The 548598-nt window shown below is 41.3% G+C and overlaps 1 protein-coding gene across 1 annotated transcript; it reads left to right on the top strand.

Annotated features, from left to right (window-relative positions):
* Positions 1-105412: 105412 nt before the first annotated feature.
* On the top strand, positions 105413-417397 carry csmd3b (CUB and Sushi multiple domains 3b; the record flags this gene model as incomplete). Its single annotated transcript, XM_079176023.1, has 72 exons — positions 105413-105662; positions 176007-176229; positions 211914-212026; positions 233518-233715; positions 267361-267568; positions 286394-286506; positions 301716-301793; positions 305870-305957; positions 306154-306278; positions 316007-316128; positions 324121-324224; positions 325485-325597; positions 336476-336658; positions 337017-337343; positions 339121-339315; positions 340762-340900; positions 342038-342225; positions 342612-342800; positions 347011-347127; positions 347565-347780; positions 350931-351119; positions 354226-354326; positions 355055-355123; positions 355255-355411; positions 356634-356825; positions 359313-359439; positions 359777-359979; positions 360401-360592; positions 361502-361640; positions 362203-362390; positions 364015-364133; positions 364589-364664; positions 364941-365057; positions 369123-369236; positions 369342-369437; positions 369568-369771; positions 370057-370181; positions 370649-370745; positions 372262-372366; positions 372458-372576; positions 373117-373186; positions 373750-373866; positions 374142-374351; positions 375289-375477; positions 376270-376447; positions 379781-379926; positions 383693-383773; positions 384701-384814; positions 384950-385138; positions 385434-385592; positions 388606-388794; positions 389873-390058; positions 390826-391020; positions 391806-391979; positions 394049-394222; positions 397908-398093; positions 398799-398984; positions 399342-399515; positions 403707-403889; positions 404079-404255; positions 405820-405999; positions 406340-406513; positions 406749-406922; positions 409821-409894; positions 411071-411182; positions 411287-411466; positions 413088-413147; positions 414415-414573; positions 415567-415703; positions 415803-415890; positions 416502-416637; positions 417238-417397. 72 exons carry the CDS (start codon positions 105413-105415, stop codon positions 417395-417397), a joined length of 10929 nt encoding a protein of 3642 aa, XP_079032149.1.
* Between the last annotated feature and the right edge of the window lie 131201 nt (positions 417398-548598).

A 548598-nucleotide genomic window follows, 5' to 3' on the forward strand; every position in this document is an offset into this window, starting at 1 on the left:
ACGGGCTACTTGGCCTGGGAACGGGAGAGCTGCTGGTTCAAGTACAGAGTGTGGACTCGTAGCTGGAGAGGTGCCAAGTTGCCTTCTTTGCTGCCGAGGTGCCCTTAGGCAAGACACCGGACTCCCCAGCCACTGTATAGTACCGGTAGCTGCCCCCTACTCTTATACTAGGATGGGTTATATGCAAAGGCAAACTCCATTGTGCTGTGCCGTGTACAATTATTATATCCCGAAAATCTTTTAAAAGTTTTCTCCAGACATGGCAAAGTCAGTAGGCCTACATCTTAAGCTGAAAGTTGAATTACGTTCACATATCATGATGATTTTATGTTTAACTACAGCTGTCACATACATTTTGTGGCGTAAATACATACCTGTGAATTATAGTGGTCTAACGGTATAAAGTAACACTAAATGGAAATACTCAGTACATTTACATCTTAATTGTACCTCATTACAGAACCTGAGCAAACTAAACGTTTGTTACGCCCGGCCTATAGGGGAAACCTAAGCGCAGCATAAAACCGGGTCTCCCTCTTTCCCCCTGTCCCAATAATGACCAGTGCTGCCGTACAGTCCACCATATTGGCCAAAATATGGCGCAGAGAGAGAGAGAGAGAGAGAGAGAGAGAGAGAGAGAGAGAGAGAGAGAGAGAGAGAGAGAGAGAGAGAGAGAGAGAGGTGTCCCGTCTAATCAGTCCCCAGGCCAATCACCTGCAACGCAACAGATCAAAACACAGAAACAAGTTAAACAGCACCACCCTCAGGCCGGGAGGTAAACAGCGTTCATGTTTCAACATATCTTATGACGCTCTTAATCAGTGAGGTGATCCATGCTACCGTTTACAGTTGGAATTGGACTAGAAACTTTTCATCCAGCAACATTCCAAATAGTAGAAATAGTGCTCTGAGGTGATGAGACAAAAGACCACATAGAAACCTTACAATTAGCTGGCTTTGCCAATGAAGTTGCAACCACTGACAGGATGACAGAATCGGACAATGGAGCAATTTTAGAGACACGTTGACGTATGAGGAAAAAGCTGAGATGGGGCTCAGTCTTAAATCAGGCAGTCAGGAAAAAAAGGCTTTTTAGTAGCAGTAGTGAAGAACAAGTACCTTCTCTCAAAGCGCGCTGTCTCTAGCAGGTCTTTGTCTGGGCGAGAAGGGTCATGGGAATCTCTGCTACACTTTTCTGACACCTTGCCGCTCTTTGATAGAGCGAAGCAAACAGCTACTGACCGTCTCAGCAGGACAAATGACACTGCAGATATTTCTGAGGAGCGGCAGAAGAAGCAAACCAGACGGTGACGGAGGTTGTGCTGATGCGTGTAAAAACAGATCTGTGGACTTGGATAAGTTATGACACGTGTAGCGGTTTTTGAGCTGCAACATGAAAATAAACGCTCAATTGTGCGTTTTTTTTTTTTTTGTTGGTGGATGGTGGGCAGAATATTTGGAGAGTGTTGGAGATAATGATCCTTGGGAACTTTCACCAGCCCTCCCATGCTCATTGTTGGGCCTATTACTTAATAATCGAGCGATGCTTTATTGATCATTATATGGTCCCTCTGCCCCTCACCTCGAGTCAGTTCAGAGCACGGGGCTGAACAACGTGTCCTCCTGCATGAGTGATGGCTCTCTAATAACTGAGCCACCCAGCTGCCTGTAATATCAAAGCGGGGACCGTGAGAGTGCGAGACTTGAATCTCTATCGTTTGCTGCACATTAAGCTCCAATTTGTTTGTCTGCACTCAACGATGACAGCTGGCCGACCCATCTCGCATCGACGGCAGCGTGGTATCATCGGTGAGTTTGAGCGCTTTGACGGAGGGGGCACTGGTGGGGCCATCATTTGCGTGAGGAGCATAAAGAGGTGTGTGTGTGTGTGGCTGTGTGTGGCTGTGGGTGTGTGTGTGTGCACGCACATATTCCTACGATGTACCTGTGCTTATAACCAGGACACAAACGCACACATACACAAACATGCAATGAATTTTCCCCTGGAAGTGGTAATACCAGACAACTCATCATTTGAAGAGTATTTAGTTACCATGGCAACGCACACTGTTGCTCGGGCCAAGGGGCCCGGTGGGGAATGGATGATCACTGAGTGTGTGTGTGTGTGTGTGCTTTGTTTTGTTTGTTCGAAGGAGATATTGATGAGGGACGTGCATGTGTCACATCAAGGCTGCATGTGATACGGTTGAGCTTTTGCCAGATGTGTCTGTGCGATGAGGAGAGAGGAAAAAAGAACAAAGAGTAACTGAAATATTAAGGTGAAGAGGACGGGACAGATGGATACAACCGTACGTGTCAGCTGGGGTCCACTTCAAACTGGGTGTTTATTAACGTGACTATGTACAGTATTTGTGCTGTTTTGTGAGCTGGTGTGTTGTTTGACACTACCTGCATTACCACAATATGCTAATGGCCAGTTGACACATTGCTGTCAATTGAGGTTCAATTGGGCCCGAGCTGTCCAGGTAAAGGCGGTGTCCTTAATGCGAAGCACACATCTCATTTCTCAGCAGAAATACAGGTAGAAGAACTTTGATTTAAAAATGATAAAGTTTAGAGTTGCAAAGGAGCTTTCCAATATTCTAAAAGACAGAGATAAAAAAGTTACATTAGAATCTGAAGGTTAGCTTCCTGAGCGCAGTGCTCGTTTTTCTAGCGTCGATCCGTCTCATAAAGTTAGATTACTTAAAAATTTCAGACACAATGTCCCGTTGAGTCCGGATGATTAATCGATGCTACTTTTACTGAAGTTTTACTTTAGGTTTTACAGAAAAGATAGTCCCCAAAAACACTGTTAGCTGCATACCACCAGAGGTAAGTGGGAAAGGGTTTGCTTTGACATTTAGGGCGGACCAATCCTTTGTGCTAATGTGTCGAATCATCCTCCACCATTAATAAGTCATTGATAATGCAAAGTCAATGCAGGCCTACCTGTAAAAGAAGACAGGTAGCTAGGTAGATATGAGTCAATACCACTATCAGCCCTCTGCAGGAAATGAACAATGTTTCCTTCATGCACCTTTTGATTTATAAGATGACATTTTGCTGCACAGCAGTTCCTCATCTATTTCACCCCATGCCCATTCACAAGCAAACTTACCTCTCTGAAGGAAATTCTATGCTACCAGTCATCTTCATTTGTTATTGCATTGAATTGTATGACTTTGAGTTGGGCCACTGTCCTGACATAGAAAAGGTGCTTTACTGCTGGCTTCAGGGGTCAAAATGATAATGAAGTGTCAGAGTGTTAATTATATTCTATATGTATAGAATAAAAGTTTACTGCTCTCAAATGTTTAGTGGGCAGTTTGTCCATATCGATACGTACACACACACACACACCGACAGCAGCCTAATATGCATGCAAGAACACTAACTTAGACACACAGTCAATATCTGACACCTATTCATAACCTTTAAATATGAGCAAATAAGGCCTCTCACACAGGGAGACAGACGCACACACACTGCTGCTTCCTGTAATCAATGGCTATAAATCAGAGCACAGACACACACATACAGGGACTCAAACACACACACACAGGGACAGCAAAATGACACTCGGTTCCAGCGGGACCAACCCGTGCGTACGGTTGATCTAAGAAAATGTATTCATAACCTTTTTATATGAGCGGACATGCAAAACACACATGAGACAAACACATACACACCCCCAAAAGCCTGCCATCGTCTGTGATTGATGAGCCTATTGATGTTCCATATGGTTCATCTCTGGGGTTACGACCTAATGTATTGATTCGAGACTGTGTGTGTGTGTGAGCCTTTTGTGCACGTTTTGCATCTGTTATGCATTAAAATGAATTTGTAGGTCTGATTTTTTTTTTTTTTGCGAGGCAGTCGGTCGTGATGCATGTGTTTTCGGGTGCATGTGTTGTGCATCTGTCTGTCATGAATGTGCGTGTTTGAGGTGTGTGTGTCTGACCTTCTGTCATTGATTACAGGCAGGGCGTGATTGGAATAATTGCTTTTGTGAGGGCTTGTCCCTGAGGCGTTCAGTACCTCGCCGGAATCCAACACAAACCTCGTATGAGATGTTTGACGTTTTGACAAGTGCTTTGAACAGTAGTGAAGTTTGAATGACGTACTAAAAATACCCTAGTTGAAACCGTTATTAAAGCTCCACTGGACAAAGTTTGCATGTTTTTTTAAGATTGCATCGGTGTGATATTTAATCTAACTGAGATTACAGTTGTCAAATGAATTTGTGTCGTTGTGTAGAGTTACTGAGAGAACCTTTCTCCTGCACACATGAAGCGAGGAATAGCAGGTCATAATATGAAGTAAGGCGGCCAGTGTGCAGTCTAATCATGTCATGTAAGACGATTTCTGAACCCTGATGGTTCAAATAGCCTTTAAGTCTCCTGCAAAAAACGCAGCTTGCGCCACATCAGTGGTCTTCGGTTATTTTGCAAGGGACTATCGTTAAATACTAGCGGTGGAACGGTTCACAACATCACGGTTTGGTATGTACCTTGGTTTTGGGGGTCACAGTTCGGTGCAGCAGGGAAAGCAACATATTAATAATTAATATATTTTACACAGCGCTACCAGGGGAGGGGTCAGATCAAGACGACTCACTGACCCTAAATGACGCGGCCAGAAAAGAGTTCCTTCGGTACCTCGCCCAGAAAAGGGGAAACCTTATTGTTGCGCTTGTTTGTACGCGCTAGGCTCAAAGAAATGACTCATTTCTACACACGTGAAGACAAATGGTAGCGGTGCTCAAGCACTTAAACCATAATGCTTTATTTCAGTTTTATTCAGGTTTTATTTCGTTCCAATAATTGACACATTCAGGTGATGCCGTCATGAATTTAATGTTAAATTAAGTGTATCAACAGATGTCCCCGACTTCAGGGGAACAGTGTCGGTTTGACTCAAATCGATGTCAGTTGAGCTCGACTTACCAAGCTAACCGGGCTCAGAATGCCGGGGTGAACAAATGTCACCAGAGCGTTGACATCAGCAGGTGCAATCTATGGATACTTTCTTGAAACAATGTGCTGTTTTAACTCCTAAATCATAAAATGTCTTCTAATAAACTTTTGTTGTTTATACAAATCTAAAATAACTCTTTTTACAGTTGTATTGCAAAGCAGATAACATTACTACAGAAAACACAACAGGACACACGGCAATTAGGCTGTTTCCCACTGATGTGTATTTATAAAACAGTATGATGGGAAAACAATTACAAACAAAGTGTGTATTTTTTTTACCCCTTTTCTCTGTTTTGTTGTTCTTGCGGGGACATTTGGACCCTGCATGGTGCTGAAAACACTTCACGTACACATAAGCTTTCACAGAAACACAATGCTGCAGCTGGAGATCAGTGGCCACATACACTATAGCATTGCCTCAAGCCAATATCTACCTTTGTTGTTCCCCTCTTTAGATTCTTTCTGCTGAGTTTGCAAATTAACAGCCACACACACATTTATTAAAAATACACACACACACACACACACACACACACACACACACATACACATACACATACACACAAAAGAAAAACAGCAACTAGGGTTTAAACTTTCCAGCAATTGCAGATTTTTGACTCTAAGAGAATTAGAAAGTTTAGGAACATTTTCACAGAAGACAGCAAAACCAAGCCGAAAAAAAACAAACAAAATAGACATAAAATCTATGGACACACCACTTAAGTGGACCCACATTTAGCATGTCAACACGGACCTTTCGAGACCATTAAAGTCTGTACCAAATGTAATCAATTCACAGTTTAAACAACCAACCAATCAATTTATCACATAACCTGTTACTGTTCACAGTGTGCATATACAGTATATATACATGGTTTAAACAATCTTATCAATTTTCTCTCTTTCATGCTTTGTCAGAGATTGCTGTGGGGGGAAAAAAAAGACCCAAACTATTTTCATTTCAAACAAGTCAATGGTTAGAAATTCTGCTGTCGTTTTTTCACTCTCCTCCGTTCGATGCTTGAGGACAAAACTAATAACTTACCTTTCTGCTCCAAGCTCGCCTGTTGATTTAGCAGCTCATAGATTCTATAATGTACACTTTCTAGAGGAGGGTTGAATTGGATTTTGAGGGAATGTTAAATACAATGCACGCCAAGGTAAAAGAAAGACAGCCAGTCGATCCCTTTTGAGGAGATGGCGGCAAGATGCCTGGCTAGTAGTACGCAAGCATTGCTGATTACCATCCGGACCACATCTAAACATCTTTTTATGTTTCTGTCAGCATGTCATGATGTCAGCCCTTACACATGTTGCTGCCTCAGCTGTCAGCAGCCTGGAAAAAAGGAGCTGATAAAAAGAAAAGCGAAGGCTTTGGAATGTAAATAGGCATGGAGTCTGGTGGACTGGTAGCATCACTCACAAACCCAGAGAGTAAATGAATAGCTTGTGTATTAGACGAAGACATAGAAAGTTATTTATATTGTAGGTGTGACAGTTGAGGAGTAACGTATTTGTCTCGTCTTCTTGTACAATTTAGGAAAATAAAAGTATGAAATTAAATAATGGACACTAGTGTTAAGTATGTTATGTTAAGTATTTATTTGACAGAAACTATTTTCATTTCAAACAAGTCAATGGTTAGAAATTCTGCTGAAATTCTGATTCTGACGGATTAATGTAGCCAGGCGCTAGCTTTACCAAGCATTAGCTTTAAAATAGCGTTATCAAGGGCTTGGCTGCAGTGATCCATCACAAAATGGAGAGAAGATAGACAGACAGATCTATCTGTTACGTCTCTTTGTAATTCAACTTAACGGGAAGGGTATTTCTGTACGTTGTGTTTGTTGTTAAATTAGAACCTGTAACTGTGCAGTTGCTTATCTCCGCATCCGTCTCATTCTCTGTGTCGTTATACTCTACCTTCGCCATTTTTACCCAAAATTCCAAATCCCTAAATTGAAAACTGAATTCCCACCCAATAATATCCAAACAGTTGAATATTTAGGTCCTGCCCTAATTGGTATGGTCATTAACTCAACTCAGGTGGGTAGTAACGAGGATATGAGAAAGTGAAACACTTTTAATAAGTTAATGGATTTTAGTAGAAGAGCTTGTGTCTGTCCTCATACTCATGTGTACTGTTGCTTGTAATAGTGACGGTCATTGATTATTAAGGGATATTGATATTTTTTTTATAATATTAAACACAAGTTATTATAGCGCACAGACTCAGACTTACTTGAGAGAAGCTCTGATTTAAAATCTATTTAATTTAATTATTTTTTCACTCCTAATGTGTCACAAATTACAAATCCATTTCCATTGCTCTGGCCAATGTCATAAATATCTTTTATCTTCAAGGCTAGAGCCAGCAACTACTTAATGGTGTGTGTGTGTGTGTGTGTGTGTGTGTGTGTGTGTGTGCAGACGTGTGCATGCATATACATTTGTATTCTTCTCTTTCAGCATATAATTTATTGCACGGCATCAGAGGTCCTGATTATGCATCTACCTCCGGTTGTTACATAATTGATGTTTCACACACACACACACACACACACACACTCACACTCACTCACTCACACACACACACGCACACACACACACACACACACACACGCACATGCAGAGGAAGTAATCTGTTTGCTACATTAAAGCTATTTGGGTCCTGCTAGAGTGTGGCGCTCTAAGAATGGCAGTGTTGATCCATCAGATGCCCAGTTGTTTGGTTCCCACAGCTTTTGTCACACAGGGCTAATATTTGTTTCCCACTAAGACGTGACATTGGTGCTAATGCATGGGTTGACCGGCACACTGTCGGCAGATAATTCATAATGATCACATCAGCAATGCCTCGCCCACAGGGATGATGCAGCGTTTGATAGTCCTGGGATTAACTGGACATTTCCTTTTGTCCTGTTGTGAAATTCAGAAAACACTGGCGATACTTCTCAGCCAGGTGCGCCAGTTTACAGTCTACAAACTAGAGGGCTTGAGTCTATTTGTATTCTCAACTCGTATCGACACACCTCATATCATCCGAGCAAATTCCGGCTCCTTCTCTCCGGCCATCGTGTTTGTGGTGCTTAGGTGGTGGACAGAACCACACAGACGTGTTTTTGTACCTGTAGCTATTTCACGACAAAACAATAAGCGAAGAGATGATGAACTTCACCCGTGCACGACACTTTAAGCCCTGGAGTGAGTGTGTGTCTGTGGTAGCACTATATCATAATTATCTTAGGAGTAGGACTATGCTTGTTTTGATGGATTTTGAATGTGTGTCGCTTAATGTCTATATTAACTCAGGAATGCCGAATCTCCCGCCGCCACACCATTTGTAATAGACTTTTGAATGTCTTTTAGTTTGGACCTGAGAGTAGAGGGCTGTGAAGGGAAGTTTTGAGACATATATTGAATTGTAACAGCACTCGGTCTAACATTAAACACAATCTAAATGTGGAGGCGTGAGGGCGAGACCTTGCAACAATAACTTGTTGACTTCTTGTCCTCTCTCTGTTGAGTTTATGTGAACTTCTGTGTTTTTGTGGAAACACTCTCACATTCCAAAAGCATGCAAATCAAGTGAACTGGACACTCCAAATTGCCCTTTGGCGTGAAAGTGAGTCGATCTGTGTCAATCTCTGTTGGTTCTGTGATTGGCTGGTGACCCGTCCAAGATGTCATGGTGCACTCCATTCAGCGCATACTGAGAGAGGCTGTCTGCTTAATCCTTTGAGACAATCCTTTTCCACTGCAATGAATTGTTGCAACAGGAGAATCGAAGAATGTTGCTGGAATCCTGAAGCTTTAGAAATAGCAGTTGGCAATGTTAAAACTTGAAGTAAAATCTATGAATAGCAATGGATTAAAACTCGACTAATCCAGCTTTACCTCACAAACGTCACCAGATGAAAAGTGAAAATAGGAAATAAATCAAAGGAGGGCGGGGCGAAATCTCTGATGAATAATATCTCTATTTTCTCGCTATATGCCTTTTGATGTGTGTGATCATAACACCGTGAAGTGAACTATTGTAAATCTTGAAGTGACACAGCTGGTATATGATGTTTTGAAATTCCACATAAGAACGTCCTGATAGTGACACTCTGAGATGGTTTTATTTTTTGAAAGTACAGTTTGCAGTCTTTAAGTTTTCTGAAATATAAATAATTGTATTTATTGTTCGATATTTATTTTAGTTTTATTCATTTTTTTGAGAATTTTTTTTGTGTGTCATTTCTGCTGTATTTGATAGTGAGAGAGACAGACAGGCAGGTGAGAGAGAGGGGATGACATGCAGCCAGGAGCCTTGGACCGGACTCGGACCCGGTCCCACTGCAGTCAGGACCTTAATGGTCCCTGCTACCCAGTGATTTTGATCTATTTATTTAGTCATTATTGAAAGACTGATTGACTTGTTGAATGAATGTGAAATTGCCGGAAGGTTGCTTTTATTTTGACATCAGTTCTCACCCGCTCTTACCGTAATGCCAAGTAAATACAAAACATTGTGGTTGCCAGTTTGTCTTTTTCAAGTGGAGGATCTTTCATTACCATTTCCTCACGTATAAACTTGCATTGGCACTTTACTTCTTTCACTCTCTCCAGGCTCATACAACTTTGCTTGCTGTGGAAACAATTGACACATCTAAAACCCTTTCACTGAGATAAATATGTTTTGAGAGCTTACTTTTTTCCACTGTTAAATTGTAAGTGGCAAATACTCTCCAAACTATCCAGTATCTTGTATTTTGGAACGAAAGCGCTTTGATGGTTAGATCCCAAATTTTACTTCCCAGTTTGTTTAACATTGTGCTAAGCTAACTAAACAGCTGCGTATTAACCCTAACTGAATGGTTCATTTCGTGATGACCAGCTTTTTATCCCCAGCTGGCATACCTTCAGATACAGTTCAAGCATGTGATCAGTCAGATGTTGGAGCATTTCATAGAACTTTGCACAAATAAATTGATGTTAGATTTAAAAAGCTGTGCTTTAAGTTTGTTTGCGTGGTACAATTGTATTATGAATCATTTTGTCCCAACTTTTTTGCATGTATTCATTTTCTGTCTCCCTTCTGTCCATGTCTTGTCCGTGTTTAACACTCAGTTTTAATGAGAGCGTTGTGTGCACTGGCTATTAGAGCTAAAGACTGAATGAGTAGTGTTGCCAGAGTTGATGTTGTTGAGTTGATTGCGTTTCCAGATCACACTCAGAACAGAGTTAATCAGAGCTCAGGGTCAAATACAAGGTCTGCTCCGGTAGTACTGGACTGCCTGGTGCGTGAATAATTTGTGTATAATGTAGCATATATTATTCCTGGGATTGTCATTGAAGAATGCATGCTTTTTTTTTCTTTCATCCGCGCCCTCGTTGACCGTCATTGTACACACATTGACCTCTGGGCGCTGGCCTGAAGACTCGATCTTTTGATTGTCGGCTGTCTGAAGCAGTTTGGCATTAATTGTCCGGGTCATGGTTAAGTTACATCAACAACACTCGTAACTTAATTTAACAAGGGCAAGCCTGTGGTTACGCGCCCTTCCATTGAACCTTAAATGGTAAAGATCTTTCATATGTATGTCAAAATAAAGGAAATATTGTTATGAAGGATGTTGACTAAAACTTTGCCAAACACTGTTTATAGATGTATTTCAGTGTGATGAGTCACACTCTTTGTCAGATACAAACATAGAGTGAGAGTAAGTATCTTCTTCAGTTTTTCTCACATCCAATTGGTATGAAAATCAACATATGGTGAAGTTCAAAAAGAGACATTCAGGTCATCTATTATGCCTTCCTCTATGCTTCGTCCTTAATTTGTTTAAAAATATATATTTTAAAGGAGAGATGGCTTCCTGTTCCCATGCTGATGCTGCCCTTGAACTGCACATTGATGTTGGGTCAACTCCTGCTCTATTTGTCCTGCTTTCTGAGTTGGCAGTAGTGACCGCTGCTATGGCATGTTGCCCTTCAACAAATGTTTTAGTTGGTGACATCCAAACTGAGGGCCGAGTCACACCAGAGAGTGTTGCAGGTCAACTAATGAATATGCGTGTCCTCCTTAGACAGCTGTTGGAGCGAGTAGCTGAGATGTATAACTTGGCTTATAGGTGAAGTTACCTGGTAAATGCAAAGTGTAGGACTATTGATTAAGGAATAATTAAAATCAACAGTGGTTTATATGTTATGATTTAATAAAGTATGAAACATAAAATGAATGTGCATTCCTAAAAGCTACCAGACTCAATTTTACAAGATAATATCCAAACACATCATGATAACGTTAAAATACTACTTTTTGCTTAATAGAGATTGAATGGATCATAATGTTGGTCAATGCAAGCTCTGTCAACGGTAGCTGTTAGCTCATTATGTAGCTAAGCAGACAGCACAGTTTAACACAGATCTTTGTCAGTTACAATGTGTTATCAGGAATCTTCAACAAGAAAGCATCAAATCACATATTTCTACAGATTATCAGCTGATTCCCGAATAAGGATCACATGTATTTTTCATTTGCCTGATCCGACATCTACATGAGGCATTCCACTTACTCAGAATTTACTTTCTAAAAGCAGGTGTTGCTTACAAGGAAGAGAGGAACGGTTCCATGACAGAGCATATTATACCCCAGTATCACCCTGACCTGTTGCATCACAGGGCATAGAGTTTCATTTGACCCAGTTAGATCGAGCTCAGCCTCAGAGGACAGTCTTACCACTGGGAATGAAATTCAACAATCGAGGACCTTCAAGCAGAATTCAACTCAATGGGTGATATTATAAAGGAAAGTTTGCCCCGGGTGAGGGAACACTGCTTCTATAACCAACAGAGAACATTTTCACAAGGGAGAAACAGTGCTTGCATTTTTCTCCCCAGTTTCAGGTTTAATTGAATGAATTGCCGGATAGCCCAAGCTATCGTCATCTAACGCTAGGTTACAAAGCAGAGGTAACAATTCCAGAGCCTCGCTGAGATATTTGTGCACCAACTAGTGTTCGCTGATGTCCTATACATCACACCTGGGTTGGGGGTGCTGACCTAACAATATTGTTTACTCGAAAACACGGTCTTAAAGGTCTTTCAGGCAGAATTGAAAGGCCTACAATGGGAGCAACAAGTGGCTGCAGCCTCTCCATTGTGCTTGTTCAATCGGTGATGGAGAGACATGCTTTGATTGGGGACTATTTTTTGATGATTGTCTTCTACAAACCACTGCATTATCAGGTTGTGCTTGCTTTTATTCTGTACACAATTTAAAAAAACGTATTTATCACATTGGTTTGTTGAAGGAAGGTGGTCCAGTTGGTCGGTAAGATGCTTCTGTGGTTATTGTATAATTTAGTAGACTGGAAGCCTTGAAAGGAGGAATATTTTCTGTTTCTCTGTAGCTTTAATGTTAGACTTGTCTCTGACAAAGATAACATCAGCAATGTGTCAAGAGGAACCACCACAAACACGGCTTCAATGTTTTCAAAGTTGATGCTGTTGAACACAATACTCCTATTATTACCCTAACAACCTTATACTTTCTTGTTTTGGAATTGTAAATGGCCTTGTGTTTAATAATCATGATTTACTCCAATTTTATGATTTTCTCTTTTGAAATGGTTTTGTAAATGATGAAGTTGAAATTGTAATCCATATCTGATTGCTTGTGTGAGCCAAATAAAATGCGTTTTGACACTAGACTTGATGACTGGTATGGAGACAAGTCCCTAAAGTTCGATGAATTTGTTTCTATAACTTGGCTGGTTCTAAGAACCAAATCTTTTAATTCAGTCTCTTTTTATCCTTTAATCATTCTGTCATTCTTTGATCTTGGAGACACATTTCATGTCTACCTTTTTAAGGACTTGGTAACACGGACAGTTCTTTAGAAGGACTTATGGTTTATTGTTATGGATACGTGTGCAGTAGCAATGCATTCTTTCATAAAACATTTATTGTGATGCCCAGGTTTTGTCTTCTCCCCATTTACGTGTAATACATTACTTATTTGTAATTTACATTTTGGAAAACAAATGTACTGTACCTGCACAAAGGTAGCCATCGCTACACATTGTAGTGCTTTTGTATGTTTGTGTTTTTGTTTAGAGGCCAGTTTTCAGCTGATCGGTCATGACTGGGGTCCCCAGGCCGGTCAGTGTCACAGATCTTTTTGCCTTTCACATTGACACACGTGAGCTGCCGCCCACAGCATGGCACACAGCAGCACAGTGAGTAACTTCACAGCCACACACACGCCACACATGTTGTCAGTGTGGACGTTCTTCAGTGCGAGTGAAGATGACGTGAAGCTCGCAATTTGTCACAACTGCTGTGGGGCACCACCGTAGAACGTCTGGAACAACTAACTTATTATGTTGTAATTCATTATGCATCCTGCTCAGAGGAATCACAGTGACCAGCACATTCGAGAGGGAATTATGACCCGTTTACCTTCCCAACACTAGCTCTGAGCGGCTCATAACACATCGTTGAAACTACTATTTCCAAGACTTTATTTTATATAAAAGCAAGTATTTAAATAAGAATGTAGTCGTTTATTTCCAATACATTTGATTTTTTTTATTTGTTTTTATGCAAATACCCTTTATAGATGGTAATAACAAAGTAAAATGATAACATTTAGAATTTGGTAGACACTTTGTATTGTACCTTGTCAAAGTTTGCCATTTTACCGTCTGTTGTATCCATTATGTGCTCTTCCTTTTTGTACCTTTTTGTTTTTTTGAGGATCCAAAACACTTCTGTAAGTTGTCACGCATGAAACCCTCGTTTTCATTTCATGACTGTCATTTCAAAACTTTGGTAGACCAGGTTGTCATGAACACATTCTGTTTAGCAGTGTGTTTGAGGCCATTTGCATCTTGGGGAAAAGGGAAGAGTGTCTGCTCCACTGGGTGCACTGTCTATCAGATTTGACACTGTGTTTACCAGCTGACAATCGACACAGTGGGCCAGATCATTGCATTATTTGGCTTACTCCAAAGGTGAACCTGTGAAAGACAGCTCAACAGACCAAGGCGCTGAACCAGTCAGTAGGTTTGTGAGCTCTCCACTATGGATGTCATCTTCGGGTGCTAAGTACTTTTCAACATTTTTGTCCTTTTGGGCATGTCACAGACAAGCTGTTTAGCTCTCAATATAGATAGTCTACTTGGAAGGACTTTTTTGTTTTGTTTCCTTTTCATAAGGTTGTGCACTGCAGTAGCAAAGCATTTTCTCAAAACATATTTATTGTGATGCCAAGGTTTTGTCTTCTCCCCATCTACGTGTGATATACTACTTATTCTCTCCCCACGTAGCCCCTCTAAAATATTCTGTTGAAAATATGACTTTTGCACATACTCTGGGGAGTCACTACCTTGTCTTAACGGTGGTAAGCAGGTGGAAGATGGTGGTTGGCCAACAGCTGGTGTATCACAGAGATGTTTAAAAGGCAGACAGAGGCTGTAGCAGAGGCAATTCCCTCGCCGCCATATAGTGGGACCTGGGTCGTTCCTTGCAAGGGCCGTGTGGTAACTGTCTAAGGACCAGCCAAGGATGTTATACACGGGAACAAACCATCTTTACGTTTGGCTCTTACTTGTAAGTGCCTCTTTGTCAGTGACTGAATAGTTGATGTTAGAAAATAAACTTAAATGTCTATTTCAGTGTTGAAAATTCAAAGAGGTCTAGTTACTAAAATGTCCTCCCAGGAAGGTCTGGTAATCATAATATCTATATTGTGCCCTATAGCCTACCCTACCCCTATGTCTGTGATACAATTAACAACAAGCATGTCCATATTATTTCAGTTTATCACCTTTATTGTTCACGTTAAACATACAGCTACAATTGACTTGTAAGAAAAACAAAAAGCTATCTTCACCATACATGGAATTAGTCCTAGCACAGGGAAATTAAGGAACACATTTCAAGTCGGAGTAAGAGGAAATCTGAATCATTTGAATAAAATAAATAAAAAGCTTTTAGCAGCTCCCTCTCTCTTAATATAAAACATATTTTCTACTTCCTTTGCCTTGTTAAAGAAATGGGCCTGTGATGGCTCTGCCAGTAGTCAGAGTCCTGGCTCACGAGCGAGTGTTGAGTAGTTGTGAGCACGTAGGGGGGGGGGGGAGGGTCGAGCTCGCACTCATCACAGCCCCCGTGCTCACGGGGCCGCATTTGTGTACGTGGCACAGCAACCCTCCCTCTCGAGGGTGTTTTCCACTTGCGAATACTGTTCTGTGCACGCGCCTGGTTTTAAGGTGTGCTGGTTTTGAACACGCAAGTTAGAAAATGGTCTCAAGACACGGCGAAGATTAAAGATGCAGGTCAGTCACGTGTTGAGAAAACCTGAAGTACATCTGTGTCTTGCATATTTCTTTCTGACCTTGCCTCAAACATGACATTGGAGCCGATATTAAAACGTGTCACAGTAACAATCCAAAATCACTTATCCCACACAGGGCTTGAATATTTAGCAACCTAAGCCCCCATGGCTATAGGACGTAATTACAGGTACACTTAAGCACACCCTCAAACACGAGTGCATACACACGAGGGAGAGAGAGAACATCCAATTACACATTTCAAACACAAGACTCAGGAATGCGCAGAGAAAACAACCACTCCGAGCCCAGATGGCCTTTTTCTTCCCACTTTCCCCTGCCCTCATTAAATATCAAGCATGTCAGGGAGAATTAACACACGAGGACTCACACACAGGCCCTCTCTCTCTCTCTCTCTCTCTCTGTCTCTTTCTGTCTCTGTCTTTCTCGCTCTTCTTCTCTTTCTTATATATGTCATGAAGAGATATCTCTGTTACACACTTTCACACACAAGCATAGATTTGCAATGTTGGTGCAGAAATCTCAGTCCCTTAATAACACATGTACAAGCACACCCACACACATGCATAGCCTGGTTTCAAGGTAATTGCGCATGCAATCATGTGAAAAAGTGTAAAAAGCCAGAATAAAATGACTCCAGGAGGCCCCAGAAACCACACCCTGATGTTTTGGCTGTGGCTTTGAAATCTGAACAGTGGAAATTCAGCTGTTAGCAATTAAAAAGACTTAACTCGGAATATTAATTATTTCAGGGATTCGTGATATCTCAACAGCTCAGTGGGCACGAGAAGGCTGGTGAAATGGCCTCTTTGAAACAGCAGAGATAATGAGGTCTGAAATTTCCTGTTTCTGATGTATTAGCCGACTATCACAAGCTGGTCTCATAAACTCTGTTTGAACATTTAAATATGAAACTGATAACACCAAAGTGCTTTAGAGGACAGTTAGAGAGGTGTGGTGGCTGCACATTAAAAACCTGCACACTTACACATAACTGCAAGGATATTGGGACTCATTGAAGACATTTCTGTTCACACAGATATTTAATCTTCCTTGGGAGTACAATAGTCTCAAATTAAAAACATTCGTGGGTTTCATGAATGTTCTCCAATTTCCATAAATGCTCCAATATTTCACACAAAATCATATTATTGTTTATGGGTTGAGCGCATGAGCTTTCAAACTAAAACACAACTGTCAGGGAATTGCGAACCAATTTAAATATTTGTACTATTACTTTATGAAGTATTTTCAGTCATTTCCATGACAGTATTTCTAAGTGTAATTCAACAAGATGAAGAGTCTACAGCAGGGGTGGGCAAACTTTTTGGCTCAGGGGCCACGTTGAGTTTTAAAATTTGACAGACGGGCCAGGCCAGTAGCAGATGGATGGAGAGTGTTTGTGTGAACTTATATAAATTACAAGTAAAAGCCATCACCTAAAAAGTAAAGAAAACTTACTTTTAATAATTTCAGTGGGAACAGTGTTGTTGGTCACCCTTTTTTTTTGCCAGTGCATCAAAGTTTGGAGTCAGTTTGGTTGTGGCAATTCTCAGGACAGATCTGAGGTGTTCATCAGGTCTGTGACGTGATTTGTTGATGTTCATCACGTAGGTAGAGCCAAACAACACCAGCATCCTCTGTGTCATCCTCTTAATATTTGGAAACTTAACTTCGCTTAGTGAAGCATAAAATTCATCCAGTTTAAGGGAGTTGGACTTCATTAGAAATGATCTCCGTCCAGACTAAAACGCCTGAAAACGAATATCGCGTGACTATTCACGTACACTGGGTACGTGGGTGCCGTGTAAACAGGAAGTAGAGTGGTTGCTTAGCTAAACAAATTACGACAGAGTAATAAAGTAGTCTTTAATAATGAAAGGTCGTGTTTGATACTTAAGATATTCTCTAACATCTTCCTCTATGAACTGAAACAGACACATTTAGTGGAAAGTTTTAGAAGTTTTATTTTTTAGACTTAATGTTCGTTACAGCGCTGCAGGTCTTGCTCTCTCTCTCTCTCGCTCACATATCAAATTCACTTTAAAATGAACACTTACACGTACAAATTTACTAGATTATGATCCATAAATGGTGTCAACACGTCTCTCGCTCGTTACCTCAGTTTCGTTGCTGTCTGTTCAACAATACAATAAGCATTAATAAGGACAGGAAAGTGCTCCTTTTTGTGTCCATCACCCTCCCTAAAGCCGCTAACCGTGACTTCAGACGGCCTCTCCATAGGTCTGATAACGCCGCTGGACACGCCGCTCGCTAATCGCTCCAATAACAGCTGCTTCCTCCTTAATAATGCAGACTTTTACTGGACAACAGCTGCTAGTAAAGACAACACGGTCAACAACGCCTGTAATCAGTTGTCCATGTTGAATTAACCTGGTAGTCGATCGGTAATCGAGGATGTTGTTGTTTGTGAGCTTCCGGGTACGGGTCACGTAATAGGGGTGTGAAGAACCAGGGAAGGACAGTCGTGACTGCTAAGAACCAATTAAGTAGTGAACGCGGGTGTGGGCGTCATCAAGAGAGAATAGACCCCAGCAAAGGTCAATTGTGTCTGGAGTGCATCTAGTGGGATGAACTGAAACGCCGGGTATTGCAGGAAAAAGTCAAAATGAATGCAGTCTTTACTATAATTTGGACAATTTTGTACCAATATTTGACGGGCCGGATTAAAAAGCCCAACGGGCCGTAGTTTGCCCAAGCCTGGTCTACAGCCACGCTAGCGGCCGTACTGTTCTAATTATCACCAAACACAAAGTATTGTGTAATTTAGACCTGATGTTAGCGCTGGATTGAAAGTTAAGGGATCACCAATGTGGTTGGAAGCCTGTAGGTCTTTATTTAGTGTTCATTAAATAGCAATCATTAAAAAGCAAAAGCAGCATGTTTACATTCAGTTTACCTTTAGTAGCATAGAAATGCTAACGCTAGGTAATGATATTCAAACATCCTTTGCTAATGTTATTTCCACAGGTACATTTTTTTTACAGTATATCTATTCCAACCACTACACAACGTCGGACCCTGGTCAAATCTGGCCGGTGCTATGCTATGATGGGCCAGTCTGCGCTCGAGGGTGGGACTTAGCGAACGGTCAGTGACGAGTGGAAATAAGGCTTCTTATTGATTGTTCCCAACAAACCTAGAACCTGCCTGACATAAAACCAGCCCAGTTAATCTTTCAAAACTCTGATTAAAGGTTGAGGCCTTACACTCCAATGATCTACAGTGGTCCCTGAACATTCACATATCCGTTCTACTGTTGACTGTACAGCATCAAGATTTTATAGTTTTGGGCATCACTGACAGATAATCATCATAAAGCCGAAAAATCCCCACTACATTGAACATGTGCCAGTACAAATTACAGTGTGTCCTCATTGTAGGTTTACTGCACCAAATTGTGCACAGTACACAATTAAAAACACCACCCACTGTTTTAGGATGGATAAAAGACAATTACTGGACTATCTTGTACCTCCTACCTTCATGGCCGTTACTATGCCAACTCTTCATTTTAGGCCAGAATAACAATATGGGGGCATTGGAGAGCTCACTACCAGTTTAGACATAATCATCCTGCCAGCTTTTCCCCAATCTTGGCACCCAGTAGAGCAGCTGCTCTAATAGCCACTCAACAAATGCAGTGCTGATTGGTCACGCAGTGTCTTGATATTCAGCTGTGTTGCTCAAAAAGTGGCAGGGATTTGAAAAACGTGATGTGGCGATCAGAGTAAATCTGATCTAAGTCTTGACAGCTGAAGGGAGTATCTCGTTCTCAGTGTTTCTGTGTTTGACTGATGTGTGTCTGTGGAAAAAAAGCCACTTGACACGGAGACTCTTCATCTTCGCCTGTTACATTGAGTCGTTGTCATCAAATGTGACAATTTTCATGGATGTTTGAGATGGGGGGGGGAATAAGATTTTACACACACACACACACACACAGTAGAAGTCCGTGGCTGTGAGAGGCCAGCATGAAATGGGCACCAGACAGCTCAGTACAGCAACATGATAAAGATTGATACAGATGTCAGTGAGAGGACAGCTTGGGAGCAATATGTTATTATTATTATATGTGCTCAGACGAATCAAGGTGGCATACCTAAAGCCGTTGCGCTATGGACAGAACTGCTGCTTTCTTTGATGTTTCTGCCGTGGGATTGTTCGTCATATAGAACTGATCATATGGGAACTTTCACTGCAACGGTGCCAGGTATTGAATCAGAAACAGAACAGTGCTCTCGGTGGCTCTGTGAAATGCAACACCTCCTTCGGATCTATTCATCTATAAGTCTGCCTTCAGCTTTCTGTCTTTCCCTTTTTAAAAAAAATGATGAAACTTCACTCTACTGTACGGTAAGTTAAACTAAGCTGACATTTGTGTCTTGTATTGGCCATATCAGTCACTGACCTGTCATGTTGTCCGCCACCATTGTTGTGGAGGTTTTTCCGTTTCCAACGTTTATGTATTATCTTCTTTGAAGGAGTATTTGTATTACTTGAATGGCGAGTTTTACTGTCCTATAAGGGAGAAAATATAAAGGAAAACACTTTCTCTGCTGGTGCATAGATGTGTCTACTGTCGGCTAAAACATAAGAACACAACTTAGTGGGAATGCTTGGGGTTAGAATGGAGTCTTTTACGACTTTGACCAAGTTATAGTGTGTACACACCAAATACAAAGCGCATATCTGCCGTGCGTATCCTGTGGGAGTTTGACCGGGGGATAATTGGTGTTTATTAACGTGACTCACGCTAGATGCGGCTAACCTCCGTGTAGATGCCGACAATGTTTCATCAACCGTGAAAAAAATGAACCCCTATTTTTGAATTGCACATGTTGTGGAAGTCCCAAGATGTCGAACGTCTTCCTGTCTGAGTTCACAACATCATTCAAAGGTGCTCTGTGAATTTCACAAGATGTACTCACTGTATCTAGCAAGCCACTCGTCGGCTGGTTTACTACAGAGGGATGTACCCAAAATAAACTGAATTTGCTGTCATTCAATCTCAATAAACGGATATAAAGGATGCTGAAATAACTGCATAATGATGAAGATGTGAAAAACGTTGAAATAGAATGCTAACGTTGCAGCTGCTCTATCAACCTTTTAAAATGGTTTAATCTATCCATGAATATGACATGCTGTGTTCCTTTCTGCTGCACTGCTCACCTCAAAGTTCAGCTGTAGCCGCTGTGATCCGTTGCTGCTTTAGCATTTCTTCAGGCTCACCTGTCCAACACCACCTGTGGGCTCTGAGTCAAAGTTCCTCGGTGCTGCACTTGCGTCTTTCAGGGGCTAGACACTCTGTAGATATTTTTGCATTCATGTAACGATTTACAAACTTGCCTGACCCGGCTAGAGCTTCTTTTCATCCACAGCAACAGCATGGCAGGTTTGAAACGTCGTCCCCTCTCGCTCTCTCTTCCTCTTTCTCTCTCTGACTTGTCTCATTAACGTGTGAAGCAGCCCCCAGGTGTTGTCCCCCTATCACACTTTGCCTTGTTATCTCTTTTCTTAATTGACCGGTGCTCGTTATCTCCTCTAAATTGAGGTCCTCTAAACCAGTGTTTAACGAGGAGAGGAAGAAAGAACAGAGGAGAGGTGTTAAGGGTAGCACCTATGACATTGCAGCTCCCCGGGGGGGTTCAGAAGTTCTCTCTCACACACACACACACACAGGGACAACCACCCACACACACACACACACACACACTAGAATGAGCAGTACAAAGAGAGACACATCCATGTTTGACGTTCACAAACACACACGCAGATTGACACATACAGTAGTGACACGGACACACTCTGCACCACACACAGATGTGCAATTATGCACGGGTCACGTCAGATCTCCGCATGTCAAAGGCACCAAACAAGAGGTCACGCTCAGAGAGACCGAATGGGAGCAGAGATTAGAAGCAAAGGAAAGGAAGAAACGTGGTGGAATAAATGGGGTAGAAGATTGAGGAGAAAAACAGAAATTATAAGACGGGGAAGAGGCTGTGTTGGAGAAAGAGAGCGAATGCTAAATGGGAGACAGAGAGCAGGATCATGAATTAATTAGAACATTTGTATAAACAAGAAGACTAAAGTGTGCCACAATTAGCCACATGGCAGCTGTTTTAGATTAGCCACATAACGGCAACTCCAGCCGCAAGCGGTAACGTAAATCAAAGTGGCTGGCAACAAGGCAGAGCTGTGAGCGTAGCATGTTTGTTTGTTTTTTAAAATTCTCCACTGGTAATCAATCGCTGTTGATGTGATTCGGTGCAATTCAGCTGCAGGTGTGAGAGAAAAAGGCACGACGACAGAGTCGCCTTTGGACCCAGAATTCTAAGTGTATGCCACCAAAACTTATCACCACATGAAGTGTAAACATCATGATGATGATGATGATGAGTCATGATCTACTTCTCCGACTGCAATCATATTGCTGGTATTTTGTTCACAGATGAAAGTGCATCTCATCGTCATGTGAAAACCCCCCCAAAAAGTAGCAAATCATAATTGCTTCCCAAATTGCAATCTTAGATCCAAAAACTCCTGTATTGTCGCATCCTGCTGTGTGCTGTGTATGTGCGTGGACGCGCGAGTGTGATAAGTACTGTATTTCTTTGATTGTTCCCCTCTTACACTGTGCTCCACGGCAATCACTTTCACAGCTCAGCTGGCATCTGATTATCTCTCTCTCGCACACAGAAATACAAATACTGAAATACTCGCAGATACACACGCTGCATTATTTGCATACCGCTTCCATCTTGAAATTGTTATTTTGGTAATCAGACAGACAGAGAGGAAACCTAATTATGGAACTGGTTCCACTTTGCAGCAGTGAAGCTTTGTGGGTGTTTGTGTGCACGCATGTGTGTAAGTGATAAGTGCACTGTTTCTTCTTCAAAATTGTGTAGCGGAAAATGTCAGAATGCACTGGGTGAGCAAAAATCAGGGTTCCTTTTGTATGTTAACCTCTAAAAATACAAAGTTAGGCCAGTCTACTTTCACGGGCTGAACTGTGGACTTAGTTTTGAAGAAACGGCATTCTTCAACAGAACAGAAGGGTGTTGGAGATAATGCAGGTTTCAGGCCGACTAGTTCCATAGTCGGATTAGAGGGATCCTGGTTTAACTTGTATGTTTAAAACGGTTACTCTGTAACTCTGGTCTGTCTTTAAAGTATATTTAATATTTAGGGTTTATGAAGCTTTTTATGACAGTTTCCAATGCAATTCAAAGTGGGTTAGCATGGATCTCTGTGAACAACAGGAGTTATGCTTGGTACTATGGATTTTCACTCGACATGTGTTGCTTATCATTTTGCCGCATTATATTTTGCTCACATTGCATTTCCTAGAAATCTGGTCTTGACATGGCACGGTTGCAGCCAAATGTGATCTAATTTTCCCATATAGTGTTCAAGCATCATATCTTCTATTGGCCATGACTCAGTAACTTTAAATCTGATTAATTGGGAACTTTGCATAATGCACTCTTGTTGAAATGCCAATGGGCCCCGTGGAGGATTTGAGCCAGGCTCAGAATGGAGGAGTTTTAAAGTCCTTACTGACACATAAGGAGAATCCTCACAGTTGTTATCTTATCTTTAATCTCAAACATTAATACAATATCTGAAAATAATGGTGCATCACACACTGAAATACTATTATAAGATATTAATATTGTCCCAGAGGGAGCAATGCACCAGCTCACATGATTCCTCGCGTGATCTTATTGGGAAGCAGACGTAAGCAAGACTGACACTGACTGCTTTGCATTGAGGAGAACCGAGTCTGGATGAGAAACGGTTGGGGAGACGTGGTCAACACGGGTTGTCTATTCTTCAGCGAGACCTTGAGGGGAGAGTCAGTTTTAAGATCTGTCAACAGTGGTACTCTAGCTAACATTAGCTTCGAGGGCTAGAACGTTTACTGTTTCTTGGAAACGTCGTCGTCTGCTCGGGCTTGTCTCTGTCTTTGACTATCCGGGTCCCGCTCGGAAGGAATGACTTAATCACTACAGGTTTTATGTTAATGCGGTGATTTCACAATTGTAACATTGTTCATTCTTCACATCTACTTGAAATCATTGTCATCCTTTTACAGTATATTGACTTAAAGGTCTTTATTGAGTGAGATTTAAACACCCTCCCCAACTCTCATGTGCTTGATTTGTGTGTGTACACTTGTAACTCCATACATACATGTCTGTGTGCTTTAGTGGCCTAACTTTGGTGTTAAAACAGTATAATTAGTATTTTACAAAAAATCAAGGTACTTAAAACATAAAAAAACTATGCACATATACATGCTGAGTGATTTATATTTGCAAATTTATATCTGTGCCTCTAATTTACAACTTGTATTTTATACTTTATACCCCAACTTAGAACTGTCCAAAGGAAATCTATTTGTGAATCTCCACCTACTTGTGTGGAGTCCTTTGAGACTATTTTCCTGTGCTGTTTCACACAAAATCCATGCAGAGTGATTTGTGTCTGTAAATATGTATCTCTACCTCTAATTTACAACTCTTTTATCATCATTTGTAGATAAACACAAACAGTTGTACAAATACATTGTCATATTTTTACTAAAACATCCCCATTAGCAAGACTCGATAACTCCTACAATCCTTGCATTCATTTGTGAATTGTCAACTTTGCATTTTACAATCAAAACGTTTGTTAATCTCAACGGATTTGGGGGGATCTTTTTGTTTTACTGCGTTGTCGTCTCGCACAATATTCACAAGCAAAGGGAAGATCCAGCGCTTTCCAGTAGGTGGCGGTAATGTAACATTTATGGATGTCCCAGCGAAACACAAATGTGTAACTTAACTAAATACATAACTGGATACGTACATGCAACAGCTTGCGTGCACGCGCTTTAATGTTTCAAATAAACGGCCGACGAATCGGAAACTTGTGTGGAATTTATATCGCAGCAAATTATTCAACCTACAGACAAGTAGGCTATGGGCCGATTACTACTTACTTTGTTGTATTTTATTCTTGCTATTAATGATGCATCATGTTTCAGATGTCTGCCACTACTTTCTCTGCACAGAGCATTTGTTTATATTTCTTTACCTTCACAAGTCGAGGGCTATAGTTGCTGCTCTCTGCGCGCACAATGCCACCGGGTGGGATCAGAAAGAATGGCCCTGAGAGAGTTATAAGCAGAGCGGGAAGTTTTAAATCATTCACAAAAATGGATGAGTGAATTGTTTTCGATTGCGTCCATCATTTTGCCGAACTGGCATTAATGCCATACCAACGGCTGGTTGAAAAATCTGCATTATCATGTATAATAAAGCTATTGTTGCTTTCACAACAATTAAGTCAATTATACATATCACCAAACTAATTAGTGTATGCAATTTTTTAGTTTTTGTTCATGCAGCTTTAGCAGCATGTGTCATCTCAGGAATCGATAGAAATTGTGAAACAGAAATGATGGAAAAGCATCATAGACCACCAAATAATTTAAGAAAGGTTTTACTCTTTTTAAGTGAACTCTGGGTGATTTATTCTGCTTCATTTAGGCGATGATGACTGGAGGTTGGCAAGTATGCTCATCAATTAATCATTGACAATAATTATTGACTTAGCTTTCCATCTAGAAATGCTTTAGAATTGAGAGTTCGGCCATTAAAAACCTGCTCTGTAAATTACAAGAGCAACTTTTTATTTTGAAGAAGCTTTTTCTTCACACCTTGTTTATCATGAAAATTCACTAAGAGCCATCACTTTGCCAATATGCCGTGTTAAGAGCGCCTGAGCTCTGCTTTCGGGATCGACGGTGTGTAGGCTCGTCCAGATGATCTCCAAATAGTTTTTACGTTTACGGCTTGCAAAAAGCCCATATGATGGCGATGGAAACCTTGCAGGCCTAACAGGGTCAAGAGTTTCCCGTGAATGTATTACTGAGAGTGGCACCATTGGACTAATCTTTTCTTCTTCTGCTTAGTTTAACAGCTGTTGGCATGAATACATGTTACATTACCTCCATTTACTGGAGAGCAGTGGATCTTCTCTTTACTTAAGATTGTTGTGTGAGACACAACGTCGCCCTAAAATCGTCTAAAAAGGATCCACCCAAATCCGTCGAGTTTAACCGGCACGTTTCCCTTTTAAAATGCCCTGTTTCAAATGTAATCAATGTAAGGATTGGGGATGTTTCTGTTCATTTACAAATGATGATAGAAGAGTTGTAAATTACAGGCACAGATACATATTTACAGATACAAATCACACTGCCTTTGTTTCTGCATTGTGTTTTACGAGTTTCATAACTTTGTGAATACTTATGAGACGGTTTCAACTTCATACCTGACTTTCCTGAGCAGTTTCATGGCTGGTTCTCTCTCAAGGTAAATGTTCGCCTCACTTCACGGACACTATAAGTAATAAATAAGAAATAATGAGAGGCGATGCTCAGCTATGCAAACAGAAATGCAAAACACACACGCATGATGCAGCAGAGACTGTAATTGATGAACAGGTATAGCGAATAAAAGGCTTAATTCTACACACACAGGAACATCGCCACACGCACACACACACACACACACACACACACACACACACACACACACACTTCATCTCTAAGTGTGTGCTGTGATTATGGCTATGGTTATTTGCTTTCAGTGACAGACAAGATGGCCCAATTACCATCTTGTCTCCCCATCTCACACCTCCTCCCCTCTCTCCTCCTCTTGTCTCCTCTCCTCTCCTCTCTCCTCACCTCACCTCGGTTTTGACAAGGCAGCAACAAAATCTGTCGGGTATCCCATTGACCATTTGATAAATTGCTATGTCTTGTCCTACCTCCCTCTCTCTCCCTCTCTGTGAGTTTATCCCATCACCCTGCTCCTCTGCTGTGCATCTCCAGGCCATTTGTTGAATAATTCAGTATATCTATCATACAACCATTTGGTAAATATTGCTCTATCTTTCTGTCACTCACTGAATGATTCCCGCAATATCCATTTGCCAATACAACCTCATAATGATCTCCTTTCATTTCGTTCTCTCTCTCTCTCTCTCTCTCTCTCGCTCTCTCTCTCTCCGGCCCTCTCTCTGCTGCTCACCAAATCATTTCCACTACCTCTCTGCCTCCTGTTTGTTGTTTAATAATCATGTATCAAGGATGTGCGTGTATATCCATAGACAATTTTCTGCAGTGGTGATGTGGAAATCTATTACGCCATTGAGTGAGTGAGTGAGTGTGTGTGTGATGGTGTGTGTGTGTGTTTGTTTGTGTGTGTGTCAGAGAGCGAGAGGAGATAGGGCTCGCTATTTATTTAGTGGAGCGCTGACTGAAGGCTGACTGGGAGTGATTGTGTCCAGAGGGCTGTGTTTGTGTGAATGTGTGAATGTGTGTGTTTGCATCTGCCAGTATTTGATCATAATGTTTGGCAAAAACGGTGCAGTAATATGGCCTGTGTTTGAATTGCAGATTGGATTTGTTCTGAATTCAAGCGAAATAAATGCAACGCCGACCTTTTCCGGATTTACCCGTGTCTTTTAGCTGAATAAAATATGGGATTCTGGTGTACTATGGACAGTCATTTGAAACAAAATAGGCCATTCTCTTTTGGTGATGTGTTAAACAATGTTGTTACAGGTCCAATTCAGCACTGCGGGAGTGCAGCATTTGTTGTGAAATACTGTCGCCGTGGAGCTGCCGTTGTTTATTTTCTGATGTCTTTTCACTCTGGCTCTTGTCGCGTTGCACACAAACGATATCTAAATGTTTTTTTCTCACTTTCCACTCTCTTCGGCCCTGTGTAAATCCACACCAACTGAAAATAGGATGATAAAATACAATATAACCAACATTATGTCATCGGTATTTATTTTAAGTATATGTTTTATCACCATTCGTTTATCACAATGTTGAAACGGCATCGATATTAATCATAAAATACAGCAGCATCTGTATTCTCTCGCCTCCAGCATGCAGAATAAATGAACAACTCAAAACTGCACATTGTAACAACACATTGTAAGTCAGAACACGAAGCAAGCATGAGTGAATCATGTCAACAAACACTGCAATACATGCAAGACAAAACCGAGCGCACTAAGTACAGTAATGTACCGTGGGATGTTTTAAAGGTTTTGTTGATGCCTAATCAAGTATTTACATTCTGAGTGGTTCCACGCTGATCCCACGGCCCTGAATAATGCAGCTGGAACCTTTCCAATAAAACATAATCATAAAGTTGTGTTTTTATTTATAGATCGAAGCCCGGGGTCACTCACAAACTTTAAAAAAATTTAAAAAAAAGATTGTTCTTCAGGGATCATTTCATCCAGAGACATCATCATGTGGACTAGATTGCTTTGAGGCAGCGTTCACACAGACTATACACATGGAAAACCACTTTAAAAACACACAGATGTACAGCCATATCAATAATATATATGATTTATTCTGCAGCATACCATATTCCTTCAGCTCGGTCTATTCTCTCCATAGTTTTTATTCTGTTGTCCTGTTGATTGTTTGAAATATAAAGTATCAAATTATTAAAAAATGCCAAACCTAAGATAAGGTGACATCTTCAAAATTGCTTGTTTTGTCTGACGGGCAGTCCAAAACACAAAGATATTTGATTTACAATGATATCAAGCGGAGGACAAACAATTCTCACATTGAAGGAACTGGAACCAGCTAATGTTTGGCATTTCTGCCTTATTAATGAAGTACACGATAAATTAATTATATAGAAATAAACTAAAGTAGTGGAGTAGTTATCGTATCTATCCATCCATGCATGTATCTGTTAATCTATTTACAGTATCTTTCTATCCATCGATATGTTTTCTCAACCGCTTGGCAAACACTCATCTTCTTTAGTCCACATTACATTTGACATATTCTTGGGGTCCAACAGCAAACGTGCATACGTGCTTTTGACATGATGCACCTACAGAAAATCTGCTTAGACCTATTTTGACTGGTTCATGTGTTCAAACTGTCAGTTATTCCTCGCGGGGACTGCAGCATGACTAAAATATGAAAACGCACAAATTGTCGACATTGCAGAGAGACGAGTGTTTCAACATTCGCCCCACATATGTGAAATTATGAGATGGGATGCGAAGTAACCTTTACAAGTCTGTCATGTGGAACAGGCTTGCCTATGTGTGGTCATGTTGTGTGTACGCGTGAGTAATTTACATGCAATAGGGAACCATCATGCACCGCTGACAGGCGTTTCTCATGGGATATGCTCGGTGCATCAATCCCAATGTGCTAGTGTTATTCTCTCCTGCATTTATTTCTGTGTGAGTGAGCGAGTTTGTGAATATATTGGTCATGTCGAGAAGCCTCGGTGGAATGCCAACAAGCCAAAAAATCTGTGCAGGAGTCATATCAGATTGTCTGCATGTTTTAAACGTGTGCAGAGACATGAGAGCTAATGTGTCTCCCATAGACTGTGAATAAGAAGTGGACGTAGACAACGTAACATCAACCCAATGGTTCGTAGTCTGCCTTTTTGTATCCTCAAGTTCGGCATTTTGCCTGCCACCATCTTGTTTTTTTTTTGCAACCAGAAGTGACACAGGACTGGAAGCTGAATCAAACATATTTAGGCGACCAAAACGGGTGTAATAAACTGTCGTGAAGTAAAAAAAACACATTGTGAAAGTGTTAAAGTTGTAAGATGAAAACACGAACCACTCCCAGGCCGGGCATGCCGTGGTAGCAACCTGTCAATCACAAGGAAGACGCCCTCTACAGTATACCCTAATATGCTTTATTGAAAAACACTTGAAACTAGCCATTGAGACCATTAATTCATATGTACAATGTTTACTGAGGTATTACATTAAATAACAAGTAGAGTCATTTACTCATAGGCTTCTATACAATCAGACTTCTTTTAGCCACCGGAGCAGTCGCCCCCTGTTGCCTTTCAGAAAGAATACAAGTTTAAGTCACTTCCGCAATGGGCTTCACTTTTCAGAACCGGTGGTTGCAGCCTGGTGTCTTCGCAGATTCAAGACCCACCTCGGGTAAGAGTCTTCAAACTGGTGTTTCTCTAAGTCATTAAAAGCACAACAGTGAGGTGTCGAGCGGTGTATGATTATACGGACTGCTGAGAATGGACTTCAGTGTTGATCGACAAATGAGTTCAGATTCTGTATAGTCCCGCTCTGCACAAACGAAACCGATAACGAAGAACTACAACCAGGGAAACAAGGAGACGCTCATTTCATGGCAATGTCAAAGTTCCCGTTTTTCTCTCGACCGCTTTTCTTGGTAATGATGACGTTCATCAAGTTCTCAATCGTTTTCTGATGTATTTTGTTCAGTATGTTAAATATTCATTCACACCAGCTGCAACTGCTTTGCAAAATTCCAGACATGAATTTTGTATTGCCGACAGTGTTCAAATGTATACACCATGGTGCTTTTTTACTCACTGCATTATTATCTTTTTTTGTGAATATCAGGATTAAAAAAAAATCACAGTCCACTCTGTGAAGGTTTTGTTTCATCGTGTCTCAGACGGACATTTTTTTTTTTTGAATGCAGATATTTCTCATGTGAGGTTAACGGGGTCATTTGAGTCCACCGTCTGCCTCTATCACAGCTTCAACTCTGACTTGGCAGGAATTCTACAAGCTTTTGAAAAATACGAGTCCACACGGTTCAAGCAGCCATCTCAGCCCATCTCAGTGAAAGCCTTGTGACGTTACCGTAGCTTTCACCTTTTCCCGTTTCTTTATTTAAAGATTCCCAAAGAAGTTTGGTGAGGCTGACGCCTGGTGACTGTAAAGGGAAAAGTCATGCGAGTCAGCAGTCTTTGCTCTACCCTGGACTTCAAACAGACCAGGCACAGTGTCGCTGCATGTTTAGGGCCATTCTCCTGCTGGAAAATGAAACCCTCTCCACATCATTTCAAGTCAGAAGGGATGGCATGCCTCTGAAGAATAGTGTTTTTTTCCCCCCCTTTGGTCAGTGTGTAGTTCATCCTGTGCGAGTCATCAGTTCCTGCAAAGGCAAAACATCCGCACACCACACACAATATTTCCACCCTTACATTTGACTGCAGGCTTTATGCCCTGTTGCATTAATCCCTCATGTGGTGCGAGGCCAGCGTGGCCTTGCTTTGGATAAAAAGGACGACTTGATCTGTGAAAATCTCTCCACTGTGGGTTGTACTGCCTCCGCACAACGTTTCGATAGATGGTTGGTAATAATAATTCAGCCCCTGCTCTGAACTGCTCGTGGGACATCATTACAATCAACTGAAAGCTGTTTTTTTCTTTTCAGATGAAATCTGTTTTAAACCATTAACGGTTGCAGCAATACAATGTGTCAACAGCCATATTGAATTAGTGAATACTTGAAAATAACATGCCATATGTGATCAAGATATACACAGTTGATGAATGCAGATGAAGATTTAGATTTGTTTCAGTTCAAAATAATGTATCAAAAATAATATATTGTATTTTCAGTAAACAATGAATGATGGACGCATTGGACATAGATTCAGCACCATTACATTACATTACAGTCATTTAGCGGACGCTTTTATCCAAAGCGACTGACAATTCAGATTCTATCACACTGTAGGCACAGCTACGGGAGCACCGCTGTTTGTGTGCAGTATATTGTCCCTCAGTTGTTATTTCTGAAGGCACAATTATTTCCTCTGTTTTGATGAAATTATCTCACTTAATCAGAATATGCTCTCCACAGAAGAGACGCTATGTGTGCTTGCAGTGATTAGGTTTGATGGATTCCAGGAACAGAGAAATTACATTTCGACTGTCTGACCTGAATGTGCCTGTTGATGCCCACAGCATTGTAGCACTGTACTATTAGCTAATAACAGAGAAAACATAGTAATTAAATATAGTTTTTTTAATTAGAAGGACTTGTCGTGTGTGTGGTTACTGTAACATGAAATGCAATGCTGGTCATTAGTGCTTGTGAGTTTCTAGTATGATGCCAAGAAAATAGACCTGATGACACAAGAAATGATCTGCATTCAGGAAAATATGATTTTCTTTCCCCCCCAAAGCTTTCTGTTTGTACAATTCAGAGTATTTTACATCAATAGTTGCTTAAGATTCCAAATAATTCTTATATTCATTCATGTTTATTATAATATATTCTTGTATATGAATTGTTACCTCTGAGCAAGCTACTAATCCATGTAACAGCGATTTCTTTTGACTTATTCTGCCCGTTTAGACCTTGTTTTTAAACTGTGCTGTATATAATAGCCTACGGTATGCTCGATTGACATCTCCTTCACCCTCTTGTGAGTTTTATTGCACTTGTGCATGACAGTTTTACTCCTTGATCGTTCGTCTTCAGCACATGTTGTAGTTTGGCGAGTGTGAATGCAGGACCTTCATAAGACTTGAATTGGCATAATCGGTAAGTTGATAAAATCAATAACCCTCTACACTTAAACCTGCCCCATCTTTAGATCTACTTGTTTGTTAAACATGGTAATTACCAACCGGCTCTCATCAGCAGCGCACTTAAAACTCTGGATCATCAGATCTAGGACACGATGTTTTGGAGTTGTTGTCATGTCGGGGAAGAGGAGGAGATTGAAGTCTACGAAACAAAGGGAGACGGAGAGAGTTAAAGTAGGTGTTGGCTTCGCAGGGGTTTGGTAATGGAAAAAAGCTGAGTGTTACTTGTTGTGTGTCTGAGGAGGGAGAGAAAAAGAAGCAAATGGAAAAAGCAAGTTGTCTCGTGTCCACAATGTCGACAGTTTAATATTGCATCCGTATCTCATCTTTCTTTCTTCTCCTCTGGTAAGGTGTATGCGTGTGTGTGTGTGAGAGAGAGAGAGAGTGTGTGTGTGTGTGGGTGATAGTGTGCATGAAGTACAGTATTCCTGCTCTTTTATATTACATGCTCACTAAGGGGTATTTGAGTGTGTGTGTGTGTGTGTGTGTGTGTGTGTGGGGGGGGGACATTTGAAAACCCATCTCAACCTTTTCTCGCCAATAAATCTTGTTACAAAGTGTGTGTGTGAGCCTCTCTACCCGTGTGTGTATGTGAGTACATTGGTGTTTGTGCAGACCCTTTCTACAAGGTGTACATACAAACATACAGAGATCAAAGTAACTTATCGCATAAAACGGCAGCACAGCAGGGTAGAATCGGAGGTTTTCAAGCAGGCTGGGCCCTCCAGGGTGTCACCACTTACTTGTTGTGGGTTGTAAGGATATTTCAGGACATGGGTGAACATCGTTTTCTTTACTCTGGTCTTTTCTTCTCTGTTGCGTCTTCTCTTTGTTTTACTTCTCTTCAATATTTGTCAGATTCATGATACAGTAAAGGAAACGCATAACCCTTGCAATATATAGTATTAATGGAAACTTAAAAGTACTGGACTGACTGATGATGTTTTGTATATATTTTTTCTGTTTCGGTTTTTTAATTTTGTCTTGAAGTATTCACTTCCTATAAATATTCATACGTACACATATATATGTTTATGTAAATATATATATATATATATATTTTTTTTTATCTAAATGCTTCATCCGAGGCAGTGATCTGAGGAAAGTCTCCACAGCATCTGGTATTTGCATTGTTTGTGTGTAATTGTAGTGTGTGTGTGTGTGCGCATGTCCCTTGTTGCTCTCAAAGATTATCAGTTTCTAAAATATTTCCCTCCAGCAGTCAAACTGAATCATGGGAATGGAAATGTGGCTGAAATGCTCACATCACAAGAATATGCATGGAAAACAAGAAACATAAAAGGAAACTTTATAATTATTGTAAATTATTCCGCATACATGCATAGATGAATACACAAACCGTTAATTTTAATACATGGGCTAATAAGTCCAAACAAACATTCACAATAAAATAATTATTGGCTGAAGTAGTCCATTGGCTATATTTAATGGTATAATATCATCCTCATTGTCTTATACTTTATCTAGTCACACTCATCATGGGTCAATGAAAATATGTCCCTCATTTATAGTTATGAATGCCCCTTTACCCTAGTTTTGTTAGTTACAAATTATTATAAAGTCCAGATCAGTGAGATTTAGTCAAATTCATCCATGTATTTTTGAGCAGTTCGTAGTAAATGAAAATCGGGGACATTTTGAACTACCTTTAGTAGAAAAACGCTTTTTATTTTAGCGTTTCACCCAACACCAAGGATGATAATTTGGTCTAATTTCAGCAAACTGCCCTCAATTCAAAATCCACAGAACAGATATGTATTGAGTTTTGGGCTAAAACAACTGTGCCACAAAATAACAGGTTAGGTGGATGTAAATACTGCTTTTTCAAATCCCACTACGAGGGTGTCTGTCTGTCTGTTCTGTGGTTAGAGAATTTCGGTGTGGAGCACCAATTGATTAGGAACACCACGCTCATCCTGAGGCATGGTGCCCACCCTCAGGTCCCTCCCCAACAGGATAACGCTGTTGTCAGCATCGTTGCCGTTGTTTGCATTGTTAGCACCGTTAGCTGCTAGCCGCTGACTCGGACATTGCCATGTTGAGACCCATGTTCAGTCAATCGCTCAATCACATATAGAGCTCCTTTTAACTAAATTAAAAACTCCCTGCTTCCTCACAGTTGAAATGACCTCATCAATTCTGTCAGAAATAGAAGAGAATAACCCCAACAACCTCAAACTCTCAACTTGCCTTAAGAGCTTGTGTTTCTCTGTAACACTTCACTCCGACAGCTTTAATGTCCCTGGAATATACAAAGGCCATGAATTTTGTATTTTCATCATAATTTGGCTGCTTGTAATTGAGGAATTTGTTCTTAGTCTACATTTGTATTCACTGTTTACAAATCACTCTCAATTAAAGCAATGAAACACTCAAAAAGTAAATACATAGCCAGACTTATTTAAGCGTACCACGTGGGGACCCAAACCGAGCAGTCTGTCACCTTGGGACCTATTGGCTCATTAGATGATGCCACAACTTTTTTCTCATGGAGATTCTAACGAGCGAATGTTGTCTCCCCGGCTCATTAAAACATATTAGCACTCGTGTCATTTGGGAACCCAAACTGAGCAAATGCAGTCTCTTACCCTGTGAGCCAGGCTCATTACAACATACTAGTACTCCTGTCATGTGGGAGCCCAAAATGAGTACATATATTCTGTCACCCTGGGACCAAGGCTCATTAAAGCATATTAGTACCTCTGTCAGGTAAAGGGATAACAGAGTCCAACCCATTTTGGGTCTTGACCTGCAGTTTAAAAATGAGACCCTGATTTGGCCATAAGGGAGCAGCGACACTATCTCGCTGTCCAAACTCTTTCGGCCCTCATTGGACTCTATTTTTCCCATTAGTCATCCTGTTGCTAATAGCGTCGAGAGAGGGTTGGCCCGGAGGTCATTCAACCAATCAGCATACAACGCTGTAAGTGGAAAGTGGGATGATTATCTCTTTTTCTTCTTACCTGCTGTCATCATGATTGCATCTTTGTCTCGCTCCCCGACTCCTCTCTGATTATCTTTGTCTCGCTCTCCCCCTCTATCTGTCTCTTACACGCTTTCTGTTTTCTCTCTTCTGTCTATGGTTTTCTCTTTATGTCCCCCTCCCTCCATTTCTTTCAAAGTCTCCCTCTCTCCATCTTTCATTAATCACTCTGTCACTCCCCTATATGGAAAATGTAGTTAACAGACGGATGACTGCAATCAGCTTCAGTTCAACCCCGGGTCACTCACACGAATGCATGCACATAAACCTGCACGTGTGTAGATTTACTGTACCGCTGAACACGTGACTTCTCTGTGTGTGTGTGTGTGTGTGTGTGTGTACGTGGGGGTTTGTCCAGAGTATGACGGTGATTGAGGCACAGCGCTCTCCTCTTCATGAGCGATATGTCAATTCACAGTTCCATTACATTCCACAGTGGATTGGAGGGCATATGATCTTCATATTGCAGCAATATTATTTTTGCCTTTCTATATCGTAATTGAGAGATGACTCGGACGTGTATTAAATGTACAGAACCCCTTTTGATCATGCCACACTGTAATGATATACTGTAGAATGAAGGAAGGCTTGGAGATGCACACTCTCGACAAAAGAGTGATGATGTGTTGAAATTTCTACGAGGAAATAATTAGAAGAGAGGAGTCGAAGAATGGACAAGAGGCACAAAGGAGAGAAGGGGGGGGGGAAGGAGAGATTAAAGACAAAGGGGCAAAGTGGAAGCAAGAGAGACTTTCAGAGAGGGGAAATGAGGTAAAATGGAGAAGATAAAAGAGAGGAAGGGAAGAAAGGAGAGAGATCACCTAAATCCAACCTGGTGAATCATGGTCTTAAATTAAATGTCTCTACTTACTGACCCTCAAACAATCTAAACTCTGTGATTTTGTCAGTGCGGTCCTCTGTGACTATCTGCAGCCATTAAGCACTCTAATTGGACACACCAATATGTGGCCTGATGATTACATGCACCCACAAGAGTAAAGCAACACGTTTCCCTCAGTGATTGGTTGGAAACAGTCTGTAATGAGGACTTCAATATGAATGCTTGAGGAAAAGATGAATTCCCCCCCCCCCCCAAAGAAAGCTATGCCAGAACCATGAATCCGAAAATTCAAAATATCACATGGTTGACAAGAAGCCAATATGAGCAACGACGGAGACAAATGATTCATGGGGCTTGATCCAGGCTACAGAGAACAAGAGAAGAGATTTGCAATGTTAATTGATGTGGGAACAATAGCTCTTAATATTTTCAGACAGGGAGGGATGTAGCAGCAGGGGTGCAAATGACAAGAAGGAAAGCCGAGAGGGAGAGAAGATGTGAGTGGGAAAGTGGAAAACAGAAGGGATGAGAAGAAGTCAGGGAGGAGGGATGAAAAGTGCTGAGGAACCGAGAGAAAGGAAAAGAAGAGAAGACGGGTACAAATTAAGCAAGAAGGTGGATGACCAGAAGGAACAAGAGCTGGAAAAATCACCTCAATGAAGACAAAAAACAAACAGATAAGAAGGGAGAGGGTGATGAGAGGGGTACAAAGGACAGAAAAGAAACAGATAGAGTAAGAGGAGGAGCAGAGGAGAAGAGTACAGACAAGGAGGAGGGGAAGAACAGACAAACAGAGAAAGGGTGGAGATATTCAGAGAGCGGGTGTCCTACTTTAGCGTAGATGATGTCATCTATGTTCCAGAAAAGAATCCAGGCATTTTACGGTAACGGCCCCAAATAAGGAGAGACGACCGAAAGGGAAGGATGACACAAGAGTGCAGGGGACAGATGTATGTATGTCAGAACTGATGGTGGGATTAAGACTGAGACGTTACTGGGATTGTGACTTAATACAAACACATTATTAGGATATTCATTTCATTAAAAATAGGGCAGTATTTAATAACTTTTCTATCTAATGATTTTAAAGGTTGCTTATATATGCATTTTGGGAAAAAAACTAATTATCACTTATAACTATCTCTCCAAACGAAAAACAATCATCAATTGGCAATTCATTTTCTGTCAATCGATTGTATCGGATGTATTTGTACTCATGTATCTCATACTGTTGGCCAGTTTTTATTACAAAAAAAGGTATTTATTTTTTTAAGCTCATTACATGTTTTGGATGCAAAAAAATCTTGATTTGTGAAGTAACTAGTAACTTTATCTGTCAAATAAATGTAGCGAAGTAAAAGATATGTCGTAGAGCAGAATCACAAAGTAGCACGAAAAGAACTGACTTGAAGAAATTACAAGTACCTCAAATTTGTATTTCCAGTACTTTTGCAGTAAATGGTCTTAGTCATATTCAATCCTTGGTTAACTTTAGAAGATACCAACATGATCTATATAACTCAGACTGCTGAAGCCTCATTAGTTTTGCCTAAACTTTATAATACAATTAGCAAAGTATACTGTAGATTTTGTCTCCCATATCTTACAGTCAGTTTGTGAAATACACTGTGAAAACCACAGTGGGTCACTCCTACCTAGTGTGCCGGTACACATGCAGACTCAATATGCAAGAACTATGCATTGCAACAGAATTTACACACTTGCCTCCCCCTCTAACCAGACACGCATGCGCTCAAACCCAAGACACAGACCTTGGCATGTCTTCCTCTTGATGCTGTCCTGGTAGTGACAATTACAATTTTTTTGTAGACTTTTCCTTCTACTTTCACAGGGTCTTGAGTGTCAACAAGGGGTCTCTGAACCCCCGAGACCCCCCCGTATATCACTCACTACTTACATTCTAGTCACGCAGTTTGGGGATCGCTTCACTTCCAGTGGACCGTAGAATGATTACATCGGCCAATACCTCTTTGTGGCATTTGAGCATTGCATTATGATAGACGTACGTGGAGAACAGATCTCTGTGTTGCGAGTGGATTACAATTTGAATCGCCATTACGAGACAAAACACGCGGAGAAATACAAAAAACTTCGACTGATGCAGAGCGGGCACGGACATCTGAGGCTTTGCTAACTAAGCTGCAACTGAACTGAAAAACAGAAAATGTGGTAATTGGACTACAAACAATAGTGATTAAAGTACTAATTTGCAGAAACATGATCACTGTCATTGTTTTACTATTATATATGGATATTACATATGAATATTCTTTGGGTCATAATTTCTGCTGCAGATGTTTTAGGTGCAGCTCATTTTAACTCCTTTATATACTGGTTAGTTAGGAAGGGTTTGAAAAATTGTAATGTGCAAAGTAATTGGTAACTAAAGTTGCCAGACAAATGTAGTGGAGTAAAAAGTACAATATTTCCCTCTGAGATGTAGTGGAGTGAAAGTACAAAGTACTTTTTTAGAACTACTCGTGCTTATCGACTTGATTTATCCATTTTTTTAAGTTTTCCAGTGCCAAACCACTTCATCTGCCCTTGATATTGGGTGGCGGCACTACAGACTGGGTATATAAGTAGAGAGAAAATAGAGAGCAAGAGAAGACAGACGATGAGTTGATGGGAGAGGAGTGGAGAGTGCACATGAGTAGAGAGCGCACATGAAAAGACCTGATGAGAAGAGAGATGACACCACATACATGTCAGTGATGGGTGGTGGAGTTGAAAGCTGCAGAGCAAAATTGGGGAAAAGAACGGAGTCGTGAAGGGAGAAGGCATGTAAGAAAAGGCAGGGAGGGGTACAAGGTTTCATAAGTCGGAGCTTTCACGTGTCATATGTCAAAGTCAAGGTTCCATATGTCAGAGCAGAAGATAGGGAAGGAGAGGAAATGTCACATGTCACAATCAACAATGTAATTTACTGATAATGAAGAAAACCAGGCAGGGGGAGAAAAAGATGGAAGAAAGGAGATGAGTGAGGAAAGTGGAGAGGCAGCAGAGGAAATAGAAAAGCAGAGGCAAGAAATGAGAGCGCAAGTGAGAGCGGATCAGTTTAAAGACCGGAAGAAATGTGAGCGAAAGAGAAGGAAACAAACTGTAAGGAAGCTTTTAAAGGAGACAGGGCTGACGGATGTGTCCATAGCGGTATGACGTGTCAACTGTGCCTTCCCTTTTAAACTGTATCAATCATTCACATTCCGTCTCAAACTTATTTGGAGCAATTTCCTAATTGCATTTGAGTTATTTAGATAAGACGGGAGAACTGAAGAAATGGCAGAATAAGAAGGGCAGAAAAGTGGAGAAAGGGCCAGAGGAAAGAAGTGTGGAGAGAGAGAGAGAGAGGAGTGTCATTTGTCACCAGAATTGTGTAATTATTTGCTGCAGAGTAGGATGAAGCGTCTCTGCGGTGACAGTTTTCTCATGTCAGCCGTTTTCCAGTATGAGGGGGAATATTAATGACACATTTAGTGCTAAAGAACTTGGATTTGTCCAGGTAAAAAGGATCGGCACAGAGATGTGTGTGGCATTAAAAAACCTGGCTCTGAGCCATACCAACCATTTAGCATCTAATTCAGTCTGGTGAACGCAACGGCGCAAGCAAGATGCAAACCATCCGTCTAAAAGATGATGTACTCGGCACAGGTTGATGTTAAGTATGCAATAAAGCCTCTGATTTTCGGTGAGCATTGAGTGTACTGTACTTAATGCTTACACTGGTTTACTTGTTATCATTGGTCCACTCCAAACAGATGTGGAGAAGCTCAAATCCACATGGTGACTCAGTGGTAAGCTCTGTTACTGCATAGCAAGAAGGTACTGGCTTTGGATCCACGAACAAAATGGGTCCTCATTCAACTCTAATTGTGCCGTCTTATCAGCACAATGTTGCACACATTGTCACGGTATTACAGCAGAGATAATGCTTTTCATTTAAGCCAAAATATTCACCTCCAATCTGTACTAGACTCAGACAAAAGGGTGCCTTTGCATGATTGTGTAGGTGGCTGATATTCACTCACAGTAAGGCAAAATGCCCCTGGCATACAGAAGAAAATTAATGTGTGTGTGTCCCTGTGTCTGAATGTATTTCCTAATCTGCTCTGTGACTGTAATCAGTGCCAAAGTTCACCAGGGGGACATACCTTTGGGTAATGGGTAATGAGAAAAGAAAGGAAGGAACAGTTTCTGGAGGGGGGGGAAAGAGGGAACCAGAGAGAAGAGAAAGATGGCGACACAAGTGAAAGAGACTGATTCATAACTTCAAGGAATCCGCGCTGATAACACAGAGAGGGAGAACGACAGGGGAAACATTTGAACACTACATGAATTGTTACTGAAGGCGCCTGTGTCTTGATTGCGGTGCTAGTCATCTTAGATGAACTCTATCAAAAGTTAAAATTCAAAGTGCTTTTTTTTTCCACATTCCCCAAGCCTTTTGTTCTGTCTGTCTAACGCTCCGTCAACAGAATTTGCTCCCCTGTTCTTCTTCTGCCCTTCAGGGAGCAGCTTGACCCGGTGAACATTTTCTCTCTCTTTCCCTATCAAATGTTAAACCACGTACATTAGTAAGGATGGACAGAAAAATACAAGTATTTGCTTTTCCACCACCCTAAAATGTGAGCTCGTACCTCCTGCCTGGGTTGTGCAGGATTGGCAGTACTCTTGGCAGTGGGGAACTGGTGAGGGATCATGTCCTTGTGGCTGCAATAGACTCTTATTGGTTGGTTGGCTCACCTGCAGTGATTAGTGGTGAATTGCCTGAACCTGCCGGAGGCCAACGCCATCTGGCTACCAACCATAGACGGCATATAATATGGAGGTTTCAGATGAGCCGTTGTGCTCATAAGTGGTTGGCTCCAGCTATCACCATCTTGGCAGTGACAACACAGCCTAACTTCCGGCTAAACCAAAAAAAAGGTGCAAAAGAGTTGAATTGTTGTTGGAGCTAAGGCTGGCCCGGTTGACTCAGCAGAGCAGAGCAGACAGCTAGAAGACAGCAGGCAGCAAGGAAACAGCTGGCAGCTAGCGTTAGTACCCATCTGTCACTCAAAACAGCCATAATTATGACTAACCTTCAACCTAATATACTGTATATAAAGTATATACACTGTATATATCTCAAATTCACCCCTATACAGCTGTCATGAAGAGACCAAAACCACTACCAGGCTGTAGACATGTATATTTCTGCTGTACTGTTGGGCCTCAAGTGGCCATTCAAAGAAGCGCAGTTTTTGGCACTTCCGGATTGCTTAATTTCTTAGCCGCTTGCTACCAACACTGTTTCAATGAGGTAGCACATGGCTCTTTACATCCTCTCCAGGGCTACAGTGGAGTAAGTAGTGACCAGTATCGCGGTACACCCATCCGCCACGTGGCAAGGTTGATATCACTCTGTATGTAACATGTAGTGGCTCTGAAGGTGCCTCATGCTCCTCCTGTTTTCTCTGATTCTACCGGACTCCCACACCCACACTTGACTCCCACGCAATTTCTGACGCGCTCACATTTTTCTTTGCAATTCGTAAATTGTTAATATGTGGTCAGTGCTTTCTGGGCAGTCGATGTGTTATGTGGTCAGTGCTTTCTGGGCAGTCAACCATTCCAGAGACAGTAAGTGGGTGAAGGATATGGTCAAAAGTAGACTATACTTGTCAAACCATCATGAGGGCGACATATGATACTGCCAGCAAAAAGACTCTGAGTGTAAAATGGCCTCCTAGCCATCTTTTAAAAGAGGCCTATTATGTAAAGTACACACCCACCACACACTGCTCTGTTGACTTGGTGGCAGTGATTATAGAAATAGATGTTCAGAAGCTGTGTGTTTTCTTAGATTAATCATTTCATGCACAGCAACTCATTGGTGGAAAACTATATTTTGCAGGAATATCCAGCAGTCGGTGTAAGACGCATAGAAAACGCATGAAGAGAATTTAATTTGGAGACTCAAGGAAGTTCAACCATAAACTTTCTGGAGCGAGCCGTTACAGGGGCTTTTTGGGATGAGCTCTGCTGCTAGATATTGACATAAATCTTTTTTTCATTAATCTCAGTGGGGCAAGTTCATAGACTTTGTCAGTCCTGGATCCAGTAATAAAGCCTGGACTTTTAAAATTTCATCATCAAATTATTTTTCCTTCAACATCTGAAAACAAAATGACAGGATTTGCCTTTTTATTCAAATGAAACGAGGTGAGGCAAACAGAAAAGCTTTAGTTTCATTAACAAAGCTTGTAAAGTGTTTTTGAATTTTGATATTTTATGTTCTCTGTGGATTCAGTCCTTAGTAAATATGTTGAATGAATGCAGCCATCCTTGAAAAATAGCAATGATCGCATCTTATCACTTGTTTAAAATACAATAGTACGGAGAACCCCGTGTTCCCTCTTCTAGACTGTTAAATGGTACATGAGGAGCAGGAATATGAGATTAGACTGAGATGAGTATAAAGCAGACCCCTTTTCAATTCAACTGTCTAACATCTTGTCAGAACTGTGTTTTCTCTTTTAAATAAGCAAATTCAATTTCAAAGGAATTTCATGAACACATTACATCGATATTTTTTCCAATTATGGCCATTTCAGGAGGTATTGAAACATTGGAAATATGTCTATTTTTTCTTTGTTTTGTTTTGTGGATTATACGCTGTAAACATGTTAAAAACATCATTGTAAAAGTGCCAGGGATAGCAAAAGATCTGCATTTGGCTCATAATGCCTAAGAAACTAACAACTGAATTAATATGTATTATATCAATACATTTAAATAACTATAATGAAATTATTTTCTGGGATTACGCTGCTGATAGCACACACACACACACACACACACACACATATTCATAGCCAGACTTGCAATCATGACATCGCTCCCTGTTTCTCTATATCTTCATCTCTCTGTCTCCCCTTGTGTGTTTTGCAGCATCTCATTTTCTCACACTGGAGAGAGAGAGAGAGAGAGAGAGAGAGAGAGAGAGAGAGAAAGATGAGGGAGATATGATATGATGTGATCAAAGAGATGAATTGATTTGCGATGTGACTGGATTTAAACAGTCTTCCTCTTAGCAGACATTACTTGATGCCCTGACTTTGGAAGGTCAGAACAAAATAATCGTTCATTTATTGTTTTGTTTGGAAAGTCTGTAAAGCAGCTGTTTTTCATGGATTTATTTTCTCTGGGCTGCTCCATTTGAAATACAGGTATACGTCCAGAAAACCCAAGTGGCCCTTTGCAGCAAGCTGCACACAAACAACATGAGCAAACAGTTCAGAATACTAAAAGCATTACAGAAAGTTAAGATTGCTCACCGTGAATCTGATGCAAGATTCCACAACCAACTTATACGTCAAGGACTTTTGCTATTTTCATGTTTTTTTTTTCTTCTTTTTTCTCAAATTTCACATCCTTCCTTTAGGCCTTTTAGGCTGTTTTTCATCTCTGGCATGCATAGTATCACTGCTGCTACAGAGCTTAACAAGTGACACAGTTTAAGTGCTATTCATCTGCATGCCAAATGACCTCTCTCACAGCCATTAACAGTTGCGCGACCTGTTATTCACAGTATTTATAAAAATTTTTTTTGCCATTCACGTTCCTTGAAAAAGACTCTCCCTACTCTGCCTCTAATTGGCTTGTACTCGTTAGCTCTGTTTAGGTTATGGCTCATGGTCAAGAGTGACAGAAAGAAGGTTTAATGATTTCAACTTGACTTATAAGCACCTAGATTTGATGCTAGTTGCTTAGTTTCCGGGATGATAATTACTTGATTTTATCTTAAACACGTTCTCTTCATGGATAATATATCAAGAGGCCTATAGCTCCAATTGAATAAGTAAATCCCCCTGGGAGATGTTAAGAAAAGAAGGGAAATGAGCTTTTAATGAGTTTTGAATTAACACGCAGTAGAACACCACATCTCCAGTGAAGAGTGATGAGATGTGGGGCGTCTCCAAAGTGTGTTTTTCAAAGAAGTATTTGCTCTCACTTTTCTGTTTAAAACGTTGCAGCTTCCCGCCTGTGCTGCTTCCGGCTCCAGACCTCTCTTTCTCACCGCTCTGCTTTGCTTCTCTCCGTCCCTCTCCGGTTGTTTAACCTGTTGCCATGGCAACTTGGACTAGTCTGCTTTGAAAGCTCTCGCTACAGTTGACTTGATAGTTAATAACCTTCAAAGACACACACACACACACACACAGACACACACGATACATTTGCACACACAGATCTTTCGCCCGTTGACCCAACAAGAAAGAGAACCCGGTTTCTTTCCCCTTTTTTTCATTTTATCCATAAACCGTCTGAGAAATACTGATACTGTTTGAATTTATTCAGCCATATTTATTCACTCCAATTCCACTGTGTGTTTGTACAAGCATTGTTTTAAACGCTATAACGATGGTCCATAGACTGACCCTCCCGTAGGAAGATGCACTACTCTGCATTGTTACTAATTAATTTTAGCTCTCCAGTATTTGAAATATGGTCCCAATTGTTCTAATCCAGGCTAATGGAAATCACAAGTCACAAGAACCACATGCAAAACAAAGCACTTCAGCCTTTGGAAAAAGATTGTATTATTACAGTGAATGTTAATTTGATGTTTTGTGAAAGTGATTCATTTACAGATCTAATTAGAGTTTGTATTTGTTTGTATTATTTCTCCTGATTGCCCTTAGTGATATGACATTAATGGGCATGTGCAAAACCTATTGTGGTGCTCCTGTCGGCCCATCTGTTACTCCACTTCTCAATGTAATATGTCATTTATGACATTGTTGTCGTCTCTGTCAAGGGCCTGGCTTGAATTCACATCCATCCACTTTACTCGCTTAGCGCCCACCTACAGGAGCAGAATGGATGCTGCGGTGACAAACACAGCTTGAGAGAAATGTGAAAGCAGCGAAAATAACACACACACACACACACACACACAGACAATTAAAAGGCAAATTATGTGCACTGGAATTCCTCATTTTTAGCCGATTCAGTGCAATTCAATTCTCAAAGATGAGAAGAAATGTTACGGCTCTTTTCACATATTGTCGTGCTAGCCGACTGCAGTCCTCTGATATCAAACAAAGTCCTCTTTTGTTAATTAGATCAAGGCTTTCTGATTGGTTAATTAGCTCATTTCAAACCAGTGTGTCAGAGCAGAAATATATTAATGCTGTTGTTTGGATGTTGTTTTTGTCATTGGTTTTGCTTCGTGGGCTCCGACATTCGGATGTTACGTGCATGCAAAAGTGCACGCACAGCCACACATGCACGCCATGTAAAAATACAGTATTCTCAAACACACAGACATCCAACTGTAGACTTTTTATACTGGATTCATTTCAAACACAAACATCTTTGTTCAGCTTAAGAAACTATTTCTTATTCAAGAGTATAAACTAATTTCACTCACAAGAAACAAAAAGACAGGAATGAATGAAGCTGCTGAAATGAGATGAAGAGGGCAGGACAAGAAAGGCGGTGGAAAGAAACTAAATTAGTAATTTGACAAGTCCAATAATAAGCCCTGACATTTTCTTCTTCTTGAGCTTTTTAGAACCAGAGAACAGATCATGCATGCTTGCTTTTAGGTAATGTCACACAGTCAGTTGGGCATCATACCTGTAGCTCAACTAGTGGCCTGAGTGCAAAATAAACAAAAGCAACAGAACAGCACATACACGCCACATTTAGGATGGCAATAACCAGCACCCAAATGCAGACTCTGAATGCAGCACTAGTCTGAACAAAAGACGATTTTTATAAAGGGTGAAGACCGGCTTTTGTCAGCAATGGGAAAGCAAAACAAAGCAAAAAACACTAAGAATACTGGGCAGGCAACAAAGCATTAATAACAGCCAGGCACGCAGAGTGGTAGAGTTGGAGTAAGGTGAAACACAGAGGCAGTGGATGAAAAACACAGGCAGTTTGTTGACACTATGTGGACACGTTTTTAGCGTACCTGCTATAGTGTTGCCAAGTCCGATTCTCTGTTCTGGAGAAGACACAGTGTAGTCTTCTATATAGAAGTCCCTGTATAACAAGTGGTTTAAAAAGGAAACAGACATAGTACAGTATTATTACTCACACATGAAGTAACGAGATCATAAGAGTCATCTGTGGAGGCAGGTGTTTTAGAAAGCATGTTTAACTCTGAGCCTAACCCTAAACTGTGAGTTGACTCACCCCGGGAGGGGAGACGCTTTATTTTCTCTCACAGAACAGCTGATCAGAGTCAGTTCAGTCAACTCTGAGTTTGCTCACCCAGATTTAAGCTTACTGTTGTTTCTGGAAGCAGATTGATTAAATAATAATACTGAATTAATATCAAGATATGTAACGATTATTAATAATTCAATTATGATTTATTAACCCATACATTAGTACAATAACATGATGGCACTTAGCTTACGCCATAAAACACCATTAGTTTAACGGAATTTAACATTAAATTGAGGGAAACTTCAAAATGTGATGTTAATCAATTAAATCTTAATCTCAGGGTTGCTACGGAGTTCTTCTCAAGGTGTACAGCAGCCTATTATTTCATATGCACTGATTATAAATGATATATTTATTAGACTAACTGAACTACTGAACAGAAAATAAATGAATAAACGATAAGATCAACAAAACGAGTGGAATGAATAAAGAACATGAAGAGTACAATGAATAAAATAAAAAGGATTGCATGTGACCACGTATAGAGTCAGTGACTCATATCATTGATTGATGTCTACCAATTAAATCCGTCAATTGACGCTTTAACATTACATTTATTTCAAAAGATGTATGCATCCTTCAGCTGTTGAGAGTTTGAGAAGCACCAGGGAAGATTGTGAAGCTATTTTATATTAGTTCTAATTTAAATTCAGTGCAGATGGACAGAACTGCGCTCCCCCCCTCCCAGGGTGATGGAGACCACCCTTCACCGTCAACGTCCAGAGCCGAAGTGCAGTGTAGAAGAGAGGTGTCCTCTGATGTCTTTTTCTTCTTGAGAAAGGGCGAGCAGTGTATGGTGGGAACTGCAAACCACTCCCACCCTATCAACTGTCTTGAATATTGAATTTAACCTTATTTTACAGAATTCATTCTAGTTACTTACACAGTCTATTGAATTCTTCCATATTTTAAATCTGGGCAATCTCAGCTGCCAAACCTTATAAAACAGATATGAATAACTGCATAAAACCTCATCAATTAAAGATAGAATACATCATAAATGAATGAACTCAACATTTCAACACAAATCAGTGTCCTGGAAGAGATGCAAACATATGTATATAATAAATATATAGCTCTAAGAGATAGAGACATGATGGTAAGCTCACAATCTGATCCAGTAATAATGTGTTTGACTTAAGGGTTTACATATAGTAGATTTTAAATTTAAGACGACGTATTGGATCTTGGCTGAACAGCAATCAGTGCCTGTATTTCAGAAACCTTCCTGCAAACTGTATACTGCAGCTGCACCATGATCCTCCTCACTGAGAAATAATGACATATATTATTATATATAAGCTTCTTGCAGATTTGTACAATTCAAACTGACAAGTCATTACGTGCCACAAACATTTTAGTGGAACTGCTCTAACAAACAGCTGTCTTGTGTGCACGGAGTCACACAAGATCACAGTGTTATATATATATATATATATATACACACAAAAAGGACATGTAGAGGGGTTTTTTATCTCACCTTAGATACTTGACACGGTGTTATATTTGAATGTAAATGCTTTTCAAAGAAATGACTGAAAGCAAATAAAACCGGTAACTTTAGATAGTCCCCTTGAGAAACATACCTGTATTTAGATTTTGACAAACAGTAAACCACTAATTATTGTGCCCCGATGAGCGCTTATAAGGACATAAAACGCCGTGTTCGGTTCACGGAGTTGGTTAAAGCGGTAGTAAGAAGTAAGTCACCTCTCTTTCTTGAACTGAAGAGCCTGAGTTTCCTTCATCTCAGAATTAACAAACTCAAGAGTGTTCGCTTAACCTGCTTTCTGGGCTCAGAGCACAAGGGCTGAAGAGTAGATGAGCAGCAGGTGTGGAGAGTAGAGGACACACACAGAGAGGACCCCTGGTGCACAGGTGAGAGATCTGAAAGATGCACACAAAGACACACAGAGAAGAGGAGCCGACAGATGCAGAAGGAGATGCAGCCGACGTCATAGCACACAGTGCTGGAGACTGTAGCCCTCAGGCTTACAATTGGGAAATAATTGCATAGTTCAGTGCCACTGACAATACTCATTTTGGAAGCCATTTGAATAAGCTATCAGAAGCAGGCACCTGGGACAGTGGATATTATCAGTAAAATGTCAAGGAAAACTGGCGTGCAAGCAGGGTGAGGTACAAAACAGACACCATTCTGTCTTCGCTCTGTGTCCGAATGAGTCATAAACCCCCAGATCATTTTAGTATCCCCCCCCCCCCTGCTCGGCACCTTTGCATTTGCTAATTATTCAGCTGTTTATACTAACCTTAATCAATCCAATGGGTACTGGCTTTGGAGTTGTTCCGATACCAGTAAGGGAAATGCCTCTGATACAGCCTGAAATGCTGAATCAGGCATCGCCGAGTACAGGACTCTATGTACCAATCAGATACCACGTTATCAGATCACCCATGGAAATCACCTCATAAAAACATGTATTTCTTGGTAAAAGCTTGTTTTTTCATCAAGTGAATGAAAGTATGGAGAAAATACCACCAAGAACCCTGGGTACTTAAAGCCGGGCTCAGACTGCAGGATTTTGGGATGATTCGCCCCTCCTGACAATTTGAGAGGAAACATGGACCGGGACCTTGGTCAGTACCGATGTTATTGCCAGATTTACAGATCTAATCTTCAACCTCCCGAACCAATCCCAGCCTCATCGTGGCCTTCCCAATTAATTTGATTAATGTTTGATATTCAGGAGGTAAAATCTGAACGATTACGTCAACACTTTTCTGAGCTGGACAACAATAGTCAATGCCGAGGACAAACCACAGCAGCCGACATTGTTTCCAAGCAACACTAAACGTTCTGGTCCTTGAGGCTAACGTTAGCTAGCACGTGCTAGTGCGATACTAATACCGTGAGCAAGTTGTAGCTCCACGTCAGTCTCCGATTTGTTTACAGGTGGTGCATCTCTCCTTCTGGCACAATAATCTAAGTAACAACCTGTAGTGTGTGATGCACCATTATTTACCTATCCTGCAGATTAGAGACAAGAACATCTCTGAAGTTTCTCCTCATGTGCTGGCAATCAGATTAAACTCGTGTAGTCTGAGTCTGGCTTTACTACGTCATTTCACACCGGCAAAAAAGGGGGAGCGTTGGCACAGTTATGATTTGATTTTAAATGTAAATAAAGATGATAGACAAAGTGATGGTGTCAAAGTGCCTCCTTTAATGATTCCTAAATGTAAATAATTAAAATGAACTGCACTGAGTTTAGTGCTGAGGTGAGAGTTAACAAACGGTAATAGTGTCTGATTGTGTCTGAGAGACATTAGAGGTGTGTGTGTGTGTGTGTGTGTGTGTGTATTTGTAATGGGCTTAGATCAAGGCCAGATGAATATGTATGCGTTCGTCTGCCAGCTGTAGAACTTGAAGAGGACACGAGTTGTTTTGTGCTGTTACCAGGGTTACACCAATACTGGCCACTGGGGTTTTAAGGACAGGTTGCAAAAAGTAACCGCACAATGCCCGTCGGATGATAAATTGCTTTCCTTCTCGGATTCTTCCCCCGTGTTTCTGTCTGAACACCTGCCAGTCGGCCGTGTCCATCCGTCTTCACAGTGTCTTCACATTAGTCCGCTGTCTGCCATTTGTGGAAGTTTAACGTGGTAACTTCTTACACTGGCAGATTTCAGCCCTGAATGTGAGAGCATGCAATTTCGGAAGGGACTGTACCATCTTTTTCAGAAGTCAAATCATTTGCCAGATGAGTCACTAAAAACATAATTTGGATGAAGCTGTGTTGAGAGGTTTCAGATTTTTATAAACCCCTGAAATAATTAAGAATCAAAAAAAGGATTTTTAATCGCTCTTGCATGGCTCCGTTTCGACTGCTCCGATCGCCGAAGCAGATGCCTTGATGCTGAATGTCAGCCAGCGCGCGAGGGAGCAGCTTTTCGGCGTACATTTTTGTCGTGGTTTTTATCGTGTCTTTTTATAGTGTGTATCCGACAGAAGTTGCTGATTCTGTTTTTGTGTCACCGGAATTAAATGAGGAGAACGCATCAGTGGGGATTACAGAGATTGAGTTGAGTTTAAGGGAGTTAGAGAGATCGTCTGAGCGCCCATCTGTTCTTCTGCGTTCCTCTGCTTTGTATTTGTGTGCCTGTGTGTTTCTATGGCGCTTCTTGGATGGCTGTGTATTTGAGACGTTCGCTCTGTTCCTGTGAATAAATGTGTGTTTTTGTATGGAGTGCAGCCCTGTGCAACATGTATGACTATCTCAGAGGGACAGCAAGCTTTCTGTCTTTCACAGTTGGTCAGCAAAGCACGACTCTCTCTCTCTCTCTCTCTCTCTCTCTTTGTGTATTTGTGTGTGTGTGTGTGTGTGTGTGTGGAGTTCATGTGTGCATGGGGCCTAGACATAAGACTAGCTAAGCCCCAAGGTGACCGAAGAGAAGTGTTTTAATGGTTACAACATATCCTCTTTATCCCTACAGGTAGAATATAGACTCAACAAGACTAAGCGGTAGCAACATGTTGTAGTCCTCTCGGACCCTGGTGAGAGCTGGAAAACAAGGCGGTTACAGGTCTGCTGGTTAGCAGAGTAAGTTAGCACATGGTTAGGAGATGCTTAGCACGTCATTAGGACATAATTAGCATGTTGTTAGCACTTCTAACTATGCAAGCTATTGAAGGTAAGCTAGATGTATACCAGTGCTCCAGACTAACATTTCCACTGGCAGCACATGATTTGGTTGCACCCCTTTTTTTTTTGGTTCAGCATGGTATTAGTGGAAAGTAACGAAGTCATTTGAGATGAGAAGGCTGAACTAAAATCGGTCTTGCAGGGAGTTTATTTCCACTGCTACACCGGGGCCGTGGGTTTGCAGTGTTGTTGGTGGCACTCATCGCATGCTTAAAAAGTGATAATTCAAATTCCTCAATGGTGCGCAGATTGATTTTGCGAGAGCAACTGAAGGTGGATACGAGGGCTGTCACAAGCAATTTCAAAACAATTATAGTCATTGGTTTTGTTAGATGTAATTCTTTATTGCCTCTAGAGAGCATGCATGCGAGAGAGAGAGAGCTACTGGTACAATAACGAATGCACTTATTCTTGCAGCCCATGGAACGCACTCATTTTTGGCAAAGAACGTCATGAATGATAAGATAACAGACATCCATTATGTTTCGTGCCCATGTGGATTGATCAGTTCGGATGACGCTCAGCCCCAGTCAAGCAGCGCGGCAGAGAGCAGACACAGCTTAGCCCATACAGATGTGAAGGGAGAGTGCAAAAAGGGGAAATTTAATTCATTCATTTGTAAAAGACTATAGTACAATACCTTTATCGGAGTAGCCCATAGGACAACCCCCCCCCCCCCCACAACCTTACAGCCAACATCATTACGTGCTGTTAAAAAGAGAAAGCATGTCAAGGAATTCAAACAAATAGTAGTTCCTGCTGACGCACTTTTGCCATGTGCCCACACAGATTTGTAAGAAAACGTTCTACTTGTATGGGAGCACATCTTCTCTACACCTCTGCCCCCCCCCCCCCCCCCTCCTCTTTCTGCCTGTTCTTCTCTCCCCTCTGGCCTACTGCCTTCTCCAGCTCAAAGTATGCGTGTGCGGATTATTGCTGGATGAGCAGTCATACTATGAGAAGTCTAATCCGTCATTAAGAGACAGAGGAGTTACACAGGATTTAAAAGACACAGAAACAACCTGACGTGTGCCTGGACGCACAAATGCTGAATGAAGAAGGATACATATGCAAATGAGCAGGGAAAAAAATGTGCGCGCTGCTATTATGTGTTGCCATATTTTACATCTTCAGACGAAACAAACAAACAAAGTTTTATAAATCCTGCGTCTCCTGAAATCCCGGCTGTTGTTTTACACCTACATGCTACACAAGAAGTCATGTTTTGGTTTGGAACATTGTACAAAACGTGATCTCTGTAAATATGATTTTTATCTCATCAAGAGTAATTTGTCACATCCATGCTCGTGTCTGAACAGATATGGATCAGTGTATAACATGTATTCAATGTCAATTGCTACTCTGAGGTGAAACAAGGCAGAACACAGTTTCTCAGAAAGGTTGAACATTTACACAATGATTAGTAATTGACAATGAAAACTAATTTTAAAGTTTTAAAAGAGGAATTCTTCATTTTTTTGTGTGTCCTGTGGCTTCACTTTTTCCTGACAACTGATATTTTCATAGTAAATACATTTTTGATGATTGGTGGGCCAGTCGCCACACTGCGATCTCAGCTGTGGGCCAAGTTCTTACAACCCTAATTACAAACACTTCAGAGTGAGATGTGGACACCTCCTGCTTAATTAACAACAGCTAAGGAGGATGTTCCTGCTGCAGCGGCTGACAAACTCAACATATCAACCTTCAAATGCATCCCGACACTCTGCACACTGCCTCCCCCCTCTGCCTACTCCATTTCCAAGGACAGGGTCCAGCTTGTTCATCCTGCTGGGCAGCTGATTGGCTGGCAGCTGCCCTTCATGAGGGGTGAGTAAAAGGGCAGGAAAGACTGCAAAACCCCGCACGGCCAGGCTACCGACTGTTCCAAACGTTATCTTTTTGGAGACTTCAGCCATGTTTTAAAGTCCGGTACCACCCGCCACCTTCACAGCTCCCTTCACAAAAACTGTCCACGTCAGTCAAATTTAACACTCCTTGTAGAGCTGACGTTTTGTTCGTTATTATCACCTCAAGCTGCTGCTGCAATCCTACAAATTACCTTGAATTGTCAGGGTACTTTGCACTTAAGTTGCAGGTAATATATACTTGCCTATTTATTTATTTTTTCTACTGTTCTCAAATACACCGCTGCCTTGCACGGTAATTGCCTTATTTTCCACATTCGTCGCAACTTGCATTAGCTAATTCCTCCACATTTATTTATTTAGCAATTTACATAAATCACTTCAGATGTAGAGTGGTCTGAGCCAAGTAGGGTTGCTTTTTCAGTAGAAAAATGTCATGTATATATATATATATATATATTTGATATAGAGCCAGACAGATGCACTTTGTACAGACTCATGTGTACACGTCTACTTCTTGCAGGTAAAACTTTCTTTCATGACGTGTGTAGGTTGCCTTTGGCAAGCAGGTGGATGAATCGAAGTAATCAAAAATAGTTGACGCCAATTTATTCTCGAGGTTGAAATTTCGGTTCGCTACGAAAGAGCCGGGGAGAATCGTATCGTTCAGTTTCTTGTTTAAACAGTCGTTGCGAGTTGTCCTGTCTTTACGTAGAAGATGATGATAACAGCAGTGTTATTCCTATTTTGTAATACTGCGGCCATGTGTATAGGCCAGACAACAGGAACATGTAGAAAATGCTAAATTCACATTGGGGGGAAAAAGGTTAAAAGACTTTGGGAGCAGCATGGAATAACAGCCCCAAGGTTATGCCAGTGTTTGAGCCCGTCTGTGACTCCATGTTTCCAAGCGTTTGTGATAGTATTGTGCATGTGAGTGGTGTCACGGTCTGACCTTTAGAGAAAGGTCAGACCATTTGGCAGAGGAATAGAAAGACCACACTCGGAAACACATGATGCCTGGTGATATAGATCCACTGCAAACGACAAAACCAGACTTTGTTGACCGTTATCTAGCTATATATATCTATATAAGTAAGGAGTAATCTAGAAACTGATATAATTCCTACTATAGGTACTATGTGTAGTGTATTCTAACCATAACCAGTGTCATAACTACTACGCTAAAGGATTTAGTCCCTTATACATAAAGATATGGTCGGATGGTCTCTTTCTGTGTATTTTAGACTTTTTTTTATTGCTAAATATAAAAGGGTTTTTCTTACAGTACATGACCATAGGGAAGAATACAAATGAAAGAGAGTATAAGACAATGTTGTCACCTAAATATGGCTTCGAAGTATTCTTTGTTCATAATGGGGTGGATTGCCTATACACACACACAAACACACACACTGAGGGAGAGAAAGCCAACAATAAATATGGTTTGCACAATGGCGCTGTGCCCTGTAAGGGACACATAACTGATTCTCATTTACTGACAGAGATGAATCCTTCATTTCGGCATACACACACTGTAGATCATTATGGTCATTTAAATCATGGACATTCATGGTATGCTAATGAGAAGTCACAATGGTGTGTTTTTTTTTAATAGGCAGAGAGATGGTAATAAGGGATTTATCAATGTCATTGTGGCAGTGAGTTAGCTCATGCACGGGATCCTGTCTTGACATTATGGTAATTGAATGTAGATTATGTTTCTATAGAGGGAGGTGTGGCCATATCATCTTTTTATTTTGATAATTAAAGATTCATTTTGAAATATCTCTAAATTGATGGCAAAGTGCTGCTGCCTGTGGCAAATGTCTCGCTTGCAGTTCTTGGGTATTTAAACTATGAAGATTAGCATTCGCAGTTTTTTTTTCTTTTTTTCTGTTCTAACACACGTGTTTTACCCAAGCATAGCATGGTGACAAAGAGAAGATAGTCTGTCAGAGCACATAGAGATGGCGTGTTAATGAAATCACTTAACTGGCTAATTAACAAATGATGAAGTGTCATGATGCCCCTGGGAGACACACATGCACATACACCCCCCCCCCCCCCCCACACACACACACACACAGGAACAGCTGTTGAGGTTCCCCATTGCAATTTGATGAGGCCAGATCTCATGTCCTAGCAAACACACACCCATATCCACATGCAGTCTAATCTCTGACGCATACACTTCCTGACAATTTGACTTCTGCGTGTATCTTTGTGTGTGTGTGTGTGTGTGTGTGTGTGATTGTGTGTGTGTGAGACACCTGCAGCTTTGACAGCTATCTTTTTTTCTCCCCTCTTTTTGCAATCTATCTTGGCATCTTGGTGTGCGTTCTATAATGGTCCTGTGATGTGGTCGACTCTTTTTTTTTTCACTTTGCCTGGTAAAAAAAAATATACTCTGTTCTGATTCACTTCCATCATTAAAGCCACAGTAAGAAAACATTCAAAGAAAATCAGCAAGACTAACCTCTTTCTTCACCCCGTCTCACAACGAAGACAACATCTGCACGCAGCTTTGCTCAATAGATCCGATGGCAGAGAGTACTTTGAAAGACAACAGCAGAGTAGTGACACTAACGACATCGCCCTGACTCTAACGAATGCTACCTCTTGTTCATGTTGACCCAGCGTACGTGTCCGTTTTGCTGGATTCAAACAAAATGTCAAATTAACGACGATGAAACCCCTGATGCCAAGCGGGCCTTGCTGTTGTGTCTTTGCACTGTCCCTCAGAGAGATTATGTGTAGAGAGAACAATGGTTACAAATATGATCAGGATCCACAAGTGGGGGCTCTATAAGCTTAGCCATTCAACCTCGCAAATCTGCACACTTTCATTTAGCACGTACACGAGGATTAGCCCATTCAACTATGCGGTGGCTGGCTGTCCTCGTAAAAAAAAAAAAAAGAAGCAGCAACAAGATTACTTCTCATCCGCCTTGTCCTCTGTGACTAGTAGAACAGCAGGGGGACTCGCTAGACGGCTCTGCGAGGAGTCTGATAGCTATTCTTCCTGCCATGACACCGACTGACTCAACGACATATAACTTTAAGCCTTGCAGCATGTCGGCCTGCAGAAAAGCTGCCCCTCTCCAGATAGTTCACCTGGGTACTGTCTTTATTTGTTGGTATACTTCATGACTAACATCAAGGTTTAAATGAGACTGATGGAGAGGACCAGAGATAGGAAGAGTGTGTGTGTGTGTGTGTGTGTGTGTGTGTCGATAGCTTATTTTTTAGTGGGAGGTATGGACTTTGTTGTGCTTACACACTTTGTCGGTTTTATCTGACTTCTTTTTTCGGCCTGATAAGCATCATTACCTTGTTTGCTGGTCATGGCAATGGCCTCATCTGTGCAAACACCCCGCACACTGAGACAAGTCAGCCCTTTTCAACTCCACGTTCCCATCCAACAGCCAATATATTTTTCCAGTGTCCCTACTCACTACCTCGTCCTCGGGGGGGAAAACCATTTGTAAATAAGCAGCTGTGCCACATTGTCCATGTCTGTGCTTTCATTCACTTGCAAAACAAATTACAGGCTGGCACTCTCCTGCGCCACAAGCTAAGGTTAGAGCTCTTTATCGGTCTTCATCAGATGTTTCTCTTTTCAGAACCCAATTCACCTTTTGATATAATCAAATGCAGTGAATTGGCGACTGGGTAGTTGTGTGTCGGTTCAGGATAGGTCCCCTGGGTTGAATGGGAACCAGAAGATAGCTGAAATTAAACAGAAACTTTTTTTTTATCTTCCAGGACATCTGATTCTTCTTCAGAAGGGATACGATTCCTTTACAAAGTAAGCCTCTGTTAGACAGCCGCATTGCAGCTTTGTTTTCCATCCGTCCCATTACGAGATTGGTGCCACCACACTGCTGCCGGGGAAGACGCAGCCAGCTGTGGGATCAGAACGCTCTTCTGACCTCAGCTCTTGTTGTTGAGCCCATAGAGGAATGCAATGTAAAGAACATTTCCTGTACCAGTGATCCTGCTCCTGCTGTCAAAGGACACTCTGCTCAAAACACATCTGCTCACAGAGGGCAGCCAGCTTTAGAGCAAAAGGAAGTGACAATCCTGCCTTTTACAAGCCCGATCTCTGCTTGCCAAGCAGCAGTTTTAGCTGGATGGTAAGATGATGAGGAGAGCGGTGACTCAACCATGCTCTTCACTCCAGCTGAGTCCGGGGACGATGGCCACGGAAATCAGCCCCGGTGTCTTTGAGCCAGAGCCGTAGGCCTCGCTCCCCTCCAGGCTGATGTACTGGGCACTGAATAGGTTGTTTTTTTTCAACACCAGGGCTGCAGTTGGCTTCTACTCGCCAAAGCATTCTCCGAACTGAGACATCATTATCGGCCGTGTCCATCAGCCCGAACACTGTTACCCAGACCCAGTGGAGCATGAGGCTGATTTTAAGCCGGGCTTGTCGCGAGCCCCTCACCTGCCAATGAGGCAGCATGCGGGGGGAAAAACAGCAACAACACTGGGTCCATGGCGAGGGCTGCGAGAGGAGAATAACCTGCATGCTCCTCTGCTGCAGTCGAAAGAGACATGGAAGGAAATTTAAGTCATGATTAAATAGTTTAACGCTCTTATCAGCAGGTTTAGAGGAAAGGTTCGTCAGAGGTGGTGCCGCCCTGCTTGGCAATGCACAGAATTGCCAAGCAGGGCCATTTCTCTCTCTGCTTAGTGATCTGAGCTGCAGTGCCTTCTGAATACCCAGATCACCTTTTGTTTATGAAGCACTTTTTCCCCTTCCAGTGGGTGTTTATTACAGCAATGTAAAACCCTTTTAATGAATCCATTTAATCTCTCGGGAGAAGCAAAACAAACATTTATGTAAAAATGCTGCAGATTATCGAGCTGTTCTTCATCCATCGGTCAAGTATATGCTTTTAGTCAGCCACCCGGGATAAAAGAGCATTGTCAGTTGGTCAGGTTAAATAAGAGTACTTTAAAATGTGTTGCTATAGCAACCTTCAGATGAGCCTGCGGTTAATGAAGCCAGATATACACGAGTTGTGGGATCATAATTAGCTCCGTCCCTCACGGAAAAAAGGGAGGTGGCAGCTTTACACTGCCTATTTGCTGTGTGATCTGCAGACCAGATTTCAGCCTCAGCACTGTCGTGATATGAGACTGCTAGCTGATGACCAAGAGGTTTGGAGTCGTCTTAAAATCGAATGCACTCAGGTGTTTCAGTGTCTAAGACTCGGCAGCTTTATTTTGTCTGATTAAAATGGTCAGAAAAATAGGGTGTTTAGCTCAAGTCCCTCTGTTTGGTGTCCTCAATAAGCCCCACTGTGTGTCTTTTGGTCCGTCTCTGTAGAGCAACTATCTCAAATGACACGGGGCGGTGTTATCGTTTGGATAAATGTCAAATATTCTACACTTATGGCCGAAGCCCACCCTTCCATCTCTCTAGCTTTCTCCCCCTTCATCCCTCTCCCTTCTCATTAGCAGCCCCCCCCCCCCCCCCCCACACATCACTCATCCCTCCTCATTTCTTAGTCAGATGGAGCTTTGCAAGGCAGAAGGTCACAGAAATGTCTCACTTACACACACAATCTCTCTCTCTCTCTGTCATACACACACATACACACTTTGGTCTCCCCTCCTTTTTTTCTCACACACTTGCACTCTTTCTGCTCTCCCTCACACGAGAGTGCATTCATTATTAAATGTCTCTTCCTCTGTCTCTCTTCCTTTGAATACAGTACATATATTATTCTTTTTGGTCAGAATCCCTGGGCTTGATTTGATACAAGAGGTGACAGATTTGGGGTTGTGACCTCAAGCTGCAAAGGTATCTGCACTTTCACTTGGTGCCTTTGAGCAAGGCACTTCACTTCACACTCCGTTGTAGCGGCAACGTAGGGTACAGAAATCTGGTTTCACAATTCATTCACCCAGTCCTCAACTATAACTGAACTGTATGATATATAACAAGCCCGTCGCATTTATTTAATTGATAACAGTGCGTGGTAGAATAGTAGCACGGCTGTATGCCTTTTTCTTATTCGCTTGGCGCTTTGGGCTCAACTGTAGTGCAAGATGTATTTATTTCAAGTAAGTAATTCAATTTTCCATGGTATGCTAGCATCATAAGAATAAAGTTGTTTTTTTTTCATCACCAAATAACCCAGAAATGATTGAAACTGGAAAAGTGGAGGCAGGAATCGAGACAAACTGCGGGCCAGAGTATCCTCCAGTGCTACTCTTTTGACAGGGCTGATAGCAATGTTAGCTGGCCGGGAGCCAGAGGCGAGACCCCACTATCCAGCATTTATAATGTCCCCCTTTCAACAACAAAAAATGCCATAACTATCAAAGGAGCTTTAACAGGTCCAGAGAGGAGCAGGAGGCCCTTAAGAGCACTTGAGAACTTTTTGTAGCCGTTTTTCTTCAGCTTCTTGTTTGTGGAGATGCGAGCTGTAGTTTCTCATTCAGTCTTCCCAGATTTCCAGAGTTGACTGAAAAGCTGCAATTGCCTGCCTTCTGCACCTGCATTAATGCAGTACATCCTGCTTGTACTAATATAATATACTGTTTAATTTACATCGTGTCAGAGGACACCGGGCACAAATTGACAGTTTTGGAGGCAAGGCAATTTTCACGGCCGTATGACCTTAAGGTTCCGCTACCAACCAATCTCAAATTCAAGCCTTCCAATCCATAATCAGTATTGACTGTCACAATGGACACATTGACATTGGCTGTAGTCCAATGAAGAATCATGTCAGCTCAAAACATCTGTCTTTGACACATGTTCCTGACTGTACAACACAGTGGTTATCAGGAGACCTCCAGTCTTTATTATAGACACTAAGACACTCAAACACCATTATAGTCTCTTTCCACTCAAGCTCACCAACAGCGTAAAAAGGCCCACTTGACAATCATATTCAATCTAATGTGGTTAAATGTCCTCTCCTACTTTTCAATTATACTTTAAAGAACCAATCCGAGCATTAGGAGCTACTTTCGAAATCCTGACGTATACTTGACATTGTTTCTGAGTCGACTTGAAGTGCGGTGTAACAAGTGGCTTCACGCCCGTCTGGCAGGCGGAGAGAAAGGTAATTGTACCGCGATCAGAGGAACATTTACAGTGAGTGACAGAAAAGAGAGGGGCGAGGTAAGCAGAGGTGCATTGCTGTGTAACACCCACAAAGGATGACAACAGAGAGGCAGAATCAATAGTCTTACTCTGTGTTTGCACTCACTAAGACATCTACGAAGTGACCCCACCATAACCATAGAGATTAGTTGTCACACACTTGTCAACTCCACACTCCCTCTGCGCAATGGCGACTGATTGTGATTCTGTGTGTGTGTGTGTGTGTGTGTGTGTGTGTGTGTGTGTGTGTGTGTGTGTGTGTGTGTCCGTACGGCATTTCATGCCTTTTGAAATGGTTTGAGTCGTCAACAAAGATGTTTTTTTTCTTGCCGTCTACTCTCTCATATGAAATCTATATCACACTTGTGGAGGACTGCAAACAAAATCTCTTGGACTTCCAGCACTTCTGGGATCAGGAGATCGCTGAACTCAAATGATGCACATACGTGTGTTTCACATGATGCAAGAAAGATTTTTGTAGTTTTTCCAATCTGTGCCACACTTACTGTAGTGTAATGTCTCTAATGGTACAATGATGATTAGAGCAAAGCTTTGGAGTTGGTTCCCAGCGCACCCTTAGCAATAATGTTGTTTATTTAAGCTGACAATGCTTTGCACATTTTTTTTTCCAGTTTTTTTCCATAGCATTTTAGCATCACAGCAGCCACCTGAAGGCTCATTCTTAGCTCCTCAGGCGCGGTTTATTAATATCACCTCCCAATCTTCGGTGAATGACAGAGTCGGAGACTAGTAGACAAATCCTTTAAAATAATAACAAATACATTTGTTCCACATGGCATTTCTCAGCTCTGATTTTTCATGAATGTAAGGTAGACGGTTGATTTCCACATCGCACGTACTGCAGATCAGCCACTGATATGGTGTGTTAACGTTACTAGCAAACTAATGATTTTGAATATCATTTTCATGGCAACGCAGAAAGACTGATGTAGCAGTTTTGCCTTAAATCCATTTATATGAACTAACATCTTGTTGTGTTTCACCTCTTACATTGTATTTAAATGGTAACACCTACAGCACCTGACAAGAAAGATGAGAGACAAAAAGTAAACTTTTCTTATCACCTCACCACGTTCTGGATTCACCTCCTGACCCCTTGAAGGGGTCCTCTTGGCCCTCAGGTCTGGAACCACTCGACTCGGGGTTTAAGCCACCAACCATGAACTGCGACATCCCTTATATTCTAAACCGGCTGGGGATCCCTAATGTATGTGTGTTTCTCTCTCCAGTCATTTCCTGTCATCTCCTTACTGTCGGTGTTCGCAGTCGAGCTCAGACGGGGTTGTTCTGGATCACCGGGCCACATGTGGAGCATAGCGTGAGCCAAGGCAGGGAAAAGATGTCATGCTTGCAGAAGCTGATCATTTGCTCTTTGCCATCACTGGCATATTCTGCTTCTGCTCAAACCAAAGATGTTCATGCTGGTGACACTCATTATCACTCTCTTGCTACATCCGTGCTAACGCTATTTGTTGATGCTTGTTTTGCTATCATTGACTCTATAAGATAAAAATTAAATGTTCATGCATGTTTATTAAGAAGGAATTACAATTACATTTTTTTTGTACATGTATGTATGAACAACAGATATTCTATCATTGGATTGAATGGCTTACAGCCCCCTTTTGTATGTTATTTGAGACATGATCTGTTGATTTGTTACACAGACGATTGTTGGATAGATAGGCAGATAATATCTGATCTTTCCATGTTACAGTTTTTCTTCTAATAATGTCGTGAAACTAAATTGTGCAAGTATGGTGACTCACAACTTCCTCGGCCCGCTATGACCTGCAAACAGAATGCCCTGCCATCTCTTTGCCGTGTCTACAAACTCTATCTAAACCCCGCTGTAAATGCCTGTCTCCTCAACCTTACCAACCGCAATCAGCCTCCTCTCTCTAAAAGTGCATCTATGGGTGAATGTGCACTCATATCTTTGCTTTTGTGTGTGTGTGTATGTGTGTGTGTGTGTGAGAACATGCGCGTGTGTGTGGTATCACCAGCAGAGCAGTGAACTTAATTGGCTTCAGCTGAGAGGAGAAGCAAGACAATAGCTTTAAACACACACACACACCCTGTCAGAAAAACTCCCATAGAGACATACCCCACACACTTTTCTCAAACGTAGACACACACACACACGCTCCCGCTGCGTAGCTCGGCTGAATCCAAACACTGAAGCGTATTGTTGTGTCTTTATTTAGACACATGGCTTGCATGGGCCACAACAGCACCTGCTAACGATGCCTGTATGTGTGTGTCTGTGGGTGTATAGGAGTGTTTAGATCACTATAGGGTAACATGTGGGGCCATGAAACAGGTTTTCAAATGTTGTAGAACAGTAGAAGTAGGCTGCCTGCTGAAGGTGATAAAAACACAGAGCCGACAACAACCACAACAACACCCACATTTTCCAACATTTGTTTGTCTTCCCCTAGTCTCTCTCATAAATTCTTCCTGTTCTCCCCCTGTGTTTTCTGACTGCCCCTTTCTTCTTTCTTTTGACTACTTTCAGGCTTTTTGAATCTTGCCTTCTCTGTATTTCTCTCCCCCGCACACACACACATACACTATTTGCTTTTTTTTTTGAGAGTAGAGAGTTTGTAAGAGACTCTAAATGAGTGTGGACGATTAAATTCTCATTTTTGTATGTCTCTGTGAGTGTGTCCATGAGAGAGAGACAGAGAGAGAGAGAGATGCTAAGAGAGGTTTCATCTCCGTGAGGCCCAGACGTGCTCAAGCACCTGTTACTGACACACACACACACACTCATTAACACACACGGGGTGAGATGCACACATCCGTTCTAATCCAGCACCGCTGCCTCTTAGGCACTCCTTGGTGAAAAGAGAGAGAGAGAGAGAGAGGAGAGTCAGCAGGAGAGGGAGAAAGAAGTGAATTCAGAGTTGAAGTGTTTTGTCTGGGTTTTCTCCAGAGGACTTTACTCTCAATCACACACACACACACACACACACACACACATATTCACATGCATTTGTACACACACTCTCCCTTTCCCTCATACACATAGCCCCACCCCAACCCCAAAGTCTTCCGGTGGAAATGACTTTCAGATTGTTTCCTCACGAAACCACTTTCACCGGCAAAAAAAATAAACAGTGCATTCATCAGGGTATCAGATAGCCAAGGCAGAGATAGATTTCACTTACAATGGCCATGTACATTTTGTACATTTTAACACTGTGTATTTGCAAAAACAATGCTTTTTTTTCTTTTTCAGCTTGGCCTTTATTCTGGTAATGCATTGAAAAGTCAACACTGTATCTCACTTTAGATCAAAGCAAAGGTGCACGCGGATGATGCTCAGTGCAATGTTTTGGGGTCTTTCGTAGCTCTGTTGACTCACTCGTCCACCGTGATGTTGTGAAACACTGCACACACGGAGAGGCAAAGATCAGCACAACTATGTAACTTGTTCATTGAAGACATGCACTTCTTTCTGCTTCTAGTTGTAGATCTTTTGCAAACAAAAACTGAATCCAAAGCAAACCATGGCAATACAGATTTAAACTTTGTTTGGTTGTCCGCGGATTCTCTTCATGTGACCGTGACTGTGGCAAATGGATTTGCCTGACAGACAGTTGACAGTGTAGTAACTTTGGCCCTGGAAAGTCTCTTGGCTGCCTCCTTGTCGCTGTCCAGAGTGCTGATCGGGGGTCCGTCAGCGGTGCAGGAACTGTCCGAGGTGCTCGCCCCCCGTTGGTGCCAGCAGGACCGGTGGGAGTTCTTGGCCAACACAAATATTCAGTCAATCTGGTTGTCGTTGTTTTCTCCTGCTTTTCGTTGGCATAGAGCAGCGTGTCTTTTAGTCACAGATTGCTCCGTCTTGGAATCGACTACGCCATGCAACGCCAGTCAAGCACATTCCATCTAGTTTGTCTCTCCTTGTGTAGCGGAAGTGATAAATTAGCGTCTGTTTAGCTCTTCAGTATGGTCCTCTCTGTTGTTTTTTTTCCCCGTGCAGCTGTGTGTCCACAGTCGGTGTTCAGTTTTGCTCCTGCCCTGTTGGCAGTGGTTCGTATTAGTTATCCTGCTGAATCATGTAGAAAAAGACTTTAACCTGTGCCAAGCCTCTTTGTCATCTCTGCAATTGGATACTGCCCACACAATGTTGCAGCATGCTCTTTTTTTTTCACAGCGATGCCCTGCTTCACACTCGCACTACAATTCAAAGCAGACATTTTGTAATGCTAACAGGCACAAAGTCAGAGCCACGATCGACTGAGTGAACTCCACCAGCAAATACCTGCGCGGCATCTATAATCGAGCAGAAACCTTTCTGAAAAGTTTCATTACTGGTTGTCCAATGCTTTACTCTTCCCAGACGGAACCTTTAATCTCTCCTTTTTTCAACTGTAATTGACAGCTGAGGTTGTGTCCAACATGTTACTGAGGAGCGCTAATCATATGTGAAGAGAACTGAAAAATAAATGACTCCCAACTATCCATTTTGGTTTCCTCAGCCGAGATACAGAGCTCGTTCTCCACCTCCATCGCCCTCTCGCCTACCTTTTGTGTCTTGGGGGAAGATTTTTGCATGCCTGTAAAAAAAACAACAGTTAGATATTCTGATGCATATTCAACATATTCAGTGTGCAGAGTCCACAAACTGGGCAGTACCAATCTATGCACGTACATGAAAGCATGTACACTACACTCTACAATTGAGCACACAACGGCACAAAAAAGTAATAATTTTTGGTGCATCTTTTTTTTCTGGTAAGTGACTTGACTTGACATTCAGTGCACCGAGTCAGATCAACTGTCCTCATCGATCACGAAAACAGCCTGAGGGTGGGACCTCTTCGTGAACCTGGAGGTTTAAGCGCTAATCCTACAATACAAATCACTGAGAAATCAGTGTTTGACCAGGACGTCCCGGGTCGTTACGGGGTAATGTAGATGAGTTCAGTCATGGCTGATCGGTGCCGTGGATGTGAGAATTTACGGCTGAGGCACATGTGTGATGGGCTTCATTTAACGACGTATCCGTGGCACCACTGGCCAACAAAAACATTAAAGCAGGTCTGCTACACATGTGCACCGACCCAAAATGACCGTGCTAATGTTCCTACCATCTTCCATCTGCTGCTAAACTTTTAATTTGCACCCATCTGCATGACCTGCACATACAATATATCCTGCAGTGCAGATTTGCACAGCACACACAGTAATACACTAATTACCTCTGAAACCAAACACCCCAAAAAGTTTTTATTTTAAATGGTTTTCCCTTGCAGACTTTGAGTCTTCATTAGCCCAAAACTCCTATAGATAGTGTGTTTTGGGGAACCAGCTTTGTAGTATTTGCTTTCGTTATAAACAAATGAGCTTCTTCCATTTGACAAATATTACTGAAGTTGAGTCCTATCTTTCAGTCGCGATGAAAAGTTAATTAGTTTCTACCCCGGCAGAACTGTACCTGATCTAAAATTCAGTACGTGTGGGCAGAGATCTTGCCACTCTTCTTCTAGTGTCCGTGCTCTGGCTCTCTGTCGAGCTCTGCTTTGCGTTGTCCTCGAGGCCAAACACTCTGGGTGTCTTTGATAATGCATGAGGGTCTTTTCATTCCACAGACCTAGTTTGACCTAAAGACATTTTATTGCGACCGTTTTTTGTTTTTTTAGCGTGATCCTCATTCAAGCCCTTTAACATTGGGTATCTGCCAATTCCGATTCCAGAACACGGACCTATCAGCGTCCTGGAAAGAGATGCTGGCAGCTGTGGGTGTGGTTTAGTTGTGTGTGTGTGAGATGACACAAGGAAGCGACTGTTCGTCCTAAAAAAATAACGGGAGCTCCTGAAGAGGTTAGCGTAGATGCTGCAATAGCATCAGTTTTATAAGAACTGTAAAGTATTTCTTCATTAAAGAAGAGCAGAGAACCGTACTGAAGGCTTTTCTCGATGGAAAAAGACGTTTTCACTCTTTACCCAAATTTGTTCGGCAAGAGTTTGATTGACAGACGGTTCATCCCATCACCTGCCGAGTATTTTTTTTTAAAGTATCCTTCCTTTGTCAAACAGTTTCCAATGACTGCTTCTCAGATGGTTGTGTGTGTAACACGCCTGGGGGATCAGGTTAGTATAGGCTGTCATTCTGGGAAAAAACGTGACTGTTGTTGTCCTTCTCTGTCAATCTGCGAGCATTGGCGTGTTTGAGTTTCATAGGTTATGTGAATGCTTGAATTGAGATCTATGTTTTCTATTCCATAAGTCCTCAAGCCCAATTTTAAGCCCTAAATCCCTGAGTGTAACGGAAACCTGCAGCGTGTTACTTTCACTTTCTTTGGGTCTTAGGCTGAAGAAGTTGAAGAGGCTCTCGTCTCACATTCGGCTCTGCTTACAGAATCATAACTACACACGCACGCCAAAAGGCTGAGTTAGAACAATATACTGACTGCAAGATTGTGTCCTCAGTGTGTCTCTCTGTGTGTGTGTGTGTGTGTGTGTGTGTGTGTGTGTGTGTGTGTGTGTGTGTGTGTGTGTGTGTGTGTGTGTGTGTGTGTGTGTGTGTGTGTGTAGCACAGCATGTGTGTGTCTGAGGTATTACTGCAGACATGCTTGGGAGGTTTTCATCTGCTCGAGTCTGTTGCCTCAACCCTGCAGAGAGAAAGAGGAGGAGAGAAAACGAGAAGGTGTAGCGGAGAAAGCCGCCATCGGGGAACGCGAAGAAGAGAGTGGTGGAGAGAGGTGTTTTTAGCGGAATTAGATTGTTCCTGAGTGTGAGTCAGGCTCTCTGCTTCGGCCTAATGGTGATGGATGGTCCACCGCTCTGAAACAATGGATGCATAGTTGTAGAGCACAGTGAGGCACACACACACACACACACACTCGCACAATGCCCACGTTTACGAGCTTTAACGATGAGTTCGTGTTACCTGATGACATTTTGGTTCATTTGGAGGGTAAGCCATTGAAATTGGTCAAAATTGACGAAATGAAGACAAACGACAACATTTGTTGATGAGGGAAATCCTGGAGCAGCTATTGCCTCAGCACATCAGAGAGACACTTGGATTTCCAGAGCCCTTCTCTGAAAGCAAAGGAAGAGAAAGTATTGTCGGAAAAATGTCAAACACAATAAAAGACTGAGGTTTGCCAACAATGTGTCTCCCAGAGTTAATTTACAATGAATCAACATGAGGATTATTTATTCCAAACAGCAATTCATTTGATGTTTTCTAATAACCAGACTATTTCATGTCTTTTACAAAAGAACCGAGCAGTCAAACATGTAAAGACATGAGTAAAATGATTCTAAAGATAAACATTACACAACCTCTGAAAGAAAGTCAATGCGTGACATGAAAATAACATGGTGCCACAACCTACATCCTCTCTCTAAACTTCACTGAAGTTTTGGAAACATACTGCAAGTCAGGCGTTTATGTTGCATCACCTACATCTAACCTGAATGCTGATGGACATGGGAGTTTCCCCCCCCCCCCCCCCCCACAACATCGAGCACAGACTCAGAAATGAGTTTTTCCAAGGCAGACATTTCAGGACTCTGTGTAACAATGGTTAAGCCACAAGTATTGATCAATACTGCATGGCTAAAAACAAAAGCAAAGAATCTACAAAGAGTGAAACGTGCACAGGAAGAAAGAGCATTTCTAGTTAGGTCGCAGTGTTGTGGAATGAATAAGATGGGCTGTTGGATGCCAAGATGAAAGGCAACATACACCATTTTAACTTTTCTACGTGTGATACATCAGTAAAAATGTTTCAAGGCCAGTTAAGTTGATAATGACAGAACAGAGAAAAGGCTTTATTTCTTTTGACATCCACTTGAAAAATAAATGTGTCGGTGGATCTCACCTTTGTCTTTGTCTACCTGGCCTTCACTGCATACATGATGTTCTGCTCATTATAGTGGGAAAGCACTTCCCTGCCTAATCAGTCAATAATGTCACTTAATGAAAGCACACAGGTTTATTTCATTTCTTTCACATGGCCAGTTTTTTGATCAAATATGAACATGAGCTTTGAAGGTTGAGATTTTTTTACGGATACGTTTCTTGAGAGCAAATAGTCCCGGAGGGCGGTGGACTTTTGAATAAGCGCTATGTGGAGGTTTCTATCCGTTTGTGTGTATGAGTAAGTGCCCAGGGTCAAGTCTCGTTACTTGTATGACAAGGCTGCTTGGAGTCGTGCTTCACACAGCAGACTGCGACCCTGAGACATGTTTTGCCCGTTGACAGCAACAGTAATAAAGCGTGTGCCACAGTAAGTGTACCTCTCTAGCTAAACTACATTGTTCCCAGCTAAATCAGTGTTCAGTAAAAGGTTGGAAGGTCTGTTAAGCAGAGAGCTCCAGTTGGACAATTCAAACAGTTGGACCTCTAAAATCATAATAGTTAGAATTGAGGGGAATGTATCAGTGGTAACATTGACACTGGATAACAGAATGCTGTTGTGCTTTGGTATGTATGCAAGATACAAGGACGAGAAGACGAGGGTGGAAACCAGGCAGGACGAGGCAGGGCAGGCAGACTGGGGAACCGGGAGGATGAACCAAACTGCAGGCTGAAACGACAATGATCTGGCAGCGGGTGGATGAGGAACCGGGGTTGATATACTGCTGGGTGATGAGCAGATTAAAGGCAGCTGGGTGGACTGGGCAGGTGAGTTGAATGAGTGCAATCAGGAGGGAGCCGGGAGGAGAGCAGAGCAGAGCGGAGCGGAGCCACACACTAAGCCACGCAAAGCCTAATCAGGACAGTCATTCAGTGTTTTCAATATATATATATTTCCTTGAAACAAAGGAACAGTTTTGTGAGAGGTGACAAGCACATGCAACACTAAGTAACGCACTCTCAGTTTATGCTTCCCCAATCATTTTCACACAGTCAGCATTTAACATTAACGCACTGGAAAGTTATAAAAGATATATGAAAAGTAACTGGCCTTGCTCAGTTTTTATTGAACTCATGAATAGAAGTGACGTAATGTATTACTTTGGTCTGGAGAGGTTGTGTTTTCCATTAAAATGCAAAGATGACTCCATGCAGCTCCTTTTAAACGAAATAAATATTGTAAATTAACTATTTATTTTTAAAAATGGCTTTTTTTAGTTTGATGATTTTCTCATCCTCCTGTGTATGTTACAGTGTGGGAATGTTGGTCTTCAGTTCTGCTGTCGTCTGACCTCTTTTCTGTTCTGCCTGCTGAATGAACCACAGTCTCTGTCAGCTTAACACAGACATGGCCTTCAGCAGAGGTAGACGTGGCGAGGTGGGATCATCGGCCTTTGGTCTGAAATTGAAAATCATTAAATATATGTCCAGAATATGACGTATTATTTTTTACTGTTTCTCAATGTGAGACTTGTACTTAAAGGTGAGACAGAAGGTATAGAGTGAGCTCACAATATTCGTCCTTTTGAATGTGTCCTGATGGATGGAAAAGCTGGATTCAAGAGCGAAAAGCGTGAGCAAGTTTGGAAAAATATGAATCCCTCAGTGAGTAAGTAAGTACGTTTTAGCACTTCAATGAGTAGGAGAGCAGAACTGCGCAGCTAGGAGCAAGACACAAAAATACTGTCCATTAAAGATATTAAACGCATTTCCAATAGCGTCAGCGTCACTCCTGTTGTTGCAAAAATAAATGTGATTGTTTAGAAGTCTATGATAAAATTACCCTACATTTCATATCTCAGTAAACGTGGGTTTTTTATTTAGTAAATGATGATCTAGCCGTTGTCCTCGCTGGGTGATATCTGTGTTTTTGTCTGACAACTTTAACCCTTTCACAGTGTGTAATCATTTCTACATTACATTACAGTCATTTAGCAGCCGCTTTCATCCAAAGCGATTTATAATTCACATGCAATTACACGGGAGCAATTTTGGGGTTCAGTATCTTGCTCAAGGACACATCGACATACGACCAGCGGAGCCGGACCCGGGGATTGAACCGCCGATCCTCTGATTGAAGGACAGCCCTGCTCTCCACTTAGCCACCGTCGCCCATTGTAGGAAACTAATTGCAACATTTTTGTCACCTAAAAATGTTACAATTCAGCGTTCGGTTGTACTTAGCTCCACCCTCTTGTGTCACTTCTGGTTGCAAAAACCAAGATGGCGACGGACAAAACACCAAACTCAAGGCTTCAAAAAGGCCGTCCTCAAACCAATAGGTGATGTCAGGGTGACTACGTGCATTTCTCATATACAGGCTGTGATACTATACCGAGAACATGTTCACCATCTGAGTCATGTGGCGAGTCCTGTGGGAGTGAGACGAACCATGGATTCACTGGGCCACTTATAATAATATTGATTCATCACATTTTCCCCAGAGGGGATATTTTCTAAATAAAGTCGTTGACAAACAACTGTTCCAGCAGCTGTCACCCACCAAACCTCTAGAGAGAGTGTGTGAAAGTCTTTATTTCTATATACGCGATGAAAATGCATGAATGTGAGCAAAGCTGAAGAAGCTGGGTGTAAATCCATCAGATCACTGTTCTGTTTTTATGTTTTTAAAATGCAGCAGAGCGTTTTCCTACTCGGCTGTGCGTGCATTGTGTGCGTGTCTATTTTTCTTTTTCTCACATTCGTGCAAAGCAATGAGTGTCAGTGGAGGCTATCAGTGTGGTAGCTTCCACAGATGTGAGCGCTGGCTGACGGTCCTATCTGACACTGTGTTTCTACCTGGCAGTGGATGCAGGTGCTGTCCTGGCTCCTGTTGGATATTGGCTGGAAGTCCCACTCCTGTATGATATTCGTCCATCTGTTGTCTTATCTCATTGTCATTCTCTAAATTTTCTGTTTTGCTGTTTTGAACCCCCAGGATATTTTCTTGTGAGGCTTTCCTGAGATGTTTCCTTGTCTTCTCCGAAGGGTCTATGGTGCTTTACGTTTGCTTCACTGTATTTTAGTTTTATGCACAAAGCGGCCGCCCCTGCTGTCGGTCCTAGAAATATGACTTGCTCCTCATGAATTGATGATTTTACCTTGAATCCACTCTTCCATCCCTCTGAAAAACGGGCTGCTAAGTAGATGTCCACACTGTCAAGTCACAGGATGCAACCTGTGACCCACACACACACATGCAGAGACATGCACGGTGGTCCTTCTGTGAGTCATTTCAGCACGGGCTATGTAAGGTGCCACCTGCATGTGTGTGTCTGTGTGTGTTCTGCCCTTTGCTATAGTGTACGCCTTATGATTAATTCTTGTCATTCATCCGCAGATCCCCAAAACCCATTCTCTGTGGCTGGCTCTTTATGTCCCGTCTATTTCTCTCTCTTTTTCGCACTCATTTGCTCACGTCAGTACCAGATTCTCCCTGACATTTTCCCCATAATCCACCAGTACAAGGAAGTTAAGCCCTGCAGGGGCCAGGCTGACATTTAGGAACTGCTCTCTAAGCAGGATAGCTGAACTGCGGTGGCACACACACACACACACACACACACACACACACACACATACACATTAATGCAGACACACAGACGGATACATATGCCCTCATATTCACACACAAACTCTCCCGCGGCACATATTCACATACATGAGGAACTACTTAATTATGGGACCACATTAGAAAAGACATGTTTGAGGAACAACGTACGTCATGTTTCTATTTCTTTACGTCTTCATACTGTCCATGACACAAACAAAGACAAGCTGTTGGAAACATTTAAACGCACCATCTATTGACCAAACTATCAACTACAAAGGGCACCTTTTAGATGCGGAGCAGCCCTGGCATATGTAGCAAATTACAGTTGTAAGAAGTCATCAATAGGACAGCACTTCAATAGTGATTTCTCAAATCTTATATTATCTTAATTGATCCATCCTCATGAGTCAAGTGTCACTTCCCTGTGCACTTGACAGTAAAAAGAGGCAGTGTGTTTAATTTGATCCTGTAAAATGATTTCTCTGAAGACTTTGTGAGCCATCTTTGAAACCTTTTAATAGTTTAAGTTCCCCATTCCATACCTACTCCTAGATACCTGCAATAACCCACCATTTTGCAAAGAAATAGAGCAACATTTGTAAACTATTTCATCTTACGTGCTCGTCTTGTCGCGTAACGAAGACCAACTCTGTTTGTATATAATCACTTCATGTATTAGTTTCACATTTCTGTTTTATATCAAAACAACCTTTCTCAATAAGCCACTCGTGGGCAAATCAATCCAAATGCAATTCACACTTGCTTCCATGTTTTTTGCAGTTCAGGTACACACATTATAGACTTTTCCTCCCAAGAAAGAATGAGATGTAACGACCTGTTAAAAGAAGTGGCCTTTTAAGATCGTTTTTTTTAAAGTAAATCCCAGTGATTCTAAAATGTGTTGACTCTGCCTGTGCTGTCAATTCATACTGAATGTGCTTATAACTACTCTGAAGTGCTGACACGGAAGGTAAACAAACCAGGGGAAAGGAGGAGAAAAGAGAAGAAATTAGATGAGACGCGGAGGAAATGTGCAGCAAAAATGTGGAGGGGCAGAAGTGAAAGACCGTCGTCCGGATGAAGGATTAGTTTGAGAAGCATGGATAGAATGAAGAACAGCAGCAGACTGATGGTATCAGCCGTCTGAAATGTTACGAGCTTGAAATGATATTTTCTGCTTAAAACTATATGTAAAATGTGATTTGGCTCCGCTGTGTCCTTTCCACAGCTCTGGTTTAGGAGTATGAAAAAAATCTGCAGCTTCTGGAACGAGCTTTATTGGATCGGATTTTCTTGGGCGTCTTGCCTGTGTTCTCAGAAATCATTAGAAATGTCTGTGCTCCCTCCCTCTCCTCCTTAATCGACCCATTCATCCATCCTTCCCAAATCTCCTCACGCTTTTTAGTTTAACCCTTAAAGGCTTATTTGCGCTCCTCCTGTGCGTGTACATGTCGAGCTGTCTGCCTCTCGTGCACTCAATCCTGTCTCCTCCCTCCTCTTATCCCTCACTATCTCCCTCCCCGTCTTGCTCTCTCCCCCTTCTCCCCACCCTCACCCCAATAACAGCCTCTGGCCATGAAAAGTTTTACAGATGTGAGTTGGCAGACCTTGTGTGGTTTGGTTTCTGTGCGTGTGTGTGAGTGTGTGTGTGTGTGTGTGTATGTGTGTGTGTGCTGGCAGACCTTGAGACCTGTCAGTGTCTCACTGTGTCAAACGAGGACGCTGGCATCCTGCCAACCTCTCATCTCACCCTCTTTCTCTCTCTATCGCTTTCTCTTTCTCTTTCTCTCTCTCTCTAGCTCACTCACACACACACATTCATGCAAACTCACAGACCGTTCAGAAATCGCAGCATGGTGAACTAAACTGGGCACAGATCTGACTGTTGCAAACTAGTTGCTAACTACCCTGCAGATACAGTTCTACCACACATACTGAGTTGGCCCAAAAAAATGCAATTTTGCTGCCTGGCACTTGATTGGATGTGCCCCACACGTCTGCCATATATGCCTGGAAGACATGCCGGTCTACCTTCAACAAGTTAACTTGTTGCCGATGCTCTGTGTTTTATTTCCTGTACGTGCTGCTCTCATATTTAGCCTGTGGAGTGAGTTTTAACTGTGTACTACAGTCCAATGTACAATCAATCAACCCTGTGGAGCCCAAAACTAAAGTATGCACCATTAACATATTATTCATCCCAACTCATCCTGCTCTATGATGGAAGATTATTTTTGCCCTGCTTTTGAGTGTAGCTACTCGAAAACAGCGAGAACAAACTTGTTAATGTATTTTCATTTATTTATTCTCTTACTCATTCACTTTTCTATTTGCCCCTAGATTATTATTATTATTATTATTATTATTATTATGATGATGATGTGGTGATATGCATCTAGAAAGGCCTCCTCTTAATAAGACTGCTTTTCCATCACAAACCAAATTCAAATCATCCTATTTCACATAATGATGTACTGTAACGTTTGATCACAATCTTCTGGTTTCGGTAGTGTTTATCATTTTAATGCTCACTTACCTATTGTGCAGAGGTAAAACGGTGAGCCGACCTCAGGTGAAATACTCGTAGCCTACAGTGTTGGGCTCACACAGAGCACATTTTTGGATGTATTGAAGACAGCAAGTAACAGCACATCAAATCCATGATTTTCATCAAATTGATTTCGGACACATTTTGATTCACCAGGTGTTTCTCCCGGACGTGCCAAGCTTTGCTCTGCATGTCAGATGAGAGCAATTTCAGATGGCACTCAAAATAAGCTTGCACAGCTGTTCTAGTTTAATCTTTATTAACTCTAATAAGAGGCCCAGACCTCACGATCGTAAAACAAATTAAATATTAACCTTTCCTCGTTTTATACCTTTTCAAATTTATTACATTTTAAGTTTGGGACTTAGATGTGTGTGGTTGTGTACCTGCCTAATTGCTACATATTGGTTTTTTTTATAGCCTAAATGTATACACTCTTTATATTAGACGGAGGTATTGAAGGTTATTGCAGTCACTTGCTTTCATATGAGCACTGTGAGCAGATAAAATGTATTAACCTCTTCACAGGTAATATTCCCTCATGAATTCCCCTGAATTGCTGTGTGTTGTGTTGAGAGCGGACGTCCTGCATTCAGTTGTTCCTCACACTGTAAAGCCACAAGTTATGATTCATAGTAATGGGAAATGCACCAAATAGTTACTAGTCGTAGCCACAGATGCTGCTTGAATAGAATAATGACATATATGCATTTTGCTGTTCACTCAAATATTACAAGGAAAACTGGTCTATACTGAAGAAACCTGATGAAATTAAGAGTATCTCAATAAGAGGATTGGCTCATTACCACCATACGATCATCTACTTTTCCTGATTTTAGCGGATTAAATATATTCAATTAGATGACCTTTCCCTGGTCTTCTTCTAAATACAGATGAAATACCTTATATACTACAGAATGTAATTTATTCTCGACAAACCCCCACCCACACACTTTAACATCATATGGCATCTGGACAGCAATGTGACCTTCCAATATGAAACCGACAGCTGCCACAGGGAAAATAAATTTATAGTCATCATGCTCTTTCATTTCTATTTCTCTCTCTACAGTTCCTTGCCCTCTTTCTTTCTTTCTTTCTATCTTCTCCCTTCTACCTCCCCTGTTTTTCTCTTATACTCCTCCTTGTCTTTCCCCGACCTTTTCTTTGTGTCTGTCACTTTATCTCGGCCTGTCTCTGTTCCTCGCGATCTGGCTGCAAGGGGAGCAGATGGCACTGATCCATAACTTTAGTTAAGTGACTGACTTTAATGAGGAAGGACATGCATAGAGAAAGAGAGAGAGAGAGAGAGAGAGAGAGACAGCAAGAAAGATGGAGATTGAGAGAGAGAGAGAGAACCAGATGAAAGCCAAAAGATTCCCAACAACCCAGTCAGAAAGCACTTGATTTGCAAAGTTCAAAACCTTTTTTGACAACAAATGGTAATAAAGAACTAGCCGGCATTCAACACTCTCTTCAATGTGCCCTACACAAACCAAGCAGCATGTTGTCGACTTGGCAAGAAGCTGCAGTGTATATACAAGTCTGACACTCTCAAGAACGTCTTCACAGGGCATAATAAGCTAATAGGCTTAGACAAAATTCCACTCAGGAACAGAAATGATGAAATGCAACATGGTAAGTTATTGAGCTACATCAGCTAATGTCAAGAGGTAACTTCAGCACTGCAAGCCAGGGTACAATACACAGTGTATAAGAGCCTGCATCTGCTCAAAGTCATCCCCCGAAACCAGAATTTCCAAATCTTTTTATGGGGTCGTGACCTCTGAAATGAAGCCATGTCTTCAAGCACATTAGTGTGCCAGTTAAAATTGAGTTTCTTGAGTATTCTGTTTCTGCATTTGAACACATAAACATGATATGCTGCTTGCAGAAACTTAATCTAATCCCATTTTTGAGGCACTTTATGTGGAAATTGTAGTCCGAAGAAGAACGGCAGCATTAAGTCCTTTACACATCAGGGGCGTGACAAATTAAAGGCACAAAAGTGCAAAATACCTTCATGCAAATGTTTTGCATCAAAGCTGTGCATACCGGCAGCCGCAATGCGAATTTGTGAAAGTTGCAACATTTCTACAATCAAATATTTGAATAGATTTGCGCAAGCAAAGAACCACTAAACCAGGATCTTATTGATCCAGAGCAACGTCTGGCAGTCTGTTGAGGAAATTGTTGTATAGCCTGAGCTACTGCAAGCTATGTTATTGAGTTTCATTTTTATGAAAAGCTCTGGTAAACAGTAACGCAGTGTATATGTCCAGGGCATTTATTGTGAAAGGTGAGAACAGAAGGAGTAGATCTGGTATGGGCTGCCTTTGTCAATGTTGATGGGAATAATACACTGTATGCATTGAATACACTGTTTGTTTCTGACTACGGAGTCGCTGTGTTGTTGTCAATATAGTGTGCGCTTTGAATATGGAATGTCCGTTCCATACAACACGATGCCGCCATCGCGGTGTGAAAGCTCAGAAAAAAATATCCTTTTCCTGATATATAATAAAATTCATCACTAAAAACAACAGTTTGGAAAAAAATATATATATTTAGGTGGAAAACCTGTGTGTAAAGGCCTTTAGTCGTATCAACCAGTGCCCCAAAACGGCATGCGCTTCAGCGACAAAGCCCTCTGGCAGCTGGAGTAATAATGACAAGACAGAAAATCAGGTGAGGTTTTATGAAGCGATAAGTCCGCATAGTGAGGAGGTCGGGCTGGATGGATGGGGCAACAAAACTATGGACACAATCACCTAACCGTAACAAAGCCAATCCTTTTAAGCCGAACCATGATGTTTCCTAAACCTAACCAAACCGTAACCATAGCGTTGTCACATCGTAAAATGGAGCTCTGAAAACACTTGAGTCATTCGAGAGGAACTTGGATACTATGATGTTTTAACAGCTAATCCAGGTCTTTGATGAATTTCTGCTTTCTCCTGCCGGTTCACCTTTGACTTGAGATCAAGTGAAAAAAATACCATAATACACACACGTAATGAGGATCTTCCTGCCGTGTTAAATGACAAAGGATAGTCGTGATATCATCCAATGCTTTCCCATCAGATGACTGATACAGCTGACAAACCAAATCTAGCAGAGCATGAAAATCGCAGCGTCCAGGACGCCAGAAACCAAAGTGAGTTTACTCACTCGGCGCAGAGAGGACAAAGGATAGCAGGGATGTGAAAGCAATGCTTGACAGATGCAGGTAATCATAGATCTGCATAAAAAGAGTCTGATGTACTGCACTATCAGGATATTCTATGTTCCATGGAGACATCATAACATTAATATGATCAAAACCAATATCAGAATCATAACTAGAATACTAGTGTGCATGTAAATGTACTGAGTACTCCCCAAAACAAAATACAGGTTGATTAGAGTCAAATATTACAATTTTGTTACAATATGATGCAGATATAGCACTTTTTCCTTGCATTTAGGGAAAAAAACACTTTTAACCAGTTTAGTCGAAGCAGTATTGGATATATATATTTCTATTAGTACATTGCTAAGGTGCTACATGACTCACCTGCCGTTTTAATTAAACTGCCGTATATTCCTTCTAGAAATCTCAGTTGCTTTATAATGAAAATGAGAGTTTCCTGCTTTTGTGAACTATTTAACATGAGGGGACATTTGATGTGTATTTCTCATAGCCGTTCTAGCCAGTGCAGAACTGCTCAAAGCCTCTGAAAATTCCCAGTTGTGTAGCAACTCTGCAGGTTCCACAGTCTGGCTCCCCTTGCTCGATACCACGAGTTAGCTTTGTCTTTCCTATTCTGCTGCAGGGATTTCCAGTGCAGTGTCCCACGGGGAACCAACAGGCAGGGTCTAAAACAATTACATGGGGGGTATTTTGGACAATAGACGCGCTGTGTGTGTTCTTTGGATCTGGTGTACTCCATGTACAATAACTGTTATGGATCTGAGATGTTTCATTGGGATTTGGTCAAACTCCAGTCCTGATTATGTGATCATAGACAGGTCAATACTTTCATTAAGAGATTAGACGATGCTCGGCCTCAGGGGTACAACCCTGCCTTCAGGGGAGCCTCGAGTGCTTTCAAATGGACTGCGGCGAATGCTCAGATTTATTTAGTTTTATCTCACACTCTTTTGAAGTGACATTGCACAGTTTCTTCTGCCAGATAATAATGAAGGCATCAGGTTGCCGCGTACATGCAGTATATAGCCTTATTTTCTGTCCACACCATTTTTCATTAAAGTCGGCATCTAATGAAGAGCAGGGCCTACACTTTTATCACTGCAGAATACACGATTGAACAACAGCATGTAGTTGTAGATCTTTATTGTTTCATATCCGGGCTGACAAGTATCAGCATTAAATTATGTCCACTAACGCAAACACATAATGGTCGTAATGTGAGAGTTTCTGTTCTCTAAAGTCTTCAGGTTTGACATAATATGGTGCAACAAAAACGATTTCCAATTGATGAATTCATTAAAAAAAAAGGCCCGAAAGAACTTCTGAGGTTTGCAGGATTCCCACTTGCTCCATGCGGCCCAATCATTGCTGAGGTGCTGGAGGCATCACTGAGCACACTTTACAGTGTTTCACTTTCTTTGACCTTCTTCAGAGCATACGACCTGAAGATGTTTGGAGTGCTAGTGGAGGCTGGCTAATGGAGTGTTAAAGATAAAGAAAAGAAAAGTGAGTGAACCTCAAATATCAGTGACTAAAATATTCAAATGTGACTAAAATATTAAAATGTGTTCGTCCAGAACACACAAACAAAGGAATGCTATACAGAGACACATCCAATGCACACAACTCCACCAATCCTCAGTGTGTTGATTGGAGTAAATCATAAACAAACAATAGAGGACCATGTTTCTGAGGAAAAAATAAATCCCTTACCGGACTGAAAATATAATCTCCTTTTCGCTCCTCTTCATTTCCTCTGCCTTATTTCTTTACCCATCCATCTCTTCTTTTCAATTTGTTTTCCTTTCACTTCTTACCTTGTTTTCTCTCTCTTATTCTCTGTTCACTCGCTCGCACCTCTTTTCCCGCTGCCCAGCAGCCCTTTTCTCCTCTCTACTAACAATTCGCAGCTTAGCTTGAAAAAAATACTGTGTGTATGTCTAAATCTCTAATAGTTGTTATAAGCCTCTCTGTCTCCCTCAGAAACGCAAACTTTACTGTCAAAGGGTGGAAGGCACGTCTTGGTGCTCCCTCACCACCAGCTTTCTTTAATACAGTAATAAATAGAGGATTGACTGGCTTCAGAAAGGAGTAACCTCAAGATTGAGCACGAGACAAGGATGACAATGTAATGCCGCGTTAGATCAACAGGAGACAGAGGACGTGTCAAACAAAGATAAACAAGATGTTGGTCTAAAGGTCTGTGGCTAACAGTTTTGAGGATTGCTTAGGTTCCTCTGAACACTCCGACTTACTCTTCAGGGGAAAAAATATTTTTAGACAATTCAATTTAGCAAAACGCTGAAAGGTTCCCGCTTTGTACAAGTTCATCATCCCATCACATCATGTTAGGCCTTTTCATGCCGCACAAAAACAATTCCCCCCTCAATCGACGGAATTATAAATTAAGCTGTTATGTTCATTTTATGTTTCCATTTTGAAATACACTCTGTCTTAAACTCAAGAAGCAGAAAGAAAAACGATTACGGTGCGCAGCTCGCGTCTGTGTCACTGACAGCATTTCTGCGTTTACATTGTCAACGGCGTCATAAAAGCACCGATCATGAGCATTTTAAAGTTCACAACGGTGCTGCAGATGATGCAGTCAGTCAGGCCTTGAAGTGGATGGAGCGGGGTGGGTTATGCATACAAAATTCTGAACACCCTCCCAGCTGGCAACAGCTAATGCTGCTGCTGATTCTTCTGTGGGGGGAGGTATTGTACAGTTAGCTGGTAGTTGGCAAACTCAGCGCCTGATGGGCTCTCTGGCAGCTTTGTGAAATGAGTCAATGGCTCAAACGTCCACCACTGGACTGACAGCATGTCATGCGGAGGGGTAGGGGGTCATCGCCTATTGTACCAGATAGTTTTGCTTACATCCTCTCCTCCAACACTGCCAGTAAGCCCTGACACAGTCCAACGTCAGTGCTATGGTATAGCCTTTCTCAGATGCCATGTGTCCCGAGTTGACGTTGCCAGCCCTGCAGCTGCAGCGGACAGTGGCGCAAAAAAAGACACTGGCTGCTGTATGAAAGAACTTTACAACACCGTGTTATACAAGTTGAGACACAAGAGCCTGGTGAGGAGGCAGACATTCTTAAGTAGCCTCTTTTTTCCGGTCTAATCCATTTAACTTTCCAACTGCACAACTCACTTTAAATTAGTCTTGCCTTTTAAAGTTCATTCTTTACTTTCAAATGTTAATCAGGTTTACACAAAAAAACATTCAGTAAGTATAATCAGTCTAGGTGACGCATGCTCCATGGATGAAGCGATGGATGACTGGATGGATAGATAAATACGACGGTTTTGAGGGAATGGAGAGCAAGTATTTGAAGGATGAATAGATATATGGCTGGACGGGGTGAGGTGAAGGGAGGTAGAGGAAGGATGCAGGAATAGAGGGAGTGTGAGGGACAATGTCTGAAAGGTGAGGAAGCAGAGATCCTTCAGAAGAGAGGCCTGTTTCCAAGGTCAAATCCATTTTTTTTACCAACCGCAACTCACTTTGAATTATTCTTTTTAAAGTCCATCCTTTACTTCCAAATGTTAATCAGGCTTACACAAAAAAACGTGAAGATAAGTATAATCAGTCTCCAATGAAGTTGCTCTCAGCTGGGAGAAGCGTACGCCAAGGATGTCAACATTGAGACAGATAAAATCCCAAAATTTCATTTTAAATCACATCCCTTTCATAGGAATCATAATATATGCTTCATTTCAAACACTAATATTTGTCTTCTCACCTTGTGTGCCTAGCTGGGAGAGAGAAGATAAGGAGCAAATTAAACTTGTTGGATGACCTTGATGAGTCCAAGAGGAAGGTACAGTAAGAAATCTCTGTGTGCCTTTAATGTGGAGTTCAGCCATTTTGAAATTAGGAACAGGCTTACAATAACATCAGGTTGTCTTTATTTGAATAAGACTAATACGTGGAAAAACATCCATTATCACATACATCAAAGTTCAATATTTCGAGAATACTGAGGTTTGGTCTGTTTTGTTGGATTTAGTGACATCTGTCATGGTCTGGCGGTCTTAAAGCAGCAGTGTGTGTAGAATGTAATGGCAGTAATGATGTTGCCGATTGCAACCAACTGAATACCGCTGCGCTCACCCCTGCAAGCATGTCGGACTAGAGAAGCACCAGACGAGCTCTCTGGACATATGAGATCTGCCAGAAATGAATTTGATAACAACCAAATCATCATTCCTACACCTTATGCATACTTGCCAGGGATGGTAGACCCTGCCAGGACAGGTGAAAACTACATAATATAGGAGAGTGTTTAGCAGAACACTTAATGGCGTAGCCACAAAAATGTAACTGAGAAAAATAATCAAATATGGTATTTTTAAATGAGATTATCCAAAACAAGACCATGCTCATGCATCCACGGAAATAAGCGTTCCACGGTTAATTCCCATGTGTGGATACTCATGTTTTCAAGGTTCACAGCCTTAGGTGGAGGTCAGGCCTCCAAGCCCTCAATCAGTAGACAATGAAGTCATTCAGATTTCCGTCTTGTCCGCAAAAACAAGTATGGAAAGAAATGGACGTGACATAAGGAAGCAAATTCTTAGTGTCACATTTACGGGCAAAGAAAAGGCATTGACGGGAGTATTGACTGGATTGAAAGAAGTAGCAGCAACCACTCTGATAGTGGAAAAAGGATTTAACATACAGTAGTAGTAGGCTTTAGGCTCTGCAATTGTCAAAAAAAGATGGTTTGAACACTAATGAAGGATGGATCCATGTTTTAGGAATTACCTCGGCAATGTCCAAAGGTTGTGTGAATGAAATTGTAGTTTATTTGGCACTTGATTTATTTTTTATGCCATAATTAAACACCATTATTCAGGGCAATAACGAATCATCGACTGTAAAAAATTTGGACCACTGAAACTGAAATCCTTTCTATTGCAATTGATCTAAAGAGTACAGTGTTAATTAGCTAATTGGCACTCTTCATCTCAGCAGCACAGTGAATAAAAAGCTGCTCTTGCATGAAGGGATGGATGACTGGATGGATGAATCCGGCAGTAAGAAGGAAGGGACGGACAGAATTTAAAGGTTGGATGATTATATGGATATATGGATATATGGATGGATGGGGTGAGGAGGTGAGGTGATGGGGGGAAAAAAGGGATGCATGAATTGAGGGGGAGAGTAAGGGACAACGGCTGGAAGGTGAGGAGGCAGAGATCAAGATGAGACCACATTAATAGGAGAAAATGTTTAAGAAGTGAGAGAAATATTCCTTATTCCCTCTCTCTGATCCCTGTCTGGCATTCCTCTGTTGAAAGTCTTCATTTGTCATGATCAAAATATTAAAGCAAAACTGCATTATTTGAGATCAATGAAATGATGTATACATTGTTTCTCTAAATATTTCATTCAATTATTATTATTATTATAAGAGGTCGTTCTTTGCAGTGGCTTTTTCATCCAGGCAAATAGATGTAACCTAATTGCATGTTTTGTCCAAACATCTGCATGTAATTTGATTAAAGCATCAGTTTGCAGAATTAGCTGGAAAACCAAAGTAAGGCAGAGGAAAGAAAAGGCATACAATACAGTGATTAACCTAACTGAATGCAATTAAAATCAGTGTTGGCTTCATATTTATGAACACAAAGCACACACAGGTTGCAGCGGGTTTGATCATGCAAACCCTTGCATCATTAAAATCCTATTGGCTATGTTTTGTTTCAAAGTTGCAAATGAAAGTCTCAGTATGTGCCAATTATCTATTGGATAAAGTGTGTTGTGTACATTTTGATACAGTGTTGCAACTTTGCCATGCTATTTATAGTAATGTTTTGTACAGGAGGGTGGACAGCCCCACAACCGTCAGTGTTGGTATGAATTATTAAATGATGACAATGATGAGAGAGAGAGAGAGAGAGAGAGAGAGAGAGAGAGAGAGAGAGAGAGAGAGAGAGAGAGAGAGAGAGAGCTGTGCAACATCACTAAGCACAATTTGTCTGTCATTGATCTATCTTTAAACTTGCAACCTAGTGGGTTTTTTTCTCCACTAAACTGTGTTGTACTGAAATATTCAGTTTGACTTGTAGTTCAAAGTGAATGTGCTTTCAAATAGTGATCAGTTATCAGCAGCAGTAGTGAGGGTGACTGCCGCTCAGCGCTTCATTGTAAAAAGCTATTGTATCCATTCTTATCGGGTGCTTTTTGTGTAATAATTACCTGAGTGTGTCTGCAGTGTCTTAGAAATACGTTCATAGTTTGAAACAGAAAATATATTTTATAAGAAATACAATGGCATCATCAACGTAATAAAAACAGGCTTTTAATTAACACATCTGCCAAGTCGTAGGTACGTTTGTTTTCCCCACAATAGCTGCTCTTGCCATACATTATCTGCTCGTACAAACTTTTAATCAAGTTACCCATAGCACATGTTGTGGTCTTGGTCAACAGCAGTGTTCATTTTGTTAACTAAAACTTTGACTGAATGTGTTCGTCAATGACCTTGTTTTCCAACGTCACTAAATGACTATATCAACATGCAATATCGTTGGTGTATGAAGACGAGACTAAATTATAGTTCAAAAGGTAAAAACTAAACCAAAATCTCTTTATTTTCGTGGACAAAAAATAGGAGACCTAATGTTAGACAATATGTTGCAAGGTCAGCGTTTATATATCGCCCATGCACAGTTTTAGAGGCACATTTAGTCAAGACAAGGATGTCACATTTTGAATCTATGCAGTCAGCCATGTTTAACTACTGCAGCGATCACTTTTAGGCCATTACAAAACCATGTATTTTTAAGAGAGGCTGACTTTGGCCTACAACATAGACCCAAGGTTTGCTCTATTATAACCTGGTTGTAATATTGGTGTGCATTAGCACTTGTCCCCTTTTTGTCTCCGTCTTTTTTTCTTTTTGCCCATGAATAATTTCTGTTGCTGCTTTTAAATAATGTAGGTGTATTGATCAAGTTGAGTTACGGGGTAAACAGTAAAACATCCAGATCAATGGAACAAACATGAGCCCCTGCTGTGAATTACATGTATGTAACTCTTGCTGATGTCACTAGTTCCCAAATCTTCATGGGGAATTACAAAAAAAGCACAAATGAATGGGAGGCATTGGGTTTCTACACCTCCTCCATCTGGACTACACAGTTCCATCTCTTTATGTGCTGTAATACGCTACCTGCATATCAATGCTTGAATCTAGATTGAATGCACATTGATTCTGAGCATCAGTATTGCCTGAAATAAAACATAGCCATAGAAACATTGCGAGGAAAGAAATGAAAGAACCTGCTCTCAGACTGATGGGCATTAAAACGTGAAAAGTTTGAATGGAGTTTTTTTTATTTGCAGTCAGGAATGCAGTGCAATTGAAAACAAACATATTTAACATGCCAAAAAACGAAAAAAGGCTGGAATTAGAATGGTTCAATGTATGTTTTGCATTGCATTACATTGTATTATGACATAAAATATGAGTTGTTTTATTGACAGTGTTTCTGCACTAGTTGCACTGAGATAAATTGAAATCAATACAGTTCTTTTCTTTTTGACAGGTTTTACGTTTCTTTTCAGAAATGTTGACGTCATCAACAGAGAAGAAAAAGAGCTGAAATAAACTCACACGATGCTTGGACGCATGCAGGTCCCTCGGCTTGACATAATAGCTGATATGCCGGGTCACGTTCAGCAGACACTGCAAGTGTGCGTGCATGTGTTTGTGTGTGAGAACAAGTAGAGGACATGCAGCCTGGAGCAATGAATTCCAATAGCTTAGTACCCCAAGGATACAGACACAGACACACACACACCTTTGAAACCACACACACGCATACACAGTAATTCAAACCATCACACTAACGCGCAGCTTGTATACAGCTCGAAACTATGTTTTATTCAGAACAATGCCGGAGCCTAAAGGAAATGCTAATGTCGAATTTTTAAGATTTCTTACATCCTGCATACTCGGAGATGGATTGATTTGTTGTGTGAGTGTGTAGGAGAGTCTTTGCATTGCATTATTCAAAACAGAGCCACAAGCACACAAAAAGCAAAACTACTCAGTGGGCGTCCAGGTCAAATATGAATCCATGACATTGTTCAGAGGGGCTTTGGTGTTTTGTTTTGTTGGAGTGATCTGGCTTAAAGCGGAAATGCCCCACCTTTTTAATGTGGATGTCCAATCAGTGCTAAATGCAGTCGATTAAAGCCATAAATTCCTCAGTGAGTGCCATATTGACCGAGAAAGTGGAGTTTGCAGATGCTACGTCTGTTGCTCTCCCTGCATCCAGCGTGACATAGTTGGAGGCAAGGAAGAACTTCAGGCTATTTCAGCTTGGATTTCTAGTCTCTTCCTCAGGGTAGCCAGGGGGCATCATCCAATGCCACTCAAAAACAACTTCCCTGAACTGTTGTAGGCTCCATTGTGTCAAGAAAGTAAAAGATATATCTATTCTCGTAAAAAAACAACACAAAACTTCCTTGTCGCCTTCACTTGTATTGCAAAAATAGCAAAATGGCTTCCCCAAATATGAGTGCAGAGGATTTTATGGACGAGGTTACATTTCACAGTGTTTAGTGTCTTGGAAATTCAGCTGTATTTTTTTGAGCTAGAGTATATGGCTGCAGAAATGCCGGGGGAAAAGGCATAGCTGTCTTTGCATTAGCCGTGCAAAGGGATAAGGCTGGACTTTGAGCATGAGAAGCTAGATGTGGGCACTGACGGCGCGGCTCCTCCAGCAGGAGAACTCATCTTTCCTGGTCAATATAGCATACAGCAATATAGCTTCAATTGGCTGCCTTTACCATCAACACATATTAGACATCCACATAGAAACTTTATTTCATATATCTTAAATTAGAAGAGATGGAGGCAGAAACATGGAGAAGGAGTGAAAGGTGAAATCTTCCCTCAATCAAACACTCACTTCCAGTCTATTTGCTAAGTTGACTTTGCCTTCCATCAGGGCATTCAATGCATAATATGGTGGAAATGTTAGATCTTCCTTTTAAAGATGTTTGATTTGGTTACAACGAATTGACCCCACTGTATCTACCACTTTATAACGGTATGTTGTATTTATCTTGACCAGCCGAGACAGTGGCGATGGTATTGTGTCATCAGAGGCAGTTTTGCCGTCCTTGCCAGGTGTTTATATGTCTGTGGACACATTTTGTGACCGCAATAGCAACCGTGAAAGATGCGGTCAAGAAACTCTACAGGTGTGCAGTTCAGATGAAAATGAAGGCCGAGGCCAAAGATGGGCATTGTAAGGGTACCCCACCACAAACACACACATGTTTTTAAAACAGACAAGATAAACGTAGTCACCGCCTGATGCATACATTTATAGGATGATGGGGAGTGACTGACCTCAGAATGTGCTCGTGTGAATATGTTTGTGGGTGTTTTTCTACTTCCATCTTTGTGTATTATTATTATTATATATAGAACATGTGGGCTGGTCCTTTCTTCAAAGGTTCAAAGCATATGAAATCAGTGTTGAGATTCAACGTGTACAACCAGTGGATAACATGAGCAACACACATATTCAGATTTTCCATTTTAACACACATGCACACGTTCACTCACATGCACACTCGGAGAGTTAAAACCATTGACATTGTTTCTCTTCACCGGGTTGTGATCTTAGCTGTTTTATTCCAATTTGCTTGGCCCACAAGCTTGCCGTTAGCGGCGCCTCCAGCTGTGTGCTTTTTGATTTAAATGAGGGATGCTTATCATGCCAAGAGGCCATTTCAGGCAACGTGAAGTGTATAATTTTCAAATTCTTTCAATTTTTGTAAGCATATTGTGTGTCCCCTGCTGCATCCTGACACCATGACATATTTTTACATGTGCATGGGCGTGTGTAGTTTTCCTCCTCTGAAGCCATAGTGTTATAATCCCAACAATGTTTAGACCGACATTAACTCAGGATTTAACCCTCCTGTTATGTTGCGGGTCAAATTGACCCGTTTCAAAGTTTGAAAATCTAGAAAAAATATTTACAATTTTTTTTTCTGTATGAAACTTCTTCTGCTTGCCTTAATTAGGGTAATCTACGTGAAAAAAATAAAATAAAAAATATCATGTATTTGCAACCCCCCCCTGCAGGTTTATATAACAGAGATGATGTTCGGGGTCAATTTGACCCGGCAGTGAAGTGGAGGCTATAAGGGATCAAAGGGGTCAAGTTTAGATCATTTCTTTCTTTGAAAATGTGAGACAAAGTATCTCTTACTCCTCCCAACATGTTTCACCCGATTTCACACACACACACACACACACACACACACACACACACACACACACACACACACACACCGCACCTGTGCGAGAAAGGAAAGGGAAACCTTTTTTTTTCTCGCGGGAAAACTCCACCCACACTTAGCAGGAGAGGGGAGAAACATACGAAAGGGTTGCTTGGGAGTCCTACCCAATCATGTATTTGCAACCCCCCCCTGCATGTTTATATAACAGAGATGATGTTCGGGGTCAATTTGACCCGGCAGTGAAGTGGAGGCTATAAGGGATCAAAGGGGTCAAGTTTAGACCATTTCTTTCTTTGAAAATGTGAGACAAAGTATCTCTTACTCCTCCCAACATGTTTCACCCCATTTCACACACACACACACACACACACACACACACACACACACACACACACACACACACACACACACACACACACACACACACACACACACACCTCGTTCATTGTGTTGATATCTTGTTCATTTTTGTAAATGTGTGTTTCTTAACACTATAAATAAACATAAATACAGTTTACTTTCAATACAAATCCTTATGACTCATTTGGCTTGATTTTGAGTGAGCGGGTCAATATGACCCTGAACAGCAGAGGTGTCTCTTCTCCATTTATCTACATCACCCCATGAAAAAAAGAAAGTTTCAAAATGTAAAAAAAATTTAGAAGAAAATACATGTTATGGTAGACTAATGCAATTTACATCTAGGTTTTTCCAATGTACCTAAAAAATTGTTTTAACATGTATTTTTCATTAAAACGAGTGAGTTACCCTCATTGAACTATGATCTATGGAGGGGGGAATAACTCCATTCCACTAAAAACTGATTGAATTGTTAGTAAGGGTGTTGGTGATGAGGTACAAACTATATTTATTAGGATTTTTTGGTTTCTGACAACTTTTGGATGATTAAACCTGCACCGGGTCATATTGACCCGCGAACATCATGGCTGTACCTAAAAAACGAACATAACAGGAGGGTTAAGGCACAGAAATTCAACAGAAATTCAAATAGAAGCCCTATATTAAAGATGGTATGCAGACACGACATACATTTAAAGACTCAATCTCACCACATATGCATTCATACACTGTATGCCTCGTTGACTAAAATGGCATGTACAAGTATGTTTTTAAAGAGAACACCCAACACAAGAATAGAAAATGAACGCTTGATTGATGCTCATAAAGCTGTCTCCACCTCAGCCATGCTCTGCCCTCTTTTAGAAACATCTGCCACTGATCTTCACGAACATATTCATGAGCCTTGAGGTTTTTGGTTGTGACCACTGCTGCACAGGACTCTTTCTCCCTCAAGGTTTGTCTCTACCGGATGTGAATCAGTCACATTTTGTCGTCATCTGTCTGTCTGAACAGAAAGACTGTCATTTTAACAAATGCTGCTGTCTGCAGCAGCTCCGTGCAGGCTGGAGCTTCATCAGCTTCCATCACTCATGCATCAGTACAACCTGAAGCATTGTTCTATTCTTGAAACCAAGTTTTTCTTTTGCTTGCACTCATAAACCAAAGACTCTGGCCATCCTTAATCAATCTTTATCGTGTACAGTAATTTAATCCTCTGAAATGAAAGAATTCAGTTGGCTATGAAGCAGGAGAGTGAGAGGAAGACGGTGGGAGACAAACAGAAAACAAGAATAAAACTTAGTTGGATGGGAAGGGAAGTGATCTAGCTCTAAACCGCCGGCCCCCATCAGCACATTCTTCCAAGTATGAAAGTTGGTGTCTTTGTCTCTGGTGCACCAACCCCTGTCCTCCATCACGTACTGGCAGGTTTAAGACCGCTTCGTCACGTCAGTGGTGCCTGTTTCAGAGGTTTTCTCTGCAGGCATAGCAGGAGGGCACTCGTTTCAAACAAGCCAGCTGGTGCCACAGTGGTGATGCTGCCAGATTGTTAATAATCTGCACCCATCCGCTCTATGACATCTTGGAAAGCAGCCACTTCCATTGAATCAATTTGCAGTCCAATGACGGTGACAATCCTTCTAGCTCTATAAACATGACATTGTGGTGCACCCCATGAACCTCATTCACTCTTAATTTGTCGTCGTCCCTCTGGCATATCTAGCATTGTTCTTTGCTACTTTGCAACGGTTTGTACTCGAGAACTGTCCTTAAAGTGGAAACCCTTCTTCAATGATTCGCCCCACCTGAACAGACAGCCGCCCACTCACCATGAATAGAAATGAGGCTTCAGCATTCAATAATTCATCCCAGCGACATATTTGTCCCCAAACCCAAAAGTAGTGAACATGCTGAACAGGTATTTCTGGTACACTCTGTTTTATCTTAGAGTGGCAACCGACAACATTTCAACTCCACAGAGACAACCGGATCGCTTTCCGTTTTCCTCGGTCCGCTCCCTTACTGCAACTGACCCGACCACTAAGCATTGTGCAAATGAACGCGCAGTGACTTAACCAATATGCCAATGAGCGTCTGACACCATCTGCCAACTCCGAGTGACTTTTGGAGCTAGTGCCAGCTACTTTGATTGGAAAAGAGCTGGCAACACTGGACAGGACACACTGCATTTTTGTTTTCACACAGTTTTGTTTGTGTATTGCGCTAATTACTCAACATTACTTTTTTAATGTCTCAATACCTTTTCTGCGACTTAGTCGCTGGACACCAACAAGACTGAGGTGAAATGTGGCACCAGATGTTACAGTATTTAGAGCACGTTGGAGATCTAGATTTCAGCTTTGGGTCTGAGATTTCACACCTTAAGGAAGTCAGATGGCGACCATTGGCTTAGTGAAAAAACAAGAAAGTTCCATCGGCAAACCTTTGTCTTTAATAAACAGTTGGCATGAGACATAACAGCAAAGCTGGAGTTGTTAAATGTGAAGCCAGCACCAACGCCCCTGGCTCTAAAACACTACGAGCAGTTACCTTGCTGTTTGTCAGCTGCTTTTAACACCTCCTCTCTTGTAGCAGGTTCACACATCAACCCTTCCCTCCAGTCTGTGAGAGGACATAACCCCCCCCCCCCCCCCGCCCTGCCCTGCTCCTGACCCCAAATACATCAACTACACCACTTAAACTAGTGTACAATTACTACAAACACCTCCGTAAAGGTGAACAAGCTAGAGCGAAACCTGAGAAAGAGGTGGCGCAGTTCCTCTACAGTTTCGTCACCTGTAGACAGCAGACCAGAAGACGGAGGGTGTGAGGAGGAGGAAAAGACAGGAAGTGGCTTTTTTTTGGCTCCGGCATCATTGGGGAATAATTGACTTCATCCTCCACAGATGTCGCTCCACCTTAATGCAAGCGGTTTTATTGAGTGACACCTGGCAAAATGCGTTATCTGTCATCGTGCCTCTGTCTGTCTCTGCCTCAGAAGATAACTGCAGCAGGAACACCTGACCTTTTAGTAGGAGGTTCCCCTCATCCATCTATCTTTTTCTCTTCAATCTTCTACTCCATCCCTCACTCCCTCTCCATCTTAACGTTCTCTCCTTGAACACGCCCATCTCCCCTCCTCGTGGACAGCTTATGAAAAAGGAAACTAATTAGACAAATTATTTGTGAATCCACTAATCATGAAACTTACATTTTATACAAACATTTAAATACAGTGCGCCTTTCATCTTTATTAAAAATGCTCTAAAGTAACAATTGAGTCATCATTCCTTCCTCGAAAGACACCTTAACTGAAGCAGTGTCTCTCTGCTAGCTTTAAAATCCAAGTAGGATTTATAACTGCAAAAGTTTAATGTTCTTTTATATGGTATTTTTGCAGATATGGGGCTGATTTATTGCTGCAAGTTTAAAGACCAAAACAAAGAACAAAATGTAATGATGTTATTGTCTTTCTTGTTTTTATGTTGTTGGCAATCTCTAACTGAAATCATTTGCTCTATATACTGCATTTTCAGAGCCTTAGAAAGCTTCTGGTTGCTGCTGTGTTTTCTATGACGTAATGTGTCTGGTTTCACTTATTGATACCAACTGAAGCTCAGATGCTATTTACATTTTGTCAGGGCTTAAACATGCTATTGCTGAGTGGCACATAATGGGCCTCATTTCTAAACGTTGCAATCCTCGGGATTCATAAAAGAAATAAAAAATAACCTTAACAGGAGAGTGTGCCTACCGTCATGGTAATTCTGAGTCATGTTTATGCACATAAACTGGAGAAATAAGAAACTGCGATTTTGATGGCAGAGGGATGAAACTAATGATATAAATTAAAATATTACCTCTGATGTATTATACTTTTTGTTTTAGTTTTAATAAGGAATCATGTTTCAATGGAACTGCATTTGTTAATACTTGCAAGCTACAACATGTAGCCTATTGTGCAGCCTATTTCACACAAAACAAGTCATATCTGTTGGGGTACATTAGTTACGCTGGGGCTGGGTGAATTCAGTTCCTCCTTAAGGTGGACATGCACCAAATCCGTTGACGTATGTGAAGTCGACTGATCCTTTTGATTTTGAAATGGAGAGCATGGCCTCAACTTTGTACAAATGAGGTTCATTGCAAGGCAGCAGGCTCGCAAAACTCAAATGAAACTAGGCAACGCTGATCAAATATGAATCAATATTCCGTTATTTCTCGCCTCAAATGTTTTCAGAAACATATTTTAGTTACTGTTCAGCTGTAAAATAGGAACGTTTTTCACCCTGTTCGCCATGTTGAAAACAGTCTAGCCAAAACCAAACAGCGCCCGTTGGCCAGAGCTCACCAGACCGCCATTTATTTCTGTTTGTAGGCCGTATTTTGACCCGCTGGAACATTCGGCGACAATACAAATACTATGTTGGGTCACCCGGTGCTTCTTGCTTAGCTGTGTCCCCCTCCACTTCGTCACTACCAGTCCCAGGAGGGATTCGCCGATTATTGCAGCAAGGGGGTTGCACTTTTGTGTCCCCTAGCCCCCGCTGCCCGTGGCACAAACACCCTGTCTGTGAACAGCTATGAGCCTTTTGGCTTCAGCCTTTTTGTTGGACCAATTCTTTTTCTTTTTTTTTCCAGAGAGGGTCTGACCTTCTGAGCTGGCAACATTCACTGCCTCTGTCACATGCTGCCACTCTATAGAGTTTGTGCCATTTGTAATGCCCACACTGTGTCCACCAAACACATTATATTCTTCTTCTCACGACAGGTACTTCAATCTCACACCGGGTGAAATTTATTCTTTTAGCTTCTCTGTGAATTAGCCATCATTCTCTTTATGTAGTTAGTATCTATTAATATTAATAAGGGGCTTTTCACTGACCATTTGTAGGTGACTGTGGGCATTAAACAGGTGCAGCAAGAAGCTCGCTTATTCGTGCGCCAGTTGATTAAGATTAATGAAGGAAAATCAACATGGGACTTCGGTGTTGCCTCCAATTTTCTAATGCGAATTCTATGCATAGTCTTTCAAATGAAGAAGGCCCCTGGTATCTATCAATGTACTTAACAGAAGCTAGACTTCTAGCTCTCTAAGTGAGACATCAAACACATTTCTGTTGCACATTCAGCCATATGTGAGGATTGTAAGATCCTGAATGAAACACTGACAAACTGAGAAAAGTATATGATCAAGCACAGGTTGAAGAGAGTTGCGTTTGACTCCAGCACACAGTACGGCACAATTGAATCAGTCATTTTTCTATATTCGATTGTTCTCCAATTTAGCTTGAAAGCCATTGCTTTTGAACGATTTTGATTGATTTTCTACTCCTTTCATGCACTGTCCTTCAAGGTGAAAGCTCTTTTCACATCAACAGTAGAACTTGCCCCTTTCTATTTGAGTTTGATTAATATTCTGGGCCTTCCATCGTGTTTACCATTTATGAACTTGAACTGAGTGAGCAGGCAGCCATTCAGGGTCTATCTCAAGGACCATTTGACATGATACATGGCTGTTGATGGTCACTCGGTGACTTTTTTTGTGATCAAACATGTGACCTTTCAGTAATTGGATGGTATCTCAAACCACTATGTCACCCGGCCCACAATACTCTCTGACACCCTATCCTCCATCTTCATATCACCGTTTGCACATTGCCAATTGAAGTAAGGGAGGAAAAAAAATCAGCTTATTATTTTATGTACCCAGTTTCTCCTCTAAAATCCTTTTTATTTACACTCTCCATCTTAAAATGTAGCTTTTTTTAAACACCGAACCTCAGTTGAAGATGTTTTTTGTGGTTTTTAAAGCGCCGCATTGAGTGATGGCTTGCATAACAGCATGCACAATCTTTATTTCAGGTAGTTGTGAACATTGCAGCACAATGCCTTTGGACTCCTCAACCTGGTTCCCAAGGGGGGCCTTAGCTGCAAGTGTCTTGTCTTTGCAAAATTCAGAAATCTATAAATCTGAAATATGGACCTTGCATGACTGCATGTGCTTTCTTTGTCCGTCTCTCATGATGAGACACGCACACACACACACACACACACACACACACACACACACACACACACACACACACACACACACACACACACACACACAGACACACACAGCCACTCTTGCACACATTATATTAATTTACAAATGAATGGAAGGGATTGATTAAATTGTGATTATTATTGTGCTTCTAAATGTCATGTGTTTTATGCAGACAGTGTGCTGTTGTGAGATAATTGGATCAATTATGTGTACTCTGGAATTAGCAAGTTAACACAGCTGTTCAACAATGGCACTGAGCACCTGCCTGTTTCTGTCTCTCACTGACTTTGCCTCTGTTTTGCCTGGCTGTTCCTTTTCTATCAGTCTCGGCCACTCTGCACTTCATCTATTCTGTTTCCCTCTCCAGATAATTCTCATAAGTCCCTGACATATATACAGCAGGCCTTTGTGGAGAACAATTCACATGATGATGTACTCTCTAACAATGCAGCCACTGGAATACACTCTGAGCAAAATGGAAAATATGTGTGTGACAGCAGGTGACAAATCAGTTCTCAGTAACACTTATAATTTAACGTTCTTCTTTTCTTTTTTTTCATGGGACACTTTTTGGATATGCAGTGCAGCTTTTTCAATTGCTGAGTTTTGAGCAGAAGGTACAGCACAAAGAAGACCAGGTATTTCAAGCACCAAATGCAGATCCAGCGAGGCAGCCGGGTTCAGCTGTATCCCTAGTGAGAAAACAGGACTTGTTTATTTATTGGGTGTAAATTTGGGGTGAATGTGACATTTTTCATCACAGGTGCATGTAAAAATATAGTAAATGTCAAATTTGAAATGTCAAAATGTATGTCTTTCACATAAATGCACGTCACAATAAAAACATTGCAAATCAGTATCATCCATTCAAAGGAACTACTGCAGGAGAGTCACTCCATTTCAACATCAGCAGCTTTTGGTTGGATTCACCATTGCTTCAGTCATGCTGTTCTTTACAGTCTTCCTGATCACTACCTGCAATATGGGTACACTTATGCTGACAATCATAAGGGTTGAATGTAAGCTCTCTGCACACACTATAACTTCCCTATGGCGTCATTGTAAGCAGCAGTAAGTCCCTGCATACTGCTCTTTGTATACCTGCACCATAGCTGAGCAGGGGGGCTACAGTAATCTCTGAACAATGACATCTGGGCATCAGTTGAGCTCATTTGAAATGCGCATACAAGTCACATTTATTTTTATTTTATTTATAAAGCAAACAGGAAACTGCATCTGCCGCTACGTTTTAGTACTTAGGACAGCGCCACATCTAAACTCACACACACCATTATTCTGTAACAGTTTAACTGTAGTCACATGTATCTCGGACAATAATTTAGTTGTTTTTACTATTTTTCTATAGACAAAGCTGAGACAGAGGTTGATCAATGAGACATTTTGCGAGGATCAGTTGACGGTGGGCCAAACTTGACTAATCAGATTCAACTATGTAAATTCTAGTCGGGGACACACCTACAGATTGATTCATGATGAGTGATATCAAGCTGTATAAATAAAGTTAACCTGACTCGAGTCTGCGATGTCTACATGAAGTCTCATAAATATAATATTGGGATTTGGACCTTCGACTCAACTCAGGCTGTGCTTGGCTTTTCTGTTAAGGCAGTGATCCGATCAGGGATTATGATTACAAACCCTGAAATGTGCACATACAGTGTGATGAGGAAGAGAGGCATTTGACTTCTTGGACTGTGGGAACCATGTCGAAACAATGATGTAACAATCACCATGAATTGTATTGTATTATAAATAGGATGCTAGCAGGATTGACATGACCAACTTGTTTCAACAGTTAATGCAGTTTTTTAAAATCAAGATTCATTGATATATTTTAGATATTTCATCAGATTAATAACGATCAGATGATTGCTAACTATTAGACACTGAATTTTAGTTTTGACTTTTTATTATTACATGGAATTACACGCACAACAGTCTCCTCTTTTCCCTTTTTGACTTAATGGATAATGGATGGACACGCTTATACATCTCTCTCTCTCTCTCTCTCCCTCCCTCCCTCCCTCCCTCCCCCTCTCTCTCTCTCTCTCTCTCTCGCTCTCTCTCTCTCTCTCCCTCCCTCTCCCTCCCCCCCCCCCCCCTTTGATGATTTTCTAAGTGTGACCTCATTGTTTACTTCATTAGACTGAAAGCCATAAATTTGACACCCCTCATCCCAAACACACACATAGTCTGCCTACTGGCACAAGCATGCAGCGCACACACGCTCCCTATTAATCAGGTGAGGCTGGTGACAGCTTCACGGTTGGTGCTGGATTTACAACCCAAATACGCCCCGCCTGTGCATGTGTGTTTGATTGAGGGTGTGTTCATGTCCTGCTCTGATAGTGTAAAGAGGAAAGAAGTAGTGAAAAGAGGGAATGAGATGTAGCTAAATAACGGTGTGAGAAGATTCCTCCTTTCTTGCAGGCAGTGTGTGAGACGAGAGAGTACCAGAGCCGGCAGTACAATACTGAGATTCAGTCCGTCTCACTCAAAATGGCTGCACACCGCAGTCCATCACTAGGTTTATTAGAGATTACACACAAAAAGTATCTTTGAACACACACTCACAAACATACATGGTGCATTGGAGCGCAGCAGATTGCATCCAAATCACCACTATCTGAAAGTAATGGGAAGTGGTGTCTGGGGGCTATGTCCGCTTCACCTCTTGAAAACCAGACGCTGCATCAATATCTCGCTTCAACGTGCAACAAGACCACCAGGATTGCTCTCAGACTTGTCTGAACGGTGTAATCGTCCAGAATGTATGTTTTCTGTGTCGCTTGTGACAAAACATGCCTCTCTTATCGACTGAAACACTTAGGAATGATAAATGTCACTTGAACACAACGCCAACGGGAGCAGACAAAGTAAAGACCAGTGTCTGAGCATCAAGACCAGTCCTGATACGAGAATTTGCATGTATTTAAATTACGACGTGTGTCGTGTAGAGCAAATGCTTGAATCCTTACAGAACTAAGCCTTCATTATTAATTGTAAATGTCAAAAAGACATCCGTACAAAGCAGCAGCCATTGGTTGTACTCTTTCTCGTTTTGACTCTAGGGCTGTCACAATCATGAATTTTAGTTGACGACTAATTGTCTAAATCCAGGCAGGAATAAGATGGAGTTATTCCACCATTTTTACTGAAAAACATTGTTGATCTGTCTCGTTTTAATAAGAAAAGTCAGTTTTGTTCTTTCATAGATTCCAGTAAGAAGCTGGTACAAACTGTTAAAAGCAGATATTAATGTTAAGTTCTTTGATATTGAATTCTTGGTAGTAATGAATATGTACAAACATCAAATAACGTGTATTTGTTGCTGGTATTAAAACTTTTTTTGCAAGCCAAACAGGAGTTTGACAGGTTTAAAATGTGTCTCCGTTATTGTTCTTTTTAAAAATGTTATGTTATAAGCATGTGAAGTGTGAAAAAAATAAATGTATTGGGAAAAGCTACACCTCAGAGTTTTCAAGTATACCCTGAAAGTCAAAAAGACAACTTGCAGTAATATAGTCTATGGGGAGCTGGGACGATACCCACTCTGCGTCGCAGTTAAAAGATAATTATCGGCTACTGGGGAGGCTGATAGAAGGGAAAGAAACTAAACTCAGTCTAATAATATGGAACTATGTGCTAGGCCTGCATAATACGGGTGCATATGTGTTGCTTCTGGTCTTGCAGGTTAAGCAGATACTGGATGACTGTGGTTTGTCTTACCTCGGGCTCCAACTAATGTGTAACAACACCAACTGGTTGACAAAGTGAGCTCAGAAGAATGGAAAAGTATCTAAAGTAACAAATATCCTGACTGCACTTTTTAAATCTCCTATCTATGTTTAAATTGATCTTGTAATTACAATTTCAAATAAGGTGTCCTTTTGAAGGATGGCCCTTCTTTGTTTCAGTAACATTAGTCATGCCTTGTGCCATAGTTTTATTGTTCTATGTTCTGTTTGTGCTGCTCCATGCCGTGTGATCATGGCCCTGAGCATGATAAATAAATAAAATGAACAAAACGATTACAGATTCTATTTCTGTTCATTTTATGGCACACAGAGGTGCTGTTGTGTTTTGCTTTGCCAATAATCGCATCATTTCGATGAGCAGCCATTGAAATGAACGGAATCTAGTTGCAAAGTACTGTCAATTGATCGGCGAATAGTTTTCTGAAACAATGTTCACCTCTCGCTCTGCTGCACAAAGATATATTTTAAATAGCTTGTTGTAAAACTGTTGTGTACATCGGGCTGACCTACTATAACCAACGTGTTATAAGACGGCGAGACAGTTCCTTGGCGCAGGCACGATTCTATTTTCAAAAGTAATATGCAACTTTGAAACACAATGCCATTATCACGGTCTGGAGGCTGAGGAGAGACTTTGTTTTGCCTCCTGAGACGAAGCTCACTTTGGGGTACATTTACTAATACTAGACAACTTTACTGCTAATTTCTGCTCCACTCCGATTGCCAACACCTGTCTGCTCGGAGCACATCCACTCTCACACTCTGTCGGGACAACCACACACTCGCTACACACTGAGCAAAATCCTTCATCGGACATATACTCCTTTTTGGGGTCATACTTGTATTTTGGGTTCCTAGTATATGTTTACAACCTTTTAATTTTCTGAAAACACTAATATTCTCATACTGTGTGTATAAAATGTCCCGTTTTTGCGCCCGTCTCTTTAAGCTAACCTCCTGAAAAAGCCCAGAATTCTCTGATTGGCTTTTGAGAAAAATAACTTTTATAACACCATGTATCCATCAAAACATTTGAATGTGCATTATCGAATATAGAAAAGCTGGATGGAAGCAACAGCCCCAGAATAACTGTCCCCAGAGCTGTCCAACACAATGCTGCACCTGTAGGAGAGCCTCACTGCTATGAATCAAGAGGGACACGATAGTCACATCTCTTTCAACATAGTGCTTCGTAAGCAACCAATATGGCTTCATGTGAGCTGAAACAGAGGAACCTGTCAAGCAACAGTACGATCCAGACAGCCAAGCCCTCTTTATCCATGTTCTTTATTCCTGACATTGAAACCTTGTGCTCAGGTGGACACCGCTGATGAATACACACCAAATTCACTTTCTATTTGTTGCCACATTTGTAGCGTTCTCTTACAATTCCTGCGATTGTGGAATCCGACAATTATGCAAAAATGTTCATAGTCAGCTCAAATAATCGCAATCGGGCAATTATGTAATTAGTGCAGCAGGTCTGATAGACACACAACACTCCTGACTCCCATTAAAAATACATTACCCATTGCAGCGGTCATGGGACTTGCTCAGCACATAAAGCACCATGGTATCCTTCACCTTAACATGGACACAATATCATTGTTGCCATGGTGTCAAAGAAACCTCATATCACCAGTTGGCTTTTGCACATAAAGGGTCTCTACAGGACACTGGCCGTACAGCCATCTCTCCCCACTTCCCCTTTTCAATCAGATGGCATCTGTATCCATCCTCACACACTCCTGATGTTTTCTGCCATGTGTGAAACTAATCAGAGCCAAAAACCTGGTGTGTGTGTGTGTGTGTGTGTGTGTGTGTGTGTGTGTGTGTGTGTGTGTGTGTGTGTGTGTGTGTGTGTGTATCTGTTTGCAATAGCCACTGGCACCTTGCTGTAAAGTCAATGATGCTGCCGCTTGTTGTACATTTACCCCCCTTTCACACAGGCCGACACACACACTCATGCACCCATATACAATCTGTCTCTCTCTCTCCATACACACCCCACAAGCAACAATGCTTGTGCGCAGCTGGTGATGAACAAATATTCTCTCTGTTGAAGAGTGAGTTGGCATAAATGCCTCCGCGTGTGTGTGTGTGTGTGTGTGTGTTTGCAAAATGGAAATCACTCGGTTGTGTCGACAGCAGCCGCCTCCCCGCCCTACGGCACTGTGGCTCCTGATTGGATATCTCGTTAGTCAATTACCTCATTAGCGGATATCCCGTTGAGAGGCCATGCTCTACTGACAAAAAAATAAATAAATCCATCCTTTTTGTTTTGCTTGGATGCTGCTCTTTCACAAAATTCTTCAAAAAAAGAAAAATGAAGGATTTCTATGGTCCGCAGTGGCAGTTAAGCCTCATGCTCATTTACAGACATGACCGCTTTATGCCAGTCCCAGAGGGCCTCAAGTCAGTGGCATTTTAGCATCCAACGGTATGTGAAATCTGATTGAGTGACTTTCTCTTGCCCATTGGCGTAACTACGCCTTACTTTTCTGTAGGGTGGGTAGAAAAATAGCGAAGAGGCCTAGAGAGATAGAGACCACGCCTGAACTCGCCAGCACACAGCATTTTGTAAATGCGGGACTCTCTGGAGTTCACTGCTCTTCCGATGTGTGAATTATAAAGGCAGATTGACAATAAGAAGGGGACGGTGGTTTCTGACAGATCATTGTTGAATGGGCGTTCAGTCTTAAGGAGTCAGAACGGTTCAACAGAAGTGCTTGTCAGAAAGTAGAATGACGTCTGAAACCAAAACGTTGGGTTTGTGAACTGCTGTAACGTTTTGAATCCAGCAATCTGCAGATCATGCACACTTCCCGAAGCAATTTGCAACGTCTCTCAAGATTCAATAGCCTCATGCCCTTTTTTTTTGTTGCCCTTGTTCTTCACACAACTACTTCCGTCACTTTTTAAATCGCAAATTTGTACTCTTTGACTTTCGACGTTGTCAGATGACATTCTAGCTTTGGTGTGCACGTTTTACTGGTTTCCTGCACAAAGTGAGGTAAGGCTGTACAAAGGTCCAACAGTTTAACGGCAGTTCATAATTATCGAATCAAACTCAAAAAAGTGTTTTAAAAGAAACTTCCCCTGACAATGCCTTGTGTTAGTGCTGGAACATCCCTCAACTGATGCTGCCAGCGTCTCTCTTAGCTCTTTCAAATGGAAGGTGTTTGTCTGACAGAAAATACAATTGTCATTGCACAGAGACCGAAGGACAGTGCTGCTCTCTCTTGTAGGTCACTAATGAATTCTTTTCAAGCTTTGCCTGCTGCAACTGTGCGCTCTCAGGAGAACTCACAGACATGTCAAACCCAATACAAAACATAATCTGTGTAAAAAAAGATCCTTAAAAGATTTGCCGCGCTCCATTGTCCCGTCCACAATTACAGCAATAAGGATTGTATGTGGAGGAGAAATTGCAGATTGATTTAAGCACTTGTCAGCTGTTGGGGTGTCATCTCAAATCGTAAAAAACAAAGTGATTGCTGTGATCAGAACAATTGCGCAGTAATGGACACAAATAAATAGGTTTTTAGAGAAGAAAAAAAACCCCAATCATACATCGAACGTGGTTTGAGCCAGTGGCACCACTCTGTGGGGGAAAATGAGGACAAGTTGACGGGTTCAGTTCTGTCGACAACATTACTTTGAACAAGAAACTGACGCCATTACCTGCTTGCAATATAAGCTGCTCTGGATGAGGCGGAATATACAGTAGAGTGAGTAAAGGATGTAAAGTGAACCTTAGTTTCCTGGGTTTCTAGGACATGCTGGAATAGATTACATCTGCCTTTCAGTGTGTCTACTTTTTGGGGGCGACTGCAAAGAAGCATTCAGAGAAGTGTTTTACTCGTGCAAGTCTCTCCAGCTCGACCATCTCATTCTTTCTCAGTTTCGCCTCTCTCTCTCTCTCTCTCTCTCTCTCTCTCTCTCTCTCTCTCTCTCTCTCTCTCTCTCTCTCTCTCTCTCTCTCTCTCTCTCTCTCTCCCTTTCCCACATAGATTTCCATTTATTTTTTAGGCACAGACTCCCATCCCCCTCCTCTGTCCTCCTCCCTTCCCTTCACTCCCTGTCTACAATTCTCTCGCCTGAATGTTTTACATGTTGTACCTCCCATTTTCCCCCTCTTCGTCCTCTTTTCTGTCTCCCTCCCTCTTTCTTTTATTCCCAATTTCCTCCCCTCTCTCCTTCCCTTGCATCTCTGTGCCTCGTTCTCTCCCTTTTCCTTCTCCCTCTCCTCTCACACTCATTTTGCGTCTCTCCTCTTGTTTTACTGCCTTCCCTCATCTCTTTGCTCATGTCCCACTCTCTCGGGTCTTTCTGTCTCTTATATTCCTATATTCTTCCCTCTGCCCTCCCCTTCACACCCTTCTATATATCTCCTACACTCCTCCCTCCCCTTGCCCTCTTCCACTCTTCTCTCTTCCACTCTTCTCTCTCTCTCTCCCTCTCCCTCCCACACCACACCACACCACACCACACAGGACACGAACCTCACACATGGCTTATTGATTTTTAAAAGCAACACGCAGACGTACAGTCGATGTAGGGCCCACAAATCTGCACACTGAGGATTTGAGACACATGTGCAGTTAGGTACATGCATACAGACAGTGTGCACAGCATGCACACTCCCAGGGCGTGCGGTGAATATTTAGATGATGCCAGTATGATTAACACGGCGTTTGTGATGGGGAGAAAGAGGGAGGGAGGGAGAAGAGGGGAGAGAGACTGTGCCTGTAGATGGCAGAAGAGGGCTTTAAGGGAGCGTGTGGTAGCAGTGTCCACAAATACACACACACATACACACACATTCATGCACACAAGCACACCAACCCACACATATTCTCATTCAACCCTCACACAGGCGCATATATATACGGCTTCACCTGTGAGGATATTTCTCCGCCTTACATAAATTCCCTAAACTGATTTCAGGCAAACACACACACACACACACACCCTGGTTTTCCTAATGAGAATTGTTTCCCTCGAGGCTGGTCAGTGACGAGACTCCCCCTGAAAGCCCCCTGACACTTAACTTTTTTCATAGTTCTAACAAAAGGGATTTTGAATATGGGTTAGGGTTTGTTTTCCTTTTAGAAATGTAAGTGTTTGGATTTGTTTGGCAAAGTGCATTTGTTTCAAATACATAGTCCTATGTGTGGTTGGTTGGTTGGTTGTGTGTTGTGTTGTCTGAGCTTGTAACTAACTTTATTGGATCCAATAATATTTGATGATAAGATAAAGAATCAACATAAGATATTGAAATGAAAGTTAAGGAACACAATGAATGATTTGATGACAGAAAACTATACAATTAAATCACCTCATATATCCAACAATGTCCAGTGTTTTACTGCTAATTAATTTTCAGTGACAGTAAAGTAGTTTTAAGTACAAGTAATTAAACCTCACTGAAACTACTTGTGAGGTTTCCAAAAAAAACAACACACCAGCTCCCAGCTCTCTTAACTCAAATGGCCTCAAGTCCAAGGACTCAACGTCATCTCGACTCTGAGCACAGTCCATTCATAACCTTGGAGGGAAACCACATGCCATGCAGCCAGAAACGGATGGTCGGAGATGGGTTCTGATACATTGGCTTCCTCTGAGGGTAAATAAAAAATTGATGCTTGTGAAAAATAGATACCCAAGACAGTTCATTCAGTAGTTAAAATCTGCTCAGAGCGTCTCGGAATCAATCCCAAACCTCAAATTCTTATATTTTTAATTCCACTGTTTACTGTGCAACAACTGACACCCATTTAAATCTCTCCCTACGAAAGCTGTGACACATTTGGTTATCTCATGACAATAACATGCAACTTTGTGGCTGTTTTAAAAAAAAATTAATCTTAAGCTCCAGTTGCCTTAAACCATGAAGACGTCGGCTGGCAAACTCAAGCTGATGAGTATTATGATGTATGTATTCCCCAGGCTGTTCTTTTATATTTGTAAAGCATATTAAGTTCACAGCGGCACTTAGGCTTTTTGTTGTTATTGACTTGAGCTACTCATCATTTTCTCTAAGTAAAAAAATCCATACACAATTGAATTCTTTGCCTCAGTACTTTGAACGAGGTGGCCGTGTGTTAAACTGACAAAAGAAAGGGAATTGTGCCAATTACAACACCTCCGTTATGATATTACTTTCAATAAAACTGAAATATGTGATACCACTTTGAGTTGGAGGTGACAGAAGGCAGGATTCTTCATATCTTCCCTCATTACTGCTGACATGTTTTGGATGAAATACTATTTTGATTGTAGCAACATACCGACGCTGCAAATACATCTAAATGGTCCATGAAGTTTCTAGGATAACGGAGTTGCCGAGATGTGACACTAAGGGGACAAGGAGCTAATAGGAGCTCTTTTGATTGATAAAAGTGTTATTAGTGGCATGAATACTATATTTTAATGTATAATATTTAAATTATCATACAATATTAATATAGTAATCATTCTTTGTTGATATTTTACTGCATTTTCCCATTTTTCCTGTGGACCGGGTTGATATGGCAGCAGAAGCCGTAGCAGCTAACATACAGTTGAATTTGTACTGCTACTTAATCTTCACAAATATTGACAAGAAAACCATTAATTGCCATGAAGAACTCATCAGCCTCACTTCACATGACGAATGGATTCGCGTCTGTGTCCATCATGTGCCACCAAATCCCAAACTCTTCCTTATTATTGGTTTCACTTCAGTGGACAAGTGGATCAATGAGTGATGCTGCGCAAACTATTATTGGCTGGTCCATGTAACTATTGGATACAGCTCAGCTGTCTGGTCACTGTTGAAGGGCAGTGTTATATTCTTCTCATATGTTTTCCTTTTATTGAATGTGGCTTGGTTTTGTCTTCCTCTTTGTTTTGGTCGAATTTGGGCATCCGTTGGTAAAGTTTTGGCATGCGCCCAATCCTCTGTGCCAGTGGACGCTCCTGCATTTTGCGTCCTGTTCACAGCGCTTCACAGCAAAGAGGACACAAGCGATATCCTCTGCGTACAGCCTGGTGTTCAAAATTAACCAACATCCACCCAAACAACAGTCTACTTTTACCAGAGTCCATTGTATGCTATTATTTCCGAGCATAAGCACGTGAGTGGAAGCAGGAGCTTACGAGGAGCACTTGAAGGCAGCATTTCTGTACTGGCGGGGAGAAGGAAGAGACGCACCAGCCGCTACACCGGGAGAATAGACCGAAGTGCACCGAGCAGAGGGGATGATGCACGTCTCCTCTGGATTTCTGACAACAACTGGAATTGTCATTTGATCTTTTCCTCGTCGGACTTTCACGGAGAACTAACGGAGGACTTGTCTCCACGTGACGAGCAAGCTCCGGTTTGGCTTGTTTGGTAAGGCAATTGAAAAGGAATGACTGATGGTGACGCGTATGTGAAAAGAAGTCAGATGAATGGTGGACTCACGAAAGAGTGATTAATTTTGTCTTCTTTCCAGGAGGGGTGAAGATGCAACATTTTGCTCGCGGCTGTCTGTGAGAGGAAAGGAGGAGGAGAAGAAGAAGAAGGAGGAAAAGAAGAGGAAGGAGTGAAGAGACGGATGAGAGGAGGGTTATCCGGCCACAAAAAAGAAATACAAACAAATCCCCCTGTACATTCTTGAAACACCAAGGGGACCGGACACACCGCAGAGGGGATTTTACAAGAGACACGGAGGAAAGGAGACTCGTACTGTGCGTAACGGTACGGGAGGAGAGGCTTTTAAGGAGGTGGGGGGGGGGAGAGAAAGCCAAATTAAAAGCGGGATATTTCCGAATGGAAAAGGGATGCAGCCCGGAGGCAGTGTGGATTTGAATCTCTCCCTGACTCTATCACTCTTTTGCAAGAGAACGGGACGGAATAGAGAGATATTGACGGCGAGCGCCGGAGAGTGGATTTAAAGACAGAGACAACCTGTGTGCCCGTCCCATCTCCCCTCTGCTTGTCTCTCTCTCTCTCTCTCTCTCTCTCTCTGGATGTTGACTGAATTCATTTTGGGGATATGAAGGATTTATCTAGTCTATGTTAGAAGGAGGAGGCAAAGAAAACGCACGCGTTCCCCCTATCGCTCTCTCTCTCGCTCTCTCTCTCTCTCTCTCTCTCTCTCTCTCTCTCTCTCTCTCTCTCTCTCTCTCTCCCTCCGTTTTTCTGGATGTGAAGCAGCATGCGGCCCGGTGAGAGCTTAGAGGGCTCGCGCTCGGCTCGCGGAAGATGCATTGCTGTTAATAATATTACTAATAGCGGCACGGAAAGCTGTCTCGCGCACCCCGCGTCGCCAAAGAGGAGGATGAAGAGGGGGACGACGAAGAGGAGGATGAGAGGGATGAACGAGAGGATGACTGACGGAGGAATGACGGTGATGCGCTGTTTTCTGTGGAGTCTCGTTCTGAGCTCGCTCTCCTCGCGCGCACAAGGTAAGGGGGATGCGACACGCGCGCACACACACACACACACACACCTAAAACACAGAGTCAAAAGAACACTCCACACGCAGTGACATAAACGCCCTCACGCGCACACTCGCGGTTTGGGTGAGACTGCGTGCTGAGTTTTTTTTTCTTCTTCTGCAGTAAAAAGAAACGCTGCTTCTTGTGTGTGCGTGTGGGGTGAAGAAAGCGTGTGTGTGTCAGTGTGATGGTGTCTGCGTGTGCGTGAGGATGTCTGTGAGGTGTCTGTGCATGTGTGTGAGTGAGAGGAGATGTGCGTGCGGGCGCGTGAGTGCGTGGATGTATGGTGTGTTGCGGAGGAAAGAGGAGAAATAGAAATTGGCTTACAGGGAGGATGAAGGGAAAGAAGGAGAGAACCGGCAACAGCCTCTTTCCCTCTTTCCTCATTTTCTGCTTGCTTCAGTTTGCTCTTTCTTGCTCTCTCGCTCTCCTCCTCTCTCTCTCTCTCTCTCTCTCTCTCTCTCGGCCTCCCTCTCTCTCTCTCTCGGCCTCCCTCTCTCTCTCTCTATCCTTCTCTTCAATACAGCCATTGAGCCGGTAGCCAATAAATATTCTTGCGGTAGCTCTTGGGCTGTGGCAGCGAACGTGAGCTGCTTATACCAAAGTGTGTGCGTGAGTGTGTGTGTGTGTGTGTGTGTGAACGTGAGTTGTTTATCGTGATGAGACCAGAGCCTTACACAGCATTTTATCCCCAAATATCTGCCACCATGCCTATTTGTTCATTTTCTACCCTATTTCAGTTAAACGACGTTATATAATGGCGGCGTCTCCCTTTTTCTCGCTCTCTGTCTCTCTTACACACTTTCGTACTTTGTCCCCCCCCCCCCCTCCCTCCCTGTCTCCCCCTCTTTCCTTCTTGGGTGAAATAAATTGTTAACATATTCACAGTACAGCACACTCTCACACTTTCTTTGTCGGTCTGCGTCTTGGTCTTCCTCTGCTTTCCATTTTTAGTTTCTCTCATCTTGTTCAGAAATGCCGTATGAACACACACACACACACACACACACACACACACTTATATACACTCATGCAAACACACCCAGTGCTGCAGCAGGTGAGGCTTCAATGGTATGGAAACTATTCATCACCGTATCTCGAGCAGAGGAAGGGAGAGGAGGATGGAGTGAAGGAGTAAAAAGATGAATACAGGGAGGAGGAGAATAGGGGGGGTGGGATGGAGAGACTGAAAATGGGCTCATGAGGAAGTGAGGCAGGAGGAGAGGAAAGGAGGGAAAGAGAGAGTTGAGTGACAGAAAAAGAGAGAAATAATTTCATAGAAAGAGACGGAGCAAGTTTAAAGACACTCGTTGAGCTTCTGGCAACACCAAGCCGGGTGGATTTGGTCACAGAAAGAGATTTGGCGAGCAGAACGGTGGAGTTTTGTGTTTGTTTGTAAATTGTCCAAGACGACAAAGGAAACCTCAAAAAACTACCGTGGAGGCTGTGAGAAGAACCATTGTAATGTCCGCATGGCCCTCCAGTGTGAGGAGACCATGTGTAGGCTGACGGAGCAGAGATAAAATGGATTTCTACAGTGACACCAGGAACGTCTAGACTCTAGACACTTGGCTTTGCACTATATCTTATTGTAGTTTCACTCTAAAAAAAACAGGAATTTGCAGCCGTTTTGGAAAGGATTTTATTTTTTGTATGCTTCACTCTGATGGACACATGAGAGATTGTGATTTGCAGCCTGTCACGCTAACAGGAAGACAAGAACGGTGGGATTTCCTCAGGCACAAAAGATCTAATTTGAAACCCTTTGGGGGCACAGATCTTGGCACTGATCTCCTCATGGCTGCCTGTGAGAGAGCTCATAGTATCAGACACTTCCAGACTCCTCGTTTGGTATAAATGTGGTCTATTCGAGGCTGGCTCAGGAACACTTTTAGCTAAATGCGAATTTCAATTATGATGAATACAATGTCAAAGGTAGATTCGTAAATTGGAAAGAAAACCAAAAAAAGCAAATAAGGCTGGTGTGTCAAGGCTGGAAAGCAAGGTGAATAAATGTGTAATTAAATGTCCCCTTGATCCATGCTGACATTTTGGGGACCAAGGCTTTAAAAAAAAGAGGCTGGAAAATTAAAGCCAGCCAGCGGCCAAAATGCTGTTACATTTTTGGCTGTGGCTGGTGAATTAGTCTACTCTACCGGCCCTTTGGCAGGTAACCAATCATTGTATGGACCTGCAATTCTATTCTAAAAAGCAATCTAAAAGGTGAAGTAATGAAGTAGGCGGTAATGGATTCACACAGCGCTGAAGCCAGTGGACAAAAAAAACGCTAATTTCTCCACTTGCTTAACACATTTGACACAGAGATGCGGCGCCATTCCCTAAAGAGGTAGCATCATTTGTCCTGATGCCGGGGTTCTAATTGAGCAGCGAGTGTTCCACACAGTCTCGGTGTAGTTAAAGCAGGTCAGGAGGATGAGTGGTTTCAACTCTCCACCAGCTTGCTTTGGACCCTGTCTGCGTATCTGACAGGCTATTATAAAAGTGTTTTTGTGAATGCCTCGTAATAATAAAAAATAAAGCTTGATGTCGAAGTCGAGAAATCATCCTCAAATTAAGGTTTCTCTCGCAGTCAGATGTTGAAAAATTGCTGTACGTGTCCTCTGTGTCCCCCCCCCCCCCCCGCCGGTCCCCTCGTGTCTGTTTCATCTGCTCTCTGCTCAGCTTAACTCCACCTCTCCTCTCCTCTCCTCCCCTCTTCCTGTCCCCTGCCCCCGTCTGTTTCTCCTCTCCTCCGCTCAGCACTTCTTCTGTGCTCTCTCATCCCTCCTCCGGGCTCCCACTCTTTCCTTTTTCGTCTGTCAGATTTGTCCTGTGGCTCCAGAGGCTTAATTTACTCACCAAACATACTCAGTGCGCACATGCACACAAAGACAAAAAAAAACAACCTACGCACACACATTTCTCACCGTCTCCCAGGCGCTTCAATGTATTCCGGGCTACATTCAGGCTGTCAGAATCGAAACGAGAGCGGCGTCCAACATCACAACCTGCACCTGTTTGCAACCGATCTGTGTTTGAGCTTCTTTTCACCGCCGCCTTTTCAGGATGAACCCTATCACAGGTTTACTGACGGCATGGATTTCATCAGCACTCAATCAAAGGACTAACGCGGATCAATGGCCGAGCACTAATTAACTTTGAGACAGTCGGGTAATCCATTGGTGGTCATCGTTGGGGTTAGGGATTCAAACAGGTTCTTAAGGCAGCATGGTGACCAAGTAATTAAAACCCGCGGCTAAAAATAGCTAATTTGATACACAGAGCCATGGAAATGTAGTGCTTTGTTCTCGCTACATGGCCAAATTGAAATGTATCAGTCATCCCGTGGTAGCGTCTAGTAATTTAATGCTGGTCATCAGTGTTAAATTGGACAGGCTGCCCGGGGGCAGTGGAAGGGTTCCTCCAACCAGGTTTCATAAACCATCATATCAGAGATTGATTGGCGTGGACGACAACCCCCGACGTTAATTATAAGCCATTGATTGATCTTGTCCATTAAGACGCCCGCTGCTAATCATTTACCTGTGTTAGCTACTGCTGGAGTATTTTGGTAATCATTCTCTGCTTGTCAATTATCGATTGATATTCTACGCACAATTAATAACGAGGCTTAATGGTGAGCTCGGAGGCAAAAAAAAAAGAAAGAAACAAAAGATGCCCGCATTGACGAGCACAGGGGACACGCTGTCTCTTTGAGTTTTCTTGGCTGAATTCACTCATGCACAGACGGGCATTTGGACTATTGGTACACTGTGCACACACACACACACACACACACACACAAGCTGAGGCAGGCGAGCACTCTCGCACTGAACATTAGCGCAACACAGACTCTAACACACATTTAATCCCGTGGCTTATGGCTGGTTTCTCAGAGGAGCGAGATGTGTCTGTCGCAGAGTCAGCCTCTTGATCATATAAATACTTTTGACTTACAGAGGAAGAGCGATAGAAAAGAGGGTAAGATCAAGGTAGGCTGGGAAGAGGGTGAGAGCAACACATGATGCATATGCATACGTATTTTTTTTATACTGTTGCCTTCTCAACTACATTCTCTCCTCATCTGTCCCTCTTGACTTTCACTCACCTAATCCTCTCCTGCTTTTCCAACGCCTATAGAGTGAATATGTAATTGTTTTTTTTCTTGCCATCCCGCCTCCTCTCCTCTCCCAGAGGTAGTATAGCATAACGTACAGCACAAGGAAATGTAAAGGCGTGGTTTTGTCTTCCACACCAGAGGCCAGGAATCACATTCCAGCTCATACTTCGAGCTAATGTTGACTTTTTTTACATTTTGAACCAAAAGCACAATCTTTCCTGAACCTGGAGGCTTTATTTCCGTAAATCCATAAATGTAACCCGATCTCAAATACCGTTGAACCAACGTTAACAGTGAAGATATTGCTGATGCATTCAATATGAAGATATCTGGTTCTGTATGCAAAATATGTTGGCAGTGATTAGTTTTTTTATTCTCATGGTCTGGACAGTGTTAATATTCCCCAAAAGCTTGTTTTCCTGATGCAAAATAGTTGTCTATGAACGTAATGACTTGGATAGAGGTGGCCCTTAATCCTCGGAGCAAGTGTTGCTTCCTATTTCCTAAATAATCTGAAGCCTTTGATATCTTTCCAGCATTAGAGGGCATCGCGATCTCAGTTCTCCCTCTCTCGTCTTTTACGATTTATTTTGTGCTAGTGTGGTGTTACTACTGGGAACTCCCCCCGTTGAGTAATGAGTAAGCATGTGTTTGCTGCGTGTATGCTTATCCTTGATACTTGGGCTGCTCCATACATATTTTTTCTCTCCATCCATCTTCCTCCGGCCCTAATCGCCCATCCCCCCCCCCCCCCCCCCGCCTCCTCCGACCAACATTCACCCATGGTGAATTTCTAATCACCACCTTTTCTCACATCCCACCTCTCTCCTCTTCCCTCCTTCCTTTCATATAGTTTTGCCTCTGCCTCGCCTACCTCCCGCCCCCGTCCCTGGTGGATTTGTTGTAATAGGTGGGTGCTCACTGGGTTCAGCTCTGATAATCTCCCATGTTTGTTTTCTCTCTTGGCCAACAAACAGGGTGCTTATTTAATTCCTCCACACAGATTGTCATCAGGATGATGTGTTTTTGAATCGCTAAAGAGCCAAATCTACCCGTCTATTCCATATTTGTGTGCGCCTTCTATGATTTTTTTTTCGAGATTCCAGCTTGCACATATTGAACAGTTTGCTAAATTGAAAGAAATGATAATTTTGCCATGCAAATTGGACTAAAGAGAGACTGCACTCCAGCGAGCTGTTCCAGCTGTTCCCGGGCCCTGTGGATCCATAACAGCTTTTTATATACAATTGCTCTTTTCCTCCAAGGTCTACTGCAAATGTGCATTTACAGGCTGGTGTCATGAGTGTAATAAGTATAAGCATAATTCATCATAATTGAATGCAAAGACATGGTGGGCATCCTGCAGGAGCCATCAGCAAAAGATGGCTCTGCCATGGGCTAACAAACACAATGATGGAGTTCTACAAAGTATATTTTGAATGTGTCTCTGATGTGTTTTGTCACTGAAACTTTATTATAATTGTGTGTGTTTCCACCAGAATTCCACTAAATGCACGTAGACGCACGTACACACAAATCAAACGCACTGCTTAAATCGCTATGAAGTGTTCCCAATATGAAACACGGCTCTGATTAAAGGCCCGTCAAATTGGGAAAATCATCTGTGTTTCTCAATTACTGAGAAGGTGACTTTTGGGCGATATACGGTTTCTGAAAAAGCACAAGCTTTTTGTATGTACACACACACACACACACACACACACACACACACACACACACACACAAACTCAGACACACGGTTACATTGCACACAAGAACACAAGCTGTCAGTCTTCCATATCCTCTTCATTATTTCACAGATGATTAGAAGTAGACATGACATGAACATGTTGTGTGGGCACATGCACACACACACACACACACACACACACATAATATGTTGGGCACATTAAGAAAGCCTGTGATACCCCGAGGTGGTGACACAAGCGCACGCACACACTCGTTATAGGAACACGTTACAGGAAAGGCAGATGAGAAATTAACAAAGACAGACATTTTCATATCCAGCTGGTGCTCCCTCTTGGTGTGTGCGTGTGTGTGTGTGTGTGTGTGTGTGTGTGTGTGTCTGTGTGATGTGTTCTAGTCCCTGTCAAGATGCAGGAAACATGGCCAGTAAAGGTGGAGCTATTTCATCGGAGACAAAAGCTTGGGTTGAAATGGAAAATGGTCTCTATAGGAATCCTTCTATATAGATGGACGGGCGTATAAACAGAAATGTTGGTCAGAGGTTCGATCCCTGTTGACAGTCTGTCCCTGTCAGACTGTCCTTGAGGGAGACACTGATGCCCGTAATGACCGCGCGCTCTCTGGGGGAGAATACGTGCAGTGGCTGACAGGAATTTCACACAAGAGCAACACAACAACAGAAGTGAAACGACACAAATGCTGCAGAATATAAAGGCAGAGAAAAGGTTGTCGATTGTCGATGTTCGTCACAAAAGCTCCCACGGACCAAATCATGTTGATGTCACGGCAACCTAAGATTAACTTGGGCTGAGTAAATCTGGTGCTTTCACTTTGCCTTTGATTGGTTCCTCTTTAAGTCATTTGACCACCTTCTAGGTAGGAACGTTCAAACCAAACAAAAAGTAATTCTTGTGTTTCCTTTGTTTTGGAACTCCTATTTATTGACAGTTTCATTTAAGGGTTGCAACAATTTATTTAATGTGTAGCAAACTGCACCTCAGATGATAGCTGTGAGTTCCTTCATGGATATTCGTGTTGTTGTCGGTAATTACGTGCACATGATGTACCAGCAGTGAGTCTTTTTCTACGAATATGAAGTGCTGATGTATGACATCATGATGTGCTATGCCCATTGAACATGTTCAGACTGTGATTTGTAGTTTGACGTTGTAATTGAACAAGTCATTAACTCCACATTCATTTGAGATCTTTCATCATACAATTCAAAACACTCAGTGTCTTTATCTGTTGTAATTACACACATTTACCGATATTACTTCTAACATGTTATGGTTCCTTGCTCTGCTCTTATATGCGATTTTTGGAACAAGATTGTTGCTACGGTAACAATGAGAGCATTACAACCATTTCAGCTGTTAGTATAGTGCATCAATTAGCAATGCAATACAGACACACACACATACATGCACAAAGATAAAAGATGTGCCAAAAACGAATAAAATAATAAATAAAATACCTAAAACCAGTTTATTGTCTGCTAATATCACAAAACAAATGTTTAAATGTACTTTCATGATTTTCTTGTTCCCTCATGACGAACATAGTAAGTTCAGCTTGACATATTTATAAAATATACAGCCATTCTTTATCAAAAGCACATGGTTTGTGTCAGCGTAGGTTCATGAAAGCATTAGTTAAGTGAGATGTTCGTGCATTAGTTAGACATTAACAAAGAGGCTTAAGGGGACTTATTACTAAGCAGCTACAGTTTGGTTATTTATATACACACGACACAGGCAGAAGGTATTACTCAATCAACAATTTTAATTACTATCAACTACGGATGAAAGTTGTATTTTTGAAAATATGTAAAGTGATATAATTGGTTTAATCATTCCTATAAAGGGCATTTCATACAACAGAACATGTTCATTTTGTTTTGTATTATTATAAGAAAAAGAGTGGCGTTTCTTAGACTACAGGGTATTGGAAGGGAGAGAAAAACACAGAGCCAACAGGAGGTGTTTTTGTGTTTATGTGCTTAGACCTGGTGTGTGATGACAGGTATGCCCATGTGCCCCTAACCCACAGAAACATAGCTGTCAGCAGACATCACACACACACACACACACACACACACAACCTCACTAGCTCATCACCTCATGCTGTTATGCTCAGGAGGATAGTCTATTGTTTTATCGTACTATTAAATTAATTCCGCCCCAACCGGATCTTAAAGATTTTTTCTTTTCTTTTGATTTGACATTTCACGCCATGTCTAAATCTTTGCAAGCCAGAAAGTATTTGAATTATTTATGTGCATTATTGGGTCGGTGTCTCAGAGCTCTGCAGGTGATGCATTTCCTTCCTAAGTGATGATGTATTTCCTGTCTTCAGTCTTGCGCCTTGGGAGCCCTTTTTGTGCTGTCGTTCATTCTGTCTATGTATGTGTGTGTGTCTTTATCTGCACAAGATGCCCTGCTGTATGTGTGTGTGTGTGTGTGTGTGTGTGTGTGTGTGCATGTGTGTGCTTGTCTGCTCCATTCCCAGAGAAGACTCATTTTCCCAGCAGGCCCTGTCAGGCTGGTTCTGGGCGCACTCGGTTCACAGCTGGGGGCTACTGCTGTCACCTGCTTCCCTAACATCTCTCCTCTCCTTTACCTCTCTTCTGTTCTGCTCTAAGTAATAACATTGGTGAATGTTATGTATCACCATATACTCTTAACACTCACTGATTCATTTTGGCGCAAAGATTCTACAAAAACGTACAAGGGAAAGGGAAATGGTCCTTCATAGCTGGCTATATAATTACCCCAAAAGAAACTGTGCTGCCACACAGTTGCGCTGAGAGTCTAAAAGTCCTATTTTTACACCAGTGTTTAGAGCAAGTCTTCAGTTCAAATTGCTGTTTTCTAAAGCTTTCACGCTTGGGTGACCGCCAGCATGCTCCAAAAAGGAGAACACCTCTGCAGGGCAGGCAGGAGCGGCAACCAAGACAGCTACTGTTAGAGTTAATGTGTGTGTGTATATACCATATATACAAATATGAAAAGAACTCATCTGCACCAATTTGGTCTTTCTTCATGTGGACACACACACACACAGCCTAGAACATTTTTTTAAATTTCAAATTGTGAGCAAACAAAGGAGAAACAAAGCAGATGTAGCAAATAGGAAGGCAAGACGTTATTGACACGAACACACTTACTTTGGTTTGCAGAGAAACAAAGTTTGCGAGCACAGACTTCCTCAGAGGAGACGGCATGCAGCTCTTGGACAAAAGCCCAGCAGGGTGTTTCGGTGGATTACAGTCAATTTTGATCTTTTGACACTGGCCGTCTGTTTCGCCCCACACCCTGACCCTACTCAGGGTCACCGGGTCAGACAGAGACCAGATGCTCAACCATACCGTCACATTCAAACTTGACAGCACAACACACATGGCCCCAATCTGTCATCTCCCCTTGTTGAATGTTTTAGTCTCCGTGGAGGATATTTCTCACCCGTTTTACTCTCCGTCTTGGATTTCGTTTTTTATAGTAAAGCAGTGGAGATGAATGAAACAAATGCTGGATTCAACAATCCCATTTGAATGTGCCCTATCGATTGATATACAGTATGTGATTGATGATCAGAATCTTGTGTTGTAAATATCTGATTAGGCGTTTACTGGTGACTTAATTGTTGGTAGTGCACCTGGGTTTTTTTCCGATGAATTCCATATAGACCTTTTGTGGTCACATGTCACGAGTATTGACTGATTAGGTCCGTCCCTCGTAAAAACCTCCTAGTCACATGAACAACACAGTAAATGATGTTGATAATCATTAAGCTAAAAGATTATTTTCTTCTTTGGCCGGCTTCCTGTGATACACTTTATTTCTTTTGCATTTGGTGCCAATGTTCCTTTAGGTTTTATGTGGTTTTGAAAATCCTCCGATAGTGGTTAAGTGCCTCTTTGGCTTGAAAAGAACGGCAAACAATTTAATCTACATTTTCTTGTTAATAGAAAAGCATAACCACATTTTTCGGTTGAGACACTGTCTTTCTCCTTCCACGTTTCCTGAGAAAAAGCTTCGGGTAAATACATATCCAACACATATCATGCAGTTTTGTGTGCTTCAAAAGAACACATCCCATCCCAATCACAGTGGGAATGTATATTTGAATAGAGCTATACACTATAATAGAATACATAATAATATTGTAATATCATGTTTTTTGTTTTGAGAAAAAACATTACAAATCAATATATTGGTGCATCAGATTAACAAATGGTAAAAAAGAGAAACAAATTAAAACTGGACGTATATTGAACATCATAACACAGCAATTTAGAGATACAGCACTGTACAGCCTTACAATATTAACAGTGTCAATCTTGAATTATACAGTAGAAATGTCTTAAACCAATCGAGCCCACATATGGTCTGATAGCAACTCACTTTGCCAGGTGATGCTTTCACCTTGCTGCTGATCTTCTGAAGGTAATTTAGTGTATATCCTCCAACAAAGGAAGCAAAAGGCTATTCTAAGTACTCGTCAATGTCCAAATGCCTGGCAGAGGTTGAGCTGAAATGAGTTTCTGAGATCAAAAGAAACAGAAAGATAAAAGGATAAAAGCGGTTGAAAGATAAAGGGATTTGAGTCACTGGATCAAAATTGGTCCTTTATGGAACAGAAATCAACCAAATTAAAATCCAGTCAAACATAAGGGCCCTCTGACTCCACATGTGTCACACAGGTCACTGCATTCAAAAGACATTTCTTTGGACTGAAGATTTTTATTCCACTCCACAAAAGTCATCCACGCAGCGGTCCACAAAGCATCTCTGCTCAGATAAGGGAGGTATAACGTTTGTGTTGTTCAGTTTGCCCCTTACTTTTTCCATTTAGAGTGAAGAGAGATGATGGTAAAACAAGTGAGGACCTCTGGAAGAAAACACAGATATATCTCCTCGGTCATTTATTTACTATGAGCCGATTTTATATGAGTTATTCCTCATGCATGCCTTCTGACATCAAGTGTTTGACGGTAAATGACAAATGTGACTAAAGTTTGCTGCAGATGAGCCAACGTCTCTCTCATCCATTTGTTCTGATCTGAAAGCCACTTTGGCTGAACATTTAACAGGCTGGGAACATTCAGAAAACCTCAGCCACCGAAGTTTAAATATGAATTTGATGCCATTTGCTTATGCATGTAGTATTTAACTTAAAGGACTCCTCTCGTGCAGATCTGGTAAAGCCATTAACCTAGTTCAGTGTTTTCAATTACAGTTGGAATAAAAGGCCAACTGTTGTTCACCATAATGACATAGAGGAGGATTATGGATTATGTGGATATTCTATTCATTTGTTCATTTGTCCTTTAAATGTATGTGAGAACGCTGCTTGATGAGCTTGATGGATTTTCCAAGGAAGTGGGTCAAACCAAATCCTTCTGTTTGTTGCTGCTTCTCTCATGTCATGTCTCATGCTAATTGTTGACGTGTGTTAGATGGGGACATAAGTAGTAATCCAGCTACAAGACGCAATTACTTTTAGTCATGCAGAGGAGAAGAGGTTTGATCTTTCCATAAAAATGCTAAGGATGTGAATTTATATGTTGGATATTTAGTTCTTACTGACCTGTCTACTTCAGTCATTAGGAGTGATAACTCACTTACCCTGAGACAGTCCTACGAGTTAGATCTGAACGGCTGATAGATCTGTTGGGTTCAATTCCAGGACTTGTGAGCTATACATTAGTGCCAGACTTTATTATTCTGCTTTTGCACAGCACAGCAAACCAATAACTTGTGCTTGTTAGCCAATTTTTAACAGAGGACCAGGCAATTACCATGAACAGAGCTGCTGGGCAACTTTGCCTCTCTCCTATGGCTTTTGTGCATAGAGTACGCAGCATATTTACAGAACAGAGCACAACAGACAACATGAATAGGCAGCAAATATAAGTCAACAACAATCTTACAGTGAAGTGCTTTTGTAGCGTTTTGGTTTCTACATATAACGGTAACATAGAATTTGGACTTGGCATTTGAAAGTGTATGGAATATACAATATACAATACAAATATAGAATAAATTAAACAAACACAAAAAAAGAATATATCTACATGATAAATAAAAGTGGACATGCTCTGCATTGCTGTGTATTTCTTGACAATTTTGGACAATTTAGCTGAGCTGTCCAGGAGAAAACAGTCAACTCTGCATCAGTTTTAATCTAATTTCCCACAATATAACACAGCAATAGCTGTTTTTTTGTTTTAACCTTGGTTTATTAAATGAAATCTAGGAGACATACAAGATTAGTATTATTTTCTATAGACTCTAAAAACAAACATTGAGATAAATAGAACACACCTCAAGAATAATTGGGTTATAATTGCGCCAAATTCATAAAGACTACATTTAGAAGATGCCATTCTCATCATGGCAATTAAAAAAAAGAAATAAACAGAACATTTAAAAAAAAAAAAGAATGAGGCAGTTAGTATGTGAAGCTGAGTGGAGCATGTAGAAATGTGAGCACCACCTGAGTTCAAGTGCCCGTGTAAGCAAGTACCCTGCCTGCTTAAGGGTCCTTGAGCAAGTCGCACGAGAGAAAACTGAGTGAAGACAATGTCAACGCTGATGATGGAATTATGTGAGTTAATGTGAAGTGTTTGAACAGAGTGTGAACTCAGCTGTGGTAGTGGCGTCGTGAAACGCTGTCTTATTATCGTGCAGGCTTTGAGCATTAGTGAGAACAAGCTGTCACATTCAGTTTTTACAAGGAGGGCGTGTTTTTTTTTGTTGTTGTTGCTATTTGAAGTGCTTTGTTAGTGCTGACGAGCAGCAACTAAATGCACCGTGATGTTGTGTCAACTGAGCGTGAGCTGTGGACTATCTCTGCTTGAATGACATACTCGCCTTCATGCTGGGTAGTTTACACAACACATTGAGGTGAGGGATCTCATTTGAAGGCTTATGAACCAAAACTCATGTAGGCGTGTGATTGACAAACCGTCTCGGTGGACGAGACACAGGTCGTGTCCATCCATCCGTCCACTCCACCATTTGTTGCCGTGTCCGAACATACCGCGGTTGTCAAGTTCGATTTTCTGTCTCATAATGAATGTTTTCTAGTGATGTGCTGAGCATAAAGCAACTGTCTGCTGTCTTGTATTTTGTTACGGCTTAGTTAAAAAGTCCCACCTGCTTTCACAGTGCTTAAACAGGTAATGTCAGTACAGGGAGCTTCTCGTGATTGTCATCATGCTTTCTTGAAGTCAAGAGAACCTCGTTCTCTCTGTCGGCTTACCCTGCTCCTTTAAAGCTTCACTACGTTCATGTTATCCTACTTGATTATTTTTCCGTATTGATAGCAAAAAGGCTTTTTATGAAAACCCCCAAATAACTGAACATTCCAAATGGAAATGGATGATACTCTAGTTCACATTCCATAAACCAAAGTCCATATAAAAATACAAAGACCAAACATGCACACAAACCTTTAACCTTCTGCAATCCTGAGGAGGCCCATGACATATGAGGAGAAATATGACTTGTACAACTAATGGTAATGGTGAGAGCAATAGAAGATGTAAGAAAAGAAGCATTTGTACATTTGCATCTCTCATTTTGAATCAAATTTGATTGGATGAACAGAACTTCCTGTGCGCCTCCTGATCGCTGTAGTTGTTCAGACTTTAATTTGGTGTAGATGGAAGTGAATTGACCCCTGATGCTGCTGTCTCTACCCTTGGAGCGAAGAGTTATGAGTAAGAGCACCGGGGGAAATAGATGTAGCAGGTACTAAGTACCGATGTAACTGTGGAGGAAACAGTGTGGTGCTGAAATTATAATCGCACCTCCTCTTCACAGCTCAGCAGGCTTTCAGGAACCTGCCAAGATCACATTTAACACACACAGATAGACAGACACACTCAGACACTCACACACGCATGTAGAAAGCTGCAGACAGTCCGTCTGGAACACCAACACACATTGTGCGTCCACACAGACACAGACCTCCTAAAGTGATATGACTGTTCAAATTCGGGGCCTTGCCCTTGCTGTTTTTCAACTGTCAATGGAAGTACATTTTGAATATATTTGACATGCTATGGATTATCTCTGGAGGGGAAATAAAGTCATTCACGCAGTAGTGCAACTGTTGCCAATGTTGCGATTAGGCAAAACAATGATTACTTTAAGCTGATACATCATACATCCCCCATAGTAAATCTTTTTACTTCAAATTATCTGAGCACCTTGTGTGGGTGTTTTTTCTATTTCTTTTTTTTTTCCAACCAAAACATGCTTGTCAAATCCAAACCTCTCTGCCGTCTGTAGTTAGAAAGTGTCGTCAATCAGCCGTTGCTGCATTGATCATTTTAGTGCCAAAGTCATGATTATGTCTGGAGGCAAAACTAGAAAAACTGGAAGCAAACACAAACCACCCAAGAGTAGCAGGCTAAACATTTCAAAATGTTTTCTGCAAGATTGCCAGGATTGACGGGCAGTACGGCTCCAACTTGAAATTTCAATGCATACCTTGAGATAACTTCCTGTGATTTTAGACCATAATTAGCTAAAATATCGGCAAAGTGTTTCAGCGATTTGGAGGACAATTTAGCTAATTGTTTATCTTAGCCTTTTGCTAATCGTTACGTTAGTTGTTGTAGCTGCTCATGCAGAAAGTATTAGAAAGGTGAAGAGAAAATGTTGCTAATAGTTTAGCCTTCTGGTAACTGCAGCAGCAAGCGAGAACCTTTGGCTGCAGTTAGCAGAAGAATGACAGGCCCTCAGATACTCTTAAGTATGCAGGCTTGGTTTCTCTATCAGGAGTGTAAACGTCTGGCCATAGAGTCGGAGTATAGGGGTCAGCCAATCTGGTCCCGTCTGGTCGCAATCAAATTGCGATTAATAAACGAAAAACTCAATAAGTTGATTGTGGTAAATATCCATTTTTGGGATAATCATGAATATCCTCACATCACTGATTTACATTAACTGTCTAGCCTGCTATGATGGTAAAAAAGTGAAAATGTATTTATCATGTAAATAAGAAACAAACTTACACAATGTTGCTTTTTTAATTGATCTATTCTTTAGTAATATAGTGGTTTCTTAGTTTTTTCCACTAAAAAGGACGTTCACAAAAATGAGATGTGTATCATATCTTTGATGCACTCAAAATATTAGGTCATGTGAAAATACAGATAAAGTTATGTTTAAGTAGCGTTTTCAGCATGTGTTGGAGATTATTATTTTGGCCATCACAATTATGAAATTGAATTTGAATATCATCCCCTGCCCAAACTTGATATTCAGAGAAATGTATTCAGCCATTGTTAAAAAAAACAAGTCAACACAAGCTTGAAAAAAAACAAGCTTGCCACCGTAGCTAACATGTTTAGAGAATAGCTCGGCCTCCACCTATGCCCCGCCCACAAAAACACGTCCTCATCTTTACACACAGTAAAGGGGTCTACACATTTAGTAAAGCTGTCGGAGACGGCACACACAACTGTTGCACCCCCAGATGCTTGTTGGCATTTCACAAATCACAAAATGATTTCGTGATTATTTGTAAGATTGTGGGGTCTTAAGAGAGTGGGTGCCCTAGTTCCTTTCCTTATCTTAACTACACAACAAAAGTTTTGTCTTTATGATTGTGTTCATCCAGAACACAGCAGACTAGTGGGAATAACTCTTAATTAGTGCTTAATGTTAACATGAAGAATTAACTGATAACATAAATGAGTGTGTGAAAGCAAACATGCTCTTAGTGTGAAAGTACATCCTCCCAAAAACTGGAATATGTCTTTGCGTAAATGCATGTCATTGAAGCACCAACATTGAAAACCACAAATGACATCAATAAAAACAATTACCTGATGTTATTTACAGCTGAAAAATAAACTAAGTAGTGCAACTTGTTACCACTTCACCTCTAATATGGTGTGTGTGCCAAAGACAGGGTTTAGTATTGATTTTCTGTAAAAGTTGAGTGTGTGTTTCTGTGTGAGAGGCCACTCGTGAGTGTGTTTGTGCTGTGTGTGTTTGCGAGTTTGTGTGCATCCGTTTGTGCGTGTCAGTCAGGTGGTTTATCTCGGCTTTGTGAACGAGGCAGCAAATCTCCCTGTAATTACAATCTGAACAGCCCTGACATTTTACCAAGACTCCCCAGGTGTGTACATGTGTATGTGTCTATGTCTTTGTGTGTGCATGTATGTGTGTGTGTGTGCTGAAGGCCTTTTTTCTTGTGGGGCTGAAACAGCTGGGTGCTCCTCGCTAATTAACGAGGAACCTCGTAATTACTGTTAACTGGCCCACTATAGCTGACAGAGAGAGCGAGAGAAAGAGAGAGAGAGTCAGGAGACCGGAAGACGGAACAAGTTCTGGGTAAAGAGACAGACCTCAGTGAATAAATACTGATCATGAAAAATATACGGCAGCAATGTGCAACAAATGTGGTGCTCAAAAGGTTTTAAGCCTCAGAGTCTTTCAGAGTCATGATTTCCCGACAAGATAATTGCAGTTTCAGGACTTTTGTCTTATTTTTGTTGTAATAAAAAATAACAACAGCTATTATGATGTCATTGTGCTCACTGAAGCAATGTCTGGAGTCTGGGATCACAGTGTCAACGCTACGACAAGGTCAGGGCGAGAATCGAGTGGTCAGATTAACTGTATCATCTACCTCTTTATTTTGATATTTAACAGATCGTGAGAACACCTTCAATGTTCCTAGTAAGCCCCTCTTAATTTGGGGAAATACGCTTTCTGAAGAGCAACATCCTTTAGTCTTCACTGGTTGCCTGGCAACCATCACGGTTACAACAATAGTCCAGGAAACCGCCAGACTAAATTACATATGCAGATTAGTCTGAAACCTCTCAGTTTGAAATCCAAGGGTCGCTATCAACGGGTTATCAACATGTAACGTAGCACTCAGCGACCAGTGACCAGGCCTGCCCTATGTAGATGGCCAATTACAGCCCAGTAGTGCTGGCCTTTGACAGTACATTAGTGCGGAACTTGGCGCAAAGTGGTTGGAAATAACATACCAGGTTATACAATTACAAAGCTTTGTTTATTGCCATTAAAAAACAGGGTTGTGCAACAAAATGCAGTTTGTAGTCACACACGAAAAACACACAAAGAACAAAAACGAAACCATATAATACGTGGAGGGTGGAGGATGAGTCACAGCCGGAGGAAAGAAGCTGTTCTGAAGTCGGGTAGTACGACAGCTGATTCTTCTGTATTTCTTGCCAGATGGCAGGAGGGTGAACAGGCTGTGGCTGGGGTGGATATTATCCTTTAATGTCTCTTAGCCTTACGCAGGCACCTCTTCGGTAGATGGATACTAGTGATGTTCTGGGCAGTTTTAATCACGCGCTGTAGAGCCCTCCTGTCCTGGGCCGTGCACATCCCATGACAGTTTTTAGTTGTTTCCAGTCAGGATGCTTTCTATTGCTCTTCTTTAAAAGTTAACAAGATCTTGCCACAGGGATTTGCATTGTTAAGTTTCCTTGAGAAATACAGCTGTTTATGAGCTTTCGTCAATGGGATGTAGATGTGTGATAGCATTGCGATGCTGTTTCCCAGGAATGTATAACTGTTCACTTGCTCCACCTCCGCTCCATTGATGTAGACAGGGGTGTGGGTCTTCGCCTCCTTTTTTCTGAAATCAACAATCAGCTCCTCGGTTTTACTGATCAGATTACGGTCGTGCCATCTGCAAACTTCACAACAGAGTTCTCTTCATGTCGGGGGTAGCAGTTGTGAACAGTGTGAACAGGAGGAGGCTGAGCACACAGCCCTGGGGGGCTCCAGTGTTCAACACTATAGCGGAGGAGGTGTGGCTGCCAGTTTGAACTTCCTGGGGTCCGTTTTCTAATTAGTTTCACGGGGAGATTGTGTTGAATGCTGCGCTGAAATCAACAAACAACATTCTTATGTAGGTGTTGTTATTTTCAAGATGTGTGAGGGCTGAATGGAGTGCAGTGGAGACACATCCTCTGTGCATCTGTTGGCTCTGTATGCAAACTGGTGATGGTTGAGGCTGGCTGGGATGTTGTTTTTAATTTGCTGGAAAATTAGTTCCTCAAAGCACTTCATCAGAATGCGGGTGAGTGCCACAGGGCGATAGTGATTTTGACTTTTTATGTCGGCTACAAGGATGATGGTGGCGGTCTTGAAGTAGGTGGGAACACTGACAGTGATATGTTGAAAATGTCAGTGATGACATGAGTTAGCTGATAGGCACATGTTGCCTGAGCAACGGAAGAAATGTAAACACACTACAGTGCACATTAGTGGAGCAGCGGATCATAAAACTCACGAATTCGGATCGGATCACGGATCAGTCACTGATCGGATCACATTTTGCCACCATAAAACTTACTTTACTTATAGTGTTTTTTTACCTCGTAAAAACAAACAATTAAAATGATAAGGAAATAAAAGATTGTATTTTTATTGATTAAAACAAATCTTGTAATTAGTAGTTTTAATGATGTATTATGAGCAGCTTAGAGCTAGTGTAAACAGGTCATAATTCCCTCTCTAATATTTATTTTATATTGCTGTGAAAACAAACAAGCGAGGGAGGATCCGTACCGATCCCGGATCAACTGTGGTTCGTTACACCACTAGCGCACATAGATGAGCTGGTATATTAAGTATATGTATATTAAACTTTGCTGAATCTGGACGGAAGTACAGCAAACACATCGTACTCTCAAGGAAATCTTTAAGCGCAGTTGATTGTTCTCCTTTTACCAAATTATACCGTCCACTTCGTTCAATAATAACGCGAAAGTGGCTTCCACAGAAAGTTCAGCTGCAGCCATCTTGATTCACTCTTCTTTATGGTCGTTGTCTCAAACTAGACCCGTATTAGATAAATGGTTGTGATTTACCCAGCCGATCTCAAGTTGCTGGAAATCGGTCTAAAGCCTATGGGGACCAGACGAATGGGCCAGAGCAAATACAACATGAACTTGCAGATCTGACTGGTTCCCAGGCAAAGAAATCCCTGCATCTGGCAAAAAAATGATCTGACACATAACCCATAAAACCATGAATTTAAAATGTGATATACAAATGAGATATAACTGTCAGGCAAATGAAGATTTCTGACTTTTGGACAGAGTCAGGCTAGCTGTTCGCCCATGCTTCCAGTCTTTATGCCCAGCTAAACTATACAGCTGCTGACTGTATCTTCCAATATATTTGATATGTGGTTCAGATCTTCTCATCTAATTTATGGCAAAATAACAAATCAACATAGGCCAATACTCAAATGTAGAACTAATTATTTAAAGAGAAATTATTCTCTTTCCAAATTTCAACAATTAAGCTGGTGCTGTTACTCATAACAGTGGAAGGATGGCTGAGTCGATATAATAAATAAGACCAAAGTTGTATACCTGTAGTTGGATGCAAAGTCCTGCAGTAACTGTACCTGTAGAAAACTTGTTCTCTTTGTGCTCAGTCACCATCATGAGTAGTACATGAGCTATTAAAAAAACAAACTCATAATCATAATGAAGCCCAATGATCACAGCAAACTACCCAATTCAATGCAGCTCTTGTGTACAGTGTGCAGAACTAAAACCTGATTACAAATCAAAACAGAACAAAGATATCCCACAGTTATTGCTTCTTGGTAATTGTATGAGGTGCACAAACACATAGTAGCTGTGCTGCAGGGACAGACAGTAGAAGAAGAGAGAGGCACATCAAAAACAAAAGAGAAACCAATATGAACATAGAGATGAGAGAGAGACAGCAATGGTTGTTGTTTCTCCCCGGGCTAAATGTCACTGCTGCCACATTGTTTTGGTCACTTAAAACAGCATCACCAACCTTCTCTCTGTTTGTGTCTTTGTCTGTGTGTGTGTGTGTGTGTGTGTGTGTGTGTGTGTGTGTGTATGCATGCTTGTGACGTACATTTAATGTCACTTTTGCCTATCTCACTTGGTCTTTTTGGTTGCCCTGGGAAAATTCGTAAACCCTATCTTAAAAGGTCAAGTAGATCAGTTGAGAGATACACAGACACACCAGATTACATGACATGGAAAAAATAAACATCACATTCACTTCTCTTTGCGATTAAGTTGAAACAGGAATTCAAACACTGCTGACAGCCACATCTGAAAATAACGGGCAAGAGACTGCATCCTTCCTGCTGTGTCTATTGGGTTCACACTGATGATTAAAGGAACTGAAAAATGATCACCGGTGTCATGTATATGTTGTTTGTCTCCACTAGAAGCAGTACATATATACGGATGTTCACAGTTTAATCAAAACTACATAAGCTGCATGCATGTTTCTATTATTTTTGTGAATCAAAGAGAATGCCTGATCAGCAGGGAGTTCAGTATGTATGTATTCGTATGCATGTTTGCTTGTGGTCTAAGCAGTTAACTATTGATCTGTTTGTGTGTCTATGTAGGTAGGTGTGCGTGTGTGTGTGTGTGTATATATATAATGGTCCGTGTCACGCTGTGTTGATTTTCATGTCAGACAGCAGTGTTCTTTCCTCACTCCATTACTTCCCATTCTGTTGTGCGTGTGTGTGTCTGGCTGTCTGCATCTGTGATTTCACGCCTAGAACAGTTCTTGTGCTTTTTTTTTTTCTCCTTCCAGGCTTGCAGCTGTTTAATTGTTCCTTACCCCAGCTCTCACACTCGTATGCACACACACACACCATCACACACACAAACACACACACACACACGCATCTCACAATAACAAGGTGAAGTAAATAAAAAGCCCTAAACACTGCTCCACATCATTATGCAAGCGGACTGTGCACTGTCACAAAAGAGTTGTGAAAACATCTGATTTAAAATGGGTCCAAAACTAAAATAAGCTTCAGTCTAAAAAGCATCATTAATGATGGAACCTGCCACACTGTATCTAAATACAGGAAGCCTATGTATTTTAGAAGCTTATAATGCATTATATTCTTCATTAAACATTTTCAATATATTTGTTCTTATTTTCCCCTTAGGACGTAGTATCCATTGCAATGCCAAGTTGGCGTTTTCCACTGATCTGTTTTAATGTTCGAGGTGTTAGTCTTAAGTGTTTAAGAAATAGTGCAGTTAAGAGAGAAACTGCTGTATTCAGACAGCGAGAAGATTAAAAACTAGAGAGATGCTGACATGGTTTGGCATGTTTTAAAGAGTTTGTTTTAAATATCATGTTGCTATTGTCCTGAGGAGAACTTATGCACACTTTTCTGAGAATGGTAACTACTTTTCAACCCTAGTCTACCCCATTTATATTAAAAGTAATTACGGTTGTATTGTATCTTATATTAAACATCAGTATATACTTAATGTACTAGTCATTTTCGGGATTAATTGTATTTTTTGTTCTTTTAATGTTTTTAAGACATTGTTACTACAATAGTTAAAACTGTTAAAATGTCTTAAAATCACACTGTCAAAAATATTCTTTTGTCCAACTAGTAGTACAAAACCTAAAAATATTCAGTTCAAACTTCAATGCGATAAAAGCAGAAATTCTCACCACCAAGAAACTACAACGAAAGAATTGTCGTAATTAAAAACAATTACTCTAACAATCAACTAATCTATTGATCAACGAATCAAATAATTTACCAATCATTTCAGATCGTCAGATGTGTGTTTGTTTATCACGCCCAACCGTGATGTCACAGGGTCCTGAAGTACACCTGTACATCACTGCAGTAATGTGAGAAGTTATACACCTATAGGGTGTTGAGTCAATCTTTAACAATAGTTAATTTGTCATAACAGCACTTCATCCCTAATTATATTATAGTTGTCATGCACAGATATTGTCAAGGGTTGGGAAGAAAAAAGAATGTGGCATTAAAAAAAAAGTTTTGGTCACTGCACAAAATCTGTTATATATACATATATATATATATATATATATACATATATATATATATATATATAATTACTTATATATATATATATAAATATATATTTACCTGCCATATAGAATGTTATTCTGAATTATCAGGGCTCACCTTGCCCAACTAAAAACAAAGAAATTAATGACATTTTTTGTTATCATTTCAAAATAACTTTTTTTCTCACTTACATGGAAACCTCACAACAAAACTGAATTTATATTTTGCTACATTTCAGACAATCTAGTCAGTATCTTTAAACAGAGCAGTAAATCAGAGCACCAAGTCTCAAGTTGATGAAGTCATCAGATGACACTTTTCAGAGTTGGTCCATGAAGACCCAATTAGGGACTGATGCTATGGTTTAATAGAGTTTTTGTTTAAGATTATACATCCGACCTAATTGTCAAAATTAGGTTATATGGCGTACTGCTGTGACTCATAAAATGAATTAAATATTTCCAGTACAATCTCCATGGTTGCTGTCATAGAGTCAGAGGAGTTAATCTGTTATTCACTGTCTTTACAGCAGCTCCAGGATTTGTTGCGAGATGACATCGTCACCACGGTCTCTCTTTTTGTGAACTCCAATGCCTTTCAGGAGTTCTTTTGTGGTTAAATTTTGTAATTTACTTTCATGGTGTACCTTCTTTCCCTTTACTGGCCTCGTGTACTCCCACTTCACTTAGTTATTTCCGACACAGAACGCCTTTCAACAGTCTCTAGACAATAGGCCTGAACTTCTTCTATTCAGCTGAGGGTTATACGTGTAGGTGGAGAGAGCAGTAGCAATAGTCAGATAGTTTTTTCCTTGGGTCAAGACAAAACAAGAGTCACACAGCACACGTTCAGAGCTATAGCTACTTATATCAGTGGAAATGTTTTGCCTTTTATTATTGTTGAATTTTGGTACAAAATTATGAATCCATTATTAATACTGAAATGGAGTCAGAAAGGCATGCTTATTCACCAAAATATTTTTTAAGAGCAGTGACATTTTTCAGGGAGCAGTTTCTTCTATGATAACCTTGTCTTATGGTTCCTACCCCTGTACAAGCAGCAATTCACAGAGCCCTGTCCTGCAAAGAAACTGAGTCTCTGCGAGCTTGTATAAGGAAGGGGTCATCTTTTCAGTTTTGGCCAATGGGTTTGACCCTTGGGGGCGAGCATCAGGGATTTGTATTTTTATTGGCTTAAAATTCTGTCAATCAACTCAAAGAACGTATCATTACACTCCTTGGACTCTTTCGTGTTCAACGCTGTGTCGTATGCGCAAATCGGCCAATCAGGCTTTGGTAAGGTTCAATTGCATTCTGTAAAACTGAAATTCAGATGAAAATGAGCCATGTTTTACAGGTTTATATAGAGCCCAGGCTCTCAAAATGATGCCAAACTGCTGTATTGGATAGATTGAATACTATTAGTGATAAAAGAAGTGAAATATATAGTTATATAGTATATAAAATTACAATAAAACGGCTGAAAGTGCTGCTTCCAAAATCGGAATTGACGTCAGCTGACCTCGGCTGACCTGTACAAAAACATCGATATCTCTGGCCTGCTTCACTTTATCAAAGCCAATCTTTTTTTTAAAAGGACTGCTGACATGTGCTATGATTTGGGAGAATTTAGGCCTTCGTCTGCATCATTTCAAATCAATAACATCAATAAAAGTGTGTGTGCTGTGTGTTATATTCATTCAGCATTAACCAGTAACATATACACTGATATGTACACATATCAACAAATCTCACAAGTGTTATTATTCCATTGAAATTATTCAAATAGACCTTGTAGTTAGAGAGGTAAGCCCCTTTATGTATGGGTATGACATTTTCGAGCAGAGGCCTAAAAATAGGGCTAGGTACCAGGAGGTTAAAAGCCCATTCCTCCAAAATATTTTCTCCACTGAGAAGAATGTAAGGTCATTGGTCTTAGTTTCAGAAAATCTAAATTTTCGGCATTGTAGCATTTTTATCTTGCACTGTTGATATATATTTGACTGTTTGTGCTCCTTTGGTCCAGCTATACATTCTGGTTGTAGCACAACCACTATGTGATAATGGAGTCACTTTATACAGGGGATGGGTATTGTTCAGACACAAGTCATATGGATGTACTTGATACTTGAATCTTTAAATTCATGTCAGAGAAAATAAATCTCGTTGTGGAAGTACTTTTGCTGATGAGCGAGTCCACTTCTAATTATTGTCTTTGTGGAGCTGCAGTTAAAATATGATCCTGCACTTAACATCTATAGCCAATTTCATTCACTGGCTTTCTGACAGCTGTAAGGGATCCCGAGGACCTGGACTAGTATCTATACACAAAGCACTGCTAATATATAGTGATCCCTTCGCTAAGCCCTTTATCGCTGCAATTAGCTGGATGTCTCTTAACGGCCGGAGGAGAAAAGGGCTTCAGAGCTGCCAGCACAGGTATGAGAGGGATGCAGAAATGAAGAATGGATTCAGGAACTGATTCATTTACTGGCTGACTGAGTGAATGACTGACATACAGGCTTTGTCCCTGCTGACTGACCAACTGACTAACTGATGCAGGAGCAGACTGGCTGACTTGTGTTTCATAACTTCCTTATGTGATACATAGAGGATTTGATTGTTAGTACTAAGATAGTTGAAGGAAATCAACAAGGCCTTAGCCAATGTGAAAATCTGCCTGGTAAGATAATACAGACTCTCTCCTCTCCTCTCTTCCCTTCTGTGCAGAACAAACTAGACACAGTAGAGAATGTGAAGGTCAGCTGCTTCATATACTTGGATGAAAAGGCAGTGAAAGCAGCTCTGTACAAGATAAAAGAATGACGTTTTTTGATATAAACTATAAATGTACATGCACAGTTATGCAATTGAATGTGATTGCCATTTGGTTTCTACTGCAGCTCACTGGCAGTTTTTTAAATACCAATTTCAAATTCTTAAAACATTAAAGGATAGCTGTTTTCTGAGTGATGGGATCCATAAATGCACACACACACACACACACACACGCACGCACGCGCACACACACACACACACACACACAAATCCCTGTACCTCTATCTTTGTGAGAACACTCATTGACATGATGCATTCCCTGGCCCCTTATCTCAATCTTAACCATCACAACTAAATGATAACGCTAACCTAAACTTAATTTTAGCCTGAACCAAGCCTTTGAAGAAGTGAGTGTCCTCACTCTGACGGTCTAAAGCTCCTGGTCCTCACAAAGATAGATGTACAAGTAGACACACACACTAACACATACTCGCACAGTCTTTTGGTATACCAGGGGACTATACTTTACTAAGAGACAAACAATGTTTTCTAAATGCGTGACACCACATAGTTGATAACAGACACCCTGTTTGTGTGTGTGTGTGTGTGTGTGTGTGTGTGTGTGTGTGTGTGTGTGTGTGTGTGTGTGTGTGTGAACTGCGGCAGACAGCTGATGTTTAAAAAGCTCTAATGCTCTTTCTCCAATCTGACAACAACATCAATGCAAATTGTCCTGGGAGACACACATTCGTGTGCGCACACACACGCTCCCACAGCTAAGAAACTCGACTTGGGGATTTGAAGTTTGTTTGCATTCCACTTCTCAAACATAGACAGACAGACAAACAGTCAACCTGACTGATACACGGACACTTTCACCGACACACAGATGGGCCCAAAGATAGACACGCACCCACTCAGTGAGACAGACAAACGGACCCACAGAAAGCAGATAACTTGAACTTAAAAGAGATGCACAGACAGAGGGAGAGAGACCGTTGGATGGGTGGGGGATGGGTGGGGGATGGGCAGAAAGGCGAGACAGACAAAGAGGTGTGTTTGTTGTTAAACCAGAGTGACGGAAGGTTATATTTGTGCGATGGCTGTGCAGTTGCGGAGGAGACAACAAACACCAGACATAACTGATAAGAATGTATGTTTACTGGTTATCTGCGGTAAGAGAGTACTATGAGACAAAGAAAGAGAGCTACACTGCTTGTATATTTGCTCCGTCAGACATGTCAGGTCACGTTTAATACTGCCCTGCTACGTCAGCATTTTCAAAGGTTCCTGACGCACCACTAGCAGGCTAAATGAGTGTCTCTGGAGTCTCTTACTGCTGATAAAACTGTTTGATTTGGTTGTGATTTGTTTTGTTTCAGTTGCCGTTTCCAACAGGTATTCCCTCATCTCAGCCTCATTGGTAATTCCCTTGAAGTGCTCTTGTTTATAATGACAGTCAGTGGTATCCGGGGACTGTTACAAGTTTCCTATCAGTCAGTCAGTAAAACCCATACACATACAGTACATTCACACTCGCATTCAATTTTGGCTTGCGGTCAAATCTTGAACAAGCATTTCTTGTTTTGATGGGGATAAAACTTTTTTGCATATTAATTTAATTAAATAGAGTCACGCCTTAAGGCATTTTAGCTCCACTTTACACAAAAGGCATGATTTTTCGACGACAAGGTAGGGCTGCCACTTGGCATCTGACTAGCTTATCTTCGTTTTTCAGCGGGTTCAGCTAAACTAGAGGTTGCTGAAGGTTTGCTCTTTCAAGCACATTTTTTTATAAACTGCTGCTGAACATGATGTATGATGTTATGTGATAAGGGCTGCCCCACATCGGAGATTCACAAGAATGTCGTACAAGAGCGATATATGTTTACCCGAAAAATATGAGTAAAAACTAAAAACTGTAACTGCTCCATGATTTTGCTCCAGACAACATACGTGTATACCCAGGTTCAACCTTCAACCACTTTTAAGCTAATGAGCAACAGCCCCAGCGACATTGTCATGCAGACTCCAGACAGAAAAGCACCAGTTGGGTCAGGTTCAAAATCAGGACCTCCCGCCGTAAGGCAGCAATGTGCTATCCTCTGAGCCACCATGAATAATATGAGTTAATCATTGGTTTTATAATATAAAGCTGGCAGAAAGAAACACTGCCATATGTAAGGGCTATAAAACACCCACTATTAAAATAGTGTCACCCTGTTTTTGGCTGTGGTTGCTTTGTGACTGATTGGATTGTCTTTCAATTGATTGGCACAAGGAACAACAGGAAAGTCTTCTGAGAGCGGTCTTCATTGATTTTGAGGCTGTGCAACCTCTGACTTTGTCAAGTTATGACCTCAGAAGTAATACCTATGTCTGTTTTGAGCTTTGATTCATTGCAAATATGTCAAATGGCTTTGTTAAATATTTCAGATTTACATTGTATAATCATGAATTTTCTAATTAACCAGAGCCATAAATACACGGTTGATGGTCCTGTTGTTCTCTCTGTCCCTCTGTCGACTGGACTTTCCAGTTTTAAACTTGACCAAAGTCATTTCAATAACACACGCACACACACATACACACACACACACACACACAGACTCCCCAGTTACATCTTATGCCTCCTGCAATACACTGATAAGGCTCTCTCTGTCTCTCTCTCTCCCTGTCTCTCTCATTTTCTTTGTCTCTCTTGCTTTTTCTGCTTCTCTTTTCTATTTTGTCTGTTTTATTCCATCTATCTCTCTTGTTTTCTGTCTTTCCCTCCGTATCTCTATCTATGTGTCCTTTCAATCTCTGTCCAACCCTCTCATCTTTCCATCCCCACTGTACCGTTTGTCCATCAAGATCTTCTCAAATATTTCTGTGCCCCTATCTTTATCTGTCTGTCATCTATGAAACAGACGTTAACCACATCTTCCATTTTAGTTCTGTCTTCTTCAAGAACTTTTTAGACGAGAGTCTCGTAATATTTGTTTTGAAATTCATTTGGGCTCCGGGCATGGTAGTTTTATGTCCAGTAACGACTCTCATTTTAAGCATTATCCAAGGCATTATTTTATGAGTGAAATAGAGTCCTGTTGCATTGCAAAAATGTGCTGAGCACTATAGATTTATCAGAGTGCCCTGAAGCAACTTATTTTAATGGTCTGTTATACCACAAAGAGGAAAGTAATCAGCCCAAGTGCTGATATTTACATTTATAAAGGGGCATACAGTATTTACAAAAGAGCTTTCAGATAACGATGGATCCTCAAGTCAACTCTGTTCTTGTGCTCTCTCTAGTACAAAACAGAAAACAGAAAACAATCAAGCTCACATATAGTCACATATCTTCGTATGAACTTATTTCTACAAACGACACTATTCATCTATAGACTTAAGTGGTGTCAGTGATAAGAATCACATCCCACGAAGGACATTGTGAAAGATCCATATGTCTTCTGAGGTCACTTTGTGTTATGCTCACTTGTTGCACTTTATTGGTTTGTGTTAAAACAACGGATGCTTTCTTAAATAGATTACTTTGAAGACAGCTTTTCAATCAGAAGGCTAATATCGGTAGCCATGCAGTAATACACACTATTGTTTTTTGGAAACTCGGATTGTGTTTAATTTGTTGTTTCACCTGTTGCACTACCATAATACCTATAGTCACAGTAAGCAACGCAATCTGGAAAATTATTGGTAGAATGTTTTTAAGCTCTCATTTTATTGGACTTGATTCTACCGACAACAAGTTTAAAAATGTTCATGCACTCCTTTTCCATCTTCCAAGTGCAAAATGCATCATTTGCTGAAGCGCTTGCCTCATTGATGACTCGAATGACTACGATTATTTTGTCTGTGGGGGAAAATTGCTGCAACAAATCAGCCGCGGGACAATCAGTGGCTTGCAAGTGTGATCGCCACCTCAATGGCGATCACACCGTGAGGCATCTTCATGAACGTGAAAAGAAGGAAAACTTTTTGAATCTATTTTGAATCAAGTTGAATCTTGTGTCTTCTTCAGCCAAATGTGCTCATGTGATATCAGCTAACAGTTGGAGGGAGTGTGGGCCTTTGAGGATGTCTATGTCGTCAGATTAATCAATGTTTTTTGGCATCATTGCCTTTATTCAAATGTATGCAGTCAAGATACACATGAAAAGTGTGAAGAGAGAAAGCAGAATATGTGTCTTAGCCTACTTTGGCAGATGCACCCTTAAAACGCTTGTATATTTTTGTTATATGATGTAAAAAGTAGAACAAAAAACCTGATTTAACTGAGAGCAAAATGGCTCATGAAAGTAGCTGTTAATGGACCTTTTTAAGTCTTCAATAAAACTATAGATGCACTTACATTAGTGGTGAGACAGAAGAGTATAAGACACTTATGCTAGAATACATTTCAAGGATAAAGATACTGTGTTGTAGTACCTAAGTATATCTTTTCATAGGCTTCTTTTAAATGCATACAGAGCTGCACTGATATGGATGCCGCGATCATGTTATGATCTTACAGTAAATAAAAGTAGAGCATTATTATTTAAGAATTTCACAGCAGTGAAATCTGATAGTCATGCAACAGAATGGAAAACAATAAGAGCCAACTAAATTGTCTGCCTTTTTTTCTCTGTTAATACAATCCAATATTACTCTAATGGAGAAATAATACACAATTATCATCAAAACCAGTAACGTGCCCTATTAGTACAAAATCCCAAACCCATGAAAAGATTACTATCTGAAATTGATATTCTAATTCAAAGAGTGCTATCAGTTCTTAACCTACGAACTAAATTACACTGATAACACTAATCTTTGCTGTGTGTGGGTGCCAGGTTGCGTACGATTGCATGCGTGTTGTAACACTGGCATGTCTTTGTTTGTACACGCTGATCATTCGAGAGACCCTGTTTAAGTTTAACATGAGATGCTCATTCGGCTGTCACATCTCATTGGCTTCTGGTGTTCTCTCTAAATCGTCCTGCGAGCCAGTAAAGTTTACTCAAGGTTACGATGTCACAGCAGCTGTTTCCTGAAGAGATAGAGTAAATTAATTAGGCCAGATGACTCAGCAAAAATATTGTCACGCGCAGGCTGACAAACACACACACACACACACACACACAAACTGATGTATCTTCACTCCGACACCAACCTTGCATATATACACCAACATACACCAACACCCTAACCAACACCATAATATTGTCAATGTGTCACCCTACAACCTCTCTCACTCACTCACTCACGTCTCCCTCTTCTGCACTCAATATGGCTCATGGTACTGAGAACAGCGACTAGTACAATCAGTGGCATATGCAGCTTAACTTGAGCTTTGGTGTGTGTGTGTGTGTGTGTGTGCATACATGTGTGAGTGTATTTGATGTCAGCAGGGTTGATTCACACTCACTTACCCCCCGACAACTGGAATCATACCACCCGCCTCTTGACGAGCTCACATCAACGCACACAAAGCTAATTAGGAGTCTTCATTATTGTTGGATTATGCTGTTCAGCTGCGCAGCTACAGGCTTTTCTTTATGGGTGTAAGGGAGCTAAGGACTCTTAAGTACATTTAGCAGACTGCTAGTTTGACTTAAATAATGGATTTGTGCACAAGACTAACTAATGAAGAAAAGTAGTGTTACCCATACCCGATGCCACAACACACAGGCCTCCAGTCCTCTTCGTGTTCTGTATGCCGTCGTGATTTATTTGTTTTCCTTTAGATGGTTGTGTGAGGATCGTACTTTTTTCTATCCATCCATTTTCTACAGTTTAAGCAGGTGGCAGCAGGCTAAGAAATGTGTCTAGTGCCGTTCTACCGTAACAAACAAAGCGCTTTCCAACTGAACCAACTTCATTTTGTATAATGCTGTACGTCCGTTTGTTTGTGCTGTGTATACACCTACTGTGGACGCCTATTTGAGGACAAATAATAAACCATGTAACTATCTATCCATCCATATATCTACAGTATCCAATTTGTCTCATTTACCCATTCATACACACATTGACACACCAATGGAGGCAGAGCTGCCATACCCATTGGGGAAAATCACTTCATGACATATCAACTAGCCACCTATCGAAGTAAAGTGATTTAAATAACCCTGCTGAACAATACAACTTATTTACAACCTGCCTGATGGTCTGAACACTTTTTCGTTTCTTGCTCCGTCAGACTTCTTGGGGATTAAAATCTTATAATCGATAGAATTAATGGCCAAAACTACAAAAACAAGACTCAAGATTAAACCAGAATTTCCCTTTCACACCCTATTTGGGGAAAACCATTCATCATCATTAGTGATTAGTGTCCTTGTACCAGTTTGGCACGTACAATACCAAAGGTGTCATTGCTCAAGGGCACTTTGGCAGTATCGGGAACTGAACCTTTTCATCATGTTGGCTCTTATAACCAATCTGTCGCACTCCATTGATTCTCATACCTGCTCTCTTTCCCCTCTTCAAACCACCCCACTCACCTCCACTCCACTCCACTCCTCTTTGCTTCTCTAAATCATGAAGTATAATATTTAGCATTTTGTGACTACAGTGTGTGTCTACTTGTCTCTTCATGTGACAGCACGTCTTAGTGCAGATGTGTTTGCCTCTGCTCGTAGCTGCCAGCCTGTGTATCCGCGTGGGTGTGTTTGTGTGTGTTTAAGTATGTGTATTTGTATGTATTACTTTTGGTCACGACTCTCCCCTCTGCTGGCTTGTTGCTGCCTCCTTACATCATCAATCCAAAATATCTTCAAATCTCTCCAGCTGAGTTTGATTAAAAACTGCAATTGCGTTCAGTATTCTATTGCAAATGTTACTCCAGACCTCACTCTCACGAACAATACATTTTTATTACGGACAAGGAGGTTGGCCTGAGGAGGAGAGAGAGAAAGGTGGTTAGTTCAACCCACCACCGACTGAAGGATGCACTCCAGCGGTGAACTGGAGGTTGACTGATACAACACCCATGACGCCTACTATTCCCTCCAAAGTGCCCTTGAAGAAGATGTTGACCCCGCTCTCTGACGCAGAGATCTTGAAAAAACGCCAAACTCGCTTTCTATGCAAAACAGTGTTTGGAGTAAGAACTAAATAGCACCTGGGTAGTCCTGACTTTATGTAACTGCGTGACTAACGATGCACGGTAAACTCCAGACAGCTATTTCAGTCTCGGGCTGGCTGTGATGACAATCAAGCTGTGTAAGAACGACACTCACGCTGTGCGGTGTCCAGCAGGACTCTCAAGATGCTAGCAAAATTAGCATTAATGGCAACCGCAACATGTGCTTTGTTATGCTTATGACTATAATTGTGCCAGCATGATAGTTGATGGTAAAATATGCATGCTGCAGCTTTTTGCTAGCGGTCTGCCAAAAACCGCCACAGTAGATAGCGAGGGCACGAGCAGCTGGCTGCTGAGGCAGATTCAATTTGGAGAAGGTGGCGGCTTGAAGAAAAAATGTCTTGATGTGGCTCCAGTCAGTGAACTGATTAGTCATTTTTCATTCCTTTTATGGTGTTTGCTTTGTTGAGAGGCAATATCAAACTTATACATTGTAAAGCATGTGTGTTATTGCCGGTTGCGTTGCTCTTAACGGCGTGTGATGCTAAAGTAAAACAGTTGGCCCGTCTCTCCAACTGAATGCTGATTCAACCTATGTGAACTTGGAAGATACAGAAAGAGGGATTGCTTTCTACTGCAGCATGGATTTAAGTTTCACAACTTCACATTTGCTCCAGACTTTTGAAAAAGAGAAACCCGTGCTACATGTAGAGGTGATTTATAATCATTTTAGATGTAGGAGAATATTGAATCCCAAGACAAGCTTACGCTCTGCGGCTCTGATGGGGGGAATGAAACATTTTCCTGCAAGTGTGTGTCAGTGTTAGACCCTCGGGTATCAGCTACCCTAGTTTTAGGTGTGATGCACACACATTGAGATAGCATCATCCCTGTGGGGCAAAGTTGTGCTGACCAGATGAGTTGTTTTTCTTTCATCTAGTGCATTTGTGTGTGTGTGTGTGTGTGTGTGTGTGTGTGTGTGTGTGTGTGGGGGGGGGGGGGGGGGGGGGGGGGGGGGGGGGGGGGGGCTGGTTCAGGTTTTGGTTGTGGTTTTGGCTGATGATTCCATTTTTTTTTATGCATACATGTGCATGTGTGGTTTTGTGTTTCATGGGTCCTACACTGTAGGGTCATGAAACTGACTCAGCACTTTAAGAACTTTCACAGAAACTTTGTTGCTTTAAGCGGGAGCGAGAAATGTGCGGATAGATTTTCTTGAATTCTGACAAAATGTATTTCAATTCAGAAACAAGGCCACATACCTTATTAAAGCTAAATATTCTTCTTTTGTCTCATTTCACATAAACAGCTGAATTAGTTCTTTAAAGTCAAATACATCTCCGTTATAATCAATTTGAAACTGTTTTGGTTGTAATTTAGAAATGTTCAGAGGCACGTTTGCAAATGAATTGAAACGGAAAAGTTCTACAGTCTTTTCCCACATTTTGTTTCAATTATTTTTGCCAGAAATTGTATATGTGTCAGTTTGTGTGTGTGTGTGTGTGTGTGTGTGAGTGTGCACAGTGTTGTTGTGTGTATCCTGGTGTTTGTGAGTGCCTTCCTTTCAGAGTCTCAGAAACTGCAGTAGAGATGAAAGTAGAAAAAAGATGGAAGAGAAATATTCATCTAGTTCTGTCTGTTTCCGGCCCATTGCCAGCTCTCTCTCTCTCTCTCTCTCTCTCTCTCTCTCTCTCTCTCTCTGTCTCTCTCTCTCTCTCCCCCCCCCCCTCCCCCATGCCTGTTTGTCTTCAAGGTAAAAAGCTGCTCCCTATCTCATTATTTGCGTGACTCTGTGTGTGTGTGTGTGTGTGTGTGTGTGTGTGTGTGTGTGTGTGTGTGTGTGCAACATAGAGAAAGAAGGATAGCTTGTGAGTCAATCTTGCTGACCTCATGCAGTTTCTCATTTTTGATCAACCTATTTGCTCTGATACACACACACACACACCTACACACACACACATTTACAGTATATATATATACAAACACAGCACATGCAAGCGCTCTCAAACACATCTGTGGCTTGAAAAAATACAACCATAAAGATAAAAAAGTCTCAGTCAATCTGTAGTGGGATCTACCTTTGAGTTTATCCTCATAATTCACTATAATAATTGATTTTTATTTTTATTTTTCAAAAAATGTAAGGAAGGGTCGGTTTTGCATTGCGACTGTGTCTCTGTACCTTATGAAATACTATCAAATTATGACAGAAGCGCCTCCGAAGCATTTTTTAGATGTCAGAGAGGAATGATAGCCAAGAGGTTAATGTGATTTACAAGTAGGATATACAACAAATGCGCAACTTGTGACATGACAGATACAGTGGAAGGATGAGAAAAAGCCGAGGATTCTCATGAAATATGGTGATAAAAAGAACCAAGCGGGGAGGAAGAGCGAGGGAAAGACAGGCCCAGAGCACAGCACAGTGCAGTATACTCAAGAGAAGAGGAAGAGATGGAGAAACGAGAGCACAGTATACTCACGAGACGGAGAGCAAGAAAATGAGGCAGCGAAAAGAAGTGCTTTGATTTACACATTGAAACATTAATGGCAATCTTCAGGGAAGGAAAAAAGAAACAGCATAACTGTCCTGTTAACATGTTGCTCGAGAGGAGCGAGGAGAAAAGGCGCTGAGAGCTTGTAACATGCCTCCCGCTAGAAGCCTCCAGCGACCCAACACAGCTCCCACACAGGAAGTCAACTCCAGTAGCTACAGGCTTAAGGATTGATGATAATAGCTCTGTGTTCATCACCGTTCAAAGAATCTCTGTCAATCGGAGTTTAGTTGGAAGTGCTTAATATGTTTTCTCGTCAAATGTCTGAGGACAGGAGGAGGGAAGAGAAGAGGAAGTGTGTGTGTGTGTGTGTGTGAAGCGGGGAAGGCTTCAGGGAAAAGAAGGAAATGTGAATGTCAGTGGGAGAGAAGAGGAGAAGCGAGAAAACATGAGAAAAACAGCGTGCTCCTGTGGGGCCTCACTCATGTACAAAGACATTTACATGTATGTTTGTCTTTACGCACATGCACACACACACATAAGTGAGTTCATTCAATCTCCTACTTTGCCTTTTATGAAGCACTTTTTTTGTATTGACAATCGTCCTCTTATCCAGTTTATTTGTTAGAAATCTACCTTCTTTCCCTGCGCAACCTTTCCTGCGTGAACGTTCCCCCTTTCCTTCCCTCTCTTTTCCATGCGGGGAAGCTGTTTCCTACCCAGCTCACACCATCAGTACTTAAGTCGTCGTCCCTCCTGTTGTCTTTACCTTTGTCTCTCTCTGCATGACCCCAATTCACAGGCAAGCTCCCATCTATTGTTCTCTCTGCGTCTCTTGCCAGGTGTAGCTGTGTTGAGCTTCAGGCTAATGTGTGTGAGCAGCGCGGGGTGCGTGTGCGTTTGGGTTTATGAAGCATGTTTTTAGGATGTGCATGTTTGTGGGACCTTCTGTTTATCTCTCCTCTCTCTGTCCTCAATACCCAGGCAGCCCTCATCCCCTCATCTATTTATTTTGTTCCCCTTTTATTATCCTTTTAGTCTCTTTTCAGCACATGCTGTCTCTTTCACCAGGTGTATTTTGTTTTCAGCTTGAGGCTAACTTCCATGTGCAAGGGAGAGAGAGAGAGAGACAGAAAGCAGGGAGAGTGCCCTAGTTCTTGCAGTAAAAAGTAGAGGGGGGGGGTCAAATAAACTGCAATCAAGGCAATAACAGTAAAATCCTTCTGCAGAAAACTGTAAAAATGTCATGTGCGTGTCCAAGAGTGTTTTTTGTGTGCGTCTATGTGTGAATGTCTTCTTAATTGTGAAGGAAGTGTACCCTCCTCCCTTCCAGCTGTCATCGCTGCTCTTCCAGAATCACTCACTGGCATCCAGCAGCACCGGAGTGCTGCAAAAGTAAATTCTATTAATCAAATGATCTGCTTCCCGGTTTCCTTTGGCCCAGTCTGCGAGGTTCTCGTGCTCAATCTCCCACCAAGAAATCCCCTGCAGCAGACACATGAAACACAGAAAAGGCCCGTGAGAAGGGGATGTTATGGATTCTGTTGGAAAAAAAAGAAAAAACTACTACAGTACTGCAGCTCCAAGTGAGCCTGTTGAATGCTGTGCTGATGGGGCTGTTTCCATAATTAATTTATTCAGTACGATATGTAAAGGGAAACTTCACATAGGTTACCCTCGCCTCGAGGGACGAGAAAGCAGCCAATCAGTGAGGGTGTTAATTAAATGTATGGGTCATTGTCCAATCATCAGGGGTGTCGGTTGGCCTCAGCAGTAGATTATGGATTGTGGTTGGTTTGTAATGAGCCTTGAGAGATAGCAACTGAATTTCACACGGACACATGGCTGACACTTACTGAGGAGAATGAGCTCGCACTGGTTTTAAAAGCCCAGCGTAATGTTGGTAACAGAGATGAGTATTTAAGGGGATGGTGGGGGCTGTAATCCCAACGACTTGCACCGCGTGACCAAAAATATATGGGCACCCGGATATTGCATCCATATGTGATTAGGGCTGAATAATACATCGCAATATTGCCTACTGCAATCTTCAAATCACAGGAGGCGCAATGTTTGTCGAAGGCAAAATGTGTCGAAAGAAGATTTTGAAATTAATTTTGTGGTGCTGCAGAGAAATCCTGGCCTACACATCATATTCTATAGACTTCAGAAGACATCTTTGTTTGTCATTTCAATATGTTTTTCAATGAAAATATAATATTATAATGATGTAATAACTATCATTTTCTTTAATATCCCAAATCATATTGCAAGGGATAGTTTGGACATTGTGTTGTAGTGCTTGTTGTCCATACAGTAAATCTGAAGCTACAGTTTAGCGTGGTATAGATTCAACTAACTAGGAATGCATTATTAATGAGTGAGCTTTAGAGATCCTGGCAGGTGGATTATGTTACTTTTGGATAAAGCCAAGCTTTGTCTGTGTGCAAAACTAAGCTCAGCCAACTGGCTGCTGGTTCTGCTATTGACTATTTTCTCCACTTTTTCTAAATGGACTGAAACTACTCGTTTTGCGCTTACTGTACAATAATGTATCTTTACCTATTAGACATATTCTGTACATCAGTATGAATATATCTAATTAGCAAAATATATTTTGAAATAAACTTTGACACTGATTGCAACATGAATTCACTACATTTTCTGGGAACAAGTCTTCGCATTCGGTTTTAAAATTGGGTCCCTCTGAGATTTATTGGTTTTCCCAAGGAGAGGGGCGAATGCAAATTCACCAGTATGCTGACAGGCGGGTGGAAAAGGGGGAGGGGGTGATGTAACCCAGAGAAATATCAGCAATCTGGGTAAACTGCTGTCCCATCCCCCCACCCTCTCCTCTATCTTATCAACTTCATGTTTCTCCCTCCCCTCTGTGCCTCTCAATGCTCCCAGTCCCGTCTCTCTCCTCCCATCATCTCCCCCCGTCTCTTACTCCCCACCGCATGTGTTTGGCCCTAAATACACTCTCATTTCCAACCTTCCTTCATCTTCTTTTGTTCGTTCATCGCCCTATCCCTTTGTTACTCACTTCATAAAGCTTTTCAATTTCTCTCAGCGTCTTTACTTTATCCCCCTTTCCTCCTTCTTCTCCTTGCTTCCTCTTTCCCCCCTCTCTCTCTCTCTCTCCCTCTCTCTCTCTCCCTCCCTCTCTCTCTCTTTGAAAAGCGAGAAAGAGGGAGAGAGATTGACAAGAAGATGAGATTGAAAAGAGGATGGAAACCTGAAAAGGATGGATCGAAAGGGGAGGGGGACGGTGAGGAAGAGAGGGAGGGGAAAGCGAGGAGACGATCAAAGAAAAGGAGACTCCAGAGAGAGTTCTTGAATTAAATAGAAGATTAAATCGAATTAATATTGAATTGAGGGATAGAAAAACACAAGACGGAGAGAGAGAGGGAGGGAGAGAGAGAGAGAGAGAGAGGAGGGGCAGGTGGATGATGGAGAAATGCTCCATGTAACATATTTAAAGTGACTGGTTGATAAAGACATACGCCCATTCTGGCATGCTTGGGTTCACAATACACTGTTTAGACAATACAGACGGGAATGGTTTTTAAATTAAAATATGCCGTCTAATGAAAGTTTAATTTGCAGGAAATCACATGTAAGTCACATCAACCTTCATAAGCCCCATACCAATTCTTGAACGGAAAAATCTGCAGATGATGCGGTCATGAAAAGCATGCCGACCGCAGTGGTTGCCAAAATTCACTGGCAACACTTAATGTGTTTTCTAGCCAAGTATACATGCTGTGGTAGCTGGCAGATTAGACAAACTAAACCAGATTTTGCCAGGTTTTATTTGTTGACTTGTGTTAAACTCCTTCTCTTCTTTCCAGAAACACAACAGCTCATAGTGAGAATTAACACATTTATAAAAAATAAAAAAAAACTACCTTCGCACCAATTGAGCAAGCCAGAGCCTTCACAAAAGAAATTGCCAAATATTCCTTCAGCAACTTTTAAGCTTAAGCCCCAACTCTGTGGCGTTTCAGCATCTTCAGGCTCACTGTTTTGGTCTTCTAACCCACAATATAATGTTTCACTCTCACGACTCTCATCAGCGTCGTTTTCAGCAGTAACATGGCATCTATTTTCAGCAAAGACATTCTTCAAAACCAACTGTCCATTACCTACCCAGCACCAAACAGGCAGACAGACAAAGTTAGCGACTAGCTGGTGAACATAGTGGAGCATTTAGCTGCCAGATATTTCCCTCAGGAATTGGTGGAAACCAAAACAAAGCTAAAAGGAGACTGCTTATCGAATTTGAATTTAGGCCTACCAGCTGGCCAGAAGCAGGATGTTGGTCCGCATCTGCTGGTAGAATAAATAAGCAACCATTGCCGACAAGTTCACCATCACAACTGCAAGTTAATGTGTTTTACAGCGTGTTTCTGCTGCTTCCCAAGTAGCCAAACATATCAATGCTGAAGCAATTGCCAAATTGTGTTTTTTGTGAACATAAATCTATGATGTATGTCACAGGCTACAAGCTCCTACAGTGTGTCAAATAGCACCACGCCCCCGTCGCAGCAATATCTTAGTATGAGCTTCTGAAGAAGTCAAGCTATTCAGAGGTCGGCAGGCAGTCTCTGTGGTGAAAGAAACTTTGTTCAGCAAGCTCCTCAACGTCCAAGAAAAGGAGACCGTCTTTTGTACTCGGTATTTCCCTGGGGTTCGACATGTGTAACATTTCCATCCCTTTCAAAGGTTCTTATAGGACGAATTCCCGCGACGTCTAAGTCGTCAATCTCGAAGCATGTTGGAATTTTTAAGTCTGTCACGATCAATCACAACTTGAAGTCCTGATTGACAGCAGACGAACCCTTGAGATGTCAACCTGCCTGGAATAATGGTCTTTCTTTCATGCTTGCGTTACCTTATTTCATCCCTCTCCCCTTTTTGTCTTGCCTGCCTTGTTCCTCTTGTTCCCAGCAGACTGTCAGGCATGTGACCCCCACCTGCTTTTCTTGCACATGCCTGGGTTTAAGTACTCTATTTAGATCATTCCTCTGTACCTACATGAACAAGAGCCCCTTTCTCTTATCCCCTTTGCCCTTACTTCTGGTCATTGGTTTCCATCTTTCTCTGCCGCATCTTTCTTGATGACTTTGGGGAGCACTGGTCGCTTTGGCTATCAGATAACAATGTCCTTGATCAATACATTCTGCGCGTGCCTGTGTGCGCGCGCACGTTTGTGCCTGTGTGTTTGTGTGCCAAGTCTGTCGTCTGTGCGTGTGCTTTAAAGTGTGTGCATGGCCTTTTAAGGCGTATCTCTGTGGGATCAGCATGTGGCTGAGTATTGAGCTTTTAATACCCTTGCTAAGGCTATAGGGCCCAACATTCCTCTCCTATCGTCCTCCCTCCCTCCCTAATTAAGCTTTTAATACAACTTAAAAACCGTAGAAGACAACATTACTATTCATGGAAAGAAAGGGAGGAAATAAAGGAGGAGGGTGGGGAGCTGGAGGAAGGAGGGGACAGAAATAGGGAGAGAGCTGAATAGCAGAGAGACACTAGAAGAGGTAGAGACGGCCAAAGAGAGAGAATGGCAGAAAAGAGAGAGAGAGAGAGAGGGATTACAGGAGGAAGAGATGGAGCGTGTATGAGAGACAGTTGGCAGTCATACCGATTTAAAACAGCGCGCAGTATTTTCCATAATGCTGACAGTTTTAAAATGCTAAATTAGCTGAGAAAATGTCACAAGGTCTCAAGGGATTCTCTGAGCGCAGACAGGAGATGGAACTTTTGACTACATTTCACTGATGTTGAGTAACCGACTAATCGACGAGACGGGGGTGATCTTGAGGCGTACAGAAGTACAGATAGCACGCCTCAACTAATCTTGACTCTCAGTGTTACGAATGTGATTTGACACACGAGTTACAGGTACATGTCCATATGTTCCTGAAGAGTTTGAATCCTTGATTGAAAAGGATTTCATTTCGTAGTGTTAAGTAGAGAGTGGATGCAAGTAACTTCTTCACCTGTTATCATAAGACCCGACACAGACTATGTCAAACGTTTGCTGCTAGACAGCAGAAGGTAGATTTATGAGTAAAGCAACGTTCAAACACGCAACTCAAGGCAACTCAATGTGGGGTACATACAACAAAGCAAAGCAGTAGTTGTAGTAGCAGTAGACTGATTCATATCGACCGTAGTGACCTATTAAGGGAAGAAAACCCAGTAAAAACACAAATTCTAATAGTAGCACCATGAAACTTCCCCAATTGATTACTTATACTAAGACAATATTTCTTTGTAATACAAGTTTTCTAAAAAATGTATGTTTTAATATGCAAATGAGGTATTATCTGAGGTCTTTTTTTGGTCACTCCATGCCAGATTGACCAGTGAATAATAATACCCTGTCTTTGTCCGGGGTGTCTCCCCCTAAGGTTTGTATTAGTCAAGCAAATCAGAAATGTACTGTGGCACTCGACTATGCAGCACTTTAAAGCATAAATCTATATTTTAACTAAGTGGAAGCCAGTGTAAAGAACATCTGTACTATTCTCACTTCTCTTGTATCTGCCAGCAGCACTCTTGACATGTGTCAGAGTTGTCAAATCATCTGTTGGGGGAGATCTGACACATTTTAGCACACATTGTTTTCGTGGTGAAGGCTGCTAACAACACTAACTAAGGTTCTAGGGTGGTTTATCCTGGAGGCTACATCTCAATTGTAAATGACTAATAGTTCAAGCACCCCCCTGGCGTTTGACATTTCCCTCCTTTTCTTGCCTTTTATTAGATTAGATTTGTTTGAAGTTAAAATAAAGGTAGAAGTAGTGCATGGAGGAGCCACATAACAGGATGAACTATAATACAGGCACACCTAGAAAGGTCAGAGACTTCTTTTCACAGTGAAAGACAAAGTAAAACACTGAATAACACTCAACACTGAGACACAAGTTTTTTTCTTTTACTTTAGTCTTCTGTGTTTCCCTGTTTCTCCCATGATGGTGTAGCAGGAACAAACAAGTCTGTTCAAACATGGATTTATCAGGATGTATGTGTGTCTGCATGCGTGTGTGTGTGTGTGTGTGTGTGTGTGTGTGTGTGTGTGTGTGTGTGTGTGTGGCCGTCACAGTGTTTCTTTTAGGTTATTTTAGCGTCAGCAGGGTTCAACTTTCATCACAGCTGGATGCTGTTTGATCAACGTATTCATCTGTCTTTCTCGCTCCCCCCCTTGTTACATCAAAGAATGGAAGTGTTCTTTCCTGTGTGTATTCATGTTGTTGTTTGTTACCCAATGTTAACTAAAAGTCCACAGACAACTGATACTGCGGTTGATGACGGCAAAGAGAACAGCAAGGATTAGCTTGAACTGATTCGCGGTATTTTCAGCAGGGTGTTTGAGGCGTCAACCACTAAGCAGCAACGCGAAATGACTCAATATGAAATGTGGAATTACTTATTTTTATTGTTATAATGTACACCTATTTCAAAACAAACTAACCTAAGCTAATTACCTCATGCCGTAGCACTCAGCATCCAGTAGACAAAAATAAAATAAAACAATTAGATTGGTTCAAAAGCCCTCTCATGAAGCTTTAATGCTTTTTTTCACTTCAAAATGCATAAGATTAAGGGAGCAACTCGCTTAATAAATTCCCTTCTAATATATTTTGCACAGTTCCTTCCAATCCACAAGAACCTTCAGGAATAGAAATACTGGTCACTACAGCAATCAAAGCCCAACTTAATGCACACGTCTGTGTGACCTTTTGGGGACTCTACTGCTATTTCGTGATTGACTGTCCCTGAGTGTAATGTAACTGATTTTATCATCCGACTGCAACTCTGGCGCATAAATTTTCATAGCACACTTATGTTTAGAGCATTAAAGATGTGTAAATAAATGATATGTGTCTTGGTACACAGCGTATTTCTGTTTATCCTGCAGCATCACTGATATGCTGAATTCAACTGGAATTAAGGCTTGACGTTCGGAAAATTGATTTCTGTGTGATTTATAGAGAAGACCTTGTTGTAAGTAAGCCACTTACCAAATCATAAGCGTCACTTCATACTCCAGGAAGACTTAGAACCTTTTAAAACATTTTTAAAAAAAGGATCGTTGACCTCACTGTTCGCCTTTACTTTTGCCATACTGCCATTATAATAGGGCACAGAGTGTTCCTAAGAGGCTTTTGGTTTAGATGACTCAGGGATGCAAACCACCTCACGAAAAGAAAGCTAAACAGTCGAGATGAAGGCATTTAAATATTCTGGACTGAAAATCTCCTTCCAGCTAGTTTTTTCCCTCCAACCTAGCAAATGAATTGGTCATTTATTCAGTAAACGCACATAGCAATTGCTCACACCGGCCACAACACTAGATGCACCAGGTGAATTGTCACTTCAGCATATAAAGATTCCAATTCACTCATTATGGTCACTTGTGTTCTTTTTTCTTCATCTTATCTGCGTCGTGAGATAAGGTATAAAATCATTACTGAAAAGAGCTGTAAGCTTTGGGCAGCTCTTACGACGTTGACTTTACACTAACCCCTGACATTTATCTGTTAGGGTGACTCACATTATACACACACTTGTGGAAACACACACACACACACACTTGGTCTTTTAAAGGCCTAGTGGTCTAATGCGAGCTGTCAGCTTTGCCACATTGTTTTGACTTGTTACAAGGGATAGCGCTGGAGGGTGGAGGTGTGTGTGTGTGTGTGTGTGTGTGTGTGTGTGTGTGTGTGTTTTCCCTCAATGTACAAACGACTGCATGTGTACATTGTTTCCTGTATGTCTCTGTGTTCGTGTGTGTAAACTGTCAGGAAATGGTATAAGACAATCAGATAATAAGTACACGTGCATTATGTGTTTGGCAGACGTGTGTGTCCATTTATATCAGATGTTGAACGTGTAACACCGTCTTGTCTCATGCTCGCTCTTTTCATCTCCTTTTTTATTTTTATTTCCACTGAAAACAGATTTGACATGGCCCTCACACACTCACACAGATGCACATTTACACAATCACCGCACGTGTACAGTACATATACTCCCACACACAAGCACACACTGAGTTGTCTTTGAGGCCGATTATATCAGATTGTAGATCAGTGTTTCAAAGAGAACGTGAGTCTCGATCTGTAAAAGAAATCACACGCACACAAACTGATGTAATCTACTTCATCTGTGTCTCTTCTCGCTCTTCCTCCTCCTTCCAGTAACAGCCTCAGATTGGCTATCTCACATCTGCATACTCGCAGTCAGCTCTTCCTGTGATCACCTCCTCCCCACACGGGTCTTAGTGCTAATTTTACAGCCAGATGAAGCAATGTGAAGGGGGAGAAAGCCCTCAAGCGGGATGTATGCATCTGTTTCTTAGTCTAATTTAACAAGCTTGAGTTAAAGAGAAAGAGACGCTTCTGTAACAGCAGACTGAGCGACATTTCGTACAGATGTTGTTGCACATTTAAGGATGAGTAATCTTGCGGTCACAGGCCCCCAAGGTCGCTGCCACTTTTTAACATGCGTCACTTCACTTTGAATGTGAACATTAATGAGACTTAACTGTTTGTCACAAGCTCTGTCAGGTCCTCGGTTTAATTAAGATTGAAAGGTAAAAAGCTCCTACCGATTCCCGATAGCTGCAACGTCGCAGTCCTTGTCAGCCTGGTGATGCAATCCATGTAAACTTTGCTTTTAAATCTGTGTGTGTGTGTGTGTGTGTGTGTTTGGGGGTCACAGTAAGTGTCACTGAGACACGCTCCCCTCTCTAAGCAAGTGCCTTGAATTTGCCCGTAAGCAGGCCTCTTAACCACCAAACCTTCCAATTACAAGCAATAGAAAACTGCGGTGATACCGGGCAGCCCCCAGGTCTGAATATGTTTAGCCGTATCAAAACGAAGCGGGGATTTGCTGTGTAAGGCGACACGTCTTGAGCAAAAGCCTTCCTGGGATCAGTAACAAGTTTAAAGAAACTGTGAAATTGAGGTCAGAAGAAGAAAGAGATACCTGGGTGCTGAGGAAATGTTGGCAGCTGCGATTTTGATTTTGCCCTCAGAAAACATACTGACTTTTAAGATACAAGCAGGAGTAGAGTCTTTATCTCTCACTGTCACTGCGTCTCTTGCTCTGTCTCTCTCTGCTACTCTCATCATAGCAGCGGCGCCCTTTGCTATCTCAGTAGCTATCTGTAATGGGCACAATGTTCAAAGCAAAGCAGTGGTGTTTGTGTCTGGGTGTTAAGTGTCTCGGCATGCCTGCCTGTGTGAACATGTGTGTATGTGTGTGTGTGTGTGTATCCCTGGTAAAATGTCTTCTCCATGGCCCGGTATGCTCTCTCTCCCTCGCCATCGCTCTCGTCTTCCCTCTCTTTCTTTCTCTCTCAGCCCTCCAGAGTAGTCAAAATCTTCCTTCCAGTCAATTGAAGCCGTTTTCATGTCTCGCACCCCGAGCCGCTGCAGGCAATGTGCGTGCGTATCTGTGTCTGCACCTATGAAGTGAGTCTGCATTTGTGTGTGTGTGTGTGTGTGTGTGTGTGTGTGTGTGTGTGTTTGTGTGTATAGGCTGCTGCAGGCTAGCCTGACTGTATGATGCCTGCAGAGCACAGAAGACGGGGATGACAATTCGACCGCCTGTTTTGTAAATCAGCGTCAGTGTAGATAGACGTGTGATAAACTGCGCATTTTTGCACCAGTTAAATTGTGCTGTGTATGATGTGTGTTGGACTCAGGAGATCTTATTAAAGCTGGTCATGTGAATCCTAAATTTCCATATGATAATTATATTAGTCTATATTTTAATAGATGTGTGTGTGTGTGTGTATGTGTGTGTGTTTATGCCTGTGTGTAAGTGTATGGTTATACTCTTTTATATAATTCCAGGGACATTTGTAATTGCAAGAACTGAAGTGGAACAAACTCACCAAATTAAACGTATTTTAAACATACCGTCAAGTTAGCCTGAATTACACCAACCTCCATTCATCCATGATAGTTGAAAGGCAAGCTCCGTCCTCATGTATTTGTACGCACAGAATGTCACTCAACATGTCGTGTGGCTGCCTCTGTGTGACAAATATAGGACAAAAGATGGTTGGAAGAGGCCGACATGATACAAAATGCAAGAATGTCCCTAAAGTCTTTATCCATGGGTTTATAATTGAACTATGATGACGTTTCATTGTGTGCGTTTACATGCATTTTAGTAACCGGGCTACTGTGGGCTTTCTCTTGTAAGTTTATGTTACTGAGCTGTCATGTCAACAAGAAACCTGGTTTCCGTAAAGGGAGAAGGGGATCAGGGAAACCTGATTTCCCCAGGTAGATTTCTCCTTGAGAACAATTTCTCTGCAGCGTGTATGCCTAACCGGGTTTTTTAATCAGCTTTATACAAGTATGCAGGTGCATAACAAAGCCTTCAGTCAGTGTGGGAGTAGACATGTGGATGAAACGACAGATCGTGACATTGAGACAAGTTTGGGGGTAGGGGGGGGGGGGGGTATGTGATTACTGACATGCTGCATGTATACGTGGATTTAAGGTAACCAGGTAACGATGCTATGCATACAAATACGTTCCCCAACAATCCACGCAAGCTGGCTACTTAACGCGACTTTAACCGATATTTATCGACACCGGTAGCGACTATCTGAAGCATGTAGCAGCTAAAAAAAGAGTCGGTAGAGGCCAAAAATGGAAACATCACTGCAATTCAATGATGATGTTGCTCCAAAAATAGTTACAGGTTGAATGTGTTTTATCTGCACACCAAATACCAGAAAGTTCTCCACAGTGAATTTCTCCACGGAAGCTACAGAATTATACGGTTACATACTGTATATTGACAACTTACAAACCTCGACCTTGCAACATATAGGCGCTCAGTTATACTGGTTTCTGTTTAATAATTCTCCCGCTCGATTGTTCCGACAATTTGTGCATGAGCTCACCTGCTGACATGTGTGTGTTAATTTGTCAATCCACCTTGGTGCCTGCACTGCACAGCAATCATTGGAATGAACCCAATCATGTACAGCCAGCTCCCATCAGAGTCGCGCAATCATTTTAACCATAATTATTTTGGCCTCGGGGATTTTTATTTCACAAGCAGTTTACTTTAGTAGTTTTATCGACTTACAAAGATAAGAGTTACAGCATGTTTAGTGTCATGAGGTGCAAACAGTGATGCACTGTAGTCCATTAGTGTTGGTTTAACTGAGGAGTTAAGCGTCTCATTATCTAAATGCTCTTTGGAGTTATTTAATTTTATTGGCATGTTTAATGATCTAAATGTTGTTTCAGAAAATTGTATTGCCTTTTCTTTCGATAGAGGCGTTTCGTGACAGATACTCTGGCCTGAATGTTATTTTAATAATTTCACTAGCGTTTTTTTTTTTTTTGGGGCGTTTTAATGTGTCTAAATGCTGCTTTTAATTGTTTTGACTGTAGTGGTTCCAGACGGGCATTTAGGCGTCAAATAAACAGCTGTGTGTTGCTATCAGCCAAAGGCTAGTCCTTTTTGAATACGGTGTGCAAATCTGTCAATTGTTTCATGTTTGCTCTTCCTTTCTAAATGACACTTCCTCTGCTATAATAAGCTAGTTTTGGAGTTAAATTCGATAAAACAGGATCATATTGCATTCGATACGGATGATTCAATATCCAGATGCTATATCTTCTCAGTTTACTGTATGTTGAAATCATATAACACAAATCAACATATTCTAAACGAGAAATATTGAATTTCACCACCAGAGCAAGCAGCATATCTACCACTTGACACTGGATGCACTCAAAGCAGGTGTTTCCACACAGGTGTGGTTTCTGACTTAATTAAGTTAATTAACCTAATTGGTTCATTAAACAATCAATTATCCCATCATCCGTTCCCGTATGCCACTACAGTCATCGCACGACACTCGGCCTCTGTCCAAATCCTCCACTGGGCTTCAAATGATTTAAATGAGTGCATCTGTCTCCAGGTTTGATGGATGGATGGATGGATGGATTAAAAAAAGAGGTGAAGGGGAAATGATGGATGTGCACATAGAGGGCGCAATGATAAACGGCTGTATGAGAGGATGGATGAAACAGAGGGAGGAGTTAACTTTTCATGAGATGCAGTAATCCTGGACCTACTCACTGAAAGCTCTCATTCTTTGCCATTTTTGGGGTTAATTAAAGCTTTCAATAGGTCATATATCCTTTTTCTATGTTTTATAGTGTAGCCACCCAGAAATAAAAACAGATAAAAATCACCCAAACGTCTGTGTGATGTGCAAAATGAACCAGTCACATACAGTTCAAAAAGCTTTCATGGCCTTTGACGAATTATTGGATGTATAATAGTTTGATTTCCTTTGACCAAGTGTCTTTGTAGCCCTATTTTAAAGTACAATTCAACTTGCATGCTTCTCTAGGAAATCATTGTTATCCTCTTTCTCAATCCCACCACCTTTTCAATTCCATTCAGTAAGTTTCATTGGCATGACATTTGACATGTGTTGCCAAAGCACAGTTATGATTATGAAATACAATAAATAAAATAAAAGGAAACAGATTTAGGATAAAAGTACAGTAAATAACAATATAACCTAATAGATTAAAATATATAAATATAAGTAAAGGAGATGGTGGTGGTAAGCAGGAAACAGTACAAGTAAATTGTCCCTCACAGACAGTGGCACAGTCACACACACACACACACACACACACACACACACACACACACACACACACACACACACACACACACACACACACACACACATGCACCCACGCTTTCTCTTTCTTACATTTGCTTCAGTTTCTAGCCCCATCCCTCCATCATCCTCCATATATATATATATATCACCAGTTCCTCTCCTCCCTCTCTCACCTCTTTGGAAATAGTAGTCAGGCAGACAGCTAATGTCAAACCACCAATTACACAGTCAGTCGCTTTTTATCACCTCCCTTTCTCTTGTTCTCTGTCTTACGCACCCACAGCCACCAAGTGACACACACACACACACACACACACACGGATTCCGACGTCAGGCACTTTTGTTTACCAGTCATGTCAACAAGTATTACAGCATGGTAATCACCGACAAACTAAGACTTTCCTTTTTAGCCTACACATCAGCACGCACACACACGCACACACACACACACACACACACACACACACAAATACACACACACAAATACACTTGACACCAAAGAGGAGATTAATCCATACATGTTACTCATTTGTTGCAGCTCTCATGTTGGAAAAAATAAAAGCTTCTCTCACTCTCACTTTCTCTCTTTCTCCAATACCATTATTGGAACCATCAGCCAGAGTGGTGGCATGGACTGGCCCTTATGCACACACACACACACACACACACACACATACACACACATATTCTCTATCTGGGCAGTCTGCCCACTGCATGCTAAGCTAATGAGATTGGCAAAGTGCCACATTACCAATATCAGTGGCAGGCTTCCTTCCATTCTGTCTCAAAAGCACACACACACACACACACACACACACACACACACACACACACACACATAGACATAGACACACAGAGAGAACCACGCTCTGAGACACAGAATCAAACAGACGCAGACTCACCGGCAGATACGGGTGATCACACAAGAAGAGAGACTCAACCACGTGCAAAGAGGTATACCCACAAAGACATATCTGGAGTTAAATACAAAAAAGATAAAAAGACAGCTAGAAAGGAGGGAGTAATAATTAGCTGGCAGGAGTGTGTGGAGATAATGGAGGGATGATACAGATTCCTGCAATATTTTATATTTTGAAAGAGACACGATTCACATTTACATACTTCCACCCAATCATTCAGACTGAAACATTCTTACACATCCATTAAAAAAAATCGCATTCCTGAAACGCTTGAGAGCAGTAATTGCAAATGTCATAGAACACTTGACCGAGGTTGTCACTTTGTGCCATTGTTGGAACTTCCTGTCCGCAAAGGACAACAAAAGTGGGCAGAAATCACTTTGAATTAGCTTTATGGTGCTTGAAAGCACTGACATGAAATGTTCACGACGTGGTTGCCCGCATTCTATCAAACATTAATCCATGGCGATGTACTTGTCATGGATACAGAGTGCATTCTGACTAAGAACAAAAGCTGCAGCAATGTTTGGGAGAAAACACTGAAGTCTTGTAGGTGTATTTATTTGGACTCCTGACATTGCAAGGCCCTAAGCCTTCAAGAAGCGAGGACTGAGTGTGAGTGTGTGAGCCGTCGACTTTGACTCACAAAAACACAAAACCATTGGTCATTGGTTCAGTTGATATCCGTGTCGCTCAATGTCTTTGAAAAGCTACTGAGTCTGATAAATCTATTTCATTTGCAAAATTGTTTAAGTTTAGAAGTCCTGCCTGCCAACATTTTGTCAACTTCTGTCTTAAATTGAAACTTTGCAATTCTGTAAATGGAAGTGAAAAGCACTGTGATATTAGGTTGGACTCAAATATGTATTAATGTAATAAATATAATATTAAATGGGACGGATGCCAGTGTAAGGCCGTCCAAATTAAATTCCTGGCAGAACCAGATGAAATAGTGTGTGCAGGTGCAGCTCTTTTGTTATTAGACCGATGTCTCTTTTGTCAAACTCATTTTTGTAAAAATGCGCGAGTGTCTGAATAGTTTTACCGGGTTTCCGTGGCGTCTGTATCGTGGGCCAGACCAGCACTACTTCTAGCTGGACTACTTCTTCAAGTCATCATTTACTGAAAGAAATTAATGTTTTACAAGGTTCCTGCAAAGAACGAGGGGATAGTGTTTAATCTGGGCTAAGAGCTGAGTGGAAATGTTCCAACCTTTAAATTTTACATAACTTATTTCCCAGGGAGGGAGTCGCATGCATTGCTAGGAAACATTCACCCACTTACCTTATACATTTAGTCATATGAATATGACACATATTACAGGAATCACTTATGTCACTTGTAAATTGTGCCTTGAATGTCACGCTGCAGTGAATACTCAAACAGGGACTGGACCCAAATGCAGAATGTTATGCAGGATACGTTAAGTGATGTATTAAAAGGTAAATGAGGCCAACTAGGCAGGCGGTCCAGCAGGCAGGCATGTAGTGAGCAGGAGGTCTTGTGAGTGAAAGGCTAATGAAGGACAGGTTAAACTAATAGAGGCGGGGCAGACATCCAAAACAGGCGGGAAAGCACACAAAGGCAGGAAGTGAGGTGATCTGAAACAAGAGGAAGGGTGAGTGAATACAAAATAAAACCGGAAACACTAAACATGAATTATTTCAATGAGAAACAGGGCGGATATGAATGGAATCACACATCAGGAAACGGGTACATTGCTTCGACAGTGTAACAGACCGTTAACTTGGGAAGTATGTGTCTTAAATCCGTGGATCTTATGTCAATGTTCACCTCATTGGGTGTTGCTGCAAGACGAGTCACACGCAGTCAGTGTGCTACCCACATATTAGTCTATTAGGAGAACAAATACGCGGCCGGGAGGAGTGTTGAGGCTTTGTCGGTATTATTTACTCATGCTATGAAGTGACTGCACACTTTGTTTCTCACCAGATGATCTGCTCTTCTTCCATCGCTCCAAATTGAAACTCCCATCTCTCTTAATGAACTTCTTCACCCTCAAATCACCCCCCCAGCTCCTTTTTTGTATCATCTCTCTGTGCCTCACTCTCTTTGACACTTAGTATCCCCTTCTCTTTTGCTTTTCTCTCCTCCTGCACTAATTGTCACACCTCCCCCCCCCCTCCTCACACTTGGCACCCCAGCCCTCTGCCTGTTGCTAGGGTTACCAGACAGCGAGGTAGGCAGTGAGGAAAAAAGAAAAAGAGACTCAGAGAGAGAGAGAGAGAGAGAGAGAGAGAAACTTTAAGAGGCCTAAGAGATGTCGCAGGTGTGTGAAAAAGGGGAAGAGCGAGATGGGAGATATGGATTTGTCACAGCGTGGGCTCATTCTTTTTATTTAGATTAAACAATCATGACAGTTGAAGTAACACACTCTCAAACTTTGCTGTTTTATAAAAAAAGAGACTGATCTTCAACATTCAAACCTCCGTCCTGAATAAATCTTGATAGGTGCTCATCTGCTTAGCCCGCCTAGATTCCTCTTCTGGTTTGTCTTTGGGGTTTTTTTCTTTACTGATTGTACAATAAAATGGTGGTCCGGATACGTGTTTCTTGGTCGTTAAGAGTTGTATTAGTGGAATTTAATAATTGTAATGCGCAGTTAAAGGACTAAACATAAAAAAACAATAACCTTGGAATGTAAATGAACATTTTCTAAAGCACAACATCCGCCGCGCTCTCTGTCGCTGTCCAAGGTCCTGAACCGGCTCTGGGTGGATTCTCCACTCACAATGATGGGGATGCTATAAAATTGTCAGAAATCTCCATATTAGTGAGTTATTGCTCATGTTTATGTCCCAGTTATTTTTCATTGGCCGTCCAACTGGACATTAATTTATACATGGTCATTATTGATCAATTTGAGGATTATTTTCTTGATTAATTAATGAAACGCTTCGTCCTATTAATGTCAAGTTAAGGGGAAACTGCCCATCACAATTTCCCACAATCTAAGGTGACATCTTATTTCTTTTTTTTGTGTTCATCCAACAGTCAAAAGAAATTTCATATATTATGACAAAGAAAAGAAGCAAATCCTCGTTTCTCGAAGCAGCCAGCAAATGTTTGACATTTTCGCTTGTAAAATGTCAAACAAATAATCAATTCCCTAAAGAGTTTGGGATCAATTGCCAGTTGATCAACAAATCAACTAGTCAAACACTTGTTTAAGCTTTTGTATTCCGTGTGTTTTACCAATGACATTTGCAGTACCTCCATTTAGAAAGCAGAGATGCTTGCATTTCTCTCTGTCGTCCTCAGCAGTCTAGGTTTCCACTGATGCGTATCTTGAACTCAACTCTGAACAGGTTCGTTTTGCTTCACGTGTGCTTCTGTACATTAGAGGGTTGGAGGTAAAAACATATTTGCCCGAAAGCAATCAACAATGTCAAAAGACTGTAACAAGCTTCCCAACGCAGAGTTCCCTGAGGTTACTACATTTGATCGCGACTAGAGACTTGTTCATTTTTGTCCTTTCTTTTTACTCATTTGACATACGACAATTCATAATTCATAGTTTTGACACAACTGTCTTCAGGGTTTTGTTTTTCTTAATTAATAATTGCCTGGAAACAATCTCGGGTCTAGACCGCTCGTGATAAATCATAGCAGCAATGAGTTCCTTTACCCGTGTATGTACACAGTAATCAATTAATGCCATTAATGTCAAACTGGCCAATTACTTGTAGTGTCTGTAGAGTTCACGGGTCAGCAAACTGATCTATAGAAATGGACACATCCAGTTTAGGGTCAGTATGCCAGTGAAATGTGAATAAAGTGCAGTATGGACGTACAGTAAAGAGGGTTTATATATCTGGATTTCTGCCACAAAACTAATAAACAGATAGAGTTTGCGGCTACAATATTTTTGTTTTATACTTTTATATCTTACCTGCTTTATTAGTTGACATCAAATAAACAGAGACAGCAAAGATTAAAGGGAAAGAGCAGATGACAGGATTTGATAAGTGTGGTTCACTGAGAAAACTGGAATGTTTTTTTTAGTTTTTGAATTAATCTTAGAAGTGTTGTTATGTCAAGTGTGTGTCTTTCCAATCAGGCAGTGCTGCCAGAATTATTTTTTCAAATTTGGAGACCTTCGCTGTTTGTTTTTAGGGCTTTCAGATCTTGCCAGGTTTGAGCGAGAGCACCGAATATAAAATCAGAGGAACAAAAAAATGGATCATGGGAAGTAGTAGTGTGGCCTAATTACGCTTTTCAGTTGCCAAGAAAGATTTCTCAGAAATAGACCCAAATAAAAAAAGATAATGGAAGTATCTGCCCACAATGGCAGTGCTGAAAGATGATATTTACTAAAGTGTATTTCTGGGTGAGAGAGAGTACTCTAGGTGGAGCTGTGATATACAGCATCCATGTGTCGTGCTGAACTGTCCTCTAGTAAGACACTGAGTCCCCTTTCATTGTCAGTGGCATGAAAGCCCCATATAGAATAATATAGGTATACCTATGAATGTGTTTCCCTCTTCTTACAGAGCAATCTGAAAAGTCTTTTGACAATGGTTGTAGTATAGACAATGGCAAAATAGTATACAGTTTTTTTTCAGTTCAACAGATGTTCAATCTCGTTGGTTAGGCATGACTTGTGTGTGTTTTTGTTGTTGCACTTAGTGCAAAGTGCAGAAGTACCCTTTGGTCTCATAATCTCATCTCATCACCAGTCCTACAGTCGGCTTGCAAAGAGTTATATATGTGTTCATTGTGTAAAACCTACAGTCAGAAACTGTACATCTTATTTGGATGTCTTATCTCACACCGACATTGTATGAGCCCACACAGTCAGTTTCCAATTCATTGTCAGTGGACCAAGTCCTAAAAGTGACGCTTGACAATTCATTTACCGTTCAAAATAACTGGAATTGTGCAAAGTAAATGAAGGTTTTGACCTTTTTAAAATGTCGGATAGCAGTAGCCTGAAGGTTAGAAGTTTGTTGGTTTAAAGTTGTCGGGAAATGTGGAATTGAGTGACACACAACCTCCAACCCTCCCTCATAATATGCTGGTCCCTTGAGCAAGCATCTTACTGCCTCCTGCAGATGTGTTTAACGGCGGTTATGAGTCTAACTGCTAAGATGAGTTTTTTTGGGAAGCCCCGTGGATTTGATGGATGGTGTACATGCTCGCTCAGCTGAATCCCATCTTAAAGTAAGTATGAAGGCACATTCCTGTGGGTGACACAATTTTGCGCAATGGCACTTTTCCACATGTGCCACTCAGATCCCAGTCAACTAGCTTTACCACTTCCACTTATGCATTAAACATTATTTTTAAGTACTATCCTCTGTCTCATCGTACTGTTGAAATGGCACAATGCACAGGATTCATATTGTTTTTCTAAGGCTGCATCTGATTCTAAAGTACTGCTGGATCTTTTTAATGGAGACTGTTGAAGGGTGCATTTAGTCTCTTGACAGAAGTCTGAGTCTCATCGTGTCAGTGTAGGACTAAAAGTTTTAGGATGGTTGGAAGTGTTTTTATGTTATTTTCATAGCTGTTTTAGAATTTATATCTTACTAAATGCACGTTAGGCAGCACTTATTTGCAACGGGAGTCCAGCTGTTGCTTGAGAGGATTTCATCTCAATAACTATACCTTGGTGAGCATATTTCCATCTTCTCTGCATGATGCAACTTACAATATGGGCCATTTGTAGCTTATTGGAATGTGTTCTAATGGCCTTCAAGACCCATGTCGGTGAGCAGCAACACTATCAAAGACAGACACTGGATTTCTCTCAGCTCTGGAAGTGCTATTCAGAACAAACAACGAGTGGAATGGGCACTACCTAAAGTGCTTCAGGGTGCGACCAGCAACATCCATAGAAATCACAAAAAAGTAGGGCACTTTGGGCTCGCTCTATCACATATCACTGTATACTAGGGCACAATAAACACAAGATAAGTCTTAAACCTTTTACTGCGATTGCTGCCTCACGCGTCATGCGTCCATTTGCAACTTTTGTTTGTTTTGCACATCCTCCCGAAATATACGCTGCACATTCGTAAGATGCAAAATGCAAATGCAAATATTTTTACCATGCAAATCCAGAAGTTCTATAATTCAAATGTGTCTGTAGTGGAATACCAAGTTTGTGAACAGTGATAAAAAAGTTAAAAAGCAACCATATCTCTATAGTATACTGTATATAGGGCTGTTTCACGTGCCTTGAAGCTGTTCATTTTGCACACACTTGCCCTTAATGTCGCTAGTCATCAGAGTGCAAAGTTGCAAAAAAAACAATATTATGAGCAGAACATTATTATATGCATGAAATTTAATGAGAACACTCTTATGACCACAATAATTGCAATATTTGGATTACTGTGTGTATCTAAATCTCTGTCAGGATTTCCAAGTGTGTCATTGATCCATTCTGGCAGAAAGGAGCTGGATTGCTGCTAATCTGGCAGCTAAAAATGTCAACTGAGAGATCTGTGTGTGTGTGTGCGCGTGTGCGTGTGTGTGCACGTGCATGTGTGTGGCAGGTTCAGAGGGCCTCCTCCATCTGTGAGATGAGCTGTGTTACTACACACACACACACACACACACACACAAACACACATAAAGTCTCGCTGAATTCAACACGATTAGTCGAGTGGAGCTTTGCCTTTGCGTTCAAGCTGACCAATCATTTTGACCTGAGTGATTGAAAGTGCAAGGTCAAAAAGTAGTATAGAGTACTTGTGGAGCTTCTGTTAGACGACGTCTGTCCACAGATGGAGAAATGAAAGAGAAAAAAAAACAATAAATGAGCATTTCCCAATCCAATTGAGCACCTACGGGAGATTTTTGGACTGTAAATACAGGGCTTTTCAACTCTATCATCAAAACATCAAATGGTCTCTGGTTTTGTTGCTGCAAATGAGCTGCCAAGAATAGATTAAAAAGTATTTAGAACAGGTATTATAACCCTCTTTCTTTGTGGCCACTACCCATCGAGAATGTCCCATGACAGTGACATCATCAGATGGAGACGCATCATGAAACTGGAGCTAGAGTATTACTTTTTTGCTCAAGGCTCTGCTGGTGGAGGGTAAGGGTATTCCCTTGACGAATAAAGGTTTTAACTAGAATATAAAACAAACAATGGAGCAGATGAACTGTCGCTCAGAGCAATGCCGTGTTGTGGAGCGCTGGTCCCGTACCACTCCATTGTTTTTTGATTCCTCATAACAAGACTTAACTTCCTGAATCCTCAACTCAGTTTATATCAAAGGTTTTGTTTTCCCCCCTTTTTTTTTTCTGTGCTCAGATGCCCTCAGTCTGACAGGACGTGTTCACTGAATATTCATCTAAAGAAGGCCTTGCAGTGGTGTGTGATGCACTCTTGCTGTTGAGAGTTGACTGGGTGAATCCAAATGGTGTTGCCTGAAGTAGCTACCTCATACACGATGACTTTGAGGCTTATGATTCAGGGAACATACATTACGTCAAGCTGCGATCTTTTAAATGACTCCCCTGACATCACTATATTAATAGATGTGTTACATCTACGGTTGTTGACATGTCGAGATATTAAACGGTTTGCCCTCTCAGTGACTCTGTAGCTGATAGCGGAGTTTGATAGATGGAAATTGAAATCATTTTTAATATGTTAATCTTTGAAACCTCTCTGGTAGAAAATTCCGACTTGATTAAGTGTTAAAAGCAGCATGAATGTTACGTAACTGATGATTATCTAACTACTAATTGAGACTTCTTTCTCTTAACTCACGCCTTGTCTCACAAAATCATATTGAGAAAGAGAAGTATGTGTGTGGGAAAGAGAGTGCGCTGGAGAAAGATTGTTGGTATTTCAACATAACATCCGAACAAATACCCTCCAGATTAGCCGTCCCTCTTGTCCCACTGCCTTCCTCTTTATACATCCACGGCCTCGACCATGTCCTGTGCGCGAGCACCGACGCCCCCTGTTTGCTGATTGGTGAAAATACTGTTGCGTGGCTCGGTTCCCATTGACAGAGCCATGTGTGAACACTGGATATATTTACCAGCGTGCACACAGAACAGACAGCTCGTCGAACGCGAGGAGGTATTCGCTTAATTTGACAAAAAAAAAGGGCGTCGGATAAGAATAGCACACTTTACCTTTGAGCCTTTATTAGAACATGACAACAAGAAGAAACAGAAGAAGGGGAGAAAAAGGAGATTGCATGCTTCAAAGTACTTTGTATAGGAATGTATGCTACGTGCATGTGATCAAGTGACATTGTTTGTTTGTTTGTGTATAAATGAAGCAAATGGACCAACCTATTTTTAACATGTTTTAACTTTGCTTTTCTGAATATGTCGCTGAGTCTGTAGTAGAGCAATGCAGTATGTGTTTGGCTGTAAAACTGTGTTTTTTTTGTTTGGACGCTTGAATGAGGTTATATGTGTTTCTATCATTTATTAATTTAATAACCATTAGTTATGTCAGACCATGTCCTGATAGACCGATATCAGTGTTTTCAACATAAAGTACAACTTTCACAGAGATTGATTAACAGACTTGGGAATCTCCCGTTTCCTTCAGTATTCCGATTTTCTAGGACACACAGCTGATTTGCGAAAAGGCAAACTGTTTATTTTTTAAAATATTCCACAGTACAAAGAAAAAGAACAAGGACCACTTGGTGCTTTTATTGCTTCAGTCCTACCATGACATCCATCTCTACAGCTGGCCCACTTAACTGTGAGTTTTAAAGAGCTTGATGCACTGTATGAACCTCTAACATAAATTCATAATCGTATATACCATCACTGTTGACAATACAAGGCTGTTATAGGAACAACAACATGTTTTTCATTTGGCCAAAACAAAGTTTGTTTTCTTTTTCATGCAACTTTTGTCAGCAGGTCATGCCAAGGCGCATTAACTTAACTTCTTCAAGAAGTACTACCCTGAGCCTTCCACTTAGCACTTATTGTATTCATACTTGTTTAAAAAAGGTGATGCACTTATGACTTCTGGTGACTAGTAGTTCTCTTGAATACCTATGTTGAAAACACTTATTGTAAGTCGCTTTGGATAAAAGCGTCTGCTAAATGACTGTAATGTAATGTAATGTAATGTCTTTTACCCATCACCGTGACCGTTGCCTAACCTTAACCGAGAAGTTTTAGTTGCCTAAATCTAGCCAAACCTCAACCATAGTGGTGGCTGATCAGAAAACAGTCAAATTCATGTTTTTTTAACGGTCATATGCATTTCGGAAGGCACAATGTCAACATGCTGTTTCCTCATCTGCTGATACCAGATCACAGTGTGAAGATACAATAGTCCGTGGTCATTTGTTATTCTGATTGGCTGGCACATGTTCACAAAAACCTTTTTTAATGCACCTTAGATGTGTTTCTGGTCAAACTGTTTTACATCACAGAACCTGATATATTAAACTGCAGGTTTCTCTATCACAGAAATGTAAAAGTAACCATTAATATCAGGAAAATAGTTTAATTTTAAGAGTTTACAAGGTAGATACTGGTTTACTTAGTGGCTTGTTTGCTCTCAGATGTCTAAACAACATCAGCTAACATGTCAGGGGACAAACTAAATAGTTTGGTGATGTTGAAATAAAACAAGAATTGCAAAGGGAAATCAGGAAATTGGGTTGCCATGTTTGCCCTGCTGCATTGTTTGCCACCTCCGCTCCACCTCTCTGTCTACGCTGCATCTAGAGACAAGTGGAAATGAAATCCTGAGAGTGAATCCTGTAATTGCCCTCTTATTGAGCTCATCCCGCAGTGGCGGTATGTATAATACCAGCTGTTGCTGTACGGAGGATGATGGAGGGGTGGGACTAGAAACTGAAGCAAATGTAAAAAAAATAAAGTGTGTGTCTGTGTGTGTGTGTGTGTGTGTGTGTGTGTGTGTGTGTGTGTGTGTGTGTGTGTGTGTGTGTGTGTGTGTGTGTGTGTGTCTGTGACAGGATTAATCCCGAGAAAAGACGAGAAAATTATACTTCCCAAGCTATCTTTTTTTCTACTCTTGAAATCACCTCATTTCACAAGACAATGAAAGAGTGAAGAAATATTTTTTGTGTGCTTTGGCAATACTGTTTCTAAACTTTCATGCCAAAAAAATAAAGCAAAATTGGAGAGAGAGAGAGAGAGATAGAGAGATGAAAAAGAAAGCGGAGTGAGGAGAGGGTTTGTGTCTCAGTACAGTAGCTTAGTGTTCAACTAACCTGTAAGAGAGAGGAGTGGAAGAGATGGATGTGTGTATTCTTTCTGTGCGTGGAGGACGTCATTAGTCACTATGGAGATGATGAAACCCAGCACACAAATCAATAGTTACCCCTTAAGACAGCATCTATCGGTCTTATTAATCCTTTATGCTGTGTGCTACCTGCCGATCTGTGAGGGTTTTATGCATCTACAGGATATGTTTTGCATCGGTGTGCATGTGCATAGGAGAGGACTCATTAGATGATTGATGAAATCAATAGTGTGCACTCTGCAATAACGCCATTCTTTCTGTTTCTCTTGCCCTTCTCTTCCCCTTTTTTACGAAACACAAGGATCAACTCTCAATATGTAAATACAGTAAATCCGAACAATGACGAGCCCAAGTAGTCACTCACTCTCTCACTCCCACTCTGACACACAAACACAAGCTTGTATTTACCACCAAAAAAAAAAGGCACTCTGCTTAGCATTCTTTGCCTGCTTTCGGTGACCCACTTTCTTAGAAAGCATTTTTTCTTCATAATTTACTCGTGAAAGTGAGCGCTCGCTTATTCCCATCGCTTCCTGTCCTCACTGCTTCCACCTCCTGTGCGACGCTGTGGTTGTGCAAAGCCAGAGGTCCTCCGAGCATTCAACCAGCCGCCGATGAAGCCAGCATACTGTAGTTAGAGACACCCGGCAACATAATGGCTTGTTATTGTACTTTTACGTCATTTCAACCTACGATTCGCTGCACACAGTATTATGTTTTATTAACAGATGAATAGAAGAGAATGCGACAGAGTATCCCAACGTAATACACCTTCACCTTCACTTTGTTGTGATCACTTTGCTAAAAGCTGTATTTATCTTGGCTGGAGTTGTCATGTGGCAGTTGTAGTACAGTAGTGGATACCGCAGTGGAAAAGCACTTCATCAGTGAAACATTGAATGGAATAAAACAACATAGAGAAGGGCACCGGTTGGACCATTAGCTCCACACACCGTCATTAAACAATCAGTGCTCAAAAGAGAAGAGCAGGTGAACTGAGGATATGTGTTCTGACTTTGAAAGCCTAATCGCATTTAACATGATGAAAGTAACAATGAGCCGAGGTGGTGGAGGTATAATTTAAAGCACTTACATTTAATTTGCTGGGAGGTGTTTCATACCGTCCCAGCTGAATTGTGCATTAATTCAGAATTCCCAATGGCTTCAACAGTAAATCTGTGTTACTACAACTCACCGACAATATGGAACACGGTTTCCATTTGAATACATTTGTGCTCTACAGAAAGCTTATATGTCCAGCCTTGAGTCAAATAAAGATATTAATCTTCTCAAGTTAAATTGTGTCAAGTACATTGTTGTTGTAGAAGCCTTGATTTACCATGAAATACTATGCATGCTTACTTTATTGTTCTATAAAGCAAGAATCTCAATTCTGTTTTGGTCTTTTGTTTTAATAGCCGCTTCAAAATGTGCCTATACCTACTGCAGCAAGCTGGCTCGGAGTTTGAGAGCAAAAAGATAACTGAGGGTGTGCATTGGGCTACGAAGGCCCATCGCATTTATTTTGTCGAGGAATTAAACTCACAACTCCTCCACAAGGTTGAACAGTAAATCCTGGCATCCACCGGCTCATCATCCTCCACACACACACACACACACACACACACACACACACACACACACACACCGACACTTCTGCTGCCCTGACACTGCACCAACACACAGGCTTTCTTTTAACTCACATCTCACCCAATCATTTCCACCCTCAGCATAACTCTAGACAACAAGCCTGATTGGACGGCAGACCTTGTCAACTTGAAATGGGCGAGCGAGCAATTCAGAAAACAGCATTTATTTTCACAAACACCTCGAGACGAATGGAAAGGCTAACCCTGCTGACTAAATCATACTTCAATTTCATACATTTTCCTGCTTCAATAAATGCTGATTAACAACTGAGTTAGATGTTTTTGAAGCATGCAAACAGCTCTATCAAGAACATATTGTGTATGTTAATTGTGAAAATAGAAGTTAACGCAGAGGATCATGTCATTTGTATCTATTTTGTCCTTTTGTACAAGTGTATACACTTGATACACAATCTGTTGGCACATACAGGCCACTGTGTGTCATGCTTAGCCTCACACTTCCTTGTAAATCTTTAATTTCTAACACTGTTCTTCTCCGGACAGTTGTATTAAATTCCAAATATGTTGGGATAATTAAAATGTCTTCTTTAATATCTCACATTTCAAGTCTCTGGAGGCTGTGTCGTATCATGAAATTAGTAGTAAAAAAGTGCAAAACATACCCCCTGTATTAGATATGCTTAAAGTAGGTGAATAGTAATTAATAATTGCAGTTATTCCTCCACCAGGCAATTCCTGAACAATAGGGTAATGATTCAAAACTGACACCAGCACTGTGTGAATGAACGGCGATTACAGGTTAGCTTATTAATATTTCAATTAATACTTGGTGCAGTCACAGCACAGCATGTTTTATGAGAATTCAAACAGTGGCTTAAACATGACACAGTTGATCATAATTAACAAAGTAATCCAGTGTTTCCCAGTCACGTATCCGTGATTTACAGCAGTGCTTCCGGAGGCTTTTAGTTTAGATGCCGGCCTTTTTGAGGCCTTTAATTAGCGTAGGCCGATTATTTCTCAACAGTGGTGTATTATCTGAAGAGGCTCTGCCACCTGCCGTGGCTTCACTGACTGTCTGCAGAGTAGCATGTGTCTGTCTGTCGGTCTTTCTCCCTCCTCTTCAACACTTCCTCTTCTCTTCTCTCCGATTCCCTCAACACAACAAAGAGGCCCCTCTGCTCTCGTCGTTTCTCGATCAGTCCCACTTGTTTACGGTTTCTCTCAAATCTTCTTTGTCTTTCCCTTTTATGTGTCCCCCTGTCTCACTCTGTCCCCCCCCCCCCACTCTCTCTCTCCCTTTATCTCTATCGCATCGTCCCCTTCTGCCTCTGACTGACAGTGTTATAAATTGATTTTCAGCCCGGTGTGTTCCCTCTGTCTCTCTCTAGGCATTTCCCTTATTTAGCCTCAACCACTCCAGGGTATAGTCTAGACCACGGGCTGACTGTCAGTCAGAGGCAGCGTGGAGCAGTCTAATTCTTGGCTGACAAGCGTTCCTGACAGCAGGAACCAATGGGACGTTTCAAACAGGCTTACCTCTCTTGCTCTGTCTCTCTCTATTGCATTTTAGCCTCTGCTATCTCTCTTTCTTCTCTCATTCTCCCCCCTGTCTGCCCCCGCCACTCCGCTCTTGATTTGGTCACTTTTCTTCTTCTTTTAGTTTGCCTACCTTTCTGTCACTCTGTCAACCCCCCCCCCCCCCCCCCACACACACACACATCCACCACTTCCTTGTCACATCCTTCTCGCTTCCAAAACCACCCAGAGAAAATTAACAGATACTATCATTTCCGAGAGACGTGCACAGCTCATTTAAATTGACTAACGCTGCATTTGTGCACACACGTGCTTGTGCGCAAACACACACACACACACACACACACACACCTCTCACTTTGCCCCGAGAGCTTGAGTGCTGCTGTGCTCTGAATACGGATTGGAAGGTTTGTCTGACTGCAATGATTTGATTGGTCAGTGTGCTCCTCCGGGAAAGCCATTCTTTAATCATAAATGAGAGTCTGTGAGATTAGGAGGAATAGCCCTTTAAGCAAATCTGGTATCACTGAGGCCCCCAGAGAGAGGCAGAGAGACGGAGAGAGAGCGGGGGAGAGATGAAAGAGAGATGGACAAATGGAGGAGAGGAATGGAAGAGAATTTAAAGTGTATTTTTCTCAGAGTTGGACTGCTGTAACGTCACTACACTGCCGAGGATAAGAGTCATATTTTACATTACAGGATGTGTGCACATTTCTGGCCCCCCCAAGTAGGACCAAGGGACGCCCAGCAACCTTGAGGGGGCACCGCAGGTCCCATTTAAATGAAGAATAGGGTAATTTCCCTGTTTCCTCATTTAGTAGTCTCCACCATGTGGAAATGGCTATATTGATCATAGGGTTCCCCGTGGAAAATGACAAGCAAGGTAATTGATTTCGCCTTCTCAGAATCATTGAGCTTAGAACAGGATGTGTGAAGTCACATGATCTTACTCCATGGCATTGGCAGACTTTTATTCCTTTTTATATATATATATATATATATATATATATATATATATATATATATATATATACATTTTGGTTCGGTTTAAATCATTTCACCCACATCATGATGTTGTTTACTCGCCGTCTTTAAAGGCTGGAGGAAGCTGGTGTCTGTAAGCATGAAATTGGCCTTCTGGCCGAGGGCATTCAGTGCTGAATCAAAAAACGCGAGGGGCCGTAGTGTGGCTGTGTTGTCACAGGTACCCTTGGGAAGATGAAATGCAAACGAGAATCAATTTTGAGGGCTCGTCAGATGCAACGACACTGCACCATTTACAATCCTTCGAGGAAGCATTTTACAGTTCTGGAAAGTTTTAATGGCGGACGACATTTTCTCACCCCCATCCTGATTTTTTCACAGCGCTCCCTGACACTAGCGAGCAGGTTACCTACCAGCTTTCCTGCCCGACTACCATGCGTTTTATTTTCACAGACCTCCGCTGCAGCTCCCCTGCTGCACCAGCAAAGAGATGTAATTGAAGCTGATGTGGGCCCTGCATTTTTGGACCCAGAGAAATTGAGAGACTCATTGCTGCCTAATGCAGGATGTACAGCACCCTGAACAGGTTACAGGGCAAAAACAACACGACACTCACAGTCATACCTATACCGGCGATTCGGAGCCTCCAGTGCACCTTGCTTGTCTGTGCTAGCAGCGGTCACACATAGCTTTTGATGATGTGCTATTTAAAGTCATAAAACTAACCCAGGCTACATTTTCAGAAAACTTAACAGTAGTGTAAAAAGTAGAATTATGTGACGAGTGCCGGCATAAGCCACTTGTTAAGCTTGTGTGTGTGTTTTTTTTTGCTGCAGTGTATTATCTAAGATGTTCAAGATGAGATATTGCTTTGAGGAAAGAGATCAAGCCTCTATTGCAGTCCAGGGTTCATTAAATCCACTCAATTCAAGAAGCAGATTTTCTTCTTTGTCTTTAAGCTTCTTTTATCCAGGGAAGGTTTTGCTGAGCATGCACGCTCTTTTACAGCTAAACCCTATTCCTCATTAGTATCAGTGCATATATTCACACCTGGGAGCCACCCAGCCCAACCGCAAATCTTGTACTGCTTGCCAATTAGCATTTCTATTCAAGTCTTTGGGGGGGGGGAAACGCCTTGTGATCCTCCACCCAAAGTCTTTTAAGTATTAAACACACATTGCCCTGTGGTCTCCACAGGTAGCTCTGAAAAGTTTGTAGCGGTCTTCTTTAGAGAAGGCGGTGACTGTAGCCATCTTGAATTAACTTCATTTATCATTAACGTTGAATAAATATATCGGCATACATGCTATTTCAGTATATCAACACGTGTGTGTGTCTGTATGGGGGGGTGGTGAACTAAAGGTGTAGCGGATGGCTGCAAAGTCAGTGGGTTCATGGGACTGTTAACTACTAAATGGCCTTTCACACAGAATGCGACAAAGACGCTCTGAAACCCATTATTTCCAATGGCTTGCGCACCGCCACGCGCGGCTTTTCGCTGCGTCGAGCAAAGCGTGGATGTGCACTGAACCCAGTGACGAAAGGCTCTTACGGTCAGGGTTGTAGAGCAGGCTTTTCTTGTGTGTGAGTGTGTGTGTGTGTGTGTGCGTGTTTGTGAAATTATGCATGACTTTGTGTGTGTATCCCTCCGAAATCAGCGTGTACGAGTGCATATGTGTTGGTGTGTACATCCGAGTGTGTTTGTGTCTGTGTGAACCGCTCTGTAGGTGTTTGTGTATGCCTGTCTTTCTGTGACCCTGTCCCTGTGTGTCTCTGTGTGTGTATGTGTGTGTGTGTGTGTGTGTGTATAATGGCTGTCAGTTTCGGTCTGGTAGTCAGCATAATTAGAAGTCTCTCTTTCACCCCTGTCTCCCTCTCACTGTTTCTCTCTCCTCCTCCTCCGTTCAATCTCCCTTGCTTTTACTCACCCCCCTCTCTTTTTATATTTCTCCATCTCTCTCTCTCTCTCTCTACCTCCCACACTGTCGCCTTTTTTTTCTCTCAGAGTGATGAGTTTTAAATCATCCTTTCATTCTCTGCGCAATGATGAACGAGGGGAAATATGTCCTTTTCTCTCTGTTTATTCTGCTTTCCATCTCTGTCCCTTTCTCTCTATTTCTCTCTTTACTCAACCCCTCCCTGTGTCCTAGCTATTCAATTTAATGAAGTTACTTCATTTAGACTAAGACACCTTCCAATCTGTTGAGTTCAGATAAAAGGGTGATGGACTCAGTCATATTTTCCTGTTTCGACTGGAGGCTACAAAATGTGGCGTTACTAGTCAACGATTTTATGTTGCCAGTGCAACTATAATTTAGCGTGATTGAAATGAACATTTATGGAGTATTGTTGAGGATGTTGGTGCTAAGGCAACCTTACAAGTGGCGTTATTGGAAGAAATAGAAGAAAGGAATGTCATGTGGTTCTATAGCTGAGGATGGAAGTGCAGGCCCTTTGTAGTCTGTGTGTCTGCGGACGTATAAAGCCATGAACACACTGGCGAGTGTGTGGAAACCCCCCCAGACAGATTTGCCAGATAAAATATCAAGTTCATACTATCGGTGCAACAGCAAGTCCTTATTCGGCTAAGAGCAACTTTTGAACTCATCTCCTTATTTCACAGCCTTTTATTGCCTCCTATCTCCCTCCAACATTTGCCTGCGAGACAAACATCGTAGACACACACACACACACACACACAACAAGGTTTGCCTGAACTATACTGAGCATTAGAAAATCTATAAAAGATGTGCATAATATGTCAAAGTCAATCCAAAAATACAAAAGGATCTGGTTGTAATACAAGACACAGACTAATAGAAATGTGATTATTCCATGTCACTGTGTGAAATTCATCCTATCAACGAGGTATCTGTGAATTAATGACCTGATTCCACACACCTGGGACAAGGTTGAGTACACTTCATGCAAAAACATACTTTAACCACTAGAGGGATCATTTTTAAAAAGACATCATAAAACACTTGGATCATAAGGGACAACAGAGCAGAAAGTAAAGATCTATCTCCCGAGACAGTATCGGATCACAAGGAACAAAGATTTAAAAGGAAAAGTAGTCGTGACTAACATGGCAGGAAAGGAACAGACCTCAGGTATTTAAACATTTGACGCCTGTCATTACATCAATATGAGTGAGAACAAAATTCAGGATTGCAGATATCGTGTCCCTCAGCCTTTTTATAGAATGACCGCCTGCATATAACATTCACAGGAGAACTCAAGCCCATAAATAACAGATAAGAATAAATAGGATTTTTTTTTTTCGTTGAGAGCAGCCGAAAAATGATTGCTTTTCACCATATTACCACGATAGTCACCATTACAACAGAGTTTTACCACTGGGTTGTCAAAACCACATGTCCCATTTCGGAGCTGTTTATGAACTCCTAACTAGACTAATTGTAGGTGCATGACTAAATCTCAGTTAACACCTCACTGAGAGCATCATCACTCCGAATAAAGCCCAAATTGCACCTGATATTATGCTTAATTGTTAGCCTCTATTCTGTAATATGTGACAAAAAAAGGCCATTGTGTGAGGTCCTGTCTGGCAGAACAATTAATTCATCCGTGATAAGGTTTTAGTGTGAGCGCAGTCCTAAACCTTGTCCTCATAATGGTTCTGCTTGAAGCACTGCTTCATGTCAACAGACTGGGTTACACAATCTCGATTACAGCCACAAAACAATCAGTCGATGACTGTATGTGGATGTGGGAAATATTGAACGCCAGTGAGCAACATTGTGTCCCAATACATGTCTTCAGATGGAAGTAGATCCCTTGCTCATTGGAAGAATGCGGATGTTATCGTCTCTACAATTATGAATAAATCCATTAACTCGTCTTGAGAAGCAGATACAAATTACATTCCCTCTTCAATACAAGCCATCTGAAACAAGGTATTGGTAAAATAATTGTAAAAGCAACTGGATAGAAAGGTGCATTAACTCATAACAATGTATTTTTCCTCTCTTGTGAAGTACACCTTTAAAAATGAAAACATTATATTCAGTTAGTTTGATAATGAAATCATTTGGAGGCATTAACCTAACTTACAATAATATATCAAAGTTGTTTAAAGACTCCATATCCATAACAGCCACGATCTATGACGCAAGAGTTGAAATCATTGATTGTATTCAGAACTTGTTTGAGTGTTGGACATGCAGGAGTTGATACATCACAAAGAATTTAATTTTAAAAGCATCAAATACATTGGACAGAGGCTCCGATAAGTCTGCCTTTTCTTTGAAACTGTGAATATTTGTTGTCCTCAGGTGAACCACTGCTCCGTGGAGCATAAATCCCCCTTACCTTTGATCATAAAATGTTATTCAGGTTGTGAACCATGTGGATCTACCCTTTCAGAACTGGGCCAACAATGGCAGTTCAATAAGTTATTTTCTTGCTGTGCTGTGCACAATCTTGTTTTCTGGAGTGTCTTGAAGAAGGGCTGGCAGTGGTATTTTCAGCCCGTTGAAGCAAAAAGTAATATGGATGTGTATGTTGTGAGGGTATATGACTGTCTTCGTATAAATTGACTGTCTGGGTCTGCGTTTGAGCATATACAGTATGTGTGCGCCCTCATATGACTCTGCCTGTCCCTCCCGGTTCCTCAACATCTCAGCTCGGATTGGTTGTGAAGGGACCGAGACACCGGCCCTTAATTGCAGCTCAGGCTGCCATTGGTCATTATATCTGTGTGATGGTCCTGCAATTGTCTGGGTAAATGAGGGTTGAACAAACACACACAGGCACACACATATATACACACACACATTTTTTTGGTTGGGCTTCTATCTTGGATAATTGGTTGGAAAAGCATCCAGTGGGATCACCGTGCTGTCCCTGTGGCCCTGGCTGCCATGGTAAATAACAAGGCTCATAAACTTGAAAGGCAGGGGGATGATCATCCTGATTTGAGCTTCGCACTCAGAGGAGATCAATTAAGGCCTAGAAGTGCAAGGACTTTAAACACACAGTGAGAGCAATTCCCAATTAAACACATGATACTCAAAAGGCATACTGTTGCAGCATCAATAGCCATTGTGGAGCCTTTTTTTATTGCTTATTTTTCTCCATTACCAGCGAAGTCAAATGCTAAAAAGAAAAGTCAACAGGCACAGAGGTACATCATAGTGATTTGCAACATCATCTCCCAGCAAAAAGACACAGGATCAAGCCCGATATAACAGCAATGTTCATCTCTGCTGTCCTTGAGCAGGATAAGTCCTACCAGCTATGAGGGGTTCCACTCTGTAAGCCGACTCTGCAGTCTGACTCTCCTGTGGCGTGGAAGAAGCGAAGAGTTTCTCCGCCCCGTATCGATAGAGCATCGCAAAAAAAATAAAGAAAGAAATACAACGCTCTGGACCGACTTCACTCCCGGACGCTCAAAGGTTCATCTAACACCTGTGGTGTGTTTGATATAAAAGGATGATTAAGATCAAGGGGAGAAGATAATGATCCTGATGTGAACCGTGAAGCCCAAGGAGATCAATTACATTTACATTCTACAATTTAGGCATTTAGCAGGCTCTGTAACCCCGAGAGATTTAGAATAAGTACGGCAGCAGAATTTGCTTCACCTCTAATTCATCAGCACAAGCAGCCTGCGAAAGGAAGTGCAAAGGATAAAAACAAATTGTACACACTGCTCTTACTCCACATTAACAGCCCTTTAATATGGTAATGTCAAGTTGTAACATAGCCACAGAAGATACTGATTATTGTCTGTTGATGTTGTTTCTTTGGACACTTACAGTATTGTTCCTTCAACACTTTATAAACCATTTTCTTTGCAATGTAGTTTGCCCTGCCATATTATCATAGAAGCAATAATCCATGCTTTATGATAATTGAATACGCGGGAGAATCAAATAGACATAGATTTATCTGTAAATTATGATACTGAATATAAAGTAACTCAAGAAGATGGATTATTATGGTAAACATAGCCCTGGTACAGTGCAAGCTAGATAATGCACACTGAGGTGTTCCGATATTAAAAATAATGTCATTAATTATTGCTGCAGCACTGTGAACATGTTTTGTATGCTGGGCGGATGTCCTACAGTAGGCCGAAGTCAACATACAGCCTGTTACAGTTGCTGTAGTTGTTAGTTTGGCATGTCCTCCTGCTCTCTCTCACAATGAAGAGCCTATCGTAGGCCGATAAGTCTAGTTTTTATTTATTCTGTCCCTCCCAGTTTGCAATTGCGTCATTTTTTTTTCATTCGAGTGGAAATTGTTAACACCCTCCAGTTATGAACGGCTGAGTCACGTTCAAAGGCATTGTTAAAGCTGACTGACACAGGCCTATTGTTGTCATGCATTTTGACATGTCAGTAATTGATCCGCAAAAAAGAAAGAAATAGCCAGCTTTGGATCTTTTCAAGGCACACGGGGTGAATCCAAGAGAATGCTCTGGTTTTATTGATTTCGCCTATTAAGTCAGGTGGGAAGGGGGGTAGCTCAGTGGCAGCTGAGTTTGGGTTCAAGCACCCCGTGCTGAATGTGAGTACCAGCTCCTGGGGAGCTGCTCTGAAACAGACCCTCCCCGGTGCCCTCGCAGTAGGGGAGACTGTTTGAAAAGAACAAGTTCCTAGCAGCACCACAAACTGCAGATCCACGGAGCGATAACACTTTCCGACAAATGCTCGATTCAAAAGTGCTGGCCCTAGCTACAGTGTATATTTCATTAATATGTAATCATACACCAGCATCAAAGAACCAGGATGTATCAGACCCAAGCTGACCTACTTATCACTCATGCTGACTTATGGTTTAATCCTACATTGATGTAAAGCATTCGTTTGCTTCAGAACTGGCACTTTTGTAGCGCTGTTGCCTGTAAAATAAATGAGGAATAGTTAACCACCAATATTTTAATGGGTCAGTAGGTTGGCACTATTCAAACCAATTTATTTCAAACAAAAGTTGTACCTGTACTGCCGTTGGGTCCAGAGGGATAAAGAGAATGTGTGTGTGTATGCACGTGAGTGCGTGTTTGTGCGCATGTGTGAGTGCACCCTGCAGTTGTTACGCGCTGCAAGACACACACTGACTAATGCTAACTACATCCACACGCATGAGTTAAGACAGACCTCCAATTTTCTTTCATGGTCTGCTTTGTACTTTAAATTCTATCCTCTTGCTGTTTGCATGCGTTTTATTTTCCCATTGTTAGAATCAATTAAACCATGTTAAAATAAATGAAATGTTCTTTTTTTGTCTCTCTCTCCGCTTTAGGTTTCATCTACACGTGTGGTGGCACACTGAAAGGCCGAAATGGCAGCATAGAATCGCCAGGCTTTCCCTATGGCTACCCCAACGGGGCAAACTGCACCTGGGTCATTGTCGGGGAGGAAGGAAGTAGAATCCAGCTCATGTTCTTGTCATTTGCCATCGAAGAAGAATACGACTTCCTGTCCTTGTATGATGGACACCCGCATCCTGCTAACTTCAGGACCAGGTAGGACCAGTTATCGCTTTAGTGATAACTTGTGTTTTTGTTCTTGTAAAAAAAATGGTAAAGACGAGGTAGAAGTTTTCAGGTTATCTTTGGCTAAATCATAATATAATGACACTGGGCTGTTAAGTAAGACAAATTAGAATTATTTTACAAACTTTATTGAAACTAATTTCACACAAATGATCTATCTTCAACATTGTCTAATCTCCATTAAAAAGAAGCACGGCAAACACAGCACAGACACCTGTTATGGCATATAGCCCATTGCTTATCATTAGATTTGCAGTGAAGTGCAGCCAGCTTTCAGTGCTTTAAGCTGAAGCTATGAGAACGTACTGCTTTGTGCTTCTGCCTATTCACGATGAGCTGTGATGAGCTAACGTGTTCGCATGATCAAAAATTAGGGATCGTAAATTCAAAAGCAAACTGAAGAACAAGAACCAGACGGCGGTACTGGTTCTAAAAGACAAGTGCGGAAATGGATATAGATGCTCATTGTTTCAACAAACGTAGGAGAGGTTATCGTGCTGGGCTGGATTCCCTCGAGCAATACTATTGCAGCGGAACAAATGACCTTGTATAGCAACAGGTTGCCGTCCCGCTGTAGTACACCAGTTCCCCAAGCTCAATCAGTGACACTGTGGCTTCCCTTTACTTATTGAACTATTTTATTGAGCTCTTCTTGCAAGAAATACAATACCCAGAAAGAAGCTCATTTCAGATAAGCTATTAAACTCTCCTTGCCTTATGATTTTATCAGGCAATCAATAGTGCCTAATAGCATCCGTCTGTGTCTCTATTCACATTCAACATGTTCTTTTAACCCTGCAATTAAATTATTACTAAGTTATGCGAGTGTGCGGTCTATTTGATTTGCACACGGCTAAACATAGACAGAGATCATGTTTTATATTGTTGCTCAATGTGTTGCACAAAACAGTCCTTGTCACCTCTTGCATACTTTTGGTCTCAGTGGACTACAAAACTAGAACTTGTAGCTCCCTCCAAATAGAAACCTGTCACGGTCTGGGGTTTTGTTCTGTCAAGGTTGAAGGCAAAATTAGTAGCAGGGGATGGACCTCAAACGCAGAGACACACAGGGGAACACAGGAATGATTAACAGTGATTTTAATAAAAACGAAAATGTTCAAAACTAAACTTGCAGAGCAGGGGAGTCAAAATATGTGTCACCAAAAATCCAAGACAAAACAGAACGTGCAAGACATGTAACAGGAGCAGGTAAATTAACGCACTCCCGGTATACATACACACTGGGAAGCATTACAGAGCAGGTAGCGCAACAGACAAACTGACACTGAGACAAGATACACACAGGCTTTAAATACACTGGGGAGGAGCAGGTGATTAGACACAGGAGGATTCAATCAGGGGCGGGGCAGACTATCACACAGGCTGGAAAGCATACAAAGGCAGGAAGTGAAGTGAACACGGGACACAAGAGGCAGGGAAATTCAAAATAAAACAGGAAACCAATAAACAAATCCCAAGACCGTGACAGAGACCAAACATTACAGCCGATATGTTACATGTGTTGCCTATGTGTACGAGGAAAATATCTTGTCCAGTCTCAAAATGAGTCAACACTGCACTGATTGGCTTTTGTGTTAGATTCTTTAATATGGTTTCTCTGTCTTGCGCACGTGTAATCCTGTGGAAGCAACAGCAATTTGAAACTAATTGGGAATGAGCTCTTCATTTCACTCTGGATCCTGTGGATGTGAGCATCCACCTGGAACAAATTCTTGGAACCAAGAATATCCAACCTGCAACTAAGTAAGGCGCCACACAAGAGGCTCTCCTGCTGGCTCCTCTTCTTGAAGCCAAAGGCGCATTCTACACACACAAGCCTCCGCTAGTTTGTGTGAGGGATACACAAACCCACGGAGGGAGTTCTGCTTATGGAACAAATCCACCCAGCAAAAGAAAATACATCTGAAAAAGATGCCAACTCTGTGCCCCACAAGACGTTCGGACCAGCACGGTTTGCCACAAACAAGTTCATTTGCAGGTCACGTGCAATGCTAACCCATATATCATCAGTGTTTAGCTACATTTGAATTGAAAGTTAATGACATTTGTGGGATTTTTTTATGAACACAATGAACGCAGATTTATGATGAAAGCAAATTAGCTCCGATTTTGAGCAGCCAGATTTCATTATCGAGCTGTATCTTAAATTATTTGCTTACGAATGGCAAACATTTAGAAAAAGATATTCATAATAAAGTTTTTAAGGGTTTAAAAATCCTAATCTCAATCTTATTGAAGCTGGAAACATCTAACAAATACAACAGAGACTGTTCACTGTTACTTCTGGAGAATTGGTGTCTTTTTTTTGTCTTCTTGAATTGCATTGTCAACAAAAGAGCGGGGCCTTCCATGAAGTGCTGGCGAAGGTCAGAAATAGATTGCTTTCATTACATCAGGCGTGTGCGAGGGCACCATCACTGACGTAGTGCTAAGCAAGAAAATCTGGTTTGGCTGAGTTGAGGGAAAAGTATGTGGGTCATGGCGAGATGAAATGAGTCCTCTTGATACTTGGTCATTTGCTGAAAAGCAATTCTCTCACTGTGGGGGAATGAACCATGTGCCTTTGGTTCAATAGGCATAATTTCTAATCAGCTAGCTGCAATAATAAACCTTTCTCAGACAATCCAGTGACTTTTAGTGTTTAGTGTACAGAGTTAATTAAACAAGGGAGCAGAAAAGAGTAAAATAGAGGAGGGTGACCATGAGATTTTCCCACTTCAGACAACATATGATTCCCAATTCTGCAGAGAGAGAGAGAGAGAGAGAGGACGAGAGAGAAAGTGAAAGATGCCCTCTATGCTCTTATTGGTTGATTAGGATTTCCTGCTTATCTGAGATCAAATTAAATGATTTGCTGCGTAAGTATGTGCACACATGCATCCACGTGCATAGGGTGTGTGCGCGCACGTGTCTGTTTTTGGAAGATTTATGGTCTGCATAGTTACAATCGCCCTGCTAGTTAAGCCAAATTACCTCTGCTGTCTAATTCTCTCTCTGTCTCTCTTTCTCTCCTTCACACCAATACACACAGATTTATGCACACACACACGCACACACACACACACACACTCACACTGGGACACAGGGCAAAATGGTGATTAAAAGGTTAGATCCATTAACAAGAAAATGGTAATTATGGGTGGAGTGATTATCATGGATCGCACACACACACGGACACACGTTTGCGCATGCACACACCTTACACAAACAGCAGACGCACCCACTGATCTCTCTTTTGGTGTCATGAATGTCTTGTGTTTTCTTTTAAAGATTGTTCAAATCACAGCGTCACATGACTGTGGCTCACCTCGTCTGAACTCTAAAGCAGGCTATTGTTTCCTCCATTTGAAACACACAAACTCAACAGTAAATCAAAGGCATCATTATTTTTAAAGGTATACAAATTCTACTGCAAGATTTTTTTTTTTTTTGAAATCGTCAACATTCAAGTTGATGCTGCTTGTCCTCCAATACGGGTTTCGTCTATTTATAAGTTTCACGAATCACGATTCAAAAGTTATTTTCCAATGATACGTTTTCATAAACAAGTAAAGGGCGCCCTCCTTAATTGCTGCATTGCTGCTAAAGCCACATTCCAGCTTGGCATACATTTTCTCAAATTTTGGCTTTAATGGTGTCTTTTAATTGGTAATATTGTTAAAATGAATTTATTCCAAAAACAAGGTACACCATGTGGCATCTCAGCCGCAAAGTTGGGAATACCTGAAAGAAATATGAGCTAATAAATATGTAAATGTACTCACAATTTCCGTTCTCTTCAAGGGAGCGTTTTTTTAATTAGATGGTTAAATGTTTTAATCAGGGCAATTCAACTTCATCATGAATCAGGTCCTCATTAAAATGACCTAAATTATCAAATTGATTGTGTTCTTTGCTAATCTCGTACCCAGTATTGTAATAAATGAGAGATCAAACTCGCCTTCTTTAGGAAACATTGACAAAGGAAAAAACAAAGCACGAGCCAGATGAAAAAGACAGACAGTGTGAGTAATCTATTTGGATTTACCAAAGAGTACCTAAAATAAATTTACCTCACGATCAAGACTAGAGACTGGACTTTTTTTTCTTGTATTTTTGACCATGACAGCGATTTTCCACCAGCCACAACAAAGTAGTTTTTGTCATCTAAGCTTTGTTAAACCTTAACTATACTGCCCTTTCTATGCACAGATAATATATGACTCATTTGTTTTTAAAAATCCCAAAACATTGTTGTTGAAGATAGTCCAGGGTTTTGTAGATCTGTCTATTGTCATTATTCTGTTTAGTGGGTAACTTAGCAGACCCGTTAAATACCATAGTGATATTTGGACTTTGATTATGTTTACTGGGTATTTGTCACCTTATTTACTGAACCCAGCTGCTTAAATACAGCTTGATGTTGGGTTTTGAACATAGACTGGATACAATAAGTGGACGTCGTCCTCGTAACATCCCCCATTGGTTTATGGACTGTCTAGATTTTGGCATTTTGGCCTTCGCCAACTAGGTTTTTGGTCATTGCCATCTTAGATTTTTGTCCGGCACCGTCTTTGTTTTTTTGCGACCAGAAGTAATTCAAGAGGATAAGTATAACCAAATGCTGAATAAGACATTTGGTTTGTAGGTGATCAAAATGTTCTAATCCACTTTTATGAAGTTAAAACACACTATGAAAGGGTTAACGTTCTAAGACAACGCGGAAAACTCCCGGACCGGACAACGTCGTGGTAGCAGCCTGTCAATCACAAGCTAGCCACGCCCTAAAGCATACCCTGCTTTATGTTTTTCTCAGAGCATATCTATTTTCAACTCATTGACATCCCTGCCAGTTTATGCCAGTTTATGCCAGTTTGAAGATGAACCCTCTTTTCCTTTATGGCTGCCTGGGCACCAGGATAATCCAATAAACCATCCATAACTGTGATACTATTGCGCATGTTAACATAGTCATTAACAGTGAAGACAGAGTCACAGAGAGAGATGAAGAAGAAAACAGGAAAATGTGTGACAGAAAGCCAGAGTTAAGAGGCAAGACAGAGTGTATTTGTATGTAATCATTTTTGAATTATATTGAAGCCTCCTGAGGTGTGCTTGATTTATCCAGAGAGACCCTTAAACAGACAATGTGTGACATTTAAAAAATTAAATCTGTTAATTGTCTTCATTGGGCATCCGTCACACTATGTTGTTGGCTCTTCATCGTGTGGTTATCCTTGGGTTTGAACGTCTATTCAGTTTTCATTTAATGGAAATGCCAGTTCAGTTTTTTTCATTTCTGATAATTTGGCTTAAGTGCTTAACAGAGCTACACTTCAGAATGTCAAGGTAATTATGTCAGCAGCTTTAATATATACTTAAATAACCTTATATAAATAGTTTTTCATGGCATGGTTTGTTAATATAACAGTTTCAAATGTTTTATATTTATTTTCTAAGACCAATGGTTGAACCATTGCTTTTTATTCATTTCTTATGAAGCAGACAGACGAGCACGGTTTCCTGGTTTGGTGAAAATTGACATCAAGTCCTTCACACAGCCTTGTTCCCTCGGTTGCTTTTGTCCTGTCACCTTGCGTAGCTGTAGCTGATGTCTTCCTGTGTCATAAGCTGCCATTTGAAATGACTGGCTTCCTGTCACTCACTGATTCACTCGCCATAGTAAACGTGAACGGCTGGTAAGGTCGCGGGACATAAATTGTTGGAGTGGAAGATGAGTGGGACAACAAGTAGACCTCAGAGAATTGAGCAGCTGTCTGAGAATTAATAATGTGTGAGCGCCAAGGGAGCATCTGAAACATTTTGGGCATGGATGGATAGATGGATGAAATGCAAGCAGTAAACAATGGCAGAAACAGGACATGTCTTTCTCTGCCAGACTTTCAGGATTAAGATAGGAAATTACCAGATTGAGGATTTGATCCCGATGGTGTGCGGGACGGACGCCTTGTTGGCTACTGTCAAAAGCTTAGACAAAAGCTTAAATGCTAATATGTCATTGCTGTCGATACGCAAAACAAAGTCTAAATGCAATCAATGGTGGTCAATGTAACAGAAAGTGGGTCACAGAATTCTGGAATAAAGTCATAGTGGGAGTTTTGGAGAAAGATAAATCAATTAACTAGAAACAAGGGAGTGGCTTAGATGAATAATTGAGAGCAATTCAAAGACTTTGAATACACCACTTACTGATTTCCTACAGTTAGACTCTTTAGTGAAAAACACCAACCTTCCCTCACAGACCTAAAAATCTGGTCTTGTTTTAAAATGTATAATCGGGATATGCTTCAATGAGGGGGTATCTGCAGCCCACATTTTGGCTAAAAAACAAATCAAGACTGCATGAACAAATAAAGTAAATTCACACATTTAGGGCACCAGGAGGATTAACGCATATCGTGTTTGGTAAAGCGAGAGGCAAATGCTATAGGATTGTTAGGAAACTAATGGTAAAAAGAGGAATGATTATTGCGATGATTACTTTAAGGTTACTGTGGAGATGTACAGATTTCCACTGTCATCATTATACAGTACGTCTGCCGTCTCTTTTGAGATAAGTCACATTGATATAATTAACCCTATTAGAATATCCAACGCAGCATCCAAGCAGATGGTCTCTGGTCTTCATGCATTCAAATTCAAAGACTTGTGTAGACTTTAGATTCCATTATAAGTATTGACATAACTTGTGCACTTGAGATGTAAGTTTATGTTTTACAGTAAGAAACTGTAAAGTCGGATTCTCAGAAACAACTTCTGAAGTTGTATCAGATCACTACATGAATATTTGATCAAGGCAATTTGTCAATCTGTCCATTCCATCCAGTGGATATATTTGTTTCTAGCAAGCAAATGTGTTGTTGAACCATTTATTAAAGTGAAACTAGGTTTGTGTGGATGCCTGTCCACAGTCCGCCTGGGTTCGATCTGGATAATCTCAGACTCTAATCATTAGAAATATGGTTTGGATGTCTGGATTACATTTAGTGGTCAAAAGCACCGGACTTGAATATTGTTAGCTGGTGGTTTCAGAGAGATTCAAAGGCACACGACCGTGGTCATGTGAATAATTAATATTGAAAAATACCTCACAGTAACAATTCACCATTTGATATTATAGTCTTTATGTGACATTAATCTCTAAAGTTGTAATGTGAGTCATGCACCCGCTGTTGTTTGTTGTTCGCACTTTCTTCCAAGGATTATATGTCTTGGAGAATAACATTGAAGTTGTTACATATTATTTATACTGTGTAGCGGTATAAAACAATGGTTTTTATGGTCTACAAAAAATGACAAACACTGTGTAGACTAATCAATGCAATTTAACCTCTGAGCAACGACTTAAGGGAGACAAGCAGGCGTGGACTCGAGGAGAAAAAGGCAACATGTGGAGGTCATTATTAACGCCTTTATCTGCAATTATATTGGTATGTATGTTTTTTTCTCCTTTTTTAAATAAATGTTCAAAGTATACACAAAAAACAGTTTTCCTGAATGCAGCATACACGTTGCAGCTTGTTAATGCGATTAATTGGGCACATTCAGGTGTGAACGATGTATCTTGACAAATTAATTAATTAACTCCAGCAAGTTCTGTTACTGTATCAAAAGCAATGTGTGTGTGTCAGTAATTCTCTTTTTCTACTTGTTTACTTGTTAGCAAGCATTTGAAAATAACTGCTATTGCGTCTATTTCTGTATTTATTATTAACCTTTGCTAACTCTATCTAACGGCAGCCTATTGGCTATTTGCTAAGTTGCCTTGTCTTAATTTGTGAGGAGAACATTTGCTGTTGTAACCTTAATATTGATGAGAAAGCTTTCGATACATACCGTACAATAAAAGATATTAGGTTTTGCTGGTTTATTATGATTTATTTGGTGAAATATTTTAGGTTGTCAACTTCAAGACAAAAGCAACACAAGTTAAGTGTGGAAGGAGTAGAATAGGTGGGGTTTGGGTAAAACAGCGGGTCCGAAGGCTTATTTTGTCATGTGTCACCAAAGCAGCGTGAGAGTAAGCTGGAAGCCTTGGGGAAGGAGCTGAAGCATGGGCACCCGTCTTTAGGCACGTCTGAGGTTACAGTGGAGGAAAGCAGGACCGTAGGAGAGGTGAGAGGGCAAAGGAGACCGGTAGGGGCCTCGACGGACTGTTGTTTTACTCTGGAAAGAGAAGCATAGTGCAGTGTGACAGTTATGCTTGTCTCACCCCCACTGCCAAGCTGCAAGACTTTCTTATTATGTGGTAGTGGTGATTAGGTTGACTGGCTGTGGATTATCATAACCCGTTGAGAGGAAGGGTTGATTGGATGTGGTATCGCAAATCTGCCGCTCTCTGGATGCCTTGTACAACTGATCTGAAATCACTGTTATTGTGTTGTGTGTATTATGTTGTTATTCTCATTACTGTTTGTATTTTTTTTTGCATATTCATTAGTCCCAGTCAGCCAAAATAACCACATTATAACATGGTGAATCAGTCTATTGAGCGGCATTTTGAATAGTGTCTCTCTGGATTGACTTGCGTGACATGCTTTTAAGCTCTGTGTCACGCTGTCAAGCCCCCTTAATTAATGAATCCAACAACATAACAACATAATGTATATGAGCACCGGAGGCTCAGTCTAAGCTTCTAATACTGATACTACCTGATCACCCATCTTTTAGGACATCTAGCTAGCTTGGAAACCAGATATTAAAAGACATATTCCAATTTTTGTAATAATTCCATTGTTTTGAACCATAACCTCTGTGACTATGACTGCTGATGATGTGCTGAAGCACACAAAGAGGAGAGAGGGGAAAAGACTGGGGAGTAGCAGATGAGAAATAGAGGACAGAAGTCCTAATTTGGAGAGGTTTCCAGAGGGAAAGGAAGAAGTGGAGTAAAATGGATGAGCAAACAAGAGGAAGCCCCGGAGGAAAGCAAAGATGCTCAGGTAACCAATAAAGTAACAACATGGTAGCTTTCTTGGTAAACCATAAATAGTACTGATGTATAAAATGTGGAAAAAAAACAATATGGATAATGCATTTTATTTATAAAGTATAGATATTGTAATGCCCGACAGCTCAGCCACTTCCTTAGGTGACATATGGTTACATTCATAATAGATGAGAGCCTAAACATGGCCACAAACTTCAGGTTTTTCATTTATCATCCATTTTTTTAGAGTTGGTGTGTGGTTGAATTTTAGTGTTCTCTTCAGAAAGCACTCTAACATAATGAACTGAAACTTTTATACAGCCTTGCTCTGATACGGGATATCTGTAGACGGAAGACGTTGAAGAGGCCTCGTAGTGGCAGATACTGTCCTTATTGTAAGAAACGGTGAGAATCTATTTGTTTGTGCGCTTGATTGACATCCGTCAGTTTTTGCTGTGGCCAGTCAGTTATGGTCAATTAAAACCAGTTATTGTGTGTGCTTGATTTCTGTACGACACAGATTCAAATGAATGATAGCTAGAGTATAACCCTAGCTATAGAAAACCCCACCATGTACTGGCTAGTTTATTCCCTCTGTCCTATTCCTGCCCTGACACAGTTTGTATCTGCAATCCTCTACAGCACCAAGTGTATACTAAGCCACACCCTCATCCCCCTACACACATGGAGAAATGCACACATACACACATTCAAATAACTAAACTTACACAGAACCCCATAAATACTCATATAGACACACACATACAGACACACCTGCTACACACTGGCACAGAAGGAAAATACAAAAACCGTGGGAAACGGCAGTGTGTGATGGGTGTGAAAATAAGCAAATATGGTCTCTGATGTTAGGACAATATTCCCGAGCGGAACTGAGTACACTTTTTTGGAAAAGAGCAAGAGATGTATATGGAGATGTATGTGCGTGTGTGTGTGTGTGTGAGACTGAGCGAGCGGTTCGTGTGAGTTTGAACCAAGGTGTGTTTACCCCTGAGGTAGTGGTATTTCATCTCTTCCTGCATCAGTTCTGCCCTGTAGGGGGTAAGAGGTGTGTGCGTATGTGTGTTTGTTAGATGATTCAAATAGCTTTGCTCAGGTTAAAAAGACAGGAAGGAAGAGAAAAAGAACATTTTTTTTTTCTTTTCCTCCCCGCATGCTCTTGTGTATGACGCTCATACCGGCGTTTTTTTTGCTTAAAAATCCGAATTAATTTATATTTGCCTGTGCACAAAATCTTTCTTTGTGACTTTGTTGAGAAATTAAACATGCAGTGGCTCAAAAATAATGAACTGACTGCAGTAAGATCATAGTATACCATCCAGTACAAAGGCAGCTGCACATGAGGCAATGCTTATTGGCATGTGACTTCTGCAATAAAGTGATTGTGTGCATACAGCATCTTCACAAAACAATCTTATATACATGGTTCCTGCAGATCCTTAAAAAGTTGAGGAAGGCATTGAATTCATTAATCTAACAATAAGTTATATTCAAAGTGCATGAAACTAATTAATATATAAATAATTAACCACGTCTTATAAATCGGAATAGCGGAACCAACAACTTGAACATTTTGTTTGCAGGCGGGATGCTCAGAGCAGATGCACTGTCTGCTATCTAGGGACGGCATTGGTTTGGGCAAATTCAATTAAAATTGGCTGTTCAACCAAGGTTTTGCAACATGGCTGAACTGTTACCAGGCAATGTATACAAAGCTCAGTATATTTTGTGCAGTAAAAGTGTTTCAAACTCAGCATGATGCGAATCCCACACACATGCTAAATGAGAGACACAAACCTGCCAAGTCAACCCGCCAACAGACACCCGGTATTTCCCGATTCTGTTTAACGCTTTTCTCCACCACGCCCCCACCTCCATCCCCCAGGCAACAGAAAAACGATTATGGACAACATACTCGTTGTGATATTGTTTTTTTTACTTCACTTTTGGTCTAAGTCTAAGTATCATTAAAAAGTCTTTAAAAGTCTTACATCGAATTGCCTTAAGCTGTAGGAACCCTGTATGTATTGCTTGTTAGATATTATGTTAAATCAACATAGCTAATAGAACACTTGTGAAGATATACATGAATTATACCAGATAACAATCGTCCACTTGGGTTGTACGCAAATAAACTTGCTTAAAACAAATAAACCCTGTCTGGACTGTCTTGCGGCACCACTTTTGTTTTGACACAGTGGGCGTCCATCGGGTGTCCAATTTGGTGTAATGATCTCAGCAAGCAAACTTTGAGGAGTGAATATGTTGTGTGGACTTGCTTTAATCTGTGCATAATTACTAAGCCTTGCACAGTGGGCAGGGGAATGCTCTGGATGTGTATTTGTGCTTTGTAGAGGGATGCTTTCATTGGAGGTTGCAAAGCTAATTTCAGCCATTTAGGAATTAGTAATGTTTCCATTTATTGTGAATGCAGGGTTTTAAAAAAAGGGCAAATTGCATTCGATTTGTGGCTCTAAGGGAGGGTTCAAGTAAGCAATTTGACTACAAAAACGCTTTTTCTTAAACGTTTTTCTTTTAATGGTTTTTTAATGGTTTTAAATACCTTGCTGAATCTAAAATATTTTTACAGCTTTTTGTCTGTTTTTTTTTTATGTTAAATCGCATAGACACAAAGGGGGAAGACAGAGAGAGAAAAGAGTTATATGTTCATAGGAAAATAATTTCCTGATGGCTTTAGCTCATCCATCACAACACCTTTTCTTCCAGTCACTTAATGTCTCTGTTTCTCATTTTTGGGTTCTCTTTATCACTGTCTGTATATCCGAACTTTGAGTTCATCATCACTCTTGCCTTGATACACGAGCAGTTACTGGTATCATCTCTTTCTCACAATCTGTCTCAGTTTTTCTGTCAATGTCTGCCTTTTTTTCCCGAATGATTGTAATTCTCTCTTTCATCTCTCTGTTTCTTAATTGCTGTCTCTCAAGCCCTTTCTGTGTCTCTCTTTTCACAATATTAATTCCCCCTCCTTCCCCACTCCGTCTGTTTCTTTCTCAATTCTTCCTATAAATGTCATTAATTTAGCACTGATAACCAGCTCTGTTCTTTTCAGCTCAGCCTGGCACAGATTATAATTATAATCATTACAATAACTTAAACAGAGCAGTACAATATTCAGGAGTCAAATCCCCTGGTGAAATATCTCTCTTGAGTCTTTGGAGCTCCTGTCCTTTGTGTCATGTTGTGGAAACTGTAGCCCGTAGAGATTGTGGCTGCGTGCATTTAATACACCTGAGAGTCGTGTTAATTGATTCCCCCCCCTGTTTACTGAGTTGTCTGTTCAGTCTTATGAGAGAAAAGGTGCGCCTCTTCACATAATATGCAATAACCCATCCATTACAATGAGTGCATTACATACTAACTACCTATCAGTGCTTGATGAAGGAGAAACTTCTACTTCTGAAAACTGCCATATCATTTTATGTGTTTGTCCACTTTTAATGATTTACTCAACCTGTGGTAAGCACCTTTTGATAAACCAAGAGTGAGCTAAATTATGAAAAATCCCAGCCCCTCCCTTCAGGCCTCCCTCTATAGCCACTTCCTTTAATAAAACACATGAAAGTGCATTGCCTGTCTCCTGAGCCCACAAGAGAGGGTTTGGGAGAGGAGCGCAGCCATAAGACGCGGAAGTAGTCACCGTGACGTCATTTATTTGTTTGTGAACCATCTGCATTTTGGCCGTCGCCGTCTTGTTTTTTGGGAACCAGAAATCAGGGTTCTTCCTGGCTCAACATGAAGCAGAGGTGGTACCCTCCTTATCATTTGCAAACACGTGCATGTGTACCGTCCCGGAGCCTGAATGGTCAATGTGCTAAATTGTGGTCAAATTATTACAGCGTTCATTATTATTAATGTCTATTTGTCATGTTTTGTAATGTGACTAATATCATGTTCAACAGATGAACTTTTGTATTTAATGAAGTGAAATAAAATGTAAAGATTCATTTTTAATTAAAGTGAATTTCATTATTCATAGTTAAAATGCACAGGGCAGTCAAGTCAAAAACAGACAGCTAATTTTTCTACTTTGGCAGTTTTGACAGCACATCGGCGTAATGCCGCTGCCATTACAAATGACAGAAAATCACACAGAGCATGTTTGTTAGGAAATGGTGTCTTCATCACACATAAATACACCTGTCAGACCTGTCAGTCACAAGGTAGCCACTCCCTAAAGAATACCCTGCTTTACTGTTTTATCTAAATTGGCTAATTATAAAATGGACATAATGCTGTATTGAAGAAGACTTGAAACTAGCGATTTGACCATAAACTCATATTTACTGAGGTAATAAATCAAGTGAGAAGTAGGGTAATTAAGTCTTGGACTTCTACACGATCAGACTTTTTTTTTGCAACCAGAGGAGTCGCCCCCTGTGGACTAGTAGAAAGAATGCAGGTTAAAGACACTTCCGCATTGGCTTCACTTTTCAGAGCCGGAGATTGCCACCTGTGTGCATTGCATCTTATATATAGGCCAACATAGGTCTGTAATAATCTAATACTTTCATTGAGCCAACATGTAATGATTGGATTATTACAAGCCTTTCATAGCCACAGATGCCAGATTATAGTATATTTGTATGCCTGAACATGATTTTTTGATTGCTATTTGAATGTAAAGAGTATTTCAACAAATGTAACAGAAGAATGCTTCAAAAAATAATGATCTACCCTTGCTTTTAGTCATAATCAATATAAAACATAATTGCTTGACTTAGCCAAGAAAACTCTGTCACCAAAAATGAACTTTACTCATTAAGAACATATGTTACTTGGAAACATACAGATGGCCCAAGCTTAGCTTGTGCTGAGGGGGGAAGCTCTGCGCTGTGGCACTGAGGGAGGCTGGGTGCTGTTCTTCTGCATGTATATATAGGCTACCCGGTGCCGTGCTGCAGTGTTGTTATGACATTGATGTTGCCTTGTGTCAAAATGCTCTTTTGTGCTACATTATACAATGACATAGCCAGTTTGTCAAAAGAAAATTAACTTAAATTAAATGTTCATTATATTTTTGGGAGGAACATTATTTAGATTAATCGAGTAATCGGTAAAAAATAGTCTGGATCAATCAATTGAAGACTTGTCATTTGTTACAGCCCTATTAACATATTATCTGTTTGTATTGTTCTTTCTCCAATGTTGGGGGCAGAGAATGTCCCTTGAAATAAGTCATAACTCTGAGCAGTGTTTTTTCATTTTGCTAGATCGCTATCTTCATTTTTCTATAGTCTGATGGCAATAAACAACCTACATGGAAGTAAAAAGATGAGTACCTGCCATTTCCTGTTGATGAATATTCATAGGCGACTTTGCATAATATGAGCAAGGTACGCACAAACACTTATGGCAGTTGGCACGTCATGACATTTTGGGCTCGTCACTGCGAATCTGAGTGCGATAAACAAGGCAATTGTGAGGGTGTGTGTATGTGAGTGTGTGTGTGTGTGGTAAGAAGTAATGCTTTCTGGAAAAAATAGTTCTTGGTCATAATCTATTCATGTATTCATCTATCTTCTTGGCAACAGCAACATGTGCCTTCGTGATTAAAGCAGCAATTATTTGGGCACCGTTACAGCATCAGAGGTTAACAAATGTCCTTGTACAGTGCTGCTTCAATTCAAATTCAATTGTAGGTTACACTGGTTCTAGGTTACACTGACAGTGGAGTCATTGCTCTATGGATTTGTAAATGTAATTGTGACAATAGATTGCTTAGGTTGCCTTGCATTAGGCCTTTTTGCTCTTGTCATTTTTTTTAATTGGACTACTGGTCCTCGAAATAAATGGACTTTGATTTTGTGTGCTAAACCTGGAAAGCCGTGCATGGCCCCTGTGAGACCCACTTAGCCCTGGTCATGGCTGGTTCTTCTTAACCCTGTTTGTTTTGGATAGCAGGCTAATGAGAACCAGGGCTGCGAAACAAGTCTGCCAATATACCTTGGATGACTCTCCTGTCTGGTAATATTGACAGACCTGTGTGTATACGTGTGTCCGTCCGTCCGTGTGTGTGTGTGTGTGTGTGTGTGTGTGTGTGTGTGTGTGTTTGTGAAATTCCAGTAATCCCAGTGGTTAAGCTGGTAATCCCCTCAAGCTGCCCATTAGCCCCTTGACACACACATACACACAGACAGACAGACGCGCGCACACAGCTTCCCCAGGGCAGTCACCTGGGTGTCGGGCAGACGGTTCCTCGGGGAGGGATCACTGTGATCAGCCACAGAGCTGGCCTACTGCCCCTGGAGGGTAGAATGGAAACACTGCCTGGCAATACATACAGATTCAGGAGAGGGAGACAAAGCCACAGGGGGGGGGGGGGGGGGGGGGGGGATATAAAGAAAAAAAAGGGATGGTGAGAGGGAGAGATGCCAGATTGGGACAACTGGAGGGAGAAGAGGAAAGGAGTAAACTAGAAAGGAGTGTGTATGAACAGAGAGGAGGAACAGACTAGGAAAGTTTTTCTCTGTCTCATTGTGCTTGCGGAATTGGCCTCTGCATTGCACGCTGTTATCTAGAGAATTTGAAGCTCTGGGATTCTTTCCCCTCCAGTATTTGACAGCAACACCAGATTATTATTATTATGGTTGGCTGTTTTTTTTTCTTCTTCTTTTGCACCAAACATTTTTTTCCCCCCGTCCATTTCTGAGTACCCGCTGTTATTGTTCCTGTCTCTGGAATGGCATCGGCTGATCTGTGCAGCAGTGTTTCCTTTGAGTTAGTATCCTCAAACAGATGATTCCCCGAGGCCACAAATGGACTTTCTGAAAAACACAATGCCTTTGGGGATATGATGTCTTTGGTCTCGAAATGCCACTTTCCCTGACTCAGGTTGATGGGATAATCAGTGTTTGGATTCTTGTGGCCCTCAAAACCTATAAAAAAAAAAAAAAGCAACAACCTCAAAGTTTTTGAATGTATGCCTGTCAGTGATAAAAGAAATAAATGCAAAAAAGCACTTGTCACTATTTCTGTAAAACATACGTTTTATAGGTGTGTGGCGTTTGTTCAGACAAACAATGTCTCGCTGGAATCTCCGTAGACACCCACTGTCCCTCCGGACGGTGTGGGCTGGATGAGACATGCTTGTCTCATTATATGAAGACAACCGCACTAAAGCGCTACTATTATGAGTCATTCAGCTTTAACACAGAACCCGTCAGTACTCTACACTGACGTGGGACGACAGAGGAATTGTTCCCTTTAATATGTCACATAACACAAACGGCGAGTCACGGCAACAGTGACTCATTCACACTGTGGGTACAGGTATGTTGTCTCTATTTTCCCACACTGCTTTGCTATCTCAAATTCCACTTCTGTGTGTCGGATGGTGTTCTCACTTGATTTAGCACAACAATGCGTGTCTACGCGTATGCCTGCATTATCCGCCGTCTCTCTCTCTCTCTCTTCTTTATACATAGCCTATCTGCTTTGTTGTACATACGTGGTTCTGTGTTACGTACAGAAGAATCCTCTTAAGTTTAGGTATTGTAGAAAGTGTGTTTTAATCATCTAGCAGCCATTATTTTGTCCACCTTTCAGCCACTTGCTATAAAGAGTTGTATTATAGTCAAAGCCCCATACAAAGTTTACAGCAAGTGTTTTCAGTGACTAACATTCCTTTAGCCATGAAGGTTGGGAGATGTTGAAATGACTCTACTGACGATATTGTAACATTGTACGAAATGATCTTTCAAAAATAATAATAAAAGTCGGAGAGGGGCGCACATAGATGTAGAAATCTTTGGAGTGTATATGTTGCAATACCCAAAGGGGCCACAACGCGGCCACAATGCATAGGTCATAAGCGCTGTGTTTCCTGCTGGAGTTAGGGCTGCATGGGTAATTGTCAGTGCTGTTCAAATAATTTGAAGCTTCATTCATAACGTTGACATTCAAATTATTATTACTCCGAGATGCTAATTTCAATAGCTGACCCTCATTATTAACCAATCATTTACTGTTAACTGTCAAAATGAGTGCCTTGCATGCAGGGGTGCTGTGGTTGAAGAGCCTAACAAGCTGCAATGTTGAACGTCAGTATCAGCATCATGTATGTTTCATTTGCTACAGTCAGAAAAATCAGAACGTGAGGGACAGCTGATGGAAATAAAACACGATTTCAAAGTCATTGTTGGAATTTAAGTACTTGGTATCGTCAAGTACTCCAATATTTAGTACTTAAAATAAGTAATATTGATGCATCCCTAGTTTATTTGTACACAGTCTTGTGCGCAGTGACATGACTCTTGATGGGAACAAATATCTCAAAATCTTCATCCCCACCTCGCCCTGATATACAGTACGCAATACATTTCGCAATACTCCATCAGCTGCCGCAATTCCATGTCAGTTAAACATTTAACTAGTTTTTAAAAAGAACATTTGCTACATAGCTATTTGGTTAATTGCGCGTATTTGCACACAAAAACATGCAGATAGACATGTTTAAAAATGACATGTAGGGGTCTAGGAACACTGTCAGTCTCCAGCCCGGAGGGAGAATCAGAGAATAGAGCGGAGACAGACGGACATAAGGAGACATAAAGGCCCACAGACAGAGAGAGAATGAGAACAATGTGTTTCTCTCAGCTCTATTGCTCTCTCCATTATCCTTCAAGACAGAAATACAAGAATTTCATTAAAAGACCATGTAGTGACCTTAACACGCATGCACATGCGTGAACACACACAGCGTTGATGTATCAATTAATCATTGTCTGTCACTTGACCATTATAGGCTATGTATCCTCACTGGACCATAGGAATTATATACTCTGTGTGTGTGAGTGTGTGTGTGTGTGTGTCGGTAAAATGTCATACTACTCTATAATGACCATTGTTATTCCCAACTCCTGAAATCGTGTAAGCTCCGACAGGCTAATAGATCTCTCTTTGTGTGGTTTTGTGTGTGTGCACATGTGTGTGTATCTTAGTCATTAGTATGCAGTACTGTGTACTAGCCTCGTGTTATTAAACATTAAAACTAGATGACAGAATTTGGCCTGAGCCCCGGGGCTATAACTAACACAGTAGGACACACTCAGGGAAACTCACACGCACAGTGGAAACCGCAAGGCACTTGCACACAAAGAGACATTTAAATGTCCATTAAAGGCTCAAATCCTTTTAGAGTTTCTTCTTAAAGTAGCAATTTTAAATGAAGAATGTCATTTATTTTCACACAATAGCATATTGAAGTCACTGACTTTGGTCGGCTCGTGGCTGTTGTCATGGTTTGCACAGGAACTGGACAAAGATTCACTGGCTTTGTGCTAGATATCCATTTCACTTACCATTTTGTGAGACTTATTTATTTAGTGTGCTACGAAGTACATGCTAATGCTTTCACTCACATTCTATATTAAAGAGTTCATACCTATACCTTTGTATATACTGTAAACTATTATTGCTATTATTTAGCACCTTGTCAATGGTATTTGTAATTATCAAAAACTCTCCTAATGCCAGGGCCGCATGGATAACAGGACTTTAAAGCTGTGAGCAGCTCAGGATGATTTTTATGGAGAGAAGCTTTTCTGGCTCACAGCTCCAGGCACAGACTTGTCATTATGGGCCCGCCCATCTAGGAATCCCCCCCCTGCCCCAGGAGAAATCTGCATTAATATTATAATTATCATCTTTTGTTTTGATTTATCATCATAATTATTGTTGTAATTGGATATGCCAAGTTAGGACTTTCTTGCTGGCAACTTTTCAGACCCTTTAGCATCTCGCTGCTCAGAGTAAACTCATCCCACAGCAGCGCATCTCTCTCTTTCTCTCTCTCTCTCGCTCTCTCTCTCTCTCTCTCTCTCTCTCTCTCTCTCTCTCTCTCGCTCTCTCTCTCTCTCCCCGAGCTCATGCAGGCCGGAGGGAGTTTCTATGGTTTAAGTGAGCTACTTTCGGTGTCACCAGGTCATTTTGTCAAGGCTTAATCCTAAATGTTTTGAGTGTAGCCCCGAATATAATTTTAAATACAAGCCGATGTGAGGCCTTACACAAAATGTAAAGTATTTCAATATAAGCTAACAGTAACAAAACAAAATGAACGCAGGTCTGTTATTGTTTTAATCCGAAGCTTCTATTGAGGTTTTTGAATAAAGCTTCAAATATCTGTCATTATATTTTACGATTTCATCCCCCTAAAAGAAATGGGAAAAAATATAAGTTTGCGTTATTGTTGTAATACAATATTTATGAATTAATGATGCTGTTAGGTTGCTGCTACATCGTCCTGCAGGTGTGTGCGCGTGCAGGAGAGTGAACAGCTTTTTGATTGTGTGAAAATGTTGTTTTTGAAAGGCTTAACGCCAACAACTATGGATTGAAGCAGAACAATTGTTGGATAAAAACATGTTGTGAATTCTTTCAGTGAATTCAATTCAATTTTATACACACCTATGTTGTTTCCAGGCCACTGAAATTCAGACTCTCTTGCTACGTACTGTATAGGGAGGATGTGCTGCTTATTGTCGGATCTGTTAGATCAATACACTCACATGCTGGTGCTGTTTATAGTGTTCACATTGGACCCGCTCACTGAAATCAACTTCCCAAAGATTTATGTCTGCCTCTGTGTCTGTATAGAAAATACTATAGAACAAAGTCCATTTGGATATTAAAACTAACAAACACCCCATCTGTCCAAGACTTTAGTGTGTGGTATCAAAGCATGTGGTCAAGTGGGAGTTTAGCAAGAAGCAGAGCAGCCATATATTAACCTCAGTGTGAAGTTTTAAACGTTCTACTCCATCTAGTTCACTCTGGGGCTGCTTTCTGGTCCAGTGTCAGTCCATCTGTAAGGCCTCTAATTTATAATACTGAACTGGGATGTCATGTCGATGTCAGCATTGAGTCAATCCTCAAGTAAAATATTACAAATATCACTAGCAAAAAAAATAAAAAATCCAAATCACTGTATGTATACTACTTACTGTGAAGTTCTACCTTAGATGAAGACATTGTACTGCTATATTTACCTGACAGGTACTAGTTACAATGCAGATTCAGATTTGACTCACAAAATATAACAATTAAAGTATTGTCCATTCACTGGAATGGCTCTGACACACTTGATAGAATGGGACGTGGATAAAACATAATTATGTTTGCCCTGCGATGACATGTCAAATTGGCTGCTGTGAAAAGGTTTTATTCATTAAGCTATCCAGCATCAAATTAGCTCCACCTTGAACAGACTTTAAAGTTACTCTGACAAACTTTTAACTGGTTATGAAACAGTCTCAATTGAATACGGATGCCTTTATATGACCTACATTAGGAAGGGAGACAATCAGAGAGAACATTGGTTATTTCTTTATGGCTATTCTTATGCTTGTCGTCGATGGCACCGGGTCGGATTCTGCCCACAATTAGATGAAATCATGCAGGTTCACCAGAAACTCCTTCAGCTCAGGAATCAGTGGGGTCTCTGGCAGTGACCAGCCCGCCACCCACAGACCCAGATCTGGCTTCGCTGCCGCCTTCGACCTGAAGTCAAAGGCTCCGGCAGGAGGAGAAGAGCTCTGTGCCCTATGGCAGCGTTTCCCCCTCCGGCCAGGAGCAGAGCTTCCTCTCGTTGCTCTGCCGGTCCCCGTTTGGAACCAATATCAACAACACGCTGCTGGAGGCCCAGGCCATAGTGCTGGGCAGTGAAGGGAGCACGGGAGAACCAGAACTAGGACTTAGCAGGGAAGACTGTCAGATCCTGCTGCAGTAAAATGAGATGTTTTCTAAAGGGAGTCTGCTGCACAGAAACACGACCGCTATCGTCCACAGGGGCCGCGCCAAAATCACTTTCACTCTTAACAACATTTGAATGCAGGTTTTACTATTGATAATTACTAGTTTAAGTTCAGAAAGAAAGTTGTCACTTCACTAAGTTTTAATATGTTTTCTGGGAAAGTGACCGTTTAGATCGACAATATAGGATCAGTTTATTCAAATAACGCCGGTTTAGAAATTTGCTGCATTTTGTTTTCGGAGATGTTTTCGCAGCTACGGGGCGCCTTGAAAACGGCTCGGCCGCAGCTTTGCATGTTTCAGTGAAACCATGGTGTGTGAACCGTCTGCTGATAAAATATTATACTTAACATATGTACTAAATGAAGCTAGCGTAAGTTCATGCAGGACACGGAAGTTATACGCCCCAGCTGTAACCAGCTGACAGCCAGCCGATTGAATCATAGCTTCCGATCGGCCACGCACCAATCACAGCCCACTCTCACTTCACGGAGGTTTATTTAAATATGGCTTCCTTCTCACTGATTCATTCTACATCTACGCTGCTACAGACCTCACTGCTGGCGAAGCTTCGCCTCCTCCACCCCAGCCTCCACCTCTTTGTTAGTTCATCTTCTGGCAAATGTTTGAAATGTATTTAAAAAATGTACCTCTGTCCTGTAAAACCAGGGGGGTTATTGCTCGTGCTCCCGGTCTTAGCTCAGTAGCTGCTGGCTAATCCGGGGAGCATTCAAAGAGCGGAGCCATTATCGCCAAGTTTAACTGTATTCCATTTGTTGCAATAAATGGTTAAAATCTATAACGAGAGTGTTCCTGACTGAAATATACTTAATATTTTGAACAAACATACCCCGGCTTAGCTGAGTTATTTTGCCAGGGGGCAACGTTATTAGTGCTATAAATTACGAAGGCAAAAACGTACACAATTTTAAGTTTGGTGGGAGTCTGGCGCTGTTCCTGTGCAAGCTCTCCGCTCGTGCTCGTTGACTCCAGGGAAGGACAGAAATGTTGTAACGTTATCCAGAATCCAGCTTCAGCTGGCTTCATACAGATTCCAGCAGCCAAAGTGAACAGCCGCTGTCTGCCCGCTGCAGATGGCATGTAAGAGCCAGCAAAGCCCTGAAGTTGCCTCCCTGCTACACAGAGTGCTGTGTGCTTGTTTATTCAAAGTGTATTAATATTGAACGTGTTGTGTGTCCGAATTGCACACGAATTGTAATTCGATAAACCACTCAATGGGGTCCCCATCTATACACCCTTCAAGTGTGAAGTATATGGGATGAGGGGTTCTCGAGATATGCAAAGAACAGACGGAAGACGGATGGACAGACAGACATCCTCGCTTCATAGTTTATAGATTATACACTGCAGCCACTGCAGCTGTCTATCTTTTTAAACCTTCACCCATTTGCTTTGTGCATGCATCAACATCTGAGTGTTTGCCAACACTTGTCTGCTGCATGAGTGTGTAGGTCTGTTACTCTGTGTTTGTGTGTTTTGCCCATGAGTCTACTGTTTGGCTCGGTGACATGGTGTGGCCGTTTCTGGCCTCTAACAAGTCAAAGAGGTAGTTATTACCGCAGGCAAGGTTACACTCCTCAGTACAGACAGACAGACACACACACACACACACACAGAGGGATACAAGGTTGTTTATTGCAGTAAACATGAAAAATTGATAAGATAACAGTGGGACCACTGGCTGACCTCTACAATCTAACACTCAATATTATCTCAAGCTTTCAAATGTGCCTCACTGAAAAGAAGCCATTTTACAGGAGTTGCCCAGCAAGCATAGAGCTCACTTTCAGTTCAATCTAGCAATATTGATTTAGCTATGCACCGATCGATTGACCGCTCATCGAAACCAGTTTTCAGCTGATCGGCCATGCAGTCTCATATTCAAGATTGTCTGATTTTTTACTGGACTAAAACCTTTTAAACAACAAAAAAACTGATGCGGTCTCAACCTGTATGTTTATAGTGTGTGTGTGTGTGTGTCCTCCCATCATATTTCTTCTCATAAGTTCTCCCTCAGTCTCTCAACATCCCATCTCATCCTATCTTCCCTTCTAGTCTCCCTCCATCCATATATCGCTCCACTGACTGTCCCTTTAAGGTCCTGTCAGCCGTGACACCTCCCCTTTAAATGCCAGCAGACAAATGCAATCAGTCTCTACCTATCTACAAAATACAGGTGTGTGCCCTCGCATGCGCACACAACATTTGTGTGCATCCCACGTTAATGTGTGTCCCTTCCAGTATATTCATTCATGTGTTTGTTTGCCCCTTTCAATATAAGGTTTAATAGAAAGTGATGAGGTAGCCAGCAGGCTAAACAAGCTTTAGCTCTGGGGGGCAGCACTCACTATCTATCTAACTGGCTGAGAGAGAGAGAGGGAGACAGAGAGAGGGAGGGAGAAGGAGATTCACATTTATCATGTAACAGTGGAGGCAACAACTCCATTTTCTGCAATGAAGGGATACTGTTACCATTGAAAGTCTCATATATACATTTCTCTAGCCTATTTGCTACATATATCTTTATAAATTACCCTTACACAGGTTTAAAGTGTGTCAGTAAAAAAAAAGTTTAAAAAAAATAGTAGCTGAGAGGGAATAATAAAGTAGTAAATATTACAATGCTTCAGTGTTGACGTAAGGTGATATTATCAAATCTTTTCATCCTAAACAGACATGAAATACAGACAAACGGTTCTAAAATTCAACAAAACCTGCATGCAAATAAAAACACAAGAGGAGTCAGTTTTCTACTCCACAATTATGGATTGGGCCTTTAATGTGTGTCAGTTCCAGTCAGCCCGAGTCTCTGCATGTTTGTCTTGGAACCTCTGCGGCTGACATGAGGTTAATCCACTATTCAACCCCAGTCAGGGCGTCTCTCCTCAGGGGTGCACAGAGAGCAGCGATGGCCCCCCCCGTCACCTCCAAAGCTCTGGGATGAGAACCCCCACTCCTGCGTGATGCCCCACAAAAGAGGTTATCGTCCCCGGGCATCACAGCAGTGCTGAAGGGGGATTGGAAGGAGGGGATGTTTGCACTGCTGGTTGACATAAGTGACAATGAGTGAAACAAACATATGGGCCCCATATATCTCATCGACTACTGTAGGTGGGTGTTACGTTCCCCGATTAAGGTCTAGGGGATGAGGGGAGTAACCAAGTAAATAACCCAGGGAAAAAGAATCATGGGCAACGGATGAATAAACAAAAATGATTTATTAACGAAAAGATGCTCACAAAGCGAACAACGGAAACATTTCTTGAATGGAAAGTGACACTAACCAACAGCAGTAATAATGGAACTCAAAACACCACACTAGGAATCACACTAGTGGGTCAAACTATTAACACTAGCATACACGCTTGAACGGAGGCGATCAACACAGCAACACACACACACACACAGCTTGAACGCTGCTACTTGGCCCACGGGGTTGTCTGTGGCACTAATCGGCGATTGAGCCCAGCCGCGTTCACTCCCTCGCTGCAGCTGCTAGGCAGGGAGAAAAGGGTGGCACACTGATGGACACTGAGGGTGGGATAGAGAGAGTGAGCAGAGAGACAACACGGCACGTAACAGTGGGGGAGAAGGAGAGCACTCGCTCCCCGCAGGAGGAGAGCTCCAAGGAGCGCATCGGAGAGCACAGAGTCAGTGTCCTTAGTCCTGACTTCTGCTCCTAGAATGCATCAAGTTGGTGGTTTGCAGGTCGAGATTGGCTGACCGGTGCATCACTTCTTGACAGGCTTTTGAGTGTGAACATATCAGAATTGGCATATTTTAATATGTTTGGTGTCATAAATAGTCTAATTGTTTTGTTTATAATATAACTGCTGGCCCTACAACAGCGGTTCATCCTGTTTTTGGAAATCATAGGAATATGGGGAGGTGTGCACTTGTCAGCTTTGGGTTTGTTGTTGTTGGAAGTATAAAATAGTACCGTTAAAATATTTTATTATGCTAGAAATAGCTTTTTAATTATATCTACAATTCATTTAGGCTACCAGGAGGAGTGCAAAAGGCACCGTGGCTCATTTAGGTAATCTAGACTACCATGCAGCCCCCCCCCCCCCCCCCCCCCCCCCATATTTGCAGGTAAGCGTACACTGCTGACATATTGCAAGATAAAAGGAGGGACTGCACATGCAGGCTGAAGCACAGTTTTTACGTCATATAAACACATTGATTAGCATGCTTACTGACTGACAGCACTAAATGCTACTGCTGGAGGAAATTAGTTTTCTCCTATTCTGACCCTCAGCCTGGAGTCGCTGAGAGTGTGAGTCCATGTGCATGTGTGAGTCCATGTGCATTCAAGCATATGTGTGCGAAGGTTTAGGAGGTGTACTCTGCCTTTTCGTTTCATCTGTTTTCAGAGGTCATTTAGTCCGAATATTTGTTTTGGGATTCAGTCTCGTTGTTAAATATTGTAGCTTTGCCTCAACAAATATGATGTGGTGCAGTGAATCAATTACACAAAATGATTCCCTTTCACTCCTGTTTAGCTAATCATACATTTTAGAGACTTTAGAGAGCTAACATATCTCTCTGTCTATCACTTACCTATTCCCCTCTCTCTCTCTCTCTCTCTCTCTCTCTCTCTCTCTCTCTCTCTCTCTCTCTCTCTCTCTCTCTCTCTCTCTCTGTCTGTGTGATGAATGGAGCCAGTCAATGAGTGGGGTGTAAGGGTGACCTGGCCAGGGGGCCTGTGTGTGTTTATGTGTATGTGTATCGTGTGAATTTACGTGTGTGTGACTAATTTAATGGATAGCATGTCACCATGGTCAAGGTCCCCCCTACACACATACAAATACATAAGCACACTGAAATGCACACACACACACACACACACAGTCAGTCCAGTGTGGGAATGACTGATTTACAAGACACACCAGTGACTATTGACCACATGTACTGTAACTTCAAAAATGGCTATGTGTGTGTGTGTGTGTGTCACTCAGCCTAGTGTTGTTAATCAATCACTCACTACAGACCCTGAACTTTGGACGCGAGTAGAGGAAATAAATCTACTGACGTGAAGTGGAGAAGAGGGAAGGAGGAGAGATGACATTTTTTTTTTTACTGACGAGAACAATGCTTTTTTTCATGTCCCTTTGAATATTTACCTACGCCAGGGTGGTTATGTTTATGTTTCTTTCTTTCTTTATTTTTGTCAGCAGGATTAAGGGTCAACTACTGGCCACATTTTCATGGAACTTGGTGCAAGGTTGTAGCGTTGGCCGGAAAAGAACCCATTACATTTTTGGAGTGGAACCAAATCATTGAGCGGATACACAAATTATGTTTTGTTAACAATGCAAGATGTGGCAGGGCCTTAACCTACATTTCTCAAGTTTAATGCCAAGGAAAGTGTGTTTTCTGAGCAATCACTGTCAGTTCAATGACTGGCAATTGACGATATATTTGCTCCGGTGTGTGTGCGATCCTTAGATGCATCGGGATTTGAAAGTAAAATATTCTCCATTTGATGAAGTGACAGAACATAATGAGGACAAAGGTTTAATTTTAGCTCAGTGTAGGTCTTTACTGCGTTTTGCTGTCATTTACTTTTGGGCTTGGTTATCTCTCCTTTGCGCTCTGTGTTTCACCGAGGGCGGAGCTTACACTGTGTGAGGCGCAGAACTGAGTGACAGCACTCTTCAGTCTGCTAACTTGTTGCTCTTGTTACCAATAGTGGTTTCTCTGTTTCAACAATGTTGGACTGAAAAAAAAAAAAACGTGCATGCAGGCTGAAATTTGATAGTGGCGTCGTCAACCCTGTTGGGTGCTGCAGTTATTCCCACAAAGTAAGAGTAGAAGAGCTTTGAGTAAGAAATAGTCGGTAGGCTAATTCATGTTGTAAAGTCATAAAGCTCCTGTGTGAAAACCTTAATTTTTTTAGATTACAGCACACTACAGAAGGATTTTCATTTCATTTTGCTTTTGTGATCTTTACATACTGAACTTATATTGATTGATGAAAAAATCGCCATGTGCAATAATATAGAAAATTGAGGATGATTGATTGAAATGCATTGAGACTCGTTATGCATTCCAATTGTTGATAGTGGAATCTTAATCAAATATTGAGGCCAGTGAAGATTCACACCACTATTGTCCGTGTGTATGTGCCACATTAAGTTCATCCATTCGCCATATTTTTGAGAAAGTGACTAAGACACACATTTTTTTATCTCTATTTTCAACCTGTATTACCTGTGAGCCTTCAGTCAGACAGCTGTCCTCAATCAACTGCTTCAAAGTCAGAAATTTGTCTCCAAATGAGACATGGGACATGAAACAAGCTCAACCAGAAGTCAAAAACCCTAAACGTGTCTGCAAAAACGAACTGAAATAACCTTATGTTTTCTAGATGTCTGTGTGTGTGTGTGTGTGTGTGTGTGTGTGTGTGTGTGTGTGTGTGTGTGTGAGAGAGAGAGAGGGAGTTTGTCTGATGATCATGTGAATATTAACTAAACACTGCATGATGAAACAGTTATGAAATAAGAGAAACTGATGTTCAAGAAATAAAGTAAATACACCATTCAAAATATACTAAATAACAATACTGGAGTCTGTGTATGGGTTTGGTTAAGTCTGTGTGGCTGTTAAATGGATCAAATGTGGCATGTTTAATTTTGGAAAAAGTATGTATAGATTTTGCACCTACTGCCATTTAAAATGAGTTACAGTTACATTATCTAGTACATTTGAGAAACTGAGTGCTGCAGTGACATTTAGAATATCCTCATTGTACTTACTTTTTACCTTTTCTATGACTCAACAGATAAATTAGGATACAGCACGGTATCATCTGCATATAGATATATTAAACATGTTTACAGGGCAAAAGGAAACAGATGAAGTGGTGGATGATGAAGTTAAAACAAGTGTGGCATCACAGCTAAAAGCAAAGGTAGCTGGCAAGAAGTAATTCCTGACTGACAGTTCACTGAAATACTTTTACTTATTAATAATGCTAAATAGTTTGAACTAAATAAAAATTGTCACAAATACTAATAATAATAATTAGTAATAATATACATTGATATGTATCTAATTTCAAATGACACTGTAAAAAAGTGACATTTTTTTAATGACTCAATTGTATGAGTTAGTTAGTTGTTAGTTATTAATATAATTACCTCAAAACACAATCAAAGAACCCTGCCTCCTCACACAGACATCTACTTTGTTTATCTCTCCTTCTCCTCGGTCTGCAGTGCATCTTTGCTATGTTAAGTTTCAGCCATTAGCAAAAACAACAGTTTTGATGTCTTTCCAGTTTTATATATTTTTTGAGGTATTATATTTGTTTTGTCAGGTCCCTCCTAAATTAACTATTTTGTGAACCTAATACACTTTAATCATGGATAAAAGAGACAGGAATAGAGGCTCAATACCAAATAGTTACATCATTTTAGAACTTGCAAAGTTGAGAAATGTCTTTATGCTGTTCACAATTAAGACTAAGGGTATTTTACACACTGATTTGTGTTTGCTCTGAGTGGGCAGACAAGCACAGCAAAGAGTATGAAGAGAAGCAATGGGCTGAGGGGCTTTATTGGTCTAGACATAGAAAGCTACATTCCACACAGGAAAGAGAGCAAATGGCCAGTAAATTGACCCAATGGAAAGAGTCAGAATGGAAGAGCGGAAGGGAGGTAAGGCAGGAAAGGAAAAGATGGATGGAGGACCATGGGGAGAAACTGGAGGAAGAGGAGATTCAGAGCATTTTGGTTTGTGAGGTCAGGCCTCGGGTCAGTATCAACTCAATAAAATACACACACACACACACACAACCACAGATGTACACAGTTTCTATAGCTCACAGCCTAACACTCCCAATGGTCTCTCGGTTCTGCTACGTTGGTGGTTAGGGACTGGTAGCTACACATACTGACACTAGATGAGGGAAAACAACAGACTTTAAAACTGAGCTCTATCACCATTAATACAAATAAGAACATGTTGACCTCATTGCTCAATATCTCTGTTTCACATAAATGTGTAGTAAGATACTTTATACAGTATATCAGATTATTATACTCGCAGTATTTCCAAGCAGTGTGACCTACTTACGATTTTATTGAAACGTTAAACATGTCTATGTCACTCTGTATTTATTTTTTAACTATTGTGTTATCACATGAAACTTCACTTGCAATCTATGCCTCCGCACTACATTTAACTCCGTGATAACCGTGCCTTGTTACTTGGCTCGCTTGAATAGTGAGAATTTAATTAAAGTACAGACCTATTTGTGTTTAGGTCAAGGTGCTGGGTTACGCATTTAGTAGTAACCATTAAGATAAAAAGCCCAGAGGGATTATTTGGTGTCCTCAAATCAACATGCGTCTTTTTTACTCAATGGCCATCCTAAAACAGAAAACAGCTACATTATGAATGTATTTAATAACTCAAACTGACTCAATGCGGGGTTTGTTTCTCAGACTATTTCTGTTGCCCTCCCCCCTTCTATGGATGGCATTATTATTATATTATTATAGGTAATATGCATGTTCTGAGGTAACATTCAAATGGCAACTGCAAATCAAATTCCATATGATCATCAAAGCTGGTCAGTAAGAAACTGTGATTATACCAGAACATAGTTGCTTTAAATAAAGTGTAATCTGTATAGACAGACGCTCACACTGCTCCGTGAATATCTATCCTAAGCATATAAGAGTGCATGGTAGGTCCGTATCACATGACTCTTTGATGTGATTGAACGACGCAGTTCACATCAGATGTGATTTGATCCGAGAAATTATTTTTCAGCGCGACACAAAAACCTTAACTGTGCAGCATTTCTCTCATAGTGTCTATTCCTCTGTCTTTTATTTTATTGTTTACAGTTAATCTCTTTCAACTATATCTCTCCTTTTGTTTCATGGCAGTAATAATGAGAAAAAAAAGAGAAGTTCCTCTCGGCAATAAGGACACCGTCAGATACAAAGGAAGGAGAGAAGGAGCAAGGGAGAAACGGGGGGGGGGGGGGGGGGGGACAATCGCATTAGCCAGACTGCATGGTTGCTTTTTTTTGGAGAAAAAAAAAGAGAATGGTGTGTCTCTATTTGTGTTTGTGTGTGTGATCCTGTGTGACGCCCCTAATGTTTGTGTGTGTGTGGGAGAGCAGAGAAAGCACTCTGCAGATATTAGCTAGTTCTTCATTCACTTGCTAATGTGATTTCACTCTATACACCATACATACATACACAAGCGCGCACACACACACACACACACACACACACACACACACACACACACACTCCCACAGGAGAAGACCTTGAATGTCAGACACCATCTGTTCCATCTCTCTTTCACTTTCTGTGAAATAATTTTGGTTTTACCCCATAAATCTCACAGCGCATAAATCCAGAGATAAATTGTAACACAGGAAATAGAGTATACAGGGTGTGTATGTGTGTGTGCGTAAGTTTGTTTCGGCAGGAGTGAAGCATAACAAATAAGATATTGGAGAGGAAGCCGAAGATAATGGTTTTAGGTGTATTTACATAACACGATATTTGCTGTTTTTTAATATGGCTGTTTTTTTTTTTATCAAGAAGCTCCTTACATTAAAATGAATGCACACAATGTTTCAAAAGGATCAGTCATTTTCTTTCTTTCTTTCTTTCTTTATAGAAAAGATGTTGAGGTGCAAAACTCTGTCTTTTCATGCAGCTTATCAATACGTTTGTGTTAGTTATTACCTAGCTTAACTGTAATTGATAAAAGTGAACTGATACATTCTTCTTCTTGTGGCATTACCAAACAGCTGCATTACCACCACCCTCTGGACTAGAGTGGGGCTCACATATATTTAAATATATCGATTTGCATTTATGTGAGAAATGCAACAGATGCAAGTGGATCTGTGATCTGGTTAACAAGGATGCAAATATGTGTTGTATACAAAGGGATATTAAATTGTTTGGAATTTATTTGAAATTAACAGTTAAAATATGTCCTGATAAATAAAAAAGTATCAGCAATATATAATCCTGGTCAGATTATATCCAACTTGAATTCATCTGCCTTTATGCTGCAACTACTACATTACATTACAGTCATTTAGCAGACGCTTTTATCCAAAGCGACTTACGAAAAGTGTATTCAACATAGGTATTCAAGAGAACTACTAGTCACCAGAAGTGCATCTCCTTTTTTAAACAAGCATCTAAGAGCATAAACCAGAGCAAACGTACAGTGCAGAAACAAACGAATACAATAAGTGCAACGAACTAATACGAATACAATAAGTGCTGAGTGGAAGGCTCAGGGTAGCACTTCTTGAAGAGGTGAGTTTTCAGCCTGCGCCGAAAGATGGGCAGCTGTCCTGACGTCAGTGGGGAGTTCATTCCACCGCTGTGGGGCCAGGACAGAAAACAGCCGTGACCGGGTCGATCGGCCGCAGGGACCTCTGAGCGACGGGGCGACCAATCGCCCCGAGGCAGCAGAGCGAAGTGGTTTGGCGGGGGTGTAGGGCTTGACCATGGCCTGGAGATAGGAAGGAGCTGTTCCTTTCACAGTCCTGTAGGCTAGCACCAGAGTCTTAAACTGGATGCGAGCTCTTACAGGGAGCCAGTGTCGAGAACGGAGAAGGGAAGTTGTGTGGGAGAACTTGGGGCGATTGAACACCAGGCGAGCTGCAGCTTTCTGGACAAGCTCCAGCGGTCTTATGGCCGACGCCGGGGCTCCGGCAAGTAGAGAGTTGCAGTAGTCCAGGCGGGAGATGACAAGAGCCTGGATTAGCACCTGCGCAGTCTCCTCAGTGAGGAAGGGGCGAATTATGTTGTACAGCAGGAATCTGCAGGAGCGTGTAACCGATGAGATGTTTGCTGAGAACGACAGTTGGTCATCCAGGGTCACACCCAGGTTCCTCGCAGTCCGAGTTGGCGTCTATCGTCCATGGTGATGGACATGTCTCGGTGCGGGCAACCCTTCCCCGGGAGGAACAGTTGCTCGGTTTTGTCCAGGTTGAGCTTGAGGTGGTGTGTCGTCATCCACTTCGAGATGTCAGCCAAGCACGCAGCGACGCGTGCCTCCACTTGAGTGTCACCGGGGGGGAAATGACAAGACCAGCTGGGTGTCATCGGCATAACAATACTATACAGTTAATACCGTCCAAAAAGTGTTTCTTTTATAGCCTCTGTCGCCTATAGTTGCTAGAATCCACATATTTATATTTGGCAATGGTTATGAGTTATGAGTTGCTTTGTTCATGCCACTGTTCTATTTGTGAAGCATTTCCTCCTCTGACAAAAGTGTTTACTGTAAAAACGCTTAAGAAGGTAAATTATTTGAACTTCATACATTGTGCCACTATTTTAAATTGTTCACCAATATGCTGTGTGGGGATGGTTATACAATGAACGTATTTCCAAACCTTTTTCCTTTACGACCTCTTTCTTTGAGTTATTTAATTTACTCTGCTTTCAGGATTGCCAGATTGCAGACATTTAATTTATTGCTACTCATCTAGTGCTTTTGTGCTCTAGGGTTTACAGTAGCACAGCTAACAAAGCTTGCATTTAAATGTGCAGAGATCATTTGATTTAATTCAGTTTGACACCCTGTGCTTCATTACACGCACATCATGGCTATCATGCCTGTATGTTGTTCTCAACATAAGGGGGAAGAAAGTCAAGAAGGGCAGTGAAATAACAGACAGGAAAGCACATTGTTGAATCACACAGTAAAGAGAAAAAGGAAGATATATTAAAAGAGTGGAGATGAGATGAGAGAATTACCAAAAATAGGATGGCAGCAGAGACGGACAAATACAGAGACGATATGGATTGGGAACAGAGGGAAAGATCAAAGAGATGTTTGGTGCTTTCAAGAAAGTGGCCACCATGCGTGCTTTGAGTGGTATTGGACTAGATGAGAGAGAACGAAGAAATACAAAAGGAGTAAGTCAGCTAAGAAGGACCAACTGAAAGAAATGGCAAACTGACAAGTGAAGGCAAAATTGACAAGAGAGATAAAAGATAGAAGCATGTTGTATAGAGTGAGGCACAGTTTGGATGAGCAGAAAGGTGGACAGACAGATTATAGAAAAGTATATGTACAGAAGAGGAACAGATTAACAATATCATTTAAATTGAAAAGGAAAATTGGATCAGGGATGGGAAAACGAGGAGAAATGGAGATATAGAATGATTTAGACTCAGTCCCCAACAAAGCCCTTGCAGCAAGGAGGTATTTTCTTTATTGATAACAATTTTGAAATTGTGATACAAGTATCTTATTTTCATGTTGTTTCAATGTGTTATGGAATTTTTCTTTATATTTAACAGAAAACAATTGCAAAATAAATTGCTAATGTCTCAATTGATGTCCATGTGATGCCCAAAATTTGAAGTCCTGCCGCAAAGTTTCTGCACTTGTTACCGCTCCTCTGGCAGGGTAGGGGAGGTAGGAGCACAGGTAGCTAGGCTAGTCACAACGTGGCTTGTCGTGTCTGTTTACGTAACCACTATCTACGACTACTATGAAGTATCAGGGTCTCGAAGGGTTGTCCTATTTCATTGGGGAAGATTTCAACCACCACCCCTTGTAACTCTGCTCTGGGGGGGAAAGCCAGGGGTAAGGATACAAATAAGAAATGAGATTGGCCCCAAGGGGTTTGGACAGGGTGAAAAAATAATGCAATATGAAGAGGAGGAGGGGAGATGGTGAAAGAAATAAAGGTCCATACCGGAGGATAAAAGCAAAGATGGAGAGAGACGAAGAAGATGAAAGACACATATACTGTATATGTGTCTTTCATCTTCTTAGTCTATATATATATATATATATATATATATATATAGGGCTGAAAGAGGGCAGGTTCTTAAATAAACGGTTGGCTGTGGTTGTTTTACTCTTAATAAATCAGATAAATTGAAAAGTGGAGACAAAACGACAAGGATATATTGAGAAGAAAGAAGAGTGCAAGCATTGGTTAGCGGAATATAGAATTATAGGAAGTCAATGCATTGATTGTGAATATTAAAAATAGTTCAAAAAGACTAAATGGAGATGCATGTTATGCTAAATTTCAAAGATCCAAGGTTTCCTTGTTTGTGAAAGGCAGATGTCAAATGTCAAATATTTTCTGACATTCCTTTAGTGTTTTTTCTTTGTTTTCTGAAAGATAAGGCAGAGAGTGGTACACACAGTTCAGAGGAGTGAGGATCAATCCGGAACTAACGTCTAACTAATGAATAAGCTATTGAATCAGTTCCAGAAAAATAAACAAGGCGACACATGTAATACTGACGAATCCAAGAGATTTATGTTGTCCCATGTTTAAAAGCATCACAGATGGCACTCTGACAGGGATGAAGGGGAGGGAATAATTAAAGATAGACTCCAGAGGGAGAAGGTCTGTGTAGGGTGAGTAGAAGGATGAAAGAGAATGTAGGTAGAAAAGAAAGGTGGTCTAGAGGAGGGAAATGAAAAATGACGACGGAGTATAAATTAGGGGACGGAGGTGAAAAGGAAAGGAGGTGACACGAGGGTGATGAGGAACATAAGGGTAAAAAGAAGAAAGCAAAAGTTAGCTGTAGGAATGCCAGGGAAGAAGAGAGATTTAGTTTGGTAAGTGCCATAGTAGCTTCTTTCACACAGAATGTTCAAAGCGGCACTGTTTCAGCTAGCTGGGTTGTGCCAAAGGTACGGACATGGGACAGACAGGAAAGGGACAGACGGTGGCCGGACCACATGCACACACACACACTAGACACTGACACTGTTGTGTCACGCCTCTTTTGCCTCCAGGATGTTGGCAAAGCTAAAATCACACACCGGGGCAGCATTGTCTGATTCAGTGTAAAAAAAAAAGCAAAGCCGGCGTAATGGCGGTTCTTTCTTATTGCGGTTTTGCGGAATCTCTGTGTAAAAGGGGCAAGAGAGAAGAGCAGAGAGGAAGACAAAGAAAGTGGGAGAGGAAAGTGTGCAAGAGGGAAGACGAACAAGAAGTTAGGCGACCTAATGCGAGAGGAAGGGCTGATGCGAGTGGGATGAGGAAGAGGAGGAGAGATGAAAGCGGAAGGGAGGAAATGAAGGAAGGAAGGAGGCAAAAGAAAATGAAGACTGGTAGCGGCGGGAAGGTGGTTCGGTTCTTGTCCACAACGGGAAAGAAAGCTGGCCTTGCGTTCCTCCTTCTCTGCTCTTCCTCCTTTAATTTAAGAATCTAAAAGCTGAAAGCACACCTGGGTAGTGATGTGTAAGCTTATCATTGAAGGTCACACTCAAACAAGAAGTACAGATTAATGGCCGCCTGGCCTCCTGACTTACAAACCCAGTGACGGTGTTCCTAGTTATCTAACCAGGGCTCACCTTTTTGTTGGTACACTTTGATCTTGTGGCTTGGTTTATTTAAAAAAAACAACTTTTGAGTCGTTGGCTTTTGTCCATCTTTATTTATTGTAATGATGGAGATTAGATCATGGTCTTCCCCAGAGGCTCTATGCCAGACAGGAGCAAACATCAGTGATTGGAGTTTAATCTAACTGGCAAGTATCGTTATTACGGGGACCAGATGTCCCGGCTCGTTTTGGGTTGTCCCGGTTGTTGAAGCTCGGTTTCCCAAATCCCGGCAAATATCTGGAAATGTCCAGATTTTCAACCAAATTAAAATAATGATATAATACTTGTTTTCCGTTCTCACATAGATTGTGGGTTTTATCCAAAAGTTACAACAACATAACCGATATAGAATTACATTCATAAAAACATGTGACAAACATTTAAGTTTGGGGAATTTTAAAGTTACCTGACCAGTAATGAAGAGCTTAAATGCTTCACAGCTGTGAGGCCTTTTGTGTTTTCCTTGTGAATGTATTATGTTTGATAATTTGCTGATAATGTCAACACGTTCTTCTTTGTGTTTCTACAGGCTAACGGGCTTCCAGGTTCCTACACCTGTCACCAGCACAGGAAATGTCTTCTCTTTGAGGTTGACCAGTGACTTTGCTGTCTCTGCACACGGCTTCAAACTCAACTACGAAGGTCAGTCAGCGTCTCTCTCTGTGTGTGTGTGTGTGTGTGTGTGTGTGTGTGTGTGTGTGTGTGTGTGTGTGTGAGGTGGTATGTGAGAGCGATTAGGCTGAGCTTCAATGTTGACATTTATAGATCAGTGCACTCCTGTGCTGTTTACCCGGAGCAACCCATGTTGATATTTGCTTGACACATTATACTTAGATACCACGTATAGAACATTTAAACATTAGGTTATATTTATATTAGTTTTTTCTTTTGGTAACACTTTACTTTATTTCATTTAACTCTGTGTTGCAATAGTGTCATTCATTATCTGCTCATTCACCGGCATCCGTTTATGGGGGTTGAATACGGGGACTTGAAGTAAAGTGTGTTTTTATATTGCAGACATAGCGTACATGATTTCTTTTCAATTCGTTTGTAAGGCCATTCAGATTCTGAAAGTTTTTCAAGGAAAACTGCCATGTTCTGAACTCCACTCCCTCACTCCTGTACCCTCAGCGCAGTAAAGGACTTCCTAATGGGTGACAAGTTCATTCCTTTTCAACATTGCAGGCTGTCAAATCCAGACAGAGAAAGGAAAAGCATAGACAGAGCATGACACAGAATGGGAGCATCTCAGGTCTTGGTATTATAGGCTTACAGGGACAGAAACTGGGTTTTATGGTCGTATTTATGTCACAGCAACAACGATCTAGACTTTGCGAAATCAGTCCATTTTGACTCTCTAAAGCTAAGGGATTGGGCACATTTTAATGAACTTCAGCTAAAATCTCTTCCACATTGGATTTAGTAAATATTTCGCTTCCATATTTAATATGTATTGTTGATATATATTTTGTTTTTCACCATGAAGATTAAACATTTTAACAAAGACGTAATGTGGGCCTTGCTTCCGGAGGGAACTCGGCCCATTCCAGGGGTAGCTAAAGCGTCCCCTTTTGCCCTCTCCCTTCAGGGCCTGAGTAAACATCACGGTACCGTTTTCACAGATGAAAGAAGAGATATGAATAGTTGAAGTGACGGTTAAAATTAGAACTCACTATGTATCAGCACCATGTCCTGTGTGCATTAACGATTTCAGACTAGATTTAGATTAGAACAACTTTGATGTCCTCAATGAGGCAGTTAGTTCCGGAGCATAAAACACAGGAGCATGAAATTGTCTACCGGAGGCACACGCATGTTACTGCGCAAATCAACAAAACAAATAAGTACACAATTATGTAGCTCCTCGCTATTCTCTGTGACAGTGCAAGACATGTACTTACTACAGAAGATAATACGCATTAAACATTAGGTTTAACAAAATGCGACGTCATTACCCATAGGTTTGATTACCACTACAATCATATGCTTTTTGTCACGCATCTGAATACTCTGTTGCAATGTTAAAGTGGGAGAGGCAACCAGGTGGTGTATGAGATCCAGCTATGGGCAGTCAAGGTAGTCAAACCTGTTCAGGCTTTCGTGAAAAAGGCCTGTTGAAAAAGAACTCGAGACGGTGTCATGTTTAATGTATATTAAACGTATGTTTGCACAGTTCTGTTCGCCAACTTTCAGATGACAGCTCGTTCACATTCACATGCACGCATAGACACACACACACGCGCGCAACACACTCACGTTGGTCACAGCTGGTTGCTGTTGACAAAGACTGCTTAACGGTCTCTCTGCGTGTCCCTCTGCATCCTTCTGAGGGCCTTTGTGCTTGTCTGGATGTCGGTTGGATGGCTGGTGGGTGTTCAGCTTGTTGATACGTGTGTCTGGTGTGCCGCATAATGACAATATCACTGATTGCAAAGTGCTCTTGGTGGAAGTCTGCACACATGCTGCAGCTGAGTTTGTGTGGGTGTGTATGTCTGTGTGTGTTTGTGCTACTTGTACGTCCAAGCAGTTGTCCCAGATTTATTCACTGGCACTAGTTTCTACTTCCTACTTGGCCCATGTTGATTCTGTGTGCTTCTCTACGGGCGTGTGTTTATATGTGTGTGTGTGTGTGTGTGTGTGTGTGTGTGTGTGTGTGTGTGTGTGTGTGTGTGTGTGCGACACAGAAAGAGTTTTCTCCAGGGGATTTATCTAAAGAGTTCCTTGTTTCCGATACATTCAGCTGTTTGACTTCCTCTGTGTGTGTGAGAAAGGGAGAGTGCACTCACTCTTGGCATTTGCCAGAATCCAACATTATGCTGATGATCTTTCTATATTCAGCATCTCATACTGTCCAAAACGCCCAGCTTGGCTGTGAATTTATACAGAAAGGAGGGTATTTTCTAAGAAGCAATGATCCACCCTGGTTTGGACCATTTTTGGCAAGTCATCTTTACTCCATGTAATCCTTCTGCCTAATCTGTTCCTGGAGCCAATTCAGATTTTAGATTTCTGCAGGTATTGCCTTAGCATTGTAAAAAATCATCAGCATTATTGTTGAAAAGACAAAGTTTTTAACCAAGAAGTACTTGTTAAAATCTTTCACTCTCTAACTCTCACTCAAACACACACACGCACACACGATAGCTACACATTACCGATCTAAGAGTAGGATTACTCCCCCTATATGTAAAGCCAGCTTTGCTCCTACGTTACAATCTACCAAAGCACGTATTTATTAATCTGGTTAAATGTCTAGTGATGCTGATACAAAGATTTATCCTGTACAAGATAAAGTAAGTTGGAGCATGAGAACAATAAGCGGATTATTGCAGCGTCACAAGTGACGCAGGCGTTTTTTTTTACCAGACTGCTGTGTAGAGGGAACCAGGGCAACACTCTGGGTTTTACCACAAGATCTATGATCCAACGCTCACCTGTGGTCATGAGCTCCCAGTCATGACTGAAAGAGCGAGACCGCAACAAAACATGTGTTAGCTTTACAGCGTGACTCAACTTAAAGATGAGGGTGAGAAGCCCAAGAAATAGGGAAGGAGGTCGGAAGTCCTTCACGTTGAAATGAGCCGACGTCATTTGGGCATCTGATGAGGAAGCCTCATTCCCGGCAAACCAGGACGCGACCCCCCCCCCCCCCCCCCCCGGGGGAACACCCAGAAGATGCTGGACGGCTCACCTGGCTTCTGTGAACGCCTCGGGACTCACAAGCCCAGGAGGAGCTGGAGAATGTGGATGGAGAGGACTGCGCTGGGCGACCTGCTGCGACTGCACACCTTGGAGCTGGATGTGCTTTAGAGAAAGTATGAATGGACGGATGGATGAATGGATTACCGCACTGTATTATTCCACTATAAAACAGAGGTACATGAAAAAGGTTAATTCATCGCTCGCTCGACAGGAGCAGATTTTGCAATCGGCGGGGCAAAGGTACAGTAGTGCAGCTCCATCCTTTTCAGCCTGTCTGCTTGGTGGAATACACTTTGATGTAATCCCTGAACACTTTATCCTCTTCCTCTGAAGACTGTCGGGTCATAACTAATTCAGACACCAGCATCTACCATACAGTATGTATAGATGCATGTGTGTGTGTGTGTGTGTGTGAAACGGAGAGACATAGAGAACAATGTATTATTTAGCATGATGTTGGAGGCAGTTTGATATTGGGCTGATGAGACAGAATCATAGATTATCACAGCACTAAGACACCACACACACACACACACACACACACACACACACACACACACACAATGCTCTTTCTCAGCATGGTCATTGTTGAAGATTTATTCCTTTTGTTTCCTCCTCCTCTTCCTCCTCCTCCTCCTCCTCCATATTTATCTGCACCACGTTGTTCATCTTCATACATCTACTCTTCTTTGTATTTTTTTATGTGATTTGACCTTTATCGATTTATGTTTTTGACTTAATTGAACGACAAACACTCAAGTAAATAATAAACAAAATAGTAGCAAAAATGTTCTCAAAGTAAATCTTTTGGCCATTTTCATATGAGAACTAGAACAAGTTCAGACCATAAAGTATTGCAGTTATACTAAATGCTGTATGTGATTTTTCTCTTTATTTCAGGCTAGTAGTTAGTTGTTTTTGTTCAGTCAGAAGCATGGGCAAACATAGAAAGCACACAATGTACAGACATGGAGATGCATACCATACAGAACCAGACACACGGCTCCCACATGTAGTCACCCTCCTCAGCACATGGACTGGAGAACATGTTGTTCAGCCCCTGACATGCTGCCATGTGACCTACAAGTCAGCAGAGATGTCACTCCCCTGATCCCCAACCTTTCTTCACTTCTGCTGTTTGTCACCTTCTCCTCTGCACTTACATAATCTCCACTGCTTGCTTCTTCTCTTCTCTATGACTAACAGCGATACACTTTTTACCTTCATTTACACTTACCACAGAGCGTTTACATAGTTCCTCAAGAGAAGGCATAAACAAAGACTAATAAAATATAGAAGAGGGTGGGGAAAAAAACACATTCAATGGAAAATGGTTTAAGGTGCACAGCACACTCATAATGTTTATTTCTTCATATCAAAGTCAGACACATTACAGTTTCTCTTCTGAAAGTCATTTTATTTTAAAGTGGCAATCCTTAAGATTTCACTCCTGGTTGATTTTGATTTTGTATTTTAGTGAAAGCAATGGACTTGTGCTCCGAGTTCAGCAGTCTGCAGTCTTTTAGTTGATACATAGTGAATTGTGAAGGCGCTGGAGGTATAAATTCTGACCGAAGCAGGGATGGAGAAAGTGGCATTGGTCCAAATGAAATAAGATAAATGGAGTGATGACCTTCTTTCGATTAGTCCACTCCTTCACCTTCATCTTTTTGGGGGGGGGGGATTTGAAATTGTATTTTTGCAAACAAACAGGTTGCTGCTGGCAGCAGGTTAAACACTTTGGGAGCTCTCTCTGGCCAGATGTCACTTACATCAATAGACCCTTCTCCATCTGGGCATTTATCCATCAGTTCCACACAATATCATGGAGAGTGTTACTTACTCACAGATGTTTACCGCCAATCCAGTGACCTTCCACACACACACACACACACACACACACACACACACACACACACACACACACACACACACACGTATTTCCTCAACCTGCTCAGCTACCAGCTTGATATACATGATTTATATTTTCTAGGAGGGAGCTAATAGAAATCTTCACTTCACTCGCAACATTTTTGTGTCTATTTCATCTTTTGATTTACTTATCTTTGATATGTTTCGACACCACTTTGTTTTCAACTGTATGGAAACGCATGAGCAGCAATGAAGGGATTAGCACACTTCTAAACTGTTTGCCATTGACAAGTACCCTAGAAAACAAGGAGTGAGTTAACAAAAGAAGTGGGCCAGGATTAAAGCTATTTGCCTGTAGGGTCATTGCTCCCTCCGGGTCCATAAAACATGTGGGCAATAACCACCCTGGTCACCTGTTGATGCTTCAAACCTGGTTTAATTTTGTCGAGGAAGCGTGCTGTCTTTGTTAGAACAGGGTTTAATCTCTTTCCACGTAGAATTCAGCAAGCAAACATTTTTTGTTGATCTCCTGCATCAATTATGTTTCAGGCTCGAGCACTATTTGCCAGTCGCGGCAGTAAACACACGCCAACAACATTCAATCCTCCCAGTGATGAGTCTGATCAGACTGCTGCATGCATGGCCACCGAAACCAGCTCCTCAATTTGAATGATTGTGCAGCTGATGGGCAATGTTCCAGTGTATACTGAACAGGAGGGGCTGGATCCCAGTTAGAAAAGCGTTTGGATCCATGTATAGAGGCGGCCATTAAAAGAGCATTCCACCGTTTGTTTCTCTGTGTCTCTGATCCCTTATCAGCGCTTGATTGATTGGTTTCGACTCCAGTCTCTTTGACTTGAACATGATCTGAGTGCAAAAGTCAAGTTCGTGTGTGTGTCTCCTTACATCTGTGCGCATACATCAGTGATGTACATTTCTCATCGACAGTGTTTGTGTGTGTTTGTGCGTCCACACGTGCGTGCGTATGTGATTGAGGTTCTGGCTGTGGCTTTTCTGATCTTTATCAAAGAGACCTGAGGGGACTGATAATATCCACTCCTCTATCATCCGACCATCTGTATGTCTGTCTGTCTGTCCCTCAATTCAACAATTCTATCCAGGTCAGTTAATGGCACCCTGGAAAGAGAAGGTGACCCCAATAGCGGAGGTTTGTTGAAGGAGCTGCACCTTAATAGGATTTGGAAGGTGATAATATAGTATAAAGTTATATAAAAATATATATATATATTAATTAATACAAATATTCTACATTTACAGATACAAATATAAACATTGCAATTGTTTTTTTGTACATTTTGTCATTGCGTTTGTTAAGAACATAGCAGGAGGGGAAGCTTTGAGTCTAATGGTCTCAGTTAGTGACGGGAGCATAATCCTTATCTTTTGTCAAGTTGTTTAATACGACACTTCCTTTTGTCAGGACATTAATGGACTTTATATTTTGAAGCTTTTCTTTACCTTTCTCTGGAAGAGTGAAAAGACCGACTCTCAGGCCAGAAGCTCAGGCTGCATGGGCTGCGTTCATACAGTATATATGAGAAATCAGAATGGAATACGTCACCGCTGTCCCTGGAGAATAGTGGTTTTACAGTCCTGTACAGTAGTGTGTGTGTGTGTGTGTGCCTGTGTATAATGTATGTGCGTGTGTCATATGTTCGTATTCCCGTGTTAATACTATATAGCAGATTTGAGAGGGGAGAAAACTAGTAAGATGGTAGAGGAGCATACTGTATATAAAGAGTAATGAAAAGCAGCGAGGAGAAGACGAGGAAAAGCAATTAGAGGAAGGGAGGGAAGAGAGAGAACTGTAAGAGAATATGAAAGAGAAGAAAAAGACGAGAAAAGCAAACCTGCACCGAGACAGCAGACGCGAGGAAGGAATAGGAGAGGATAAGAGAAGAGAGGAGGAACTCCCGGTAATAATGTAATGTGCTCTATGCTTTCTAGTCGAACGGGAGAAATCAATGCTGTTTTAAAGCGGTGTGTGAGTGTTCATTATTTACAGTGTGAATGCAGCTCCTCGCCGTTCGAACAGCAGCAAGGTCAGATTTAACGCGGGGGCATCAATCAGAACAATCACACACACAGCAGGTGTGGAGAGCAGAGTGTGTCAAGCAGAATTGTGAAGGAACATATGGGTTTTGAATTCATATCTCCGTCTACCAATCTTCCGCTTTTGAGTTTTCTTTCTTGCCATGAACGGGAAACGGACCATGTCCCAAAAGCATCAAAACGCAATGAAAAAAAACACGAGTTATACAAATGTCCGCAGCCACCAGTACCTCATACACCTCTAAACCAGTGATTTTGGATGTTCACATCTGTGGCCATGCAGCATTTGCAACCCACTGTATAATACAGTCATTTGCAAATGATCCAACAAACCACAAGCCTGTTGACAGGTTTGTGACACAGTCGTATATCTCATCATAGGGAGCTGTCCCGTTGCACTCTTTTAGATAGTTTACTTCATCGTATTGCCCTGTTGTTTTCTCTTGAGGTTTGTCCCAATCATACTATGAAAATAACAAAGCACCATGAAAACCATCCTTATTTTTCATGTATTTAGCATTATCTTAATGTCATTTGTTTTGTTAATGAGAAATCACAGATCACAGGCTGCCAGATCCTTCATTTTGTGGGTAGACAATATAGATGAGTGACACCAAAAAAATGACCGAGTAATATGACAACCCTCTAATACATAAAGCAACAAACAATGAATGGGTTTTCAGTGTTATAGAGAAAGAAATGGGACTACCCTAGGTTACCCGGCATTGTCAGCAGCAAGGGACATTAGCTTGTTATCTGGATCATTGTATGTAATTCCAAGATGTTTTGGTACAAAATAGCTGCCAAATCTCTGTGTCCGGCCTTCAATGACTGTCCACACAATGTATCCTGGATGAAGTAATTACAGTAAACGCCTGCCAAACGTCTTCGTGTCTGGCTAAGCAGGACACTGTAGGTGCCTCGCATCACAAAAGTCCTGCAAATGACTAAACAATGTGACACCTGGGTGAAACTAAGCAAATTCGATGACGGATTTGTATTAAGAAGCTGCCAAATGCTTTAATGCCTTTGAAAGGAATATATGTTTAATATCAAAAGACTGTCCAAAAAAATGTCATCAGTCTGAGTAAAGTGAAGTCTTCCAGAGCCTGGATTGGCAATATAGGAATTTTTCTCAAAAGAAGTCCAATAAATAACATATTGATATTTAATACTGTGATGGAATTATAGCGATGGGCTACCAAACCCTGTCTGTAACAAAACACGATAGAATTGACATCAAATGATATATTGATTTGATATTCAAATATTTCATATTCTGTCAGCCAACCACAGGCCACCTGGCTAAATTATAGGCTGTGTTGGTACATACTGTGTGTGGAAGTGTGTTGATGTACCGCAGCAGTGTGTGTGTGTGTGTGTGTTTGTGTGTATGTGAGTGTGAGTTGATAATAATACTGCCTCCTGGCCAATGTCAGTCCATTATTCAGCTTTATATCAGCCAACCAATCAAACGGCCTCCCTTCAGGGTCACCACCTCGGCCCATCCAATCAGCTTCTCCTGCCAAGCAGGAAGGAATGTCACCTGATTAGCATAACCAGGAAACGAGCAGGGTCATGCTGACGTGGCGGTTTCTGAAGCCATGAGTCAGACAGCACTCCGAGGAAGAATTTAGACAAAATGTATCCCTCAACACCAATCAGCCAATCAAAGAGGTTCTTCTCCAAATTGTAACACCCTCCCATTAAATGTGATAAGGGACATCAACTGAATGATCTCTCACCACCTTAAGCTGCTTCTCATCAGCAGATTTCATTATTTAAGGGCATTCCATGGGGTTCTCTCTCAATATTTAATCATCTAATTAATTGTTAAAAATGACTATCAGCGCTGTATGCTGCAGCCCCTGTGGTCTGCTTTCTATCAGCAGATTTTGTTATTTCGCTATCCCACAGCTTTTAATATCTTAAATACTGTCTCCGAGGAAGGAGAAGAGCAGTACAGCAGGGGGAAGTACAGTAACACAGCACCACCAGCTTTGTTCGACTGCTCGGCGGATTCATTGGATTTAGTTTCCCTCTTACGATACAGTCGGGAAATTGAGGTTAATAAAAGTTTTTATATGCTCACTTTAGATAACATCAAAGCCTGTCATCATAGGAAGGTTGCTCCTTTGAGTTGATATTCTTGACATCTTGTCTCTTTAATGAACATATCTGGATGACACTTTGTAACCAGTCTCTAAAACACAAATGCTGTTTTTTTTTACAGCATTTGAACTTTTTAACTTCGTCCACATGTTGTAATGATTTTAGAGTGATGGAACTTTGTCCGCGGAGCATTTTTGATTCGATATCAATGTAAGTAAAACACAACATAAAAAAACAAATGCAGAGCGAATACTAAAATCTTTGGGGGAAATATTATCGTAACACCAGGTTTTGGTCGTGTACAGTCAGCTATGGAACAAAAGCAAGTGAATGTCATTAAAATAACTCCTTTACTTTGCAGCAGATAGGCAACAGAGTTTTGCTCTGTGATGTCTCTGTCTGTCACAACAGATAGATGTGATTACTGAAGTTTTGTGCTGTGATGAAAAGAACAACTTTGTTGCAAATTGAATCCCCAGAGACTGTGCACCCCCCCCCCCCCCCCCCAAATACACACGGATACAAAAACAACACAACGCCATGATGTGCGCTGAGTGAAATATTTTAGTTTTGTGCAGAGGGAACACTTGTTAGGTTAGGGTTGGTGAAGATGCTGTACTACACTCATCGTACAAAGACGGGGGACATAGAAGCAGATGAGAGAAGAAGAAGAAGAGATTAAAAGGGACAGGATTGAAAGGAGTTGAAAGGACTAAAACAGGACAGAGGCCGGCTGCTTATATCTTGAAAGTGTACTTCAGCGCAAATGCCCGTGTCGGGTATCGTTTTAGCCGTTACGTGAGGTTGAACTTGTTAATTTCGGTGTTGATTTTCTTAAGCACCCATAATTTGAAGTAACATTAATGAGAAAGAAAGACAGTTGTGTGTGTGGTTCGGTGCCTGTTGATCTATTTCATTTAGTTTTATATCCTTTATTTTGTCAACAGGAAAGTAAGCTAATGCAATATTTTTTACCCCACAGTTTGCATTCTGTCTGGTTTTCAGACACTATTTAATCATTGCCTTCATATGTAGGATGATTACTCAGCTCTGTCTTGTTTCAGTTGGTTGGTTTCTCAGTTAAGGTGTATTTGTGTGTGTGTGTGTGTGTGTTTTTCTATGTGTGCCGGCATCTGTCAGTCAGCTTTCCGGGGGATGGGGGGGGGGGGGGGTCGCTTGATTTTAAATGTAATAAGTCACGCCACAGTGACCCCCTGCTATTAGATACCACACACAGTCTGTTACTGTGCACGCAAGTCATCATTTCATCTCGACGGTGCAACCAAGCAACACACACACAGATGCTATCACGCGCGCACACACTTAAAGACGAACTAAGTGTGCTTTCATTAAACATGGCCAGTATGCCCCAGAGTGTGGCTGAAGTTGTCAGTCACTGTCGACACACACACACACAAATTGACAATGACTGTCTCTAAAGGCAATGGTCTGTACATGGGTTACCAGTTAATGTTTCATACACCACTTAACAGCATTAACCTTGCATAGCCCTCCATTGCTTTCTGCTCACTTGGTGTCAGTTTGATTAAGGGCAAGCGAAAGGTCTGTCTGAAGGTATTAAAGATATAGGAACAGTAAGAGCCCTGCTAGTGACCCCTACAGACGGCAATATTCATTACACCCTATACTATTAACTGCTAGGTGGAATGATCAACAGCATTAACAGAAGTAGAGCAACAAACCATCAAGTATCGAGGACAGAGCTGGAGGAGAGGCCTTGGGGTTTTAAGATGAAAAAAGAATGTGAAGGGCGAACGTGCCGAGAAACTTTCTTGATGAAACATCTTGAGAGCGAAGTTAGAGGAAAGCGGATTTCCAGCTTTAAATGTGTTTGTGTGTTTGCCCTTTCCAACACCTGTGTGCCCGTGTCAAACAGGCAATGTAAATAGAGAGGATTGTGGTGGTGGTGAAGAAGTCGTTAGAGTGGTGGATGTTGAAGTTTGACTTTGTTTGAAGAGGCCAGTTTCACACAAAAGCAATTTTGGAGCAACACTGGAGGTTAGATGGAGCATGATGGTCAGTGTTTGGGTGGGTTTGAAATACCAAATTGACCTTACCGTCTGCCAGCTTTGGAACAACATGTCTTTATCCCATCAAGTAAACCACCAGCTCTGTGAAACTCCTTCTGTGCTTACCCTCTCCTCTCCTCTTGTCTTCTATTGTCTAGTCTACCTGAGGTCGAGGCCATTGTTGTGTTCATATTTAACTATCTGACTGAATATCATGCTGACAATGGCTGATAATTAGAAGCCTTAGACAACAGAGAGAGGATGGACTGAAAGACAGATGTTGATTTCTGAAGAGAAAGTAGCTGGTAGGGGAGAATAAGAGTGCTCTGGTATTGATCTGCACAAAAAGGCCTTCTGAGAGGACGCACTCATTTACTCAGTTCTGCTCAATGACAACTATGGCATCTGATTCTTTTTTGAAAACATTTCTCTCCCCCTCTCTCTCTCTCTCTCTCTCTCTCTCTCTCTCTGTTCTTAATGGATATTGATTGAGTTTTAGGAACATACAGTAAGTTGCGCCAGTTGTGTCTTGCTGACCTCTTTTTTATTCTGAACTCTCTCTGTCTCTCTGGCAACCTTTGAGGTGAACCTATCCTTCAGATGACAGCGGTGTGTGTGTGTGTGTGTGTGTGTGTGTGTGTGTGTGTGTGTGTGTGTCAGTGTATGCATGTGTCACAGCGCAGTGGAGCTTGAGCAGAGTGACAGTGATGTCAGACACATAACGATTTCCTATTGGCTGTCAGCCCCTGAGGCCTAACGACCTGTTATTGATCTGACCAATTAGCATTCACACATTTAATTAATACTGAAGCCTGATGCGCCGACACAAGCGCGCTCGCGCGCACACACACAAACACACAAGAACATACACACACGCAGAGTTTTAATTAATAGTGAGCAGAGGGGTGGCTGTGAGAAGAGATAAGAGAAGAGGCAGGAGGGAGAGATGGATGCGTGAGACAGAGAAGAGAAGGGTCAGTGAGAGAGAGAAGACAGCAAATCGGGACCCTGTCTTAAATTAGTGTAGCCCCCTTGATATAAGGAGTTATGGTACGTCAGAGCTCAATATAAAACTGACCTTTGAGATTATACACCAGTTTACCTGTGTGCGTTGAGAAAATTGGTACTACGTCAAGGTGTAATCTTCAGTGTGATGCTGGGGACATGATGCATATCAGTCCTCCTGTCTTGCAAACATAGTTTGATGAACTGTTTAACATACAAGTAAACAAAAACAGTACTGTACACAAAAAAATCCTGCAACCAGCTGCATTGCCCAGTATTGCAATTGCCAAAAGTCCCAATATATTTATTTAATATGACCATCTACAGTAAGCAAACACTGGGCCTTGTACTGTTTTGTCTGATGAAGTCCGATGGAGCTGATTTGTCGTAGAGTCCAGCTATTTCAGGTCAGATGAAATGACAGCGTGCGGCTTTGCAAACAGTCTAACCCGTGCAGCCTTTAAACACAAGACAATTAGTGAGAGGTTTGTGTGGTATTTATGTGTGTCTCTGTATGTTTGTGTGTCTGTCTAATGAAGTTCTGTTGGCAGGATGTCTTTAGGGGGAAATCTAATGGTTTATTGAACCGGGCCTCAGGGAAACATTGATCACCGCATCAAGGAGCTATCCACATTGACACACACACACACACACACACACACACACACGCCTTGTATATACACGTGCACACAATGGCACACACAGTCACTAGAGCGTGCACACTGGTGAAGTGGAGGTAAAGGGCTTATAATTGACATCCCCATGTTTATTTGTGAGCAGTCAGCCTGCTGTCATTATCTGCTCATTCAATTACATACAGGGAAATTGCAAGGCTGGAAAATAACTTAATTTCATCTTTTAGATGGATATGCTGACCACAAACCTGAGATAATTGTGCTGGAGAGGGTTATTATATTCTTCCACATGATTAACTTGTTGTACCCTTACCAAGCTGATATCTATCATAGGAATGTTTAACTTTAATACATTTCAAAGGAGCACCATACTATTCACTTCAGAGTATGACCTCATTCGTTATTTTGATTCAATCATTTTGCATTCATAGTGGCCCATAAAATGCTGTTTATCCAACATTGAGCTCACCAGTATCATAATAGAGCAAGTCGATGGTGAACGAGGGATGGATCTTAGGGTAACCAACAGTGGTTTAGGGACACATGGTTTAGCAAACATGAATCAAATACATTTACTTTCATACTGTAGTTTCAACACCAGTATGATCTGGGTATTTCCTCGCCCCAATCAGTGATCAGTGAATTCTCCAATCAGGCAGCATATACCGTCCTGATTACATGCTTTTTAGGTTCAAGAGAGCTGGACCAGTATGGACACCATGGCGTCCTGAAGCTGCTTTTATTATTGTTCACACATCAAGTCACCACTAAGGCAATACTGCTTTTACCTTCAGGGACGGTGTGTGTGTGTGTGTGTGTGTGTGTGTGTGCATGTTTGATTGTCTGTGTTGGGGTGTAATAATTCCAAAGAGACATTAATGGTGTGTTGCTCTGAGTCCATGATGTTTGATCTCCACTAGAAGCTAAAATCCTGAGCAGCACAGTTGTGTGTGTTTTCACTGATCTTCACAGCTGCCAGATGATCTTATTCTTTGAACAGCCATTACGTTACCGGGTGAGCTCTCTCTTTTTCCCCGCTCTAGCTCACCCTCAGAATCACCTTCTGCTGCCACTTAGTCCTTTTTGCCTTCATTAATGTTTTCATAATTAATCATAATTACTTATAATTACACCATTACCAACCAGCAACCAATCAAAAGTGGTTTCTGTGGGGAGGTGCATGTGTAAAGTGTGTGTGTGTGTGTGTGTGTGTGTGTGTGTGTGTGTGTGTGTGTGTGTGTGTGTGTGTGTGTGTGTGTGTGTGTGTCTAGGTTTGTGTCTCTGTGTTTGTTTTCGAGGTAAATTCAATCCTGTCCAAAACAAACCCGACCCCAGGCAAAATGTAGATGTTAGAGGTTGTCTTTGAATGTAAATGCCTATATTTTCCATTTATTTCCCTACGATATCAGTTCCTGATGACTACAATATGGATGAGAGGCGGAGGTATAGCTTTTAGCAACTAAATGGTTTTCTATCGTTTGCAAAGATAGCCATCATATTTATCGGTTTGTGTGAGAGAGGCCACAAATTCAGAAAAAGCCCTGCACCCCTTCACTTTCTCTGGGCTACATACAGGAGATGCTACTTCCTGCTGCAACATTTTGGAACTGTTAAGTGCTCATGTAATCACAAATGAAGTGGATGATTGGTGCAGAAAGTATAAAGCCAACTACCCTAAATGCTTCCTCTGCTGTATTCTGCAGAGGTGAACTATGGCCGTTATCCTTGCACAAATACTGCAGAGGCATACGGTTTTTAGGTAGTTATGTCTAAATTACGCCTTTCCATTATTGAGAAGTTCAGAACTTAACTTGCACCACATATATTGGACACATTCCTCTTACAATGCATTTGTAGAACAAGCTCAGTCAGGCCATGGTCTGAAGCAGTGGCGGGCCGTGCATTTTATACCTGGGCCTTCACTGCTGTCCTGCAGCTGAAACACAGCTCCGGTTATTATTTGTTTCGTGTAAAAATGAAGCCAACACCTATAGATACACTAACTGCAGAGAATACGCCGAGAGTGCGTCTCCTCTCTGCTCTGACTGCTGCGCGAGGCTTCTGTGAGAGTACCCGCATGTGTGTGCTTTAGGGCGGCGGAGGGGCTCACGGCAGCACCCGCTGCTCGTTCACGACAGTTCAGAATGTACGTGCTTTAACGTCAAAACACCAGAAAAGTCTCCAATAACACCAGAAAAAGTCGCTAGATTTGTCGCTAGTAGCTTTTGACAAAAAAAGTCGCCATGAGGGTTCGGAAAGTCGCCAGATTTAGCGAGAAAGTCGCCAAGTTGCCAACACTGGCACCGACTAAATATGTCCCCAGAGCAACATTGGACGTAACAATGGTTCCTATCACATATTAAACCAAACAAAAATCCATGTTCATAAAAACAAGTTGTACAAATAATAATATATAAACAAGCATATTAAAGCTACTGCAGATGTAAAAACAAACGCATTTAACTTACCAGAGCTGCTGTTCACTAGTTAAAGACAAAGTCCTGCTTTCTTTGTTAATAAAGAATTTAATCTCACGATTCATGGACGCCAGTGAAGACAGTCGAGCCACCCCAGTTGTATTTCTTGAATAAGTTGTAATGCGTTTGAGGGCTAAAAATGTCCGCTCCACAGAGGCAGCAGATATTGGGATTGTCACCGCCCAACATGTCACGCTAGCCCACTGACCAATCACGTATGGCTAGGCCAGCTAGCAGGATCGGACACGTCAAAGAATACGCCCAATATGTCAAACTAAAGATCTGATTGGTTGAAGACTATGACAATCAACAATATCGTCCCCATTCACTTAAACTGGACATGGATTCACTGGGTGAGTCTGCAGGCCTGGGGCCTCTCTTCTTACCTAGAGACACAGAGGTGAAATCTGATTGGATAAAAGCTCTGCTTAAAACAAGCTGCACTCGAAGCAGAGCAACTGAGGAGCACAGTAGCTGTGCAATGAGAAAATAAGATGATGGGAAAAGTATTTTTATAAATTATAATACATGTAGTGTATTTAAGAACAATTATTAAATTATAAAATAGCTATAACTTTGTGATTCTGTTTAGGCCAGCAGAGAAGGCTTTGCAGGCCCTGACGGCCCACCACTGGTCTGAAGTATCCTCTTTGGATCGAGTTAGAGATCTTCTCTTACTTGGAAAATCAGGAAATGTTGTGCTTCTAACATTCTCCTTGAGCTGAATTTACCTCAAAGTTCAGATCTTTTTTTGTACCTGCGCGAGCGATGCTCTACTTATTATTACTTTTAAGTTGTTTCTTTAGACCGGGACATGAATGAAAAAAAAAAATGGTGTTAAATGATATGCTGCTGGTGCTTCTGCCTTGCTTCGCCACAGGGAGTCGACTCAAGACTCAAAGGGAATTTATGGGGAATAGAGTTCGTAGTCTCAACCCCTGCTGTTCCTCTTATTGGATTGTGGATGATGATATTTGAAAGAGGCCAGCACTGTGGGTGCTTGTTGTACCACTTGCATTACTGCATTTCATGCCTGGCCTCTTGTTGTGTAGTGGTGTGTTGTCATCAACAATAAAGGGAAGTGTTCTCTGCCCAAACTACTCTTATCAAGCAGTGACTAATCTGGAACTCCGCTTTAGTTGGCCCCTTTTTTCTATCTTCACACTCGTTAAGCTTTTAATTGGAAAAGGCATGCAGTAGTTTAACACAAGTGTTTAGTTTTGGTTTGAAAATAAAATTGGAAGGCTGCATTCCTTCCTTCCTTAGTTCCTTCACATCAGTCTTTCTTTTTGCTCAGCGTTTGCATAGCATGATCCTTAATAATGGGCTTTTCAGTGGCATTTTATATTTAATGCTGTTAATACTCTTGTAGAGAAAGGTGTCACAAATTTCAAAGGGGGAATGTCTCATCTTGGCATTAATCTTTTCATATTAAAAAGCGCAAAGACATGTCTAATAATTCCATATTATCCTATCCGTGATTGTTGAGCTGTCATTGTTAGAATGTGTGGAAATCGCCTGAATCCTTGTATGAATGACAGTTGCTTGACAGATCTGCAGCAACTTTCTAACAATGGAAGGATTGTTTGAGAAAAAAAAAAAGTTTCCACTGTCATTATTACAAATACATGGATTTATTATAGTTTAGCAAAATTGTCTCAAAAATGTCTTATTTTTCATCCATTACTCTAAAACTGCAATGTAACCTCTGGAAACCACAACTGAACTTTTTAGAAGTTTTGAGAGTTTGCTCAGTAAATTGAAAGCTCTGAAAATGTGTCCACAGTGCACATGTGTTGAAAAGCCGATGGATATTCTAGTCACTTATGTACCAGCTTTCTTTTCTAAACAAAGTTCATTTAACATTACCTTGCAGATCGATAATGCACACTTACTGATCCGGCAGGATGTATGGATTATGTAGAGACAGCGGCAATCAGCGGCAATCACATCTTTCACAAATCAACCTTTTTTCTCAACCTTTCTCCTTTTTTTGTATGTGTGGGTGTGGGGGGGGGGGGGGGAGTTGGATGGTAGAGAGCGATGTTTTCTTGGTTATACAATACAATCTGTCAGACATTTGCAAGTACTCTGGGCAGAATCCAGACCGAAAGAAAAACAGAAGGAGGAGTAATGTTGTAGCGAGCCGTTTAAAACACAAAGATTACCTCACACAATGACAAGCGTTAATTATAAATACTGTTAATTAACGTCAAGATTAATGAACATTGTGGAACCCAAATAGTTTCATAAACAGAGTGACATCATTGTGACAGTAAATCTGTGTTTTTGCCTCTGGCATTGTTGGTGGGAGGCCACGTGATCACAAGAAATGATGTACAACCTATGCTATTAAATTTAATTAACTTAAGGGGCTGAAATTGTTTTATGACACAAGTTCTTCACACGTCTATAAAAAGAGTTGGTCAAAGTGTTGAATAAATCAAACTGACGGGGAACTGACTCGAAAGATGACACCCAGTGAATCTAAGTGCCCCAGAACACATTTCACAGTTTTTTTAAAGACCTGAGGATTCATCCGTCGGTTCTCTTACGGTCCTTATAAACCGTCCATCTTTTACGGTAAATGTCTTGAAAAGAATTTCTGAAATTCATTTTTCAGATGCTGTAAATGGAAATCCATGTACATGGTTTCTTGTTACACATCCTATGCATTGTTTTCAAGCGTTTCAGCATTTATTATGTTCCGCTATCAAACTTGGTTCATCTTTTGTAGAAGTTACTGCTGAGGGAGGCGCAAAAGCTCCAAACTCATTGAATCATCCTTCTTTGTCTCTGCCTCTCTTTCCTTTCCCTCGTCTCCCTATTTGTCTCTCTCCCTATGTCATCGCTGTCCTTCACTCCCCCTCTCCAATCCTCCAGCCTGCGGTGTCATCTGTCTCACTAAAAACTCTGAAAGCATGGCAGCATTTTCTCTTTTTTTCTAGAACTTTGCTCTTACTTTTTACCCACCACTCAGTTTTTCTTCTCCCATTTTACTTCTTCCCACTCCATCTCGTGCTCCCTGTACCCGGACTCCGCTGTAATTGCTTATCTAGGGAGAAATAAAAGCCAGGTAAATGGTTATGTGTGTGCGAGAGTGTGTGTGTGGTAGAAAGAGTAGCTGTATGTGGGTGTCTCCTCTGCTTGTATGCCTGTGTGTGTGTGTGTGTGTGTGTGTGTGTGTGTGTGTGTGTGTGTGTGTGTGTGTGTGTGTGTGTGTGTGTGTGTGTGTGTGTGTGTGTGTGTGTGTGTGTGTGTGTGTGTGTGTGTGTCTGTGTCTGTGACAAATGCAGATAGTTCTACAGATGGCCCATAAAAGCAGCAGCTTGTAATGAAGCAACTGAGACTCAAATCATGGTTATGGTAAACTAGGGAGAGGCAGAGATAAAGAAAGAGAGGCAGAGATAGATTGAAAGAGTGAATAGTGAGGAGAAAGAAGTGAGGGTAAAAGAAAAGAAATAAGAGAAGGCAGGCAGCAATAAACCATGAAAAGGAGTGTGGTGTAGCCACTGGCTGCTGAATAAACTGGTGTAATGAAACTATGTGATGTTCACAATAAACTAGAGAAACAGTAAGGAGGAATGAAGGGATGGACAGAAGGGGTGATATAGAGGTAGAGATAGAAAGGGAGAGGCAAGGAGCTGGCTTGTCATCAAAGTTTTTAGTTGAGGAGGAGGGAGCAGGGTAAACGGGACAGGAGGGGACGGGGGAGTGTGACACGACGAGACACTGCGGGACGAGGGGGGGAGATTAAGAAATACAAAATGGGGGATGTGGGAGAGAAAGATAAAAAAAAGAAGGTGCTAAAGAGGCAGAGACAGATGGAGAAAAAGAGATAAAAAAGCATGGGGAAAAAAGTGAAACAGAGAAACTTTATCAAAAAGATGACAGAGATGTATGTAGAATGAATATGTCATGGAGGCACCGAAGACTGGAAAGTGTGGTGTGTGTGTGTTTGCATTAGTACCGTGAACCACCAACAGACAGGCAATATGTGTGTTTGTGTGTGTGTGTGCGTGTTGGGAGAGTAAATGTGTGCCTGATAGAACACTAAACACTAAACATCCTGACACCGACTGGGGCCACACTAACTGGCAAAATCGATAGGCCAACAGGTCGCAACACTAGGCCAACCTGACATCCAATCACAATACAGCACAGGGGGTCGCCTCAGTGATGGATGACCCGGGGTATGTGTGTATGTGCATGTGTGCGAGTGTCGAGATGAGTCTTGTCAGTGTGCTTTTCTCCGTAACTGTGGGTCTGTGAAGATAAGGAGTATGGCGGTTGGGGGGGGGGGGGGGGGGGGGGTCTCTCAGGGTCTTTAGCAAAACGATTATCTTGTCTCGTTTGTTTTGTCCATGCTCTTTGAGGACCGGGATTAAATAGACCCTCTAAAGAAAACCTTAAACAGAATCTTTATTTCAACTAATTACAGCCCATGAGGGCGTTTTTGTTTTTGTTTTCCGTAATGGGAACTCATTTAGAGGCAAAGTTATTTCTGTTATTAAGTTATTTCTGTTCTCTTATCTATTTTTAAATGATCCAAAAGCTTTGGTATCATTGACCCCATCACAATCAAAATGCTAATAATAAAAGGTAGCAAGATTCATTTAAAGGAAAGTGAAAGACTGTGTTTGTGTGTGACCACTGACAAAATGCTAAAAGTCCACATAAACATGCTTAGTAATGATAAATAATAGAATAAGAGAATATTCATGATATGAAAAATGTATTTAACTTCCTGTTGAAGAGTGACAGCAGTTGTTTCGGCTATGCACCGGTATATGGCGGTGTGTGAAAAATGTATATCATACGGGAAATTAAAACCGGTATACCGGTTCATACAGCGCTATGTTGGGCATCCTCCGTCCCTCCCTGTCTCTAGAGATGGCCGATAAATCGATTAAATCTATTGATTCGAATTCATGGTTTAGGACTGTGTTTAAAAATGAAAATCGATTATCACTTTAACTCTTTAAATTATGGTACGGAACCTCCGCCGTTCCCCGGAGCTCTCGTAGTTCACAGTAAACACGCAGGTTCTCTTCAGACCGCTTCAGACACGGGTCAAATATCAACACGGCAACATGCTCCAATAAAAGTCCTGAGTCCAAAAAGGCTCTGTCTTCTCTAACCTCGAGCAAAACTCTGTCTGCTGTAAAGTTTGTCTGGCGGCATGACTCATTTATTCCAGCATCTAAAACGGAGGCACACAGCCGAGTGGGATAAGTGGGTGGCACTGCGACGGCAGCAGCCCTAAAACACCTGCTGGTAACATTAGCTGAATCATTTCCTCATAGCATTTAATATGAGAAGAATGCGAGCTCAAATGAAAAAGCTTGAGCTGGACGACCCGCCTGCTGGTTTCCCCAGTTGGTTCTGTCTCCCTCTGCTCTTGCCTCCCCCTCACCCAATCTGTTTGTCTCCTCCTCCCTCCTCCCTAACCCCCTATCTGTCTGAACAGTTTCATAGTTGTATCAATCAAGTTCAAACAATAAGACCGTAGTTGGTCCCTGTCCTCCCATCTACTTCCTGGTTTATGGCTTGTAATACCCCTTCCATGCCTCTCTCTCTGTCTCTCCCCATCTCACTCCTGAGTGTGTGTGTGTGTGTGTGTGTGTGTGTGTGTGTGTGTGTGTGTGTGTGTGTGTGTGTGTGTTTGTATGTGCGGATGTTTATATGCACACTTGTGCATACGTCTTAGGCACAGAGCTCTAAATGTATCTTGAGGGAATAATGTGATTAACCATAAAACACTCTGATATTGTCTCCCTCCCTTTCTCTGGGGTGTAGCTTAGTTTGCTTCAACCGAGAGTGCAGTCAAAATATCGTTTTACAGTCATGATCGTGCTTGGCAATATGTATTATGAATAACTATAGGCTTACGGGCCTTCCCGTATGTGTGCTTGGGGTAAGATTTTAGAACAGACTGTGACACTGTGTAGGTATTTAATCTGCATCGTCACAATGAAGTCTATGTGATACAATGTTTTTAATGGTAGATGCAGTGTGCAGACTTGGGGGCTGTAAGTGCCCCAGAGGAGTCTCTCGATCGGACGCATCGCTGAGCAATGGCTGGGTATATTATATGGTTGGTTCCCGGTCGAGTTAGGGTCAAATCCACTGTTAAACACTTTAGTGCAATTAATTCAAGAAAGAAATTGAAAAAAGCCTTAATCCTTCTCCCTGACTCATTTCTTTTCTCTCTTCCTCTGCAGAACTCCACAGTACATCCTGTGGAAACCCTGGTGTCCCACCAAAAGCAGTGCTAAGTGGTGGCGGCCGCTTTGCTGTGGGAGACCATGTGCAGTACAGCTGTGTCCCTGGTTACGTCTTAGACGGCCATGCAACACTCACCTGCATTACCAATGCTGGAAACACCGCCGTTTGGGACTTCCCTGCTCCGATTTGTCGAGGTATGGACAACTATATATACATATATATATATATGTTTGTGTGTATGTGTATGCGCATGACTGTGTATGAAGAGTTTTATTTTGAAGTGAAAATTAATACAAATAAAAAAAACAGAACTTAGAATAGGCTACATTTATAGCCATTACTAACTTTCTTTGTCAAGACAATATTATAATGTAATGAGCTCTATATAATGCTTTGGAAGAAAACCCTTCATATCATTTACGTGTATGTGTTTCAGTGAGAGAGACAGAACGACGGGCAGGCTGTGCATTTGTTTGTGTGTGTATGTGAAAGAGAGCCAGACAGGCAATCCAGGAATGCTTTTCTGCATACGTGTGTGTGTGTGTGTGTGTGTGTGTGTGTGTGTGTGTGTGTGTGTGTGTGTTGTTATGCTGTACTTTATAATCAAAAGATTTGTGTGGGAGAGAGGCAAATATGCAGAATGGACTGTATGCTGAAGTCTATTTGGGGATTTCAGGGTAGGTGCTGATGGTCTGTGTACTATGGTGTTGTATGCTATGACACACTACAGTACGTATGCTGAGAAATATCTTATTATGGGGCCCACTATACCATGGTGTGTAGGTGGATGTACATCTAGCAACTCGTGTGTGTACGAGAACAGACTGGCACAGCTCTCTTTAAGAATAAGTTTGAAGAAATACATATTAAAATGACAACGGCAGGAGCAGCAGCTAAAAATAACAAGTAATAAATGGCATCTTGTTGAATGGATTCGATTGTCATATACTTACATTAAACATTTCGTTTAAGTTCCATTATACAGTCAATTTAATATTCATGACAGCTTATTGTTTTACTTTACCAGACCATATAATTGGGTCCCAATGGCTCTCATTGTCACTCATTTACAAATGAGACGAGTGACGAGTGACTTCAAAGCAAGCCGAACATGTAGTAACCCACAGAGAGAACTCTGTAGCTGTAGTTGGAGGACAGAACTGGAACTGAAGGCGACGGCAGTTTGGACTTACAGGTGATGACAAAAAGGACTTCAATGGAATGCCCATTTCTCTTTTATGGATGAGTACGTAAGCGAGTAAGTGATGGGTAACCATAATCATAGCCATAAGAATTTCACTACCTAATTAGCTGATTCTCATGGTTTCAGTATATATATCTCCCTTTGTGGCTGTCTTGAGCGGATGCCGGGAGATGGGCTTGTTTAGTCACATGATCCGGGTGGTGCTTTAAAAATAGGAGCATTCTAAAACAGCTGTTACCAAGTACGTGAGTGGCCAGATGGCAGCTGCATGAGCACCCCGGTATCGGAGGGATTGTGATGCAACAGAATGGAACTGATTGGGGTTTTAAGGTGTCAGGGCTAACACTGGGAACCGCAAGTAAAGAAGAATCAGTTTGACAGGCTTAATACCATATGCTCCTGATCCCAATGCGCTCACAGGTCACCACACCTGTAAAGCCTCAGGAAATCTGAGGTGAACAAATAATGTATCCGCCCTTAGCTGCTTGGTCGCTGTAGGACTATGCATTGAAATACATATGCACTCATATTTGTCATAAATATGTGATAAGAAATACACTGGAGTTGAGGATATTTCTCCGTTTATCGAAATGGCATAATCAGTGACTCTACACACCTCTGTTTACGATATTCCAATGACTCTCATGTGACTGCTGAGTGACATCAACGACCTGAACTTGCAAAGACAATACTTTTGATATTGAACTTTGCCGCTCCACCTGAATGCATTTCGGTTGCATATCTCATAAGAAACACAGAGTGAGTCATCCATAAGTGCAACATTATGAAGGCAAATCAATATCAAAACATCCGCGAGCACAAATCAATATCCACGCACACGTGTGTGTGTCGAGGTCCCGCGCGTGCAACTCAAACACGCAAATTACTTTCGCGAGTGCTTTCACATCTCTCTGCGCAGAATGTTTCCGCTCGCGCGAGCAAAGTTGGAGTCCGTGAGGAGAAAACCCATGCTTTGAGGGCGAGATGCACGACTTCTATCACTGCTCTTCTGCTCGCAAAGCTTTCAACTGCTCGCTCGCATAAAAAGTACAATATTTGCCTCTGAGATGTAGTGGAATAGTGTTCAGTGGCAGATTGAAAACCACCTTCATACCGCCACCTAGCATCTGTGTCGGGAGTGATATCCGGTCAAACCAAAGACGGGGACTATAACCAATTCAATTTAGTGGCGCAATGGTTTTCGGTTTTCTTCAATTTTGCTAATGCGAAGAAGTAATTTGTGTTCGCTGCTGCTTGAGTTGCACGTGCCTTCATAAGCATCCCTTAACACACAGGAGAAGGCACTTACACTTCTCAGAGGGGACCCATCCCAGGAGAAAGGGGGCGGATTCATCGTACTAAACTTCAGTACTGACTATCAGTCCTTGGTATACGTGTACTCCTCTGTGACTCAGATAGGTGGATGTCCAGAAACAGGAACGCAGAGGTTACAGAGGGCCTTTCTCAATACCCAAGTTCACAAGTACAGAGAAGTACGCATTTTGAGAAAGGCCCAGAGACTAGTGGGGGTTTCATCAAGTCGATTCAGAACAATAGGTTGGCTTTTTCTGTGCTATACCTCCCACATAAGCTTTCTGTATTTGTAAGAATACCACCCACTTAAACTCAAAGGAAGAAAAAACCTGAACGGAGCAAAGAAAAGATGGAATGAAATCAGATGCCGTGATTAACCCATGCAAACAGCAAGACCTTCCACCAAGACCACGAGGCCAATAAAGACAAAAATAGAGCCGCGTTGTCATCTACTATGTGGACAGAGATTTTTCTTTTTAGAATATCTAAATATTTGTTATCACTGTCAGTATGCTGAGGCAACACCTGGTTCATCATAGCTAACATTGTCTTTTATTAAGTGCGGTAAGCAATGCACAGATGTGTCTGTTTTCACCTCACCCAGGTGCTGTTCAAGCCACGGCGTTGTGGCCTGTCCTTAATGACAGGGAGAACATGCATTTTATTACCCTTTATTTGTAATTATTAGAATTTACATTTAAATACAATAAAAAAAAAACACAAAACAAAATAAAAAACGTTCCCTTTGTAATAAAGTGCGAGACAACATGTATTACGTGACTATCATGTGTGAAGTCTGGAACAATCTCAAGAGGCCATTGACATTGCGATTGGTTCCCCCATCATTTTATGTTGGCTATAGTCCAACAACAACAGTTTCCAGCTGTGTAGAATGGGTGTATATCAACGGTTTACAATGCAGATTCATTCGCCGCCTAATTTGATAACTGCAAATGCATTTTCCTATCGAGAGAAGAACCTAGAAAACAATCGAGGCAAGACGGGAGTTAGAACTGAAGTCTCCTGCCTGACTTGATTGTCTCTAATTTGCCTTGAAAATATAGACCGTTCCTGTTGAGGAAAGCTAATGAATTGACAGCGCAGTGCTCCTCTCTCTCTCTCTCGCTCTCTCTCTCTCTCTCTCTCGCTCTCTCTCTCTCTCTCTTGTTAAAAGTAAATCTAGCTCACCCAGCAGTCAATCTCTCTCTCCCTGCAATCATGCAATCAACTTATTCATCGAGCCAGATCATCCAAACAAGATGGAGTTCCCTTAAATAGAATGACAATGACAGTGGTCTAAATGAATGGATGTATTGTTCTACACAATCCGCGGCAACAAATAAACACAATAGAAACAGCTCACGCTTTGAGCAATAAACCCACGCGTGTCTTGTAGGAAATACAAACTGTTGGAAATTATAAATTATATTAGAAATTAGAATATTCTTTGACAAGCCCTAATTCCTCGATGCTGTCATAACAAGAGTCATTATCATAATCTAACCTCGGCAGTTTCACTTAATTACACTTCTATTTGTTTCTTAAATTACCTTCATAAGGCTGCTGAATTTGAGTTCTACCACTCAGTAGAACTGATAACACATCTTTGTTGACAATGTGTTGAAAAAGTGCTAATATCCAGTGTACGGGCAACAGCGAGAGGGTTGCATTTATACCCATCACCAATTATTATAATTTATTCCCGAGTCATTTGACATGGTTTTGACAACAGACATTGCGCAATGAACATAGCATGTATATTCAACATCACAAGAGGGAACAAAAATGCAAAATAAACTCTCTATGAATTTAAGGGTTTTTATATTTTATGTATAATGCTTGTGCACTTTTCCAATCAGCCCTGCCCTTTCATGAACGACATTGCCAACCGAGACCAGTCCAATACATGCAACAATGTCGCTGCACCTCACTGTGCAATGAACTGTAATTTGGGTCTCGGGATGGAACGAGGGGAGGAGAGAAGAGAGAGGGAAGAGGGGGGGAAATGGCAACTTGTCAGTGCTGGATTAGCAATGTCTCTGTCACTCTGTCAGTGAGGCTAAGAGGAGCTAAGCTACTAATACGTTCACACCAACTCAGCAACACACACGTACACAACTGTTCACACTCCCCACAAACACGCACCATGCACAAAAAAACTGATTTCCACACGAAACCACTCACTCATGCACACAAAGAGTTGCACACTTGCGTGTTTCTTTGTGTGTGTCTGTGTGTGTGTGTGTGAATGCGTGCGTGAGTGCGTGCGTGCGGTGACACCTAGAGGCATTCACACTATCCGTAATAGCTTTCTATCAATTATTAAGCCATGCAATCAAATGAATTGAAATGCAGTACTTTTAGCAATATCACACAGCATGTGCTCTCTCTCTCTCTCTCTCTCTCTCTCTCTCTCTCTCTCTCTCTCTCTCTCTCTCTCTCTCTCTCTCTCTCTGCCCCTCCCTCTGTGCATGCATGTTCAATCTTGTCTCTTTATTCTTGCTCTTACATAAATGTAAACCTAGGCTCCGTTCGACATCCATAAGTACTGTTATGTACACTCAGCTTAAATTATGCTGCACTTATTGTGACTAGACTAGATGACAATATAATTCTCACTCACTTAAAATGGTACAATGCTGCTATTTTCACCTCTCTATTCACATGCATCACTTACCTTTTGACCAATGAGCAATAGAATATAGGTGCACACTATGATTAGTGGATATTCCCGATAAGAATATCCTGGTTCAGCAAACTGCCGCTTCTTTGTATGAATTAATGTCTCTGTTTGAATTTCTCTCCCACATACTCTAAATTTAAAGGATGTTTAGGTATAAATATCAATCTCTCAGTTGGAGCCACTATGGCTATGAATACGGGAACAGATTATAAACCACAACTTCTAATATAATGCAAAATAATGTATCAATAAAACTATAGCTTAATTTACAGTATTACCATAGAGATGAGTTAACACCCCTTTGACATACAAAAAAATAACAGTATTTGTTGTATTGTGTTGCATCAAATTGCGTTGAGCAGGTGTTGCTTTTACTCTTCACTTTCTATATTTAGTGTGTTGTAAACTATTATTTTCCATGTTGCGATATCTTAGCAACCACTGAGCATCGCGTTACAAATTACGTTGTTTTCTAACAGGCAAAATAAAATGATATCATGAGGAACATACAGTTTAATGCTATCACAGTACCTGGCGATGACTCGGATGGTATCATTTTGGATCATGTAGTCTTTCAACGAACAAACTATTTTTTTTTCTGCCAGTTTGTTTCTTTGACCCAATATGCCATATTTGTTTTTATAAACAAAGTGGATAACTTCTGATATATATTTGAGAAACACGTACTCACCTGACTACACTCTGTTGAGGTCTTGGGTCACTACAACTGCCCATTCATTTGCAAAGTTACATTGTGTGCTTTTTATTATACAGTATGCCATCAATCATTTCACCCTCGATGTGAGGTCCTTCTGTTCTCAGGCGACAAAATATTTATATACCGTATATATTTTTTTTATATATATATATTACTGTCTTGGTAAACCATATTAAAGATTTGGCCAATGGCCATGTAATAAGGACATGTAGTACCTTGATCATGTGAACAGCTTGTTGTTTGGTTTTCAAAACATTAAACAGACAATGCAATGGATTTGAATGTGTGTCTGCTCAACAATAGCACCGTTGCTAAGGTTGGAAGTAAACATAATTTACACACATTGTATTCAGTGTATACAGCCCGACTATCAAGTTGCTAAGTTGAGCAAACAACGTTCTTTACAAACATTAACATCAACTATTACATTATTTCTACTCTGGTTTTCTATCATTAACTAATTTAAAAAAGAGTGTCTTACAGACACGACTGATGAGGAGCACGTGACAGCTTGATATAGGCCCTTTGCAAGGACTAATTATACAGAAGTACTTTTCTGCTGGCATGGACTTAAGTGTGACAATAATGGAAGATACGATAAGCCCTCAGTGCAGCAGCATTGCTGATTGATACTCATTGCTCATTATTGCTCTCTCACAAGACTTGAATCTATGTATGTTGAGTGTGCAACAATTCACTCCATACCATGTTCTGGGTGAATGCTCAATTCTGATTGGCTGCTGGCTGTCCATAAATTCCTGATAATGGACAGCTACTAAGTAGTTCTAGAGAAACGGTCTGTTCTCCGTTCTACAGTAATGCGCTGGCTGTATCTTTTAAAGGAGTAACCATAGCAGCAAGGATGCAGTCAACGCCTCTGTTTACAATTTAGTGCAACATGTAGAAAAGCTAACATTTTCTCATGGCGATGGGTCACTTCAACATTTCATTTCAGTGGCCTATCCTCTGGAAACCACAGGACTGGAACACACAATTTGCAAGGAGTGCCTAGAAGTGCCTGATACTTTGTAGTAGTGAGCGATCAGCTCACATTCTATTCACTATTCAACTCGCTACTCGAGGCTGTGGCCGACTGCACACATAACATCTCATTAGTTGGTGAAATTCTTGATTTGTATTCGGGAGAAATGACAGTGCTGGATAGCTAGCTAATCAAACGTCAAATTATATATTTGACGTTGTGCTAGCGTAGCAAAGCCTCAGGTCTTACAGGGGAGACTAAGTAAGAGCTTGTGAAAACTGTTTTATTGCAAAATGCATGGACATAGTGGTCTTCACTTTTATATAATTTTGTCAAGTGACCATGATGTAAGCACGATAATGCCATTCCAGGTGTCCATAATCAGGAATGAATGGACTCCACTGCGCGGCAAACTGTTCTGGCCACCACATCGTCCATCGCGATGAGCTGTGGCTGCAATCTAACAGCAGGAACGCACTGCAGCTGTGCCCAGTGGGACGCACGGCTCACATGCCAAATAGAGAACCTTTAACAGTTTGTTCCCAATTGACTGTGATACGTTTACATTTTAATACATTAATATTACATATTAAATCAATTCTTTAAATTTGACCATATGGCCGTAGTGTGATACATTCCCAAAAAAATAGCACCTATCCTTTCAAAGAAGAATTTGAACATATAAATGATAGTTGTCATAATATTATTGATCTGTTGATCTTTACGAATCGAGACTCCGTAGTTTAACAAGGGCATAGCCGTGAGTGCTGAATTTTTTTGGGAGGAAGTTTGCCCTCAGGGCTTTGTGCCAAAAAGCCCGTTCTGCCAAAAAAACAAACCTACCTTGCTAGGTTTAGGAAAATACCCTAGTTTGGGTTAAAATGAACCCTTTCTGACAGAAAGCTCTGAATGCAAAACGTCACCCATGTGCAAAAAGATGCCACTTCACAGATTACAGGAAGTTGTCCAATTTAGCACAAGCAGCTATAGCAGAGGCAGGCAGAGTTTAGCATAGTTCATTTAGTATACAGACAATTGGAAAGGGGTTGGAACCATTGTTGATGTGGCCTACAGATCCATTGAGCCACTGTATGTGATGTTGGGGTCAACAAATAAACTTGACTTGACGTGTAAATGTAGCAACAGCAGAACCAATCTTAAAAACACCATTTGAAAATGGGCTACTATCAGACGGGTGCTGTTTCAGCACATTTTGATTGTAAACAAACTGTTATATGGTACCATGAGCTACATATAGTAGCCACCGGAATGTTGTTGCAAAAGCATAAAAGGTATATAATTATGTGTTTCTGTGAGATCCTTTGTAGATCTGTGCGTTTATGTATCAGTGTCAGTGTGTGTGCTTCTGCTAAGGTGTTGCATAATTATTTACAGGACAGAAACACCCCTCAGCATTCAAGTCATCCATATTCACACAAACATACACATGAGCACAGTTGGCCCTGAGGATATTCCATCATGATCTCACAGATAGAGAATATGCTTATGAATATTCAAGGTTTGGGTGAATGTGTGTGCATCTGCGGTGGGGTGGGGGATGACCTGAGTGAAAGAGAGCAAGGCAGAGATAAACTGAGATAGAGCATCAATGAATACAGTCTGCACACATGCATATGGTGCAAGGAAGGTTGCTGAAAATGTCGGAGATTCTGAGAAAATGTGATTGACCCACGGCATGTTTGTGTATTTACCATGCAGGTGCTTTCATACACTGTGACTAGCTGAGTAAACCATAAACCCAAATGGATTCCTGCACAATATCTTCAAGTCACAATAAGACCATTTGGAGGTGAGAGAGAGAGAGAGAGAGAGAGAGAGAGAGATGGGTGACATAAAGGGAAGAAACGAGGGGAGAAGAGAAATGTGGAAGAGCTAGAAGAAGAGGAAGTCGAGGGTTATTGTTGGAATTGAAAAAAGTAATAATGTGCTATGACAAAGCTCAAAATTAGACTGGCTGAGAAACGGAAATGAAAAGAGTGAGTGTGTTAGTTTGTATGTGTGTGTGTGTGTGTGTGTGCGTGTGTGTGACTCTGTGTAGTCAGCATAACAAGAGTTAGGCTGCTGCTGCTGCTTGGCGGCATTTTTTTGTGTGTTCACATGGGTCTGCGCATTCTTGGTTCAGCTCGTCGTACTAATTCTGCTGCAGTCTGATCAGTCAACACTTGCATGTTTTTTCACTTGTGAGCAGTAACGCTGCAGTCATACTCTGTCACAAACAAAGGCCATGCTTTGGCAGAATTTAGCTTCAGCTGTTCATAATCCTTATGGTTTGTTCCGACAAAACGTGTAACTTATTCAATGGCACAGGTCAACGGGAATATATCAGTAGGCACAAACCAACAAGGATTGAGGCAAACATGCGTCTGCTTTAAGTTCAGTGAAACATTTGCGTGAATCCTGAAGATGTAGGACTCCACTCCATGAACGTAGTGAAACGAGGTAGAATATGAGAAAAACTGGAGAGAAGTAAGACAAACAAACTAGTGGAATTTGTAGGTTTTGAGTCCAACACAATGCTGTCACACACACACACACACACTCACACACACTCAGGTATACATTGCCAGCTAGCCACAGGCTAATGTGTGTACTTTTGCTGCATTGGCTGTTTGTACTGAATAAAACAGACTGCAAATCACTCCATATTTGCACAAATGAAGCCAGGCTGGAATTCACTTCACATTCAGCATCAAATCCCCTTTAGTTACAGCTGATGGGGCTCCACCACTGGGGAACTCTGAACGCTTGTTTTAAACTTCACCTAGCTGTCCTAGTGTTTGTTGGGAAGAACACGGTCTATATGCAAATGAGGGAGTCAGATTAGCCAGTTGCGTTGTCAACAGCATGTATTTACACAATCTTAATCTCATTATTAATAGTGTAATACAATACATAACACATATGTTATAATATATCATAATAAAGTATGACATAATGAACAAATAAACATTTGTGTAGCCGTATATTTGTTGTTTTCTTCCTGATCTGTGAGGATACTGTTGCTACATAATGTCATTGATCTAAAATAGCGACAACTAACCCTGAAACATTTATACTAAATGTCCTTGTTGGCAATAGTAGTAATGCGAAGAGGACATTTTTTTAATGGTGTTTAAAGTATGAAGTTGACTCTCTGGTTCTATATTGTAAGGATGTTTTGACAGCATGGCCGTGTTTGCAGCTAAATGTCTTTTCACAGCCCTGTAAATCAGCATTTCGAAAAAAATCACCTGAGGCTGTTTCTTACTATCAGATATTAAAGTCATAGGGCTTTGAAAAAAAAAAAAAGATGCATCACATTGTCCTTTTATTTCTAAAACACAGAAAACCTAAACCTGGTGCAAAGCATGTGATATTACACTATACCATTTACACTATTTCCACAGCATATATACGCTTATTGGGGATGTTTACTCTTCTTTCAAAAGCATTCTGACAGAATCGGTACCTTCAACTCTGCTGAAGTTGGTTGTTTGACTTCCACATAAACTTTCCATGACTTTCACAACTCACCTCTGTTTGTGTGTGTGTGTGTGTGTGTTTGGTGTATGTGTGAGTGTGAGTGACTGCTTCTGACAGTCTGCATTACTGTCTGTGTATGTAACTGTGTGTGTGTGTGTGTTTTGCCCAAGGCTGAGTATAATTGTTGCTTGGTGAAATGGTGAGATTGTCACAGTCGTATTGTAATCATCATGACAGTGTTAGTTTCCATGTAGCATCTTTTTTATTTGTTCTTCTTCTGTCTCTGCTTATTTCACCTCTTGCTGTCGTCCTATCATTTTGCTTTTCTTTGTGTTAGTGGAAGCCGATGCAAATCCTGAGCTGTGGTTTTATCAATGAAATGAGTGATTTTGTGGATAAAATGATCGCCGCTAAAACGTGAACCATACAACTAAGGCATTTCCCTTTAGTCCCTTTAGGATAGGCCTGGTTCCCAATATGATGTCACTGTGGTTAGGCATCTGGTGATAACATGATGCTTTTTTTCAAAACCTGGTTAAAGATTTAGCAATATTCTGCAGCTCCATCTGCCGAAGAAGGCCACGAGTCGTGTATGGAAGCTTTGAAAAAGGAAGGCAGACCTCGTGGTGAGAATGCGTTTGTTTGAGAGATATTCTGATTCAGAAAATACTCAAAATGGTAATGTCAGTGGACGTTTGATCATTTTCTCTCTTCTTCTGTGTCGTGTTATTTGATGCATCAGATGAAAAGAGTAGGAGAGAATGAAGGTGATGCCAATTGTGCTTGTCCTTGTGCAAATACTATGAAGTAGTTCAGCCGAGCTGCGACAGATTACAGTGTTTACGCATGTTTGTATTTTTATGTCTTTATATATGTGTGTGTGTGTGAACATTTGCGTAACTTCTGAGAAAGAAAACTTTCCGCAACTTACAGAAATACATTTTCTCCATTAGCAGCTAGGAATGACGCAACCAAGACAGGTCAGATAGGATGATCTTATCTCATGAGCATCATCAATAAAGGGTTGCAGTTGGAAAAGCAGGAGGCAAAATGGCTGTATAGTTATGCTGTAAAGTACATCTGTTGGTAGTCAGCTTGTGGTCGCTAGTTGGTTTTCCTCAGCGTTTCTCCTTTCATCAGAAAAACTCTTGACACCAGTACCTATTAAATAGCTTTGTGCGTGTGAAGCACCTGCTCCTTATTCCTGTCAATTCACCTGATTAGTTCATGGCACATCTATTTATCAGCACATTGCAATGAATGTATTTTGGTAATATGCTTTACAAATTATAACAAGCCCAAACCAGCTTTGAACTAATTATATGCTTGTTAGCTCAACCAGTTTGTGCCAAAAGACTGTATTTAGTGTGATAAGGAGAAATGCCACAACATACATGACATACTTTGGACAAGTAACAGTAAAAATCACACTTTTATCAATGATCAAAGTTAGGAATTTAAGGGAAAATGCTAAAATCGAGTTTTTAAATGTCTTCAATGTGTATATATCTTCGATATTCCAGGTGTTATGAGTCCATAGATACATTCTGCTTGGTTGTGCTTGTTGTAGTTCTTGAGAAACAGCCATTTTCTTGCCATACTATATTTAATCTTAAACCACACAGGACTACTGTTTTCTGTTTTTTTTAATGGTAGAAAATGCCCCAGAATAAGCAATACGAATGAAGGGATTTTTATTATTCTCAGTTCCCACATGCGAAGGGCTCTTATCTATTTATTCAAAAATAGTTAAAAGTTGCACAGAACTACTATTATAAGTCATACAGCAGGGGAAAACATCTGGTTGACTAGTTTCAATGTGCTGCAATGCATTATCAGGAAGTATGTCTGTTTGTGTCTTTTCATGTCAAGTAACAGATGTTTTCTAGCAACACCTCAAAGTAACACCTTTCTGTGAAGAACAATGATTGGGTTTGCATGTTAAGAAGAAGAAATTAAACTGATGACGGATCACCGATTAATTTCAGGTCTCTAAGGCAAGTTTCATATGAAGTATTGGGCTCGACAAAGTTCTGCAAAGTAATATAATCTTGGTCCTTTAATAAATTAATAATTTTACAGAATTTGAGTAATCAAATAAGAAAGTGAGTGAAGAAGGAAGTCATTTTAATGCATGTATACAACTCAACTCAATATATTTCCCCTCATAACAACAACCTCTCCAATGACTCCGAAAGTGGAATAAAACAAACCAGAAAAAGGTTTTCCTCATGACGTTTATGTCTAATACTGGAGCAAGTTTCTTTCCCTTCTTCCCTAGCCCTCCCTCTCCCTCTCCCCCTCCCTCTCCCTCTCCCTCTCCCTCTCCCTCTCCCTCTCCCTCTCACACACATGCACACACCGCGTCCAGCTTCTCTATGGTCTCGTTATTAACTTGCTAATGGTTCCCTGTGGATGTAAAGCTCTGCTGATCCAAGCAACTGGAGACATATACACAGACGGGGACCGCCAAACATACATTGGCGAGCGCGCACACACACACACACACACACACACATATTGCGCCGTACCTGCCTTGGTGGAGAGTAAGATAATCCAGGACCATATGTTCCCACCAGTGCAAAAAAAGACACATTTAATAATTGAATACGCTGCCCTACCTCTCACCACACACACTCTCTCTCTCTCTCTCTCTCTCTCTCTCTCTCTCTCTCTCTCTCTTGCACACACACACACACAAATATGCAAATCCATTCCATCCATACTGCTAATTCCACTCTGTGGAAGTATGGGGACTTAATTCTGTAATAGGTGTGTGTGTTAATATCCTAGAATTCAGAAACACCAAATTACATTCTCCTCAACTATCCAAACTATGTTGGAATATTTTACTCTTAATTTCTATTAAAGATAAAGTACTTAGTGTCCCAACACGGACTGGGCATAGTTGGTACTTTCAAACTGTTTTGGCTGACACTGTTAAAATATAGCTAATTTTCATAAAGATGAATCGAAAGCCATTATTGAAGTGTAGCTTTTTATGTTGTTCTCAGTCTGCAGTATGTTTGAAGTTTGCATCTTTATGCCATCGCCAGTAATTCATTTAGATTTAATAGGTGAACTAGTTTGTCTTTTGAATAGCACATTTCCCAAATTGCTCCATCATTTTATTAACAGGAATTCTATGAACATGTTGAAACACAAAATGATCAGTCGTCTCGTATTTAGCACCGATGACAACTTTCTGTTGAACTGAAGGAAACCAAATATCACTGACAACAACTGACTGAATGTTATGAAGAGTTACTTTCTCTCATGACTGTTGACTTAGATCTCAATATTCAAACTTCCAGAAACCAGAAGAATGTTTTTATGTGCCAAGGGCATTACAATGGTTCTGTTGTTTATAACATAATAACACTGCATTATTTGAAATAATATTCAAAACTCAGTGCTCATCGTAGTGAAACTCTCTCTGGGCACACCTCTCTGTCTCTCCCTCTCTCAGATCAATGGACCAGCCTTGTAGTGACACTTGAAGTACTCTTATCTCCTCTCTGCAGACCTGCTCAATTCTTGCTACCGCTCTCCTCTCCTCTCCTCTCCTCCCCTCCCTACTCTGTCCCCTCTTTTCCCTTCCTGTCTTGCCCTCGCTCCTTCCTTGCTCTGCACATACTGCGCCTCTCCTCTCTCCTCATTACATTGATGCTGATGATGGGTGCTGTCCAAACTTTAGTTAACAATGACATATGAGGTTGCTGTTGCAGCTCATCTACAAGCACTCTGCACTGCTAACGTTTTCACCACGGGACCGAGACGACCACACTGTTCACCTTCGGTCCCCTTTTCTCTCTGTTCTCTTCTCCGTGCTCTGTAGCACACGCAGATGTGCTACTGTAACCCTTCCGTCTGTAACCTTTAGTGTTTTCCGCGTGAAATTTGTTGTAAAACTCGACATAATTCTTTATATGCAGAGTAGCTTCCGTGAGCTCAAGGCTGTGGCAGTAATGGTCTAAACTGCTACTCAATGGGGTAACAGAATAGCATCGCATCGCAGCTTATGGCGTCATTTTCATTTAAATGCCAGTTTAAAGTCTGCCCACAGCCGCTTCTCCTTTGTGTATATTCAGTCAGAGGGTACAGCATTACAGACAACTTTCCAAGAAAAAAGAAAAAATGAAGGGAGAGTTGAGAGAAAACCAATTACATTTTTTTTTTTCTTCATGAGCTACATGTGGCAAGCTAAATACTTTCATCAAACCTTTTTGATATTGAACACATAGCTTTTTTTTTTTTTTTATCAACCTGTTATACAGTAAGAATTTGCTAAATAACCTTTTATTTTCTTTATCCTGCTGGACAAAAAGCTGAAGCTTAACTGCACTAATGTATCCAGGCATTGGATCACCAGGCTGACAAACACCATAAAGATCTGCAGATTCAACACATTATTTATTTATCAAAAATCAAGTACTGGCAGTTGTGAGCATCAGTGCTGCAAACTTGCACAACATCAGTGCTTGGCTATGTGAGCAGTTTTTAAATAAATTAAAGCAAAGCCTCCTCCTACAGCTTTACACATCCATCCATGAGAGTGTATAGGCAGCTCATCCTGAACAGTTTGGTGCGGACTGACATGCTGCGTGCGTGACTCTGCGCTGCATCGCACTGTCAATAAATGATCTTAGGTCATTGACTCCCACTTCCTGTCAGTTGAATCCCTATATCACAAATGCACAACCAAAAGATAAACAACAAAAGATCTCTGCCCGCTCTCACCCTGACCACAACCTCTTCCAGCTGATGCCCTCTAGCAGGCACTATGGGTCGCTGCCTGTCAAATCATTCTGTTTAAAAAAAATGTATTTTGACCCACTGCAATAACAACCCTGTCAGATGTACTGCTTTTAAAACCCATGTGTCAATGTCGGAAGAACTGTCTGTGAATTCCGTCTTATGGTTTTATTTTCATGTTGTGTGTTTAATGTGATGTTGATACCTGTCAACTTGATAACTGTTTTAAATGGTGCTATTGGTCCAGCAGGTTTGTCTGTTTCAATCGAAATAGTGGTGGAGACTTTTCTCTCTCGATAATCTTTTTTCAAAATGATGACAAAAATGTGCAAATTTGGATTAAGGCACAAAATACCACAAGTTTTGCCAAATAACAAGTTTAGCAGTTATCAGTACTTTGAAAAACATCACATCTTAGCAGCTGCTTCACGGCACCTTTAATGTGGACATCATTTGAATAACACGTGTGTCTGTTTGGCAGTTTCGTAGATTATTACATTTTTTGGAAAATCAATTTTTTATTTTTTTATTTAGTTGACTTAATATGGTTGTGTTTATTTCCAATCCCTGATTTCCTAATTCCCAACAGAAGGTTTGCGTCAAGTGTACTTTCGTTAACTCCAATGTGATTGGTTTAAAAATGTGTTTACCATGATGGCTTCTTTCCCTATTCGTCTGCTGACACTGCAACACACACACAATGCACTGCGCACCACAAGCTTCCAGACACTCTCATATGCATGCACACACACACACACTTTTCTTTTGCGCTCTAACACACTCACACAAACTCACACACACACACACACACACACACACACACACACACACACACACAGCATAGTGGCAGTGCTGTAGTCAGCAGGGCCTCATTTAGCCACTAAACGATTTAGGATGTTCACAATGTTTGTATGTGTGTGTGTGTGTGTGTGTGTGTGTGTGTGTGTGTGGGAAGTCTAGTGGCCACCGGTGCCATGGATTTTAAGGACTGCAGGTTTCTCCTCCTCCTTCCATTCCTTTCTGCCTCTCTTGCGGTATCAGCTCCCTGCTTCTTAACTTTTCTCTGGTTCTCACTAAGGAAATCAAAAACAGAACAGACTCATCATATCCTTACATTCAGAACAGGCCTGTGGAATCTTTGTATTTGATACCGGTGTTGACAACATTGTCAATTCCCCCACCTACTGTATGTCGGGACACAGCTTTCTTAGGGATTTTGTGAAAGGAGTGTCTGATTTGACAGAATCATTAGCTGCCACCTATCCTCACACTTCACCCAAACCTCAGCATAGTCGTGACCCTCCGCATTATCCATCTGTATATCTATCTTACTATATATCTATCTGCCTAGAGTGGTCAGTAAGTTGGGTCTGGGGTGGCACCAACGTTTGCCTTGTTACCATTCAAGTGCACAGCCCCAGTGCCTGCACTCTTCAACAGTTGACAGCATACAGTACATCTTTGTATTGTTTCAAAGGTCAAATACACATGGAAATTGTTATTTGGGAGTTGCATACATGCAAAATATGCTTGTTGCTGTTCTCCTCCCAGCTGTTGTATGAGACTCTGCAATGTGGAATTGTATTTTATTCCAGCGGTTTGTGTCACTGTTTAAAGCAGAAAGTAGTACATTTTCAAGAAATGTGGTTGTTTAGCTGGCACACACAAATGAAGAGTCTAGTCTAGGTATTTACATGTTTAAGTAAATGTCTGCACCGTGTGTGTGTTTTTATTGTGTTTATAAGAGTATGTATATTATGTGTAACCACGGAATTAAATATTGAAGATTAGTCATGGCTGCTTAATCACATTTACAAGATACACATTGCTGCTGTGACAAGCGAAACAGTCTTTTACATGGACAATAGGACAATAATCATGGCTGCCATGATCGCACAAAGAGGCTGTTGTATATGCAAACAAATTCTGTTCTGTTTGTTTGCGAAAGTGTAGCGCACATCCTCCAATTACCTTAGCAGATAAACACTGTTAGCTCTGTCACAACTGTTGCCATTGTTTGCAGTGTTTATGCTGTTAGCATGGTTAGCTGCTAGCCGCCGGCTCAATCGTCCCCATTCGGATGCACTAGATATTCTCTGAAGTCTGTATAGAAAACCTTAAATGTCAAATTAGCTATTTTGCTAATATCATTTTCAATAATGTTACAAACCATACAGACATCCAGGAATAAGGGAAGTAACACAATGCAGATGTGGTCAAGCAAGCACTGCCATTCATTGTTTAGAGTACTGACGGAAGTCAAAATTACAGAATTGCAAGTTTTCTGTACCATGATAGGATACCAAAGCATTAGAAAAGGAGTCAAGTGAGGCGAGGAACAAAGGGGATTTGATGTGAGTGGCGCTAAATCATGAAACAAACAAAACACGCTTCCTAATCCATCATATACCCGCTGACTCACTAAAGCCGACGACGGCTGAAGGAAACGAAACAAAAACCTGTCTTACCTGTCAAAATAAACCACACGCTAGCAACCGCTCATAACAACTTGCGTTCAACTAGACAGTCAAATCATTACGTGTGGCGCCCGAAATAACGAATGTACGCAAAATAAAAAATGACCCTACTGCCTCGATGCCGAAGCCACTGAACTATTGTCTCAAACAAATTACCACACACACAACAGTCCTGAGTTAACGTCGGAGCTAACGATCACCCGGGTGAACACATTGCAACAGAGATACACAGAGGCGGACTGCAAGGTTTAAATCACAGCAACCAGCAGGGTTCTCGGGTGATGGATCAGACAGGCTTGTGATTGGTGGTGTGATTGGTACCGGTGACAAAGAGTGGAAGATCCAGCCGAAGACATAGAAGACCGGGGCGCAAACACAAGTGGGAGGGCCAGATGTGTTGACCGGGGGGGGGGGAATCCCTCCAGAGGAGTGGATGATGTGTTTACCGGCCTAGCTGACAGAGGAAACGACCATAGTAAAACATAACAATACCCAGAGCTGTCACCCGAAGACCGTAACAGCAGAAGTTGTTGTAGCAGCTGTATTCCATATACGTAGTTGAAAGACCTGAACTAAAGGGAATGGTGATTACGTTTTCAGTCAAGTGTTAACATTGTTAACATTACATGCGTGGATATTAGTTAAATGTTGCAGTAGTTATTTGTCCTCAGGTCAAGTTTCATGACCCTTGGGCACTTAATAAAAGCAATTTATTGTTTCAAGGGGAATATCATGCTCATTTTCAGGTTCATGCTTCTGTCTTGGATTTCTACAAGAGCATGTCTGCATGCCTTTATGTTAAAATACCAAAAATAAAACATCCATTTGGGGGTTTTTCTGCTGTTTTCTTTTTGTGTCCCCTTTAATATCATAAATACTGTTTATATAGACGTCAACATATCATAAATGTGTCACTTTGAACCGCACTCTGACAAACGAAAGATAGATAGATCTTACATGTAAATGTTTGCAAAAATTGTACACACCTTTTAATATGCACTAGTTTGTGTGTGTGTGTGTGTGTGTGTGTGTGTGTGTGTGTGTGTGTGTGTGTGTGTGTGTGTGTGTGTGTGTGTGTAGGTGTGTTACAGGCAGACTGTATATGTGTTATAGATCCAGTAGAGAAAATGTTACCATGGGAACAGAACCACCTCCACTACCTAGCAACATGTAGGCTGGATCTGTTGACTCGACTCCCTCATCCTTTCTCGCTCTCTCACCCTCCCTCTCCCTCTCTCTCTCACCCTCCCTCTGTTTCTCTTCTTTGCTCTCTTTTCCCCCTGTCTCTCTATACTTTGACAGGTTAATGCTCAGCTAGCGTGTCTGGCTTATACACACACACACACACACACACCAACACACATTGACATGCACACGCGCAGCCCGAGGTGATGTGTAACAGGGGATTTCAAGGGGGACAGCAGGATAGACAGTTTAATCTGAGAGGGAGGGAAGGAACGGTGAGAAAGCAAGAGGGAAAGGGAGATATAGAGAGATAGAGAGTGTGGAAGAGAGACAGAAGGGGGTAAAGGTTATGGTCAGGTAATGTCTTTGCGAAGCAGAGAGGAAACGGAGAAAAGGGAAAACTTTATTACTCTTTCACTCCAGAGAGAGGGAGTGAGTGAGAGGAAGTGAGTGGTGAGGTACAGGGCAACAGTTTTGCTTTTGTAGACATTTTATTTAGAGTACATCACAAAAGAATAGCACAACAGGGCTCAGAGCAGAGTTAATTCATCCCACTTCCAGTTGTAATGCTGTCATTTTAATCGCCTGGGCCCCAGAATAGGTACCAGGGAGGTATCTGTATTACTAAAGAAAACGGACACTAAGCACTCTGCTGTTAGTTGGTGCTTTGAGTCAAAGTAAGCTTAAAGGAGAGATAACAGTTCCAGGTTTAAAATGATGTATCTGCTGCTTGGATCGAGATTAAGTCCCCATAGATAAACCTGCCTATGTTGGCTCTGTTTTTTTTAGGCCATCTGCTCAGGGGCCCCCTGGTGGTAAAGGGCCCTTTTTGCACCAACCTGCTGTATGACAGTCGATGATGGATCTGGCCATGCCAAAGATAAACGTCAGTGTGTGACAGTGTGTGTGTGCAGGAAGTTGTGTGTAATCTCAGAACCGGTGGAGTGTGATGGTAAACACCCTCGACAACACAGTTTCTCTCTGACTGTGTGTGTGTGTGTGTAGGTGTGTGTGTGTGTGTGTGTGTGCGGGTGTGCGCATCGTTTCGGATGCATCAGTGTGCATGTGCGAGCATGCAGGCGTGTTCATCTGTATTTGTCTGTGCAGATGTGGGTGTATATAGGCTTATCCCAAGTTCCCTTGGGACAGCGCTGATTGACAGCTCTATCCCTGGTTGTCATGGTGATGATGATGGATGTGTTTTGGGTTGCCACGGAGACCGCTGTTTAGGCGTTCTCTCTGCATGTATAATATAGTTTTAGCATAAAGAGATGCTGTAGCTGACAGAGAGATGGAGAAAAGAAGACACTGGAAGGACAAGAACCAACTTTACTGGCCGACTTTGCTGCATGTGGTTCGAGTTACATACAGGCTGGAGACATTATGCACTCCCTGGGGATCACACATTAAGTGTGATACATTACAACAGTGGTTGGCCAAGATGAAGCCTACATGCTGATAGAGAGATGGCAGTCAGAGAGACAGGCAGAGCAAGTGTTCAAAACAGTGCACGTCCTCTGATAAAGATGAAAGAGTCGGTACTGTGGAATTATAGAATTTTAACTATCCTCCACCTGTTGCGCTGCATTTTTAATACCTTTATCTGCTGAGTTATCCAGAAGTTCAACTTTTTTTTTGACAATGAAAGCACAGGAAAAGATCCGACCCCCACTGGGATCAGAGACATGAGTTATGTTGGAATGTAGTTCCCCCCCCCCAAAAAAAAAGTTACAAGCAGTTGCCAAGGCTACACTGCTTATGACTTACGAACAAACATAACTTTCTGTTTTGAATTATTTAAAGTGCGGGCGAGAGCGAATTTGATTATTTTGAAGGTGCAATGCCGACTTGTACAGTATCACACATACAGTATGTACAACTTGTAAAGGTTGTGCCTTTTAAATGTGTTGTGTTAATTATGTTTGCTGCAAAAGTCCATAAACACCACTGCTGAGGTGGTCCACACTAACTGCATTGTCTTAAACAGTGGAGACAATATGCTTGAAGTAGAAGTGTGCTCGGAAATAGATGAAATGCCGCTCTACACCTGACTGACATGGTCATAGTCACAATCATTTCCCTGCGCCAAAAACACAAACAGATATATACTCTATGTATATCATAACTAACACACATACACACATACATACATACATACATACATGCATATACCATGGGGAGAAGCCACTACACATGCATGATTTGCTCATTTAGTGTGGCCTCAGGGCAACTGTCTGCTTCACCTAGACATGTCTACATTTTGTGATGTAAAAACAAACACACATGCACAGAGAGGCGCACACATATGTAGATATAGTACAGTTTGCAAAATAGACATATACCCGGCTCTTGTTTATTGCATATGTATACTTGTGCACATAAACATGCGGTTACAGCTGTTTGACACTGATATATCCCCACAGACGCACAAACACACAACACACACGCATGCTCTGTTGTGTGCTGGTGTGTATATCAGTAGTCAACATGCATGGCTGGCTCATTCACAATGTAGCAGACAATCAGGCTGTTCACCTACGCATGACTCTGAGAAACACGCCCTTTGTCACGCACACATTATTTGACGTACAAATACAGCTATCTGTGTTTATAAAAGAAAGACACTATCGCACATGATTACAAAATACACTCACGGGGTCACACAAATGCCACCGTTTAGTGCACACAGATATGCCCAGATGCACATGATAGTCCATGTTAATGAAAAGCACATTGTATCCAAGCAAAGCTCACTTGCACACAAAAACAATATTCTCGTGTCAATGCATACAAGCAGGCTAAATACAAACAATAAGGAAACATTTCCATGAGAATGAAAAATTCAGTGCTCAGGCTTCAAGACAGCTTGTATCAGGCCAGCCGTCCTTTTTCATCTCGATTTGTTCCCTCACATCTTCTTAACAGGCGAGCGAGGAATTGTTTTGGTGGAAAGTATTTGGGACGATGAGAACCCAAAATCATGTCTCTGTGTTTTTCGGCCGAATGGCCTGGGATACACAATATATATATATATATATATCTTATTTTCTCTGAAGTGGGCTTAATGTTCAGTTGCAAGTCAAAGCCACTCGTGAGGTGTCACAAACACTTTTATTAAAAAAAGATATCATTTCATATGATGTGGTTAAGCTGTGTTTGAGACAAATAATTGAGGTCTATTTGAATGCAATAAATTCAACAGTATAATCTTGCTATTTTCAGAAATGAGTAATTGATGCCTTGCAACGGTTGCATCACATGACAATCATGAACAGTCAGCCTCAAATGTTGGTCTTGAGGAGCTGCAGTGTTTGTTCTTGTACTAACTGAATCCTACACTGTACATTTACTACCACCTGACAACCTTATGTCTCCTTAGTTTTTTTTTTCTTCTTATTTTTCTTCTTTACGTCACGTGCAGCCTTATTAACGAGACATGGAAAGCTTAATTGGCTCTTAAGTTATCGGCTGCACTTTAAAACGTGCAGTGTATTGTGCTCATGCTTGCTGCTCACTTCAAGTCATGTGACAATCGAAAATGATTCTGCACAGGGAAGAATGGTACACATCTCTATGTTAACACAGGTTACACTGACTTACTTTAATCCATGCCTCCTATGGAGTGTCGTCATCACCTGGGATCTTGTGTAAACCTCACTGAAAGGTTACATGCTGTTAAACAATGTGACCGCGGCTTCAGACACGTGGCAGTTTTTTATAGAATGTTCCGGAATGTTAAACAGACAGTAACCACATTCATAGACTTTACAAGACATAAAGTGCAATATAGCTCTACACTGTTCAGGAAACTGTGCCGTGTGTGAACGTTACGCACTGTGGAGGATGTTGATGAGTATTAACCATATAATATCAAAAGGGTTGGCGCAACGTCCAGTTTTTTGGGTTTTGCCAACTTAAATCTCTTCAGGCGATGCATGTTTTAAACACAGAAAAACACGTTGTGAATAAGATATTTGAAGCGTGTTGCATTGCATTTCTCCCAGAGGAGCACTTAAGCTTCATGAATAATTCAAAAAGCTCACTAACTCACAGACAAATACACGCTACCACCAACAGACATGCACAGATACACATGCTCACGCAGGCCATTTGCGCGCGCGCGCACACACACACACACATCTTCATACAAGGCAGTTCCTGTATTGATCACTGAGTATTTAAAACTGCCTGAAATGGACCGGAGAGGGGGAGTGATTGGTGGGGTGAACAGAAGAGGATGTTAAACAGAGAGATAGAGACGTGAGGACGATTACTTTACTTCTGTTTGATCTGTTGGTGGGGTTGTTCATGCAACATTCATGTGGACAACCACATTGAAGCAGAACCGAATGCATGGTCAGAAACTGAGAAGACGAGGAGCGGGAGGAAAAGCAAAACCTTAAAACAAGATGATGGAAAAAAGGGAAAACAAGATGCTTCAGGCAGCAGTAGAAAGAAAGTTTCCAGGACTTTGTTCTCTCTCCTTCTATTAAACATTCAAGAGCGACTGAACGAGATAAAACCACAAGCGATGAGCAGCTCAAAAATACTCCGACACGGTTTGCCAGATACACCCATAATCCCTGGGTTTCCCATTCATCATTTTCCCTTTTATGTAACATTATTGTTGCATTTCGTCAAAGATTTTTTTTTGTTTGTAATTGTCTTGACTATAATTAAATTTGCTAAATTTCAACATTATTCTCAAACTCAAGAACTAACCCAGAACAAGCTTCTTAGCAAAGAAGCAATGGTGAAATGTCCACAGTTTGGAGGGGTTCTTTAGCTCGTCTCTAGCCTTGAAATACATTTTCTTCATTTTTCTATCCTTATGAGCTCCCCCCCCCTGCTTCTCCCTCACACACACACACACAGATCATAACACTCAAATCTCTCTATTTCTCTGCTTGATATTATCTCAAATCCTTATCTTTAAACTTTTCTATCTGTCAATCTTCCTCTGTCCTTCCCTGCCTCCGTCTGCATTACAACTTTGTCTATCTGCATCTCTCTACCTCTGTCTTTGTCGTTGCGCTCTGTATTCATATTTCTCTATCTTTCTCTTTATCTCACCGTTGTCCTCGCTAATCCTCTCAATCGCTGCCTTGATCCATCTCCATCCAATATTCATCCGTCTTCCTTTCCCATTTCTTTCTTTTCCATCTCTCCCCGTACTTCTCTTGTGTCTTCTAATTCGTTTTCTTTCCTTCCAGCCAGTCATTAAATCATCCGTCATCATCTCGGTTTGGTCTGTCATCTGTCTTTCCCTCAGCTAACATCTCTCTCCCTCTCACCTCCCTCTCTCCCAGTCTCTTTATCTGACTCCCTCTGTGTCTCACGTCTTTATCAGTAGTCATCAGGATTCTATGACAGCCGGGTGATCGATGCCACTTCTCAAACGGTAACTTAATGCATTCATATGGATGGGTCTGTCCTGAAAAAAGCTCTTATAGTTGCTGTTGACGACGTTGAACGATGGGGATGGATGGGAACATTGTTACTGTAATATAAGTGGCCATTCATTAGAGTCCCCTCTTTATTTGTACCTCTTATTTTCAAAGTCACTCTATTGACGCCATTGCAAAAGTCATTTATGAAAAAGATTCCGTCTGTTTCTCACAGGTCAGGTTGAATGCAATTTATTGATGCAGCTCTTTAAACACATGTACATAATATGGGTTTAAAATGCAACAAAACATAAATACAGATAAAAGCAGAGGCAGAGTAATCACAGGAGCAGCCAGCACGGATATCTTTTAGTTTTGCCGTCGCTCTTATTCTGTTACTTTCTATTTTCACCAATGAAACACTAATTGAATGAGAGTCTCAAAGTCATCATAGATGCTGCACTTTCCCCCTCCTCTCCCGGCTTCTTGTCTTTCCTTTCTATCTCAGTTTCTCTTTATCTCTTCTGATCAGTTTATGTCCCTTCTCCTCCTGCTTCTCCACTTTGTGTTTTATTTAAGTTCTCCTTCTTGCATGAATGGTTTTAGACACACTTTGAACACAAGTGGACGTCGGTGACACAACATGCTCTGGAAGTCAACTGTTAACTATCCATTTCCTCCGTACGCTGATGAATATAAAGAGTCTGTAAATGTTGGATTTTCAAATGCTCGTGCTGATGATATGGTTATTGCTCTATTAAGTTTGATGACATTTTAAAGAATATACATCAAGGGAAGTGACATTTAGCATTGTTTGAGTTATTGAACGCAAGACCAGATGTAAATATAGACACCGTTGTGCTGTTGAACTCTTGCAACGTAAGTTGTTACTTCCTGTATTGATTATGGAAAGCAAAAAAATAAAGGTCATCTATATACATCGAGATGGGGTGATGTGTTTGGTGGCGGTTTGTATGTGTAAACATCTTTTTTCTAACTGTGTTGATCAGCATGCTGCTGTCTATAAATGGATTGTGTCGGACTACATTTCAACTAGAAAAAGAGTAGAATCGGACTTATTGTTGTCGTCTGTACAGTCTATAGATGGTCTGTCGGGCAACATTTGGAAGTGGCCATATTAAGTGTTGTCTCATAAGCCTTTCTGCGAGGCTGTCATCACTCGAACCATGTGGCATTTTGCTATCAACTTCTTTGTGACCTTATTATTTTGACGATACTTGGTGACAGTAATCTCGTTATTGTCCTTTTTAGAAAGACATCGCTTTTCAAAGTGTCATCTTTATTTCATTTGTTATCATTTTACGTCCCTCTTCTCCTGTTGCTGGCTTTTTTGGCCAGGTCGTCATTGTAACTGATGACTGGTTATCAATTGACTTATCTGGTTATTCACACACAATATAAGATAAAGGTTCGCCCTGGATTTGTCTTGTAAAAAACACAGTTACGTCTACACTCAGAGTTTCTCACCATACTGTGCTTTGTGTATCCTTGAGATCTAACAAACACGTTGACCACATTTCCTGCCCCGTAATTTTGGAATACTTTTAAACTTGTTGTTTGCATTTAGAAATCTTCTGCCCTGCTTTTTGTTGGCGCATTGCTACATTCCTTGTCAGATTACCATACAGCGACGTCATACAGCATGCAATTTACTGGCCCAAACTTCGCCTTATGTGATATGTAGGAACATTAATAATTGTATTGAGTTTTATTGATATTTTCTCTGTCCCATTTATATCAGTGAGGACAGGCTAAATAACAGAAACACCTCTCTAGTTTTAGCTATAGGTGTACCTGAGTTTGTGTTTGCTAACCTGTGTTAAACATGCCCTCGCTGGCCACACAGGAGAGCGAAGGATTGAAAGGGAAAGAAGCGCGGCAGAGACAAGAGTGGAATGTATTTCGCCAGAGCTGCGATGCGTTAAACTCTCAGCATGCAGCTATTTGTTTAAGATGTCAGGGATGACATTTAACATTCACCGACACCCAGGGTCTCTCTCTCTCTCACACACACGAGTGAAAGCACATTCAAATACACACACACACACACACACACACACACAAAATCAGGCACGGACACAGGTGAACACACACACGCACGCTCCCAGAGAACAAAAGAGAGGGAGACAGAGAGGGTGAACCAATGAGAGGTAATACTTATAAATCACAACTTTAGGAGTTTGTCGTTAGAGTTGATGATTTAGAAACTCGGTTTAATGACCAAATTAGACAACAGGGACGTTGGAGTCATCCATCTCAATACTGCTGCGGAGGCAGAGAGTATTGTCTAACGTTCACCACCACTCCCTTTATGTTTACTCTCAACTTGCTATATTTCTGTCATTTTTTTGTCGCCTTTCAGTTGGATTTGTCATTTAGTTTAACATGTCTTACCTCCTTCCGCACCCTTCTTCTAAATCCGCAATAGCAAACGTCTTGTATATGATTTTGTTAGGGAGGTCAATGGTGGGCTCTAAATTGAACGATACAAATCACAGTGTAATGAGAGTCAAATGATGTCTCGCTATAACTGTCAGGGTCGTAGGGCTACTGTAAGAAAAAGAAATCATGAGAACTATCTATCTATCAATCAATATCTTCTCTCTTCATGTCTCCTCCTGGTGATTGAGCATTAAATCACTCCTCTGCCCTAATGGGTCTAAATGTTGGGCTCTTATTTGACTGGCAGACAGCATCTGTTCTGTGATTTGTGGACAGATGGTGGAATGAGCTGAAGGTCAGCATGGTTACTAGTTGCGTGTGTGTGTGTGTGTGTGTGTGTGTGTGCCCCCTGAACGCAATGACTGTCTGAAATGTAATGCTGGCAAGCAGAGGAGAGCAACCAATATGTTTCTAACAAGGTTTAAAAGAGTGATAGAAAAATATGATAGCAATATGCGAGGGAAAGAAAGAATAGTGGGAACAACACATAAAAAGTGAACTGAATTTGAAGTCGCTAAATCACAGTTACGAGGGCGGCTACACAGATGAGTCATACTCAGTTGAATGTGGGTATTTGTCTGCTTTTAATGTGGTCTGACAGTCATCGCTTTGATACATTTCCGGAGAACAATGTGTCAGCATTGCTCCAAAGACACAAAACAGTTGATTCCTGAAAACCTGGGGGGACGTCGGCGACACCAGCAGACTGTGGTCACAAAGTTGAAGCGCACAGACGTAGACAATCTAAACCGGATAGATGTCGGCCAGACAACATCGCTTTAAAAGCAACATTGAATCTCAGTGACCGTCTCAAACAATGGTCCATCCTGACCTTCATAAAGCTAGTGTGAGAAGATTGAAATAGTAAAATGCCACATTCTAGGCGTAAAGCCTGTACTTGTGAAAAGAAAGTTATGTCATATGTAATTTATTCTGCACCCAGATGGGTTCACATTTGTCCAAAGTAAGGATTCCTTTAGCCTCTCATGTCTGCTGCATGGTCGGATAGCAGCCAAGGAATATGAGTCAATTTTACAAGACCAGATGGTGCAAACACTGTTCTCTTGATGCATTATGTTCCATTCACACTACTAAATCAACGCAAAAACTAATTTCCTGAAAAACTAGATTAAGTCAGACATCTTCCCTGGGAGTTCTTATGGTAGCTTTCTGTTTCATTTGCGCTTCAGTTAACTGCAGGCTACCTTTGAAGTACAGTCCTATATCCTGTTACACACAGTGCAGGATTGAAGCTTCATCGAAAGTAAATTATGGCCCTACTTATTGTAAAAGAATGAGCAATACAAACGTAACAAATGGGCAGTCTAATTAACACTGATTGCAACAGACCATTATACCGTAAGAGCCAGAAGTGGTGAGTACACAATATATTGCTCTTCTCCCAAACGAAGGAGGTGTTGGAAAAGAGAATCAGGGGTTGAACAGAACACGATGCATTCCTCCGATGGAGGACACAGCAGTTGTTTCAGCCGATACCCCGAAACGATACATTTACTTTGAGGCGTCGAAGCCCCCTTGTGGCATTAGAAATGATGACTTGTCCATTGAGAGCGTGTAGAGACACAGTCTGCAGAAAGAGCAGGTCAGCGTGGTTGATTGGGTCAACAGAACCTTAGATCTGGACACTATTGACTTCCTGTTTCTTAAATATCGTTAATGTTTTTTTAAAAACTGTTTCAAGATGGTAGTTCTCCAACCTTCATCATGTTGTTATTTTGACCCAAACCAACAATCGCTCCCTTACCCGAGCTCAGTCATTTTGTCCATATACCTAACCAAACGTTGACTTTAGTTGTGCCAGCATTTTCCTTTGAATTGCTATTAAGCGCATTGTTGCTGGACTGCATCTTCAAGCTACGTTGGATTCTGTACTATAGTTTTGTGGATCTGATGGGTCTATCTATAGGATCCTCTTCGAATGCAACCAGAACTCTTTCTTTAATGCATTTTGGCATGACTGGATGGTGAAAGTGACATTGAGACCACAAAGTGCAATTGCATCCCCTGTGCATTCAGGCTGCATGGCACACAGTGCAGCTGCAGAGGAAGCCAGATGAATGTCCTCAAACCAGCGGGGAAATTGACTAAGAAGTACATGCTGGATTATTTGTGTGCACATGTTTCCATGCATTCCTGCTATCTATTTGGTCATTCGTGGCAGTTAAACTGAAGTATTAAAGGTGCGGAGGGAGCGATGACGGGGAAAGAGGGGCAGCTATATATATTCAGCTTCGCAGCATATGGGGACAAGAGGTTGATGGATGGGTGGGTGGATGTAGATAAGAGAGCAGGAGGGATGGATGGATACAGCCTGAAGAGAGAGGAAAGGAGAGGATGATGTAGATGACCCATAATCCTTAGAGGCTGACAGCACACTGGGTCCTCTGTGCTAGAAGTCTGCACATGTGTGTGTGTGTGTGTGTGTGTGTGTGAGTGTGTGTGCGGATCTGATAGTGATAGAGATCTGCCTATCAAAGTGATGCAGGAAAGGAATTTTAAACATAAAATCAATCAGTAGAAAGAGAGAGAGGGCGAGAGAGAGAGAGAGAGAGAGAGAGAGAGAGAGAGAGTGAAAAGCAGAGACAGTAAGATCTTAAAGAAAGACACAGCGAGACGGAGAAGGATAAAGACGGGATCCTCAGATGACGGCGATATTGATGACAGCACAGTGGGGAAGAGGGGATGAACGGATGCGAGAAAGGGGAGGCAGGGTAAGGAGGCTGAGAACGAGTGATCAAAGCACCCCAGGCCTTGAGAGAGAAGGAGCAAGGGAGGGGGAGATGGGGAGAGTTAGGACGGGGGGACTGACGAGGGGAGAACCGAGGGAGGGAGGGAGGAGGAGGGTAAGGAGATGAAGAGTGGAGGAGGAGGGAGATTTGCTGTTTTACTATAAAAAATAATCTTGATACAGAAATGAGTCGGAGGAGGGGTGTAGCAAGCATAGACCAGTAGAGAAGCAAAGAGAAGTAGTGCTACAGCAACAACTAGAGAGCGAGAGAGAGCCCACTGATGTCCTCATACACACTCAAAACTAACATATAACACCTTCCCTCTACACACACTTCCCCTAAATCTTTCACATGCACTATATGTTTGTCCACGTGTACTGCCTCATAGATTACCAGTGATTAACATAAAGCGTTGGGAAATAAGTGCCTCTGTTTTGGAAATGTTTGCCTTTTTCTACAAAGCCCCGAATACAAGTCACTTCAAAGTGACATGGTATCCGTCACTATGGTGTCGGGTGTTGACTTTCAGTGGGAAGTATGAGTCTCGCATCACAGGAAATCATTTTAATTAAAAGGCCAGCGTGTGGCATTCAGGGAGGTCTATTGGCGGAAATGGAATCGGATATTAATAAATATGTTTTATTTAGAGTGTATACCTGAAAATAGGAATTGCTGTGTTTTTGTTATAGTCCATCAAAATAAATGCTAATTTTAGAGATTATAAACTCATGTCAACCCCTGTACAATGAATGGATGCATAGACACATGTACATAGAGGTACGAAACAAGTTTAAGACTAAGAATAACAACAATGCTTTAAAGTAATTTGATGCACTAGTTTGGTGCTAACCCTAACTAACCCATGACACAGTATATCTAAATGTGCAGAGATTTAGGTTCAACCTTGACTGAACAGAGTTATTCACCGAATATCATTCGGCTCATTATCAGTCTTGCAAGGATTTTATAATCATTAACATTCATTTTGTGTCTCATTTTAAAGCGAACTCTATTTATGCTGCGGATGGGGCTTCAGTGACCTCGGCGCACCCTCGTTGTCAGCCGCAGATTAATTGAGATGCTTATTAGATTTAAATATTTCTGATATAAGCTGATCGGACATGTATGTAATGAAATTCTATTCTTTGACTCCGTTTAACTAGGTGTCGTGTTTCAAAGTGAGATGATCATTTATTTGCTACACTATGCTTAAAAGCAAGCTGCAGTCTGTTAGAGTCATTACAGAAAACGGTATGAAACATTGTTCACTGCTGCCTGCTTTTTATTGGGGAGATTGTTTCAATAGTGACATATTCATTTTAACTGCTGCTGTAAAATCGAGAAAAAGGGGGGGGAAGCCGTGGGACCAGAAAATGATAGACACAGGTACACAGTACTATTTAACACTGTCACACAGATGTCCCATCGTGATTGATGGAGCAGGAGCGAGCGGTATCCAGAATTAGCAGGTGCAACATGGAAAGTTGACTGCTTCCATGTCATGTCTGATGCGCGCACACTGCACAGAAGGTAATCAGTGTCGGCTATAGGTATGTGGACTTCTCCCCCCTCCCCCTTGTGAGCGCTCAACAAATGTCACTTTTTATTAGAGCAGCTGCTCCTGAAGCGGTCTCTGCACAGCCCCGCCGTTACTGGATGACACACAACGGAATCAGGGAGGATCCTAATTGCATCGTGTGTCATTTAAAATGATCTCGCGGAGTCCTCGCATTGGCTTTCAGGTTTCCTCTACATCAGTTTTCAAGTTGGCTTATTTTTTGAAAAGTAACGACGGAGTTGTTTTGATGCTATCGGTCACTCTAATGGATTCTGATTGCCAAAGCCAGAGTACATGCTACAGCATCATAATGTAGAGGTCCACTGCACACATAGAGCGCTGCTCACTCGTTTAGTAATATTTATTTTTTATTTCACAAGTTCATTTCCTCTTTTTTTAATAACAGCCACACACAAGTGCACCTTGAGGCCTTTCCACCTGTCTGTCAAGTGTCACCGACACATCAATAAACTGGAGGGCTGGAAGAGGGGTGTGTGTGTGTGTGTATGTGTGTGCGTGCGTGTGCGCGTGCGTGCAAGCCGGTGTGTGTCCACCAGTGCTTGCGGATGTCCTTTGGATAAATCTGTCACAGCTCTCATCCTGCAAGCAGCTCTCTTTCCAATGCTGCAGACACACACAGACACACACACACACACACACTTATGCACACGCACGCTCACACTCCGACACATACACAAACTACTGCATCATTGGCTCCAGCGAATGTGATGGGGTCTCAGCAGAGCTTGGTTCAGGCTGTTGGGTCATTTACACAAATCTCCTTAACCGTCTAGCTGTGGGATGAATGTCTATCTGAAGAACTGAATGGTCTGTCTGTCAGTGCCTGCCTGTCTGTCGGGCTGACTCAGCGGCCCATATGAAACCGTTTGAATGAATGAATTGTTAATGCATTATTTATGCTTTCTCTGCTTTATGCTCAACACATCAGCACCTGTGGTTTGGGACGATGCACGTCCTGTCGCCAGCTTGTGTCAACGCATTTTGACACAAGCGTCAAGCGCCTGTCGGTCCCAACTTCACGCTCTGATCTTCTGAAAAACGGCTCAGTTTTTCTTAAAGCTCATTTCAAACCACTTATTTTTTTGTTTCATCCTTTTTCTTGTTTCCGATCTGGAATAGTTTGTACAAACTCTTTGCCGATTTCAATCCGGCTCGATATGATTTGATCCATAGTTCTGTTTGTCTCTGTTTGCGCCTCTCTGTTTATGTTCCCCTGTTATCCTCCGTGTATTCCCTGTCTCTACTCTGTTCTGTCCGATTTCTAATACCTCTAATTCTATTCATTTCTATTGGTTATTGTCTGTTTCTAGATGTGAGTCTCAGACCACAGTTATTCTCTTTACCCCTTCCTGTGGGTGGAGTCTGGCTTGGTCCCTACCTTAAATGTCTTGTCATCTGTACATGCATCCCGCTAGGCAGCATCGACCTGGGTGAGCCTAAAGGGATGTGCATGTATACCTGACAGCGCATTGTCCACACTCTTATAAAGGACGTGTCTGACCATCTTATCAGTGAGTGCAGTTTAAGGACAGCACACGTGGTTCCTCTGTCTTCTCTAAATGCCGATGATATCAGCACGTGAAGCATCGCAGAGTAATATAAATCACGCGTCGTCCCAAATTGCACTCACTGGTGTGTATAGGAAAATACGTCTGCTGTAAGAGTGTGTTACATACAGTAGTGCCTCTTTTATGTATCACTATAAATTATACAGGTATAATTTATACCTCTTTTACAGTTGGACTTGCACGCTCTCAGAAAGAAAGCTTCAACATCGTATCTTTATCACTGGGGCAATGGCTACTTGGCCTCAATTTGCTTTTGATAAACACAGGCATGGCCTTCTTTTAAATCATTTATTTCAAAAGAGTGGAAATATCTTGCCATACAACCAATGCCCCAGTGACACACAAGGTCCAATGTAGTATGTTTCTTTTTTCTCCGTGAGTGTGTCTGTATAAATTATATGTGTATAATTTATGCCGTGTGCACAGCGCAATCCATGTGTCTTTATCTGTTACACAGTAATCAGTGCTACTATCGACTATGAGCAATACTATCAATGAGATGTGATCCACACTTTGATCACAAATTTGGCAAATTTATCATCACATCTGGTCTGATCTGATCGTTCATGTTCTGAAACTAATTGAGGATTAATTGATTCGCTGACAGCCAATTGGGAAACAGTTGAATCTAAAGTTCCTCGGTGGTGATTGGAGGAGACAAGAGCGGAGATCTGTAATGGGACAACTCATCTTGTTATTGGAGGAGAGGACAGCAGCTGTGAGTGGCACAGGAACTGCAGCCTAACCCCTAAAACCCCACCCCTGATTCGAACTAATATAATATAGTACGGCCATCATTCTCCAAAATCTACTGGCAGAGGCCTGATAGTCCACAAAACAAGGACAGTTTGGGTCTTACCATGCATATGCTATTGTCCATATCTAATTCATATCAGAAGTGTGACGTAAGAGCTCCATATTTTCACAATATGGTTTGCTAATATGACTCCATTTCTAACATTCAAGCCACAAAATAACATTTAGAGTTGCCAGTAAAGAGTGTACCTGTAATATACTAAAATAAAGGTAATTAAAAAAAACCTCATAGAGGGAGAGAGGTGGGGAGTTGGGCTGGCTGACCTGTAATCTACTCGAGGCGTTGAGAAATGATGCTATTGAGAATTTGATCTTAATTGCTAATTTGGTAATAAACTGAATTGATACAGCTGTGAAAATTTCAATAATTTATCCAAAAAAAGCAAGAAATTAAATTAAAAAGAAGTCCGCCCCTCGGTCCCTCCTCCTCTCCCTAACCCAGGTTTTCTATTTGTCACTCTGATTTGATTGACAGCTGAGGACACATGTGGGGGCACTGTGAGGGGCGGCAGTGGGGTGGTGACCAGTCCCGGTTACCCCGGCAACTATGGTAACCAGGCCGACTGTACTTGGATCCTATTGGCCGAACCTGGAGACACCATCTCTGTCATCTTTACAGACTTCCAGTCAGAGGAGAAGTACGACTACCTGGAAGTGGAGGGGTCCGAACCACCAACCATTTGGTGAGTCACTTTATTCATTCATTCATTCATCCATACGTGTGTGTGTCTCACAGTCGTTGCTAGGAAACGTGATGGTGTTCATCTGTGTCCGATGTTCGAGAACTATTTTCTGAATTGCAGTGTTGCGATGAGTCATGGTTCAGTGTTAAACTGCAGTAGTGGACATGTTTATTTGAAAAAATACCTTGTCTGAATATCCGTTATTTCATGGCACAAAGGTTAGAGTTGACATTTCCGTGCAAATGAAGAACCCACTTCAGCAGGGAAACGTGGTAAACAGTGTAATCGAGGTACAGCAGAGCTCCACTCTACTTGGTGCGGCGGTGACGTGTGTGAATGTGGTCCAAAACCATACTTTACAAAAAAAAAAAAAAAAGGAGAGGATTCGGTTGACATCTCTCACCTGGCATTTCTGCAAAGATAGTTTAGTCACGTAGCGGCTGAGTTTATGGAACAATTTAACCACACTTGGAGTACAGTCATAAAAACTTAGAACAAGTAATAAAAATAAGTTCGAACTCAAGTAAGAACAGGTAATAAAATGGAAACATTATTACAGATATAAAGCACAGTTTTTATCTCTTCCTCTTGAAGTTTAGTCATTTTTCCGCGGATGAAAATAAATAAAATCTTGGTGGTGGGTTCATGTGCAGTCCTTCTGCATGGGCCTCGTATGTTAGAGACGAATGAATTGATCTGTGCCAGTCAGACATTTAACAGCTCTCCGTTGTTTTCTATCACGTGTCATGTGTTTTCAGATGGTTCACTCACAACAATATTTGATTGCACTGGCTTCTTATAGATTGTTGGTAACTTAGGGTATTAATAATACGTTGCTGTAACCAATTTGAATCTTACCATGGTCAGGGTTATGTGTGTGTGTGTGTGTGTGTGTGTGTGTGTGTGTGTGTGTGTGTGTGTGTGTGTGTGTGTGTGTGTGTGTGTAATTGCTTTGGAAGTGATAATAGCGAGGCTGTTGCTGTTGTAAAAAGTATTTTTCTGCATGTGTGTTTATACAAGTGCATACCACCATACTCACTCATGTGCCCGTGTGTGTATCTGTGTGCATGTATATATGTGTGTGTTTATACTTGCAATCATGTTAAAAGAAGCTCAACTTTTCACTGATATCTCTTGTCGGTAAATGATCGGGCTCTCCTGGTAACGTTTCATTGCATACACTTCAATTGAAAAGTTAACAGATTTTTCATCAGAAAGAAATGTGATTATTTTGTAATTATATTTTTTTCTTGACATGATCTATACATTCATTAAATACAATCAGAATACTATTAATCATTAAAGACAGACTTATACATTCTATGTTTGATTTGTCATGTTTAATTTATTTGATTTTACTTATGTTTGTACTTGACCTTTTAATGCTGTCTTGAATCTGGCTTGAATTTGTACATACAAAACAAACCAACATACATACAAAAAGGGACCATGTGTAAGTTGATAATTAATAAATACCAGTAGTATGTTTCGCCTAAAGACTATTTATTTTCAGGTTTTTCTGTCCTTTTTTCATAAAACGGGGACACTAATTACATTTAAACACATTTTAATTTGTAGCAACTTTTTAGAAAATGTGTGCTAATACAAAACCTACAAAACTGAACTAAATGAATACTGAATACCACTAAGATATACTGCTCAGAGCTGGAGTGTTGGCCTTTGGACGGTAATGTGGTGGTGACTGGTAGTGTGTGATTTAGTCTGACCTCATGTCTTGGCTCACGTACAATATTGCTGTGTAGTTATTTACTTGCTGAATTAACTCTGGAGACTCACACAGCATACTGAGGTCAGTGTGTTGACTTTTTCTCATATCGTGGATTTTTCCCAGCAGCCAGGCTGATTATATGGTTGTAGTTTTGAACTGAGAGGAGAGAGCAGCGACATTCAGACATTCAAACATTCAGCCTGGAGCAGGAATTATGCCAACTTGCCCTGATGTGGCGAATAAGTGAAGATGATAAACTAACCCTATTTAAACCCTATACAGAAATAGTAAATACACAAATGTATATTTGTGGGTAAGAGTGTGTTGTTCAACAGAGATGTCATAAAAAAGGGACATTGCAGAACCCTTAAGGAGTGGATAAATGTCCCCTAGTTTAAAATATTCCGTTTCTTTTGAGGTTTCCCGATGACGGGGTCAGAATTTGATATAAACAGCCTGATCTCATGGATTCTTTCATCCAGTAAATGGTGCAGGCTGCTGGTGGTGTTGTTGTAGGTGTCTGGAGAATGGTTTCTTGACATGAACTAGGCTGCATTAGACTCGGTAGTACCAATTTAGCATCGTTTGAATGTACCTACGCAATTGTTCCTATGCAGGTGCAAACCCCCTCATGGCCGCAGTGTTTCTTTTTTTTTCAGTTGGCTACCTCCTTATCAGAAAGCATGCATCATCTTCGGATGGCTCCAGGGAAAGGACAGTGATGTTAGTTTCCTACAGTGACCTACAAAGTCCTTATATCTCAAAGCAGTACAGCACCTCTGGAACTATAGGTTGAATGGTATAGCTGCAGAACACCTGTGCTGCAGAATAGTGTCAGTGCTGTACATGAGTGTGTTCTGGAAAATCAGCAGGGACTTTGTGACGTATTGAGTTAACGTGGACCAAGTTCTCTGAAAGATGTCAGTCTGTTCCAGGGGCACAAAGGTTACCGGCTGCTGGCTGGGTAGAAGTAGATACTGATGGTGCAGTCTGTTGTTGGCGTCTGTACTTGTACATTCACAGCATGTGAACGGTGGTAGCGAGAGCGGAAATAAAAAGAATCAATGCCATTTTTGAATGGTTCGTCGTGTAAGATTTGTACGTTTCACAGCAATGGTTTCTTAAATGTAAAGATTTTTCAGCTTTTCCCCTGTTTAAGATTCTTGTAAATGAAACATGTCGCGCGTTGGACTGGTGGCCAGACAAGACAGCAGTTTGAATTCGACGTAGCTTTACAAAAATAAACACTCAGCGTATTACAGTTCATTCATGTGACTCGGGCAAAAGCTGCACCGAAACAACCAACACGGGAGGACTTTTCAAGAGCGAGACAGAGACGAGGCCAAAAATATCAAAGATAGGGTTTGCTGTTTTATACTTTTGTAGAAGAAAATTCAATAAAGGCATCAAGGAAAAATGTAGATGATTTGTCTTAATGTACTTGATGTGCAGCTGTATTATCTAGGATAGTACAAGTATCAAATTGGGACTCGGAATTGGCAGATTATCAATATTTAATGACTCTGATTGGGGTCGGGGGCAAAGCAACTTGATCAGGACCTCCACTGATACTTCCCTTCACATTTGTTTTTGTCTGTGCTTCATTAAGTATCTATACCTTTTGGCAATACATGCATTCATAATTAAGTGTGCAGCTGTGTAGCTTTAGTGTGCGATTGTGTGCTTTGCAATGAGTGGCGTCTATTCTCTATACAGTAGTATCAGTTGATATTTGTCCTTTTTGTCCCCGCGGAAACTCCTGAAGCTTGATATTGACGGAAAGTCACTCTGTAAACAACACTGTGTCGATCCCCCTTCTCTGTAAACAACGTTCATGTATCTGTCTTATCAGGATGATGATGATGATGATGATTATGGAAGAAAGAGACACATTGAAATGACATTAAAACTGTTGAGCAGGTAGCATGCTAAATACTTTAAATTACAATTTTACAATATTCTGTGATCAGCAATTACACATGTGTGTAATCTGCTAAAAAGAACAGCAGATAACTTGCCATTGTCAGAGATGGATTTGAAACACAATGTAACCTTTATTGTTCGAGGTAGGGATCAACGGGACATTATTTGGAGGTGATCTTTACGACAGACTCGATGTGAACGCCATTAGGACGGTTAGCTCTTAGAGAGCAATCAGACACCGCTGTTTCCATTTAAACTGGCCTTAATTAACCTGTTGTCAGACATCTTTTCCTCAAAGTATGCGTTTCCATTTGAAACGGTTCGTGCACGTTAAGAATATCGCTCAAGTTTCTGTATACAAATCAAAAGACAATAAAAACACCCGAGGAGTCTTCAGAGCTTGTTCAACAGTGATCCAAGCCAATGACAGTCATTTCTTAAGTATAGCTATTTGGTGTGGCTGACAATTGTATTGTCACTACTATGCATCGACTGTTTTAAAAAACTAGCAATAATAAAGATAACTTTATTTTATTATTTTTGTATCTGTTGAGTTAAAAGAAAGGGATACCAATTTAGGGATGCATTGGAGAATGACTTGGCTAATGAGAGTCCCAAGACTCATGAGATCATTTTTCAAACAGTCCGCATAGAAGCATGAACATTGGATCTTTATTTATTGTCGGCACAATAAATACCCAGACAACCTGAAATCAAATGATTGTTTGGTTCCATCACTAAGACGTTTAAGTATCAAAGTATCAATTAACCTTCTGGGTGATATTAAATATTCATGCAAATTTAAACTGGCTGAAAATGAAAGAAAGACAGCCTGCAATTATTTCCCTCGTCAAAGTCCTTAAAAAGCACTTGGTCTTGTTCACCTTAAATGGCTGCTGCAGCAGGATTTAAACAACTGACTCTTTTGTTGTAGAATAGTCTTTCTGAAAACTAGGCCATGCTGCCTGATCCCTTATTGCCTCGCAACACTCAGTGCTAATATACTAATTTCCATTGGCAATTTGTGAAAGAAGCTAATAGCTAAAATGCTAATTTCCAATGGCAATTAGCAGAGAAAGCTAATGGCTGATTTGCTAATATGTGTGGGGAAGAATTTGTTACGTGTTTATCAGCTGCTGCAGGGCTGACAACAGCAGTCTCACACACGCGCACACACACACACACACACACACACACGGATGTAATCTACATCCATGTTCGTATACAAACCGACGCACACACACACACGCACACTTTCACTCCTAACAGACAAAGATGCACACTCACAGAGACTCTCCTTCTCACAGAGCCCTTAATCTAATCAGTATGCGGAGAGGTGTGCTCGCGCCTATGAGAGTAGTATATCGCTGTGAGCTAAGTGCCTGTAATCCTAGCATAACACTACACACACCGATACACACACAAACACACACACAAGTTTCATATTCTGTTGTTTCAGAATCAGTTGCCCTTGAAACCAAGTAGAGCATTCTTAAGTAGAATGATCGCTCAGCCTCTCTGTGTCTTTCCCTTTCGGTCTGTCTCTCTGCCTTTCTGTGCATCTATCCGTCTGTCTGTGTGTCTCTGTCTTTCTCTCCCTGTCTTGCGAGTCTCTCGCAACATGGGGCCAGAATATAGCATGCTGTTTAGTGCTGTTTAGTGCTCTTAGGTGCACCTATACTTGACAGCCCATCACCAAATCAACAGGAATGGTGGACTGGGCTTTTTCAAAGGCTGTCATTTCAACAATCTCCTGCTTGTCAAGGATTTTCTTCTTTTTTTTTTTAGAGCCACTGGAAATTAATTTTGTCAGGTTTGAGCTGGATGCCCTGTTGCCAAGTGCCTGGAGTCATATCACTGTAGGCGAGTTACTTTAGCAGACAGCTTATTCCGCCCAGACGCCACAGTGTGAAATAGATACTCACATACATATTCTGCACAATATGTACCAGATCCATTCTGTTATTCACTGCATTATTATTAATGGAGGATGACTTTTTACGAACGAGATATCCCTGAGAAGTCCCAAGACTCATAACATCATTTCCAAACAACGCTATAGTCTATGTGACAGCGTGCAAATGAGATCTTTATTAACTGCGGGCATAATAAATACCCAATCTGAAAACAAAGGACGTTTGCTTTCATGATAGGTTCAAACACTAGAATGATTTGAATACATAATGTAGAAGTACGCATCGTGAGAAAAACAAACCGTTTTCATTTCTGAAAGAAGAACAACACATGCAGGCATGATCACTGACTAAAGTCACAACTAAAAAGGAAGATCATATGGTTACATAAACTGTGATCAATCACTCAAACACGTACACATAACATTATACACTTAATATGGTGTTTGAAACAAGTGTGGATTCATACAAAACACCTTCAAAAGACGACGGTCTGCATGATTCCAGTTTGGAGTCCCAGCACAGGACCAAGGCAGGGAGCCTTTCTTTTATGTGGCTAAAATACATCTTGCTGCTGCCCCCGTCAACAAGCAGTACATCGCTTTGCTTCCATGCTGGTACGCCTGTCTGCTTCATGTCAGCCGCCATCTACTGGAGATAATACCACGACTATGGAAAAGTACTTCATATAAACTCTCCCAATCTATCCCTTTACAAATTAAACCAGGCAATTGTGAGTGCTCCTAAAAAACACATGACAGTAAAGCATGTCACATATGCAGAAGATAAGTATGAAGCAAAGGAAAGAGTAATCCCTCCAGCATTTGTAAGTTAGTTACAACAGAGGCCGTACACATCTATGGTCCTCCCACAGAGGTGTTCAGTCTTTTTTTTACCCTCCTTTTAATAAAAAGCATATTTTCGTTGCACCTGCATGCTGGTAGAAGTTCTAACTTTATCAAAAGTATCAGTTTATAAAGTTTGTTTACACATATCCTGTTTATTGATAAGCCCACGTTGTTTCTTTGTTTGTCTTTTTTGCACCGCACAGATTCATTTTGTGTAATCTAATAAAAAACCTCTTCTATGGTCTACAGGCGGCATTGTGACAGGTATGGCCATCCTGCTGACATTGTTTGATTTTATAGAGAGAAACTGCTCAGTACTGTACGACTCATAACCCATCACGTTTGTTTACGACTCGGCATGAGAAGTGTCAACAATGAAGCATTTTCTAGCTGTGCTCAAAGCCGTAGTATTTGTTCAAGACACGCAAAAGGAGCTTTGTGTAAAAGACAAAGAGAGTGTGTCGTCTATAGGTGTGTGTGTGTAGGTGTGTGTGTGTGTGTGTTTGCGAGTGTGTGATGTTATGCTTGCCGAGTGCTAATCAATGCTGCTGGCAGAGAGGATGCTGGGATAGCAGCACCATCCCGAATAGGAAATGGAGCGGTGACCTTGAACACAAACGGCAAACAAACACACATATCAGATTATTTCAAATATGTGTCTATAGATGTGAGGCAACACAAGCTTATGAATACACACAAACGGGGAGGCAGGCTAGCTCGGTTTCCAGACCTCTGAATCAATGTCCACATCCCTATTGTGTCCGGCGATTTCAATAGATCAAGTGTTGCCGTCTATAATGACTGTGACCCTGTTTGGAGGAACACCTCAGCAGTCAGAGGCTTTGTGTGCAGAATGTAAAGGTTCTCTGTGGAGTTCTTGACCTCTAGTAGTTCCACGGCGCCATGTTTTGATGAGTGGGTCCCCGTTCTGTTAGAAACCCATGCAGGCGCATAAGGATGCATACGGACAGGCACGAGCCGGTGACGTGTTACACGTTCCTGCCAAGGGCTTCACACTTCTCCCCTGACTTACAGGTGTGGGTGATGCGCCGGGGAAAGTCACCATGTGCCAGAAAAAAAATGCTCATAGACTCAGAAGAAGAGAACGGATGTGAGCAATGGAGGTTTCAAATTGTTTTCACAAAAGGTGGCTTTGAAAATGTTGTAAAAAAACCTGAAGGATACACACAAGCCTGATGAGGAAACAATGAATGCAAGCAACTTCCACAATGTATTTTTAAGCTAAAACCACTAAATTGAGGCAGTGATGGACGGACAATCATGTATACGTCATCCCATTCTGTTTTTTTAAGAGTTTATGTATATCAAGGCTAAAACAATCACTTCAGGAACTTTAGCACTTCACAGCCATGAGACTGTGCTAGTACCTGTGGCACATTATCCTTAAAGGGCCAGTATTTACTGTAGCTATGGGTGGTAAGCCTTTCAAACCTAGGTACCACATAGGTAGTCTCCTCCTTGACACCATCATTTACTGACACTGGCCGACAAGTTTACTCCTGCTTATGGGCAGTAATACAGTAGTAAAATATAATACCTACAAACATCTTATTCTTTCTTTATTGAGTGAAATAAAGACACTTTTAAAAGAAAAATATGGTTGTATTTCCATTGCACCGCTCTGGAATCCTGTAACCAGCTTTGAGCAGAATTAGTGTCCGTCTTCACCCCGGTTAAAGTAAGATAACTTCATGATGTTTGTCATTATTTTGTTCTTTTTTCTCAAAACTGAACTGCTGCATCAATCACATCAACCACTTATTTCCGAGTCAGTCAGGACTCCAGAGAATCCATTACCAGACACAGACATCGGCCTCTCACAGAGACCTTGTAAACAAGTTCATGATGACGAGTATTTTCCTGCGGATCTGTGTGCAACATCAGGGCTTATAGGTCACGCTAGTGACCTTCACACTGTTTCTCGGGGGGCATCAATTTTTAAATCCAATTTCTGGTGGCCCAAAGTATAATTTAGGTCTACAAGTCTATTGTCTTGGCACGTCTAAGCAAATTTACCCAGATATTAACCCGCACCTTTGAAACAAATTACTAAAATCTTTTGGGAATCCACCTTCTTTATTGAGAGAGACAACTTAGATGAGAGAAGTGGAGAAGGGGAGGCAAGATGACAGGACAGCAAGAGAGGTGTCATGGTGTTTTAGGGAGGCAGTGTCAGGTCACGCAGAAGATGACAAGCGAGGCAGAGAGACAAGAGAGGACAGGGTAGAACCGAGGAGCAGAAAAGGGGGCAATTGGGGTGACAAGAGGAGCCAGGAGAGAAGAAGTGGAGATGAGAGGTAAGTAGGTGAGGTACGGAGGAGACGAAAGCAGAGGTGCAGAATTAGACAAGTGGGGTGGAGATGAGAGTTGACAGGATAAGAGAGGTGGAAAGAAGCATAAAAGGAATGGAGGGGGGGGAGACACAGGAAGAGAAAGCCTTCAGGGGGATTCATGGGTGAGGAAAGAAAGAGACAGACACACTGAGAGGGACTGAGAAAAGGCAGAGAAGGACAGACTGAGACACATTTAGCTTCATGTGACAGCACGTGAAGCTAAGTGTGATCGCGAGAACACTGCGGTTAGATTAAAGCCACGTAAACAACTTAATCCGCCGTTTCGGTAACCCGGGTCATATAGAGAGCGTTCACTGTTGTATTAAAATGTGTGGAGAACTGTGAAGTTAATAGCATTATGTGAAGATTGTTCAGAGATGTAAACACCATACGCCGATTAAGCCTGTCCATCTGAGTTCTCCCGAGCTGTGCAGGTTGTGTGCAGGTTTTTTTTCCCTCACAGCCGGCATTAACGTCTCAAATCTGGTGCATAGGAGCAGATGAGAAGGCAGCCACAGAGACATGCATTTGCATTTTATGAGGGCGCTGTCTGAATTCACCAGTTGCCTATAGGGGAAAAGATACATCCTCCTCTGCTCTGCATGTAAACAGCTTAATCAAATTACTCTTTGAATCAAAGCAAGGTTCATAATTAGATTAGTGTGTGATAATTAGATTATTGTGTTTCTGCAAACAAAGTCACAAATTCACTCAGGATAAAAAAAAAAATGAAACCAAAATAGCTCACTTTTACTCTCGGGCTTTGAGGCATCTTCAACTATTGCACTTTTATTTGAGCACCGTGACGGAGCTAACTTTCATTCAAACCATTGCCCTCGGCTTACAGAGAGTCCAAAACACATCTCTCAGGGTACAAAAAGTGACGATGATGTTCTTTTGATGACTACTTCCTTAACTTTTTATATTTTGGTGAGGGTCTTTATGATTGATATTTGCACTGAATGGACTCTGCATAGTTTGCTTTTTTTCCTTTGTCTGTCTCCAGCGCCTCAGCAGGGAAGCATATTTGTCTGAATTCACAGCTAACTTTTTTTTATCTAAAGCAGACAGAGACTCTGTTGGCTCCATGGGCTATGAAATATTCGTCTCATATAGACGATATTGTCAGAAGTGGATCACGGTGAGCACATGTCATCGCGACAGGAGCAGTGCTTTTTTCCAGGTCACTGTTGCTGGGCAGTGGAATTTGATATTTGCTATTCCCACAGCAAATAACCTTTCCAGGTGGTGCTAAGCCTAACCCGAGGGACCAGGCCAGAGTTTGAGCACCACTGGAGCATGATATGTAGTTGGGCCAGGCCACAGCACGTTAATAACTCTGCAATCATAAATACGTCGTCATTGTCATTCCCTGTTCTAAACCCATTGTGTGTATAATGTTTGTCTTTATTTGGTTTGGTTGTGTTTCTCTGTATGCACTTACAATATGTGTGTATATGTGCTTGGAAGTGTGTTGAATAGTGAGCCACTGGTAGTGGTGGCTGGGGTGCTGAAAATTATAATACATTGTAATGTAATAATAATAACGCCAGCTCCCTCTCCTTGTCTCCGTCCCCCGTCTCTCGCACTCTTCTCTCCAATTTTCTGTCTCTGCTCTGATTGCTGTGTCGTCCCGCAGGCTACACGCACACACACACACACACACACACGCGCGGGAAAAAGGGTTTGAGAAGAGGCAGGGAGCCGCCCTGCATTGCCGTGGCTTCTCTGGAAAGAGGCTGAGCTAAAAGACACAGGAGTGAACAGACAGAGCGATGGAGAGTAAACCCTGGAGAGTCTGAGGAAGGGAAGAGAGACTTGAGGAAAAAGAGCAAGAGGAGAAGAGAGATGGGAAAATAATAGATTGAAGTAATAGTTTGTAACTATTATTCATGGTTTAATACTCCGTTGTTCCTTTTGTTGTCAAATGAACACAATCATTCTGAAAAGAAGGGGGTACATATGTCATACACGTTGAGTGAAGGGCTGAATATGTGACATGGTTAGACATAGAAAGAAAACAGGCTTCCCTTATGATAACTATGTTATATGATTAAAACACGCCTCTGATTAAAAATAACACAATCACTCTGACACAAAATCACATTTTATTCAGAGTGATAGAGGAGTTCATGTCGCGGGCCAATTTGGACGCAGGCCTTGTATTAAATCTACTCAGACAGATAGACAAGTAGACCGATATCAACATGTGAACACTTCAAAAGATGATATTGAGTCTGGTTTGTCAGTCTGTGGTGTCGCGAGCCAAAGCCAGATTGTCTTTCTGATTTGTAATAGATAATGACAGTATTTGGCTTTGCACCACATCAAGAAGTAGAAGAAGTATCGGTAGCATGAATTACCCAACAGATGGTAGAACGTATTCTACACAGGGAACATACCTAATTGGAAAGTATATTATTTAGTTTAGGTTTAATTGTGCTTAATTTACACCACTAAGCTCACTAGTTTGTTTTTTTACAGCATCACATTCAATGCTTTGAGTCGTCCACGTGATACTAAGATATCTGTTGGTTTATTCAGATGTACTTCTGAGATACAGCACATCCAAATGGAAACATTAATCTTCTCATTCAAAAACCCAGGAGCACTAATATGCTGCCTTTCGACACCACACTCTTCTGGTTTCATTTCAACACGATTTTGGAAGCTGGTTGCATGGATTTGCTCCAATGTTGAGATACAATAGTTTAGTGAGTTTAGACACAGATTTTGGGTGACGAGGCCTGGCTAGCCGACGGCTTTGCAGTTCAACCAAAAAGGTGTTAGATGGGGTCACGGCTCACGTGCTTCCACACCAAACCCAACGTAGACCATGTAAACAAGTGGTTTGATCGTTTCAACAGTTTCAAAGATTATTACCTTGCTCAGTTTATAAATTATCACCGTTAAATAGATTTTTTTCCCAACAATATGATTCATTTATGTTTAATTTCAGCCCTCCGCTGTCCATGTGAAACAAGCCAGTTTAAAAACACCTTGCTGCCTTATGAGGAGGCGAGCGAGGAGGAGCAGAGACATTTAGGTGAGACAAAGGGAGGGGAGGGAGACACAGAGTAGGGTCCTGTTGTGACCACTGATTACTCTCTGCCCACTTGAGATTGATGGAGAGGGACACAGCAGGCGTGCTCATGCAAGCAAGAACACAAACACACACACACACACACATATTAACAACACGCACAAATACATACACACAATGTATCAAACAGACACACACGCAGAGAGGACTTCTCTGTATACTGATTGATGATGCTTCCTCCGAGACTACATTCAGACCAACACTCCTGCAGAGTCTGTGTGTGTTTGTGTGTGTGTGCTAATTTCTCTGAGTGCATGCATGTGTGTGAATGAGCATTTTCTCTCCCTGCATTTGCATGTGTGTGTGTGTGTGTGTGTGTGTGTGTGGCAGTTCCCACCTGTCTTAATTAGAGGAGGCTATTAAGACAGATTGCCTGATTAAGTAGTATACCCCTACTGTCTTATGAAGAGCCACACACACACACACACACACAAAAGTTAGCGTTGGCTGGTGTAGCTCTCTAACCCCCGTGACCACTGATGTTTGTGGACAACCATTCATTACACAGCCGGCGGAGACCCTTAACCCCGTCTCTCGGGTCAGAAATCAAGTTGCCAGTGTCACATGTCCATCTGTCTTGTCTGTGCAAGATGTCACTTATGAGATTAAAGACCTCTGGTAGAACATCAACGGCTGAACAATGCGACGGCTCACGGAAGAGCCGTACCGCACAGAAACTTTCGCCCTTGATGACTGATTGCATTTTGCACCAAAGACGAAGGTAATCTCACGACGACGGGTAGAAGACATTTGCATGCAGCAGTTTGGACTCACAGTAACAGCATTATGCTCGGAAAAACCCAAGTTGCTGCAAGCTACGCGACAGGGAATGCGTCTCTCGTCTCGACTGGTACGCTCAGTTGTCGAATAGAGTAAACAGATTGTTTACAATTTCCATTCATTCGAGGGCTGAGCGAACAACTGTGATTTCCAAGCAATTTAAAATGTGTTAAATGTGTGAGAGGTGCTACCGCAATCTGCAGATTGCACTCTGCGCGTCATCACAGTATATTGCAACATGAGTGAACAATTGTGATTGAGCTGAGATATAACAGTCTGTCAAAACGTGATCTAATGCTGTGGGAACTGAACCCGATTGTGTAAACTCATCATGCTGCCGAATAGTCTTTATTTATAAATGTACAGAAGTCTGCATTCCATTACGAAATGTCTCCTGTCACGTGTTCAACATGGCAGAAAATGACCTTTTTTTTAAATTGAATGCCGTTTACGTTTCATTAATAAAATACCCACACTAGAATCTGCTCTCTAGTAACACTGCTTTTGTGTTTTTGTGATTACAGTCTGCTTAGATGCTAAAATGAATAATTAACAAGTTAACAAACGAACCACTGTACCTCTGTCAGCCTCTGTGTCTCCCCCTCGCTGCTTCCCTCTCTCTCTCTCTCTCTCCCTCCATGTCTCACCACACCTCTATCGATCTTTGCCACCCCATGCTTCTTTATTTCCTCCCTCTCTCTCATTCCCATACTGCAGATACAGTATGGTTTGTATTTCCATGGAGGAAGAGAGGCACAGAGGATGGATGGGAGGATGGTAGACAGAGATAGAGAGAGGGAGAGAGATGCTCTTTTGGTCTAGTGTATTTAATCAATTATGTCCTCTTGCTCCTTCTGGCAACTCTCTTCTTGATATTCTCTTCCTCCTGCAGACACACACGGTCACACACTCGCTCTCCATCGCAGTATCTCATGTTTCTCATTTGATGTAGTTGTACGGTTGTAGAACATAGAACACTGGAGGCCTTCATACGTTTTCAGTGTATTTACTTGGGATTATTGATGATTTCCAGAGAACAATAGATGTAACGTGACCTCCCTGCATATCCCCGGGAACAATCATTGTTGGTGGTTGATTGGTGACAGACTCCTATGAGGGTTTGAGCATTCGATATAAGACATTTTTCCCCATAAGGCGCTACCGCATCGTGATCTACCGTGCTTTATACAACGGTGTTATGCGAGAAGGAAATATCACGAGAGCAAGTTATTTTCTCTGGTTCCCCTGAGAAGAACACCTATTCACGTTATTCCACAATAGAGGCACTTGCTTTGAACAGAGGAGACCATTTTACAGTTTATTTTTCTCAGGTTTTGTCCTATAATAAGTATTTTGGTTTTGGTTAAATATACTCTGCTATGCTCCTATTATCATTATAATCAAGGCAAGGACACCTGGGTGACAATCAAGAGCCCTCGTTTAATTAAACTTCCGAATTTTCTAAATTTGTTTTTTTTGAGGAATATGTCTGTTATTTAATTCAACCAAACTGCTCCACAAGCTTTGATGATGGTCCATGACATCTTAGGGAAACCTTCACTTTCAGAAGTTTTAAAGCATCAGTAGCCTTTAGCACTAAGCCTGGCTTCACCCGATGCATTTTACGCCTGTGTCACTTTCAAATCACACATAGGACACCCTCTGAGACCAAGGTATTAAAAAAAATATTGGAGCCCATCAGAGGATGATCTATAATACCTGTGGGCAGCTTCTGAAGTGCCTTTATAGCAGATATATTGGGAGAACACTTACCAGTCAGTCACAGACAGAAGCCATCAACATAGATGAATGATTTAACAATGCATTACAAGTTGTCCACTCGGGAAAAATGAACTAGCTTCTCAGCACCTCAGACACTGATGATTTTTGGAAGTATCAGGTTTCCTGCTGAAAGCATCATTTTAAGCTTTAATTATCCATACATGTAGCATCATCATCCTTCATGTGCCATGCCTGGCGCCTACGCAGGAGGCGTTCCCAGAGGCTGTGGGGATCCAGATGGGTGACCTTTTTAGTCGCCAGCATGTTTGTCTGACCTCCCAGCTCCTCCTGTGAGAGACTTGTACCTTCATCCTGCAGCTTGGAGTTGTTTTAGTGCTTCCTAAGCATGCAGTTTAATAGTTTAGCGTCACACACTGTTTCTCCGTATAGATTTATGATTTAATTCCTGTTTTAATATTTGGAACAGATTGACTATCCACACACTCTGCCCTTAATGATGCACTCTGGGTAATGATGTCATAGCAGGAAGTGAATCGAAAGCTGTAAACATGAATAATGTGTGAGAGAGAGAGAGAGAGAGAGAGAGTGCAGACATGAAGATACACAGCGACGAGAGCTGAGGAAGGGAGAGGGGAAAGAGGAAGGGTAGGAGAGAGGTAAAGAGAGGCGAGAGAGGGTGGACAGAGAGGTTGACCTACAAACAACGTCAGCAAAATAATAGTATCAATTGATGAAAAAGATAAATAAAAAAGAGAGAGGTCTGGTACATTGTGCCCATTGTTATCCAAGTGTTTGACATAACCTGTCTCTATTTGATCAAAGCCGAGGCCAGTGTTCAGAATGATTTGCGTGTTCTTAGTAGGCATCATTATCTTTGCAGTCTGCATTTAATGTTCCACCACATCAACAAAACATCACTTGCAACATTTATAATGCATTTATATTAGATGTATTTCTTCTCTTGTGCTACACAACATACTTTAAATGGGAATCTATACTTCACTTGAGGCAATACTAGTGTCGTTTTTCATCTTTAATTCAGTATTAATAGAAATCTCTTGTAAAGTCTGTTCCATATATTTCCATCATGTTTTCATGCACGCAGTTATACATACAAATGTTCTGGATACATTCATTTGTATCATGTTTTTCAGCCTTTATTTCCATTTTTTTTTTAATTTGTTATAAAAATGTACATTGACATCGTACTTTTTGTCCGTATCTTTTCGGATAAATAGATCACATACATGCATAGACAGTTTAAATGTCTTTTTATCAGATGTCAGTGATTGTACTCAGCTCTATCATCTGAACATCGTCCATCTCATTTAGTCTCTCTTCCAGCTAATAGATTAGTTCAGCATTGATTTGCAATAGTGTATTCAATTTGAATACAATTTCATTGTTTCTGAATGGGATCCACAAGGCAGTGACTGGTGTATAAGGAATTATTTGTTTGTAGTATAAGTAAAATACAAGACACTCCGATTTCTTAGGGGTTAAGACATCATCTGTGAACCGCAACAATCCCGGTTTGAGTCTCACTAGGATTCGTTCTCTTCCTCATTTCCAGTTAGTTCTCTAGCTGTTATAAAAGCAGACAACTGCCCCAAAACTACAAAAATGACCAATACATACAGAATCAAACAATAGTAGAAACAGATATAAAGTCTCTCTATCTCTTTATGTAAATTCTTTGCTTTCTTCTCACCTATTCAGGCAGCTGACAATTTACTTTTTGTAATCATTGTCAATGTAATGACCCAATCCCAGCAAATTAAGTATGTATAATTCTACTACAGGGACACTTTTTCATCAACAGTTCATCAACAGAAATCTCATAATATAGGTGTCTACTTTATTTATGTTGGTCACCTACATTTACAGTTGTGTTATTGTTTTGCTGTGTTGGCACTGTTGTATGTAAATCAGGTTTTGTCTATCTGGGCCTATGAAACTACTTTGCATTTGTGTGTGAATTTATGTTTGTGTGTGTGTGTGTGACTAATAGCAGACATCAGAGAATCCTACTGATCTAGGGCACAAGGTGACCCTCCCTCTGTCTCTCACACACACACACACACACACACACACACACACACCATCACAAACCAACACACGCAAAGACATATTCTAAAACACCGGCTCAGCATTCTTGTGCTCCACTTCATACCGCTGTTATTGGAGGGTGCAGGTGTTGGAAAGTACTGTATACACTAAACCATCCGTGTGTGTGCGTGAGCATGCATTTCTGTGCCTGTGTGTGTGTGTTTGTGTGTGTGTGTGTGTGTGGGGATATTAATGGACTACGAAGGTTAACAGTAGGGGTTTATAGAAGGAGACAAGTGAACATGAGAGGGCAGTCTATGTCATACTCGTACTCGTGTCTCAAATGTAACAGCCAAGGTGATATTGCTTTAAAAAAAAAAAAGAACGATGAAAATGTAATGGGAGTAGAAAACGCACCTGTGGCTGACACTACAAGATGAAAGCACCATACATCAAAGGCCTGATGTATAGAAGACGATTATTGCCAGCAGACATTGTATTTCAGCTGCAGATATTTGAAGTTATGCAGGACCAAGGGTGTTTTATTCTCTAAGTGTCTGCTGGAAAGCAGTCACCTCCTCTAAGGCTGCCAACAATGACCTAAAACTCTCACTTTGCCAACCACAAGAGCTTTGTTCATCTGCTCAGCCAATTAAGCGATCTCATCCTCCCTGCTTGATGAAAGAATTGCAAATTGGGTCCTATCTACTAGTGCTGTGCACCATCAAAGCCCCAGCTTATACAATTGCTTAATTGTGAAAAGGCTAATATTGTTGAGAGTGTTGTACTGCAGTGTGACAGTCCGCAAGTTGTTTGAAAACTTTGTGATTTGCATATAACAGTATAAGAGGTACAATAAAGGTTAGTAGTAGCGGTCAAAATATGAACTAATTCAAATTCTCAGAAACTATCATGAGAATTGAGTTTGTGCTCAAAGTTACTGTGTCAAATCTCTAACCCTAAGCAGCTGGCAAGATCTTCCGATGTTGGCAAGAAGAATGAATAAGAACAAAATAATCTCCTACATCATTAAGAGCAATTGAGGCGCCCTTTAGCATGCAGCAAAAAGCCCATTTTTTTCCGAGTGGAGCTGTGGAGTGTTATTACAGACACAGGCTTTGTTACTTACTTCATTCTAGACAGCAGCTACACACACAAAGACACAAGATACCCAGGCAAGATGGAGAAAGTGATTTTTTAGTGTCTGTTGTTGCCGTGACATTTTCCTTACAGCTTCACTACCTTGTTTTACAGACTTCGGCTTTGTTCTTTTACAGAATGACTACAGAATTTTTTGTGTTTTTCCCGCTCCCTCTAAGTATGTACTAAAAGACTAAAAGAGCCAGTCGAAGTTTAATGCCATAGACATAGAAGGGGAGTTGAATGGACATTCCCATTTAAATCAACTTAGCAGGACGGTCAGAGCAGCGGACGTTTTTATGTGGACCGTTGCCGTTGCAAACTGTGACCGCTGTAGCGGGCTAAGTTCGGTATAAACTTTCGGCAAGCCAAGGAATAACTCCTGCCGACCTGACATGTAACACAGGTCCTGCCATGGAGGCTGTCCCTTTTGCACCAAAGGTGAGACATAGATGTAAATTTCGCTCCGTCACTGCCACGGCTTCCGGCTTTGCGGCGGAGCAACAAAGTGTGACACACTGCAGCCTCACAAGTAGTCAAGATGGTCATTTCATTGTGTTTTGAACACACCTGATCTGATATCCAACGGAATATAGTTTTACATGGCAAACATTGCCAGCAGAATTAAAAGTTCAGATGAAGGCTGTTATATGCGTAAATAATACAATTATTAACTGTAGCATGTTTTGATGTTAAGCTTTTGTTGCCTTATCTATAATAATGGTTCAAAATTATGAAATTGCATAGTTTTCAGTTAAAAACATTCAAATTTTGCCTAAATTTCCCCTTTGACTGGGATTTTCTGCAGATTTTTAAAAGAGAAGACTGATCTTTCGGAACGTATTGTCTTAAAATGAGGAGTTTCCTATTTTGTTTACTGATAAGGTGGGTTCTCCATTTAATAGTTGACGCTGTCCATTGAATTAAAGTTACCAAGGCGTATTGTGAAGGAAGGGAATGGCCACGAAAACGTCCTTAGCCCCAGGGCCTCAAGTGATATAAAAGTTCCTCGGATAACTAACAGCAATCGCCATTTTCTTTTAAACTAGTGAAATGTCCACAGCAAATATTTTGATGTCCGTGCTGGTCTCATTCTTTTTCTATGTTTGAGACCTGAACACCAAGGCATGTTCGCCACACGCTCATGTTTGGATTCGTTGGGAAAATAAGGGAAAGGCTGAGGTTCACTTAGTGTGTGTTTGTTTCAATTTCTTACAACGTTCTTCCTATCTGTCTCTCTCAGGTTGTCAGGCAGTAACGTCCCTTCTCCCGTCGTCAGCAACAAGAACTGGCTCCGACTGCATTTTGTGACTGATGCCAACCACCGTTACCGTGGTTTCAGCGCACATTATCAAGGTAAGATGGGTAATGTGATTACATCTATTTGCACACATACCTATGCCGAGCGCTTTCATCTTTGATAAACACAAGTCTGCGTCTACAGTGTCTCCAGATCTCTTTGGGTTTGTTCATTTAATGATGGTTCTTTTTAAGGTCCTGCTTTAGCTCCTTTGTCATTTTCTGTTTCTCTCTGCTGCCTTTTTTCCCCTTTTTCAACTGACAGTTAATTACGCTTGTTGACTTTCAGTCTTCCCGGCTCTTCTCGACTCCACTTTCTCTCACTGTCTCCATTTCTCTGCACCTCCCTTCAGTCCAGTTCTCTCTCTCTCTCGCTCTCTCTCGTACTCTTTTCTTTTTCTCTCGGGTAACTGCTCATAGGCGCTCAGTTCGATTTCTTTGACACAAACCCTAACTGGTGGAAAACATTAGGAAATTCATTTGTCATCGTCCACGTCTCCCAACAGCGATAACGAGAACTGAATATGTGGAGCAACTGCACATTCTGGGACAGATAGTGTTTAGATGTCATACTGTACTTGTTTTTCATTCTCTCCCATGTTTTGTTTTAGTCTCAGATCACAACTTGTTTGGTACTTTTAAACACTATTGACCCCTTTTTGAGAACCCCTTGTGCACGGTGCATAAAGTCCATTCAACATCAGAATCTACACTGGGCATGGAGCTGTGTTTGATATTTGTTGCGCACCTGCAACACTGATGGAAATAGGCTGTGATTAAAATAATCAGCAGGTGTTTCATGGCCCTGCATCAATCACGGCCAAACAAATCAGCTGCTCAAATCCCCTTAACATATCGGGAACATTGTATTATTTGTGTGTGTGTTGTTTTAAAGTTAAGACTAGTGTAAACTAAAGTCATGGAAATAGTACAGTGTGCCTTCATTGACCTGGTCTGTGTAGGCGTGCAACACAAGCAAGTGAATCATGGCCATGCTTGACACCGAAATTGCACTGTGCCACTCGATTGTTACCGGCACACTCTCTACTGTGCCTCGCCTCTGACTTCACAGCACATTCAAGTTTCACAGCAAGTCACCAAAATATCCAAGCGGAGTCAGGCAAGAAGACGAAGGTGTGCACCCATCCAAAATGTCACCCCTCGGGAGCACGTGTGCCAAGTGCTGTCAGAGCTGGGCCCTGTGTCTGTATAACTTAGCAAAGAACAACACGAAAGATAACGTGGACACGTTATGTTGGTGTTTACTTGTCGTGTTTGAAAAAACACAGAACGCGGATCGCTTTGAAAGATTTTCATACACGACTACCCCCGTCTACATCTTCTCTTCTTGAACACCATTTTTTCATACACACCGTTTTCCACCGTGGTCCTTTAAGACAGTAATTAAGGTAATTTGCTGATTTTCATAGGGCTATTACCATCTGTCTTTGTCATCACTGAACAACCTTTCTGAGCCTCTTTAAATTAATATCATCTTTCTTCAGACTCGTCATTTCCTTGCATGAAAATGTAGCACCTGCAAAACGGGCTGTAGAGGTAGAAAGTAGTGTCATTGCATTGAGCAAGAGATGGCTAAATACCAAATATTACCTAATACCTAATATATATATATATATAATATAAATATGTTTTATAGCTGATATTATATAAACATTCAATCCCTTGAACCAGCTAATTGAATCCAGCTGTTTTACTACTTACTCTTGAGATTACTGCCATTAAATGTTTAGATTTGAGGAAGATGTTTCTTTATGAACCAGCGTACGTGTCTACTGTATTGGTCACATGTGCCGCTTGCGGGCCTGTGGATAATTAGGACAATTAAGGAATTGAAGCTGCAATTAATCAGTTAATGATTTTATATTAACTCTGCATAATTTCCCAATCTGCGGGTATGATGATTTTATTAGGCGGAATGTGACCCCAGAAGACACCTCACGGCAAATTTTGCTCGTGTTTGATTTTTAAAGAACGACCACGATGGAACTAGTCTGTGTGGGAACTCTCTCGTTCAATACATGGAAGTCAAACCAGTATGTACACATTCAGCATATTGTAACTTGTAGAATGGACCTTTTAGAAAGTTCAAATCAGTATTAAACCTCATCCTTCTTTTCCCACACATCTTCCCACCCTTCTCCTTTATCCTCCCTTAATTTTTTTCCTCCATCCTCCTCTCATCTCTTTTGTTGTTCTGCACCCTCCTCACTACTTCTCTCCTTCTGGCTCTCTCAGACGTTTCTCTTGATTGATTGACAACCTGACCACTCCTCTTGAGATTTGCTTTTAACTGTTTTAATTGATCTTAATTAGTTTAAAGGTTAATCAACATGTTAATGAGTGGTGTCAGTGTGAGAGGTTAGTTGATTCATTACTGGAGTTCTTGTGATTGATTGGCTGCTTCCTGTCAGCTGTCAGCCGTCTTCATTACCTTCACAATTTAGCAACAGGGCGACTTGAGTATAAAGTTACTCATCTCTACTGAGAAACCCAGTTCACACATTGTTTGTAGGAATCTTGCAGATTAATAGGACATCTCTCCTAAACTACATATAATTATTTTCTTCTTTGAAATACAGTATACAGATTACAGTGTGTTTGGATTACAATAAAATAGCCAGTAAAACAATGAATGCATTACATATAAATACTTTATTATCTAGTGTATTTGTTGTAATGAGGATCGATCAGTATTCTGACTGCAATACAACTGCTGACATTGCAAGCTGATTGGTGGATCTCCTTTTGATTTCATATCTCATAGAACCGCTGGAAACGAAAGGGAACTTGCAAACATACACATTTACATTTGCAGTTTATTTTAAAGCATTCATGAGATTATTTCTGGACTCATTAACTACAACATATGATATTATCTTTTTGTATTTCATTCTGTTTGTTTCCAGTATGCTTTGATTGTGCTATGTTCCACTGCATTTGTTATGCTGTAACCCCTTCAGATTTACTCTTTAATTAGAAGTCTAAGGATGTTCATCAACTCCACTTTATTATATGCAGTTCCACTTCACGATAATCCACCTTTTTTATTTTACTCTGACTGTAATTCCTCCCTGCAAGCCTTATGTTGTTCTGGTCTACTAAATTCTACTTGTCTCAGAGAGAATAAATTATAATGGCAAAGCCCTTGGGCAGGGTTAGTTAAATTTAGTGGCAAACATTGTATGAAAACTAATCCAAATTTGTCTCTGAGAGACTAAATGAACAAATCTGCTTTGGCAGACAGGTTAGTTGAGTTCATAAGCCACCGCTATGAGACCTCAGAGGGAAAGGTTTGGCTCTAGGTGGTGCCAGCTAGCTGGGCAGACTGTGTGTGTGTGTGTGTGTGTCTTTGTGTGTTTGTGAGTTACAGGTCAGCCACTCTGCTCATAAAAACCTCCTTTGGCTGCTGCCCAAATGATGAAGTTTGGAATTGATAATAATCTAATGATTTATATCCATGTTTGAAGAGAAGCGGGGGCGAAAAGGCAAAAATGAGAAAAGAACATCACAAAGGAACATCAGAGAAAAAGAGAGAGGGGGATTGGTAAAAACAGGGAGGAGATCCAGAAAAGAGAAAGGGAGACGGAAACTAACACAGCAAAATAAAGAAGAAAGCTAAAAAAGACAGATAGCCAGAGAGTGGTGGGCAGTTACGGGTCGAGTAGTTTGGCAGTGCGGTTTGGCAAAATATTCAAAGTTACTGGAAGTTTTAACTGGTTATGAAGCATTCTCAATGTAATACTGATGTCCATATGACCTACATTAGTAAATGAGACCATCAGAGATTAGATTGGCTATTTCTATATAGTTATTCTTCATGCTTGTCATCGGTGCCACCGAGTTGGAATCGACGCAAAATCAGATGAAATCAGGCAGGTTCACCAGAAACTCCCATCAACTCCAACAGCGACCCGTTCACCGATCCAGTTCTGGCTTCGCTGTCACCTTTGACCTGCAGTCGGAAGCTCTGGCAGGGGGAGGAGAGCCCCAAACCCAGTGGCAGCGGCTACTCTTCCAGCCAGAGCAGCTGGAGACCCAGGCCGTATTGCCAATCTAGCTGGAGAGAAGGGAGAGCACAAGAGAACCAGACAGACTGTCAGAACCTGCTGCAGCAGCATGAGAGGGTTCCTGAATGGATTCTGGTGCTCGGAAAAAATACCACTTTCGTCCACAGGGACCGCCAACATATACACAAAATGAAAGTTCCTTGTAGTAGCTTTAACTATAGCAGCTTTAACTATTGTGAGTGAATGTGTGTGGATGGACGTGTGTTCTTGGACATAGGAAAAGCCTGTTTGTGTCTTTGTGTATTTAGTAACGCAAAGCCTGCAGCTCCCCTGCATGGCTACGCAAAAATTACAGAGTTAATTGTCCATTTGAATTTGAATGATGCCTCGAAGTGATTCACAATGGCGAGGTCTTCAAACATGCCCTAAACTAGATTAGGTCTGTCAATGGATCAACCATTTCAAATGAAATAACGGGTTAAAGCTGTTACATAATGTACAATTTAGTCACATGATTTCAGGCAGCCCTGTTGATATTTAGAGAAATTATCAAATATCTATAAATGCTGAGCATTTTTTAATTGAGTATTTATAGCATATGTTAGTATACATGTAAGTAGAGTAAATTAGAGAAAATCTGAGTATTTCTTTATTAGTGTATTCATACATTTCTGTCATTTGGATTTTGTCAATATGTTGTACATTATCTATCTGTTCCTTAATGTACCATTTGCAGCAAAATACAAGCACAACCATTAAACCATGAGCATTTTAGATTGAGGGCTCATTAATTATTCAGCCACATCACTGGGCAAGAGTAAAATGCTCTTCACTTCAGGACCAAAATGCATTGAAAGATGCAGTCCACTGTAATATAAAAAGTGTATTTGTCATTGCTACTTTTGCAGGCCAAGATGAAATCAGAGTTGATGTAGCCTCTCACCCTGGTGAGTTCATTTAATCATCCTTGTACTCAACATGTCGTTTGGGGACTTTACCCAAGCTATGAATTTGTGGGGTCTCACCTTGGGACGCTGGTTTATTAAAACCCTGTTGGTCTCTGGACTGTAGCCTGAAACACCAGAAGGGAGTTTCCAAGGAATCGGCCACATTTGGAGACTGAAAATGTCCTTTTCATGAATTTGTTGAAAATAATTAAAATCGACATCATTATAATTGTGTAACCATCAGTGATAAGTACATGATAATGTGTAAATATTTGTCAGACTTTTGTGAATATTGCAGCTACGTGTTGAATATCCAAACATCATGTACTGTCAGTTCTGGTGTCCTTGTCAGTCCTCAGACAATATAATTACCATAAAGTCATGGGTTGTGTTTCTACACCTAAAGAAAATGTCGATGCTCTATTTTTTTTAATTATTCATCTGACTTCTGCGTTGACCTTGTCAATTAGACCAATTCTGACATCCCCCTGGAAAGGCATAGAGGGGCCACTAGTGTTGGTTGAGTGATGAGGAGGCAAAGTGACAAAGACAGCAATGGCAGTAGAGAGACATAACAGGTGAGATAGTTTGAATATTATCCAGCCAGGATGATCATTTGTTGACAACAGTTCGCAGTAAAGTCATTGGATAATAACTGAGGTGGATCACTAATGTAATGACCAAATTAGACGGATAATTGTCTTCCTTTGCTAAAAGCTTCATTACTGCAATTACTGTTGGAGACCTAAAGGCCTTTACACTGAAACAACACATCCAATTGGATTTTTATGGCACAAGTTTGATCTTTTATATGCATGTAATGTCTATGGATCAAGTCTTTATAGTAGCCTCTCGGTAGGCTGAGTTACAGCCGCTTGTGTGCAAACTAAAGATTTCAGGTTTAAATCTGTCGACAAGTTGGGGAAACCGTACTCGGGCTAAAGACTGAATGATGCTCAAAGTTCCCTTCAGCAAAGCACTGAAACCCAGCTGTTGCATTGCCGCGTGTCGGGACTGTGGTTGATCAAGCCAGCTTCCAGATGTGACTGGGTGCGTTACAGTATGCTCTCAGCCCCCAGCAACTACACCCTAAGGCTGCAGTTGGAAATGGGAATGTTTTCTTCGTCATATTTCCTGTTAAATTGAAAGACAAAAAAAACAAAACATGAACAGCTCTCCCCCCGAAGCTAGAAACAAGTGATTCATGTTGCCAAATAAACTGTTGAGTTCGGCTGCAGGAATAATATATGAGAATACAATTGTATAGTAAATTTGCCATTTAAATAGGTCAAGTTTAATCAGTTTCAGGGTCATCATATTTTCAAAAAGAAAATATTCTCATTAGTTAATTATTTATATCAAGAACTTGGGGGGGGGGGAGCGGTGGACACCGAGCCAGTCAGTGAGTCACATGCTTTCAGTCAGCCAGTGACTCACACAATCACGCAGTGAGCTGCTGTTCGTTCAGGTAACTTGTAGCAAGCAGTGTAAGTGGTTAGCTAGTAGCTCCTAGTAGCTAGCACTCGCGGGAGAAAAAGAACAGACGACCATCGTCTCTTTGGTCTGGGAACTCACACTCTGACCGTTTTATTCTGCGCATGCGCACAACAGCACCTCAGTGCACACAGGCACAGGCCACTCAACATGGCTTTGCTACTCACATAGGAATATGCTCAACATAACTGCTGTAAATAGATGCATTAAGCACACAAATATGACAGTTGCTAATGATAAAAATAGATTTGATGAAAATCCCCATGATATTGCGATAAATTGACTAAAACAGTTGCTGAACCCCTCCCCCTAAAAAGTGATTATCCAATCATAGCTTAGCAACCATAACTAAGTAAGGCAGGCTTGTTAGTTGACTACTTACAGTAGTAACCGAGCATCACTTCCAAGCTGAAGGAGTACACCATTAGCTGCATTAGTTTGTGGGGTTACAGGTCAGGTCACATAGGAAAGCCCTATTTACAAGGAGTGCACCAGCTGTGTAGTATTTCCTCAAGTTAAGTTTGATTTCACATTTTTCCGTAGTATTAAAAAAAGGATTAGCTAGCCCTACATTGCAAAACAAGAACAAGGGAGTTGCTTTATACAACCAACTTATGGAGCTAACACTAGTTAGCTTGTTAGCTACAGCAGATGAAATCAGCCAGCAATGGTTGTCATTTCAGCGTTCAGATGTGGTGCAAATGAGTTGGAAAATGACACATCAACATATAATTGGTTTAATTGTGATAACTTATGAGGTATGAGCAACTCCCATTAAATCACAGTGTCTCTTATTTTGACTTGATTTTTATGACTCTTTCATGCAGCCGCATGGTTTGTCAGACAGCTAAGCAGTTTTTCAGCTCGAGTCTATTGAAACAAATTGCAGTGCACACCATTACACATTAGAAACCAGCTACATTCCTACCGCGTGATTGCCATTCACAATGTCATCCGGTCGATCCACTGGTCAATCAGAATTTTACTCCTGTTGCACTTACTGTAAATAGCTTGGTTAACAGTGTGAGGTAAAAGCCTGGAGTGTCTAGTCAGTCAGCTTGTCAGTCAGCCATTATGTCTGGCAGCCAGCCAGTTAGCGGGCCAGCCAGCCAGCCATCTTGTCAATTGAATGGTTGCCAGTGTTTCCATTTATATTTTAGTCTGAACGCTGGGAAATAATGTCAGGCTCCTATCAATGAACATTAACATTACAAAAAGTGGTGGTGGAGGGAGCAAAAAAGTAAGAATGGAGAGATCCTGGCAGTGCCTCAGAGTCAGGATGTCGCAGCGGATAAAACACGATATGATTAAAATCACGGAATGAACCTCACCAGAACCGTCTTAATCTGTTGATTACACTTTAAAAGAAAAAAAGGTGTGACCAGTATGCAAAGCAAACAGGGAGTAGGGGGGGGAATTAAATATGACTGGAAGGATATGATTTAGAGAGAAATATACAAGGTCATCTGAGGATCCTTATTACTGCATCAATGCTGCAATATTCCCTCTCAAACATCAGAGGTTGTTTTTGTGATTTTAATTAATGAAGTTAGAAAAATAAATAACGGCGTTCAATGTGTAGTGCTGGTGTTGGATAAATGATTGAACATTTCAAGGAACATTTGCTACCATAATGCATTCAAGATGGATGTTTTCAGTTCAAACATTGCACCCGGGTATTGTAGCTGAAGGATGGCCTTGTTTTTTTAACGTATTTAAACACCCCTAATGATGTGTCAATGTAGAGGACTTTCATCAAATTAACTAGACGTGCAAAGCCGGAACAATTAACACAGGTGTAAGTAGACCTCTTAGATATGAACCGTATGTTTAAGTTGACACCCGTAGGGTGGTTAACTCAAATATAACGTCTATACCCATTTGTATGGTGATCACAAAACGCTCAAAACCATTTGATACTTTTCAAATATTGATTGTTTCGACGTGTCTGCACCTCTCAGGATTCAGCACTTGCTGAAAGCAGAGCCAGGTGCACTTGGGATATCTTCCAGCCTTTTAAAGCATATTTTTCACACATTAAAATCTAGAATAAATCCGGGAGTATCACACTCTGCTAGCAGGTGCATCTTCAAATGGCTGATTCCGATCTGCTAATTAAATTGCAGGCGTCCACCTTTCATAACAATTTCACTACATTTGCTCAACACCTATCACCACTGAGAGCTTTTCAGCTTTTAAGGGATTACGCCGCCCAAATATTTTAGGCATCACATACTCACCTCCTGTTGGCTCAAAAAGCAGCTGTTGAAAGCCAGCAGGAGCATTCGGCGTTCTTAAAAGAGAACAGCAATCCATGGCTGTCATTATGTCAGTAAAATAAGCTGAAAAGCATCCAGACATTTCTAGAGCCACACCTGAAGCGCACCCATCAACAACAAGTGGTTAGTCATGTAAGCAGCTGTCCGAGTTGTCCAGAGAAACCATAAGCAACAAAAAGGTGTATTTCAATTCAATTTGTATAGCCCGATATCACAAATGACAAATTTGCCTCAGAGAACGGAGGGAGCCGTTGGACTGACAGCTCTCTCTGACCTTCAGTCGTCATCTCACAATCAATAGGCTCTTTCAGCATGTAACACTTGAAATGTTAAGAAAGTCCATTTTCTCCAACATCAGCATAATGAAAATGTCACACCTGGCAGCTTCTCATTCCCGTATTTCAGTGGGATCTTGAGCCTGACCCCGACCTGTGGCTTGTTTTGTACAAATACCCCAGCAGAGAAAATAGCAACAATGCAATACTCTTTAGCAGACCTTCCTCTTGAATGCAAACGTGAGTTTACCTCTACATCAATTCTAATTAGATATAAGAAGATCTGCAAAGACTTCACCTACTGTATTCAGTCATGCAGTCATCGGCTGTACTGGTTCCTTTCTCAGACAATGTGCTGCAATAATTACTGCAAAAACTCCAAAAAAAACACAATCCTCAGTGTGGGATGGGGTTTAGCAAATACTGAGGGTTACATTGATTAGATATTCTGTCCACACTCTCCCCTGCATGGCACTCTGTTCTAATGCCCAACCCCAAGCCCTCAACACCTGGCTGTGAATGTGTGTTTTGGAAATGTGTCGCCTTATGTGCCTGTGTGTGTGTGTGTGTGTGTGTGTATGTGTGTGTGTATGTGTCTATCTGTGCTCCTGTGCACATACAGAATTACGTGCCCATGTATCTGTATTAGTGTCTGAAATCACTCTCATTCCCACTGGCACGTCTCCTGCTACGTTCCTGTATGTATGTGTGTCTACTTTAGGTTGACGAATATGTCGATGCTTCTTTGGGTATATTATGGGTGTGTGCAGCTGTGTGTGTTTTTCGTTTGTGTCTGCGTGTGTGCGCGTGTGTGTGTGCCAGTTTGTCTTGTGTCTACACATGTGTCAGGTATGAACAATCTGTTTCCTTCCCTGCGGCAGAACCTTCCAATCACATCCCTCCATCATCTCTCTTCATTACGTATTCATTAGTTTCTGTGTCTGCAGGGCGGTGATTGGCTCTTAATGAACAACTGACGGCATTATCAGTCAGCCAATGCTGTGGCAACAAAATAAGTCAGTCAGTACAAAAGAAACACCAGTCAACCACTGGTACGGAACCATTATTCAACCCGAGCAGTGAGACAGTTCACCCCTCGGGGAGGCTGACATATTGGATATTGTCGACTGCATGGTGCCTTTGATAGGACTCTCATAATGCCTCAAACCTGCCCGTGATCAAGTGCATACATCTCCAAATGCTCCGAATATTTACAGCCACTAAAAAACATTTAGCACATGTGGCATATACCATTTAGTTTTTTTGTGTAAATAAATCCCTGAGTCCTTTTCCTTGTCAGCTTTAGCTTAAGAGCCATGAGTCAAACTAAGTACAGTGACACTGTAGGCCTCGGAGGGCTCACATGAGCTCATATATCTGCGGACTACCCCCTATATCATATTTTATGTTATTTCGGAGCTTGCACTTCAGCGGCGCTGGCTTTCATCGCTGACTCCCTTTTCTAACGTCGCTATGTCAAAATGGCAGGGAACATACTCGGTTTAATTAATGCAGCCAGTTTGCACAGACACAATCTGATGATATTGTCTATGACCGCTGGTCTGTACTCATCAGATATGGAGGATGTCTACAGCACTGGCAACTGCTCCCACCCACTGATTGCACTCACTAATTGCATGTATTAACACCATGATGAACTCAATGTAGGCAGAGGTATATATTGATCATTGCAACCTACGCATTCATATTTCTAGCACCACCTTCTGCCTAGTTCAAGTAACATTTGATTCAGCTAAATACTTACATATTAAACACACGCAGTGGGAATTAAGCACTTTATACATCTAAGTATAAAGCAAGGCATCGCTGTCTGTCTTCGCAGACCGCTCACCTGATCTACTTCACACTTGTTCGGTGTATTTCCGGGCAGCCCATTGAGCCCCTTTTGTCAAATTAGATGCTACTTGGACACGCAACACGTTCAATATTAACAACGTTTTAATAAACAAGAAAACAGCGCTTTGTTCAGCAGTATTCGGTGTAATTCACCGGCGTGAACTGAAGTAAACTGCGACTTGAGTGTGTTTTTCCCTCATAAGTTAGACTGTATTCCCCTGGTGTAGGACTTGATACTAACTCAAAACACAAATAATGTTACCACCAGCAAAATGCCCCCGCTAATTCAATCCATGCTCTATGACTATTGCATTAACAATCTTTACATATAATAAGCATTAGCTGGTTATTTAACTCATCTCTCAGCATGAACTGGTTAATTCATGTAGGGCAATTTTAAAAAAGTATCTGATTACGATTATTTTTGACAGATTGCGACGTTAGAAGTAATGATAATTCATGTCATTTGTGATTTTTGTGAGGATCTGTAGCAAACAAAGATGTTTTCATAAGTCTGTATGATGTGTGTAGGCCAGGGTATCTCTGCAGCATGACAATATTTCATTTAATTTACAGTATAAGCAGTCTATGAACATGCTGTTTGAGGTGCTGCTTGGATGCTAAATAGGGAGAGTTGCTCATATCTGCCTGTCAACCATGTGGATTTGATTGTTCAGTTTTGAAAATAAGACAAATAAATCTATTGTTTTACAATAGATGGCAGGAAATATTTGCCTTCCCATGGGGGGGGCGACCAGTGAGGGGCATGTAGCCCAAAAGCTGGTGAGTTCAATCAAAGTGTGTGTCTGCTCAAATCGCCTCCTTAGAGAGAATGCCTCACTGCTCCACATTACCAACCCAAAAAAATGTGAAATCCAGATGGTATTGTGGTTAACAGGCAAACATGACTAAAGCATGTGAGTCATTCACTGTGGGTTACAGAGTAGGTGTAGCTTTTGGGAATACATTTAGAAAGAGAATATATGTTGTATGATAGGATGTTGGTTTGAAAGTACAGTAGCAGGACTACATCAGACTCAAGGAGATGCTTTTTTTTTCAGTGTGTATTTTAGTGGACTAGGTTGTGTGTTCGCTGTCTTACTGTTGACATTTAGTTCAGTTCTCATTTATTTTGTTGCTAGTTCATTATAGTTTTGTTAAATATGCATTTTACGTCATGCATATGGTTTACTTAAATGCATCTGCCCTTCCATCTGTTGTTTGCAGTAGAGCTGCTGCTTGTAGGCTAGAATACTAACACGTGCATAGTTAACTTTGATGCACATTCACGCAGCACAGTTTTCATGATTGCTGTGAATGAATTTGCTTTGGCAAAAACAAATTTGACTTTTAACAATTTTTGGACCAGATTTCCCAATTTGGCTGCCTAAGAGGGGGGACAACATCTCAAACATGATTATAAGACTTTGATCTAGATCACAGCTTCCCCTTGTTGTCATAAATAACAAGTCTGTTGATGAATGTTCTTGATTTCTCACACTCGGGACATTCTCAAATACAAGTTCAATCTGAAGGCATTCCTACAAATATGTAATGTATTGTTTGTTTCCCCTTTTATGTTCTGCTATCCTATGTGTGCATTGTTTAGCACCCAGTGTTAGAGGGACTTTAGAAGACTGTATGCATCCATTATGTCTGCAATGCATTTAAACAGAAAATGTATTCACTCCACTCTTATCATAGTTTAATGTGAACTATATATATATATATATATATATATATATATATATATATATATATATATATATATGTATTCAAACACAGCTGTCTGTAGTTGTTCCAAATTGTTTGTGCAGTTTTCTAAAAACACGAGAATAACCCGGGGACGTATGAATCTCTGCTCTTAAATATTGAAGAAGAGTGAAAGCCTTTTTATGTCGGATATACTATCAGATATGTAATAGTATTCTCATTTTGAATATCTATGACACCAGTGTTGGGGATAACACATTGTATTCTTTGTGTACGGGTTACTGTGAAGTTAGTCAAAGTGTTTAGCATTTGGTTTATGAGCGTGCTGTGCTTCCAGACAGCCATAAACTGCTGTGATACATGAGTTGCTTGGAGCAAACTCATTAATGGAGAATTTCTGACTAATTACTTTAAGGTGTAACGGACATTTATATGTGTTCATGATATGTGTACATTATTGATAAAGAATCGCATTGATTTCTCTTTTCCAATTAAGAAACTACGTCTTCGGTGGTGACGTCATTGCGAATGTGAACATTAGCGTTAAAAATACATCAAGGCCAAAAGCGTGTGTGCTTTGAAACCAAAGTCTATTCAGATTTGAAATACATCACCGTGTTCTTGTGACCTGGAGGTATCACAGTGGACCTTCAAAGCACAAAGTATTGTGAGTTTTTATTTACAGCAATAAAAAGAAAATGATTTCCCATCCCCACAGCTCACACAGAGGGACATTCTCACCTCTATGAAAAGCGAGATAAATAGAACCACAAAGTTTCGCTTTTTGTTTTTCGTTACACTGCCTGTGGTTAGATGAAAACCTTGTGTTTTACGATATGTTGTTTGCTTACAAACAGCTTAAATGAGGTATTTTTGTCACATGAGGAAAAGTGATAATGTCTAGGTGTGGTTTAATTAAGGAGGGATCACCTGCATGTCATGTATGAAGGGATGATAATTAGCACTTTTAAAAGACGGTCTAATGTAATCAAGTGTAATTTAATTTACTGTCCAATTTAGTACACTGTTATTCTTCGTTGCCTGTGGAGACATGCGAGAAAAACAAAGTTTTCTTCACAAATTCAAAGTAACACATGAGAATAATTGATATATATATGTAATTATTCCTTTAAAATATCAGCTATAGAACAGCATTATGTCAAACATACAGCGCTTACACATGCAGTGATAAAGTGTCAATGTGTTAACAATTAGTTTCACAGCGTGATGCACAGTACTGTACGTCACTACTGCCATAGCTACTGAGTATATTTGAAAAAAACTAATTGTCCTGCTGAGCGAATGTGTCCATAGTCTAGTTCTTAGGCTTTGTATTTCTATACATTTTTACAAGATTGATTATGTGCCTCACATATTTGTCTTTCATATGAGTATAATAGGATGGGGGGTTTGGTATCTTGCACGCCTTGTCGCACATGCGCAAACCACACACACACACACACACACACACATACAGTTGGAACCACTTATCCTGCTGGTAAGTTAACACAATAATACACAAATGGAGCTCATGTTCAGCCACTTTACAATACATTAATCGTTAGCACATTAATATATTTTGTGTAATATCATCACGGTAAGTAGAGTACCACTAACATATGTGCATGTATACCGCAACATTAGGATAATTGTTGGCATAAAATGTAATTTCACCATGCCAAATATAATTTATTTGACAATACAACAGATGTATGTGCATATATGTAGCCTCTGTAAAACATTAGGATCATCGTAATAGTTTAACTCATCTGCCATTTGTCACCATTCAATGGATTAGTCAGGTCATTACGAAAACAGCGACTGTCAGCCATGCTATCAGACATCCATTAAACTGATTTGTCACTGTACTTTGTCATTGAGGACAAGATATATTTGTGTTTATGTTTTCATTATTTATGTTGGTAATGTATTCATTTATTTTGACAGGACAGAGCAGAAAAAAAAAATCAAATCTGCAGACAGTCAAATTCAAAATGACCCCGGGGTGTTTTGATGTTGTTATCATAGCATGGACTCTAATACAGCTCTCGCCCACTCACTTTGTCTTTCCAACCATACGCGCTGAGCTGTAGTAACACACACAGGGGCGGCACTGCCGACCCTGTGTGATGATACGATGTCCCGTATGTGAGAAAACAGTGCTCAAGAATCCCTCTTGTCAGTTTGTCTCATTTTGTCTTTGATTTAAAAGAACGATTTATTTTCTAACGTACCATTATTTCTCTGCTTTGATTACAGAGCTGCATCATTTTCAGTAAAGCTGTAATTTCCTTTACCAGCTTTTGTTCAGAATACGATGGGGCTTCCAGCTAAACACCTCGACATCTAATGTGTGTTTCTGAGTGGCAGAGAGAGAGAAAGATTAAGCTTCTTATGAACAAAATCTCTGAATGATGCTATTGATGAAATCATTTTTCTTACTTTCTTTTCTCTGTCTTGCTTCCTGTCTTTAACTTGTTTTCTCTCTATGTCCCTCCCACTATCTGTTTCCGCCATTTTTCCACTCTACTCTTCTCTCTCTCAGCATTGCGAGGGAGAAGAATCTGCCCCTTTTTTAAATTCCTTTGCTTGCTCTCATTTGTTTCTTTCTTCACTTTATCCAATCTGTTGTCTGATATTCTTCTCTTTTCTGTATTCTGCTCTTCTCTGCAGTGAAGCGATCAGTAGATTTTAAATCGCGGGGAGTCAAATTATTCCCCGGCAAAGACTCCAGCAACAAGTTTTCAATATGTGAGTTCACAACTTAATGTCACTGTGGCTAATGAACTACTGTGTGATGGCTTGGTGTGGCCTGGACTGGTTTTGTGTTCAGGTTTGGTTCTGCTTTGCTTTTTTACTATTATTTTCTTTACTTTGTCTCATATAAGGGCTGTTAGTTCCGACACGTTTTGCATGTATTTATTGACAACACAAACATATTGTGTGCAGAGACAGTACATGCAACATGAATTCACATGTTTACATCTGTGACTGACATGTTTAGATGAGACATCCTTTCACACAGAGATGTGTTGGAAATTGCCACGGCCTTTATACGAGCATGCTTTTGCATTCTGCCTGACTGCTGTGTGTTTTTGTCGTTTTGATGTTTTGCATATGCATTTTCGTCACGGTGTCTTGGTTTATGCGTGCTTCTTCATGGCTTGCTTTGATATATGTAATCATGGCTTGATCATGGTTTGTTTTGGCTTGCTTTGGGCTTGTTCTGGGGATGTGAATCAGCTGATGTATTATTGTTTCCCGCCCCCCCTCTTTCCTCTTCTCCTTTATTTCCTCACCCTTCTCTTCTCTGGCTATCACACACCTAAACTCGATCTATATAAAACTTTTATACACAGGTCATTTGGGGGCATCAAAGCAATTATTTATCATTTATAACAACATCCCTTTGCCCTGAGGCCAGTGGCAAGAATATAAAAGAGTAACTAATGTATCTCCACTATTATTCACATCTATATTAAAGCTTTTGAGTATACCCTCTCACATTCAGCAGCAAGTCAAAGCACTGCTACGGATTTATTATTCCACGCTTTCTACACACTACATGCTTAAATCCAGTAGTACAAAAAGTTCCCTGTTAATTTACTGCTCTTCTTTTGGAACCACCACAATGTTCTCAAACTTTGTGAAATCCCACGTTGCAAAACTTTGGAAAAGCTAACTATTAAATAAGACAGCCTGAAGTCAAATTATCCAGTGTGAGGGTGCTAATGGTTCATAAGTCATTTCACGCACCGTATTGTAAAAGTGGTCACATGAGTATTATTTCATTTCGTTCAACACTCTGACATCGAGAGAACATGCATAAAAAGCATGAAAATTCTCCAAGAAAGAGAGGAATACCTTTTTTATTTTACTGAAGTTCCACTTATTAAAGACGTCAGTGCCCACATAAACCTAACATATTTTAGAGTTATCTGACATCTAATTCCCTCTTTATTTCTTTCTCACTTCTTTATGTCTTTATTACATCTGCTCTACTCTCTCCTATATTACACACACACACATATACACACACACACACACATGCACATACACTTACACATCAACGGTTATGATATGTATGTATGTTTATGTTTCCCATCTAGTTTATTCCTGAGCACACTACACACATGTTTGACATTTGCCCAGCCGGAGGGTCTTACATAAATAAGCACATATTTGCAAAAGGACAAACACATACACATTTGCATCGATGCAAGGACACACTCTCATACGTGCCAACACACAAACATGTACACACACATGAAGATGAGTGAACCTTGCTTGTCCGTGTTGTTAATTGGTTTGCATGCTTGCCAATGATGTTCTTTTTTTTTACATTTCTGATTCATCCGCTTGTTTCCCTTATTTGCCTGTCCACTTTGTGTTTATGCGTGAATAAATACTGCATGAGCCGAGCTAAGCACAGCACAGAGACACGGCGCATCCCAGATTCGTCAGGTTTCCTGACAGTTTGGGGAGTCATGGCTGAGGTTCGATTCTACAGCTGTGAGTTTGTGTGTTAATTAGTCTGGCTCTGATTGGTTCAGATGTTAATTTGCTCCGCTCCGACTAGTTTAACTCTCCGATAAAGCACAAAACCTGTTTGTGTCTGTCCGTGCCTATGTGCGTGTTATTGTTTCTGTACATGTGTTTTTGTATATGTGCATGTATGTGTGTAAGTATGTGATTGTTGAGGGTTTGTGTGTGTGTGTGTGTGTGTGTGTGTGTGCGCACCGCACTGATACTGTAACCTGTCCCTCTGTTATGGTGTTAATAGTCCAGATGGTCAAATTAGCCGCTCCAACAAAGCAACAAACTATCTAATCTACACACAGACACACACCGACCACCTGCTGGGTTTGTTGATAAGGACTGAACATGTTCATGCATGTTAGTCGGTTAGCCCGGACAGGCTGGGTGGAAGTATAAATGGGCACAATTATCGCTCTGCGTTTGTTACACCTAATTGAGTTATTTCGGATCTTAGCTTTTTCATTAGGATTATAAAGCACAGCACATATGGAAAAAGTACAAACTGAAACAGCGTACTTAGGGCATAATCAGCATAAGTATCAAGCAAATAAACACTGTGGCAAATGATATTCAAGAACAAAGATACGATTTGCAGCCTTATGCTTTAAACATTTATTATTATATATTAATAGTATGTAACTTTCTACTTTTACTATAGGTGAAATATTATTTGGGGTCGGTCTTCTGTGCAACAAGACCTTGTTTAGATGAAGTGACGGTGAATTGTTGGCAGCAAAAATAACGTTTAGATATAAAAGCTAGATGAAGAAAAAGCAAATAATGAGTCATGAGGATAGTATCCATCTCCATCCAAATAACATATAAGCTATTATGTTCTTTCACAATCAGACATAATTGAATCATAGGCTACTAATGAAATAAGTGATCAACAGACTACTGACACAATTTGTTCTTATTGCTGCTTGAGAAATAATCTGAATATTATACTACACTAAAATACATGATTAGTTTTGTTTCCCTGTCATTTCTATATTCGTCCTTGCATTCGAATATCAGAGTACACCAGGGGGTGTTTTGTTTGCGAGCTGAAGTAAATAAGCACACCAAGACAGTTTTTTCCCCCTCTAGTAAAATTCCACTGACACCAGACATTAGGAAAGGATGAACGACTGAAAAAAGCGCATTAAAAATCCTCCGAGTGGCCTAATTTCACTTTCATTTGTGTGAATGAAAGATGACGAGGACTAAAGGATTATTAAAATAATTTTTCTCTTCACCGTGATCTCATTAAGAAATACGAGAGATCCCGTCACGTGGGGCCTAAAATTTTGTAAAAATAGGTCATCAGTGGACTCCAGCTCATTACGATGCTGTATTGCTACTAATAATTTAGTTGTGAGCCAAACTACTAGAAATAGCTCTGTGGCAAATAATGGTTCCCTTTTGGTATTAGTGTTTTGAATTGGAAACGTTTTAAAATAGAAAGCTTTTGTTTGTGATTTTCTTCTATTCACTTACCTGACAGCTATGCAAAGACACACACACACACACGCTTACGCACACTGTCCGTTGCTCAAAGTTAACACCCAGCAGCGTATGTTTCTTCAACACTTTTAAAACTCTTAAATGCTCACGAGAAATAGAGAGAGAATGTTTGAGGTTTGTGGGAATGAAAATGATATACTGTAGTGTCTCTTTAATTAAAGAAAGCCAGTGAAATACAGCTGGGGGGTTATTTATAAGGAAAAAGAGGCAGGGGAGACCGAGTGACAGGAACAGATGAAGAAACCAAACAAGCAAGCAAAAAAGAAGTAGAAGTAGAAAAACAAAGATATAGGGAAAGGAATAAACAAAATAAATAAAAGCTACATACATACTATCAACAGCAGTATTGTAATTGGAGAAAGAGACAGAGTAGAGATGTATCGTCTGAGAAGCATGTGTGTTGTGATGTCGTAGTATTTGGATGGTTCTGTCTGTTGTCTGGTTGCTGTTTGGATGTTTCTGTCCAGATTAGCTCCTGTGTTTCTGTGAGAGTTAAGATCGTGTCTGGAGTGCTGTGTCGTCCCCTGCCTGTCTGCCTACCTCACTGTCTGTCTCTCGATCTCCTGGTCCGTGTAACGTGTTTCTCCTCCCCACCTGTTCCCCTCTGCCTCTGAAGCTAACAAGAGACGATGCAGGCAATGCTTCCAAAACCGGAAAACAAAAAGTAGAGAGCCGGACATGTCCTGATGCCGAACGCTAGTGTTGCTTTGCTCTAAGCCTCGTCGGTGCCTTATTGTAACCTGTCTGTCCCTGGCTCGCCACCTGTCTGTCTTTCTGTGTAGTAAACGAAGGAGGAGTGAAACAGGCATCCAACTCCTGCCCTGACCCGGGAGAGCCAGAGAATGGAAAACGCCATGGCACCGATTTCAGGTACAATTTGCATGCACAAAGTTGCACACGGGGACCTTAAATTACATCTTTGTATTCAGACGTATCTGCACACACAGGCACGTCTGCACATAAAGTACATGCATTAACACATTTCTTGTCCCTATATTTCAGTTTTTCAAACTCTCTGCCTTCCCTCTGTGTGTGTGTGTGTGTGTGTGTGTGTGTGTGTGTCTAGCATTGAAAGTGTGGTGCAGTTCACTTGCGGAGAAGACTATGTTCTTCAGGGCAGTAAAACCATCAGCTGCCAGAGAGTGGCTGAAGTCTTCGCAGCCTGGAGTGACCACAGGCCGGTCTGTAAAGGTAAGAAACGGCTCTCAAGCATACAAATTGCTGACACCACAGTAGCAGACACAGAGATGGCTGCAGAAAAAAAAAGGCAGTAAGCACACATGTGAAGGTAAGAAAACACTTAAGCTTAACAACCCCCAGTGTACACTGCCACAAAATGTTGCCTTGGAGTTTGGAGTGCTGAGTTTGCAGTGGAAAGAATCACAAATCAGTTTCAAGCCTCTGGCTATGAAAATTATGAAGCAAAACACTCCATAATCCCATGTTTGCAGGTTGCGCCACACCAACATGCTGCAGTCGTATTCTTACATCAAGGCAGTTATGATAGTGGTGATAGTCAGGACCCATAATTACACCCTCTATCATAAACACAATATACTAGGCAAACACTACTGTGAACAAGGTCTTACAAATTGCAATTTACCTCACAGTTTCAAACGTGACACATTGTATGTAATCTGTGCATACAAACAGTACTTCGTCAACAGTGAATACAGATTTAAATGTTTAATGGGGACACGTGGGCACGTGTCATCTTTTCACTAAGTGCGCTGATAATTAACACGTTTCAGATATTCCTTCTTCGGCTTCCAGCACTGGTTCCGGTTTCACCTGTGCCACTGTCTTAGTGTCTGAGGCTTGCAGCACACACTCTCAGATGCACACACTCGCATGCACGGAGGGAGTGAGACAGAAGTGAGAGAGGGCGTCTGTCATGTTAAATGCCAAAGTCGTTTGTCATGTCTCCCTTCACTAGGCTTCAGACTGTGGCTGGAGACACATACTTTAACATAAAAACCAATATTCACTGGGTGCGGGGGTTGTGTATGTGTGAGAGAGAGAGAGAGAGAGAGAGAGAGAGAGAGAGAGAGAGAGAGAGAGAGAGAGAGAGAGAGAGAGAGAGAGAGAGAGAGAGAGAGCTTCAACACCAAACTAATAATCACTGAGATATAGAACTGCAAGGGAGAAGAAAGTAGGGACAGAGGAGAAACAGGAGGAGGAGGGGAAGGAGGCAAGGAAAAGCTGAAAAATGTCACACCTCCTCTCTCTGCTTAAATTATACCCTCTGTGAAAGTGAAACTCACTGTATCCATCTCAAGACATTAGCATATGAAAGCCACCTAAACTTTTGCATAACTGATGGCAGATTTAAAGTATTCGGGAACATTCCTCCGACATGTAGATGGCAATGTTAAATTGAACCATTTGCAACTTCCCATTTCTGTAAATAACTGTTGGAGGAACCTTCTGACAACACTGCCAGACATAAGTGATGATCTGTGATGTGATAGGTATTGCTTAGTAGTAGAGCTGCACTTATTTTTCTAGTCTAACAATTACTTTTTTATTGATAAATCATTAAAAAAAAGAAAATCTCGATAAATTGATTAATCTAACTAACTCAACTAACTGTTGTATTTATGTTCCATTAAAATAACAATTAATTTAACAATTAACAATTTACCAAAACTGAATACTGAACTTTTCTGATTAATATTTCAATGTTTCAAAACAAACAAATGTAAGAAGATAATCAACCTACCCACAGATTAGTTTGTGAGATGCCTGATCAGAAAGATACAGGACCTGAAATTGAAAAGGATCGTGTGACACACAGATTCATTTAATCACTGTTTTTCATTTAATCACTGTTTTTCAAAGCAACCCTTTCTCCGATTTGGTGAATCAGTATTTTTCTTTCAATTTCAAATGTTTATGCTATGGATTGGATTTCATCACTGGAGTGATGGCAAATGTATTTTTGCATCCTTGTGGGGCAAGTGAATTGAAACAATTTACAAACTGTAACAACAGTCATAGCTGCAGCTTGATCCCCGGGGGAAATGCATGCTTCCACCTGTCGCAACCAACTTGCACATTATGTCCATTACATTGACAATTTGCCCCATCCCGACTTAGTAGAGAAACTTTCTCTCTATTGGCGCTGCACTGGGAGATCAAAGTGCAACGTCAGGGGTCCATAGGGAGAGTATATCTTGCTCAGGGTCACCTCAGCAGGGCAGCCATGGGCCCTGAACTCTTGCACTCTGGCTAAAGGACACAGTATCACCACCATCCTTGATTGCCACGCTGGGTTTCTTCTGTGAACGTGACAAACAGGGGGACTGACCTTCATTTAGCTTTTTGTTAGTATGACAGCACAGGTCCTTGTAAGCCGGCAGGTTATAACCTGGCCTGCAGTTAGGACAGGACTGTCTCATTTGGGCTCTCATTGGTTCCTGCAAATCAACCTTATTACCCAACTTATTACTCGGGATATTATAGTGATGACACCCGTTGATTGTCTCTTTAAGATTGTTATTGGCTGTTAGGGATTCATCATCACTAAATACTTTATGATTAGCAATTAAATACGGCTACTGACATTAAGCCAATCAAGTCTCCCATTCACCTGCTAGCTGATGGGCTCAGCTTCCCCAAAGGGAAGCTGCCAGTGACATTTAGAGTCCCTGATCGTTGTCCCCTGTGAATGGTTAAAATGAATGACCTCCATCACTAGGAGACAGAGCTATCAGTCGGCGGTCAGCAGGGATCTGTGTAGAACAGGTTTGTGGGCTGACTGAGACACTTTCACCAAGCCTATTGCTTTAACTTCTCAGTAGCATTGTTCAAAACTCTCAGTTTAATTTAAAACAGAGTCGGTGGTATTCCCAGAACGAGCAACTGTTAAGTGAGTAACTTATTGACAAAGCCATGGCAAAGTGCACCATGGTTGTTGCTAAGTAACTACTGACTATTGTAGTTGATTTTTTGTTATTTTAAGCATCTCACAATGGAGGGCACTGTTACTGCAGCATCATCCCTTAAAAACAAGCTGCATAGCTCAATTAATGCTACCCTATGCTAAAAGGCAAACAGCAGGAACTAACTATTCATGATATGCGTTGTTTGCAGTTCATGATGTGATCTTTGACAAAGCTACCTATAGCCCGTGAATGCTAAAAACATATCCACAATGCATGCTTCTTGTGGAGACAATATTGCTGGAGGACACTTTTTTTTTTGTTTTTCTGCTCATGAACGTACTGATAAGTGCCATTGTTATGCAGTATATCTCTGTCCTACTTTGGTGAAACAGAAAGACATCCATCTTCAGAAATCTCATAAATCCCAGGATAACCACATTGAGGTTGCTTGAAGGACAAGATACATGAAAGACTGGAATCATATATTTTTTTGACAACAATGCTGAGGCTTTATTCCAGCTGTGTGCCAAGATCACTCAAAGGAGAAAACAAAAAAGAGAAGCCACACTTCTATGCAACTATAAACATTGCAAATATACATTTAAAGCTTGAAATAGGGTGTTTTGGTGGTGTTGGCCTTACTGAAAAGCATAACAAATAATACAGAGAGTACTCCTCTATTTTTAAAACCTGTTCACAAAAATCCTTTTCCCCTTTGGGGCAGAAATACAATATTGAAATTCTGAAGATAGAAATGCCTAAGAGGCAAAAAAGAGTGGCTAGTCTACAGCTAATAGAATGTGAGATTTCTTTATTTTCTTCCTTCTTTGCCAGACGTCCTCTTTAACGACTCCGCAACCAGGATACAATATTGACGTTGTCCAGACATGTCCAATCAAGACGTGTCGGAATTTTTTCTTGGCATCTGACACATAAGACTCTTATTACACTGAATGCAAGCACATGTGTGTCCAATTCGTTTTTGCCATTTTGTGAAACGGCAATCACAGCACAATTTGGAAGGGGAGCTCGAGCAGGACTACATTGTTAGTATGATACTGTGGGCTGAAGTGGGGCTTCAGTAATGGCCAGAAATCAGCTCAACTCCTCTTATGTTTAAGCAGTTTCTGGCCTATAAGAGTGAACCTCCCTATTATATGCAGGCAGCTCACAAAAATGCCACCTCTTTGACTCTTTGTAATGTTAATTTTACTGTGACACAGAAATGTATAATCATGCAAAGGCGGAGATATCTGTCCAATTACGCTATAACTTCAGCAAGTTATAGTACGTGTCTACTATTATTATCATTCAACTATATTCTTGTTAATTTAAGGGTAATCTCCAAACATGGAACCTGCGTGGCTAACCACTCAAGTATGTGGTCAAATACAGAAGGTTGAGTGATAGAACATTTAATTAAGGTACCTGCTACGTTTGAAGAGACGGTCTAAGCTGATGGAAATGCCGGTGCAATTTCATTCCAAAAATGTTTAAGCTAACAAAAAATGTTGCTGCATCTGCATAAACTCAACTTGAGCTCCAGCTACCTTGGCACAATGCAAATGTCCGTGTGCCCCTGTGTGCACCTCTGCTGTCTTTATGGGCGCAAGAAAATTAATTCAACTTTGGAACGAGTTCAACAGGTAAGATAGTGCGTATGAGCAAAGCAGCCATACTTGTATTCCATTACATGTTCATTTGATCTTTAGTGAGAAATTTGAACCAATATGGAATGAGCGAAGGGCTTTGTCTAGCTGAACGCAGCTCATGTTTTACCTTTACATTCAGACCAGCCAATAGCTAAAGCGGAAACGCATGAATAACATTGAAATCGGGACAATCTGTCAGGAAGCATCGAGCCAGCTGAGTTATTAATTAAAGGGTCACCTCTGTCAAAACACTAAATACAGCTAAATGTGTTTTTTTGGAACAATAGTGGGGAAATAAAGTGAATGTATCTTGAAAATGTGCCCTTTATATCAAAACGGTGAACCAATAGAAAGAGACTGAGAAGGATAAAAGGACGGCAAACAGAGTGGTAATCGATTCATTAAGTTCAATTAAACAATTACAAAACTAAATACAAATAAACTATAAAAACAGCCATACAATTGCAATGTCCTTCTGTGCACCCCACCAACTATTTATGAGAGAGAGAGTCCATGTGGCACCTTGATTAATGGACAGATGGCAAGGCCACTAAGCCAACTATCTCTCTCTCTCTCTCTCTCTGCGTCTATCTGTGTGTGTGTGTGTGAACTCCAGGGGAGCTCACATGATCTGCCAGACTATACTGACTCACCGACGGGTGCTATACATTAACCCGATAGACACTAATGCACATATTTTGACTTCAAACGGGAAAGAAACAAAAGAAAGAAACTTCAGTGTACAGGCATTGTTCAACAGCTACACTGATGACTGTCTGTGTCTATGTGTGTCCATTAAAGCTCTGACCAGAGCAAGGGCCATCGAAAAACGTTGTGTGCCAGCTTAATGATGTCATCAATCATTCGTTGTGTCCATTGGTCGGTCTGTCTGCTCCTGTAGGCAGCCTGTTCAAACAGCCATTTCGGCCTTTCCCCGCTCACGCTCCTGATACTCTGCTGTGAGTCAACACAGTGATCTGACGCTCCGTGTGAACGAATGAACTTTTCACCAAAATAATATATATTTTGAAGTGTATTCTACTCGTAGTTTTCTGACGTCGTCATATTCATCCAAACTCAAATTGCCTAGACTTATTGGTACCATAGAGACAGACAAACACACTCCAGACAAAGGGTGTAATTAGAAATGAACATGATAGTCTCCTTGTTTTTCACCAAAATAGAAAATGCCCCCGAATGCTTTCTGTCAAAATCCTGATTTGATGTTTTCATTTTAGCTTACCTGTCTAGTTGGTTACACGTCATCCCTGTCAGAGTTACTTTAATGAGAAATTTCCCTTTTGGAGGATGACCCTTTAATAATTAATGTTCTTCAATCATGAAGTCCCTTTGATGAAGAAATTATGAAAAATACTAAGGAAGTTAACCATGTTGAAAAATGACCTTGAACTTAGCGTGTTGGCATTTTGTGATGGACAGGTAGATTAAGTACAAGCATACCATTGAGTGATTCCCGAATTTAAAAGAAAATACAACAGTCTATGCACTTATAGCTTTGCTTGATACGGAGCATAAGCTCAACGAATAGTAATATACCAGTAAAAGTGCGCAATATCCAAACGTTCAGCAGTTTAAAAATGAGCACCGAGACCAAAGATGCATTTGTACAGCGAGGACGTTGCTGGTCTAGTAGCATGCCCTCTTCAAATAAGCCCATGAATTGTGTACTTCGGACAACTCATCCATGTGATTCGACTTTATTTTATTTTTGATTTACCTCACCCCCGATTCTGTTTATGCTCTCTGCTTGGGGTACAGGGTCAGGCGGATAATCTGGAACAGGTAGGGCTTAAGCGTCCAAGTATGCTTCAGCAGGTATTGCTGTATGCATGATTGAACCTGAGCTCTCCGCTGTGGGGACGACTCGGTAACAGCGAAGGCCATCCTGCCGAGAAAACAGCAGTTATAGACCTTGAGTGTAAGGCGGAGATCGGGGGAAACACTTAAGAGTTTTTCGCTATGGCTAGAATGGAGTATCGAGTCAAAACATTGTGATGATGAAAATTCAGACCACAAAAAAAACCCCAGCAACCTTCCCGGTGCTTATGGGGTTATGCTCTGAAGCCATAAAACAAAACTTTAGAGCACTGTGAGGCAGGCCATTGGAGCTACATTGAAATGTGATCCCTGCCCAAAACATCATTTCATTTTGGTCCACATCCAAACGGTTTGTACTAGTGTGCATGTTTGTGTGTGTTTGAGAGAGAGAGAGAGAGAGAGAGAGAGAGAGACTCCTGGGGGAATCTAGTTGATCTGAATATACAAATTCAGAAGAGGATATGTTGTTAAACACACACACACACACATACACATATACTCACTGCGGTTCCTGCCTAAAGCATTCAGTTAATCTCGCTCGTGATTCCAACAATATGCTTTTAGTACCAGATAGACCTCATCAAAATGTTTAATTTGATCCAGAATTCATTATGGCTTCAATGATAGTGTGGCCTTTTTGGCTTCAAGCCCTCTATACTGAGAGCCAGTATAAATAACGATGAGAGGGAGAGAAAGAGTCTACACAGACCGACCGACAGACAGACAACTATAATGAAAATACTTCAAGTAAAAGTCCTGCATTCAAAATCTTACTTTTTTAAGTTTTTACGACTAACAATAGATCAAATGTATGTGTAATGTAAAAGGTGTCAAACACAGAGAATTAGCACCCAACTGTTCACCTCTTCAAGGCTTTTTAGTATCTTTTAGCTTATTGTTTAGTTGTTTTCAGCCTGCAGACTTGGCTCTCATTAAAAAAATGAGAGAACATTTTTTTTTTTTCAGTGAAAAAGCTCTGATATTTAAGTAACTTGCAAGTAAACATAGCAGAGATTGAGCAGCTAAAGAGCCGGCCGTGTGTCTTTGGACATAGGGGAAACCAAAACGGAGAAACAAGAAAGAGATGTTTTTACAATAACATAAATAGATATTAGAGAGGGAATTATGACCTGTTTACAATACATCCTTAAAACTACTATCGACAAGATTTGTTTTATTCCATAAAAGTGCAATCTTTTATTTCCTTGTCATTTGAATTGTGTGTTTGTATGAATAAAGAAACCACTAGATGACTTTAACAAAGTAGAAGGATAACATTTTCATTTTTTGATGGTTTACACTGACTTCAGAACAGTTAAAAAAAATGTTTGGGACGGTGGTAAAAAATAAATAATCCGGAGCCTTGTAGACCAGATGCTGATCAAACACCAAAGGGATCTGTATCTACGGCATCTACAGCGACCTGTATTTGCTCACTTTGTTTCTTTTGTGCTGATCCGATCCGTGATCCGATTCGTGACTTTGATCCATGAAACGATCCAAACCGGGAGTTTTATGATCGTACGTTGCACCACTACTGTTTACAAAACATATACATACAATTTCATAAACTGATACTTGTTCAAATCTTCACTACTAGCAACTAGTATCTATAGTGGTCAGCTACATATAGTATAAACAAAACTGGAACTGGAACTTCTAAAGGACTGGAGTAGAATTAAAAAGTAGCATGAAGTGAAAATACTCAACGAAGCACCTCAAAATTGGACTTCACGAGTCTGCCTCGAATAAATGAAACATGCAGAAGACCGGCGCAGAAAGGGAACAGGAAGAACCAGAGAGAGAAAGAGAGATCGACAGGGAGAGAAAATGATAGAGCGTCCGGTAAATCATGGAGTGTGTACAATGGCTGATACGGGGACCGAGACGGCGTGAATAAAAGGTGCATAGAGACAGACAGACAGGGGGACGCAGAGAGATGGGTGGAGTTTAGTATAAATTATGGGATGTTAGCTCCTTCGGTAATTCTGGTGATAACTCTCTCCGCGCTATCGCTATAGCAACCCCGTTCCCACTCTGCTGTTGGCACGGCGATAGGAAGGCCATTCGTTCAGGACACGCTGATTGAGCTGTCAACGCACATGCATACACACTGTTACAAAGACACACACACACACACACTTTGAGACATGTAAGTCATTTTTCACGTGCAACTCAAACACACACGCACAAACACACACACACGCGCGCGCTTCATCTCTGTGTATCTATCGGGTTATCAATTGCAGTGAGCTGAACAAAAGAGAAGGTCAACTGCAGATGCATCCTGAATGAGAGAAGCAAGCGTCAACTGGGTTCAGTCAGGGGCAACTCGGAGACGTAGACAGAGAGACAGAGCTGCAGGGTTGTCTCTAAGGGGCCTTGTACTTGTTCTGACACTCTCTTACAGCACCGCACGGACACGCCCCATTACACACACACAAACAAGATTCTTTTACTTGAACCTTGCCTTCCTTCTTACTACTAAGTCACAGCAGTGCGCTTGCGTGGGTGCTTTAAAGTATGCAATTCTGTGTGCTGTGTCTGCATGGTGAGTATGTGTGAATTATGTGTGAGCGCATGTTAAAAATGTTCTCTCTCTCACGTGAAAGTCTGCTGTGACACCGCTAACTGTGTGTGCCTTAAAGCCTTTTATGCCGCTGTTGTGTGTTTCTCGCTTGCACAGTGCATATCAACCGCATGTGTTAATGTTCTTTTGTGTTTCTGTGTGTGTGTGTGTGTGCGCGCGCGCATGGCTGTTAACTGTACGTGTTCCCGCGGCCTACCGCTGAACAAACTAATTAAGGAACAAACACTGCTTCAAACCAACCAGAAAATTACCTCCCAACTCTAACAGGACGACCCAAGGACAGACGAGCAGGTTCTCTATCACATCCAGTCAGAACACACAGCCTAATAAAGGCTTGGCTAGTTTATTGAACGTCATTTTCAACACCACACTGAGTGGTAGCTTCACAGTCAGTGTTTGTGAGTTCGCATGACTTTGTGTTGGCATACGGTTATATATATATAATTCTTACCCTGCTAGTAGTTGGAGGTTGTTGACTTTAAATAGATTTTGAGAGTAAATTGCTGGTGAGTGTCTCTATCAGTCAATACCAGCTAATCCTGTGGTATTTCACAGCCAATAGCTTCCAATTAAGTACTTTTATCGAGGGAGATGTCGCTGACAGTATCAATAACATCGTTCTGACCTGCTGCTCTTCTTTCTGTTCGGGTCTGCATCTGGGTCTCCTCTTCTCTCTATCTGTCACCACTGTTAGCATTGCAGTCGTGTCACTTTTAATTGTTTTTCTTTCCTACCCGGCGTCTTTGATCCACCAACTCTTCTATATTTCGCTGTTGTGTTTGTTCTGAGACTCCGTGGCTAAGCACATACCTAATGGCTTAATTAGAAAAGGTAATTGCCTCTCTGCTGTAGCGCGGTGACTCCACAGTACACAGTTGTTGTGGCTAATACTACAAATTCAGTTGCTGCTAATAACAGTGACATTTTGTTTTTCGTTTGTTCCGTTCACAGTGAAGACATGTGGCAGTAATCTTCAAGGGCCGTCAGGAACCTTTACATCTCCTAACTTCCCGATTCAGTACGAGAGCAACGCACAGTGTGTGTGGATAATTACTGCTTCCAATCCCAACAAGGTAAATCACCTCCTCTCTCTCCGTCTTTGTCTTAATGTCAAGCAAACTCTCATGTTCAAATTGCTGTTGTGAATTGACACACATTGCTGCTGTTCATCACTTTGGAACGAAATGGAATATGACCATTTGATGTGTTTATTGCCATCGCAAATAATTTGTGACTTGTGCCATACTACATGCGTACACATGTGGATGTAATGCACAAAGTAATGTGTAAAATACTGTATGAGTTCAGTGAGTCATGTCATGTGTGAGTGTAGCAACTCAGCTCAAGTTGTCTGCCTAAACTAGCTTCCAACTAGGCTTTGCCCCATTTGAACAACGTGTGTGTGTGTGTGTGTGTGTGTTAGAGTATTTGTGTGGGTGTTAAAAGAGCCGCGGTGTGTATTTGAGCACACGCACACACACACACACACGTGTGTTAAAGTGTATCTGCGTGTGAGTGTGCGCGCATATGTATATGTGTTGTGGCAATAACAAAGTCAGCTTAGCAGCATTTTTTTCAGAATTGAAATGTGCTGATAATAATTCATGTATGAGATACTGTAAATGATATGCTAGTCAGATCACATCAGTGTCTAATTCTGATTGGTTAATCCTGCTGAGGGGCAGACGATAGGCTTGGAGGTGAGATCTGTGATTGGTCACTTTATGTCCCAGGAGGAATCTGATTGGTATTCAGGAGACACTTCCTTATTCCACCCAGGGTCACTGTGGTGACCGCTCCGTCGTCTATGGCAACACCTGCGTCAGCACCATGGGGACGCACATACACATATGCGCGCACACTCACACGCAGATACACTTTAACACACGTGTGTGTGTGTGTGTGCGTGTGCTCAAATACACACCGCGGCTCTTTTAACACCCACACAAATACTCTAACACACACACACACACACACACACACACACACACACGTTGCGTTGCTCTTGCTCAAAACCTGTGTCTCTCTCTCTCTCTCTCTCTCTCTCTCTCTCTCTCTCTCTCTCTCTCTCTCTCTCTCTCTCTCTCTCTCTCTCTCTCTCTCTCTCTCTCTCTCTCTCTCTCTCTCTCTCTCTCTCTCTCTCTCTCTCCCCCCTCCCTCCTCTGAATCACAACTCTCACTGTCGGAGCCCAAGGCCTCTGGTTTATGGCCTAGAGCAATACATTCTCTGTTGAAGGCTACAATGAGTGTGTGACTGTTGAAGGCTATAATACTAATGCCCTTCTGCACACTGTTCATGAGTGCATGCGTGTTTGTGTGTATGTGTGTGTGTGTGTGATGTGTGCAAGAAGTTGTAAATAAATGTGTATGTGTTACGTATGATTATGGAAATGACCAAACACGTTGACCTGATTGAAGACCAGATCAGCTGAAGCGACATCAAGTCATTTTTACAGCCTCTTATCTTTAAACGATTTACGGAAAGTACCCTAACATATGCTGTCTTGTTCCATTTTATTTAATGTGCATGTCATGCACCATACTGAATCATATGCATGGCTTTTGTCACACTGCATCGTATATACAATATGCCATGCACAACGTAAAACACAAACATGAAACGTGAGGTCTTCAGGGGTCTGTACATTTGTACAGCGCCGGACAAAAGAGGACGGACATCCATTGAGAACAAACACAGACGCAGTGCCCGAGGGGCTAAGACACCCACCAGATCAACCAAACCGTCCCTGGTTCAAGTCCGACCGGTCCTCCCTCTTTCTCTCTTATAACATGTCCTCATTGCCTTGCACCAAATGCCTAAAATGTCATCTTCAACAATACACTGATCTGAAGGCAACTGGAACTGGACACTTATGGAAATTGTGTGAGACAGAGGAATGGAGGCTTCTTAATATACTAAGCCCATTTAAAGAGACGGATGAAGTTACAAAGCAAGAGCAGGGGATGAGCATGACAAAGACTGACAAATCATTTAGTATTACTCCAAATGATTTCCCATTTTCATTCATTTTTCATCTCCCTTGGCAAGTTGTTTTATTCATGCAGGACACCTGTGAAGAGGCGCATATAAGAGCATGAATATTAATAGTTTCATAAAGAAAGTTAAAACCTCAATATGTAAATGTCATGGATTGTCATCTTCGGTACTGTCAGACTTGTCTTACTGCCGTCAGATAAGTGTCATTTCTTTCCAGTGGATTTGCTTTAAAGTTGGTGAAGCCAATAGCATTAATCAATCAATTTAAAGATACATTTTTGTCAAAAATAATATGTTTTTAAAGTTTAGAAATACTTCAGTGACATGCATTACGATTTAAAGGAGAAAGCTGTACTTTAACAAAGCCAATATAGTGCATTTCAGTACATATTATAGTATTTATTGAATAAAAAGGGGTGATCAAATATTGGAAGCTTTTAATACATAAATCACATAAATGGCTTTGCGACACAGCATATCACAATGTTGAGTTTGTAATGTTTGATTTCAAGGTTGCTAAATGAAATGGTTTGGTTTACAGACATTGGTCACCGTCTATAGGAACGTTCACAGTTTGTGAACACCTCAGTGTTTGTAGGTTCATGATGGTTGAAGACCGTACGATCTTTCATGGTGGCAAAAGGAAATTGCAGTTTCACATCTAGTGGAGTCAAATGTAATTTACTAGTTTAAAAGCAGGCTTATGTTGCGCAGCTTGCAGAGGCAAACGGGCGGAGAGGGAATAGAATATAGTGGGAGCACTGACGATCTGGCATACCGGCAGTGAAAAGTTATCTTCAGTTAGGAGGCCGATGAGGGACTTAAGGGTTATGATTGGTCATACAAGGGTATGATCTCCTGAGGAGAGAAGGCAACCAGAAACACAAACGCACACTGGGACACGGACAAGAGACATAGTCTTGAGTCTGAAGAGGGGGAAGAGAGTCATGGCGCAAGCCACACAACGCATTCAGAGTAGAGGAATATTCCCAACTGAGCCTTCCTCTCCCACTAGCAGAACATCGCTTTTTTTATTGCTTGTACACGTCTCTCCCTATTTCATGCTTTTGTTCCTCATATTCCCCTTGTCTCATCCTTCTTTTTGTCTCTCTTTTTTTTTTTACACGACCTATCCCTGCACCCTCCCTCGCTCCCAGAGGCACTGTCCTCAGAATTACCCAGATCCTTCATTAAAGAGCTCAGCCTGAAACCATCATATTACTACGGAGAAAGAGGGGAGGAGGACGAGGGCACTCGTATCACTCTCTCCATTGCACCCATCCCCACTCATATTCTACATTTCTCACTGTCTCCTCCTGGAGACACTGGCTTCCTGTAGCACACTCTCTCTCTCTTCTCTTTGTCTCTTTTTGTCTCTGTCAGCCACATTCCATCTATCCCTCTTTGTCTGCCCACCCCTTTGCTCCCTCTCACCCAAGTTAAGTGTTAATGGGGTTCTATAGCTCTCTGATGTTATTGCTTCATTTAGTTTTGGCAGAATGAGCCTTTAGTGCCAATTCATTCTCCCCTGTTCTCATTTAACCTTGGGGATGGCATGACGGGGATGGCCATTACTGTACTATACTCTCTACCCTTTTTTTTGTTGTCTTCTCTACTATCTTTTTTTTTCAGAAAACAGATCTTGCTGTACTATTGTCTTTTCTTCATTTTCCCCATCATTTAGTTTCTTCTTTTGCTCGTCTAATGTTGCCATCTTCCATTATACCAACGAGTCGAAGCACTTTCTCCATATCATCTGTTTATGATGCATACGTTGACGTGACATTTATTGCAACTTCATGTCTGTGTCAGCTACTTTTGAGTTCACTGGTGAACATGCAAAATGTTGGGCCGTGCCCTGTTATATAAACTGACAGCATTAAGAATGAACTGGCTTTGCGTCACTTCACACGCATTTGCATGCCAAGTGTAATGCATAACCCGTGGATATAGGAATACTTCTGCAGTGCTGCCATGCTGCATATTTAGTTTAGTATCACCACTTTAACCAGGGAAAAAGTAAAGCCCCCGCGTTCAGTAAGACAGGAAAGTTACACTTGTGGGTAGGCTTTCTGTGTACTAATTGGCAGGCATTGAATTCAGTAATGCCCTGTGGGCCTACAGAAATCCCACAAACACACTGAAGCCATGAGGCAGAAATCACAAGACAAGAAGCTCCCTGCACTGGCTTCTTTTACTCGCTAATAGTGATTGAATGACTTGCTTCTGCGTCCTCCTGTCAAGACGAGATGCATAGCACTTTCTTTCGGGCTCGGGTTTAAATGTGGTAAACATTAAGTAACAGAGCGCTTGGATTTAAATGCATTTTTTCAGTACGGTAGTTGCATAGCAACAGTAAAAAGCCACAGCCCCACACAGCCTTTCCTGCAGGTTTCTGTGCAGAGTTGGCATCTAAAAAAAGGAGACACCTGGCGGATTCAGCTCAATGAATCAGAAGTGAGGAGAAGATACAAAGTTGCAAAGGGCTTTGCCCATCAGTCTTCATCAGCTAAAGCCAGAGTCATCGAACAATGGTGCAATTTATACCATCGAGGCAGAAGCATGTTCAAGGCGAGCGCGTGGCAGAGAGTTTACCGGAAACACTGTCCCAGACAATCCATTATTCCGCGGCCCTGTCTGTGCCCTCTTTGCATCGCTGACTGTGTAGCTCGCCAGGTGTTTCAGATATTCCTACAGTAACTGTATCTTCAAGGTATCCCCTTGATCTTATTATGGTATGGCCAGGGAGGAGACACTCCCCCACCTCATTGTCTCCGCGACAACCAAAGGAAGTGCTTTATCAAGCAGAAATCCAATTCTGTCGCCTCATTGGCTAGAAGCCACAGATGGATGGAGAAAAGGAATGCAGCAGCAGCCAATTAGAAAGAGAGAGGGCCAAGAGTGTGACAGCAAGAGGGAGGGAAAGATAGGCGGTAGAGAGAGAGAGATGGATGTTTCTATGAACGCAACCTATTAGAGGAGAGGAGAAATATGTAGAGTGTTCAGTTTCATCTATCGCGCACGCGCACACACACACACTACACTGAAAGAGATGCAGAACGCACGCATAAACATTATTAACCCACACACTGTCAGTAATGAAGTTCCAATCTAAGTTGCTTTCAGTACAGTGTTCGCATTCTTACACACACACATGGGCACAGTGTATTGTAGCTATATCCCAGCTGTGTTTAATGCTGTGTGAACGGTGCTGATGTGGCATCAGGGGATTCTGTAAAGGACGTATACAAGGAGATAGACAGTCTAGTTTCCATCATCGGGGCGCACAAGCGCTCCTCTGACTTTATTCACTGCATGGACAAACAGGTCCGGCCTTTTTCCTGCCACAGTAACAAAGAAGTATAAATATACAACTAACTAAAGCCATTTACAAGCATTATTCCACACAGACTTTTTGGGGTAAAAGCAGTTTTGAGGAAATGCTCAATACTAACTGCGTGCTCAAATGGAGTCCAAATATTAACAATTCGCATGCAGAAAAAGGAAGTTTCTTTCTTTTCAGTCACACGGATGCATGTGGCAGCTGTGGCAGCACAGCGTCTACTCACCGCTGTGACATAATAGGAACCTTTAGGAATATCTTTCAGTCGTAAAACACTGTTTGAAGTTCTTCGCAAATGCCCCAGAGGGATTTGTTTATCGGCATGACATACATTTTCTTTTCAAATTAGAATTTTGATGAGCCCAGCCCAAAAGACTAAAGTCTGTATGACATCCGACCAGTACATCACGTACCGTATACTGAACATACTGTAACTACTAAAGTGAGCTGCTTATTGAAACAAGAATATGCAACAAAAGCATGTAACATGGTCATGGACATTTTTTCCTCTGATAATAATAGTGATTAACCCTTTAAATGCGGGATCTGGTCTTGCCTTTGGATCAAATGTGTAAACACATTCACTACATATACCGGTTTACCTTATTTATCGTCTGACTTGCTGTTGTATTTGGAAGCCTGCTTTGGGCTTATAGGAATATTGTGATAAGTGTGAAAAAGGTGACTATGTAATCACAGAAATAGACACATTAATCTCCACAAAGCTGGGCCTGTCTCAATGAGTGAGCGTGTTGCTGTGTGTGTGTGTGTGTGTGTGTGTGTGTGTGTGTGTGTGTGTGTGTGTGTGTGTGTGTGTGTGTGTGTGTGTGTGTGTGTGTGTGTGTGTGTGTGTGTGTGTGTGTGTGTGTGTGTGTGCTTGCCAGAGAGAGTTTAGCAGGTTTGTAGGTGCTGCTTTAATCCAATCTGCCTTACATGGCGATAAGGCTGAGTCAGCATTGTGAGCAACGGACAGATCACTGCTTCATCCTGGTGGACCCCCCTCGTTTTACTGCTTCCTGGTCCAAGCAGAAGATGGTGGTGTTGGTGCTTTTTCAGCTCGCTCCATTTTTCTCTTGGCATGGCTTTCGTCCGCTCTTGTGTTTCATGTCGACGCAAAGTCATACCACAACTAAGTCTGCTTCTGCTGCCGCAAGCAAAATCAAAAATTAACTGAGCTCCTTGGTGTGAAATAAATAAAAAAAATCAACCCCATGAACAAAAGCAAATCAGGCAATACTGCCAACAGATAAACAGTTTAACAGCAGGTGGGTGGAATAGCGTGGCCACTGTGTTGTGTGTTCAGTTTTTTCATTTGTTCCTTCTTTCTTCATGGATTCAATGGTCATAGTGGGGATAAGCTGTTTATACTTCATGTCCCCAGGTGCCCAGGTTGCAAAAAAAACAAAAAACTATTCATTTATGATACCTGACTCAAAGAGAATGTTTGAATACAGACTACAAAAACAGATGCTCTGAAATATGAAGATATTGATAAGCACGTAAATATGCTCCCTGTTAACAAGCCAGCATAGAGGAGACTCAGACCAGTGTGATGTTTTTGGATGTTTTTGAAGTCTTCCAGCAGATTATTGAATCTGGAAATTCCTCTCAAGGAAAGAGGAAGAGGAGGAAGGATGGGCAGAGTGAGGTTTTAGTCTCCCCCTGAGGGTCAAGTCAAGAATTCGAGTTTGAAATATTCTAACACTGCACATTGCTAGCATCAAAGACAAGCTCATTATTACCCACCGTTCCTCCTTGTTGCCACTTCCTTTATCCTTCCTTCTTCCACCTGCCTCCATCCTCTTCCTTCTCTCCATCTCCTCTCCTCTCTCCATCCCTTCTCATCCTTTCTGCACGTCTCTCCTTCCTCCCCACTCTCCTTTGCTCCGCCAAATGTGTTTCTCTCTGGTCTTAGATGAAACAGAAAGTGTTGGTTTAATAATTCCCCATCAGAGTCTTGCGCTCTGTCCTGATTCTCCCAGCTTCGAGTGCAGCCCAGGAGGTGTTTCTTGTCTCTTCCTAGTTCTTCTTGTAACACTGAATTAAACCATACCACATTGTAGGATGCATTAATACATTCCAATGATTTACCCTTGGGTAAAGTATAATTTATATATAATTCCATGAGAGGGGAAATGTGTCTTTGATATGGTCATAGCTGAAAGTCTAAATATAGAGCATACTGGCTATGATTGGTGTCAGTGGAGGGCAATATCATTTCATGTAATTTCTCATTTAATTTTTTTGACCATGACTTACATTTTTAATTGGCATTTCTTTTTTGCTTTTTCTTATTTCAGTTCATTTTCATAGTAATTATTTCAGGAAATCTGTACTGCGTGGTATCAGTGCATTTACCGCAGCTGTTTTCCTCAAGTCACAATATTTCTGAGGAAAAAAAGCTGTTCAAATTATGGGAATAGAGTCGTAATTTCAACAGGAAGTCACAATATTTATAGGAAAAGTTGAGACAAAGGCAAACGTTGTAACAATTTGAGAATAAAGCTGTAATTTATGTAATATTACAGTATGAGGGAAAAGTCATAATTTTACAAGAAAACGTTTTCCTAATATTGGCCCAACAACTCTCAGGATCTTCTTCTATTGCTTTGGTAGCCCTCACTATCCTACTTTTGAATCCCAGATTGATTTTGACTGGGTTGGTCTGGACATATAGCTCTAAACTGACATGTGTATGTCCGTGTTTTTGTTTGTGAACTTTAGGTAATCCAGATCAACTTTGAAGAGTTTGACATGGAGATAGCCTATGATACTCTGACCATAGGAGATGGAGGGGAGGTGGGAGATCCTACAACTATACTGCAGGTGTAAGTATTACGCTCTCCTTTTACATACACCCATTTATGTCTTGTGAAAAGTTGTGTTTGTTGGCTCGAGGAGAGTGTGTGTCAAATGTAGACAAGACTTTAAAACCCTACAAGAAAACTTTAGAAACATAGAAAGCTGACTTTGCTACATTATTCATTTCTGAATCAAAGGTGTGAAGTCCAACACTGTATCATCTCTCTATGCCAACATGAATAGTGTACTAGCTGCTCGTAAAAAAAAAAAGAACGGTGAGAACAAGGTTTGTTTAAAGGCAACTAAGTATCACTGATATGTTTGATTTATAATCCTTACATAATGTTTTACTTTTACTAAAAAGCAACCTCCCAACGCCCTTCAAATTCAAAGAGGTCGTTGACAAAAAAAAAGAAACACTCAAAGCTTCTACCTTGCTTGAAAATCATGTATCTGAAGTGCAGTTGTCTTCAAGCTGCAATGGTGAGACGCATACAGAGCAGGGTCTGCTGTCGTACCAGGCTGATTATGGCTGCAAAACAGCTTCACCAAATGAATGTCATGAACGAAACTCCTTAAGTATAAATGCAATAACTTTCAGATAATGCGCTGCCTTAGCTGCATTTCTGCATTTTCTTTTAGTGATTTTAAAAAGCCGATTGTGCCACACACAGCAGGTTTCCATAATGACCAGCTGCCTTCATGAGCAGCAGAGCTATTGTCAGTCTATCAAACGCCTCACAACACAGTTAATATGTTCCACATAAAGTCAAATTGATCAGAGCAAAAACTGTGTCCATTTTCATTCTGGTTCTTGATTTAAGCTCGAAATGCTCCATCTTCTTTGTCGCAATTAGTCCGCTCATAAAACGGCAGCCTGCATTATGTGTGCTCCACTTAAAAGATGAACCGTTCCTACATTTTGAAAGTGCTCCGCATTGCCCAAAAGCGTAACAGATGCGGACCTTCTTTTCACTTCACTTTGGAGTCCGTCACTTGTTAACTTTCGTGCCTAAAAGGTGTTGGCAGCCGGGGGGAAAAAAAACAGTGGTTCAAATGAATGTACACTGAGCAATTTGCTTTCCTGAGGCAGCATTCTGCAAAACCAAAGCAAATCAAATCAAAAGCATTCATCTCCAGCACAGTTTGTTCCAGCAATTTGTTCACACTGGGATCAGCACTTGAGAATTTGATTACGGCTATGATTGCAGTGATGAATATTATACTTTTTATAATGGTGATTATTAGATTGATAGTTTAATCTAAATGTGTTTGTTCTGCTCCAGCCTATCAGGTAGCTTTGTTCCTGACCTGATAGTCAGCATGACCCACCAGATGTGGCTTCACCTACAGTCAGACGAGAGTGTCGGATCGATAGGATTCAAGATCAACTATAAGGGTAAGCAATGAGCATGTGGTTGTGTGTGAGAGGGAAAACGTAAATGGCGTCCATGCGAGTGAGGGGGAAGATATATTTCCCGACTCAAAAATAAAGATAAGTGCAGAGGCTTTATCGTAGGCTATATACAGAGAAAGGTGTGCTGCTAGAACAAGGAACCATCTCCGTGAGTTGTGCTCCATCACGGGTGCACTATTCGACAGCCGCTTATTTTCCAATGATTGTGTTTTGGGAAAAATGCTTTTTAAGGGCCAGTTTGTGTGACGTGATGAACGCAGGAGTTGCAACACGTGCAGCCTCGACGTCAAAATTGCTCCACAGGTCAACACTGTTCCTGGGAGCTTGGGTTAGTAGCTTACGCTATGATATGTTTGCTAACATTAGTTAGTTATGATAGTTTTGTTAAATGTTACCAGTAAGATATTGCTGTTTCACGTACTAAGTCAATTCACTGACTTCTGACTCGTCCCTAATTTTGTTTCTCACTTAGCATGACACAGGCAAACATTTCAACCATCATTAATAAGATAAAACAAGAACATTGGGGGACATGTTTGTTGGTTGCACATATTGTTCTGCCCACAGTCAATCGGGTCGCCTGATAATGAAGTCTTTAAAGCAATTAAGTGAATTCTCAGGATACAGAGTAGATTATAAACCTCGGTGACGGCTTTGCCCTGTTGGTGTCTTCTCACCACTGCATTCAGGGGAAAGAAGCTCGCAACTGTACGACAGACCAAACCTGTGGATCGATTGACATGGAAAAGATGAATTCTCTTCAGAGAAATAATCTTTTAATTTTCCATCTAGATAGTGTATTCCAGGGCATGTTTTTCAACTTTCAAGAATCATGTTCTTGTTTATTTGCTAGGTTTAAAATAAACGTTTGTCTAGCAGTAACTGACCTTTAGCTTGAGACCAATTAAAAACAGTTTGCATCTGTCCTGTTGGTCCAGCTCCTGCCGTCCGGAAATGATGAACCTTTACAAAGTTCTCTATTTGATGAATGTCTTGTGAATCTGATTATAGTCCATGAACAACAAAGGGGTGAGCTTTGCTGCAGAAATTAACTTTGTGTGCCTCATTTGGGTGTCATCATCTTTGGATTTATTGTCATAATGAGGTCACAGAGCTGAGTCTGGTAATGCAATGAGTGGTGGGACAACGGCACGCTGTTTTGATATATCTTTGCCCTCTTTTCTCCTTGAGTTTCTATGTGAAGTTCAAACAGTACAGGGATTAAATGGTGATTGAAAGGAAAGACAAACGCATATGATGGTGTATTTTCTTTTTAATGTTGCAGCATTTTAAAGAGTTATTCAAATTTAAAATAATGAATTACCACTTCAAAATATCCAGGGTGTCAAACCAACTTGAAATCATAATAGGGGGGCTCCGCAATAGCTGCACGTCTCCTCATTCATTTCTCCAGAATAATTTCCCCATAGAGATCAATAGAAGAATTAATGGAGAGAACCTCCATTAGAATGCATCCATGCTTATAATAATACTCCACTCTATGAGCATGAGGGCCTGACTTTCTTTTATTTTCAGAGATTAAGCTGTCAATATTCACGACAGTAGGTATCATCTATATGCCTTTAACAATGGAGAATACCTTTGTACCGTATTTGTCCTACAAGCACAACAAAATGCCAGAGAATTGTGTGTAGTTTCCACTGGACTGGTCTAACGTTATTTTTCACAGATAGAGTGGTGATAAAGTATATGTCGACGGATACTTTTTTTGTTGAGAAAAGTACAAATAAGAAACATCATGAATCAAACACTATTTACCCCCTCACACACACACACACACACACACACGCCTGGATGTATGTTATCCCAAAATTAGACTCGCTCAGTCAAACCCAAATACCCTGAAAAGTTCCATCAATACTCAAAGATCAATGTGTTGTTCTCTGAGTGCTGGCTCCATCACCCACAAGATTTACTATAAAGGTGGGCGCCTGTGCTATTACTGGGTGGCTTTGTGAGATGTGTGTGTTTTTGAGAAAGAAAAGGGTGTAGAGTGAGATAGAGAGATTGTGTGTGCGTGTGTGTGTGCGCGTGTGTGTGTGTGTAGGTGTTTGTATTCTCAAAGCCATATCCCGTAGACCTTGACTATGAAATATAAATATTATCAGTAGCTCTAGCCTTGCTGCAAAGTCACTGATGCACTACACAATGTGTGTGTGTGTGTGTGTGTGTGCGCGTGTGTGTGTGCGTCAGACAGGTCCTCCATCAGTGAGCCAACGAAGCTGTAACAAGTCACTCACTACTTTCACTCCTCACATTCCCCCTCTCCCTTCCCTCTCTGTCCGTCTCTCTATCCGTGTCATTTTTCCTCATTAGCCATCTCTCCATCACCACTCTCTCTTCCCCTTCTTTTCTACAATCACAACCTTTTCCCTCTAGGTTGCTCTCTAATGCACTGTTGTTTGGTTTCTCTCTTTCGCATCCTTTTTCCTTTTGTCAGACACCCAACAGGGGTGTCTCTTGTGTTGTCTTTCAGCTGACCAGTCCTGCTTTCAATGTTTCTCTCGCTCTTTCTCCCCTCAGTCTGTGTCTCTGTTTCTCTCTGTCTCATCATTCTCCCTCTGTCCCGCTTTCTCTCTTGTCACCATTCATCTATTATTAAAGCCAAGGTCACCAACCTAGCCACACTTTGACTCCACTCCCACGTTGCAGGGCATACAAATCACACACCCAAACTGCACATGCACACATAGCCGTCCAGGCTGCCTGTACAGCAGTCTTTCCGTCTACCCTGAATCATATCGTGTCACAGCTATTGATTTAAGGGAGCGCTGCGACATTATTGACACAATTTACATTAAAGATTCAGTGCGTTTCTGTCAACTCTATGAATAAATAAATGTATCATAAGCGTATCTGTCTGCACAGTCCATAAAGAGGTCTCATTGAGGTTTTAGACCATAATTTATCTGTGTGTGTGTGTGTGTGTGTGTGTGTATCTTTTTGTTAGTGATTGTGGAGTTATCCGATACCTCTGTACAAGCACCTTCAAAGCACAATATTTTCCTTACATGTGCTTTATCATTTGGGTTCAGCATCAATAAAACAGCATTTCAGAGGTTTGTTTTCATTTTCTGAATAATGAAAAAGATATTGAGCGTGTTACTGCGTGTATGCATGTCAGGGTTTCTCTGTTTATATTTACAGAACAATATCTGACTCACAATTGTTATTTGGTTGGTTTGAAAACTACAAGTTACAGCAAGTCGCTCAATAAGATGAATCTATTATATACATTGTCCATTACAATTTACTTACTATAGTTTTTAAAACAGTTTTGACTTTTTGAGGGGGGTAAGAATGAGAATAATAATGAGTATAATGTTTTATGAAATGTCTGAGCCAGTCTTGAAAACATTACCTCATGACAGTACACTGATATTTATACAAATAGTGTTCTAATTGTATCCGTCGCTCGAATAAATAAAACATATTCAATATGTGAATTTATATTATTCTTCAAACTGAATTATTCAAACTTGGAATGGGCAGATATCAGATAAACCTTTCTGAATAAAGTCCATCTCTTAAATGAATATATGTAATGTAATATCACATTCTCAGTCAGAAGGCAGGCTCTGTGTATTTGGTGTCACCTGCTTCAGTTCCTCTTCTCATATGCCTCTTTGTCATCACTGATTGTTTTGTGTCTTGAAATTGTCGGTAACATCTCTGAGGGTCCTCAGCGGTATTCTGTCTCCAGCTCATCTTACTTTTTGAGATTTTACGGGCCGCCGCAGAGAATTTAGAGCGCTGCCATCGCCGTCCTTAATATAAATGCAGCAGCTGCCAATTGGTTTTGACGCAGGATTCAACACTCCACACAGAGAAAACCTTCTGCCCCACTTAGGAGTAGCAGCTGATTCCTGCCAATTGAAACAGGCACAGGTGCTCATTTGCACCTCACTCACCTGCTGCTCACTGAAGCCGCATTGCGAGCATGGACGTGGCAAGTAAAGACACCTGTCACCACATCAGATTGATTGATCTGGTGGAGAGTGTGCACGGTGTCTGTTTTGATGCCAGACATGAGGGCTATTGGAACTGGATAATAAATACCATTCCTAATAGGTATTTATATATATAGGTTAGGACAATTGCTCAGTAAAATATGCATTACCAATATAATAAGTAGTGTATATTTTAAATACAGTAAATAAATCTGCCTGTAAGGCATGTCCGCATGTATAATCACCACATTTGCAACATGTTGGCCTAAAATGAAAAAAAAATGACAAAAAGCAGTGTGCAAATATTTGTCTCGCCTCTCATCCGTTTACATTGAAATGCATTCGAGTGGTGAATTTGAGAATTTGTTTCCAGCGATGAGTCATTCCCTCGAGCCCCGGCTTTTTTAAGTGCATCATTCCAGCATTATCCCATCAGCCTGTGTTATATAACGCTGTGCTCGGAGACTACAAAGTGCAGCATAAACATCAAGTGCCTGCCTCGCAGCCAGTTGTAAAAGAAGGATAGATGGTACATGTGTCAATCTCATGACACATGCTTTTGTTATCTGGTTTGCTTAAAATGCTAGATATTACTTGGTTTATCACATGAAATGCTATGAGCTTACCTGCAATTGCTCTGCAGCGAAGGCTCATGTGTCAAACACATGATACTGTCAAGAGCAGCATCAAGACAATTCTCATTCCTGCATTTGATTCTAACTCTATCATCGCTGTTTGGGCTTCTATTTTTCTCTTCTCTCCACCGAGTTATAATGTCAGCTCTTACTTTTGAGATTTCATTTTCGATTTTTCATCAGTTTTTTTTTTATAGTTTTTAATATGTGATGTATTTTATAGGAGAAACAGATGTCAAGGTGGATTTTTACAGCACAGCTGACCCCTGGTTGGATAGAACAGTTGTGTGTGTGTGTGTGTGTGTGTGTGTGTGTGTGTGTGTCTGTGTGTGTGTGTGTCTGTGTGTGTGTGTCTGTGTTCACGCGCTGGGAGGGACAGAGAGAGTTCAATGTGTGTGTTTGTGTTTTCTTCACGTCTCCCTGCATGTGTGCACCCACATGTTTCTGGTTCTGGATATATATGTAACTGTAGATGAGTTGAGAAGATGGACATGTATGAAGCAGACTACATGACTGGTCTAAATGGAGAGATTAAGAGAGGAAGAGAGAAAACATTTTAGCATTGGAGGCAATGGAGGAACAGAAACAATGGAACTGAACTCTACACGGTGTCGTATTTACATATAATTCACTGAACACATTTTGAAGCATGATTCAGCTCAATAACAACAGCCTCTCATATTTTCAGTCATGAAACTCTATCCTCGCTGACCGCCTGCAGTTAGTTCATATTTCCTGCACCCATGCAATTTGTGATGGGTCCCACAGGATCTGAATCCTGTTGCAGCGCTGTAGTCCAGGCACACAGCAGGACCCTCTTAATCACACCGCGCTAAACTGAATTTCCTTCAGAGCGACTGAAACACCATGAAATATCACTTCATGAAATATTCATTCACAACATAACCAGAAATGTGGTTCAATTTTACAGTCAATAACCTTAATATTAGGGTGGTGAGCCAAAGCCTGATGCTTTTTTGGATGTGTGTGTGTGTGTGTGTGTGTGTTTGTGTGTGTTTTTTGCAAACCTGTGGAGAACAGGGCTTACGTTATCACAGAACTTTAAGAGGCATTTCATTTTCTAGTCATGAATTGTAATGACTCATGTAATGTTCAGTTCTCTTGTAGCCACCAGGATAGCTGATATTGAAATCTACTATATCTGCGGATCATTCAGTCAAAATTCATCATACAAAAATGGTTCTTTCTCTCATTAGGATTAATATATTCCATACATTTCAAATCATGTATGGCATTGGGTAACTGAAATATGTATCCTGATTCCTATTTTGACTGATGGTCATTTCAAACTGCTCTTACAATAAATGGACGGGGATTGACTAAGCAACGTTCTACTTACTAAGAACCTACGAGCAGCCGTTTTGGCCCTCATTGGTCATGAAGTCATTTGAATGGCTCATCAAGAAGCAGCACCAGATGGTTTGGAGCTCATTAGACGCTTTGTATTTAGTGGAAGCAGAAGAGACGTGTGTAAAATGCTGCTTTAACCTCTTGGCAGGATTTTGTACGTTTTACTCCCTTGTTTTGATGTAACAAAGCGTACTAAAGTGATAGCGTGGAGAGGGAGTGACAGTCACATCTTAGTGGAATAGAAAACACAAAAATGCATTTTAGATGTGGATGTGTTCTCTCACCTGTACTTTCTGTATATAGACTGTAGACATTTTTGTGGTGAGGACAGGCACATCCTGAAATTCACTGATGATGCTGGAAGTACAGAGAGTAACAGATATTTGGGAGTTACACCATTGAGCAAAAAAATTATTTTGTGCACTTTATGTAACAAGAGCCGACAGATATAATGTGTTTTAATGAGAAGAGAATCATCTCCTATCAAATCAATCCTCAAAAGCTTTTCAGTGGCCTGGTTTGGAACCTCAGAGAGGCAGGAAAATGGCAGTATATGCGTGTGTAATGAATTAGATCATTTTTGTTCAAAGGACTATCTTCACATATGTCTACAGTGGGTACTAGTCAAATGGGCCACTCCCTTTTGGTCACGTATTCAGACATCCACAAGCTAATTAGAGAGACTGAGCTTCTCATTTTGAATGCAAAGACTTTCCTCTCAATTGATCTTCTCATGTGGCTATTACAGTTATCTTAGATTATTATTGTATGTGGTTTACACATATTGGAAACAAAGCACAGTAACAGCAAGACTTTGCAGGAGGCCGTTTATAGCATATGACAAACATTAGACCATGCAAACAGCTATACATTCAGCATCCGTTTAGTAGCAGCCCAGCCGTAAAATCAATTTCACATGGTCACAAAAAAAGAGTAATAGCCAATAAGCTTTTCCCTTTTCCTCCAATCTCATTATCCCCCCCAAAATCTATTTCCTTGCTCTCCCAGAGCTTTACAGGTAGTGCATTTACACGTCGTGTGTGTGTGTGTGTGTGTGTGTGTGTGTGTGTGTGTGTGTGTGTGTGTGTGTGTGTGTGTGTGTGTGTGTGTGTGTGTGTGTGTGTGTGTGTGTGTGTGTGTGTGTGTGTGTGTGTGTGTGTGTGAGAGAGAGAGAATGTGGAGTTTACATGTTTGTATGCATACAAGTGAATTCCTATGGACAATATGGAAGATATTATAGGACAGAGTGGGTGTAATGAGGCTCAATGTGCAATCACAAACACAATATTGAAGTCATACACAAACTCTTTATGAAAAAAACAGACACACACAATCTCTTCCATCTATACATATATTTTTTTAGCAACAAAGCATTTTCAGTCAAGATCATAAAATAACAGAAAGCAAAAGGTAAAATATATACAGTACATGCTGGTCCTCCTCTCGAGGAAGATATTTTCTTTCAAAATGTGCATTTACTAAAACAACACTTTTTAAAATTATTATCTTGCATAATTTATCATGCAATATATTTTCCCCATTTTTTTTCTTTTTCCAATACACATATTAATTGTTATTTTCTACTGAAGGTAGGCTAGTCTGACTTTTTCTGTGTCGAGGTCAGCTAATCAACATCATCTTCCTCATAACTAATTCAACATGTTTATTGTTCATATTTGGGAGTGTGGGATAAGTGGGATAAGTGAGATGAGTGTGGCATTTTCAGGATCGTCTGACTGCGTAGATGTTTGAGGATCATCAGACTGCGTAGATGTTTGAGGATCGTCAGACTGCGTAGATGTTTGAGGATCGTCAGACTGCGTAGAGGTTTGAGGATCGTCAGACTGCGTAGAGGTTTGAGGATCGTCAGACTCCGTAGATGTTTGAGGATCGTCAGACTGCGTAGATGTTTGAGGATCGTCATACTCTGTAGATGTTTGAGGATCGTCAGACTGCGTAGAGGTTTGAGGATCGTCAGACTCCGTAGATGTTTGAGGATCGTCAGACTGCGTAGATGTTTGAGGATCGTCAGACTGCGTAGATGTTTGAGGATCGTCAGACTGCGTAGAGGTTTGAGGATCATCAGACTCCGTAGATGTTTGAGGATCGTCAGACTGCGTAGAGGTTTGAGGATCGTCAGACTGCGTAGAGGTTTGAGGATCGTCAGACTGCGTAGATGTTTGAGGATCGTCATACTCTGTAGATGTTTGAGGATCGTCATACTCTGTAGATGTTTGAGGATCGTCAGACTGCGTAGAGGTTTGAGGATCATCAGACTCCGTAGATGTTTGAGGATCGTCAGACTGCGTAGATGTTTGAGGATCGTCAGACTGCGTAGATGTTTGAGGATCGTCAGACTGCGTAGATGTTTGAGGATCGTCAGACTGCGTAGAGGTTTGAGGATCATCAGACTCCGTAGATGTTTGAGGATCGTCAGACTGCGTAGAGGTTTGAGGATCGTCAGACTGCGTAGATGTTTGAGGATCGTCATACTCTGTAGATGTTTGAGGATCGTCATACTCTGTAGATGTTTGAGGATCGTCAGACTGCGTAGAGGTTTGAGGATCATCAGACTCTGTAGATGTTTGAGGATCGTCAGACTCTGTAGATGTTTGAGGATCGTCCGACTGCGTAGAGGTTTGAGGATCGTCCGACTGCGTAGATGTTTGGGGATCGTCATACTCTGTAGATGTTTGAGGATCATCATACTCTGTAGATGTTTGAGGATCGTCCGACTGCGTAGAGGTTTGAGGATCGTCAGACTCCGTAGGTGTTTGAGGGTTCACACATACACACTCAAACACATGCATACACTTAAAGGAGCCTAATCCCCTTTGAGAATCTGTCAGCCTTGTTGTTACAAACACAATAGGATTATTGGTGTGTGTGTGTGTATATTTGTGTGTGAGAGAGAGACATTTGTGTATGCCTTTGTGTGATGCTACCGGAGAGACTGACTGTGGATGCGTAAATGTTTGGCTCTGCTGATGTGTGTGTGTGCAGTGCATGCATGCATGTGTGTGTGTGAGAGTAGTAGTATGGGAATGTTCCGACAGTATGCCTGTTTTCTCTCCAAAGCAATTTGTTTTCTATTATTCTGCAAGGTGTGTGTGTGTAGTTGCATGCGTGCGTATGTGTGCGTGTGTGTGTGTGTGTGTGTGTGTCTATGTTTGTTCATACACAAGCATTTGTGTTAGGCAGGTTGTGATTGGTTGAGTCTGTGGGTCTCATAAAGACGATGTCATGATGGAAATTAATGCAATACATCACAAACCCGCACTCAGACACGCACGCACATACATATACTAGCAGACAGACAAAGCACACACCTTTGCTTCCTGCCATGGGCCACTCCTGTAAATAATACCGAAAATAGGAGAGGGAGCGGGGGAATAAAGGAGAGAAAGGATGGGGAAATGGAGGGAATATTTCCTGAAATACAGAACACGAAATTTTAAAGGGAATTATGGTGGCACCTTTATATAGAATCAGAGAAGGGTCTATGTAACCTCATTGTGCGACTGAATGTGAAAAAGGAAGTGTCACGAATACTTGCAAACGCAGGGGAAGGAGGCACGCAGAAAGAGATGGATGCAAACTTGCTCGAGGCTACGTGAACTAAGAAGTAGAAATTCGCCTGACGCAGCAAACCGGGAGCCAATCATCTTCAAGCAAGCCTCCATTCTGTTGGCAGCGCATTTCTGTTCAAAATGGATGATGGGCTCTTGCAGCATGACACGGTGTTTCACAGCAGGAGAAGATGGCCATTGGGAATTTGAGGATGTGAACACTGCATGGCGACCACAAATACTGTTAAAGCTAGACTCCAGACGCTGGATAAGCGAGCTGCCAAATATATTCACTCACAATGCTTAACTTGAAAAAAAAACATTCAGAGTTACATGTTCAAGCAGTCAATAGAAGCTTATCATTAACTTTTGCAAAAATAACAGAGGAAAGATGCCACCAAAATATGTATAATATTACATTATCATTCCATGTGGCTCTAGCTACCTACAGTTTGATAATACAGTTACAGTATATTAAAAAAAACACTGATGTATACCCTTGACAATAACTCATTTTGAACAAAAATAACTGGAAAATACTGCTCCTCCGGTTGCATGCCAATTAGCAGTGTTTGAAAACCCTCTTAACTGTATATTATATATCCATTATGTGTCATTTGTGTAGTCTCTACTTGATAACAGTGTTATGTAAGTTATGGCTTTCAAGAATGCTTTTCTCCTCTCTGACCTCTGACAAATGATCCTGTCACAATATAATAAATTATTATTTTCTTTTTTTTCCATTTGCATTATTAGGCCTACTGTACCTCTTGTGTGTCAAATATTTTCTGTAAGGTTGCTGAGATACCTAGAAACCTCATAAAGTAACTTATTTGGTTATGTAAAGATCCATGTTATAGGATAAAGGCCAGCCATATTGTTTATTGTCTTATTGTAAAAAAACTAGAAGAAACAGCAATGTGTGCCTCTCTCAATACTTTCTGACTTCCCCAGCCTGTATGCTACCTCTGTGCAAAGCCTATTGGTTCGTACTAAAGATGTAATGCTGTAGGAATGGGTCATAAATATATTTCATATTTTTTATGGATGAAGAAACGATCTTAAAACAGCTGTAAATAGTACATGTGTTGGGTACTATTGTCTGCTGTAGTTTTTGCAGCAGCAGGACATTATATATGTGGGACTGACTCAAAATAATTAGTGCTCATTTCAATGAACGAACACGTCACGCAGTCCGACGATTCAGGCTTGTTGATGCATGTTTTTATGTTTTTTGGACAGTAATGGAGGTCTATAGTGCAGAGAAATAACACTCGGATGTTAATGGCTCCTTCTGAAATTGTGTCTTTACAGAAATAGACAAAGAGAGTTGTGGGGACCCTGGAACTCCTCTATATGGAATAAAAGAAGGGGACAGCTTCTCAAATGGAGGAATCCTGAGGTTTGAGTGCCAGTTTGGCTTTGAGCTGATTGGAGAGAGAACTATCTCCTGCCAAGACAACAATCAGTGGTCAGCCAACATCCCCATGTGCATATGTAAGTATTCAAATCATACGTAGGTTCTTTTCTCGGACAAGGCTGCAGAGGAAAAAAAGACATTGGCATGTGCATAACATTCAGTCTGACCTGTCGCCGTGGTGACAGGACAAAGTTTATTATGGCCTGGAGCAGATGATGACCGATGATGCTGTGGCAATGAATATTTAACAGGACATTTCTCTTTCTGCTTCTTTTTCCCTTCTCTTCCTTTCTGTTCCTGAACGTTTATTTTTCCCCATTCTTTGTCTTTATCTGTCCGTCTCTGTATGTCCCTTTGTCTGTCTGTCGTTCTATGTCTTTCTGTCTCTGTCTGTCTGTCTTTGTCTGCGTTTCTGTTCTCCTCTTGCTCCCGCAGTCCCCTGCATGTCCAACTTCACAGCTCCCTCAGGGACTGTCCTCTCCCCAGATTACCCAGAAGGCTATGGGAACAACATGAACTGTGTCTGGCTCATCCAATCAGATCCAGGCTCCAGAATTCACTTGGCATTCAATGACTTTGATCTTGAGGCGCCCTACGATTCCCTAACTGTGAAAGATGGCGAGACAAATGATGCCGGCGTGATTGGGAGGTTCTCTGGAGCTGAGAATCCTTCCCATCTGACCTCCAATACCAACACACTGAGGCTGGAGTTTCAGGCTGATCACTCCATGTCAGGGAGAGGATTTAATATCACATACAATAGTACGTCATTTTTCTTATTCTTTTCATTGCATGTACTGTTTTTAGATACAAAAAATACCTATTTTATTACATGTGTTGTAAAACAGAATCAAATGTGGCAACACTATATTGACAGTTTTCAACATAAGATTGAAGTTTGATACATGTTGATGGCGGGTAAATTAATGAATCATTTAGGGTAATATTTATTATCTTTTGCACACGTTGTTATGTTTTGAAGCTATAAAATAGTACTTACATACGACATATGACTGTAGATACATGTTATGCACGATTTTCAGCCTAGCCCTTTGACAATTGTTGTAAATGTGATGTTGTTACATTCTGTAACAGTACATACATACACACTTGCAAACATTATGTAGCCTGAAATTCAACCATCACAATTAAAAGAACTCTACATTTGCTTATAATATCTCTAGGTTTGTAGCACAGCGATCACTTAGAAAGAGTAAGTGCAATTTTAGATAGACGCTTTTGTAATTCACTACAAGTTGGATGAGGATGCTGTCGGCATCAACAGAAAGAATTGTTCCAGAAAAGACAAAAGACAGACTTCATTGATCCCAGAGGTTTCATGTGGTCAATACAGCAGCTAAGAATAGAGGTGTATGTTGCAGAACAAAGAGTATTAAAAGAACACTTTTTGGTCGTTTTCTTGGGCTTGTTTGTTGTCATACCCAGAGTCAGATGAGAAGATCATCATTTCATCATTTTTGTCTCTGCGCGTCCAGTACAAAGAGAGGTCCAGGAAGTGCTTAGCCTTGCTTAGCACAAAGAACAGAAGCGAGCGGAAACTGTCTAGTTCAGTCAAAAGAGAAACGACACACCTTCCAAAACCCCCCAAATTGCCTTTTTTAAACATCACACCATGTGTCTTTCACCCGTGTCAAAATAGAATCCAAGACATTAGTGTTTTAGGCGAACACTCAGAAGTTCTGTCTCCATTGTAAAGTTGTCAGCTGTGCAGACCTGATCAAAACCCAGGTGACTCTTAGATGTATCGATCATAGCTCGCGAGACAACAGGATACAACATGTACAGTAAATGAGATCGTTTGGGATTTTGTTGGAAGGCCTATTTGTTCATTTTTGATGGTGCAAGCGAACTGTTTGCCCCTGCTTGCAGTCTTTGAGCTAATTCAGGCTAAACACGTCCCCATACCAGACAAACTGGAAATGGAAATTGATATTGATCTTCTTGTCTGATTGCGGGTTTGACGGCAAACAGATAAAATGTTAAAGTGTTCTGCCCACAGTTCCCTTACAGTTTATTTGTGATTTCAGCTATCAACATTCTGTGTATAACTGGCTCTTTTTTTTGGGGGGGGGGTGGGGGTTGTCATTTTTAAATCTCTCTATTACCTGATCACACCAGATTTCTTCAACTAGCAAAACATTAGCAATGGAAGGTTGGACTTTACAGCTTTCTAATCTGATGCAAACCTTATCCTGATGCACACACGCTCACATGAGTGTCGACCCAAGCCCGGTGCAAATATACTGTAGCACCATTAATTACCATAATAACAAAGTTATAGAACAGACATATTACAGGAGACGTTTTACTGGCCAGGACTGAACACTAAAAGACACACATTGCAGCAATAGATGTATATGATTATTGCTCTGAAATGTCATATAAACGTAGCACGTGAGTGTCGGTAAAATAGAGGTCTTGTATTTTTTTCATAACATTTCTTGTGTACGTCTGTCTCTCTCTAGTCTACTATATTGTCCTCCTCATATCTGTGTCTCCTTGTAACCTTTTACCGTAGCATTTGGCCATAATGAGTGCCCAGACCCTGGTATTCCCATCAACGCTCGCCGCTTTGGAGACAGCTTCCAGCTTGGCAGCTCCATTTCTGTGGTCTGCGAGGATGGTTTCATCAAAACCCAAGGAACCGAGACCATCTCCTGTCAGTTAGAAAAAGGAAAAGTCATGTGGAGTGGGCCCATCCCGAAATGTGAAGGTAAATATTGGCTTTATTGCGGATTAAACAAACTCGGGAACAACCCAGAAGGTGGAAATTAACTGCTGTCAGCTCGACAGAGGGAAAAAGATATGGAGGCGTCGAGTGAACCTAAATATCCAGGGAAAGAACTATTAATACACTGATGCCAAAGGTACAGCCATTAGCTGACAAGAATACTCTGACTCTGGCAGACCCTTTCTTGTAAGCTACATAGGGGAAGAATTCTATGGAGAAATGTGAAGTTAATGACAAAACAAATGTGAAGGATATAATTATCATAGTTGTATGTGACACAAATCAAAAGAAACAGTGAGCACTTCCTTGAAAGGTCAAGTGAAGTCTGCTTCTTAGTCATTACACCAATCAACTCTGACTGCAGCAATATGTATTTATTATATAATTGTCACACTATACCTCATATACCATCCTATATAATAGTCAGAGTAGGTATATTGCCATTAAATATCTCCATTAGTGCAAAAATCAACACCTTAAGATAAAGTACAGACAAATGGAAATGGCAATCTAATCTCAGACGGAAGAAAATATCTAATTAGTGCTTTATCTGTAACTCTAACAGGAGATATACTGTTGACAGAAGTGTCGACGGTACAAAGAAAAGCCGTGCTAATTATGCTCCAGGTCATTTAATGTCCCCAGATCCTTTGTAGCTAATATGCGTCTATAACTACTTGGATGAAAATTCCCTAACTTGTATTCAGTAGGTACAGACCAGAACTAATTGACTTCAGACACTAAGTTAAACTCTAAACAAGATCAAATTTAAAAGAAGACTGGAACAGAATGGCTCCTGGCAAATGTAACCTTGTGCTATCATTCTGTAGAATCTTCTCATTTATGATTCTGAATGTTGCCTTTGAATATGATGCATTCTTTATGTTCCTTTGAGTATATTTTTGCATTGAATGCCATCCTTATGATTGCAATCAGTGCAGTTATCGACCAGCTGGTGAAAAATGTGAGCATTGTTGCAGCTATAGAGTCAGATATATCCTTCAGGGGTTGGTGGAGACCCAAACAGAGCTAAAAGGAGAGTAAGTATTGGACTCATCATCATGGGTTCACAGGGTGGCCCGAGACACAGCTCCAAATGAATGCTAATGTCACTCAATGTCTGCTGAACGTGTAAAAAGGCAACCGTTCACACAGTTTTTGTCCCCTGGCCAAGTGGTGAGTGAACGTTCACATTTTACCAGCCATTAAATAGATAACCATTTCAGGAGGTCTGATTTAGCACACTGCTACTAAATCCCCCCAGATCTGTCTGGTGTCACGTCTCACTTGCCGCACATCAACTCGGATGTGGACTTCACCTCGAGTCAGCCTAGACTTGAGTGGTTTTGATACGAATCAACGCTCATCTTCCCTTTTGCGTCCTCTGTATCTGCCTTCACTTCCCTGCTTTTGTCCCTCCTCCTCCAGCCCCGTGTGGAGGCCACTACTCAGCCCCGAACGGAGTGATTTTGTCTCCTGGTTGGCCTGGTTACTACAAAGATTCCCTCAGCTGTGAGTGGGTGATTGAGTCAGAACCCGGACGCTCCATCAAGATCACATTTGACAGGTGGGTGGCATGATTCTTTGAGCATATTATGAAGACTCTCAGCACTCTGGACAGGGCAGAACTGTGCAGATTCATCAGCTATGACAACGACCTCTTTAAATGTCATAGGTTGTTTAATACATATTGGGAGTATATTGATCGGAAAGGCAGGGTGATATTTTGGTTTGTATTATATGCTCTCTGAGTTGTGGACCGGGAATAGATACAAGACTAGAGGAGCCTGTAAAATATTTTTTTAATTGGTTTGAGTTTCAACTTCATTTCATTGTGAAGTGCATTTAACATTGGCTCAACAACTTGTAGGGGGCTTTAAAGACTGGACCTCTTAAACCTTTTTTTAACCTGCAGCATTTTAACTCAATTAAACACACATGTATGAAGTATGACTTTAATGGCTGTGATGATCTCTTGATTAACAGTCATTTTATTTGAATGCAGTGCAACATCAACTTAGCGTTTTTTTAAGGACCATCAATGTGATTCATCCCTTAAATGGTAACTTTGGTATGTTTCCACCTGGACCAAGGGCATAGGTTTAATTTGAACATGGGTGGAGCCACATATTAAATGGAGGACTGGGGCTCCTCCCTCAGACGATTTTGAGCATAAAAACACACCCATAAAAACAATATTGTTGCTGAATATTTCTTTATGATGGAAATGTCTTTATATGTGTAAAGGAAACAACACATTCTGACAACACTGGTGTCCAGTGACACTTCTTTCTCCAACTCTCACTCACGTTTCCATCGACGCTTTCCATCAAGTCACTTTACACAATGACAGAAACCCAAAGGTAAGAAAACAAATGTATTTCTCTGAGGGGTCCTTTTTATGTTGTTGTCAGACACTTATAATAACAATCTGACATGAATGGACATAACTTGAGTCACTTAGACACAAAGACATGGCAAAATAGAGTCCAGGATAAAAAATGACTGAAGTTACCCTTTCAATGAATGCTTCAAAGAGATCCAACATTCGTGAGTGAAGAACATAAGCCTGAACTTTTTACACAGTCTTGGGTTGTCCTAACTGTTTGAAATTAAATATGAAGGTGTTTATTCCAGTGTCTCTTTAAAAAAAAAAGAAAAATGATCATCATCATTGTGATATTCTGATGTTGTTGTCTCACAGGTTCCAGACAGAGCTGGGTTATGACTTTTTGGAGATCCATGATGGGCCAAACCTCCTGTCTCCTCTGGTTGGCTCCTTTAATGGTACCCAGGTGCCCCAGTTCCTGTTCAGCAGCAGCAACTTTCTGTATCTACTGTTTACCACCGATAACAGCCGATCAAATGCTGGCTTCAAAATAATATACGAAAGTAAGTCAGAAGCAAATACAGTGCATTTATGCATATAGACATGTGGACATGCCTTCATAGATACAAAGCCGTCTTTGGAATATTGTCTATGCCTTCTGCAGATCACAACAATACACATGCACTTTATACATTAGGTGTTGGGCATGATGTCAGGACACAACCTTACACTAGTAGCCAACCAGACACAGATTCACAAGCTGGCCTGACATGCAGGTCATCAACTGCGATAAGCAAACCACCTTGATTGCACAGCATGGTGCTTTATGTGGAGATTCAAGCCATCTGTGAGTTTTAGATTATGCAGATCAGCAAAACTGCTGATGCGAGTCTAGTCTGTATGCACATACATACTATGTAGACATCTAATCTCTTTTTTTTTTTTCCAGGTGTTACAGTGGACAGCTACTCGTGCCTGGACCCTGGTATCCCCGTCAATGGGATTCGGTATGGGCAGGATTTCTCCATCGGGTCCACAGTATCATTTGGTTGTGACTCTGGCTACAGACTCAGCCACGAGGAGCCTCTAGTATGTGAGAAGAACCACTGGTGGAGCCACTCGTTACCTACATGTGACGGTAAATACCAATTAAATAGCCTCTCAGACAAATACATAATAAATATATATAATGTACAGTAGTTCACAGGGTTTTTTTTTAGCACTTATCAATTAGTATGTATAAACAAAAACTTGGGAAAACACTCCTATAAACAACCTTTATGGACATGAGAAGGCCTGTTTCATTTGGTACTGACGTGTTCAAATTGACATTGTCAAATTAACATAACATAGCCCCCAAAGTATTAAATATGACGGCCCTTTCAGATAATGTGTGTTGATATCTCACAGTAATCTGACACCCACAATTATACCATCATCCTCAACTCTGTGTCATCTATTGTCATATGTAAGAACCCCATTATCCTCTTAACTTTAAAGTCTTTGACATACATTAGATGACTATCTTTACCACCATTATATGAAATCCCACACAATCTACCTTTAATCTAGGTGTATGTGCAGAGACAGTATGCACGGTGTTAAGTGGCCACATCTTGACTGCAGACTTATTATGTTCCAAAATGAAATAGCAGGTTCTCAAAAAGGACTTTCACTCTTCCTAAATAATGCATTTCTAAGTGTTTTTTAAAGATGAAAGGTAAGACATTTTAAGAGAGTTTAGCAAAAGAATTTTTAAACCAAAATAGATGATCCAGTTGTTCCATTCAAAAAACAAGACACAAAGAAGCTGAGTTGTGTGAAAGAGCTCAGAAGTGGAGCCCACCATCCCGATATAGGGAGCTGAGTCACACAGAACATGTTGTTCTGCGACAAAACCACTGGTTGAATCACGCACACACACACACACACACACACACACACACACACACACACACACACACACACACACCGGGGCAATTTGCAGTGAAGGCTGCTGTGGCTGATAGGGGATGATTTCAGGAGAAGATTAGAGATCTGTGGGCATGTACAGTGTGTGTGTGTGTGTGTGTGTGTGTGTGTGTGTGTGTGTGTGTGTGTGTGTGTGTGTGTGTGCTTGTGCCATGTGCCTCCTGTCACCTCCTCTTCCGTGTGAAACGTGAACACAGGAAGGTTTGAGGTAAGGTTGACGAGAGCCTGTGTTGGCTGTCACCTCCTCTCTCTTCTCTCCCAAATCAAGGAATGAGAGGGGGCACAGGAGTAGCTGAGGGGAGGAGGGGATCTCTCTCTCTCTCACTCCAATCATGGAGGAGAGAGGAAGGAGAGATGCGGCACTGCTGCATCAGTTTTGTAGCGGCTTGCTTGGTTCGGCTTGTTGGCTGACTCGCTTGTTAACCGCATTTGAATTGCACAGTTCCCTGGACCAGCAGTGGTTTCCTCTAAGGAGGCAGTTTGAGCATACAAACATGCAAACATGCTGCCTGGAATATGCGGGCTGAATGCCATCAGACCGTGTTTCGACAGTAAACACGCAACTATAGGTACTATTTGCTGCTGTGGTTGCTAAGAAATGGTCTAGTGTGATGATTGACGGGTCAACAATGAATGGCAGCATGGAAAGCTGACTCAGCTCTGGAAAGTGTTGCAGAAATCAAATTATGTTTTTACTGTGTATTAGGGAATAAGCAGCATTCCTTCCTTTGATGTAGGATATAAAATGAATGACACAATGGCAAGATTATCACATTAGCCAAACAGAAAGATGACTAGATTTTGAACTAAACTCGTTCATGTAATATTCATATTGAAAGAGTGACCAAAATATATCCGATTTTCTCAAAGCCGGAGGATTCCCTTAAGAAAGGATGTGGATTTAAATGAATCAAAGTCTGATTCAAATTACTCGGTCAACCTTTCTTGAAATCCAAAGATTGATGTTTTGGTGGAATCACTCAAGCGAGCTTCATCCACATGAAACAGAGAATGGATAGTAGGACCTACTAACAGGCCGAGGTGGAGAAGAAGCAATAAATGAGATCTTAAAGAAAGATAGAGAGAATGAGCTAGAGAGAAAGAAACTGGCAGAGATAGAGATGTGATGCAGTGTTTCAAATCTCTCATATAACTCAGCATTCAACATTAGGAGCTTCCTGGCGGGAAAGTATAAATATTTAATAGCGATCTGTGTGTGTGTATGCGTGTGTTTCTGTGTGTGTGTGTGTGTGTGTGTGTGTGTGTGCGCAAGCCCGCTTGCATCTATGTCTCGGTTAGTTGGATATATTTTCACTCCTCACCCTTGTTTTCAGGGATGCTGGTGACGTATAAACGGTGGTGGTTGAGGGGAGAAGATACTGATGCTCTGTTGTGGTTTTGAACACATTTTCAGTGTCTGACTTGCCTGTTTCATGTTGTTTGTGGCAGTGCTCACCTTTGGGTCTAAACAGATAGTAGTCTGAGCCGCAGCTCTCAGTGTTGGTGGTTCTCAGCTCCCACTGAACTGGTTAATTGACCTGCTCAAGGAAACTTCAGCAGAACTTTCAGGTTTGACCTTCACCCAGCTGCTCTGCCATCGTTGCACTTTTTTTGAGGTAATGTTATGGCATTTTATGAGTTTATTGTAAGAGGAAATGACAGGCCAGTCGGCCAACTATAAGATGAACCAAGTGGAGCGAGTCGAAATGAAGCACCTTGCAACACATGCATGCATTAGTATGCATAGAATGAGCAATTTCCCAGCTTTTCCGAGGACCTGGTCTCAACCCTGAGCATCTCTGTGCGAGCACAGGTCTCTCGCTGCATAACAATGTGCACGGCTGAACCGCGTGCAGAACTTGCAGGGTCATCCTGAGGCCGCACGGAGCGGTTGAAAGTTGTCTCTAAGAAACATTTGCACTGCTTCACTGCTTTGAATATCACTGGTTCAAATCACTTGAAATCAAACGGTATTAACTGGGGGGGAAAGAAATTCTGAAACAAAAGATATTTTACGGTTCTTGCACAAGATGCAGCTATTTCACAGCATTAATGTTGTGGAAAACTAGCTTAAATGATATTCAAGCAGTGGTTTTCTTGGGATTTATTTTGTTCATATCTTAGTTTTCTTCCTCAAAACAATCTGGAGCTCAGAAACATCCCAAAGCAACACAATCTTGCAAATCTGTTTCAGTTCTCCCACACTTGCCCAGATGGTCATTTGTAATATAACAAGGAACTTTGCAATTTAGTCACTAACTTCTACTACTCCAGTTAGTTTTCTCACATTCCTGCATTTATTTTGAATTCATTTGAATTGGTTGTTTTATGCAGAACCTGTAATTGCAATTAATGCTGAAAATCAGACGAAAATTTAAACTCCAAATATTTATTACAAACTGGCACTGAACTATGGTTTATCAGGTTTGATCATGCTCAGTAATGCAGTCATGAGGACACACTGGGAGTCTAAGTAAGTCACTACCATGTGGACGATACTAAACGAGAAGTACAGATCTTTAAGCTTGAGCTAATTATGGCTAAGCAGAGAAGTGTTACGTTTTGCTCTGCTAGAGGCAGGTGCTGTCATTTAGAACATACAACTATAAATATACAGAGTGTTGGGACCTACTTATTGAAGAGCACCCTCCAGCAGATTGAAACAACAACAAAGTGTGCATGATTCAGACCCACACAATACAACTGATACTGTTTCTTTAAACAGAAAAATATGCATATTGCTTGTTCATCTCACAAGATTATTATGCACTGTCAGCATATATGAGGAATGACTAGAATCACATGTGCATTTAATCAGCATCAGGGGTTGGTCAGTTTCAGGGGCATTACACTACATAAACCGCAAATAATCCATTATTTATCATTCCAGTGTGTGGTGGATTTTACATTATTCATGCCATTATTTTAAATGTGCAACAGAAGTAGGGAATATATGAGAAACAAAATCTAATTTAGACATTTAAAGTAAAGCTGAAAGGGAATACACACTAAAACATTTCCAAATGTGTGACAAGACACATTTTAGTGCTGTCAGGGCACGCAGACCTTTTCTACCAACAAGTTTTAGAGGATGTCTCTCATTCTCTCTGCATCTCTGTGTCTACCTCTCCCTCTCTTGTAGCGTTTGTGTGAGTGTGTGTGTGCGTGTGTGTGTAGATGTGTGTGTGTGTGTACGATAGAAGTTGTATTAAAGGTCCACAGGGAAACATTATCTGTTTTAGCTATCAACAATCTGATGCTAACCTTCTCTCTGTCTCTCTCGCTCTCTCTCTCTCTCTCTCTCTCTCTCTCCCCCCCCCCCCCCCCCCCTCCTCCTGCCTTGGTCTCTTCCACTCTGTCTCTCTCAATCTATCCAGCTTTATGTGGCGGGGATGTTAGAGGTCCCTGGGGAACCATCCTTAGTCCCGGCTATCCAGACAGCTACCCTTCATCTCTCAACTGTACCTGGACCGTTGAAGTCAGCCACGGGAAAGGCAAGAGACACACGTACAGATCGACACTCCCTAATAGAGAGAGGCACAGCGAGAGACAGCAGCAGCAGCTCTCACAGTGGTGCAGCCGCTGCTATATGGCAATCACAAACTTCATATGCATTGTATTCTTCATATTTTGTATGGTTCACAGCATATTTATATTTATATGTATGGACATACTGTAGTTAGTGCATGTACAGTATGGTGAGAAGTTGTTTTTGTCTGCTGTAATCTCACTGTGTACTTATGATTCATGATTTATACTGTAGTATAATTATGGGTATATTGATGTGAATCAACAAACTTCTAAAGATGCTCTCCCTGTCTGTGTGTGTGTGTGTGTGTGTGTGTGTGTGTGTGTGTGTGTGTGTGTGTGTGTGTGTGTGTGTGTGTGTGTGTGTGTGTGTGTGTGTGTGTGTGTGTGTGTCTCTTAACAGGTGTCCAGTTTCAGTTCAGCTCTTTTCACCTGGAGGACCAACATGACTACCTCTTGGTTACTGAGAACGGAAGTTTCGTGCAACCACTGGCTCGCCTGACAGGCAACGAGTTGCCTAGCAACATCAATGCTGGTCTCTATGGCAACTTCAAAGCCCAGCTACGATTCATCTCTGACTTTTCGATTTCATATGAGGGCTTCAACATAACTTTCTCTGGTAATTCACTTGCCTGAAGTCATATTCTAACTTCATACACCGAGAAGGTCTAGATTAAATGTACCCTGAACGTAGTCTTTTCATACCGGAACACGTCATGTTGTAGGTGTTAGTTCACATTCATACCATGCTGAATGCAAAACAGTGAAGTAATAGAAAGGCGAAGTCCCTCCCGTTCCAACGACTTCTTTACAACATCTCTCGTTTTGCGCAACGTGTGTCACAAACACTATTTATCAGCCGGGAAGCGAAAGAACATGCAAGACCCGTTGTTCGTGTGAGAAATGTGTCGCAATAGACGTCACTTACGTGACTTTTGGGTGTAATTTATATTGTGCCTTTCTAGTATTCTGACCACTCAAAGCGCTTTGCAGTACATGTCAACATTCACCCATTCACACACATGTCCGTACATTGATGGCAGAGGCTATTGCCGTGCAAAGGTGCCAACTGCTCATCAGTTTCTAATCTTATCGTTCACAAACACTCACACACCGACGGCACAGCAACTTGGGGACACTTCAACATGCGGACTGGAGGAGCTGGGGATTGAACCCAGGTTTGAGGACAACCCTCTCTGTTTTTCTGAGCCACAGCTGCCCCCACAGCTGGTTTGTAGTCGTTCTAAATGAATATTTTCACAGTGTCACACTTCAACAGTTTTATGACAAATTGCATCTTTGCAATTAACAAACCTCATATGTGTAATTCATGGCATAAAAATTCTCTCACCGCTGTCCACGCGGAAGAGGCGGGATCTCTCTATCATGCCTAGTTTCAGTTGAGCAGGATCTTCACCAGAATCAGCTTATAAACTCATGAATGGAGACTTCACAGAAACATAACAGCTTATCGTTAAAAAGAAAGAAGCAGAGAAACATCTCTGCTATAATAAAGATAATAAAGTCTTTTTAAATACGGTTCAGTAAATAATCTGTTCGAGCTTTATTTCAGGTCGTAAAGTTACTAAAGAAATGTTTTTAAGTCCATTTATATAGCACCTCATCACAGGGTGCTTCAAAATATTAAACGTTGATTAAAAACTAACAGACATAAAATTCAGACACCATATACAGTACAAGTGTGGGAAGCTAAACAAAGGCAAGTTTAAAGTGGTGAGTTCCAAGCAGATTTAAAAAGGCGTCAACAGGTCTTAAGGTCTGACAGGCCACAAACAGTAAAGCACAATCTCATTCAGTTCAACACGTGAAGTGAGTTACAACCGACAAGGCCTGGCCAGAGGATCTCAGTGACCTTCCTCTGATGTAAGGCTGAAGTAGCTCCTTGAACGCTCAAACGATCAAAAGGGATCACGCATTTTCCCGTCACCTCAGGGACGAGACTGACTGGTGCACGATAAGAACTCTTCATAATACGATTTTTATCTCATGATTATGAAAATAATGCTGCTTTGCGTTCCCCCCCCCCTTTCGAAAATATAGTGTGGAGAAACTCTTCAAAGGTACAAATGAGAGTATGAAATGGAAACACTTGGCGAGAGAAGGTCTGCAGGTGTGACCCGGACATACCCTCCCACTGCCCACATAAGTCAATAGTCTCAAAAGCTGCACTGCGATCCAGCATAACTAAGCTCCTGCATTACCATGCATCAAGATGTCTTTGGAGATTTTGACAAGAGCTGTTTCAACGGAGCGGAACCGGCAGCAGCTATGACTGAAAATTGTCAAGAATACAATGCACGTCCAAGCTTCTGAAAGTTCAAAAACTTTAGCTATGAAAGGCCGTTTAGAAATAGGCCTTATAGTTTGTGGTATCAATAGGGATTTTCGGGGAGTCCTGCATCCTTTTTTCTTGACTTAACAGAAATTTATCTTGTGTCCTTATGTGCCACTTGAGAACAGTGTCCCATATCCCTACATGGCACAGTCGCCCCTGCCCCCTGCCAACACAAAACTGTTGCTGTCTTAAGCGAATGTTTAGCTCTCACTCTCACACACCACTAGCCTTGACGACTACCCATAAAACCTTGAGGATAGCTGAAGAAAAAGAAAAAAAACCAAGCTAAACAGAGGAGAGAGGTTACACAACATTAAGCTGAATGTAATCCACCATTAAACAACACAATAAGAAGAAAAGATATGGAGACGGATCCCTCACAGCCAACAATGTGTACAAAGTGCTTTGCCAATTGTGCTACTTCAACCACCACCACCCCTCGTCCGAAATAAAGGAAAGACTTAAGGAGCAGAATTAAGACAAAGTCCGAGGCTGCAACTTGCCGTTTCTAAATCAAGATCGTTTGCGTAACTGCCCTTGCAGCGCTCTCTCATTGACTCTAGAATAAATGATACTTGAATCCGAGGCTACACTGAGGGACTTTTTCCTTGCCACCCAGATGGCATAACTTGATACTCTCACAATGTAACACATGGGAGGTGTCACCAGAGATGGGGCTTGCCAAACTCAACATGCTCAACATGCTGTGTCCTCCGGCAGCACACTCACTCTGAAATACACATCACATCCTCCGTCTTTGCCCCGCTGACAGTAAATCTCCCGCTGTACCGCGCTAAACACAAACTCAGCAAGTGCATTTCAGGACACGGCGGAGTCAACTCTTGACACGCGACTGTTTGACTAATTATGTGTACATAACTCTAACGTGAAGATTGCATTTGAATTAATGGACTGCATTTTCAGGAGTTGTTTATTTTATGCAAGAGTTATGACCATGTGGCGTTTATTTGTTTCACTTCAAATTTGATGATTACGTTGTTAGTTTTAGTTCAGATATAGGGTAGATGTTCCTGGACTTTGCGAGTGATGATTATTGATATGTTGATTTAACATCATTAGAAGAGGGCACTCTAATTTAGCGTGCAATCGCATCACCTCCCACTTACTCTTATGGTACTTACGCAAGACTCAGCGAAATTGAGTGATGCCCCAAAAAAAATCACGAAATAAAGTACATGGTTTAAATATATTTTGATTCACCGGTGTAGTCCATCATTAGTTATAGCAAATGTAATTCTACTGTTAGAGAAGATAAATCAGCCTCGATAATTTTATTTTCCAGCCCTGTTTTTTAGCCAGAAGCACAGGAAGGGCAGATTTCAGAGTTTAGAGTGTGTTTCATGGTTATTCATGGCTGCGTTATGTATTCAGTTTCAATCTGTTTTCCTGCAGAATATACTTTGGAGCCATGTGAGGACCCTGGGATGCCTCGGTTTAGCAGGAGAAACGGCTACAGCTTTGGGATTGGAGACAGTTTGTCATTTTCCTGCAATATGGGATACCGCCTGGAGGGGGCGCCCGAGGTAATCTGTCTGGGAGGAGGGCGGAGAATGTGGAGCTCACCTCTACCGAGATGCGTCGGTAAGTAGTCATTTTACTCCTGATTTTATTTTGATATTATCCTCCTGTACCTTGTTAGTGGTAAAAGAATGCATTCATTGAGGATTTCGACTGTTTAGCTGCAAAAAAAGTTTTTTATGATGTGAAGAAATTTCATATTTAGAGTTTACAGTCAAATTTGTAGCCACCAAGCACTGCTAATTGCAAGTGGTTCACATGTCATTTACAATCTGAAAGTGCACTTGTTTAATGCATTACCACGCCTATATTTTCTTTCATCTTACTAAATGTCTTACCAGCAATTACTGATAGTGAAATACTGTTTAGTTTGCCAGCAGTTGTTATCGTTCCTTCTCAGTTATCTCCTGTATCACAAACAAAGACACATGAGATTTGAATCCTTTATCACAGCGTTGGCCTACTACAGTGACCAGAAAGCCATTGAGCTGCTGCTGATGTCGTGAGGTTCCCTTTTTAAAGAACCTGTGCAGCGTCAGTTTAAACGCCAGCGGATGTACAAGGCCAATTTTGTTTGCTTTTACAAGATAGTGAAGGAGATTGCACCGCACAGATAAAGATAAAGCAAGTGGCTGAAAGAGGAAGAGATTTAGAACAGAGAAGGAGCATGTCCAGTTTTCTTTTGGAAGTAAATTTAGAAGTTTAGTGTACGCCTGTCCTTGAGTTTTCTAAGATTCCTTTTAAACTGTTTTCCAAAGATGTTATTAAATACAGTGAACACAACTGACACTAATCTGAGTAGGACTTTTTCACTGTGTAAAAGCCGAATTTGAGTGACTGGATGAACAATAGATGTCAGTGGATGAGTGATCAGTGGGCAGAGTTTTGGCCTGTTCACAATCCTGTGTCACCCCTTTGACTTTATCAGAAATATGACTTTTACTCAACACTGGAACCTTTTAGGATTAATCGTGTTCTTGGATGCTTTTCAGACGTGTTGAATAAACGGAAGTGAAAATGACAGATGAGGCAGAACATATGTAATAGGGCTCATGTTACAGCCCAGTGCTCAATTGGCTGTACAGGAGGTTCCTGCGCCACATTGAACCCCAATCCATAATTATGTAACTCAAGTAGTCTGCCATCTACAGTGGAGTGTTACAAGTAGCATACAAAAAGATGAAATAAAAATCAGATGCAGTGTGCATGCATACAAATGGGAGAATGAAGAACCTCTCCGTGAACCGTACACTCGAGGCAACACAGACTGCAGTGAAGATGTATCATTAGAGTGAAAGAAGCTTTTACTTTGGGTGGAACTAGTATATCCTAATTCACAATGAACAGAGGCAGGAGCAACAAGAAAAGGCAAAATAAGTGAAATAATTTAGGTTTTCAAAAACATGCAATTGTAGATATGGACTCTCACATGCATACACTCCACACATGAGTCAGTAGGTCTTCTGACAGCACACAGTTTTTAGTTAACAAAAAGAAAATTCCAATAAATTCCAATAAAAACAACAAAAAAATTAACCATATGACTGTTGTTCTCTTCTGAAGGAGACACATGCAAATGCATTGTCTCTCACTGTAGGACAATCTTTGTCCTGCGTGTGTTCTCAGCTGAATATAACGATTATTTATATTAGTATATCAGTTAAATTAGCAAGATGTATAACAGCATTAACCTGATGTAACAGAGTAGAAGTATATATTGTATTGAGATTAATCTGAAACCTATTCTGTAAAAGAACTACTCTTAGTACAATTGTTTTAAAAAATGACTTGTAACAGAGTAAATACGTGTTACTACCCTCCACCGTAGGATAGTTTTCAGCAACGCTGTGAGGGACTGTGGAGCTACACAGGTGCAGAAAGACTTGACAAACCCTTTCTAGTCAAAGAGTAGTTATAGAATATAACTTTTAAGTGTTGGATTGCCGTTGGGAATATTCTAAACGAAGATTTGATCTCCAGCGTTGCGTGATGTCTGCGGTGCCCGTGTTTACGTTTTTAGGCTCTTTGTCATCAACGTGCGAGGACTGATGATGCAAAGAGGTGAGAGTGGAGTTCTATGGTGTCGTGCGGTTTGCTATATTTAGTGCCTGTGTGATGTGGAGCACATCACAAAGGAGGAGCGAGGAGAAAAGAGACGATTAGACCTATAATCTGCCATTTCCTAATATCTTAGCGCTGCAAACTCTTGCTTTGTGCTTAGCCTTTGCTTCTGCGTTTCTTTTATAAAGTAAGGGATGCACTTTGCAGGTTTGAAGTAATGCTTGAGTGGCCCGTGTTAGTGCTTTTACCTGAGGCTTTCTTTACCCCACTAGTGAGTCAGACATATTGTTTTCATAAGGAACTGGAGGAACAGGAGGAAGTTGGAGAAGTACTAAAGAGCTGTCTTTGCTTGTTGTTCTTTTCCCTTTCTTCAATTATTTCTGGACATTATCTTCTATTTAGCATGGAAACAGGAACAATTGAGGAGGAGGGAGAGGAGAAGAGGAAACTAGTGAGAAGCAGAAGAGGAAGGTTGATTGAAGTAGAGGAGGGTAAAGGAGCCACTATTCATAGAGAGGGAACAGAGAGAAAGAGCAAGAGAGCGAGAGACTTGAAGAGGGAGAGGGTGCAGAGGTAATTTTCTAAATGGAAACTGTAGCGGCGTGATTTATTGACGATATGACTGCTGTAATATGACTATTACACCAGTAGAGACACAGAGAGAGGGAGGGAGGGAGGAAGAAGGAGGGAGGTAAAAGGAGAGGAAAGGGACACAGATACGGTAGATAGAGGGCACATGTGAGAAGTGCTGAGAGCGAGTATCTTTAAGGTAAATTAGTTTCTCAATTTTACTGCCGGCCCATTCTCCTCCATGGAAGTAGACGGCTGACGATACAGCTGTTTAAAAGGGTTGTTAAATTACACGCACACGCGAGCACACGTAGACATATTCGTCCGTTTATAGGGAAAAAGAATCATCATCTTCTGTAAGATGAAACAATCTTTTCACTCCGAGGACAGCCTGTGTTCTCTGTAACTGTTCACACTTTGGACTACGGCGTTGAGGCTGTAGGACCAAATGGCTTTTAAGAAGAAAAGAAAAAGCGAAATAAAAACATCTATGCATTCATCTCTTTTTAACGCTCTTCTTTCTGTAATTTGCCATCAGCGGAGTGTGGTTCTTCCGTTATAAACAATGAAGGGATCCTTCTCTCTCCAAACTATCCGATGAACTATGACAACAACCACGAGTGCATCTACAGCATCCAGGTAACTCATCTGGACATCCTAACGAGAGACTCACACAATCATTATGAAAATTAGTGGAGGTTAATAACTCTCTCCAAATGTGTGTGGGTGCACGTTGTCTACGTCATTATCTCTGTGGGGAGATCATGCGTATGGTAGTTTGTGTGCATGTGTGTATCTGTCCGTGGCTAATCTCACATACTACTGGCGACATCAACCTTATATTTCCTAAGCTCATTTATTACTGTATGCTGAAAGACTCTTCATGGCTGTGATGATTGACAATGTTTGACTGTTTTACCCAGTCACTGACTGCTGACTCATTACTCCTTTTAACCGGTGGGTAGGGGACTAAAGTAAACAACAACTGCCGAAGTAGCAGAAAGGCCGATTTCCAGCAATTTGCAAGGCAACAAACAAACCTTGCTTAGTCTGTTGCAGGCCACATGTCGGCCTGTGTTGTGGCTCAAAAACTGACATCCATAGAAAAGTTTAGTCTCATTGTGAACAAGCCATCCACTAAAGTTAGGCACGATGCGAGATGAATTAATCCCTGCTTTTTTTTATTTATTTTATTTTTTTATCTTTGCCGCCATCTTGACTATGAGGGAGCCGGGAGGGACAATTCAGTGACTTTCAACTTTGTTTGTGAGGGGATAGGGGGACAAACCTGGAGAAGACCTTCACTTTACTGAGTGCACTTTTCTATTTGGTCAATAAATCTAATTTGGATTTCATGTTTACTCTAGGTGCAAGCTGGGAAAGGCATCAACATCTCTGCTAGAACCTTTCATCTTGCCCAAGGAGATATACTAAAGGTAAACACACACGCACACACACACACACATCTGGCTATTCCTCCGTCAGGCCAGCAGTGATGATAAAAACACTCTTGCTATTGAAAACTACACTTGACCATCTCAAAGACATTGTGCTGTTGTTATTTCAGATTTATGACGGCAAAGACAGCACAACCCACGTTCTTGGAGCATTCACAGGATCGTCTATGTTGGGCCTGACGCTGATCTCCACTTCAAACCATCTGTGGCTGGAATTTTACAGTGACGCAGAAAGTACCGGGGAGGGATTCAAACTGGTCTACTCCAGTAAGTGCTCACAGATAATCAGTACAAAAACGTTATACAGGCACCTCAAAACCTGAATGTGTGGTCTGAATATATATATAGTGTGGTATAAATTAGTAATAACTACACAAATTAGTTTGAATTTCAAACATAGCTGCATAACCTCCCTGTGACACAGCACAGCTAGCTGGCACAGTAGCGTGCTGGGAGTGGTTAGTTTGACTCTTCACGGAGCTGTTTGACAGATATTTAAGAGAGCTCTGATTTCAGCCGTAGGATGTTGTGTTAAAAGGTGAGTCTGATGTTTACCAAAGCACATATACATTTGGCAGTGCCCTCTTTGATTTACATTTGGAATTAGAAAATGTAATTGTTTAAATGGAGTCACGGAGGATGATATACGCTGCACTTGTAGAGGTGGCGCGTTACTTTCTTTCTCTTTTACGCCGCAACTTTCTCATGCAGATAGAAGTCAGTTTGCAATGCAAACGGGAGCGCTTTGCTTTGTTTGCAGCTATGAAAAGCTGCTGAATGCCTCACTATGTTTACAGCTATGACGGCCGGAATTCAATAAAACTCTAGAGCTGTGATGCAATGAATAATGCATGAAACGGTTTATTTTCTTATACATCTATAACATGTATGGAACAATTTCAGATGGGCAACTATAAACTAGACGTCAGTGTGTTCAGATTGCAAAAACGGAAAAAGAACAGCGTTGTAAATGGCCATTTTAAAAAGGATTAGACATGCACCTACTGCAGTCTGCCAGGAGATAACTCAAATCCTGACGCACCTCGTCTTTCAGGTAACACCGCAGATCAAATCCTGGTTCGGGTCTTATAAGGATAAGCTATTTATATATCTCTTCATATCCCGCTCTCCAAAATTGCGCACATGAACAAACTGAATATTCGGAATATTACCATGGAAACTGAGCTTAGACAGACTGTGAAAAACAACATTATATTGGATAAGGTGTATATATGCTCCAGTATCGCTCCTGATATTGTGTCTTGTGTATTTTTCTTCCAGTTTTTTTATTTTATATTATTAAATCTGGATGAGAACTTAACAGGATCTGTGATATCATGAGAGAACAGTTGAGACAATATTGTTGTTCTTCTAAACAAACACTACTTCTGTGTTCTCCTGTGGGTCTCAGATGCCCCTTATATTCTTTTTTTTTTAATTATTTTAGCACACACTGTATGGATCTTTCTCTATCTTGTTCTCATTCTAGGTTTTGAGTTGTCTCATTGCGAGGACCCCGGCGTGCCCCAGTTTGGCTTCAAGGTCAACGACCAGGGCCACTTCTCCGGGAGCAGCATCACATACAGATGTGAGCCCGGATACACTCTGCACGGGGCCTCCACCTTGAAGTGCATGACGGGCGAAAGGAGAGCCTGGGATAACCCTCTGCCTTCTTGTATCGGTAAGTCTCTCGCTATTGGTAGCCGTTTCGCGCATTAAAAAGAAGTTCATTGAAAATGCCAGATGTATACAGACACACACATCCACACACAGTTATGGGATGGACCTTGAATAACACGTTGGTATAAGCTTGAGAGAGGGAGAGGTGACGTGGGTTGATATTTGCTTTTGCTCTCACTGATATTGCTGCATGTTGTGATATATGATGCGTGGTCCATACCGCTGCTATCAACAGACATTAATCCATGTTTTTGATGAATAGCTGCTTAATTACCCATAGCCTCTTCAAGGTATTTGGCGATTTAAAACAAAGATTTTGTTGCATTTGCTCAACGCAAAAAACAAGAGCAGGATATATATTTTTGAATAAGTATCAACACAGTTAAACTGTTCTTCTCTTTTGAGTGTTTTTCCACTATAATTGAACTGTGGCATCAAGCTGAATTATCTAATTTACCCAGAACTCTTGCTTTTTAAGCAGCAGGAAGCATTGTTGTACCAACTCTTGCTCTACATAATACAGAACAGTTCCCTTGCTGCTTCATGCAAAGTCTCTGCTCACAGGACCTTCATTCAATAACATGGAGAAACGCCGGTGGTTGCCGATTTCCTGTGGAATTGCCTTCTTGATTTTCCCATGAGATCACACACTGCAGCAGTTTTAAAGTCTCAATGAAAAGCCCATTTGTTCAGGACAGAGGAGACTGCACTCCCTCTGCCCATTTGACCCATCTTCTTCCCTGCAGTGGGGGATTTGCTGTCTGTCCTTGGAGACTCACACCTGCCCATACACGTGTACCAAACGCACACAGATCCAACCTCTTTGTATTACATGTGTTTCTCTGCTTGTTTTTAACCCTTATTTATTCTATTGATAGCTTACTGACAAAATACAGAGCGCCGTATCAAATGACCGGCCATTTTGTGTAAACGATGAAACCCACTGGGACGCAAATACTCTTTGGGTATATCGCCTTATTTCTTAATATTCCATTATGAAATCATTGCATTTCTAATTCATTCTCATTCATGGCTTTAAACTCTTGGGAAAATAGAAACCACAGCTCTGAATATTGATGTCAACAACTCAATAATGTATTTTTTACTGGCTAGGTATTATCAGAGCTTCAGAACTCACACACCTACACAAACACACACACTCACACATTCATCAGGATGTTGGCATACACCGACATGTCTACTTGTCAAATGTCTGGATTAGGTTGCAGGTGTTGGCTGTTTTAACGGAGCTTGTAAAATCCAGTTTTTCCCATTCTGCACCTGCAACCTTGAATTACATGCAGAAGAGTCTAAAGTGTATTTTGTTTTTATCCTTCGGGCATTTTAAATGTTCAATTTCATCCTTTTTCACTTCCAGCTGATCTTGTTTTAGCTGATTTGCTGGCTTTACATTTGAATTGCTTCATATATTCTTTAGGTTTTTCAAAGTGCTACTTGAAGCTTATTTGGAGACCCTCCTTCCCAGTAGATATTTGGTTGAATGATTGCATTCTCTAATTAAACCCAAACAAACGCTAAGCCGGCACAGATTGACACACAAAATGGCTGCAGCAACTGTGGGAGCATAAGCATGCCGGCGTGCCCAATGTTTTAAGGACCTTTCCTTCTTCATTGCTGCCTGTGAACTTTCTGATTTTGGATTCAGCCTAATAAGTCTCTCTCTTTCTCACTATCAATAATGAAAGACTCATAAAACCACTGGCTGATATTCTCTGACTTTATATTTTAGTAGCGACACACCGTGACCTCAGCTAACCTCCAGTCTTAATATTATATTGCTTCTTATTATTACTCGTAGTGTTTCCTTCTTTTCTCCCCTCGGTTCTCTCCCTTTTTTTTTAGCTCTCTTTCTCCCATTCTCCTCTATTTTACTTTTTCCCGTCCCAACTCTTAATATTGCTCCTAATACTCGAGATAATGTGACGGAGGGAGGGGAGCCTGAGGGAGGAGGAACACGGGGAGGGGAGGGGAAGCAGAGAGGGGATGAAGATTGTGAAAATATATAAAGGAGAGAGACGAAGAGAGGAACGGGAATTGTTTTCTGTTATATAATGTGTGGTGGTTTCTTTAGGGATGAATGCAGGATCAGCACTTTGTCTCTGCCTCTCTCTGTGCGTGAGAAAGACAGAGGGACTCAGATAAGGAGAGTTAGCTTCTTTTTTAATCCATTTGTCTCCGTGGTGATCGTTTAATCACCGCTGAGTGGCTACTGAGGTGCACCTAGTGGATCGGATTGCCTTGATAAACAATTGCCGCAGACGGATAGCTGCTCGACTTGTCATACATCACGTACACACTTAAACACACACCGTACACAATCCTCGACGGTTTTGTAACGCTGTCATAATTGTGCAAATCTGACAGACAGAGACACGATGCAGGGACATTTCTACGCCGGTACATATTAACAGTCTTTGACGTCTCTTCTCTGTGTGTGTGTGTGTGTGTGTGTGTGTGGTTCCCGTAGCGGAGTGCGGTGGTCGTTTTAAAGGCGAGTCTTCGGGGAGGATCCTCTCCCCTGGGTACCCTTTTCCTTATGACAATAATCTGCGCTGCACCTGGACCATCGAGGTGGACTCAGGAAACATTGTGAGGTAATGTGGACCACCCGAAACCTTCCCAGGAGACAAGTTAAAATAACAATGTCAACCATTGTAGTGCCCTCTTCGGTTGTAAAAATGTGGAATTGAAAAATGATGTTTTTAATGTATATATTATATAAATATTCAGATGAAAATGATCTCACTCAGGTTTATATCAAATCACAAACAGCAAAAAAATGTAAATCAAAATGTTTTTCTTATAATAGTCTCTCTTTGGAAGCCTTACACACGGATGACTGTTTTTTTTTCTAATTTCATAAAGAGATAATGTTTATATTGTTCTTGTTGTTCACACTTCTTTGTTGTTGTTGTTTCATGCAAACTACAGTCTTCAGTTATTGGCCTTCGACACGGAAGCCAGCCACGACATGCTGAAGATTTGGGACGGACCGCCTGAGAATGAAATGTCTTTGTCGGAGCTCAGTGGGTCTCTGCTCCCCGAGAGAATCCACTCCACGCTGAACTCCGTCACTGTTCAGTTTGAGACTGATTTTTACATCAGCAAGTCAGGATTCGCTATTCAGTTCTCAAGTAAGTACCGTAATGTGCAGAACTAATGTACTAAACATTATTTAAATGAGAAAAGCTGTTTACCCACTGCTGTTGTTAAGATCCTTGTCTATTTTTTCTTTACTCTATGTCTTTAATGTAAATATATTGGTGCCAAAAACGTTTTTTCTGTGACTTTCTGGGATCTTAATTTGACAAAAATAAAATGTTTTTCTTGAAAACTTTATTGGACCAGCCACAAATTATCTTAACAGGTGTTTTACAATACAGGGCAGCAAACTGTTACTTAAATTCCGATAGATGTTATGCACTGAGTTAACGCATTAGCTTATTTAGGCATGGATATCCAGTTTGACACAAGACTTTTACAATATCCCTTCCCCTTTCTCCTTTTTCCATTCGCTCTTCTTCCTCCCTGTCCCCTCCCTGTCTCTCTGTCCAGGCTCAGTAGCTACAGCCTGCAGGGACCCAGGCGTACCAATGAATGGCAGTCGTAGTGGAGATGGCCGTGAGCCGGGGGATTCGGTGTCCTTTCAGTGCGACCCAGGATACGAGCTCCAGGGGGACGACAAAATCACCTGTATACAAGTGGATAACAGATACTACTGGCAGCCCAGCCCGCCTGTCTGTATAGGTGAAAAGTCCAGCTTCCATATATTTATAGGGACATACAAAAGATGTGCTGCATACACAACTGCAGTTGTTTAGGGCGCGGTACCTTGCTCAAGGACACGTCTGTGAATGACTTATTGGAGGGCTGTGTGAAGAAGATAGTGTTTAGTGATCTGAACTCGCTATGTACAGGTACAGTGCGATACTATTCCATTATCCTGCCAACCTCTTCCCATACTGCTGCTTAAAAATTGAATAGCTGCAATTCACTAAAAACAATGAAAATATTGAGTGAGTATGATTTTTTTTTTTTTTTCATCCTGCATGGTTGAGCTTGAGAAAATGCTTTAGACTTTATTTCAATATCATGCAACATAAAACTCTCTGAAACCGTCCTTGACAGAGGGCTTTTCTTTCATTTCTCCCCCCCCCCCCCCATTTTCCAAGCACTGTTCACATCGCAACATTTAGACGGTCAAGTACGACATAACTGGAGTTCATCTTTGTAGAAAAATGTCCATCTTCATTTGCAATTTTGCCGTCATATATTCCATTGTGTTGACTTGTTTCAGTCTTTGAGTCCATTGGGTTTCCTGCATAGTATACAGTATATCTTCGGTTCATTGTTGTCAGGCCTTTTTCCTTTTGCTGCACACCACGCTCCCTCATTGATGGAAGGACATCTATCACTCTAACCATTGCCCATATCTGCAAAGAGTACTTAATCCATTTATACTTTACTTTAATAATATTCCAAAACGTTTTATTCAGAGGAGGTAAGACTGACTTATCCGCTGGGCTGAACTCTGCTCTATCTGGACCCATCCTGTCTCCATTTTGTTATTAATCCATTATATCGCAGCACTAAGTTGGGTTATTTTAAGACTTTATTAGAATAAATGTGTACCTTTTGCTTGTGTTCTCGTCATAGCTCCATGTGGAGGAAACCTGACTGGCTCCAGTGGATTTATACTTTCTCCTAACTACCCACATCCCTACCCTCATTCCAAGGACTGTGATTGGCTCATTGCTGTCAACTCTGACTACGTCCTGTCGCTGGCTTTCATTGGGTAAGCGTCATTATTACCTAATAATTGCAATCCACCGACATTTTTTACAGTAAAACATTTATTTTTTCCACGTTAGGTTTGCTGCACAATGTGCTTTTTTAGGAACGCTCAGCGTGAGGTGGACATTTTGACCTTTTGGTGCTTGAGAGGAAGTTACTCCCAAAGATTCATCCTCTTGCAACAATGAATGTATTTCTTGTACATTTTAGATTATTTAGGGCTGTTGAAAGACATTTTAAACTCAATATCATTTGACAAAGGATTTGTAACTACCAGGCTTCTTTTTATTTATTTTGCAACATACAGAATGCTTTAATTTGAAAACTAATGGCAACTTCTGTTGTTACTGTTATTTGCAATTGAGAACCATTTGGGAGCATGACACTGTTTTTCTGCTCTCAGGAACTTTCTGCACATGCTTTCTTGTATTAAAAAACAAAAAAATAACCAGGAAAACTCATGAAAACTCAATCCTAAAATGTCAGTGTTGACTCTTTCTGTGCCCCTGTTCTTCCCCCGATCTCTTGTCCTTATCTCTGTCTCTTTCTTAATCTATCTCTAGTTTCAACATTGAGCCAAACTATGACTTCCTGTATATCTACGATGGTCCGGATAGCAACAGTCCTCTGATTGGTAGCTTCCAAGACAGCAAACTCCCAGAGCGGATAGAGAGCAGTTCGAATACGATGCATTTAGCATTCCGCAGTGATGGGTCTGTTTCTTACACTGGCTTCCACCTGGAATACAAAGGTAATATATTCTCCCGATAATTCCACCATCCTTATATACTGCGTTTAGTGCTGGGATAGCTTCAAAAGGCACAAGAGGAAAACAGCCCAAAACACAGATTTTGTATTCTCTGGCAGATGCAGGTTTGTTTCAGAGTCCTTTCCAGCAGGAGGGGACTTTTTAACAGCACAGACACATTTCTTATCAGTATCATAAGTCAACCCATCTACAATATATTCACAATTACCAGCATTCAGTCAGTCAGTATCTAACAGCTGGTGTCTTGGACTAAATGTAACCTGTTATTCGTCTCAACACTTGTACGCATTTTTATGATGACGTGAGATCAGTTTTCAACGTTAGAAGACAGTAAAAAAAAAAATGACAAACAACATTACAGAAATAAATAAAGAATGGAATAAAAAACAAACAATAGCTGGCAAGACATTACATGCATTACTTACACAAAAAAAGCAAAGTAAATAAAAAATGAGTATATAAATAATGAAGTAAAAGGTAACACTTTCCTTCCTGTTCAGCGCCAGCCATTCACGTTCATTGCCCCCTTCCTCAGCCTTTGCTGAACGTTCCCAAATAGAATCAAGGGCCTCAGACATTTATCTGAGCCACGGGCCAAAGTGAGGTCCCCTTATATTATTCCAATACAAATCTATGAGACGCTTACCATGGAGGAGGCACATTTTAACTAAAGCTTTTATTTTTTTATTTCCATGATGGGATTAGTTAAATAAAGTCCAAGCATAAACAACGCATAAGCGTATATAGGTAATTGTGTGCCTATCAGTCCTACCTTCTGCATGTCACCTTCTGCACCTCACAGTAAAACAACATCCCTTTCTCTTGGCCACACTTAATACGTGTCCTGAATGTTACTGTTGAAATGAGGCAGTTGGACTGGAGTATGCACGTATTAGCCAGTTCAATTGTGTTGCTGTGGAGTGTTTTTGCAGCCACTTTCTAACTGTCACTTGAAAAATGATTCTAATATGTAATTACATCACGGGCTGTTTTCTGTCATATCTGTTTTCCATAAGCAAGGTAAAGTGTCTCAGATGTCTCCCGAACGCGCTTAAAAATATTTAATTTTCACATTGAACAAAGAGACTACTGCATTACCCCAAATCACTCAATACAAATGTTTATGCAGTTAAGTCCCTCACAATGGTGACAGTGTGTGCGTCATGCTGATGTTAAGATGAAAGAGAGTGATTGTTCTCGCCATAAAGTCCCCGTTGAATTAGTGTTCGTTGAAATGGTCTCTCAGGGGGTGAGTTTGATTCACTTGCACAAAAGGCGACTCAGGAATTAGGTCTTTGAGTTGACGCAGGGTGGCCGCTAATCTTTAAGGAAGGGGGCCAAAGCCATCATTTACTAGGTTGGTGTTGCATACAAAAGTCGGGGGATGAAGTTATCCGACTTGCTCCATCTCCGGCGAACGCAGCTAAGTCAAACAGACTGTTTTAAAGGCCAACGTAGTGCCTGCCTCATTAGATTATTGCTAGGGAAGAAGTTATTATTAATTTGACTTATTATTTATGTGTGCCTGTCGCTTTTTCTTTGCCTCATCCTCTCTCCCACTTACTCACCCGTTCTACTCACCCGTTCTATTTCTCTCTCCGTCCAGCCAAGCTGAGGGAATCATGCTTCGACCCAGGTGTTGTTTTGAATGGGACCAGGCTGGGATCCGATTATAAGCTTGGCTCCACTGTCACCTTCTATTGTGAGGCTGGATACGTTTTGCAGGTACAAATAAAAAGTGGATGGATGGACGGATGAGTGGTTGGTTGATTGTTTGTTTGTTGGTCGTTTGATTGGTTTTCTGTTCGGGCTGTCTATGGGCAAGAATACTGGCGAAACAGTACGTATCAAGATACCGGGGTTACGATCCAACATGTTAAGATTACTGCAGTACTGTATGCGAGGCGATACATGGCAATTTTGTTTTATTCTAATTTAGGAAAACTGTGTTAGTAAAAAGAGCACGCCACCATATGCATACAAGCTGATACACTGTTTTTGAAAATGGATTTATATCACAAACCATAATAGCGCGATACTGAAGTGTGTTCATATGTTCATACACCCCCGCTTTGTGGATGATTGGTTGATTGGTTTGTGGGATAAGTGCTTGGTTGGTTGGTTAATAGTCAGGTTAGTGGGTTGTTTTTCCTACAGTGAAAGGTTGTTTTTTCCTCCAGGGCTATTCCACCCTAACCTGCAGTATGGGAGATGACGGCAGACCCGGATGGAACAGGGCATTGCCTAGTTGTCAAGGTAACACATACTAAAACACAGACTGGCATAAAGCATGTCCGCAGACACAGCTTTAAGGGGCAGTTCACCCCAAAATCAAAAATACACATTTTTCTTCTCACCTGTGGTGCTATGTATCATTCTAGACCGTTTGGGTGTAAGTAGCCTCGTTCTGGAGATATTCAGCTACAGCTTGAGACGCAGCTCGTGTCGATCGAGTTGTCTGCCTTCTCTCGAATATAATGGGACTATATTGCTGTATACTATATGGGCTATATGTGTATGTTCTGTCTCCAGCTCCCTGCGGAAGCCGCTCTACAGGAACGGAAGGGACTGTTTTATCTCCAAACTTCCCCAGAAACTATACTTCTGGACAGAACTGTATCTACTCTATATCTGTACCGAGAGAGTTTGGTAAGTTCATCCACACACGCATACCATAGTGTACGCATGCCAATTACATTCAACCGGATCTTGTATTTTACAGAATTACATTCAGTATACTTGTATGAATCTATTGGGTTTGCTAGAGTAAAAACTACAATAGAAAAGCAGGAGATATTAATGTAATATATTCTTTAAAAAAAAATCAAATGCATGTGTATAACGCTCTGAAGTGTAGGTGAAGAGACAACAGTCGAGAACGAAGCCTGTGATCACAGTTTTCGGTGACATGTATTCTCCTATTGTTCTTTCACTCGGTGAAACAAAGTCGCATTACAACTTTTTGATTTTTAATGGAGAAGCTTCCCGAAGGACATCTTTGTGGTTTAGTAGAGATATTGCACATGATCAAAGGATGCTCGCTGGCCATTTATTTGATTGCAGGTTAGGGTTTCCTCATTGAAGTGGCATTTCAAGATGAGGCTGTTTTTAATCTTGCTGCGTTTGATCGGAGGTCCTTAAGCCAGACATAAATGGGGCATTATAAAGATATGAATATTGTAGAGGATTCTTCACATTAAGTAAGGCTGTGTTGAGAATATGAGGGCATTAGAGGAAATGAAGGCCGCTCCGGTCATGGCCACGGTTGGAAGTGATGCTGTGAAGAAGTAACTTGTTTTGTTGGCAACCTCTGCTTCTTCTGCTCTGTTTACTGACAGATTACAGCCTTCTGACCAATTTGCACTGTAGTCAAGTTTGTTTGCTCCAAATTAAACGCACCTAATACGCAATCATTTTTTCAAGTTCATTCTTGACCTTGCTTGGAAATAGTAGTTTGACAAGAAGCATCCCAACTCAAGAGCCACTTACTAGCTTTTTTCAGGAGCTTTTAACTATGTCCCACGTCGTCATGAGCAATTTACAAGTCGCTCAGGTATCATGGAGATGGATTGGTTGATGGCAAGCTCGGTAGCTGTGATGATTACATGGCACTTGTAAGGTGGAGTACATGGAAGTAGTTTGACACTGTCTTCTTCAGCAGATACCGTTGAAAGCTCCAGATGAACCTAGAAAACTGACATGAAGTTGGGATTGTGTTGTCAAAGTATCAATATCATTTTCATGAAACGCAAATTTACATTTGTGTCTCATACCTCCATTCACATATCGGCATCTCAATTATTGGTTGACTGATTATTAGAACGACAGACTCATTGGGTCTGACTTGAGCTTTTACAAACAATCAGTATTTGGTGGATATGATGTCCAATTATGCCCCGTGGTGTGATGAATAAATAGCGGCTCTCCCCGAGGCGGTTGATGGTTGCTGTCTCATTATATTTGCGTAGCAGCTTTTGGACTGTCAGCTAACATTTGGTTCACCTACATATTGTTTAAGACACTCAGACAGCCTCCCCTGAACCTTCCCACGCAGAGCGAGACACTAGGGGTTGTTTTGTTACATTTTGCTTTTTTTTACGCAGCTGTCATTCTCCCAAAAAAATAAGATGTCTATACTTTGTGAACTCAACAGGAGTTGAAGGTTACAGGCTCAAGGTTGCAGTTTTGCCACGTTGATGATCAGAGAAATAGGAAACAAACCCACCGGGCTGAACGGTTAATTATGCTCCACCTTTCGTACACATGGCTCCTTGAGTTTCGAGACCAGGTGGGGAAAAGCCCCCTTGGCATTACCTCCTGTTGAATGAGAACGAGGACACCCAGGCGGGCAGCTCATCAGGGGGCATGGCAGCTCCACAGGGATCGATGCCCAGGTTTTCTCCATCCGAATGTCAAGAGCTGACGCTGAAGCTTTTCAAATGATTAGTGGAACATTTCGTACGCCACACCCTGGATGACTGAACAGATCTACCAGGTGTGCAGCAGAGGGTTTACCCTACAAGCCCTGTGGTTAACACAGTGTGGGGCGGCACTGCTGTGATCACTTATCTCTCTGTGTGTGTGTGTGTGTGTGTGTGTGTGTGTGGATTTGTTGGTGTGCGTCTTTGTATGTTAGTATGTATATATGTTGTTCTTTCTTGTTATCTCAACATGAGTAAAATCCACTGTGATATTTTAACAGCTTGGAAGCTATTCCCTGTGTGTGTGTGTGTTAATGCGCTCTGAGTCCGTGTGTGAATGTTTATTCATGTGTGTCCTCCTGCCTGAAATCTGTCTTGAAACGGTTTCAGCTGTGCACTCTTCCACCTGCCTTTCAGCCGCCTGTCAATATTACAGCGGGGCAAGACGGAAACCTTAATCACTCTAGTTTCTTTCAACTCTATACACGCTGGGTGCTTTTGCGTATTTCGGCTGACAGGCAGAATCTTGTATTTCTTTATGACCACCTCCCTTATACACATCTTCATATATGTGTATAAGATACAAGTACAAGAGGTTGGATTCATCTTTGTCTTTCTTGACAATTCTGTCTCATTGTCAGATTCCTATTCACCGCTGCACGGATACTTTTTCAATGGCAATTGATAATCCACTGTTTTGCTTCACTATTTTCCCCCCAAAACGGGGTTTTATATGTAAGCAGACAAGGTGTCTTTTGTGAGTCAGAGCAATGTTTAATCAAAATGTGGATCATGCTTTGAAAGAACTCCACAGAGAGAAACAGCCTTGTTCAAAGTGACCAATGACCTTCTTATAGCCAAATATCCTTGGCAATGTTCACATTCAATCCTTTACACCTCAGCCTTTGGCGCCAAAGAGAGAGGGTGAGATTGAAAGGTGATACGTGTGTGTGTGTGTGTGTGTGTGTGTGTGTGTGTGTGTGTGTGTGTGTGTGTGTGTGTGTGTGTGTGTGTGTGTGTGTGTGTGTGTGTGTGTGTGTGTGTGTGTGTGTGTGTGTGTGTGTGTGTGTGTAGTCAGTAAGCTGGCTTCATTGAGGCTGAAATAAATGTAATCTATCCAAAAGGACAGTTTTTGCATGTGCTGCAGGCGAACATGTTTTTATTTCGACAAGTACACATACAGATTTGCATCTCCAAGGAATACTTGACCTCCAACGTATTAATTTATTTCACAACTACTCACCCCTTGTTACCTTGAATTCTTAAAGAATGCTTTGCCTCTGCGGCAACGGCGTCAGTCGGGACCTATTATACAGTCTATCAGCGGTAACCGCTCTATGAGAATAGCTAGCCAGTGGGGCACAACAGAGAGACTCGCATACACTAAAATGTGCGCACTGCCGGCCCATCTATGTACACAAAGCGCAGAAAAGCTTGCATTTCAACACACACAGAGTCAGAGCAACTTCATTCTCTGTCCAGGAAGACATTACTCCATTATATCGTTTCATAGAAAATACTTCAATTCATCAAAAATGTTCTCCGCATTTTGATTCTTCGAGAATTCAAGGTAACACAGATGAGTAGTTGATATAGAAATGGTCTTTTTGGGGGTTGAATTATCCCTTTAAGGGCAACTTATAATTATTTTGAAGACACAGTGGACAACCATGACAGAGATAGTTGTACTAGATATGGGGCCTCAGGCTTCCAGTGGACCCTCTGCTGCTGCCTGCCACTGCAGCTGCACAGTGAAATCCATGGTTTAGTCACGGTTCATGGCCACTGCAGCAGTCTTTTTACCTTCCATCATGCTGAAACAGAGTAAAACATGGGTTTAGGGACATGAGTTTGACAGGTTACCACATATGCCTCTCTTCCACTCTACTTGCTTCTAATACTATAGAGAAGACAGAAAGAAAAATATCTTGCCCTACTGTCATATAGTTTTTGCCAACATTTCACACTCGCTGACAACACTGATACACCCTAGCCGCAGCTGACTTGGAGTGTGTGTGTGTGTGTGGGGTGGGTGGTGGGTGGGTTTGCTGGCCGATGATGATCATAAGGTGATGTTATGACTATTAAGTGTCCTGATATGTAATTTTCTGCCAATAGTTGGCTTCAAATAGAGGTTGACACTGCAGCTTAATACAATTTAAATGAGGTTTTACAGGTTAATTTTATCATTGGAAGGTCAGGCGCTGACGGCGGCATGGAATAATAATTTGCCACCATTGAAGTGTGGTTAACTCATCTCTTTATCTGTTTTTTTCTCCCATTTGGTCTCCAGTCCTTTTTGGACAGTTTGTGTTGTTCCAGACGTCTCTAAATGATGTGGTGGAAATCTACGATGGACCGACTCAACAAAACACGCTACTTTCTTCTCTCTCGGGGTCCCACTCTGGTAAGGATCGACGGCTAGATAGATAGGTGGATGGACAGATGGACAGACCTGAGCCCTAATTTGCCTTTCTTCTGATCTTGTCTCTCTATGACTCTGTCTCTCCAGGTGAGTCTCTACCTCTGAGTACGGGAAACCAGATCACAATCAAGTTTACCACGGTCGGACCCGAAACTGCTAAAGGATTTCACTTCGTCTACCAAGGTCAGCTAGAAAAGTCACACTGAGATTTAACATACCTTTTTCAGGGATGTCATGGCCAAAACAGCCAGCAATAATGGTTACATTTGGCATTTCTTTTGTTATTTTAATAAACACTTCATTATTTCTGCAGCTGTACCGAGGACCAGCTCGACCCAGTGCAGTTCAGTCCCTGAGCCGCGCTTTGGGAAGCGGCTGGGTAATGACTTTGCAGTTGGCTCGTTGGTCCAGTTCGAGTGCAACCCTGGTTATGTCCTGCATGGCTCCATTGCCATACGGTGTGAGAGTGTCCCTGACAACCTGGCACAATGGAATGACACCCTGCCTACATGCATAGGTAAATATGAAACCAAGGAAGTAGTCAGGAAAGACAGGAACGTTGTAAGATGCATTACCAGCCGTACAATGGACTCCCGCTTTAAAACAATTACAGACAATTACAATGCAGATAACCTTTCAATGTGGCCAGATCATAACCCTAACTATGCCAAAGCTGTCACCCAGGCCTCAGGCCCTTTGGTCTCCTCCTCTGCAGAGGAAGAGATGGTGCAACAGACTTTTTCTCTCACTTGCAGACAAAGTGTTGTTTTAACCTCCGCCTCTCCTTTCTGTTCTCTCCCAGTTCCCTGCGGGGGTGCGTTGACCTCTCGACGTGGGACCATCCTATCGCCTGGATATCCAGAGCCCTACGACAACAACCAGAACTGCGTGTGGAAGGTCTCCGTTCCAGAGGGGGCTGGAATACAGGTAGCACCTGTCACACGCTGCGTTCTGGCTGACCTGTATATATCATTGGCATAAAAAGCTGAGCAGGCAGGACGTTAAGGAAGATAAGATATTATTGGAAGGATGAATGGATGGATAGTTTGTGAGAGAGGGACCATCGTGAGCTACCCAGATAGGATCTAATCGCGGGAGATAATGCCTGAGTGCGTGTAAGCTAAACTGCTCTCACGGACAAATACAAAGGCAAAGATGCCTCTGACAGAAAATGGAGTCAGTCACACATATTTGACAGACACCTCACAGCATTACAAGTAAAGCCTTGTCTCACATCCCCGTTTATGTTCAAACATCATGTGTTTTACTTCCTTTTTGAAACGTGTTCCTAGAAGGAAATTGACCATTGTATCAGATGCAGTTGAAATACCTTTTTAGATGATTCTGTTTATTACAAATGCTGTCTCTCTCTACCTCTATACCCGTCTCTCCAGATACAAGTTGTGAGTTTTGCCACTGAGCATAACTGGGACTCTTTGGATTTTTACGATGGTGCCGACAACCACGCACCGAGACTGGGCAGCTACTCTGGTAAACAGTTTTTTTCTGTATTTTTTTGAAAGCGTTACTCAGAAGGTCATACTGTCTTGCCAAAAATCAATATGGAAAAATGACTAGTAGGGGACTATTATATTATTATAACTATTAGATCTACAGTAATTGTTATTTGCAACTAGGAATACGGTAAATCATACAGTTTAGAATTGATTAGAATTAATTTGGAGTAACCGAGAACAAACTGCTGAACAACATTCAACGTTTTTCGTCAAGACAGGCCTCAAATTATTATATTATTATATCCATAATTTTAAGTTTCATTTTTTTGTCTTATGTAAAAAATTTTGTTGCATTATTTCATTATTATCTCCTCATCTTTTCCTATCGAAAAAATAACAATAAAGTGTGTCCGGTCCAAATATAGAATGGAAGTCCGTGTGCTCCCATCAACCCATATTCAACCAAAATATGTGCTCCGTTCCTCTGGATCCATTCACCCGTGTAATTCAAGCAGCCGTCCAAGGGGGGAGTCCGCATCTCCTGGGGATACTAATACTGCTTTTAGGGAAGCCGAGTGTGATTATCTGCTACTTGTGTTAAATAATCTATGGAAAGGCCTGACATCTGTATGGCAAACTGGATAAAATATTGTTGGCAATGAAATGAAAGGACTGTATTTCCATATATGAAGTCATAATGTGCAAATACATGCAGGGCGATACAACTGCTAATTAATATTGTCATATTTCCCCCAAATAACTGTAATGGTTAAATTCACTCAATTATTCATCATCATTTATTATTGAGTGGAAATATTTAGTTTTATTTTCCATTATGGTAATGACTATGAATTTCTCTGGAAAATGAACACGACCAGCAGGGGGGCCACACAATGTTCAGAGATCTGCTAATTAATTCCCCTCACAACAGGCAACCAATAACATCCATTGGCCTAATTCACTGTTCATTCAGAGAAACGTCTCTTTAACTTTGATAAGTCTGCTGCCACTGAGCAAAGCACCACATGCAAGTCAAAAGAAGCTCACTGGCCTCTGAGAAAACGTTACAACTCCACAGGTGGTTATTGTCAGAAGACACTTTTACCACGGCTGCATCTTCAAGCAAGACAATGACGTTTTTCACTGATAAGGAGATTATACGTGAAAATTCCTTTACATTAAAGTGCATCATCCAGGACCCTGACAGAATCACACTGTTGCACGGCACGGTGCCAGCTTCGCTTCAGTAGTGCAGTACCCGTTTTTTACTTTGTACTTCCCCTTGCCACGCTAAGTAGGTCAAGCCAACATTTGAAAAGTGGTTTCAAGTAAAACAGATGTCTCATATAAAAGTAATTTCCCTTCTCCCTCCTTCGAGAACACTTCACAAACAAAACCAAAAAAAAAGTGAAAATGTAGGTTTGGGAGGCCTTTGTTGTTTCCTTTGCTGTCAGATGACTAAGATCCTTTTGCTTTCAAGCCTCAGTTGGAAAATGAAAAAAATGTGATCATGGTCCTCTGTTGCTCTCTTCCTCTCTCCTTCCTTTTAGGCACGACCATCCCCCCTCTCTTGAATAGTACATCCAACAACCTCCATCTCAGCTTCAGCTCTGATATTAGTGTCTCAGCTGCTGGTTTTCACCTGGAATATACAGGTAAACTTGTTTTGTATACAGCTTTATCCGTGGCATATGCTATATATGTATATACATTGTATACTCATGTTTCTGTCACATTTCTTATCAGCTATTGGTCTGGAGTCGTGTCCCGAGCCTCAGACACCAAACTATGGAATAAGACAAGGAGACAGATTCATGGTGGGAGACGTAGTACAGTTTTCATGTGAACAAGGATACTCTCTTCAGGTAAAAACACAACCTCTTTGTCTTTCTGCACATAGTCACGCGGAATTGGAGGAGAGCCGTTTCAGAAACAACGGAGAACACACACACGTGCTACATGTTGAAGTTGTTTAATGCAAAACAAAAGCCAGATGTGTGTGTGTGAAATCATCAAAGGCTGCTCAGCTTTTCTGAAGTGCCGCCATTCACTCTTTTTTTATCCCCTGGGTGCCCAAACCAAGAACTATTTAAACTGTGAATCAGAAGGAAACCCCGCTCTCGGGCGGTTTTTCCCAGCTCTTACATAAACATACAACTCTGGTCTGGTTTGCACAACTCTTGAATAATGTATGCGTCTGGTGTGGTCTGCTCAGTTTACTGTATAGGGCTATAATGGAGGTTTGCCTTCCTCACGCTTAATATACAGCTCTGCATTACTATTAATACGGATAATAGGAGAGTCGATAAAAAAACACTTCTAAACCCAATTATTTATTATCTGTGGAAATGTCCCAACTGTTAAATGATAAAGTAATAGATTGTGGTTGCTTTTTGCATTTCTAGGGCAATGCCCATATCACCTGCATGCCTGGACCTGTTAGAAGATGGAACTACCCTGTGCCACTATGTCTTGGTAGGTGTCCTCCCACAAAACATAGACGCACACATGCAGCCTGGATGTTCTGAGATATGTGCTAAAGTTCAGGGCTGCAGAAATGATGCAACGAGTCTCCATTTTCAACCCTGACTCTCTGGAAAATAGGCCGTTTGATCAATGTGCTGTTCTGTGATGAGCTGATTATTTAGTATTCTGTGCAGAATATGATTAAGCTTTTAAACTGATGCAAAGCTAAGTCAGAGTCTGTCATAAGCATGCAGAGTGTGTGTGCCAAAGCATCAGCATGCTGCGAGGCAAACTGGAGGAAACAAGCTCTGGACACACATCTATTTGCACAATGGTAATTTATTCAAGAAGGGTATTTATTAAAGACTCAGAATATCAATGTGTTATTCAAAATGATGCAAACTGTCAGGTTGAAGATGCTCACGTGTCCTGTCAACAGCAGCATCTTAAAAAAAAAAAGGAGTAGTACTCTGTGTCTGCTCTACTCCGTGATGTGTTGCTTTCAACACTGAACCACTGTTTCCCTTTTTTTTCTCCCTTTCGGCATCATGTGTGTTCGTGTGCGTCTCCAGCCCAGTGTGGGGGGTCTATGACAGATGTAAGTGGAGTGATTCTAAGTCCTGGTTTCCCCGGTAACTACCCCAGCGGATTGGACTGCACATGGACAGTCAATTTACCTGTCGGCTTCGGTAAGATACACTGTCAACTTTGAACTTGACTTAGAAATGGTGTGTGTGTGTGTGTGTGTTCTTCTCTCTCCGTTTGTCTCTGTCTGTTCATGCGTCTGTGTTTTTTATTGATTGATTTATTCAATTCCTCACTCACTCATGCACTTAATCAGTGTTGGTGGCCTTTGTCCACAGCTTCGATGAGTGTCTGCAGGTGAATCAGCGACAGAACGCTTTTATTGTCGGCCTCTCTGTCAAGTTCTGATAATCGCTTTAAATGTCAAAACTTTTCTCAGGTATCCATCTCCAGTTTCTGAACTTCTCCACTGAAGCGATCCACGATTACTTAGAGATCCGCAGTGGAACGCTGGAGATGGGCTCGGTCATTGACCGGTTCAGCGGTCCGGTCATCCCCAAGCCTCTGTTCAGCACCACCCACCAGACCAGCTTCTTCTTCCACAGCGACTATTCCCAAAACAAGCCAGGGTTCCACAGCACATACCAAGGTAAGCGTTGCATCTCTCCAAGCTCCTCGCCGACATCTTGTGTACGCTGATCGTTTGCTGAGGAAAGAAAACAAAAGCAGACGTCTGACTCTGCTTTTATTTTGCTGAACACAGCGACCGAAGCGTGGAAACTTGGTGTTTAGACTTTATTACTTTATTTCTGAGGAGCGACTAATAACAAAATGATGTACTTTTTCCAGAAGACAACTATAAAAAATGTTTCTTGACTCCTGAAGCACTTACTAAAAAATGACATCTCCAGGCCCTTTTTTTGGATTCATTTCAGTGATGAGTTCAGTTTTGTATGTATTTTATCTGACACTAAAGAGGTTTTGAGCAGACTTATATTTATTATGACAAATCTTGTAGATAGCCCAAATGTGTTACGGTTGATTCCATTAATGTGCTAATTACACTGGCTGCTGAATAATACATTTTATCTTATGACAGGGGCACTGCCAACGTGTTTTAAGACAGGAAAACGAATGTGAACACAAGCAGTTTATTTATTATTTCCACAGCTATTATTTCCACTAATGTTCGTCTTTCTCAGTCCCATGTCTGTCTTCAGTCACTCTTGTTACTTTGGCTGTGAAAAGTCACCGTGACTAAAACTGTCAGATTTAATACAAGAGTATTTGGCGACATCAAAAGAACAAGTAAGAGCTTCTTTGGTGCTTGATACCCTTTTCAAAAAGGTTTGCGCCAATAATTTGTATCTAGAAGTCTGCAGATCTCCAGCATTTTATATGTGATTTTGGCTGCAGATTGCATTAGGTCGTCTTATTCCAGAGGAGTTATGAGTTAGTCTTCTATAGTACAGGCTGACTTTTGTTTATTCAGTGGTAAAATGGATGTATGTATTGTCTCTCTCTCTATGGATGAGTTGATTTTTGGTTTTTCTAAATTTGACTAACGTGGGTTATTGTCTCTCAAGCCTACCAGCTCCAGAGTTGCCCGGACCCCCGGCCTTTTCGAAACGGCATTGTGATTGGCACAGATTTCAGCGTCGGGATGACGGTGTCGTTTGAATGTCTGCCCGGATATTCTCTGATCGGAGAGGCTTCACTCACATGTTTACATGGAATCAGCAGGAACTGGAATCACCCACTACCGCGATGTGAAGGTAATACTGAAGAAGGTACCTCCTACGATGTCAGAAAGCCTGTGTTCCATATTTACAGCATTTACAGCTGAATATGAAATTCCCCTTCTTGTATTAGTTGTGAACACTGATGATGTAAAAATAAGCACATTATTTTCCTTGATATTTCTACTCCAGTGTAACCAGTTGATGTTCATGAATTCATGAGAGCTAATTGGGAAAAAACCAACATATAATGCAATTACAAGCATATGCAACTTGTAAGTCAGCGCAAAAATTAAACATGTTCCTTTGTAAATTGAATTAATGAGAGAACCTTAATTACAAGGGATTATAGAATAAATCAGGAGGACATAAGAGAGGTGTCTGGCACATTGCTGTTATACATTTCCAGCCATAAAGTCATATCATTAAACAATATTATTCTAACTTTATGACAAGAAACTGCACAATGATCCAATTTTTATTCTTTTTTTCGTTATTTTACGGCCAGACTTTAGAGCACTAACAATCATTCAAGGACCCTTAATTTAGAAAACTGTAAATATTCCGTCTCATAGCTCTTAGTCGGTGTAACATTACACCCCCGATGAGCAACGTCTACACTCTCGAGGATTACCTGTGCTGCAGAACTGAAATAAAACTGTAATGACAATGTATTAAAGGTATTAAGGTGTTATCCACTGGTCATTACATGACTGATAGAGACGTGTCCTCTCTCAGTCATCCAGATAATTAATAAAGCTTCACAATTGTAATACTAATTTGCTGGTAATTTATTAAGTGTATTTCTGTTAATATTCTGTCTCACAGCTCTCTGTGGTGGCAACATCACATCATTAAATGGAACCATTTACTCTCCTGGTCACCCAGAGGAATACCCCAACTTCCAGGACTGTGTGTGGAGTGTTAGAGTTCCTCCTGGACACGGCATTTACATCAATTTTACTGTACTGAGCACTGAGCCCATATATGACTACATTACCGTCTGGTAAGTTTTTATTAGTTATCCAATTTACTTGTTTTGCCACATCTTTTACTGCACGTCTTAATTGAAAATGTTCATTCTCACTATGTGCTGCCGCTTATCCGTCGTTTGCACCTTTTCCTGCCTCATCAAAATGTATTTCACTCTAAATTGTTGAGTAGGCTTTTAATTTGTACCACATATGTGGAGAACTTCTGCTACACACCACCTCTCTCACACAGGACGTCATGCTCTCTAACATCTCTTCAGAGCTGGCCTCTAATTGGCTAAATTCATGCAAGGGTTACTATGACTACAGACATCGCTCCTTGAATATAAAGCTCCTCTGACATGATTTCCTCCTTGTCATGTTTTATCCGTCTCTCTTTACCCATAAGTCTCTCTTACCCCTTCCCTCAGCTCTTTGCGATATCTCTAAGTCTCAGTCGGCCCTATAAGTAATATACAACACATCTTTCTCTTCCCACCAGCCCAGCCTTGACTTCTCTCTTCATTATTCTTCTTAGGGAGAGCGGCCATTGGCAACAGCAGACATGTTGTCAAAGCAAAATGTTTAAACCGTGCTTAGATACCCTGTTACATAGTTATCTGCAGGTGCGCGGTGGAAGCAGAACCATAAATAGGCCGTACAATCTATTTCTATGGCTGCCGTGTTGCTGCCCTTCTCTATAGCTCCAGCTCGTTTCCTATAAATAGACGGCATGGTGCAGCATCAACAGTTTAGAAACGTCACCTGGCATACAGACATGGAGAGGCGCGACGAGGCAGGAAAAACAACACAACAACCGCAGTGTGAGACACGGTTTGCTGCTGATACATTTCCATGTATTTTTAGACCAACACAGAAGGACCAAATGTCTGTCTTGTACTTTTGTTAGTCTGTCATGATGTAAGCTCTGTCAACCTTCCAGATTTCCAGGTTTGGCTGTTCCCACAGCCTTCAGGAAGCTTCTTTAAACTTATTACAACAAAAAAAACCTCTGTTATCTATTTAGAAAGTACAGCACAATGCACCTATTCCCGACACGTACCTGGATGACCCACAAGTGTCCAACACCGACTATATCAAAGAACCACTTTAATAATCTTCTTCCTCCAGAGAAAGACCGATACACCAAGAAAGTGAACACTGGAAGCTAAAAACAGTCCTTATTCTCGACCTGAATATATTATCTCATCAGGGTCACTTGCAATGTCTTCAGTTAAGTTTAGCTTCCCTACGGGAAAGCTTTACTTTAGGAGGTTTTAATTTAGATAAAAATAAAACCAAATGTAATGTTTGGCCCCAACCTCTGTCAAGTTAACAACATGCTGCAGAAGCATTATCATCTCATTGTGTCATCATTAAGTTGAAGCAATCTCAGGCTCAGTGGTAGAGCGTCTCAGTGTTGGAGGGGGTTGTCCTTCAATCAGAGGATCGGCGGTTCGATCTCCGGCTCCGTTGGGCCATGTCGATGTGTCCGTGGGCAAAACGCTTCACCCCCAAATTAGGCATTTTAGGCATATGATAGTCCTGATTGGCAGGTGGCACCTTGCATGGTAGCCCCAGCCATTAGTGTATGAATGGGTGTAAATGGGATAATGACAAGTAGTGTAAAAGCGCTTTGAGTGGTCGGAAGACTGGAAAGCTAAATATGTACAAGTCCATTTACCATATAATGAGAATATAAAAGAATCCTCCTCAACCCAGAGAATGTTCGACATTTTTGCTTCATTTCAACAATTAATCAGTTATCCGCTGTTCGATTCTGTATAACACAATCACATCAGCCATCATATCCAAACACACAGGTCATTGGAGAACTGCCTCTCTTTAGCTGCACAGCTTTTTAGTCGCTTCAAATACGCTGAAGTCCCACGGCGTGTTTTCCACAGCCCGAGGCTTGTTTCGTCCCTTCGCTGTGTGAATGTAGCTCACAACTGCCTGCCTGTCCCGCACCACAACACTGTTGAGCCAGGTGCCGTCCGCCCACTGATGACTCCGTGAATTGGTCGCACAGCGTGTTCCTGACCCTGCTGTCGGCTGGAAATAGTGGGCAAAGAAAAGCCAGCAACCACACGCCAGCGCCGAGCAAAGAAAACTCACAATCTCAGTCACACAGCCACAAAGTTGGCTCCCTGTAGAGAGCACAGTGTCAGTGGTAAAGGTGTGATTTTCACAGCGGTCTTCTCGGTCCACAGCCGGCCAACCTGACAGTCCGTTAGTCTGCTAATTGGCCTCATGCAGGGAGGCTTACGGCAGGATTCCGTTGTAAGGATTATCATGTATGTCACAGATGTGACGTTGTGCTACCTCACACACTAAAGCCTTCTCTGTGCTCTATATGTTGCCACGATGTGCACATGTGTTAGTGTGTGTCCACATCAGCAATAATCATCAGTGGAAAGTAATGAATGAGACCTCTCTGACTCTGAACCACTCAGTGTGAGTCGGCGCCGGGGATGATTCCTTACGTAACCTGACAGGTATAATTGGCCTCATCCAAAAACACTTAACGACAGGAAATAATCAGTCCATTTAACTTCATGATGATACTTTTTAATCACTGATAATGAGCCGGCTATTGGTTAGTTCCAGTCTGACAGCTGGTGGGTCGGCCATTAAAGGTGAAATATGCTCAGGACGTTGCACAGAGAGGCCGACCTGCCAGTTGACAGATATCTTCCTGTCTGCCTTCTGTGGTAATTGTGTAACTTTTCACGAATGCCAGGCCGATATTAGTGGGTAAACCAAAGCCAAGTCTACAAGAGGACTCCCATTTGTTATTCTTATGAACTGACGACAGTTCAATCAATATTTATGAACTTGGGCATCCCAAAGCAAGAATAAGGGAGCCAGGGCTTTGAAATGTGTTGTCATCGAGAGACGAAAAGGAGCCGCTCTTTAGTAAGTGAAGTGGAGTCTGAGTTTGTTTTGGTTTTATGTCTAAATGATCTTTGTGACATTGTTGTTTGGATTGATTGGAGAGGGAAGATGAGCCCGTAGCCATGCACAATCACTCTGGGCGCCGGCACTTTGTCACACAATGTCCGTTTCCATTCGCAGTCAATGGAGCAGCTCCAGGTTTTGCCTCATGAATGTCGTAAAGTCTCCTCTATCTTTGTTTGTAGCCTCGGAGAAACCATTTCCTGGTCACAAGTAGCCATTTAACTGTCAGAAATGACGCCAATAACCTATTTGAGTTGTGTTTTAGGTTGACTTTTCTCTCCCATTGTTCTATAAAGAAAGATCACGTCCATTCGCCTACGGGTCTTCAGTCTCTGAGCACCCCCTTTGTAACACAAGATTTCTGTATGTGTGTGTGTGTGTGTGTCTCTCTATTTGTTTCTTTGCAGGGATGGTCCAGACCAATCATCTCCTCAGATTGGACAGTTTAGTGGGAACACAGCTTTGGAGTCGGTCTACTCGACTTCCAACATCATCCTCATCAAATTCCACTCTGACTTCTCTGGAGCCGGCTTCTTTGTGTTAAGCTACCACGGTGAGACACCGACGACACAATCACTTCTGTTCACAGAGCTAGCGATGGAAACATTTGATTGAGTTAGTCCAGTTAAAATACTATATTTTCCTTAACTTTCTCTGCAGTCGGTTTTGTTGTCGCGAGGTAGCGGCAAACCTATAATGCTATAATTAGTTGCAGCTGCAGTGATAGCATCGATCTGTTTGGTGTTGTGTTAGACTCTGTTCAACTTCATCATCATTACGTTCCACTAAGACCTGCTTCCTCTGACTCATGAAGTTTGGTCTTTCACTGGAACTTTTCACTCTGTGACTGACGCTGGCGTCTTGGTCCCATTGCCCACATTAATAATATATTAGTCGCAGTGGTGCTATTGATAGTTTTCATTATCTTGGCTACATTTAACAGCTTCTGTCGATATGATTTCATCTTTGAGTGTACTTAGATGTTATTTCAATGCCACTACTCCGGCTACATGTATATCCAATTACTGTAAATGATAGCAATTAATCCTTTAGATTAGTGATCAATGCAAGAGAGAAGAAACTATTTACCATTGCTGTATGCAATGTATAAATGTTTCTATTGTTGTAAGGAAAAGTAGCTTTGCACAAAGAAAACAACAGTTGCAAAAGTCTTGAGTGACCAAAAGCTGAGACAATGAACAGCTGAATGTTTGCCCATCAATCACTTAAACAGTAGATACACTATACTGTTAGTGAGCGGACGGTTCAATCTTTTTTCGTTTACTTCTTTGGATCCAGCACCTCCTTTTTTTTGGTATTATGCAGTAGCTTTTCTGTTGTCAGAAAGAGAGTAGCGGAAAGTTGGTTTGTAACAAAGAAAGAAAGAAAGAAAGAAAAAAGTTTCACTGGACTTTCACTGAAAAGTTCATTATTTTTCAATTTAACCTTTGAGTGAACATGAACCTTTTCTTGTCACCATTGTTTATCTCCAGTTCCAATTTTCTTTGTTTAAGAGAATTGCTATTGAATTCAAATAAAATACTCAAATGACTGTAACCACAAGAGGAAAACATGACACAATCTAGAGAAAAAATGAACTTTTAGATATTATGACTACTCTCATTTTGTTTTAATTGGTAGTGTCTTCATGCATATAAGTCATCAATCAAAAGGAAAAGGAAACCTGTCATTTTTTACGTCAAAAACAATAAGAAAATATCAAGAAAATGAGAAGATCTTGTGGCCGTCGTACACACTCACACACAAACAGTCTTCCCTCCACAGCGTTGTGGAGATTGTATTTTTCTCTGGTCCTGAGCTGCTCTCTCTCCATGTCAAAACTGTCTATGCCATTCAGTTTTTCATTTAATTTCAATCTTTTTGCCGTGGTCCTTCGGTGCACTTTGATTTCCCTTTGTTTCTAAACTGCAGTTTAAGATGAAAACCCCCCCAGCACCCCAATCCCAATTGTCTCTTTTCTTGTTTCGCCTGTCTACCTGCAAACATCAATCTTTAGTCACTTTAGCCTTTGTCCATTTGGTCCGTATCCATTCACTGTCATATGAAAACACTTTTATTTTTTGCTTTGACTCATCATCCTTTTTTGTGCTGACCGCATAAACTCAATTATTTCAAATAATGGCTAAAATGTGCACACTGTCCAACTGATGTTTTTTTGTCGATAAAAAAAAGCTTGAAACTGTGTCCCTTACTTTTATTTTCCTTTTATTTATTTTTTTAAAACAAAAGGTGGTACAGTAACTTGCATTCATGTAAGAAGCTCATCGTGATTCGGAGCAGGGTTGTTTGTTATCTCTGCTGTTTATAATTATGAGTTTGTCTAAGGTGTAGATATACTGCAGTGTCCCTTGATTACAATATGTGTACTGTCTAGTGTTTATAATAATGTGGAAATCTCATTAATTTAATCCGATAACGTGATAAACTAAAAGATAACGGGGGGGAAATAGTTTAAAATGAACCTCATGTCTTATTAAAAGCCATCATAATGCAATATCATCAAACAAAAAAAACAAGGTTTTCACCACTCAGCCAAGAAATGCTGCTTTTATTCCTCATCGTCCTCAGAAAGTTCCTGAAAATTAGCATTTTTTGAAAAAGGGTTGATTTGACAGAATGGCTTCTAATGAGTCTTGCGCTGTCTCCCCCTTATAGCCGTATACATCTCCCGCCCTCTCCCTCATAAAGCTTATATTCGCTTCATCTCAAAAGTTTCTGTTCGGTGCTCTTTAGTGAAAACATGTCACGTTGTTGTTGTTTTTTTTTAGCAGGCTTTCCTCTTTTTTTTTTTCAGGCAGATATCACGTTTGTTAAGGAATTTCGGTTGGCAGGTTTTAACTGTCAGCTGTCACACTCACACAGGAACAGTACCATCTGATGGATTAACGTTTATTTTCAATTCCTGCTTTAATGGAAGATGCACAGCAGAGAGTGACAGGGGATGATGGATAAGAGGGCGAGGGGATGACATGTATGACAGCGGTTGCGAGCATTGTTTTGCCACTTCTGTTTTCTTAGAAGATACAACAAGAAAACAAGAAAGACAGGAGAGAGTGAGAGGTAACCACAATATGAGCGAGAGGGCCTCCCTATTTGATAGTGTCGAGATGACTTAAGTTCTTTGTTAAGAAACACAGGAAGAATAAGCACCAAACCTGCCAGAGTTTCTTCAGCAGGAGGTTGTCAAAGTAAGGGACAAAGTGAGGGACAAAGTTTCAACGTGTCTTCTTCAGCGTCCTTCAGTGACGCAACTGAATGTCACAGTTTGCATCTGAGACAGCTGCCGAAAGTGCAGTTCTGGTTTGAAATGCCAAAAGCGGGCTTCAATCCGCTGTTTGGAGATGTTTATCCAGGTCATTGTCCGTCTTCTTTATTTATTTATCTCTTGGGTCAAGGTTGTGAATGCCAGTGCCTCCATGCAGAGATGAGGACCATGCGGTGGTGGATGATGTTGTCATGGACGGGAGACTGAGAAAGTCAATGTGACATGAATGGGGAAGTGGCTATAAAAAAAAATGGTCTTGAAGCTTAGCGAGATCAATGACTGCTCACAGTGATCCTCTCCTCTTACGCACAGAAGCACGGACATTGCTGCACACACACACACACATGCACACGCTCAGACATGCACACACACAGAGACCACAAGGCTTTGATATGCATGAGAGCAGCAGATACTATTGGCAGGTCTCATTTTCATAGTCAATTTCATCCTGACTTATAGCCCTCAGCCCTTTCTCCCTCTCTCTCTTTAGTCCTCCCCTCTCTCTGTCTGTGTCTGTCTTTATCTCCCCCCCCTTCTCTCTCCCTCTCCGTCTCTCTCTCTCTCTCTCTCTCTCTCTCTCCCTCTCTGTTAGTGAGTGATCTATGGTCATGCAGTAATATTGATTACAGCCCTCAGCTCAGTGGTGTGAAGGCAGTTCCTTTTTATGATTCAAGGCAGTGCTGTATCTGTGGAGCCGGTCTGTTTTTGATTCTGTGCTTTTGCCGGCCTGATCATCTGTACTTAAAAAGTGAAGGTAAACTGAAACAGGCAAGATTAAATAAAACAGACAGACCACAGGTTGGTTTTCTTAAAAGATTTGTCATTGTCGGGGCAGCCGTTACACGCACAGACAACTGGAATCTTGCGCATTAGTGCAGGTAAAATCCACAGTAAAAAAGTGACTTCTTGCCAGTTTCTAAACAGTGGAAAGTCTTTCTTGAGCTTAGGTTTACGGACCACATTTCGTCTCACACGTTCTTATGTAATGTCCCTCTCTTTGTCCTCTCTCCCCTCCTCTGCTGTGTCTGTTCAGCCTACCAATTAAGGGTTTGCCAGCCTCCTCCAGAAGTGACCAATGCTGACATGCTGATGGAGGACGGCGAATTGGAGATCGGTGAGTTGTCTGTCTGCCCGCGATGCCTCAAGACATGTCAATGTGATGGAGGAAGCAAATCTGAGACATGTAACTTTTACAGTTCCCAACATGAGAACAAATATCACCTTGTCCATAATGGATGTCATATCTTATTTAAGCATCTGACGCTCATTTAAAGAGATAGTTCACCCCAAAATCAAAAATACATATTTTTCCTCTTACCTGTAGTGGTATTTATCAGTCTAGATTGTTTTAGTGGGAGTTGCCTAGTTTTGAAGATATTGGCTGTAGAGATGTCTGTCTTCTCTCCAATATAATGGGACTATATTGCATGATAAACTTCATAGAAACTATTTTATTTCTACCATAGGTCCGACATGAAACTGCTCACAACAAGGTCTGTGGATTATCTAGAGTAACCAAGTCATGATTTCTGGAATGAGACATTGTTTTTTTTAAATATATATATTTTTTTGCGCTTTGAGCACCACAAGCCGAGTGCCATATGTCCCATTATATTCAAGTGAAAGGCAGACTGCAGCCAATATCTCCAAAATTAGGAAACTTACACCAAAACAATCTAGATTGATTCATAGCACTACAGGTGAGAAGAACAACATGTATACTTAATGTAAATTCACTTCAAAATTCAGTCTCGTAATGATACACTTTGCATAGCGGTGGACGAAGTATTCAAATCCTTTATCCGCACAAAAGTAGCAACACCCCACAACATAAATACTACTTTGCAAGTAATAAGTCCTGCATTGGAAATGTTACTCCAGTATGATTGCATATGAATCGTTATCAAAATGTAATTAATTCATCACAACTAAAAGCAGTAAATTGGCCACTGAGAGAGATCAACACCTATGTTTCCTTCTCGCTGCTTCCGTTTTGCTTTCCAAACACTCTCACAATTCATCCCCTTTATTATGCGTTCAGGTGACATCATCAGGTACAGATGTCAACCCGGGTTCTCATTGGTTGGCAGCGAGATTCTAACATGTCGCCTCGGAGAAAGACTACAGATGGATGCATCACCTCCAACATGCCAAGGTGTGTAAACACAGCAGCGCATTAAGTGTTTTTGGTTCATTTTTCAAATAGTCTATGTTAAAAAACGTTGAAGAAAGAAAATGCTGCATACTCATTCAACGTGACCTTCTTTCTCTCTTTGTTTTCTGCCCACAGTCCAATGCCCTGCGCATGATGTGCGATATGACTCGTCAGGTGTCATCCTGAGTCCCGGTTGGCCCGAAAGCTACCCCAACCTCCAAATGTGTTCATGGAGCATCACCGTAGAAAAGGGATACAATGTCACCATAACCTTTGAAAGTTTCCACACTGAGAGAGAGTTTGACTTGCTGGAGATTTTTGATGGTAAAACATTTGAATAAGCTCTCAAAAGCACACACACTGACAGTATAGTTGGAATTCAGCTAAGAAGGGTAGTGTTTCTTAGAACCTCATGTGAGCAGAAAACACACACGAACACGCTGTTATTCTCAAAGGCATTAAGGTGTAAATATGATCACCGTGGGAAACTGGACAAACAGTTATAGCCACAAATCTACAAACTACCAAAATAGATCAAATCACAGTTTATTTGAACTGTCTCATTCTTTCTCTCTCTCTCCTCCTCTTTTTCCTCTCACTCTGTCTCGATCTCTCTCAGGTCCAACAGCCAACAGTCCCACTCTGGCGACTCTGAGCGGAGACCTGCCAGCACCCTTTAACCTCACGACCTCTGGTCACCAGTTCCTGGTCCGCTGGTCTTCAGACCATGGCACAAACAAGAGAGGCTTCAAAATGCACTATGTTGGTGAGTACCAAAGTATGTATCCCAACTTTATTTTACTACTACTTTATATCATCGTAATGCATGGATACAAGAGACAGACAGAAAGACAGAAAGACTTGTTCAACCTCTGGAGAAAGTCGTGTCGATTGAGAAAGGTTCACAATTTGGGATTTTTTTTTAAGAGAAAAGAGTGGTTTTCAAGAACAGGGAATATAAAAGAAAGTTGATGAATAAAAAGTTTCATCAGCTTACTTTTCTACCTCACTTCTGTCTGTCTCCTAAAGCGGTTTACTAAAGTGCATTATGGTTAACTGTTATTCATTCGAGGAAAAGCTTCATGAGCGCAGAATGCTGTTTCAAAGCAATCTTTGCATTTTCACCTGGAACTGCTAAGTACAACTGTGGGCATTAAACACCTTCACTTGGGTAATGAGGCTTGAGTGCTTTATTCAAGGGCATTTTCTGACATTTAAGGGGCGGATACTGTATTACTTTTTTTAGTTTGCTATTTCACTTCATACCGTCTCGTCAGAAGGCTGCTTCTTTAACCTTTAAATCACCACTGGTCTGGATGATGAATTATACGCTGAATAATAACAGAAAAGCCTCCCAGGACTCTCGCACCCAGTAACCTTCTTTGGTAGCTGTGATTAATGTGAGCATCTGCAAGGATTGTTAAGCATATGTTGTAAGCCTACTAATATCTTGATTCAACTTTATTTATTGTTTGTTTTTTTTTACTTGCACAAAGAGTAAACAATGTAATTATCACGTTATAATAAATGATTTTTCGTTATTACTTCACACCATCTTCCTTTTGTTTTGAGAAGAAAACGTACTCACTCGTCATTATAACAAGAGAAACGGGTATTTCGTTATATAAAACCCCTGTGTGACTGAAGCAGCAGTTTAATGCCATCAATCTTAAAACTACTATAAGGGGAAAGAGCCTGAACTGGATCTAATGAGATATCGTCAGCTGGCTGCTTTGCCAACAGTACATGCCGGTTCGATGATACCAGCCGAGAGCTTTAATTAGAAATCACTGACAACCCGTTGCCGGCGCTGATTCTGTGTTTCCGCCGAAAGTAGAACAGACTAAAAGGAACAAAACTCCTTCACTAACTCTTATTAAAGTTGGCGACAGAAATTCTGGACAAAGATTGTTGATATTTGAACAGAAACACCCAAACAAGCACCCTCCTTCAGATTAGCCAATCCTCTTTAACTGCCTCTCTCTGTATACATCCATGGCCTCTCCCCTGTCCTGTGCGAGAGCCCTCGGTTGCTGATTGGCTGGAATCGTGTTGCGTGGCTCGGTCAGAGACGAGTTGTTTGTTTCCCATTCATAGAGCCCAGGGCTGTGTGTGAACACTGGATTATTTTATGAGGCGCGCACACAAAATAAACAGCGAGCGGACCGTGAGTAGGTGTATTGGATTAGAAAAACTCATCACTAATAAATTAGGCCAGTTAAGAACTTATGGTTGGGCTCTTGTCCAATTTGAAGAGATGCAAACCAGGCAACTTGCCCAAGTCAACATCTAACTGGACCCTGGCCTGGGTTATCTTTATATGCCATGACTGAGGAACATAATGAAACTGCTAGTAGCAGCGTATCATATGATCTACTGACATCATTGTATAACGACTTTGATCTACTGCCATAGATACAGAGACAGACAGAGGGAGACAAATCTATTAACAAATAGACTTTGCTTAACTTGTTGTCATGGGGGGTTTGTGGTTGTAGCAGGATTCCCTCTTGTTTTGCCCACAGCTGCCAATATTGTCTGAAGTAAAGCACTAATGTTTCTTGGTGTAAAGATATTTCATTAAATTGCATTATGCCTTTGACTTGTAGGCAGTGTTCTGGTATGTCTGACACCTACTGTAACTCTACTCATTGATTGTTTGATGAAAACGCTCTTTTGGGACAGAATTATTATTTAGCATTTAAACAGCATGTTTTTTGGGGGTTTTTAAGACGTTCTGGAAAGGTTTAATTACCAGATCATTAATAATTCTGCTCACATAACTTAGTTTGTTTTAAGTGTTTTGAGATATTGTACTTGGAGTGATGACATCCTACTCCATATCATGCCTCTAATAGCGCTGTTTAAAATGCATAATCAAAGCCATAATTGTGATCAGTAACATTTGTAAATCACTCACAAACGAGATGCATTTGCCATTTGTTCATTTTGGCTGTGCCTCCTATTGTTTCATAAATACAGTCGAGACTCTCTACTGTATTGAGAGTTTTAGGAAATTATCACAAACTGAAATGTCAATGAGACTTAAACCTGACAAGTACAACTTTGATTGAAGGGCTGGTAATGGTTATAATATTGTACACCGCCTGCATGCACGCACGCGTACTTTCTGTTTATCACAGCATTGATCTGAAGGCAACAACATTTGGTCTTCTAGATTAAGTAACGACACAATAATACAATAATATGGTGACAACATCGTACTGTTAGCTATGGCATGTTTATGGAATAGTACTGCATAGCAATATTAAAAAGTAGGAGTGACACATCTTTATAATGCATTATAATTTGTTTATTATGCATTATAATGTTATTGTGGGTTAGTGATGATTGTTTGCTTTAAGTAAAATAGAAAACAACAAACAAAATGATATTTTTTACTTTACTTAAACAAACAATGGCCACTTAGATACATTTTTAACCACTTTATAATTTTTATAAAATATTATAATGTATTACAACCTTGGGAGTTTTAATACATGATGATCCTTACATAACATTTTAAGCTTGACCTTTTAAGTCTTTATATAATGCTTAATAATCTGTTTATTTTGTTTAAACATTATGAATATGTAGGAGTGCCTATAACTATAATTATACAGTGCTATAAGAGATCATGTCTATGTTTATGATAAATTATAGATGTGGGCGTCATAGAGAGTTACCAAAGTACCTTTTTGGCTTCCTGTTCCTGTTTTAGTGGCAGTGAACCACCGCATGTGAAGTCATTTCAAAACGTTGTTTCTTCAATTGTGCTTCCCCCTCTCCAGCTCTGTACTGCTCGACCCCAGACTCTCCGCTCCATGGCTCCATCTCCTCTCAGAGCGGCGGCCACGTTAACAGCGTGGTGCGCTGGGCTTGCGACCGCGGTTACCGTCTCATAGGCAACGCCACAGCAACCTGCCGCCGCTCGGCGCTCGGCTACCACGCGTGGGACTCTCCAGTACCCGCGTGCCAAGGTGCGTTGGTTCGTCCTTGCGTGGAATGTGTGTATATTTGAAGCTAAGACGAAGTATTTTGCGTATGTGATGTTTATTAGTATTAAAAAAAACATTGTCATTTGCAGGCGTGCGATGCAATATGAGTTTGGAAAAAAAAGGTGCGAGTGTACACTTGAGCAAAGATATGGAAAAGTGTAGTTTGTAAAGGAATAATTGGGTATTTATTGCAGCCCATTCATTCTGTAATGTTACCTACCTTGTAAGTGGAATGCTACTAAAATAAATTTGGTCCACTGCATAAATTTGACATTCAAATAAGTTTGCTGCTAACTTGTCTCGTGGCTGTTGTAGCTCATACTGATAGAAATTGCTTAAATAAATATAGGGTATGGTAGAAATGTTGCAAAGTGCATTCCTTTTGCTCCAGAGTAAACATATTGCACATTCAAGAGAGAGAAATGCCTGATGCAATGGTCATATAAAGGGACTTGTGAATGCCACGTATAAGTGACATTCCTTTGGTGAAATAGAAAAGAAAAATTAAAAAAACGTATTATTTCTTGTAACGGTTTACGTAACATTTTCACAAAGTGTATTTTCAGAACATACTGCAAAATGTTCTACAAAGACTAGATGACTATTTTATGTTGCACTGGCTCGCTTGTCTTTTCCCCCCCACACATCAAATGAGTGGAGGAAGTCCCAGTTCGTAGCTGGTATTGATAGAAAGTCAAATGAAGGATGTATAGCAGATTGTCGACACTGTGTAATTACACGGTGCAGTGCTCTACAAACCAGTCTATTTTAAACCAGTATGGACTGTGAAGCGGCAATTTCAGCAAGATGGATGTATTTCCTTGGAATTGGTCGGAACTGAACATCAAGCGTCTGTTGATTGTATATTTTTTTTGTTTTATGGCTTCATTGAAGAAGCTATGTGAGCTTTTTAACAAATGCACAATACACAGCAGAAACCTTTCAAACTAAGTACACGTCAAACCTGCCTACCTGACAGACATAAGTGTACATTAGGGCTTTCTGTGTGTGTCTATTTGCATGTTGTCTTCTTAACCACCGTGTATCTGTCCTCCCATAGCTGTCTCATGCGGGGCACCCAAGGCTCCCATAAATGGCGGCGTTTTAACAGCCGACTACTCCGTCGGAACAAGAGTTTCCTATTTTTGTAACGACGGGTTCAGACTCTCCAGCAAGGAACTGACGTCAGCCATCTGTCAGCCTGATGGCACATGGAGCAACCACAATAAGATACCACGATGTTCTGGTTAGTAGCACGTAGATGTTAGCGAAATATCAACAATATAAATACCAAAACTGATAATATTACAAATTTGGACTCCGAGGAGATTTTTATTGTGTCATTTACAAAGAAAGCACAAGTATTTAGAGCTGGAGTGCAGAACTTTTTACATATAAATGAACATCTGTCACATTCAAGCCCTCACCAAATGAGTTCACACAAGGCGTATCGCTACCATGGAAAGCTCTTTGTATTCCCGCAGTAGCGCATGTATGCCTGCAGGTGAGCTCGCCGCATCTCCCCCGCCCCCTAGAGCGCTCTCTTTAAGTCTTACCCTGCAATATTTTTTTGTAGTTTATTCCTGCACTTTAGCAACTTTTCTTCTTCTTCATAGGATCTTTTTTCGATATAGCTTCCACCCTTACTATACAACTATTGAGTTGCTGCTCCCTCAACTAACAGACGGGGAGAAGTTTTGCTCTCCAGCTTTAATATACATACTACAATAGATCAATTAAATCAATAACAATACGAAAATCATCTGCTGACGGGTAATATATATACTACAACATATAATTACCGCTATGCTTGGCAGACAGTTTTTTAGTCAGGACATTGTTATTTAAATTGAGTAATTTTTGTGCATCTGTGTGATATCTTACAGGGGTTTTGGCTCAACTCTCAGCCGGCTTTTTAATATCCGACACTATGTTGAAATGGTAATTGTGTTATTTAAATGAAAACAAATTGTAAGTAGTTTTGCTTTCTCCTCACACTGTCTGTCTCTGTAGTGGTGGTGTGTTCCAGCATCGGGTCGTTTTCTTTAGAGCACGGCCGCTGGAGGATTGTCAACGGCTCACACTACGAATACCGAACTCGCATTGTGTTCACCTGCGATCCGGGATACTACAGGTTGGGCCCCGCCCACATCCAGTGCTTACCGACTGGCGTGTGGAGCTGGAGAAATGAGAGGCCGCACTGCCAGGGTGAGTAGCAAAGACATATGAGGGTTGAACTGCCACTCAAATGCAATATCAGCAATGAGCCGGCAATTATACTATTATAATCGTCCCAATTAACCAAATCTAATCTTAATGATTTTTTGGTGTATTTAGGCTGATATCTACACACACTTGCCATTTACTGTCGATAATAACGACAATAATTTACTCTTGCATACAAAAAATCCAAGCCGAGAAATAGTCCGGCACAAAAATCCCCTGTTTTATTTTACACTTTGGGTTTTGCACAGATTAAATAAATAACAAAGAAATCTTCTGTCTAACTCTTTGGCAAAAAGCCAATAAGTGAATGCTTTTAAAGGCAAACCAAGTGCCCTCGGTATATTTTTTTGCATTATTTCATGTATAACTTTTGTCAGGCTGAAAGATTTAGAAAAAATATTCACTGTACATGGTGGAAATCATTCCATTACTTCAATTCATGCTCTAACCAGAAAGTGTTGCCTTGACATTCTTGTCATCCGTTTTTTTGTCCTCTGGGGATTCCTTGACATTTTAAATCAGTTATTTTTCTTAAAGAATTCTGTGACATTTGAAAAATTACTGTTATTTTCTTCACCAGAAAAGTTTCCGGTGTAGAAAAAAAAAAAAAAAAAACTATATTGGCACCACATTTGTGTGATTAACAGCTCGCCGGCGAAAGCAGCATTCAGCACTGAAATCAAAGCGCTCGACTAACTCCTCAAATAACTTCTAAATTACTAAATTGGTGCACAAATGTTTTTTTTAATTGCTTGTGTTTTTTTCAGTTATATCTTGCGGTGAGCTGCCATCTCCACCCAGTGGGAAGAAGATTGGTACTCAGACGACATTTGGCGCTACGGCCATCTTTACCTGCGATACTGGCTTCATGCTGGTGGGGTCGGCTGTCAGAGAGTGCCTGTCATCTGGGCTTTGGAGTGGAATGGAAACAAGATGTTTTGGTACATAACTACTAGTGATGTATTCTGTGTATATGTATTGTGTATACTGTAACATATAGTACAGTATATCTAGACGCTGTCATTTTCTGACTGAGAGGACATATTCGGGATATTAACACACACACACACACACACACACACACACACACACAAAAGTTAACCAGAAAGGGAGTTTCAAAGCTGTGATTTTCAAGTCACTCTAATGAGGACAGGTTTCAAAGGTAAGCACTGTAGTGTCTGTGCCCTGCACCTCTTGTCTGGCTGCACAGCTGCTCCCCTTTTGGCCTCGGCTACCTCACAAGCGAGACTATCACAAGCTTCTGCTCTGCACTAACCAAATTCAGTTTGAATGTTCTTTTTTCATATAAATAAGCCATAACAAAAAAAAAAAAAAACGCAGCTACTTTCTTCTGTCACTGTGCCAGCCAGAGGTAACAGATGTTATGACATGGCGCTGTCACTTCTCCATGAAGCCTCAGTAGAAACAGCGCTTCCCAGAATACTTCACAGGCTGAGGGGGATATGAGAAGCAATTTATAACGAAACAGTTCAATGAAACTTAACCTCGACTGATGAGGAGGCATGATTCTGTCAAAAAACAAATAGATAGATAGATAGCCCTAAAAAAAAAGTGCTATGAACAGCATGTCCATTCAATAACTTTTCTTATTACTCTTTAAAACAAAACTGGCTTCACTGTACTTGTTTTGCTTACTTAAAACAAATATTAATAATAATATCAATATTAATACACATCACAATTCATAATTAATCTTGATAGTAAACAACAGTTTTTTTTAGTTAGGCCTACACATATAGGCATATCATATGATATATGATTAAAACATGTAGGCTACATAGCATGTAAATACACATTTACCTCAAACAATTTGCATTAGCACTGTGCAATCAGACTTCTGGGAATTATTCTAATGAGGGAATAAAGAGGCTCACAAATCCCATTTGGTTCTCTGTTACCAGGTATCGTTTGATCCTTTACATGCACATGGACATCTCTATGTCTATATTATAGGTAGACGCTGTCGGGAGTTATTGCAAAGAACACACACAGCTGTGAAAATGTTGCAGTGGTCTAGTGACCATCGGAACATTCACCAAAAATGACAGATGATCCAATTTAATTAAGACAGAGCTCTTAATATTTTGTGAAGACGGGAGTGCTTGTTGGGCTCCCACTATGATGTGTCATGTGTTTGCTTAGAGTCACACGTCTCACAGACAGGATAAACTAGGTTTCATTCTACCGTTGCCTACTTTTACAGGCTTGCAAAAGGTTTCAGCAGATGTTTAACGATTGGCCCAAATAAAATATCCCATATGGAGGAAGCAAACTGTCTCCAAGGAGATGTTCAACCCTCAAGGTTCAAAACTCCCAGGCCTACTTAAAATGTTAGTGTTTTGCTGATATGGTCTTTATATCTTTGGAAATAACCCAGAGAATGCATCTCATGGATACAACAAGACTGCAAGGTTTAGCATAATTTAAAAATATTTGCAAGCTAGCTCTCGGCCACGACAAAAGTAAATAAAAGCAAGAAAAGAAAACAACACAACACGACAATCAAAATCACAGTCTGAGCTCGATATAGGAAAGCCAAGACATGTAATAATTCAGAAACATTAGATAGAAACATGTGAGATAGGTACAGTATAGATACTAAAACTGGTAATGAAAGGAGACATTTATGCAAAGTAAGTGTAACATCAATAGTATCTTCACAGCGCTGGTGGTCATACGAGGGACATTGCAAATATCCTGTCAGAGGTTTTTGACAAACATAGACATGCATAGACAGCAGCTCAGTTACAGTTGACTTAAGTTGACTTTATGTCATTAATAGTTGACAAAATGTACCTAATGTAATACTTTCCCGAGCTAACCTTCGCCGACGTTCAAATTCAGGAACCTTTTCAGATTTCCAGGATTGCAGAAGCAGCTTCCTGGCTAACAGTGTTGAAGGGGAGATAGCCTGAGCCTCGTAGCCTTAACCAGCGAGACAGTGTTTCCTCTGCTCTGAGTCCTCTGCATGTCTGTCTGTGTCTTTCAGCTGGTCACTGTGGAATCCCAGAAGGCATTGTGAACGGCCAGGTGATCGGAGAGAACTTTGGTTACCGTGATACGGTCGTGTATCAGTGTCTGCCCGGCTTTCGACTAATAGGCTCATCTGTTCGCATCTGTCTCCAAGACAACCAGTGGTCTGGACAGCTGCCCGTCTGCATACGTAAGGAAAACGCACATTTAATTCTCACTAAAGATTCACTGAAGCTATAAGATGAACCCAAACCCCTCTGCTGCACTTATATGTCTCATGGTCAGCTTGTGGTCGAGACGGCTGCTGGTTTGTGATGCAGAAACATGGTCAAATGGACGGTGGTGTGGGTTTGTGACACAAATCCAAAATCCTCTATATTTGTTCCTGTTTATGATGAAAACAGGCAGGGGGAAAATCACCTGCAATCAAAACTAGTCTTGAGTTTATTTATGCATGTGTGTGCGTGCATGCAAAGGAGAAATATAAATTGCTCTCTGAGGCCAAAGTGTGGATCCTGAGGGTGCTTGAATGGCGTGGTGTGTTATGATAACTTCCACTAGCTGATAGATACCGAATCGAGAAAGTGGAGTGTTTTCAAATAGAGGCAATTTGAGTATGAGGTTTTGATAACGTGCTCAGCATTTTCATTTTCATTTGGGATGTTTTATTTGCCTGTGGAGCTGCAGAATCAATATCATACATCGTACAAATCAGTTTGGAGGCATACTACGAATAAAAAAATGCCTGATATTTGACCGATTAAGATTTACTATTTGTTATGATATTTGTAATCAGCCAAAAGAGGAAAATGGTCTTGGTAACCATAAAAAAAAAGAAAAATACCAGTCTAGAGTAATACTGCTGGAAGTAATCCTGTCAGTGTAATATGATACAAATCAAAGTTTCTCATGGCTTTTCGTCATTGATACTGAAGAAAGAGAGTCGATCATATAGATGTTTACTTGCTGCTTTGAAATTAGAAAAGAAATAAATTAATGGTCATTGACAAACATTACCTTTATAGCAAGATGAGGTCGACTCAGTTGATGGGAAATAACTAAATCAAGAGTGGAGCCATCAACAAAACACCTGAAGTAATATCTTTGTCATGGTTCAGTGATAACAAACATCATTATTTAGGGAATGCCTACCGGAAACTATACCCTCCCGTGTGTGTGTGTGTGTGTGTGTGTGTGTGTGTGTGTGTGTGTGTGTGTGTGTGTGTGTGTGTGTGTGTGTGTGTGTGTGTGTGTGTGTGTGTGTGTGTGTGTGTGTGTGTGTGTGTGTGTGTGTGTGTGTGTGTGTGTGTGTGTGTGTGTGTGATTGAGTGTGTGATTGAGTGTGTGTGTACAATATAATTGTTTCATTACATTTAAAACTGGTCACGGTGCAAACTATAAATGGCAAATCTAAACAGACAGTCAGAGCTTCACAATGTTATCTTTACAAATAAAATGTTAACATCACATTACATTTGGGTTTCTTGTCATTGCACACCAGCAGAATGTGACATTGTGATGCAGAATACACGTCATGCAGAAGACAAGTTTAAAAAACAAGCAAAAGCGAACAAACAGGGAAAGATGTTTTTTACCATAATTTTTTGTCACTTTTGATTGAAATACTGCACTGATTTAGCATTGCACTCTTTAGTATTGATATTAATATCATCGCACTTGATGCAGCAGAACCAGAGATATCGTCTCGGCTGTGTTACCGAGGTATAATCAGAAAAATATGTAACCATGAAGTGTACTCAGTAGGTGTGTCTGCAACAACCATGGCTTCAATGTTTGATTGAATTAATACAAACCACAATTGCCCTAACCTTAGAAAATCATCAACATGAACAGGACTTACAGTTCAAATGATCAAAGCTTAAACAGGAATTAAAGTCCCAGAATAAAATGTATCTATGAACAAAATTTAATTGTATCGATTGGCCACATTGTCACCCATACCCGCTCCATCTATTTGAGTTTGATTGGCCCGCTCTCCGATCCGGTGTCGATACTTGTGCATCCCTAGTCCTTGAGCACACATTTATATGAGCACAACACATACTAGGCTGATCAGTCCAGCAGTATGTAAGACTAGCTACCTTTAACAATGTTTATGAACACAGCGCCAATGGCTCCGCCAAGGGAGTTAGTCTGGTAAAGCTGATAAACCCCAGTCAAATTGCAGTCATGGGTTGAAAACTCTAAATTAAACCGTGGACCCTTTTGCTCAAGAGTGATTACATATTGAGTAAAGCCAACATGAGTTGTTTTTTTTTAAATATCCCTGGATGTATTCACCCAATAGTCCTGAGGTTCTGCAGATTCACACCAAAAGTCTTATATAAAGGGCCAGAGGGCCCAACTGCCTTTATGGTCTGGATGAGATAAATAGCTGGGCTTGAGGATAAAGCAGAAGGCTCTGACATTTCCAGGCTACACTGAAAATCGTCTAAAATTGGACACTTACTGTGAGCATCATTGAGCGTTTTCGGGCAGAAACTGGGCACAGCTAAGGTGGTGATGAGGACTGCCATCGCAAGCCAATTACAGGGGCCTTTTCCCAAAAGAGACAGTTCACTAAATTAAAACCATGTTTAAAAGGCGGAGGTGGTGACGTGGTGTCAGCATTTCTGGAGTAGCAGGGATAACGTGATAGGGAGTTGAAATTGACTGTGAAATTGTTTTTTTACTACGACCCCCGAAAGAAAAAGAAATATTCGATAAAAAAGACTTCATATCAGGCCGTATGTTCTTGTGTATCTATGCGTGTTTGGGCATGGCATGCATTTGTGTCTATGCGTTTATGATAGTGTGTGTATCCGTCTGTGTATCTGGTGTTTCTGTGCTATTCTGTTTTTATTGAGGTTATTCATGCGGAAGTTATTGAGGGAAATCATTTTACAGCCAAATTATACTGTAATTATGGAAATGAGAGGCTCTTGTTTAGAAACACAAACACAGAATGGTGATGAGACTTACAGACTGATGGTGTGTTTGTGTGTTTGTGTGTGTGTGTAGCTGCAGGGCATGCTGACGGTGTCAGATAAATTTGTATCTTAGGCAAGCAAACAGACTTCTGATTCCCTCTGATCAAGTGAAAAAGGCAGCGGCTTCTTCCATTTCTTTGCTGCCTTCTTTTGTCTTTATCATCTCGTCTAGTGCTCTCTCTTCGGCTCTATACTCTTTGTTTTCTCCTCTTTTCTGTTCACCTTTCCATCCATCTGGTCTGTGTCTGTCCTAATTTCTTTCCATTTGGTGAAACTGAGTGCGGGGCTGGTAGTAACTGTGAACTGTCTGTTTACGCAATCATCAAAAAATCTATCGTCAGCACAATGAGGACAAGGGACACACACAAACTTCTAAGTAGCTCCAGTGAGATGAAGTTAACATGATGAATACTTATGATGCACAATGGCAAACAGAGGACACTCAATGCTGACAGATAAGATTCGGAGACCTAATATTTCCAAAATAATGACCCTAAATCGAGAATACCAGCTATGACTTCTAGGTCATTTGACATTCTCATGAATATTTCTGAATTACTGCATGAAAGACATTGCTGTTTGGAACTAATCTGTGCTTTTTGTGTTTCAAGACAAAGAACTGAATGGCCGCTGATTTTCATGCTTCAGATCATATGTTTGTGCGGCTTTCATAGCAAGAGGGAATTTTACTAAACTGGACGTTCTCAATAACAAAATGAGGCAATGGGTTATAAAAGCCCAAAATATGTACAATATATCAATATGACACCAGCATAATCATTTGACGTGTGGTAATATGTCATGACCAAGCTCAAAGTATTAATGAATGTCATGAGAAATGTGTATTCGCGTTAATACCCATGATTCCCTCTGTCTTCCCTACAGCGATCAGCTGTGGCCATCCAGGAAGTCCCATATATGGCCGTACGGTGGGAAACGGCTTCAACCTCAACAATGTGGTCAGCTTCATTTGCAATAGGGGTTATGAAATGGAGGGGCCCGCACGTGCTCAGTGTCAGGCCAACCGCCAGTGGAGCCACCCGCCCCCAACATGTAAAGGTGGGGAAAAAAGTTAAGTGTATTCACCCCTAACCTTATTTATCCCTACCCTTTAATACCACCTCACCTCAACTCTTTTCTTTAATTACTCGTAATGCAATTTCCCATAGCAACCATCCCTCTTTACCCCGACCCGTTTCATTTCAGCCCAGTCACTCTTTTCCTTTATTTATCTTAATGACGTTGGAGGTGGATTTAATACTCTACATCCCTCCTGGCTCCAGCCTCCTGCATGGGAAACGTCTTGTTTTCAGTGAAACATAAATCTCAAGCCCTAATTGTTCTCCAACAATCTCAGCAACAAGGGTTGCTTCGCTTACAAGTTTGTACACGAGCGATCGGCGGCCTGCCCAGTTTACGGATCGAAGTGCCAGTAAATTGTGTAAAATTAAAATTTGCAACGTAATGATAGCGAGCCATTACACCTCATGGGCGCTGGATCCAGGACACACAAACCTGCCTCCATCACAACATCACATAACGTTTCACATATTTATCCTTTTAAACACCAACCCTAATAAGTTCTTACTGTCTTCACCGCAACCTCCTTATTATGCCCTATATTATTTTACAGAGCTTTAATCCCAGTGCAAAACACTGGAAACAAGCAAGAGGGGGAAGAGACACAACCCTCACTGGTTCATGCCAAATAACACATGCTCTTCTCTCCTTCTGTGTATTTGTGCGTGTCCGTCTCTTGTGTCTCTCTGTGTATAGTGGTCAATTGCTCTGATCCAGGTATTCCAGCCAACTCCATCCGCCAGAGTAAAATAGAGCATGGGAACTTTACCTTTGGCACTGTGGTTTTCTACGACTGTAACCCGGGGTATTACCTGTTTGGATCACCTGTACTGACCTGTCAGCCTACTGGACAGTGGGACAAACCGCTACCTGAATGTATAGGTCAGTTTAATCCTTGTTTTTCTCTCTTTTTCACCTCAAAGTGAACGGGGCAAGAGATGTATAGTTCAGTTGAGTGTTTGCTAAGCCTACGATGATAACAATAGCAGATTAATCACTCAAACTTCTCAGTAATTTTCTGAAAGAATGAGTCCTTGATTCCTGACAAAGACGAGAGCAGACTTCTCATCATTACGGTTAATGATGTGTTCCTTGGCCTTGGAAGTAACACTCTGTTCTTGACAGCCGTCACTGCACCTCTTCTCACAACGTTGTGTTTAGTTTAAACGAGCTGTTCATCTCTCTGCCTCTCTCTCTCTCTCTCTCTCTCTCTCTCTCTCTTTCTCTTTTGGTCTCTAGTTGTAGATTGTGGTCATCCCGGCTCTCCCCCTAACGGTGTGCTGAGCGGAGATAAGTTTACATTCGGTTCAACGGCTCGATACTCCTGTCTGGGTGGAAGACAGTTGAAAGGAGAATCATCCAGGACTTGCCAGCTCAACGGGATGTGGAGTGCCCCCATGCCCTTCTGCTCTGGTAACCATTTTAACCTTTATTGAATATACAGACTTTGAAGTCCACCCTATCACAAGGAGAGATGGATGGATAGGAGATGTAGATGAAAGATGACACGTCTAAAAACATGTGGACTCAACGAAGTGTGGAGCACTTCACGCCTTAACATCCTGCAGGCACACTTTGTTAACCCCTCTGCACTCAGCCGAGGGATAAGGGGATGGATGGATGGATGGATGGATGGATGGACAGATAGAGGGTAGGTTTGGCGCATGAAAAGAGAATATATCAGTACCTGTCTGTTAAAAGGGTTGTGGAGCATAACCTTCCCCCTACACCCACTTAAATCCTCAGCCGTGGACCCTTAGCCATGTACATTTCCGTTCTGCTAGTCTAATTTCAACTATTTGTACACTTTTGTGTGAGGCTTTCTTCTTGTGATGACTCTCCCAAATAACCTTTTCACAGATCTGTGAACTGAGGGATGAAAATGAAGATGCACATGTGAAGCAGTGGTTGCATTTTTTAACCTGGACAACATATACCCATGCTTTCCTTTCAAAGTGAGAAAACAATTTCAGAAATTGGTCCAGGATTGTAGGAGCAAACGGTCTGCAATATAATCGCTCTGAGCAACTCCTCAAAGTGAATGTACTTTCACTCAAGGGGCTTTTATTTTTGCCACTGGCTCAGATTGTTATTATAAGTGTCTGACAACATTACGGAAAGGACCCTACAGAGAAGTCACCTTCTGTGATTTCCGGAAGACAGTGTTGGAAACTAAGGGTGTATAGATTAGCCGACACGTGTCGGAAAATTGATAAAAGAGTCTTAGATATGGCAACATCAATACAAAACTCTGAATCAGCCTCATAGAATCAGTTGTCTGTGTGTTTACGAGGGGAGAGACAGAGGCAGCGAGACCGCGGGCCCGCCTCTCCGCTGCAAACGGAGAGGGGGAAGAAGAGCGCCGTGCTTTGCAGCTTTGGCTGCCTTCATTGGCTTGTTGGCTAAACATTAGCAGGTGCTAATGAAGTAGCATCGCTACCTTAGTGTCCCACCGCTACACTAACATAGCAGCTAGCTGGATACAGATGGTGTGATTACGGCCTATGTTGTGCCACGCTGCCAAGGCTGTCAACATTGTTTCATTTTGGGCCATTGTCAGTGGATGCAGTAATATGCACCATAGATGCACCACTGTTTTTATTCTGTACACTGCTTTATAAAAAGCTGGTTTTTCTCCCTGCTGGATGTACTGTATATGCATATCTCACCACTTATTGAGCTAGATTGTCTCTCCGGACAGAGAACCTCCTCACCTTCCATCTTGTGTAAACAAACCGTCTTATGGTTCTCAGTGGGCTGGCTGGGGGGCGCGATTGTGGCACTCCGGGCTGAGAGGCTCCCAGCAACCGCTTATATAACAAACTGACTGAAAACACATTCCAGACGAGTTGACGAAGAATTCATTGTTATTTACAGAAATTGCCTGGGGGAGACGCAGGGTGAGGGAGGGTAATAGTGTACGGAGCAGTGATTCATGGCTTTTACCTGGCAGGTCTGTAGCAGAGGTCTGCAGAGATAAGAGTTCAGCCCATGGTCGAAGTGCCACGTCTGCAATTCTGCCCCATGACTGTTGATAAGCAAATGGCATTTCTGATGTATTGTTGCTGATGTTACCTCATTTCAGGGCGGGGGGGGGGGGGGGTAATTCATTTTAAACTACAGGGCACAGTGGTTACTTTGTCTAGACCTGAAGCCTCAAATGACAGTCCTCTCATGTTTACTTTATTGGGAATAAGCATGTGACAATATGAAAACGATGTCACGATTATCCTGGGCAAAATAATTGTGATTCACGATATTATCCAAAGAATCTAAACATACTGGAATCACTTCACCTCACATTTTGTTAAGAAAATGTTTTTCCATCACAGTTAGGACACATGGCGTCAAACAATCTTAGACAAGTTAATCATAAATGATATGGTTCCCCTGCATAAATACGAATACATTTTAAAAGAAATGTGTGAATCTGTTCTTTTGTACATGATCATTCCTGTATTTTCATTCACTTTTCTGCCATGATAGCAAGCTAGACAGCTATTTCAATTCACGAATATCCCCCAAAAAGCAATTGACCACCATCAAATTAGTGGTTTTTTTTTGACAAAACCCTTTATTGTCCCATCTCTAATTGGGAAGCAATTGGACTTGTTTGTTTGAGCCCAAGCTCTGCTAGCCTTGGTGACTGAGACTACTGAAATGCTATGAGACTTTACCTGAGACATGACTCCCCAAAAACCTGAGATTCAAAAGCAAAAACATTCAAGCTTCAAGATTGTTTCCTGGTGAAATTAGATAAAGATAGAAAAATAAACAAGGAAGTCACTTGCTTAGCCATAGTTAGATTAAATGATTAATATCACTCGTGTCTGTCCATTAATTATGAAGCTACAGTCAGGAGACTGTTAACTTAGCTTAGCATACAGACTAGAAACAGGGTGAAACAGCTAGCATTTGCTGCTGCAGCGTCATCTTTAAAGCATGGTACTAAATCAATAAGTGTATTAACCAAAATGTCAAAAAAATGTATAAGAAACTACATCATTTATTTGTCCTCACCCTGTATCTGACGAGTGAGAAGGTGACATCCTTGTAGTTTTTGTCATCCAGCGCTATGAGAACTTCTGCAAACCTGCGCAAAGGAGCTTCAGCTCAGTAACCCGTGAATTTACCAGAGCCAAAATCTTTCTATCAGATAGATGTCTGTCTGTGTGTGTGTGTGCGCGTGTGTGTGTGTGTGTGTGTGTGTGTGTGTGTGTGTGCGCGCAGATGCATGTGTGTGTGACCGATTAGTGGTTGTTCCAAAGTCACCTGAGGGAAACGACAGAGATTAGGTTTCACAATGCTCTGCAATAGAAACTCGCACACACACACACACACACACACACACACACACACACGCACACACACACACACATTAAGTGCAAACTTGCACCAGTGACATCAGGTAGATTGGTTGTACTCCCTGTTGAGACCAGATACACCCAAGGCTACATGGTGATTTTGGAGCTGTATATGTGTGCGAGTGAGCCTACAATTGGAGTTGCGTAGGTGGTATTGTCTCTGAAGATGTATGTGAGTTTGTGCCCTTACTGGTTTTTGATCTGTTCCCAGTAAACAGACAAAATATTAATTCACCATTCCCTCACACTTCCAAGCTTTTACAAGACAAATGATCATGAAGCAATGCAGCGAAGGCTTATTTGTTTCGAAATCCTGAGGCATTAACAATAGATGTTGTGTCATTATGTGTTGTGTCAGTAGCATGTGTAAGCTCAATTCAGCAGCAAGCCTCTAGATATTTGCAGTATGGTACAAACCGAGCAAATGGGAAATTGGGTTATTTGTCAAAAATATGAGGAAAATCACAAAAAAACATTGCAGACACATTTGGGAAATTCTTAAGGTGGTTGATTATCACACACAGTTATTCGCTGCACATGTTGAATGAACGGTCATTAACGGATGAGTATGGTGTGAGTACGTTTTAAATCCCGTCAAAAGTGGTCAAATTTGCATTCTGCGTTTTTTTTGAGCTGTTCAAAACTAATGAATTAGTCCGGATTTGACACATAAGCCGATGCAAATGTTGGACCATTAAGCAGTAGTGACCAGAAACGTTTGGCTTGTACATGTGGGTGACAATGTGTGCGTTTGTGTGTGAAAGCGTGTGGTCGTTCTCGGGAGAGTGCTCTGTCTGTCAGGCAGAATTTGCTGACCAGGCAGCTCTGCAAGGGCAGAGTCAGAATCAAACACACACACACACACACCCACCTACCCATCAGCACACACACACACACACGTATGCTCTTAAGGCAAACATACGCCCCTTGTCACCAACATATGTGTGCAGTCCACTACAATTTGTAAGCAGCCATGTCATGTTAAGGACCCTGAGAATGTGATTTATATTAAAGCCAGAAGCAAATATTGCCCTCACACTTCTTTACAATGTTGTTGATGTATAATAACAGTTATTGTTTAGACAATCATTTGCTTTTTTTGTGTGTTTTTTCTCGCTCTCCCTTCTCTCTTTTTAATTTGATGAACTAAAAGTAATACGAAGGTTTGGAACCCATTCTGTCTGATTGTAGTTTTGAAGCCGGGGCCCTGACTCTTGTCTCCTTGTGTTTCCCTCTGTAGGCGACACAGCTGGTTCCTGCGGCGATCCTGGCATTCCCTCCCAAGGTTCGAGGGAACAAACAGATTTCAAGATCCGTTCCAACGTTCACTTCAGCTGCTCGGAGGGCTATGATCTGATTGGTTCTTCGGAGAGGATGTGCTTCCCCAACGGGACGTGGTCTGGCACGCAGCCCTTCTGTAAACGTAGGGAGATCATTTTACTTAATCCCAATCAATTGCTGTCCAGCAGCTTGACACTGATCCAGTGTACAGATCTACCCATGTACACGCTCTCCCTGAATAATCAGTCGTGCGTAGAGCTGCAACCCATTGAGATGCACAAGGCTTTTTTTTTTTTCTCTCACTCATTCTCTCACTTCGCCCCCCCCCCAGCTGTCCAGTGTGGTAACCCCGGCACTCCCAGTAATGGCAGAGTATTTCGGTTGGACGGAACGACCTTTTCTCACTCTGTCATCTACTCCTGCATGGACGGCTACCTGCTCACCGGCGCCACCACCAGGCTGTGTCAGGCCAACGGGACGTGGTCAGGGGCACAGCCGAACTGTACCAGTGAGTTACCTGTTGAATGCTGAGGGATGGCTGATTGACCAACAGATCAGATTGTGCATAGTTTAAGAATATCTGACGGTCAACCAGTAAATGCCGTTCTGTGCAATACTTTTATTATTTTGAAACAACTCACACGTAAGGTGACTTGCAGCCTAAAGAGCAGACTGTCAGCTTCATGTGTTACTTACTGTTTATAATCAGGGTGTTAAATCATCGCTTTGCAAATAACGTCAAGTCTGCAAACCGTAAATATCGCCAAACTTACTGATGTGTACTTAGAAGGTTTCCTTTCCAGCCTTTTTGCGACCTTATTTGATTCCTGGTTTTAAATTATTCTGTGACAGTGTAGGTTCTGAGCCTCAAATCTTTCAGCTCCTGCTGTACAAACTTTATAGAGTGTCGTGAATAACCTTGATCGTTGTTTACTGAAGCTAATTTGCTTTTTGATCTCTGTAAATAACCATAAAATATAACATTCTGCTCCCATATGAAATGTGACCGAAGCCATGGTTGAACAAGTGTTAATCAGTGCTGCATGTTACACAGATTACAAAATCTGCATGTAAAGTGGCACGTAACACTCAAAATTATACACTCGCTAACAAAATATCTTGTTCGACACATTGTGTCTCAAGGTGAAATTCACTTAGCTTTGGACCCCACATGAAGGACTTCCAGCAGTATTTTTTCACATTTTCCAATATTCAGTGACATTCATGTATTTAATGCTCTACGCAAAGAAATAAGCTATAAAATATCCAGCAGTACATCTCTTCAATACTGGGTCCTGGAAAGAGCAACTTTTTTGAAGAATCCCCTGACTTAACGGAGATAGCTTTTACAGTAGATTACAATACTTTAACAGCCATGACAGCGTCTGGGGTGGGTTTGAAAGCATTTAAAGTGCCTCTTAGACGATGAAGGACAGTGCTGTATAAGTGCAGTCTGGGGAATCCTAATGCTCCTTGAAAGAGTCCCAGGACCTCGGCCATTTTTAATATCTTTGTTGTTTCATTCATAACAATTGAAATCGGAAGAGATCATTCGGATTGCGTGATCGCACAGATTTGCCATGCACTCTGATCTCCACGACTTTAAAGAAGTAGATGTGAAGTTAAGTACAGTATTTATAGATACTTATGCAGCGCTAGTGAAGTCATCTCTTGGATAACACCAACTGTGGTTACACTGGGATTAAATCATCTAACAGTTACAAACTTTAACCTGAACCATGCCATTCTGATCTATATTTACCAGGTCTGCACAGTTAAAAAATGAATAAAATGTGATTTAAGATTTCCTACTGAAATCAACAAAAAGTCTTCCCCCTTTGTCTGCATTCAGTATCCCTCCTCTTTCACGACCACCCTTTCTGTCCTTTGATTTAATTCTGTCAACTCCCACTGTCTTTCTTTTTCTCTCCACATACTGTATATCACATGTATGAAAGAGCACGCACGCAGAAGTATTAAGCACATTCTGTCGTGCCATGCCATGAGATGAAAGGTAATCTTAACCTTCATCCCATCTCTCCCTCTCCAACTCCACTTGTCCGTTTACACAGTGATAAACTGCGGGGATCCAGGTGTGCCAGCTAACGGGCTTCGCTACGGAGAAGACTTTACGATTGGTCAGAATGTTTCCTTCCAGTGCCAACCAGGATACGGAATGGAGGAGGACGGATCACCTGTGAGGACGTGCACCCTCAACGGGACGTGGAGTGGGAATATGCCAATGTGTACAGGTACATTGTTTATCATCCTTAAACTATTCTTGGCAATCTTTAACTTTTCATATCAATACAGATAATATGAGTCACCTGTAACAACCTCTAATCGATTAGTTTAAACCGTCTCTGTTACTGGTCTTGATTAAAAGACTTCCTGGACAAGGGTGCCTCATAACTTTTTGAAATGGTAAATTTCAATGGCTATAAAAAATTATGAGCTAATTTTCTAATCAATAGTTGAAATCCTTTACATCAGCAGTGATTTTTCACCTGCAGCTAATGAAAACTTGATGCGTTTCTCTCTCTCTCTCTCTCTCTCTCTCTCTCTCTCTCTCTCTCTCTCTCTCTCTCATAGCTGTGACCTGCCCGCCTCCCCCTGCCATCGGTAATGGGGTACTGCAGGGCAGTGACTTTGAATGGGGCAGCAGCGTGAGCTACAGTTGCTCACCTGGATATGAGCTCTCATTCCCGGCTGTCCTGACCTGCGTGTCCAATGGCACCTGGAGCGGCATGCTACCGCAGTGCTTACGTAAGAACACACACCCACACACACACACACACACACACACCCTAACCCTCGTATACCAGCACACAAATTGCCTGTCATTATTCTTTATCAACCATCAGTTACAACTGAAAGCAAAATCTACATTTGTCCTTGAGCTGCCCAAAAAGTATGCAAATGCCTGTCAGCTTTATTAGCACCACATACTGAAATGGGATTCTGTGTGTATGTGTGTGTGTGTGTGTGTGTGTGTGCGCAGCCAAGTTTTGTGGTGACCCAGGTACTCCAGCCGGTGGTTTCAGAGAGGGACGAAGTTTCATCTACCAATCAGAAGTCTCCTTCAGTTGTGCTTCTCCTCTCATTGTTGTCGGCACAGCAACCAGGCTTTGTGAGAGCGACGGTACCTGGAGCGGCACGCATCCTCGCTGTATCGGTACGTTGAATACTTTAGCTTCACTTGATGAGCAGACAAGACAGGGAGGCCATTCAACAAATGAAACAAGTCATCCAAATATCTATATATACTATCTTTTATTATAATAAGTTATATTACAGTTATGTGCACTTGTTTCTATGTTGGCCTACAGAAATCAGTTTTAATTTCTTCTCATTGTCCATATTTTGTTCAGTTGCAAGAACCCACAGTATGTTGAAAATGACTTTGGCTCTCGGTAGAGCTGTGTATCGCACTAATCTTTTTTGTGAATATGAACATGTTTTCCCTGCAAAAACCTTTTTTTCATTTAACAAAAGAAGTGAAAGTTCTCAAATGTTAAATGATTAAACACAAGCAGCCACACAAGAACTAATTGGCAACATATTGATGTGATGAAACAATAATAAACAAGAGCATGTATCTGACCAGACATTAAATTCCAGTTTTTGGAACTTGACCGTTTTCAAATCTTAGAGATCGGTACGAAAAAATTCATGAGGCTGGAAACCCAGACCCATGGGCCTCACTCTACCGACTCAGAATATGCGAGTCAAAATGTTTACTGTATTTCTAAATAAATTCACAAGTTAAGAAAAAAGAAACTGTATTATGCTGTGCAAATAAGTCTCCAACTTCAAAATACAGCACTAAGATTTGTTTAACCTTTACCAAAAATAGCTTTAAGATTTGACTGATTACTTTGTAATACTTCCTGACTATATCTTCAATCATTTACCCTCACATATGCTGGGCCACAGTCTGGTATCCTCAGGCAGGGGTGTCTTACCCACTTCAAAGTCTGGGTTGAAATTAAAAGGCAGTGATGGTAAGTCCAAGAGAGCCCCCAGACCTTTGAATAATATTTCTTTGGAAGTAAAATATGTATCATATATATATATATATCATATCAAAGCAGCGTATAACATATTTGTTTTTAATGGTTTTCCATTGATGTACATGTTTCCTTTTGATTAACATTGTTTTTGCTTGTTTTTACTATTCGTGTGGGTTTGTAACCTGTGAAACAAATGATTTTGTTTACGCTAGCCTGCCAGTTAAATTATGGCTCAGCGGGGAGCCTTGGCTGGTGTCTGATGTTCCCCTGCCTAATGATCGTGGCATTTAGTTGACGGGCCACGTTTCAATTTACTCCTGCGTTTGCTGTGCGGAGCAGCTACTGTTCTGCCAAAGTTAAAGTTACACAGACCTATTGGAATAATAATGAATAGCGACTGGAGGCTCATCTGAGACAATCTTGTAAATTAAAAAGGAGTCTTCGGAGGACAAGCCTTAAATAATTCCACTGATGTTTTTTTTTTAAGTACCATTTCAAAATTGGCACGTCTTCCTTATAAAACTCCTGCTTCTTTCACTGTTAGAATCAAAATCTTAGGCGTCCTGCATTTTATATTTAGAAATGATTCCGACTTAAACAGAGTGTGAGTGAATATTAAAAGCTTCTGTTTCATGAGCTTTAGCCGATGATTGGCATAACAACTAGATAGACACAACACCTTTTATGCAATATATATATTTGATGTGGTCACGCAACTTGAATATTCATCTCAAATCAAGGTTAAGCAGCTGATCATTCATCGGAGAACCACTGCACTTTGGAAATATAGTTACAATGAAGTTATATACACTAGTACACGTTCTAAAACAGTTCATTCAAAGAGTTATGTCCATTCTGGTTTAAAAAGTAGGGATCTATAGGTAATTCTAGAGAAAATGCGAGACACAAGTACACGCCGTAACTTCCAGTATTTAGTAAAAGGTTTCCGGAAACGGGAATGGGCATCCGACTTCAAACGAGCTGCTGCTATCTGGGGTTTGAGAAGAAAATGAGAAGCGATAATCAGCGCACATTACAAATGGTCCCACTGGGTCAGCTCCCCGCCATGTGATGTTTAGAGCACCACTTCACATGTCTGATTCAGAGCAGGTGCTTAAACATCACAAGTATGGTGATGAATTGCAATAAACGAGAGCTTCTGTATAGGCGCTTGACTCTTTGTTCCTTCATAGCGCCGGATAAGGCTCGCTTACAGAACTTTACAGCTGCTATAAAGTCGGATGTCCCCTTTTGAAATAGACAATCTAAAAGACGAAAGGCTCCCTCTGAAGTGATACTGCGCCGATGCAAAGGCTTAATCTATAACTACTGAACAGGAGTAGAAGTAGGAATGTTTCTGACTGAGACTTTGAAACAAACATCTCAGTGTGTTTTTTTTTTTCTATGATGGAAGTGAAGTGAGAACGTAATGTTCAGCATTGGGCTTGTTTGCTGGGGTTGATTTATTAGTGTGTGATTGCAGCTGTGTGTGCTGCTGTGTGATGTGTATTGCTATGTGACTGAAGCAGAATGAGTTTTGAGCTGAAGCAGCCTGCTCTTTAAAATAAGACAGACGAAGGGGGGGGGGGGGGGGGGGGGGGGTAGGCGTGTGGGCAGAGAGAGAAACACGGTGACATGGGAAACGAGAAGAGAGAGCAAAGAGCAGTTAGAGAAAGAGAGGAAGTGGGAGACAGCAGTAAGGGGGGTGGGCAGTTAGAGAGGTACAGGAAGAGAGAGTAAGGGAGAGGGGGTGAGTGAATCTGTCATTTCGGGAAGCTGTATTGAATAGAGCTCTGCGTCAGGATGTGCTCTACATGCTGATGTTCCTACCACACACACACACACACACACACACACACACTCAAAGCCGGCCCTGCTTCGTCTTCTGATAAAGCACTACTGCCCCCTGCTGTCCTGCTGGAATCTATACCCTGCTGTTACCATGACAACAGAGGAGAGGACAGTTGAGGGAGGACATACAATGCTGTACCTGCTAATGCATTTTTTTTTCTTTGAGACTTTGTTGGTAATAACTTCCACGCTTGTGATGTTCTTTCCAGAGCCGACCAAGACCAGCTGCGATAACCCTGGAACGCCGCGCTACGGCTCCTTAAACCGGACCTACGGTTTCAAGGTAAGATATCCGTCTGAGACGACTCCATCTAGCTTCCTGCTCAAGTTACTCACTAACTCATATAGGAGCTTTCATTGTGACTCCAATCTAATTACAAAAACTAAAGAAAAGGGAAGGAAGGAGTGAGACAGGCGAAGAAAAAGATTTCAACCTGGACAGTTTGATATTTTAAACTGTATTAATGGGGACGATATTTTGCAGTTTAATCAAATTTGAAAATAAATTCCAGAAGTCCCAGAACGGCCTTACACAACCGGACATATTGAAGACATAGCTCCCACGATATGGCACGGAGGTGACTAAATCTAAATCATAGAAAGCTTTTTAACCCCAAGGCCATCAGGATGACTCGCATTCTTTTCTCCCTTGATTTTGAATCCTAATACAATACTAATAAAAATGTGTCGTATTTATATTAAAAGAGCAATAATCACTCATCCTTTCCCTTCCTTTGTTTACTTCACTGTAAAATATGGGAGGGGAGGGGGGGGGGGGGGGATTCTGAGTTCTTGTTTTGTGCAAAAATGCATTCTACATTTGAGCCAAAGCTTCAGCTCTCTGAGTCGGTCAAATCCAAGCGGACATCTTCGTCAGGCAGTCGGCTGTTGGTTTAGTGCCGCTGCTGTGTGCCGTCAACAAAACCCACATGCAACTACCAGGAGGTACCCCATCCGCTGCAGCTCATTGAGGAAACACTGGAAACAAAGAGGCCACGTCACTAAAGTGACGGTAATGTTGGAAGATAACCATTTGATTTGACTCAGACTGCTGAAGTCTCATATTAGCTTTGGCCGAACATGGAATACATCCATGGACAGAACAGGGACTGTGGATGGTATCCGCTATTTCTATTTAAAAAGCTTTGGTGCGCTGTTACATGCATTTGCACAGTCATAATCTACAGGTCTGATGGTATTTTATGAATTTGGTGAGTGGCATCAAATGCTCTAAATATATAAACAAGACATATTATGGAGTTTTGAATGAACATTTTATTGTATGTGGTATTTGTCAGAGCAAAACTGCTTCATCTGTTCTAATGACTGTCCTAAAACTGTAGCATTCCTTTACTTTGAAGAATTTCAGAAAATGTTAACTCTTGTTATATTTGTGTGTGTGTGTGTGTGTGTGTGTGTGTGTGTGTGTGTTTTTTCGTCTTATTCCCTCTCTCTACAGGTGGGAAACGTGGTGTCTTTTCATTGCCAGCCGGGTCACTTGATTCAGGGCTCTTCCTCTAGAACCTGCCAGCCTGATCTGACGTGGAGCGGAGCACAACCCGAGTGCATACGTAGGAAACTCTACATCTTATCATCTTGTTTACCCGTCGCCCCTCCATCTTCTGCCTGTCAGACTCTGACTCACGTGCACACCTTTCTTCTCCACCCTCTCCAGCCCATGCCTGTAAGCAGCCGGAGAGCCCGCTCCATGTGGACGTGGTGGGGATGGATCTGCCTGGTTTTGGCTACACCTTGGTGTACAGCTGTCAGCATGGCTTCTTCCTGGCGGGCGGTTCTGAACACAGAGTCTGCAAGAATGACGGCACTTGGACAGGAAAGATGCCTATATGTCGAGGTAAAACAGAGCTTCTAGTGCATTTGATAGAAGATCGTGTCCAGAAAAGAAATGAGTGAACAGGTAGGAGTGTTGCGTGTGTCTTGCTCAAGGACACTTTGTCAGCAGGCATACTGGGGTAAACTGGCCATCTGGTGTTCGGTTAGATATCCTGGTGGGCTGGTCGCTGGTCTGGCAGCCCTGATGAAAAAAACTAAAAAAGATAAAACAGTATCCCATGGTGTTTCATCCTTCATTAGATCCGCCTGACCAGCTCCTTCCAGGTGAGGTTATGAATTCCTCACATCTCTTGAGCCGACAACGACGGACTGAATGCGTTGGGTTTAAACTGTGACCTGCCTAACATATACCCACTGGGGTATTCTATGTGAACATGAAATGACCGAAATGTGTATCATGTTTCCAGACATCCCAGCTTCAGTATAATAAAAGCGTACTAGGCTTGGATCTTTAAAAAAATACTCTTTGCATAGATATCATGAGAAGTGGGATGATCTGTTCGTTGGGTTTGCCAACTATGTTTGGACATTCAAGGAATTTGGCTCGGAGACATTGGATTGTGACTGATTGAGCTTTTGTCTGAGCGTGTAAAAACTCACAGAATACTCACCATTAGGGAGTACTTAAACCTCATCAATACTTGCCAAAACAGTCTCACCATAATGTCTTTTTAGTAGCTGTTCTGGAGCTTTCAATCATGTCACACAATCAGCAGATGGAGTTTGCCCAGCTGCAAATGGAATTGTAGATGTTTAAATGTCCACCATTTCTGAGCACCTTGAGGACTTCTTGTCCACTCTGGTTTGAAAGTGGAGATTGAAGGCGCCTTCTTCATCTCGCATATTGTTGCCAACAAAACAATCTCACCCCAAGGTCCATTTGGTAGCTCTTCTGTTGTACCACAGAAACTTCCATCAACACTATTGCAAATAGCACAAGGCACATGCGCCAATTTGTGTATTTTTTTTTTTTTTTGCACTTTAGAAATGCTTGAGCTTTTTGTGTTATTCATCAAGAATTGTTACCAATTGTTCTCCATCTCAACCTTGGTGCGAGGAAAAACTGCAAGCGTCAACTTTGAAATCGTTCCACCAAGGCCGTCACCCTTTTGCCCCGAGGTAGCCTCTAAAATTGGAGCACTCTCTGATCCAATTTGAGATTCTAGGACAAATTCCCGCTCCCTTTGCTTGCCTTTACTTGTTGGCAACAATGGCTGCATCTTGAAGTGATGTTCGAAGCTTCCCTGAATGGCCAAAACCCAAAGTGTCTTCAGGCCACTTTTAAAAGGGATCCACAATGCACGACAATTATTGGTCATGAACTCTATTTGCATTGCCTACAAATAACCTATTAAAGAGGCTTATTTAGGATGACCCTTTTCAGCACACTTGTCGTTCATTATGCGCATGTGTGACTAATAGGCACCAACCCTGCAGTCTAATTTGGTAATGTAACGCGCACTCTCCCCTGCATGGACCTAGCGTATTAAGGTATCAACTGATGGACCTGTAAGGCAAACGAGAACCTTTTAATTCCTTCTCATACTTTGTCCCCACAGCTCCGCTCGTGTGTTTTAATGAGACATAATAGTTCGCCCTCTGTCTCTCTTGTGTGTGTGTAGCTGGAGAGAAGAAAAAGCCGGTGAAACCAGCGACAGGAACTCCCAGCCCCAAACTAAACGGTCAGTCCTATTACATTTTTTTTTTTCTATTTCAGGCTAGTTCATTCCTGTCATTCTCTGTCTAGTCTAGACTCTATTTATATATTCTATTTTGGTAAGGTTTAGTTTGGTCTTGTCTGCTATAGTTTAATAAATTCTGCTCGGCTCCTGTTCAGTCCGTTCCGCAGTGTTTTTCTCGTGTTTTTCGTCGATTTTATTGCACTTTCCATCATAGTTCTGAATAATTTATTCTTCCTCACTACACAAAGAAAGGTGAATAAACTACGCTGATCATCTCCTTCTCTCTGTGCTGCCGCTTTGTTCAGTTCTCTATTTTCCGATCGGCTCCGTTGTGATCTGTCCTATTCTCTTGGAATTTAATAACTTCTTGCTACTACTGCACATGAAAGAGTTCCCATAGCTACTGTATGCACGAGTTCCTCTAATTATCAAAACAGGGAGCAGTCTTTTAACCTAAGAAAAGATTCTGCCTAAAGCCAGGTATTAATTCTTGTATCTAACTACATGTACTACATATGAACATAGGGTGCAACCTGAACTTTCATGTATTTCCATATTTACTGTATGTAATACGATCATTTATGTATTTCTCTGCAACATGTTTATTTGATTTGACTAAACTGCATGCCATGTTTGATCTCACTGATAGCCCGAAGCCCTCTGTAACCAAATCATTAAAAAACAAGCAGTTAGGCAGCTTCTCCTTTGTGCATGCATATTGTGCTCCTGCATGTTGTCATCTTGTGTAAGTGAAGACTCGTGACTATTGTTCAGTCAATATATTTCCTTTTGACGTGTTAGACTGTTATCTATAAATAAAATATGATCTATCTTAAATCTAATTTCTATTTCATTCTATTCTATGCTATTTTTTATCTATTCTGTCCCATTAATTTCTAATCTGTTCTCTTCTATTCTGCTCTGTTTTGTACGAATCAGTTTTCTTATTTTCAATTCTAATCTGTTCTGTTTTAATTTGCTTCTGTTCTTTTCTGTGTTAATATGTTTCATTCTATTATGTTCTGTTATTTTATATTTTAATCTGTTCTATTGTACTCCGTTCTGTAATGTCCTAGTCTGTTCTGTTCCCTTATATACCATTCTATTCTATTCTATTCCATTTTATTCTATCCTATTCTAATCTAATATCCTCTGTTCTATTCTGTTCTAATCTGTTCTATTGTATCCTAATTTTCTCTGTTGTAATCCGCTCTATTCTGATCAGTCCTATCTCTCCCCCTCTGTTCTTTTCTACTCCGTTCTATAGTTCCCGATGATGTCTTTGCTCCTAACTACATATGGAAAGGTTCCTATAATTACCGTGGGAGGAAGCAGCCGATGACATTGAGCATCACCAGCTTCAACTCCACAACAGGGAGAGTCAACGTCTCCCTGAGCAACGGCAATATGGAACTGCTGCTGTCAGGCATGTTTGAATATGGATAATTAACCATAGCCTCCAGTACAGCATATGTGACTTTACATGGCAGGCCGTGTCAGAGCCAGTACTGCACTGTATATCATGACGATGCTTCAGTACATCATTATGTATCCATTGGTAATAAATAAACACTTAGCTATTCTGTGTAAAACGGAGCTCCTATCATAACACATTCACTGAGACTCTTTGAATCATTTCTTACAGGCTCTGCACTACTTTCCTAGCTTCTTTTTAATGTCGCAACTGTATTCCCCCCCCCCCACGAACTCACACAGACCTCCCAGGGTCCTACAACAGTGTCAGCAGGGGGTTAAGACCCGATTAAAACACAAATCCTGTTGAAGCTAGAATTGGTTCCTGGAGTTAGCAGAGCGCACAAACTCCATATCACTAAACCAAAGGGCTACAGTACCGGACTTTTAACATGCGTCCTCTGGCTTTAAGGAGCAGCTTTACTATAGATCAATAACAGCTAAAGCGCTCCCACAGAGACTAAAGGTCCAGGGCCCAGTTGCATCAACCTTGAATGTTTTTGCTCTATAGATTTTTCTTAAAATGTCAAGTTTAACTTACCTAAGCACTGTAAAGGAGTAGTTCAACATTTTTGGGAATGTTTGCATTCTTTCTGATAGAAACATAATAAGACAAAATCAATCTTAGATCAACTTAGCTGAGCATCTTGACTCAACACTTTTAGTTTTTGTCCAAACATGCTGTCAAAATTCAGTTCTCTCCCAGTGTTATTATCACTGTTTATTCTATTTATTTTTACAGCAGCATTCAGATTCATTTTTTTTCTTTTTGTCTTTACAATTTCCAATTTGGACATGATGTATACATCTTGCCGATGCACTAGTGGAAGGAGAACCGCGTGCTGAGAGATGTAACAATCTGTAATAACCCAGACGTTGATTTCTGATGTATTTCACGTTTCGCGCTGTTATATTGTAAACCAGTTGTTTATGCTGCCCTCTGTAGGAGTATATAAGGCTTCCGAGGCCAGGCTGTCACTGCTGATGTACCAGGTGAACTATGAGAACCAGGGAAACCAGCTCAAAGATTCAGCCATCTCTCCAGCCAAAATCATAGATGACTCATGGACCATGGATGGATTTGTAAGTCTCAGTGGATACAGGGCCGTCCGAAATGTAACCACCCTTTGTCCCTCTCCTGTTACTAAATGCGTCCCATGTTTTCCCCTCTCGTCTCTCCAGGTATCGGCAGAGCCTGACGGTTCTAGTTACGTATTCCAGGGTTTCATTCAGGGAAAAGACTACGGACAGTTTGGACTCCAAAGACTGGGTAATTCTCTCTCAGGTTAAGTAACAGCATCACAAAAGTCAATTTGGACTATACAGTAAATGATGATTGGAAAAATCTGATGAACTCCTTGCGAGAACCTCACTAATGGAGGAAGTGATGAGGGAGCTTCTCTTTGCTGGCAACGGTGACCTTATTGCTAACGCTGAGTCAGCCCTGCAGTGGGCTCATTCTCACCAAACGCTGTCATCTTACAAGGATTGAACTCCATTAACCTCCATCCACAGACAACTTCCATCTCCATCAAATAGACTTGAAAGCAGTCCCTCACTTTAAGTTATAGGTAACTGATCTGCAGCGATGCCAAAACAGACTGTCCCAAAAACTAAATATATTCGGCATAAGAACAGATTTAATAAGTTCTGACCGCTTCTCCAGTCCAGCCCATGGACATCCTACAAGTGTAAACAAATTAATCTTCCAGCATCCACTGTTAGTAAGATGTCACTTACAGTTAGAAATGCCAATTCTACAGTTACCAGCATCCCTGCCACAGATGTCGTTTTTTTAGAGAACAGAATCACCGTTTCGAGTATTTTAAAGCAGTCACTCTTAATTGTGTGGATAACAATGCATTTTGTTGTATGTTGCAGGTCTGAATATGTCAGAGAGTCAGAACTCGCCACCACCTCAGCTTGGTACCAACAGCAGTTCTGTGGCTATCGCTATTCTGGTGCCTTTCTTTGCTCTTATATTCACTGGCTTTGGCTTCTATCTCTACAAACAAAGGTATCTGATCAAAGGGTGTATCTCCTTTAAATGTGTTTCTTTTAAATTTCAAGAAGAAAAGAATATGTTCTTGTCACGGCATTTTTACTTCACCTCTGTTTTTTGTTATTGTCATTCAAAAAATTGTTGAAAGGCATTATTAACATTTTAAGAAGCGGCCTAATTCATGAAAACAGTAGCTGCCTCGGTAGTTTGGTTGTTGAGGTGCTAAGAGACAGTCAAGCAATTGTCTATTGCAAACTGCACTGCAGAACAATTCTGTTTAGGAAGTGTTAAATTGGATTTTTCAGAGATATGATTGAAGCACAATTGACTGCTGTTCGCATTGTTAACAGATGCAAATAACTTCTGTTCTGCTGTTAATATCTCAAGGAAAAGCTTGCTGAAGGAATTAGTTTTGGATGGGCTGATTGGAATCTCACTAGGCTTCCTAAAAAGCACAACACTCTCTCTAATCCTTCTTAAAGCTTGTTTACTATGCCTCGTCTCCCGAGACTGCATTCACTTGTCCACTGGCTACCCAGTTATGTTAATATCAGTAGGCAATTAGAACCATTTTATCACACTAATGGTGTTTCTGTTGTCTTGTTTTTTCCACAGAACCACACCAAAAACACAGTACACAGGCTGCTCAGTCCATGAAAACAACAACGGACAGGCTGCCTTTGAGAACCCCATGTACAACACCAACGCCAAGGCTGTGGAGGAGAAGGTTGTTAGATTCGATCCGAATCTAAATACTGTCTGCACCATGGTCTGAGGATTGATTATCCTCTCTTAAAACTCAATGACTTGGATATCTAATGGGACCACAATTGATGTGAGACTGTGGAGGGGAAAGCCTTGGACGCAGACCTGAACATCGGCAGCAAGGCGGTCTATTCATTGATTTCAAAATACCTTCAGTCCCAGTGCAGAAACCTAACCTCCCCAAGCATAGGGAACGCTGTCCACGTGAAACCAAAACGCAGCGTTGGCTCCTTTCTTTTACAGCATTTTGTATCCACAGGATGAAATTGAAAACAAATGTGACCACAAAAATGTCTGCCACCTTTGACGGATGCAACGCAGCCAGTGTGAACTCACAGTAAGATGTGCCATCAAGTGACAGAAATGGATGCAACCCAACGGAAAAAAAGCCAAACCGGCTATTATCCATCTCTAACCCCGAGACTCGGCTGGTCATGGATAGTTTATAATTTGATTCTCAACCAGACACAGCCATTTTACTTGGACCTCTTATTTAACCCCAATCGCTCTCCCTAATACCAATGGTGATGATTAAGCCATGACCTGCTCGTCGGTTATCATGATATGTCACCATAACCCAATGGCGAGTTTTATATCACACACAGAGCTTTGGAGAGAAGGACCCGCCCTCAGCTCTGTGACCGTTAGTCCTCGCCCGGTGAGAGAGAGAGAGAGAGAGAGAGAGAGAGAGAGAGAGAGAGCACGTTGTGGTTGGTTGTACTTCATGGAGATAAACTGCAACACAAAAATGGGTTGATTTCATTTGTTCCGCCTTGTCTCCTCATCTGTACTGAACAAATCCTTACTGTGAGGAATGCTGAAGCGAAATGGCCACAGATGGAAAAGTGTGACACTGTGAAAGCAAAGGAACCGGTTTCTAAATATGTGGGTTTAAAAACTTGACGGTGAAAGACGCCGTCACCAGCAGAGCACCGGTTAACCACGCCGACTAGTTGCTGAATAGGAGCCTTGTGAATGCGACACCCCAGCAAACGAACGGGACAACCTTCTGTCTCCACGACCAACCAGAGGCTCGTATTACCAGTCTCTTGTTTTCTTTTCTATGAAAGCGGACTCTAAAACGGCTAATGCTAGCAGACAGTAGCAAAAGAGACTAACTCCTAAGCTAAGGATAAAGCCCTGGAGACGGAGCTCTAATCCTAACTGAACTGGGATTAGAACAAAGCAAAACTAAAAGGAGTCTAAGGGGGAGCTAGCACTAATAGAACAGATGAGAAGAGACTGCCTCATCTAACGGATAAACTGCTCTTTCATATCCAATGGCTGAGAGGAGGAGGAGACAGAGACAACCCCCGGAACTGAACTGAAAGAAGAGTAAAGGAGTCGTCAAGAGAAAAGACGAGATCCTAGAATCCTAACAGCCAATCAGAGCCTGTGTAACCTGAAATCAACCGCTGAGAGAGGTCAACCTTCCCTCTACATAATGAATCAGATCAGACAGAATATGGCCTTGAGGAAAGATGATCCTGGTCCTGTGAATTTAAATGGATTCTGATGAAAACGGGCGCTGAATGGATACAGAGGACTCTGATGGACTAACAAAGAAAAAGACTTTGAGAAACAGAGAAAGCTCTGGCACTAAAGCACATTTTACAGGAACACTACCTGTCTACCCACTGAGAGATGGACTAACACAGGGACAGATAGAAAGGTTAGAGAGGAACTGACAGGGTGAATGACAGACGGAGAAGATGACAGGTACACACACTAACGCAAAGATCTGTAGAGACAGAAAGACAGACGGTGTAAAGACCAACAGCTAGACACACAAGGAGATAGACGGGTTCAAGACAAGCTGGGGTCTTAAGACTGTTGCAGACCGTCGTCCATTACTCCACAGACAGATTTACGGTTTAAACACGGATTAACAGGTTTATAGACGGACAGAGACAGAGACAGGCCGCCGATCGACGGGAGACACAGACAGACGTTGACAGACAGGCTCAAAGAAAGACAAACAGGGTTTTAGCCCTACGACTGTGGACACAGTTCCACTGTAATTCTGCACTCTGCGAGTGCTTATCTTCTTTCTTTGTTATTGCTGCAGAATCTTCTGATCTGTAAATCTATTGCATATATATTCGGGAGCATTCACCACCTATATTTTTGTGCTATATATTTACCACGGGGGGGGGGGGGGCTGAAGGAGAAAGACGGATTATAGCGGAGAGTTTTTAGCGAGAACAAAAAAAAGAAATATGAGAATAAAAGATACTGCAACTATGTGCTGTTCACAGAAGTCAAACACGGTATTTTCTTTTCCTGCATTGGAATTGGTTTATTTTAATATCCTGTGTGACGTGAAGTTCCTCTCACTATCACTGTCTTTCCCACTGAGGCAATCACGAGTGTCAGTGGTATTGTTGTTGTCATTATTGTCGAGATGCAAGGTTTTTGCCAGCAGCAATCACGCTCTTTAAAGTTGACGTTGTCATCAGATGTAGTCTGTGCTTTGGCCATTTGTTTTGCCCCGTCACTAGAACTGTTGGCTACTGTACATGTCCTCCACAAATGCCACCGTTGTGACACAGACAACATTGTAATGATCGGCTGGAATAACGGCTCTGTTTTCTCACCTAACTGGTGATATGATGCCACGGACATTTGCACATCAAAACTCAGAGACGTCAACAGATGCAGTGATTACACAAGGCCAAACGTAAAAGAAGAAACACATGGGGAAAACAATATTAATGATGATAATGATAGTAATTGCTTGTGAACTGCCCAACATGTAGTTTGTGGACGATGGTGTTATGTACAAGATGTTTCCGCCCATGTAGAAAATGTGTGTATCAGTTCATGTTTGTATTTTTTCATCACACATTTTAGGATGTTTTCAATGGGTTAGTTTGTGAAATATTACTGAAATTACTATCTAATTCCATTGCAAAACATACAGGTTTTAACCTCTGTAAATCACCTGAGTCTAGGTCCTCCCTGTGTTAAAGATGTCTCACAAATCAATACTGAAGTGTCTGAGGTCCAAATGAGTTCTGTTTTAGGGGGGTTCTGATAAGATTGAATGCGCCCTTGTACCAAAATCCACACTCACTATGAATTGGCGCACGTTATTTTCAAGCCTTTCATTGTTAAAAAAAAAAGAAAAGAAGTTTGTTCTACCTTTGGCACTTCCTACGTATTGCACAGTAGATTTTAATCACAGTGTTTTGCTCGTGTACAAAAGCTAAATGGCCTTGAATGTCATTTATTTCAGAAGCACTGAAGCGCTGGACTGTCAATTTGGGAGGAGATTTTCGGATTTCACATCGACAATTCAGTAAATCCATACACATAACTGAAGGCCATTGAGATTTAATATTTCCCCTTGCTTTTGCTTATTTTTATTTCATGAAAATATAGCCTTATAATCTTCGCTCAATGTTGCTTGGCTGGTAGCTATTTACATTGTTTCTTCCCATCTGATCCAGCACCTAACTCTTTCAGACTCTGCTGGCAACCTTCACTGTATTTAGCTGCCGTGAGCCACTGGAGGCTGCTGTTGCACATGTTTTTGGCGTTTCTGATAGTTTTGTGTGCCGTAAGTGAACCACTGCTGAGTGAAGAGAAGTTGCTCGATTTTGCGTGCAAACCACGCATAACATCCATATGGTGACGTCATATTGTTAGAGCTGGGCCTGAAAATGCACCATAATACCATACCTATCTTAATTAGTCCCCACATGACAGGAATTCATGTATCAATGAGCATGAGTCACTGTTTTTCAGGAAAGAAATATACATATATACTTTGAAGAGCCTGGTTTAAAGGCTTGCATCTAAAGTAGGTGAGTTTGGGCTCCACACATGATGAATACCAGTTGGTTTTAATGAGTTTTGGTCTCAGGGTGAGCGAAAACGTCTATACTTTGCTTTTAGAACCCCTGCTGTCGTGACCACAGGCGCCGGCTGCAACCAGCTGAGAGAAGACTCCTTTTTTTTAACATCATTCCTGATTTAAAAGCAGTGGTAGCTGAGGCTTCCTTGTTTATCACGGCTGCAACTGTCCTGTAATTCATCGCTATGGTGACATTGTTTCTTATTACGGTTTGGATTGATTGTTGCTGCTGCTGTTGTCGTCGTCGTCATCGTTGCTGTTGTTGTTGTTTTTTTTCGGTATGGATCTGACACAGTGCCTACCAAAAACCATGGGACCCTCCCCGTCATCTACACACACACACACACACACACATGCTCTTTCAAACACATACACGCTCACACCTGCTCAAGCGCTCCCCTTCATCAGAAGTCATTTTTTTCTAAGCTTCAGTCTATTTTGCCACAAGCTTTTCCTACTGACTGACCGCAATAAGACCCATGTGATTTGAAAGACTTAAAGCTGTTCCTGCCTGGGGACATTGGAAATATTCACCATTTGAAAAAAAAAAAGAAGAAGAAATATAGAATAAAAAAGTGTTTTGTACAGAAATATATTTTTATGATGGAAATTATTTGTAAAATGTATGAATCTATTATGTAAATTTTCAATGCAATGTAAGATTAAAAAAGGCTAATTGCTTTTGTAAAAAAAAAAAAAAAACTGTCTGTCTTTGCTCTCTTTTCTCTTCCGACTACTCTGCAAACGGACATGGCGTAACGACTTTAACTGATTCATAACAGGCTCACAAAATGTTACACCTGAACATATTGTCATTCATGAGGAATGCACAGGAAAGCTCTGACTGGAAAACTAGTTTCAGGGAGAGCCTTGAAGGGGAAATACTGCAGGCACAATGTGTATAGAAAGATAGATACTATATCTCACCTTGAGATGAACTCCCTAAACTTATTCCATTCATTCAGAGAGAAACTCCTCGAATGCAACATTCCACTGCACCTTTGACTGCTGGTGTTACTTTCTGCAACAGAAGCAGGTAATGGAAAAAGCAAAATGCTGAGTTATTACAAGAGATATTATGAACTTGAGAATTTTTTACAGCTTGAAAGTGCATGTCTGCAGTTTTTTTATTTTCAAGCATTCATTGTGCGAACCCATGATACTTGCAGTCCTCCAACTTTGAAGATTTATAGACAGAATCACATTGAACTGGTAATAATGTGGGAATCGAACAGAACAGGTCGACTGTTAACAACTCCCCTCAAGCCCTGAACGTTTAGTTCAAGCAGGCACTTTTAATGTCTGAGATGTGGCCAGTGTTTTAGTTTAGAACACTAGAAAAAAGAAAAAAACCTAACATCAACAGAATGTGAAGAAGTAACTGTGTCATAGACATCGATGTATTGTGTTGCAGAGATATCTGCTGGAATGAGCACACTAAGGACCGGCCTCGACCTCGACAGGCGATAGTGAGTCACAGTAGCCTCCAGCCTGTCGTCAGTCCAACATGAGCGGAAGAAGAAGAAGCTGCTCTCAGGGCTTGTTAATCACGTGGCAGGTACACGGTCCGAGTACGACAGCCGATTGGTTGAATTTTGCTAATTCTTGACCTGCTGTTACCTGGCAACTGGCTTCTTTGTTTTTCAAATTTTTGTTTATAGCTGATGACGACTGTAAATGTAGATGGTATGGACCCAGTAGTGGAGGTGGAATTCTGCCCCCGAGCATATGACCAGATCTTACACATTGCACTTTAAGGCGGCTGGTCAACAAAGGGATCCATGCAGCTGAGGTCACGTTCAGATAAACTGAATTAATTATGTTTTTACGCAATACCAGTGGATCATGGTTTGAACTGGAGAGCTGGACAAATAAAACTTCACTTTCTGTTATGAGAAACAACTTTTAAAAAGAAATGGATCCCTGTGTGACGTTTACTGACCTCTGTTGATTATCAGCAGAAATTACATCAACAGGAACAACTTCTTCATATCTGCCTCATCTAGTGATGACTGCCATGTAATGGACTCAGTTTCACAAATGATGATGATGATGGTGCTTCTACTTTCGCTTCAGTGGAGAGATCTGTTATCGATGTATAATAAACCACAAAATCACTCTCCAACCTAAATTTAGACCCAAACAATAAACCCAAAATAAAGGCCTTCTTTGACCTCCCTTGGGATTCATTTTTGGAAATATCAAGCCCAGAAGATTTAATAGCAAGAATTTCAACAGACCTATTGTGTTTTTGTTTTGTAAGATTGCCACGTACATTCCATGCCCCTCACTCAAAACATAAAACAATAAAAATAGATGGTCGGTCATTTACAATTATTTAACGTTCAATCAATAATTACAGTAACATGAGATATATCATATGTCAAGACCAAGGACGTGCGGTCAGGGGAGGCAGGGGAGGCAGAGCCTCACCTGCCATCAGGAAAAGTAAAAAACAAATAATGATAAAATAAAATAAATAATATTTATCTACCGATCTGTGATACAAATGTAATTTCTGTATGATTTCAAGCATTTTTATAGTCAAAATCGCCTAATTTGCGCATGTCCTGTTCAAACAGAGAGGAGACACGCGAGGTGAGACAGCGACGAGCTGTGCCTCACCTCAGATTGCGTAATCCCTAACAAACTAGGTTGAGCGCGTGCCTTTTGCTTTCTCATGGTTTGTCACCACTGTCATATTTGTTGTTACTTGTATTATGTCCTTTCTTTCCATAGAATAGGTCATGTGTTTCACGTGTGTGTAGAACTTATTCAGTCTTGCTGATCTGACAGAAACCGCAGTGAAAAAGCACAGAGGGGAGGCAAACAGTACCTCTGCCTCAATGAAGGGGGCGCGCGAGAGCCCACGGGTCGGGTTCATGCTTGTAGTGCCGTTACTCTTCTTCTACACTTCTATTCTTCTTCTTATATTTTGACCGCAAACATTGAAGATTGAATATCTAAGCTTGAACAATTCTCAAAAACCGGAGACATATGACCAAATCAACAGCAATTCAACGTCGGACAGGTAAAGTAACCTTTTATGTGTTTGTTGTTCACTTTATAAATCCGTGGTTGTTGCACCGATTTTCGCGGGTGGCGCCCGCGAGCGCTCCGCTTCTGAAACGCTCCCGGTGGTGGAGGTTGGTGGGGCAGGTCGCAGATCGCGGAGCAGACGCTCCTGGTGCAATCAAATATGTACCGTACCTATGTGTCTGTAAATAATGCTGAATTGACCTGACACTAGCTATAGTCTAATTATTCTTTCTTATTACATTTTCGTGAACTGAAAAGTATTTATATAGCCCTCTACAATCATTCTGTAGAGGATGTAATGATGCTAACGACTGAAATACAGAGTGAAATACAGAGTTTTAAAGTAATCTGTGCATACTGATTATCAAAATGTAATTCCCTTCTGGTCCTTGTCCTCTAAACTAGAAAGAGCAACTTTTGTAAATTAATTTAGAAGCTGTTCTGGAGCTTTTGGTTACATCACACGATCTTCATCGAGCCTTGAAATAGATGTTTGAACATCTGATATCTTGGCAATTATATCTGCAGATGGAAGATCATGTGATTTGATGGACATTTCCAGATTATTTATTAAATAGATTTTATTTTTTACCAAGCTGCGTCGCTTGGATGGCAGTGAGTAGTGCCACAACTGCATGCCCATTTTGCACAACACCAGAACAAATATATCTAGATACGAAGAGGCTATAGAGCAGATAACTTGCGGCCGCCATCTTTGTTTGGCTTGCACACGAAAGTCATCTTAATTGTGTAGGTGTCACAAGGTGCGTCTACAGGCAGAGACAGGACACCACGTGCGCTCTGTTGGCCTCACGAGAACCTAAAGCCGCCTACAAAGTGACTTCGGACTGCAACAAATGTCTGCTAACATTAAAATGATCAACTAACATCACTTCAAGGTGCGTGGAGCGCGTTCTCAAGTGGACTCATAGTCAAACTAGTAGCCTAAGTCATTGTTGACGCTTTCTGCTGATGTTGGCTAAATAAGTTGTTGTGCTAAATGCTTGAAGCTCTTCCTCTCTTGCTCTCTCTGGTGAAGTTTCTGCTATAGCTGTCACACTGACGCTTCTATTTGGTCAAACAGTTGCTTCCTTTAATTGTGTTTTTGCCGGCGGTTTGTGGTGTTTTTGCTGTATTGTCTTGGTTATATTTTAAGTTATTCACGTGACTAATTAGATTATTATTCTTTTTTTTTAATTCTTGTTATTTATATTCAGGCTGGTAGGTGTTAGGACACATATTTCGGGAAAGAAATCAGGCTACTGCAAGCCTCCAGTAAAGTAAACCGTCTAGACAAGTTTAAATTTATATCACAACCATTACATGGAGCTTTCACTCCGATAATCACGTTGCACTGCTTCCCCTCATCCAGTTTGGCGTTTCTCCTTTGAAGACAGCCATCCTGTTATAATTGACAAAGTTCAAGTTCTGTTCATCAAATTAGTCTAATTTGTTTTATCATTTTAAACACAGCCCGCCAGATATGTAGCTACTTGTTCCAGTTTAAAATGAAACTTTTTTTTCTTTGTACAAAACATGAATTTATATAAGGCGTTTAATACACTTTTCACTATAAATAGAACTAGACTGATTAATACATCAATATCTTTGGCTGAACTACTTTTACATTTGCCTTTTTCAAACAGAAAAGTGGAGCAGCGTGGACGGTGAGGAGTAAAGAGTAGTGTGAAACCACGAATACAGGTCTGATTGAAAGATGATTGTCTAGTTCTATCACTCTCAGGCACACACACAAGTTGTATGTAGAAAGTAGGGCTCGGGTAGACTGGCTCTGCACGTTTTCTTTGATTAATTAAAAAAAAAACGGTGTAATGTTGAGACTTGAGGACAGAGCTGCAGGGATCTAGTTGTGTCTCACTGGTAGACGATAGAGGATATGCTGGTATTTGAGTTTATGTAGCCCCTCCCTGCCTTTATTTATTGGTAAAAGAATTTCACACAAAAAAAGAGTTGCAAGGTGGATGTTCTTACTAGTCTAACGTGGGGCTGGGTGGAGGGATCCACATGTTGTGTATTTAGATTATTTGTGAGTCATGATATGTACAATATTAATAGAGATACTAGGCAGTTAATTAGTTGTTGAAATGTATGTGGTGCTTCTTGCCTTATATGTTATTTGCCCTACATGGCCACTAGATGGTAGCAGATGACCTCTGTAACTCTTTGAGAAACTCAGCCTGCATGATGCATGAGTTTGATGGCATGAGTACATGTTTTTATACACTCAACACACCAGGAAATGTAGCTGCTGAACCAAAGAAAAACATGACCTCGAATTTAAACATGTTTCTGTGTTTTTGTTTTGTTTTTGATGATTCAGTTTTCAGTAATTAATTGATGGTGTGGTTTTGCCAGAGCTTGGATGTAGATCAACACTCTTCATCTCTGTGTCCAACTGGGACAATCTGGCTTGTTTTCTATTATCTGATCCACATATGAGTAAATGAGCTTTTCAACATCAAAATGATAAAAAAAAAAAAAAAAACATGTGTGGAAAAACAAGATTCTTGGTAACACATGCAGTGTTTGATGTGAGCTATTGCCCTTGAGTTCCATCGGCCTTACTGCACTGCATGTGATCTACACATGGAGACAGCTGACCTGTGAAACTGTATCCTATAAACGACCATGAGTAGCCAGGAATATATTGGTTACAGAACTAGGCTACATGCAGCACTTACATCATTTGTGTATACTTCAACATTCTGATCAGGCATTCAATCCTATTCATTAGGATCTAATAAACACAAGTCTCATGCTAGATCGGTGCTTACTTTTGCTGAACACATTTCAGAGACCACAATATCAGTGTTGTGGTGGCTGAACCATAAACAGGCTCTCCCCTCGTTCTTAAAATGCATTTGGTTGTATCGGCCCTGTGAGGTCAGTAGATGGCGCCAGCAAACCTTCGGACTGCCATGCCAGTGTTGGTACCGTGCAGCTCTGAAATGTTAAGTGTTGTTAAGTAACCAAACGTTTGTCTTTGAGCTGTTGGTTGAATTGTCATGATCCAAATCTCACAAATCTATTTTTTTACTTTGAATGTCCAAATGACAATGATGACAATGATTTTGGAGAATGGGAAAACAACAAAGCTTGCAAGGGATAAGGCAGATTATTTCAGGTTTGTATGATTGTTTCTTAAGAAAATGTGAAATATAAGTTATAAATAGTAAAGAAAAGGGATGTGGTTGGGTAAATATGTTGTTTTTTGTAGGTTTTTTAGTTAGTAAATGTTTTTAAATCAAAGAGATGGATAATGTAGACACTCCCAGACAATTGTGCGTTAGTAAAACATGCAGCCATTTCCCCCTTTCAAATAAGAAAACCTAATCATCTCTCTTGAATAGACAACCAGCTAAACTATTCATGCAGCAATGTAGCATTCTTTGCTATGATGTGAGCAATTGGATTGGTATTGGCCGTACAGCATGCCGTCAGTAGATGGAGCTTGATGACCTTTGATGCTGGAGTAACTGTTTCTTCTACCTGAGTAGAAAAGCATAAAACAACGAACTTTCATGCATGCCTTTTAGATTTCTCACTCGGGGGCGTTGATGAGACAGAAGAGAACAACAATGAGTCAAATTATGAGTTATTTCACTAAATCTGCTCCTCCTATTGTAAGAATATTTCTAGAATTCTTATTCTGTCTGGAAATGTGGATCAAAATAGAATGTAGCCCAGTGGAGAAAGCAATTTAGGAAGTCACTGTCTGTCACCAAGAATCTATCTGTCTTTTAATTCAGTATCACCTCGCTTCAAACCCTTTTTTCTTTTTTTTTCTCCGCTGCAGCGAGGGGACAAAGAAGAACATTCAGCCCGCCGCGTGTTAGTCAAACTGGGACAAGCTGAGGCTGCAGGGTCCGTGGGAAAGATAATGATGCAGTGAAGCTCCTCGCGAGGTCCTTTTGTGCATGAAGCCCTTGTGTAGCCATGTGAGTGTAGAGGAGAGCGTGTCGAGAGGGTAATTGCAACAAAGACAAAGCCAGGGACCATAATTTGTCCGCACTGCTCCACTAATGGAGAGAAACGCTGGTTAAGGATCAGGTTAACAGATTTTTAAAGGTGTGGATGCTATTCTATTCAGGATATTGCTGTTTTGTTGTAGCCTTTTGTTGAAAAAGAAAATGTATATCAAATTTGAAATAAATTATTGTAACCGGAGGAAATAAGTAAATGCATTTTTTAACAGGAAGACAATTAAAAGAATGATATCTTCATAATTTATAAAAGATGCATCCCTTGAGCATCCCCTACTTAACTCTCTCTCTTACAGTTCCTCTGTGTGTGCCTTCACATATGAAACATGCATTCAGGCATCAGATATATGAAAGTAAAGCACGTTGTCTCCCTCCGCTGCTTTCACTGTCTCTCATATCTCTCTTGTAATCACTGAAAGAGTCTCCGCGCTTTCTTTGACTGCTGTTCCTGTATTTTCTCCTGGAGTATCCTGCAATCTCAGCTCTCCTATTTGTGCTTTCTTTCTCCCAGAGACGGTGTGTCCAGCTTTACCAGAATAAATAAATACAGACATTCCAACACATACACGCACACCTACACACCTACACACACACACACACAACACATTTAAATCAGTGTGATGGTTGATTTCAACAGAATAAGGTAAACCAATGGTCCCCAGAATTGTGTAGAGAATGAGGTTTTGGATTTAAATAAGGAATGAAACTGACCATTACTTCTCCAGATATTTGGCTAAATCAATTTGAAGCTTTGAAACTCCAAAAGTCATGACGGTGTAGATTAAGCGATCATCAACCTCCCCTTAATTTTAGTAAACCGTCAAATGTTCCCAAAAGCTATTTCACTGTCCCCTCATTTTGAAACCGGAGCTTTTCGGGAACTGTTTCTTCCGATCACCCTGCAGCTTCCCGCAGTCTCCCTCCTGTGACGGAGAGCTTTCCCAGATTCCTCCAGCTTTCTGTCTTCCACTGCTCTCGAATCAATCTGGGATTAGGCTTGATTACATGGCGATCCCTTTGAGACGCTTTATTTCAATGAATCAGTCGAGTGAATGAACAGAAGTGCAACAGAACGGTATTTTGTACCAGCCACATAAATTATGCATCGTCTTTGGATTCCAACCGGCCTTGATCATCTTTTTTTTTTTTTATGATTTGAATTCAGAATAAGAGAAATTGTTAATTGCCAGCCTTGTCACATGTAATCTCGGCGGTGTTTGATGTACTATAGGGATGCGGTCTATGTGTTGGTTATTTATTTAGGCGGTGATGGAGATGCTGCGTGTGATGAAAGGGAGACCTAGATAAAATGTTTGTGTTGTTTTTACACTACATGGTTGTTGCTATAATAATGACAAGCTGAACAAGTAAGAATTCAGTGATTACACAGGAACCAGGGACTATGTGCATTTTGTCTTATATTAATAGATTATATATGTGCAACATAGATATTCAAAACCTATGGAGTGTTGTGCATTTCATGTATTTTGTCTTTCTTCTGTTTCGTTCTCTTGCTATGCCGCGTCATGTCCACAGCTCACATGATGTTCCGGTGGTGTGAATTAAGAAATAATTGTGCGGCACCTTTCAATCATTAAAACAACTCTTTTTGAGGGGCTTCATACTGAGTTATGAGCATGTGTTGTATTGAAGCTGACCACACAGCTGTTTGTGACTGTGAGAACGGTGTTAATGTAGCTTCATAGCTGGATATATTTGGTAATAGCCGAGGACGCTGCAAAAGCAGTTAAACAAACGCACATATTTTGAAAATAATTTCACTCGGGGCATGATTAAGGCATACCGCAGTCATTGTTAAAACCATATGAATCTTAAAATACGAGGCGCATAAGTCTGTGATCAGTGTTCCTCGACAATCCAGTGAATCCCAGGGCTTGAAATATTAAAAAATGCAAATTGCATGCAACAATTTGCATATGGCAGTATTTAAAACCAGTGTCCTTGCCTAAAGAGGGTTTTGTAGTAGACAAAGAGAGAGATTATGGGTGGACACCCACCCGTGTTGTGAGAGCGCAGCACCATTGGTCAAGTCAGATGTCTGTAAACAAAAGGCCGCTCAAGAGGCTCGATGCTGCATTTAGTCAAACATGTACAGTGCCTCGAAGGGCTGTGTCTAAATGTAAATCATCATCTGGCTTAGAGGCTTTTGCACACATTGTAATCCTCATCTTCTTTGTCCTTGAACTAAGAAAAAAATCAAGGATATGAGAAACTTGTATTGTGTTTAGATGCTAAACCAAATTGTCTTTTTATATGCTGTGTTTTTCCTGGATGGATGGATGGATGGATGGATGGATGGATGGATAGTTCTCATCAACAGAGGTAAAGTTAAGTGCTCAACCTGCAGTGGTTGCTGTGACCAATCGATTAGCATGACATGCTCAGCCATGTCCTACAGCGAAAGGCTACAATGTTAGATTAAATGCCGGCTAGATCCTCATCAGGGGAAAAAAAAAAAAATCAATGTTTGTTGTTAAGGGCGAATAGTGTCCGAGGGGGGGTTGGGAATGGAGGATCGTAGAGTCACTTTACATGGTGTGTCCTGGGCTGTGTGCACTGTGGCGCCTGCTTGTATTGACCTGGATAGGAAGCCGAGGTGAGGAGGAGGAAGAGGAAGAGGAGGAGGAGAGAGAATTTGTCACCACAGTTCTCTTTCACTCCCAAGTCACCGTTCACTTGCATTGACTTTGGATCGCTAACTAATCATCATACTACCCTTAAATGAGCAAAGTCACCACAGAGAAGATAATGGTGTGTCTGAATGCACACAATTTCACACTGTGAATAAAGAATTCCTAATCTTCATTCCTAAACTTTATATACGCATTTTCATCTTGTTATAAATAAGAATATACAGAACCTGAATTTGAAACCTAACCAACCAACTAAGCGAATCCCACCAAATACCCAGAGGATATTCAGAACTGTCCGGAATACCTTTTTTTTGGGTAACAATGGCTCTCAGCTCGTCTCCATGACATGACTCTCAGCTGAGATGGACGTTATAGTGCTGCCGTGTCTTTCGGTATAATTAAAGGCATTCAATTTTTTGCATTCTGTAATTCTACAGTATTGTTTTATTGGTTTGTATCTGTATTTGAAAACAGTGTTTCCCATTAATTACCCACCAAAGTGGTGCCAATGTCGGCAACCCACCCGACCTGTCTTGAAACACGGACCTCGTCTCTTTTGCCATATCATCACCATTCATATCAATACAACCAATGTGTGTTTATGATTTATTATTCACTAGAGAACGCTGTAAAAATACTCTGTTACAAGTCAAATTCTTGCATTCCAAATGTTACTTAATTGAAAGAACAAAATTACTAGCATCAAAATATACTTAAAGTACAAAAAGTAAATGTATTCTCATTATGCAGAATGGCCCATTTAAGAAAAATGATATTAACTGTTAGTGGTGCAACAGATCATGAAACGTACGGTTCGGATGGTGTCACAGATCAGTCATTGATCGGATCAGCACAAAATAACACAATAACTTTTATAGATCCCTGATCATGTTTGTTTTTTGCAGCTGAAACTAATTAGAGATCATTGGTGATCCATATAGTAGCAGATACGGATCCCTTTGTTTGATCATAGCCGCTGGTCTAAGAGGCTCCAGACACATTTCTTTGTCACTGTCCCAAAAATAATATCAACTGTTCCGAATTCAGTGTAAACCATCAAAAATTCTAAATGTTATCCTTTTACTTTGTTATATATTTGTCTATAGTGTTTTTCTTTATAAAAACACACAACTCAAATGATAAGGAAATACAAGATTGTATTTGTATTGATTAAAACAAATCTTGTCATTAGTGTTAATGATGTATTATAAGCTGCTTAGAACTAGTGCAAACAGGTCATAATTCCCTCTCTAATAACTATTTGTTGTTGTGAAAACATCTCCTTCAAACAAGTGTATTTGTTCAAATTTCTTACCAAAACTACATTTTACGAGATTCCACGTGAACGGATAACGTTGTACTTTAATTTCGCCCAATACTTATTTTCACCGAACAGAGCCTGAACGCAGCATAATGTAACTGAACAGAGCCGACTGTACGTTGGCCGTTAGCGGTGCTACCACCGTTACCATAGACTGTATACAAGAGGCCGTTACTATCCCCCCTCCTGTCATTTGAAACACAGATTGGTTGTTTATAATGTAACATCATCAGAGATCGGCAACTAGAAAAGCATTAATGCCGATGTCGTGCTCACATATTTTACTGAATATTGGCGGACAACGATCGTCAGTATTACATTTTAAAACTGTGTAATATCCGTATGGATCACGGATCGACAATGATCCATTGCACTATTAACTGTAGGCTTATATCATTGGAATTGAATTATTGATGCATTAACGTGTTGATTTATATTTTGTATTAAGAATCTAAATATGAAAAATAAATCTTCCTTAACGTCTTGTCGGAAAACTCTTCTTACTCTCGTCAGGTGGCTGCTACTCTGCGCTACGACTCTTCTGCTGCAACTGTACGGAGCGCACGCTTCCAGCTTATAATGGCGCCATCGTCCGAGTTAGCACCGATAACATGCTTATTATTTTAGTTTTGTCATTGGATGAACGTGGGCGCTGATGGGCTTACGTGAAAATGAACTTGAATTTTTGACCAATTATAAAAAACAGGGGCAAACTAAATCAAAATGACAGTGTGGGCCGTTTGCAAGTAATATACGTGGTGTATGCCTGAACACGGTGAAACGCCGGTAACACCGACTCCGAGTCAAAAGCTGATCCAATCATCTGCAGCGTACTTTTGGTCTACCACCATCAACACCCCTAATGCAAGTTAATGCCCGTTGAGTCTTACCAGACCACACTGAGCAGAGTGACATTCATGGTCTGGCATGGTCTCCTGCAGCTCCAGTGTTTTGAACACATAAGTCATAGTGTAGTTGCTGCTCAGCACTGCCTGTCATAATGTTGTGTCATTTCAGCAAGTACACACGGCTAGCTGGGAAGCCCTAATTAGGTCGCATTAAAGCAAAATAAACAGAAACAAATCAATAGTATTACATGGTAGCTTGCCGTCTCAATGTGAATGGAGCCATTCTTCAGTCGATGCGTCGCACATGTTTATTCCTGTAGTCTATTAAAACACAATGTAGGAGAATTTGGGAGAAAAGTGACTGTTTAATGGGTGTCGCCCGTTTTGCACTTGCCTGCCAAAACTGCTGTCCACAAAACAAAATCAGCAAAATGTCAGTAGGAAGAGAACAAAGACGGTTGCAAATCCAAATGCTTCATTGTCAAAGACATCACAAAGTGAAGCACTGGCACATTCTTTTATTTATTTTGTTGTGCTTTGCTCTTCAGGAATTATATGGACTTCTGATGATGGACTGATTGTGTTGCTTCTCTGACAGTTGTTTCCTTCTTACTGGACCATATACATACAACTCAAAATACCAAAAAATAAAAGTTATCTCGGAGCTTCTGGAGGTGAACCAACGTCTGACCTCTTTGGTGTAGAAGTGAACCACAAAGTAAACATTAGAATTCCCTCATGTGGCCAAAAGCTTCTGTGCAGGGTTCACAAACTTTATAAGGACTTTTTTTTTGTTTTTTTCAAACCATTAATCTCGTGTTTATTATAATTGCTCAAGGTTCCTGGCCGGACTCAAACACTGGATGCTGCAACCACATGGTCAATGTCCTTAGTATGACATTTAACACGATTAAGCAAAACCGCATATTTTAAGATTGATTACTAGAAAATGGCAGTTTTAAACAGATGTTGTCAATATGTTTATTTTGACTTAAAATGTATATTTTCATTGCAATTCAATTGCACAATACTGAAATCCTGAATACCTTTTGACATCCAGCATGTCGACATTATGAAAACCCCCATGAAACCAAACCGTCTACCTGTATGAATGTTTCTGTGATGTGTGAAGTCATGTGATAGAGTGTGTTTATTAGTATCAGTCTAACTGACTAACGTACTAACACACAACCACAAACTACCCAGTTGAAGGTACAGTCCCTCTTGTATTTAACCCTTGAATCATTCTAAAAAAGATACAAAATAATGTAGTGTTTGTGTATAATTACTCAGACTCTCTCATAGGTCTACTTTCAGTCAAACACACATTTGAATATGCACCGCAACGTTTTGGGAAAGATTGTCTCATCATCTCAAAATGTATTTTTCTCATACGCTGCTCCACACACACACACACACACACACACACACACACACACACACACACACACACACACACACACACACACACACACACACACACACACACACACACACACACACACACCTCACACCCTCGCGACTCTCAAGGACAAAGGGGGGGGAATGACTTCACTGTTTTGCTGGTGTGTGTCTTGTGTTTCTCGGGCAACAGGGAGATTACCACTGAAGCAAGAGCCCTAGGTGCTGCTGGTGATGGCAGATAATTATGCATAAACAAACGAACCTCCAGAAAAGGTTTGCTGCCAAGGCTCTCAGGCCATATCAAAGAAGTCAACCAATAACAACACAACATACACTTTCTGCATAATTAGAATTTTGAATTAATGGTAAGAAATGTACAACTAAATTATTCTCAGGCCTCGGCACGTTCTTATGCTTTTAAAAATCCGGATTGTGCACCATTCTCCTCTTTTATTACCGTTATTCGGTAGGTCTCCATACATATCTATATTCCATATTAATGAATACTGTAAACCCTGTAACCTTTTATAATCATTCAGGTGCAGAGGGGTGTATGTTGTTTAAAGATTAGACTAATTGGCACTGTTTTGTTTTGTCCTTAACCTTTTATTACAACTCCATTAATTAAGCTATACATTTTAAAGTGCAAAGTAGTAATGTAACCGATATCTGTGGTTCACATGAAGCAACACATTAGACCCATAGATTACATTTTACTGATAAAAGAAAACAATTACATCTTATTTCCAAAAAAAAGCATATTTGATATGATCTGTTTATAAGACCGCCTGTAATTCATACAGCAGGGCTGTAAGTAAATATTACATTACAGTACGTTAAACAGCGACATAAGGGCTTCGATAATACAGAGTGACCAAAGAGCTCCTCGGGGTTGACATGTGTGAGTTATCGACAATGAAATGTAATATTACATTTTATTTTCTGCTTGACTTAATTTAATGTCTTGCAAAAAAAAAAAAGAAGCCATTTTTCATATTGTTTACTGGCAATTAAGGTCTCGCAGTATGCACGGAGCATTTAAACCTGCAAGTCAACTGAAACTGCTGTGAAGTGCTTGTTCACAAGTGATTTATGAGTCTGGCTTATTACTGTGAGATTTCATTGATTTGTGGAAATTGCCCACCCCTGGTTATTGTGTGCTTTTCACAGTAGAATTCAGCAGATTGGTCAGAACTGATTTACTTAATGTTTAATGAGTTTTGTTATAAATCTTGCGGTCACGGACGCGTAGACGCGGGGCTCTGTGGTGCGGGTGGGAGGAAGATGCACTAACGCGTCCGTACACACAGACGGGGGGGAGAGTTTTGAAACAACCCATGACAGAGAACCTTAAAATCATCTCCCTGTTCTCGGCCGTTTGTACCCTCCAATTTCCCTCGCCGAGTTCATGCTTGCCTTGTCCCGAAAAACTCTTCCCCTTCATCGTAGCGCGGGGGGGATCTCCAGAAAAACCAAACGATAGGCGGAGAAAGACCCGCTGGGGTGTGGGATTGCTTGTAGAGAAGCACCCGAGCGCTCGTCTGCAGGATTTGTTTGACTCGGGTAATTGAAAGTGTTTTAAACTATTATAGCAACTGGAGGGCTTGTTTAACTGTCGAGCTGCCAGTCAAGCGGGTGGGCCAAAAGCCCGAGCCCGTCAAGCCCTGTCAGTCAATGGAAACGAGAAGTGTCGGCTTAATGGATTTCTCCACACCGCTCCGTCTACGCACCAAGCAGAGCTGTGTGTGTGTGTGTGTGTGTGTGTGTGTGTGTGTGTGTGTGTGTGGGGGGGGAGGAAAAAAAAAAATCAATGCATTGTCATGTGTGAGTGTGTGAGCCATCAAACGACCAGGTGGATTGGAACTGTATTTTGCCTCGTGTCGATGTTGAGATGCAACACTGAGAGTGAGCACGAGGGGTTGGTTTAGAGTGCATGTGCACTTGTGTGTGTGTTTGTGAATGCCTGTTTCTCTTACACCAGTGTGTGTGTGTGTGTGTGTGTGTGTGTGTGTGTGTGTGTTGCAGTTGCTGAAGAGGAGCAGGCTTTGTGAGATTGACAGACGTTCTCTGCTCGTCTCCAGGGGCTTTTGTTGTGATGCGAGCTGTAAAAGGGATCACGTCACCCTCAAAACAAGTTGGCTTTTCATCCTGTAGTCTCTCTCCACGGGGGGAAAAACTGCCTTTTGTCCATGAATTTGACCGTATGATTAAACGAAAAATAATAATGCAGAATTATCAAGTTGTTAGTGGCAGCTCCATAGATACACCGGATGATGACTTAATTGATTATTTACCTCATTAAGCTATTGGTTGTTGTTGTTTTTTTGATATGTTAATTCTTCACAATTTCTGAAAACCTTGGCCTGATCAAACTTTCCACAACCTAAAGAAGTTCTGCGTGCAGCGATAGAAAACTGCAAATCCTCACATTTGAGAAGCAAGAACCGATAACTTTTGTGTCATATTTACTAGATAAAAAACTCAAATGATTAATTGATTTAACGTTGTCGTTGATTGACTTCCTGTTTGTCACCGAGATGTTATAGCGCTATTTGTGTACGTTCATGTTTATATGAGAGAAGTGTCCTTTCTTTATAATCACAAATGACCACGTAGAAAACAGCTTTTCTGCAGTTGTGTGTGTGGTGTAGTATAAGGTTTGAAGTTAACTTTTTACAAAATCTTTGTGCTTTAAAGAGACTGTTAATAGAGGCCATTTCTGCCTTGACACTGCTCTGAATGATTCCACTTATTAGTAGAAGTGAGATGTTTTACTAACTGCAGAAATACAAAAAGAAACCCGCAGGCAAAATATCTCACCTTTAACCGTTTAGATTAGACGGCAAGTTTGGGAAACTGCACCGTTAAAGACCAAATCCAAACTGATGTGTGAACGGACAAAAGTGGCTGGCTGATGGATGCAAGACCTGCTACACACACACACACAAGACACAACATGACTAAAGCATTCACACACAGACACCCCCCCCCCCCCCCCCCCCCCCCCCCCCCCCCCCCATGCCCCGCGAGTGCCTCAGAGATGTATTTATTTTATCATTCCTACCCTTGGTCGCAGCGAAAGGGGTGTCGAGGCACGTATACCTTCGCTTCATCTCAATACCACCTTGTGTGATTTATAGCCGGCAGATCCGGCTCCAGCGCCATCATTTTTTACCGCCCCGTCTTTTATCTCCACCAAATGATCGTATTAACCACCGCCAAAGACTAACACAACGCAGAGGGAGACGTCTGTGTTGAGCTAAACCAGACTACCCTCTGAAAGGCATCAAATCATTTCACCATGTTGAGAGGGAAAAGTGGTAATTACTTGTAATTGGGGCTTCACATTTTTTTCTCTCTCGCTCGTCCCCTCTTTTGCTAAATTGGATGATTTCCTTTTTTTTTTCTGGAGGAATGATAGATACCTCAAAAACCTATGAGGGCAGCCAAAATTGAAAACAGTTTTTGTTCCCTTTGAGATGCATCATTGTTAATGTTCTCCCCTTTCGCATGATTTCTCTCTCTCTCTCTCTCTCAGACACACACACACACACACACACAAGCCTTGATATGTTTGAACTCATAACTATGCTGTTACGTTTTCTTTTACGTATGACTGCCCTCTGTGATATTTGCAGCTCTTCTTTTATTTGAATACAAAAACAGACACGCATCCCTTTGCCGTTTGTTTGTATCTGTGTCGGCAAGGCCAAAGGACTCTATACAGTCTGTGTTTCCACAAGCATCCCCCAACAGGATGGTTATGAGCAATAATGTGGCTAAATGTTTGCAAAGTTGAGTGTTCAAAGCTGGTCGCTCTTGGCGTGAAACACGCTGAGTGTTCATTGTTTACGGGACGCTCCGATCAGTTGGCAACTTGGTGCCAATCTTGTCTTTACAGTGTTTCATGTTTGAATCATAATAATCTCTTTCATCTTTATTTTTTTTGGTAAGTTGGTAAAAACGGTGAATAATTCCCGTCACAATTGTTCAGCACACAAAGTCAAATCTTCAGAAATTGTTTCGTCCAACTGGCAAAAACACAAATATTATTCCAATACACAACACCATAAAACACAGAAAGCAGCAACGGAACCAGCAAATGTTTCCAAATGTTCTTGACAAATACAGATTATTATTATTAACAATGTTGCCTGTTAATTTCATGTCAGCTAAGCGTTTTAACCTGTAGATCCTCCCCTTTTCTCTCATTTCTAACATTCGAGTACAACACTAAGATAATCAATGCTTCAGAAGAGAATCACGACCACTTGGTGAAACGAGGCTCTGCAAACATGTTGTATTCGCAGCAACATGTTGTAGCAATAATCCCAGTTCTGTCTGAGCGACGCAGAAGACGGCCAACAGAAAGTTTTAATTATGGTAAGTCAAACAACTTATTAAAACACACAAACAGATGGTTTAGAACTTGGAACGCATGAAAAGGACATACAAATGTGTAATAACTGTGAAGGCGTCCATATTTTAACACACGCATAAATAATCAAATCATTTACCAGGATTCTGAGTGGGAACCTTTTTTTCCACTCTTTTCCAAAAAAGACCACGACACAAATAATTTGCTGCGTTGCTCATGTTGTTATGTAAAAGAAACACAAGAAAATTAGTAAAAGGGGAGCAGAATGGCAATGTGTGGCAAGCAAGGAAGACAGCCAAAGATTTGACGTAGTGCTGGAGGAGTATTTCCTCCTTGTCTCACTGAGTGAAGTAGTGGTGTCTCAGCATTATTTCATTCGTGCTCGAGCATGGACTTGTTATCATACATGTGTGTTCCTTTGTTTCACACACACACACACACACACACACACACGGAGAGGACTCGTGAACAACCGACCTTGTGTAACGTTTTTAGACGATAAGGCCGAAGCTAGAGGCAGACAGTGTTCTGCGCTGGTGTGAAACTAATAGTAAAGAACACAGAGGTTCTGCGCTGAGTAATCCAATTTGACCTTGTCTATGAGAAGACGGTCCATTGAATAACATTCTTCTAAGTACGGATCTGGCAGAACATCCCGTGACCCACTTTTTTTAAGAGTCTCAGCTCACCAACAGGAAAACACTGTTCAATGACATTCAGGGGGAGAGAAAAAAAAAGAGACATAAACCCCTCAACTTTGTAAAATCTCTATGAATGCAACACTAAAGCCTTTATCTCATCTGCTAGTAAATGATGTGACGATAACAAAAAAAAATCCCCTTGTAGAGGAAATGGGAATGGGCTCTTTATATTTGATTTGCACTGTGTGTCTTTGTGGATATCCCCGCCTCTCACTCTCCATATGCTCACTTTTTCCTCACACTGTACCCCTGTGTGAGGCGGAGGGTAAAGAGCTCCCTGTGTCCTGCCAGCAGTGGAGACATCAAAAGGGGCTATTTGGCAGAAGTTGGGGGGCCTGAGCACATAGGATTGCAGCAGAAATAACACAGGGTGAGATGTTATTATTGCAGGGCTGATTTAGGACTATTATGGAGAAGCTCTGTGGGGGTTTCAGTGCAAACCACCCTGACACACACACACACACACATAAAGCACACGTCACTTTCACATGGACCTCACTGGCATTTATAAAAGCAACTTAGAAAACCCATACGACAACGCAGCGTATGTTGCTGGCTTAGATTCTCAGTATGAAAGAAATACTGCAACACATACAAACAAACTCTTACAAACATACACACACACAAACATAAATATACACATGCAGGACTTGGAGGGAGATAGATTTGTACACTCAGAAGGGAGGGGTGTGAGGTTGTCTGACGGCGAGTAAATCACATGTGACAGAACCCAAACTCAGCCGAGGTGTGTCTCTTGACGTGGTGTGATGGGGCGTGCCCTAATGCATTACTGTCCACCAGGGCTATGTGTATGCGGACCATATTGTGTGTGTGTGTGTGTGCAGGCAAGCATGTGTCTATGTATGTATGTATGTGTGTGTGTGTGTGTGTATGCATCTGGGCCCTCTTTACTGCGATGTTGTGAGCAGCCAATCATTTCTTCCAGTCTAATTAGCACACATGTAAATTCAGGATAACCGTGGAGCTCATCCAGGGACAACCAACTGCGACACGGCAACTGTTCACCATGAGATGGGGGGGGGGGGGGGACTGTGTGTGTGTGTGTGTGTGTGTGTGTGTGTGTGTGTGTGTGTGTGTGTGGTTCACTGAGTTTACACAAGATAATGCAAAGTGTAAGAGGGGGTGTCCACCCTAGTGACCAATGAAGGCCAGTCTTTAAGTGCTCGTGTTGGACCCCCCGCTGCCACTAACTGTTCCAACCACCACTGACGACTGTGTTTAGGGCGCCATCATCATCACCACCAGCAGCCACCAACGCAGATTCCACCCTCTGCTACGTCAGACATAGTGGACATTGACCAAGAGATATAAACTTGTGGTTGAGTCAGGGTGAAAATTAACGTTTTTGATGACAGTTGTGCAAAAGTGCAAAAAGGCTATATCAATGAAATAAATTCTACACTTGAGCAGCATTTGATTCCAAGGCTTTGAATTCATCTTTGTTAGGTTTATCTAAAATAAAAAAAGCCCCATTTAATGATTTATTCAGCGATAAGAAATTTCCCAATTCTTCCTTATCAGACACTGTTAAGGACACACAACTGCAAACAGGGGTTTGCGGTGGGTGCCTATCACACCTGATGTAACGCGACAGTGTTTCCTCGTCGGCACCCGGGGGGAGGGGCAGGAAAGGATGGAGGGACGCTGGATCAGCGGGGATAACGACAGGAAGAATAAACACATGAATAAATAACAGCAAAAGGCAAACAGAACACAGCCATCAGTCCGATTTGGCTGAGCCTTGTCGCTCGCTTGTTCACTCACAGCTGGGAAATTCACGGTAACTTGGTTTGGTCGCAGAGGAGAGAGAGAGAAAAAAAAAAAAGAGTCTCCAAAACATTGGACTCACCTCGATGTCGGCGGCCAAATGCATGTGGCAGATGTCAGCATTTTAGATTTTCCTTTTTTTTTCCTCCACATAGTGTTGGACTGCAGCGAGGAAGGAGCTGTGGGGGGGCTGGAAGTGTGTGTGTGTGTGTGTGTACTGGATGTTTATTTGTAATGTATCTGTGGTTGGTGTGGTCGTGTGGAAGAGGGCAAAAAAAGGACAACAGAGAAAATTGTGTAATTACAGCTAGAAAAGGCAAAATGTTCTTGAAATACTGGCAGACGTCAACGTGTCAGTTGAAATACAATTAGCAAAATAAGCTGACATGGCGCTGATTTTTTTTAGATTGTTTTTTGTCATTTTTTCTGAATATTTTACAAACAAGATTTAACAAATTAAATAATAATCATTCATTTTTTAACCTGAAGATCCTGATTATTTTGTATTACAGATTACACATTGTGTGTGTGTGTGTGTGTGTGTGTGTGTGTGTGTGTGTGTGTGTGTGTGTGTGTGTGTGTGTGTGTGTGTGTGTGTGTGTGTGTGTGTGTGTGTGTGTGTGTTCATGTCATCAACATTCACTCACAAGTTAGCAGAAATAAGTTTTCTCCACTATCTACCCGACAGTTCATGCTCATGCAACTCCCAGAGGAGAGCTATGGGGATCTTTTTGTGTGGGCTTTATCTTTGCTCATAAGCAGTAATAAATACACATCTTATATATATATATATATATATATGTGTGTGTGTTTGTGTGTGCCTCCGTGTGTGTCTGCATGGCTGACTCAAAACCGACCCTTTGAAGTGCAGTAACGATGAGGGGAAGTTAATTACGTCCCATTATGCAGGCTGGGCGCGACCATGCACCAGTTAAGGCCATGTTTTTCCCTTTAATTAACTAGAAAGCCAAACGCTCGCCTGTCAGGGAACTGCTAAAAGAGCATTTCAGAGGAAGAAACCCTCGGGGCGCTGATGAGAGGGCGCTAGGACTGGCCACATGTTAATGGCGAGGTGTTAGCATCTTAAACCGCGTTATCACTCGCCACTCTCAGTAGTCTTGGGGAAATGTGCAAAAGGGAAATCTCGGGGACGGTCTCCAGGGGGGGAAACTAGCAAAACTCCTCGACTTAGAGAGTTGACGCTGCGGCACTACAAAGCTTGCAGGACCGGGGGAAGTTAAAGAACTTTTTTTTTTTAACTACTTAAAAAAAAAAGACTCGAAAGTGCCTGAGCGGTAACTTCTTAATTAGGAAGTCCGTTGGATGGCTTGTGGATATGCAGCCAAACTGGAGAACTTTGGAACCTTGATTATCATCTCCAGCCTGAAATAATTTTCTCTGGTGCAGCAGGTTAAAAATCGCTCCATCAAAGCGGCGGGTAAATACATTCGCAGATGAAGGAAGTAAACAAATCTTAAAGTTTCAGTCATCCGCTAACTCATCCATGTACATGTGACTCATTTTTGAAGTGCGTGATTTAGAGAAGGAAAACTTTTTCAAATATTTTCAACTACAATTCTTTTTAAAAGACACAAACACACAAACAAAATATTTCAAAGCTTCAGAATACATGTTCAACCGATGATTGGGTGCCATAATTGTTCAGTGTCGGTATTTTTCATCCAATTTAAAACAATGGGTCTTGCACAGCTTAAAAATGTAATTACAATTTGTGTTATGCTCAACTGTTGCATTACATTTCTATTTTTTAAGGAACCTTTAAGAGTGGCAGGGTGATCTAGTGGAGTGTAATGTTACTTATTTACATTTTCCTTGCACTTGTTGATGTTGATGTATATTACACTTATTAAGGGATAAAAACGTATTTGCCTTTTCCCATTTGTGGTCAACACTTATAGTCGCGTGTAAACTTGATTATATGTCGATGATTTAGTTAATTTTGCTGTGCAAATGGACAACAACTGTAAATGTTTCATCATCTAATTTACCAATCGGACATTACTTTATGTTGGGATTAAAGCTTCCTGGGGAAAAAAAAGCAGCAAATCAAACCCTCTCGTGCATTGACACCTCACGGTGAGCCGCGTAGACTATAGCTTGCAGGTTTTTCACAGTAATTTCCTGTCTTTAGCAGACAACAACTGAACATCTTATTTTGAGCACCTTGTTTAAACGTCACGGCGTTCACCTGAGCGTGGTTAAGCCATGTTCACTCTCAGAATATACACACGCGGGGCCCTTGTAATGTCGGCTGTTTGAGAAATGACATGATTGCAAAGAATTAACTTGTCAGGTGCTCCTAGTGCAGGTAACTAAAACTAGCACACTTTAATTGGTGTGTGTCTGTCTTTGCGGTGCTGTGCTCAGTAGGATGGCCGTGGTTGCAGAGAAGCATGTTTCCAAGGAGAGCAATTACGCAGAATGTGACAGCATGAAATATGATGATTACTGTTATACAAAAGGCACATTTATTGAATTGAGAAGACAACTGAGATAACAGGTTTTTTTTTTTTTTTTCCTGCTGTTATTTTGGTCACTTCACTTTGTTCACTCAGCTAATGCTCTGGGTATAATTGTTAGTGTTACAGGGCCTTAGCAGTTGTAATAATAATAAAAATGTTATTTGTATAGCACCTTTTCGTACATACAATTCAGCTCAAGGTGCTTTACAGTGTGGCATTAAAAACAACACGAGAGGAATCAAATGCAACGAATAAATAAATAGAATAAAGGATCCATTAAAAAGGCAGAGAAATAAAAGTAGTAAAAATGGTTGTTGCCTCTTCCGTTTGACTGATTTTTGAGGGTTCCTTGTAATATCTATACCGTTTTCATCTTTGCTCATCTCGACGAATCAAGTTAACACCCTCATCTGAATGCATCAGATCTAATGTTGGACACAATCAAATCCAGTCAAACCAGAGTATTTAACTCATCAGCGAGGGATTATTCTTATTATAGATGCTGACAGCAGAGAAAAGAGACGACCCAACGCCGCATCTAATTATATTAATAAAGGCATGTTTTAACCAACACATGTACCATTCTTAAGATGCATACATAATTCAAGAAGCCTTCATGCGAGGAGGTTAATGAACATGAACCGCACATGCAAGTGTTGCCAATATACAATACTGTGCACTGCCAAAGGGTGGCGCTAACCACAAACTGAATTAATCCTGTGTTACACACACACACATGCATTTGAATCCAGAACATATATATGGCCGCAATAAAATATAATGTCGTCCACGTTTATACATTTTATATGTATTGTCTGGTATTTTATATGTAATTTAGCAGCAGCAGCAGCAGCAGATTTAGCTCATAGCCGTTGTACAGATGAGGACACACTCTTTTTCTCACTCTCTCCACATATATTGACCGGTCTGGGGGTCAATGACTGTGCGGATGACAACTGAGTTGTTATTAATGGCCACTGCGTTCCAATATATCCGTATCTGTGCTGGGAAAATGGTCTGTAGCCCGCCCACTCTCCTTCCCCCCACACTGGGCTCCAGCTGTCTGGCTCCACTGTGTGTAAAAAGATCCAGGCTTGTCTCCCTTCTTTATCCCCCTCATAACCTCTTAAAACCAAAAGGAAAAGCAAGGGGAAATCAATAATAAAGATGCTTCTGGAAGTTTCAACTATAGTTGATAAATGCTCAGGGACGTCATTACAGCACAACGCACTCATTCAGTGCTCTGTATGCTCCAGTGAGCACAGGAGAAGTGCATTTCAAAAAGGACTCGCACAATTAAGTTACAAGCTAAATTATCTCTCCATTTTCCCCTTCTTCCCTGAGTTCAGTAACTTCCCTGTTACGACGAGAATTAGTACGCGATGTAAAAAGTAAATGAATCGAGTAAAAGCAAACCATGTGGCAGCAGAAATCTTCAGGGGCAGCACTTGATTGTGTGTCCTGGTTAGGAGAAGAGTGTCGGAGTAGGAGGAAGGCCTGCAGATTCACACACTGTCAGCTTACTCCGGCCAGCCATTTCATTCTCCCAGTACTCCCAGTATAGCCTCCTCTTTCCCAAATGTCTCATGGCACCGACCCCCCCCCACCCTTCATCTGATCATCTGTAACCATTGTGTTGTTTTTTCACACCTCTCGTGACAGTCGGGACGACTGCAGCCTTGTCGCCACCCTGACTGCCTTTTTTTACTCTCCGGTGCCTCGGGAGTCACGAGCCCAGTACCGGTGCATCCTTCTCCATTTCAGTTCCTCATTCATTGACTCAGCTTACCTTTCTTTTTCCTTGCTTTAATTTTGTGTTTTTGCACATGCTTTTATTTCCTCCTCACTTATTTTTTTTGTATGTGTTCAGTCAAATAAATGAAAGCTAATGATGATGTTGCAGCTGTATCTCATCTGCTAATAAGGAAACCTTATTACCTTGTTATTTTCTACTAAATGATATGAAAGAATGTTCCTTATTAAGCTGAAAACTATTGTAAATGCTTTTTGAGTTAAATATCTTTTTGTACTGGTTTGTAATAAGGAAAGTTTCTTGTGTTTAACAAGATAGCGTTTCAATTTTAAGACAAAACCTTAAAAAAAAAAGGTGTCCCATTGGTTAGGGTGTATAATAAAAGGTTTGAGTAGATTATACAGTTAACCACCCTTCTGGTGAAAGTCAGGGATTGTTCCTTATTACCCTCACCCTCTTTTTTTCATCTCTTTTAGACACAAAGACACACGCACAGCATTTACTTCTTTGAAATATACCAAATTAGTGGGTAGCAACAGTACTGCAGTACAGTGCAATTATTTTTTTTTTTACTCTTCTTTGTTATCATTCTCATTTCATCCTTTACAAACAAAGCATTTTCTCTGTCTCTCTTTCTCCGTACAGTGTTTCCCGTTGTCAGATCCTCTTTCTCTCATTAACGGAGACTCTGTTACTCCGACTCTTCTTTTTTTAACTCTCCATCTTGGTCTATTCTTCCCTGCCTCCTGCCCTCATTTCATTTCCCCTCACTCTTTCAATCCTCTCAGTGCCTATATCCTCCATCCCCCCCTCTCACTCTCGGTCTCTTTTGCATCTCTCCCCCTGTCTGTCTGTCTCTCTCTCTCTCTCTCTCCGGATGGGTTCCGGCTGTTGAGCTGGTGGGGCTGGTGGCCGGTGTGACGGCTCGGCTGTCTGGTGTCGCGTGCGATCAGGGCGGACGTCGCGCGGCGAGGACGATCGGAGCTGAGCGCCTCCGCCTCACCGCGGGTCACCTTTCACGGGCAATTAGTGTCGGAGCAGAGGCGCGCTCGCCGCTTGTCGGCCTTGCTTATTGTGAAGATCAACGGCAATCAGTCTCCACACTCCACTCTGCACTCTCTCCCTCGCTCCTCTCACATCTCTCCCTCCAACCCTCGCTCTCTCTTCCCCCTTGTCTTTATGTGTTGCCTCTCTATCTCTTTGAGTTTTCCCCTGATGTGCTTTTGCAGCTCTCTGGCTAATGGCTGCTGTCTGGCAATATGGTATCCGACTGTTCAACTCTCTCTTCATTATACACTTTTTTTTTGTACTTATTTGCCACTTTTACTTAACAAAAAATCATATAATGCAATGAAGACACCCTAAAATGCTCCTCTCCCTCCGCACATTATTTGATTCACTTCTTTTTCTCTGTAGCTGACAGTGCCGGATGCTTCCTGTGTTTTTCTCCAAAGGATTTTTCTCTATCTTACTTGTTGTTTTACTCTCACATCATCAATCTGTGGTCAATGGTCAAACGTTTTTATTTTCATCAAGTGATCCCATATTAAGGCCACACACTTCCTCAGAGTATTTCACTCTGTGTTCACATCTTACCGATGCAGGAGTTCCCAACAATCAAAAGATTCCAGCACTTATGAGGGTCACTCTAAATTCACTGAGGGAAAAGCAGCAATTGGTGCTCGGAAATATAGCTCAAGTCAATATCACAAAAGTAGAGCTGTAGAACCAATGTTATCATATCGGTAGATCTGCAAACAGTTTACGCTCGCCCATTATTAACCAATAACTAGCTAATAATTATGCTGTGTGATCTGCTTTATGCATCACTGTTTCTAAATGACCTCAAAGAGAACTCATTATGAATCAGTCTTAACTAACTGTAAAGACTAAACACATTTATTTCACGATAGAGAAAATGACTGAATCCTTATCAAGAAAATGTTTATTTAAATGTGATCGTCCCATAATGTCATTATCGGATATTTGAAACCCTCAAACTGCGATATTGGTATCGGCCGCCAACATCCAATGCGGTTATAAATTAATACCACAATGTACATCGTGAGATCGCAATGTTGTGCATACTCGCATATAGAATAACATGTGATAACGTTGTGACTGGGATTTGTTTGCCGATGGCAGTCGAGCTTGTTTGAGTGTCGCCGTGTCCGCATGGAACCCGACTTCAAGGACGCGAGCGTCTGCACTTACTGAAAGCTATTTTCAACAAAGATGATGCGCGTCACCGTGTAACCACAGGCCTGGTGTGTGTTAGTGCGACTGTGTGCACTGCCTGCAGTCAACTTTGTGCAAAGCAAAGTGGAAATCTTGGTTGACACTGTGGTGCTGTTTTGTCAGGGCCAGTAGAAGAACCTGATCTGAGAATGACCTTTTCACTTTCATTTGGGCATATTTGTTTGAATAATGCATTTTTCTTGTATGCAAACAGTCACATTAATCAGTTTTATTTTAAATGCAATTATAAAGTCTCTCGGGACCAGTGCACCAAATGTAGTTGCATTCTTAAGCTTTTAATGTTTTAACGTTTGCTTCTGTCGCTTCTTCTGATACTAATTTCTTTGAGTGGGTTCTATTTGATATATTTAGGTTGTAAATGAGACATTTAGTTGATCCTGTATGCTCATTTTGTAATCAAATAACAGAAATGGCAACAAATGACATTGTTATGGATGTATTGGTCGAAGAACCTCTATCTTTTCCCCTCAGGTTTGAAAAAACAGCGGCATTCCTATAAGACGGTTGCGTTTTTCAGGCTTTCACTTATCGATTTCGTGCGCGATGTGTGTTTACAGTGTCTGATACGTAAGACGGTCCGGTATCTGACATCTTCTTGGTACGGCCTGTCGCCCAAAGAGTGCGAATTGAACCGGAAAGTTTTAACAGTGAACTAGTTACATGCTACTCGGTTTAGCCAGCTTAGCGGGTTTAATCGAGCTCATTGGACTACGATTTGCTCCAAACTGTATGTCGACCGCTAAACTGAAGTTAGTTTATCTGTGGAGACACTTTAATCATTTAATTTAACACGGCATCACCAGATTTCGATGAGCGAAATGAAAAGAAACAAAACGGGATGGCGAGTATCATGGATTATCTCTGTATTTATTTATTTTAGGATCTTTGTAAAGTTATTCGTGTGTGATGTACTCCTGAGTGTATGAAACTATTAGTAAAATACTTACATGTGCTATCTGTGTATTGAAAGACACACATGTAAAAACATGTGCGAGGCTTTGGCATCTTTTGATGGCATGCCTGTCCCATCTCTGTGCTGCAGCTGCATGGCAGTGCATTTTTCTTTTAAATCTTTAAATATTCATGTCTGCCTTTACTAAAAGGTCTGATATTTGGTTGTTCAGCTCTTTTCTCAAATACGCACTGTTAGTCAAAGGTTCGACATTTTGAGCATTAACACGGCAGAAAACAAACATTGGCATCGTAGAGATGTAGTAATATAGTAAGAACCAAGTGCTTTAGTGTATGTTCATGCGTGTCACGTGCCCTACCGGCTAGCTCGTGGCCGCCGCTCTGCACTGCCGCTCATACAGCGGTTACAGCTGATGACGTCATCCCCGAGTGCCGGCGTTGTCGCTGAAGCGCAACACCCACCCTGCGGTTCCCCCTCAGGAGAACACTGTTCTCGCTTGCACCGTTAGCGATGTTTAGCACCGTTAGCCCCGAACCGCCGGCTCGGCCTTCACCATGTTGAGAGCCTTGCAGAGACAATATAAATGCTCTGAATTCTGTATTTACCAGCTTTAAACCAAGGCCTCAGATCTCTATTGTGTACTCATGTTATTGCGTGGCTTGCTTAGAAACATGCCCATGTACAGCTAAGCGATATGTCTGTGTCCTTGATCAAAGCGGCTTTCAGAAAACTTCTTTCACTATCTGCCGAGCAAGCGGGTCTTTTGTTTGTTTTTGATGAATTTCTAACCCACCTAAGAATGTACTGCAAGTTGCTCGATAGTTAGTAGTTTTTTTTTTACTCCACAGGACTTTGCAGACAGCTCTAGAAAACAGTTGAAAAGAAACATAGTTTATTACACGGGGTTGTGCAAGAGTCTGTTGTGTGCGGGTACATGTATGCAGATAGAATCAGCAGCGATAGTAAGTGTGATTCTTAAAATATATATATCGTGTCCTCCATACATACATTATCCTATGAATTTAGAGTGCCTGTGCTGTAACATTTCTGCCACATTGTAACGCCCACTTTCCCACATTCAGCTATAAACTCGGAAGAGGAGAAATCAAGGAAAAAGGGCAGGCTCATTTGCATATGGGGGCTTCATTAGATAAAGCTAAGGACAGCGAAGAGTGCATCTTCAGCCACAGTGATGAATAGCTGCTGCATCACAAAGTCGCCTCAAAGTAGTCTCATCGTAACCCTTATTTGCATCAGTGCCTATTTTTTTATATATTTAATAACTCACTTAATGGCGGACACTTACCTTTATTCCTGTGTCCTTTTGAGAAAAACCTCTGCTAGTGTTCTGCAATTTGAATAGGCGACTTCTGATGGTGTTAGAGAGGCTGTGATTTAAGGAAAAACGGCAGTCAGTTGTGATGAGAATGACGACCGGGAAGTTAAATGTGCATAAAAGGTGTAATTACATGATATTTTGATCGAGAGCCAGCGGTGCATAAATGATAAGCTTAGATTTAATCACAAGAGGAATGTCCTCTGAAAGGTTTCATGCGTACCCAAAACCATCTTACACAAATAATAACCTCAAGTTTGCTGAACAGTACAGTTGTGCAGTAAACTTGGATTGTGAGCAAGTAAGTATGAAATTCATTTACTGTGTCAAATAGTAGAATTAGAAGTGCTTGCACCCCTCCAACTGTAAGACATCAACTATGTTTGGTTGTAATGTGTCAACTGAAGGAGGGCTCGATTAGATTAGATCTTTCTGATCGTTACCTTACTGAAAATACATAGTCGTCGTTTAATGCGTCGGTGTTAAAATCGGTCAAAATAATAACGGTGTAATTGTGCTTTTAAAGATGTAGCCTTTGTCCTCGTCCGATGTGATTGTGAGTTGTTCGCTCTGCAGTTATCAGAGGAAGCTTGACATATGACCTTAAGAATCCCACCTCTAACTCTCTGATTCTTTATGGCGGTAAAACTATTTGCTGGATACAGAAAACCAGAAGAAGTTGAACTCCATCATGAAAGGTGAAATACGTCAAATTCTGCCTTACAACAGGTGATCAGTGCTGAAGTCAAATCTAAAGTTCATACGCCTGGGATTATACATCTGTTTTTCTTTTGAAAATGAATCTGCTCTCCAAGAAAAAGCAAACGGTAAACAAGCTAAATAAATCATATTTTTCCCCTTTCCATTCCACCCTGCTCTTTTTTGCCCTCCCTCTTTTTTTTATTTATTATTTTTTATAAACGGACCCATGGGCAGTTGCGTCTCCCAGGCCTCATGCCATGCTGTCTTTTGAACGCAAACCTGTGCGGATAGGCCTTGAACGGCTGTTTCATCTAGTCATCCAGGGCCTGACGAGATTTGACTGGTCCAGTCCCAAGTGAGTCCGGCATCTCAGCGGCTAGCCATCCCCCTCCATAAACAAACCGAGCCTAAACAATGTCAGATGTTGGCTTGCATTTAAACGATGGTCGCTCGGGGAGGCGGGTGGAAAGGGAGGGAGAAATAAACCTCCTTCCGGAAAAAAAGAAATCAAGAAATTATGAACTAAAACTAAAAATCTCAAGAGGTTTTCTTTTTCTGCTCTTTTAAAAAAAAAAAAAAAATCTGATCACTTGTGATAGTTTAAGCTCAAATTGCTGACACAAAGATCATTCTCCTCTCTTTCTGTCTTCATTGGAGGTGATGTTTCAGCTGTTTTTTTTTCTTTTTTTTTGATTCCAAGATTTGTTGACTCTCCTCACACAGGGAATCTGTTGCCTCCGAGAGCTCTTCATCATTTAGCAGCAACACTCATATTCAAGCTATCAGTAAGAAGCCGCCGTTGTCTTTTGTCTCCACGATGACATGAAAATTCTTCACACTGTCAATGAGCGTTTTCATATTGGTTACCGTCGACTCATATCGGGCCCGAGTACGATTGCTCCCCCGTCTCCGCTCAGTGCTGTGTTCAAGCGCTTTGAGTTGTCGAAAGATTAGAAAAGTGCTATAGAAGGACAAGTCCATTTACCATTCACATCATAATTGTTGATCCTTACCTGACTACGCTTCATTGGGAGGCAGCGAGACAGTGGGCCTTTTTTAGGAAATAACTACGAGGTCGGCACCTCGGTGACCACATTGCTGGCTACTTCCGTGCCTGTGTTGTAAGCTCCCGGACCACATACCTCGACTAAAGCGTACATTTTAAACAGATTTCCCAACAAAATCCACGCATATTTCCCGCAAGGTGTCATGAGAATTTGTGTGGAAGCCATCGTTAACCTACTACTCACTGCTAAGCGGCCGGCTTATTTGTGGACTAACCGGTCCCCTGTTCTCACGATGGGATGGTAGAGATGACATAAGATGATTACACACCGCAACGCTCACTTTCTGGTGTTTCAACCACAAGTTTTTCAGCGCATTGTTCTGTTGTTCGAATGTACACATGCGCATGTAAATACTCTTTTCCAGTTGGGCTCGGGTTTGTCTTCGTCCGCCAAAATTTCAAACAAGTATTTACAGAGAGATCCTTTCACAGACATGTCTGGCGTAGTCATGTTCTAAATAGAGGTCCACTTCCTTGTTTTGTTACAGTTGCTTTTCACACCTGAAGCGAACTGTACTCGAGTAGACATGATCCGACCTGGCACATTAATCAAATGAACTGGACTTTGGGATTACGTGTACTCTGACCTGGGACCCTAAGGATGGTTCAGACCTGGCTTCTTAGGTGATCTGATCAGTGGATGTACAGGTGTGAATGCTCTCTGGACGCATTGAGATCTGATCGCTAAGACCACATTCAGAGGTTGTCTGGGCAGCAAATGGCCACATTCTTTTAGCAAGTGTTGACATGTGTACACTAATGAAATGCTCTGCCGTGTTTTTGTTTTCTAAATGAGGAAATAGAATAGTCGCAGGTAGCATAATCCGGTTGAAATTCATGTACATTTTTTAAGCACTTGAAGATCCAATCATCACTTAAGCGTTCGTCATGCAGGAGACTTAATACAAACAAAACGGAATGGTCAAAGTTGATATATTGGCATTTACGGTGGGTTGATTGATTGACGACATTAACTCATGTATCAAGCAACATGCACGAAAACATTCAGAGTTTCCAGTAGCTGCTGGTAGCCGTTGTGCGGCACAGTGAATTGAAGAATATGTTCTCAGTCTAAAGCTAGCTAGCTAGCTAGCTAACTGCTTCATTTGCTCAGCACAAGTAGGTGAAGGAAATCATTCAGAACACGAACTGGTTAAAAACAACAGCACGTTAGGTCTTTGCAAACAGAAAAGACTTAGGTTACGTGTTTGTTTGCATATAGAGCTGGGATGTGAGGTCCGATCACAAATGGTCACACGAGGCACATTTCTAATGCCAGGTGTGAACTGACGTACTAAGAGCTGTCCACTTGTGATCAGATCACCCAAGATGCCTTTTAGTGTCAGGTCTAAAGAGGGCCTGCTTTTCTAGTCTAGTCTACTGTTCATGGCTACTACGCATGCATAAAAGATCCCCAACTGGACTCAAACTATAGCCACCTTTTATGCTATCAGGACGTCCCACTGCTAATCGCACCTCTTTTTCAGTGTCTTAAATGAGCCTGTACTTGGCTGTAATAGCCAATACCAGACACACTCCGAAGATACAGATTGTCTCATAACACCAGCGTTTAGGATTCTCTTCATTGTTCCAGAACCCAAGGGTGAAGCTAAGCCAGCCTTTAGGACTGCAGTGCTGTAAATCTTAAGTACCGGCCTTTTTTGAAAGGAGGGGGGGGGGATTGTCCCAAGAGCTTGCAGCCAGGACTTTAATTTCTAGTCCCGGGCGCTGATTTATTTGATTTTTGAGGAAGTTTTGCTAAGCGGGCTAATGAGAAGCACAGTGCTGTTGAATGATTTAGTAGGGAGATGGAGCTCATACCGAGAGAAAGTCTAAAGACAAATTTTCTTTATATTCCCTAATTGCTGAGAGGAAGAAGGAGGTAGTTTAACAATAAAAAATGACAATTAAAAGAGGGCTGCTGACTCTAAATGTGCTGTATGTTTCACAATTAGATGGAAAAAACAGCAACGGTTAATCATGTCATGTCTTTAAAATGGTTTTATGGGAAATAAACACCAAAGTTATTAATAGATGAACCACTGTCAGTAGTCTGGTCAGTGGCAGAAAGTAGAGCACAAGTCAGCAACATTGGAGGCCCGTCGCAGACAAAGACATAGAAAGCCAATTGGAAAAAACTCATATTGGGCTCTTGGGTCAATTCATATTTCAAGTGATCTTATGGATAATAAAAGTGTTTTTGCTAATTTGCGCCCCTGCCCAGCTGGGATTCGTCAATGCTAACCGGCGTTAATATGGAATATCAATGCTTCAATATAGTAGTGTGCACACAGAAATCTGTGCTTGAATAATTGTAGAACTTAACCTTAGGGCTGTGTGATATGACCAACATCTTGTATTCTGATATAGGACTTTCATATCTCTATAATGACATGTATCAATATAGAATGTTTTCAGGTAATACAACAAAAAGTCTATATGAATTAACCTCATCATGAATCCTATTTTGGTACACTCTTAACAAATGAAAAGTACTATATCTTTTCCAATGTCATTAAAACCTGAGTGCAAAATGAACATAAAAGTTTCAAGTGAAATTATAGAAAAATACATGTATTAAATGTAAGCCTTTGCCTTTATCTTTGCAAGCAGGCCTTGCCTGTTTAGATAAAGGGACAGCAAATGTTATATGAATCAAAAACAGCTGATGAATGGATTTTGGTGGTCTTGGTCTAAGCTTTATATAGCCGAGGTAACCTCACTGATCATTTTATCATTGGTGCCAATAACCAAGGTTAGCTGTACTAGTTTTATACTAGTTTAAGTTTGGTTGTAACATTTGGTTTTATTGCAGCGAGTAATGGACATAGTGTGATAGCAACAAACATTCATACCAATCTAACAATGTGATGCGATACATTTCATTTTTACGTTTATTTTTTGAATTATAGCACATTATATACATTCAATATAAATTGCATTTCTGGTTCTTGGTTTTGTAGTTTTATTCCAATGAGGAAATTCGGTCTTAGACGTTACATAGATTGATCTGGACAGGTCATCTCTGTTAGATAACGCTTAATACCTTTCATTCACAAGTCTTCTCCACAACACAAAGCCACGATGCAAGCCACATTAATCTGAAACTCTGCGGAGATGTTTGGCGCCTACTCGGTAGACGCGGAGTAGAAGAATCTCACTATGTACAGATGCCTGTTTGTCTGTCTTTTAGATGATAGGTCTATTTGCATCACTTACCACTCGCTCTCCCCAAATCCTACATTTTCTTCCAGTTTTGTTGGTTGCACCCAGAAGATGAAAAATAAACACAAACAAGTTGGTTTTAGAACAAAAGAACAAGAATTGTCTTGAGCCCCAACGGGAATTATCTTTGGAAAATATTTGATATGCATTTTGACAAGAACTCTCGCCATAGTCAAAAAACTCTTTTTAGCCCTTTGAAGTTGTACAGTACCATGCTAAAAGGCAATATATTTGCTGTTTCGCGTCATACTTTTAGAGTATTCACAGAGAAAAACAAATGTCAGTATTGTTCTTTGAGTTGTGTAGGTATAAAAGATGATAAAAACGCAGACACAGGTAGTGAGTTTTGGCAAATGTGACATGCATACAGCGGAAATTGAAATGTGCTGCCGGCCATTAAGTAGTGTACGTAAGACTGGCTATTCTCAAAACAGGTTTTGATTGTAAGTGGATTTGCTGTACTTGTAAATACGAACTTTGACCCCTTACAAGTGTAGCGGAAGGAGGATTAGGCTCATGTTTATTCAGCATGTGTAACAGCCCCTGGGACAAATCACACTCAAGAGTGGCTGTCGCCCCTGGAGACTGAGAGAACCACCTAAGGGTGTGGAGCTAAATATGGAAATTGCAAGACATGCTCCAATATGCATATTCCCTAATGTTTCACTTCCTCAAAAATAATAACAGCTCCTCGTTCACATTCCCCAACTCTGTCCGTCTTTTGCAAACACCACGGTGTAAACATGTAAAGCTGCCTTTACACAAGGCATTTGCCATTAACATGTAAACCCAAGTCCTGTTTTTCTTTCTTAAAATTCATCCTTTTCCTGTTTTGTCCGTATGCCTGTAGAGTGACTGAGAGCTGTGTCGGTGTTTTCTTGCCTGCCTACCACCTTGCTCTGTTTGCTCAGGTCTGCTTAGCTGCAGCGGAAGTTGTCACTGTTCATATGGGTTTGTATTCAATCATCCTGTCGGCTTCTGAGAGGCGTCTGAGTGACAGATTTAAGAGGCAGTCGAACTGGGGGCTAAACTCAAGGAGGGCAATTTCTTTCCCGTGAACGTAAGATCTCAGACAGACGGGCGTTAGCTGCCTGAAAGTTAGACAACACCGTCTGGTCCAGTAAACGCGTTGACAGTGATCAACAAAGGAGTGTTGTCTTACCTCTTTTTTTTTTTTAAATTGTCTTCTTGCGGTCTCAAAGATCAACTGCTCAGTTTTTTTTTATTTTTCCTGCATTCGTCAAATGTTCACCGTCTTTTTTTTGTGTGTAAAGCTGTTGAAGTAAATGAGATTTCCCAAAGAGCTGCGCTCGCAGAGACGCACTCAAAGTGATATTGACATGTTGTCAAGCTGGTGCCTCTCTCTGAGGACGTCTTGGGTTGTTGACGGGCCCGGGCTGCGATCATGATTCCCCCCCCCCCCCCCTCTGCTGTTGAGTAATTTCAGCTTGTCTCACAGAAATGATTTGTTGCTCCTATTTTTAGTCCAAACTCCAATCTTCTTCAGTCAAGTCAGTCAGAAGTTGTCTAGAAAACACCTGCTATGAAGTTCCTTGGAGATCACCTGTCTAAAATCTGGTCAGTTGAGGGTTTCTTGATTGAGCTGAAAATGATGATCATGGCGGGGGATTAAGAGGGAAGCTATAGTTGAGGTGAGGCTTGTTATTTGGAAATTTGACTAAAAGATTGGCGATAGATGTCTTGCTGGTCTGTGGTCTTTAAGCACGACCCCCTGTCCTTCTAGCAAAGCATTGAAGGTGCGCGACAACACTTTGAAATGCTGAGCTCAGAAATGAGGTTATCACTCTAAAACACACAGTTCTTTGAGCTAGAGATGCTCAGTTCTTCAGTGTACCTGTATGGCCCTGGTTGGTCAGTGGGAACGCACCTACAATACAACAGACGTATGTCTGGTGCCAGATTTGATGCTGTGTTCAATGTTGGCTTAAAAGAGATGCTTTAGTGATGAGTCTTCATTTCACTGCAAACATATGTTTTTAAGTAGTGGCCTGATGATTTAAAATCGTGACTTGCATGATATGATGTTGGCCACATAGGGGCAGTGCAGGAAGCTGTAAACACAACATTGCAATATTGACCTTGAATTAAATGGCGAAAAACACATGTACACCGTAGAAGAAATGGAGCATTTGTATTTTGCTTCTGGTCACCCGTATTCAAATATTCACTCTCCTTTTACCTCTGTTTTGGTCTCCACCAACTCCTGAGGGATATGTCTGACTAGCTGCAAAAAAATGATCCACTGCGGGAAACATCTGGCTCTTTAGTCGCTAAATGCTTTACAATATTCGCCAGGTAGTGGCTGACCTTTTTCGTCGTTGCCGCTGGTTAGTTAGTGTACAGTGGGTGCTTTAAAGCTGTTTTTGCTTGTTGGTATAATCTAGAAAACCATAACAATGGGCTGAAAGACTATAAAACATGCCCCAAATGTGTTGATCCATTGTTCATATTGATCAGTGCAGCTTTAAATGAAAACAACAACCACATGTATGTCGGGGGACAATTTGTTTTGGCTCAGTTCAACTGTATTCGAATGTTTCGTTATCCACAAGTGAGTGTAGGACAAATGCCCATTAATACATGGAAAATACAATATTACCAGAGTTGCATGTTTTGACAGAAGAAAAATGTTTTTTTTGGAACATCTTTCAGCAACAAAATAGTGGCTAAAATTACAAGACATGCCCAAGGCGGCCCGTATTGGTGGCTGACTTTGTCATGGACCTATATGGGAATCATGTGATAACCGAGTAGGAATATCTTCCGGTATGAAGTAGATGTATTGCTTTCGTGTTGCAGCTACCCTCAGGATGAAGATGCACAGTGAGAGCCCTGCAAGGTTGAATGGCCGAGGTCATCAGGCAGCTGCGTGACATATTGTCCTGATGTTTGGCTGTATGGGGGCCTCGTGGGTCTCCCCCCTCCCATACACACACACACACACACACACACACACACACACACACACACACACACATCCACTCTTGAAACACATGAGGCCAGACTAGCTCAGATGAGGAGCTTGTGGCTGCTGACCATAAAAAGAACATCAGGGCAATGAGCCACAAAGAACAGAAGGAAAAGTGAAAGAAGGGTGCTGAAAAGGGAGGCGGATGAAGGTGGAATAATAGAGGGCGTTGAAAACAGGTCGGCGAACGACCCAAGATGAAAGTGTGAGAGCGACGTAAGAGCAAAGGTTAGAATAAAGAAGAGCACGGCAAGGAATAAGGCAAAGAGAAATGGAAAAAGCGAGAGGGAGAGTGTGCGCTGTGGGCCAAATGGGAGCTACATTGCTCCAGCTGTGACCATAAAACAGCAGGTGGATGCTATCATTAGGCCTGCCAGATAAAGCAGGAATCCCAGAGCCCCGGCTCTCTCGATGCGTCTCTTTTGGCACCAGGCGCTCAATAACTCCAGGATCCTGCATTGATGCCACGACATAAAACATGACTCTGGATTGAAGAGGAAAAGCCAATGAATTTAGAAATGACTCAACCTAAATGTATTGCATTGACTCAGGCTCTTATTTTCCAAGTGAATTCTAGTTTTTTGTTCGTATTGTCAGTCTTCTGTTTGTAGCTCTGGCCTAATGTGTTAATCATTTATATGAAATGCCTCAATGAGCTGCTGATTGTTGATCTGTATTTAAAGTTATTATCAGACATTGGCTTGAAAAACTTGAGAATTGTGGTATTCATTTGAAGTTATGTCTAATTCAAATTATTTGCAAATCATTTTTCCAAGCTTTTTGCAAAGAAATACTCTCATAGCCCTATATATATATGGCCCTAACAAGATTTATTTTACATTAACGTTGGTAATGTTTTAATCCTCTACAGTAGATGGCAGATGTTAGATATTTTACAAAAACTGATTTAGTTTCTCAGAGTTTATAAGGTTTATTAATGCTGGGCGGTATGACCAGAAATCTGCGTCACAGTATTTTCTGAAGACTCGGTTTGGTTGAAAATCACGTTATTTTTTATTTAATTTGTTGGGATGACTGGACCTTCATATAGGGGTACGGTGGATTATTCTAAAATCAGGAGTACGTGGAGTATAAAAAGAAAACATTTTAGTGTTGTCATGGATATGCTGAAGGCTTTAATTAATAAAGGGCCCCATACATTATACAATATATGAAGACATCAGAATGCATTAAACAGCTGGAGAATGTAAACAATTGTTATTGTGTAAATTGTAACAAAGCTATAAAACAAACTTAAAAACAAATAAGTTTCTTTTTTAAACAAAATATTTTAAGATAGTTGTATAAACACTAGAAACTGATCACAGGCCTGTTGTTGCGGTAGAAAAGTCAGTTGTTGTTGGTATAATGTTGGGATGGCAGTTTGGTCAAGTGTTTTTGCCCTGGCAAGACATAATGCTCCTCGAGTCCATTGTTTTAATCCTTGAACCCCTCGTCTCTCGACTGTCTGTAGCAGGACTATGACCTTGCATCGGTTGATTGTCTTTGCGTTCATAATTTCGCTCCACAGCTTGCTTTCCCTGACATAAAGAGTGCTTCGGGGGGTAATCCCTCTTCAAACGACGTGTAACCCTTTCGGCTTCGCCGTTTCACTGGTGCTACTGATGGCCTCGAATCCAAGGACCATAATCGCAGTCCTGGTTCTCCAACACGTTTAGTGCTGAGGGAACTTATAGTTGCTGGTGTTAACACCGTTGGCAACAACAGTGTGGGATTTATTCAAATCAAAAAAACTTCCAAACAGCAGACACCGCTCCTTCTATTGGACACAAGTTCTTCTTTTAATATCCAGCCTCTCTTTCTTCATCCTCCATCTCTCTTTTCTGTTCTTGCATGAGCAGTAGCGATGGAACCTCTCCCAGCTGGTAACAGACTACTAGCGAGCAGCTATAAAGTGTTATCTAGCATGCCGTTGGGCAGAGTGAAATTTGAAAATGTACAATTATTAGTTTTAGAGTTGTTTATGTGTCACGAATTGTTGTGTGCCGTGGTGTTTCACCACGTTAAAGAGAGGTTATTAATTGTTGTGTTATACCGTTAAAACCACGAGTGAGACGGGTACTTGCAGCTTTCCCCTGGCCGTAGCGCTCTCCGGTGTGGCGGTATATGAAATATTGATATCATACGGAAATTGAAACTAATATACAGAGTGAATGGCATATACATAATATATATGTATATGATTAATAAGGGCTGCTGTAATGCGTAATTATCTGAAATGTTTGCAATAAAAAGTGCATCTCTTCCCTTTCCTCTTCTCCCTTTTTTACCATTTTTTGTTCAGCGTGAGCTGGTGGAGGAGTTTGGGATTTAGCTGGGAGTGTACCCTCAGAGCTGTCATCTGGGATGATAGTTTGATGGCGGATGAGAGCTGCCATTGCAGCACCCTCCAGGTGCCCTCGGGGCTAAATGGATGGCACTTTCAGAAGGTGCTCCTTCGCTCTGATTTGTTCTTCACTTGCCGTGTTTTTCCTGCCATTAGCAGACATGTCTATTTGGGATGCATCGTCTCTTTTTAAACTTTTCTGTGTTCCAACTTCTCCCTGACCGTTCACTGTTATTCTCTCCGTGCTCACGGACAGCATCGCATACACTCAGCGTAAATTAAGTCAAGCGTCTTGATATCGTCTGATTGGAAGAAGTTTAAATCCTCGTTTGAAATGTTGAGTGACATGATTGAAACCGCTCTGCTACGTGCTTAATGGGAGATAATTTGAAACTGAAGCTCGTTGTTTGCTCATGTTGTTGTTTTTTTCCCCTTTATGAATACAATATATTCATTCAATTAACTACTGTAGACGGGGGAAACTTGTTACATTGAAATCTTCTCAATCAGCGCTAACAACCACTCACTGAGAATCGCTGTGATGTGGAGGATCTTCCTGATTCTGTTGTTTTCGGCTTTGGCAACTCCTGATGCATCTTTTGAGTTTTTGATTGGTCTTTCGCTGGAGTTCAGTCTTTTTTTTTTTCTCCCCTCTGCGGCCTCAGCGGGGAGCGAAGTGGTGTGCGGAAGCATGTCATCCCCTGATTTCCTTTTTAAAAAGCCGACCCTGATGCTTTTAAATGCATCATCAAGGCAATGGGCTGTCCAAGTCGGTTACAAGTTAACCAAATAAACACTGACAATGAAATTAATAATGCATATTGTTTGCGAATGCCTCAGCTGGATCATTTGACTGATGTATGCAAGGATGGTAATTTATTGAAAGTAAATTCATGTAATTGTGCAGCGGAACTTGATGAAGCAAAAGAAGGTGTCAGCACGGCTTCCATCATCATCAGAAGAAAGAAATCATTAAAGAGCAAAAACAAATCCAACTTCAAAGGACGGTGCAGAACAAACACTTATTTTATGGATGTGTTTCATTTAGACCAAAGTTCGGAACGGCTGTTATGGTAAATATGTCAGATTTGTTGTTGGCTGTTTGCGGATGTGATAGTTTTGGTTTATTTATTTTTCTCACGGTCCACAGGGATGAAAACACTCACTCTGCACATATCAAAGTAGTCAGTGTAAATATAATTTGAAGATGAGGGGCGAACAAGAGCTAAAATGTAGTTGTCATTGTCGAGACACATTTCAAGGATGAGGAGCTCAACTCGACAAGACGATCCCGGCGCCCGACTTGGTAAAAATAGTTTACCACTAAACTGTCTTTATAATGATTAGGGTGTCGGCGAAGTGACGTGATGTGAAAATGATGCATTTGGCTCACTGGTTTCAAGGAGAAGAAGTGACAAACTAGCTTTCTGTGTTGTACCCTGCAGTCCAAAACTCAGAAGCAGTCCTGTCTGAAGTGCATTGTGGGAATGTGTGCAGTTAGGGGATTCATATTTATTTGCATTTGATCGATCTACAGCTCAAATCAAGTAATGGGCCTTTGCTGACCCCTAAGAGAGTAAGGACGGTCTCTGTCCTCTGGTGTGCACACACAGGCCCGGGCCTCCACTCTTATAGGTGCTTTATATGAGATTAGACACCACGATACGATGTTGTCACCGTACTTAAGCCATGATACGATACTACTGTGATTCTAAACATTATGTGATATGTGAGTGTTGCGATGACATGTATTGCAATTTATTACCTTTTTTTTCAACTGCAACTTACGCAGTTTGTCGACATCTGTTGTCATTTGAGGCACAGACAGGGCAGCGTAGGACGCATTTAGGTGTCAGTGAAGTTGCAGACTTTAGTTTATTTTTTTTGTCCCCCACTCTTCCTCCTTACTGAGAGTGCTGTGCCTTCATCCTGTTCGGCAATGAATGTGTCTTTAAATATCAGTCAGTGACCGCAAACAACTCGCGAGCAACTTTGCTCATATCTGCACTCGCGTCAGAATGACCCAGTTCTAAAAAGACGCGTCACACAGACTGTGACAATGGGTGTTAAATATTAATAAAGTAAACCATATGTTCTGGACGAAATAGTATCCATGCATTATTAAATGTGATTCGCTGTGTCAGCCGTTAGTTCACGCTTGTTAAAACCTAATAAAAGAACGAGACGTTGGACATGATTTAATACATAAAGGTTTGTTGTATAGGTCGGCCGTCACCGTTTAGTGAAGTCAATGTAATGTATACCTGAGATGATTTATATTTGAATGAATGTTAACTTGGCTTTACACATAAGCCTGTAATGTATCAAACTAATACAGGCCGGTCATGTCTTCTCCCATTAAAAAAAAAAGTTCATTCGAACATCGACACTGCAAGTCAAGGCATTGATTCCTTGTTCCAGCTTTAAGTGAGTAAGTTAGCTAACGCTCTTTGTCAACTTAACTTAGGTAACGTGACATCGTAACACACCGGCTGCCGGTATATTCCTTCAACATTGTGGATGTAACCTTCAATCCAGTTCGCTGTGTATCCCCCTGTTTTGATTATTTGGGGGATCTTTACAGACTTGTCTGCCTGTGTTTGAGTGTTTTGACACTTAGCTGGGGTGCACCAATCAAATGTTTGGACCACCGAAGCTAACGTTAGCTGTCTGGCTAGTTTCCTCCTTTCGCTTTCCACCCCATTCCCTAGTATGACGTACACTCTCGTGGGGGCGAGCTCATGTCCTTTTACATGCATATAGTTGTGGGGAGACAGTGATGTCACAGCAACATAACACACACACACGCACACGCACAGCATGCATGTCTCGCACACAGTGGCAGCTGCAGAACACAGTACAGCCACACACACACACACACACGCACACACACAGCATGTCGGTTTGGAAGTTCCTGCTCTCAATTATAGTTGTAGAAAGAAAGTCTGAATCAGCAGATATGAGAATAGGCAGGTCAAGAGTGCTCGACTGTTTGTTGTCCACTACTCGATCACATTCATAAATGTAAGAAGGCTTTGAGAAAGGGCCGTTGAAACTGTCAAATATGCTAAAGCCATACATCTTAGAACATGGTACTAGAGAGTATTTACATTCAGTCGTCTGTTTTATAAAATGTGGTTGTATATACTGAACTTTATGTCTTCATTTTGTTCCCCAGGGGACATTTGTTGCAGAGCTCTGTGTCTTTTTTAAGGCTCAATTGAACATATAAATTGTTATTATTCCGTGGTTATGGTTTGGCTACAAATAACTATGACGTTTAAGGAGGAGGTGCCAAGGTTTACAATTCAATACTGCTATCATGTGTTTGTGCTCCCTGCCATGTCATAGCTATAGATCTTTTTATAAACTGATGTTTTTTTTCCTACAATACCTACAGTTTAGAGACTTGTTTAATTCACAGCCTCCACCCAGTTCCAGTACAGTCGAGTCCAGCGCCCCTGCAAAGCAGCCACCCAACATTTAACCCATTTGCAACAAACACGCCATGTCATGTTTTACCTGTAACACTCATGTCATAAGGCATTTGTTCATCACCTGTGATGTGAAAACCTCAGATTTCCACAGTCACAGTCTAAATATGAAGTGTGCGTCCTCGTAATAGTTCAAATAAAGTCCTACCACACCTCAGGAGGGTCTCTCCGGCCTGGCAGCTGTCAACATAGCGTTGAACCACTCATCTAGACCTGAGCCAATACAGAGAATCTTTGATGATTTGCTCATTGGGACGGAGTGTAACGACATGATAATTAATAAAGTGAGCCTGCTCACATGACGGCATGACTGGGTTGACGATGCGAGCCAGTTACAACTGAAGTGATTGGTTTTAAAATCAAAATCCAGATTCACAGTGTTCCTCTGTCAGAAGAAGAATTGGAAGGGGGGGGGGGGGGGCAACATCACCCATCAGTTTTTCCTCTCTGTCTTTTGGGCGTGTTAATTTGATTTCAAACCGCCAAACATGGTGTCATGGTTTTTCTGACAGGGCCTTGGGAGAGAGTTTATCTCATCATTAATTAAATATCATATTTCCCTACATACTGCCTGTGCTTAATTAGGAAGAGGGGGTCATTTTGGAGGGCTTATTAACTGGAACAAATTTGTTAAAGCAAGGAGACCGAGACAGATAAAAGAGAGAGGGAGTGAGGGGAGAGGAGCGCCTCTGGGTTCAGTCGTCCCTGACAAGGCTTGGCTTTCATGATTGATAACTGCACCAGTCACGGCTCGAGTCAGACTGGGAGAGATGAAGGAGTAACTGGGGAAGAGGCGGAGGGGACGAGAAGGAAATCTGGGAGGAAGGAGAAGGCGAGGGGGCGGGGGCTGGGAGGAAATGATTGGAGACATATGCTGGCTCTCAAGCAAGATAGAGTTAGACAGAGAGGAGGGAGATGTAGGACGAAGAGGGAGGGACGGTGAGATATGAAAACAAAGAGAGAAACAGAGAGAAGGGGATACAGGGAGATGGTGGAGATTGATTGCAGCACTGGGCCACATCACAGAGGCTTTATTTATGGTATCCCAACCTCACCACCATTCACTTGGTATTTTTAGAATTCTAGATATAACAGCTGAACAAAATATGTTAGAACAAATCTCCACTAAATGTGAGTGTTTTACTGTCAAAACTTTCATCCAAGCCAGTGAAGGCACGCACTACTGTGTGTGTGTGTGTGTGTGTGTGTGTTTAAAGCCAATCGGGCATCACTGTCAGATTGGTGGGGGACACTGTTTCCCATTTCACTAATTTACTGCGACAATGGGTTTGGCCAGGCCTGTAAGAGAACAGATGTTTTGCTCGAATGTGACACCCGAGTTGCCAAAATATTCCCAGTGGCAGTGCATGTGTTTGGGGCTGACCTAGCACAAGTTTTGGCAAACGGACGGGGGAACAGCATGGGGATGATGTGACTTTCAGGCACAACAAGACATCAGTAGTGACGGGACGTCAAAAGTTACCATACATTTCCAAAAGTTGATTGTCAGAGGAGGTCGCGCCATCTAATAATTTGCGAGGTTTTTGGAATGATGTGCAGCAAGGGGTCGGGCTGAAGGACTCAGCCTTGATACATTGTGCACATGCTCTACCAGGTGAGCTGCCAGGACGTCCCGGGTGGATGTCTTTACAAACCTCAACAGCTCTATCATCTCAGAGTTAAGAGTAGGGATGGCTACCGAAACACACTGCAGCATGCTTCTCCTCTGCTCTCTGTGTCGTGGCTGAGCTTCACCAACTACACACAAGCGGACACACACACACACACACAAGCGCACACAGAGCAAAGTCAGCAAACAGCAGACCAGAGAGGCCGCGGTAAAGACAGTGAAGCGAAGATGACTACGACAACTTGCGCTCGATACCGTAAAAACCGTAAAAATGATTGCACTTTGTCAATACACCTGTTCAACATGAATAAACATGTAAACCTGTAGAAAAGTGCTGTTTCAATTGGCTCTGTCCACAGTATCTCATCCACCGCCGCTATGTTTACACGAGCACCGCTTGTACAAAGAAGCTGAAACAAATTACACATTTTTGCAAAGTTCTTTGCTGGCTGAGACAAAGCAGCCCTCCAGTGAATCAGCAGAGGGAGGAGGACGGAGGGAGGGAGGAGGACGGAGGGAGGACGGAGGGAGGGAGGAGGACAACAGAGGGAGGACGGAGGGAGGGAGGAGGACAGACTGATACTGACTGATGTCTGTGTTCTTCATTCTTTCTAAATTTCACTCAGGAATGTTATTTTCTTGACATTTCAGATTTTATATTCATTTTTGTTTATATGGTGACATTGCTTTTGTACACATTAGTTGTACATTTTGTAATATTCATAATTTAAATAAAAACTTTTTTTATATTAAAAAGCAATAATTTAGTCGTAAAAAAGAACCGATAAGAGTATTGATGAAGAATCAAACTGAAGAGTCTTGATGAAAGTAGTAGTATCAGTACAATTGTATTGATAGCCATCCCTAGTTAAGAGTGAGCATTTGTTTACTGGTATGCCACTTTTTTGCATATGTGTGGAAAGAAGTGTGTATTCAGTGTTCTGTAAACCATCCACTGTAAAAAAATACAACGCAGCACGGGGATTGCTAGCCACTCAAATCATCACGCAACAGTTTAAATGTAACTCATTATTAGAAAGAAGCAAACTTTATTTTTTCTGACTTTTTAAAGTACTTCTACCTCTAAGTCCCGTAGGCTCCTTCCCTTGGTGTTCCTCTTGGCATAAAAACACAATTTGTGTTCTTGGCATGTATTGCATGACAAAAAACTATGTTCCATAGAAGACTGCCAAGTTTTCTTTGTTTAACTCCTCTAGACAGGTCTTGAATAGTGTAACTTGTCATTAAGTCAGATTTTCCCTGAAGGCAGTTTTGACCCTTTTTTCGAGAAAACAAGAAAAAACAACAAAACACATGTGCTGATAACTTGCATATCTATTATTGAATATAGGAAACAACAGACTTCATTAGTCCTAGCAACACCACTTTGCTGCAGAGAAAACTTCTGAGAGCCATTAAATAGTTGAGTGGACCGTCTTTGAAGGCTCGGGGAAACACCGGCGCATTGATTGACAGGGTTGGCCTTGCCTTAATAGAACATAATTGGCCAATTTTGAAGGGTCTCTGAGAAATGACCAAATAATAACACATGACTTATCTTGAGACTTGTTTTCTCAGATAATTGTGCGAAAAGCATCTGGCACACCATTAGTTCCATTTTCATATTAAAATAATAATCCTTTTGAACTAATAGACTCTCTCAAATGTCTGTGCTTGGGTGGTGGGGACCGGGAAGGGGGGGGAAGTAATGTGTGTTCCACGAGAACTTGCAGGGAAAAAGGAAATTTTGGGGGGTGGAAGGAACAATAACAAGATGGAGACTTTCCTGAAATTCGTCATGTCACATGAATTGAAAGTCTTGTTTTCCCACCAAAGTCTTTCTCTAGCTGTGTCGTTTTCAGTTGTTAAAGGCTAGAATTCATTCAGTACCATTGACCTATTTTGCCTTTTTTAGACCAGTCAATGATGGAATATGTGTCAGGGAAGCATCTATTTGGCCAATGCTTCATGTTTTGAACGATGAAATGTCTCGTCTATGCGAGTCCTTCGTAAATGTCACAACATTATGAAAATCAACACTAAGATTACACTAAATTGAAATACAGCGTGTGACCTAAAACAAATCCATTAGTGCGATGCATCAATCTTTTTTTAATCAATTACGGATGTTAATTGAGTTGCAGACAAATTTCCCTGCAAGTACCAAAGTATGTTCATAGAAAAAAAGAGCAGGTCTTGTACTTTGCCCTGCCTTCTTACCTTTAATGTGCGAAACAATAACGATCCCTAAGGGGACTGTTATTGTTTGGGTCTTTCTTCCAATGAGAGATTGCACCAATATCAGGTCTCAAATTAAAGGATAATTAAAAAATGTTATTTCAAAGTTATTGCCGCCCATAAAACTTTGATTAGGCAAACATTAGCCACATTAGGGCTTAATGGCCATTGCCCCTGTGATTACAACAACAATTTTATGTACTGCACAAAGCATATGAAGAAATGAATAATTAAGAATGCAGAAAAAAATGGGCGTTTTAAATAGCAATTATATAGCTAATGTTAGGTTGTTTTTAAGGAGAGCTTGTGGTAGGTAAAATTATTCTGTGTGATTCAAACAGCAATATTCTCAGGACCCACACTGTGTTGCAGAATGACTGCAAAGGACAGAGAAAAGGAAATGGTTTCCACTGAGCCTTCATCAGGTCAACAGAGAAGGAATCCTTCGGATTTTTACAAAGAAAGTCCATTAAGTTGCAGACTTTAGGTTTATTTTTTTCATATAATGTATATTTTCAGTTGTATTGTATCGTTAACAACTTAAAAACATAATTAAAGGAATATTTCTGTTAGGGCCGGGCGATAAACGTATTGCCTTTCAAAGGAAATCATATAATGAGATATCGTAATACACAATTGCGTCATCTAAATTGATAATAGCAAGCACGTAATAACTCAAATATATTTTGCACTTCAGTTCTTAATCAAATAAGGAAAATGCTAATTATTTTGTATTCGTCAAGTATTTCATTCACACAGGAGTATATAAACCATATTCATATGCACTATTTATTGAATCACCAGCAAGCATGCTATATTGTGATATATGTTGTAATCGAGATGAGGAAATGACCTATATTGTGATTCTGTATAGCTGCTTCCTAGCTCTTACAACACTTATCTGAGAGGAATTCTCTCATAACTTTCACCAAAGTTCTGGTAAAAATGCAACTAATTTGAGTGATTACTTCCAAATTAACCCCCTGATGAATATCTGCCACGCATGTATGTCAATGTCATCATCTATTTTCCATTCGATGCCATAAGAAAAGCCAATGTAAGCAGAAATGCAATGTCACAAAACGGAAATGTCACCGTAGCAGCTTAAACACAACTCATGTTCACAGTAACTGATAATCGAGCTGTTCGTCATTTTGCTCAGAGAGATTTACAAGCAAGCTTTGGTAAAATGAGATGAGTCGTTAGCGCCTAAGGTACTGTTAAATTCAATAAACATTCCAGCCGTTTTCATAAAACCAGTTTATGGCAGCCTTGCACCATATGCTTCCTTCCTCTCTGCCAAAGGTTCAGCATGCAAACGAGGCTTCAGTCGTCTTCCGTACCGCTTATGTTTCTGATGGTATTTATGAGCTGTGTCAGAGCAACATAAAGTTGTGGATTAACATGTTTTCACTGTGAAGATATTGCCAATCCATCTCTGGGCATGTCTCAAAACGGCAATGGATGTTTTTTTATATTAGATAAGCAGGGATGAGCTGTTTAACAGGGAGGGGGAATAATTGCAGATTAGTTGGAGTTAGTGTTTATGGTTTAGCAAGTTTCATATGGAAATAGATTTGTATTCTGTTTGACTTTATTAATTTGTAGTTCATGAGATATTGTATACTATCTTTTATAGACATCTGAGTCGGCTCCATTCAATGAAGAAGAACATAAGATGCAGCTCAGAAAAACTAGTAAATAGAACCATTGAGTTTAGATTATCTTCTGCAGAACGTGCTCAAATAACTTATGATGTTGATGTTATTGCTAGACAGGTGGAAACATAGCCCTATACTTTCTAAATATAAAAATCTATCCTCCTAACCCCTGAACACCTTTGGGCCTCTGGCTCAGGCCCCTGCCCCAAAATGACTACCCAAAATGAATAGTGTATCTCTGCAACTGCACAGTCAATTTGAATAGTCTCGGTATGATAAGAAAGCTAACCTTTTTTTAAATCTGTAAGCATCAGTATAGATGCTACTGGGCATATGTAAATGAATATGGAATCAAAAAAACATTTTCCGCTTAACATATCTGTACTGTTATAGTGAATATGAACATCTGAACGTTAGCTGTGCATAGACTGATGCTAACAAAGTGAAGCAGAGCAAGTTGGAGAGGTTTCATTTGGTGCATGTTAAAGCGGAATCTTTAAATTGGCCATTCGGGTGACTTTTAAAATGTTCTCAGGTAAATATAAAACGGGTTGAGTTTAATTTATGTCACTATAGCTATTAATTAAATCTAAATACAAATATGTTCAGCTTTGTTTTGAAAAAAAAACAATCAACCAGAGCTATATACATGTTCCCATTCAAAGAAAACCAAAACCCATTGGTCTATGTGGACTATTCTGGACTGTATTCAAGCTCAATGCCTAAAGAATTAGTGTAGTAACATGGTTCATCCACCACATGGAGACAGAGATTTTTCTCTTCACACGCAAAGCTGACTGCCCGACTAACTCGTATAAAAAGTTACGTTTATTTCCTCTCTTTGGCTGCTGGTTCAGTCAGGTGGTAGAGTAATAAGACTCGTTTGTGTGAATAGCATGAAGTAACAAAATAGCTAGCATTGACATGCGCAGATGCACTGTTAGCATGTGTTGCTGTTTTGCTGTGTGCTCGGGTTACTTGGGTAGCTGAACTAGTGCTGGTCGCTGCGCACCGCTGCAAAGACAATGTGCCAGGAGAGGGCCCAGCTAGCGCATACCATTTTGATAACATGGTATAAGTTCTGCTTCGGCAATACGTTGACAATACAGCAGATCTTATCAAAAACCAAACACGAGGAGCGGTTTGTTTGGTTGCCTCTTTCGACTACAGTGCTCAGTTTTCCACACTGTAATCTGCAATGGAGAAAAATAATAATTTTCTCTGTGCCCATCTTGAAGTACATTATTAATTGTGCTTTCATGTTTCTTCACGATGCTAATAAAGCAACAATGCTCTTCCAAATCACCTGAAAAATGAGTCCAAGGACAACGGGCATTGCACGGGAAAGGCGTGGCTGTCCACTTTGAGAAACGATGGGACTCAACAACCAAGATTAATGGAACTCAGATGGCTTTTAATTAGTGCAGCTGTGCTCATTAATTATCTGCCCACAACACAAATGTTTTTATATTTGGGGGAAAGTGTTGATTTATTTGATTTTGTTTGCCGGTGGATCTAGATGAATGGGTCTTCAGTTTCAATGGTGCCAGCACTAAAAGGAAAGGGGAGCAGAGGAAGTCTTCCTTAGTTAGCCAGTCCTTTACAGACATGATGTAACGGATGATGGTGTGTAATATGACAGCAATCATGAACACTAGAGACCATCTTGGAGGCGGGGGGGGATCTCAACTACCCACCTGTAACGTAGCTAACAGCTGTTAACAGAGGTTGCATTGAGTTACATCAGGATGCTTTCAAGCTCCAAAGTGAGTATTGTCGAAGGTAAATCGCATTATTATCATGATGGGTTCAAGTGGTGTCTTGGAAAATTTAGTTTTTGGCAAGAAACTTGAATAAGTACAGCTGTTTGAAGATGCTTTCACAGCTATGTGAAATGGGAGAGGGAATTATGACCCGTTTGACTTCATAACACATAGTTCTAAGCAGCTTATAATACATAATTAGAACTACTAATGCCCCCCCCCATGTTTAATCAAAACAAGTAATTAAATCAAAACACAATAACTAATTTCCTAATCATGTGATTGTTTGAATGCAAATAACCACTATATGACAATAGAAAAAGCAAGAGGATAAGATTTAGAATATTTGATTTTTCTTTTGACCAATCATCCAAATCTCTGATTTTATTTATTTTTTATTGGGCCTACATTTTCCATTTCGGACAAGTACGTTTTGCTATCGGGCAAGTAAAACAGCTCACGAAAAACAAGTTGCTTCAAAGCTTAATGTCAAGTCGTGGTTTACAGAAGTGATTTCCACAAAGAAGGAGAAAGTTCAAAATAAAGAAAAGGGGTTTCAAGGTGCTTCTCGAAGATGTGAACTTGGTTTCTCCACAATAGAAACTAAGACGGCGCACAGATTGTGACGCATTTTCTATCACCCAGCAGTGGTTGGTCCCCCAGAGAGAGTAGGTGGAGCTCGCGCAACAGATTTTTTTCCCAGTGTCTGCTAGCGTTGTGAGTAAACAAACAAAAAAAAGGGCGATGATACAGACAATGAACAACTAACTTCACACAGGCAAAACGGTTTGGATCTCTGGGAATTGAGATCCAGAACAAAACCCAAAACATACCAGTTAAGAGAACTAAACGGAGATCCTCATGATTAGTAACTTTAAGTCAGTCAAATATGGATAAAAGCAGTTTTCAGCTGATTCTATAGAGATCACAGAACAAGTATTTTATTTTAATCAAACTATGTATAAAATGTTGTATAAAATATAATTTTACATTAAACCTGTGATCCTGAACTAGATTAAGAAACACATTAATAAATGTACCATCTGGTCATGTTGGTGATGTCAAACCTGGTGCTTTAACCTGGTGGTTAAACTGGTGTTAAAGAGCTGACGAAGCTTTTTTTTTTTGCCTCCTTTGCTCAGACAGTTCCTTGTCATAGTGAGGGAGGGACCCAAACTGTTCATAGATTTGTTTTACAAAATGTTTTTTAAACTAAATTAGTATGCTCACATGTTTAAGATATCACTTTTCAACCATTCGGGAGATGTGAAGTATCAATAGATGAGCTTGATTTGGTTTGTCTGTTTAACCCAATTCAAAAGCTTTCAGCCAATTAGTCGTAAAGATGAGCAAATATTCCATCTTCTGTCTCTTTTCTGTCCCCTCTCTCTCTCTCTCTCTCTCTCTCTCTCTCTCTCTCTCTCTCTCTCTCCTCCCCTCAACCCTCCAGTTTCATTTATTCTATTTTTTTCCCCTCATGGCCGCAGTAAATTTCTTTGAAACATTCATCCGAACATGAATGAGGAAAACGCAACGGCAAGAGCAGAAATTAAAATTTCATTATTTACTGCGCCCGAGTTTGGAAACGCAATTAGTATCTGCACTGTGTGGCCCAGGGATATTTACTGCTTCGGCCTCTCCTTCCTTTATTGTGGTGTTTCTTTCATCCCGTCTAGCAGCCTGTGATGCTATAACTTGCTCATTACCTCTAGTAGCCTGAGACACAGCCGACAATTACACACATTTCCGAGGGTTCAACGTGTGAACTTGAGGATGGACACGGAGATGATGCATCATGCAATGATTGCATATTTCAAGACCCTGGCAGGAGGAATGTAATCATTATCGCCCCGCAGAGAGTGATTTATAGTATAACTATACGGCAATTTTTAGAAGAAAGCATCATTGTGTCTTAAGGCTGATGTGTTTAATGGTCCGTACGTAAACATATAAATAAGTCTGTAGGACAATTTCAGTTATGTTTTGTAACTTAAAAAGAGATGTTGTGCCTCAATGCAGCCGAATTCAACTCCCATGTGTTTGGTGATATGTTTTGTTTTTTTACCATTTTAGCAAATTGGCAATATTTTGACTGGATGATGCTTTGCCTGGTTCCCAACTGCACGGTGTCATTTTCTTTACAGACTGTTTGAATGCACAAGATCCAAAGACGGGCATTCATAAAATAAAATAAAAAGTCAATTGGTACTTTTTCTTAAAGCGCACCCATTGTACCAGTAAGCAACAGTAAAGATGAAAAGAAAAACGTCCCCATTCGGAAGACAGACACGATCACTTCACAGCTGTAGGGCTCGGTTGACTGTAATCCACATCTCTCTAAAGCTGGACTCAAATAAGCACCAGTAACTCTGGCCTCTGTTCTGGCCACACAAGCCAGACAAACGGATAATAACTTCATCCCCAGCTATTCTGCTGACATGACGCTGGTATTATGGTAGATACGGCCTTGACTGGCCTCTATCTGCCATTATTTATTTGCTTGTTTCAAGTGGTTTTAAGTGCATGTTTCATTCAGCTATGAGGAATAAATTACTAATAAAAATATGCATGTGTGGTTTGCATGGTTCGTCGCTGGAGACATATTATTTTTTGGTTTCAGGACAGACGACGCAGATATTTCTATTCTCCGCTGGTTGTTTCTTGGACACGTGTGATCCGCACAAGAAATGAACGCTGCTGTTTGTCAAGTCAGTGCAAGTAATTAGGTTAGTCATTGCGCTTTGGTTGATACTTTTACAATTTCTAAATGTGAAGCATGGACGTTTCATGTGAAAAATGCTATTACACGTGCACTAAATGTTATTAAAAAAGGGAAGTACCTGTTTTTTTAATGATAAAACACCAGCAGCGAACAAAACAAAAAATGGAACCTTATTTACATACAACAGTCCCTAAGCCACCGCTTTTCTCACATGTGCAATTAAGGACAAAGCTGAAAGTCTTAATTTGCTTGATGTGCACTTCTCACAAGCAGCAGTGCCAGCTAAAACAAAAACGCCAACAACAACAACAACAGTAGGAACTGCAGGTTTTCATATTAGTTCTGGTTAACAAACACTTCCTTGAACAGAGACAATGTTGTTTTCCCTCTCAGATATTTTTTCTTCCTGTTCCTAGACATAACACGCGTACGAACACTGGATATAGGAGATCAGACGAAATCATGGCGGGGGGGGGATCAGAGGGAGCTATCTGATCTCGTAAAGTCACATTAAAGCTCGTCGCCTCATTCCACGACGCCACGTATTGATCACAGAGGAGACAAGTAGGAGCGTTTGGTACGAAATAAAAAAACTGGGGGGTCGACGAGAAGTGAATCAGGAAATCCGCACTTGCTGGGGGGGGGGGGCTTTAAAATGACATGGCGCTCCATGTATTCCACAAACTATTGGATGCTTAAACCGGAGGGCATAGAGGTGGAAACGAGAGGAGCGTATGTTCGTCATAAGCTTCTCGCATATCCTCCCACCTCCCAAACCTCCCCGCTCACCCTTCATTCTATCTATTTCCATCTGTCAATGGCGCCATTTTCAATAAGCGCGGGAGACAATAGGCAGGCAAAGTATGAGTAAAAATAACCCTCCTGTCAAGGTTGCGGGGCCGGTTGCTCCTTCAGACGCTGTATTGCAACTAGGTATGGAGAGTGATTTGATTATACCGTGCGGGCGGCGCCGTTGTTACCCAGTTTGACTAATAAGTACTTTTCAAACCTGCCCCTCTCCTTCCCCATTGAGCAGCAACGCTCCGGTTTCTCCAGGAGTTAACCTTCACACACTATCATTACTGTCGCTCTCCGCTGAAACTTCACAGAGCAGCTCACTTTCTGCAGTTGCGTGTCTGTGTCTGTGTGTGTGTGTGTGCGTGCGTGCGCGTCTGCACGAGAGTCTGACTCACTGTTTGTCTTTAATTCCTCTCAATTACAGGTTCCCCCGATGTTGGAGTTGGCTGCCTCTGTGAACTGTTTCCAACGTTTGCGTTGTAAAAAGTGAAAGCAGCCTTTCAGATAAATAAACCTTTAGTCTGGGTCCATCTGCAGAAACTCTGCCGTGCTTTGTTCAAACCCTCAAAACTTTATTTTAATTCTAGTGAAGATCCTGACGTTACAATAGATAATGGAGATGCTCGGCTTACATTTGAGAAGAGATGGATAAAATGGTGCATGTGACATCTTTAATATTTCCTGTTAATACTTCTAGTCTTCTTGATTTTGAATATTTAGCATGCGCTGTATCTTCGTTTATGTTTTAGAACAAACGTGTGTTGAATAAGCATTAGATATGTCATTGTCATTAATGCATGGGAGACGCGCTTTCTAAATGTACTCAATGGGACATTCGGAGGGTAATCTAGAGTTTACAAAACGCCGTTAATCGCGTGGTCGTGTAGGCTCGTGCATGATTCAAGAGGACTTCCTTTCTGTTACTGAGATAACTTGAGTGAACCTGAAGCAGCAGTAGACACGGGAGGTAGCAGCACTGTATACAACGCTGTCCGGCATCAAAACAAGTTAATCAATCGGACGATGCTGAAAGGAGAGACTTGCAACAAAATCAATTCCCTCTCGTCAATATCACCTTAACAAGCTTCAATCCTAAATGAAAATATACTGCTTTGCAATCTGCAAATATGCGTCAGAGGCCAAGAGTATTACAGATGCCCCCCTTCAAACAGTACGTACAGTATATTGCAGAAAGGTATTCTTGTGTTCACTTAGCATCTGCAGTTAAAAAAAATGACTTTTTATATACCTCTTCCATACTGCCAGGTGTAGACAAATCCACTGCGTTTCTCTTACGTGGGTCTCTTAGGGCTCTGCACTATCTGAAAAGCTTGTTCCATAATTGCGCAATGCAGTCTACAAAAAAGCCGAACACAATAAATGCAGGTGTCCCAGCTCTTAAAAGTTGGACTCAGCACGGTTCAACATGTTTTTGTGTGAATGTAACAACTTGGCCTCTTACACTTTGGCCCTGTGTGGAATCAGTTCTTAAAATACCTTGTCAGTGGATAAAAACGCTGGACGCTATATCGGGATTTTCTAAAGTGAATCTGATCGGGCTTCAATGTCACAATTCCAGATAGCCCTTGTGTGAGAATCTCTTGACATTATGTTTCTTTAAATGTGTTTACAGTGGCTGCTATTGATTGCCCTCTGAACACGTTATACGACCTAGCTGTCCACACAACAATGGCTTCATTGGAAACCGTGGTTTTAATGTTCATCACATGTTGACAGCATGAGCTTTTATTATGTTTCTAAGAATACCGCAGATGAAAATATCTGGAGGGGGAAGTCCACTGACTTCATCAAAGTCGGTTTAGAGGTCTTAAGGAAAAAAAGTTATTTTGCAAATAGTTATGGAAAGTGTCTTGTGACTACAAAGCGAGCTGTGCAAAGATAAATTGCCTCACGTGAGGAGCGTTGGGAGGGAACGTCGCACATTTTCGAGATGAAAAAAAAAAAAAGATCTGCGGGTGTGGAGTTACATAGACGCGCGAGCTTACAACACTTGTGCTGCTCGTCTCTGGTTGAGACTAAGCAGCTCGAGGCTTTTAAAGAAGAATGCGTTGGAGTAAAAAGGGTCGATGTCTCTGGCTCTGCTGCATCACTTATAACGCTGTTTTAAAAACTTTTTAGAGGAGTGCAATGCTGAATTTGTGTAGCACCGTATTAACACACAAGTAGACGAAAAAGTGTATCTAACGTGACACAATCTTATCTCAGATTTACAGCCACAGCTGGAATTATATTGTGGGAAACACTGAAGCCGTTAACAAAACAAACCACATCTACACTGATGATAATACAGGTTTTTCTTTGGTTTGGTGGATGATATTCGGAGCAATGCTGATGTCAGACCAGTTTCCCATTTTCACACAGCCTGTCAGGAAACATGTGGATCTGTATCCTGTTTGATATTATATAAGTGTTGGTGTTGCCGTTAGAATAGCTCATCAATGTTTTCCTTTTTTCTTCGGTTCAACTTGGTGCGCCAAACACCTCCTTCCCCTCTCTCCCCTCTCCCCCCCCCCCCCCCCCCCCTTCCCTCCACAGTATCAATCACTTCTCCCTTCCCTCTCGTTCCTTCTTTCTGTGTCTCTCATTCTCCCCTCTCTTCCAGCAGCATGTGTCATTATCCATCCAGTGTGACTTCACCCATCTTGCCCTCTGGTGACACAGCCTGCCCTTGTTAAGTGGCTCCAGTCCCCTCGCCTCGTTTACAGGTGAAATCTATTCTCACACACAGGCCTCAAGGGCCCAACTGGACTGTAACAGAATTTCTCTCCAGCCCCGCTGGGCCCCGACCACAAAGCTGAGAATAAATGGCTGAGGTGCCAGGGCTGGACAGGAAAATCAATGCCTGTTTATACAGACATGACAGTCCCGGCGCCCAAGCAATTCTCCTGCTTGCTTCTCTAGACGCTGTGTTATACTTTTTTTTTTTTCCCTTTCCTTCTTCCTTCCATCTCTCCTATGTCGTGCTCTCACCTCTGCTGAGGATAAAATGCGTGCCCTCTTGAGAGGATAGAGCAGTAGGTGATGCGCCGTGGCCATTTTGTCCTCAATTTGTTCTCGCCGCGCAATTGAAGTATCGCACGGAGGGGGTCAACCGAATTCTTTTGATGGACCGACTGTCACGCAAACTGTTTGGTCTACGCTGAGCAGATGTAATGCAGATAACCGGGGGTCATGTGTTACAGCGGGATGCCGTTTCTCAACTGCTGGGTCACAAAGTGTTCAGCGGGCTTGTGCTGACGGGGGTCACAGAGTGGACATGTTGCTATTAAAAACCTCTCCGATAGCTTTTCATTTTCTGTAGAAGACGCAATAAACTGAACTGGTTCAACCGCTGTTCTTAGGAGCTTAACGAGCTTAATGACCGTCAGGTTTAAAGACCTTTCGGTCGCCTCACCTGAGAGTCCAGCTGATGTTAATACATTTTCTTTCTTTTCGTCCGTATGCGACGAGAGAATAGTTTCTTTCCCGGATTTGACTTCTTTTCTTCTTCTGAAACAATTTCTTCAAGCAAAAAAAAACTGCACCCGCACATTCTCTGGGACCAGCTTCTCAAACGTGAGCATCTTCTGCTCCCTCCTGTGTCTTTTGTGAGAGAAAATTTTAAATCTTTCATTTTTGGAAACAAGCAATTAAAAGATCCCATGGGCATTTTGTAGACCAAACAAATAATCAAGGAAATAACTATCCCATTGATCACTGACTAGAACAATCATTAATTGCAGCCCAAATCTGTATTGCACCTATTTTCAAAGATCGTCTTTATTTCTCTCTTTCTACTTAATATGCATCTTTCATTCCTCAGCGGTCCTTGTTTTTGCTTCAGTTGATCTAGTCTGTATTCTTTGCCTTATTCGCTTCCTATTGATTTCTTTGTTTGTGGATGTCTTCGGTTGTACCTTTTTGTGCACGCTCTTGTGCGTATACGTGCACGCGGGAAACTTTGTGTGTCGCTTTGTGCTTCACACAGGCGGTTGTGTGACTCTCAAGGGGAGGTAGCGCCGCACTTGTAACTCATTCTGATTAATGCCGCCTGTCTAAATAAAAACATAAATCACTGCACCTGCCACAGAAGTCACTCTCACAGTGGTCTAGCTTGTCCGGCTCTGTTCTGGGTTGCGCCGTTGCGCCCCGGTGACAGAAACACAATTGATTCCCTCATTGCATCAATTTGTCGCCTAATCTGGTGATATGTTGATAAATTTTTTACTGCTTTGTCAATTAATTTTCCTGAAAAATGGGCCCGGCCGCGGTGGACACATCAATACTGAGGCGGTGGAAATATCGGTGACAAAATTAAGTGATAAAATTAATTGCCCCCTATCCCGCCTTGTGAAAACATAACTAATGAGGGAGGCAATTATAGTTGCATGTGGTCTCCTTCGGGAAAGATGGAGGAGGTGTTTGAAAAAAAGACTTTTATGGTAATTAGACAAGTGGGAGAAGAAGGATCTTGGGGAAATGGTCAACTGAAATGGAGGGTGACTCCAGCATTATAGCACGGCGGATAGATTGTTTTGTTTCGGCTCTCGGTCGCCGATGTAAAGGACAAACAAAGGGGAGAAGCCTTTCAAACGCAAACATAAATTCAAATCAAATGATAGTAATTCTTCCTGCGCCGTGACAAACGTCTGAGCTTCTCGTGATTTACTGCTCGCCCACGTTGAAGTACAGACAAATATCATTGTCGGTGCTTTAGTTAGACGCTGGTGTCATTGTTTTCTAGAGGGGGGGAATGAAGGGTTTGTTAGCAGGTTGGTTATAGGCACCGTTGTTCTCAGCAGAGTGACACCAATATTGCGCTTTATTTGAGCATCAGCAGTGTTCTTGTTATCTGCAGCAGAAGTTTGATATCACTCAGCTACACGCAGTGTTGGGGATGTCATACATTTTTTGAATCGGGAGAGAGACTGGTTCTTTGGTTCACCTTTAAACAGTTTGTTGTTGATTTAATATAGCCAGTAATCCCGATGGGAATGCAAATCACAGTCTCGCAGGCTCCTTGGTCAGTGATCAAGGTGTTGCCAGGTATAAATAATGATGTTGCTGCAAATCATCATCATCATAAGCCGAAGAATGGTGTACTCTGATGAGAACTGTTCCCACATATGACAAGCTTTCCATAGAATTTATGTTAAGCCAGCAGGATGAGCAGCATGTATTAAATGCTCTATTTAATACACAATTTCACGAGTTGTAGATATTTGATAACTGTAAATGTTTTAAACAGTTGGATCACAAAACTCCTGACGGTCTAGATTAAAGTTTATCCTTATGACTTGAAACCTGACCCCGAAATGTCCTACTTTGTGTGGAACTTTTGGTTCATTACTTGTGGCAATTTGAGGTGTTTTTAAAGACTGTATCACAGCTCACTGGGGAAGCATTGAGAGAAAGTACGGCATAAAGGAGAGCTCGTTTTTAAAAGACTCTAGTGCCCACAAACAACCTGGAAAGTGACTCTCAAGAGCAGAAACATCATTAATGCATTCATTAGGAACGGGTTAAGCTATTGAAGAGCTTTTTGAATGCTCAGGATAGGCAACATGGGAGGCGCATTAACGTCATATAATCACTATCTCTGGGCTGCTGTTGTTTGCATGCTTTGTCCCCGGTAATGAGATCCCTCCATCAAACAAACTCACCGTTTCTAAAGGAGCTCTCCTGAACGGTGAGACGTGGTGATCTCAACGTTACAGTCTCCTTCTGACCTAAGGATCCAGCGTTTTATAGTTTTTTTTTTACATTTTAATTAATATGTATTTTCAGGCATGTCCAGAGTAGATTAAGCAAATGCCTTTCATGATTGATTTACAAAACCAGGAGGCTCTAAGTCCACCATTTATCCAATGCCTGTGTGATGGTAGCTCCTCATGCTAGCTTCATGCTGTACGGCATGCTGGGTCATTGTATTGTACATTAATAAAAGGCCAGTGGTTAATAGAATGGGATCAACAGGATGACATACTTCTTAGTGTATTGTTGAGGACCATTTTGGGTAAAGACATTCATCTTAATTGTCTTTATTTGAGATGCTAAGATTGAGTCATCTCACGCACGGGAATCAAAGAAAACGGCTTTAAAACTGAAATTTAACAATTTTAAATATAACTGTCAGACAATAGAGCAAACTATGGGCAGTGTGATGATGACAATGATGCGACTCACCCATCTTCAAACTAATGAACTTTGTGAACAGTAGGTGATGTAAAATGAAGCATGAATAAAGCATGATGGGAGATATCCATCTGTGTGGCCTCTGTTCTGCCTCAAATGTATTAAAAAAGAAGTGGTTGTAGTGGATAGATTAGACATCTCCGAAATAGCCAACAAGCTTTTACACTTTGCAAACTGGAAGATCATTGGCTCCCCAACATAGATTTTGGTTGAAATATTGCCTTTCTTTTAATAAGGCCAAAGTATAGCATGTGAGATGCAACATTTATTGTAGAGGCCCACATCACAGCCTTTGCATACGGGTGAGCTTGACTGGAAGACGTGCATGCCACTGACTATTTTCAGTTCGTCTCCCTGTGTTTTGAGTAGAGGGATTTTCTTGAAAGGCGAGAGAGGTACGTGCATGCCAAGAGAGAGAGAGATAGAATCATGGCAAGTCAACTCTCCTAAAGGATTAAGCAGAAGCTGCCATTAAGAATAGGTGTCTGCTTTAAATATGAATCAGCCCCTTCTAGTTCAAGTTGTTAACTAAATAATTCAGTCACAAGGATGCATTATCGACTTGATGTAAATGTGATATGAGTGGAAATCAGGATGTGTGACTGAGATGATAATTGATATGATAATGGGCTTAGGAGTAGACGGGACAATAGCAACAAATAATAATGAAAAGCTAAATAAAAGATGGCGGTAAAACTGTTGGCGCAGACGACTGACACGCTAAAGCTGCTTCACTGAGGCGGCGGTGGGGATATACAGTACCAGCTGCCGGGGATACTTGCACTGCTAGTGCAGTTCCTCACATGTCACACAATGGGTGAGCAAATGAGAGAATGTGTTGAAAATATCCCCTGAAAGGGAAATGGAGTAGCTGCCCTTTTTACCCTCGGCATCCTTTAACATCACCAACTTTTTGATTTGCGTGCGATTAGGTTCACAACGGAGGCCAGTATCATTAATGAGATCAAAAACTTCTGCTATCAGACACAGCTGATGTGGCCCTCAACTCTGCCACAGACATCAGCTCCTCTTTCCCTCCTTTTTTTTTTTTTTTCTCTTCAGCTCAGCATGGGAATAAAAGGATGAAAAAGACGATGGTTCGTGTGTGTGTGTGTGTGTGTGTTTGGGGTGGTGGTGGGGGGTAGCTGCATAAAAACTGCTCAAGTGCAGAGAGCAGCCCCATCTGGAAGACATCGGACCTAAATGAAGTTGTACAAAACCATTCCATTGATAATAAAGCTAATTTTTATGGCTCTGACAAGTATGTAATTATGTGCAGTGGTGCTTTTCAGATTTTATCACAGTCAATAAACTACCGCGCTAATTTCATTCCTGTTTTGACATATTTACATGGAAATATTCGATTTGGGGGGAATTAGAGGCCTTGAAAGCCGCTGATAGATGGCTTTTAATGATCTGTGACCCCCGGCCTGTGGGCTCATCTGTTTGTCGGCCCATCGATCTCGCGGGAGATGTGCTCGGTGTTCTGATCTCCTTAGACAGACTGCCATCCAGACAGTGCCGACCAATAAGCCCCGAACACTGGCCCTTTTCTTGTCGGCTGATTCGTCAAGCCTGCTGATCTGGAAAGATTAAGAGGAAATGGATGTTCAAGGGGCTCCTTTTTTTTTATCTGTTATTTATACATCATAGATATCATCAGTGGACGTTTTTTACTGAACGGCCTGACCGTTTAGGACACTTTGATATTCAGTGCATGTAGAACTCTGCTGCTGTGTCTTCTCTCAAACTCGTGCGCACACACACACACACACACACACACACACACACACACACACACACACAAAGAGGTCATGGTCCAGTCGACCCATCTTCAGCCTAGTGGTGCAGATAAAGTACAGCTGGCCTCACTGGCCAGACTCATTCTGTTGAGAGACCGCCACAGGGGTCACCAGTGATGACAAGGTCCACTTATGGGAGGTGGGAATTGGTGTCAAAAGCGGGGAACTGCCGCCCCATCCCCTCGCAGCTGGGCACGTACAGCGTCTCGCAGGAGGGGAGCTGGTGTCGTAAAAAGTCCATCAAAAGCACCAGTAATTACCCAGGAAATTGACAGTGAAATTGAAAAAGTTTGTGGCCACGAAGAAGACTGGCCCATCCCCCCAACCACCGAGATCCCTGTTGTGTGACAGCAGCACTTTTTACTGTGGTGATGAAAGTGCTCGTCCCGGCGACTGAGCGAACGCATAATGCGCCCATGACATTGTTTGCTAGAATAACTTTCATTGTCACATCCTCTTCGTGTAAGTTCAGCGGTCACTCCGTTCAAATTGATGTCCTGGTGCGAATCCAGATGTTCGCCGGAATCCAGCAGTGACTTGGTAGATGTTATTGCCACATTACAGCAGCCATAACATGGTGATCCTTGAAGACTGGGATTCACATTAACGTCTATAAAACTATTTGAAAAGGCCTGTAGGTTTGTGAAGTGGGAGGATCCCCGGTTTTTGGAAGCATTTATTCTCATTCTGAATAACCCTTAGAATTTATAATGACGGCCTCAGTGTCCCTCAACATTGAACATTGCTTACAAATTATGTAACGACACTATAGCTTTATGTTACGACCACCGATTCTTTATTATTTCATCTTTGGATGAAATAAATTAACCTGAATATGACCCTTTGACATGGGAGACCTTTTTTACAGTCAGTCAGTGTTAAAAAAGGTTAGGATATTATTGTCATATACATGAAATTTGACTTCTGCATTTAACCCATCCCTAGCTTATTGAGAGCAGTGGGCTGCTGAGAAGCAGTTAGGGGTTCAGTGTCTTGCTCAAGGACAATTCGGCAGAGGACATGCCAAGGATTGAACTGCCGACCTTGAAGTTGCCAGACAACCCTCTCCACCCATTGAGCCACGGCCGCATGACTTCCATCGTCCCTGTTGATTATTGTCCCTGTGGTGACGAAGCTCAAGTTGTTTTTAAAGGCACCGACAAATCGTCAACACCGCAATCTTTAAGCTTCCACTCAGTTTCTTACAGAAATGCACCTTGGGAGTTGTAGTTAACTTCTCGCCGTACATTTTAATGCACTCAGACGTAGGAGAATGTCACGCCTATCAAAGCCATGGAAGAAATATTGTTGGTGATAAACGAATCAGACTTTTACGTGCGGAGAGCCGGGTGCCCTTGAAATATCTCCTCCCACTTCCCAAGTCTCTGCCTTTGGTCTGTGTTGGGCATGGAGTGATGCAGTATATAGCTTGTAGCTAAATGTCTTACATTATTCAGCAAACCAAGAAAACAAATATTAGTATTCTCCATCGGAGAGTAGCTGACCAACCAGGACCCAGAAGGCAGTCGCGTTTCTACAGTTCCATTAATGTGCTGTAAACGTCTGCAGTCATGTCACTGTTATCTGATCTTTTGTTACAAGGATTATATGTTTTGCACATTTTGACACATTGTATATTCAGATTCTGGCGTTAAATCATACTTTTCATTTTTTTGATTTCTAATTTATTTTCCTTAATCTACAAGGATTTTGAAATGAAGATAGGCTTAAAACTAGTTCTTTATTTGCATTAAGCTATTTGTTTGACTCATGCAAATATACAGCATGCTGTAGTGAAGACACTGAAGATGGCCTTCAAGATAAGGGGCATTCTACGGCTTGAAGCATTTGAGTCTAACCCGATAAAGACGCGGAGGACACATAAGTACATTATAATGCAGCTTGTCAATAGTAATGAAATTGTGCCATGTTCAAGAACTGCCATGCGCGAGGAGGCTGCATTGTTCTTCTGATTTTAATGCCAATCTCCATAATCAAGATGAAACCACACACTGCCAAAGCTGGCATAGTGCGGGCGCTCGCCGATGAGTGATTGATTGAATATGAAATAATGAGGGTTTTCTGGTGCTCTACCGGTCATCTAAAATTCTGAATACAAATCAAATGGAAATTTTATGCAATGAGATGTATTAATGGGGTTCGGGCAGCGTTTTAAGGTCTTAATGTACAGCAATAAGCAACATGGGTTGTCTGAGGGAGACGAACAGTTGTTGCTGTTGAGAGGCCATTTTAGTGCATTACTGTCAAAATAATGCATGTCTGTCTGCATATATTCCAAGGCTCTGTGAGCTTAACTTGTGACAATTACAATGCCGCCAGTTGTTGTGTGCATAGATTTCCCTTTTAAACTGATAAATAATGATTGTTGACTGTGCCATTAATGCCGCTAAAGTAGAAGTTGTACCTTTTTTTCCAACATTGCTTTTGACCGAGGATTCAGTCAATCCCCTGCACTTATGCATGAATAATTTGCATGTATGGTACATTATGAGTATTTTTTCTTTTAATCTCTCTTCCATACTGTGCACACTGACTTTAATATTTTCAGTGCATTTTGTTTGAGTAAGAGCATCAATGATTTCAGCTCTTCATTGAAATCCTGAGGTATACTAGCATGCTACGGCATTTATTACATCATTTGTCTTTTTTATTTTTCATTTATTTCCTAAAGTCATTGACAAAGGGAGCGACCACTGTTATTAGTATTAAAGAAAACCGAGGCCGAGAGGTTGGGATGTCTGCTTGGTTTAGTCCATTGATATTAAGTGATATTTACAGATTGTGGCCAGCAAAATTGCATATTAGAAGCCCAATTAACATTCATGTTGCCCTGGGCATTGTGTAGTAGATCGCAGCTGGTAGGGGAGGTTACTGTCAGGTTCCCATGATGCAGTCGTGTAGCATGGCTCCCCGTGCAGCAAGAGAAATGTAACATGGATGGAAAGGACAAACCCCTCATCATGTGATTAGCGTCCTCGTTAATCCGTCTGCATTCATTTAAATCTCATTTAGACGTCCGAGCAATTAGATTGACTTAAGCGGAATAATATTGTTGTGGTTTCAAAATGGAGTGTCATCGGCACCAGCTTCCGTCTTTTGAGAGAGGTCGCCACAAGGCATTCATAAAGCCCCGGGATAAAAAAAAAAATGGAGGATGTCAAAGAGCGTTAAAAGGGAATAATTGGAACACTTTGGACTTACAGACGGGCCACAAGAACACAGTCAGAAATCAGTGTTACGTGTGGGCGCAGAGCACAGCAACGTTCCTGCTGTATGAGAATAAAGAGTAAAAGAGACCATTTGCCGAGCTGAATAAGGAGACGCAGCACAAAATCCGATTGGACGGTATTAAACATTGGGATTATTTCCATGCAGTGCTTCACTTCATTGGAAGTACATTCTTGTTTGTTTGTTTGTTGTTTCTTTTCAAAAACTCATACGTTGTTGAATTTTTAACGTGAATACATGAATATGAATTATGCATCAAAGGGATTGAATGCTGGGACGACCTCTAGCTCACACGCTACAGCGTGCACGGCTGAGTCCTTGGCAGCGGCCGGGGTTCGATTCCGACCCGCGGCCCTTTGCTGCATGTCACCCCCCCCCTCCTCCCCCTCCTCTCTCTCTCTCTCCCCCCTCTCCTGTCATCCTCCAGCTGCTCTAATAAAAAAGATGCAAAAACAAAATCTTTAGCAAAATAAAAGATTGAATGTTGCTCCTGTATAATGTCTTTTTGTGCCAAAATATTTTGTAGGCTTCATTGAAAAGGAATACCAAATAAACTGGATACTGTGTGAGAAAGTCTACAGATGACAGATTAATCATTACAATAAAGTTTCCTCTGCTACACATTTATTTGAGTGTATGAAGTTGTTTTTAATATGAACTCAATATGGAGACTTGTTTGTGTCCAGCAATATAATATTTCTTGTGTGCAGTGTTAAGGGACGGCAACTCAACGATTCTCTCTTTCTAGCTCCCGTCTTTCCAATTGAAAATCTGTCGCTGACAATCACATGTGACGCTTGTTCCAACACATGTTTTTATAAATTGTTGCGTAGATTGAAATACTATGAAGCAGATTAAACCATAGTTAGTTGAAATGAGATTGTTTCTAGAATAATTTAGTTCATCCCAGTCCATCCAGCTTAGCATATCCAAAACTGTATTGTTTTTAAAAATGAATGACATATTTATGAATTGTGTGTGCTCTGCTGCACCAATCCAAACCTTTTAAAGCTGTGACATAATTTAACCGTGTGCAGATTGCTTTGCATCATATTTTGCGTATACAGTCATTCTTTTCCTCTTCTTGGTTATAGATGCACTCACTTGGCCTCAGTAATATTTCTCCGTGCATCTCTTTATGATACTGACGTAGGCTGACTCTTAAATACTCTTTTATGCATGTTTTATGAGGGTGGCGTTAACAGCGGTTCCACTTCTGAGCCAGTTGTGTGCCAGTGATCTCAAAGGATACTCTTCCCAGACTTTACCTCAGCGTGACTCTGACAAATGTGTGTTTTTTTTAAAAAAAGGACTCATTTATTTTTCTTTTTTCGTCCCAATTCTTGAAAGTAGACTCAGACATCAGAAATCTCGGAGAAACCATTTTGAGTTTCAATACACACCGAGGATTTCACGTCATAAATGGTAATTACCGGAGACCATCATTTATTATTTATTATTTACTTTAGTGTAAACCACCAACTCAAATGTAAGCTCACTGCGGTTTATAATGGATCTTTTATACAGTAGACAGGGAAACTCGGACAGTCCAGACTCCAAGGCTGCATTCGAATCCCATTATGTCATATTTTAGTGCCCCGTGGTGCACGGACGGAGCACTCAGCTGTGCACTTTTGAGTGCCAACCGAATAAAAGAATCCCATATAAAATCAAAAAAGGGGTTGTAATAGTAAAAAGATTAACAAGATACATACTGCATCAACCCGTGTGTGATTGTGTGCTGTCAGGATAGCACTCGAATGTCCTGGTGAGAAGCAAATGATTTCTGATGGCCATCCACGCTTTTTCCTCTTTGAAAAGCCCTGATCAAATAGGCTCACGCTTGTCAGTGCCGAAGCAGGAGAGCTTTTCATACGAACATCAACGATCAGCGACTGATTGACAGTTAGACGAAGGCTGGCTTTTTAATTTTAGTGCCTCGCTTCAAATTAAACCTCTACCTGGGATAAAAGCAGAGGCTATCCCGCATCGAGAACTCCCAAGTGATAGGAAATGGAAATTTTGATTAGCAAAGGATGAGGGATTTTCGGATGGATCTCCCAATAGTGCTGACGGTTGACATTTTTTTTTTTTTTCAAGCAGATAAAATAGTGATGACAATTGTCTTTTTAAGGGATTTTGTCAGTATTAGTCAAACTGATAAAACACCTGCAGTATGGTTTGGAATGAAGTTGCGCCAATTTATACAGCTGTGATCTTACAAAGTGTATATATATTAAAGCAAAGGGGAAACAGTTACATGATGTTGGGCAAATTCAGACATAAAAGTAAATAATTACAATATTTTCAAAAGATAAAGTTTTAATAAATTTTTTTATTTTTGTTACAGTCTTCTCTTAACCAGATTTAATGTGTCTGCTCAGGCACACAAAAACATACACGCACTCAAACACAACTTTTAAATCAGTCAGGTGCCGCACAGAATAAATTGTAGGCATCACCAGTCTCTTCTAAAACATACAGCGCCTTAAACAGCAGTTTGTTGTGAGGGCCTCTGCACGTGTGACAAGACTGAATAGCCACCAGAGAGTAACAATAAATGTGCGGCTGCTTTTATTGTGTGTTTTTTACGAGACGACATGCATTAAACCCGCTGCAGTAAATAAAGTGTGCTGTAAAACTCTGTTCGTGAAAGAGCTTGTAAACATAAACAGCCGCAATGAGGTCAACATCCAGTAATTGTAATGCTGTATGAGCGATGAAATACAACTTAATGCTCCGGGACAGAACAGCTTTTGCAGTGCACCTGAAGAGGCCGCAACCCACCGCGGTTAGCAATGACAGAAGTGCGTGGCGGCTGAGAAACGATGTCAAGCTGCCGGGGTTTACGCACGCTACTAAACTTGAACTGGCCTTTTGTTATTCTATTCTTAACCTGACTTTAAGCCCCCGTACAGATTTGTGTTTTCTTATGATGCGATTTAAAGAATTGGACGGTACAAATTGTGTTCATTCGGAGCTAAAAGCGGCAGAAGTTGCAGTTGGTTTTGGAACGTGAATAAGTTACTTGGTCGCTCAAAAAGATCAAACATTCAAATCTGTTTTTTTTTTGTCATTGCTCATCCCAGCATCCAAAGAGTTATGTCCATATTGGACAATTCCACCTCACAATGTATGGCCAATGCAAGTAGTGTGCTCTTCATGTTGAGAGCGGTGAATGGGGTGAAGACCTGCAATTATCATTTGCCTTTTCATTTGATTTGTTTATGAACCACAATCTTATCTTTCTCTACACTTAGTCATTCAGTAGTTGTCATGCACAAATATTGTAGAAAGGAGAAATTTTAAAATGTTGGTATTAGATGTGACGAAAAAGAAAAAACTGAATTGTCCAGTATTCTTACAGTGAAACGATTAAATTGCCCAAGCACAATTATTTTTCTTTCGTTTTTTTCACTTTTTTATCTGATGCTAATTTGACAGATGGCAATGACGGTGATAATGTCTCAAAATGTGCCATGGAATAGCTTTTTACTACTTGAATGACTGGAACACATGCACTTCAGTGACTCTAACTTGATGCAAATATCAACATTTTCCAGTTTTTTCAATAAATGCACACTTGACAGTTTTGAGGAGCAAACATTTTTCTACAACCCTCTTATTTATCAAGAGGTTCCCCCAAAAGCCAGCCCTCTGCAAAAAGTACACACATCGTAACGTACAGCTGATTCTTATTGAAGTTTATTGATTCATGTTTTTAAAGCTGGAGTCCACTTAGCTGTTTGAAACGGGCCTCAGAAAAAGTTACACTTCTGCAATGAGATCAAGGAATTCAAACATTTGATTTGCAGCAACTTACTTTAACGTAAATCATAGAGACAGAAACGACAGCCGGCTTTTTGATTCCTTTTACTGATCACGTTTCGTTATGTTTGGCAAAAAAGGGGGCCTGCGCCATTACCATGAGCAATATCATAAGTTATGAATGAGGCAAACGGCAAATGGCATAACGCATCAACACTCGGGGCATCAGCGCTCATTTCGAGCCGTTTGAGTGTCACTGCACACTACACAAGGCCCGGACAGCATTAGACGGAGAGCAAAATAAACTTGACGTACACTTCTCTCCCTTCAACATGACTTCATTTTATAATATGACGCTTGGCCTCGCTGCAACCCAACTCATGTCAGGCTGTTACGAACCAGCCAGCCCGACTTCACCCCCTCCGCGCACAAACACGCGGAGACGCTCGGATAATCAGCGGAAAAGTTGACCAGGCCCCATCAGCGTCGGATGTTTTGTTTCTCTCGAACATGTTTTAAGGATTAACGCATAAAAGGAACTGTGGGCCGCCGTCTGTCATGAGCACTGAAGGGGGATTTGTTGATCGTTCCATGAGCTGCTCGCTAACATGAGGCTTTAGGGAGAGAACTGGGGGCCCCCCTGCCAGGGAACTTAGTCAGGGGGCTGAAGAGGTTTTTGTCATTTGATGTTTTACAATTTGTCATTAGCCGTCTTTCATGATTAAACAGCACGGCCTTTTGGTTCACCCCTTGCTGCCTTCTTCGTTTAACTCTTTCAACCTCCTTGTATTGGGGCATATCGCTCAAGAGCTTCTGTAGCCCAAGACAGCGCAGTCAACATTAACGCGTATTAAAGACCTCATTTCTTAAATGACAGAATATCCATTCTGTCTCACCAAGCTGTTATATTTGTTTTGAGTGAATTTAAGAGCAAGTGGAGTAGAAAGGGACAACACAGTGCTGTCGGAGCAAATTTCGATATTTTACTTTTGTAAGCAAATGCAAAAAAAGACAATTGTTTACGTAACTGCTTATTGGATAATGTATTGATTAGAGTTGAAGCCTCAGCAGCTTCTGACATGATGAAGGAATATATTCCGCCTGATGATGAGAAGACTAGACCTCAACATCTAAAAGGGAAGTTGAGGAGAACTCATTTATCAGTGTGAAAGTTTTCCATCTGTGGATTATGTAAGGTGCAACTTGAGTATATTTTCACATTTACTGAATGATTTCTTATTGTTTATATCATAAAATAAGTTTAGATTGAGTCGACCATTAATAAACCTGTTTTATTCTGCAGATTGTAGCTAAATGCTGTAATTGGATAACATGGCAGGACAACATATGTTGTTTGGAATTCAAATGCAGGAAGATACAAATGGGTCTTGGCTCTGGCGTCGGCACAGTTGAAAGTGCTATGATTATATATGTGGAAGGCAGGTTCCTACATTTACCTTTCCATTTACCTAATTAGCAGTGTAAGAAAGCCACTCACATGAGATTACACTGAAAGAAATCTTCTTTCTCCGACGAAAAGTACAACGTGTTCATATGGGCTTCAGTGGAATATGACGAGGTGTCGATGAGGGTAACAGCTCAGTTCCTTCACATGTAAAATACTTTCATTCTTGTTGGTAGAAGAGAAAGTAATATTAGCCGAATTCACGACGTTATTTAATTTTAGACCGGGGACCAGAGTAGGCTCTCTTGAAATATTGCCACATTCCGCCCACCACCACGTCTCCAACGTTGATGCAGATCAGTCATTAAGTAAAAAACAGAAAACTATTTAAATTGAGTTTTAGTGGCATGTTTCTTTCTCAGGCATTATGGTCTAAAGCAGACATCTCCCTCTGTTGCTTGGCAATGGAGTCACCTGCAAAGCTTGCCAATCACTGTGACTGGCAGTTCTCAAGTTGCACAGTCTAATTTCTGTCTGTTTTTGATTGGTTTGTCAGCTTTCATCTGGGGACCCTATTTGGTACATTTTCTTACCCTGAAAGGACATGTCTGTCAAGATGACTGACAGGTCTCAGGCCCTGTGTGGAAAACCGATGATTCCCAGCAGCTCACTCTGCAACTGTCCTCTGGAATAGTGTAAATCAAAAGCAGTTATCCACAGAATGATGCACAGTCGCTTGTCTTAAGGTCAGAGGTGAATTCTGGGAAGGTATAGCCTCAAGTTTGAGCTTTCAGTCACTCGGTTGGTTGAAGTAAACAGCTCCATTTCTCACAACTCAACCATGAATAAAATAAACCAACATTTTTATGCGGTTTCATTTTGTTTTTAAAATGCAGATGCATTCGCCACACGGCCACATCTTTAGTCACATATTTTCCTTTCGTTGACAAGATAGATTGAGTAGAATAAATCACTTGTATAAATAGGAAAGTAATTACAAAAAAAGATAAATTAGGACGAGTACCCCGTTCTTCAAATACCTCTCAAGGGACCTCTGTCACACTTGAGGAATGAGCTAAAAAGTGTTTAAAAGGTGTAAGAAAGACAATGTAGCAGATATGATAATGTGTGCAACACGCCACTTATTCTCAACAAGCTGATCTGTTAATCAAACAAACCATGCTGATGTTGTTCCTGGTTCCTAGTCGTCATCATGAAGGTCACGTCACTTTCTACTGTATGCTTTGTGTTTGTCTCTCCATTATTTCTTTTCACAACACTGAAAACGCGTGGATCCACTGCCCTTCCCTGTATCGGCCCTCGTGTCCGCTCCCCGTTGTACCGAGCTCAGCAAAGCTGTTCATTAGTGATCTAGCGGGATCATTAACATAGTGACACTATTGGACCTCGCTGTTAACATTAAAGCGTCCAAGGTGAAATGGTTCGCGGCGTTCGATTTCAATTAATATGTTGCTCAACTTGGATTTGGGACTGGAGCTCGCATCAGGGAATGAATTTACTCGGACACCATGAGACGGATGAGGTCGTCAATGCATTGAATTCCGCTGTGCTCTTGGCGACCGAGCACACTATTTGTGTAACTTTTGAACTATAAGCCTTACATTGTTGCACACATTTCATCTTAAGTAGTTCGTTCCAGTTTGCGTTCTCAAATCATGCTATTTATGGGACAGCCCAGATGTGATCAATCATTAAGGACCATGACCTCCACAGATTTTACACAACAAAGTGAATGTGTTCAGATTTGGATTGATCTGAGTCTATTATCATTTACTTAATGAGGCAACAACCATTTTTAAACTTCCAACTAGACTATTGAGTGAGATTTCAGTGTTTCACAGCTGCAGTGATCTTATAGTTTGATAAACCTTACTTATCCCGAAGTACATAGAGCAAAAACATCGTTACATGGCTTTTGTAAGTTCAGATATTGTAGCTTTCAGATGGCCATTTAGTGCAAACTTGAAAACTGCTCTTGTTGTTCTCACTCATCCTAACCTTTTTCATAAGACATGGGTGAACACTGTACTGCAGAACAGGCTGGGTGGACCAAATGTTGCACATAGCCTGGATGTACTGACAACTATCACACAAAAAAAATGTGCAAAACTGCTCGGTAATTGCCTTTAATGTGTTTATGATTATTAACCTTTAAACAATTAGGCAATTAAAGGCCCGTCTGGCTACACTGGAAGAGCACTCTAACCAAAGCAGACTATTGCATCCTAAGTCTCAAAATGGACTTTGAATTTTTTGATTTAAATGTACGTTTCTGAGCAAGCATGAGCCCGTCAGTGTGTGCATTTCATGGGCGCGATATGTTTGAGAATGAATTCATTGGAAATGATCACTGGAACATCTGTGTATTACTGTTCTGAGGGACGCAGAGGAGAGAATATGCCAATGAGCTTCTTTTTTTGGAAACGTGTACATCTTTGTGAGCCAGTGTGTGTACGTGTGGTCTCATCGGTGTGTTTGTGTGTGTCGGCATATTCCTCGAGCTGCAGGAGAGGACGTTCTTCCATCTGACCCGCAGCTCCACAGGGCGTTATCTCCGCCGGTGTTCCACATTATTGATAGCTGCAGTGATATTGACAGGCGATGTGGTTTAAGGAAAGAGAAAATAGGAGTTTGATATGACATATTGTGCTTCTCAGCAGGTCCCATAAATAACTTTGACACGTTTTTGTATGCATGGGAAGGCCTCTGATTCAGCCTCCCATAAAAAATAAACTTCTATTATGGAATGTATTTGTCAAGTGGTGCGATGATGGATGGACTAGTGTTTAGCCCTTGGCAGGTGGATGGGACCCGCCACAGCAAGCAGCAGCAAAGGCTTGTGGGGAGGATTTGCTAAGCAACTGTGGGTGGGAGGTGGAGGGGTGGAGGGGTGTCGGCGCAATTATTCAGCATGAAAGGGGATCATTCCAGCACCTGCTTTCTCTTTTCCCATCATGCGTTATTGCGACAGGATATTTTCCTCTTGTACAGTGACAGTAGATGAGAAAGAGGACACAAAAAAAAGTCATTAAAAAGACAGTCAGTGGTCCAAACGAGTTAGTCTGTGACCCTCCGAAGGGGTCACAAGACAATCTGAGTTGGTCATGTGATAATAAAGAAAGACTCAAAAACTGAATCAATCGCACAGAATTTTGTTTATTGTTCAGACTTTTCTTTAATCGTTGCTTCTTTCTTGTGAAATACTGGTTCATTTTATCACTTTAGGATTCTCAAAATGATTTGAATTGATCCAAGATCACTTAATATACTGTATTACGTGTTGAAATATATGACAGGTGGACATTGCCTTGTGCCAAGGGGACACAAGGGGGACATTAATATAATATGATATAATAAATAAAAATGTTGGGAATTAACATACTGTTACCTGGGTGTTAAAATAGTCCATACACACATGTGAAAAGTGCACATTATTTTCACCAGATCTTTATTTTGCCTTTACAACAATCACGTAACGGTGTTATTAAATCATTCCCCACCACCCACATTCTGCTCATTCAAAATACTCCTCATCTTACAGTATACTTGTTGTTGTGACAGCGTGTATGCTAAACGCATGTACTTCCATTTTGCATGCACATTGTAGCATTGTGCTTTTGTTGTCTTCCAACAAGGCAGCGAATGGAAAGCAACATCCCGCATGTCCCCTTAAGCCGTTCTTGCTTAGCATCGTTGATTCATTTTTCTGCTTCAGGGCCCCAGTGGGCATGTTCCTTTTCATTTCATGATTTCATCCTCCACGGTTGTGAAGACATCTTGACATGCATGGAACAAAACACACACGCAGGCTAACAAAGAACAGATGCAGCTAAGGATCACATTTTGCATGTATTGGCCCAAGTAGAATGAAAAAACACTACTTCTCGTCGTGTACAGCCTCGTCATAGATTTCTGAGATGGTGCGTAGCTCCTGCAGTAGAACGGGCTGCCCAAAGCTTTCAAGTCATTAGCTCTGTTTAATCAGTAGGTTTGCATCTCATAGAAAACAAGACAAGGAGCCGTGTGAGCGGCTCTGTGAGCCCAAACTAAATGCTAACATTAGCATGCTAACATGCGCATGATGACAATGCTAACAGGCTGATGTTGAACAGGTATAATATTGACCATGTCCACCCGTCTTAGTTTAACATTAACATTTCCCAATTAGCACTACAAATTAGAGCCGAGATTGATGAGAATGCCATTTATTGACAGACCGAAGTACTAGAAGTAAAGTCAGGGGATCAAAGTAATCACAATCCATCCTCTGGGGAATGTCAAATTACAGCAATCCATTTGGTAGTTGTTGAGATATTTCATTTACCAGCTGGTGACGCTGAGGAAAAGGTAGGGGGATCAACAAAGTCGTTAGAATTGACCCTGTACAGACCTTGAAATATATGTTGTTATGGTAGACAATTAGGAGAGATGTTTAATTAAGAACAGCTTACACCAAGCTTACTCACAGACAGACTTTGTATAGAGTCTAGTGGTACTGTGATAGACTTGTTTTATTGTCTCTGAATTGTTGACATTTGACACTTGGGTTCTACAGCATTCCTTGTGTACATCAGGACAAACTGTCCTTTGAATGTCCTCGTCGTATAAATGGCTCACTGCTACCTCCACTTGCATGCATAGCAATCAGAAGATATAAAAATCTGCAAAATCTGTGCAGTGGGACTCCTTTTTGAGCAGTCGCCCGTGAACTTCCTGAACCAGAAAGCGTGTGATGGAGAACACTTAGACCCTCTCATCCATTTCACATTTGTTCCAATCAATTATTGAAGTAGACAGCCAATTACAAATGAGAGGATTTGAGTGCCCGGCTTTCGTTTCTCCAAAGGCTTGCATTAAACGTCTCTTGGTGGTGAATAATTGGTGCGATTAATTTACTGTTGGGCGCAAGAGGTGTTTTTTATCTGTCCGTCGGCAAACGACCCTCCCTTATATGATTTAAAGTATTAAGATCAGGGGGGTTGGCCTCGTCAGCGAGCTATAACAGGTTGAGATGAAGTTTTAATTGTGTTTTGATCCATGCGATTACATATAGCATTCTAGTTTTTAATCTGCAATTACTCCCTTCTTTGTACCCCTAATTGGGATGGTTGAGTAGCATTGCATGCAAATGAGGATAGTTGTAAAGGGGTCCAAAAAAAAATGCATCTACCATTTAATGTATTCACGCCATGGTGATGAAATAGGGACTTATTTTTTTCATCTTCCTGTTTGCCATTGATTATTCCCACAATTTGTTTAATTTGTTGGCCGGATTGACAGCAAGGTAATTTATCTGTCTGCACTGAATGACAGGCCATAAAGGACTGACATTTAATGTTGACGCTCCAGCTCTGGATAATTTCCAGTTCACCACTCGTAGGGAACACCCACGCTATAATGAAAGCTTGAAAAGGAACGTGATGAAACATTAAATATATCCTCAGTCACGATGGCGCTCAAAGAGATTCAGTAGCTTTTCTTTTAATTTTATATAAACGGAAAAGCTCTTTTCTATTAATACAGGGGGTGAGTAAGAGGTGGAACAATTCTAAAAGTAGAGTAAGCTTTCCAGAAAACCACTTTGTCCTTGCTCTAAATTATTATCCAAATGTAAAGACCAAACAGGTAGAGGACAGGGACTGCTCGGGTTAGTGAGCCTCCCCCACCATGAAGGGAAGCACAGGTGCACCAGGTCAGCACTCTTTTTCTCTGGAGACTCCCTTAAGGGTAAATGTGCCTATGATGGAATAGAGTGGCAACAGAACAGACGGGACAACTGCTGTAGGCCCGCGGCACTCCATCATTCTCCCAGTCCCACAATAGAGCTCCGTATCACCAGCTCCCAACAGACTGCCAGCAAGTCCACCTGGTAACTTCAGAATTCAGACTTACTTGTACTTCCTGCTCTATGTCTCCAGAGACTGCGAGCTAATTCATGTGATATATAATCTTTTCATTGCCTGGCAAAGATGAACAAGTTCCGTGTTTGATTTTAATCCTGTGCAGCATGAATGAAAATGTTCTGTTGTGCTTTTAAAGAATTCATGCTAAAAAGAGACCTGTTTCTGTTGATCCATAAAGGAATTGAAGATGGAAGATTATGTTAATGTACCACAAATATAGAGTGTCAATAGCACACCTCTTTACCTGTGTTCCAAAACATTTTTTGCATGTTATTGTGTCCCTTCCTTCGTTATTGGGACCCCTCCAAAATCCTATTCAGGGTCCTTAAAGATGCAGCGACAACTTTATTTTAGAAATGTTTAATGTAATTTGGTGCATGTAGTGGTCAAATATGAACAGGGTAATGTGTAAGAAACAGAGCAGCAGAGGTATGAGGCCGTCACTCCTTGTGTCAGGTTGAATTCTCAAAGATTTGATTTGTTTCAACTCTCCCACAGCACGTTTATCTTGTGAAGTGTGACAATAGACCAGCACCTGAATACTAACTATAAGCTCCTTTTTAAATCCTTACTTTTCATTTTAATTTGCAAAAAACTAGTGATGATGTGCTGAATAATAGAAACTAAAAGCACAACAGGGAGTTTCCTGAACGCTACGGCCACACAAGACGGCCAAGCTAAACATTTTCCGTCTACGGACACCTCCGTGAATGCCACAAAGCGTGTGCCTCTGAGTTATCCTTATGTCATTCAGGCTCACAGGTTGAAAGAATATATAACGTATGCAAGGCTTTGCATGCAGATGTGACACCATATGTCTTAATTTGACAGACGGTTGACTCTCCGGCGGAATCGTATCATGCTAATTTGAAAATGTGGTTCCTTTACATGTGCACGTCGACCATGAGCAAAATCAGACATCTCGTTGTATTGCACGGGCGTAGTAAGATCTATTGTCTGACCCCCCCCCCCCCCCACCACCATGCCTCCACCCTCATAAGAACTACGCACACACACTACGTACACTATACTACATCGACCCTCGCCCACTTGTTTTATTCACATCCCTGAATGTCACTCGCTAGTATTCAATCATTTTGATTAAAACACTGATTTTGTCCTGAAACTGTGCAGGAGTTGGGAGCCCCACCAGCCATGACATTTGAGGATTCATATATTTTCATAAACTTTTAACAATGTCAATGGGACATGTCTTCAATCTTAGCCTCACAATGGCAAAGGCACTCAATCTTTCTTTAGTTCTCGACAGAACATTTGAATATGAGCATAGGATTATTAATGTGACAGTTCATAGGGGAGGCATCATGGGGAGATTCAGAAAGAGTTTATTTTTTTTTATCATTGCAGGTTGGTTTTAAAAGGCAAACGCATAATGTTTGCTTCATGTTCACCGTTTCAGATCTGCTCTGGGCACAGCTTCCTTGATCTCTCATTATGACAATTTGATTAGTAACACATATTATGCATGGATTATCTTCATTTTCATGTTCATTGGTAACAAACCATGCAGTTTGGATGAGCAGCGATAGTCATCACGTTTTTGCTTTTTTTAAGATTTTTATTTTGGACAGGATTAAGTTTACTTATTAAAATGGTGCCTACGCGGAGTCTTGTGTTAGCTACATTTTGTAAAGCAGCTGGTTAAATGCCTCAAATCTACTGTGAACACAACTATAGGCCTTTCAAATATATATATATTTAGGTCTTTAAAAGTTAAAGATTCAACCAAGAAACACTAACTCAAGGTCCACTTACTAGCTTTAATGGCTATGTCCATAACAACTGAGCAAACTCCATCAGTAACATGCTTTTGAAGTCATTTCAATATTTCAGAAATGGATTTAGTCAACATTTAGGTAAATATAAGTATCTGCTCTGATTCAGTATCCGATGCCCAATGGATCGGGGTCCAAAAAAGCTTCCCGATCCCAATTTGACATCCCTTTTTAAAACACTTCAGCTCACCACTATTAAAATGACATCCAGGAAAACTGCAGTCATTTCAATGCCAATTCTGACTGTTTAGCTTTAAATTCTTGACGTCTTAGTGAGCAGGCGTAAGTACAAACTAGTTGTTAATACCGTTGCTGTAGGCGGTCGACGTCCTTTGATGATATGTTATTGTTCGTTGAGTATTTGATTGCAGTTATGAATTGTTGTTTTAATAAGATACATTAACAAAACAGTTTAATTTCACGACAAGTTGACACTTTAATGACTCTGTAGTCATCGTGGTGTCTCTTCGGCACTGACTGAGGTTTCCTGTGATTTGAAGTCGAGTCATGATTCCCAGTAGAGCCTCCTTTTTGCTTGATTGTTTGAGGTCGTGGGAGTGGGAGTGGCTGTCAGTCCAGGTGTGTCAGAGCAGTGGCATTGATTGCTGCAGTTTAAATCAGCAGTTCCTTATCATCAGAATGAAGAATACAAACCAGTAAACCCTTTTTCTTAGCTGTGGCCCTCAACTCCCCTCAAGCACAACCTGCTCAGCCATTGTGCTCTACTTTGTATCTTATTGTTAAATTCAGCAAGTCTCCGTTTTCTTCCTCCTGGACGGTCGCAATACCTTTCCACCTCCTATCTCCTTCCTCCTTCCTCTCTTTATTCTTGTGTATATCACAGCCTTCTTGTCATAAGAATGAATTGAATTTGTCCCCTTCAGTGCAAACAACAATAGACAGAGTGGGGACCTTCAGGAAAACAAATTGCCACCTCCTATCCCTGTTGGGGATTGGATGTACTCTCTGTGTGTGTGTCTGTGCACGTGTATTGCTGATGAGGCTGAGAGGGCAGATGAGGAACAGGCCTATGCCAAAGAGCTACCCAGGGTCATTTATTAACATGTCATCCTCACAGTGTCGGTTGAACCAACAAGAGATCCAGACAAATGATGTTAATAATAATAAGTAGCCCCGCGGTGAGACTAGAAGGTCTGCTCTCCTGTCCGTGCTGGGCACCTGATGCTTATTATTAAAATAATAAGGCCAACATTTAATGTCTGCCGTACTGTACAGCAATGCAAAGGCCTTCAAATGCCACATTAAGATGGTATGTGCTTCAAATAGATGCTTCTTCCTCCCTTTTCCTTTTATGATTTCTTTTTTTTTTTTCTTCCTTTGCCTTAAGGCGTTTGTACCAGGACAGGCTGCATGTGAATTCCCAGCAGTTTTAGTGCCTATAAAAGTCCTCCTTGCTCTATATACATTAGTGGTGTCGAAGGCTTAAATTAAAGGGACATACAACTTTAAAGGATAGACTCGATGACAAGAAGCCTAAAATGGCAATGATCCATGACCAGACACTCCATCACCTTGGGAGGGATGACTAACCCAGCACACTGAGGGTGACGTATCCGCATTCAAGGACACTTCTTCTATCCTCATTGCACATGATGAAATATGCCAGCCATTGTCATGGCTATAAACACTGTGCAACTAAACCCTAAACATATTTAACATACAAAAACCACTGACTGGGGTCTCTGGGGACCTAAAGAATAAACTGCTTCCAAGAACCATCATAGCAAACTGTTAAGTTATTTCTTCCCAAAACATTATCTCATCCGGGCGTAAGATAATAACGGTGCCGAGATAACTCAGCATCTTGTAGCTGTTTCCAGAAGCAACTCAAACCAGCTTGGTGGGGTTAAATCAGTTTATAAAAATGTTACTTTTCTTCTTTTACTGCAAAGCTTTGTGAACAAACTGTTACAAAACACCGGTACCTGCACATCTATAAGAATGATTCCAACAATAAAGTCTTAAACATTTACTATAGATACATGTATGTGCGTATTCCAGCAGAAACAAAAAAAAGCAATGTTTGGTCTGCATGTTTATATTAATTACATATTAACCTCAGTGGAGGTCTGTTATTAGATTTTAATTCCCAATCGCCACTGACCATAACAGAGACAAAGGGTGAACAGGATAAGTTGATTAATGAACGAGGGAGGAAAAGGTGAATCTCTGTAAGCCCCAGTACATCTTGTTGGAATTAATAAAGTGGTAAAACATGTGACTTGGTTCCAATAGTATTAATTTGAAACATTCAGTGGAGTCAGTCGTTTTCACGCAGCATTCATAATCGTTTCAATACAATAGCTTTTCGTAAAGGGGACAAGCTCAAACCTAATTCTCACATAATGGCGCCATTGACAACATTGTAATTCAGCCTGAGCACATGACCAGTGGAGGTCTGTTGCAGGCATTCAGACCACAAGAATATCCTTTTTATAACCACATTTAATTAATTGCAGAGGAAGGAAAGACACAAAGACAAAATGGCTCGGCTTTAATTGGCTGGACCGGACATTTTCATTACGGAGAGGGAATGTCTCTCTCAACGACGGTTTCAAAGACCAAACTTGGTCTTTTCAGGAATGATTGTGCTTTATGGGAGCATGGGTGATTTGTACCTATTTTATGCATGGAATAAATGGGAAAAGAAGAAGTGGAGAAATACAATGTCTTTCATTGCAAAGGTTTTCAATAATGTAAGGTAATTTAAGATTATTCATTTTTCTGTTTTATGCTATATCCTAGATTTAAAAGTTAATGAGAGTTACATTTTTTTAAATCACACATTCGTAGCCTCCCGTAGATGTGCATTACATTAAAATACTGTCAAACCGGTAATAATCAAATGGGTACTGTTTTATACACCATAAGACGCGCTAATGTAAGTTAACGTACATATCAACATGATTCACCAGTGACAACTGCCATCACTTCGTCACATTATAGGCGGGCTGAATATAAAGGTAGGTGTAGCTGCCTTAATCCGGTGCTTTGTCTTTGTGCGTGTGCTCTAAGCTTTATCACATATCCGTTTAATTTATTTGGTATTTGGTGAATCTGCATTACCGGAGGCATCCGGCGCGAATTTAGCATTCCATTAGCTGCTACATTTTACAGCTGCCATTCAGATTTACCTGTGGTTATGAGCAGATGTGCCACACTGTTATTGTAAGCCTCAAACCAGAGCAATAAATTGTATCTTCTGAGCTGTTCAACGGTGATTATGATAAGTGCGGTAATCTCCTTATCTCATCGCAGTCTCTTTGGTTACTGAAATGTGCTATGAAATGCAGCAATACACACAGAAATTGAGCAAAACTGCAACTAATGCCACAGTCGTACCCCCCTTATGTTTCCCTTACAATATTGTGCTGATGGTGTGGAACTCCACCAACTACATCAATCACAAAGTTCGAATCTGCTTAAAGTGCAGTTACCGGTGCAGTTGTTTTATCGCAGATGCAGAAGAAATGTGTACGCCTTGTTTCACACTTGTTTTACCAGCTGGCTGTCGTATATATTTCCACACTGCCTCTGCGATGATGGATATTTGCACGGTCGCATGCCGCTGTCCACAGGTCAAAGGAATCCTTTGTCCAGAGCTGGTCGGACTTGCATTGCGCGATGAAGGCCACAATGGCAAATCTGCCCGGCAACAAACAGACAATGATCAACATCAATATGTCACAGCATTTCAGTCACAAACTTCACATTTAATAGCCTGTCAGTCAATACTAATTACACAGTGAAGTAACTCAGACCTGCTGTTGCAACAAAAGCTGATGATACATTCTGTTATTTGCTGGTAAGGCACTCTGTAACCTCCGTGACCTTGCAATAAATCACACCTTTCCCTCAATATATGACCAGATATCTGTTATATCATCTGTGCAAGGACACTGGCTACAATAGCAGTAGAGTGGCAGACGCAATAAATATTATTTAAGGACTCAACATGCCATCTGTAAATACCCATAAATGCCATTACCTCACTTCATAGCATCTAGCCATAAACAAATGATGAATAGAGTCTTCCAGTGCATCAGCACAACAGGTTTCTAAGAACCCATTGATTCTGGATCTGAGAGTGTTTGTTAACGTTGAACACTTACAGCAACTTGCTGACAGTACGGCAAACACTCCCACAAAAGCTATTAGTGCCTTGTTAATGCGTTCGACGCCTTTACACACGAGCCAAGGTCACATATCCTTCTCTGCTCCGTCACGTGTCACAAACAGTCTGAGATTATATAAATGAAAACATGCTGAGATGGGGGGGGGGGGGGGAAAGTTTTGTGGTTAATTATGCCACATAATTCAATTTTGATTAATAATTAATGTCTCCTTTCCTAACTAAATATCTATAATTAATCAACAAGTCATAGCAAGAGAGTAGGCTAATTGGTTTGAAAACACAAACCTGAATACTTAATTCGTAGAGGAGGTTGACGTCGCTAATTGCGGGAGTAATCAAAGCTCCACCCTTTGGGATTTGACGAAGAGATTGGTAAATGGGGGTTAGCGTGATCCTTCATAGCATTATCTTGACAGCTCCATTTATAACTGGATGAAGATCACCAATGACATAAACAGTAAATGGCAAAAGCCTTGCTGCATTAGGCTGTCTGAATGATAATCTCCACTGATTGAATCATTCAAGGAGTTTCACTTAAGACTAGCTTGTAACTTTTACTGGAGGCCGCATGCGATCAGTGTAACAATGTCTGTAAATGTTAGCTTGTGAATACCTTGTGTGTGTTTCTGTTACTGGATGAGCAGGAAGGTGGCTTCAAGACTCAGAGCAACATCAAGGGTGGGAGATAGAGAGGGTGGATTTGTTAGTGAAAGCCCTGTATGTGGAGGATTGTATTTGGTCTTTAAGTACAGTTAGCCCTGTTTGTAATCAAAATCAGTAAACAAGCATTTTCTTTTACCAAGGCAGCAGACTGGGCACTGAGCAGTAGCCCGGCAGATACTGTAAACGCAACCCGGACACTTTGCTGGTGTGTTGTCTTAACCACATGCTTGGCTGAGACAGGCGGTCATTCGGCAAACGTACGCAACCTTTGCCGGTATGTTCTGAGTTCCATGAATGGAAATCAGCCGTTATGTATGCGAGGGTTTGAGATATTGAAGTTGAAGCATTTTCAGCGTAGACGTCATCGATTACGTCGACTAATTGCTGCAGAACTAAGGGGCACAGGGGTTGCGTCTTAAATTGGTACCGGCTCCTGATTGGTCAAAATGATTAGACTGATAAACTTTCATTTAATGTTCAGCATTTTCAATATTTGACAACCACTAATGATGATGCATTCACAAGTGTAGCACAATAAAAACACAAAATAGTCATCAATTAACTAAATTCCAAACCCACACCCATTTTTGGTGTTCTATGTCAGTAGGTCCCGCCTTAACTTTTTAAGTCACAAAACAAAAGAAAACAAAACCAGACAGCACATGGTTATTAGATAGTAGATAGTAACGCTAAGATCAAAATTGACAAAGACAAATAAATGCAAAGAACTGAGATAGTAGATTGTCACATAAAGAGTACAACGTCTTAAAAGAAAATACATCAAATACATTTACCAGAGAACAAAACGATTGATTATTCCCTCCACATTTGGATAAATCCTCATATCCTCAGATTAAAAGCCTCTCTTGTATCATACTCTCTGTGCCAAAGAGAAGGTTTGCAAAGTCCAAAAGTATTGAGCAATAACAACACATTTTTGATTTGATATTTTCATTGGATCTAGAATAATGGTTGACTTATCCTTACACAGGTAATAAATGCAATGACGTGTAAAAACTTTTTTTTGTCAATTATACACTGAAATACAGAAGGATTCAAAAGTTATCATAGATAGATAAAGTTATCATTACACCTCTCTGACACAAGCTCAAATTAAATTAATTGAATTTATAAGCTTTACTTGTATTGTATCATCGTTATTATGTCCACCACCTGTCTCTGCTTTTTCAGGACTGTCCCAAAGTTTCCCTCCAGAACGTTTTTATGACCGATTCAGAGGAGATTAGTTTGCAGTGCGTGTGTGTGTGTGTGTGTGTGTGTGCGTGCGCGCATGTGTGTGTGTAAAGTACCTGTTAACACATGACTTCTGTTAATAGCTAATTTGCACTGGATAAGTGTCTCCCAAATTTCAGAGCTTGTAGTGTCATACTCCATTTATGCATTGCCATCACACTAAAAACCTACCATCCGTTACACATAACCTCCGATAGGGACACATTTGAGAGGTAACATGGCAGCAAACAAAGAAAGTCACAGCTGCAGAGACCAGAGATGAGAATGTGGGTGTGATCTCGGTTAGTGGTGAAAGCTGCTTTCAAGTGCAGCTTGACCCGACGGATCACAAGTCGCAGGTTTTGAAAGAAACATGCCCGAGTTTGCCAACGATCTCAGGAATGTCAATTTGTGTCTGACTGCTTTTAAGAGTGAAAGCAGACCTGACGTTCTGTGGATGTGGGTGCAAACAAGTCAAGAACGGATTGGATTACTCAGAATTGTAATGCCTCACACTTATTTATCATTTTCATTACAGGCTGTGTTGTCCTTGAAGTGGCATTCTTTCTTCATTCACTTCTTTTTGTATCATTTTCTACTTTAATTGGACATCTATTTTTTTTCACCAAACAAGATTTATTACCAGCATGCAGGTGACAGTGAACTTGGCTGAAATTAGAATAGTCTTTGTCCGTGACATGGGCACATCCGCGGAGGTGCTGCAACCTTGTAGGTTGTTCCCTGCGGAAGGGGAAGCCTTTTGTGTATGTGTGTGTGTGTATGTGTGTGTGTGTGTGTGTGTGTGCTGGATGCACAGCATATAAGTAACGTATAGAGGCAGAAAAAGTGGAAGAGGAAGTCTGGGAATCTATACATGAGCGAGGGACTGAAGGGTTTTCTGGGGACACTTCACTGATACGTCTCCACTGGCCTGAATTCACAGTTGGGGTGTTTCATCTGCTTAGACGTGTCACCTTCAGTACCTGGTGGGGGAAACAGACATTTTGAAATGTGATTTATTGGCCTGGCCAGCTGATTGGCCAAAATAAAATCAAAGCGAAAACGACCAAAGGCAGACACAGTCACTCTTAAGACGGTGGTCAGCCCCTGTGTGTCTTGATTGGATGACCATCAAGGTGGAGCTGTCTGGATGTGCTGATCTGGGGAGTGAATGTGATGCATGTTATCAAGTGACAAATAAGCTGAGTTGATGTATTGGTCAATATTAGGTCATTGTAGATACACTGGTATTGAAGTATTTGTTGTCCAATACGGACCAAAAAAACCCGCCAAAGATTTGTTTACGCTCCTTTAGACTACATTGTTTATCCTCGCTCTGTCCCTGTTCACTGTCCCTACTCTCTACACGACCAAAACGGATCGATAACCGATGGATCATTTAGAATTATTACATTTTTTATTTTAACAGGCGCAGCTTTTCTAGCCTTTACTGCACTTTCCTTCAGCGGTGCAGGAAACACACCGACCAATTGCATGCGTTGTAAATCACATCACGTGATGCTGCTCAGCCAGTCAAATGTGTGTATTATGATAAGCACTCGAGTGAGATGTACACTCACAGGAGAGAGACGGGGCGAGGGACAGAAATGAGAAATTATTTCACATGGCGTCCTCCAAGAAGAGAAAAAGTGGACAGCGAGACCAGAACCGTTAACCAAGAATGGACAGACTCTTGTATGTTCATTCTTCACACGGGCGGTTCATGAGCAGTACGTCTCACATGTTCAGAGGCCGTGGAGGTTATTAAAAGAATGTGAAGAACCACGGCAAGACAAAGCACAAATCTTTTGAGCAAACGTACCCACTCACAGCCGAAATCAAGGCACACAAAACAAACCCAGCCTAATATGATCATCACTTCACACCTGAATCAACTTTCTTTATTTGATTTGATAGTCAGTTGTCGACTACATACAGACCATGATACAGCTACTAGGCTACTACAAAGCACTAAATCGGCAGTAAATCAAAGCACAAGTTCTTTGCATGAGGACATTTTCTCTAAGTGGACCTTGTTGAATTTCCATTGAATACCGCTGCTCTACAGTCAGTCGAATTCTAAAACACAATCTGTAAAATGTTCCGTTTCCTTTCTCTCTCCGCTTATTACGAGTCTTAATGCTTTCCTTCGCTGTCCATCATCTCTGGCTTTGAGTACAGTCTGGAGCGCCACATGGGGGTTAAGAGGCTAATTTCGGTAATTGATTGTAAGTGTTGTTTGACAGCTCCCCTGATGCTGGTGAACAAGTGTGACGTGGCCACTTAAAGGCCTGCTCACCAGCAGCCGGTGATTGATCAGCCTGATCGATAGCCTGGTCGGTCCACATAGACGGTGTCTCAGTGAGGGTTCATGCACAGTGCTAATGGTGAGCAGTGTGTGTGGGCTTCCGACTGATGTAATTATTCTCCATGCTTAAAGGGAAAATTCACCACCTTTTATGTTGATGTCAACTCAGTGCTGATGGTATATGTAGTCCACTGACGAATTCCCCAGTGCGTGCGATATTGAACGAGAAAGCTGATGTCTGCTGTTGCCGAAGCCGTTCCAGCTCCGCCTACATGTACCGGGATGGTTTGCGCTCAAGTGGCGATTTCACTACATCTGATGAATACACAACATAAGCTCACAAAAAGTCACTCAAGGAAATAATCTTACACCTAATGCGAATAACTCATCTGTACACTTCTGAATTCAGGTTTCTCTTTTACTCGAACTAAGAAGTGCTTCATTAGCACGTTCCACATTCAAACCGGACAGAAAACTAAATCGTTGGCGGCTCTCAATCCGTCTTTACGGGTAGAAACTAGAAAAATGCAATGCCCAGAATCGCCCTGCTGGTTGCCTTGTCCAGTTTATCTTCAGGTTCCTGTTGAGGGTCCCCAGCACACCTCTGTCTGAGTGAGGAGGAAAACTTAAATGCAAGATAAACGCACACAAGATCTCGCTCTCGCTGGGTTGCTCTTGGCGACAGCATCCAACAAAATACTGCCCACGCTATGTTTCTGGAGGCATTGGATGGCTGGGCTCCATCAGTTGGTGTTTGCTCTGAGATTCTGGAGGATCCCCGCCGGCCTTATCCTCCCCGCTGCAGCCTCGAGCTGCAGCTGAATATGGCCGAATATCGGAGTCAGCTAAAACCCTGCAACGACTGTCCTCTACACTCGTATTTTGGGATGCCCTATTCGCTGCTTTGCGCCCTACAGCTGCCAAAGCTGAAGTTGCACTCTGTAGTTTACTGGGATGCAGAAGAACAACAGATCCCTTACTCGGATTGGTAGAGACGAGTTTGAAAATTCGCAATTTTTCTTTTTAAGGGTTTTGCCGCTAATAAACTTCCGCTTGGTTTTCTTTGTCTTTATTTTTTTCTTCATGTCTTCAGACCAGGAAATAACATTTGGGCCCTTCATGGAGGCAGAATTCACATAAGGGACAAAACAAGAAATGGACTGTTATTCTGTTTGGAAATTGGTTTTATTAATGCAACTTAACTCTCCTTCACAAACCAGCCTACTTTCTGCTCTGTTGTTTACAACCTGTAACCTTCTATCAGAGCTGGGAAAGGAAGTTGATGAGCACAGTATTACAATGGAATGCAACATGGCTGTAGAGTAACCATTAATCTCCCCCTTTTCCCCCCCGAACACTATTTACCTATTTGACCATTTCCCATCACTGCCAACTTCAGGAGCATCAGATTACAACCCCCCCCCCCCCCCCCCCCCCCCCCCCCCAAAAAAAACAGCCTTCGTCACAGCTGAGACTCGTGCTCGCCAAGTTGGCAGGCTTCTGCGACGGGCATCGTTCGAATGTGTCCGGTCTGATATTTCCCCTCTATCTCCCATGACCCGATAATGTGAACCCTCTAATGAAGCTATTGTGTGCCTGTCCAAAGCCATTGTCTTCCGGAGGGAACTTTCTTTTCTGTCTCCGACACGCGCTACGCTCTGTGATGAACGCACCTGTACCGGCCACATCTCTCTGTGTCCTATCTCCGTTCCCTTTGTATCTTTTTTTCTCTGCCTTATCATTGTTTCCAATTTTGGTCAGTTTTCCACTATCTACATAGGAAATGTATGTCTCTCGTGCTCTGCCCTCCCTGTTTACCTTTTTGCAATGGCGAGTGTGCCCATTTTATTAGATGCATTAAATAATACCAGTATTCTAATGTCGACGGTCTATATTCGACGATCCTAATGTGTTATCATGTCAGAAAAAGAAAGAAAAGAACACATTGGAGGTACGAAGCGATGATTATCACTTAAATCTTGGTGTCATTTGTCAAAGAAACTGTGACTTTGAGCCTTCATTTACTTTTAACTTACTTACTTTCTTTTATTTTCATGTAGAAGTGTGCTATCAATGTTTATGTAACATTTTAAGAGTTACTATTCTATAAGTTGACTGTCTCTATTTTTCCTTCACTATTAATCATTGATGAAGATGGGAAGCTAGTTAGCTATGCATGAAGATGGCGCCGCATTAACGTCAGCCTGATAATGAAAATGAATGATTTTGTTTGACTTTAATCATTCACCCTGAAATCGTGTTCATATAAGCTGATTTCTTGTTGGGTTTGTTTTGTTTTAGTAAGTGGCATATCTGTCCCGCTGGCATCATTTTCATAAAACTTAGAAGCTGTGGTACGGTAAAGTTACAGTTGTTCAAGTCTATAGAAGAAATATTGTGATTATTTCTGTAAGTTGACTGACAACAACCCATGCAACCCTGTCAATCCGTGCTTGTCCAAAGAGTCTAGCTAGCTAGGATGATGTCCCCGTTCTTAATCTGGTCTGCAAAGTTCTGATTGGTCGACTGTCTCTCCTACCGATGGAATGAGACCCAACACAAAATCTAAATGCAGAGGTGTAGGTCGTGATTCAAAGATCTGAAGTCAGGCTACATTAATGTCGGTAACTGTGAAATTCAATTTTCCAGTATCACGTAGTGATAGCTTTAACAATATTGTACTGATCCATGATTGACATCATATGATTTGATTGATATGTTCGGATTTGTCTGAAATTTAGGCTCTAATTTCCCCCTCCGACCAGACTCGTCTTACCTTGCACAGCAGCCGGTTTGTCGAGATGTCACGAAATCACCCGAGAATCGCGGGGTGACATGTCAGGAGAAAATCCATCATGTCGGACTTCAAGTAATACTTCTTAGTTCGGTAAGCCAGAGCACGGAACGATCAACGAGATGTGAGGAGATACTCGCGCCCATGGGCGTGGCTTAGGTGTGTGTGAGATGACACGGACACGCGAATGTTAATTTCAAACAACGTGAGCTCCTGAAGCGTAGCGTAGATGCTGCTACAGCTTCAGTTATAGCCCAACTGTCAAATGTTTCTTCATTAAAAGCAGAGCAAATAACGGCACTGAAGGCAAATAACTCGGATTGGGGTTTAAAATGGTTCATAATCACACCCCTTAATCCTATGTGCGCCTAAAGGATTCCAGCTGTACAATGCTACAATTAAAGGAGTTCATTTGAAACTCATTTAATTGTCTTCTTGCACTCCGTGCTGCTCTGATTCTTCTTTAAATTGACATTACTGCTAATGAGCACAGAAGTATTCTCAAGTTCATTGCACACTGTGATGACACCGACTGATCCTTTTGTCCCCAGAAGTAAAAGAGGGGAGACAATTAGATTTAGATTTTGTACTCGAATAAATCAACCATACATTCAACACCATAGCTAATCTGAGTGAGTGTGTGTGATGTTGTTATTGTATCTTATACTGTTAGCTCGGATCTCTGTGCTCTGAACTCGATGAGGAAAGAAACTATATGTGAAACTGATTTACATTCACGTCTAACACACCTGTCACAGACTGAACTGACTGTCCACGCCAGTGTTGAAATGTCATATTCCACTACATTCCCCCTGACGGAGGTAGAGATTTGGTTTTTTTTCTCTACCAATGGAGAAAAACAAACAAACACGGGAGCTTGGATGAGTGTGTGACTGCCTTCTTTCATTTTTCATTTCATTACGTAAACAGTGTCGTGTTAGCGGAATATCACTTTTCATGGATATGTGAGTACATTTTTCTTTCATGCCAAGATCTCCTGAAACTCAGACCAAGAGTGACGCACACACACACACACACACACACACACACACACACACACACACACACACACACACACACACACACAGTGCGCTCGCAGACAGTGAGATCCAGGCAATGAAGACACCTCTGATGAAACAAGCTAAAGAGCCTTTGATGTTGTGCAAGTTTATGAGGCTGATTCCAGCTGCTTTGTGCTCTTCAAGGCCGTCCTACCAAACGGCCTCTCCCACCAAATTAGAAATGGCACCTGTACACCTCCCTTATTCTGAAACAATCAGCGCTTACTGTTTTCCTCTTGTTTGTCTACCAAGTAACATATGTGTTCCATTATGTACGCCTCACTGAGGGGGTTGTAGAGAAGCGAGTAGTGGCAAAGAGACAAGCACATTGGTGCGGGAAAAAAAATAAAATGCACTGCAAAGTCCTGATAACTTTTTATTTTATTTTTTTAAATCAGACACATTTTTACCTATAGGTGATTAAGTGCACACGTTTAACTGGAAACACTGTCAGTCGGTCTCTGCATGAATGCGTGCTTCAGCCTTTATGTTCATGATCTATTATTTGCAGAGGTGGAATAAGTATTCAGATCTTTTCATTAATGTAATAAATACTCTATTACAAGGACAGTTCATGGACTTCAAAATGAACTCAAGTATAAGTACAGTACAGAATGCATTATTAGCAAAATGTACTTAAGTTATATTGAAAGTATCCATTTTGCATGAAAAGTAATGCATCACCCTGTAGCTGATACGTTGGCAGGTTGCGGGTTTGGGTCGTCACAGGTATACAGTGACAAAGTAGAGAAATGATCAAGATATGTTTGAGGTCACTGACATAGTTTGTCCATTAAAACAAACAATGTTTTTATTTGTAAAACGTACTGCTCAGTCCATCTCTTCTACACATCCATTCTTTGATAACCAAATTCAAGAGATTTTTATCACCAGTTTATGTTATGAGTTTATGTAAAAAGAATATATTCGGTCAGCCTTACTGACAAATCCTGTGTCAGTAAGGCTCTATAAACTGTTGAGTGTTTTCATCTAAAAAATGCTTAATCATGTTATGGAATTAAGAACTGTCATTACATGTAGTGGCGTAAAATGTTCAGTATTTGCCCCTAAAACTTGAGTATGTTGCTTGAGTACAATGACTTTGTCTCTTGTCTGATTGATTTGTTTGTCATTATGTCTAATAATCAAACTATTAGCGCCATTGTTCTATCTTGAGCAAGGATACTCATAAATATAAAAGCGCTAAAACAAGTATTTCAGTGTTGCCTTAGTCTCTATATTTGTTTACTGCCAGAAAGCTACACAGCAGTACAATATAGTGCACACAAGTGGAGCATTTTTATATTTTTTAGGTGTGCCTGTTTATGATGAAGCCACTACAGAAGCCTCATACTATCAGGAAACAGCTGTCCAGCTCTAATCTTTTTATGAGCGATATGCTGTTTTTAATGAAAGCCCTCGCAGCTCTCCACAATCAGCTAGCCATATCAGAGCTTATATTTCATCCTGCTATTGTGATGTCATCACCAGGCGCAGGAATAATACATAATTCCCTGTGTTATGACAAACTGTGGCCTCGGGCCAGAGAGGTATATGAACGCTTTTGGGCCCATGTCAAGTCCATGCCATTTGTGCTGGAATAATCGCTCTCGGCTTGTTGGTGGATCATATGAAATAAGGGCTGGCATCGAACAAATAGGTCAGGGCTATTTGAATAAAAAGTGAAGAAGTCAAACGAATGGCTTTACGGCTGCTCAGATGTCTGCATTATCTCTCTCTCTCTCTCTCTCTTTGTATGTCTCTCACTCACTCACACATTTAGATAGTAGTAGTAGCATAAGTAGTATAGATATGATGAAAATTATCTAATGTGGCAGTAGGCCTCGTATAGCTACCAAAGTCTCTGTATATTTACATGAAGTTGGCAGTATTCTTTATAATTGTATTGCCAAAGTCCAAAAATGATCTTAATAAGTATTATCTGTTAAGCCTTGTCTCTACCAGAGACGTCTATTGTTGTCAAAAAGCTATTTAATACATATCAAAAGGCCATTATGTGGATCCATGTTGATTATTATGAGTTAATCCCACATATACTGTACTCATTAATGTTAATCTGCAGCTGAAAATGTGCCACACAACAGATCTTTTTAGTCCTGTGTTAGTGTGTTTGCTAAAAAAAACGACAGAACCCAGCTGTTTTACAAAATGACTGAGCCTTTTTTCTTTTTACATTCCACATACTTTGCATTTAAAACGATTTATATCTTCAACACAAGAACGAATGGGCTTAGCTCCTGATTGCCGCAGACAGGGTAGGGACTGATGCATCTTGGTCTTTTCACTGAATTGTTGACAATAAGCAAAATGTAGATGTATGTACACCAGACTTAGTTTGTTTGTTGTTGTTTATGCAGGACTCACAACTTGGACAATTCATGTTGCGAGTAGAACCCCGGATAACTGACTAAAAGGCCAAATGTCCTTGTGGCCCAAACGTAAGCCACCTGTATTCAGTGTTTTGAAAATCCGAGCATAAAGATGGGCAGACGGTGGCTCCTGAGACACGAGGTCCTTGTTGCTGTTTGCTGCGAGCTGGCCCCCAACCTCCACTCTCTCTCAGCCCCAAAAATCTTTATCTGCTACATGATGCATGAAAGCGCGCCGTCTTCTCATACAACTTTACATGACCCCTGACCCCATCTGCACAGATGCAATATGACCTAGCTGCCATCATCCATTTTGGCCCCTGGAGTAGATTCAATGAATTTTTATTATGCTGCATGTGTATGTCACTCGGTTTGGCTCTTGCCTTTGATCCTCATCGCCACCAATATGTCTTGGAAATGCATCACATGGCGCTCCAAAAAGGAAGATGCTGAGCCATAGAGGCACAGCTACACATATTCTGTAGCAAGAGAGATCTTTAGTCTCGTATTATGTCTTTGAATTTGGTATTCTGAAGTAATCTGCACAGTAAATAGCACACATTGGGTTTGTTTGTTTGTTTTTTTTACTTTAAATGACAATTCCAGCAGGGATTGTGATTTCCAACCATTCTTCCTGGCAAACGGATATTTGAATTTCTTTAATTTTACCAATTTTGGCTCAGTTGAAATTTTGGCATTATCTTTTGTGAAACGCTTGCATGTGTTCGAATTTGTTCTTTTATTTTTGGCCTATTCTACTGATATTTTTTGGGCTCTCCAATGATTTTCCATACTTTCTCTTGGGATCTTTTTTTTATTATTTTCATTTTTAAATTACCAACTCGGCTTTGCAACAATTTTTCTTCTGCGCAAGCAGCGTGCTAACTCCAAATGGAGATATCCATGGGATTGTGCTGGCATGATGCTTTCTAGGATATGGACTGCCTGTCAGTCTGCACCACAGAGAGAAGCGTTTGTGTTCGTCTGCCTCGTTCAGTGTCTTTTTTTTTTTTTGTTCCCCCCAGGAGCCACTCAAATTGTCAGTGCCAGGCAACAACTATATGTTCCCCAGAGGGAGCCCAAATATCCAGGGAATCAGGCGTCATTTAGCCTGGAAGAGCCTTTTTCTTTCCCTGACACTCTGTATTGCCTTTTATTTCCCGCTCTCTTCTTCTCTCTCTATCTTCTCAACAGTACAAAATATGTAATCTTTGATTTCACATTAGGTGGTCTCATTCATTCCTTCTATAACCTCCTCACCTTCCAGCCCATCTTATTGATCAGTCTTTTAATCTCTTTGAGTCTTATTGGACAATGATACATCACCGAATACGAGGCAGGGCTACAGCTATGGTTACTTATATAATTGATTAAGATACTGTAGCGGGAACAATTTTTTGCATTCATCTTTTCAGCAATGACTCATCGAAATCTATCTTGAACTCAGACTTGATCTCCTTTTATTTATTGCTTCTCTGTCCAATGCCAATTCCCCTCAAACTATTCGTGAATTTCTTCTCAAGAGCACCAACTTTGATAGAGTCCCAAGTTCCATGATGAAAGTAAAATGATTTGGAGATTAATGCTCGTAGTTTTTGTTTGTTATAATACAACAGAAAATACAACAAGAGGTCTTTATATTTATAAAGCAGCAGCCAGCTATTTGCTATGTAAAGATCTAGTGCAGAGCATGAGGTGTGTTGTAATCCGAGCTTCTCCTCGTTGAGTTGGAATAGCTGGGACGGCCGCAGGTGCTTTTATTGCATATGTGTGCATGTGAGCGTGCCCCACTAGCTAGCTCACGGACGCTGCTCTGCACTGATCTCATATGGCCTCTGATAACGCCGGCCCGGACAAAAGCGTTGTCGTGGAAGCTTTGCACCCGACCCGATCAGGTAAACACTGTTAGTACAAACTACAGCAAGATGGCGCTGAAAGAGCTGAGGGTGCTGTTAGCACCTCTACCTACAAGCTGCCGGCTCAGGCTTTACCATGTTGAATTTTCACCAGGTAAATAAAGTTAAGGAAACATTATTTCTTTGGGAACAAGAACATTAAAAGGTGTGAACATTTCTTGATTCTAAAATGATGCGGACATGGACGATTCTCCCTCGATGCAGTGATGCAACATTATTGCGAGTTTGGTTTTATTTTGGCTCAGTGTGAGTCTTTACTGCATTTTCTTTTGCGCTATTTTCTCTCCTCTTTCTCGCGCACACACACTCTTCGTGTGTTCGGAGCAGAGGACATTTTCATTGACAGGTGAAACGTAATCTAATCAGGAGGACATGTGAGGATGCACACATCTAAAGGACAGAGTACTGTACTGTGCTGTCTGTTAATGTGCGTGTGAATGTCTTGTAAATGCAGTGCATGCACTAAACTCGTTTATTAAACTGTACGTATGAGTACCAGTGATAAGAAATATAATGCTCTGTTTTAACAGCGTGATCACACTTTTCATACCCTGTTTTTAGTTTTGTTATTCACAGCGGTTCATAACAAAAATGGATCACCAAATGGAGAGCAGATACCAGACCATCTTCTCCTGAAAAATGATATTATTGTCTGGGAGGTGGGACCGGCAAAACATGCATGTATAGCATCCAAATATGCAGATGATGTGCCAATGTTTTTAAATGAGGATCTGGAGAAACAGTTGCTCAGAATGTGCAGTGAAATAATAAAACCAAGAGGGATTTTTCTTCATGTAAGCATTACCGAAACTAGTGAAAATTGTAATGATGTTTACTGAATTAAGTTATAATATATTATTTAGAAGCAACACAAACTTGTGTTGAGTGCGATATGGCCAAAATCTTCTATACCAACATAGGTCATTTTTATATATATCGATAACAATAAATATTGCAATACACCATGATTTCTGGTGATTCAATAAATAGATTGTCTATATGAAATAACCACATGGTGAAGCCTGTTTATGTATACTCCTGAGTGAATTAAATATTTAACAAATGAACAAATGAAAAGTATTTTCTCATTTAATCAAGAACTTTAGTGCAAAAGGATCAGATGTTTAAGTATCTGCTTGTTATTATCAATTTAGATGACATAATTGTGTATCAAGATATCTCGATGTATGATTTCATCACGAAACGATTCCATGAATTAGCATATTGAATTATCGCTCAGCTCTGATATAATTTCATCAAGATATCTACGATAGATCATCGTGCATCATGGTGTCGTCCGTTAGTGTGTGTGTTCATTTATGTGCACACATAAAGTCATCGGTTCCCATTTAAATAAAGTTCTCTAAAGCCACAAAGGACAATGTGTTTGTCAGAACATAACGCATGAATATACAACACGACATCCCCGTACATATTGTTTTAGTTTTGATAAATGTGTGTGTAACACATTCATACCTTGTGCAAGTGTGTGTGAGAGAGAAAGAAGCAACAGCTGTCAGCATGTGATGACTCAATTTCTTGACAAGTCTGGCACTGAGCAGCCATTTGGAAACTGAAGGAGATACTGGCTGATGAAGAACTGCCACTGCCTATTAATTCGAGCACAGACGCATAGAGAAAAGGGCTCGCACAGAAATGATGTCATGTCTTACCTTGAGTGGGAGGAGAAGCACTATACTGTTGCCTAGTCTGACCAGCAGTATTTAAAAAAAGTATGCATATAGGCATTCAATTTGAGGTACACACTCGTGCTCCCCAGCTTCTGGGTTTTGGTGCATCTGTAGCCTTTTACCATTATACGAAACACGAGCACTTCATGGGCTGCCCTTCTATCTTTTGTTAAAGAAACAGCTAACTTGTAAGATTATTAGAAATCTTCCAGACAGGCCTGTACAGTATTTAAAGTGATACTCCACTCATGCCGTGCATGTAGCTCTGAAAGGTCGCTGTTTAAAGTTGGCATCCTTTTCACAGAGAGGAGGGGATTGACAGCAGTTATAAAGGATTCCAATACTGACATGTTGTCACGGCATCAAACAAGGTGTATTGATAAAGTATTGGCTGTTTACCTGCAACGGTTTTGAACTTACAGTAACGAGCCAACTCGAGTAATCTTCGAGTAAGACCTCGGCCCCGAGCAGAGAGCAGAGGATGCTGCGGCGTGATAATAAATTACACTAAAACGTTCAAATATATCAATAAAAAAGAGATAACGTTGCAGCTTGTCAATTCTACGGTCTTTAATAATTTAGCACCGGTGCCTGTTTAATACCGGGGTTTTGGCGCTCATCCCTACTCTACAGTATGATTCACATCCCTTCTTATTAACATTTCTCTTTGTCCAAAGGTCTGTGATCAACCGGTTGAGTTTTGTTTTTACGAACACAGGAATCCGTCTGCTGGATATACGGTGTCTCTCCGTTGTGCCGTTTGTCTGGTTATCAATGAGAAGAAGAAAACCAGCCCAACGAGCAACAAATAGGGGAAGAGACATAAGCTCGGAAAAGATTGTGCAACTTGTACAGTATGTGAATGTACTGTATGTGGCAAGACATCTAAATTCAAGGTCGTTCCGTGGACATAATAGTGTCCTCTGTGGCTTATCTTCACTCAATCCTTGTATCACAACTGACAGGGAGAAAATAGCCACATTCTATGTACAGGACAACACACCCACACATACTAATCTATTCCCTATGAGATATAGATAACCCCGGAAACCACAGGTAACGCACAAACAAATCACAAGAAGTTCACTTTATCAGCAGCCAAAGGAGACCTCGCAACCTGTCTCCTCGCTATTGTTAATCGTTCATCCTCTCTCTCTCTTTCCAGCCTCCATCTGTCTTTCCCCCTTTTCTTACTCCCATGATCTCTCTCTCTCTCTCCCTCTCTCTGTTCCCTTCCCTCTCTCACTCTTTCCTTGAAGCCCGCAATTTAATAACATCAAGTGCTGTCAGAGGAGGCATTGAAAAATGGCTTCTATAAAACATAACGGCCTTAATCAGAGTGTGCCGAGGATTCTCCCCGCTGCCGCCGATCCCCCCCCCCCCCCCCCCCCCCCCCCCCCCCCTCTTCCTCCTCCCTCCCCCCAATCCCCGCCTCTAATGAATTAATGTTGAAATATGCAGGGGCTCAGTAGTCATTAGATGTGCGCCGTGAGACGTGATTTAAGATGGCTGCCTTTATGTGTCTGCCAGGCAAGATGGAGCGGGACGGGCCTGGCTGGACAGTGATTGTCTTGGCTCACTGAGTCAAAAGTGCTTTAAGACCACTCTTTGGTGAGGGTGATGGCTTACCACAAAAGTGTTTCGAACAGTATTGTTGTCCTGTGCTTTTTGTTTTGTCTCTTTTGAAAGAGGGAAACGCAGGGAAGTGCTTCAAATTTCAGGAGCGTTCTCTTTGTGTGAATATGGCCGTGTGTCACATGGACACAGAGATGTGGGCTGATAAGTTCAGGAGATTTATGTCCTTCCTCCACTGGATCAGTATACAATGCTGTAGCCATGGCATTCTGTGATCATGTGCATCTCCACCATGCCGTCAAAGCACAGGGTAACTGCTCTGACCTCTAATATTGTGGCCTTCATCGGCATTACGTGCATGGTCGTGTACCGTATTTCTATATTTTTATTTCATTACTTTTGTAGCTTATGTGTAACATACTGTACGTAACTATTTGGATTTGTTTCAATCCTACACTCTTGCTTGCTATTCTCTCACCACATTTTGATTCAAACCTGCAATAAATGGGGTTTTTTTGGCCACTTGGGGGCAGCAGAAACAAGTTGTGGACACATTATTGACATATCATCATCTTTTAAGTTGATTGGGCGACGTTGTTGCAAGCAATTTCTTATTTGCACATCCAACAGATACTGAGCAACATTATCATTGGTCCAATATTTGCTATTATTCTCTTTAGCTCTGTTTTTGGTCTCTACCGACTCCTGAGAGAAATATCCAGCTCTTTAGCAGCTAAATGCTCCACTAGTCTCACTAGCAGATTGCTAACTGTGTCTGTCTGCTGGTTGGTGCTGAGCAGGTAATGTATAGTGGGAGTAGTAATGATGGGAGCTTTTCTGCTGAAAAAAAGCTGCCTGCTTTTTTGGGTTCTGGAGCTTCGGTAGTAATCGACAGCAAAGTTTTGAGCAGCTTGTACATTAACAGCTTTTGCTGCAGATAAAACACTGCAACACTTTTTTCGGGAAGAGCAACAGGAAGTACGAGTCCCCAAGGTTAGAGACAATACTTCCATTACATTTGATCAGAAATGTTGGTGTTGTAAGGACTGAAGTGTAAAAGAAAATGAGTCAATAAATCTGCGGCTGCGTTTTCTGAAGAGGAAAACCATTTTTGCTTCTCCCTCATCAGGGGTTTGAACATATTTGTTCACAGTGAGTGTTGAAACAATCAGTCAATTAACCGATTATGTTGAAAACAATTTATCATGTATTTATTATGTCATTTTCTAAACAAATGTGCCAAAATTCCTCTCGCTAGAGCTTCTCAACATGAATTTTGCTGGCATTCTTAATCAATGATGAATTGAATACTTACAGGTTTTGAAATGTTGATTCTCTTGCTATTACTTTGCTTTATAAACGGGTAAACGGTACATTATTTTTCATTCAATGTTTTCAGTCGGTGTCACATAAAACACACACGTGCTTGTTCACAGTCTTAATCTCACAGTGTTCACGGTGTCATTTTAAGATTGCTTTACCAAATGGTTATATATTGATATTGTAAAATGTTCTCAATGAGAACCCGAATTGAAAAGACTGTTCTAGTAATACATCTCAGCAGCGTGCTCAAAAGAATTCTTGAAATCCAGGATGCTTCTTCAACACAAACCTTACCATCAAACGCTCTTCAGACGCGTGTTAAAAAAAGGGAACATCAAAGTGAAGATGCTGTAACTTTTCTGAACATTTTTTTGACAATGTTTCATTACTGCTGGGCAGGTCTATAATCTATTTCCTTTGAGACTTCCTTCTTAAGTCAAGATCACACAATTATGAGAGCTCTCATTCTGACGGCAGGGCGGAAATTAATTAATAAATAAACACTGCATTTTTACATTCATCAACATGCGGTAAGAATAGCTCTAATTATCACAGGTGAATTAACACTTTCATTTTTGTGTCAAAAAATTAATTGTATCCCTTAACAGCTATTCCCAGGGGGAAGTTAAAGAAGAGAATGGGAAAGGTAAGAAGATAGAAAAAAACAACAGTGCAGACCACCAGGAGTGCTAATTGCTGCTTTCAAAGCCTTGCATCAGTGTTACCGTCTTTCCACCCGACTTTCCAGTGTCCCGCAGAGAGATGCTGGAGGTAGAACCTTGTTACAAATACATGGATGTCAAGTCTTGATCTTCAGGACCTGGCAGGGAAGTTCTCTTCATCTTCACTTAACCAGGCAAGCTGACCGAGAGCGAGCTGTATTTAGAGCAGCAGCAGCAGCAGCAGCATGAGGTACCTGTTATAGTGAGACACGACTGAACTGCAGAAGGCATGTGAGGCATTTTTCATGTTAACGGTATGCTCGCTGTGAATCTTGACTTCGATCTCGGTGGACAAATATTCATATACAGGTAGATCTATCAATTATGGAAAAGGTTTCATGACCTCACGTTTGAGGGGCTGGGAATGTTTGGCGTCTTACTTCGATCCACTAATCAATGAATGGAAGTCGTGTGGGCTCTTTTTTGATTTTCAAAAGAAAGACTGAGAAACCTTTTGACAAAAGGGCCGTACTCGCTCACCTTTTTTCTTTTCTTTCTAATCTAAGTGTATGTTATCCTCTGACTGACAGAATGTCTGAGTGGGCCTGCCCTATGTGAGTGTCTTTTACTTCTCTCGCCGTTTTGTGTGTTAATGTCTGAGTGAATATCCTTGTACCTCAGATGTGACGGAATGACAGACTGAGTGGGAGTGAATGTAGGGCTCGCTTCATGCACGCGCACAGTGTGCATGTGTGGTCAACCCACCGGTGAATAGCACTGCATTAGCTAGGCCATTAGCACATTTAGCTGTCTGTAATGCCCGACTGTTAGTGACACGTTTGGGCCCCCCCCCTCCACTTAGGCACCACATTTGATAGACAGGAGTGACATGCCAGGTGACAGTAATGTCACTATGTGGCAGCGAGCGGTGCCACTGCTCTCGAGACCGCATGAGATGTTGTTGGCCTTCCATCTAAAATAAATCAGCCGGGGTTCCTGTCCTTACAGTTACATTTCACTGAGCTACACCATGCAGTATTGGCACTGATGTGTTGCAGTTGTAGACTCGAGGGCCAGTTTTAGTGCTGACATTTACAGTGTGATAAGTTCTTCAGACAACTATCTCACCAAAAGGGTTGAAATATTCCCAATAAACGAGCCTAGCTCTGACGATATTCTGTAGTTTTCTAAAAACACCCATAAAAGACTAAAGCGTGTGTAGCCAAAGCCTTTTAAATAGCAGCTTAATCCTTATGAGCCATAGACCTCCACACATAAATAAGCCACAATGTTTACAATGAATATGTTCCATCAATCTGCACATTGTTACCTTGTTTTTACTTAGGCTGCCTGGTAATTTTAAGGACAAATCCTCCTTTAAAGAACTCCTTCTTTCGTCATATATGTTTAGAAACCAACTTTAAGCAGCAAATACATTTTCAAACTGTTCTGTATTTAAAAACTAGGTCAATAATGGCCAAGTACTGAAATGATAAAGAGCATAATTACACTAAATATGTGTACAAGCTGAGTTGTAGATTGAGAAAATACATTTTTCATGCTCTCCTCCAGTGTCTGACGACATGCTGTGGTCAGAGACTGGAGTATCACTGTCAGATTAATCCGTAAGTGTAAATCCAAACGTGGATGATGTGAAGTGGTCCTCAATCTTGACTCAATATACTGCACACCGCCAGTTCACCGTAAATGAGGCCATTTGATGAGCTAAGTTTGGACACAAGAGCCTGACGGCGGCATTAAAGAAGAGACCTGGGAGAATAGATGGCCGGACATCAGTCACTTTAATCACCTGTTTCATTATTCAGTGGATGGGTGCCACCTGGTCATACATGAAGGGTGTCAATGGGGTCTGGAGAGGAGTGAAACATCCGAGAGGGGAGCTGGGAGTCCAGTCCAGAGAAACCTCTTTATTTTCAGCAGAGGCAGGAACACATTTGTCTGGCTCGGCGACTGTGTGTTCGCCTTTTTGAAAGATAGGAAATAAAAGAAATTGATTATATCTGTGTTGGTCCGATTCATCTTTAGAAATGAGGTCATTTCTTTAATCTCCGTCACTGGAGATTGCATCGTTATGATGAAAATCCAAAGAAACTGTGTTCACAGGGGGTTGGAAGGTGCAGCAGTATTACAATCTGTTACTTCAGGTTCTGCTTTACTTTATGTGTTTGGCTGACTGAATGATTGGGGGCAGCCAGATGCAAGCTGGAGTCCTAGTTGGGTCTGAATCTGGATCAGGTTCTTTCGCCCCGCATCAGCAAGATGGTTATAGCTATCGTGCGTATCACCTTTCTGTAGGTGTAGAATAAATTAAAAGAAGAAAAAAAAAACATCGACCCTGGCTTCGTTCAAAGACGACCTGTGCGCGTGTGAACAGTTCACCTCAGTATTGCTGAAGGACGGCACAAACAAAACTGACCTCAGCTCCCGGTTGAAGCATTTGAATTCTGGGTAAAGGTCAGGATACTGGGGAAGGGTAACCCATGCCTACAGGATGATCCACACCCTCGCATCTCAATGCGGTCCCACCGTCCACTTCTCACAGGAACACGCCACAGAGGAGATAAGAGAGAGAATAAGCTGTCAGCAGGCTGAGTTCGCCCGTCCCCTCTATATTCCTCACATTACCACAGAGGGAACAATGTGTCTGCAGTGGCAGGTGGCCATAGTTCATAATGTGCTGATGCTGACCAAGTGTCAGTTTGATCCATGGGATCGGTGAGTGGGACGGGGCTGTGGCTCCTGAATCCTTAAGCAAGCAACTGTGTGGTGCTCCTATGGGGACGGTCGGAGACATGATACAGATGAGACCGGCAACTATCTGCCTAATGGCAGACAGATACAAGGCAGAGAGGGGGGGAGGAGGGGGGGGGAAGAGAGATGGAGGGGGAGAAAGACGGAAGGCAGGACAGATGAAGGGTTGAGTATCACGTTTGAAAAAGGCACAAAGGCAGATACTGCACTTGTCATTCTGTGTTATTTGTCATCACGGGCCTGTGACTCTGAGACTAATGCTCTGTATCTGTCCCGCAAACAGTAAATGTAAGTGTGTGTCGGCCTTTGTGTTGTAACAGTGGATGTTGTGTGCTTGAATGAACTGCTGAGGCTGAAGCTTTGACTAATAAGAGTTCCTCCATTTGGTGGTTAGACGCAAGCAAAGTCCTCAACCAGTATTATTTAGGGATATCCCTATCGGAGTTATTTAATAGTGAGTATCCGCCGATAAAGTTATTCAAATCCGTCCACTGTATATGCTTGATAATTGAATAGTTCTGCATTGCATTAAGAAAAAGTTCATCCAAGCTGCTCCTTTGTTTTGTTTTTTACAAAATATCTAAAGTATAAAACAACCACCCCTCCCTGTAATCGTTTTGGCCTTGTCGCTGTCTCGAGGGAATATTTCTCTGTGTTTGTTGCTTCGGTGCAGCCTTTGCCTGAGTTACCTGAATGAACTGTATTACACCAGTGTTCACTCATTAACTTGTTGCATTGCTTTGGATGAAAGCGTCACACGTGAAAACGCCTGTGTGACAGCTGACGTAAAAACGAAAGGATTGGATCCGGGCTCAATGTAGCCAATACCGCTCAGTCAAGACACGCCTTCAAAATGCCTCGGCCTTCCTTGAAACAAGCTCACAAGATGTCAGTTGCACGGTGACATTTTGGCTATTTAAAGCCCCATTTGGCCACAAAGTGGATGACGCAGTCCCGCATGGGGCTCGACCACTTGGAGTCTTATGGGAAACAGATTAGCAATGTATATTCTTAAGTCTTCTCGAACTCTGTTTCAAAGAAGACGGGACTTAACACAAACTGAGTGCGTTACCTGAAACGTACACAATAATAAGCAATTAAAAAAATATATCTTGTTTACTGGTTTTTGCGTCATCTCATTAGTACTGTAGCTTGACACTTCCTGTACATATTGCTGCAATGGTTACCTGCAGTTTAGTATACACTCCGCTGCAATTTCGATCAATGGCTTTGACGTGTCCTGATATTTTACTGGACACACACGAGCCAATCAGACACAAGCATTTTCTGCAGCCGTGGTACGAGATGCAATGATTTTTTTTGTGGCTGTATGTCAGGGCTGCATGTTCACACCACAGCAGCCTCGGTAGAGACTGAGATGTTCTTTTAGTCTGCAGCGCTGACACCAATAAACTCCACTTTGGAGGGACATAGTTAGGACACAGTTGTTTACACACACACACACACACACACACACACACACACACACACTCCTTGAGGCAGGTTTTGCAGTGAGCGATGAGCCGAGTGAGCGTGATCAAAGCAACAAAGCGTAGCAGAGGAGACGCACACGTCCACACATCTTGAGCAAAAAAAAAAAAAAGTTTAACTCTCGCACGCATCGACAGAGCTACTTTATCAGTCTCAGGATCTGACTCAACAGCATTTACATATTCAACAAACTGTCACATCCACACATGCTCACTGGAGCCCGAGGCGTTTGTTTGAAATAGATAAATTCATTAAGTGATGAGTGAGATATTTACATGTGACAATATATTCCCATCACCGAAACAATACCGCTTGGTAAACTAAACTGTAACATGTGACAGCGTCTGTGGATCTAATGAAGAAGGTTCACTCAATAAAAACTCAATTGTGAGATGTTCAACGCAAAATTCAATAGCTTGAGTGTTTTTTGGTAAATCAATGGAAGGAAAGTCAGACGGTGACGCGTTAATCGGATGGCAGATAACAGAAAAATGCAAACGCAGATAATCAGGTTAATATTTTAAAGATATATAACTCCAACAATTTCAGAAAAAAATATGTTTTTTTATGCAGATGTGTGCGTTTCTTTATACAGCTCGGTGATGTTTTATATTCCTTGTTCATATGGTTGTCGGTGGGTTTACCCTCCACAACATCGCTGACCCCAGCTCATCTTCTCTTGTTGTCCCTCCTTTCGCCCACCCTCCTCTTTTGTTGCCAACGCCCCCCCTCTCTGTCTCTCTCTCTCTCTCTCTCTCTCTTTCTCTCTTTCTCTCTCTCTTTTGGTCTTCCTCTGCGATTTATTGCGCGGGGCAGGCAGACAGCAGAGAAACCTCCCTGTATGGAACGATCTGTCATCTCAACATTATCATCCAAACACACTGCCTTCCATATTGTGTTACAAGGGCTTGGGCAAATTGCTATTTTTATGGGACATGATAAAGGAAATGCTGCCTTATGTTCACATTTTTTACTGCCCAATGTTGGAGCAGGACATGCCATGATTCACTGTATTAGAAACTAGTCTGTGTAGTGTGCGAGTGTGTGGGCATGCTTTTTTGTTTGTGTGTGTGTGTGTGTGTGTGTGTGTGTGTGTGTGTGTGTGTGTGTGTGTGTGTGTGTGTGTGTGTGTGTGTGTGTGTGTGTGTGTGTGTGTGTGTGTGTGTGTGTGTGTGTGTGTGTGTGTGTGTGTTGCTGGTTGAAAGAGTGAGAATGACTATTGTTGTAAAATTGTCAACCGTTAAACAGTTCTACAGAGGTTTCATTCAATAGATCCTCAAGTCATGTCGAGCATAACAGCAACAAGGCACATGAGTCATGCACGGTTGGTTTAAATTACAAATATTTGTAAAAAAAAATATTTCATTTAAAAAAGGAAAAACTACTGTATATGGAATATGTTTAATCCTGGTTTCAAATAGAATACACATGTGTATGAATTACTTCTAATCTATTTGGGTCAACTACTGCTTCTCATAAATCAAAAAGTCGAAGAGCCGGAAAGGGTAAAAGGGCAAATAAAATGTGTGCGAGAGAAAAAAAAATAGCTCTAAAGGCAAAAAGACAGACCTATTACCATGTTCTGTGGGCAAGACAAGAGCATGTTGACTTCATCTGTCTGCTCTCTTTTCTCCTCCTCTCTCCTCTCCTCTCCTGTCTTTTTCCTCTCCTTCAATCCTTCTCTCCCCGAGCCCTCGGCGTGCCTGACAGCCAGCGCTGCACCAAACTGACAGGCCCTCAAACCGTGGCCAAGAAAGCGAGCATTAATTAAGTCATTGCTGGACTGTAATTTCCTTGAGAAGTAAAAAAAATTTCCTCACACGCGAAAAGGTTACCAAGACCTTTTCTGTGTCAAAATTACCATGCGTCATGAATATTAATGCGCTTAATGAAGACAACCTTTGGTTCATCAAGAATGTTCCAGTAGCAGGTGCCAAGCTGATAAACTCACTCGGTGAAGGCTGTTTTTTCAGTTTTTTCCTCTATCTCTTTCTTCTTTTTTTCAGTTTTATGTCAGATCCTTAGAGAGGCAGTTATTTAAATCAACTTCTTCCTATCTGAATTTACTGACTCAAATGAAAACACACACACACACACACACACACACACACCTTCTCTTCTCATCACTTTTCCTCGTCCTTGGGTTTGTTTCTCAGGCCTGCTGACTTTGGTCGTCACATTTCCAAAAGACATGTTGATTTGAAGTGTTTATCTCTCGGCCTGTGTGAGAGAATAAAACTCACACATGCCTTGTACGTTGAGCTGCTTAAGTTCAGTCAAGCCTGTTAGCAAGCCAATTATATCCTTGAACATGTTCCAGACACGCCTTCACTGTCGATAAGAAATCCTGAATGTTTAAGTGAAAACACATTCCTGGTAAAAAGTCGAGCAAAGAGTCGAGTATTGAGTGGCTGAAACCCACTAGTTAGCTAACTGGCTAACTAGTATTTCGCAAATGACATTCACCTTCAGACTATTCTGGTGCCAGTAGTCAAAAATGCAGCGCGTGTGTTTACACCTGGGGTGACCAAACTGTGGCCCGTTTTTTAAATTAACCCTCTATGATTTATTTTAAGATAAACTAGAATATGGCTTCAGCATGTTTCTAATAAACTGCACTGTATGTACAATGTACGTCCAACAGTAGTTAAGACTAGATGTCGGCTACATTTTGTGAAATTATCTCTGTTTTAACGTCTTGTCACAGAATCCTACATTTGACCGTTTCTGCCTGTTTTGTTTGTTCCAACTTAATATTAGATAACAGATGTACACGGTGATCTTTTAAGTTGGACGTTTAGGCCGCAAGAAAACCGATTTTTTTCTGTACATGGCCCACAATCCAAAAGGTTTGGCCACCCCTGATTTAAACTAGTCTCTTGTGTATCCGGTGCAGCCCATGGTTATCTGTTTTTGAGGAACCACAGGAAACATACTAAGAAACTGCCACACACAGGTTCCTCCATAGCATGCTGGTCTCCCCAGGGCTAAAAGACAGGTGTGTATGTTGTCAATGACTTAAGAGAGTCTACAGATGTCACTGAGTGGCCGCAGTGACCACGATCATGTTCATTTTCAGTTTTTTACACATTGATTCTGAAAATACCATTTGTAAACAGTGACGGCGATCCTGCATCTTGCCGAGTGAGAACAAGTCACCAAGTGTCATCGACTGAGCCTTTGATCTCTCCGGCTCTGTGGATGAGCTGCCCCTGTACTCCTCCTCCTTCACCTCCTCCTCCTCCTCCTCCTCTCCCACGCCGCTGCCTATTATTTCTGTTGTGCAATTGAGATGCAGAAGCATTGACAGAACTCATTTACTGCGATGGAGAACTGTGTAATGTGGAAGGGAACACAGATTATTACATCAACGCACGCAAGCGCGCGCGCGCACACACAAAAGCAGACGGACACACATGTTAGTAAAAGAGAATGTAATATGGCACCATGTTTGAGGAGCCTCTTCAGTTGTTCCAGTACTTGTGGTCTCATGTAGCCAGGGGAGGCAGTGATGACCAGAGATGAAAACGTGCTGGGCGATTGCTTCCTGCAATATTGCATCCCTGTGAGTTTGTGCACAGGTGTTTATTATGAAAATCGCACATCAGTATGGCTGTAAGGGACTGGCTACCGAAACGGGAACGCTCTGTTGTCTGGTGCTTTCATTGAGCCAACAAATCCAGCGCTTGCGCGAGAAAATGACAAACACAAAAACTCGTATCAGGAACGTTTATCTGCGTCAAAATGCTGAGAAATGTCTCGAGTCAGTCGTCTTTTTTTTGTCTCCACCTATTCCGCCTGCATCAGGATGACAAAGAAGGTTCATCCTCTTGAGACAAAGGACCTCACTCACACACATGCGGACACGCTCTCAAACACACACACAGCGTACTCACACACACACACACACATGCACAAGAGCACCAAGGTCTGCTGTCATACACCTCTCATTAATTCCTACCTGTCAGCCGGCTCCCCCTACCGTATCGGCCCCCCGAAAGGTGACAGCTTTCCAATGACTGACAAAGGCTCTTTAGGTGATACAGAAGATCCCTAGCAACCGCCTGGCTTCTGTAAAGTGCCCCTCAAATGTCACTTTTGCTGCTCCGAGACGTGCACACACACACACCCACACATAGTATTTTTAAAACAGAGGCCTGCTCTCAAGTCTTCAACCATCTTTGACATCCAGAGGCTACGGATGTCACAGAGGCCTCAGCTCTTAAAGCTTTTAACATCCGAGAGCGATGGCGTTGTTTGACAGTCCTATTGGTGGATGCTATTGTTGCGTGTCGTTTTTCTCCCCCCGAGTGCATTGGATTTGCTTGTTTTTTTTCTTTCTCGTCTTGTAAGAGGCAGATAGGGAAGAGCGAGAAACAGAACCAAACTTTCCCCCCCCACCCCTGTGTCCATTCAGCTGTGTCACGTTGAGTGGCAACAGCAAGCAATATTGGTGTCGACTCGTACTAGTTGGGAAGGGGTCAAGTACGTAGAAATGTTGGCTTCTTGTATTGACGCCGTTCAGCTGTCGAGGCTCATTGCAGAGTGCAACCTCACCTGTGTTCAGTGTTATCTGTGCCGCGGAGCTGGTAATAGTGGGCAGAGACGTGTAAAATATGTGACTGTGGTAAAACTTCACACCCGAGGAAGGAGGAGCTCGACCGGTACTTCTTCTTCAAGACCTCCGAGCGTGTCCTGACGGACTGAATACTAGGGGTGTAACTGCGCGTGAACACATTATTCAAATACGGACCGGTAATGCACTCTGATTTTGTAGTAATATTCGTCCCCTACCACCTTTCTCCAATATAAAATGTATTGCAAACATATACCAGTGCTTTCAGAGTAACTCAAATGGCTTTGTTTTAATCAGTGGAATTCACTCTTTACGGTGATCACGACGTCCATAGCTTCCTCTAAAATAGGAGCTACTCACTATTAAAACAGGCCTTGTCTCATAATCATCAGATTCCGCCCTTTTCTTCAGCAGTAAAGTAATCAAGGGGATTGTTGTCTGTGCAGCCAAGGCAGCACAATACAGACTAACAAACAATATGTTTCACCCAAAAAATAATTTGCAATTTATACACTGATCTAAAAGCGGCATGATTAAAAGGTAGTAAAGAACTTGGTGGCTTAAAATCTTTATCAGTAGGAGGGCTAGAAAAGCATCTGGAACTAAAAACGTAAGAATTTTGTAATGACGTGTTTGAGGTGAACATCAGCTTTCCCACTGGTTGCTGCAGTTTAAAACGGAGCGTGAGAGGGAGGAAGGGAGGAAGGGAGGGAGAGAGAGGGAGCTTATCAAATTAGCAAGTATTACACACTGTGACTCAAATGAAAATCCCAACAGGGTGTCACTGCCTAAAGAACAAAAGCCTTTGGTCCGTTGGTACGCTGCACACTTTCAACCAAACTACACTGGATGTTTTCTGCAGATGGAAAAGTTGGTAGAGCAGGATGCTTACTGACTTTAGTGAGTCTGCTCATGTTTCAAAATGTATTCCTCATGTGAATGCAAGTATGGCCTGGTGTTGGAAGGATTCAAGATGTTGATGAGGTGATGACATTTTGGACGGACACGGCTGTAAACTGCAACTTGACTGATTGGTGGAGGCAGACAACTGCGAGGCGGTACTTGTAGTTATCCCTGATGCAGTCTATCACAGGGTGAGGAATTAATATCGTATAATAGTGGCACTAAACGGTTAACACATCAGATTTTAATAATCATAATCTTCTTGTTAGACATTAACTGGATTTAAGAGCTTGTTAAACAATTCAAATGAGGCTTGAGTCTAAAAGTTGTCGGACTTCACTTTTGAGAGAAAAGATGAAAGGAGCAAATTACTTTAAGGTATGAAAAAGCTCCTCATAAACCAATTATCACAAGTAATGGAGCAAAATGATTTCACATTCTCGTGCACGCAGTGGATGTCGTGCAGGTTTAGATTAACTCCACCAGTAAACCAGATGATTACATTCAGTAAACAACCACGACGCAAATAGCCAGATTCTCTGCCGCCTACATTTCAATGCAAATAGATCAAACGTGCAGGTACAGATCCGTACGACTGACAAGTGCGGCGTGTCTGTCAGCGGTGAAAACCATAAACTCTTGACCTGAAAACTATCTACAGCCCTGTTTTCCGCCTAGCTGATCACAGAAAGGAAGGGGAAGCATCAACCGCTAATACTGTCGCGCACTAATACTGTTACCGTGTGTTGGATTATACCGTACTGCACAATGTTGATCCATCCATGTTAAACCTCTAGCGGTCGTTCATAACAGAAGAAAAGCTGAGAAGATAATAAGATTTGCATGATTTGCGTTTCGTTATTTTCCTGTTGCACGGTTTATCTCCTTGTATCTGTCATGTAATCTGTTTCCAAAGTGAAGGAGTCAATAATGATGAACTTTGAACCTTGCTGCAATATGATAATGGGGACGCAGTTTTACATTCTCCAACACCAAGGGACACTCACCCTTTAAGAGTGAGGAAAAAGTCGAGAATATATAGCTCAGGGATCCCTGCAGAAATTAATTATATAACCTATTGTAGCATGCCTCAAAAGTTCACGGTGCATGAGAAACTTAATATGCATGGCCTTCACCTTTACAGGCTCATAAAATTCTAGAGTTGTGCTTAATTTTCTTTCCTTTTTTTTTAATAATATGACAGAGATTATTTATTAAGACCGCCATATGTTAATTGCACTCTACATGGGTGAGACTTTAAAAAGTTGGGTTTGATGTCCGCTCACACAACCACAGAAAGGTCAATGCTATTTTTTAATACGGCTCTAATGATATTCAGGTTCTTAGTCGCCACTTTTAAATTGGACTTTGTGGATAGTAGTGGAATTAATACGGCTGTGTTTTAAAAAACTTCGGGGGCTGCACGAGATGTGTGTAAAATGAAATGTCATAATGAAGGTTTTTCTGTGATCACAGGGCATGATTTAGTGAGATAACCTGTGTGAGTGGACAATACATAAAGGAGGTATAATTGTGACAAGGTGGCCAGGAGAACTATACTCAACACTTGTCATAAAAGTTTATTTGATTCCTCCGAACCAGCTGCTTTGTCTGTCATGTAAAATATGTGCCATTTAACAATTTAATGATACTCCTGTTTTCTTAATAAGTGACCAAGAAGCAAGTTACATTTCCTTAGAGATGTTTATATTTATAGTATATTATTTAATTGTCTGTATTTTGTTCAGTGTAGACAAGATATCCCATACCTCACACTTCTATGCCACCCATATCTTCCGTCTGTGTGAAAACAACGCCCTATAAACTGAATATGAAAGAAAGGTGAAATGGCTACTTTTCAAACCTATTGTATGTCCCTGCATCAGCTGGACTGATGAAGTCAGAGCTGTGCATGTTATCAGACCAGAGCAGGTCTGGCAGCCCTGCCTACTACTTGATTACGCCACTCTGACAACCCAGCAGCCTGGTAAGGTCAAGCCCTACAGAGTGTCATGGAGGTGGGATGATGATGATGATGTATCTCTCTGATGCCTCCGTTTTTCACCTCGTGACTTTGTTTTTCTCCTTTTTTCCGTCAGTGTCAACTTTTTGCCCATCTGCCCGGGGGACATGTCTCCCAATCACAGCTGGACAGTCAAACTGGCAACCCGTTGTATACCTGGGAAGTATATTATATATCATAATTAAGTCGAAATGTTCTCTCAAACACAAATTTTCCACCTTATTCTGCAACTCATTAATGACGTAACGCTGGCTAGGTTTGACTCAAAAGTGACAGTGATGAGACTTTGCGTCCTTGATAACTAAAGGGTGCTAAATGGGCTTTTACATTTCTGCAGCGCCTTTCTAGTCTTCAGAGACGAGTGCAATGCTTCAAAGGAAGCAGGCTACGATACGGACTCTGTTGGAATACAAACAATCCCAATAAATGAGGAAATGACATGCCTCTATGGCATCGGAAATGGAGAATGTAACACTTGGTGTGAAAGTCATGCTATCGTGGCGACACGGCACTGAAAGACAAAATGCTTTATTGCAAAAACAGTACACATACACGGCGTATTTATTAACTCACATGCGCTGCATTTTCAACACAAAAACAATGAGATGTGCACTCTTCTCCAGGATGATTGCAAGTGGCTTGTAGGTGACAACGGCCGCAGTGATCCGGATGTCTTGCCCTAAGCCAGTCGTCCTGTGTGCTGCTGCCTCTGTAGAGACGTCCCTTGTTGTTAGCGTGTAGTAGAGGATATTTCAGCTGATAATGCTGCAGACCTTCGCTGGAGAAGCTGAGGTCAGGGAATCAGCTATATTCTTATTGTGACCTCAGTCACATTTCCCACTAAAACAAATGGGTGTGAATCAACTCAAATCACAGAACGAGAGTCTAAACTCACATTGGTAAGTCTGTGTGTTTGTCAGGTAATGTGACTCAGGAGGTCTGATTGTGATGCTGATCTTCCTTCCCAGAAGCCTGCTTCATGAAGTAGGATTTGGGGTTATTGAGGTAACTTCAGGGATAACTCCGGGTTTTCAGTTTCACGACGGAGGTTCAGTTCTTACCCGTGATCGATCAACGTTACTTATGCTGAACACTGAACTCCGGAGCATTATCTTCAAGATAAGAGATCAGCTAGATAAAAGCATCGCCTACTGACCAATCAAAGCTCGGTCTGTGGGTCTTTCAATAATGTTACACAAATACAAAGAAGTTAAAGTCATAATCCAGACTCAAAGCAACACAGTTTAAACAGACACATGCCGAAAAGACAGCTGGCAATGAATCGTTGACCGTGTGAATACGTAAATTAACAGATTCATAATATCACTGTCATCTACAGCAGGATAGATCTGACGATAATTACACGTGTGAATTGATATATTGCAGATGTATTCTTCTGGCGTGTGTGACAATATTTTAGCCTTATTCTTTCATCTGTAACCCCGGCGGTGTGAAACAGACTTGGGAGCAAATCTTTAAAAATCAGTATATATTCTCTCATCATATATTCACTGACGGGTGTCGGCTTCCTGAGCCGCGTGTTGCAGCGTGACGTGTCATAGTCGTGTCTTTACAGTCACAGACTGGATGCAGTGTTACTTTGCTGTAGTACTTTTTAAATGCTGTGGGTGATTATGAACTATGTTTTTATAATGATTTTTATTATTTGCGCCCAAGTACGTTTGACACCTCTGGAGTGCAGCTGAAAGAGTGAGAATACATCCAAGCAACACATTAATTTAAGAGAATACACACACGTAATTATAGTCAAATCTATCATGCTCTATATGAAGCAGGGCTATTATAGATCTGTACGCGATTTCATTGCTGTCTTTCCTGCATTTGGCCGTTTAAACTGTTACTTTCAGCCTGAATTACGTGTTTAACTTCTACGTGTTTCTCTGATATTATAGTTGTCTCTTTAGAAAACTCGTCCATATTTGTGATCGGTCATATATGCTGCAAACAACGCCCATTTTCCAGATTTGAAAGACCTCGGTTGAATTTCCAAGTTGCCTCGTGGGATCATGGTTGTTAGGGTTCGTAAAGCCAGATAACTTAAAGATACCCCGGGTATGACGAGCTTTGCTTTGTGAAACAGGCCTCTGGTGTCGGTGTGTCTCTGCGCCAGCGTGTCTGTATGAAAAACAGGGAGGGAGGGAGGGAGGGAAAAAGCTTGTGTGTGTATGTGTGTGTGTGTGTTGTGGTGGGTGTGTATGCGGGGAGCGGTACGTGTCGGTGCTCAGGTGGCAGATACCCTAGGTAAATCATTTCAGATCCATTTATTCAGAAGCCTGTGCGCAGACGACACCTGCACAACGCTGCCAAAGAAGTGCCACGATGTCAGCGACTTCGTTTGCAGCTCTGACCCCCCTAGCTGGCGTGTGTGAGAATGTGCATGTGTTCATGTGTAAGCATATACATATACACACATATATATGGTAGTATTCTTCGTGTTTACGTTGCTCAGTCAAATGTCTTATTCAGAGAGAGAGATAACAGCATGGAAGCTTTTCTGTCACGTGTTATTGCTGCGTTGCTTTCGATCTAGCTTCACTCTCCCGAGGATGATTAGTTGATTTGATTACTCTAATGAACAAACAGATGCTAAAAAACGCAGGATTGTTTGGTTCTTAAATAGCAAATTAATTTTTAAAAGGCCCGAGATCAAATTGATGGTATTTTTAGTCCGGATGAATTCATATATTTTTTTTGATATGACAGCTGTCTTAATCTGTGTTCAAAATGAGCTCGTTTGCGTGTGTCATTTGTGCGCTGACAGTCAGTTGTGACAGTCGTAAAGTGTTCTTGAAAAAGCGCCCGACGTGGACACTCAAGGCAGCCAGACGAAAGATTTGCAGGCTGTGATGTCTGTGTGTCAAATTACTTATCTCACTAAGCATATGCCGGCACTTCAGAATCATAAACTTCAAACCCGCGGCCTTCAAAAGCGTCAAAACGGACTGTCTTATTCAACACATCAGTCATGTAGCCACCAGCAAAATGAGCGAGATGTCATTTGCACTCAACAGAAAGCTTCCGGAGACATTTAAAGACACTCTTGATGACTGTTTCAATTTGGAGAGACTCTTAATGATATCGTCTCAGCTGCCTTTTGCCTGGTTTTTTTTTTTCATCTGAAGATACAAGTGAACGACAAAGAGTACTTAGATGTGCACTTCAGCTAAAGCTTTGCCAATTATTAATTTCAATCCCGAAGACAATTAGTAAATCACTACGGCACCCATTATCCAGCTGTTGCCCCGGCTTTTTGATGAGCGAGCCAATCTTAGGGTCAATTTGGTTTGCCGGTAATGACAAAACATAAAATAATGATTCTCTCCATCACACTATCGCACATGTTTCGTGCCAATAACAAAGCCGTCTTTTGTGCGATGGGCCTGAAATAACATTTTACAAATAATATTGACCTAATGATTGAGAGAAACAACACAAAATATCTTTACCAAACGCCGGCTGTGCTTCCTCATTCAGTTCTCAGTTTGTTTGAACCCCTTTCATTGCACCTCAACACACACACACACACACACACATTGACAAATGGAAGCAACACACTAGTCCCTGTGCTCCGAGCAAATATCCCACTCGGTTTGTGCTGTTCCAAGTGTAGAAAGGGTTAAACTATTTCATTGCACTAATTGGCCAGTGTCATTCCTGACGTTTGGATAAACAGCGGAAAAATGGGAAAGCTGAGACAAATGATGGCTAATTAAGTGAGTGTGTGTGTGTGTGTGAGAGAGAGAGAGAGAGAGAGAGAGAGAGAGAGAGAGAGAGAGAGAGAGAGAGAGAGAGAGAGAGAGAGAGAGAGAGAGAGAGAGAGAGAGAGAGAGAGAGAGAGAGAGAGAGAGAGAGAGAGAGAGAGAGAGAGAGAGAGAGGAACCAGCTAACACAAAATGGAGTGACGAAACAACCAGCTTGACAAAAGCAACGACTATTTCTTGCGATGGAAACTTAACAAAAAGAGAAAACGACTTTCTGCTTTCTTTGAAATACTCAACTTTTCTCTAATTGTCTTTCAGCGCTGACTGAAAAGGGAATGGTAAACGTTGATTGGATACACTTTTACACTTTTTTTTTTTTGTTGTTGCAACTTCCTATATTGAATGAGAATTTTCATTAAACGGCAGCCGACGGTGTATATGAATCTTTCTCCACCAGTCATCCCAGGCCCTCACTGCCGCCAGTGATCTGATAAGACGAAATCTCAGATAAAAACTCATCTTAAAGGAACGAGAAAGGGGAAGATAGAGGGGAAAGCAAGGGAAGCAAACTCTTAGAATGAGCTGATGCATGTCTGAACTGCGACCCACAGGGGACATTTGTTTTCGGAGGTATAGCGTGTTGGCCAACCGCATCATCCCCGGGGAGATATCTTCCTCACCATTTCTCTGCTACTTCACCTCGCGTTACAGCCTCTCTCTCTCTGTCTGACTGGCTCACACATGTGTAAACGCACACACATAAACACACACACACACACACACATGCTCACATACAATCCCTCAAACCCTCCCCCGCCCCCCCCGCCTCGCCTTTCTCGCATTTGACCACTTGTCAAGGGATGTTTATGGGCCATTGTTTGCAGTGCTGATGATCATTGTCACCGGTTGATTCCATTACCCACAGCCCTCTGATGGATGGGGCCTAGCCTGACGTCCACTGATACCGGTGTCCTTGACCACTGGGGCAGACGCAATGAGCGGAGGGGGCAGTGGGGTGCAGAGTTGGATCTTCTCTTATTCAGGAGAAACAATGTATCGTCACGTTCAGATTATTTTAAACCGCTCGATTTGCCGGAGTGGTGAGGCAGAAAAGTAGTTCCACAAAATGTTGTTTCATTGTTTAACTGTCAAACGGTACAATCCCAAAAGGAAATAGGTTCGCAGCGTGGGCATAAAAGTAAAAATGTACACCAGAAAAACAATGAGAGAAATACTCCACACATAGCTAACAAGTCCTTCAAATTCAATACTTTGTCTGTTTAACTTCCCTTTAGAAAGCCCCTGTTGTTACAAATCACTGCTGGGAAATAAATCTGTTTTATGTTTGATGACAACTAGGTTAAGGAACAAAAGCAGCCCGGTCAGAGATCATAGTGTGGGTTAAAATGACTACTTTGTTACGGTTATAGGAGCGTCGTCATCGTGGTTACAGTAATAGCCATGTGGTTAAGTCTCTTTAATGATCGTCGTCATGCTTAAGAGAAACAAACGTTCGACTGCCGGTAGGAAATGTGAAACAAAGCCCAACTTTTTAATGACTTTGTTGCTCAATAATGATGTCACCCGACTTCCTCCTTTGCTCCCGACATAATTACAACGGCCCCGAGAGGGCTTTGTTGCTTCAACGTCAGCATGTGCCTCATTGGGGCACTTCCTGAAACAACGGCTGTCTTCGACGCACAGTCTCCACTTGGCGGACACACAACCGTTGACAGCGTGTATGATTTAATACCACACAGACAGAAAGAAAACAATACAATGAACAATAAAAACCTGCGGTTTACAAGTACCAGAATTCTCTGTAAGCAAAAGTGCGACACACATAATGAAACTCTGATACGTCACAGTGCTTCATTCATTGGTGCTTTTCAAATTAGATTTATTATTTTAAAGAGGAAATGTATCTCTTCTGATCCACATGCGTTCGGTGGTGTTGTTTTATCATTCCCTGTGGTGTAAAACGGGGTGGCATGCAACATTGGCCCTCATATCACCTCAAACCAGAGATGTTGCGGTTACGTACACTTCCGACACAACCGGCGTTTTGTATTCTTTAGTTTTAGCCAAAATTGTTTCCATCATCTTTTATTGTATCTTCTCTTTTACAGTTGAGCATAAACATTTTATTTACAATATTTTCACTTATTTTCACATATCTGGCATTTCCATTTTTATTAATTTTTTTATTTGAAAAAGCACATAAAAACAGGTGGATGACAGTCACATCTACTGATTCAAGCAATCGTACATTAATGATCCAATTACCTCAGACTGAGGTTGTAGTTTGTTCCAGGCATGTACAAAGCTTGTTGATCTAACAACACAAGTTAATATTAGCAGCTTGATAGTTAACGTCCAGAAGGGTGTGAGGTTGACATTAAGATTAATAAGAAAACCAGCGTAAAAGAAAGACTTTGCTGAGACATTTTAAAGAACTCCCTAATGCAACGTATTAATTGCAGTATTAGTTCCTTCAAACGCATCACTTCAAACAAACCACTTTGCATTCACTCTGCTGACAAAGAGTTTAAATGACTAGAGTAATTTGAAAGAGGGATGTGTAATAAAGCTCCGTTCATCGAGTTTCACATACGCTGATAACGACCCAATCCATGTAATATAACTAAAGAGTTAACATGATGGTTGTCGTGATTCGTGTTGCTTTCCTCTGGGCTTTAATCACATTATTGCAGTGCATGTAAATACACCGAGGGGGTTGCCCGTGGTCCGGCCTCCTGCGGTGCTCAAGTGTCACCGCATTATTTGAACATTTCTCCACCATCTCATTGAATTAGTGCTCCAGACCCACTAAAAACAGACGAGCTTGAAGTGAAGGAATCGTTTAGAGGTCACACATCATGAGCAGACAACTGCAATTACTGATGGGAGAAGATGGGGCTTGGGTTCAACCCGGCCGAGGCCGCGACGTAGTGTGTCAGTGAAGGATTGGCCGCGCCGTTTGGTGACGGGGGATGAAGCGGTGTTGATAGCTAAAACATTTACCGCGGCTATCGTCATTTTTCACAGAGCCGGGGCGCCATTGATCAGGATGATATCTGGCGGAGGGGAACGTGTAGTTAAAGGCACATGTTTAACAAGCTTCTCCCAAAAATTGTCACATAAAGACTTTCCATTATTATCCTGAACAAAGACGGAGTCGTTTTCTATCCCTCAGATCTGTCTTTTGTCAACTCATCCTCGCCGGACACATTACTTTGCTTAGGAAATAGCTTTCTCGGATCAGACATTATATTGTTCTCAGACAGAAACCAGGCCAGATGCTGCACTTTGAGGTAGAAAATTAGCCCCCATTTTGTTAAAGTGTCTTAATGATAGTTGAGCTAAACCGTTTCTATCACCATGATTTGGACCGTCTTACCCTTGTTCCTTTAAGACAATGCCAACGTGCAGGGAAAAAAAGCAGGAAAACCCAAGCCTCCTATAAAACTAACATTAATGGCATTGCAATATGCAAAGCTATGCTAATTTTATGCATACTGTCAACCTACATAGTGGCTGTTCTTCGGTCATTTCAAAAGATATGACTGCAATTAGACGACAATTGATTGAAATCATTTGCGTTTTATGATTCTGTTACTTTTGAGAGCTGACAGGGTGTTGTACAATTCCCTGACAGTATGTTTTTTCCGCACGCGGAGATTAACTGCTATTATTGACCCTGATGCAAACCAACGCGTAATACATTTCAAACAAGCTACTCACAATCTGGGTGATTTGCATGTGGTGTGTCATTTACCATATCCCCTGATTACCTCATGATTTATGCTTTAATATAATGCAAAGGCCTTTCAAAGCAATATGCGCGTCGCACCTTTACAGGGACTTAACATGTCGGAGACAGAGAAAAATCAAAATGATAGTTTAAGGGCTGCGGGGAAAAGAGAAGTCTTATCAGTTAAGACTTGCTTTGTATGTAGGATTTTTTTTTTCCTTCTCTCCTTGGAAGGCAGGGGTGCAGTTGATGAATTCTTAAGCAGATCTGGCTGATAATTGTATTTCATAACTGTCATGCGGAGAAGGACTGTCCGCTGAGAAGCTATTTGTGTCACTGCATCTCTCTCCCTCTCACTCCCCCTCTCTCTCTCCCTCCCTCTCTCTCTGCAGCCTCTTCAATAAAACTCAAATCACGACAGAGATTGTTAAGTCTACCTCCAAGATTATTAAATCCAAATGGAGAATTTACGGGTGACACTTCATAACAATTAATCTGAGATGCTTGATTAATAAAGTTCGCTCACCCCCCTCTCCCCACTCTCCCTTTCTCTCGCCCTCCCCATCACTAAAGTTGTCCTGTTTGAGTGGGATGGAGGAGGAGGGGAACAGACGTACGGGTGGCAGGATGGTTGTCAGGGACGACATGAGTGTCATTCTTTTTGATTAATGGAGCATTGTGACCCCGCCCCTAACCCTCTTTCTTTCCCAGCATGCCCAGTCTCACCTCTGCAAAGCCCCCCCCCCCCACAACCCCCAATAAAAGGTAAAAATAGATGTGGGCCAAGTTATGCTCTCCATTTGAATTCTAGCTAGATATGATTTGATAGGGGGGGAAAGATAGGAAACGAAGGAAGAGAGAAATAAAGGAGGAAGCAGAGAAGCGCAAAGAGGCAAAATTCAGGGAAAAAAAACGAAATAAAGAGAAATGGAAAATAGCGAAGAGAACAAACCTAAGAAAGGAATAAAGAAGTCTACAAGGGAGGAAAGGAACAAGAGAAAGGGGAGGCAGAAAGACATTTTTGGAGAATGTCACCTACCTAACCTTGTCACCATGTTAAGTCAGCTGTGATTAATTAGTTGAGTGAGACTGAGCAATTAGGTCAGGAGTTTGTGGTGTGTACGAGTACAAATGTGTGTATGCATATGTCAATGTGTGTTCATGCACAACTTTTTTTTTATTCTCAAGAACCCTTCATTAACTAAGTATGTAAGCAGTATTAGAACATTATGTGAAAACGGTTTAGTTTTTTCCTTTTTGCTTCCTGTCCCTCTCCAAGAAAGATTCAGCCAGACAAAAGTAACACATTGGTCGGAGTACCACACGTGTGAACATCCCATGGGGAAACCCCACACAGTGCAATGACTGTTTGTTTTTGTATGTTTTTGAGAAAGTGTTGGAGACGCATTTCCAAAACGCCGTCTGCATTGGACCCATGTGGGGTCTAATCTCACACGATCCTGCTTTTTTGTGTCGATGGAGCTGATGTACAAGTTTTAAACAGTTGGATATGCGACTTACGTTTGAATTCCGTGTCAAAAACGGAATTTACAACAAAATGCAAATGTGTAAAATGCTCATAAATTCACAGTTTCTGCTTGGTTCGCAAAAAAAAAAAAAAGGAAAAACCGAGAGGGGTAAAAATAAGTGTTTTTGAAAAAGCCGGTGTATTATCGCAGAAATGCGGCTCCAGATTCCTTTGAAAGAGTTGGAGGATAAGAAACCCTTAGACAAATCCTTGAACCAGTAAAGGCTTACAAAAGATCATATTTAACAATGATGGCTATATATTTTCCTTTTTGCAATTAAAGAGTCCCTCTGTGTAATTTAATGCTTCTTTTCAAGTGTCGGGTCCCCTGAGACTTGGCCTGTAGCTATGCCATCGCTCTTGGTGATTATCATTAATGAATGTCGGCGAGGACCATCCCTCAATGTGACTAGGGAGGAAACACAAGCCCTAATTAAAGGTTCCTATTCATAAATATATGCCTCAAACTGCACGGATCGACAGGCGCTGGGCACACAAGTCATTTTAATGTCAGAATAGCACCTTTTTAAGAGCGTTTTATCCCTTAATGTAAAGCGCACCAGCAGCAGGGACTGATTTTGCAGCCTGCAGCAAGATATCTGTGCAGTTTGAGGTTCACATCCATACATTTTGGAGTAAAGCTGAACATTAGGATGCACTAATTTGACATTTAAGAGGACTGATAAGAAAATAGCTTGATTTCTAACAAATAGTCTCACATTATGACACATCATTTGCATGTTATCCTCAAGAGACACGTTGAGAGGTCATGTGTATGGAAACGCATTCCTCTATCTCCAGTAAGAAGTGGAAATATTTACAAAATGTTTTACTGATTTAAAGGATGTCCCTGAGGAAGAAAATAAATCCTTATTGCTTGTGTTCCATCATCAAACGTAATTTTAATGATTTTAATTGCTCCAATCCAAATGCATACGGACAACTGCTCTCATAAACGCTGGTGGTTGCTTTTGTTTCCCCCAGACAAAGATATTGGTAATTGTTATGTGAAGATGTTAACGTTGAGGATCATATTGAGTCTGTCTGAACGTTGTTGGGGTGTTTGTTTTTTTTCTCACAAGGGCTCAAGGAGTTTGGTGAGACCAAAATTTGGCTGCTTCTCTTTCCTCCGTAATGGCTGAGAAATGCTAATTGGAGTGCACGTGTCAAAGAAAACAAAAGGGAAGGGAGGAGGAAAGGGAAGGAGTGTATACGTGTCAGAAAGGCTGGTATTTTTGAAAAGTGGAATATGTCACTTTATTTAGCCGAGTTAGGAAGGATTGTTTTCAGCAGAGTTGTTTCCAGGAAGCAGGAAATCTCAGATGAAGTTGGGCCTGTGGTGCCATCTATGTAATGTAGCGCATGTTTAAAAGAAGGAACAAATAACTGCTTTCTGATCCTCTGTGTGTATTCTGCTGAACGATTATTTCACAGTTCATGTAAACAAGCTGAAGTTGCTTCCTCTCCTTTCAGCTTTCTTGTTGCTGTAAAATAACACCTCGAATCCCTGCGAGACTGGGATCCTTTAATAAACCTGCATCTGTCACCGCCGCGCAGCATTTCATCACATTCCTCGTCCAAACTGACAAAATCGGAAAGAAAAAAAAAAGCTCAGGCAGGGATTACAAACCTTTAATTGCATTGTCAAAACTACAGCAACATATCGTTTTTTAAGTCTACACATTAAAGAAGTCGTGGAAAAGTAAATCTCTATAAAATATCAAAACCTCTGTCTCTGCCTCTCTCTCTCTCTCTCTCTCTCCATACTCACACTTGGCATTTTAATTATGCAGTCTTATCAGATAGATGTGGAGATATAGCTCATGTCAAAGTTAGAGCCTCTTCTTTATTAATTTTTTATTATATATTCTTATATTCAGCCTGTCAATGAGTGTCTGGAATCTGATAGGACCCATCATTGATTGAAGATTACTCAAGATTATGAAGAGGGGCATTATCATAAGCCGTAAGCCTTCGTCATTCCAACTGTTAACTTATTTGAATGGCACAGAGGGAAACGATTTCCACTCTATTTCAGTCCACCAAGTTTAGACGTCCGGCGCTGCTGTGTGGCAGATCTTTACACGACTAGCATCGAGATAGAAGAGGTTCGTCAAAACGCATATCACAGAGACGTTAAGCACCACATTGGACCCCCTGACAGCCAATTTGCGGTACTTGCATGCCAGACGAGCCCAAACCTTTTGACATCAGAGGTTTATGGCTGCAAAATGGTTAGCCACAGGCCAAAATCTGGAATACAACAATAATTATTAATGAACATTAAGAGGTAGGCATTGAATTCTCGGTTTGTGTCGTGGCGATTTTTGTTGATGTACTTTGCGCTTGCCAAGATAACTCGAAAACTATCTTTTGAATTTAACCTGAAATGTATCGCTTTCACCGAATACAACCTGTTGAGCAATCAGAAATGTAAAAGATCATATTCATACATCTCTACGCTCTATACTCATGACAATACAAGAACTTCCCTTTACTGTATATCAAACAGTTCCACTTCAACTGTTTTCAGCTTGTTGACTGGTGTCAAGATAATGAAGTCATGCTACAGTGGGTGTCTCTGACGTTTTTATATAATTTGAGTGTATAGTTATTTTAAATTTATGGGTCATGTGATGCTCTCTGTGGCAGTGATGATGATGATGATAAAACAAGGGGAGGAGAAGGATGTAGATAATTGTAAAGATGATGAAGAATAGAGAAGACAAAGGGGAAGAGAGAAGCTAATATTTACGGCTGTATTGGGTCTGGACATTTTTAAAGTTGCACATTTTTTGTGTCTCATGTTTGACCGGCAAGCAGCTCACCACCACTTGTTTAAGCATCACAAAATCAACACACAAACAAACCTCAAGGCATGACTTTGGTTTTATTGGTTTTATTTTGTTTTTTTAAAACTAATCATTAGATTTTTACAAATAATTTTCAGAATTGTTAGGTGGCATATGAAAAAGAAATGAAATTATAGCTCAGTAGGAATTGTCTTTCTGGGAGTTCATGTGAAAAATGTGCTGAAAGGTGCGTTACAGATGACAACATTTATATTTGACACAAATGTATTATTAACAATGGTTCTCACACTTAAAACTTAGACTCACGTATTTATGAGTAAATGTATATCGGTGGCATATCATTCCCAATATTCTTTCATTTTTTTGGGAACCACACTGTTTTTTTAAAGTTACAGTATTTCCATTAGAAAAAATGTTGTCAGTTGAGAGCATCAACTTTTTTTTCCAAAAAAGGTCCCTCACCTCATTTGACAACTAGCAGAACTCCTTTGCAGCATGATCCAGTAGATCTCATAAACCGCTTCGTCGATGGTCACGTCAGACCTAGAAAAAAAAAAAAAAAAAAAGACGAGACAAAAGAAAGTAGAGAATAATGTATGTAAAATATACATGACAACTACACGGACGTTCTCACCAGCTCTGAGGGAGTTTCATCGCACAGAAGAGAAGGAAACAGGATGGCATGTCATCGCGCTGTCACCGTGCCACAGTATGTGGAAGAGGGGCTTCATGTATACAAGTTGGGGGTGGTGGGAAACAACTGTTTGTGCGTTCGGCTTTTGTCATTCATGCTGATGGACGGGGGGGGGGGGGGGGGGGGGGGGGGGGGGGTGCGTCACGAGTAGAATAACTACTGTGGCAAGCAATTTGGATCATGATGTCCTGAGCGTGCGTGTGGCTTTCTGTTGTGTAAAATACGTAAATATCTGAAGTTGTCAATGTACTTGGAGAGTAGGTCAAAGGTTATACGTTTTTTTTATCTCGGCTGTAAAGTTAACATATTATCTGTGACTTTCAGGGAGAAGCGGTGCAATTTAATGGAAATTCTTATGAAATTAAAGCCCAACTTATTAGCAGAAATTTACATAAAATGACACTGACCTTTCACAGTAGTTGTACATATGCCGTCGAAAGAAACTGAATAGAAAAAGCAAGAAATTATAAAATAAAGAGAAGGATGATGTGAGAGAAATGTAGTACAAAGACAGAGAAAAACGTTGTGATTGTAACGTGAACATTTGAGCGAGCCTTCATTTAAATAAGTCCTGCACATGGACAGACATTTCAATGCAGTAATGGTTACCACCCTGCCTCTTGAACCACATGTCCCCCCCTGCTGGCCTGGGATCAGATCATACATAAGCCTCTCTGCTGAGCCTCTGCTCCCTAGAGCAAGAGGAGATACCTCACTCACTAAACTATCACACACACAAAAGAATTACTAGACTGTATAGTCCAGCATTTATTGTATATTGTGACACGAGGGGGGGTTCATTTTATTCTCAGATTTAAGTCACTGACCTCAGCATTTTATAAATGAAGAAAAGCCGTATCTTCATGAGCACTCAAGGTTGCAAATAGTTTAAAAGCAGAGTGGTTTCATTCAAACATTTTGTTTATCTCCTATTTTAATAGTTCTCAGTATCACTAAAACTAGTCAAATAAATAGTGTAATGAAAAGCCTCACTCGGGGGCCGTGAAGCAGTTTACATCTGCATCGCTGATGTATTTGCAGCCAACCTTTAATGTTTTTGTTTCCGGGATGAGGTATATGCTGCGGTAATAACACACTCCTGCACTGCACAGTCACACTCGACTCAGAGAAAAGCAAATTCAAGCATTTTACATATCCAACGACAGTATTTATAATTATTTTAAGTGAGCCAACATTGGCTGCAAAATAAAAGAATTCAAATGTAATCTTTGTTATTCTTGTTAACATGTGATCAGGTGTTCAATGTGATTTGTGTTTGTAATTGATTCTGAAATGTGATCAGTCTGAATAAGTGGACAGACATTTTAAATGTGTGTAAAACATCCCCAAGACGAGGAACAATAATTTGTGAACTGTGTGTCTGTCTGTGTGTGTGTGTGTCTGTCTCTCTGTGTGTCTGTCTCTCTCTCGCTCTCTCTGTGTGCAGACTTGAGGGTGAAAACATAGTGACGTAAGTCGCCTCCATCAATCAGCGGGCAGGCCGCTTTGACAGACAGCGATAGACAGATGTTGGGGCGGTACTTGGTATTTCTTTTAGCACATAACAGGCGACCTCAGACATCCTCTCTGCGCAGATGATCAGTTTTTTCGCAGACAGGCAGTTGTGCTCAGAAATACCCAGCGTGTAGACGCAGACATCTTCTGAGGAGCCTCGCTGCTGTGCGTAATGAGGAGACACGCGGCTGTTCATTACATGTTCACTGGAAGAAGAAGAAGGTGAGGTTGGAGGGGTTAAAATTCAGAAACTCACCAGAATCAGTTCAACCAGGGCGGTTTGCAGAGAGTTCGTAATCCAGTGTCTTGTCAATGATCCGGTCCAAACCTAACGGTAGCACCTCGGACCGGAGCCGGTGTAGCCGGATGAATATAGTGTCCTAAAGTCCTATAGCTGGCCGCAGACGGAAGAGGAGCGCACCCAGAGCCAGCTCTCGTGCCATCCACGTTATTTGTGATTCTATCACTCAAAACTTTAGACTTCGTTCCCTTCTCTCTTCTCCTCCATCCTCTCCAGCACTAAATCACGCCGTCTCGTTTGAGATAACATTAGCCTACTTGTGTGCTCTTTATAAACACTTTATGGTGGATAATAGTTAGGACCGAGTGTATGCTATTAATGGAGCCTCTTGTGGATTCAGAGCCCCTCCCCTTCACCACAAGCTGCACTAAAAAAAAAAAAAAAAAAGGTGTAACGAATCGATCTGCAGCCTCCTTTGTCCCGCTAAAGAGGTCACTGAAAATCTCCACATTTTTTTTTTTTGTGCAAACTTTGGAGCAGAGCTGAGAGCTGATCTGCACTGCACACTTAACGCTGTCTGAGAGAGTAAAATAAAAACTCATTTTTCTTACATGTTGTGGTCGACGGAGAGAAAAAAGTCAGCAGAGATTGTCGTAAAAGTATATGTTTTATTCAAAGAATATATAAGATATGTCATTTGCGGAGGTTTTTTTTTTGTCGCCACAGATTCCAAGTCCCACTGTTTACATGAATTATTAGTGATTGATGTTTCTGGGTATAATCCCAATAATCAGACAGGCCTCATTCTGCTGTGCTTGTACAAAGATTATCCTCCTTGTGTCGGATCAACAATGTCTAATAGGTTTATTGCTGCTTTTTAGCGATTTTTTATGGAGATTTTATTTGTATTTGCATATTAGAACGATGGATTCGTGTTGTCTATGATAACATTGCAGTCCTCCGCTCATAATATATCTTTATACTGTAGCAGCAGTGACTATTAAACCAAATCTGATTTAGATTTTTAGAAAACCTTCTCTCTCTCTCTCTCACACACACACACACACACACACACACACACACACACACACACACACACACACACACACACACACACACACACACACACACACACACACACACACACACAGGTTGCACGTCAACTTTTTTTTTTTAAGGCAGCTCTCATTCTGTTGCTAAAGTGCAAGTTTACAAATCGGCCACTTGCATGACAACGAACGGGACGCGCCTCTCCTATGTATCCTGTGCGCGCGCGCCTGTATGTGCGCGCGGAGACGGAAAAGGCGTTGGACTGAAAGCCATCCCAGTGAACAATTAGAGGCGCAGATTGACAGGTGGGCTCTGCCTGTCAGGGTGACGCTTGTGGAGGGGTGGAGTAAAGGAGAGGCCCGGAAAGGCAGCTGGATGTGTCTTGTCTGTCAGTGTGGAGAGAGCTGTCTGAACGCACCGCGCATCACCAAACGTGCGCACATTTCACTGCGGGAGAATATCTGGGGGACGCTCGTTGCGCTCTTTCGAACAAATAACACTAAATACAAAAGCGCGACACAATAGCGGCAGTACGCGCACGGTCTGCGGCTCGGAGGGCGGGCCCCGCTCGTTGTTTTGGTGTTGACTTTCTGAGAAATTCGTCAAGTGTCCATGTTGACAATCGGGACGGACAAGCGTATATGTGAGTATTTCTTTATCCAGAGGCTGTTTTCAGGGAGACGGGGTGTGTGTGAGCTGATTGCTGCTGCACACACACACACACACACACGCACACACACTTGAGTGATTGACACACAGCCCGGCTAACGTGTCACTCTTTCCTCTCCCTTTTTCCTGATTTCCTCCCGAAGACTAGCGGAGGTTGTGGACCCCGGAGCACGG

This window comes from Pholis gunnellus (genome assembly GCF_910591455.1).
Source record: "Pholis gunnellus genome assembly, chromosome: 16".
NCBI classification, from domain to species: domain Eukaryota; kingdom Metazoa; phylum Chordata; class Actinopteri; order Perciformes; family Pholidae; genus Pholis; species Pholis gunnellus.